Here is a 500,044-nt window from a genome sequence, read left to right as displayed (position 1 = left end):
AAATCATTCTAAATAAAAATTGTCAGCTTAAACCAGCAAAAAAATAAAGTGTTTAATGAAATACTTCTTTTACACACACATGGGTGCAGGCAGGGGTGCACATGCCCTTCCAGGGCCCTGATGCTTTTGTAACAAGCATCTGTCAACCTCAGCTCAGCACAGACTCCTCTCAGAGTTTGGCTCTGAGCCTCGGTTTCCTTCTGTATCAAAAGGAGATACTTCCTGTCCAAAGGCTGTTGTGAGGATTAACCAACATAAGGTTCAACGAGATTCCTGACACAACATCTGACACAGTACTCCATTATTCTCTCAGCTTTCAGAAATCCAGTGCTGTTTGGTGGTCGACTTACCCATGAAGGGAGCCCCAGATACACAAAGGAAAACCAGCATCCCTGGAAAAAGCTGTGATTCCTAACTCTGTCAACCGATTTACTTTCTGTTTATACACAGCCTTGAGAACTGCCTGAAATGGGCCCATGGAAAGCAAAGCAGAAATTAGTGGAAAAGTGAAAAGACCAGAGAAGAGCTTCAAGGAGGAGAATGCAGAACAAAAACAACAGTGAGGAGCATGGAGAGAAAGTGGAAATAAATGTCAGGAATTAGAGCAGACATGATGATGGAAGAGAATGAGGTTCTTCAAACTCCTCAATGGGCTTAAGTTGAATCCAAGAAACAGTTTAAAAAATTGGCCAGAATGTACCTTAAAAAGCAAAAGAAAGTCCAGATGGATTCATTGGTGAATTGTACCAAATATTGAAGGAATTATAATTTAATTACAATTACATATAAAAATAATTACATATATTTATAATTATAATCATAAATAATTATAATTAAGATATATGATATAATTTAATATATAATATCAATATAATCATTTATAAATATGTAATTATAATTTATAATTATATGAATCATACTATGGATTAATACTATGAATTAATTAATATTTAATATAAATAATTATACTATGAATTATATGAATTAATACTAACTCTACAATCTCTTCCAGAAGATAGAAGCAGAAAGAATAAGTCCTAAATCATTCATGAGCTCATCATTATCTGGATACTAAATTCAGACAGACGTTACAAGAAAAGAAAATTATGGACGCAAATTAAAATATCTCTCATGAACACAGATGCAAACATCTCTAACAAAATATTATCAAGTTAAACCCTAAAATGGGGGCTTCCCTGGCAGTCCAGTGGCTGAGACCCCATGTTCCCAATGCAGGGACTCGTGTTAGATCTTTGGTAAGGGAGCCAGAGCCCAGATGCTGCCTGTTGCAACCAAGAGTTCATGGGCCACGGCGCAAGAGCTCACGTGATCCAGCGGATGCTGGCAATTTCATCTCTGGTCCCTCTGCCTTTTCTAAATCCAGCTTGAACATCTGGAAGTTCATGGTTCACTGAAGCCTGGCTTGGAGAATTTTGACCATTACTTTGGAGCCTGTGAGATGAGTGCAATTGTGCGGTTGTTTGAGCATTCTTTGGCATTGCCTTTCTTTGGGATTGGAATGAAAACTGACCTTTTCCAGTCCTGTGGCCACTGCTGAGTTTTCCAAATTTGCTGACATATTGAGTGCAGCATTTTCACAGCATCATCTTTTAGGATTTGAAATAGCTCAACTGGAATTCCATCACCTCCACTAGTTTTGTTTGTAGTGTTGCTTCCTAAGGCCCACTTGACTTCGCATTCTAGGATGTCTGGCTCTAGGTGAGTGGTCACACCATCGTGATTAACTGGGTTGTGAAGATCTTTTCTGTATAGTTCTTCTGTGTATTCTTGCCACCTCTTCTTAATATCTTCTGCTTCTGTCCATACCATTTCTGTCCTTTATTGAGTCCATCTTTACCTATTAGTCATGATAAATACATTCACAGGATGGATTGAAGGCTTTCCCACCCAGACTGAGAGGCTGAGGAGGTAATAAAAAAAATTGCTCCATGAAATCATTCCGAGATTTGGCTTGCCCAGGTCATTACAAAATGACAATGGGACATCATTTACTTCTAAGTTCATCCAAGGGGTCTCTAAAGCTTTGGGCATTACTTATTACCTCCATTGTGCCTGAAGGCCTCAGTATTCAGGAAAAATAAAAAGAGCCAACCAATTCTTAAAATCAGCAATAAAAAAGATAACCCAGGAGACCTTCCTGGGATGGAAGGAGGCTTTACCAGTAGCTCTCCACACCCATATTGCCCCTAAGGAACAGGTTGGTCTTAGTCCTTATGAGATGCTATATGGGGGACCTTTTGTTTATGTCAATGACCTCTTCCTATATCCAGAGGCTCAGATCTTCTGGTCTCATACTATGGCCATTGGGCAATTCCAACAGAATATACGCTTGTGGGGTGTCAACCAGGACCCAAAAGATTTTAAAGAGCCACCACTATATGCTCCAGGGACTCAAGTCCTAATTAAAGTCTGGAATGATGAGTCCCCAAAGGCTCAACTGCAGCCCACATGGAAGGGCCCTACCCTGTAATACTTGCTACCCCCACAGCAGTCAAGGTACCAGGACACGACTCCTGGATTCACTACTCACAAGTCAAGCCATGGACGAAAACAGAAGAGGACATTCAATACACCTGTGAGCCCCTGGGAGATCTCATACCTATTCAGGACTACAGATGAGTGCCATTCTAGTGAACATGCCCAAAATTAAGTTTCTGGGGATAAGATTTCTCAGGACAGCTCTAAAGAGCCAACACAGTTTGGCAGGGGTTGTACTCCAAAATAGAAGATAGACCTCCCGATCCCTGAACAAGGAGAGATTTGAGCCATCTTGAATGAGATGTGTTGTTTCTGGGTAAATACCTCCACCTAAGTTAAAGAAAGTCTCACAGTCCTCAAGACAAACATTCATTCAGGTCCTACAGGATCTCAAAGAACAAGCAGGAGAATTTTCAGAGTGGCTACAATCTCTCTTTGGGGGATCCTTCTCCTGGTGATGGGGAATTTGCAGTTGGCTAATGCCCCTACTAATCCCTGTTATCACCATATTGATGCTACTTATGATTGCTCCATGTACTATCAATTATCTCATCCATTTCGTCTCTGCCCAGGTCAACAAGCTATACCAAGTAGTGGCAGTTCAATAAGGATATATAAAACTACAGCTGACCACGGAAAATGTCACTCACCCTCAGATGGATACTGGTATAAGGACTCTGAGGCTTGAGACTAGCAAGAGGGGGAGGCCTAATGCCCCTCGCCATCCCAGCTCAGCAGGAAGTAGTAGCCATAGAGACCTTGATGCCCAAATTCCCAAAGAATTGGGCCTCCCATTTTTTAAGGAGAGAATGTTAGGTAGTTAGATTAGGAAAAATGAGTCCAAAATAGTGGTGGCTAAAAGAGAAAGAAGAGAAAAGCCCGTGAAAATAGAACAAAGAAAGATCCAAGGACCAGAGTGAGAACCTCAGGTGAAACAAACAGCCCTCCTGGCTAGCCCAATTTACATAGGGCAGGCTCAGGGGGAGGAGAAAAAACATAAAAAGAGGAGCCAAACTTGAGCCTTGGGGGCTTCTCCTCTCTACTCTGCGCTCCTTTTGGGTCAGCCTGCCCTCATGCCTTGAGGATGTATTTTCCTTTGCTTGCCAAATAAAACTGAGCTGTAACACAGATCTGTTCATTGCTTCAAATTTTTGCTGCGGCGAGACAGAACTGAGGAAATTGCAAACTCCCGCAACAATAATAACTAATACAACTAGAGAGCATATTAAGAAGCAGAGACATTACACTTTGCCAACAAAGGTCCATCTAGTCAAGGCTATGGTTTTTCCAGAAGTCATATATGGATGTAAGAGTTGGACTATAAAGAAAGCTGAGCACCAAAGAATTGATGCTTTTGAACTATGGTGTTGGAGAAGACTCTTGAGAGTCCCTTGGACTGCAAGGAAATCCAATCAGTCCATCCTAAAGGAGATCAGTCCTGAGTGTTCATTGGAAGGACTGATGCTGAAGCTGAAACTCCAATACTTTGGTCACCTGATGCGAAGAACTGACTCATTTGAAAAGACCCTGATGCTGGGAAAGATTGAAGGTGGAAGGAGAGGGGACGATAGAGGATGAAATGGTTGGATGGCATCACCGACTCAATGGACATGAGTTTGAGTAATCTCTGGGAGTTGGTGACGGATAGAGAGGCCTGGAGTGCTGCAGTCCATGGGGTTGCAAAGAATCGGACATGACTGAGTAACTGAACTGAGATATAACACCAAAGGCATAAGCTGTGAGAGAAATAATTGATAAGTTGGGCTTCATTAAAATGAAAAACTTCTGCTCTGGGAAAGACACTGTTAAGGAAATGAGAAGACACAACAAAGACTAGGAGAAAATATTTGCAAAAGGTGAGTCCGATACAGGACTGTCATCTAAAACATACAAAGAAATATTAGAACTCAATAACAAGAAAACAAACAACCTAATTAAAAAATGGACCATGATAGACACCTCACCAAAGAATATATGCAGATGGAAAATAAGCATATGAAAAGATGTTTCATGTCAGATGTCATCAGGGAAATGCAAATTAAGACAACGAGATACCACCTATATGGACGGACAAAATCCAAAACATTGACAACACCAAGTCATGGGGAGAACATGCAGCTATAGGAACAATTATTTCATTGCTGTGGGAATGCAAATGGTACAGCCACTTTGAAAGGCAGTTTGGCAATTTCTCACAAAACTAAACACACTCTGGTCATAGGATCAAGCATTCAGACTCCTTGGTATTTACCCAAATGAGTTCAAAACTTACGTCTAAACATGTACCTGCACTGGTTATTTATGGAATTATAAATAAATAAATGATGATTATTCCTAATCATCAAAACTTAGAAGTAACCAAATTCTTCATCAGTATGTGAGTGGACAAATAAACTGTGGTCCATCTAGACAATGAACGATCACTTGGTGCTAAAAAGAGATAAGTTATCAAGACTTGAAAGGACACAGAGGAGCCTTAGACATGTGTGTCTAAGTAAAAGAAGCCAGTCTAACAGGCTCCAAACTATATGATTCTAACTATGACATTCTGGAAAAATACAAAATCACAGGGACACTAGAAAATCAGAGATATCCAGAGGTTGCGGAGGGTGGGGTGAGTAGGTGGAGCACAGAGGATTTTCAGGGCAGTGAAACTACTCTGAATGATAATGCTGGACATACTCAGTCACTCAGTTGTGTCTGACTCTTTGTGATCCCGTGGACTGTAGCAAATCAAGCTCCTCTGTCCATGGAATTCTCCAGGCAAGAATACTTGAGTGGGTAGCCATTCCCATCTCCAGGGGATCTTCCTGACCCAGGGATTGAACCTGTGTCTCCTGCACTGCAGGCAAATTCTTTTACCCCTGAGCCACTGAGGAAGCCATAATAGTGGATACATGTTATTAAATATTTGTCAAAACTCATAGAAATGTACAGCACCGAAAGTGAACCCTAATTTAAAACTCTGGACTTTAGGTGATTATGATGTGTTAATACATGTTTGTTAATTGTATCAAATGTACCATCTGGTGTGGGATGTTGCTTGTGGGGAAGGCTGTGCATGTTAGGAGGCATGGGATATATGAAACTCTCTACACTTGCCACTTGATTTTGCTGTGAAACTAAAACTGCCCTAAAAGATAAAGTCAGTTGCCAGGAGCCAGCTCACGAGATCCCACCCATGACAGAGTCATGAGAAAGAGGAATGATTGAGCACGGCTTCTCAGGCCTCAGGGATTCTCGGAAGGCTGCCTTAGCGCTCACCTTAAAGATATCTGTCTTTCTGATGTTTACTATAATAAACCTCTTCCTATTTTCTGTGACTTAGGCAAAAGGCCTTTCCTGATTCCCTTCTAAAATAGATCATTCTGAAACCTCAAATCAACAAGGCCCCTGAACGGTAGCACCCTAAATAAAATTATCTGAGATATAGAGTATGCTGATCTAAATTCCTTTTGCTAACATATTGGTTTGTTTAATAAATGTACCTGTGCCTTTGGAGCTAATGTGCATGACTGTTCCTTAATAATAAACAACATTGAGAGCCTCCGCACAGAAAACCCCTATGGGCACAAAACCCTTCGCAGGAAAAAAAGCTTGTTAGGAAATATAAGAAATATTGCTTTATGAAACTGTTACTTAGTCTATGTTTACTCACTATGTTTTTACTCTTAATGTATTTAGCCTATATAGTGAAAGCATAATAGTTAAAAATTTATAAAAGTTTGGCTTTAATACAAATAAGAAGACAATTGTTGATTTAACTGATGATTCTTACTTGGAGCTGACCTTCAGCTTGCTGTTCTACGACTTTATGGGACCACATTCTTTTCTGTTAAGCTCAAGGCATAGAGTAGATTACTGAAAACAGGTTTTACCTTGAAACTTTCTATTGATGAATTCTTTCCTGCTGTGCCTGATACAAAAGTGTTCTGACTGATCAACCCTTATCAATGGAGAGTCACAAGATGTTAGCAGGCCCCCAGGCCGGAAGATGATGTAAACAAAATGAGGCTTTTGGTAACTAAAAACATGCAAACAGTTTTGATGAAGGTCAAAACTGCTGGCCTATTAAGCTGAATTGATAGGCCCATTAAGCTGAATTCATATGCCCATTAAGCTAAATTGGTATGCCCACTAAGCTGAATTGGTATGACTCTATACCTTACATTTGTTTCTATGTACCACAAAAAATATAAAAGCTGTCTTAAAAATAATAAAGTTGGAAGACACTTGGAAACACTGAGACTCGCTGTGTCTTCTCATTCACATCGCCGACGCCGTCCATCCTGAGGGAACTCTGGACCCGCTGGAGCTGGACTCCGGCAGTCAATTAAAAATTGGGGGGAAATCAATGTAATGTGGTGGAAGTACTCACTTCTCTCCTGCTCCCTTACAACCCATACAGAATACTTCACTTCCCATACTTCTGGTCATAAAATGTGTGTTTATCCCCCAACAAGCAATTCTCTGCAACACTAGGTGGTATCTTACAAATTAACTTAATTCTGACCCTATCTTATCTGGAAATAGTATCAGATCCCACAAGTCAAGGGCTCAGTCCCACAAGACTGCCTGCCTCCACCAACCACCCCCATTCCCCAATCACAAGTCTAAGTTGTCACCTCTACTCCTGGTCAATCTGCTATAAACTGGGGCTCCCATGATCCCCTCCTTAGATTTGATAATTTCCTAGAATGGCTCACAGAACTCAAGGAAACACATTTGTTATAAAAGAATGTGATAAAAGATACAGATAAGCATCCAGGTGGAAGAGATATATGAGGCAAGGTATGTGTTGGGGAACACCAGAGTAGTCCTCTCTCTCTGGGCATGTCAGTCTCCTAGCACCTCCATGTGTCCACCAACTTGGACGATCTCTGGAGCTGGTTCTTCAGGGACTTTTATGCAGGCTTCATCGCTTAAGTATTAACTCCATTTTCAACTCCCCTCCCCTATCTGGAGGATAGGAGGTGGGAGGGAAATGTTCAGCCATCTTCATAGCTTAATCATTCTGGTGACAAGTCCCATCCAGGAGTCATGTGGGAGTCAACCAGAATTGACTCATATAAGACACACAGATGGGAAAGGGAGAAATAAATCTGTCCATTTGCAAATAACGTGATTTTCTATGTAGGAAATTCCAAAGAGGAGAGTGAAAAAGCTGGCTTAAAATTCAACATTCAAAAAACTAAGATCATGGCATCTGGTCCCATAACTTCATGGCAAATAGAAGGGGAAAAGTGGAAACAGTGATAGAGTTTATTTTCTTGGGCTCCAAAATCACTGCAGATGGTAACTGCAGTCATGAAATTAAAAGATGCTTGCTCCTTGGAAGAAAAGCCATGACAAACCTAGACAGCATACTAAAAAGCAAAGACATCACTTTGCAAAAGTCCACATAGTCAAAGCTATGGTTTTGACAGTAGTCATGTATGGATGTAAGAGTTGGACCATAAAGAAGGCTGAGTGCCGAAGAATTGATGCTCTTGAAGTGTGGTGCTAGAGAAGACTCTTGAGAATCCCTTGGACTGCATGGAGATCAAACCAGTCCATCCTAAAGGAAATCAACCCTGCATATTCATTGGAAGGACTGATGCTGAAGCTCCAACACTTTGGACACCTGATGTGAACTGCTGACTCATTTGAAAAGACCCTGATGCTGGGAAAGATTGAGGGCAGGAGGAGAGGAGGGCAGCAGAGGATAAGATGTGTTAGATAGCATCACCAACTCAATGGACATGAGTTTGAGGAAGCTCCAGGAGATAGTGGAGGACAGAGGAGCCTGGTGTGCTGCAGTCGATGGGGTTGCAAAGAATTGGACATGATTTATCGAGTGAACCATCACAACAACCTCCCAAAGGCCCTATCTCCTAACACATCACATTAGGAGTTAGGGCTTCAACACAGGAACTTGGGTGGCAAAAAGTCCATAACACCAAGGGTGGGGAATTCTCACTAAATTGACTCATCAGGATTCCTGCTAAACCTCGAATGGGCAGGCCAAGCCCAAGGTGTTGCCTGGTCAGGAGGAAAACTCAGGACCCTGACTCACTCTACCCAGTAGAGTAATCATTACAGAGTAGAGTATCATTACAGTAATCAGAACAGGCCAGAGCTGACACATAGATGACTACAACTTCTACAGAATTGGGAGCCCCAAATCCCTACACAAACATGACCAACCAGCTTCTGACAAAGAGGCTGGGGTTATTCAGTGCAGGACATACAGCCTTCTCAACAAGTGGTATTGGAGCCCCACCAAAAATGACTCCAAAATCAAAACCCAAAAAACTTCACCCAACCATCACATCTAAAAAGGGATCATAAACATGAGTTTCACATTAAAATTATAACATTTTTAGGGAAAAAAAAAAACAAACGAGGAAAATCCTCAGGATTTATGATGTGGCCAAGAGTTTTTAAGACTTGACAGCAAAAGCATGACCTGTAAAAGGGAAAACTGATAAAAGTCTCATCAAAATTAAAAAAAAAAGCTGCCCTGTGAAATCTATACCAAGAGGATAAACAGACAAGGCACAGATTTTGAGAAACTGTAAATGTTATCTCCAAGAGCACTTGTGTCTAGTATATACAAAGAACTCTCACAACTCAACATGAACAGGGAAAAGAAAAATAAAAACAAGCAATTAGAAAGTAAGGAAAAGACATGAACAACTATTTCAAAGAGGATACACATCAAAGACACTCAATAGCATTAGCCATCGATAAATGCAAATTAAAATCACAATGTGATATCATGGCTGAAACACAATGAAATGACATCAACTACTGGTGAGGACTCAGAGAAACTTGACTTCACATCCACTGCTTGTGGAAATGTAAAATATTATAGCCACTCTGGAGAAGAGTCTGGCAATTAAGAGTCTGGCAATTTCTTGGAAGATTAAATGTGCAAGTATCATACAATTCAGAAGTCAGTCACTTGGCTTTTATCCCAGAGGAATGAAACTTTATGTTCACACAAAACCCTGTACATTAAATTTCACAGCAGCTTTGTTCTTTATGGCTTAGAGCTGGAAATAACTTAGGTGTCTTTCGGCAGGTTAAGCAACTGTGGCAGATCCATGTCATGGAATGCTGCTTGGCAAAAGAAGGGAACCAACTACTGATACACACAGTGTGGACATATCTCTGGAGATTCTGCTAAGTGAAAAACCTAGGTCCAAAGCGTTAGATACTGTATGGTGGTGGTGGTGATTTAGTTGCTAAGTTGTGTCCAACTCTCTGCGGCCCCATGGACCGTAGCCCACCAGGCTCCTCTGTCCATGGGATTTTTCCAGGCAAAAATACTGGAGTGGGTTGCCATTTCCTTCTCCAGGGGATCCTCCACACCCAGAGATTGAACCTGTGTCTCCTGCATTGCAGGTGGATTCTTGACCAACTGAGCCACCAATAAGCCCCTGTTCTTGTTGTTGTTCAATCCCTCAGTTCAGTTCAGTTCAGTTGCTCAGTTGTGTCCGACTCTTTGCGACCCCAAGGACTGCAGCATGCCAGGCCTCCCTGTCCATCACCAACTCCCAAAGTTTACTCAAACTCATGTTAATTGAGTCGGTGATGCCATCCAACCATCTCATCCTCTGTCATCCCCTTCTCTTCCCACCCTCAATATTTCCCAGCTTCAGTGTCTTTTCAAATGAGTGAGTTCTTCACATCAGGTGGCCAAAGTATTGGAGCTTCAGCTTCAACATCAGTCCTTCCAATGAACACCCAGGACTGATCTCCTTTAGGATGGACTGGTTGGATCTTATTGCAGTCCAAGGGACTCTCAAGAGTCTTCTCCAACATCACAGCTCAAAAGCATCAATTTTTTGGCACTCAGTTTTCTTTATAGGTCCAGCTCTCACATACATATATGACTACTGAAAAAACCATAGCTTTGACTAGATGGACCTTTGTTGGCAAAGTAATGTCTCTGCTTTTTAATATGCTGTCTAGGTTGGTCATAACTTTTCTTCCAAGGAGTAAGCGTCTTTTAATTTCATGGCTGCAATCACCATCTGCAGTGATTTTGGAGCTCCAAACAATACACTCAGCCACTGTTTCCACTGTTTCCCCATGTATTTGCCATGAAGTGATGGGACCGGATGCCATGATCTTAGTTTTCTGAATGTTGAGTTTTAAGCAAACTTTTCCACTCTCCTCTTTCACTTTCATCAAGAGGCTCTTTAGTTCTTCTTCACTTTCTGTCATAAGGGTAGTGTCATCTGTATATCTGAGGTTATTGATATTTCTCCCAGCAATCTTGATTCCAGCTTGTGCTTCATCCAGCCCAGCATTCCTCATGATGTCCTCTGCATATAAGTTAAATAAGCAGGGTGAAAATATACAGCCTTGATGGACTCCTTTTCCTGTTTGGAACCAGTCTGTTGTTCCATGTCCAGTTCTAACTGTTGCTTCCTGACCTGCATACAGATTTCTCAGGAGGCAGGTAAGGTGGTCTGGTATTCCCATCTCTTTCAGAATTTTCCACAGTTTATTGTGATCCACATAGTCAAAGACTTTGGCATAGTCAATAAAGCAGAAATAGATGTTTTTCTGGAACTTTCTTGCTTTTTCAATGATCCACCAGATGTCGGCAATTTGATCTCTTGTTCCTCTGCCTTTTCTAAATCCAGCTTGAACATCTGGAAGTTCATAGTTCACATACTGTTGAAGCCTGGCTTGGAGAATTTTACTAGCATGTGAAATGAATGCGATGTAACACTGTGACAAACTAAACCAAATTTCAAAAAGTATCAAGTAAAAAGGTGACTGGGGGTACTGGGTGGTTCTGTGTGGTGGGTGAGCAATGCAGAGACATGTAATTTGATGGAACCTGTTACTGAGTCCAAGCTGGATCTGCTGGCCACACAACAGGCCAATGAGTAGGAGAGATGAGGTGTTGAGGCAAGGAATACGACTTTATGCATAGAGCTGGCTGACCGAGAAAATGGCGGTCTAATGTCTCAAAATAACCATCTTGTCAGGGTCTGGATGTCTGGTTCTTTGATAGAGAGAGAGAAGCAAAGAGGCGCTAAAGTCAAAAGGCAGCATAGACAGGGAGAGGCAGAGAGGAAATAAAGTAAAAAGGGTCTTTTGTCTTGCAAAACATCTCTGGGAAGGGCCAGCCTTTGGAGAGGGTTGTGTTTATCTCTTCCCTTTTTGTAACCAGTTCACAGGTGGACAGGTTCAGATTATCATTTTATGAGCTGAACAGACATTTTAGTCAGGCAGAGGGGCAGAGTCCTTTGAGGCAGACAATTATGTATGATTATAATAACAACAGCAATGTAAAGCAAGTTAAAGAAATAGTTTTCAATATGGAGTCAGAATTGGCTTCTCCCTGCAGCAAACCTACCAATCATAACAGGCTTTTGTATCTCCCCTGTCCCTTGTTGACCCCTGCAGAATGGGCATTTTCCCATCTGAGGGACGACTTCAGAAAGTCACCAGTCAGCACACAGCACAGACAAGGTCACCAGGGGAAAAGTCACTATGGATTGAGCACCAGTTAAAAAATTAACTTACTATTCCTGAGTGGCATGGTGAAGGATTTCTGTGTGAGATTGTGGTTTAGAATGAGGTAGAAAGCGACGAGGATGAAAGCTCTGCAGGCAGAGCTGTGAGGGTAATGCTGGGCCCTCTGTGCCTTTGGTGTGGTGTCCCAGAGGGGACATTCAGGCTGCTGGCTGGGGGTGGGGGCTGCTGCCCTTGGCTGTGCACCCAGCACAGCACTTCCGCTCGTGCCCTTTTTCAGCAGGGGGCATGAGCCTGTCAGCAGGTGGCATCTACTTGGGGACTTGGGGTGCTCGTGATGTTTGGGTGGGGGTGGGCTTGTTACCTAGTCCAAGCTCGTTCTGTTAGGCACTAAGTGAAAATCACTCAGTCGTGTCTGACTCTTTGCAACCCCATGGATGACACAGTCCATGGAATTCTCCAGGTCAGAATACTGGAGTGGGTAGCCTTTCCCTTCTCCAGGGGATCCTCCCAAACCAGGGCTCGAACCCAGGTCTCCTGCATTGCAGGTGGATTCTTTACCAGCTGAGACACTAGGAAAGTCCAAGAATACTGGAGTGGGTAGCCTATCCCTTCTCCAGGGGATTGTCCTGACCCAGGAATCAAACCAGGGTCTCCTGAATTGCAGGTGGATTCTTTACCAGCTGAGCTACCAGGGAATCCCCACAGGGCAGCTGATTAACTGAGAGACAAGGTGCTGAGGCAAGGAATAAGGCTTTATTTGGAAAGTTGGCTGAACAAGAAGATGGCAGACAAATGTCTGAAAATAACCATCTTATCGGGGGTGGGTCTGGAGGCCAGATTCTCTTTATAGCACAGACAGGGAGAGGAGGTGAGCAAATAAAGGAAAAAGGCCATTAAGCTTGCAAATATCTCCCGGAATGGCAAGCCCAGGAAAGGGATGTGTTAATTTCTTCCTTCCTCCCATGCATAGGTGAACAGCGTCTGAATAAAGGCATTTTAACAGTCAGGCAGAGGAGCAGGATTCTTGGTATGAACAGCCGTTATGTATGATTATAATAAGTAAAAGCAACAAAAAACAAATCAGAAACAGTTTCAACCCAGATCAGGATTGGCTCATCCCTGCCACAGAGAACTCTGTGGGTGACACAGAGATGCCTGCCCCCTCCACCATGTGCGGGGAGGGGGGCTCTTCTCCTCTGTTCTGTCTCATGAGCAACCAAACGCTGGCTGCGTCCCACTGTATTGTTTCGTGACCTCCTGATGGGGCCTGCCAGCTGCTTGGAAAACACTGTTCTTTGGGGTTTCCACCTTCGTTCAGTGAGGTATCCAGGGCAGACCTGGGATGCACAGGGACTTGGGGAGGGGGTCCAAGCAGCAGGAAGCCTCACTGAGTATCTCTGAAATACTATCAGGTTTAAGAGAATCCGGCTTTGGAATTAGTTTGGGGTTGGGCTTCCCTGGTGGCTCAGATGGTAAAGAATCTGTCTGCAGTGTAGGAGACCTGGGTTTGATCCCTGGGTCAGGAAGGTCCCCTGGAGAAAGAAATGGCAACCCACTCCAGTATGCTTGCCTGGAGAATCCCCATGGATGGAGAAGCCTGGTGGGCTACAGTCCATGGGATCGCAGAGTCAGACACGTACATGACTGAACAACTAACAGTACTGTAACCTTTGGTGAGCCAACTGAGGGCGCGTCACCACTTGGTGCAGCCTGGCCTTCTAAGGCTGACAGATTCTGCAGAAGCAGGGGAGTTCTCTGAAGGCATCCAAGTGGGTGGGGTGGACTGGGGTGGTGACCGCTGGGTGTCCTTAGCTTTGCTGGCTGTAGGGGCAGCGCTGGAGCTGGTCGGGGTGTTGCAGAGAAGCCAATTCTGACTCCTTGTTGGAAACTTTTTTAGACTTGCTTTAAGTTGCTTTTGTTATTATAATTGTACACAATAGCCTGCCTCTGAGGACCCTGCCCCTCTGCCGAACTGTAAATTAAAGTGTCCTTGTTCAGACCATAGAGATAATCTGTCCCTGCCCACCTGTGAATAACTTCAACAAAAAGAAGAGATTAACATACCCCTTTCAAGGCTGGCCATTCCCGGAGATGTTTTGCAAGACTGAAGACCCTTTCACTTTACTTCCCCACTGCCTCTTCCTCTCTGCTCTGCCTTTTGACTTGAATTTCTCATTGCTCCTCTCACAGGCTTTGTAAAAGAACCTGGCATCTAGGCCCCAACAAAATGGTTATTTGGAGACGCGAGTTGGCCATCTTCTCGGTTAGTCGGCTTTGGCTTTCCAAATAAAGTCCTGTTCCTTGCCTCAACACCTCCTCTCTCATTGGCCTGTCCTGCAGCAAGCAGAGTGAGCTTTGACTCAGTAAACGGGCTTGGCTGGGTTCACCTGTGTGGTTTAGAAATGGCTGGAGACAATTTGTTTCCAGGTGTCACATTTACCAGGTTCTAACTTAACAAATAGTTAAGTCTTTGGTGTTTGGTTTTCTGGCTCAAGTGCAGCCTGTTGGAAAGAAAAGGACTTCATCTCCCAGGGATAGCGGGCCACTGCCGTCCACCGCCCCAGAGGCCTGGCACTCCCCAGGGGGCCTCCCAGGTCCCCTAGTGTCAGGACAGCCAGGAGAGCCGGCGCTGGCTGGAGACCTGGAGGCAGTTCCGCTGCCTCAGCCGGTGGCTCTGAATGATGAGTCATTTCCTCCCGCCCTCCCGGGCGCTACTAGGACCAGGAGGGTGTCAGAATGAACCTGAGGCCAGAGAGACCAAGGGGACCACCTTTGGCCTGTGGGGCCCACTCTTATCCCCAGCCCAGCGCTAGCTCCACATCGGTAACTGTGGCACTTTCTCCAGACAATCCCCCTGCCCCACGCTTGCACTCGGGGTGGGTGCCCGCAGATACCCTGGCACCGGCTGGAGCGGTGACCTCGGATTGTCACCTCTGTACCCCAAGTCTCAGCTGTCAGGAGGGGAAGAAGCTGCAGGGAGGTGTGGTGGGCGGGACGAGTGGCTTAATGAGTAAACGGTTGGTCTCCGGTCACTCGCCGTCGCCCGCCGCGCAGCAGGAAACCCGGCGGGGGGTGGGGGGGGCGGGGGCACCGGGATGGGAGGAGCTGCGGGCCGGCGGGCGGGGACCCCCAGGAGGCCTGACTCCACCAGCTCCCCAGTACCTCCTGGCACACAGGTCGGGTAGTCTCTGCGCCGGGAGTCTCCGTGGCCGGAGTCCAGTTTTCGGGAATCACCCTGCCGGTAAGGCGACTCGGCGCGGGGACGCGGGACCATCAGCGGGGAGGGTGAGCGGGTACGCTGTGCCGGGAGAGCGCACGGGGAGCGAGTGCGCGGAGCGAGCGCGGGAAGGACGTGCTCCAAGGGTGTGCGGGGAGGATGCCCCGGGAGGAGGTGCTGGGCGAGCGCGAGCGGAGGACGTGACAGGAGGGTGTGCGGGGCGCGCGCGGAGGAAGTGCGGGGAGGATGTTCCGGGAGGGTGCGCTGGGAGAGCGCGCGCGGAGGACGTGACAGGAGGGTGTGCGGGGAGGATGTGCGGGAGGGAGGGCGCTCATCCTCGCCTCTGCTGCTTGGGTGTCGGGGCTCCGCCAGGATGCTGGGTCCACCCGGTGCATGAGATGCGCGGCCCAAACCGAGCGAGATGGGTCCCGGGACACCTGGAGCGTCCCCTTCTCGTGAGGGGAGAGGGGAAATGACGTTTTGGAGAAGGACTGTTACCAGACCTTCAGAGTTAAAATGAACTCAGGTGTGTGCGTTGAGCCAACAGATTAAGTGTCACAGCGTAAAATACTGGCGTTAAGGTGTCCGGCAGATCAAAAGAGAAACTTCACAGTTAAAGTATCTGACACAAATATGATTTGCACCGGAGAGCGGGTCTGTTTGCAACTCTTGTAAGCGGCAGGTTGCTTTCAAGATGGGCATGTGGGGCTGCCTCTCCAGCTCTGGGGTCTGGGCGTGTCCAGGTAAGTCGAAGTCCCCGGCCCGCAGCCTTCTCCTACCCGCTCTTTCCCAGCCCTGGCCGTCTTTCGCTCTCCTCGCCGGAGGTCAGCTCTGCCCTGTGCAGTTCCCCGCTGATGGTGACTTGCAGAGAAACTCCTCTGAAATCCAGGCTGGAATGGGGCCATATCCTGTAAGGCTGGCTCCAGGCGTAGTGGCCCTGCGCTCTGAACTCCCTTTGGCTGTTTTCCATCCTCCCGGCTGCCCCTCCGTCCCCTTGCCCTGCCTAGCCTGGGCTCCCTTCGCACATCTTTCCCCGCTTCCTGTGTTTCCGGGTCAGAGACCTTTGATTCCATTCATTGGCTGTGACCCTGGCTTTTAAAAGATTTGCAATTTCCCTGAATAGAAAGAACCGTCGCCCAGTGGGTTTCCCACCCTACCAACCCCTCCCAGGACTGCCTCTTCACTTGGCCTGCCTGACTCTCAGCAGAGGGCCCCCTCTCCCACTTCTGGGTCAATTCCCCACCCCACCCCCCTTTTCAGAGGCCAAGCTGACCTTTTAGTTGTCTTTCTACATTCGCTTCAAGACTGCAGACTAATTCAAACAGGTTTATCAGACATCAATTATATTTTTTATTCCAGTACTCTCAGCCCTGGTGGGCATTGAAGTAACACTTTAGTTGAAGCAAAGTAGTTTTTCTTTACGTTGGCTTTTGTCCAAGTGAACTTTCTCTTTGTCATAAAATTAATACAAATTCATTGTTTTTTTTTTTAAACAGAACAAATATATAACAAGAAAGTGAAACTTTCAGTTTTTCCCCCGCTTCCTAAAGATAAACCCTGAACATCTTTCTGTTCTTCCCTCCCTCCTTCCTCTCATATACACACACACATTTGCTCTTGAAATATCTTCATTCAAAAAACAAATTATAAACATTTACACACTAATCTATATGCCCAAAGTAACCCGCCTGTCTGAATTTGATTAAATAGGTTAAAACTAAAACAGAACAACAACAAACACAAAACAAGGAAACCAAAACCAGCTGCCAGCTGGAGGGCTTTTTAATTTTGCAAGTTGGATCTAGCCAAGCTAGAGTAAGGACCCTGTTAAGGAAGTGGTGGTGGTGGTCTAGTCGCCAAGTCGTGTCTGACTCTTGCGACCCCATGGACTGTAGCCTGCCAGGCTCCATTTGTCCATGGGATTCTCCAGGCAAGAACACTGGAGTGGGCTGCTATTTCCTTCTCCAGTGGATCTTCCCGACCCAGGGATCAAACCCAGATCTACATTGCAAGCAGATTCTTTACCAACTGAGCTCTGAGGGAAGCCCCTGTAAGGAAGGGGTGAGGTCAAACTAGGTCACATCCTGTCTCACAGAACAACAGGCAATGGGGAAACTGAAACACTCTCTGGAACGGCCTCAGTTAGGGACCAGAGTGTGAGTTTCAGAACCTTCTCTTCACTGATGGTTGGCAAGAAGGCGAGGGATGGCTTCCTGCATCTCATGTGGAAATGTTGCCAAGCTCTTGGCTCCTAGTCCACCAATGCTGAATAGAAAGATGGAGACAGTTTGGAGGAAATAGAAGTGACTATTCCATTTGCTGGGCAAGGGGGAGAACATAGCAGGCTAACACCTCAAGTACTATGCTTCCCCTCTAGGGGAACCGAGAGACTTTATATAGCCTGGTTCTCGTCATCTAGGGTAGATGATAAGGCTCAAAGTGATGAAGGTCTCGCCTTCTTCTTGCATTATTTCAAAACAGTCACAGCTGGCGTCAGGCTGCCTGGTAATTGAGTCCGATTGTCTCTGGGTTATGAGCTTCCCTTGTGGTTCAGCTGGTAAAGAATCTGTCTGCAATGTGGGAGACCTGGGTTCAATCCCTGGGTTGGGAAGATCCCCTGTAGAAAGGGAAAGGCTACCCACTCCAGTATTCTGGCCTGGAGAATTCCATGGACTATACAGTCCAGTCAGTCAGTTCAGTTGCTCAGTTGTGTCCAACTCTGCAACCCTACGTACTGCAGCACACCAGGCCTCCCTGTCCATCGCCAACTCCCAGGGTTTACTCAAACTCATGGCCATTGAGTCCATGATGCCATCCAGGCATCTCATCCTCTGTCATCCCCTTCTCCTCCTGCCTTCAATCTTTCCCATCATCAGGGTCTTTTCCAACCAGTCAGTTCTTTGCATCAGCTGGCCAAAATATTGGCATTTCAGCTTCAGCATCAGTCTTTCCAATGAATATCCAGGACTGATTTCCTTTAGGATGGACTGGTTGGATCTCCTTGTGGTCCAAGGGACTCTCAAGAGTCTTCTCCAACACCACAGTTCAAAAGCATCAATTCTTCCACGCTCAGCTTTCTTTATTGTCCAGCTTTCACATTCATACATGACTACTGGGAAAACCATAGCTTTGACTAGATGGACCTTTGTTGGCAAAGTAATGTGTCTGCTTTTTAATATGCTGCCTAGATTGATCATAACTTTTCTTCCAAGGAGCAAGCATCTTTTAATTTCATGACTGCAGTTATTTTGGAGCCCAAGAAAATAAAGTCTCTCATTGTTTCCCCATCTATTTGCCATGAAGTGATGGGACCTGATGCCATGATTTAGTTTTTTGAATGGTGAGTTTTATGCCAAGTTTTTCACTTGCTTTTTTCACTTTCATCAAGAGGCTCTTTAGTTCTTCGATTTCTTCCATAAGGGTGGTATCATCTGCATATCTGAGGTTATTGATATTTCTCCTGGCAATCTTGATTCCAGCTTATGCTTCATCCAGCCCAGCATTTCTCATGATGTCCTCTGCATATAAGTTAAACAAGCAGAGTGACAATATACAGCCTTGATTGACTCCTTTCCCAATTTGGAACCAGTCTGTTGTTCCATGTCCAGTTCTAACTGTTGCTTCCTGATGTGCATACAGATTTCTCAGGAGGCTGCTCAGGTGGTCTAGTATTCCCATCTCTTTCAGAATTTTCCACAATTTGTGGTGGTCCACACGGTCAAAGGCTTTGGCATAGTCAATAAAGCAGTAGATGTTTTTATGGAACTCTCTTGCTTTTTTGATAATCCAACGGATGTTGACAATTTGATCTCTGGTTCCTCTGTCTTTTCTAAATCCAGCTTGAACATCTGGAAGTTCACAGTTCATGTACTGTTGAAGCCTGGCTTGGAGAATTTTGAGCATTACTTTACTAGCGTGTGAGATGAGTGCAATTGTGTGGTTGTCTGAGCATTCTTTGGCATTGCCTTTCTCTGGGATTAGAGTGAAAACTGACCTTTTCCAGTCCTGTGGCCACTGCTGAGTTTTCCAAATTTGCTGGCATATTGAGTGCAGCACTTCCACAGCATCATCTTTGAGGATTTGAAATAGCTCAACTGGAATTTCATCACCTCCTCTAGCTTTGTTTGTAGTGATGCTTTCTAAGGCCCACTTGACTTTGCATTACAGGATGTGTAGCTCTAGATGAGTGATCATACCATTGTGATTACCTAGGTTGTGAAGATCTTTTTTGTATAGTTCTTCTGTGTATTCTCGCCACCTCTTAATATCTTCTGTTTCTGTTAGGTCCATACCATTTCTGTCTTTTATTGTGTCCATCTTTGCATGAAATGTACCCTTGGTATCTGATTTTCTTGAAGAGATCTCTAGTCTTTCCCACTCCATTGTTTTCCTCTATTTTTTTGCACTGATCACTGAGGAAGGCTTTCTTATCTCTCCTTGCTATTCTTTGGAACTCTACATTCAAATGGGTATATCTTTCCTTTTCTCCTTTGCCTTTCATTTCTCTTCTTTTCACAGCTATTTGTAAGGCCTCCTCAGACAGCCATTTTGCTTTATTTCATTTCTTTTTCTTGGGGATGGTCTTGATCCCTGCCTCCTGTACAATGTCACGAACCTCTGTCCATAGTTCATCAGGCACTCTATTAGATCTAGTGCCTTAAATCTATTTCTCACTTCCACTGTACAATCATAAGGGATTTGATTTAGGTCATACCTGAATGATCTAGTGGTTTTCCCTACTTTCTTCAATTTCAGTCTGAATTTGGCAATAAGGAGTTCATGATCTGAGCCACAGTCAGCTCCCTGTCTTGTTTTTGCTGACTGTATAGAGCTTCTCCATCTTTGGCTGCAAAGAGTATAATCAATCTGATTTCGGTATTGACCATCTGGTGATGTACATGTGTAGATTTGTGTCTTGTGTTGTTGGAAGAGGGTGTTTGCTATGATCAGTGCGTTCTCTTGGCAAAACTCTGTTAGCCTTTGCCCTGCTTCATTCTATACTCCAAGGCCAAATTTGCCTGTTACTCCAGGTGTTTCTTGACTTCCTACTGTATAGTCCATGGGGTCAGAAAGAGTTGGACACAGTTGAATGACTTTCACTTTCAATTTGTTGGCCTGCAACCCTCTTTCTGCAATGCAAAAAGCTACAAGGGTTGATCTATTACAAGGGAGCACAGGGAATGTAAACACCTGGTGCAGGATGTAGTTTATGGAGTTAAGGGGTGTGATAGGTTGGCTTTGTGAAGCACAAATCTAGTTGCAGCAGTACAAGATTCTTAGCAGTTAAAGTAAAGCTAGGAGTGATTAACTCTTTCGGCACTCTCTTTCTTCTCTAGCCTGTTCACTGCTCCCTTTACTTTCCTTGTTCTCAGGGGAGAAAAACTTCCTATCTATTTTTGCTCTGATAGAAACAAAGAGTGCTGCTGCTAAGTCGCTTCAGTCGTGTCCGACTCTGTGCGACCCCATAGACGGCAGCCCACCAGGCTCCACAATCCCTGGGATTCTCCAGGCAGTAGTTCTCAGCAATTAATGATTTTAAAAAGAACAAAGAGTGAGGGAACCAACAACCCTTCTTGGGCAAGAGAAGTCACTGTAGCAAAGACCAGAAAGCAGTCATAAAGACCCCAGTTCTGTTCCAAAGATTGAGCTGTTTTGCCCAAACCCACTCAAGGGCTCAACCACCAGATGAGCCTCAGTAATGGTAATGCTGACCTTTGCTGACCCTCGAGATTTACTCAACAGGTGCCTAGATCTTGTCAACCTAGAGTTATTTTAGGAAGGGGGCCCCTTCCAGGGCCCGAGAGTGGGCTCTTGTCCAGAACTCAGAAATGAATTATCCGAGGAGATGTGTGTGCTGACAAAGCAAGAGACTTTACTGGGAAGGGGCGCCTGGGCAGAGAGCGGCAGGGTAAGGGAGGGAACCCAGGAGAACTGCTCTGTAGTAAGGCTCCTACTCTCGGGTTTTATGGTGATGGGTTTAGTTTCCGGGTTGTCTTTGGCCAATCATTCTGACTCAGTCCTTCCTGGTGGTGCACGCATTGCTCAGCCAAGACGGATTCCAATGAGAAGGATACTGGGAGGTCGGTAGGAGATGTGGGGTCTCCTTTGACCTTTCCCGAATTATTCTGGTGGGCGGTGGCTTGTTCTTTGTACCTTACCAGGACCTCCTGTCACAAAATAACTCTTGGCAAATGGTTACTATGGTACCTGGCCAGCATGGGCAGTTTCAGTCTGTTTCTCCTAACAGAATGACTTTGCCTTTTAATGCTAAACTGCTCTTTGGGCAAGATCGCTGCTGGCTTTGCACATACACAGGATGTTGGGGTGTGTTATCCACTAGGCAAGGGCATCTAGGACTCCACTCTACAGGGAAGGTCACATGTGCCATTTGGTGAACACACATGCACCCTTGGCTTAGGACGTCCCATTCTGCTATTGGGGGAGACAGTGCTTTGAGGGCTAACTCCCTGTCTTTTTGCTTGTTACCAGTAGTAAACACTCCTGCTTTAACCAAAAGTGCCTGGTGTGTTCAGAGGTTCAGCACCACTGGCATTAGGTCCATTGAGTCCCCTAGCAGTTGGCAGAGTCGACAGGGCTGAGACAACAACAATCGGGGAACCCTCATGCTCACAGCGAAGCCTCAGGACCTATGAACCCAGAGCCAGGTTCTGAGATCTCTGGGAGACAGAGCCTCTGGGCTTGGAATCTAGTGAAACCCTCCTGTTTAGAGAACAGAGGGTCCTAGAAAGTGAGAGGGGCCATCTTCAGAACACTTGCAGCTCTTGGGACAATGTTAGAAGAAATGTTTTCTAAAACTGACTCCAGGCCACAGCATCCTCAGGTGCAGGGTCTAACCCATGGAGCCAGCCATGCTGTGGGAAAGCCATCAGCTCTTCTGGAAGCCCTGGACCAGGGCATACAGTGTTACCACTGCCACCCTGAACCCTGCTGACCCCAGTTAGATTGGACCTGTGAATGACAGAGTTGAAAGTCAATGCTTCTCCAGTAACTGACCTGTAATTCCTACCTGCCCTGTTTCCGCAAGCGCTTCCACCTTGGGTGATGCCTGTGGGCATCTTGTGTAGGAAGCTGGTGCCTCTGATGAAGCATTCAGGTTGGTATATCATGTGGCCTTCCTTCCCTGTAAATCCACTGGACACAGGCATCCCTTAGAGCCTCATCTGTATACACCTTCCAGCTCTTAGGATTTACCTTCTGGATCCAGGATGCGCCCAACTTTCCTGTTGTGATTGCATCTCTGCTCACCCTCTGTGATCTTCGATGATCACAGGAAATCTTCTATGTTGGGGAAGAAAAACTTCTATCCACTTAGATTCTCTTCTTGTTGTTCAGTTGCTAATTCTTCTGCATAGAGAAGTTAAACAAGCAGGGTGACAATATACAGCCTTGATGTACTCCTTTCCCCAGTCTGAAGTAGTCCGTTGTTACATGTCTGGTTCTAACCATTGCTTCTTGAGCTGTATACAGGTTTCTGAGGAGACAGGTAAGGTGGTCTGGGATTCCCATCTCTTGAAGAACTTTCCACAGTTTGTTGTGAGCCACACAGTCAAAGGCTTTAGCATAGTGAGTGAAGCAGAAGTAGATGTTTTCTGGAATTCTCTTGCTTTTTCTGAGATCCAACAGATGTTGGCAATTTGATCTCTGGTTCCTCTGCTTTTTCTCATCCCACCTAGTGCATCTGAAAGGTCTCAGTTCATGTACTGCTGAAGCCTAGCTTGAAGGATTTTGAGCATTACCTCGCTAGCATGTGAAATGAGCACAATTGTAAGGTAGTTTGAACATTCTTTGACATTGCCCTTCTTTGGGCAATGATTCTATTCTTGGAGACTGCAAATTAAAAAGACAGATTACCAAGAGAACAGAACAGACAGATTTGAATTAATATGTGTATGGGAGAATTCAGCAAAAAATGCAATTTTAGGAGGTGGTTAGAATCTAGGGCTTATATACCATCTTAATGGAAGTGGGGAGAGGCAGAGAGGCACTTGGGAGAGAAAATGCCTTCTTAGAAGAGGGTGGGGCAAAAAGGGACTTGTGCAAACACCGAGGACTGTGGAGAGAGGAGTGGTCACTTGAGAGAGATGAGCAATAAGATAGGACAATATCTGTTTGGGTTTTTTCAGAGAAGAGGAGGTTAGTTTTTTCTAGGAGGGGTGGTGACATGTTTGGAAGTCCCAAGGTTGAGGCCTGTAAGGGCTTTCAGGACCTCAAAGTCTTGAGCTCAGAATAGTTGTTAGGTAACAATGGCTTATTTTGGAGCCTTTTGTGTGGATCTAATATGAAAGCCTCTGACTGTCACTCACTGCTTCCAAGATTTCAGAGCCCCCATTAACCTCCAGGATCGGGTCACGTTGTTGGTGGTGACACCTGGCTGCCCTTGCGCCTGGTCCCTGACCAGCGTGCAAGTCACCCCTCTCCACCCTGAGCCGGCTGAGCTGCTTGTCTCTGCATTCTCTACGTATCTCATGGGGTGTCATATCTCCTCACAGTAAATACTGTTTGTCCTATACTCTCTCTGCTGCATCTTTTCCTGGCTATTCCTAGGAATCAGGGATCATTAAGAAATAACCCATTCCTCACGCTGAACTAGAAAAGTCTGTACCTTTACCCAGTTCTCCCTAGGCCAACAGGCATTGGAGTTCACGTTCACACACGTTTACTGCATTGGACTCAGAGTCCTGCATCTTGTCCTCTCTCTACAGATCACACACACTACAACACGTGCTGATACTAACCTTAACAGGTACACTTGTTGGTGATTTTACTTGAATGACTAATGAGTGCAATTCTTAGCACCTTCTGCTATCTTACAGATAAATAGAAAGGCATTGTAGTTGTTCAGTTGCTAAGTCGTGTCCAATTCTCTGTGACGCCACGGACTGCAGCATACCAGACTTCCCTGTGCTTCACCATCTCCCGGAGTTTGCTCAAGCTCATGTTCATCTAGTTGGTGCTGGTATCCAACTATCTCATCCTCTGTCACCCCCTTCTCCTCCTGCCTTCAATCTTTCCCAGCATCAGGGTCATCTCTATGAGTCAGCTCTTCGAAGCAGGTAGCCAAAGTATTGGAGTTATATCTTTATCATCAGTCCTTCCAATGAATATTCAGGATTCATTTCCTTTAGGATTGACTCGCTTGATCTCTTGACTGTCCAAGGAACTCTGAAGAGTCTTCTCCAGCACCAAGGTTGGGAAGCATCAATTCTTTGGCACTCAGCCTATTTTATGGTTCAGCTCACATTTGTACACGGCTACTGGAAAAACCATAGCTTTGATTATATGGACCTTTGTCAGCAAAGTGATGTCTCTGCTATTTAATATGCTGTTTAGGTTTGTCATAGCTTTCCTTACAAGAAAGAAGCATCTTTTAATTCCATGGCTGCAGTCACTGTCCACTGTGGTTTTGGAGCCCAAGAAAATAATCAGGCTTTAGCATAGTGAGTGAAGTAGAAGTAGATGTTTTTTCTGGAATTCTCTTGCTTTTTCTATGACCCAGCGAATGTTGGCAATTTGATCTCTGTTCCTCTGCCACTTCTAAATACATCTTGTACATCTGGAAGTTCTCCATTCACGTACTGCTGAAGCCTAGCTTGAAGGATTTTGAGCATTACCTTGCTAGCATGTGAAATGAACATAATTGTATGGTAGTTTAAACCTTCTTTGGCCTTGCCCTTCTTTGGGATGAAACGTGACCTTTTCCAGTCCCATGGTCACTGCTGGGTTTTCCAGATTTGCTGGCATATTGAGTGCGAACTTTAACAGCATCATCTTTTAGAATTTTAAATAGCTCATCTAGAATTCTATCACCTCCACTAGCTTTTTTCGTAGTAATGTTTCCTAAGGCCCCTTGACTTCATACACCAGGATGTCTGGCTCTAGGTGAGTAACCACACCATCATAGTTATCCGGGTCATTAAAACCATTTTTGTATTGTTCTCTGTATTCTTGCCACCTCTTCTGCTTCTGTTAGGTCCTTGCCATTTCTGTCCTTTATTGTGCCCATCTTTGCATGAAATGTTCCCTTGGTATTTCCAATTTTCTTGATCTATCGTCTTTCCCATTTTATTGTTTTTTTCTACTTTGCATTGTTCACTTAAGGGCTTCTTATCTCTCCTCTCCGGAACTCTGTATTCAAATGGGTATATCTTTCCCTTCCTCCCTTGCCTTTTGCTTCTAAGGTACTAAAAAGGTGAAGTAGAAGTATGAGGCAAGCGCCTGAATTGCCCCTAATGTTGCAGCTCCAGCCACAGCTGTATTGGGTGAACAGGGGTGGGCAGGACCGGATGGCAACTTTTGTGGGTGGAGAGCATTGTGGTGCTGATTCAGTGCTGGTGTTTGAACAAGTTAGCTTTTCTCAGCCACGGAGGAAATGAAGTGGTTGCTGCCCAAGTATTGACCTGGGGTGATGCCCAGGCTGAAAGTCAGCCGTACGACATCAAGGGTGTGTCCTTAGGAAATATGTAAGCATATTGTCTGTTGGAGGAAACAGGTGCATGATAACATTAATTCAGTAAAGCAAATGAAAAAGCAGTTGTCAAAAATGTTCCCTAAATTGTCTGAATGAGCTTGCCTATGATGACTTCTAGTTACACTGCACAAGGGCTTCCCTGGTGATTCAGATGCTAAAGAATCTCCCTACAATGCAGGAGATGTGGGTTCTATCTCTGGGTTGGGAAGATCCTCTGGAGAAGGAAATGGCAACCCACTCCAGTATTCTTGCCTGGAGAATCCCATGGACAGGGGAGTCTGGTGGGCTATAGCCCATAGAGTCGCAAAGAATTGGACACGACTGTGTGACTTCCAACACTCTTAAGTTGTGACCTGAGTTGAACCGACTGCAGTGGACCCTGGAGGGCTCCCTCTCTCTTTGTCTGCATTAAACCCCAGGGGGACAGACTTTGGCCTTGATGGTGAAGGACCTATTTTCTGATTCCTTTGATGGTTGGAAAAAATAATGCATCTTCTTGACAAAAAAAAACAACACCACACAACTTAAACGTTGGGTATTAAGTTTTGTTTGATGGCCTTACTGAGGACTTAAGTTCAGGGAACAGCCTTTCAGGTAGCTGTGAGAAATGCTCCAAAGAGGTAAGAGTGGAGCCAGGATATATAGGAGTTCTGCTGAGAGCAAAACAAAAACCAGGCACTTAGTTGAACATCAAAAGATTGCAGCCAATCACAAAAACCAGACATCTCAAGTTAATGATTTCAGCGCTTTTCTATGTGTGGGGAGATGTAAGAGTCTGGGCTCCTTGAAATCATTCATCTGATATTATCTTAACCACCTAGGGCCAATGTCTTGTTTTTCTCCATCTTGAGTATCCTAGGGTGCACCATGGGGATGGCTGCCTTGGCTGAGGACTTGACGGAGGCAACATTGTTTACAGCAGTGGCTGGTGACGTCTTTTTACCCACGAACTTCACATACACATTAAAAGATTTATTTATCAGCTGCACCAGGTCTTAGCTGCAGCCTGTTCTTAGTTGCAGTTCTCCAACCAGGGCTGCTGCATGCGGAGCTCAGACTCTTTGCCACTAGACCACTGGGGAAGTCCACTACACATTTTTATTAACTTGAAAATTTCTTCTGAAATTCCACCTTCGCATGGTTCCCTGAGTGGTTATTCTTAATCATCACCAGGGTTCCTTTTATAGAAGTGGGGTGCTCAGCCTTGCTGGTGGCCTGCAGAATAAGGGTGAATCTGAGTGAGCAACCAGTCTGCCCATAACAGCAGTGTGGCTCTTGGACCCCCCTCTGTTCCAGCTGGTCTGAGGGCAAGTAAATTGAGAGGGGAGGGACTTCCTTCAGCCCCTCCCCATCTTTGACCTTTCAGTGGGTGGGTGGGATAGCCATATCATTTATCCTCCACACCCAGCTCCTTCTGAGAGTGAAATATGGCTCTGGTGGTTATACCAGGATTCCTTAGGCAAATGTGCATGCATGCTCACTCCACCTTAACATTTTAAGATATTTAGTGAGGAAGTTACCAGTTAGAACATTGCAAAGGCTGTAATCTTCTCTGCACAAAGTTCGTTAAATAAAGCTTTCTTGTCTGCAAGGCCAAGCCCTGGCCCCAGGAGGAGTTGTCTTGGGGGTGGGGAGCTCACAGCCTGGAGGGGAACACCTGCCAGGCAGGCCCTAAACTGAGTCTAAGGGGAAGCCTACCACAAGCAGACTCAGGAAGGAGCTGAGGTCCAGGGTAGCAGAGAGCGAGGTCCGGGGCAGCAGAGGGCAAGGATAAGACAGAGAAAATCGATTCTCTGGTTTAGAGGCAGGAAAAGAACTGGGCTAGAGAGTAACACTAGCAAGTCCAGACAGGATGCCTTCTCTGTGGCTAAGTTTCAATTCCTGGAAAAAAGGGATGGATTCTCCCTGAGGACCCCCTGGAGTACCCTCTGAACTCTGTGATTCAGCTGCTGCCCTGTGGGAAGGCACCTCTAACCCTTCCTCTTTCCGATACCCACCTCCCCCACACCACCCCCAGAGGAAGAGCCGGCAGACTGGAGGGGACAGATTGCAGGAAGAGGTGACTGACTCTCCATGACCCTAGGCCCGACTTTATCTCTCGGGGACAGTGAGGGCCAATAAGGAAGGCTGTGGGCTGGTGCTCCGGAAGACGTGTTTGCACTTATTACAGACAGTGAGGTGGATCCCAGAGGGGCAGTAGCTGCTGCCTGCAGGGTGCACGTGACAAGAGTGGCATTTCCTGGAACCAGACTTCTTCAGAAACTGGGCTGTCTGCGTCTCATTTCATCCGTCTGTCTGCTGGATGCTATAAAGGCAAATTATGCCCTTAGAGTTTGATCACTGAGTACAATTCTGATTTGTTTTCCCCACACCATCAAGCAGTTCTCCACACCAGCTCCTACACCATCAGGAAGTCCTATAGTTGGACTCAGTTCTGATGCTGTCTACCTGGGGACAGTGTCAGACCCCACAGGCTAGGGGCTCAGTCCAACAAGACTGTCTGCCTTCCCCCACCCTGAGCCCTGCACTCCCATCACAAGTCTGTGTTGTCACCTGGCTATGGATGGGAGGTTCCCAGCAACCACCCCTGCCCCGCCCACCTTGAGTGCAATCAATTTGCAAGTGACTCAGGCTGCTGGGCTTCCCAGGTGGCACCAGTGGTAAAGAACCTGCCTGTCAATGCAGAAGACATAAAAGACATAGATTTGATCCCTGGGTCAGGAAGATCCTCTGCAGGAGGGCACAGCAACAAGCTCCAGTATTGCCTGGAAAATTCCATGGACAGAAGAGCCTAATGGGCAACAGTCCATCGGGTTGCAAAGAGTCAGACATGACGGAAGTGACTTGGCACGCATACGTGCACAGGCTGGCATTTCCTGAGAAGTGTCCTATAAATGCTAAGGGAGGATGAACGCCAGGTGAGGAGAGAGAAGGCAACTCTCGAGAAAAATCTGTGCCCCAGACCCAATTATAATAATATTCTATGGTCTTCAGCATTTTCTAAAAGTGGTCAGTATTTAACTGTGTAACAGCAGCCATCGATCCTTTTCTCCAAAAGGAGACCTTCTGGGTTTTAGCTTGGTGGGTTTGATTTTCTGATAAAGTAGCTGGTGGGGTTCCAGGTTGAGAACCTGACCTGGAGATGGTGGGAGAGGCTCCATGCAGAATCCACCCACTGTGTTCACCTCTGGCAGGTGCTCAGGCTCAACTCTGCAGTGTCAGTCTGATTGCCCAGCCCCAGTAAGATAACTGTGGTTGCGTCTCATGGACTTCCCTTCTTCTGGCTCTGAGTTGGGGCAGGGCAGTGGGTTGATCCATACCTGCCACAGGTCCTTCCCTTCCCTCCATGGCAGGTGCTGGAGAGCTGCTGCCTTTGCTTGCTCCCTTCCTGCCCTGAGCTGGAGGAGAGTTAAGATTCTAGAAGGGTGAGACAGCCCGGTGTAGTCTGTTGGGTCAGGGCTGTCTTGCCCTGGGGACTGCATGAGACACCAGCCCACGCTGACTTTGGGTATATTTCCGCCAGCTCCTCTCTGAAATTAGCAGCCTTCCTGGTTGTATATATGTGCCTGCATGTGATGCAGATATGTAGGGTTCCTCTTGAAGGCACTGGCCTTCCACAGGTTAACGTGGCCTTGCTGACAGAGCGACAGTGGTTCCTATTGGGAGGATTAACTAGTGTTCAAATAATTAAACAAGGAGCCCACTGGACCGTGGTGGCTCTAATGCTGAGGCAGCCCGTGTCAGCAAACTGAAATCTAAGCGGTAAATGCCTCAAGGCTGCAAATTAAAAACAGTATGAACAACCATCACACACTGGGCCTCTTGCTGCAGCCATCAGTCACATACTGGCTTTGCTCCCACCTTCTCTCCGTAGGTTGCTCCCCAGCTCCCTGGGTGACCACTGACTGCAATCGCTGTGCCCTCAAATGAACTCCTAAAATGTTCCCTATTACCTTCTCACAGACTCTGCTGTCTTCTCCTAGGGTCCTGCCTCAGCTGAGGGAATGGCCTCCACCGCAGCTGAAACAGAGAAGCCGGAAGATCACAAGTAAGGTGACCTGCATGCTGCCCGGGCTAGCTAGGCTGGTGGTGATGACCTTGAGCCCACAGTGTTCTAAGAGCTGAGGCGCGTGGACGCTTTGGTTCTCGGGTCAGAGCCAAGCGAGGTCTGGGGGGCTGAACGCTGGGTTGGCTGACAGCTGAGCTGACTGAGAATGCCTGGCACCTGGTCCCGGGCAGTGGCTTGTAGCCTTGGGGTGTTTGTCTCTCAAGGATACCAGTGCTCAGACCTGTATCCAGGGGGGTTTCCTTACTCCTGGACACTCTTTGTGTGTGTGTGTGTGTGTGTGAGCTAAGTTTTATTTGGGGCAAAAAGAGGACTGCAGCCTGGGAGGCAGCACCTCTGATAGCTCTGAGAGGCTGCTCCAAAGAGGCCATTGGGGAAGGTCAGTACATAAGATTTCTGGGAAAGGGGAGCTCAGTGCAATCCGACACTTATTTTACAAGAGGCTTTCTCCTCTTGGACGCTTTCTGAATCACAGTCCCTGCTGCCCTCCCAGCTCTCTTGGTTCTGACTTTCAAATACTTTCCTTATTTCTTTGCAGACGTTCATTATCCACTGTGATTCACATGGCCAGTCTTTTATGTATATTAGTGCATTGCTGGTATTGATGAAAAAAAATTAATAGTTGATCTGAGAAAAAAATGGAAAATTATATTCCAGTTAGCCTGAGAATTATAACCCAGGAGATGGTTTTTCAAAAAGCTCTGAGGACTGTTTTGCCCAGTAGGGGTCAAAGAGTTTGAGACAAAGTGTAATAACATCAAATGATATATTACTGGGTAATGATGTATTACTTCTCAGGTGGCGCTTGTAAAGAACCCACCTCCAGTGCAGGAGGTGCCTGAGACAAGGGTTCGATCTCTGGGTTGGGAAGATCCCCTGGAGGAGGGCATGGCACCTCCTCCGGTATTCTTGCCTGGAGAATCCCATGGTCAGAGGAGGCTGGCAGGCTACAGTCCATAGGGTCACAAAGAGTCACGACTGAAGAGACTTCGCATGCACTCACACACAACATATTACTGACAGTTTACACAATCCAGATATTCATCCACAAAGCAGTGGGTCATGGGTTGTCATGACCCCTCACAAGATTGAGAAGGAAGATGATACCTAAAAAATTTATGGCGTTTTGATTCCACTTGTTTGACTTAGTATGAATAGAATGCTAGATTTGTAATTTATGTATTCACTCAAAACTTTGATATAGTTCCATGTATTTTGGCATCAGTATTACTGCTAAATGTCTAGAAATTTGTTACCTTGGTGGTTTAAAAAATTAAATGAGGCTTGAAACTTCTAATTCAATTTTGAGAATATAAAGAAATACTATGTTATAAAAAAAAAATATCCAGGAAACATGTTATACAGTATTATTAACTAAAGTAGAAATTTTGTTTAAATCTAACAAAATTTTATGCTAGTGTCCATTGTTTTCATACCTTATTCAAGATTCACATGTTCAGTTGCATTGAGCAGCTTCAGCTGTACGCAACAAATTTTGGTAAATTCTCTCTTCATTTTTATTCTGTTACAAATATTTTCTAATTTTCCTTTTTATGGTTTCTTAGATACACACATCATTTAAAAGTGGATATTTAGTTTCCAAATACATGGGATTTTAAAATTATCTTTGATATTAATTTCTCATTAAATGCTTTCTTCTCTGCAATCAACCTCTGTGTTTCTTTAGTCTCCTAACTTTGTTGAGTCTTCCAATGGCTAAGTCAAAGATTTCTGTTGGTAAATGTCACATTGGGTTATTTTCAAATATATTTTGATAATAATTTCTAACATAATTACATGTAATAAGAGAACAGACTCTGTATGATTTCAATACTTTTAGACCTAAAGGCCATCCAGTAAGAAAGGAGAAATCCACCAAGTTAACCTAGGAGTACTGGACAGAGGTAACTGGCCACAAACTCAGCAATTAGTTTGATTTTTGAAACTTAAAAATGACTGATCCCAAGGAAGAAAGCAAAAGTGTGAGCAATTATTAGAGTAATTAACTTACAGGCCTGGTCTGGCATCTCGGGTCAGCTATCTACTTCAGATATCATAATTTTCTTGTCCCGGTCTGGCAGTGTTGATCTTAATGAAAGTCTAAGGAGGCCTAATATAGTCCCTTCTGAAAGTCCTTTATCTGATGTCTCTCCCAAGTGCATAATCCCCTCGTTGCAGGCCATGGTGCATGTGATCTTCATTCAAAGACAGATGACTTTAATAAGCTTCAGAAACAAACTGTACAATAATGTAGCAGAGCAACAAGGAGTCATCTGAGAAATGCATCTTAGGCAGTAAATACAGACCTCAATTAACAATTATTAGATAATTAATTTTATTACCTGATAAAGCTGATGAGAAGGTAAGAGTTTCCAATTTCTGGAGAGATCGGGTAGAAAGAAAAGATAACTATCTCAGTTCTACTTACTAATGTGTAATTTACCAAATCTCTGTAAGTCATAATTAGCTTGAGGGGAAGAGTTTCCTTATGTCTGGAAAACAGGCCCAGTGGTTAGGACTCTGAGCCTCCAGTGAAGGGGTTCATGTGTTCAATCCCTGGTTGGGAAACTAAGGTCCCATAAGCTGCTTAGCAAGGCAAAAAACAGAATAAGCAACTCCCCCCATCAAAAAAAGCACATAAAAACCACTGACCAGTAATTGCACCCGAGTCCTGGTAGTGAACATGCCAAGTCCTAACCCCTGGACTGCCGGGAATTACCAAAAAGTCCTTTCTATGGAATCTTTTTGAAGATGAAGCAGTCTATGAATGACAAAAGACTTAAAAAGGCAAGGTTAAAGATCTGATTACCTTGTATTTGGCAAAGAAACTTGGCTATTTCTGTGACATACAAAATTTTAACATAATAACTAGAATTATGATTGTAAATGTTATCAGGATGTACCAGATTCTAAGGAGTGGCATACAATTTCTAGAACATGTATATTAGTAATACTTAACCCACACAATGTAACCTAAGAATATTTACCACGACAATGCTTCCCATGTAATTTAACATACCAAATAAGCCTAATGAGTTTAATTTTACTCTCTGAGGTGCTTCAGGGGTCCTCTCTGAAGAATCCCAAAGTCAACTTCAGGGAGAATTTGGGAAGTTTGTCAAAATATTAAAAAAGTTTTAAAACACTTGGTCAAATAGGACCTTAGGTCACTGTGGCACAATACTTAATTCACTTAACCAAAGGGAGAATACAATCTTTCAAAAGCAAATACAGCTCACTTAAAAGGCAAAGACACACAATCCAGTATGAAAACCAGTTCAATATTTTAAGAAAACTTGATTTTTTTAAACATTAAAAAATACGTATTCATTTTTCATTTATTTGACTGCATTGCATCTTAGTTGGGGTGTGTTGGGAGCTAGTTGCCTGACCAGTGATTGAACCTGGACCCCCTACATTGGGAGCGCAGAGTCTTTAGCCACTGGACCACTAGGAACGTCCCTCCAAGAAAACTTAATTCTCTTAACACAGAGAGAAAACCAAGCTTCAGTTTTGTATCAGTTACTCTCAGTAACAAAATATATTTAATTCAATTCAATCCTACCTCACCATACATAAAACTCTTCTCAGGATTCCCTTTTCCTATGAAGGGCTCCTTGGTTCTCTTCTGGGAGGTTCCTCAGGAGGTTCTCTGGAGCCTCATGCATGTTGGTCGCCTGCTCGTGTCCTAATCCCACATGGACACCTGCCCTTTCCTTCTTTCTCTGCAGAGTCTTCGGCCCATTTTCAATTTTGGGGGCTGCCCCGGGAATGGCACTTGCAGAGATAACTTTAATTGAAATAGTAGGATCCCTAGTGCTTCCAATCATTGACAGCCAAACACACCCTGTCCCCACTTTCCTCTCCCTGATCTTTGCCCCCAAGTTGAGGATCCTGGGACTGATGGAGTGGGGATAGTGTGAAATAAAGGCTGGAGAGGGGACCTGGGCACCAGCTGAGGTGGACACACAGCAGTGATCCCCCACCCCCACTTTGGTTTCAGGCTCCCTTCCTCATTCTCTGCCAGTCCCTTTTTTAGAAAATGTTTATTTTTATTTATTTGGCTGTGCTGAGTCTTAGTTGCAGCACGTGAGATCTGTCTTAATTGAGGCATGGAGGATCTCATTGCCTGACCAGGGATGGAAACCTGGGCCCTCTGCATTGGGAGCATGGAGTCTTAGCCATTTGATCACCAGGCAAGTCTCTGCCAGTCCCTTGAGCATGAGACCCAAGACATCTGGGCCAGTTTGTCCAATAGCCATGTTTTTCCTTCCCTGCTGATAAACTCCTGGAATCAGAAGTCAGATTTCATTCCTTTTGCATCTCACCCATTTCTTTTACAGAGTAGGTGCTCAATGAATATTTGTTAAACCAATAAAGTGACAGAATAAAGGAAGATAAAGTCAAGTTTGAAACTGTATGTAGACTAGAGGTATAGTTTTCCAAGTAATATGTCTTTTACTTGTTATTTTAAAATCCTTTAAAAAAATGGAGTATAACCTTAAAAAATTGAAGCACTGTGGTAGACCTGACACTATTACAACACTGCAAGTCAGTTAGACCTCAGTAACAAAAGTAAGTCTGAGCTTGTTCTGTTTGCTATTGTGTGTCTAATTTACATATTTTTAAATCCTTGCTGGTCTCCAGAGTTACACCCTATTTCCTTCTCTTCCTGGAATGAAAGAGGAAAGAAAGCTTTTGTATTTTGAAATAAATGACAAAGTTGTTTTGTCACATCCTGTTTTGTCAGTTCCCATGCTTGCCTGGTAACACTTCTGTTTGTAGTCTGTTGTGAACATCCTGAAGGAGACCCAAGAACCGTAATTATAGTAAAACAATTACCTTTAAAGGAGCTTCAGATGCTGTGGTTGTGTTGTGACTTCAGAATTTCAGCTCGGCCTGGAGATTCAGCAGACATTCAGGGAAAGCTTAGGGTTTGTCCCCGCTGGATTTGGTCCCCTGGAAAGAGACCTCCTGCCCCAGGAGAGTGGGCTTGGCTAGGGACTGGTTGGGGTCCGGTACAGACTGTGGCTCGGGCAGGTGGCCTCTCCTGAGTAAGACTCTCCCATCTCTGCCCCAGTGCCATCCTGTGAGCCAGCCCTCAGCACCTCCCCTTTAGAAAAAGATCTGTCTCTCTTTCATATTTTGTTTGCATCTTTAAAAAAATTAAAAAAATTTTTTCACTTGATAATAATTTTTATTGACATGTCTTAACACAAAAACAATGCATTTACATTACAGAAAAGTGTTTCCCTCTTTTTGTATTGCTTCTTGACACTGTTGGGCTGTGAATTAACTTGGATGCCATTCAGGGAAATAGGAAGGAAATGTGAGAAGGGAAAGGAAGAAGCGATGAGATGCAGAAGACAGAAAAGCAAGCGCCTTTGATCTGGAGCCTCGGTATCTGCGAGGACCAATGGATGCCAGGAGAACAGGGACTAGAGACAGCAGAGGAGAATGTGCAGGTGGCCTGGGTCAGTCACATTGTGGTGTTTACAAATCCCAGGATGCTTAGACCTTCTCCTATATGGTTTTGTCTCACTGTTAGATTGAGAAGGAAATGTGATCAGTGGGTTCTGAGCAAAAAGTCTGACTCAGAAGGAAGAAATAGAAGGTCCTAATTGCTGTGAACTGGGGCCCCATGCTGCCTCCCTCTTTGCCCCTGGCACTGGGCAGCACACTTGTGTTTGGGATCTGGAAGGCACAGGTGTAGAAGGAGGTGTATCTAAGGCTGCAGATGCAATCTAGACCTGGGCATCATATTTAAAAATAAAGTTTTATTGGAACACATCCATACCCATTTGCATGTTGTCTGTGGCCACTTTGATGTGACAACAGCAGGGTTGAGAAGAGGTGATGGAGCCCGTATGACCGTCAAGGGAAAAAGTATTTACCATTTGGTCTTTTATGGGAAATGTTTGCTGACCCCTACTGCCAGCTAGCAGTGTACCGTCCAAGAGAAATATAATGTGAACCACACAAAGTTTCAAGCAGCTGCAGAGAAAAAAACAAAATGAAAAGATGTCTTTTCTCATCACTCTCTTTGGATATTGTACCAGCTAAGTGCTGGCTAATGACAAGGAAATGAAAAGGAAAGGCATCATATTGGAAAAGCCATCTCTGAGTGAGAGGATTATAGGCCATTTTTTTCTTTTATTTCCAGGCATATTTCCTGTGATAAGTGTATTATTTTTAACACAAAGCCACATTTATATGTTGAGTGAGCCTGAGTTGGGTAGCAACTGGCTACACTCTATATGGAGTGAATTGGCATTTTGATCTTTGTACCATTTGGTGCTCTTGTGAGTTCTGTCTGATCATCCTCCAAAACCAGCCCTGGAAGTGAAGAGGGGGTGAAGGGAAGGAGCGGGGGGAACTGAGATGGAACAGAAGCCTCTGTACATTGGGGTTGTCTCACTGCTGTGTTCCACGTGCCTCGCTGGCACAGAGCACCTGCGTGGTCTAGTTGGCCACTGGATGCTGGTTCTATAAACTGTCTCCTTTCCTGTTTTGGGACAGTGACTTGGTACAGCTCTGCAATCCCCACGTAGCAGCATTGAAGGAAGATGTCCTCTACCACTTCAGCCTCAGCACCAGCACGCACGATTTCCCAGCTATGTTTGGAGACGTGAAGGTAAAATGCTCAGGGCTTTTAATTCTTGGAATTTGTCCTAAGATCACTAATATTCTTAATGCTTCATTGAAAGACTAGGAAAGAGCAGACACTAAATCTTTTCTAGGGAACTGAGGGATAACAAGGAGGAGCAGTCACCGTGTCTGCTGTCTGTCATTTAAGATGCACATTGATTTGTTGAGCTGGTTCCTTCAATGGCTTACTTGCTGAATGCAGCTTCCAGGCTCCCCTCGTACTGAGCCTGAAGTGCCTGCATCCAGAATTATCCTCACAGAGGACTTTTAAAGTGGACTAAAGTTTAGAATTCTAAACTGAAAGAAGCCACTGACCCTAGATCCAGGGCTGCCTCATGGGATCATGGGATCATAAGGTCATGACCAGGTTATGTCCCACTGGCCTCCTGGTTCTTTCATGCTGTTTGTTTCAAACTGAGGGACAATTTTCCATTTTCATTCTTCCCTTAAATCTAACCTATAATTTTTTTCTAGGCTGTAGAAATTTTATTTTTATGTTCAGAGACTAATAATTCTTCGATCATTGAGTCCCTAAGAGTGACTTATTTACTTGTTTTTCTTCTGTAAGCGTTCACGTTTTGCGCTTTACAGACTGCAGGTTCTGTGTCTCTGAGATTTACCCGCTCCGTCCACAGCTACGACTGCCCAAGCCCCCACTGGCCCCTGACTCTCAAATTGGCCATTGGGTTCTCTGCCGGCAGGTGAAAGAGCAGTTAGAAGTCCATTTTACAGATAGGCTGCAGGACCCTGCTTGCACATTGAGGGCCCCGCACCACCTTATTCTGAACCCAGGCTCCCTCCAGTGGAGCGAGCTGCCGCCCGCGCAGGTGGATGGACCCCGGGCTGGCATGGAGCCTGGATTTAATCCACCCGGGGAGGAAGAGGCTGTCCTGCGTTTTGTGCAGCTGATTGCTTCACACTGTTGGGTCCAATAGCACTGAGCTGAGTGCATGAACCAGTGCTGCTTAAATCTGAAGGAGTGAGGGAATCACCAGGGGGCCTCCACAGCACACAGATTACTGGCTCCCCATACACAGCAGGTCCGGGGGGAGGCCAGGGAAGGGACTTACATTTCTAGCAAGTTCCAGGAAATGCTGCTGCCCTGGGGGTCCCACTTTGAGCACCCATGCTCTACAGATGAGGTGTGTGCCCTCTGCTGACGGGGTTCTGTTTTCTGTCTGCAGTTTGTGTGTGTTGGAGGAAGCCCTTCGCGGATGAAGGGCTTCATCAAGTACGTAGCCATGGAGCTGGGCTTTGACCACCCCGGTGCTGACTATCCCAACATCTGTGAGGGCACGGACCGCTACACCATGTTTAAAGTGGGCCCGGTGCTGTCCGTCAGCGTGAGTACCCGGGCTGACGGGGGCGGGCCCTCGGCTCTGCAGGCTCCCCGCCTGCCCTGCACACAGCCCGGCAGAGGAGACAGGGGTGAGGGGAGCCTGGAGCTGGGGCCCGTCTTCAGCACAGGCCAGGACACACATGGAAACACACGTGCACGCCCACCCAGCTGTGTGCAGACGGTGAGGACCCAGGTTGGAAACCAGAGGACAGTGCCCTGCCTAGTCCGGGGCCCCAAGGAGAGCCAGGACTGGGACCAGGTGGCCCCCGCCCTGGCCACCGCACAGGGACTTCCATCACACATGTGTGAGTCAGCAGTGAGTGAACACAAACCTCTGGTGTTTCTCGTTTCCCAGTTCTGGTTTCCTTTGTAGGCAGGAACGTTAAGCAAGTGCTGCCATAGAGTAAGGCTGCCCAGAGAGAGGGTGCCCCCCGCTCTGAGGAGCTGAGATGTTTGGCAGCTTCAACCACATAGCACACATCCGGGAATCAAGACGTGTTCAGATCTGGATACTCATAGTCCACGGAAGCAATTCCCATATGCCAGACTCCATGACAAACACATCCTGCAAGGAGTGCTCCGCCTAGGATCAGCTCCTGGTGGACGTGACTCCAGCAGACCTCCGGAGAAGGGCGAGGGTTGGGGATGGAGAGGCAGCAGCCTTCAGAGGGCGGAGCCGCATGCCGGTCACCGAGGATGGCTGCGGCAGAGCACGTGGAGAAAGGGGAAAATTGTGTGCAGGCCTTCCCAGGCCAGAGGGATGCTCATTCCCTGGCAACCACAGCCCTCTGGTCCTCAGTTGAGATCTGTTTCACTGGCTGTGTGCGTCAAACGGGGTCATCCGTTCAACAGCACCATGCAAACCTCCCCCATGTAGTCCTCGTTTTTCACTACGTTTTGAAGTTCGTCTTCTTTACCACCACTTAGCAGTGCACCACAGAGCCCACACGGACTCCACTGGAGCTTGACGCTAGTGTTTCTCCCCGGTTCTAGCACGGGATGGGCATCCCCTCCATCGCTATCATGCTGCACGAACTCATCAAGCTGCTGTACCACGCTCGCTGCTCCGGCGTCACCCTCATCCGCATTGGCACTTCCGGTGGGATAGGTCAGTGTGCAGAGCGTGACTGGGACCTTTCTGGGGGGTAAGGGGGGGCCATCGAGGGAACCCAGAGCTCCTACCTGGGCTATGCCCAAGGACAGCTCAGCAGCAGCAGCAGATGTGAAAACAAGTTTTTTTTTTTATTTATCTGCTTTTTTTTTGGTCCAGCTACTTCTCCCAACCCACACCCCAGAAATAGCTGCAGAAGGATTCCAGGCCACTCGCATGTGAAAACCTGTCCTTTTCCGGTTACACTCTCATGCCTCCTTGTTTGCTTGATTCTCTCTTTTTATTCTTTCTACTCCCTCATTTTTCTGCCTTTCTCCTTCACTTCACTCCTCCCTATTCTTGCAAAGATGTAAAACACCTTATGAGAAAGCCTACAGGAAACTCAAAGGGGGAAGAAAGAGATGGAATACAAAATTAAGATAAGTGTTCTTAAATTGCCTAAAAGCTTTCAGTGCTCATCATAATTTTGTTTTAACATCACAAAACGCTAAAAATTATGTTGAGTTTTAAGCCAAAGTCACTGAAACAAACTTGTTTTATGTAAGTTGTCCTGCTTTCAGATGTCCCAACTCAGGGCAGGTTTTTCTGCTGAAAAATGGGTTCTGACAATTCTCACTCCCGTCAAGGAGCTGGGAACTGCTGGAAGGAGGCCTGGCCTCTGCATTTGTTTCTGACAGTCTAGGCCTGACTTCTCCTGGATTTATGGTAATTTGAAAATTTAGGTTTTCCTGCTATGAAAGGGGACTTCTGTAGGCCATGAATCTTCTTGACAGATAGTCTCATTTTCTTTTCACTGTATAGACAGATTGACAGGTAGCATCCATGTTTGCAGATTGTCATTCAGAGTTTAACGGGGTTCTCAGGAAACACCCCAGTGACGGGGGAGGGCCCTGCCCACTTGGCTGTGATACCTTCCAATGCACAGGCTCTCTGTTATACACATGGCACCAGTGTCACCAGAAGCTCCAGCAAACCTTCCCTGAGTTCTTGCTCTGCGGGGATTGTAAAATCAATAACCAGAGAATGAATTCTGGAGGGCGTAGGGTGGGTTTTGAACCTCCCAAAATTGCTCCATAGAAATGGACAGATCAACTAAAGGGCTGGACCCCAAATCCTCAACAGCAAAGTGTGACATGGCATCCCCTCAAATCCCGAAATAGGAAGAGTGGGTGGGTGGCACGGGCCCCCACTCAGGAGGAAGCATGAGAAATGCTGTGGTTCCTGATGGATGTGAGAAGAGAATTCTGAAATAGCCAATGGGTATCCTGAGAGAGTGCAGGGTCTATATGAGGAAGATCTGCTGACCCTGGAGGAGGACTGCACCCTCCACTTTGAGGCCTGAAGTGGCTGGAAAATCCTGGGCACCATGAATTCATGAAAGCCACCATCTGAGGGTTCTTCCAGGTCCACACTTGGGGTGGGGAGACACTTGAGGAGCGTCTGTGTTGAAGCAGCAAGGAAAGTCCAGATGGACACACAGTGGGGTGAGCAGAGCTGGAGCTTGAGGATTGGTCATATTTTTTAATGTTTCATGAAAGCAGCTGATATAGGGGGCGGGGGCGTGGAGCCCTGGAACAGCTCTCGTGGCTTCTTCCTCCTAAATGTCTAGGAAAACCAATATCCCATTAAAGCAAGTAGTGGTGAGAAACGCTAATGGTCAAATCTCAAGCAAAGTTATTAAAAGTCCAAAGACCAAGGAGCAGAATAATGTTGGTACAACTGTGGAAATGCCCAGGGAGGCACAGTAAGCAGATCCTCACCAGGTGTCACTCCTGGAGGGAAGCCAGGGCATCAGGGGCTGGTGACCATGGGAACCAGTTTTGGGGAGCCCGGAAATTCCTTACACTATTCTTGCCTACTTTTGTCTTACTCAAAACCTTAAATACTTAAAAAAAAAAAAGATACAGAACAAGGACCAGCTGAACACTTACTGGTAAAGGGAGCCCCAGAGAGTTCCGGCAGCAACTGTTAAGATGCTATGCTGTTCAGTGGGGTGCAAATGCATGGTCACTTTCACTTTGTTTTTTGCACTTTTTCGTATTTTCTATAGGGTCTACCCATTCGTTTCTTTTACATCAGGAAAAATAAGTCTGGTGTAGAAAAGGGATCCTTACCTATTTCTTTTTAGGGCCTGACTGACCTTTCAGTGTTCCTGTGCAGGGATCAGGCCCTTCCCTTCCCGACCGCCGCCGCCCCCTCAGGCGCCCGAGACAACTGCTTCTTCCTTCCTTCAGGTCTGGAGCCTGGCTCCGTGGTCATCACCCGGCAGGCAGTGGACCCGTGCTTTAAGCCGGAGTTCGAGCAGATTGTCCTCGGGAAGCGAGAGGTCCGGAACACGGACCTGGACGAGCAGCTGGTGCAGGAGCTGGCGCGCTGCTCCGCGGACCTTGGCGAGTTCCCCACAGTCGTGGGCAACACCATGTGCACCCTGGACTTCTACGAGGGTAAGGGGCGCTCCGGGCTCCTGCTGGGGGTCTGCCGCCGTCGTGAGGGTAAGGGGCGCTCTGGTCTCCTGCCGAGGTCTGCCGCCATCGTGAGAGTAAGGGGCGCTCCGGGCTCCTGCTGGGGGTCTGCCGCCGTCGTGAGCTTGCTTCTCATGATTCCCACTGCAGACCGGATGCTGGAGGGCAAGCAGGCCCGTCGGGCTCGAAGCCATCTCCGTGTCTGGGGAGTGGGGTGGGCGTGCAGTAGGTGTTTACTGCGTGCCTATGCCGAGTGCTCCATGGTTTTCCAGGACAAGGCCGCCTGGACGGGGCACTCTGCTCCTACACTGAAAAGGACAAGCAGGAGTACCTGCAGGCAGCCTATGCGGCCGGCATCCGCAACATCGAGATGGAGGCATCGGTTTTCGCCGCCATATGTAACGCCTGCGGCCTCCGAGGTGGGATCCCTAGGCCGCCCCCCCCGCCCCCCCACCCCCGCCTGCTGAACCTCCCGCTTCTCCCCGCTCCTCACCCAAGTCCTCCTGGGACTACCCACCCACCCTGCCCCACAAGGCATGCCTCTGGGCCCAGTATACAACGCACCTCTGTGCTCTTCAGATTGACACGTGCTTCAAAGCAAGGATCCGCAGTGTCTCTGCCGGGACTCAGGTGCCACTAAGGGACCAGAAAGATGAGAAAGCTCCCCCGTCAGCTCAGGGCGGGCTTTGCTGCCAGCTATACAGTGATTCTGGCCTTCAGAGCTCCTCGGATTTCTGAGTTGCAGTTAACCCATCACAGTTCCTGACCTCACCCCTCCAGGTCCAGCTCTGCCTTCCAGAAATTCTGCCTTCCCTGTTGTCACATCACCTTGCCTTTGAAGGCAATACAGGGACCCGAGCTGGTTCTGGGGTTTGCTGAGGGAATCTCTTTGGGATGCAAAGGCAGCCGGAGAATGAGACAATAGGACAGGATGCTCTGCATCCCACACCTTCTCTTGAGGAGTGGAGGCTGGTCTCCCAGAATTAAGCTAGAAATCCTGCTGTTTGTGCTGACCTGGTGTTTGCTCCCTGCAGCGGCTGTGGTGTGCGTCACCCTCCTCAACCGCCTGGAAGGAGACCAGATCAGCAGCCCCCACGAGGTGCTGGCCGAGTACCAGCAGCGGCCCCAGCGGCTAGTAGGCCATTTTATCAAGAAGCGCCTGATGTAGGTCTGACACCCCCACGTCTATCTAGAGGGCGTTTGTGGTTCCTGCAAATAAAATCATTGCCACAGTCTCCTCTGTGTGACTTCCTGGATCCTTTATACAAGAATCTAGGGAACTGATTTCAGGTCAGAGGCAAAGAATCCTGCCTTAACTATGTAGATTAAAAAAAAATTTTTTTTTTAAATTTATTTTTTGGCTGTTCTGGGTCTTGATTGTTGCATGGGCTTTTCTCTAGTTGTGGTGAGTGGGGGCCTCACACTGTGGTGGCTTGTCTTGTGGAGTATGGGCTTTATGGCATGCAGGCTTCAGGACTTGTGGCGCACAGGCTCAATGGTTGTAACTAGGGGCTTGGCTGCTGCCAGGCAAGTGGGATCTTCCCGGATCCAGGATCTAACTTGTGTTTCCTGCATTGGCAGGTGGATTCTTTATTATTAAGCCACCAGGGAAGTCCAAGGATTTTTTTTTTTTTTTTTTTTAAGCTTCACTGGAGCATGTCTATCACGTTAGCCTGATTTGGGTTTTCTTTAAGAAAGTTCCTCAGTATTTGAAATATTTCTGGGGAGGTTTTTCAGATTTGTAAATACTGATTGTAGTCAGATTTCGCTCACTAAGTGAGACTCGGGTCCACTTTAGCCTGGCAGCACTCCTGCATCAGTGCCTCTGTGTCCCTCAGCTTCCTCCTGGAGTCAAACCCCCCCCCTTCTCCAGACTGGAGGCAGAAGGGGATTTGGAGGGCATTCCAGGGTGTCCCCTCCTGTCTCAGATGGGTCTGGCGGTAGCTGTTTTTGGGGTGCCCCCAGGTGCCCCAGCCCAGAGGCTGTTGCCCCAGTTGCCTTGTTGGCACATCTATACCTGGTAATGTTTGGTATTCAACTCTGTTTTAGGTTCTCAGTGGGTTGTTTTAAGCCTCTTTTTTGGATATTTTGAGGTTCATTCCACATTGAGGGTCGGCAATCAAGTCATTCAAGAGGCACCAAGCTGGGCACCGGTCCAGATGCCAAGACCCCTCTATTATAGGGAGGAGCCAATAATGACTCCATGTTAGATCTTTTACTTTAACCTTTGCTTCCCTGTTGCTTTCCTTCACTAAAAGGATACTGTTTATACATAATGGTCTGCCTGGCTGCCTGAATATTAAACCAAAGTGCCTTTGTTCAGGACCCTGGCCACCTGTGGATGGCTACAGGAAGGAAGAAATGAACGCAACCCCTCCCCAAGTCTTCTAGGAGATATTTGCAAGATCAATGGCCTTGTAACTTTGTTTCCTCACCTTCCTGCAACTCTGTTCTATAAAAGAACCAGGCATCCAGACCTCAAGATGTTTACTTTGAGGCTTTAATCTACCTCCTTCTCTGTCAGTCCGCTTTTGGAGTAAAGTTGTGTTCCTGGCCTCAGCGCCTGTGGTGCACTGAGCTGCGTGAACTTGGACCCTATAACGCCTCCTGGCTCCCCCTGCTGGAGGCCGCAGTGTGGAGAAGGAATGCCTGCGGCTTCTCCCTCAACCCCCTCGAGGGGTATCTGCTGCACCCCAAATTTGAGGCTGCTCCAGAAGGAGCCGCCTGCCGCCCCCCCCCTCCCCCAGCAGCGGGCAGGTCCTGGAATATGTGTGTCCTCTTGCCTTTGGCGGCCTCTGACGCTGGTTCAAGCTGCAGGAGCTGTTCCCAGGCTCCTGTCATCATGCTCACATCTGCCCCCCAATTCCCAGCGCCCCAGACTTCAGCGGAGACATTTCCAAGTCTATCTGCTCGCGGGTCTGCTCTGCCCGCAAACCTGGGTGCAGGGGCAGACAGGGTCGGTCTCCGGATGCTGGTGGGCTGGCTGGCGGCCCCTGCAGCCCAGGTGTCCGGCCAGGACCCCGTGCGTGTGGTCACCAGGCTCAAGTACCGTGAGGAGCCGCGGGGGGCACCTGCAGGCGGGTCCTGTGTGTGCCGCTCACGCAGGTGTGGCCGCGGGGTGCCCCGTGGGAAGCGGGGAGAAGGCAGGAGCTAGGTAGGCAGCAGCACGAGAAGCTGTTTACAGCCAGAGAAACGGTATCCTGCGACCGCGGTCCCTGCGGCGTCTCCCCGGCCGGCGGTCCCTGCCCCGCGTCCACGGATGGAGCCTCCCTGGAACCTGCTCACTGACCCTCTCCTTCTCGGTGGCGAGGACGAGGGAGGGGACTCGAGACGAGGTTCTTCCTCACCGATGCTGAGGCCACGCGGAGGCGCCCGGCTAGGCCTGCGCCGCTCTCTGCTGGCCGCAGTGGGAAGGGCTTGGCTCACCCGCGGGGCTGCACTGTACCCATCCGATGGGGTAAAAGTAGTTGATCACACGCATTTCCAGCGAGACATCCGACCCGGTGGACTAATAGAGATCCGGAAAGACTCCAGAGCTGACGCTCCCCCGCCCTCACCGCCCACCCGCGCCCGGGTTCCCTTCCCTCCATCCTGCGCTGGCAGAGAGAATGAATGGGCTCCAGAACTGAGGCGCCGGGCACCTGGAGAGCCGCTTCAGGTGTGTGGGAGGGTGCGACTGTGCTGGTGCGGCGTGCTCGGTGCGCGCACACAAAACACAGAGGTCCACGTACACACGTGCTCCGTACACACGTGGGCCCTCAGACATTCACCAGGTGGAAAACGAATGGCACTCGATTGCCTTAACCTCCTCCCGGAAAAGGAGAATTGCCCAGATCCCACCCTCTGGGCCGGCCTGGGAGCCCTGACGAGGGTGCGGCACGCCTGCTCCTATTAGGGTCTCCTCCAGGTGGCGCTAGTGGCAAGAACCCGCCTTCCAATGCGGGAGACAGAAGAGACCCGGTTTCAATCCGTCGGTCGGGAAGATCCCCTCGAGGAGGGCACAGCAACCCACTCCAGTGATCTTGCCCGGAGAATTTCACGGACAGAGGCGCCTGGTGGGCTACAGTCCGTAGGGTCTCAAAGAGTCAGGCACGACTGAAGAGACTGAGCACACACGAACCAGAGAGTGGTTTAAAAAGAAGTTTTAAAAAGGTTAGGTATGACTGTCACACAGGCATCAGTGAAGTGTGTGCGGTGGAGATGAAGCGTCCCTCCATCCGTACAGCTGTGTGAGGAGGGAGCGGACTTTGTGTCCAGAGGGGCCCAGGTGCCACTGGATCAGGTACAGCGGGAGCTGTACCCTGAGGCTGGGTCTCCCATCCTGTGTGGGCCTTTGAAAGAGGCCTGTGTCGTTCCTTTTAGCCCCAGACAGGAAGGACAGTGCTTAGCCCACGGTGCTGGTGGAGTCTTACCCACCCCCTTGAGGCATGGTGTACCTACACACAAGTGTGGGTGAGCCTGGCTGCCTTGTGACCTGGGACAGCTGTTTCACTGGAATTCGCTCATCTGTGACATTAGATTTCTCTCGGTCATGAGGATGTGATGGACACAGACGTGAGGATCACTTGGCTGCATGGAGGACGCCCCTGGACCGCTGTGGAGCTCCTCCTATCACGCTCACACAGGGCAACTAGGGGGTCCTGAGATGCTTGCTGCCCTGGGAAGAACTCTGTCACAATCGGTCTTGAAATGCCTCCAGCCTGCGTTCCCAGGTTCTCCCTCCGTTGCTGTGGGCGCCGCTGGTCTTGCTTTACTCTGCTCTGCTGACCCCTGAGGCCACGGAGTGGAGCAGCCCCCTCCACAGCACTGGAGGAGGCTCAGGTCTAGCAGTCAGGGATGCACAGATTTCTGAGTCTGTTGATTCTCATCCTCAAGGGCTTCCCAGCCCCACTCCCCGCCCCCCCCTCCCCCCAGGCTCAGAGGTTCTGTGACTCCTCTAAGCCACGTGGCTAAAATGTTACAGTGGAAAAGGTGCAACGGAAAATGGAAATGGCCAATGGTCAATGCAATAGTCAATGGAAAATGGCTGTGGGAAACAATACGGCAGTACCTCATAGAATTCTACACAGAATCACCGTGGGATCCAGCAATTCCATGTCTGGGTACCTGGAGGAAAGAACTGAAAGCAGGGATCTGAACGAATGTTGGTACACCTGTATTCACAGCAGTGTTCTTCACAACAGGTACAGGGTGGAAATGGCCCAAATGCCCATCAATGGATGACTGGATAAACAAAATATGTCCATGCAGACAAATGGGGATTATTCAGCCTTAGAAAGGGAGAAAACTCTGTTACGTGCTGTAACACAGAAGAACCTTGAGAACACTATGCTGAGTGAAATCTAGTCACAAAGGACAAATACTGTAGGATTCTACTTACATGAGGTTCCTAGAGTTGTCAAGTCCATAGAGACAGAGGTAGGATGGTGGTTTTTGGGTCTGGGGGAAGGGAGATGAGGAGTCAGTGTTTACTGGGGACAGAGCTTCAGTTTGGGAAGATTTGAAGGTTCTGGAGCCTGCCCCCCGCCCCAGTGTGCTTCCCTGACCATCTCTGACACCGAGTGGGTGGGTGGCCTATAATTAGATTCGATTCTGACACTTACCTACCTGGAGTTATGTCTGATTCCACAAATTGAAGGGAAAGGTCTTGACCACAGTGCCCTCGTTTTAGATGCCAGCTGCAAGCGGGGTCCCCAAGCTACCCACACTTCAAATCTGGGGCTTTCTGTGATGCTCTCAGGTTTGATAATTTGTTAGAATGACTGAGAACATTTGGCGAAGTGCTATACTTGCAACTGTCATTTTAGCATATAGGCTGTAAGTGAACAGTGGGCCAGGAGGCCAGGTCTAGGAGTGCCCAAGGAGCACCGTCCCTAGGGCTCAGTGTGAACCTCTCTCCTGTACATCCTCATGGTCACCGACTGGAAGCGCCCTCAAGAGTGGTGGTCAGCATTTTTAAGTTGAGTTTTCATTATCTAGACACAATGGAATAAACCATTGGCCACAGGAGTGAACCCAGTCCCCAGCTCTGCTGCCCTCCCCTTCCCAGACGTCAGATACGGTAGAAAGGGGATGTTACTGTTCAGTTGGCTGAGGCTGCTGCAGCATACCACCACAGACTGGGACGTTTAAATGATAGGAATTCATTTCTCACAGTTAGGGAGGCTGGAAGTCCAAGATCAAGGTGCCTGCTGATGCTGTTCCCTGGCAAACGCCCTCAACACAGCCTGCAGACTGTTTTCTGTAAGAACATTAATCTCTTAATGAAGGCCTCACCTTCAAGACCTTATTGCACCCTCATCACCTCCCAAAGGCCTCACCTCCAAACACCATCACGTTGGCAGTTGGAGTTTCAACACATGAATTCTGGGGGGACACAGTCAGTCCATGGTGGTAAAACAAAAGACATTCCAAGGATTTTTGAACCAGGATAAAGGCCAGATATATATGTTTATTAGCTCACAATACCATCTAGGTTTATCGTATTGATAATTATGGGTTCCCTAAACATGGGTTTCCTGATGGCTCAGAGGTGAAAAATCTACCTGCAATGCAAGAGACGCAGGTTTGATCCATGGGTTAGAAAGATCCCCTGGAGAAGTATTCCAACTCACTCCAGTATTCCTGCCTGGAAAATCCCATGGATAGAGGAGCCTGGTGGGCTACAGCCCATGGGGTCGCAAAAGAGTTAGACACAACTTAGCAACTAAACAACAACAAAATTCCTGAATATAATTTTGAAAATCTGTGTACCTCCTAGGAAAATTTTAGGTTTACATCTAACTTTTATAAGTTTAGTAGAGGCAAAGGATGTAATATCTGGGATATCTGTGTACCTTTGCTTTAAATGTATCCATTCAAACCTCAGAGCTGAAAATTTAGCTCATTTTATTTTCAGATGTATCATACATTCTAACTGACAGAACTCATCCTTATTTCCAGTCAGTCATAATAGACTTTCTGTCAGAAGAAAAATTGATTCTTTTCAAATCTATTCACATTTCTATTTGAATAGAAATCAATTTCAAATTCTACTCACATGCATTATTAATGTTCATTGGCAGTTCTGATACTCTGAGGTGGATGGCTGTCTAGACAGGCGGGAATAGATGAGCAGGTACTAGGCCTCCCAGCCCTTATCACCTGGAAGAAATAAAGCGCGTACCCAGTGCCTCACTGCTTGTTACCAAAACTCTTCTGGCTCAGCTTCTGGATTCTCTCTTGAGCTGTTACACATTCTCACTTGGTCTGTAGACCATAATGTGTCCTTTTTCCCCCTTCAAATGGAAGTAAGATTTATTGATCTCATGTACAAGGAATCAGGAGTTTGATCCAATAAGAAGGCAGTTACAATAAATCGAAAGCCGCTGAGTATGTAACAGTTTGATTTTTCGAACTTGACCTGATTTTTCTAAAAGTGTAAATCCCCCACATACAGCTTTTATGAATTATGCCAAATCAACTAGTTTTCAGAAGTGTGTAACATAAATCTTTAAGAAAGTAACAGAAGATGAAGAGTGGCCTTTGTTTTTAACAATAGAAAGTCTGAAAAGGAAGAAAAAACACACACATACCCAAATTAATTTCCACATTGAGATGATCGTGGATGCCAAGAGATGTTTTAATACTAAATATCACCTTTTTCAGCTCTTAAAGAATTGCCACAGTAATTCACAACTATGAAAAGGGGAGAGAAGCGGCTGAAAATTGCTTTTTAAAGAAATATGTTCTTTTAGGTCATATTAACAGAAGTATTGGGACTAGACCAGAAATGACATACTAGGTAGATTCTTACAGATTCTTGGGAAGGGAACTACAGTTTAGCTTACATGGAATTTTAAGCATCTAGGTATTTAACATGAAAATCCAGGTTTTCATCTTGTCTTGAACAGCTGGAGCGCCACGTGTGACTGGAGCCAGGGGCTGTTCTGCTCAGTAGCAATCACCTGGGAGGCTACCTGGATGTGCAGCATCCCATCGGGTTGGAGCCACGGGGCCCACAGGAGTGCAAGGGCGGGGCTTGGGCAGAGGGGGTTGGAGGGGCACAATGGGGGTGCACACTAGGGGGTCGCTCTCGAGCAGGCCCTGCCTCTGCACACCCATACAAGCATAGGAGCACGAGGAACTCCAGTAATGAGGGTCTCCCGCGTGTCTGAGTGGGTGACATTTAAACCCATCCCCTTAAAAATGTAAGAATGAGTAAGTTTAGGTGGGTAAAAGGAAATGAATGGTACTGTTTAAAAACTGCATTCAGTCCAGCAACATTTTGCAAAACTGGAAGGATCTTTCTCATTTTCTGGAATAATGAAAAGCCCAAAGAATTCATTTTGCATCTAGTTAATGGACCTGAGTTAAAATCTACTCTAGAGCCAGAATATAGACTAGAACGCTAACATACTCAACCATCAGGTTGCTGAGCATTGGAGGAGCAGAGGACATTTGGCATTAAACAACTGGGGTAGAGTCTGCAGTGATGCTGGTGGGGAGGGCTTGATTTCTCTTCAAACATGTGCTGTTATTTCAGAAGATGGTTATCAGCTTTCCAGGTCCTGGTATTAAGAAGCTACCTGGAGACTCCCGTGAGGTGTTGAACATGCTTTGAACTCAAGGATTCCCCATGGTTTACGCTTGTCACAGTTTCCCTGAAGCAGGTTACTGCCTATGATCTGGCTGTTTGCAAAGACCATCAGTCCTGTGATGCTAAGCAGTGCTCAGCAAGCTGGGGAGTCTGAGCCCCTCACAGGTGGGGAAGCCCTGCCAGAGACTGCAGTGCGGGTGGGTCATGGCTGCTTCTATAGCAAGTGTGCTCAGGTCCTGGGGCATCAGTGTGGCTGAGGTTTTATGAAATGAGAAAAATGTCCCCGCCCTGAGTCCAAGGAGAGAATAGATTAACAGGGTTTGCAGACTGTTCACCAGCTTCTCTGGAGGGTGCTTGTCCCTTAGAGATAACTTCATGTACCATAATCAATCCAGGCTCCCTTTATAACCAGTGTTTGAGGTCCCTTAGGAACAGTTTGCCAAATGAGCTGGAACAAGTAATTCCCCAGCAGGACACTCCTATTTCATAGCACATGAAATGAATTCTATTAATGCTGATCCCGAAATGACCATAATCTGGATGGCTTGCATAGTGATCACGTTGTTCCTCTGAGAAATATTTATCATATGATAGCAGAACATTGTTCTGGGGGAGGTGTTCCCTGATGCCTTTGGATTGAGTCACCTTGAGTCACATGGAGCTCAGGTATGTTCCCTTAAAGAAGTATGGCTGCCCTGCAGGTGAGCTCAAATTCACTCAGCAAACAGGGCCATAGCCCCAACCATGGTTCAGGATGCATGGTGGTAAACTTGCAACATGAATATCATTTGAGAACTTGTTGAAAATGCAAATCCCCAGGCCCCCGGTGGACTGAGTTAGAAGATCTGTGAGTGGGACACAATCTATGACTTAACAGCCCTTCTGGGCAGTTCTGATACAAGCTTGTGTCTGAGAACAGTGTACAAAACCAAGGGGAACTCGGTTTAATTCTGCTGAGGAGATTCTGACCATCTCACTTGGGACGCTGTCGCCTCCAGGTAACCACTCTGCTCTCTGTCGTTTATAACTCACATTACAAGTTGTCCAGGTGGAGCTGGGTTGGGATCAGGGTCACTTACTGGAGAGGGTCTCAGTTCCACTTTTCTGTGGGTCTCCCTCTTTGCTCTCCTTTGTGGATTAGTTTCACCTCCATGTAGTAGTGAGATGACTATGGGGTTTGCAAGTGTCACATCCAAAGTCAAGGCCATTGCACCTGGTGTCTTCCCAAGAGCCAAGACAACTGTCAATGAAGCTGCTGCAGTACAGCACCCAGCCCAAAAGAAACCTCTGGGTTGTGTCTTGGGGGCTCTGAGGAACTCAGGTTCTTTTTGTCTCTGCACAGGAAGAGTTCAGCGAGAGACAAAGTTGTAGAGAAGAAATGATTTATTAGAATAAGACGCTTGTGAGGTTGACAAGCAGACAAGCAAGAAGGTGCAATGCCCTGAGAACTGAGTGGGCCACAGTTTTATATTCAAAGGAAAAGTGGGGAGGAGGAAAACACCCTCTTCTTCCTAATTCTTCAGTAGAAATGCTTCCATCATCAGCTCCTCCTCCATGTCGGGGAGGGGACTTTTCTCCTCCCTATGTGGTCAAGCCAAGACTGTCATGGCACTTTGGAAAAATTATTTCAGGCCTCAGTACAATGAGGGTCTTTCACTTTGAAATGCCATTTTTCCATAAATGCTTGTTTTTATGTGTGCAGAGAGCACATCCTAGGTGTCACATGGGGCTCATGCCACCATTGTTTTATTGTTTGGGGGCAAGTCTCATGCTTTTGTTGCATGGTTTCATTGCTAAGCAAGCCTGCTTGATTTTGTGGTTATGCAAACCTGCTTTCTTGAGTAATCATTAATTTACAGGGGTCTCCCATACATTTTTCTTTACTTGCAATCCCCTGGTGGGATTAACTATTTAATCGCCTACTTTGTTCCTGGGCTCCCCTGGTGGTTCAGTCAGTGAAGAATCTGCCTGCAATGCAGCAGACCTGGGTTCAATCGCTGGGTCAGGAAGATCCTCTGGAGAAGGAAATGGCAACCCACTGCAGTATTCTTGCCTGGAGAATCCCATGGACAGAGGAACCAGACGGGCTACAGTCCATGGGGTCGCAACGAGTTGAGCATGACTGAGCGACTAAACCACCACCACCACTCTTCCCTGTCTAAGATGTCTCATGTGAGACCCCTGCCTCAGTTCTGTGGGAGGGGGATGAGACTGCCTAGATGGGGCGATTGAGTTTTGCTTCTGAAACTGGGGATTATGTTCTTTGCTTTACGTCTCATGCAGCAGCTTGCCCTCCAGAACAGGAAAAGACTGGAGCTCTGCCAGCTGGTCCTTTTTGATTTACATACAATGTAATGAACCTTTTAAATATGCAGTACTATGGCTTTTCACAAACATTTTATTTTGGAATAAGTGTAGATACAGAAGAAGTTGCAAAACAGTTCAGAGAAACCCCACACACCTTCACGTGGTCTCCTTCAGTGGTTACGTCTCACATAACTGGTGTAATACCAGAATCAGGAAATTGAGTTGTAAAGATGGAGAACGTCTCAGTGGTGGGGACGGGGACTGGGTCCGACTACAGAAGGGAGCTAGAGGGAAGTCTCTGTGGGCAGGGAACAGTTCTATGTTATCAACTGTGGCTCCGTGACTCTGCACGTGTGATACAATAGCACAGAACCATATACACACGCCCACAGTTGATAACATAGAACTGTTCCCTGCCCACAGAGACTTCCCTCTAGCTCCCTTCTGTAGTCGGACCCAGTCCCCGTCCCTACCACTGAGACGTTCTCCATCTTTATCAAGTTTCAACAGCTTTTAATATATTCTAAATATAAGCCCTTTGTCAGATTTGGTTTGTGAATATTTTCTCCCAGCCTGTGGCTTCTTTTTAGATTCTCTTATCAATGCTTTTCACATGGAAAAAGTTTTAATTTTGATAAAGCCTAATTATGCATTTTTTCCTTTCATGAATTATCTTTTTTGTGTTATGTCTCTTTATTCATTTTTTTTTTCTGTACCAATTATCTTTTTTCCACTCTTTCCTTCACACCAATGCTATGAATGTTGCAAACTTTGATATTGTTCACAGGTCTGGAGGCTCTGATTATTATTATTTTTCCAATCTTTTTCCTTCTATTGTTTAGACTGGATAACTTTTATTGATCTATTTTCAAGTTTGCTGCTTTTTCATCTTTCATATCCATTCTGTTACTGAGCCTCTTCAGTGAATTTTTTCCTTCTGTTATTTTATATTCAAGTTTTAAAATTTCTCATTTGGTTCTTTTTTATACATAATAATTCTTTGCTGAGAATGTCCATCTTTCTAATTGTTACAAGAGCCTTTGTCTTTATTTAATGGAGCATTGTTATAATAATTACATTAAAGTGAAACTGAAAGTCACTTAGTCGTATCCAACTCTTTGTTACCTCATAGACTATACAGTCCATGGAATTCTCTAGGCCAGAATACTGGTGTGGGTAGCCTTTCCCTTCTCCAGGGGGTCTTCCCAACCCAGGAATTGAACCCAGGTCTCCTGCATAGCAGGCGGATTCTTTACCAGCTGAGTCACAAGGGAAGCCCTATGTTAAAGTAATTAATAATTCCAACATTTGGGTCATCTCAAGGTTGCTATCGGTTGGTTGCCTTTTCCCTTGAGAGTTCTCTCTTTAAGGTTTTTCTGGCTTTTAATGTATATTGAGTGATTGTGAATTCTATTGGGGCACTCCTTAATATAATAAGACTGGGTCTATTAAAATTTTCCAGAGAATGTCGATTCACTTTGTTTTTGCAAGCAGTCAACACAGCTAGGTTCACTGTGCAAGTCCTGAGCCATCTTTTGTGGGTTTTGCTGCCAATGTTAATTTTCAAAGGCTTTGCCAGGCTAGTCTGGTCTGCGTCACATGTGTGTCCCCCAGGGGCCAGTTTGAGTCCTGAGCAGTGTCTACTTTGAGTTCTGTTTGCAAGGCCTTTGCTATGTTGACATTTTTTCTGTTCCAGGAGTGCACAGCTCAGGGGGATCCCAGGGCTTCATGAACAGAGCTACAGGCTCTCCTTCTCTGCCCCATGTGATCTGTGATGTTCCCCACACAGAAGTCCCTGTGGTCACCTTCTCCTGGTGCCCCTGCTGGGGAGCAGCGACTTTAGGCTCCTTGTGCTGCTGCTGCCCTTCCCTGCTTTGGGGTCTACGTCTGTTATGGGGTACACCAGAGGCTCAGGAGACTCAACAGAACTCCGTACATACTGTGAAGCCTCTCTCTTTCTAAAGTTGCTGCACACAGGCTTTCTCTAGTTGTGGCAAGTGGGGGCTACTCTCTAGCTGTGGCAGCTTCTCTAGTGGCAGCTTCTCTAGTGGCAGCTTCTCTTGTGGCTCACAGCTCCAGCGTGCAGACTCAGTAGTTGTGGCACTCAGGCTTAGTTACCCCACGGCAAGTGAAATCTTCTCAGACCAGGGGTCGAACCCGTGTCCCCTGCATTGGCAGGCAGATTCTTATCCACTGGACCATCATAGAAGTCCGTGAAGTCGCTTTGTACCTCCTCTGGCTCAAGGAAGAGGTTTTATTCTGGGAGCTTCTCCATCTGAGTTTCTTCACATTTCTAGGACTTGGGGGACCCTCAACTGTCAAGCAGGTAGTATGGAAAGAATGCCTCCCAAACCCCTTAAAACAAAAAGGAAACTCACCACCGTATGGATCAATGTTCTAGTCTGATTTGCTATTCAGAATTTTCCAATAATTACTTTCGATATTCTGTCCAGGAATTTTAGCTGCTCTCAGTGGGACAGGAAGGGTAGAAAATGCCTAATCCATTGTAACCAGAACCAGACTCAACATCTGAGCTTTTAGGTCAAGAGGCCACTGGTCCAGATATAAGGCAGAGTTATTTGGAGGGCCATTCATTGATTTTTGTCTGTGCGTCTCCTCTTCTGGGAGTCTACATAAAGTTGTCTGATGTAAGTAGATGGGATTCTTGGGGAAACCTGAATGGAAAGATATAATTTTTTTAGAGGAGACCCTTACCCATTCTATCTTCCTTCCCATGTTACCGCCAAGGTGGGGCTGGGACACCATAACACCAAACAGCCACCAGGGTCTGAGCATGCAGGGGCTGGTTCTCCACTGTTACCTGAAGCTGTGTGAGGTGCCCTCCCATCACGAGGGTGGTGGGGTACAGATGGCAGTGGGCAGAGAGGGACAGAGGAAGCGCACCTTGCATGTGGTCCTGTGCTTCCTAATTAGAACTCAACTCTCAGGACTTCCCCTGGCAAAGTGGCTGTTATGCCTCATTCCCAATGCAGAGGGCACAGGTTCAATCCCTGGTCAGGGAGCTAGATCCTACATGTTGCAACAAAGAGTCTGCATGTCACAACTAAAAGATCTTGTGAGCCAAATAAAGAAATAATTAAAAAGAGCTCAACTCTCTGGCCATGGAGTAAACAGAGATCACATTTCATGTTTTCACCTGGAGAAATACAACTCGAATGGAAGGTACAAGAAGCATGACTCAGGCCTCAGCTTGTCTAGAGGGGATTACAAGAATCCTACTCCATGCTTTTATATTTGGGTCATAGGTTTGGGCAACTCTCCTCTCAGTATTCTTACTGGATTGTTGAGGATATCTTTTCATTTTCTTAGCTCAGTGGGCACCAGGTGGCATTAGAGGATGAAAACCACATATCCCAGTCACTTTATTGCCTTTTGAATGCATATTCTTTAGATACAAATTGGTGTTATGGTGTTCTATTAGAGAAAAAAGAGAAACTAATTCAGATTTATGGGAAATTATTGAAATTAGACAGAATTTCAGTATCAGAGAAAATTACATTATTTAAATTGCCCACGAGGTTATTATTTTTCAAGATTTATAATAAAAATTGCAATTAAATAAGGTACAACTGGGTCATGAGAATTCTTTCTGCTATGAAACTTCTAATTGCTTATTGTCCCTAATTTTAATAAAACTTTTAAACAGAGACAAAGAGGCAATTTTACCTGAAGATCCTGAAGAATTTGTATTATAACTTTCAAATGACATTACCATATCCTTTCAGAGGGACCAGCCATGTGTATAAAGTAATCTCCTGCATTCAGGTTCACAGCATGCTCTCTGAAGATGTGGTTGTCTCTTTGGGAGCCTGGAGAAAGCCCCTGTGGAAGGCTTCCCAGGTGGTGCGGTGGTAAAGAATCTGCCTGCCAATGCAGGAGACACAAGAGACGAGGGTTTGATCCATGGGTCAGAAAGATCCCTTGGGGTAGGAAATGGCAACCCACTCCAGTATTCTTGCCTGGAAAATTCCATGGACAGAGGAGCCTGGCAGGCTACAGTCCATGGGGTCGCAAAGAGTCAGACACGACTGAGCACTCACTCACTCAGTCACTGACAGGGCCAGTAGAAACTGGCCTGTTTAAGGAGAGTGGGACTGAAGTGCAGCTTGGATAGAAGAGGGTTGGAGTCAGCCCTCTGACCCTCCCCTCTGTGTGCCTGGCCTCTCATCCACTTTTATAACCTAACTCCTCTTGCTGGGAGTCAAACCTTAATGCAAAGGATCCAGCTGAGTGGCAGTGGGATGAAGGAATGGTGGGTGGGTGAGGGTGGGCAAAGAACAGATGCTGAGGGCAAGCCCTGTGATCACTTCTTAAGCCAAATGTTATCTTTATAAACTGGTATGAGATGCCTTCTGACAAAGGGTCAGTGAAGAGAATCCTGATTTGTAATGACTGGTGCCTGAGGCACACTGTGTGCCCAGCACAAATGGCTCAGGAGTCTGTGCTAATGCAAGTGACCAGTTCTCCCTCCAGGGAACCGTCAGCTCTACAGAAAATTTCCAGGAGTTCCATTCTCAGGATCCTTTCATACAAAGACTTTTCTGCTAACTCCATGATCTCCTGAGTGTATTCCATGGCCAGAAGAATGCCCAGATCTGGGTAAGTTGCCAGCACCAGCAAGCCTCACCTGCAGAGACACAAATGCAAATCTAGCTTCCCAGACCCCTTCTGTAAGACCACTGCATTGGCTTCCTAGTGCTGTCAAAGCAGGCTGGGGGGCTGCACATCTAAGGTCTAGTGTCAGCAGGGCTGGTTTCTGGTGAGGCCTCTCTTCCTGCTTTGCAGACGCTCACCTTCTGGCTGGGTCCTCCCGTGGCCTTTCCTCTGTGTGTGTGTGGAAAGAGTGATCTCTGGTCTCCTTCTCTTCTGGTAAGGACACCAGTCCTATTGAGTCAGGGCCCACCCTTACAACTTCATTCAGCCTTAGGGTCTGATCACCCTAAGGGTCTGATCTCCAAGTACACATCGGGGGTTAGAGCTTTAACATAAATTTTGGGGGACACAGTTCCATCCATAACACTCTGCTTTTCTTCCTCCACTTACCTTGTTACTTATTACTGTTCCTGTTTCCTAATCACCCCAAAACGAGCAAACCTTCATTCTTGTGTTATAACGAAGAAGGATGGGTGAGCCTCCTCGCATGGTTTCTTCCTCTAATTGTCATGGCGACTTTTGAACTTTTCATGCTTCTCTCTGGATGCGATGTCCCTTGAATAGAGAATGTGAAACAGGAGGTTGTCTGAGTAAGATGGCTGGGGTGTGTGTGTGTGTGTGGGGGGCAACAGGTGCGTGCTCTTGGCGCTGGACAGTCTGGGAGCCTGCTGCACGGGGGTATGGGTGGGGAACCCCTCTGGGAGAGGGCGGGCAGAAGGCGGGATCTCTGTAACCCAGGATCCGCGTGTGGGATGGGAGTGGGAGAGGGAGGGGAGGGGGAAGGGGAGGGGAGGGGAGGGGAGGGGGAGGGGAGGGGAGGGGAGGGGAGGGGGAGGGGAGGGGGAGGGGAGGGGGAGGGGAGGGTGACGGAGGGTCGGTGTCGTGAAAAGCGCCCCGTGGGCCATGGCCAAGGTAGCAGCACTCTTGGTGCCTCAGCGAGCATGACACAGGCTCCTTGTGCAGGGCTGTGCCCCAGGTGGGAGTTCCCGGAGCCCAGGTTCCTTCCTTCTTTTTGTTAGGTTGTGTGCGTGAGGATGTGGAGTCTTGCAGGCCCCCGTCTCCGCACAGCAGCCACTCCCGCTGTGGGGACGCCATCCGGACCGCTGGGGTCTCACTCTCGGGCCTCGGCACCCCTCCTTCCGACCCCCAGCCGTCCTGCTATACAATTATTATTACGCGATCATTGCTTACAAAGTGCGGCTGCCTACGGGCTCAGCCGGCAAAAGGGGAAGAGCTGGCGGAGGTTGGCTGGGGCCGTCACTGGGCTGGTTCGCAGACTGGGAGCTTTCTGGGGGGCAGGGAGACGGGCGAGGGGCAGTCCTGCAGAGGGGCGCGGGCAGGTCACCTCCGGGGGAACCTGCAGGCGCCGCTGGCCCCCAACGACCGCCACCGTCCTCAAGCCCGCGGAGGCTTGGCTCTTGGGTCCCTAGCCAGCACGTTACCCTCGGAGGCTGCGCTCTCGGAGCGGCGGGGACCGGAGGCGGATGCGCCCCGTGTGGAGGGCGAGGAGCTCGGGTCGCCGGGACCGGTCGGGTAGGCCGGCGGTGTCCCCTCCACTCACGAGCTGGAGCAGCAGGCTGGCCGCGGGGCCGCCACAGCTCCGCGTGCACGTGCGTGCCCGAGTGCTGACACCTGGGTGTGCGTTCATGTGTGTTTGTGTGCCTGCGTGTGTACGTGTGGGCGCGGGGAGCCGCCGTCGTCGCCGGGGGCAGAGGTGCGGAGCGCCGGGGAGGCTGGGCACCGAGCTGTCTGGGAGGAGCGTCCGCCTCGCCTCGCTCAGGCGAACCGACCGCAGCCGCTCCCGCCTGACTCGTGGGGACGTGGACGCGGCAAATCCACAGATTTGGCCCCGCGAGGAGCCAGCGTGGTCCAAGCTGCCAGGATCAGACGCTGGTTCTCCGGCCGCGCCCCACCTCATCCTGGGGTCGGCGCGGCCCGGTGGCTGAGGACAGTCACTGAAAAGTAACTCCCTGAGGGGCACGTGAACATGACATAAAACTGGGCATTTGACAGTGAGCAGTCAGTGCGTCCAGAGGGTGCGACCGCCTCTGTTACCTGGCCGCATAGCGCGTCCTCCCCTGGGGAGGCTGACCTGCGACCCGCACCGGTACCTCGCCTCCCCATCTCTCCGCTCCAGCACTCTCGAGGGCTTCACGCTCAGTGGTTTTGTGTCCTCTGCCCACTCCCGTGTGCAGGACTCACATGTGCGGCCTGTCCTGTCCGCCTTCCTCCACTGGGTACCTTCAGTGTTATTGCGGTGTCTGCACTTCACTCTGTTACACGCATGTATCTACCACCATGTGTTGATCCACTCGTGGCTTCGTGGACAGGAGTGGTTCCAGCTTTTGGCAGTTGTGAATGTGCTGCAGTGGACGTGGGTGTGCTTGGACCCCAGACGAGTTCCCATTTTGGATTCGTAGCGGTTTATACTTAGCACTGGAATTGCATAGTCACCTGGCAATTCTCTGTTTAGCTAAAAGTCACTTTTTGAATCTTGGACAGCGGCCCTGGCAGCAACCCCTCCTCACTAGTGCAACTGTGACCTGAATGCCATGCTCACAGCATGGTTCCAGAGAAGGATGAATGAAGCCACGTGCAAGTGAGCAGAGCACTGGCTGCTATGAGATGAAGTGGGGGAAACTCCATGCTTGGGGGCTTTTCCTTACATTGGATTTTTTAAGAAGAATGAGGGTCCCCTGGGATGTGAAGTGTCGTCTGCAAAAGGGTTGGGTTTTAGGGAGGAGTGGAGGCCACCTATGTCCGGAGCATCAGGCAGGACTGTGCGCTTCCCCTCCACCCCCATGACCTTCAATTTGGTGCTTCAACCTGGGTTACAAATAAAACAAGTGCTCAGACCTTCACTCGTGTCTGACTCTTTGCAACCCCATGCACTGTGCCCCGCCAGGCTCCTCTGTCCATGGAATTCTCCAGACAAGGATACTGGAGTGGGGTGCCATTTCCTCCTCCAGGCTATCTTCCCAACCCAGGGATCAAACCTGAGTCTCTTCTTTACCACTAATCGCCACCTGGGAAGCCCAACAAATAAAAGAATATTTAAATTTTTATTTATGTATTGGTCTCATGTGGAGCAATGTGAAACTTAGTTCTCCACCCAGGGGTGGAACTTGCACCTGCATTGGAAACGCAGAGCCTTAACTACTGTACCACCAGGGAAGTCCCCTAGAATGCCATTTAAAAATGATGTTCTTTTAAAAAATAGGTTTGTAGGGTAATTGACTCTGCTGAAGCCTGTGCCCTTTCCTGTTGCAAAGCCCACTGATAGAGCATTGGTAGCTTGTGAAAATGGCTTTCTGAAATGGAAGACCACAGGAATCTGGTTGCCTGACACCCTCCTGACCACAACACCGAGTCCACAGGAGCCCAGGAGCCTTGGCCACTAGGAGGATGGAGCAACTGCTGCCCAGCTGAAATCTCCAGCTGGTTAGGAAGCTAAAGGTGTGGGAAAATCAGCGGGGCTCAGAGGAGCCGGCAGCTTGCTGGGCTGCTCTCCAACGGGGTGCCCAGAGCTCTGTCAGTTGCTTTTCTCCAGGGGCAGCGATGAATTACAGATGGGAGAGCATAGGGGGTTTACTCACTGAACCAGGAGAGGTCAGCCAGGCCCCCTGGGCTTTTGGGGGAAAACAGATGAAACACGTGGATTCAGGAGGGGGGAGGGGGCGTGACAGCACAGTGGAACTTGAAGCATCTTCTTTCCATCCCCGGGAGACCAACACTGCTTCCCTCTGTCCTCCTATCTCCTTCCCACTGATGATCTGCCACCGGGTGTCCGAAATGGAGCCTGTTGTCGTGGATTGGTGTGATAGCGGAGGTTTCAGGGGTGGGCAGGGGTAACTCCATCCAGTTAACATCAAGGGGAAAGGGGGCAGCGCTAAGTGAGCAGTGCTCCTGGCTGCGCGCTCCGCAGCTGCGTGGGTAGTTGGAAGTGTGCGCGCCTAAAGGGCCCGGAGGCTGCCTCTGTAACTCAACTGTCCCTGACGCTGGACTGAGTGAGAAGGTAAGATTTCTCAACACATTCAGAACAGGATGCCCGCCTTATGCAGTCGCCTGCAGGTTGTCTTGCATCACTCATTTCTGTTGGAACTGTCTAATCCGCAGCCGGCCCCGCCCAGGAGGCCAATATAAACCAGGTGCCTGGGCCCAGAGTCCTGAGCACCCTGGAGGGCAGGCATGGGGCGGGCGGGGCGCCAGTTCCGGGCCCTGCTCTGGAAGAATTGGTTGTGCAGGGTCAGGCACCCGGTGAGTGCTGCATGTCCCCAGGGTTCCGGGGTCGTAGAGGTTGGTGAGGTGGGGGCGAGGGGCTGGTCTGGCTCACTCCACACACTCAGGGAGCTGGGGACATTGGATTATTGAAAACCAGAACCTACCCCCCAGGCTAAAGTATTATTAACAAAAGCTGAGCCTTCCTGACCATCTGCAGCATTCAGTCAGAAAACTGCTAATTTAGAAAAACTTCTTATTTTTTTAAAGGGAATTTGAACTGTACTTGGTACTTTGAGCATCTGTGGTAAAATCTTGTTGAAAGGACAGGGCATTACATCCTTTTAATGCATAAACAGACTATCACAGGTACAGACTGCAAACCAGGAGGCTACACAGCCTAGGTAACCAGAACTGGCAAGAGGCATCCATTCTATTATTCTTTGATGTTGTATGTTTAGTGTTAATTCACATCTCTTGGGAGCTGCATCCAAATTGCATAGCAAGGCTCTCCTAAGTAGACTGAACTTGTTCAAACCAAATTTGTGCTGATGCTACATAAATATCCTGCACAGGTATGTTTTAATGAAGTAGAATCAATGGCTTATTATTACACTTGGCTATGCTTTATTCCTAATGCTACAAGATTAAAATAAACACTTGGAAATATCATTTTCAGTAGAAGTAGACCTACAGTAATATCTGCATCATTTCTGATTTTAAGGTCCACATTTAGCGTATGGAGTTTGTGTATGTGTGTGTGTGTGTATGTATGCTGACCAATTCCTCTTTTGGAAGAAATTCAACGATTGACATTGAATTTCATTTTGCTAAATCCGGATCTGCAAAATATTGTTTCTTCCTCAAAATAATGAAAAAAATGTTTAAAAAAGATGCTTTCTTTCTCATACGAAGATCTTCAGGATGAAAATGATTTCAGTTGGAAATCTGCTCAGAATTTTGAAGGTCAGAAACTAACAAGTCAGACTTTGCTCTTGATGGATTGTCAGTGCACTGGTGTCTGTGAAAGTGGCTTTCAATTTATGAAAAGTGGATTTGATTGACATTTAGTTGGTTTGGGGGAATGAAGGCCTATTTTCCTCTGAAACAATGTTGTGGGTAGAAGATAGGTTCTCAGGCTCCACACTTTCTGCTTTTTGTCAACTGATTTAAACCTCAGGACAGCTCAGTAGGCCAGGACTGTCTCTCCTTCATTATCAGACCCTTGAATTGTTTAAATATTTTCACAACTGAATGCTGCTGAAGTAAATATCCCCATCAGAAATATTTTATGCATTTATTGGTCTGATGACCACTCATTTCAATAGTAGCTCCTGTATCCCATCATTCTTTGCTTTATTTTTCTTAGTATTTATCACCTCATAACACATCATGAATTTACTGATTGGTTCATTTGCTCTGGAACTCGCATTAGATTGTCAGGTCCTTTAGAGCTGAGAGTTTTTTCTGATTTGTTCACCAACATATTCCCCAGCACCCAGAACAGTGCTTGGAACAAAATGAGTGTTCAATGAATATTTATTGAATAAGTGAAAGAAGAAAGGAATATAATATTTATTGCATCTCTGCTGTGTGCTGATAATAGATGCCTGCTGAACCCGACAAAGGTGTGCCCTGCTCTCATGGAGCTACAGGTTAGGACAGAGAAAGTGATGGGGTTTACAAGCACTTGTGTAATGAACCTGCCTTTGGGGAAATATTCCACACATGTCCCTGCACAAATGGGAAGAGATGTTTGCACACAGGCATGCACTGCAGCACTGTGTGTAACAGTAAAGGAGTATTGATGACCCCGGGATTTAGTGCTGAGAACACGTCCCACCTTGCCCTCACTCTTCTCTTGTGCAGGCAGATTTCCTCCCTGTAAAGGGGGATTGAAGGATTAGAGTCAATGCGTGTCACGTGTTTGCAGCAATGTCTAGCATAGGAGTAAGACATGTTTTCTTATTTGGCCAGTTTCAGAGATGGTAGAGATGGGGGTCTCAGACATCCATGGGGGATAGGGGGTGGGAGGTGACCCAGAGGAGTGAGAGAGGAGAGGGATCCAAGAGTAACTTGTGGCTGCTGCCGCATGAGTGGATTGGAATGGAGCCCTGGGGACCACATGCAAGGAGGAGTTCACATCTCCTCACGCGATGGCCTTGCACAGATTGAGGCCAGGGCCCCTCTGGGCGAATGTCTTTGACCTACTTTTCACAGTTTCCTCCTGGTCTCCAATGGTCATCTGTAAATTCTTTGTTCACAGCAGCTTCCCGACTATGAAAATGGGGTGATGGGAAACAGGGTGGGGGGTAGCCAATCTGACTGAGTGACTACATGGCCTCAAATAAATGTTTCCTTAGTGAATAAAACTTGAGCACTGCATGTAAGATGAGTATACCACTGAGAGAAGCATGTTTCTTTTTATATTTACTTTAAAAATCCCTTCATTTTTATTAGATCTTATTATTATAGTTCCTTTAAGAAACCTTTTATTACTGACATTTCAAACAGAGAAAAATAGTAGGAATAGTATAGAATGAATGAATGGGACCCACCACACTTATATTAATTCTTAGTTTTATAGATTTTTGAAATTCTACTGTTCTTGGAAAAAGTCGGTTTTAATGCAAGCACATTTTTATAACTACTTTAAATTACTTATTTTTTCTTTTGAATGTTATTTATTGCACAAACAGCACTATATAACAATAAGGAAAAGTTTAAAAATCACTTAAAATTCCATTATCCAAATGTGTCTGCTACTTTTGTGGTCTTGTCATTTGGTAGGTGTAATACAATATTTTTATGTGATTAAAATGATAGCTTTTTTTTTTGCTTAACATTGAATCACAATATTTTAAAAGTTGCTGCTTAGTCTTCATATTTAATGGTTTTATTGGACAGTAGTTTATCAGTAGGATATGCATAATTTATCCAACTGTATCTTCGTGTTGGGTGTGAACATTCCTCTCAGTGTGCTGTTGAGAGTAACTTCTTGGTGCCTGAAGGATGTGTCTCATGCTGACTCATTGCTCTTGAAGGAATTTCCTGGAGCAGGTTTCTGGTTCAGATGTAGGACACCTGCGTTTGGGCAGGTCAATGGCAGTTGGTGGTGGCCCCAGGGGAGACCAGGTGGGACACTTCTAAGAAACCTTTCCAACACTGACAAATATCCCCTGGCCGTGAGCCATGCTTTTCCACCTGAATTTATGTATTCATTTTTATATCTTTGTCTGTAAGTTGATCTGTCCATTGAGTCTCATTTTAATAATTTAATAACAAGAACCAGATAAAATAATGTAAGCCAAGTGTCTACTGCTTGGATGTCTCCCAGCTCTGCAGTCTTTTGAAGTTTTTCCATGTTTTGTTAAAGAGAGGCTGAATGGTGCTTGCTCACCAGAGATGGCTCAGTTCCTCCAGTCAGCCTGTGGCTCGTGGAGTAGTGACCACCTCTGGGTTGAGGTTGCCTCCTGTGTTCTGCACCTGTGGGAACCTTCCTTTCTGCCCTGCATCTCACCTCCTGTGACTCCCTTCACCCTTGCCAACTCTATCCCCAGCTGGACAAGCCTCTAACTCTTGACCCCTGAAGGAAGGCTCACGCAAGCTTTGGGCTTTGGTGAGCTTTTGCTGAAGACTCGGCTAACAGAGGGTGCTTGGAGTGTGGTTCATTGCAAGGACACCTTCATCCTATAAATCCATGGTCCACTCCCAGCTGTGGGTTGAAGGGAGCTGGTGGAAAGAATAACACTATCCTGGTTACCATTTCACCAACAACACACTTCTGCCTGTCAACACATGTCCAGACCCATGCCCACATGTAAAGGGCTGTCTTCTTTCCATAAAGGACCACCTGTGTGGTAAAACGCACACCTTCTCTTGGACAGAATTATGGTGTCTTGACCAGGGCTCCTCCTTCTGGCTTGGCTATACGAAGCCCCTGATACACGAGGGGGGCCAAGTTCAAGCTTCAACCCTCCCTCTAGCAAACCCCTAGGAAGACCACGCACTCCAGGCTGCATCTGGACTCTGACAACCTCCCATCTAGGCTTTTGTCTACCTATACCTTAGGGCCTGGTCCGTAAAATGCCACCCGGATCTCACTTCCCTTTAACATGTAAAGAGCAAACTCAGTCTCAGGTCTAATTCCTTGAACCCTGAAGACTTCTGTGTGCACATGTCTGAGTTTTCTTTACAGAACAAACCCCTCATATTTCTTGGAGATTTCAGGTGCTAGAAGCCTAACACGGTGTGAAAGAATAATTTCCTTTGGGAAACAACATGTGAAGTGAACTGAAAGTCACTCAATTTTGTCTGACTCTGCGACCTTATGGACTATACAGTCCATGGATTCTCCAGGCCAGAACACTGGAGCGGGTAGCCGTTCCCTTCTTCAGGGGATCTTCCCAACCCGGGGATTGAACCCAGGTCTCCTGCACTGCAGGCAGATTCTTTCCTAGGTAAACAACATGCTGGCCACAATTTCTGTATTTTTCTAGAATTGTGAAAAATTTTAGACATCAAGTCCCAGAAAGTAAAGAAGGTCTTATTTCTTTTGGAAAAGTACTTAAGTCTTAGAGGTTGATGTTTGCTGGTTTTATACTGTTGTTGTTCAGTCTCTAAGTTGTGTCTGACTCTTTGCGACCCTATGAACTGAAGCATACCAAGCTTCCCTGTCCCTTCACTGTCTCCTGGAGTTTGCTCAAACTCATGTCCATTGAGTTGGCGATGCTATCCAATCATCTCATCTTCTGTTGCCCCCTTCTCCACCTGCCCTCAATCTTTCCTAGCATCAAGTTCTTTTCCAATGAATAGATTCTTCGCATCAAGTGGCCAAAGTATTGGAGCCTCAGCTTCAGCACCAGTCCTTCCAATGAATATTCAGGGTTGATTTCCTTTAGGATTGACTGGTTCAATCTACTTGTTATTAAAACTGGAAAACCATTCAGAAGAATTCTGTCCAGCTAAAGAGACAAACCTGACCATCTTTCTACTGGGTATTGCCTCTGTGTACCTCTGCAGGGTCCTCATGGCTGGACTGGTTGCCCTGGGTCCTGGGAGGAAACAAACCCAGTCAGGGAAGGTCAGCAAAGGTTATTTGCATGTGTTCAGTTTACTCAATGCATTGATCTAGGAAACAATGGAGTATGGAAAAGCAGATATCCTTTCAGAGTGTGGGGCAGCCGCAAACTAGGCTGTTTGGGTTTGTTTGCTTTGCCCTCCGGTCTTAATCATGATCTCAGCAGAGCCCTTTCTTTCGTTATGATTTATCTTAATTTGCTTCTAATTCTCTGGCTGTAGCTCGGTTTTCCTCCCTCGCAGTCTTTCAAAGCACTGGTGATTAAATAAACAATGGAACAAAAGGTGATTTTGAAGGGCGCTCCAGGAGTGCCTGCAAAGGAAGCCTCTTATTCAGGGTTTTCTTTGGCTGGAAGTGTTCCTATTGTCCTGTGTCACTGCCTGAGTTTAAGACTGTAAGAATATCCAGTCTTTTTAAGGTATGGAAAACTGATGGGATTTCAAAAGCAAGACATCCAGTTTCTCCTTTTTCCATTTGGTTGTCTTGTCAGGTGAAAAAACAAATCTCTTTGCTTCACTCTTTTGCTGAAATGGTTACCAGCATATTGGAGGAGGGGCTTCCCAGGTGGTGCTAGAGATAAAGAACCTGCCTGCCAATGCAGGAGACATAAGAGACGTGGGTTCGATCCACGGGTTGGGAAGATCCCCTGGAGAAGGAAATGGCAACGCACTCTGGTATTATTGTCTGGAGAATTCCATGGACAGAGGAGCCTATTGGGCTACAGTCCATACGGTTGCAAAGAGTAGGACGTGACTGAGTGACTAACACTTTTACTTTCTTTCATTTGGGAGGGAAAATGACAAGATCTTCATGGGGAAGATTGTTTCTAGGATGGGGGTTTAGCTTCTGTGGGGAAAAAAAATCAACTGAAAACCACAAAACAAGCCCCCTCCTTCTTATTTGATGGAAATCCTGGAGTTCCCCTGGTTTATTTAGTTGTTTTCTTTAGCCTGGATAGGCCTGTATTTTTCAATGATTAGAAAGACTGAAAAAAACCCGAACAAACCAACCTGACCTTCTAGTAACAATAATTGCAGAGACAGAGGCGGAGGACCTTGGGACTTGATTGATGCAATTGTCTTGGAGCTGAGGCTGTCTCCTGGGGAACCTTCTAGACTGAAGAGCGCCTTTTCCAGCCGAGGCTCCAGGGGCCACTTTGTAGGGCCTCGGTCTGAGGTCAGCTCTGTGCTTTCCTCTCCATATGCATCTCCTCTCCCCTTGGTTCTCACCTGCTGGGGACCTTGCTCTCCTGCCCGCCCTCTGCTGCCGCATGTCAGTGCGCTCTGGTCCTGGGTGCGCTCACCAGCAAGGATTGGTTTGAAGATGAAGCTCCTGGCAAGAGTCTGACCTGGATACCCTAGTCTCTCCCACTGCCAATTTGGAAAAGAATCGTTCCTTAGGGCTGGTTGGAGGGGAGCGGAGGCATGGTACCTGCATCTCATCTTGAGCTTTGTCTCAGACTTACAGAATCCCAGCTGAGTGTGGGGCAAGGGGCTGCTGTAACAGCAAAACTGAGGGTGAAAGCAGAGTTGTGCTGTGACCAGGGTGGACCTGTGTGCAGGGAGTCCCTCCTCTGCTCGTCCCCTCTAGCCTGGGTCTGGGTTGTGCTGCCCAGCCCAGTGGCCTCAGACCATTACCTTTAGATCAGGATCCAGACTTGCCTGGTCTCGCCACAGCCTGCCTGGCAGGTTTTCTCGGTCCCATTTTACTGCTGGGGTCTGGAGCCTCACTGCTGGGGACCCCAGGGCTCCCTCGCGACTTCCTCCAGTGAACAGCCTTCAAAACACATGTGCAAAGTTTATTTGTTGAAGGCTAGAGCAGCTGAGTTCCAGAAAGGTTGCACCTGTATGACTGAATAGGAAAAGATGCTACAAACAACAAGGATTTGGAAATTCTTTCTTGCTGGGGGTGGTTTGGCCATCTCCATGGGGAGCTGCTAGAGGGACCTGTCTCTAGTGCAGCCTTATAATCTGTCAGTCTCACAGCTGGTGTGGTGTCAGACCCAGACACACAGGGACTGAACTCCCCTCCTGAGGTGGCTCCCTCATTCCCAGCCTGCTTAAAAAGTAATAGTCTTAGAATAAATCCAAAATAGTAAGATAAGCCAAAGGGAACTCAAATTACCATCCATCTCGAGGGTTTGTGCTACCTGTCGGTGGCTTCTCTCCAGAAGGGATATCAAGTCCCGTGATGTCAGCTGGTGTGTCCAGGTTCTGTCTCACGGCCCTGTCGTTCTCCAGCTATTAGAGTGTGTGTGTCGTCTGTGCTTGCATAGTAAGGCTTATTCAATAATCTACCTTGAGGGTTAGTGTAAGAAGGAGCATTTTATATATATATATATATATATATATAGTTGCTTACAAACTGCCCATTCTCTTCCAGTTTCTTTAACAAATTTTTATTTATTTTAATTTGTTTTAGTCGCAGCATGTGAACGCTTACTCGTGATATGGGATTTAGTTCCCTGACCAGGGATTGTACCTGGGCCCCCAGCACTGAGAACATGGAGTCTCAGCCACTGGACCACCAGGGAAGTCCCTCTTCCAATTTCATAATTAGAGGCCTCACAATTTCTCTTGCTCATTGGTTATTAAGACCTTGCTACCTGTATTACCAGTTTCTACAGCTTGTTGTTCTTTTTTTGTGTTTCCTTATTTTTACTGTTCAGATTAAATTTGTGTATCTTATCTCTCTTTCGCTTTGAAGTCTTTTGTAATTCCCAAACTGCAGGAATTTCATACTTCATTCATCCATAGGTTTGACCAACATTCTCCTACTGTCTTCTAGTTTTTCTACTATTAAATGTACTGTTCTAGACTTCTGTCTACTCAGAGTGCACTTTTGAGCACTGTATAAGGCTTTAATTTATCTTTGTGACAAAATCCAAATTCAGGTGGCCTAACAGTATGGTTGAATGCTTCCTTGCCTCCCTGAACCAAAAAGGTTATTTTGTCATGTTTTGAAACATAGTTGAGTCTATTTTGGACTTCCCATGCTATTGCATGTGCTTTCCATGCATATCTGTTCTTGCACCAATTTCATTTTTTAGAAAGCATCTATACTTTAATATGGGCTCCCCTGATGGCTCAGCAGGTAAAGAATCCGCCTGAAGTACAGGACACACAGGAGGCTTGGATTTGATTCCTGACACAGGAAGGTCCCCTGGAGGGTGAAAATGGTGACCCACTCCAGTATTCTTCCCTGGGAAATCCCATGGACAGAGGAGCCTGGCAGGCTATAGTCTGTGGGGTCCCAAACAGTCGATGCAACTGAGCAACTGACTCATGCACGCACACTTCAGTATGTTCTATTATACTGTTTTTGTAGGATTATAATCTTTCATAGCTCTTCTTTGCTTTTGGAGCGTATATGCTCACCAATTATATTTTAGCATCATTTTTGAGTTAAAAATGATACCAGTTAGAATTTGGATCAGAATTGTGTTTGATGTGAACAGGTGCTTGAGGGGAGAGGGTGGTCTCAGCCCTCCTCTCCTGTGCCTTATGGTCATCTTGGCCATCTCTGTCCCTGTGGATGGAGCATTCGATCCCTGGATGTGCTTCCCTTTGCCTTTTTCCTTGCCTGTAACCTTCGCCTCCTTTCGGCTGTAGCCTTCTGTATGACTTAGCTATGGCAAGAAACAATATCAAAATCACTTTGGTGGGGGGTAGGTATTTTCCAATTGTCTCCTTAGAAGCATCCATTGAATTGGAATTTTTGTTTCAAAAAGTCTGCACATCTACTGCTTTGAAACAAATAATTCACCTGACTTCTGGAAAGGTTGCACCGGTGTGTGCCTCCTAACAGTGTTCCCTTTAACTTGGGTGACCTGTTTGCTTGTTTCCTTCGAGTCCTTGAGGGAAGAATTTATTTCTCATTCATTTTTATGACTCACTCCGAACTCTCCCCACCAGCGCTGAAAAGAATGAAGTGTTCAATGAATGTTATTTTTTAAATTAAAAAAAATTTTAAATTAATTTTTATTGGTGTATAGTTGCTTTACAATGTTGCATTAGTTTCTGCTGTACAGCAAAGTGAATCAGCTATATGCATTTAAATGAATGTTTAATGTATGGGTTTGAAAGAAAAGCAATTGTTTTTCAATGTAAAGCTTAAAAAATCAAGGAAAGAGAGTGTTTATTCATTTCTCCCTTTCAGTACCAAACTAACTCCATAACCAACTTAAAGGTTTACAGAAGGTCCTCTTGGGCGGGAAGTTTACACTCTGAAGGAGGGACTGTCGGAAACCCTGGCTCTGAGCAGCACGGGGCTTGGACCAGCTCAGCTGATGGTTGCCATAGGACTGGCTCATTCTTTGTGTGAACCCACTTCTCTTGCAGTGTTTTATAGCAGGGAGCTTATAATACTTCTGGGAAAGTCTCCTTTCTCGAGTGCCTGGCATCCAGAAACCTGAGCACTCCAAAGAGACACAATAGAATTTCAATCGTATTGCAAAGCCCTTTGTTTCCAAGGAGAAGGGTGGCAGCATAATTATAGGTTGGACTTCAGCTTCCTCGATATTTGAAACTTACTAGGCTGTTTTCCTCTTCTCAGCGAGATCTCAGAGATCTTGTGACCTGCTCCTCCCTCCAAGGAGCCTGCTTTCCTTCTTCATTTGTTTACAATTTTGCTGTTTGTCCCCAGGCGTTTTATTCTTTGTGGTTTTCAGCTGTGATCAAACCCACATGCTACCAGAGCAACTTGGAGATTTTAAAAAAAGGTTTAAACTCAGTCTGTAAGATATTTTGTTCAAGTGAGATGGAAAATTAGCGTATTTAATTTGCAGGCATGAGGCTCAGTCTCCAGAATCAGGTTCCATCACAAACAGGTTCAGGGGCTCCAGGGAAAAGAATTTTCTCCGTGGTCCCCAGTGTGTGAAACCAGTACAGTGTTTCCTGCCTCACTGATGCTGGGAGGATAAAGTGATGGATGAATGAGCACTCTTGAGCACTCAGGGCGATGACAACAAATGGTTGGAGGAAGGCCTGGTCCTCTTTACAGCTGTGTCTGTAGCATTGCCTCCTTGTTGTGGGGCTGGAGGCTGGGCTCCACATGCTTCACTCCTGGAGGCGCTTCACTCCTTCCTTCTGGGCGAGGATTCTGGTCCTGTGTGTTCCCTGCTGTTTCCCCAGCCCTTATGAGCTGTACACGCCGCCTCATGAAGGAATTGGTTCACTTGATTTACTGCTCTAGTGCACCAGTATTTTATTGATCCATCCTCCTATTCTTTCTTTATTTTTTCTGCATGACTTCCTCCAATTTTTTCATTCACAAATAATACTATTGTAAGCAGTCTTGAACACACCTTTGGAAAACAAGTGTAATACCTTCTCAAAAAGTGCATCTTATGTTGGCCTTTCTTTATAGGTTAAAACTAGTCTAATATAGGGAGTTCCTTGGTGGTCTAGTGGTTAGGATTCTGCGCTTTCACTGCTGTGGCCTGGATTTAGTCCCTGTATTTCTATCAATTGTTACTTTATATATATTGACTACATTTGTTAAGCATATAAATGTGTAAAATTTTATAGCTTCCTATCGTAACACCTCTTTTATTATTTAGTGATCCTCTCTGTATATAATAATGCTCTGTGTCTTCAAGTCTCTTGTTTGATATCACTGTAGTTCATTTATTATTTACCTACTGTATCTTTTTCATCTCTACTTTCATCTGTTCTGTATCCTTATGTTGAATAAACTGGTTTCTGGTTATCTGAAAAGTTTCTTTTACGCTCATTTTTGAGAGATGAGTTTTCTGGGTCCACAATTCTAGATCAACCAAGTTTCTCCAAGGACTCTAAAGATATTTGATTGTCTTCTGGTTTCCTGCTATTAGTGAGTTTTTGGTAAGCCTCATATTCCTTTGAAGTCATGTGTTGTTATTATTTGTATGGCTATTGAGATTTTCTCTTTGACTTCTGTATTTGAAGTTATTAATGTGAATTTCTGTTTCCTGGTACATATTCTCTTTCCTTTATTAGTGAAATTTGTGTATTTTATATGTCCTGGAAAATTCTCAGCCATTAGATATTTAAATATTGCCTCACCTGCTTTCTCACCAGTCCCCTTGAGGGAAATTGTTCCTTTGTAATTCAGTCTTAAAGATTCAACTCATGACTTCTTATTTCTCTTTAATTAATTTTTTTTGGTCAGTTCCTCTTTCCAAGTCTTTGGAGATTTCTTTTTACTCTCTCATTTCTGTAAGATCAGTAATACAATAAAACTATATTTTTTTCCAGCAGGCGTTGCCCGATTGTTGTGGTCAGCATAACATCTGAAGCAAAGTGATACTGGATTTTTAATTTGGTCCCATTTTCATTTCAGCTGGATTTCATTGCTAAGCCTTTTTTTATCTCCTCAAGGTTCATAGTTAATAATTATCTGTGTTCTTTTACCGTGTTTGAGTCATTTCTAGTGAGGTAGATGAACCTAGAGCCTGTTGTAGAGAGTGAAGTAAGTCAGAAAAAGAAAAACAAATACCTTATATTAACACATATGTATGGAATTGAGAAAAATGGTACTAATGAGCCTATTTGCAGGGCAGGAACAGAGATGCAGACATAGAGAACAGACTAGATACAGTGGGGAAAGGAGAGGGTGGGACAAATTGAGAGAGTAGCATTGAAACATATACATTACCATTTGTAAAACAGATAGCTAATGGAAAGTTGCTCTATAACACAGAGAGCTCAATGTGGAACTCTGTGACAACCTAGAGGGGTGGACTAGGGTAGGGGTGGGGAGGAGGTTCGGGGGGGGGGGATGCATGTATATCTATGGCTGATTCATGTTGTTGTATGGCAGACGCCAACACAATATTGTAAAGCAATTATATTCTAATTAAAAATAAAAAAATTATCTGTGTTCTTTTATGGTTGTGAATGTATGTATGTTGGTTTTTATTTAAGGATCATTTTGGCTATGTATCACATGATTATCATGCTTTCTTTCTCTTAGAACTTTGTAAATATTGATGCATCATTATCTAGCACTGAATATTTTGAGGACATGTTTGAGGCCAGGTAGGTATCTTTCCTCCTTTGTGGATATTTCCGTAGGTGTGACCTAGAGCCAGACATTCTGGAATGAGAAATCAAGTGGGCCTTAGGAAGCATCGCTACAAACAAAGCTAGTGGAGGTGATAGAATTCCAGTTGAACTATTTCACATCCTAAAAGATGATACTGTGAAAGTGCTGCATCCAATATTCCAGCAAATTTGGAAAACTCAGCAGTGGCCACAGGACTGGAAAAGGTTTCAGTTTTCATTCCAATCCCAAAGAAAGGCAATGCCAAAGAATGTTCAAACTACTGCACAGTTGTACTCAACTCACATGCTAGCAAAGTAATGCTCAATTCTCCAAGCCAGACTTCAACAGTACATGAACCCTGAACGTCCAGATATTCAAGTTGGATTTAGAAAAGGCAGCGGCACCAGAGATCAAATTGCCAACATCTGTTGGATCATTGAAAAAGCAAGAGAGTTCCAGAAAAACATCTACTCCTGCTTTATTGACTACACCAAAGCCCTTGACTGTGTGGATCACCAGAAACTGTGGATTATTCTTAAAGAGATGGGAATAGCAGACCAACTTACCTGCCGCCTGAGAAACCTGTATGCAGGTCAGGAAGCAACAGTTAGAACTGGACACAGAACAGACTGGTTCCAAATTGGGAAAGGAGTCTGTCAAGGCTCTGTATTGTCACCCTGCCTATTTAACTTATATGCAGAGGAATATATCATGCGAAATGCCAGGCTGGATAAAGCACAAGCAGGAATTAAGATTGCTGGGAGAAATATCAATAACCTCAGATATGCAAATGACACCACCCTTATGGCAGAAAGTGAAGAAGAACTAAAGAGCCTCTTGAGGAAAGTGAAAGAGGCAAGTGAAAAAGTTGGCTTAAAACTCAACGTTCAAAAAACTAATCTGATCATGGCATCAGATCCCATCACTTCATGGCAAATAGATGGGGAAACAATGAGAGATTTGATTTTCTTGGGCTCCAAAATCACTGCAGTCATGAAATTAAAAGACACTTGCTCCTTGGAAGAAAAGTTATGACCAACCTAGACAGCATATTAAAATGCAGACACATTACTTTGCCGACAAAGGTCCGTCTAGTCAAAACTATGGTTTTTTCAGTAGTCATGTATGGATGTGAGAGCTGCACTATAAAGAAAGCTGAGCACCGAAGAATTGGTGCTTTTGAACTGTGGTGTTGGAGAAGACTCTTGAGAGTCGCTTGGACTGCAAGAAGATCCAACCAGTCCATCCTAAAGGAAATCAGTCCTGAATATTCATTGGAAGGACTGATGCTGAAGGTGAAACTCCAATCCTTTGGCCACCTGATGCGAAGAACTGACTCATTGGAAAAGACACTGATGCTGGGAAAGATTGAAGGCAGGAGGAGAAGGGGACGACAGAGGATGAATTGATCAGATGACAACTCCTTCTCAACGGACATGAGTTTGAGCCAGCTCCAGAGTTTGGTGATGAACAGGGAAGCCTGGCGTGCTGCAGTCCGTGGGGTTGCAAAGAGTCAGAAACGACTGAGAGACTGAACTGAACTGAGTATTTTTTCTTCATCTTGGGAGTTCAATAGCTATAGGTCAACTGTAGCTTGTTTTTTTTTGTTTGTTTTTGAATTACAGCACATTCTTTCAGTCTTGAGACAAAATTTTCATCAGAGTTTTTTCTGTTTTAGGGGAATCCTACTGTTATATCTTTGAGCATATTTTTCATTACATTTGTTGGATTCTCTGTTTTAAGTATAGCAGTTATCATTATATTGTGGAGTTTTTGCTTTTCCAAAGCTGATTCTAGTAGCTTATTGTGTTAACATTTTGCCTTTAAAACATTTTTTAAGAATTCACTGTTGTTATCTCAAACTGTTTCTCTAATGAAGAAATTAAATTTAACCAGTGTCTGTGCTCTTTTTTCTGGTTTCTAAATCATTTAGAATTCCACAGTAATGTTTTTTGTTGTTTTTTTTCCCTTAGATCTGTAACCACTGTTTTCATTTAGCATCTTGTTCCTAAGCTCTTATTTCCTGAATGTTTGTTCTTATTACATTGTTCTTTATGAAACAGGTATAAAGAAAGTCTTCATGTTATTTGTGTTAACTTCTTTTCCAGTCATGCTCCTTGACTCTCTTTTGCTTTGTTTCCCTTCACAATGTTTAGACAGCTGTTTTTCTTTTCATCGGAATCATCTTTGGGCAACTTAGCCCAGGTGTTGTATTTGTCCTTGACTCTCTTTTCAATAAACCCGAGACAAGTTTGATCTCTCCCTCAAACTTGAGTGCAGTGTCTGAGCAAATCCTTCATGTGCCAGTTTTCTCCAGCAGGAAGGAGAGAGGCTGGGGAGCTGGTGGGGATGATGTGCAGTCGTGTTAGCCTTGCTGGGCTCCGAGCTTTCTTTCAACATGTTGTCACGGCTGTGTCCAACTCTTTGTAACCTCATGAACTGTGGCCAGCCAGGCTCCTTGTCCATGGAATTCTCCAGGCAAGAATACCGGAGTGGGTTGCCATCCCCCTCTCCAGGGGATCTTCTAGACCCAAGGATCAAATGCGGGTCTCCTGCATTGCAGGCAGATTCTTTACCATCTGAGCCACCAGAGAAGCCCTCCTTCAACATGTTGTTAGACGTTTTATACTGTATTCACCTATCCAGTTAGGGAAGTTATTCTCTGACTGTGGATTCTTTTCTCATTTTTGTGTATAGCCTAGGGAGCGTCTCCAGCAGTTAGCTCCTTGTTCACTTTCTGTGTGTCATTCGAGTATCCCCAGCAGCAATTTCCTCACTCCTGGGGTCAGAAGAAGGAGAAAAGGGGATTCCTTCAGAGCACCTGACTCCACAGACGAGTGTGGTAGGGAGAGTCAGTGGCTCTGGAGACTCTGGGCCGAGTTGGGACTGAGCCCTGGTGGGTGATCCCCCGTTAGGCAGGTGACCCCTCTCCTCATCTCCTCTACCTTTGTTCCTTTTCATTTTTCTCTCTCTTATGGTGTCTGGAGAAAGGACAAGTCTGTGAGGAGATTTCAATATACTATTTCACCCAGGGCTCCTTTATGTGTACACTTGTGTGTGTGTATTGTTAAGGGCTCCCCCCAAATGCTGTAGTGTTCTGAGGGAACTGAGGGCAGAGCACCCATAACCATCACTGTGGGATGTGGAATTTGGGCTACAGAACAGGTATTTGTGCACTTCCGGGGGGAGCTTCTCTCCTGGCACTCATGGTAGGAAGAGGGGACTTTGTGGTTGTTTGAAAGAAGGGTCCCTATTTCGTGAGCACTAGTGGGACTTCCAGAAGGTTGTCTTTCTCGAGAACAGAGCCTCCAGCAGTATCTCCTTCTGGCTGCCTCTAACACAGCTCTGGGACCCCTTCCTGCCACTAAGAAGCCGTGACTAGGGGGCCTGCAGCGTGGGAAACCTGGGGAAGCACAAAACGTATCAGAAAGCACAAAAATTAACCAGAAAGCAAGATTCAAGGACAATAATAACACATGAGAAGGAAAACATGACACAAAAATATGATGAGAGGGAGGACACTGCTTTTATGCCCCCGCGGAAAAGTAGTCCCGAAAAAGGAGGTGATTCACTCACTCACAAGGGACAACCACACAACACACCTGGGTCCGTGCATAGTTTTCTTTTGAACCAAGGGATTTCTAATTCAGACCAGTAGAAGATTTCTCCTACCGTTGCTTCTCAGAGGGTCACTGACTGGCTTGTAAATAAGAAAAACTGAGTTACTATAATTTTATGTTTAATTGGAGTTCTACTTTTATTTCAAGATCTTCAGAGAAACTTTTCAATTGTAAGTGTTTTATTTATTTATTGGTAGATAAGAAGTGGATTTATTTGGAGAGAAACACACCCCACAGAGTGTGGGCCATCTCACAAGGAGAGAACAGCTGAGTTTTATTTATTTTTAAAATATTATTCTCATTTGAAACTAGAGATTTGCCTTTGATTTTATGACTGGGATGACAAATATTCATAATTTCACAGTTGCCATTGCCTATTTTAATTTGGCCTTGACAAGATCCTTTAAATTATGGCGGTTTTTATGTGTAGAGAAAAACTATAGATACTAAAAATAAAAACATTGATAAACTGATTGATTAAACATTGATAAACATTGATAAACTAAAAGATTTAGACAAGGGACTTCCCTGGTGGTCCAGTGGTTAAGAATCTGCCTTGCAATGCAGGGGACGCAGTTCAGTTTCTGGTTGGGGAACTAAGATCCCACATGCTGTGGAGATACTAAGCCCTAGTTCTGGAACTACTGAGCCCTCAAGCCACAACTAGAGAGTCCATGTGCTGCAAGGAGAGATCCTGCTTGCCACAACTAAGATCCAAATAAATAAATATTTCAAAAAAGATTTAGACAATAAAAAGTCTAATAAACAGTTGGGGAAAATATTTTTATTGATGACATTTGGTTATATCTACGCATTAAAATCTAAATTAAAAAATCATATATACTTTGACTCAAAAATCTTGTTTAACAGTGCTACCTCACAAATATACTAACAAAAGTCAGCCAAATGTACAGAAAGCTCACAATAGCACTGGTGCCAAACAGAAAACTTTGCAAATTCCATAACTGGGTGATTGGTTAAATAAATTAAAATTTACCGTATCTACTTATGTTGTCTTTAAAAACAATGGGGCTGATCTACAAGTACTGATCCAAAAAAATTGTTTCTAAAAGTATTTGTTACATTTATTTATGTTTGTAAAAAATGAGTTAAGAAAACTGTGTAAATCTTTTGGGAGAATGATTGTATTCTTCCTGTACTTTTTGAAGACCCTAACCATGCATCTATTTGTGAATTTATAATATCAAAAGGGGTGGGACTTCCCTGGTGGTCCAGTGGCTAAGAGTCTGTGCTCCCAACGCAGGGGGCCCAGGTTCAATCCCTGGTCAGGGAACTAGACCCTATAAGTCACAGCTAACAGTTCACATGCCATAATGAAGACCGAGGATGCCACGTGTGCAAGTAAGACCTGGTGCAACCAGATAAATAAATGTTGAAATAAAAGGGTCTATATGAATCTTGACTCTATGAGCCATTTTCAGTTTTCTTTATACTTGTTTGTCTTAAAAAAAGGTTATCTTATATTATTAGTGGCTTCCCTGGTGGCTCAACTGGTAAAAATTTTATTATTCTATTTTTAACATTTTATTATTTATTTTTAATTATTATTTAAATTATATAAAAATTAATAACAAAATAATTATATTATTATAATAAATATTGTTAAATGTTATTTAAAATGTTATTATTAACATTTTATTATTTATTAATAATAAAAATTTTATTACTAACTTTTTTCAACCTCCCCAATTAATTATGTATTTATTCTTCCTAATGAGGTCAAGTTATTGTTTAATCTGAGGTATATTTTCAATCTTGCACATTTATATTTAGCTAGAATTAATTACAGACACCCCATTATCCCTGTACTTCAAGAAATGACTCATTTGTTACAGAGAATGAACAGGGGACTTAAGTTCTTCTGCAGAGTGTTTGACCTTTGTAATTAAACCAATTAATTTGGTTTAATTACTATCCTTTGAGCCAGAGGAATGAAAGTTATGGCCAACCTAGACAGCATATTAAAAAGCAGCAACGTTACTTTGCCAACAAAGGTCTGTTCTAGTCAAGGCTATGGTTTTTCCAGTAGTCTAGTCATGTATGGATGTGAGAGTTGGACTATAAAGAAAGCTGAGCACCAAAGAATTGATGCTTTTGAGCTGTGGTGTTGGAGAAGACTCTTGAGAGTCCCTAGGGCTGCAAGGAGATCCAACCAGTCCATCCTAAAGGAGATCAGTCCTGGGTGTTCACTGGAAGGACTGATGTTGAAGCTGAAACTCCAATCCTTTGGCCACCTGATGTGAAGAGCTGACTCATTTGAAAAGACTCTGATGCTGGGAAAGATTGAAGGTGGGAGAAGGGGATGACAGAAGATGAGATGATTGGATGGCATCACTGACTCAATAGACATGGGGTTGAGTAAACTCTGGGAGTTGGTGATGGACAGGGAGGCCTGGTTTGCTGCAGTCCATGGGGTTGCAAAGAGTTGGACATGACCGAGTGACTGAACTGAACTGAACTGAGCCAGAGGGTGCCCTCCCTCGAACAATTCTCTATTATCGGGGTGGGTGATGTTGGTTTTCAGCACTTTCTCAGAGAACTTTCCATAAAGATACAGTTTCTGGCACAAGAAATAGTTCCTCATGACTCATTTCCAACAGTGTGCTTTCTTTTCTTCTTCAATTACATCAGGGATGGAAACATTCTTTCCCACCTGAGTTTTGTCTTTATGGTTTCAGACCACATGTGCTCACCTGATCACACAGGTCTGTTTGCTGGACCTTCTGGGGAAAGGCTGGGACAAAGGCATAAGATGTAGGGCCATGGTAGCTCAAAGACTAATGCAGTAAAGTGACAGGAAGTTCACTTTAGGTCAAAGCATCATGATTTTGGAGTCTGAAAGAACAAGACATGCTTTTTCATGTTGACAGCATCCTTAACTTCCTAACCTGCAGATTCTTAGGTTTTTGTCCGTGCCATTATTGAATGCCTTGCTTGGTCTGTGTCTGGCTATAAACTTTTGTATTTATAAACTGAGTGGAAGCCAACAGAAGAACATTATGCACCAGAAACCAAATGAGGAATGTTGGCAATAAAAATAATCTTGTGATAATTGAGGATTTTCTATTAATTTTTCATTAGGCTATTCCTTAGGAGTTTCCTTCTTAAATAATTAAATTTTGTTTATCAATGTCAGTTCCTTTTCTTTTGACTTTGAAAATTCAGGATTATACAAATTACTGCAATCCGTATGAGTGGCTCTTTTGCAATCTGTGTCAAGAGATTTGATTCCAATAATCTGACTTTTCACAGTTTGTTCCAATCTCAAGAAAGTAATTTAAAAGAAAATTACTTTTACAAAAAAACTTATTGACAAAAAATGTAAATTATGATATGTTCATTTGTAAGAATGTTACATAACCAGTAAGATGATAGTTAAAAACAGTGTGTGGCAACACTTGCAATATTCATAAGATGAAACCAAGTGTCTGCCACCACCAACTCTGGAAAAATATCTACTTGGATGGAAAAGTCAGACATGTTAAAGAAATGAGAAAAATAAAAATAGTGAATTTGTTGGAATGTGAGAAATACGGATGAAATTATTTGTTTAATTTCTTTAATGTCATAAGTTCTTCAATAAATAAAAATGTGGAGAAAAGGGGGAGGAACAGAAGCCAGGTCTGGTAGGAGAAGCACAAGGAGCTGAGAGTTGTGGATCTGGAAACAGTGAACATGGGCCATCTCTGTGCGGCCCATCTCAAATGATTGTTCTTAGGGACACACGGGAGGGATGACAGCGATTTCCTTTAAAGAAAGCCTGGTCTGGCCCATGAAACTTCCTTCAACAGATGGAGATCTCATAATGCTTTGTGATTCATTTAGACACTAATTTTTTGGACATCTTTCCAGGTGCTCTCCCTGGCTGAATTCTTCTGGCCTTGTATCCTGTTCATGATTCTGACAGTACTTCGTTTTCAAGAACCTCCCAGACATAGAGACAATTGTGAGTTTCATTTTTATTATACTTTTTGATCACCAACATCTAGAGAAGAAAATACAGCATTCTTTTTTTCTGTTGTTCTTTATAAATTCTGAATCCTGAGTGAAATGAATGGATAGGGTTCTCTTGTTTATACCTCTGTTTCTGGGATATATGCCAGTAGGCATCTATTTAGATTTTTTTTTCTCTTAAGAATGATATTCACGTTTGCCCAATCTAACAGATGGATTTATTCCTCAAATTAAGCTGTCTCAGTTCAGGATATATGTATATAAGTCATTATAAATATAGAAAGAGTAGAGGAAGAGGTAAATGTGGGGGAGATGCATTTCATTTTACCAACGTGATGGTGGTGATGATGATGGCGGTGGTGGTGGTGATGAAGAAGATGATGGTGATGAAGATGATGATGATGGTGGTGGTGATGATGATATTGGTGGTGATGATGGTGATGACAATGATGGTGGTGAAGCATTTAGAAACCATTATTAATAACTTTCTCTGCCCCAGGTGTTTTATCAGAACGACCATTTAGTTTATCTGGTTTAAACCTCAACAGCATCACTCCTTGAGAAATAACTGCCTGTTTTGTTTCTATCATGCTTATGCTCACTTGAAATATGGATAATGTGGTCAATTCTAAAAATGTTATATGATTAGAAATTATTAAGGGGTGACTTTTATCTAAAATAGTATGTCTCTATTCACAATAGTAAATTAATGTATTTATTCATTTGGCAAATAATGTTTTGAGTGCCTTTGTGTCCAAGCTTTGCTGAGGATGCAGTGGTGGACACAGTATTTTCCCTGTCCTTCCAGAACTTACTGTAGGGCCAGACTATGATAATGCAGTGGGATAGTGTCATGTTGGGGCTCCATACAGGGTACCAGGACCACAGAGGAGAAGTCGGCCACTCCATTCTGAAGAAGGGGTTCTGAGGAGTTAGCAAATGTGAATCTTTGTCAGATGAAAGAGTTCAGGGGAGGACAGATCTGGGCAGAGCAGATAGCATGGGGGAAGATTAAAATAAAAGGAGTTTATATGAATGAGAAACAGACATGTGGCTGGAGGAACAAACAGGTTCAGATCAGTAAAAGCTTTGAAGGATGTGGAAGATGGTGACTTCCCAAAGGGTGCTGAGGGGTGGGCTTCCCAGGTGACACTAGTGGTAAAGAACCTGCCTGCGATGCAGGGGACATAAGAGATGCAGGTTCAATCCCTGGGTTGGGAAGATCCCCTGTGGAAGAGCATGGCAATCTACTCCAGTATTCTTGCCTGGAGAATCCCATGGATAGAGGAGCCTGGTGGGCTATAGTCCGTAGGGTTGTGAAGAGTCAGACATCCCTGAAGTGACTTAGAACACACACACATGTCTAGGGGTGGAACTGCTGAATCATATGGTAATTCTATTTTTAGTTTTCTGAGGAGCCTCCACTCTGTTCTCCACAGTGGCTGCACCAACTTATATTCCCACCAGCCTCGTTGGAGGGTTCTCTTTTCTCCAGGAAGTGGTTTATTGTACCATTTGTCCTGAAAGACCTTGGATACTATTCAGTTTTTCTAAACATCTTTGCATTAAATGACCTTTAGTAACCACACTTCAGTTCTTAAGAATCCAAGAACTCCTCTGCTTTTATATGAGACGAAAGGAGGTGTTTGCTCTGATTCTTCCAACACACAGCCTATTCACAGTGTCTGGAGGTGAGGTTGGATGACAGAAGTATTGACACCCTCTGAGCAGGAAGAGGAGCCTCATGCAGTTGTGTGTATGGCAAGGCAGAGCCATCCTGCTTTGCAGCCTGTGGGCAGGCCCTGGAGGAAAGGTGTTAATGTAAAAGTTGTCTGTCCTTTCTTTTTTTCTGTTGGGCTGCTGAGGTATTTTTTAAACTAACAACAGGACTAATAATGTAATAATGTGATATTACGTATTACTGAACTCCCTAGGTATTACATTTCTGGGACCAGTCGTATAGACTCATGTCTGCCTTGTATCCACATCCAGGCTATTTGCAACCCCGAGATCTACCCAGCCGGGGTGTTTTCCCCTTTGTCCAAGGCCTTCTTTGCAACACTGGGTCGAGGTGCAAGAACACAAGCTATGAAGGGGCTATGGAGCAGCATTTTCGGTAAGATAAACACAAACATTCTTTTCATGGGAAGCTCCTGTATAGAACTGACATGAAGCTTTTAGTACAGCCTCAATAATTTGGGATGGGCCAGCCATCACAAGAAACACAGAATTTAGAGTCACCAGAAAATCAGCTTTATGACATTCATACTAACATGCAAACAACCTCCAGTAATGGTTCATTTCCAGTAACAGGTCTTTAGCTGTTCCAAGAGTCACAAAGTGATTGCTGATTAGCAAATGCCTTTTACTTGTCATAGTTTGTTTTCTGTAGATTAAAGCTCTGACCTCAAAATTACCCTATGCATTTTTGGTGCCAAATGCTCGAAAACAAGTATTTGTTTGAGTTACCCACTGGGCTTTTCCTACTGTGCTATTTTGGACCAGCATCTATTCGCAGCTCGGATACACTTGACCATTCACCTGGGCCAGGTGACAGCAGCTCTCATGACTCTGGATGCTGAGCCAGGCCTGTGTTTGCCTGTGGCAGCAGTCTGGCACCAAAGACTAAAACGAGAAGCGATGGGAGGTATTTTATGTGAGAAGAGTCAAAATACAGAACTTAGAGCTGTCTGAAGGCTCTGGAAACTTCTCTCAGTGGAGTTAGAAATGAAGGGAAGCAGCTGAGTCATCTGATGGTTTGAGTTTTTCACATGTGAATAATCTGTCTTTGCTTTCTCCATCCTTCCTGCTGTTGACCCGTCTAAGACATTGAAGTGTAAAGCCTGCTAACATAAGTGATCTTTAACTTTCAACTGTAAGTTACAAGAAGAGAATGTAAAGCTTCTAGGTAATTTTGGACACATCTGGTACAATATTTTTAAAGGGTGGGTGCTTACATTTTGTTTGAGAGAGGTAATATAAACATATGATATTAAGAAAATCATTTGAGAGTAAAGTATAAAGTCATAACACTGAAATACATGGTGGCCTTTTTGTATGTGTGGGAAAGAAAGTGCCTTTCTGGGAAAATTAGAAGCGTTCGAGGCTGATCAGCATTTCCATTTCAGGTCTTTCTTGTATCTCTTCATCACTCAGAGTGGAAAATTTGTGTATCCTTGAAGGGGGAAAAGTGGGGCTTTGCACCCAAACCGTATCTACCCCATCTCTTCTTCGTTGTGTGCTTCTGAGCAATTTGCTTCCCGTATCTGCACTTGCTTCTCACTTCCCTCCTTCCACATTGTGAATGTTGAAGTGCTGGCAGGGTAGCCCTCCTGCGGTGGGAGTTAGCACTCACCCATCCTTATGGCTTGGCTCCAGCAGTCACACCGACACTGGAGTCTCCACAGCAGCGAATAGCTCTGCCTTTGTCCCCCAGTCCACTCTGCACCCTCGCCTCCACTTGCTGACACCAGATGGTCACACAGCCTGCGGAGACCTCTCCCCACATCCTGAGAACCACAGTCCATTTTCAGAGCCTTGGATGCTGATGAGCAGGAAAGAAGTCCCTCCCAGTGCTGGGCTCTGTCCTTGGACTTGCCCCCTCCACTCAAAGACTCTCACTGTTTTCATGTTGGTCCAGGACGAATTCAGTGGACTCCCAAAACTATAATTAAAAATTCACTTCTGATCACTTTTTGATAATTGTCTCAGATTATGAATATCTGAAAGCAAAAGTTTAAGTCTATTTAAACATCACGGTTCACCAGTTTGTGGATTTCTGTGCCCTTTGTGATCCCTGGGAAAAGTTCACTTTGAGCAGGAATCCCAATTTCATCTGATCTAGGATCAGTTCAGTTTAGCTGCTAAGTCATGTCTGACTCTTTGTGACCCCATGGACTGCAGCATGCCAGGCTTCCTTGTCCTTCACCATCTCCAGGAGTTTGCTCAAATTCATGTTCATTGAGTCGATGATGCCATCTAAACTTCTCATCTTCTGTCGCTCCCTTCTCCTCCTGCCCTCAGCCTTTCCCAGCATCAAGGTCTTTTCCAATGAGTCAGCTCTTTGCATCAGGTGGCCGAAGTATTGGAGCTTCAGCTTCAGCGCCAGTCCTTCCAATGAATATTCAGGGTTGATTTCCTTTAGGATTGACTGATTTGATCTCTTTTCTGTCCGAGGGACTCTCAAGAGTCTTCTCCAGTACCACAGCTTGAAGGCCTCAATTCTTTGGCGCTCAGTCTTTTTTATGGTCTACCTCTCACATCCGTACATGACTACTGGAAAAAGCATAGCTTTGACTATATGGGCCTTTGTAGGCAAAGTAATATCTCTGCTTTTTAATACACTATCTAGGTTTGTCATTGCTTTTCTGCCAAGGAGCAAGCGTCTTTTAATTTCATGGTTGCAGTCACTGTCCACAGTGATTTTGGAGCCCAAGAAATTAGGATATGTCACTGTTTCCATTTAAACATCACAGTTAGTCAGTTTGTGAATTTCTGTGCCCTTTGTAATTTCCTGGGAAAAGTTCACTTTTGGCAGAAATCCCAAATTTCATCTGATCTAGGTTATGATTATGAAAATCCACTTTCAGATTCCTGGTTTTATTACAGAGCCAACACTCAACCCCTAAAAGAGGATCTCAGAGTTGGAATCGTGAACCGTGGATCATGACTCCACAGATTAAGTGGGTATTTCCATGCAGTATAAGGAATTGCTACTCATTCTTTAAAGTCAAGCTGATAGCATAAAAGCACTTGAAAATGCTTCATGACACGAACACACTGAATCTGCCCCCTGCGTCCTTTCACTGTCAGGATCTGCAGGAGCTGCTCTCCAGGCCAGCACATCCTTCATTCTCATCCTTGGCTGAGACATCTTTCACTCCCAGCCCCTTCAAGGGTGTTCATCTAACTGTTCCTGATTATTCCTTACTCTTCTCACTTACTTATCTTCAATATTTTAATTTTTCTTCTTCCTCAAAAACACCCGGCTTCCCTGAGAGCCATCTCGCTGTCTCCACCTCCCTTCCAGGAAGGCCTCCTGCTGTACATCTCACTTGTTCCCTGACTGCTGCCACCTCCCTCTTGGCTTCTCCTCCATTGGCTTTTCCCTCTTTGGATGCTCTTTAGAGTGCCTTCCAAACTGTAGTGTCTCTAGTGTGTGTTTTCCTGATCACAGGGTCCAGCCCCTTTGCCGTGAGTTGAATCATCTTTGTCCAACCAAAGCAGCTAAGAATTTGATCTTTGTCTCATCAGCGACTCCTCTGACAGTGGGTAAGACTCAAGTTCAAGGCAGGATTAAGGTGGCCCTTTCCCATAGCCTGTCCTACTCCTGGGAGCCTCCTTTCTCTCACTCTGTCCCCACCCTCCAGCCTTTGGAGGCAGGCTGCTCCCCGTGGCCCAGGTTCCCCCTGGGGATGAAACTTTGTGGCCTCCAAGCAGCGTGGATTCTCTGGCTACACCTGTTGCACCAGAGCAGGGAACCTGCGGGTTCCTGATCCAGGCTCTTGCCCATCTCCCTCCCCTCCTGGCCTTGGAAAAGAGGGGTCACAGTTAGGGTGATCACAGATGGGGAACTGTCAGCACCACTCCACAGTGACACAGATGCTTCCATAGAGTGAAGGCAGTTCCTTTCCTGCCCAGTTGGAGGGTCTGCCCGCTGTGCGATGAACCTTCTCTCTCTCTCTTTCTCAGACTTTCCCAGCCCTAATTCCAGCTTAGTCCCTGTCCTTACGCCCTTCCTCTTTCTCTGTAGTGTTCTCTCTAACAAGCCACAAAGGAAAGACAATTTTGCAGGGTCCTGGGTTTGTTTTCAGGCCCTGAATTTCCAGTGTTTCAGTGAAGCACTGGCTCAGCACGTGTGAGGGATGTTCCCCTGGGCACGGAGCCCCCCTCTCTGACCTGTGGTCACCCAAAGGCCCTGGCCTATCCTCTGGCTGCATGTGCGTGGGGTCTCCCCCCAGGAGCCCCGTCCAGGCCCGGCTGAGCTTCCTCTCTGTGGCATTCAAGAACTGGGGGAATCATGTGTGTTCTGCTATTTTTTATTTGTAAGTTTCTCTCTCCATAAAACTTGGTTTATATTTAGAACATGTTTATTGCTTTAGTTAATAAAGATAACTTCCTTGGAGAAGAAAATGGCAACCCACTCCAGTATTCTTGCCTGGGAAATCCCATGGACAAAGGAGCCTGGTGGGCTACAGTCCACAGGGTTGCAAGAGTTGGACGCGACTTAGCAACTAAACCACCGTAAAGATAACTTCCTACATTATCTTCATTATCTTCCAAAAGTATGGTTTTCCTTTCACGTGTCAGTCTCTCATCCATCTGGGCTTATGTCTTTGAATGGTGTCACAGTGATCCACTTTAGATTTTTTCCATTTGGATGAGTGATTTCTATAGTTTCACTCTCTAAGGAAATTGCCCATCTTGTCCTGATGTGCAGTCCCGAGGGTCTATGAGTCAAGCCTCTCGTGTGCCCTTTTCCCAATGTCTGTTTTGTCCAGCAGGCCATCCCTGAACTATTTCTCAGTGTCTTTTTTGTAACAGTGTTTGACATCTGATGTCTGACATATTTTGCTCTGCTCCTTGAGGGAAGTCTCTGCTCTTCCATTTAAATTTATAAATTCATTTTCAAGGTCAATGTAAAAAACCTATTGGCATTTTGATTGGAGTTGCATCAAGTCCCATGGTTAAATGACACATCATTTAGTCTACTTTATAACTTCATAATATTTTTGCTTTAAAGCCATGCATATTTTTTATTGTGATCTGATTATACTTTTAGTTTGCATTTCCTTAATCATGAATGATGTTGAGGATCTTTTCATATCTTTATTGGCTGTTTGGCTTTCTGTGTATAAACGGTTTGTTCACATTTTTTTTTTGGTGGTTGTAGGGAACTGCATTGCATGGCATGTGAGATCCTAGTTCCTCAACCACTGATCGAACCTGTGCCCCCTGAAATGGAGGTGTGGGTTCTTCAACCACTGGATTGCCGAAGTTCCCTGTTCAAATCTTTTAACAATTTATTTTGTAATTTTTGGTTTTACTGCATTTTTAGAACTCTTTACTTACTTTGTTTGTAAATCTTTTATCAGAAAAAATGTGTTGTGAATATTTTTTCCAGTCTGTAACCTTTTTTTGAAGAGCAGAGGATTTTTTCATTTTGGTGAAATTCAGTTTATCATTTTTCTGTTTTGGTTTACGCTTTAATTTTTTTTTTTTTAATTTAGGTATAGTTGATTTACAATGGTGTGTTAGTTTCAACCATACAGTAAAGTGATTCAGTTGTATATATATATATGTATTTATACATAAATGTCTGTATTCCTTTTTGTTTTAACGTTCTGTTCCATTGTAGATTATTACAAGATATTGAGTATAGTTCTAGTGTAGGAACTATAGTAGGTTCTTGTTGATTATCTACTTTATATGAAGTAATGTGTATATTTTAATCCCAAACTCCTGATTTATCCCTCTCCTCCCCTTCCCTTTGGTAACTATAAGTTCATTTTCTATGTCTATGGGTCTACTTATGTTCTGTAAATAAGTTCATTTGTATCCTTTTTTAAACTCCACATATAAGTGATACTATATGATATTTGTCTTTCTCTGACTTACTTCATTCAGTATCACAATTTCTAGGTCCACCCACATTGCTGTAAATGGCATTATTCCATTCACATTTATGGCTGAGTATTATTCCATTGTATATGTGTACCACATCTCTTTATCCATTCACCTGTATCCATTCATTGGTCCATGGACATTCAGGTGCTTCCATGTCCTGGCTGTTGTGAGTGGTGCTGCTGTGAACATTGGGCTGCATGTATCTTTTTGAATTACCGTTTTCTCTGGGGTTTATATGCCCAGGAGTGTCACATGGTAGCTCTATTTTTAGTTTTTCAAGGAACCGCCATCCTATTTTCCACAGTGGCTGCACCTATTTATATTCCCACCAACAGTGTGGGAGGGTTCCCTTTCCTCCACGCCCTTTCCAGGATTTATTGTTTGCAGATTTTTTGATGGTGGCCATTCTGATCATTGTGAGATGATATCTCATCGTAGTTTTCAGTTGCATTTCTCAAATAGTTAGCAATGCTGAGCGTCTTTTCTTGTGCCTTTTGACCCTCTGTATGTCTTGTTTGTGCTTTTTGTATTTTTCTCTAACAATGAAATATTTGTGTAACTGAAGATCATTCAATTACCTACTGCAGTTTCTTTTAGAAGTTTTATAGTTTTAACTTTTGTTTGGGTGTACGACCCATTTTGAGTTAGTTTTTGTATATGATGTAAATGTTGAGGTTTATCTTACATTTGGTTGTCTAGTTGTTCTAATACCATTTGTTGAAAATACTAACCTATGCCCATTAAACACAGCTGAAACCTTTGTTGAAAACCAGTTGATCTAATAATATCATGTAGATCTGCTTTTGTTCTCTTTCATTTCAATGGTTTTTAGGACTATCCTTAGGCCAATACTCTATAGCTTTAGAGCAAATGTCTTGAAATCAGGTACTATATGTCCTTCAACTTTTTTTCAGAATTACTTTAGCACATCTGTGAATTTCCATATATATTTAAAAATCAGCTTAGTTATTTCTACAAAAATGTCTGCTGGGATTTTGATGAGGATTACATTAAAAAATAGCCTTATAGAGATTTAATTCATATACCATAAAATGACCCATTTAAAGCATAAAATTCAATAGTTTTTAATGTATTTACAGAATTGTGCAACCATTACCACAGTCAACTGTAGAAAATGTTGAATCAAAAAAAAAAAAAACCTGTAACCATCAAAACTCACCCCTCATTTTCTCTCCATTTTCCCTACTCATTGGCTTAGGCATCTGGTAATCAACTTTCTGTCTCTATAGAATTGACTGTTCTGGACATTTATAGAAATGAAATTATGTAACTTGTGGGGTTTTGGCAATGTTTCTTTCATGTAGCATAATGTCCTGAAGATTCATTCGTGTTGTAGCAGATGTCAGTATTTCACTTCTTTTTATTGCAGATAGTTACTATTCATTGTATATTATATTGCTTATTTGCTCAACAGTTGATGGTCATATGGATTGTTTCTACTTTTTGGCTATTATGATTAATGCTGCTATGCATGTGCTACACATGTACAGTTTTTTGTATGAGTATGTATTTTTATTTTTCTTGAATATCTGGAAAGTCATACCGTAATTCTGTATTTAATATTTTAAGGAGCTGTCAGGCTGTTTTCTGCCATGTTTCCCTCCCACCAGCAGTGTAGTAGGGTTCCATGTCTCCATGTCCTCATCAGTACTTACTCTTCTTTCCCTCAGATTATAGCTGTTCATATGTGTGGTGAGGTATAAAGTGGTAACTCTTGTGGTTTTCAATTACAGTTTCCTAATAGTTAATGATGTTGACAATCTTTTAATGCGCTTATTGATCATTTGTACATTTTCTTTGAAAAAATGTCTGTTCTAATGCTTTGCCCATTTTTAATTGGGTTATCTGTCTTTTTATTACTGAGTTGTATATTCTGGACACAAGTCCATTACCATATATATGATTTGCACATATTTTTTTTTCCTATTTTGTTGCTTGTCTTTCCACTTTCTTACTTTTATTCTTTGAAGTATCAGTTCAGTTCAGTTCAGTTCAGTCACTCAGTCATGTCCAACTCTTTGCGACCCCATGGACTGCAGCACACCAGCCTTCCCTGTCCATCACCAACTCCTGGAGCTTGCTCAAACACATGTCCATTGAGTTGGTGATGCCATCCAACCATCTCATCCTCTGTTGTCCCCTTCACCTCCTGCCTTCAATCTTTATTGAGGTCCCACTAATCTATTTTTTCTTTTGTTGGTTTTGCTTTTGGTGTCATATCTGAAAGTCTTTGGCTAACTCTTAATCATGAAGATTTACTCCTGTGTTTTCTTCTAAGGGCTTTGTAGTTTTAGCTCCTATAAGTTAACCTATCCATTTTGAGTTGAATTTTGTGTATGGTGTGAGGAAGGGGTCAAAATTCTTACTTTTCTATATGGATGTCTAGTTGTTTCAGGGGATTGCATTTAATCTATAAATTAGTTGGGAGAGAATTTACATCTTGATCTTAAGACTCAACATTAACACTGAGTCTTCTAATACATGAGCATGATATATTCTCTATTTATTTAGATTTTCTTGAATATCTCTGAGGAATGTTTTTGTGGTTTTCAGCTTACACATTTTGTAGTTAACTACATTTTGTAGTTTATACATTTTGTTGATGTATTCTTAAATAGTTTCATATTTTTTTATTGTTTTAAAAATTTAAAATATGGACAACCAGTTCTAGTGACTTTTTTCTAATCTCTCATAAGATATTTTATATACATGATCACGTCACCTGGAAATACAGTTTTACTTTAGCCTTTGTTACCTGGTTGCTTTTTCTTTTATTTAGAATTTAATGTGTTCTTCTTTATTTACCTTCTTTATGTTCAAACTTAGATAATCAGTTTTATACCTTTTCTAATATAAAGATTAAAAGCCTTATTATTCTTTTTGAACACTACCTTACTTCATCTCACAAATTTTGATTTGTTGTATTTTTGTTTGCATGAAGTTAAAAATATTAGCTTATTTCCACTGTAGTTTATTCTGTGACCTATGGGTTACTTGTAGGTCAGATGCTTAGTTTCTAAATATTTGAAGATTTTCCTGAAATCTTTTTATTACTAATTTATGCTTAATTCCACTATGGCCAGAGAATTCTATGTGATTTAGGTCTTTTTCAATTTGAATTACTTTGTGGTGGTAGCATCTTATCTCCTTTAATGAGTATTTAATGTTACCTAAAGCAACTACTGGCCTTCTGCTATTGTTCGGTGGTATTAAGTCTTCAGTATCTTTACTGATTTTTTCTTTGTTCTATAAATAATCAAGAAAGGATTTGTAATCTGTGTAATTGTGGGTTTTTTCTGTTTTTTCATTTCTACTGATTTTTACTTTGAAGCTCTGGTGAAGTTCATACATGTTAGAATAAATCTTTTCTGTATTGACTCATTTATCATTATATAACTTAATCCTGTTATCTCAATTATTAGACATTATGTATACAAGACACTGTACATGCAATATATCACACAATATGTTATACACATTATGCTACATCCATTATCTAAAATATTATAATACATAATATATGATATATTAATATAATCTCTTTATCCCTGGTTGTATTTCTTGTTTGAAGTCTATTTTGTTGATATTTACATAAACCCTGTAGCTTTCTTTTGATTAGTGTTACATGATATATCTTTTGACATCTTTTTTACTTTCTGGCCATCTTTAAATTTTATATTTAAAATTTAAACAGCATATAGGTGGTTCTTTCTTATTATTCAGTCTGACAGTCTTTGCCTTTTAGTATTTACACCATTTGTTTTATTTGGATTTACTTATTGCCATTTGTTTCCTACTTTTGCCATCCTTCTGTATTCCTATTTTTCTCTTTGTTGCTTTTGTTTATGTAAATTGAATATTTTGTATCCTTTAATGTTTCTCTATTATTGACTTATGAACTGTACGTTTTTATTATATTTTCTAGTGGCTTATGCATTTTCATACTAATGTACATGTATCTATAGGAGTGATTACTAGAAGCAGTATTGCAAGTCAAGAGAAAAATGCATTTTTTATTTTAATGTCCTTTTGCAAATGATCCTATATGGGGATTATAATATACTTCACTCTACCTTTTGAAATATGAGGCTATCTCTTTCTCTAGTAAGGCCAATAGAAGATCTGGTTGAAATTTTAGATTTCTGCCAAACTGATTTTTTATTAATTTCTTGATGAGAAATTATATTTTGGTGCATGTTTAATTGGATTTTTCTTATTATGGAGGATGTTGAACCTGTTTTTGTATCTGTGTACAATTTATACTTATTTTCATGGCCTTTGTCAATTTTTCTTGTTTATTATTTTTCTTCCTGATTCCTAGTGACTCTTTATATATTAAGGAGTTAAACCCTTTATCTGTTGTATGAGTTGTAAATATTCTTTCCTGAGTTTAGCATGTATTATTTGACTTTATTTTTTTAACTTTCATTTTGAAATAATTATAGATGTAAAGGGAGTTGTTCCTCAAATAGTGAGATCTTATATAACTATAGAGCAATATCAACATAGGAATGGGGGGACTTCCTTGGCAGTCCAGTGGTTAAGATTCTACACATCCAACATAGGAGAATGAGTATAGATTCTGTTAGAGGTAAATTTTCAAAAAATTAAAAATGTCTTTTGTATAACAGATATATCACTGAGTGTTACCTCATTAATTACATGGTCAGTTGGATGACAAAGTTGGTTCAAGGAACAGTTGAGAAACTAGTTATGTCAACCTTTAAAACCATGAATATTAATTCTGTAAGTAAGACACAAAACTTGTTTGGGTCCAATAGGGACAATAAGGCAATAACTTTGGAGGTGATCTTTTTAACAGGAAAAAAGTCTTTAAGTCACATGTGGCTTCAGAGCTGTATTCTCCAGGCAAAGCGAATAATTCCAGGGTGGACATAGATTAAAAAAAAAAAAAAGATCTAAAGAAAGTCCCAAAGACTTTTTACTTTATTTCTTCTTTCTTTAGTTGGGAATTTCTTTAACTTTCCCTCTCTTTTAAACTCCAGATCTATTACAGGTTTCAAAATCCTTTACATCCTTGAGACTGCTTGTCAGCACTTGCCCTGGGTTACCGGTGGGCAGTGAAGGCAGGGGTCTGGCTGACCTTAGTGGCCACAAGGCAGCTGAGGCATTCAAGACAAGACAATTCCTAGGATAATTACTTTTTTGCGTTTGAATCTGGCTGTCTTAAGAAACAATTCTAATTCTGTTAGACTGTGTCTTGTCAATAAACTGATAAGAAACATTTGCACGTGTGCTCAGTTGTGTCCGACTCTGTGCAACCCTATGGGCTGGATATACCCCACCATGTTCCTCCATCCGTGGAATTTTCCAGACAAGAACTGGAGTGGGTTGCCATTTCCTGTTCCAGGGAATCCTCCTGATGCAGAGATTGAACCCACATCTCCTGTGTCTCCTGCATTGCAGGCAGATTCTTCCACTGAGTCACTGGGGAAGATCCCAATAAGAGAAATTAGCAGAATATATAATAGAAACAGTGCTTCCCAGGCAGTGCTAGTGGTTAAGAATCTGCCTGCCAGTGCAGGAAGGAGATGTAAGAGAGGCTAGTTTGATCCCTGGGTTGGGGAGATCCCCTGGAAGAGGGCACAGCAACCCACTCCAGTATTCTTGCCTGGAGAATCCCATGGACAGAGGAGCCTTGTGGGCTACAGTCCACGGGGTCACAAAGAGTGAAGCAACTTAGCACATACACACACAGGTAATAGAAGCAACAATCCTATTTATCTTGCTTTCTTATTCCTGCAGCTCTTGGGCTGAAAATATATCTGTCCCAGGATCAGCTGTATTATTACTGCCCTTTATTTTTAATTTTTAAATTGTTTTATGGTCCTACTTTATACTTAAAAATTACTTATTTATTTTGTCTGCCCTGGGTCTCCATTGCTGCACATGGGCTTTCTCTGATTATGGAGGCTACTCTTCATTGCAGTGTGTGAGCTTCTCATTGCAGTGGCTTCTCTTGTTGTGGGTTCTAGAGTGTGGGCTTCAGTAGTTGCACTGTGCAGGTTTAGTTGCTCTGTGGTATGTGGGATCCTCCTGGACCAGGGATTGAACCCCTGTCCCCTGCATTGGCAGTTGGATTCTTAACCACTGGACCACCTGGGAAGTCCCTATTATTGCCCTTTAAAGAGAGCTGGGAGCTGGACTCTGTGCTAAGATTTTACACAGATTCCCTCTGCTGACCCTCCAACAACCCTATTAGGGTTCAGTTCAGTTGCTCAGTCATGTCCAACTCTTTGTGACCTCATGGACAGCAGCATGCCAGGCTTCCCTGTCCATCACCAACTCTTGGAGCTTGCTCAAACTCATGTTCATCAAGTTGGTGATGCCTTCCAACCATCTCATCCTCTGTCGTCCCCTTCTCCTCCTGCCTTCAATCTTTCCCAGCATCACGGTCTTTTCAAATGAGTCAGTTCTTTGCATCAGATGGCAAAAGGATTGGAGTTTCAGCCTCAGCATCAGTGCTTCCAAAGAATATTCAGGACTGATTTCCTTTAGGATGGACTGGATCTCTTTGCAGTCCAAGGGACTCTTGAGTCTTCTCCAACACCAGAGTTCAAAGGCATCAATTCTTTGGCACTCAGCTTTCTTTATAGTCCAACTCTCACATCCATACATGACTACTGGAAAAACCGTAGGATTGGTTTGTTGCCTTTGTTGGCAAAGTAATGTGTCTGCTTTTTAATATGCTGTCTAGGTTGGTCATAGCTTTTCTTCCAAGGAGCAAGTGTCTTTTAATTTCATGGCTGTAGTCATCATCTGCACTGATTTTGGAGCTCCCCCAAAATAAAAGGTTTTATTATTTAAATCATAACCTATTAGGGCTATGATCCCATTACTTGAATGATGACTTTCTAAGGGAGACATTGCTTTAGAAACATTTTGGCTTTGGGACCCCTCACCGGGCTTCAGTTTCCTTGTCTGCAAACTGAGGGAGGGGCCTGAGTGATTCCTTCCACCTCTGACATCCTCAGGTCCTTCACTGAAATCCCACAGGGGTTGCTGGACATAGCGTTTGTCTCGGGGCCCTTTGAGAAGGTGGTTTCCTACTGGTCTGAGGGCCACCTGCAAGGTGGCCTTTTCTTGTCTTCCTGAATCAGATCTCCTTTGTCCCCTCTTTGTCCCTTCTTGTCCCCTCCTTTTCCCCATACCTGGCAGGGTCCAATGTCACCTGATCAAAAGACCAAAGAAAGAGTTGGACTTGGGAAGGAGGAAATTGGTCTGCACACAATGCCTATTTCAGCCCTGGGATTTCCCCGTGCATGCTAAGTCGCTTCAGTCATGTCCGATTCTTTGTGACCCCATGGGCTCTAGCCTGTCAGGCTCTTCTGTCCATGGTATTTCCCAGGCAAGGATAATGGTGTGGGTAGTCCTTCCCTTCTCCAGGGGATCTTCCCGATCGAGGGATCAAACCCATGTCTCTTGCGTCTCCTGCATTGGCACATGTGTTCTTTACCATTAAGCCACTTGGGAAGCCTCTGCTTCCTTATAGGTGGTGACAATTAAAGGCTGATGTCCAAGGGGGGCTGATGAAGCAGGTGGATTTACCTGTTGACAACCGTTCCTTCAGTCACAGTGTTTGAGAATTTATATAATAAATGGTTTAGGAGTTAAAAAATCTAATGGGATCTATAACCTTTTAATCAGGAAAAATTTCTCCCAATTTTACTTTTTTTCCTCTTGGATGTGCTAAAAGTAGTTGGACACCTACTTACTTTAACAAGCTTCCAGCAATTTGTGAAATGATTCCTTGTTTTACTTTATTTATTTATTTTCCTTGTTTTATTTTAAATCAGTAGTTTCTTACTGACTAAGGTAAGTTCCCACTGAATTTGAGATTGGATGTAGATAGGATTCAGTTCAGTCGCTCAGTGGTGTCTGACTCTTTGCGACCCTGTGGACTACAGTAGAGGGTAGAATGTGCTGATTTTAAAAGTCGTGAGAATGTTTTCTCTTGTTCACTTACGAAAAATCATTTTTCCTCTACATATGATAAGTATTAATATAAAGTTAAGAAAAAACAGCAATTTTATCATCGTTTTTTATTAGAATTACATAGTGTTGCTAAAACAAAAATTCACCCGAGTAGATTTTAAAGGTTGAATTGGCTGTATTGAATGATTCATGAATCGAGCAGCACCCCATCTGGTCAGTAGAGGGGGCTCCTTGTCTTGCCTTTAAAAATCTCACAAGCAAAAAAGAGCATTTCAAGCTTAGGCAACCTTCCTGTGTGGAAAGAGAGGGCCCATGTGAACAATCATCTTTCTTTGGGGACGGAAAGGACCACCTCCTTGGTGTTGATCAGAGAATTTCACACTGAAATTATATCCCCCAGGGTTATATTCCTGGGGATACTGACCTGAGGTTAGGTTGGGGGTTAAGTCTTGGTTTAGCATGGGGGACTCCATCCGGGGCCTGGCGTTTTCCCACGCCGTGAGGTTGGCCAGGATCTTCCCTGTGAGAACCACTAGGAGGGGTGGGTTAAAATGCAGAGTCCTGGGCAACCTCCTGGCCGAGGATGGGAGGTGGGCTCAGAGTCTGTACTTCACAGACTCCCACTCGGTTCTGACTCTATCTGAGGGAGTCTGCTTCCTGGAACCCCATTTTTAAAGATGAAAGGAAGTCTTTTCATAAGCATGTGATGTTATGTTAATGTTTCTCCTAGAAGTTGACATTCACATCGTGCCTAGATCTTACTCTTTTAGATCATTGCTCTGATAGACATTATTGTTGACACATTTTACATTCCTTAGTGTCTTCTAGTGGTAAAATTATTCAAAGCTAAAATAAATTGGAGAAGGAAATGGCAACCCACTCTGATATTCTTGCCTGGGAAATCCCATGGACAGAGGAGCCTGGTGGGCTGCAGTCCTTGGGGTCGCAGAAGATTCTGACATGACTTAGTAACTAAACAAACAAAATAAAATTAAATGAAAAAAAAAACCTGGGAGAGGGTATTTCAAGCTATGTTTGAAACATGAGAAGACAGAGGACATCCCAGTAGAAAATGGGGCTGTGGCCTTGACTGCCCATTGCGGATGGCCCCCTTCCCTCCTGATCACTAGTCCTTGTGACCTGGCCTGACACCTGTCCTTTTTGTCTGGGGCTCCCCTGCTTCTACCCACACCCGACCTCTTCTGGGGAGGCACCCCCCAACGCTCCCTGGACATCCCCCAGGGCCCCTCTGCCTGATGCCCCATCTTCACGATGCCCAAGTGGATCTAAATCAGGGGCAAGACACACAGACTTGTCTCTGGGCTGCCCTGCTGGGCTCCCCCTGCCCGCCTAGAGCTTCCTGCTCACCCCCATCTCAACTGAGCCTCAGGACGGTTGACCCACCTCTTGGCTGGACTTGGCATTTACAGTGGGGCTCATCCTGCCTCTTCCATCTGCAGGGCCTTACTCACTGCTGTGTCGACCCCCAGCGTGTTGCTTGAGATATGTGGTGTAATCAATGAAAGTAATGAGATAACTAATAAACATATAAAACAATTGAGCCTCACAGATAATAAAGAGACTGAGGACAGCTTTCTAACTGTATTGTTTTTCATTTAAAACACTTTATTATTGTTATTGTTATTGGCCATGCTGCAAGACATGCGGGATCTTAGTTCCCCGACCAGGGATCCAACCTGCGCCCTCTGCAGTGGAAGCGCATAGTCTTAACCACTGGACCATCAGGGAAGTCCCTTCTATTATTATTTTTTTAACTGAAGTATAGTTGATTTACAGTGTTGTGCCAATAACTTTCTAATTTTAAATTGGCCAAGGTTTAAAAAAAATATTTATTTGGCTGTGTCTGGTCTTAGTTGCAGCACGCAGGATCTTTCATTGTGGGGCAGGGACTCTCTAGTTGAGGCTCACGGGCTTAGTTGTCCTGCAGCATGTGGGATCTTAGTTCCTGGACCAAGGATCCAACCTGCATCTCCTATATTTCCAGGAGGATTCTTAATCACTGGACCATGTCCCTGGCCAAGATTTTTTTTTAAATGATAGAGTCCATTCTGGATGAAGGTCCAGGAGAGTGCGCTGTTGGGGCATTGGAGGAGGTGTAAATGGGCACAGGCTTAATTGAGGACAATTGGGCTTTTCCGTATCAAGAACCTTAAACTGCTGAGGAGACTTGTGCCTATAGATGAGCTCTACCTGGGTATTTACTGCATTTATTTAAAGTTCTCCTAGGCTCCCAGCTGCAGCTGCCCCTCACCAGAAGGTTGACGACCTGGCCTTCTTAAAAGAGATACAGGACCTCGTCCAGGAAGTTTATGGAGTGATGCACAAGGCTAGAAACTTACAAAAACTCTGGGTAGAAAGATCCAAGACTCCAGGCAAGTAAATCTCTCAGACTCTCCACTCCATCCCTGTTTGCTTATGAAACCCTAAGTAATCAGCAACCCTAAGTACCTGGTACTTAGGGTTGCTGATTTAGCAAATGAAAACAAAAGACATCCATTTAACTTTTTACCATAAGCATCTTTGGTATATAATTTTTACCACGGGCTTTCTGAAGCCATTGTTTAGGTTTTTTTCTGTGGCGGTTCCGTTCAGCAGGCTCCATGGATTAGATCATTGGTGATTCACTCCATCTCCAGCCCCTCACTCTCTGATGGTCAGGGGTGGTCACTGGTGCAGGGGTAATGAAAGGTCCATCTCTGTTACCAACTTGGGTTCTTGGGCTCCTCAAAGTCAATAGAAATCGATCTGAGGCCAGATGAGAAGTTCAGGCGAGGCTTTATTGAGGCCCCTGCTGCAGCAGAAGGGAGTGAGAACAAGTGACAGGTTGCCTTAAGTGGGATGAGGGTGGGGGTGGGTCAGTGGTCATGCTGGGTGATCTGCCCACCCCCTTGGAGGTGCTGTCTGCAGGGATCATGTTCAGGACACTGCTTTGTAGTTGGGTTTTGGCCTTTTTGTATCCTGTTGTTCATACTTTGGCCCAACTGCAGGAGATGTTTGTCCAGGTACAAATAGGCCCCAAGTCCAGCCTGACTCAGAGATGTGTCTCGGCTTTTCCAGTGAAGCCATCTGGGCACCCAAGCCCCCAGGCATGTCGTTAGTGTTCAGAGGCACTGTCTTCACTTGGAGGTTACAGGGCTTTTTGAAGCTCTCCTGTCAGGAATAAGGACTGATACACAGAGATGCTCCCATCACACCCACCACTCAGGAAATGAGAGTTTTAGGAGCCGGTGTTAGTAGCTGAAAGCAGAGACCAGCATAAATTTCTCATTTGATCACAACCAGATTCCAAATATAATCTGAAAAAATCATACTTTCATGTTTCTCTCCCTCTTCAATTTTTTTTCTTTCTCTTGTTTTTCTTTACTTTCCCTTTATTCTCTCTGTCCTGTTCTGTATGCTCACAACACCTGTGGAATTGGAGACTGAAAAAATAATAAATGGTTATTTGGTAATTCCATTTAATTTATTGGCTATTCCAATAAATAATAAATGGCAAATGGTTGAAATTTGGTTTACCAGTTAAATCACTTCCCTGGAATTTATTTAATATCGATGTGTTTTGAAAGGAGTGACTGTTGCCTTCAGATTTACTTCTCAGTTTGTTGTAATCATCTCTCAGACCAGGACTCTGTGATTGTGGCATTTGATTTTGGAACTAGAAAAGGTGCTTGGCACATGCTATCTGGTTGTTGCCCGAACTAATATCTCTGACGTCTTCTTTTTGTAGATTCTCCTTATGGTTCCAGTTTTTTAACAGTAAGTATTTTAACAAAAGTTTGAAACTTAGTCTTCAGAGACATAATGGTGTTGACTAAAAAAAAAAGTTGAGAAGTATGTTTTTTTAAAAACGTTTTTAATTTTTAAATTTTTGGCTGCATTGTGTGGCCCAAAGGATCATAGTTCCCTGATCAGGGGTGGAACTCATGCCTCCTGCAGTAGAAGCACAGGGTCCTAACCACTGTACTGCTAGGAATTCCAAGAACTATTTTTTTTTCCTTAAGAACTATGTTTTATTCAGTGGACTTGCTGAGGACTTAAGCCAGGGACAGCTTCCCTGGTGGCTCAGATGGGAAAGAATCTGCCTGCAATGCAGGAGACCCAGGTTCAATCCCTGGATTGAGAAAATTCCCCTGGAGAAGGGAATGGCAAACCACTCCGTATTCTTGCTTAGAGAATTCTATGGACAGAGGAGCCTGGTGGGCTACAGTCCATAGGGTCTCAAAAGAGTCAGACATGACTTAGGAACTGCTCTGAAGAGGCAAGGGAGGAACCTGGACATATAGGAATTTTTGCAACACAGACGGGGAAGTCGGAACATCAAAAGATTACTGTTGATTAAGGAAAAAGCACATCTTGTGTGAATGAACTTAGTGCCTCTCTATGTATGGGAAGATGCAAGAGTCTGGGCTCATTGAAGTCATCCTTTGGATGTGCATCTTAGTCATCTGGGGCCACTGTCTTGCTCTTCTCCATCCTGAACCTCCTCAGGGTGCACAGGGGAGGGGAGGGGGTGGAGGGGTGGGAGAGTGGTCTCAGCTGCAGCACCTGCTGGCTTGACGGCTGCAGCATTCCCTGTTTACTGATATGACAGCTGACATTCTTCTTCTACAATGGTTAAATTCAAAGCACTGATTTTAAGTTTACTCTTCAAACATGTTTTTTGAGTGATTTGATTGTTAGTTAACACTGTATAGAAGCTGTATTTGAGATAGCCAGAATCTTGCAAGAGATGGATTAAAAGACGGATTTACTTTTCTTAAGTAAGGTTGTGAGTTTAGAAAAGTCACATCGGACATTGAGGCTGGATGGTGGTGGGTGACTCAGGGCAAGTGGCTCTGCTCTTCCACTGGAGAGTGCCCAGGTTCTGTCCCTGGTCAGAGAACTAAGCCACAGCATAGCCAAAAAAAGATTCATATCTTTGGCACAAACCTTTGACTTGCATTAGATACACAGCCTTCAGTTAAGGCCTCAGTTATTGTCGGGGGACGTTTTGCTTTCCAAGGGACATTTGACAGTGTGGAACATAGTTTTGGTCACATGGTTGTGGGTGAGGGGGAGGAGGAATTTTTGTGAGGATGGAAGTATTCAGCTATTGACACTATAACTGATATAGTCATGATTGTGCTCAGCTGCAAGAACAGAAAAAACCCAAATAATGGTAGCTATTCCAGTTTTGTTCAGATTTGAACAATACATCATTTATTTCCAAAATCTATCTCAACATCTTAGAAATTGGTTCAGCTTGTTGCAAAAACTGATGTCTACCTCTCTTCCCCGGTTCAAACTTCCACAACAGTTAGAAAACCAACCTCACAGAGTAATTTTAAAATCAGGTCTGTTCAAAGTAGTGACTCACTAGGCACGGCTTTGGCCCCCGGGGTTTCTGCGTTCTTATAGCTGTTGTGGCCCTGCCCCTTCCCCTACTCCCACTTGGCGTTTTGTTCCATCAGATGGATCTCAATAAGACCGAGGAAGTGATTGGGAAGCTAGAGAGTCTCCACCAGCAGCCTCACCTCTGGGACTTTCTGCTTTTACTGCCAAGACTCTACGCAAACAACTTCCATGTTGCAGATAGCGTCCTCGGGGGAGGACACCTACTCCACGCGGTTCTGACGTAAGTTAAAATGAGAAACGTAACCAGTTACAGAGGATCGGGTTCATCCTTCTCACTTTCTTTTTTAGTTTTTGTTGTTGTTGTTGTTTGTTTGTTTTGCTTTGTTCCGTTTTGGCTGGGCTGGGTCTTCATTTTGTATCTTCATCTTTTTTCTGATTTTATTTTTAACTGGAGGATAATTGCTTTGCAATGTTGTGTTGGTTTCTTCCTCCTGACTTTTTAATGGGAAAATAAATCTCTGAGTGATTGATACAAGAAAAACAGGCATTATATCTCTGGAATTGTATCACCCAGAGATGGCTGAGCTCCTGCTTCTCTACACCTGCCTCTCGTTCCCTGTATAAATATTTTACGTAAGTGCACTGATGTTATTCAGAGTATGTGCACCCTGATTTAAACTATATAATGTTGCATCATTAATGTTTCCTGTGTCCTGATGGTCTTCAGATGAGCATCATCACTGGCTGAATAACATTCCATTTTAATAAGGTATCGTACACCGCAGTTTACTTGATAATTTGTAACTGATCTTTGGTTGTTTCTGAGCTTTTCGTTATTGGAGATATGACATGAACATAACGTTACTGAGTCCAAGCTTGCTAAGCTTGCTCTGCTCGCTGCATGACAGGCCAATGAATCCAAGAGACTAAGTGTTGAGGCAAGGAATCTGACTTTATTCGGAAAGCTGGCTGGCTTACTGAGAAGATGGCAAACTACCATCTTGTCGGGGTCTGGATGCTGGGTTCTTTTACAGATCACAGATGGGGGATGGTGCGGAAACAAAGTAATCTTGCAAGTATCTCCTAGAATGGCAAGCCTCAGGCAGGGGGATGTGTTAATTTCTTTCTTTCTGCCATCTCCTGGTGGACAGGGTTCTGAACAAAGGCAGTTTAGTTTAACAGTCAGGCAGAGGGGCAGGATTCTCTGAGGCAGGACATTGTATGATAATAATAATAATAGTTACTGATAATAATAACAAAAACAACAGAAAGCAAGTCAAAGAAACAGTTCTTACATGGAGTCAAAATTGACTTCTCCCTGCAACAATAACACTGTAAACTAGTTTCTTAGTAAATGATGCTGCAGTGGCCCCAAATATTACCCAAAACAGCTAACTCAGTCTTACCAGTTGTGGTTCATGAAGCAGCACATTGGTCTCCTGTGATGGACCTGACCCCACGTTACCCTGGGTTGAGATAGGAGCAAGATCTAAGCCCCCCGTTAAAGTAACAACCTTTTGCTTTCCCTTGCGTTCAGTTCAGTCGCTCAGTCGTGTCCGACTCTTTGAGACCCCGTGGATCGCAGCACGCCAGGCCTCCCTGTCCATCACCAACTCCTGGAGTTTACCCAAACTCATGTCCATCGAGTCGGTGATGCCATCCAACCATCTCATCCTCTGTCGTCCCCTTCTCCTCCTGCCCCCAATCCTTCCCAGCATCAGGGTCTTTTCCAATGAGTCAGCTCTTCGCATGAGGTGGCCAAAGTATTGGAGTTTCAGCCTCAACATCAGTCCTTCCAATGAACACCCAGGGCTGATCTCCTTTAGGATGGACTGGTTGGATCTCCTTGCAGTCCAAGGGACTCTCAAACGTCTTCTCCAACACCACAGTTCTTGTTTTCAATAGCTGCTGCTCATCAATCACCGCTTTCACTTCTGTGTTCTTGCTTACTAGATACACCCATGGAAACTAGGGCTACCTGGGGAGGGGAGAGATCTGGGCTGTTTGAGCAGGAAGTTTACTGTGTATAAAAGATGTCCAGAACAAAGCCGGGGCGCTCAGCCTTTGGAGGTGACTCTGCAGGGCCCACACCGGTGCTGAGTAAACCCAGCTGTTCTGCATCTTTCAGTGCCGCTTATCTCTTTCTGACACCACGGTTTCCACAACAGGGTGACCTTTGAGAGGACCCCTTCCCAGGTGGCTTCCCACATTTTAATAATGTGGTCTTCCCCTACCCTCAAATCGGACTCTGTGTAAATCTGTTGTATGAATAGGGTATTTTATTAGTAAAAGTTGGTATTCTTTCCAGATTTTAAACCATGACTTGTTTTCTCTGCCATCAGTGAGAGCAGTCAGCATTGCCCTCAGGCCAGAGGGAGGAGTCCCTGCTGCAAAGGGGGCCCCTGGCCTCTGCAGCAGAGCCCCCCGCCCCCACTGGAGCTCCCTGTGCAAGGGGCCAGAGCCCACTCTGAGAGCTCCGTAGGCCTCTTCCCTGCCCCCATGGAGGGCAGCTCTCCCCACTGGAGTGTGAAACCCCAAGTCCCTGGGTGGTCCGGGGGCTGCTGTGGGCAGGAGTGTAAGGTGAAGGGTGTGGATGGTGCTTGGATGTGCAGGCGGGAGTATCCAGGGGTGCAGACGGGGCCTTTGAGATGCAGACAAAGCTGAGGTTCAGGCAGAACTGGGGATGGGTGAGTGGGGGGATCAGGGACTCCTACCCCCTCATTCTGGTGTATAACTCAGAATCAGAACATTATGAAGTTGAACAAGGCTTCCCACAGGGTTCTCCAGTAGGCAGGGGGCCCCCGGATATTAGACTGAGTGTCCAAACTTGACACAGGCGGGCTGATGTGCACTTTTCTGAGGTCACAGCACTTGGCACCTGTCGGCTTCCTGAGTGGACCGAAGAAAGCGCTTAACTTTTGTGTTTCATTCCTGGTCCAGGGAGTCGGGGTCACACTCCAGCCCTGTGAGTTCCAGCCACATCCTGCTGGCGTGGGGCAGAGGGGGCCAGGGGCAGGCCACCTGTTTTGCTAATGGTGCTCTTGTTCTGCTTCGTTTCCAGTTCCTTATCAGCTCTAGAAGATTTAGGTTGGCTGCCACTCAACCACACCTTTTCCAGGGTCTCTGACATGGTGCTAAAGGCGGCCGTTTCATTGCTGGCATTCCTGCAGGAGAGTGGAGCAGTGGCCACAGGTATGGGCATCTTACTGTTGTTGTGACATTTCACTGCTGTACTGGTTAAATTTATCAGCAACCACCACAAAGCTCACATGCTGTTCAAAGAAATGATTTAAATAAAATATCAAATGCAAGAAAGAATCAGTTGTTTCTGATAGAGGTAGACTGAAAATTTGGAACTCAAAGCAATTTGACTTTCTACCAAAATTCTGCAGTCATTTCTAATGTTATTTTTAATTAAAAAAATAACTGATTTTAAAACTCTTGGACTTGATGGCCTCCAAGAATAGACCTGTCATTGGTCCTTTTTTTTTTTTGGGTTGTACCACTCGACTTGTGGGATCTTGGTTCCCTGAGTAGGGATGGAAACCTGGACTCCTAAAGGAAGTACAGAACCCTACCCATTGGACCGCTAGGGAAGTCTCATTAATTCTTTGATTTTAGTCTTTCCTCCCTCCTAAACTCCTATTAGGAAAACATATTTGAAAAATATTTGAAGTATTTGAAAAACAGTAAGAGAAGAAAGGTGATATGGATTTAGAACCACTCCCCCAACCGAATAGATAGTCTTTCCACAGGAAAAGGTGAAATGACTTAGCTTGACCCAGGTGTCCTTTCTTTTTCCTTAAATTTTCATTTTCTTTTATTTTACTGACAAAATTGTATATATTCAAAGTGTACAAGGTGATGATTTGATATATGTATACGTGGTAACATGATCACAAAAAACCAGTTACTTAAAACATTCGCCACTTCACACAGTTGCCTTTTTTGGGTGATAATGATGTCTGAGTAAATTTCAAGTATATAATACAGCATTGTTGACTGTAATCCCAGTGCCATGAAGGAAATCTCCAGAGCTTACCTTTAACTGGAAAGTCTGTACTGTGACCAATATTTCCCGCCCGGCACCTCTCCACACACAGAAGTGCTCGTTTTAATCTCAGAACCTGTCTTTTTCCCAAGCCAGATTTCTGGGTAGCCCCCCCACCCCCCACCCACTTCAGGACCTACCCAGAGCTCCCTGTGACCCTGACTTCCTGTCATCTTCACAATATTAATTTCAGGGCACGTGAAGTCTCGTAGGAGGGCTTGTGGTGGAGGCTTGCGTAGCTGTAGCGCTCAGCCGATGCTTGTTGGATCATGATCTGAAATGACCTAGAGCTGGGTTTCCAGATGCAGGTTCACCCTGGAATTTATGTGCTTGTAGGTTTGAAGTTGCCAGGCCATACTCACCAGAGATACCCGACCTTGGAGGTCTCGGGTGTAGATTTTGGGACGGGGGTTGCCACTTCTGTATGGCGTTGCTGGGTTACTTGGGTACCTTATGAGTTTTATATCTTGATTGGCTCTGTTGCGGAGAAACTTTTTCTTTGGTTTTAAGTAATTTTTATAAATATAATTTTAAAGACTCTACAGTATTTTGTGCTATAAATAAATCATATTTCCTTCCCTCCCTCAGCACTAGACACTGAGTTGGTTTTCAATATTTAAACAGTGTAGAATCAGAGCAGTAATATCGTGGTTCATGACTTTTCCTTCAGGCATCTTATTAGGTTTCTTGAGATAGATTTTTTAAAATAAAATTGTTGGGTTCAATATGTGAATTTCATAAACTTCTTGCCATTCCCTTTTCCAGGGAATCTTCCCCACCTAGGGATTGAACTCAGGTCTCCTGCATTGTAGGCAGATTCTTTACTGTCTGAGCCACCAGGGAAGACCATTATCAAATTACCCTCTAGAAATTTGTGGTCATTTATGTGCCAGGAGGTGGCTCAGTAGTAAAGAATCCACCTGCTAATGCAGGAGATGCAGGAGATGAGGGTTTGATCCCTGGGTTGGGACCATCTCCTGGAGGAGGAAATGGCAACCCACTCCAGTGTGCTTGCCTGGAAAATTCCATGGACAGAGGAGCCTGGCAGGCTATAGTATACCATAGGGTCTCAAAGAATCGGATACGACTGAGCATGCAAGGAAGCAAGTGACGTATCAGCGTAACCTCCGTAGCTCCGGATTAGCTTCTGTTTGCTCTTCCTGTGAATGGTCCAGTTGGCATTTGCCTTCTGTTCAAAGTGGAAAAGACATCATTTTCTAAATGACTTTCGACCTGTCCCAGTGTTGCTGCAGCTGATGGTATAAATCACTGGTTGTCTTGCAGAGTCAGGTTACAGCCTGTCTGTGAAGGAGCTAATGTGGGACCCGCAGAAGGTTCAGGCTGACCTGAAATCCCGATTTGGCTTTGATGACCTTCACGCAGAACGAGTCCTGAATTACTCTGCTGACCTACAGGAGGTACACACACTCGGCCGGCTGCTCTCAAGCTTTGGGTTTCTCCCCAAGGGCAACTCTAGAACCTTCTCCTGGGACCTTGGGGCAGGAGTTCCCTTATTGAAATCTGGCTCCTTGGACCGGGTGGGACGCTGCTGTGTCTGACTTTTCTAGAACTGCTCCTTCTCTCTTTCCTTGTCATGTGATCCCACCTCAAACACAGTTTGGATGTAATAGATCACCTCGCAGCAGGGGGACAAGCCAGGCCCCTGAAGCTGGGAGGTTGTGAAGGCTGGTGGGGTCCAGATGGGGCAGAGGGCATGAAAGGACTGGTTTCCAGGCAGAGTGGTGCCTGGGGAGCAGAGGTATAGGTCTGGAGAACCAGCTGGGTTCACCAGATTGGAGCCTCACCTTCCAAACTGTAAAATCAGGGGGTCTGACCCACTGACCCCTCCAGGCCCCACTAGCAGCTGCTCCTGAGGGTCTGGGAGGCCCTTACGTGCTGACCCTTTAGTCTCTTGGCACATCTGTGGGTACTTGTGCTTCTCGTAGGGCAGGAGCCAAATACTGCAGCCCTGTCTGCTTCCTGTGCCCACTTCCCTAGACCCCCTTCCCACCTCCAGATGGGATGACACCACGATTGCTATAAAACTATGTAACAGAGGAACACAGTTCTTTCCAACAATAACATACATGTTTTAATGGAGTTGTATTAGAGAAATTTCATATGAAGTTCATTCACAGCAATAAAGGAGGTTTGGTTTCAAAATATCAAGTAATTTCTAACCCAGAACTCTGATCCAAATTCATCTGGCTCTGATACTTAGAAAACGATTTTGGCAAAGCAAATTTGTGCGTCCAAGGTATCAGTTAAACTGGGCCAGCCTGTGGGTGCCTTTGGCCCAAGAGAGTGGAGACAAACAGTATCTGAAATCATCCCATGTCCTGGAGAAACTGCGGTTCTCCTGAAAAGGGTCATCAGCTTACTCCTGTACTCTGAAGGCCTGCCCTCCAGGTAAATGCACACGGACAATAATGCTCCATCAACTTGTAATGTCTTCAGTCAAACAAATGTCGGAGCTTTTTCTTTGGCAAGATTGTGGTATTATTAGGAGAAAAACGTCCCAGGGAAAAAACCCTGATTTCTAAATAGTTCCCGTATCATTGGCAGATTCCCACAGAGAGTTCACTGGAGCAGATGCTGTGCTCAGCCTTGTCTGGCTCCTCTGAGGATGAAGATGACGGAGAGGCTCGCCCTGCAGACTGTGACCCTCGGTGGTCAGCGGCCAAAGACTACCTGGCCCATGCGGTCAGCCGGCTGCACCTCTACAGACAGGTGGCCTCCATAGCAGACACCTTGTCCTGGCATGCCCAGACCTGAGCGCTTTCCTCCTGAATGTTTCACTGCTTGACTTAATTTATTTATCTAATCTTTTGGATTTTTTTCTGGGTTTGATTTCTTCTTTTTTTCCCCTATTTATTTACTTTCGGCTGTGCTGGGATTTTGCTGCTGCTCTAAGAACTTTCTCTGATTGTGGCAAGTGGAGGCTACTCTAGTTGCAGTGTGCGGGCTTCTCATTGCAGTGGTTTCCCTTGTTGCAGTGCATGGGCTCTAGGGTACACGGTTCAGTAGCTGTGGTGTGTGGGCTTAGTTGCCCTGCAACATGTGGGATCTTGTCCACATGATCCCTGACCAGGGATTGAACTGGTGTCCTGTGTTGGCAGGTGAATTCCCAACCACTGGACCACCAGGGAAGTCCTGATTTCTTTTTAATATTTTTTAAATGGAAGCACAGTTGATTTACAATGTTGTATTAGTTTCAGGTGTGCAATGCAGTGATTCAGTTATATATATATATTTCTTTTCAGATACTTTTCTCTTAGAGGTTCTTATAAAATATTGCATACAGCTCCCTCTGCTATACCGTAGTCCTTGTTGGTGATATTATTTATGCTTATTATTTTATTTTATTGTGGGGAGAACACTGAACATGAGATTTACCCTCTCACCTGATTTTTAAGCGTCTAACACAGCAGTGCTGCATACAGCTCAGGCCATACAGCAAAGCCCAGAGAGGGTGCACCTTGCTTATTGAAGCTTTACAAGAGTCAGTCCATTCATCACTGCCTGCCCCCTTCCACGTGTTCACTCTTTAACTTCACATCTTTCTGTGGGGGGAGTTGTGAGGAGCCCCATAGCCTGGTCACCGTGTACACTTTCTTCATATGCATCCCCTGCCCTCAGCTCGCTGGGTCCTCAGCACAGACAGCACCAGGGATCCCTCTTTATTTTATCGAACTATCGTTGATTTATAATATTATGTTAATTTCTGGTGTTTAGCAAAGTGATTCAGTTATATATATACACACATTCTTTTTCATACTCTCTTCCATTATGGTTTATCAGAAGATATTGGATTGGGGGCAGGAAGAGAAGGGGACGACAGAGGATGAGATGGCTGGATGGCATCACCGACTCGATAGACATGGGTTTGGGTGGACTCCGGGAGTTGGTGGTGGACAGGGAGGCCTGGCGTGCTGCAGTTCATGGGGTCACAGAGAGTCGGATACGACTGAGTAACTGAGCTGAACTGAACTGAACTGATTGGATATAGTTCCCTGTGCTATACAGTAGGACCTTGTTGTTTATCCATCCTGTATGCAATCATCAGAAAGTCCAAAGAGACAGCACTGACCAGATCAGCATTGACACGGTCAGTGGAAACCTTGTCTGGGTGGCGAGCTCGTGGAGAAATGGAAGATAGCCAGGGCACATTCCTGTTCACCATACATCCCCATGCTTTCAGTCTAGGAGGGAATGATCTGTTTTAGTGTAGTGTTGATAATCCATAATATGAACTGCCTTTAGTATCCCCAAGTTCATGACATAAAATGATATTCAGTAACTATGTATTAGCTATATAATTTTCAGACATATGAATATATTTATACCATTCCACATCAGCTTAGTTTTTAAGATTTATTTCACTTATTTAGAAATGTACATTGTTACCTTTGAACTTCCCTGATGGCTCAGCAGGTAAAGAATCTGCCTGCAATGCAGAAGAGACAGGAAACTCTCTAGGCTGGGAAGAGTCCCCTGGAGAAGGAAATAGCAACCCACTCCAGTATTCTTTCCTGGAGAATCCCATGGACAGAAGAGCCTTGTGGGCTACAGTCCATAGGGTCATGAAGAGTCAGACACAACTGAGTAACTAAGCACTATTGTTACCTTCTCTTTTGAAAATGGGGAGAAAGGAAGGAAAAAGAGAAACTGGGCCAACGAAAAAATTGCATGCATCCATTGTTGCAATTTGCAAATTTTAATTTCTGAGGAGAAATGAAATCCTAATACAATTGTTAACAGGTGTTTCAATCTGCCAACCACATAAAAACAGGCCATCTGTCACCTAGAATAGTCTGTTACTATTCCTTTCTTTTTTTCTCTTATTTTTGGCTGCATGAGCCTTTGTTGCTTTGTGTGGGCTTTCTTTAGCTGCAGCGGTGGAAGCTCCTCTTCAATGTGGTGCACGGGCTTCTCACTGCAGTGGCTTCTCTTGTGTGGAGCACAGGCTCTAGGGTGTGTGGGCTTCAGTAGTTGCAGTGTGTAGGCTTGGAGGTTGTGGCTCTCAGACTCTAGAGCTCGGGCTCAGTAGTTGTGGTGCATGGGCTTAGTTGCTCCTTGGCATGTGGAATCTTCTCAGACCAGGGATCAAACCAGTGTCCCCTGCATTGGGAGGTGAATTCTTATCCGCTGTGCCACTAGGGGAGTTCTGTTACTATTTCTTAATTGAACTCTATCATTTCCAGTTTATTATTGTTGAAAACAATGTTCTTGTTTCTTGATATGCAGGTATTTGGTCAGTGGTGGAAAGGCAGTCTCTTCCAGCAGGTCCTGGCGGGGATTGGCCATGGCCTGGAGGCACTGAGGACTCAGTCTGGGGAGGGGAGCCAGCCCTGGAAGGTGGCCAGGGCTTTGCAGGCCGCTCTTCTCCTCCTGAATGACAGCATGGCAGCAGATGGTCCCGAAGGCAGCCACGCACCTACCAGGATGTAAGGCACTTTTTCCTGTTTGATTGTCGACTAGGTTTGACAACTCCAATTTTAAAGAGTAGTGCATGACTCTTAGGATGCTTTCTGTGCAACCCCGGTTAGACAACAAAGGGCTAGTTAGCAACTGCAAAGTGCGAGGCTTGTATTGTGGACCGTGGTAGGACTGTTTACAGCAATCTACATGCCTGTTCAGGTGTTAAAAACAACCAGTGAGGGTATAATGTTTGAGGAGGTTTTCAGATTCTTGACCTTTAGGTCTTATGTCTTTGATATTTGTTTAAAAATGAGCAAAAGTATCTTAAAGGTCCTTTCCTGTAAGGAAGTACCGATTTTCTTATTTATTTATAACTTTTTGTGCATTTGAAATGTTTGCATGAGGTCCAGAAATATTTCAGAAGTAGGAAAGGTGGGTGATGTGTTTTTATATTTGAGATACTGAAACCAACACTCACTCACATGGAGGAGGGAGGAGTCTAGTGCAACATGGGGTCTGTTCCTTCAGCGGAGGTGGCTGTTTGTAGTGATTTGATGAATCTTGTTGTTCAGTCGCTAAGTCATGTCTGACTCTTTGCGACCTCATGGACTGCAGCACGTCAGGCTTCCTTGTCCTTCACCATCCCCTGGAGCTTGCTCAAACTTGTCCATTGAGTTGGTGATGCCATCCAACTATTAAACTCCTAAAGTTGGGGCTTTCCTTTGACTAGAACAAAACTTGAGTGGTTGCCCAGGGCATGTGGGTGCTGTGGTGAGGCTTCCCACAGGAGGAAGGGGTGAGCACCATAGGAGGGATGAGGGGGTCAGCCAGCTGCAGACACTTGCCCGATTAGCTGGGAGAAAGCATGAGACACACGGTCCTGTCTCACCAGAGCTTCACATACAGGACATGAATGAGGGCATTAAAAACTTCCCTGCTTGGTTGTCTACTTTGAAGCTGTTTAAAAATTGCACCTCTGTTACTTAATGCACATTAGTAGAGACACTGCACTGGATCACCTTAACAATCCTGCCAACTTCCAGAATATCCTGGCCCTTCCGCCCAGGGTCCTGCCTGGATTGTGATGGACCACAGTGTTGGGGCCCCAGGAACTCCGCCCCCTGCTCTTGACTTCTCAGGGATTCAGGGCATCAGTGACCACACTGTGCTGTTTGTACTGAGCCCACTGGGCAGGCATCATCCCGAGTGACCCAGAGTTGGAGGAATGTGACTTGCCCATGGTCATTCTGTTAGGCCCTGTTTTGGAAGCCACCAGCCAGGGGTCTGGTCAGAGCTAGGCAGCCTGGACTCCACCACACACCATCTGGATACTGAAACACTCTTAAAATACACTTCTGTGCAAAACTTTTTCTAATAACTCAGGTTTCATGGAAATGTCTTTGAATCTCACCTGGAATTTTATCTTAACCCTTGTCTCTTCTGCCCACTACTCAGAATAAACTTTTCTGTTTTGGGGTAAAGAGAGTGTTTAATCTATGTTCAGTACCTGAAAAGGATCCCCAGATTGGAGGATTCAGGTGATACGATCTGTCAGGAGCTTGGTTATCTGTGTCTCTGGGGATGTGAAATCCTGAAGCCGTGGGGGGTTCTCCTGTGAGCAGGATTTTATTTCCCAAGGAGGCATGTGAACTGCTTTCCATCGTGTTTCATTTGTGTATTTCTGCCCTCAGATTACTGTATATGCAGAGACTGCAGCCCATCATCCGGAAGCTGCCCCCAGGGCCGGCCCTGACGAGACTGCTCCAGCTAGACAGGGCTCTCAGGAGCGCAGTGGCCCAGGATCTACACCTTGTCCGAGGTGACTAGTGCCAGCTGTATTTTTTCCCCAGTGCACATCAGGGCAAATGAGAGAGCAGGGAGGGCAGACTGCAAGCTGCCTGACACCTGTCGGGTTGAAAGGTGAGGTACAGGCATGGAGTACATACTTGGCAAACATGCCCGAGGTGCTTCAGACCTAGCATATCCAGGCTGAATAAACAGCCTGTCACCTTGGAGATCACATCCTGCTGTTCCCTGTCAGCCTCCTTGGGGCCTGGACGGGCTCCTTCCTGGGACCAGGCCTGCTGTGCCATCCACTCCCATCGCCGGTGCTCGGGTGGGACTGATGCTTGCACCCCTCCTCTCTTCCCTCCCCACACCCCTGGCATCCCCCTGGGCCAAAGGGCTTGTCCCCCTTGTCTGTCCAGCACCTCTCCTCGACTGTGACCGTGACTGTGGTCCCAGGAGGTGGCCGTGTGCACTGGGCAGTGAGGGCTCTGTCCCTTCTCATGGTGGAGGGGGAGTGAGGTGGCTGACGGAACCCCACCCTCTTGTGTCTTCAGAAAGAGGAACCAGAATCGTGGTGACTTTCTCAGATCCCTCCTCAGGGAGACAGGAATGTCTGACCGCAAGTCTGGTTGCTGACACGCCTGACGGCCACGTGTTGAGTCAGGCATGGAGCAGCCCAGGGGCTAAACAGTAACCTCTCTGTCTGTCCTTCAGAAAGCCTCATTTGTCTCGAGGCATCTGCCAACAACTCTAGATCCCATGGGCCTGGCCAATCGAAACTGGAAAAGGACGTGCTTTTTAAGGAGTTAAAGCAGGTAAAACACAGCAAAGAATCATAAATAAACAACTTGGCTAGAACATTCAAGAAGCTCAGGCGTTATTTCCTTTTGCTCCTGCTTTGCTAGCAAAGTAAAGAGAATAGTAGGTAGTTTTTATTCTTTTTTTTTGGCCATATTGTGTGGTATGTGGAACTTCGAACCAGGGATCGGACCCGTGTCCCCTGCATTGGCAGGGTGATTCTTATCACTAGACCGCCAGGGAAGTCCCAGTAGGCAATTTTTGAGGAACTTTGTTTTCTCTTGTAAGTCTGGCTTCTGTTTGTGGCCTCTGGCTCAGAAACTGTCTCACGTTGCTCTTCCTGGCTCTGTTTGTCTTAGTTGCTGATGAATAAGAATGCCACTTCTCTCTGCCTCAGTGGATGCTTGTCTGAGATGGGAGTTCCCCTGCGTCCCAGGGTGGCTGGCGTCCAGGAGGCTCTCGGGGGACTGACCTGTGGTCCTCTCCTCTCCAGCGAGGCCAGTGCTTTACACAAGCTGCTTGGTTCCATGCAGGGCGCTGTGAGTATCCACCATCTGGTCTCTTCTGGGCCCTGGGGGCTCATTCCTGAGGTAGATTCACTGAAGATGTCCATCGTGGAGCTGTGGTTTTATGAGGCCGGTGTTGATGTCGTCGAGCCCCAGCTGCCCTGGGACCCTGACCCTTGTCTGGCTGCCTTAGGAGGTTGTGTGCCCCACCTGGCTAAAATCTACTTGACATTTAACGGGTCTCCCCAAGAGCACTCAGAACTGTCCCCAGGTCATGTCTGCTTCCCTGTGTCCAGGTTCCCTGTCCTGCTTCATTTCCAGCTGCGGATGCCACAGCGGGTGTGGCTGTATCTGAGGTCAGTCAGCGGGGGGGCGGAGTTGTAGCTCTAGTGGTCGGAGGCCTTGGTAGGCATGTGCTCTCCCTATGTCGTGCCCAGGACCCAGGGCTGCCTTCCCCCAGTGTCTAAGTGTGAGAAGTGTGCAGCATTAGTGAAAAGGACCAGCCCACATTTTTCCTACTGAACACTGTCATGTCTGGCCAGTCACGTCCAATTCTTTGTGACCCAATGGATTGCAGCCCGCCAGGCTCCTCTGTCCATAGGATTCTCCAGGCAAAAATACTGGAGTGAGCTGCCATTCCCTTTTCTCCAGGTTATCTTCCTGACCCAGGGATCAAACCTGGGTCTCCCGCATCGCAGGCAAATTCTTTACCTTCTGAGCCACCAGGGGAGCCCTATACTGGAAGTTATATTATCATCCATCCTTTTGTATTGATAGTTCATCTCACTTTCAGTATTTCCTGTTTCATGTTTATTTTCTTTCATATAAACCATGAAATAAAATCAGTGAAAAGATGGAACTAGTGAACTATAGTAGTAGCAGTAGTGTAGTTGCTCAGTCATGTCCAACTTTTTGCAACCCCATGGACTGTAGCCTGGCAGGCTCCTCTGTCTATGGGATTTTCCAGGCAAGAATACTGGAGTAGGTAGCCATGCCCTTCTCCAGGGGATCTTCCCACTCAGGGATTGAAGCTGGGTCTCCTGCATTGCAGGCAGGTTCTTTACCATCTCAGCCACCAGGGTAGTGGTCAATCCAGTCAATGTTTTCTCTGCACCTGCTCTGTGAGTGATCGTGGGTGGAAGGGTCCACACTGGCCTGACTGAGGAGGGCAGGGGGCAGCATGGGTCCCTGGTGGGGAGCGTCCTCCCAGATGAATGTATGAGCTCTTAAGGAGGCTGGTGATTGGAAGCGAGGAGAACTCAGGGAGAATGCTGGCCAGAGGGAGTGTGTGCAGGCACGAACACCATCACCTGTTGGCACAGCTGTTTCTCTGCTCTCGGTTTGTAACCTCTTTCCTGACAGAAAGCCCACCCAGGTTTTTCTGTGTCTGTAAGGCCCATGTCATGGCACCCATGGGTTTCCCAGGTGGCTCAGTGGTAAGGAACCTGCCTGCCAACACAGGGGACTCAGGGTCCATCCCTGGGTCAGCAAGGTCCCCTGGAGAAGGGAATGGCTACCCACTCCAGTATTCTTACCTGGAGAATTCTGTGGATGGAGGAGCCTGGCAGGCTCCAGTCCATGGAGTCGCCAAGACTTGGACTGAGCACACAGCATATGGAGCTGACAGAGCCAGGATCCGCTGGTGCTGTGAGCTCGTTGTTTATATACTTATGTACACGTGGTAGCCTTTCTGATGGGGCTTGGGTTACATGGCACGTGTAACCCCCACGTGTGCAACAGGTGGTTCTGATGGTCCCAACAGATGCCTCTCTTGTAGCTGCAGGGGTCTGACAGGTAGCTGGGACATGAGTTGGGGCGGCTGTCTCCTCCAAGTCCCGGGGTCGCTCTGCTCCTTGTGGCCTCTTCAGGTGCCCCCCAGCAGGGTGGCTGCACTTCTCCTGTGGCAGCCTGGGGATCCCAGGCAAGAGAGTGGGGCTGGGAGCTGATGTCCTCAGAAAGGGTGGGGCCGGAAGGGCTGTGTCCTTCTGCACTGCGCTGGTTAGACATGGGTCCCAGCCCAGCCTCGATGAGCTGCAGGGAGCGGTTACAGGGCTGTGATGCTTGGAAGTCCGCTCCACTGGGATCGTGTGGGCAATAAGCCAGTATAGATGGGCTTGAAGAGTAGGTGCTCTCTGGTTTAGGTCTGCCTGAGGCTGTATTTGGGGTTTGTTCAAGTGAACAGAGACACAATTCCAGGACTTGGTGGTCCCAACCCTACGTGGCGCAGTTCAAAGGGACCCGCTGCTGAGTGAGAACAGAGCAGGCTGCATCACAGTTGCCAGCAGTTTAATCACTTTATGAAAATCAAATAAATAAACTAACTCTACACCTAAAGCAACTAGAGAAGGAAGAAATGAAGAACCCCAGGGTCAGTAGAAGGAAAGAAATCTTAAAAATTAGGGCAGAAATAAATGCAAAAGAAACAAAAGAGACCATAGCAAAAATCAACAAAACTAAAAGCTGGTTTTTCGAGAAGATAAACAAAATTGACAAGCCATTAGCCAGACTCATCAAGAAACAAAGGGAGAAGAATCAGATCAACAAAATTAGAAATGAAAATGGAGAGATCACAAGAGACTACACAGAAATACAAAGGATCATAAGAGACTACTACCAACAGCTATATGCCAATAAAATGGACAAGTTGGAAGCAATGGACAAATTCTTAGAAAAGTATAACTTTCCAAAACTGAACCAGGAAGAAATAGAAGATCTTAACAGACCCATCACAAGCACGGAAATCGAAACTGTAATCAGAAATCTTCCAGCAAACAAAAGCCCAGGACCAGACGGCTTCACAGCGGAATTCTACCAAAAATTTAGAGAAGAGCTAACACCTATCCTACTCAAACTCTTCCAGAAAATTGCAGAAGATGGTAAACTTCCAAACTCATTCTATGAGGCCACCATCACCCTAATTCCAAAACCAGACAAAGATGTCACAAAAAAGGAAAACTACAGGCCAATATCACTGATGAACATAGATGCAAAAATCCTTAATAAAATTCTAGCAAACAGAATCCAACATCATATTAAAAAGATCATACATCATGACCAAGTGGGCTTTATCCCAGGAATGCAAGTTTTTTTTAACATCCGCAAATCAATCAATGTAATACACCACATTAACAAATTGAAAGAAAAAAACCATATGGTTATCTCAATAGATGCAGAAAAAGCCTTTGACAAAATTCAGCATCCATTTATGATAAAAACCCTCCAGAAAGCAGGAATAGAAGGAACATACCTCAACATAATAAAAGCTATATATGACAAACCCACAGCAAACATTATCCTCAATGGTGAAAAATTGAAAGCATTTCCCCTAAAGTCAGGAACAAGGCAAGGATGCCCACTTTCACCACTACTATTCAACATAGTTTTGGAAGTTTTGGCCACAGCAATCAGAGCGGAAAAAGAAATAAAAGGAATACAGATAGGAAAAGAAGAAGTAAAACTCTCACTGTTTGCAGATGACATGATCCTCTACATAGAAAACCCTAAAGACTCTACTAGAAAATTACTAGAGTTAATCAATGAATATAGTAAAGTTGCAGGATATAAAATTAACACACAGAAATCCCTTGCATTCCTATACTCCAATAATGAGAAAACAGAAAGAGAAATTAAGGAAACAATACCATTCACCATTGCAACAAAAAGAATAAAATACTTAGGAATATATCTACCTAAAGAAACAAAAGACTTATATATAGAAAACTATAAAACACTGATGAAAGAAATCAAAGAGGACACAAACAGATGGAGAAATATACCGTGTTCATGGATTGGAAGAATTAATATAGTGAAAATGAGTATACTACCCAAAACAATCTATAGATTCAATGCAATCCCTATCAAGCTACCAATGGTATTTTTCACAGAACTAGAACAAATCATCTCACAATTTGTATGGAAATATAAGAAACCTCGAATAGCCAAAGCAATCTTGAGAAAGAAGAATGGAACTGGAGGAATCAACCTGCCTGACTTCAGGCTCTACTACAAAGCCACAGTCATCAAGACAGTATGGTACTGGCACAAAGATAGAAATATAGATCAGTGGAACAAAATACAAAGCCCAGAGATAAACCCACGTACCTATGGACACCTTATCTTCGACAAAGGAGGCAAGAATATACAATGGAGAAAAGACAATCTCTTTAATAAGTGGTGCTGGGAAAACTGGTCAACCACTTGTAAAAGAATGAAACTAGAACACTTCCTAACACCATACACAAAAATAAACTCAAAATGGATTAAAGATCTAAACGTAAGACCAGAAACTATAAAACGCCTAGAGGAAAACATAGGCAAAACACTCTCCGACATAAATCACAGCAGGATCCTCCATGACCCACCTCCCAGAATATTGGAAATAAAAGCAAAAATAAACAAATGGGACCTAATTAAAGTTAAAAGCTTTTGTACAACAAAGGAAACTATAAGCAAGGTGAAAAGACAGCCTTCAGAATGGGAGAAAATAATAGCAAATGAAGCAACAGACAAACAATTAATCTCAAAAATATACAAGCAACTTCTGCAGCTGAATTCCAGAAAAATAAACGACCCAATCAAAAAATGGGCCAAAGAACTAAACAGACATTTCTCCAAAGAAGACATACAGATGGCTAACAAACACATGAAAAGATGCTCAACATCGCTCATTATTAAAGAAATGCAAATCAAAACCACAATGAGGTACCATTTCACACCAGTCAGAATGGCTGCTATCCAAAAGTCTACAAGCAATAAATGCTGGAGAGGGTGTGGAGAAAAGGGAACCCTCTTACACTGCTGGTGGGAATGCAAACTAGTACAGCCACTATGGAGAACAGTGTGGAGATTCCTTAAAAAACTGGGAATAGAACTGCCATATGATCCAGCAATCCCACTGCTGGGCATACACACCGAAGAAACCAGAATTGAAAGAGACGCGTGTACCCCAATGTTCATCGCAGCACTGTTTACAATAGCCAGGACATGGAAGCAACCTAGATGTCCATCAGCAGACGAATGGATAAGGAAGCTGTGGTACATATACACAATGGAATATTACTCAGCCATTAAAAAAAATACATTTGAATCGGTTCTACTGAGATGGATGAAACTGGAGCCCATTATACAGAGTGAAGTAAGCCAGAAAGAAAAACAGCAATACAGTATACTAATGCATACATATGGAATTTGAAAGATGGTAACGATAACTCTATATGCGAGACAGAATAAGAGACACAGATGCATAGAACAGTCTTATGGACTCTGAGGGAGAAGGTGAGGGTTGGACATTCTGGGAGAATAGCATTGAAACATGTATATTATCATATGTGAAACAGAACACCATTCCATGTTCGATGCATGAGACAAATGCTCAGGACTGGGGCAATGGGATGACCCAGAGGGATGGGATGGGGAGGGAGGTGGGAGGGGGGTCCAGGAAGGGGAACACATATAAACCCATGGCTGATTCATGTCAATGTATGGCAAAAACTACTACAATATTGTAAAGTAATTAGCCCCCAACTAAAATAAATAAATTTATTAAAAAAAAAAATCACTTTATGGACCACAAGCCATATTGTCTCTGCCTTTGCAGAATCATCTTTTGCAAGCAGTCATTACTGGGCACACAAGTATGCCAGTTTCAATACCAGAAGACGCCCCAGACTGGCAGGACCTGGGGACACAGCTGTGGGAAGCAAGCCTGCCCTGCACGCGGCTCCTGCGGCTCCTGAGAGCTGACGTCTCTGCTGCTGACTGTGTGGACCAGCTTTTCTCCATGGTGTAAGTAGTAGCTGTTAGGTGGAAAACTTCTGCACTATTGGAAACCAAAGGAATTCCCGTGGCTTCCTTCTATATGAACGATAGGTCAACATGGCATGTTCTAGTTATAAATAAGATAGTCACTTAATTTTTTTTTCTATTTTAAAAATATTAGCCTGTTTGGCACTATTGGAAAGCATCTACAAAATATAAAATAGTAAACAGTCCCTTTTAAGCGTTGGCTTAATCAGTCATAGGAAATCTAGAACCCTCATTTAGTCCAAGGAGCCTTAGTTGTTTAAGAAAAAAAGTGTATATTTTTGGCAGCGTTGGGTCTTAGTTGAGGCGAGAGGGCTTAAAGTTGCCTTGGGGCATGTAGGATCTTAGCTCCCTGACCAGGGTTCAAACCTACATCCCCTGCACTGGAAGGCAGATTCTTAACCACTAGACCCCAGGGAGGTTCCCCAAGGTGCGTGTTAATTACGTCACCCAGGATGCTAGCATGAACTGCCAGCAAGTGGCTTTCAAAGGAGCTGTGCTTCTCCAGAAAAATCTGCCTTGTTTTTATTTTCTCAAACCATGGATTGTATGTGTAATGAATTTCCATTCTCCTCAGCTGCCAGGATGTTCACAGTCAAACATGTCAAATAGGAAATGTGTTTTTTGTAACTCAGAACTCACTTCATATCATATCCTTTAATTTCCCACTTTCTCCTCTCTTGGTTTGTTGTCTCATATTTTATGTATGTCCATAAATAATTTTTCCTCATTTTGCAAATCAGGATGGGAATGTTCATAAATAAGAAAACAATTTCAAAGATTCTAATTTCCTATATAACTGGAGTGCCAGACATTTGTATATATTTGTATTTAGATGAGTTTGTAATAAGACCTTCTGGAAAACCATTATTAAAGTTTGTTTTTTTTCTGGATTGGTTTTAATTGCAGGATGTTTCATACACTTGAGAAAGCACAATCATTCCTGGAACATACACACTTCTGGAAAGCCTTCATGGGGTTTATCAGGAAGACTTGCGAAGTGGCTCGATATGTGAATAAGCAGGCGGGTATCCAGAACCGTTCACTGGGTAAGTCAGCGGTCTCGACTCCAACCATGTGGGTGTTTTCCCCATTCACTGTGGCAGCACAGCTTCCTAAGAGACAAGCAATCCTACTGAATGGAGGGGGCTGACAGCGGGGGCTTGCCAGCACATGTACACTGAGATTTCCATGTTTACTCTCATCAGTGATAACAAGACTGACCACAGGTCCCAGCACAGTGACTGCTTCCACTCTAAACTGGCCCAGTTTCACCCATAAATACTTTTCTGTACAGACTCATCATAACCCAACCTCGGAAAGTCCAGATGCTCTGTGTGCATTACCACCTCCATTGGCAGTGTGCCTGCCACAGGGAGACCCGTGGAAGTAGACTCCCCTCTCTCCTTACCAGTCTCAAAGCCACAAGCCCCCTAAAGTATGAACTTTACAACTTGCAACTACAGAACTCACAGAGAATCATACTGGTCTCCGAGAGGCTTTGTTTTTAGAGAAGATGCTGGCAGGGAGACACCTCCATCTCTGCATCAGCCTCTTCTGGATCTAGAGCCGGTGGTGTGCTTCCATCTGCCTTGGGAACCCCATCCCCTGGTTCCCACGTGTTACACAGGCTCTGGTCCCATGAGGTCATCAGCATCTCCTAGGAGCACCTGTGTCTTGAACTTGGGGATTTGGGCCTGGGGATGACAGTTTCCTCTTTCTTTTCTGTGGCCACATCCATCTTACACTCCTTCCTTCCTCCTCAAACTGATCTGAGGGGCTGTTAGAGATCCCATGTCTCTGGTTCTTGGTATCAGACTCATCAGCCATGAGAGGGGTCCCTGAGTTCACTATTGTTACTCTGCCAGGCTCTGTACCCCACACAGCAGTACTGGGTCCATGTGGCTTCTCCAGTGTGTTGGCCATGTTTTCCTGTGTTGGGTGCTCATCCTACATGTTGGGCTTCCCTGGTGGCTCAGTGTAAAGAATCCACCTGCCAGTGCAAGAGACATGGGTTCAATCCCTCGGTCGGGAAGATCCCTTGGAGAAGGAAATGGCAACCCTCTTCAGTATTCTTGCCTGGGAAATCCCATGGACAGAGAAGCCTGGTGGGCTACAGTCCATGGGGTCACACAGAGTCAGACATGACTTAGCGACTAAAAAACCACCTACATGTTAACTTCCTGCTTTGACACCTTGTCCTCCTTTTCATCACATATTTCTGTGCAGTTCTACCATTTCTAGAAACACAGGCTACAAACATATTCACCATCAGCCAGAGGCTCAGGTTCAGAAGTCTCTAGTACTGATAATCACACACATTTGTTGTGTTTTATGTGAACTGCTTTATTCAATCCTCATGGCAACCTGTGAGTTGGGTATAACTTCATTCCAGAGCTCATGCAGATTACATTCCTGGAGGAGGTCACAAAACTCAGTTCAGTTCAGTTCAGTTCAGTCACTCAGTCGTGTCCGACTCTTTGCGACCCTGTGAATCACAGCACACTGGGCCTCCCTGTCCATCACCAACTCCCGGAGTTTACCCAAACCCATGTCCATCGAGTCAGTGATGCCATCCAACCATCTCATCCTCTGTTGTCCCCTTCTCCTCCTGTCCCCAATCCTTCCCAGCATTAGGGCCTTTTCCAATGAGTCAACTCTTCGCATGAGGTGGCCAAAGTATTGGAGTTTCACCTTCAACATCAGTCCCTCCAATGAACACCCAGGACTGATCTCCTTTAGGATGGACTGGCTGGGTCTCCTTGCAGTCCAAGGGACTCTCAAGAGTCTTCTCCAACACCACAGTTCAAAAGCATCAATTCTTAGGTGGTCAGCTTTCTTTATAGTCCAACTCTCACATCTATACATGACCACTGAAAAAACCATAGCCTTGACTAGACAGACCTTTGTTGGCGAAGTAATGTCTCTGCTTTTAAATATGCTATCTAGGTTGGTCATAACCTTCCTTCCAAGGAGTGTCTTTTAATTTCATGGCTGCAATCACCATCAGCAGTGATTTTGGAGCCCCCCAAAATAAAGTCTAACACTGTTTCCACTGTTTCCCCATCTATTTCCCATGAAGTGATGGGACCAGATGCCATGATCTTAGTTTTCTGAACGTTGAGCTTTAAGCCAACTTTTTCACTCTCCTCTTTTACTTTCATCAAGAGGCTCTTTAGTTCATCTTCACTTTCTGCCATAAGGGTGGTGTCATCTGCATATCTGAGGTTATTGATATTTCTCCCGGCAATCTTGATTCCAGCTTGTGTTTCTTCCAGTCCAGTGTTTCTCATGATGTATTCTGCATAGAAGTTAAATGAGCAGGGTGACAATATACAGCCTTGACATACTCCTTTTCCTATTTGGAACCAGTCTGTTGTTCCATGTCCAGTTCTAACTGTTGCTTCCTGACCTGCATACAGGCTTCTCAAGAGACAGGTCAGATGGTCTGGTATTCCCATCTCTTTCAGAATTTTCCACAGTTTATTGTGATCTACACAGTCAAAGGATTTGGCATAGTCAATAAAGCAGAAATAGATGTTTTTCTGGAACTCTCTTGCTTTTTCGATGATCCAGCGGATGTTGGCAATTTGTCTCTGGTTCCTCTGCCTTTTCTAAAACCAGCTTGAACATCTGGAAGTTCACGGTTCTCGTATTGCTGAAGCCTGGCTTGGAGAATTTTGAGCATTACTTTACTAGCATGTGAGATGAGTGCAATTGTGTGGTAGTTTGAGTATTCTTTGGCATTGCCTTTCTTTGGGATTGGATTGAAAACTGACCTTTTCCAGTCCTGTGGCCACTGCTGAGTTTTCCAGATTTGCTGGCATATCGAGTGTAGCACTTTCACAGCATCATCTTTGAGGATTTGAAATAGCTCAAATGGAATTCTATCACCTCCACTAGCTTTGTTCGGAGTGATGCTTTCTAAGGTCCACTTGACTTCACATTCCAGGATGTCTGGCTCTAGGTGAGTGATCACACTATCGTGAATATGTGGGTTGTGAAGATCTTTTTTGTACAGTTCTTCTGTGTATTCTTGCCACCTCTTCTTAATATCCTCTGCTTCTGTTAGGTCCATACAATTTCTGTCCTTTATCAAGCCCATCTTTGCATGAAATGTACCCTTGGTATCTCTAATTTTCTTGAAGAGATCTCTACTCTTTCCCATTCTATTGTTTTCCTCTATTTCTTTGCACTGATCGCTGAGGAAGGCTTTCTTATCTCTTCTTGCTATTCTCTGGAACTCTGCATTCATATGGGAATATCTTTCCTTTTCTCCTTTGCTTTCCACCTGTCTTCTTTTCCCAGCTATTTGTAAGCCCTCTTCAGACAGCCATTTTGCTTTTTTGCATTTCTTTTCCACGGGGATGATCTTGATCCCTGTCTCCTGTACAATGTCACGAACCTCTGTCCGTAGTTCATCAGGCACTCTGTCTATCAAATCTAGTCCCTTAAATCTATTTGTCACTTCCACTGTATAATCACAAGGGATTTGATTTAGGTCATACCTGAATGGTCTAGTCGTTTTCCCTACTTTCTTCAATTTAAGTCTGAATTTGGCTATAAGGAGTTCATGAATAAGGAGTTCACAAAACTACCAAGTGTCAAATCCAGGAATCCTCACTGTGGTGCCTGCAAGCTTGACCACTCACTTCCCTTTGGAGGGATGCTTGCAGGGGCTTAACTCTGCCTAAACATGCTCCATTGCAGAAATACAGCCTCCTCTGACAAAGAGCTAAGTTTTGTTGGTTTCTGCTATATGTTTTTTTCCTATTTCAGTAATTTATTTTTTTGTCTTTATTTCCTTCCTTCTAGTAAATTTAGTTTGATGTTCTTTTTCTAGATTCTTGATTGTCAGATTTTCTTCTGTAATATATGCTTTTAGGACTGTACATTTTTCCCTATGCAAAGTTCTGCATATATTCCACACATTTTGATACATCATGTTTTACATCAGACCTGCAAATCTTTCTGTATTGAACACGCTCAGATTTTAAGGCTTTGGGTAGTGAACTTATTGTCAGGCAGTTTTTATGGTCACATGGAAACATTATTTGATTAATAATGGTCAAGGGAAGTTATGGCTCTGGGCCCTTTCCTGACTGTGTTGGATGAGTTACACACTCCTGATTCACATATATCTTTGCTACTCAAAGTGTGGTCCCTGGACCAGTGGCATCAGCACCATCTGAGAGCCCATCTCAGACGTACTGAATCCGAGTGTGAGCTTCAAGACAACACAGTGCTAAAACAAAGCCTATTGATCAGCGTTCACCTTTGGGTTACACATTCCGTATTTCCCCTTCCTCCAGTAGAAAACAAAACCAACTGCACATGATAAGAATTTGTTATTTATCTATAATAGAGATACTAACTAAGTGCTCTAATAACTGGATTCTGCTGTAACTATTTAAATTGTGGAGTGCAGGCAGTTTTGCAGGCAGATGGAGTTGGGTGCAAACCCTGTTTGTGATACAGACTTCACTGAGTGAGTGAGTTATTGGCCTCCCGTTGCAATTAGTTTTCTCCTTGGTAACATAGAAATTATATGGTCTACTTTACTGGGTCCTTATGAGGATTAAGCAAGCTAATGTACATAAAATGCCTAGTGTAGTACTTTTAGGCAGTTGCCATAGCTGCTAGTTCCTTTTTCTCCCCACAAAAATGATGCCATAATAATAATGTACCACAAACACTGGATTCACTTTAGTGGATTCTGTTTTATCTTGTGTTTAAAAAAGTTATTCCATACAGACTGGTTTTTCTGGTAGCATTTGCTTTAAAAAAATATGATATTAATTATACACACCTGTGCTCATTTTCAAGATGGTTGCCATCATTTTCCCCTTCTTAAACACTTATGAAATTATATATATATATATATAAGCCAATCTATTGCAGTGGGAACTCAGTAAAGTATAAAAACTGCAAGTTTTAGGTAATTTTGCCTCTGAAATAGGTGCTAGAGAGGTTAAATTACTTGTCTTAAATAAGGTGGATTTCTTTTTAAAAATTAGCTGTATTGAAATATAATTGCTATGTACAACAGATCACATGTGTTTAGATATACTATTTATTGGGTTCTGAGATGTGTGTGTGTGTATCCATGAAGCTATCATCATAGTTAAGACAGGGTTGTGTCCACCTCTTCCCAGTGTTAATTCCAGCCCCGACTCCTGTCCTCAGGCAACCACTGATCTGCCCTTGGTTGTCATCAGCTAGTTTTTTCCTTTTCTAGAAATGTATATAAATGGAATTATATAGTGTGTTCTCTGACATTTTTTACTTACTGTAATTAATTAGAATTAATTAGTTTCAGCTTTATTCATGAGATGGTACGCTCACTCTTGACTGCTGAGTATGGATACATCACAGATTGTTTATTCATTCACATGACTTACAATTTGGGATGTTTCCTGTTTTTGGCTACTGAAAATAAAGTGTTTTTATGGAAATATGCTTTTTTTCCCCTCTAGAAGTAAAATGGCTGGATTATATTGTACGTGCATTCCTAACTTTTTAAGAAACTGACAGACTGTTTTTCAAGGTTGTACATTTGGCAGCTTCACCCAGCACCCTTTCTACCAGAGAGTTCTGATCCTGCCACATCCTCACCAACACTTTGTGTGGTCTGTTTAGAAACTTTTAGCCATTCTAGTAGGCGTGGTATCTCATGGATTTCATTTGCATTTACGACTAGTGATTTGAACAGCTATCTTGTCATATGCTTACATATCCTCTGTGCATCTTTAGTCATGAATTGTCTATTCAGATCATTTTCCCAGTTTTAAAATTAGGCTGTATGTTTCTTTATTGTTGAGCCTAAAATTTCCTTGTAAAGGTAAGATATAGAAGCCTTTTATCACATATGTCCTTTGCTAATACTTTCTCCTACTCTCAAGCCTGTCTTTCCACTTTTCTCAACAGTGTCATGCAGGAGCAAAAGGTTTAATTTTGATCAAGTTCTACTTATCTTTTTCTTTTTTCCCCAGTGGATCATGGTTTTCGTATTGTAGCTGAGAAGTTTTGCTAACTTGAGGTCACAAAGATTTTTGAGCTATGTTTTCCTCTAGAAGGTTAATAGCTTTAGGTTTTGATATACATGGTGTAGGTGTAGATCAGATTTTATTATTTTTTGAACATAGAGATCCAGTTGCTCCAGAAAAATTTATTGTGACAATTCTCTCTCCACCGATCACATTTGCACGGTTGTTAAATACATTGTGCAAATTCATGGGTCTTTCTCTGCACTGTTCAATCTGTTCCAGTCATCTTTACACCAGTATCACTTGATCTTGATTATTATAGTTTAATGATAAATCCTAAAGTCAAGTGGTATAAGCTTTCCAACTTCATTTTTTTTAAAAAATGTTTTTAGCTATTCCAAGTCATTTGCAATTTCCAGTCTGAATGCTTGTCAGATTCTCAAAATCCTGCTAGAATTTTTTAATTGGATTGAATTGAATCTATGGGTAAATTTAAGGGAGAACGACATTTTTCTGGTAATAATGAGTCTCCTGACTCATGAACATAGAGTGTCTCTGTTTATTTGTGTCTACTTTATCTTCTCTTAACAACTTGTAGTTTTTCACTGTAGTTGTCTTAATATTTAATGTTTTTATGCTATTGAAATGCTAATATGTATACTAGCATTTCAATAGCATAAAATATATATAATGTTAACATATATATAACATATATACAACATATATATAATATATATATATAATATATAACATATATATATATAATGTTAAACCAACTTTGTATAAGTGGGATAAATCCCAACTGGTATGGTGTAAATCTTTTTTGTATATTATTGAATTCAATGTGCTAAAATTTTATTTAACACTTTATATTTGTGCTATGAGAGATATTAGATTGTAGCTTTGCTTTCTTTTAGTATCTTTATCTTATTGTGTTATCAGAGTGATCCTGGCCTCATGAGTTGAAGAATATTTTCCCTTTTTTAGTTTTTTGGAAGAGTTTGTATATTTTTTCTCCCTTAAACATTTGGTAAATTTCACTAGTGAAGCCATCTTGGCCTTTTGTTTTCTTTGTAGGAAGATTTTAAACTACAAATTCAATTTATTTAATAGCTAAAGGCCATTCAGATGGTTTCTTTCTTCTTGAATGGGCTTTGGTAGATTGTGTCTTTAAGGAATTTTTCTCTTTCATCTGAAGTGTCTAATTTAGTGTTATAGGTTTTTCATAACACAGCTGACCCTTGAACATCATGGGTTTGTACTGTGGATGTTTTTCAGTAGAAAATGCTACAGTGTCATGTGATCGGCAGTTGGTTGAATCTGCAGATACAGGGGATGTGATATGGGGGGCTAACTACAAATTATACGTGGATTTTCCACCTTGTGGAGGGCTAGTACCCTGATTCCATGTTGTTCTCTGAATGTTAGAGAATCTGTATAACATTTGCCTGTCTCACACTCCATATCAGTAATGTATGCCTTTCTTTTTTCTTGATCCCTCTGTCAGAGGTTTGTCAGTAGGTTTGTCAGTGTTACTGATCTCAAACAAGAAGCCTTTCATTTTGTTCATTTTCTGCTCATTGTTTTTCTTTTCCCTATTTCCTCTTTATTATTTTCTTTTTTCTACTTACGGATGTTTAACTGACTCTTCATTTCTCTTTTCTTAACTTGGAAACTGAGATCTTTGAGACCTTTATTTTTTTCCAATACAGGAACTTAGTTGTATAAATTTCTTCCTAAGTACATTTTCTGAGATGGCATCTCACAAATATTAGTATACTGTATTTTCATTTTCATAAAATTTTAAAGTGCTTTTTAATTTACCTTTTGATTTCTTTTTGACCTGTAAGCTGTTTCCCAGGTATATTTATGTCATTGATTTCTTTTTTTTTTAATTATAAAAGTATGATAACACATTTATAGGAAACTTGGAAAATACAGAACAAAGTTCCACTATATTACAATTATCTTTTAAGTAGATAAATTAAGATTTTAGTTGAAGTTTCAATATCAAACTCTCAAAAATTAATAGGCTGAATAGACAGAAAAGTAGAAGGATATTGTAGACCTGAAAAGCTCTATGAACCAATTCAACATAATTAAGATTTATACAATTTTTACACAACAGTAGTATATAAATTCTATTCAGTTTCTCATAGACTATAAACTAGGAGATACTGGAACACATCCAGGGACATAAAACAAGGTTCAAAAATACATAGTCTAAAGGTATTGAGATCATATAGAGTCTATTCTCTTATCACTGTGGAATTATGTTAGAAATCTATATCAAACCTCAATAAAGTTAAAAAGCTGAAAAAACACAGAAGGTGATTGCAGAAAAAATGCATTTAAATAAGAAATTATTATCAAAATGAGAAATTAATATCAAAGATTATGTCATTGATTTCTAATTTAATCAATGAACATTCTTTGTATGACTCTAATCTTATTAAATTTATAGAGATTACTTTTTATAGTCTAGAATATACATGATCTTATAAAACATCCCATCACTTTTGGAAAGAGTATGTACAATGTTGTTGTTGCGTGGGGCATTCTTTAAGCATTAGTTAGATCATCTTATCTGACAGTATTGTAGAAATCTGTATCCTGATATTAGTCTTCCTCTTCTATCAATTATTTGGAGAGAACTATTGAAATTTCCAGCTATAATTGTGGCTTTGTCTATTTATCCTGTATTTCATCAGTTTTTGCATCATATGGTTTGAAGCTCTGTTATAATGTGCATAAAGATTTAGAATTGTTATGTCTTCCTGATTAATTGTTGCTTTTATGATTATGGAATAGCAATGATGTTATCATCTGACATCTACTTCATCTGAAAGCTTCCTTTTGAAAATGTAGGGTGGTATATCTTTTTCATCTTTTCACTTTTAAGTTTTTATGTCTTTTATTTCAAGTACATTTTGTACATGCAACATATAATTAGTTCTAGTTTTGTCTGAGCTGACAAATTTTGCCTTTTAATTGGGGTTTTTAAACTAAATAGTATAAACTGTTTTATGTGATGAGTCCTCTTCTCTACTAATTCCACTTGAATTCTGTCAATCTGGGTGAGTTTTATTAATTAATTTTTCTCCTAGTTATAGGTCACATTTTCCTGCTTTTCTGCATGCCTTGTAATTTTTGACTGAATGCTAAATATTATTAATTTAACCTTGTTTTGTGGTTGTTATTTTGTTTTCCTTTTATTGAAAACATTGCTTGAAATAGTTTGATCCTTTAGGGTCTTGCTTTTAAGATTTGCTGGGCAGGGCTGGAGCAGTGCTTAGAGTGGTTGTAAATATCCCATTACTGAGTCACGACCCTTTTTTTTGCATCTTATCCTCAATGTCTAACAAATCATGGATCACTCCAGTCTGATTAATGGGTTCAAAGTTTTTTCCTGGTCCTGTGTGATCACTGGCCAGTTAATTGTTCATTTATTTACTGGCTGTGCTGGATCTCTGCTGCTTTGTGCGGGGGCTTCTCACTGGTTTTGGTGTGTGGGCTTTTCACTGTGGTGGCCTCTCTCGTTGCAGAGCACGGGCTCAGTACTCATGGCATAGTGGCTCCTTAGCGTGTGGAATCTTCCGGGACTAAGGATCAAACCTGTGTCCCCTGCATTGGCAGGTGGATTCTCTTTTAAATTAATTTTTTATTGAAGGATAATTGCTTTACAATATTGTGTTGGTTTCTGCCATACATCAACATGAATCAGCCATAGATATACATACGTCTCCTCTCTCTGGAATCTCCCTCCCATCTCCTGCCCCATCCCACCCCTCTAGGGTGTCACAGAGCCCCTATTTGAGTTCCCTGAGTCATACAGCAAATTCCCACTGGCTGTCTATTTTACATATGGTATGTATATGTTTCCCTGCTACTCTCTCCGTTCTCCCACTGTGTCCTTCCCCTGCACCCCTGTGTCCACAAGTCTGTTTGCTATGTCTGGAGGCAGATTCTTAACCACTGGACCACCAGGGAAGTTCCTGGCTACTTAATCTTTAATTTTGGTGTGGGTCTTTCCCTGGGCTCAGGGAGCCCCTTCTTGTGCATGGATCAATGTGTCCTCAGCTGTATACTTGGAGAGGGCAGATGGCAGAAAACTCGCTGTTCAGCTTTCTTAGTTCTGCTCCTCTGTCCTGTAAATTCTCCTGTCTCTTGGACCCTAAACTTTCTCCCCTCAACTCAGGACGCCCACCAGGCCCCAGCTCTGTTCCTGCTGTCTGAGTCACAGCCTGGAAGGTCTCACCTTGTTTATTTTCTGTTGTTCATGGGTCTCTGCCCTACATTGCTTTATGGCCAATGGCACTTCATCTTGGCTGGAAGTGGAAAGCAAATCAGAAGGACTTCTAATCCTCTTTTGTTATACTTTCAACCATGTTAACTGAGACACTATAACATTTTTCACTTTACTAGACTTGACCTTTTACCCAATTTGAAATCAATATATGAAATGCCTTTCTATCTAGGTTTCTCTGAGGAATCTCCTTGTTATAAAGAAAACATGGATTGGAAAAGCATCAGTGATAATTATTTTGCATTTTTGAATAACTTGATCAAGACTCCAATAGTTTCCATGTCCAGGTGAGTTTTCAGAACTCAACTTCTCGGTCTTGACTTAACTATTATATGAAATAAACAAAACGCTTGCTTTAAAATATGAGATCCTGATTTAGCTGTTGATAAAGTCCTTCATATGTATTCAATTCTCAATAAATATTTGTGTCATAGAATATGTGACTCATGTTTCCATGGATTTTGAAACAAATTACAGTAATAAGATTTCCTTTTGAGAATGTAATTTATTATAAAATCCCCCCACCACAAAAAAATCATTCTTTGAAAAATAGTCTTATCTATTTACTTAGAGTTTACACTGGGGGTCAATGATTTAAGAGCCTGAAGTTCTGGAGACTTTTGGGAGAGAAGTGATCTTTGGACCAAATCTGCAAGATTATACACTGCTATGCTATTTCAGCGCATGTACTGAAATGGACATTTTTAATGTATAATTATGGATACTGTGTATAGTATAAAAGCACACTTTATTGTCTGTGGGGTGTGTTGGGACATGATGTGACAGAAGCTTTGCCTTATAGTAATAATTCTCAAACTTGGAAATGGATAAAATTTATCTGTAAAGTTTGCTGAAAGCACGAACACTTGAACTTTGCCCCAGACATGATAAATCTTGCTTATGTGTGGGACCCAGATTTCTGTAGATATGAAGAATTCTACAGGTGTCTCTGGTGCAGGTCAAAGCTTAAGAAGCATCCTTATAACATCTATCCATAGCTGGGATCCATCACTCCTGGGAAGCTTTTTTTTTTTAAATTAATTAATTTTTTTATTTTAAGATAATTGCTTCACAGAATTTTGTTGTTTTTCTGTCAAACCTCAGTATGAATCAGCCATAGGTATACATATATCCCCTCCCTTTTGAACCTCCCTCCCATCTCCCGCCCCATCCCACCCCTCTAGGTTGATACAGAGCCCCTGTTTGCGTTTCCTGAGCCATAGAGCAAATTCCCATTGGCTCTATTTTACGTACAGTAATGTAAGTTTCCATGTTCTATCAAGCATTTAGAGAAGAGCTCATGCCTATCCTTCTAAAACTCTTTCAAAAAATTGTAGAGGAAGGAACACTTCCAAACTCATTCTACGAGGCCATCATCACTCTGATACCAAAACCAGACAAAGACAACACAAAAAAAGAAAATTACAGGCTAATATCACTGATGAACATAGATGGAAAAATCCTGGGAAGCTTTTTAAGCTCAGCTATTAGTGGGCACAGGAGGAATAGCAGGGGATGGACCCTCTGGAGAATCAGCCCTTTGCTCACATGAGTTAGGTTTATAATACCTCATTTTCCTGAAGGTCTTAACTACTTAATAACACAGAAAGCCAGCAATGAAACTGGTCTATAGATGCTCCAAGAGCATGTTTTAATTTTATATTTGTAGATCCATAGCAGCTGGCACAGTGTCTTTAATGATAGTAGTAGTGGTGTTAGTTGCTCAGTTGTGTCTGACTGTGACCGCATGGACTGTAGCCCACCAGGCTTCTCTGTCCATGAAATTCTGTATGCAAGAATACTGGAGTGGGTAACCATTCCCTTCTCCAGGGGGTCTTCTTGACCCAGGGATTGAACCCAAGTCTCCTGCATTGCAGGCAGATTCTTTACCATCTGAGTCACCATGGAAGCTCATTTTTCGTGACAGGTGCTAGGTATCTAGGTGTTGACTTAATGAATGAATGAAGAAGAATGGACACTAAGTACAATTAATATTAAGACAGCTGAGCTTGAAATGAGAAAACGCAGCCCATATGTGGTTCCTGCTGTACAACAGCATTTTGAATTTGCTAACTTAAAAAATTCTGAAATGTTTCTTTCCTCATGAAATGGAAATAACGATGTTTACTTCAAAGGGCTGTTGTAGGAATGAACTAAGATGATAGTCGAGAAAGTGCTTAATAAACTGTAAGGTGATATAAATGTGGGAGACAGCATCATTACTAGCAGTAGCAGTTCTGACTCGGTTCTCAGTCATCAGACAATTACTGCTCCATGACCTCCAGTTGCTAATGAAAAACAAGATCGTTGTGCATTCTTCTGTACCAATAACACAATCGCCTGCAGTTGTGCATATATTTCCCTTCACGGCTGGATTTGAGTAAGGTTTATCTCAAATTCTCCATAGTCAAGCTTTATTTTTCCTAATGGAATTTTTCCCAGGAAATGTTTTCAATGTTCCATGGCTCAAACTAGCAGCTCTCTATTCTACAAATAATAGTAAACTTGAACTAAGCCTGTAGTTTTTCTGCTTTCAGATCTCAGCTCTGAGAGAGGAAAACTATTCCTGCATCTCATCCATCCTCTCTCTATTCTATGTCAGTCTGGGCTATACACAGGATTATAGAGTTAAGGAAGTTCAGAAAGTAATTCACCCTTTAAGGCAATAAAGTCAATACAGGTCAAAATCCTGTACCCACAGTTCTGAAATCTTAAGAAGTCTGAAAATGGAAACTTTTCTTATGGGTGACAGCACAACTCATTCTTCAGACTTAAAGAGTGTGTTTTTTTAACTTAAAAAAAATATTGGCTGTGGGGACTCTTCGCTGTGGCATTAAGGCTTTTCCCTAGTTGTGGTGTGTGGGCTTATTTGCCCTGCAACATGTAGGATCTTAGCTCCCTGACTAGGGATTGAACCTGTGTCCCCTGCAGTGGAAGTACGAAGTCGTAACCACTGGACTGCTGGGGAAGTCCCAGACTTAAGTGTTAAGGGTCTGTTGCCCACACACACTGAGCCTCTTCTGAGGTTTCCCTGCAGAAGTGTTAGTGGGTTGATAGAGGGCTGCCTGGTGCCCATGGGTGGGGGGGCTGTGAATGCACGTGTGGCAGACATGCACAAGTTTCCTTTCTAAAGTCCAAAACGCATAGGGCCCCAAGGGTTTCAAAAGTGGGTTTGTTGTTCCTGAGGCTGAGAAGTTAGTAACTTCTTAAGTGAGGACTCACTTTGTAAGTGTAGATTTGTCATAATTGCTGAGCTGCTCCTTTGAGACCTCTTTGTGTTTTAAAAATAAACTCCTGGAGGAGAAGTTTATTTTATACCATCTAAAACAATAATTTTCTAATAGTCAGGAGTACAGCATTGTTTACAGAGCACTGTGATTGCTTTTTAGAATGAGAAAACTCAACACTTGTCCTTAGATCATACAGGGGCAAATTGTCTTGCCATTTGGACAACCTCTATCACTAGGACACTCTGAGACATAATAAGGAATTGAATGCTAAGATTCTTCTGGAATAAACAGTAGACGTTAGTGACCATGCATATCAACTCATTGAGTAAAATAACTTTAAAATGCATTGTTTTTGATGCAAGAAGCAGAATTTAAGCTAAAAGTATGCAACTGCATTGTAGATTTCTAAAACATTTTCATATGTTCACAGTAATTTAATCTCTGTGGGAAAATATATTGCCTAGTAAATATTTCACTTATGTTTTCCTGTAAACAAGACTGCATATTATCTAAAAATTTGAAAAGTTGAATTTTTCTTAAAGGTATTTTTTTCTGATACTGAATCAATTCTGTTAATATTTTAGGGTCTTAAATTATACAAAGGAACTTCTTGTGATGGAAAAGAAGTTGCAGACCCTTAAAGATGAGCAAATAAACTTCCTTTTATCTTTTATGGAATTTTTGGAGAAATTATTATTGCCTAATCCATTCAACTTATCCAGTATTCTCAAATTCTATAACCTCCCATCTGTCCCTGATATGACTCTAAATACAAGTCATTTGTGGCCAAATCATTCAGCAAGTTTAGAGAGAGATATACCTGGTGTGGATACTCAGAAACTTCTGGAAGTCAGCAAAGAGATGATTGAAAAAGTACAAACTCATGAAAGTTTCTGGATAAGGAAGGAATCAATAAATATCTTGAGATTTGTGGAATTAATACTTCTGGGGATGAATCCCAAGTTTCTGGCATTGTGGATGCTTGGCACTTCAAAAGGAAAGAGAGCTGAACTGGGAATCTTGCCTACACTTGTAAATTTTTCTGATTCAGAAAACGAGATGATTCATAGGAAAAGCTTTGACTTTTCCCAATTGTTTCATTCAGATTGGCCTCAATCACCAGCTATGAAAATGGATGTTGTTCATGTAATTGAAGTGATAATAAATAGTCTCTATGAGTTTGGATTTCTGAGGAAAGAACAAGTCTCAGAAACTGTGGACACACTCTATGCTATGAGGAACGCATCCAATCTTTTCTTAGCCCTTTCTGAACCTCAAAAACAAGACATTGAGAAAATTTTGACTCGTGTATATCTACATGTCTTCCAGGACAAAGATTCAGCTTTACTTCTGCAGATTTATTCTTCATTTCACCAGTATATGTATAAATTCTTGAGCGTTCAGAGCAGAGAGTCTTCACTTTCTCTCCTTATGCAAATCTCAAAACACATTTTGGATATACTAAAGCAATTTAATTTCCAAAATGTCAGCAAAGCATTTTCATTTTTATATGAGACAACAGGGGTCCTTGGGAGGATTTCTGAAGTATCTTACTGTCAGCAATTGCTTTCAATTTTTAAATTTTTGGAGCTTCAAGCCCAATCCCTGATGTCCACAGAGGGCCCTGCAATGGAAGTCATCCATGCTACTTTGAGAGGCCTCAAGCAGCTCTTCATGGTGGATGACAGTTTTCGTAATTCTGTATTTCAGTATGTGAGTCAACTCTTTAATGGCTCAGCAGAGGCCCTGCTGGGTGATGAATGCTTTGTTCTGGATAATAAAAGCATTTCTTCTGCAAATTATTCAACAGATGAGAGGTCTCCATTTATCCTCTCATGGGCACAAATCCTTTCAAACTTCTCAGCAGATGGCAGCGAGTTCCACGAGTTTACAGCTCTTCATTGCACCACTTTGTGGCTTCACATGTGGACCGAGGTCTGTGGACGCATAGCTCAGATATTCCAGCTGGACATGGATGTTTTCACTCCTCTTCGTGTTGGTCTCAATCAGCTTTTGGATGAACTGGAAAGTGATGAGAAAATTCCTAAAAGCTGTCAGGAAATACTTCCCAACCATCACCCTGCTAGACTCATCTTACATTTGTTTAAGAATGTAACTCAAACTGATGGCTTTCATGATTGGAATGATTTCCTGAATTTCAGGGATCTCTGGGTAGCACTAGGTGATGGATTAGTTCAAGTAAAGTTGCTTAGCCTGGACCAAATAGAGAAATCCCTTTTCACCATGGAAACTATCCTGAGTCAGCTGAAGTCACTTCCATTAGACACCAACGCAAGCAGAGAGTTTTTATATTCTCTGCTCAACATTTTTATTGCGGTGAGCAATAGCTCAGCATCTATAGATAGAAGTGTACATTTGATGAATCACTTTCTCTTAAGGAATCTCACAAATTATGAAGTAAAGTTTGCAAGTGTCATCACGGACCTAAGAGACACAGTATTATTTCTTAAAAAGGCGTCCCACGACCAAGATTTATTGTCCTGTGCTGACATTTTCCAAAATGTCACTGAGTTTATTTTGGAAGATGGTTTATTGTATGAAAATTCTTCCCAGAGGGCATTACACATTCTGGCCATGTTGAATTCCACATTTTCCTCTGTGGACACAGTTAGCAGACTGGAAGGATGTATCACGTGGGTCAAGACTGTAAACCACCTGTGTGCTGTGTATAACTCCAGTTTTTCACAAGGCCATCTTCACGGTATTCTGAGGAGTCTCAGAGATGTGAAAGACAAACTGAACTCTACTTTGAAGCTTGTTACTTGGATGTTGAATATAATGATGGAGCCTTGCTCATTGAATACGTCAAACATAAACTGTGTGAATGTTTACTTAAAAAACGTGACTGACTTTCTAAATGTTCTACTCACTGCAGTCTTTGGAAAAGAAAAGGTACCAAATTTTGAGATTTTATTAACTCTTTTAAATGATTCCACAAACCAAGTAAGGATGATTATCAACAACTTCTCGAGAGACTTTGATTTTGCACCTCAATCTAACTGGACACGTTCTACTGAATTAATTCTAAAACCCATAGAAATGTCAGATGAAATGCCTCTTCAATTTCAAAATATTTGGCTGCATTTAGTAGCTCTGGGGAAGGAAATTCAAAATCTTGTGAAAGATATTTCCCCTGACATCCTGGAAAATAACACCTCTTATAAAGCTGAAAAAGTTTTAAACATAATTGCTACCAGTCCAAAGGAAAAGGATATACACAGCTTAGGCAATTCATTTTACCAGTTAGCTAGTTACCTTGCCTTCAATTTATCTCACGATCTCCAAAACTCACCCAAAATAATTTCTCATGAAGTCATGAAAGCTGTGGGTCTCAGTATTCAACTCATGAGGGATGTGTTCAACTCCCTAACATCTTCCACTTATCACAATATTCCACAAGAACCAGGCGACTTTCAAGTTTTAAAGAAGATGACTTCTCTCCTGCGCACTGTCAAGAAAACGGATATATACCTGCTAGTAGACCAGCTTGAACACATTAGTGAAAGCATGATAGATTTCTTTAAGAACATCAGCAGGTTAGGTGCTAGCAATTTGGGGATCAGCTTCTTTGTTGACTTAATGGAAACATTTGTCAACAGCTCACATTCTTGGAGTATTAACCACCTGCTGAGGCTCTCACGTCTGTTTCCTAAAAAGGATGCTGATGCTGTGGTCGATGCTTACTACATGCTCCCTCATGCCATGAGGCTCCTGCGGGGCATGGGTGACAAAAACATCACAGAGGCCCTCAAGGATGTCTATAACTTCACACTCCTCCATGGCATACACCTTTCAGATGTCACCAAGGAGGACTTCACTGTTGTGATAAAAACTCTTATGGACACAATTGAATTAGTATCAGCTCAACCAGGCATCCTTTCGGAGACATTAACTTGTCTTCCTGTGTTTTGGTGCTGGAATCATACAACTTCTGGATTTCAGCAGAACCCAAGATCAGAAGCCTGTAATGCCCATGAGCTCACATCTTCATTATACAGTAAAGTAGCCAGTATCCTTGACCACCTCCACCTGTCTCACCATGGTGATGATTCACAATGTTTGAATGAAAGCTCACAGATGGAAATAACTAGGAAAGTAGCCTGTGTAACTCATGAACTAATGGACTGGAGTTCCATTCTTCTAGAGCTGTCTGAAGTTTTCCATGTTAAAACCTCACTTGTGAAATCTGTGCAAGAATTTTGGCATAAGGTGTTACCATTTGTCCCGCTTTCTGGAAATCAGAGCAGTGGCAGCATCTCTGAGCTCTGTCCTGGTCATCTCATAAAGCAAGTCGCTTTGCCAATCATAGAAAAATTTAAAAACTTCAACTTTACGAAAGTCACATCAGATGAAAACCTTCTTGAAAAACTAGTTAGTTTGAACAAGATTCTTAATGTAGATGAAAGAGCAGGAACATCTGTTCGGTATAATATTTCCTTTCATTTGAAAAGGATAATAGACTTTCTTTCTAGGAAAGAGAACCTGGTAAACAGCACCAATTTGCTAGTCTCTCCATTCATGACATTGCTGAATGCAAACCTCACAGGGAGTAGTTTAGAAGCATTATCATGTTTTATTAAGAAAAGCGAAGCAGCTTACAACTTGGAAAAACAATGGTTTGAATTTGAACAAATCATGAAAGATCTAATACATAATTTTAGTATCAGACCCCTACATTCTGAAATTGACAAAGTGACGCAAAGGACTAATTCAGTAGCTCTTCAAAACATACCCTTGCCACTTGCCCATTTTTTGGAAAGCCTGGATTTATCATCATTGAAGACATTAGAAATTATTGAAGATTTTCTACTGGTCATAAAAAACTGGTTTCATAAATTTGCAAATGAAGATTACTCCAAAATGATACAAACATTATTTCTTCTTTCGGCTAATGAAAGTTCAACTGATGATATGGCTTTGGTGACTAAAGACATTGCTACATTTTTGGGTTATCTCAAAAATGTTTCCAGAGAAGGTAATTTTGATGTTGCCCTTCTTACTCATCTGCTAAGTCAAGAACAGCTAACTAATTTCTCAGTTGTTCAGCTGCTTTTTGAAAGCTTCCTAATTAATTCAATCAATAACTTAGCTGAGCATTCTCAAGGAGCAGCCTTGAACTTAAGTGATACTGACCTTCAAATAATGAATCTCATTAACCTCATCCTGAACCACACACAATCAGAAAAGGGTAAGAGAATCGTTCTCCCTCCAAGAAGCAGAGTGGGTTTCATGGAACAGCTTTTGAAAACATTCTTCTTTTTACTAAAGGAAAATCCTGGGAACAAAATATTGCTTCTGCTAGAAGACATCCACAAAGATCTCTTTGCAGAGATGAGGTGAGTTTATTTTTGCTTGTAGAGTACCTGTAGTTGTACATTACAATCCAGTTTATTTCCTGGAACTTCTACAAAACCTTGGAATGATCTTTGAAGTGAATTTTGTCTTAACATTTTGTAAAAACCAAGGTAAAGTAACTTTGATGATTGTCATCTAACTAATAAACCTATATACAAATGTATATATTATAGTATTATGTTTTATTATATTTTGGATTATGAAAATAGTTGTTAAAATTATATTTTATATGGAACTGAAAAATTATTATTTACATATATGGATATACGTGTGTGTGTATGTGTGTGTGTGTGCGCATGCTAAGTCGTGTCCGACTCTTTGTGACCCTATGGACCATAGCCCATCAGACTCCTCTGTCCATGGGATTCTCTAGGCATGCCCTCCTCCAGAGGATCTTCCCCACCCAGGGATTGAACCCACATCCCTTATGTCTCCTGCATTGGTAGGCAGATTCTTTACCATTAGCACCAAGTGGGAAGCCCAGATGGATATATACCATGGTCATATTTTGAATTAAGGCATGAACTGTCTAATCACAAATGAAGGGCTTAAATATTTTCATTCTAATAAGTTTACTGTGATGTTTATATTTGGAATTGATAACACTCCAACATTTTAAAACTGATAGTCACATTATATTTTTTCATATATTATTTTTTCATCCACTTTGAAGCTTGCCAGTGAAAAGACTGGAGGGAAATTCTCATTTATTCTAGGATGTCTGTATCAGTAAGGTGTCAACCTCAGAAGCAGAACTGGAACAAAGATTTCATACCAGGACTGGCTTCTGCAGTTTTGGGATTGGCTCAGCGAGCCTAGAATCAGCAGGGCAGGCCATTAGGAAACAAACTGGAGTTCCACAGACAGGAGCTGTAGGTTCCCATCCACAGGGGCTGATCAGGGAGTGATGGGATGTGTCCGGTCCAGGACATGTCCAACCACCCACCCATGAGAGCCCAGGAGGTCTTAACCCTCTAGAAGACTCTCTGTCTATGAAGTCAGCCTTTCCAGGGCAACATGCCTTTGCACTGACTTAGAGCTGACTCTCTGGGTCTTTAGTCACATCTGACAAATCTCCCTAAGCAGCACCTGCGTTAGTGTTTACAATGATACAATGTGGGCATCCTGACTCCCATAAGTGGGCCACCTGTGAAGCCCAGCAAACCAGAAGCACGCCAGAGAGGGCTCTGGGGCTGTCACGTGGTCCAGCTAGCTGCCACCATGCCAAGCAGCTTGCCAGGACTCGGGGTATTCAGAAGGATGCTCCCTCCTTCCCCGAGAGTCCCATTTGATCATTTCACGTTCCTTTCCTTTCTAAAGGCAAAAGTGCATGGCTGTTTAAGTTGTTAGGTTTGAGGCTTTGCAATGGATTGATACATAAAATCCACCCACTCTTTTCATTATTTGGCAAGAAAATATTAATTTTCATCTGGAATGTATTGTAGCATTTCAATTTTTCAGTATTATCCTCCTATAATGCTATTATAAAGGCTCCAAGAAATCACTACAGTTCACACTTGAACAACCACATGAGCCCAGTTATACTTGGATTTTTTCAATAAATACGTGCTACAGCACTACCTGATCCACAGTTGGGTGAATCCATGGGTGGGGAACGGCAGACACAGTTTTTAATCTATGGGGAGGTTAAGTGTCCATAAGCTTTGAATTGTTCAAGGGTCCACTGTGTAAGTTTTCATTCTTTTCATTACTAACCATGAAATTAAAAAATATGTATTTACAGTTTTGTCCCAAAGGATAAAATTCTCGAAAATTTGAAACTCAATCATTTTCTCACCTCCATGAAAGAAGATAGATTGATGATGAATGCTTTTTCAACTTTAAAGGAGACTGTGTATCATCTAATAAAGAACTCATTTACGTTAGACGATGGAGAATTATATTTTGATAATCATCAAGGACTGCAGCTCCTGGGAGATTTGTTCCACACTCTTCTAAGGGAAACCTCAATGAAAAATGAGACTGAAAATAATCTGGAGTTTCTTATGGTGCTGAATCAGTTGCTTTCCTATATGAACAGTTCTGAGGACCTTTTCAAACTCAATCAAGATCTCCAGTCAGCTCTTCACCTCGTGAGAGAAACATCCATAGTGATAGCACATTTCATGGACACTCTTTTAAGCTCTCCTGTTAAGGACTTCTGTGTGCTGTACCCTTCCCTCCAGGAAGTTATACTTGCAAATCTAACCGATTTGCTTTCCTTTGTCAACAATTCATTCCCCCTAAGAAACAGAGCAACATTAGAAATTACCAGGCATTTACTGGGTGTTTTCTCAGGAGCAGGTGGAAAGAATTGTGCCCTTGACCCACTCTTGGAGATGTCTGACACTCTGACCATGCTGGCTGATGGTGGTGTAGAGATGAGAGGTCTTGCCACGTCAGTCACCTCCACTGTGGAATTTCTTAAGTTAGCCAAGAAAATTGCAAGAAAGGTGGCCACCATGTTTCAAACTCATCTCATTTCCACTGCCAACGACACCATGAAATTCTTTGACACTCTTTATTTTCTTTTGCTACACAGTGTTCAAAATGTTGTCAATGAAATGATTACTTTGAGAAAAGCAGATCATTTAATATTTGAAAATATAGATGACTTGTTGATGCCATTTCTTGACTTGGCCTTTGGGATGATCGGAGTTAAGCCTAATATTTCCCAAGACTTAGATATCCTCAATATGTCATCTGGCATATTCACATACCTGAACCAGTCCAAAGATCTTTATGATATTAGGGAAGAAATAGCTGACTTTTTAACTTCTGTGAAAATCAACTTGGGAGGCATGAAACGTTTCCTGGCAGCATTTAAAAATGGGGCCCAAATATTTTCTGTGGATTCTGTCAATTTATGGGAAGAAATCCTTGATTGCTTAGTTCCTATAAATAACATCACCAGTCACATAGACTTCTTATATTCTAACCCAATTTCCACTCATAATTTCTCTCAAGATACAAAATGGGAAAGAACTCGTGAAGTGATCCTATTTTTGTGTGAAATCCTGTCACAAAACAGGACAGAACTAGGGAGTTATTTGAGAATGGTGATCAACCTTATCTCAGTCACACTTTGGAATGACACAGGGAAGGACCACAGGGATGTTTTTAATCTGCTGCTGACATTGGCTCCGCATCCAAATGACCTTTTGAAACTCATCACAGCAGTGGTAGAGGCCTCTCATAAAGCTTCACTTTTTAACACCTCTTTGATTCAGAATGTGACTGAGCAACAACTCCAAGAAGCCATCCAGACCCTGCTGAGTAAAATCGCTCTCATGAAGAAAGAGCTTCTCTTCAACAGCTCTCAGTGGACGTACTCCATGAGCACTTTGTTTCAGCCCTTTTTTGAAATTTTTATTCATGCAACCACTGGAACACGTGAGAAGACCCAGAAAGAGCTGGTTGACATCCCTGACATCCTCAAACCATTATCACGTTTTGAGAAATACCGGAAGGCATTAATTGCATTGGTTGAATACTGGCAGAGGGTCTCGCTGATTGATCAAAGGTAATGAAACAACCAATTTGTTTCTTTCTGCCTGCCTGCCCCACCACCCACAGTAACTAGAAAACAGAAGCAGGCAGGAATCGCACTGACCTAGGGTAAGTATAAGTATGTTTCTATAAATAAGGAAATTTTTAAACTGACTTTTTATATTCTAACCCAAATTCCACTCATAATTTCCCTCAAGATACAAAGGGAAAGAACTCATGATCCTGTTTTTGCATGAAATCCTGTCATGAAACAGCACAGAACTAGGGAGTTACTTGAGAAAGGTGATCAACCTCATCTCAGTCACGCTTTGGAATAACATAGGGAAGAACCACAGGGATGTGGTCTTTGATTTCAGCCTTCCTCTCCCTCTGAGACTGGCTTCCACAGGAATGATTCAAGCTAAGTTCCTGCTCGCTATTTGACTAGTCAGTGCTTAAATATGATTTGAATTTATTCTAAGTGTTTCCATTCATTTTTTTCCAAAAGTAAAAACCTCTCATTCTATTCACACATCCCAAGACTAGATACGGAACTGGTGTTTCTGATCCCCTGCTCTTGCAGCCAAAGGTCCTGCTACTTGATATGGAAATAGAGATTTGGGGCCACTCAAGTCACACAGAAATCTGCACTTTCGGTGGTAACTGCCCACTGGACAAGGCCAGATTTCATTCCTCCTCAGATTCAATCCAAGACCATGTGGTTGACCCACATCCATGCACCAGCCACCTGCCCCTGAATGGCGGGTCAGGGGAATGGCAGGTTCCTGGAAGGTCCAATGCTATTGGCCATCGTACTCCGGAGGCTGTCCGCTGCCCAAGGATGTGGGTGAGAGCAGCTCTGCCCTGGTTCATCCTCTCTGTGTGTGACACACAGCTCCAGTGGTCTGTGGGCTCCGTGGTACCTGTGCTTCTGTGAGTCCCAGAGGGAGATGGAAAGTGAACCCTCACTCACCTGCCAGACAGCCTGACCTGCTCTCCTCTAGCCCGGTTGCCACAGGGCTGCACCTTGAATCCACTCCTTTTTAAAAAGTTGGAAGGGTCTCCTTGGATAGTGAAGCAGGTGTTTATTGGCATGAAGAATTATTAATATCAGTACCTTGGAATTTGAATGCTGGCTTTCAGAGCCTCACTGTTTCTGATCCTAAACTCTGTCTGATTTGACACTTGTCTCCGAATTTTTATTTGAGCTGGGGGTGATTCCAGCAACCCTTGCTCCCCACCAGTCTTGGCTTTCACCCCGAAGTGTCCAGTCCTTCATGGAGGTACTTTACACCATGGCCCCAAGACTGGAAACTTGCGGGCTGTGATCTGGCTGGGTGTGGTCGGCACCCTCGTTTTACATTCCCAAGGCACAGCACCCAGTTTCATTCCATTTTAGCGATTCCTTCCTTCCAGTATTTTTTTCCTGTCATTTTGTTGTTGTTCAGTCACTCAGTCATGTCCAACTCTTTCATGGACTGCAGCACGCTAGGCTTCCCCGTCCTGCACCATCTCCTGAAGCTTGCTCAAACTCATGTTCATTGAGTTGGTGATGCCATCTCCTGTCTTTACTTTTCTTTGATCACTGCCTTCTTGAAGAGGAAGATACAAAAAGTCTGAGACAGAAAACCCCACTGGAAGGGAGGGAATGCCGGAATTGTTGCCAACAAAATGATGCACTGAATGAAAACAGGAGACCTAGTGTCTCCTCCGGAGAAGGCACTGGCGACCCACTCCAGTACTCTTGCCTGGAAAATCCCATGGACAGAGGAGCCTGGTGGGCTGCAGTCCATGGGGTCGCATAGAGTCGGACACGAATGATGTGACTTATCAGCAGCAGCAACAGTGTCTCCTGGGCCATGTCCTCCGATGTCTATGGAGTGAGTGGCCCAGCAGTGGGATGGTTCTTTCACGAGTGTTATGACGTGTACTCACTCAGAGAAGCTGGTCTTCACCTCTAATATTCCTGTCTGTTTCCCCCAAGTGTCTTGGATGCCTGTCGGGCTTTCCTGCAGTCCCCAAAGCTTGTGGATGCCGTGGCGACCCTGTGGAGAATGGAGATGCTGGCCCAGCATGTGCTCATCCTCCTTGCAGGTGAGCTGCTCTCAGGAGGAGGGCTGATTGGTCCCCCCCAGTTTCCAGAGCTCAGCTGGCCACGGGATGGTTGGATGCCCTCGAGCTACTCTTGGGCTCATGCGCAGCCTTCTTGCCTGGTTCCCTAGACCCCGAGGACCCCCTATCCCCCGAGGACCCCCTATCCCCCTGCCCCCAGCACTGTGACCTCCAGCCAAGGTGAACATCCCCCTCCCTGCTCCAAGCTCTGCCTCCAGGCTATGTCTCTGCTCATGGAAAGTGCTTCCCTGTCTCTGTGGCCTGAACTTCAGCCATGCCCTGTGGCCGGAGCCAGGGCATCTTTTCCAGGAGGAATGCCTGCGTCCCCTTTGCTGGTGGTGACCTTGAGTTGACCTCTATCTAATGTGGTATTAAGGCTCCTATTTCTTAAGTCTCCCTCCTCTGCCCGAGTCAATGTTCCTTGAAGGCAGCAACCGTGTCTCCATCTTGTGTGCGTGCCAAGTGCCTGGCGTGGAAGATCACTCTACTGACAGGTGCTGGGTGGTCCACGCAGTGACTCGACTTCAAGAACACTTTCTCTAAAGTCCTGGCACTTAGTGCTTGTCTTTAAGTTTGCTGGAACCTCTCCTGCGTTTGTTTTGCTACTTCATTGAGAGCAGGATCTGTTACTCATTTAATTCTGTCTCCATGATACTCAGTGTAGAGTCTGTGACAGTGAGTCGTTGCTACTTACATTGTAAATGAATTCATTCATCTAAGATCCTTCTTACCAAATCCATTACTACAGATTTCAGTGAAATTTCCCTGGCATGCAGTTGTGGAAGGAAAGTACCACAAGCTGCCTCATAGGGCTCCTGGGTGATTTTTAGATCTTTTTCCCAGATGTGAACACTGGCCTCAGAGCACTTTTGGACCATAGACTGCACAATGCTGCTGGAGTGTATTTCACCCATGCATGCGTGTTGCTGCTTTTTCACGTGTAGGCTCCTAAATGAGGCTGCACCCAGACCTCTTTTTTTTTTAAATTAAAAAATGTTTTTTTGGCCATATTCCCTTGTGGCTCAAATGGTAAAGAATCTGCTTGCAATTCAGGAAACCTGGGTTTGATCCCTTGGTTGGGAAGATCCCCTGGAGAAGGGAATGGCAACCCACTCCAGTGTTCTTGCCTGGAGAATTCCATGGACAGAAGAGTCTGGCAGGATACGGTCCATGGGGTCACAAATATTTGGACGTGATTGAGCGACTAACACTTTCACACTTTCTACTGTATGTGGAATCTTAGTTCTCTAACCAGGGATGGACCTGTGCCCCTGCATTGGGAGCACAGAGTCTCAACCACTGGGTCACCAGGGAAGTCTTTGCACACAGCTCTCTTGGTGTAGTCGGGCCTAAAGTCCTTGACAGCAAAGGTGGCAGGGATACTGGGGAGATGGGTGTGAGCCCAGAGGAGGACATGGGGAAGCCAAGGTGGGCTGATCAGGAGAAGAGAGGAGCCGAGGTCAGTGGAGCAGGCCATGAGCCCTGGTTCCCGCGTGGAGCCCACCAGGCCAGCTCTGCCCCCTCCCTGTTGTCCCAGGTGGACCGGACACCTTGTCTCACACTGCTGCCTCCTCCTGACTTATTCTCTGATGATTGTTATTACTTAGATGATTATTCTTAGGTGAGGTGTTATTTCTTCTGGGAAGCTCTTCTTGGCGCCCCTGCCTGGGTTCGGTGGTACTGTGTCAGGCCCCTTAGCTGTGCCCTCTGGGCAGTGAGCCCATGGGCTCCTTGTGATTGCATTTGCCTGCTGATTAGCATCTACCCAGCATATGGGGAATGGAGCCCGGGAACTGCTGGCAGATGCTTGGTGAATGAATGTGTGAGCACATGTCAGCAGCCCTCTTGGGCGCAAGTCTCTGTCCCATGGGACTCCTGCATGAGCGTGGTTTGTGAATTTTACGCTGACATCCTGGAGGGAACGTGTGGCCATGGCAGGCAGTGCCTGGGCCCAGGTGTCTCTGAGTGGCTATATGGGACTGGAGGACACTGTGGAGAGTTGCTCCAGGCTCAGTGCAGGCGTGGCCACATCTGCCACAGACAGAGTGATCTAGGGACTGGGGCGGTTAACTAAGGGTGTGGGCAGCAGAGGCTGGGGCTTTGGGAGGAGAGGCTCATTTGGGGCAGGACCCAGCATGTCAAGTGTTAGTGTTAGTTGCTCAGTCATGTCCGACTCTGCAACCCGTGGATGCAGTCCGCTAGGCTCCTCTGTCCATGTGATTCTCCAGGCAAGAATACTCTGGTGGGTTGCTGTTTCCTCCTCCAGGGGATCTTCCTGACCCAGGCATCAAATCCAGGTCTCCTGCATTGTACGCAGATTCTTTGCCATCTGAGCCACCAGGGAAAATGTCAACTTTGATCTCACATTAAGTAGAATCATGATGGCTGGGGCAGGAGAAGGACCAGGGCTTCCAGACCAAACGGGCTGGGGTCCAGTGCCTGCAGACATGGGCTGGCTGAGGGACGCCCTGAGCTGTACACAGAGGCTGGAGCTCATAGCTATTTCCAAGTGAGAGGATGAAATCATTGAGGCATGGACACATGGGTGCCTGGCATATACTAGTCCTGCTCCTGCATTCTGTTAAGAGGGCAGGTTGAGTATGGGTGACCCTGCACACCAAGGGGACATCATTCCACAGCTTATAAAGAGCTGTTTGTAGCGAAAAAAGGGTAACTTAGGTCTAACACAGTCTTAGCTTTGATCCACTCACTCATCTCTCTTTGGTAATACCTTCTTAAACCCAAGAATTGATGAATCTTTTAGTGACAGAGCAGGGGAGAGGAGTGAGGCTGGCCGGGGAGGCAAGGTGAATTCGTTTTATAAATGAAATCTCAGTTGACATGTGGGTTTATTTTTTTCTTTAAAGAAAATCTGTTTCCAGTTAGAGATGTTATGAGTGTTGTTGATGCTGTCAGATATGGAGGATTATGCACCTTGACTCCCCTTTGGGTGGCTGACAGATAGTCTCACATGTGGAGCTCGCTCTCTAAAATGTGGTTGCTTATCTGACATAGTGAACCCAGCCACACTTTAAAGCATAATTATTTTACTGTTTTATAGTCAGCTAATGTAATGGCTTTAAAATAAGTTAAACATTCATTAATACCTGAATTTATATGTATTTTGCCATTCTGTACTGCATTTGCTAAATTAATATAGCACACTTGAGTCACTTCATTACCGAAGATTAATTTCTAATTTTTATATTTCATTTCAAGAAAACCCAAGCATGTCATATTTAAGCATGACTAACATTCCAACTTCATCTCCACTTTCCTTATTAAGTTGTCACTCCATTCTGTAGTGACAGGCCCAGAAAAGTTACAAACACCAGCCAATAGGGTATTGGGATAAAATGGGCCAAAACGGGCAAGTCCTCCTCTTCTGTCACACAGAGGGAATACAGTCAGATCTGTTACAATGACTGTTAACAATGAAGTAGTGATTTGTGTGTCACAGAGTTAAGTTCAGCAACACTATGAGGAAAGTAACATTTTTGTCCTTTGGATCTAGTACTTGAAATACGTTAGAAAAGTCTGCCTGGGAACAGGGTGTGTAGCTTGATGGCTCTTAAACCAAAAGGGACCTCATAGTCACCTTTGACCTTCTGGTTTCCCAAACTGGCAAACAAAGGTCCAGAGAGTGTGAGTGACTTGCCCAGGGCCTGGGGTGTGGGGGAGAAGTCAGAGTCCCTCTTCAGTGGACAAGCACATGGGGGTTCTGGGCTGACCAAACAGAGAAGAGGGTCCAGACAGGGAGATGGGCCAGGTATGGGGGTGGTCTGATGTGACCAAATGCTGGAAGAATGCCAACAGCAGGTGGGAAGAGCCAGGACTGGTGGAGGGGGCAGGTCTGCAGAGGCCAAGTGAGGTGCAGCAGGAATGGGCCTGGAAGGTAGGGGACAGAGGTTAACATTTCCGGGCCTCCTGGGCAGCTACAGGACAGTGTAAGCGGTGGGGCAGCTGCATCTCCAAAATAGAGGGTCCATTTGTTCTCAAGGCTTCCCTGGTGGCTCCAACGGTAAAGAATCCGCTTGCAATGCAGGAAACTTGGATTCGATCCTAGAGTTGGGAAGGTCCCTTTGGAGAAGGAAATGGCAACCTATTGCAGTATTCTTTCCTGGGAAACCCCATGCACAGGGGAGCCTGGTGGGGTCACAAAGCGTAGGACAGGACTGAGTGACTAAGCACACACACATTTGTCCTCAAAGATACATGCTGGATGCTTCATATACCTTACCTTATTCATTTTCCATTTTAATAAGAGATTACTGATATTTTTAACAATAATATGTTGGGCTTTCAAAATCAGAAAAATAGCAAGATTAATGAGAAAATATAAACTAAGGTGGCTCTGGGTGGTCTGCTTCTGGAAAGTGTGACTTTGGGTCTATTGTATGCACTCTACCTTGTCTACAGTTCAAAACCATTTTAAAAAAAGAATTTTTGAGAAACAATGTAAAAATGTAAGAAGCAGGACTGTTTTTTCTCTTTCCTATGTGAAAGTGACAGAAGTTTTGTTACTCATGAGAGTACATTTCGTCTTCTGGAACGTGAAGATAGACGCACGTGTGAAGCCAGGGCTCGGCGCCTGCGGATGCGCTAGGTTTGCGCATGCGCAGTGGAGCCCTCCGTGATTCCACAGGGTGGGTTTCCAGGCTGCGCTGGGCGGGATTGCGAGCAGAGCAGCCGGAAGACAAGATACTTGTAAGTCCTGAGAAGACAAGAGGTCAGGAGCCCCGGGAAGGAGCCGAGAGCGAGTGAGATGGAGCCGCAGGTTCCTTCACCAGCCGCCTGCTTTAGGAAGAGCGCGTGGCTCAGGGTGGAGGCGAGTTCGGGGGAGGGAGTGGTGAGGGACAGGCCTGTCAGGGTGTTGCCCTGTCCTGGGCATGACCTGGGGGCTCAGGACAAGGCACAACGTCTAGAGGTGTTGAGTGTGACTGACAGTGGGGTTTGTGAGGAGCCAGGCGGTACTCCCAGGATGCCACATCTAAGGGGTGGAGGGTGGGGGCCTGCCGTCCATCCTGTGTGTGTGTGTGTGTGAGTGCGAGTGTGTGAGAGAGAGAGCTCGAACAAGTGAGAGATGCACCTTCAGGCTGAGGCCCTTCTCCTTGTTGCTTCTCTAGGCCCGTTGGTGAAAACCAAGACTGTTCTGGGCAAACTGGGGGCCGGGGCATGTTGCCCAAGGGGTGTGAAGAGGGGGGCGTTTGGAGCCGGGGAGAAAGATCTTAACTTCTATACTTTCAGTTAGACCAGAATAAAACAGTGTTTATTTAGTTGCATTTGAGACTCAAAAGGAGCAGCGTTCCCCTCATTTCTGGTAGTTTTAGAATTCTGTATTAATCTGAATCATTTTGAATCTTTAAACAGTGCCTTTGTGAGAGTGGCCAGTCGGGGAGAACTGCGTACTGATGGCTTCTCTGTGTGTTTCCTCTGCAGAAAACCAGTCTCTGACGAAGGATGTATTGTGTGCCACTCTGCACTGTGAGCAGGACCTGGTGAGGCCTCTGCTGTTATCTGCCCTGCGAGGGGTCGCTCTGGTGCATGACCACTACCAGGTTTGGCATCCTTGATGTCTCAGAGACCTTCCTGTTCCTCATGACTGGCCCATGCAGGACAGTTTCCAGCCAGGCTTGCTGGCTTGGTCCTAAAGACAAGGGACCATGGTGCAGAGCCGTGTGGGGAGTCAGGGCTGCAGACTGGGTGTCCACACCTCCTCCCCCCAAGCTCCTCCAGCTGCTGCTTGAGTGGCTGGCACAGGCTTGGGAGAGCTGGTTGTTAAATGTTTAAGAGTTTTGCAAGCTGGTTCTTGAACATAGACATCATTAAGAATCAAATTATATATGGTAAATAAAGTTGAAAACAAAGACACTAAACATTCAAGATTCCTCACTTCCTAATTAGTTTAGTATGTTTTACTCTTGTCTGAGATTTGCGCTCTTTTATCTGTATAGTGGGGATGCTACTGCTTGTCTCTTCCCCATCCTGTGTTCAGTGATGTCATGTTGCCTGTTTGAGTAGGTCATGTTGAGAGTCTGGCAGGCAGAAGGGACACGGGGGCAGAGGAAAAAAGCCATGTGTGCCTGAGTCCTGCCACCAAGTAGGAAGTGAATAGTCTGGTCTGATGGACCACCCAACCCCACCCTCCCCAGGCCTCAGATGGACAAGACTCCGGCCATGGCCTCATGCTCTGAACACTGCTGGTCCCAGGCTTCCCCTCTTCCTTGCTCTGCAATTCAGAGGTTCCGTGTGGTGGCTTCTGTAGGGGACTGCTTTTTGGTGCTCAGATCACATGCAGAGAAGTTTATTTGTGCCCAGGAAACCCCAAGGCAGGGACTCAGAGCCCACGACTCTCTACTGTGATAGCTCAAAATTCTTCACATTTAACTTGCTTGGAACACACATTTGTTAGTTCTCTGATCATCTGAACAATTCATGACTTTCCTTTGTGAGAGTGGTCAGTGGCAGTTTTGAGAAGGATATTTAGAAGTGTTATTAAAATATTATGTGTTCTCTCAGCCTTAGCACCATCTTTTGAGAAACCTCTGTGCCATGAGAGTGAAGTGGAGGAAGAAGCCAATGTGCAGGCTGAAGCGCAAAAGAAAAAGGATGAGGCAGAGGTCCAGGCAAACTTGGACACCCATGGAAGCCACAGAGGGAAACAAGGGAAGCCAGAGAACAGGGACGCTGGGGCAGATTGAGGACTGCATGCTACCATCTGGAACTTGTCTCAGTGGGTTTGGGACTTTGCATGGTCTCAATGGCCCTTCTGATCTCCTCAACCACCTTTGAGAGACTCATCTGGCTTGTATCCAAGCAGTCTCTTTTGGTCTTTTGCCCTGGACCTGTGATATCATGGACTAGTTCTCTTCTCAGTTGTGGCTGAATGTAACGTGTACAATAAATCATCTCTTTTGCTGTCTTAGCTGAAGGAAAAAAAGAATAGTATGTGTTGATTTACATGAGATAGGGGCTTCCCTGGTGGCTCAGTGGTAAAGAATCTGCTGGCCAACGCAGGAAACTAGGGTTCAATCCCTGGGTCAGGAAGTACCTAGAGAGTACCTAGGAGTACCTAGAGAAGGAAATGGCAACCCACTCCGGTATTGTTGCCTGGTAACCCCATGGACAAAGGAGACTGGCGGACTACAGTCCGTGGGGTCCCAGAGAGTCAGACGTGACTGAGCATGCATGAGTTACATGAGATGCCTTCCCCAAATGACCACAACCTGGGACTGTGCTTGCAACATCAGGAAGAACTGGTGGATGAAATAAATCATTTCTGATGATATACAGCAGAACTATATTTAACTATATTTAAAATGGATAACCAACAAGGACCTACTGTATAGTACAGGGAATTCTGCCCAGTATTATGTGGCAGCCTGGATGGGAGGGGAGTTTGGGGGAGAATGGATTACATATATATGGCTGAGTCCCTTTGCTGGTCACCTGAAACTACCACAACATTGTTAATTGGCTATACCCCAATACAAAATTAGAAGTTTTAAGTGTGGAAGAAAAATGATATACAGCAGAACTGCCAAGTCCAGGGAAGTGTGTATAGATTTATATGTGTGTCTGTACAAATAAACACATGTGCTTTTCTGCTTTTGGGGTCATTTTACATTTTAAATTAAGTTATATTTGTCAGTTTTATGAACTATAGGTATTTTACATTCTTATTAATTTATAGGTATTATATATTTTGTAGAATGATCAGTCTTTTATACAGCTGTTTATGCTTGTAAAAGATGCTGATAATGTGTGTCCATGGAGTCTTAAGAGTCAGGGCCTAGACCAGGGATTCTTCCATGGGGCTTCTCCAAGCACCCTGCCAAAGAGTGGCCTGGCACCTTCCTTGAAAAGTGTCTGTTTTCAGGCCAGGAGGTCATGTGTCAGACTTTCAGCTGGGCAGTGCTGGTCCTTGCCATGCCCTTGTGTCCACTGGGTAAATAGCAGAGCCAAGCAGAGCAAGGCTCTCCTGGTTCCTGGCCAAGGGCTCCTTCCAAGGCCTTGCAATATGCACCCAGGCAGTTGGGCAGGGTCGGACATTCTCCGTTTCCTCTGCCCTGTTTCCTTAGAGTGAGGACAGTAGACTGACAGCCCATGTGATGCTCGGCAAGGATGCCTGCGTGTCTGGTTGAGCTCATGCCAGCAGTTTCCAACTGCATCACGACTGTGTTTTCTAGGAATTGGAAAAGACATGGACCTCTCCCCATCAGCTAAGCTGTGAAGGCCTTCGCAGGAATCTCTCCAGAGCCTTGGAAAGCTTCAGGAGCAGTTTGGAAGATGCCAGCGAGCAGGACTGTGAATGCCAGCCTGGGCCGGCCTCCAAGCCACACACGTATGCCCTGGCGGGGCCCCTGCCGCCTCAGTCTCTCTCTTCATAAGGGCGATGTCGTGCATTAGTAAATTATGAATCTCAGGCAATAATGTGTAACACACACCGTTAACATATACGTTAATGCATATATTTTCTCACCCACACCAAAGTTACCCATGACTTTAACTTTTGAAATTGTAAGTTGTAGAAGCAGTGTTAGTGCTGAGGCTGGCTTTATTGGGGATCAAGAAATTGAATCAAAATGTCGAGATTCAAGGTTACAATATGGTAGTAAAGATGTTCTGTAGGGTCAGTCAGTGATTTTCCAAAGCACCTTCATACTGGATTAATTTTGCTCTGTGTTCTCAAAGTGTTGACCCTCAGAAGAGGAAGTTGAGGACTTGTATTCTGCCAATGACTTGTTCCCGGAAGAAATGGTGTTCCTCTGACTTTTTGGTATCCTCATTTCTCGTACATTCCATGGTCTACCCTAACTGTTCTTTCTGCATTTATGAGAAGCCATTTGTTATGCATCCTTACTCCCCTGCCTCCTCCTGCCTGGCAGGGGTGTCATGATATTAATGGGTGTTCACACACAGACCCATCGTGTGTCCAATTATCTGAGAAATTTTAGGGAAATGCCATCTTGTTATCTAGCTCATTTCCTGGGAACTGAGGCAGTGTATTCAACCAACATCGTTCCTGGGGTTTTATCTTGCCTAAATTAGCTTTAATTTTCTGCTGTTTTAGGTTGGCCCAAAGCCTGGAGAAGATTTTATTGTTGTCTGGGAATCCCATAATGACTTTTCTTAGCAATTTCACAGTAGCTGAGGGTGAGTATGTAGTTCCTCCAAGTGTGCTTGATTAAAAATTAAATTTAGTTTCTCACACAAACATATCATTAAAATAAAACATGTAAAGGGTGAGTTATGCCATCTATATGTGGTAAATAGCAATTTAGAGCCTGGCTGCTCTGATGTATTTGGGGCTGAGAAGAAAGTCCTAGAATCCTGGGTACCAAAACGAAGAATGGGTGAGAGACGCTTCTGTGGTCTAGGGGTCTCCCTGGCCCTGTCTCCCTGTCTTATAGATCCTGAAGCCCCCTTGCATCAACATGTCAGGTCCGAAGAATTCTGGCAAATCTCTTGTTAGAAAAAATGAGATGAGTAGATATGTGGGGAGAAGTGAGTTTCCTTGGTCACTGTTCCCTTGGGGGGGGGGGAACACCTCTTTCTAGAGTAAAATTTAAAATGCACAGGTCTTGGAGGAAGCAACTGAGCAGAATTGCCACATAATCTGGGGTTTTGTTTTACTTCTGATGCAAATGATCGCAGCTCCCCCATGGAAGAGTAAGGTATGACTTTATTTGGTGCTTGTTACGGGCTGGATGTAGTGGAAGAACAGTCCTTGCCAGGTTTTCATGTCAGATCTTGTCTACACTACTTCAGGCAGGAGTAGCCTGAATATTTACTATTGTAAGATTTTCTTCCTTCTGATTGTCTTTCAGATATAAAAGTAAAAGATTTGATGCAGAATATCAGCAAGTTAACTGAAGAGCTTGGATCTTCTCTGCACGTCTCAGATGGAACCATCAACAGCATTTTAGAAGCAAACATCTCCCACTCAAAGGTGGGGTTGCTGCTTCTGTCTTCATGGCTGGAGCTGTCGGCCTCCTGTGGTCCTTCCCCCTACCCCACGGCTGGGGGTCCTCTGTGAACTGTGTGTGTGTATTTGTTAATTGCTCATTCGTGTCTGACTCGTTGCGATCCCCTGGACTATAGCCCGTTGGACTGTAGCCTCCTGGACTGTAGCCTCCTCTGTTCATGATATTCAGCCAAGAATACTGGAGTAGGTAGCTGTTCCCTTCTCCAGGGGATCTTCCTGACCCAGGGATCCAACCTGAGTCTCCCACATTGCAGGCAAATTCTTTATCATCTAAGCCACCAGAGAAACCCCTGAACCATGTAAATGGAGCCAGAAAGGAGATCACAGAACATGCAGGCAACCCAAGGGCATCGTGGTCTGCTGCCAAGGCCTTAGAGTCTTCAGTTTCATAATAGTGTCTACCAGAGTTCGGTTCAGTTCAGTCCCTCAGTTGTGTCCAACTCTTTACAACCCCATGGACTGCAGCGAGCCAGGCTTCCCTGTCCATCACCAACTCCTGGAGCTTGCTCAAACTCATGTCCATCGAATTGGTGATACCATCCAACCATCTCATTCTCTGTCGTCCCCTTCTCCTTTTGCCTTCAATCTTTCCCAGCATCAGGGTCTTTTCAAATGAGTCAGCTCTTCACATCAGGTATTGGCCAAAGGATTGGAGTTTCACCTTCAGCATCAGTCCTTCCAATGAGTATTCAGGACTGATTTCCTTTAGGATGGACTGGATCTCCTTGCAGTCCAAGGGACTCTCAAGAGTCTTCTCTAACACCACAATTCAAAAGCATCAATTCTTTGGCACTCAGCTTTCTTTAGGGTCCAACTCTCACATCCATACATGACTACTGAAAAAAACCATAGCTTTGACTAGATGGACCATTGTTGGCAAAGTAACATCTTTGCTTTTTTTTTTTTTTTTTTGGTATCAGGTACATTTTCTTTTTTTTTTTCTTTCTTTCTTTTTTTCTTTTTTTTAAAATAAATTTATTTATTTTAGTTGGGGGCTAATTACTTTACAATATTGTAGCAGTTTTTGCCATACATTGACATGAATCAGCCATGGGTTTACATGTGTTCCCCATCCTGAACCCCCCTCCCACCTCCCTCCCCATCCCATCCCTCTGGGTCATCCCATTGCCCCAGCCCTGAACATTTGTCTCATGCATCGAACCTGGAATGGTGTTCTGTTTCACATATGATAATATACAAGTTTCAACGCTATTCTCAGAACGTCTCCCTCTGCTTTTTAATATACTGTCTAGGGTGGTCATATACTGTCTAGGGTGGTCATAGCTTTCCTTCTAAGGAGCAAGCGCCTTTTAATTTCATGGCTGCAGTCTCCATCTGCATTGACTTTGGAGCCCCCCAAAATAAAGTCTGTCACTGTTTCCATTGTTTCCCCATCTGTTTGCCATGAAATGATGGGACCAGATGCCATGATCTTGAATGTTAAGTTTTCTGAATGTTAAGTTTTAAGTCAACTTTTTCACTCTCCACTTTCATTTTCATCAAGAGGCTCTTGAGTTCTTCTTTCGCTTTTTGCCTTAAGGGTGGTATAATCTGCATATCTGAGGTTATTTATATTTCTCCCAGCAGTCTTTATTCCACCTTGTGCTTCATCCATCCTGGCATTTCGTGTGATGTACTCTGCATGTAAGTTAAATAAGCAAGGTGACAACATACAGCCTTGACATACTCCTTTCCCAATTTGGAACCAGTTTGTTGTTCTATGTCCAGTTCTAACTGATGCTTATCCATCTGCGTACAGATTCCTCAGGACCCAGGTCACGTGGTCTGGTATTCCCATCTCTTTAAAAATTTTCCATAGTTTTTTGTGATCCACATAGTCAAAGGCTTTGGCATAGTCAATAGAGCAGAAGTAGATGTTTTTCTGAAACTCTCTTGCTTTTTTGATGATCCATCGGATGTTGGCAATTTGATCCCTGGTTCCTCTGACTTTTCTAAATCCAGCTTGAACATCTGGAAGTTCATGGTTCACTTACTGTTGAAGCCTGGCTTGGAGAATTTTGAGCATTACTTTGCTAGTGTATGAGATGAGTACAACTGTGCAGTTGTTTGAACATTCTTTGGCATTGCCTTTCTTTGGGATTGGAATGAAAACTGACCTTTACTGGTCTTGCAGCCACCGCTGAGTTTTCCAAATTTGCTGGCATGTTGAGTGCAGCACTTTCACAGCATCATCTTTTAGGATTTGAAATAGCTCAACTGGAATTCCATCACCTCCACTAGCTTTGTTTGTAGTGCTACTTCCTAAGGCCCACTTGACTTCACATTCCAGGATGTCTAGCTTTAGGTGAGTGATCACACCATCGTGGTTATCTGGGACGTGAAGATCTTTTTTGTACAGTTCTTCTGTGTATTCTTGCCACCTCTTCTTAATATCTTATGCTTCTATTAGGTCCATACCATTTCTGTCCTTTATTGTGCCCATCTTTGCATGAAATGTACCCTTGGTATCTCTAATTTTCTTGAAGAGATCTCTAGTCTTTCCCATTCTATTGTTTTCCTCTATTTCTTTGCATTGATCACTGAGGAAGGCTTTCTTATCTCTCCTTGCTATTCTTTGGAACTCTGCATTCAAATGGGTATATCTTTCCTTTTCTCCTTTGCCTTTAGATTCTCTTCTTTTCTCAGCTATTTGTAAGGCCTCCTCAGACAACCATTTTGCCTTTTTGCATTTCTTTTTCTTGGGGGTGGTCTTGATCACTGTCTCCTGTACAATGTCACGAACCTCCATCCATAGTTCTTCAGGCACTCTATCCGTCAGATCTAATCCCTTGAATCTATTTGTCACTTCCACTGTATAATCGTAAAGGATTTGATTTAGGTCATACCTGAATGATCTAGTGGTTTTCCCTACTTTCTTCAATTTCAGTCTGAATTTGGCAATAAGGAGTTCATGATCTGAGCCACAGTCAGCTCCCTGTCTTGTTTTTGCTGACTGTATAGAGTTTCTTCATCTTTGGCTGCAGAGAATATAATCAGTCTGATTTTGGTATTGACCATCTGGTGATGTCCATGTGTTGAGTCTTCTCTTGTGTTGTTAGAAAAGGGTGTTTGCTATGACCAGTGGATTCTCTTGGCAAAACTCTGTTAGCCTTTTCCCTGCTTCATTCTGTACTCCAAAGCCAAATTTGCCTGTTACTCCAGGTATCTCTTGACTTCCTACTTTTGCATCCGCTATGATGAAAAGGTCATCTTTTTTGGGCATTAGTTCTAGAAGGTCCTGTAGGTCTTCATAGAACCGTTCAACTTCAGCTTCTTCAGCATTACTGGTCGGGGCATAGACTTGGATTACTGTGATATTGAATGGTTTGCCTTGGAAACGAACAGAGATCATGCTGTTGTTTTTGAGATTGCACCCAACTACTGCATTTTGGACACTTGTTGACTATGATGGCTACTCCATTTCTTCTAAGGGATTCTTGCCCACAGTAATAGATATAATGGTCATCTGAGTTAAATTCACCCATTCCAGCCCATTTTAGTTCACTGATTCCTAAAATGTCAATGTTCACTCTTGCCATCTCCTGTTTGACCACTTCCAATTTGCCTTGATTCGTGGACCTAACATTCCAGGTTCCTATGCACTATTGTTCTTTACAATTGTTCTCTGGACTTTACCAGAGTTAGAAAGGGTAAGATTGATGGTGACATTCGTTCCTGATTCCCAAACTGATTTCCTATCAGTAGGGAATACTGTACAGCCTGACAGCATGTTGGAGCAGTGTGATAGCATGGGCAGTCCTCCGCTGGGTGGGTGAGGAACACCGAGGAGACCCCAGGAGTAAGGAGATGGGGACATAGGGTGGGTTTGCCCGTGGAGGGTGGAGCAGGTGAATTTCATCTGGATCCTTGGCAAGTACTTTGCTGAGATCACCTTTTGGCTCGTTGCATGGGGGTTTACTTCCCTGTTGGTAAAGAATCTGCCTGCAGTGTGGGAGACCCACGTTTGATCACCGGGTCAGGAAAAAACCCTGGAGAAGGAAATGGGAACCCACTGCAGTATTCTTGCCTGGAGAATTTCATGGACAGAGGAGCCTGGCAGGCTATAGTTCATAGGGTCACAGAGACCATCATGACTGAATGTCACACACACACAAACTGCCAGAAGCCATAGCCATGAAGATGGTTCTCAAGTGATCATTTTTATTGACAATCTACTGGACCTCAGTGAACATTTATTTTCACACTGAGTCTTGTTACCTAAACGTGAACCTTGACAAGTAGATCAGTTAATCAAGAATTAATGTTCATTAAGAAAGAAATGAATTGGAATGTAGGAATCCTAAATTTTCAGTTACAATCTGAACTTGTCTGTGATGAGTTACACTCATCTTTCTTCAAGGAGGATGTTGAAGGTAACTTATTGGACTCCACGTGTGCAGGGGGCGTGGGGGTCAGGATAGGGTGAGGACAGTACCTCCTACACTGCCTCAGTTGTAAACAGTGATTCAGATCTGGCTTGAAACCTTTACTCACTACAACTTGCGACAGGACCAGAGCAGTGAATTAATTTAAGTAGCCGACCAGCGGGGCTGTACAAGGAGGGTCAGGGCCCTTTTAGATTCAGAGTTACAAAGGGGCACTAGTGGAAAAGAAGCTGCCTACCAATGCAGGACACATAAGAGACCCAGGTTCAATCCCTGGGTCGGGACGATCACCTGGAGGAGGGCATGGCAACCCACTCCAGTATTCTTGCTTGGGAAATCCCATGGACAGAGGAGCCTGGCGGGCTACAGTCTGTAGCAACTGAAGCGACTTGCCACCAGGTGTCGCTGACGCTCTGTCGCAGGAGGGCTGGGCCCTGTGAGGGCTCACGTTCTGAGGCGCCTTTGCCGTTGAGGTGGCTGTACAGTGCTTTCTTTGTGCGTGTCCTTCTGACCATGTGAGTCACTGCGGATGGTCACCTGAGTGGCTGGGTGATGAGGCTATTGGCAGGGACATTTAAAAAGCTTGCATTCTTGGAATTCAAATTAGTAACATAAGTTAGTAATATTTGCTGTGCTACCTAAGTGGATACACGAACTCATGTGTGCCTACAAATCTGAGGTAATAAATTCATGTTTGGTTAGGTGACACTTGGGGCCCTAGATTCTTCTAGGTTGTTAGGTTGATGGCAGCATCTCTTAATACATGTTATCTGTAGTAACTTTTCAGCATTTCTCTCTTTGAACTTCTCTGCCTTACCCTCAGTCAGTGTTGAGTTCATCACCTACCTCAGAGGTCTCAGAGCTTCCAGAATGTGGAGTCCACAGTTCTCCGAAGGCAGCAGGTGTCTGGGGGCTGGCTTGCGAGATAAATAGACATGTTTGTGCAGCAAAGTTCCAGAAGCATGTGTGAGGTGGGATTTCAGTGTAAAGCGTGGAGTGGCGGGGCCCCTGGGTGTGAGGAGCCGCCCTGTGGATGGGGCTGAGAGCTCGGAAATGAGGAGGAACCCCCGGCTGTGAAAAGTCACGGGAGAGCCTCAGGTTGGGAGCCTCGGGTCAGCGTTCCCGAGGAGGCAGAAAGGGACGGAGCCAGCCGACCAATGGGGACATGGGCACCCGGGAGGCTCCTCTCTCCTCGCGCTCTGTCCGTGAACGCCTGTATCTCCAGGTTAACACCCAAATCATAGACTCCTGGGTCCTGGAGTTCACCTCCCGGGACTGAATCTCCTCCACCCACCCCGAGACCAACCAAGCTGCTTCTGCTGGGGTGCGCTGTTCTTGGCTCAGGTCAGCAGTGACTTCCTCCCTGTTTGCTCCAGGCCATGTTTTTATTCTTTTAAATGCCACGGTGCGGTCAAAGAGTTCAGGACCAAATAGACTGGGCGAGCAACCCGAGGCTCTTCTCCTCCCTGGATGCTCTCAGCTGGGGAAGACTGGTTCTAGCATCCTCTGCAGGTTTGTCCCTTCCCTCCCCCCAGCACCCACGGACTTACGGAAGGAGGAAGCAAAGGGGTGACCCGGCTCCGATCTCTCCTGGGAGGCTTCTAAAGGGAGGAGGTATTCTGAAACCTTGTCTTATTTACCTCCCTTGGGCAGAAATGCGTGCACTTGGCGGGCCTGGCACAGTTTCTGTCCCTCACTCGCGGCCGTCAGTGAGCATCAGGGACGACTGGTGCTCCATTAGCTGAGAGATGCCTGCTCGGGGTTCAGCTGGCTCCACACATTCCATTTGTTACAGTGCAGGAGGCTTGTCTTCTGGAAAGCTGCAATGGATAATTCTTGTTGTCACTCGCTTCAGAGCAGACCCCGGTAAACAACTGGCTCATTCTGGCTTTTCTCTTCCCTGAGAGAGAAAGAAAGAATTACTTTGTGAGTGGAGTTAAGAGTTTCTGGCCCACACAGAGGAATGTGGCCGGGTGTGCCCTTGAAGGGACTTCCCTGTTAGTCCAGTGGCTGAGACTCCGAGCTCCCAATGCAGGAGGCCTGAGTTTCATCCCTGGTCAGGGAACTAGATCCCACATGCCGCAACGGAAGATCCCGCATGCCACAGTGAAGATCAAAGATCTCGAGTGCCACAGCTAAGACCCGGTGCATTCAAATGCATCAATAATAAGTATATTAAAAAAAAAAAAAGACACTGCTAACCATGGAGCATCTTATCCTGAGGGAGCTGGTGCTTACTCTGCTTGCAGATAACCCCACTCCCGTGGCTTCAGACTGGAGCTTACATAAGGTCCTTTTAACTTGGGGAACTTCAGACCCTCACTGCCAGTAAAGAAGCAAAGATTAAATGGCCCCTTCTTATGGGGCCTCTCTTTCATTACTCACACTTTTGTAAATATTTTTAAGCCAAAGTTTTAAGATTGATTGCATTAATTTCTACAAAAAGTATTTCTTACTGGTTCTGGCCAATTATTCTAACCATCAGGGTGTTTTCAATCCTGATCTACTTTGCAAAGTGTCATTTGTCTCTCAACTTGGCCAGTCACAAAGGAGAAAAGCACACCTATATTTTCATTCGTGTTATTAATGTAGAAAGATGCTTGTGACCTAAGGAGTCGCCAACCCACACCTGTTTAACAGTTTGGGCTCTTAAACCTGCTGTAGCACAACTGGTAACTTGCGTGTGTGCGTGTGTGCTAAGTCACTTCAGTCACGACTGACTCTTTGCAACCCCATGGACTGTAGCCCACTAGGCTCCTTTGTCCACGGAATTCTCCAGGCAAGAATACTGGAGTGGGTTGCCATGCGCTCCTCCAGGGGATCTCCCTGACCCAGTGATAAAACCTGCATCTCTTATGTCTCCTGCATTGGGCAGGAGGGTTCTTTACCATTAGTGGCCTGATAATATACTATTCTAATAACTCTGCCTTCGAAAGAAAATGACTTTATTGATCTGGCATGGTTTTAGCAATTGCCATATTCTTAAAGGGCTCATGGCTAACCCAGGATCAGAATTCACACTAGGACTGACATTATCTGCCAGTCATTTCTAAAGTTTAGGAGATAAAGCTAAGGTGGTTTTAACTTTCTTCTTGGCTTCTTAAACAGTCTTGGTAACAGAACGTTATACTGTCTGAATTCCTGGGAGGAGGGGGTCCTGGGAGGGAGTGGAGTTTCCCACCAGGCCTGCAGCTGGCAGGTGACTGTCTTGGGGGCAGGCCCTCCCCCTTAGTGCCACCTTGGGACAGGACGGGGGGCTTGATGCTGGCCCACAGACTTTTCATGGGAGTATGGAAGCAAAGAAGGAATTCACTAATTTAACTCTCGTTCTTAAATTCAATACTTTTCAATCAATAAACCCATCTAATTCTTACACGTCTTTCTTCACATTCCATTAAGTCAAGCTCTGTTTCTGCTCTTAGCCTCTTGTCGGCTATAATGGATGTCACTGGGCTGCGTGTCATTTGCAATGATCTCATTTGGTTCTCCCTTTGGAGCACTTCTGGGTCTTGTTATCGTCTCTTGTTCTCAGATGGACAAACTCAGGCTAACAGTGTTGACCTTTGGGAGGTCACACAGGAGGAGTTGGAGTTGCCTTATTCTGGATCCTTCCTGAGTTCTCCCCACGGTCTTCCCACTGTGTGTGGCTGCAGCCCTTCCAGACAGTCTTGGAGCCATCTCCTGCCCTCTCATCGCACCCCATCCAGGCCTCTTCATTGTGCGGGCAGATCCGAGCCCGATGGGACCCTGGGAGCCAGGCCGCAGCTCCTCTCTGTTCTGTAGAAACTGGTGCTTAGTATCCAGTCCCACTTCTTTGCTTTGACAAAAGCGGAGGTAGCCCAGTCACCTCCCGTGATTTTCCCATCCTTCCCCTCACTGTCGGTGCTTCTCTTCTAGTCACAGTTAGGCTGAGAACAGTGATTCCTCCCAAGGTTTCTGTGCACCTTTGAGTCTGAAATTACCAGCTGTGCAAACCGGGCCCACCTCTGAACTGCTGCTCTGAGCACAGTTAGGGTTTGTCAGATCCCAGTAAACAAGCTCCTGCTTAAAATGCAAATATCTCTCCTGGCGATCACTTTCGCTTTTATAGGGAGTCTGTGAACATGGATGAATGTCTCATTGAGTGTGTGCGTGTGTGCTTGGATCACAGTGGTGGAGAGCTGTCTGCCTCGGACTCCTGGCTCCTTGAAGTTTTCCAAGCCAGATGTGGACACATAGGAAAGATGCTGGCAACTTGGCATCCACATGTTTAATTAAACTGCCTGGACCAGTCCAAGCTGAAAGATGACTGACTCTAAAATGGATTCACCCATGATATTTCGAGTCCAACAAAACTGAGTATTTTCTCTGTTTTTCTTACTCCCTGCCTGTTTCAGGTGCCTTTCGAGCAGGGAAAGTGCTCACAGTAAAATTAAAAACAAAGATAAAGAATGAATTAGGGAAGCACAGAGCAGGCATGGAAGCAAACACGGTGCAAGGCGCTGTTCCTGTGTGTGTTGTGGCTGTGAGGTTTCTGCATGAAGGCACCCCCTGGGACCTCCCCATTGGCTGAAAGACATGTATACAAGTTTTAAGACAACGTTGGCTTTGGGGCTAAATTCTAAGAGATGAGTGGAATATGATCCTGCTTAGGGACCACACTTGATGCTGAGATGGTGCAAAGGGACCCTTACTAGCTGGTTCTGGTTGGTGCCCACATGAGACCAGGGGCAGCGATCCCGACTTGAGGAGAACTTCCATGGAAGTCTGTTTTACAGAACTGGTCAAAGAGGGGCTTCCCTAATCAAAGCGAAGGGTGAATGTGCATTACCCCCCAACCCTCTTTGAAACCCTCTTTCAACTAGAGGCATGCACCTTCTCTTGGAGACTTCGATGGAAACAGTGGAACAAGGAAATCTTTCCCAAGGTACATCTATGCCTCATAAGTCCCCTATGGAGAAAGAGCTTTTGGTTAATTAGGCAAGAAAACAACATCTCTCTCAAAGATTCAAAATGTCCATCAGCATATTAAGAACTCTCTTCATCTGTGATGGTTAGTTTTATATGTCTATAGGGCTAGGCCACAATACCCAGATATTTGGCCAAATAGCAATCTAAGTGTCCCTGTGAAGTTATTTTTTAGATGAAATTAACATTGAAATCTGTAGACTTTGTATAGATGGTTGTTGTTGTTCAGTTGCTCAGTCATGTCCGACTCTTTGGAGCCTCATGCACTGCAGCATGCCAGGCTTCCCTGTCCCTCACCATCTCCCTGAGCTTGCTCAAACTCATGTCCATTGAATCAATGACACCATCCAACCATCTCATCCTCTGTTGCCCCCTTCTCATCCTGCCCTCAATCTTTCCCAGCATCAGGGTCTTTTCCAATGAGTCAGCTCTTTGCATCAGGTGGCCAATGTGTTGGAGCTTCAGCTTCAGCATCAGTCTTTCCAATGAATATTCAGGGTTGATTTCCTTTAGGACTGACTGGTTTGATTTCCTTGCAGTCCAGTCTTGAGCAGATTACTCTTCGTACTGTGGGCGGTCCTCATCCAGTCAGTTGAAGAACTAAGTGAAAAGACAGAGGCTTCCCGGGGAAGGGGGGATTCTGCCTCCAGATGGCTCCTGGGGATAATCTGCCCCATTGGCTTGTCCCTTAGCTTTCCTGATGCCAGCTGACCCTGCAGAGCATGGTCTTGCCAAGCCCCTACAATTGAGTGAGCCAATTCCTTAAAAAAATATCCTGGAAGATGCACATCCTATAGTTGCTGTTTCTCTGGAGAACCCCCATTAATCCATCATTCTACTTCTTAATGATTCTGGGGGCTCTTTATGGCATTACATGAAAATATCTGGTGAGTTCTCCGTGTTCACAAGGCTCCTAATAAGGGAACAGTAGCTCTTGTTCACAGAGGGTCCCTCTTGGCCAGAACATTTTGCAGAAATCGCAGCCATCAGAGTATGAACACAACAGGAAGTCTGCTTCTAGTTTTAAATTCTGCTTTATAGTTTGTCACATTAACTGGAAGATCATTGACCGGAATTCATTCCCAGGCAGAGACGCAGCCCCGGCCCTTTCAGAGGGAACAATGGTGCACCCAAGACCAGTACAGCTGTCCTCAGGCCCTGCTTTTCACTCTGTTTGGTTTTTCTTTTTGAAAATGATAACTGGCTTGGAAATCTGGTTTCCAATTGGAGATGGAGGAGAAAAAATAGTTCACACTGATAACAATGAAAAATAAAAAACTGATAACCTGAGAGCAAAGGCTAAGACTCACTGTCAGAGGAAGAGATACAGACATGACTTCTGAGAGCATCTTGGGTGGAGGGTGGGAGGCAGCTGGGGGCCTGAAGGTCCCAAGTCATCACTCTGTTGCTTACAAATTCAGGGGATTATGTGTACATTTTAGAAACCTCTCCACTCAAAATGTTTGAAATAGAACAGAGTTTGAGGAATCCATGAAACTGCAGGTAAATTCTCAGCATCTTGGGAGAATGGGCTTTCCAAGTCTCATCACTGGGGGAGTTTTGAGTCTGGGGGCTGCACGTCTCAGGTATAGTCACGTCCAACCCTCATGCTTTGACACAGGTGCTGTCCAGCGCCCTGACGGTAGCTTTGTCTGGAAGTTGCAATAGGGACATTCTTCGTCTCCTGCTCCAGTTCCCTGAAGATGGAAAGTCTGAGTCTGCAGCGAGGGAGCTGTGCGGCCTGCCCAGGGCCCAGGTGTTTTCCATGATTGTGTTGTTGGCTCGAAACCTGGACCTGCGGAATTTCGTTTACAAAGTAAGGGGAAGACAGGTGCTGGCCTGGCTCGGGCAGCATGAGGGGCCAGTGTGGATGCGTCAGGGCCAGCAAGGCAGGTGCAGGCTTCACAGCCTTGGCCTGTCCCCGAGCCTCCTGGGCACCACCTCTGGGTGGGGGGGCTCGGAATCAAGGGAAGCTCAGGAGATTTTCTAGGGTCCGTGCAGTCAGGCCCGTCAGGACATTTGGCGCAGCATTGGTGGCAGTCAGTGTGCCCAGTGGGGAAGGACCAGTGAACAGAGTCACCACCCGAACTTAGCACCTACTCCCTCCTTTTTGATGAGCACTTGTCTGACTTTCTCTGGGAGTCTGGGTTCTGCTGCCTATCACCCCTGGTGTCCTCTCTGAGTCAGAGCCACTCCCCTACCTTGGCCGTGACCTCCTCTGCCCCCTGTTACATCCTGGGGCACACAGACTGTGTCCCATGAGGTGACTTGCCCACCTCTGCCAGGGCCTGTCCAGGAGAAGGTGTGCAGATGGGGCGGGCATGAGGCAGCCCCTTCCTGTGTGAACCAGCTTGTTACCTGCCCCACCACCACCACATGCCCATGCCCGGCAGGTGAGGGGAGAGAGATGGGAGGAACTGAAGGTTATAGTGTGAGCGAGAAGAAGCTGAAGGTGACCGTAGGGACAGCTGCCTGGGGGAGCCCAGTCTCCCTCTGCACACAGGAGTTATGCCCGAGGGATTGCACGCACATGGCTCACGGCCTCCATCTCCCGCTCTTGGTCCTGCCTCTGCTAGAACTTCCTCATCTTCCGGCCTCCACTCTGTTTATGTTTCCAGACCCTTCACCCTTGACCTCTAGGGGCTGGTCTTGCTCCAAGTTTCTCCCCAGGGAGATCAGCCGACATCTGGGCCGATCGGAGTTAGCATGGTGGCTTTAAAGTGCTCCACATCCCAAAGGACTGTTTTGGGCTTCGGAAAAGGCAGATTTGCCAGTCTAGTCCTGTTTCCTTCATGGCTTCCCTCTTTTCAGTAACTCCAAGAATCCAGTGGGTGGATGTTGGATCACGCACACACACACACACACACACACACACACACACGCACACACACAGAACAAAAGATAACTCTCAGAATGAGAATTAATTCTGAACATTTCAGAAGTTTCATTTCAAGCCCAGAAGCAGGAAAATGGACATGTCCTGAATGTCTCCGTGACTGGGGAGGCCGCCCCCATCGGGGTGTATCCAGGCCTCCAGCCCCAGCAGGCAGGTGGTTCCTGCGCCCACTCAGCACGTCTCTTCACTGTGCCACGTGCACTTCGGGAAACACGCAGCCTGGCGGAGGCCAGCTCTCTCACGCACACAGAAGCGACCGATTTGAAACTGGTGCTTCTTGGGCCCAGATAATTACTTTGACAAGGGCCATGAGGATGAAATACTGAGCTGGAGTCGCTCTCCCAGACACCATGAAATTGACACCACTGTTAGTAACACCAGCTCCTTCTAGACGCCCTCCAGGGAAGCCTGTTGGTCCATGGTGATGCTCTGGTGTTAGAGCCCCGCGGACGCACACGGGAGCCACATCAAGCCCAGGCATCAGCAGGCTCAGCCTACGCCCTGGCCCACTAGACTGACAGTGAAGCTAAGGTGCATTTCACAAAACACTGTCTGCGGTTAATGTCCAGCATGTTCCTCTGGCCATAGGTGGTGGGTCTCAAATCTGGCCACGCCCAACAGCCAGTGTCCCTGACGGCAACTTCTCAAGTGCAGCTGCAGTTAGAAAGGCGGTGGAAATGTGACAAGAGCCTGCACTCCCTTTGCTCCTGTCCAAGGTGTCTCTGTTGCCTCAACTGAGGACAGTTGCTTTGTTTGGAGCAGAGAGAGTGTGTGAGGGACAGAGCGGGGCTTCTGTCCTGTGGGTCAGGGGCAGAGCCAGCAGCCATGTGGCACGTGCAGAATTGTTAGGGGCCGAGGCCAGAGTCTGCAAACCTGGAAATTCAGACGAGAGCAGAGGGAGGAGACCTACTGTGCAGCCTCCACCTCTGTGGGAAGAGGCAGTGTTTGCTGATTTACCCGTTCATCCAGAGACTGGTATTTTTTGGAAATTTTTATTTATTTATTTGTTTGTTTATTGACATTTTCTCCTAACACAGTCTTCAAAAAAACTTTTTTTTGATCTGGACCATTTAAAAATCTTTATTGAATTTGTTGCAATATTGTTTCTGTTTTATGTTTTGGTGTTTTGGCCGTAAGGCATGTGGGATCTTAGCTCTCTGACCAGGGATTGAACCCACACCCCCTGACTTGGAAGGTGAAGTCTTAACCACTGGACTGCCAGGGAGATTCCTATGACAATCTTTTTAAAAATTTTTAAATGTTTTAAATTGTAGTTGGTTTATAGTATTGTGTTAGTTTCAGGTATATAGCACAGTGATTCACTTATACATACGTAACTATTTTTTCAGATTCTTTCCCCTTATATGTGTGTGCTCAGTCATTTTAGTTGTGCCTGACTCTTTGTGGCTCTATGGACTATAGCCCACCAGGCTCCTCTGTCCATGGGATTCTCCAGGCAAAAATACTGAAGTGGGTTGCCATGCCCTCATCCAGGGGATCTTCCTGACCCAGGGATCAACCCAAGTCTTCTGCATCTCCAGCACTGCAGGCAGATTCTTTACCACTGAGCCACCCGAGAAGCTCCTTTCCCTTTATAGGAAAGGGGAAATAACCTTACAGAGTATTACAAAACATTGAGTAGAGTTCCCTGTGCTAAGCAACGAGTATTGCCAAAAGCTGTTCTAGTCCCTGTGGCCACATCAGTGACCACGACAGGCAAAAATCCCTGCCTCCATGGAATTTACATCCCCGAACCGAGAGGATGCCATTCATAAGTCAAGTGCAGAGCATGTCAGTGGTGATAGCACAGGTGGGTCCAAGGATAAGGAGACACTGATGTCTCTAAAGCACCCAGGTTGCATTCCTGGCCCTGATCGTCCAGCTGTGATGCTGTGGGAGCCCTTGCATCTCTTGAGTTCACTCAGGTGTTTCACCCACAAAACCAGCCCCAGCACACAGCCTGCAGGGGCAAGGAGGAGTGGAAAGGATGTGTGTGTTGCGACCCAGGGAGGCAGTGGGTAAATTGAAACTGTCTCACATGTAACAACTGTCATGTTTTGACCCTCTTCTTAAATTTCCACTCAGGGCACCCCAAAGACAGAAATATTTTTTTAGACTAAAAAAAATATTTTTTAGTTCTATCATTTTTGCTGTTGTTTCCCAATTCATTAATTTCTGCTTTTATCATTATTATTAAATATCTCCCTTTTTGATCTCTTTAGGGGTAACTTTGTTGCTCCTTTTCTAACCTCTTAAATTGCATGCTTAAGTTTTAAATTCTTTTGTAAATGTGAGTATTCAAGGTTAAGACTCAGCCTTTAGATACAGATGTGAACTATTTTGGGCTTCCCGGGTGGTGCTAGTGGTAAAGAACCTGCCTGCCAACGTAGGAGATGTAAGAGATGCAGGTTCAATCCCTGGGTTGGAAAGAGTCCCTAGAGGAGGACATGGCAACCCACTCTAATATTCTGCCTGGAGAATCCCATGGACAGAGGAGCCTGGTGGGCTACAGTCCATAGGGTCGCAAAGAGTCAGTCACGCCTGAAGTGACTTACACACACACTGATTGTTTTATTTATTCATTTGTTTATTTTTGGCCATGTGGCAGGTGGGATCCTAGGTCCCCCACCAGGGATCAGATCCTTCCCATGTGCAGTAGAAGTATGGAGTCTTAACCCCTGCACCACTGGAAAAGTACTAGAAGAATTTTGAAAGTGATTTGAATTTTAACAACAGGTCACATCTGCCCCTGCTTTACGAGCTGACAATCCCAGTGCGGTAGAGTGTGCTCCAGAAATGGAGCTGATAGAGAGGACCTCAGAGGGCACAACAGAGGTATCTCCCAGGCTCAAGAGAATAAAATCAAATAACACTCTTCACTCCCTTCACTGTACCAGTGAGGCTTGTGAGGTCCCAAGTCCAGCGTTGGTTATGTTGTGTTGTGTTTCCTTTGAGACTCTGCTTCCTGCTGAAGCCAGCACCCTGCTGAGTGCCCTGCTGGATGTTGTGTCCAGCCTCAGCCACCTGCTTCCCAGAGCTGGCCTAGTCCTCGAACGCCTTCCTGAATTCCTCCATGAATTTAAGATCACTGCTTTGCTGGATGCACCCGACTTCCAGCAGGTGGGTGTTTGGTCTTGGCACCAGGAAAGGTGTGGATCCACTGTGTCTTTGTGTTTGTTTCTTTGTCTTTCTCTTTCAATGTCTGAAATGTGCATTGATGACCAAGCACGGGGCCGAGGGGACTTCTTAATGGTTCTGGAGGCAGCAGTGTCATGACATCATGATGAAGAGCAAAGCCTGGGGTGTCCTTCAAAATCCAAGGAAGCAGACTCGAGGGATGCACATCCATCCACGCACATGTGTTTTCTGTGACCTAAGAAATCACAGAATTGATCATCCACACAAATGAGATTCCAGGGGATTGTTTAGTTTCTCAGAAGAATACACTGCTTTCAAAAACCTTAATACATTTATTTGCACACAAATAATTGGGGTACAGGTTACATATTGCAAATACAAACACAAAATCCAGTGAGGTTTGTATCCTGATGTTCGCTTTACTTGGACTCTGTCTGCCTGGAATGAAATGGTGGGGAGGGGGTTGTGTAGGGGCTTGCAGAGGGGGAGGGGCAGGGGGAGGGGCGGGTGATGTGTCCTTGGACCTGCCTTGGAGGCAGTACTCAGGTTGATCATCAGCTGAGGGCTGATTTGATGACCCTCAGGCATCTGGGAAATTTGGTTGTAGAGACACATATTCATACTATTGATTAGTCTGAGTTAGTGATATTTATTGATTAATAATTTACGTGTGTGTATGACATTTGTCTCTTCAACCATATAGACCAGCAAAATCAAGGACAGAAAAGACTAAAGGTCAGATATCATACCTTTGATGTAGTGACAATCTTCTGTGTTCCTTTGGAGGAGAGACAGCAGGCTCAGGAGACTGTGAGGGAATCACTCTAAGCCACCGTTTGCCTAGGATTTATTTTTCTTTTGTTCTCAGGCTTCACAGAGTAACCAGGTCAGAAGTTCAGCCATTGGTTCTTTGCAGTCTTTGATGAAGATGGTTTGCAAGGACCAAGCGTCTTTCTTCAGCAGCTCTGACACCTTTCTTAACTTGCCTAGAGTTAATGAACTCTTAGGAGATGACAAAGAGAAATTCAACATTCCTGAAGATTCAAGTAAGAAAACAGTAATCCATATGTGCTTAGATTAATTTGCATTTTGATAATTCACCCTGCTTTGTACAAGATACTCAGTCTGTGTGGAAAATGGGTACATACTTGCCAAGAATTTCCTGTTCCACCATCCAACCTGTATCCTTCATTTAGTGTAAAGTCAGTGAATGCTGGCATGGCACTTGGCTTTGCAAGACCCCTGCACCCTTGAGCACAGGCTAATTCTGTCAGCTGTGATGCCAGGGAACCGGGTCTTAAATTCCAGTGCACCCGAAGCCCCAACCCTTTGGGGTCCCAAGAGAGCCAGTGACAGTGAGAGGTCTGGGCCCAGAGAGCAGGAGCAGCATTTTGCTTCCTGCAGGATGGCTGTCTCACAAAGCCAGGAGAGCTGTATGTGTCCTTCCACAACCTTGCCTTTTAGATAAAGCTCAGTAGCAAATAACAGCAGAGTTAAAAGTGATTTCCTGGCTCCACTTTAAGTGGATGCATTTTAATTAGAAAGACAGACTAAGGGTAAGTGTGCTGCTAAAGGTTTAGACTGTTCAGTCCCACCAACAAGTTGTGTGTCTTCGGTCCTGTGACTTCATGTCTCTGAATCATGTTCATCTTGTGTTTAACATGGACACTTAATACCTGCCTCATAAGGTTATTATGAGAGGTAATAGGAGTGATGCCTACTAACTGTTGAGGACAGTGCTCTAGTGTGTCCTAGTGTAGTAATTACTCTTCCTTGCTGCACAGCAAGTCAGTGGTTTAGGACACACACACTCATCTCATAGCCTGTATGGGTCACAGTCTGAGCACTGACTAGCTGGGTCCTCTGTCGGGATTGTCAAGGCTGCAGTGACAGTGTTGATCAGGGCTGGGGTCTCGTTGGAGGTGGTTGTTGGTAGAACTCACTTTCTTGCAGGTGTAGGAGCCCTTGTGGCTGCATCTTTAAGAACAGCAGTGCATCTCTTTGACGGGGAGCCTTTTGGGCTCTTTTAAAGGGTTTGGCTGATGGTTCAGCTGAGATAACCTCCCCTTTGATCAACTCCAAGTCAGAATCCCTGCACCATGCCCAGATAACCTGACCATGGGTGTGTTCACACAAGGCGTGAGTGCCTTGAAGCCATCTTAGACTTCTGTCTGTTGTACCCAAGACACTTCTTTAAATACTTGTGCCTGGGATGGATGGAGGTGTTGATGGAGTGAGGGGAAAAGAGAGAGTTGGACTATATAGAGGAGGAGCTGCAAGGTGTCCTCAGAGCTGCCACAGAGACAGTGTGTTGGTGTGTTCATCAGCTGATGGATAATTGGATGGCTGTCGAACAACATATGGTGTGGCAGTGTAGATACACATGAAGGCTATTAATGTGAATAATTTTGTTGTCTCCTATACTAATCCTCATTTCCTCTTTTTTCTTGCATATGGGTTTTTTGAGGATTATTGATTTGTTCATCAAATCCAATCATTCAGCCATTTATCTATCCATTTATCCTTCCATCTTTCCAACTATAGACCCATTCATCCTTCCATTGATCCATTGATACAACCGTCCATCCACCCATCTGTCCATCCATTCAGCCATCCGTCCACCCATCCACTCATCTCTCCATCCAGCCATCCATTCATCCATCCATTCATCCAGTCATTCATCTAACACTGAGGACCAGTCTTTCTGGGTTCTTTCATACATTTATTTCAGATGATTATCACACTAACCACAGGAAATACTAATACCTTCACTTTTCAGTTGACATGATAGAAGCTCAGAGAAGGTTAAGTGACTTGCCCAAATTCACACAGCTCCCAAGTGGCAGATGTCAGGATTCTTGGTTTCAGATTTCTTTTTATGTTCATATTCTTATGTTTTCCAAGCTAAAAATTGCCACCATCTATATTAAACTTATAATTTAAAGTGTAAGTTGTTAAAATATCTGTAAGAAGAACAACCTCTATACTTAATGCTATAAAAAGTCATTATGGAATCATGCACATAATTTATATTTTATGAGATTATTTCTTTCCATTTTATTTTGTTTATTGAATAAAAGGAATTTGCTTTTATTTTCAAGTGGGGAATTTAGAAAGATGAAATGATAGTGAAAATTATCATAACAGTAATTTTCATATACTGGGTATTACAGATAATGGTATGAAAGCTAAGATAATATTTTCATTTTAAATGTTCTCTTTGGGAGTAAAAGAATGGGTTATACTGAAGCATTCATCACTAGCTTAAAACTTTTAATATTTGATTACTAATCATTATCTTGGTAAAGGCGCCACCTTCATTAGGTACCTATTGGTTTAGTCAAGTAAACCTTCCATTGAAACCAACCAGCACCACAGCGGGTATGAGTGCCATCACGAGGAATTGATATTTGGGTGAAAGCTAGGCTCTTTAATGGCACAAAAGCAGTCAGTGCAATCGTTCTTCATAAATGCAAGGAAAGCCTGTAGCATCCCATAAAGCTAATTCTTCAGCATTATGAAAAAGCCCGTAGCATTTCATAAGAAAACCTAATTCTAGTCTCGATACTGTGACTGTTGAAATGAAAATTTTCTAGATTAAACACCAGATGCATTCCTTTTACATCACTGTTTTCATTTTCAAGTGTCTTTGTCATTATTTGGTACCTTTATTGATGATTTAGTTTAAAAATGTGAAAATCATGTTTCCTTCTCATTCAAAATATTGATGGGAACAAAGTTTTGAGAAAAGAACTGCTAATAACAGGGACCAAAAAATTATTTCTGACCTTACTTCCCCAATTCAGAATTGAATCATGAAAAATATATATAAAACACTCATTTGAAAGTGAGGTGTCATGGCTATACAAGTAAATTCTCCTGTTCTCCTGGGCATCCTGTATCATGAGTAACACTTTTTTTTTTTTTAATGATGATAGCACCATTTTGCTTGAAGCTTTATCAGGAAATTCTGCAGTTTCCAAATGGCGCTTTGGTGTGGTCCTTCCTAAAACCTGTATTACATGGAAAAATACTGTATACACCAAACACTCCGGAGATTAATAAAGTCATTCAGAAGGTGAGTGTGACTGAATGAGGGTGTTATGGACCATACAAGCAGTGCAGTGGGGAGCAGGCTGTTAAAATATTTACCATGATTGTTGTATAGCTTGGATTACACACAGCTTTCTTATGTTGATGCCAATTCATTTGGCCTTGTTTTTTTTTTTTTTTTTTTTGGCTGTGCCCTTTGTTGTTGAGCTTAGACGTGCTGCATTATTCTCTCAGAGGACATGTTGCGGGAAAGAGGTGTTATTTAGAGTAACTAATGCAGGGGGAACAATTAGACAGAAGGAGGCCGGTCAGGTGGCCCCAGGAGGATATGGAGAATAGGTGGGCATCTGGTGATGAAGTGAGAGTCAGACCCCGTGTTCATGGTCTGGGTCTGGTCGTGTCATTTGCTGGTGCCCCCACTTTCATTCCTTGGTCCCTGCCCAACTCCGCCTGATGGCAGGCAAGCTCAGGTGACGAGGCCAGAGAGCTTCCCTGGAGGAGTTTGGACATTGCACAGCTCTGCATGTTTTCCCTTCCTTAGACTTTTTACCTTCTCGTGCACGCTAAGTTGCTTCAGTTGTGTCTGACTCTTTGTGACCCCATGGACTGTAGCCCGCCAGGCTCCTCTGTCCATGGGATTCTCCAGGCAAGAATACTGGAGTGGGTTGCCATGCCCTCCTCCAGGGGATCTCCCTGACCCAGGGATTGAACCCGGGTCTGTTATGTTTCCAACATTGGCAGGTGGGTTCTTTACCACTAGCGCCACCTGGGAAGCCCCGTTCAATTCAGGATTTATCATTGGTCATATTTACACTTTCTTCTGAGATGATGGTGCTGTATTTTCCAGCAGTGTCATCTTTTTTTTCTGATGGTGGCTTATGAGTCCGCAGACACTTTTGAGGGGTTTCAGGAAGACATGGGGCCTGTCAGACCCGAGGAGGAATCACAAGTCCTATTAGTGCTGCACTTCCAGGCTTCAGATGCTACTCACAACCTAAAAGCTGAAAAGTCAGTGTGGTGTGCACTCATCCAAGCAGTAGCGTTATTTTGGGTCCAAGCAGGTTTTACAAGTTCGTGTTTCCTTTCCCTTACGACTGCTGTGTGGGGTCTCTTTCCCACCTGTGATTCAGCTCAGGGGATGTATTCGCCACTGTTGATTCTGATGGGGAGACAGTGGCTGACTTTATTTTTTTGGGCTCCAAAATCACTGCAGATGGTGACTGCAGCCATGAAATTAAAAGATGCTTCCTCCTTGGAAGGAAAGTTATGACCAACCTAGACAGCGTATTAAAAAACAGAGACATTACTTTGCCAACAAAGGTCCATCTAGTCAAGGCTATGGTTTTTCCAGTGGTCATGAATGGATGTGAGAGTTGGACTATAAAGAAAGCTGAGTGCAGAAGAATGGATGCTTTTGAACTGTGGTGTTGGAGAAGACTCTTGAGAGTCCCTTGGGCTGCAAGGAGACCCAACCAGTCCATCCTAAAGGAGATCAGTCCTCGGTGTTCATTGGAAGGACTGATGTTGAAGCTGACACTCCAATACTTTAGCCACCTCATGGGAAGAGCTGACTCATTGGAAAAGACCCTGATGCTGGGAAGGATTGGGGGCAGGAGGAGAAGGGGACAACAGAGGATGAGATGGCTGGATGGCACCACCGATTCAATGGACATGAGTTTGGGTAAACTCCAGGAGTTGGTGATGGACAGGGAGGCCTGGCGTGCTGCGGTTCATGGGGTCGCAAAGAGTTGGACATGACTGAGCGACTGAACTGAACTGATTCTGAATGTGCTTGATAACTTCTTCTTTTATTCTGAGAATGTCCGTTTGGAGGGGTGTTTACCGAAAGCCTGGGCTCTCACAGTGAAGTGACGTTAATCTAGATGGACGACAGGTGTTCATCCTTTCAGGGCTGTGCTTCAGAGGGGCCTGGAGCCAAAGCCAGTGTTATTCAGATAATCTCAGTGCATTAAGCTTTTAAGGACTGTGAGTATTTTAGAAATCTCACAGAAAATGGCTCTATATCACAGCTTTATTTTAAGTTCAACTTAATAAATTCAACAAAAAAATGTATTTATTATTGTTATAGTGTATATTATTACACATAATATCATTGATAACAATATTATATGTATTATAGTGTTATATACTGGACTGTATTCTGCACTGTAACAGCTAGTGTGACCATCTTCTTGTTGAAGAGCTCACCTTGCAAGGGGGAAAGAGAAGACAAACATCTGAAGAAATAACTCAGAAATAATGTGATGAGAGATTCATTCTGAGAGCCGTGTCCACAGGCTTCCTTCCTGGTCTGTGGGTCAGGGTTCGACCAAAAGAAACAGCAGGGAGAGTTAAGAGGAAGTGTTAACCCCTGTAGCAAGGTGCTAGGGTGATGGGCCAGTCAGTGATATGAAGAGAATTTTAAAGCACGAAGCCTCTCTGCTGGACTAGGAGGGTGTCCAAGGAAGGGACAAGACTGAACGTGGCCTCCAACCAGGGCTGGGGTCCCGACCTCCCTGGAGAGAGCGTGGTTCTGGCCAGCTGGGTGGCCAGGTGGCCCAGCAGCCTTCCTGGTATGGTTTCAGGGGTGTCTGGATGCTGGGGGCTGGAGAAGGTCTACACTCGGTGACTCTCAGTGAAGGTGGACCAAGCCAGGCCTGGGGGCATCATCTACAGCAGGGGGTCATCCACAAGGAGGTGCCAGGCCAGCAGCAGCCCCTGGAAGAGCCTGGAAAGGTGCTGTGTGCGGTGGGCCAGATGCGTGGGGACTGGGTGACCAGGAGCCTCTGAGGGGCCGCCTGCCGGGTGGGGACTCCACAGTGAGATTAAGAGGGAGAAGCCTCCCCGGCAGCCCCCCGGATCTCTGTGGCAGAGCTTCACGTCGAACCAGCCAGCACGGGCCAGCCCTGTCCTTCAGACCAGGCCTGAGTGTGGACTTGGAGCGGGGGGATGACCTGATACCCACTCAGCGGGTCCTGTGTGGGCTTCTTCATCTTAAGAACCTGGGACTCCTGAGGTATAAGGAGTTCCCACAGAGCTCCTGGAGAAGAAAATGGCAACCCACTTCAGTATTCTTGCCTGAGAAATCCCATGGACAGAGGAACCTGGTGGGCTACAGTCCATAGGGTCTCAAAGAGTAGGACTGAGCATGCTTGCACATGGAATTAAAGTACAAAGCTCATCAGCTCTTAAATGTTAAGTCTCAGTTTATCAAATATGTATTGAGAGGAGGTGGAGGGAGAGGTAATAGGGAGGAATTCCTCACTGTAGTCCTGACCCTGCTGGAACCTCATCCAGCGCTCACATCCACAAGGGGTGTTAGCAGTTACCTCGCTCGCTCCTTGGGTGAGTCTCGGGTTAGTCAGCATGGCAGAATCTCTCAGCAGGGGGCAGAGATGACTTCTGAACCCAGGTCTGTGTGTCGCCAAGGCTCATGTTGTATTTCTCTGTCACACCTCACTGTATCCCTAACCTGGCATGCACATGCTAGCGGTGCAGCTCTGTCCTCAGAGGAGCTTGTTGTGGGCAAATGGGACACAGATTTCCAGCGACAGCACCGGGCAGAGGGGCAGTGAGAAGACTGCCTCCCACAGGATGGGTGGTTATGGGAGGTTATGGTAGGGGAGGCTGGTCACTGCTGGCCTTAGGACTTCTGATGGAGTGAGGTGCAGGGGTGGGGGCAGTGTGGGTGGACACCCGCTCCTGGTTCTGCACTCATATAAACACGTTCAGATGCAGATTGAACCATGTGCTTCTCCAAGGTTCCAGGAACCATCACTTTCCCAGATCCTCTCTCGTTCACTTCTCAGAAGAACCCAGTAGGGCAGGTACTTGTTGTTTAAAATCATTGAGTTGTGTCCAGCTCTTTTGTGACCCCATTGACTATAGCCCCCCAGGCTCCTCTGTCCACGGGATTCTCCAGGCAAGAATACTGGAGTGGGTTGCCATTTCCTTCTTCAGGGGATCTTCCCAACCCAGGGACTGAACCCACATTTCCTGCATTGGCAGGTGGATTCTTTGCCACTGAGCCATCAGAGAAGCCTGTGGGTAGGTGCTTCTAGGCCCATTTAACAGATGGAACATAGTGAAAGCTGGTGAGATTTACTCTCCCATAGTTATTAGCTGGTGCATGCGTGCTCAGTCACTCAGTCCTGTGTGACTCTTTGCAATCCCATGGACTGTAGCCCACCAGGCTCCTCTGTCCATGGGATTCTCCAGGCAAGAATACTGGAGTAGGTTGTCATTTCCTCTCCAGGGGATCTTCCTCACACAGGGATCAAACCCATGTCTCCTGCGTCTCCTGCCTTGCAGGTGGATTCTTTCACTGAGCCATCAGGGAAGCCCTCATTAGCTGGTACTTGGAAGCATATTGTGGACTCCATAGCTATATGCTTTTCACCAGCTGTATCTACAGTGTTAGGTTATGATGTGGGAAAGAGCTTGTACCCTGCAGTACCCTTTACTATTATCAGCCTGGGACACTATCAGCCTTGACTAGAGTCCTGATCAGATGCTCTGCATGATTTTATGCCTTTGTGTATTGGTGCGTGGTGTTTATCCACCTTCAGTACGCGACTGCCTTCGGGGGAACTTTGGGAGGATGAGAATCAGCCTCACAGGCTACAGATGGACAGAGGCTACTGGTGTTTTTACCATTAAGTAGACATAAAGCCTGATGATTAAGTAACTGAATAGAAATGAAAATACTCTGCTTTCTGCTGCTTGTCAAAGATGAAAGATGTCCATGAGGTGGGAGCCTCCCAGGACTGGAGTCTGTAAGTGAACCAGGCACAGGCTGGAGGCGCATGTGCCCTGCACACAGGACTGTGTGTGTGCACAGAGCACTGTGGCCCCAGGAGGCAGCGATTGTCCCCGGGGAGCCCCTCCGAGGGAACAGAACTTGCACTCATTCAATATCTGACTGCAGGCATCAGATCATTCATCTGAAAGGAGTCCTCAGTGCTCACCCCGGAGCGAGATTCTCAGGTGGGTGGGAACATTCGACATGGGACATTTTATCAAAACGCAGCAAAGCTGCCCAGAGAAAAAGTAATTACATTTACGAATAGACTAGTTTGATGTAATCGCCTGTAAAGCAGCGGTTTCTTGAGAAAGCAGTGTCAGTAGGTCTGGGAATACGCTGTTCTGTGAAACTAGATAATCCCCAGCCCCTGAGATACATGCTGCTCCTGCATAGACCTCGGGTGTCTGTGCACTGTCATCATTTTGTCCTCGAGTCCAAGGCCACAGGTCAATTAAGGTGACAGCTGTGAGATGGCCAAGCCAGGACAGAGAGTCAGTCAGCCACATCCAAGTACCATGAGAGACGAGCACCTTCACCAGGCTGCTTTGTAAACCCAGCTTCAGAGCTGAGATGGTTTGCTCAGGGTCTCTCCACAGTCCTTGGCCAATCTGGCCTCTAGCTCACATCCTTTGACTCAGAAACATTGTTGGCCTCCTCTAGGTCGCTCAGGCCTCATTCCCCTTAGAAGCAAAGGCAAATAGTCTGAATGCTGAAGAGGGAGCAGGGTGATGTAAATAAGAAAATAATGAGCAGAAAAAATAAGCCCACAGCTAAGATCTCATGCTGCGACCCAGTCACCTCTTCCTTTCTTTTTTTTAAAGTCAGAATTAAGTGCAAGTAAGAGATGCTATTTTCTAAAACCAGCAGTTATTAGGTGATTGGCAGATGAAAAGAGAACCCAAGCAGTTTCTCCCAAGGAGGTAGAAGTGAAGACAAGACTTGAGGCTGTGGCATTTCTGAGAATTGTGCCCACTTCCAGGTGGAGCTCTGAGCTACGAGCCTCCTGGTCTCCCTACAACCTTCTGAAGGTTTTGTTCGAGTTCTTGATTCTGTAAGTTTTCTATTTCACCAGTTCGGGGAAGTTTTCAGCCATTATTTCTTCTGATAGCTTTTCATCCCTACTCCTATCTTTCTTGGACTCAGATCCAAACATGGAACCTTTTCTTATAGGTCCCCGAAGCTCTGGCCATCTTGTCTGTTTTTTCCTCTTGCTCATATTGGTTGATGTGTATTGTCCTGTCCTCAAGTTCACTGGTCCTGTCCTCTGTCATTTCTACTCTTCTACTTGAGATCATCTGGCAAATTTAAAATACTTTTTGTTATGGTGTTCTGTACTGCCCCGTGCTTATCTGGCTTTCTAATAATTTGTATTTTCTTGTTGAGATTTTCTGCTGTTTAATTTGTTTCAAGATAATTTTTAATTGCTTGTTGAAGCATTTCTATGATGACAGCTTTAAAATACTTGCCAGATCATTCCAACATCAGATTTGTCTCCATATTGGCATCAGTTGACTGCTTGTGAGTTCTCTGGTTCTGTGTGCGGCGGCTGATGTTCAGTTGTATTGTGTGCATTTTGACTGTTATGTTCAGAGACTCTGTAAAAAATACCTTTCATTTTTTCAGACAGTCTGTTATTTAGGTTTAACACACAGGTCTCAGCATCGTTTGTAGGCTGTGACTCCAAGGACGTTTAATCATCACAGGCTTTGTGCTGTTGTTTTGATCTGCTTGGTTCATCTGGTGCCCATGAGGTTTCCAGCAGTTTCCAGTTCTGCTGCCTGAAATGGGGAGGGCTTCTCCGGGAAGTCTGTGCCTCTTAATCCCCTTTGCCTATTTCACTGGAGACCACCAGTTTGTTCTGTGAATCTCTGAGTGTGTTTTTGTTTTGTTTGCTGATTTGTTTAGTTTTTTATGCTAAGTGAAATAAGTCAGATAGAGAAAGACAAGAACTGTAAGATATCATTTAAATGTGGAGTCTTAAAAAAAAATGAAACTAGTGAATATAACAAAAAAGAAGCAGGACTTTCCTGGTGTTGCAGTGGATAAGAGTCTGCCTGCTGATGTAGGAGACATGGGTTTGATCCCTGGTCCGGGAAGAGTCCGCTTCCTGTGGAATCGTAGTTGTTGTCTGTGGAGCAACTAAGGTGCAACTAATCCCATGTGCCTCAACTACTGAGCCTGTGCTCTAGAGCCTGAGAGCCAAAACTACTGAAGCCAGTGCCAGAGGCTGTTCTCTGCAACAAGAGAAGCCACCGCAATGAGAAGTCTGCGAACAGCAATGAAGAGTAGCCCCTGCCACTGCATCTAGAGACAGCCCGTTGTGCAGCAACAAAGATCCAGTGCAAATAATAATAATAATAAAAAAACCCTTAAAGCAAGAAACAGACTGACAGATATAGAGAACAAACTAGTGGTTATCAGTGGGGAGAAGGGGGCAGAATAGGGGTTGGGGAGTAAGAGGTACAAACTCTTATGTATAAAATAAGCTACACGGATATATTGTACAGCATACGAAATATAGCCAATATTTTATAATAACTAAAATCAAGTATAATCTTTAAAAATTGTGAATCACTATATTGTATACCTGTAACATATATATTGTATAGCAACTATGAAAGTGAAAGTGAACTCGCTCAGTCGTGTCTGACTCTTTGTGACCCCATTGGACTTTAGCCCACCAGGTTCCTCTGTCCATGGGATTCTCCAGGCAAGAATACTGGAGCAGGTTGCCATTTCCTTCTCCAGGGGATATTCCTGACCCAGGGATCGAACCCAGGTCTCTTGCGTGGCAGGCAGACGCTTTAACCTCTGAGCCACCAGGGAAGCCCTAAATACTTCAATTAAAAACAAAATCAAAACCAGAAATGGTCTTCAGATGTGCAGACTCAGCAGTGGTGGGTTTTCCCCCTCCTGTGATAACTGGGCCTGTTCTCTAGCCCTTTCTCTGCTCTGAGCTCTGAGTCCTCCCTGGCTTAGATCTCTTGCATCTGTCTTGATTGTCTCTGACTTGTCCTTTTCCTTCTTTGTCTCCAGCCTCCTCTGAGGGCTGGGGTGGGGTCTCTGTTATGGCTTCAGACCAGTCCCCAGTCTGTCCCTTTTGCTTTGACTCCGAGCCTGTGCTCAGCCTCTGGGTCACATCTCTTCCTGTGGGGTCATTCCCGTGTCATCACTGCCTCCTCACTACCTCCTCTGTGCTCCTGGATGTTTCTTGAAATACAAAGTAGTTGCTTTATACATTTTCTCCTGCCTTACCCTAAATCAGTTCCAGATAAAGACCTTTATTCTGACGCATACACTGGCCTCGTCTTTTGAGTAGAAGGATCTCTTCATGTGCCCCTTGGTGTGTCCCATGCTTGCTCATCCTTAGGAACAGAGGCTCACACTTACCCAGGTGGGTAAATAAAACAGACGTCATGTGGGTCCACATCTCTCAGGGTCATGTGAAGGCAGGAGGGAGGCATATGGACAGGCTGCACCTCCCTTTACAGCTCAGACCCCTAGCAGCTGAGCAGGGGGCGGGGCACAGGCGCAGGGCGGGGAGGGCAGGAGGCAGCAGAGGCAGCCACGTGCTGGTGAGCGCTTCATCCTGTCCTGGACTCCCGGTGGGAATTAGCAGCAGGAGCCCCTCGCTTCCTTCCAGCCCCTGAGCTGGTGTGACCTGTGCCCTTGTGACCTCAGAGGTGTATGGTTGGACTCCCAAACCCTCTTTAATCTTATCTCTTTGTATTTAGACTGTTTTTGATATAGAAATATGGTAATGTGGCCATAGGCATCTTCCTGGGACTTTCCAGGTGGCTCAGTGGCAAAGAATCCACCTTCCAATGCAAGAGACGCAAGGGACATAGGTTCGATCCCTGGGTCAGAAAGATCCCCTGGGGAAGGAAATGGCAACCCACTCCAGTATTCTTGCCTGGGGAATTCCATGGACAGAGGAGCTTGGCAGGCTACAGTCCATAGGGTTGCAAAGAGTTGGACACGACTGAGTGTGCACACACTCACACACACACACATAGAGGCATCTTCATGGGTATAGCTTTGTATTTCATTTCAATTATTTCCTTAGGACAGCATCCTTTTATTTTGAGAGAAAAAGGCAAGGAAGCTTTTTGTAGGTCAGTGACTATGAATATTTTTTATGATACCAAATTATTTTACAAAAACCTTATGCTCATTTGCTCTGCCAGCAGCAATAAATAAATAAATACAGTTTTGCACTATTGGGGATAGTGTAAATTAATGCAGGCACTCTGGAGAACAATATGAAAATTCCTTAACAAACTAGGAATAAAACTACCATATGACCCAGCAATCCCACGATTGGACATTGTTGTTGTTCAGTTGGTAAGTCGTGTTTGACTCTTTGTGACCCCATGGACTGCATCATGCCAGGCTTCCCTGTCCTTCACCATCTCCTGGAGTTTCCTCAAATTCATGTCCACTGAGTCAGTGATGCTATCTAACCATCTCATTCCCTGACATCCTCTTCTCCTTTTGTCTTCAGTGTTTCCCAGCATCAGGGCCTTTTCCAGTGAGTTGGCTCTTCGCAGCAGGTGGTCAAAGTATTGGAGCTTCAGTTTCAGCATCAGTCCCTCCAATGAATATTCAGAGTTGATTTTCTTTAGGATTGACTGATTTGATCTCTTTGCTGTCCAAAGGACTCTCAAGAGTCTTCTCTAACACCACAGTTCAAAAGCATCAATTCTTTGGGGCTCAGCCTTCTTTAAGGTCCAACTCTCATATCCGTACATGACTACCAGAAAAACCATAGTTTTGACTGGATGGACCTTTGTTGGCAAAGTGATGTCTTTGCTTTTTCATGCTGTCTAGATTTGTCAGCTTTCTTTTCAAGGAGCAAGCGCTTTTTAATTTTATGGCTGCAGTCACTGTCTGCAGTGATTTGGGAGCCCAAGAAGATAAAATCTGTCACTGCTTCTACTTTTTCCCCTTCTATTTCCCTGGAGTGGCTACCCACTCCAGCATTCTTGCCTGGAGAATTCCATGGACAGAGCAGTCTGGCAAACTACAGTCCACAGGGTTGAGAAGAGTTAGGCATGACTGAGCGACTAACACTTTCATGCTACTGGGCGTATACCCTGAGAAAACCACTATTCAGAAAGATACATGCAGCCCAGATTTCACTGCAGCACTGTTTACAGTCGCCAGGACATGGAAGCAGCCTGGATGTCTGATGACAGAGAATGGGCAAAGGTGTGATACATATATGTAATTGACTACTACTTAGCCATAAAAAGAAATGAGGTGGGAGTCAGTTGTAGTGAAGTGGATGAACCTAGATCCTATCATACAGAGTGAATAAGTCAGAAAGAGAAAAACAAATATTGTAATTAATGCATATATATGGAATCTAGAAAAATAGCACTGATGAACCTATTTGCAGGGAAGAAATGGAGACACAGACTTAGTGAACAGACTTGTGGACACAGTGGTGGAAGGAGAAGGTAGGATGAATTGAGAGAGTAGCATTGAAATGTAAAAACATTACACTACTATGTGTAAAATAGATAGCCAGTGGGAATTTGTTGTATGACACTGGGAGCTCAAACTGGTGCTCTGTGAAAACCTAGAGAAGTGGGATGGGATGGGAAGGGGGAGGGAAGTTTGAAGGGAGGGGGTATATATATAGTTATGACTTATTTGAGTTGTTGTATGGCAGAAATCAACACAAAAAAGCAATTATCCTCTAATTAAAAAATACAGTTTTGCTTTCTCCTAAATAGAGTTGGGTATCATAAACCAGATCGTAGATGCTAGTTGAGAATGTATGGTTGAGGAGGACGTGTGGGCAGATGTTGTCTTATTTAGCCATTCGTTCTTAGAGTGACCTGTACCCTGGGGACTCCATGTTGAACAGATGGGCAACACCCAGTGGAAGGAGCCTGGAGGAAAGGGCACTGGCATGGTCACCTTATACGGTGATGTGTGGCCTTGGAAGATCTTTGCTCTGATGGCCAAGTTGCACACAGTGTGTGCCTCCTTGTTGTAGCAGCCACAAGGCTGAAGAGTCTTCCTAGTGCAACACAGCTGAACTACAGACACACCCGGTTGTGCTTTATTTTGCAGGTAAATCATACTTTTGATTTTGTGGGCAAGTTGACGACTTTATCAGAAACACTGCTGAACGTGTCCAGCATTTTTCAGAGCAGCGGAAACGGCCAGATGCTCCACCAGCTGCAGGTGAGAGGTGGCCCCTTTGCCACCAAGGGCTGGGAGACCCCAGGTGTGTCTGCAAAACCAGAGGTGTCCTTTAGAGGGTGCTAGAGAGACACCTGGGGCTTGGCTTTCCCGGGTGACTAATAATGTTGATGTAAAATTGCATAAGTGTGAAAACTTCTTGTAAATGATCAGTTGTTTTGCCCATGTAAGATGTTACTGCTGTGAGAATGATCAATAATTCATTAATATTTATTTGTGCTTTAAATTCCATATTAACTTAAAGCTATTTTTTTTTTTTTTTGAGCAGAGAATGATTTATTTCGGGGCCATGCAAGGAGACAAACAACTCGTGCCTTGAAAAACCCTGAGTTCCCCAAAGGGTTTCAGTTTTTTATTGGAATATATTTGCTTTACACTGCTGTGTCAGTTTCTGCTGTACAGCAAGATGAGTCAGCCATACATATACATATATCCCCCCTTTTGGATTTCCTTCCCATTTAGGTCACCACAGAGTATTGGTTCTAGTTCCCTGTGCTATACAGTAGGTTCTCATCAGTTATCTATTTTATACATAGTTTCAATAGTGTATACATGTCAATCTCAATCTCCCGATTCCAATTCATCAGCCCCTGCCAACTGAAAGCTTTGTGGAAGGTTTGCATGCTTTTGAACTGTGGGCCTGTTAAAACCCTTTATTCCCTAATATTCTGTATTGAGAACATAATGTATTCCAAAAAATCATGGACTGTAGCTTCAAATGTCTCAACCTCTTCAGAAAAGGACAGTCATTAATTACAAACTTTAATCAAGGTAGGTCACATGATAACTTTTCAGGGCATCTGTGTCACTCTGACTTGAGCTTGAAAAAATATACCTACATTTTGTTCTTGTGTGGTTTACTTCTTATCCACCAGACATGTAGCTCTAGGTGGTCCTGAGCAGGGACTCAGAGCTGGAGAGTCTGGATTCCCAGCCCTGTCCCCAGTGCTTTGTGATCTTGAACTTCTCTGTGCCTGGGGCTTCTTACCTGTGAAGGGAGCAAAGAACCATAGTTATGAGCTGTGAAGCAATTTAAATTATGTAAAGCACTGGTATGTAGGAAGATGTCTCTGCGTCTGGGTCCTTCCCAAAGCAGATACTGAGATGAGATTGCATGTGTGAGGATTTTGTCAGGGAAAGAGGAGTTGGGGCAGAGGCAGGGAGGCAGGAAAGTAGGAGAGGTTGGTGAGGCAGGGGAGGCAGGTAGGCAGAGGGAGGCAGAAGGAGGCAGGGGAAGCAGGGAGGCAGGTGAGAGTGGGGAGGCAGAGGGAGGCGGCGGAGGCTGGTGGGGCAGGGGAGGCTGGGGAGGCAGAAGGAGGCTGGGGAGGCAGGGAGGCTGGGGAAGCAGAGGGAGGCTGGGGAGGCAGAGGGAGTCAGAGAGGCAGGGAGGCTGGGGAAGCAGAGGGAGGCAAGGGAGGCTGGGGAGGCAGGGAGGCAGGGGGTGCAGGGGAGGCTGGGGAGGTAGGGGAGGCTGATGAAGCAAGGGAGGCAGGCTGTGGAGGCAGAGGGAGGCGGAGGAGGCTGGGGAGGCAGAGGGAGCAGGGAGGCAGAGGAGGGTGGAGAAGCAAAAGGAGGCAGGGGAGGCAGGGAGGCTGGGTAGGCAGAGGGCGGCTGGGTAGGCAGAGGGAGGCAGGGAGGCAGGAGAGGCAGGGGAATCAGGGAGGCTGGGGAATCAGAAAGGCTGTGGAGGCAGAGGGAGGCTGGGAAGGTTGGGGAGGCAGGGGAGTCTAGGAAGGCAGAGGGAGGCTGGGGAGGCAGAGGGAGGCTGGGAAGGCTGGGGAGCCAGGGGAGTTTGGGTGCTGGGTCCCCAGTCAGCAGATCTGGCCCTGCAGAATGGGGGCTGGGGGGCTGGGGGGCTGGTTGGAAACACCCCACAAGCCCCTGTGTTTAGTGAGTGCCTCTCATTGAGCTGAAGTCAGTTACCATGGGGAGGGGTTCCTGTGTCAGGGCGCTGTGACTCTTAGGAGTGACCTTGGTGGTGGTCACGGCTAAGAGCAGCCTGGGGAGGTGTGGCCTCTGGGCAAGCTGAGGATTTCCAAGCATAGCAGTGGGCCTTGGCCGGTTCCATTCCTGGAGCTGGAAGCCCGTGATGCTCTTGTGGTGGGCATGGCTGTTACTGTTTTCTTCTTTGTTTACTTGTGGGTTCATCTGCTGACATAAAGATCAGGAGACATTTTCTGTTATGAATCGTATGTGGTAAATAGTTCAGGCTATGATAAGGGCTCTGCTATAACTACAAATGATTCCATGCAATGCGTGTGGGTGTGCTTAGCCCTTTCAGTTGTGTCAGACTCTTTGTGACCATGTGGACTGTTGCCTGCCAGGCTCCTCTGTCCGTGGGATTCTCCAGGCAAGAATACAGGCATGAGTTGCCATGCCCTCCTCCAGGGGATCTTTCCGACCCAGAAATTGAACCCATATCTCCTGTGGCTCCTGCATTACAGGCGGATTCTTTCCCACTGAACCACTGAGGAAGCCCTACATGCAGGATAATAAACAGCAAATCGAGTCTCTAGAGAGTAGCATGAGAATGTAACAGTGCCCAAATTCATCTCAAGAATCAGCTGGTTTGTGGAGGGGTAGGGAAAAATTAGGAGTTTGGGATTAACAGATAGTCACTACTATATATAAAATAGATAAACAACAACTTACTGTATAGCACAGGGAACCATATTCAATATCTTGTAATAACCTAAAATGGAAAAGAATACTAAAAACAATATAAGACTACACATATGTATAACTGAATCACTATGCTGTACAACTGAAACTAACACAACTTTGTAAATCAAACATACTTCAGTAAAAGAGAAAAAGTCAGGTAGTTTCATGGCGAAATCTTCAGTTTAGTTGAATGCTGTTTACACAGTAGTCCAGTTAGAAATGAAAGCCACTTACTCAGTCACTTGAAGAACTTTTTGCTAGGAGAATGAAGTATGGTGAGTGGCTCTATTTCTTAGCATCAGGATCACATTCAAGGAGCGTCCGTAATATCCTTGGACTTTCAATAACTGATGCCAGGGTCCTTCCTTGGTCTGGCTCTGCCCCCAGAGGGTCAGGTTAGTATTCTGCTGATGCCGGCAACCCTGACTTACTTTTTCCTTCAATTAAAAGCATCTTTTTGTGGAGATGTTGCTGAGATTAAATGACTAATACGTATAAAGTGCCTCCCACAGTGGTGGGCGAGTAGCTAGTGCTCAGTGAAAGAAGATCCCTGGAGACGTAAATGGAAACCCACTCCAGTGTTCTTGCCTGGAGAAAACTATGGATAGAGGAGCCTGGTGGGCTACAGCCCATGGGGTCACAAGAGTCGGACATGACTTGGTGACTGAACAGCAGCAGCGGCAGTGTAAGAATATAGATAAGATTTTAAAAAAGCAGACCCTGAGGTTTCACCACGAAGTCCTGTCATCTGTAGACAAGAGTCGATAAAATCATCACATATAAGGTGACTGTGAAATTAAAGAGCTAAATGCAGAAGGTGGTTCTTATTTGAAAACTGTCAGAAGTCCTCAAGTTATAAAGTTGTTTGGTAAAGCTAAGTCAGGATAACATCAATATTCTCCAGGGAGCTGACAAATCCCCAAATTAATCCCCACTCAGAACTCCCCTCCCTTTGCCTAATCCTGCCTTGGTGCCCCGCATCTGTATTCTCACTCTCAGTGGCTTGTCGAGTATAGTAAGTGGGTGGTACCACAGTGCAGGTGTGCATGTGCCAGCTGCAGGATAAGCGGGCAAGATGCCATCAAGCTGATTAAAGGAATTGTGGAGAACCTTCCACAGGGAAACCTTGGACCAATGAGGTGGAGCTGGAACTGTCAATAGTGAAAGAAGATGTGCATAATGATACGAAATGTGCTTCCAAAGGGAAGGCTTTGAATATTGCAGGTTCAAGACAGGGTTTGGGAAAAGGCTGAAACCTTTCATCAATGTTTTTGTAACAATGATCCCCTCTTTACAACTGGCCCGTGGAAAAGGCAACACAAAGGATTTATATAAAGGACCACCAAATCGCTTTGTTAGAAAGATCTGAAAAAAAATCAACACTGAATTAATTCTTTGTTTTTAATGAGTGTGTCCTAAATGATTCAGGCGTGTTCACCTCTTTGTGACCCCATGGACTGTAGCCTGCTAGGCTCCTCTGTCCATGGGATTCTCCAGGCAAGAATACTGGAGTGGGTTGCTATGCTCTCCTCCAGGGGATCTTCCTGACTTAGGGATCGTACCTGCGTCTCTTACGTCTCTTGCATTGGCGGGAGGGTTCTTTACTACTAGCACCACCCAGGAAGCCCCTTATTTTCAGTATTAGTGCATAATTACAACTATAACCCAAATTGTTTTCAGTATTAATGCATATTTACAATTATAACCTAAGTGGTTTACTTTTGTTTTTCAAGTAAAGTCCTAAGCAAATGCTGTCCTGTTATTCACTGGGGTGTTTTAAAACCCTTTTCATGTGAGACAGAATATGCGAGACAGAATATGCGAGACAGAATAAGAGACACAGATGCATAGAACAATTTTATGGACTCTGAGGGAGAAGGTGAGGGTGGGACGTTCTGGGAGAATAGCATTGAAACATGTATATTATCATATGTGAAACAGAACACCATTCCACGTTCGATGCATGAGACAAGGGCTCAGGGCCGGGGCAATGGGAAGACCCAGAGGGATGGGATGGGGAGGGGGGTGGGTGGGGGGTCCAGGAAGGGAAACACATGTAAACCCATGGCTGATTCATGTCAATGTATGGCAAAAACTATTACAATATTGTAAAGTAAAAAAAAAAAAAAACCCTTTTCAGATGACTCACTTTTTGTGCCGTTTTCCTATATCACGAAACTTGAAATAAACCAAGCAAGTATTATTTGACAAGAGGAATGGTGAGATTATTTTTGTTAAACTATATTGTTTTCCTCTAGGAAGCCCTGAAAAACAAATTTATAAGAAGCTTTATAAAAAGCCAGCTGCACATTGATGTAGGCAAACTGACTGAAAAGCTTCAGATCTTCGGTAAGTATGGTGGATGGTGTGGTGGGTCCACCCTCTGGCCAGAAAATTTCTGGGTGACACAGACAAGCCACGGCTTCAACCCCCAGTTTCTGGTTTCTCATCTGTTAGATGAAGAGATTAAATTAAATATACTCCATAGTTTGCTTATAACTGAAGCTTTCTGACTTGCTGATTCAGGGCTTGAATAGTAAGGGACTTAGTTCAAAAGGAAGGGTTCTGATTTAAATACATGAATTGAGAGGTATAACACAAGTTTATAAAAGAAATGGCTATCACTGAGTTACTAAGTCAATTGAAAGCATTTATACTGATTTGAAGATCTGAAGCTTAGATAAAAAATTCATCAATCAGCAAATGTTTATCGCATGTCTACAGTTTATCAATCCGTGACTTCGTTTAGATACTCAACAACTGTTTTGTGAACATGCAGGAAAGTCAGGCTCTGAGCGAGAATCTGACTTGCCAGGTGCATCCCAGGGATGCTCCCCGGAGCCTGGACCAGCAGATGGCAAAATGGAAATACTTCCGGGAGGGAAGGAAGGATGTCAGGCCATCTGAGGCCCCCGGCATTGTGCTCATGCCCAAGACAGGGGCTGGGTCTGCCTGGAGCATGGGGGATAGTGGGGGCAAGGCATTAGTGGTTTACGGCCTTAGAAAGCTCAACAGTATTTTTAAATAGATATTACTGCCTTGAATCATGTTTTCATGTAGTTAAAGCAGACTTGAAAATGCAGTCATTCTAGAAAACTAGCAAGTGGCTCCATTGCGAGCTGTGGGGTGAGGACCAGATGTTTCCTGTCCCGACACTGAGGTTCATTACTCTGTGTGCCTGCAGCCCCACTAGGGTTGCCTTGGGGCACAGGGACCAAATGCTTCTCCAGCACCCTGCTGAGAACCCATACCACTTCTCAACAGGTTTCTATTTTCCGTATTATTCAGTGAAGTGTTGGGGTTTTTTTTTTTTTTTTTTGGTTCTTCAATTGTTTGAAAGTTTATAACTTAATTTAAAAATATTTGGAATTTTCTGCTTATCTTTGTGTTACTGACTTCCAGCTTCAGGTTGCAGTGGTCAAAGCATGTACAGTCAATATGACTTCATTTGTTCCAAATTTGTTGACTTAATGCCTCTGCGTGGTTAGCCTGGCTTCTCCACATAACAGTTCTATGTGGGGAGGGCATGCAACCCTGTATGTCCTTGGTTTTTGTAAGCCTGTTCTGTTGGTTATTAAGAAGTATGTGTTTATATTTCCCGTTATGGTTGTGAATTTGTCTGTTTCTCCTTAATTCTGTCAGTTTAGGCTTGATTTGAGACTGTATTTAATTTTCTACTGAGAACACGTAAGATCTTTGTTTTCTTATGTTTGTATTTAAAATTTTTCTTGTTTCCTTCCAGTAGTTTTACTTTGACCTGCTTAGGTACATTTTACATCACGAATTTCCTGCTTTGTTTTTGAGGCACTTCTTGAATTAGTTTTTTGATATTGTACATTTTGGGAGAGTGTTAGTCATTTTCTCTTGATATGTTCAGTTCAGTTCAGTCACTCAGTCGTGTGCAACTCTTTGCAACCCCATGAATCGCAGCACGCCAGGCCTCCCTGTCCATCACCAACTCCCGGAGTTTACCCAAACTCATATCCATCGAGTTGGTGATGCCATCCAGCCATCTCATCCTCTGTCGTCCCCTCTCCTCCTGCTTTCAATCTTTCCCAGCATCAGGGTCTTTTCAAATGAGTCAGTTCTTTGCATCAGGTGGCCAAAGTATTGGAGTTTCAGCTTCAGCATCAGTCCTTCCAATGAACACCCAGGACTGATCTCCTTTAGGATGGACTGGTTGGCTCTCCTTGCAGTCCAAGGGACTATCAAGAACTCTCTCCAACACCACGGTTCAAAAGCATCAATTCTTCGGCACTCAGCTTTCTTCATAGTCCAACTCGCACATCCATACATATGTTACTTCTGACCAATTTTCTCCCTAATTCTCCTCTGAAACTCCAATTAAACACCATCAAAGATTTTCTTTGTCCATATGCTTGTTGTATCCTTTTCTCTTGTTTTCTAATCTTTTTTCCTCTGTGCTTCAGTTTGAGCTTTTTTTTTTTCTTGCTTTTTTAAATCCACTAATTCTCACCTCAGCTGAGAGTTCTTTGTTTCATTTGTCCTATTTCCCAATCTAAACTTGCAATTTGATCCTGGGTTTTATTATTATTATTATTTTTTGGCCATACCTCTTGGCATCTGGGATCTTAGCTTCCCAACCAGGAATTTAAATCTGTGCCCCCTGAAGTGGAAGCGCAGAGTCTTAACCACTGGACTGCTAGAGAAGGCCCCGGATTTTTTTTTTTTTTAATAATAATAGTTTTCAGTTCTTTGCTGAAATTCTCCCTGATTTCATCTAATTTTTGGACAATTGTATCCAAAGATTTTTGAAGCATGTGTTGAGTCTCTTGTTAGTTTTTCATCTTTTTTTCCTCTGGGTTTTTGGTTATTCTGTTTTATGTCCATGAATACTAATCAGTTGGCAGTATCTCTGGAAGCTCTTTGAAGCCTTCACACAGATTTTTAAAAATCATCTATATTTTCTAGTTGTTTGTCTTCAGCAAGTTGTCCATCACTATTATTAATACTTTAATATTGGATCTTTTTAATCTGCAGACAATTGTCCTTCACATATCAGATATTTTCCTGCATTTCATTGAATCTTTCACCTGTATGTAAAAAATAATGTCATTTTAATCTTTAGGTTCATTTTTGATCATTGTTTCTGTTTTTTGTTATTCATTTTGTTTGAATTCTCTCTTTCATGTTGGATGGTTTCTTTAAAATGTTTGGTGAGGTTAAGAACGAGGTGCTAAAACCCAGTTGGATGTTTCTCATGTGCATGGAGCTTATTGGGACTCAGTTTCCTTCTGTGGGTCTCAGCTGAGGGAGGGCTTGTCTCCAGGGGCACCTGGCAGGGTCACAGCTGGTGAGATGCTATGGCCAGGACAGCTCCCCTAAGAGGTAGCTGTGGCCCAAATGTTGGGAAGCCTTCATCTGGAAGAGACAAAAGCATCAGGATGGAGGCAGCTGTTGAACATCATCCTTAGGGCCAGAAATGGGGGATCTTAAATCTTCTTGCTGGTCACGGCTCATACCAGTGTGTCTCAGGTCCTCAGTCGTAAGCATCGAACGGGAAAAATGCTCAGCTTCTATGGGCAAAGCTTGGCTGAAATCACTGTAGAATCTTGTCCCCCATGCCTGTGTGAGCCTCTGAGTCTTGCTGCCTTTGCAGGCTGACTGGGGCCCCGCGGCCTTCCTGAACCTCCTGCTCCTTGGTCCTGTGTATCTTCCCTCCTTCTCATTGTGTGTGATACAGACCCAGAAGAGAGAAGCGGGCCTGGTCCAGTCCTCTCATGGTGGGCTTTTGTGCCCTGTCCTGTTTCCATCCTCTCCTGTGGAGGTGGCCTCCCAGCACTCCCCAGCGCCCCCGTCAGGCAGGGGAGGGCATTGCAGAGTTCAGACTCAACAAATGGTGAAGACTTGAGGGGCTCTTTGTGTTACTTTCACTCCACCGAGTGAGAGCTCTTTCCACCTACATGCTGCTTGCTACTTTCGGGGGTTGAGGGAGGCTCTGCATGGGACCCCGAAGCCCATGGCATTTGTGTGGCACTACTTTTCTAACAATACACATGTACACACACATGCACATGTGTGCACACATACAGCTATAATGATTCAGTTATATAATGATTCAGCTATGCAAAGCCCATTTATAGCAGCTTTGGTTCTGTCCCTGGGAGACAAGTAAAGCCACACTCTGCAGAGGCCAAGTCACTCCTTATTCCATGAAGCCTCTGGAAGGACACACAGTGAAATTTTTGGTGAACTTCCTGGGTAAGCTTGTAGCACACACATTCCAAATGACAAACGATGGGCAACACAGAAATGCACCCCATGCTGTCAAATCTAACACTTTCCAGTTCTCTGTCAAAAACAAGAAGACAAAAATCCCAAACAGCCAGAGCCCCTCAGAGTGTGCAGCACTCCTATTTTCTAGCTGTTGAGCTTAGTTTCATTAGGAAGAATTGAATTAAGATTGGCGGCTAGTTCTCCTCTTCAGCAGCTGGAACCATGACAACAGGACATACTCAGTAAGCACTTATACACAGGAGGTACCCACGAAAGCTTAATCCTCAGGACGATCTCATAGGGGATTCTGGTTTCTTCACACTGCAGATGAGAACACAGACTTTGACAGATCAGATAACTTTCCAGCGTAAACATGGAGTTATAGTAGAGCTGCTTCAGGGGCAAAACTGGGTCTTGTCCCCATTGCGGACACCAATACCCGGCTGCCCTGGGCAGGTACAGAGGGGGAAAGGCTACCTCTCTGCCCAGAGCTGGGTTCCTCCAGCGCGTGTCTCTCACCTTCTTTCCCTTGGTTCTTCATTCCCTCCGGCCCCTGCTACTAACTTGCCCATTGGTTGCAGCCTCACCCTCTGTGATTTAACTGTTTTCTTTCCAAGTATCAACATTACAGGGAGCGTTTGTGAAAGTTTGCCCTCAGCATGTAAGTAGTAGTTTTTGCATGGAACAGAAGTGGGCTGTTTCGAGTAATTTTCTCACGAGGGAGTTTATTTGCATAATCCCTGCTGTAGGAACCATACATGATGTGCCGAGAAAACTTGCTATGTCCTCGTTTCACTCTCCTCAGGAGGGAAGTTGGACGCCATGTTGAACCACACGGGCGCCGGCCGCCTGCGCTCCCTGGGCCGCGTCCTGGTCGACCTGGGCTCCTGCGTCCTGCTGAACCGCTTCCAGGGCCTGGCCTCTGTTGCTGCCCTGGAAACCACAGCACAAGCCCTCCTGCGGAAGAACACTTTATTGGCCAGTAAGTATTCCGTTAACACGCGTGCGTATAAAGGCAGTGCTTGCATGTTTCCCCCCAAACGTGTCTTATCATGGCTCCAAAAGAAAAGGAGCGCTTTCCAGGTAAAATGAGTAAAGCAGAATTGGTTGCCTTGAGTTGGTGGAAAGATGGGCCTTGTATGCTATTTCCAGTGTCTGTTTTTCCCAGTTTATGAAACTAATTTACTAGTTTATTAAATTTTGCATGACACGTTACACTTTTCTTGATTAAACCTATGATTTCTTACATTTCTTTTATTATTACCATGGTGTCTCAACATCGTTGGTGTCAGCAAAGAAGAGACAGTGGCTAGTCCAAGTCTTATTGATTCAACATGAATATGATGTATTCTTGTGTTCCTTTTGAATAAACAGTGAATTGTTTTTATTCAGCTTTGTATTAGTTTTCTAAGGCTGCTGTGACAAAGTATCACAGATTAGTGGCTTAAATAGCAGAAATTTGTTTTCTCACAATTCTGGCGTCCAGGTGTGGGCAGGCCTGGCTCCCTCAGAGACCTTGCTCCTCGGCCTGTGGAGGGCTGTCTGCTCCCTGTGTCTCTCCTCGCCTCGCCTCTGTGTGTGTCTTTCTAAACTTCCCCTTCTTATAAGTATCCCAGTTCTTCTGGGTTAGAGCACATCTTGTGACCTCATTTACACTTGGTGACCTCTGTAAAGACTCAGTCTCCAAATAAGGTCATATTGTGAAGTACTAGGGGTTAGGGCTTCAACTTATGAATTTCGGGAGGGCAGACTTCAACCCACAAGGGATTTTATATCTGAAGTTGGAAGAATTCCTATAGCAGAACACAGAATCCAAAGACATCAATTCTTAGGAACATCTATTATCCCATAGAAGGAAATCCTGATTATTTAAGTAGCCTCGTGTGATTTTTCAAGTCCTGAAAAAATGCAAAGGAAATTAAATTTTATGTATTTATGACACCACAGTGTTGGTTTTATTAAAATAAAAAAGATAGTTTTTTAAAATTACAGATATCATTTATGAATATTGACATAAAAATCTTGAACAAAATGCAAGCAAACCAAAGCAGTACTTTAAAAGGATTATATTACCATGACCAAGGGAGATTCATTCCTGGAATTTGAGAATATGTTAACAGACACAAATTAATTAATGTGATATGTCACTTTAATAAGATGAAGGGAAAAAAATCATCTCAATTGATGCAATAAAATAATTCCACAAAATTCCACATCGTTTCATGATAAAAACACTCAATGAGCTAGAAATAGAAGGAAACTTACCATGATAAAGGCCATATAAGAAAAACCCACAGCCAGCAAAAGATTCAGTAGTGAAAGACTGAAAGCTTTTCCCCTAAAGTCAGGAACAATGCCACTTTTGCCACTTCTAGTCAAGTTTATGGACTTCCCCAGTGTCTCAGTGGTAAAGAATTCACCTGCTGTGCAGGAGACACAAGAGATATGGATTCGATCCTTGGGTCAGGAAGATTCCCCTGGAGTAGGAAATGGATACCCGCTCCAGTATTCTTGCCTTTAAAATTCTATGGACAGAGGAGCCTGACTGGCTACGGTCCATGGGGTCATAGAGAGTTGGACATGACTGAGTACACACATTCATATACACAGTCAATATTATATTAGAAGTTGTAGCTAGAGCAAGTACTCAAGAAAAAGTAGGGAGTTAGGAGGTTTTGGTTCCACCTAGTGGCTGAGGGCTGTGTCACACAGATTAGCCTCACCTCCCCAGCGTGAGGCCCCTGCATGATGGGGGAAGGACTGAGCTGAATGTCTTAGATGGTCTGGTCAGACCGGTGCTGATGTGCTGTGAGCCTCTCCTAGGTTGTGATGACCCTTTGTTTGCCCTTTTCTGACCTTAGGCATCATATTCAACAGTTCCTTAGTTGGTAAGAACCTCAGCTCAGAATCTCTCCAGCTACCGCCCCAGGTCACCTATAGCATCCGGACCAGTGTCTTATATAGCATGAGAACGGATCTGGTGAAAAACCCTTTCTGGAAGTTCCACCCTCAGAGCCTCCCAGCCGATGGGTTCAAGTATAACTACATCTTTGTGCCGTTGCAAGACATGATCGAAAGAGCCATCATCTCGGTGCAGACGGGGCAAGAGGCCCTGGACCCAGCTGCACAGGCCCAGGCCATCCCGTACCCCTGCCACACCAGCGACCTGTGAGTACCCTGGCAGTGGGAGGGGCCCTGTGTTCGGAAACCGGATAGAGAAAAATCCTGGAGGTTCTGCATAGTCGTTCCACTAAAGAGCATTGGAAGAAAATCCATTCTCCATTTTGATTTCCTAAGGCTCATTTCTGTCTGAACCATTCAGATAGAAGAATAATGTGTTTGGTTAAAGCTGACACCAGGCATCTGTAGCCTCAAACACCCTTTGGAATAAATTTGATGAGTAGTATTCAAGGGGGATTCCTCCCACCTGAACTAGGGAATCAGAGAAAGCTTGTTTCTTCTTCAGCAGAAATCCTTATGGTTGAGGTCTGCGCCGCCCACATGTGGGGGGAGGGGGATTCCCAGAGGCCTGGGGTGGTGGCTTAGTGGGGTCTTTGTTGAACTGGGTGATTCAGTAGGTGATCTCGTGGGGTGACAGTGAGGGGAAGGTCCGTTGAGGGGACCCAGGGCAGTGCTCACCCTTGGGATGTTCTGTATTCGACACTCCAGAGTGAGACACGGGTGGTGATGTGAGTGGTGCTATGTTTAGAGAGATGTGCGTGCATTCTCATCCTTCTTCCTCTTTGATTATCCCAGTGGGTTAGTAAACAGGACTGGGAATGGAGAGGATGAAATCAGACTCCCTTCTCCAGGGCTGGGGAAGCCACACACTTCTGCATGTGCATCTGGCATAGGCTGGGAGGGAGGGCACAGCCCTGATATGAGCCTTGAGAGCCCCGAATTCACCCCCTCTCTGGGTGCCTTCCTCGCCCATATCATGAGTCACAAGGGACTCCAGCCTCCGTGCTGGAGAGGGCAGTGGAGGCAGAGAACCTGCATCAGCCTGGCATTGGGGTCGTGGATGGGTGGGGGGTAGATGAAGGGGAAAAGGCAGTCAGGAGGCCAGGAGGCAGAGCTGGGGTGAAAGGGGGTGGGGGCTGGAGGTTGACCACCACCCTGCACTCGCACTGATGTCATGCATCTTGAGAGACAAAAAAACAAAAGCTAGTTTCTCCAGTGCTTCTTCCTACATGTGGGATTTTGATTCAACATGCTCATCATTTTCTGTCTTTGAACTCCCGGGATGCTGCTAATAGAGGCAGGGCACAGAGAAAACACTATTAACAAAGGCGTTATTAACATGCAGATCAGGGATTCGCCACCTTGAGAAAAAGCGATGGTGACAATGAAATGTTTATGAAGATCAGAGTATCCTTTTAAAAAGACTTAAATGAGAATGTTTGATTTCCTAATTTCAAAGTTTGTTGAGAGGCTTTTGTTTGGGTTCCAGAGTAAGGATAAATACTCAGAAGAGTCTGGAACACGTTTGTTTGATTCATGCTGTCCAGATAACAGGGAGGTGACAGACAGTCCTGTTTCTGAGGTCACTTAGACATCCCGAATTTAATATGTTTCCTTTTTTATTAGTTTTTATAAACAAATGGCTGTCAAGAGTTGAGAAAATAGAGAAAAAAACCCCCATACTTCATACCCTCTCCTAAATCATAAGTTGGTTTATTTTGTTTGCAGAGTATCCTTGCTGACCTTGTGATGCATATTTTATATACTTGAAATCATGAAATCTTGCTAAGAGTGCAAGTTTTTGTGCTGTTTCTTCATTTGAAGCCATTTATGGAGCATTTGCTATGTGTCATGTATGTACTTGACTGTCGTACTTGGTGGTGAAAATAGGTGTTGCCCCCCGCCTTCTGGAGCCTTGCAGACCAGGGTTAACCAGGACCTTGTGAACCCTGAGAACTGTGGTCACCCTCCCCTGTGGGATTCCCCAGGGGTGAGAGTCAGAGGACCTCTTCTCGCCCAGTTGGGAAGCTGGTGGAGGTGCACATGTGTCAACATTGGATACCAACCTCTTCCCTGAGGTCCGAGTGAGGATTTGAGGTCAAGCAAAATGACCATGATCCTCCTCCCCTGCCTCCTGCTCCTTTGTCTCCTCTCTGTCTGTAGTTACTCCCTTTTCAACACTTTCTCCTTCTGCGTGTTAAAAATTCACTTGGTGCGCATGTCATTTCCTTATTTTCTTGTTCTGTTGTTATTTTTTCAAAGAACTACACTTGGACTTGATCAATTCTCTTCTTTTGTCTTTTCTAACTTACTTGTTTCTGCTTTTATTTTTATTACTTCTTCACTTTTATGTACGGTCAATTGTTATGCTGTTTCTTTGGTACTTTTTAAAAAGATATTTATTTAATTTATTTATTTGGCTGCATTGGGTAGTTGCGGCATGCGAGGGATTCTCTCTAGTTGTGGTGCATGGGCTTAGTTGCCCCTCAGCGTATGGAATCTTCCCAAATCAGGGATCGAACCTGCATCTGCAACATTGCCAAGCAGGTTCTTAACCACTGGACCACCAGGGAAGTCTCTATGTCTTTGATAATTGAGACTCGTGTTTGATTCATTATTTTTAATGTTTTTTTCTCTTTACGTAGTTGCCTAAGGTGACAACTTTTCTTTCAATCTTTATTTTAACCACCTCCCATAGATCTGATATATGACTTAAAGTTCATTGTTTTCTAGACACTTGCAGTATGGGTTTCTATTATCTTCTTGACCCAAGAGCTGTTTAAGTAAAATTTCTTTCAATTTCCAGATGGAAATTCTCAGGAATTTTAAGCATATGAAATTACTCAGCTTACTCCTAATAAGAAAAATTCAAATTAAAACTAGTCTGAGATAGCATTTAAAAAATCAGATTGACAAAAATCCAAAAATTGCATCATACTCCAAATTGTCCAATATTGCTGATAAATCCTAATTCTTGCATTTGCCGCCGGAAGATACTGTCTTAATCATTTTCACTTTTTGAATTTATGGCATTTTCCTCTGTCAACTAGTATATAATCTGATGAATGATTTATGTGCACTTGAAAAGAATTTTTAATTTCCTGTTTTTGTAGTGGAAAATTTACCTACATTAACTTTGTTATTTAGGAGTTCTCTGTCCTTTTTGTGTCCACTTCATCTGTCCTGAGCTAAGAGAGAAATCACAGTCCCTGCTTCTGGAATGTGCCCTTGATTTTTCCTGTGGTTTGGCCTTCTAGTCTTGAGGTTGAGTTGCTCCACGTAGAACTGTGAATAACTGTGTTCTGGGTCTTTCTTATGTAGTATGTCTTTAGTATGTCTTATTAGTATGTCCTTAGTAGTATGTCATTCTACTTTGTATGTGATTAAATTAATGGTTTCTTCTTTTCCTCCTTTCTTCTCTCTCTCTGGATTCCCATTTGCTGCCATGCCCTTTGCCCATCCTTTCATCTTAGACTTTTCTGAAGTGTTTTCTTTCAGGCATGTCTGTTGTGAGCAGCACATAACTTCTTACACAGGTGAGGTTAGCTGTTTAACAGTATGAAATGGAATTTCATGTGTATATGGTCTTAGTTGTGTCTTATATTTTTCTTACTTATATTTAATCATGTTTTGCTGTTGTTCTAGTGGTTGCCTTGTAGTTGTAACTTTGTATAAATGTTGTCAACCCATTTTTTTTTACCTTGACCAGTTAAAAGACATGATTTTTCTTCTTCCACTAATGTCCTCCTTTGTACCATTAGAAGATGACTGAACTTGTAGTCTACATTTGTTAGTGTTAAAAAAGTAGCCTTCAAAAAAAAGATTGATTTATTTTTACGTTTTGACTGTGGTGGGTCTTCATCGCTGCGTGTAGGCTTTCTCGCGTTGCTTCGAGCGGTGGCTACTCTCTATTTGTGGTGTGCATGCTCTTCATTGTGGTGGCTCCTCGTTGTGGAGCACGGGCTCTAGATGGATGGGCCTCGGTAGTTGCAGCTCACAGGCTCTAGAACACCGGCTCGATAATTGTGGCGTCTGGGCTTAGTTGTGCTGCAGAATGTGGGATCTTCCCAGACCAGGGATGGAACCCATGTCCCCTGCACTGCAAAGCAGATTCTTAACCCCTGGACCGCCAGGGAAGGGAAACAAATAGCCTAATAATAGCCTTTGGTTTTGGATTTCACCAACTTTATTCTTCCCCTCTGGCTCATTTCCCCAATCTTGCAATTTTTGTTTTCTGTCTCATTTTTACATTTCCAGGAACAAAACGTTTCCAGTCTGTCTTGTCACCTTATTTTTAATATTTGTTTCAGTTTTATTTTTACTGGACATATAGTCACTTCTTGCTATTATCCTTTCACTGTACCAGTCATTCTTTTGTGGGATGGTTTGTCTTCTGGTAACTTCCTGATGAAGATCTCTTGAGATGATTTAACCTGAGTTCTTACATACATTTTTTTGTGTAACTCCCATGTGAACTTGATTATGTTTAGCAGCTTTTTCAAATAGTTGGCTGTCTCTTCCAAATATGTATCAGAATCGCAGTGTCAGTTTTTCCTTCTCATGTTGGTTTGGACTCATTTCCAGGAGCAGATTGGAAAAGGGTTGAGCTATACATCCATGTATTGTAATTTCTCTTCTGTTTTTTATTCTCTTTAATTTGCATGAAATGGCCTCACTCTGACAAGTCTGTGCAAAACATCTGGACTTCACTGGATCTTGGATAGTGACTCCAAGAACCCCAGAGTCTGGTTCATCCAGCTCCAGGCCCCTCATGACTCTCTCCTTTACATAGGTGATGCTCTGTGAGGTTTAGCACCTAGTGTCCTAGAAAATCAGGGCACCCAGCAGTGGTTCTGCCCCAGTCATAGAGTTAAACGAGGCTGTGTTAGTGGCTGAACCCAAGGGATGTAAGGACTGCAGGATGAAGTGTGGGAGCTGGACTCACTGAGAGCATCTTGGGCAGCATGTATGCTGACCAGCCCGTCCCCACAGGTTCTTGAACAACGTTGGCTTCTTCTTCCCCCTGATAATGATGCTCACGTGGATGGTGTCTGTGGCCAGTATGGTCCGAAAGTTGGTTTATGAGCGAGAGATCCAGCTGGAAGAGGTAAGCGGCCTGGGGGAGGGGAAGGGGCAGCAACTGGTGGGGTGGCCGCTGCCCTATCACTGACCGCATACCCTGTGTGTTTGGCTGGGTCCTACTGTCCCAGGAGACTCGTGCACTTGGAAGCCCCGTGACCTGGCAGAGTTGTACGGGTGACATGTCTGGTTCACCCACAGAGAGGAAGCGAGGCTGAAGATGGGCCCATGAGAGTTGCTGACTCAGCATTGTTGGTGCTTATGTGACCTAGACGGACATACAGACAGAATTACCGTCTTCATTTACATTTGGAATTCTTTATGTGTAGCCTTGCTATTTTTGTTAAAACTTGAAACTATCAAAACTACTTTTAAGAATGAAAGTTCATAAAAGCATCCAGAAAAGACTGAGTCTCCCATTCAACTGGGCCGATGCCTGGGCACACATTATCCACTTGTTCATTAAAGAAAAGGAAAAGTGCAGAGAGTACAAAGTGCTTTTCATTCAGTTTTGACTAGAATCGCACTTTCGTTTTGTAGGTAGTTTACCTGTTTGGAATGCATGCATTCCTGGATTTCTGTGTTTCTTCCCCGTCTAGCTGCGCCCTGGTGTGAGGCCTGGGCCTCGGGATTAGTGATGCTGTGGGGGTGCGGGTGCATCCGAATTATTCTCATTTTCAAGCAATCAGCCCCACACCCAGAGATGTTACCCTGTTATAGATGGGCAAGTGGTAGGTGTAGTGGGTAGATTAATTTTAGCGTTATGATTTTAAACTGAGTTATTTTGCAAAACTCGCTCTAGAACCTGAGCAGTAACCCTCACAGAGAGCAGCTTAAGGCCCCGTGTTTCCTCCTTCATTTTTCTATTTGTTTTTATTAAACAAACCCAAGACAAACCAAATGACAAGTAAAAGAACAAAATCGAGAAAAGCTCAATAAACAAGGGAAGGCAGCAAGAGTGTGGCTGGTCAAGCTGGGGTCTGGGGTCCCTCCTTTCCTCCTGCCTTTTTAAAGCTGTGAGGTTGTTCTAAGTCACCTGGTCCCAGATCTCACCTGCTCACAGCCAGCGACCTGCTCTGTCAGGGTTTCATTCGCATTAAACGCTGACTCTGGACAAAGTGTCTGGTGCGCTGCCTCTGGGGCCAAGTGTCCATGACAGCGGCCACGGGAAGGATGAGCCCTGGCTAGCCTTCTCTCCTGCTCCCCCCTCCGCCCCACACAGCTGTGGTCTTCCCGGGAACCTGCCCTGCTCTCTCTCAGTCCTCGTGCTGACCTGCTTTCCTCCCTGGGTTAACAGTACATGAGGATGATGGGCGTGCACCCGGCCGTCCACTTCCTGGCCTGGCTCCTGGAGAATGTGGCCGTGCTGACTGTGAGCAGTGCTGCCCTGGCCCTCATCCTCAAGGTCAGCGGCGTTTTCATCTATAGCAGTGCCTGGATCGTCTTCCTCTTCCTCCTGGACTTCGGAGTGTCAGTGGTCACGCTGAGCTACCTCCTGAGCGCGTTGTTCAGCCGCGCGAGCGTGGCCACCCTGTGCAGCAGCCTGCTCTACACCGCCAGCTTTCTGCCCTACATCGTGCTGCTAGTGCTGCACGACCAGCTGGGTGTCATCGTGCAGACGGTCCTGGTAAGTATGCTGTCGTTCAGTCGCCCATTCATGTCTGACTCTTTGAGACCCCATGGACTGCAGCACACCAGGCCTCCCTGTCCTTCACCATCTCCCAGAGTTTGCCCAAGTTCATGTTCATTGAGTCGGTGATGCCATCCAACCATCTCATCCTCTGTCATCCCCTTCTCCTCCTGCCCTCAATCTTTCCAGCTTCAGGGTCTTTTCCAGTGAGTTGACTCTTTGCATTAGATGGCCAAAGTATTGGAGCTTCAGCTTCAGCATCAGTCCTTCCAATGAATATTCAGAACTGATTTCCTTTAGGATTGACGGGTTTGATATCCTTGCTGTCCAAGGAACTCTCAAGAGTCTTCTCCAACAACACAGTTCGAAAGCATCAGTTCTTCAGCGCTCGGCCTTCTTTAAGGTCCAAATCTCACATCCGTACATGACTACTGGAAAAGCCATAGCTTTGACTTTATGGACATTTGTCGGCAAAGTGCTGTCTTTGCTTTTTAATATGCAGTCTAGGTTTACCCTAACTTTCCTTTCAAGAAGCAGTCGTCTTCTAATTCCATGGCTGTAGTCCCCATCTGCAGTGATTTTAGAGCCCACGAAGAGGAAGTCTGCTGGTAAGTGTGCCATGCTGTAAAACTGCAAAACAAGACTGCATGTACCCGACAGCACGGCCAGCGCTCTCAGCGTGTCAGCGCACCGTTTCCAGCTCTTTGGGGCTTCCCGCCCCTGCTGGTCTGTCCTCCCCCTCAGAGGCAGCCTTGCGGTGGGGGGGGGGGGGTCACTGAAACCACAGAGGCAGCCAGTGAGAAACTGTCACTTGTTACCTAACAGGGACTGTCCTCTGAAGACTCTTTTTCACTCAGGAGCATCTTAAAGGAAGCACTTGACTCTCTTCTCTTTATGTTACCCATGGAATGAAACAGATTTCCAAAGCTATTTTAGAAGTAAAAAATACACATTTTCCTTGAAGTCTCATGGATTACTTTACATTAGGTGGAAAGACCTGTCCTTTGGCAACATCAGTCACTCATTTAAAATGTACCTCTCAAAGCATTAGAATACTTGCTGGTCTGTGATATAAATACTCAGAAGACAGACACTCATCTGCTTTTTGATGACTGTTACCTGGAAAGCATGGTGCTGACACACAGCAAAGACACAGGGCAGGCTCTCACCACTGGAAGGGACGAGGAGCTGAGGTTAAGGGTGTTGTTGTCGCGTAAACATCCCACGTGCTCAAGGGCAGGGCAGGTTCTCCACGCAGGCTGGGGAGTGTGGTTGGAGTCCCTGAGGGAGGATCTGAGGAGGGACCAGGGGAAGAGTCAGACAAAGACAAAAACACCCAGGTGCTGTATGTTGTCTGTTGAATGTGGAATCTAAAATATACAACAAACGACCATATAACAAGGCAGAAGATGACTCATGGATACAGAGAGCAAACTAGTGGTTACCGGTGGGGGTGGTGTTAAGGGAGTGGCTGCTGCTGCTGCTAAGTCGCTTCAGTCGTGTCCGACTCTGTGCGACCCCATAGACGGCAGCCCATCAGGCTCCACCATCCCTGGGATTCTCCAGGCAAGAATACTGGAGTGGGTTGCCATTTCCTTCTCCAGTGCATGAAAGGGAAAAGTGAAAGTGAAGTCGCTCAGTCGTGTCCGACTGTTAGCGACCCCATGGACTGTAGCCTACCAGGATCCTCCATCCATGGGATTTTCCAGGCAAGAGTACTGGAGTGGGGTGCCATTGCCTTCTCTGTAAGGGAGTGGAGGGAGGTGTAAGAGAGGGTAGAGGATTAAAAGGTGCAAACTGCTAGGCAGGAAATGAATGTTCCAAGGATGTGACATACAACACAGGGAATAGAGCCACTATTTTATGGTGACTTTATGTGGAATATAATCTGTAAAAATATTGAATCACTATGTTGTACACTTAAAACCAACAGAATATTGTTAAGTCAGTTGTACTTAAGTTATTAAGAAAAAGACTCCCAGTGCTGTCAGGGGACAACCAAGGCCTTCAGAGGTCTCCCGGCCCCCTCACTGGTTGGGGTGGGGGGTGGGGTCAAGGTCTCTGCTCATTTCATGCCTCAGAGTAAAATATCAATGCTTCCAAGAAAACTGAATTATTTTTTCTCTAACATCAGTAAGCCCTTCAATCTGACCTGGTTTCTACAAGTCATATGCATGGATTTGCATGGTGTTCATCAGTATTTTATCCACTGGTATGTGCTTATCAGTTTGGATTAGATTGTGTCCTACCTGTAGTCATTCATAACCAGTAATCTTGTGTGTTAATTAGGTGTTTGCAGAATAATGAAAACAGCTGGGACCACCTGGTGCCCCCATCATATACCCCTTACATATGGAAAATGAGCCATTGACCATCTGGCCTGAGTTTCAAATGATGTTTTTTGTTTTTTATTTCAGTCCTCAGATTTAAGGTTTTATGTATATGAAGCCTGATTTCCTTTTTATATGCTGAAATGGCTTCTAGCAAATAAAAAGTCTAACTCTGGTACATTATATTTTTAAATGTGAGATACTTTTCCAGTAAGATTTTCTTTTCTTAAACACAAGACCTCTCCACTGGAGATGAAATAACATTTTCCTCCAATGCACCCTCTTCTCACGTAGAATCGTGCGTGTTCGGCATCCAGTCTGCCTGCAGTGTGCTCCAGGGCATTGGCTTAATAATAAAACATAGTAAATTGCTCTATTCCATTTTCCACTGTTTGGTGTTATACGTTTCTAGGTACAGTGCATTGAATTTATGACACTTCAAACACTGCAGTAAAGAGAAATAATTCCTTTTAACATTAAAAACTGGCTTGTTATCACACTTTTCAGAACGGAGTGATGCGTGGACCAGTCTTGGGTTCAGATGTTGGAACCACCACCTGGAGCGATGGTTTACATCATTAGAGCCTGAACGTGCAGTGGTTTCTTTCTTTGAATTTGGTTTCAAATTCTTTGAATTTCTGTGGATTTTCTCTGTTCCCCAGTCAAGCACTAACTTTCTGTTTTTCTCTTCTCTCCCTCAATCTGCGGGCAGTGCCTCCTCTCCACAACTGCCTTTGGACAAGGAGTGTTTTTTATTACATTCCTAGAAGGGCAAGAGGCAGGTAAGAGGATGCAGTTTTTTAAGAAGTGACTCTAAGTGACTCAGGTTCTTGGAAATGTATAGTTATCATGTTTCAAGTGATCGAGTAAAGAGTGTTAGTTACTAACAAGAAGGTTTGGAAGGAGATCCTGGTGTTGGTTCAGCTGATGTAAATCCCTTCCTCTTTCCAGCTGCCCTGGTTTTAGGCCCAACAAGAATAATCTTGGCCTCGTGCTCCACGTGGCCCATTCAGGTAGTGCCCAGGGCTTCCCTGTGACTCATTCAACTTAGTGACCCTTAGAATTCTCCCCAGAAGGGGGTGTTCAGGGTCCCATGTCAGAGACTGTTCCTGAACTGCAGCTGTCTTTCTGGATTCCTGTCCAGCTTTCTGCTTTCTTTTTCTAACTTCCTCTCTCACGTGACGGCTCTTTATGTGTTGTTAGCTCTCATCTGCACCTGCAGAGTTTCTGGATCCTTCCTGAAGCCACGATCCAGAAGAGATCTAACCAGCATAGAATACAGACCAAGTATCTTCCCTCTATTATCTATATTTCACTCCTGTTAATCACCCTGTGTGCGTGTGTGCGTGCTAACTCACTACAGTCGTGTCTAACTCTTTGAGACCCTAAGGACTGTAGCCCACCAGGCTTCTCTGTCCATGGGAGTTTCCAAGAATACTGGAGTGGCTTGCCATGCCCTGCTCCGGGGGATCTCTCTGACCTAGGGATTGAACCTGCATCTCTATGTCTCTTGTGTTGGCAGATGGGTTCTTTACCACTGGCACCACCTGGGAACCCCATTGATCACCCTACAAACATTCAAAAAATCCGTTGGCAGTAATCTCTTCACTTATATTGGGGTTTTGGCAACTAAAATTCTAGACCAGAACAAATGTGTATTTCTTAGATGTTTATATGATTTTTGTGGTGCATTGAAGACACAGGGAAAATGTATGCCATATATGAAACCAAACCCCAGATCTCATTACATTAGGTCATGAATTTGTGCCCATCTTTAAATTCTCAGACTTTTCGGTAAAACATGTTGAACTGTCCTGAACTATACAACACTAAAACTGTATTAAAACAGATGAGGCATCCTGAAATGACCTCTCCGGAGTTCTTTGAACTGATTTTTAAACTAAAAGGGATCATGAGAATATGGAAGAAAAATGGTTACTCCTAGGGTGTTTGAGTATTTTGATCCAGATTCCAACAAGTCCACAATGTTACAACATTTATTTGCTTATTTATTGGCTGTGTCGGGTTGTTGTCTGTGGAGAGCAGGGGCTACTCTCCAGTGGCTGTGTGCGGGCTTCTGGTTTGCAGTGGCTTCTCTTGTGGTGGAACACGGGCTTCCAGCACACAGGCTTCAGTCATTGTGGCCTGGCAGGCTCAGCAGTTGCAGTTCTCGGGCCCTGGAGCTTGGGCTCTGTAGTTGTGGCACACGGGCTTAGGCATTCCATGACATGCGGGATCTTCCTGGACCAGGAATCCAACCAGTGCCCTTTGTACTGCAAGGCAGATTCTTAACCACTGGAGCACCAGGGAAGCCCCAAAACACTTATTTTATTGAGTTCTAGGTTAGTACCGGAGAAGGCAATGGCACCCCACTCCGGTACTCTTGCCTGGAAAATCCCATGGATGGAGGATCCTGGTAGGCTACAGTCCATGGGGTCGCTAAGAGTTGGACACGACTGAGTGACTTCACTTTCACTTTTCCCTTTCATGCACTGGAGAAGGAAATGGCAACCCACTCCAGTATTCTTGCCTGGAGAATCCTAGGGACGGCGGAGCCTGGTGAGCTGCCGTCCATGGGGTCGCACAGAGTCGGACACGACTGAAGCGACTTAGCAGCAGTAGCAGGTTAGTACCATAGGAAAATTGAGAAAGATGAATATTTCTCTTAAAATAAAGAATCTGTCTGCAATGTAGGAGACCTGGGTTTAGTCCCTGGGTTGGGAAGATCCCCTCGAGTAGCAAATGGAAGCCCACTCCAGTACTCTTGCCTGGAAAATTCCATGGACAGAGGAGCCTGGTGGGCTGCAGTCTTGGGGTCGCAAGAGTCGGACACGACTGAGTGACTAAACCACCACTGAATTAATTTTAATCCAGCAATACCTTGCAACTATATCATTGGAAGATAAAGATTCTTTCTTACCGCAGATCCTATATCCTGTTTATATATATTCCAAGAACAAGAAGAATAGTATAATTGAGAATGTGTGCTCAAGGAGTTTTCATCTTGTTTTTAAACAGGTTTATTTCCCCTAAATATAGAGTTTTTTAATTAAGCAAGTACAACTAGATGTAAGTAAAGCAACCTTTAAAAAATTTTAAATGTTAGATATTCAAGTGTCGTTAATGGTCACCCACCTGCTGTCCTTGTCAGTGTGAGATGAAGCCAACATTTCACTGGAAGGCCAGGACCTGTGGCCTTGACCTTCCTTTTGTTTTAGCTGTGCTTAGCTTTGCCCCCGGGCCCGATGGACTCAGGTCATCAAAGTCTGCCCTGAAAGAGGATGAGCAGTGCTGACGCTAACCTTTCTCTTCCTTCCAGGGATTCAGTGGGATAATATGTACCAGTCTCCGGAACTAGCGGGCATGACATTTGGCTGGGTTTGCTGGATGATTCTGTTTGATTCAGGACTTTATTTTGTATGTGGATGGTACTTGAACAACTTGATTCCTGGTAAGAATTCTGCACTTTATGACAAAATCAACTTAAAAAACAGTTTGAGCCAATGTATGTGAATATTGGATAATTATTTGTTCTTTAAATAGGACATGAGAAAGGGAGTTGATAAGATGTGTTTTAAAGGGAGGTGAGCATGTTTGAGGAAAAAATGGTGCTTCTGAATCCTGAGACAACTGAGACCCTGTGAGGACAGGTGTTGGAGGGGTCCCATGGGCCCACCACGCAGCTCCCCAGCCTGGGGGCTCCAGAAGATGTAACGGCAGAGAACGTAGTTCTCAAGATCATGTGTTTGAGGAAGATAGAGGTGAGGGAGTGAGAGCAGGAGAGCCTGGAACTCATGTGTCTTGGGCCCCTGGAGACCAAGGTCAGGGGTTGAGAGAGCACCATGGTGTAGGAATAAAAGGACCTGGTTCTCAGCCAGGTCAGTGGGTGGCAGGACCTGGAGGTAAGCTGGGCTGGCAACAGGGGGGCTGAGCGGGTGTCTGGTGGTCGGGAGTCCCTCCAAACCAGAGCTGTAAGTAGTGTTGTGTGTGGAGGTGATGCAGGACCGGCTGCCCAAGGCGATGGGCCTCCCCTTCGGTCAGTGGGGGAGGAGGTACTCACGCCACAAGCCTGGCTCAGCCCCAAACAGCAGAGATAGCACTTCAACCTTTTATATTTTATATATTTTAGAAATTGCTTTTAAATGGTATTATACATTTTTGCTGAAATTGCTTGTGGTTCTGGCTATTTACTTTCCAAACAACTGGGCATTTCGAGTGGCATCTAACCTTTAAAGTTAAGAACTAAAAGAGATTCTAATCATATACAAGTGGAAAATGAAGGGATAGGAGAAAATAAAAAAACCTTCATTCTGTTTACAAAAATATATTCTATGCTTGGAGAGTTCATGCACCATTTAAGGATGAGTAAAAATCAAAATAAAATAGGTCATTGAAAAGATTATTTTACATATGAGCAGGAAAAGTGGCACCCAAGAGGTAGAGAGAGCACAATTTAGAAATGTGATTTATTCTAGAAAAACTTAGATCGCACTGTCATGATATTTGAATAAAATTTAAGAAAAGGTGGATCTAGGAAATGAGAGAAAAATTAAACTGAGGAGGCCAAGGTGAAGGGAAGCTGGAAAAGGTTGGATATTACCAAGAAGCTGGTTAACCATGAGGGATATTGCAGAAGATGGTGGGATGTCAGTTTGAAATGCACAAGAAGTGGTGTGGAGGAGAGGCCATGCAGTCAGGACAGTGACATGCCCAGCTGGTGCCAGGAAAGTGATGGATCAGGCAGCCTGTGAACCCCAGGCTCCCACCCCCAGACAGATCCAGGGGAAAAAGAGGAACCGTCACGTTTCAATGAGAAAAACCTGGATCTGCAAAGTGAAGGCTCGCACACAAAATAATAATTTAAAAAAGCTGTATTTAGATGTAAAATGGCCAATGTCTTGGAGTCCACAGAAAAAGAAAAGAATTCGAGGAGTGTAAAGACCAGGGAATCACGTTGTCCTTGTTCACGTGAAGATTATCATCAGATTCGTCCCTGGATCCAGAAGAAGCTGAGTTTTTCCTTAGCCCTAGGGCCCTGAGGCATGAGGGTCCCGGGTTCTAATTTTCATACATTCCAGTGAGGCAAAGGGGCTTGTGATGCTCAGCTAGGGCTTGGCCCCCAATTCCTGCTGGGACACTCCAGTGGAGGAAGCCCAAGTCTTACGTGGGAAGGTGCTTCTGTCCAGACCCGAGGCCAAGGGACAGAGACTGGTCAGATGGGGACTTCAGAGACTTCCTGGCAGCACCTGTGAGTGAGCCTGGGGTCTTGCTCAGGAAGAGGGGGAGAGACAGAGACACATTCAGAAGACAGAGTGACCAGAGGGAGGCGGCCTGGTCGGGACTATCCTGCAAGTTTGGGGAGGCTTTGAGGAAGAACTGGGTAAAATCTGAAAGCGGGGAGTCAGTGGCTGTGGGGAAAGTGCAGAAGGACTGGCTTTCGATCTGATGATGATTCTTGTGGATGTTGGTAGTGAGAGGGGCATCTGGGGCTCAGAAAGCCCTGCTGTGCTGGAGGGTCATGGCAGGGTTGGAGTAGGGTGGCAGAAGGGGGCCAGCACACGTAGAGGGGTGTTCCTCTATCTGTCTGCCTGTCCTGGGCGCCGAGGACCTCCGCCGCAGGCGTGGGCTCGGGCGTGGGGCCTGGAGATGCTCTGGGGGCACCTGTCTCCTCCTGAGGAGGTGGGGGCACCTGAGACAGGGCAGAGCGGGAGAGGGAGGGGCAGGTGTGTATCTCTGCTCTGCCCCCCAGCTGTCTGCCTGCCCCTACTTGCTCGCTGCGACACAGATTCCAGCTGTGGGAAATGGACAATCAGAGACAATGGAAAAGAGAGAAAACAATGGTGTCCCTAGCTCAGTGTGAGAATCAGGTGAAAACAGGCCCATCAGATGACTGATCACAAATACACACCTGTGAACATCAATGCCTGACTCTCTGTTGTCAGTAAATAGAGACTGCAGTGGGGAAAGGAGCATTAAAATAAATATCAGGGTGAATCCAATGGAGAGGAGAATGTATATAAAATTAAATATTTAAAATAGGTTTGACCTATGGGACACTGTAAAAGCAATACTAAGGGGAAGGTTCATAGCAATACAGGCGTACCTCAAGAAACAAGAAAAAAATCAAATAAATCAACTAACTCTACACCTAAAGCAACTAGAGAAGGAAGAAATGAAAAACCCCAGGGTCAGTAGAAGGAAAGAAATCTTAAAAATTAGGGCAGAAATAAATGCAAAAGAAACAAAAGAGACCATAGCAAAAATCAACAAAACTAAAAGTTGGTTTTTTGAGAAGATAAACAAAATTGACAAGCCATTAGCCAGACTCATCAAGAAACAAAGGGAGAAGAATCAGATCAACAAAATTAGAAATGAAAATGGAGAGATCACAACAGACTCCACAGAAATACAAAGGATCATAAGAGACTACTACCAACAGCTATATGCCAATAAAATGGACAACTTGGAAGAAATGGACAAATTCTTAGAAAAGTATAACTTTCCAAAACTGAACCAGGAAGAAATAGAAGATCTTAACAGACCCATCACAAGCACGGAAATCGAAACTGTAATCAGAAATCTTCCAGCAAACAAAAGCCCAGGACCAGACGGCTTCACAGCGGAATTCTACCAAAAATTTAGAGAAGAGCTAACACCTATCCTACTCAAACTCTTCCAGAAAATTGCAGAAGATGGTAAACTTCCAAACTCATTCTATGAGGCCACCATCACCCTAATTCCAAAACCAGACAAAGATGGCACAAAAAAGGAAAACTACAGGCCAATATCACTGATGAACATAGATGCAAAAATCCTTAATAAAATTCTAGCAAACAGAATCCAACATCATATTAAAAAGATCATACATCATGACCAAGTGGGCTTTATCCCAGGAATGCAAGGTTTTTTTAACATCCGCAAATCAATCAATGTAATACACCACATTAACAAATTGAAAGAAAAAAACCATATGGTTATCTCAATAGATGCAGAAAAAGCCTTTGACAAAATTCAGCATCCATTTATGATTAAAACCCTCCAGAAAGCAGGAATAGAAGGAACATATCTCAACATAATAAAAGCTATATATGACAAACCCACAGCAAACATTATCCTCAATGGTGAAAAATTGAAAGCATTTCCCCTAAAGTCAGGAACAAGGCAAGGATGCCCACTTTCACCACTACTATTCAACATAGTTTTGGAAGTTTTGGCCACAGCAATCAGAGCTGAAAAAGAAATAAAAGGAATACAGATAGGAAAAGAAGAAGTAAAACTCTCACTGTTTGCAGATGACATGATCCTCTACATAGAAAACCCTAAAGACTCTACTAGAAAATTACTAGAGTTGATCAATGAATATAGTAAAGTTGCAGGATATAAAATTAACACACAGAAATCCCTTGCATTCCTATACTCCAATAATGAGAAAACAGAAAAAGAAATTAAGGAAACAATACCATTCACCATTGCAACAAAAAGAATAAAATACTTAGGAATATATCTACCTAAAGAAACAAAAGACTTATATATAGAAAACTATAAAACACTGATGAAAGAAATCAAAGAGGACACAAACAGATGGAGAAATATACCGTGTTCATGGATTGGAAGAATTAATATAGTGAAAATGAGTATACTACCCAAAGCAATCTATAGATTCAATGCAATCCCTATCAAGCTACCAATGGTATTTTTCACAGAACTAGAACAAATCATCTCACAATTTGTATGGAAATATAAGAAACCTCGAATAGCCAAAGCAATCTTGAGGAAGAAGAATGGAACTGGAGGAATCAACCTGCCTGACTTCAGGCTCTACTACAAAGCCACAGTCATCAAGACAGTATGGTACTGGCACAAAGATAGAAATATAGATCAATGGAACAAAATAGAAAGCCCAGAGATAAACCCACGCACATATGGACATCTTATCTTCGACAAAGGAGGCAAGAATATACGATGGAGAAAAGACAATCTCTTTAACAAGTGTTGCTGGGAAAACTGGTCAACCACTTGTAAAAGAATGAAACTAGAATACTTCCTAACACCGTACACAAAAATAAACTCAAAATGGATTAAAGATCTAAACGTAAGACCAGAAACTATACAACTCCTAGAGGAAAACATAGGCAAAACACTCTCCGACATAAATCACAGCAGGATCCTCCATGACCCACCTCCCAGAATATTGGAAATAAAAGCAAAAATAAACAAATGGGACCTAATTAAAATTAAAAGCTTTTGCACAACAAAGGAAACTATAAGCAAGGTGAAAAGACAGCCTTCGGAATGGGAGAAAATAATAGCAAATGAAGCAACAGACAAACAACTAATCTCAAAAATATACAAGCAACTTCTGCAGCTGAATTCCAGAAAAATAAATGACCCAATCAAAAAATGGGCCAAAGAACTAAACAGACATTTCTCCAAAGAAGACATACAGATGGCTAACAAACACATGAAAAGATGCTCAACATCACTCATTATTAGAGAAATGCAAATCAAAACCACAATGAGGTATCATTTCACACCAGTCAGAATGGCTGCTATCCAAAAGTCTACAAGCAATAAATGCTGGAGAGGGTGTGAAGAAAAGGGAACCCTCTTACACTGTTGGTGGGAATGCAAACTAGTACAGCCACTATGGAGAACAGTGTGGAGATTCCTCAAAAAACTGGGAATAGAACTGCCATATGACCCAGCAATCCCACTGCTGGGCATATACACCGAGGAAACCAGAATTGAAAGAGACGCGTGTACCCCAATGTTCATCGCAGCACTGTTTACAATAGCCAGGACATGGAAGCAACCTAGATGTCCATCAGCAGACGAATGGATAAGGAAGCTGTGGTACATATACACAATGGAATATTACTCAGCCATTAAAAAAAATACATTTGAATCGGTTCTACTGAGATGGATGAAACTGGAGCCCATTATACAGAGTGAAGTAAGCCAGAAAGAAAAACAGCAATACAGTATACTAATGCATATATATGGAATTTGAAAGATGGTAACGATAACCCTATATGTGAGACAGAATAAGAGACACAGATGCATAGAACAATTTTATGGACTCTGAGGGAGAAGATGAGGGTGGGACGTTCTGGGAGAATAGCATTGAAACATGTATATTATCATATGTGAAACAGAACACCATTCCATGTTCGATGCATGAGATAAGGGCTCAGGGCTGGGGCAATGGGATGACCCAGAGGGATGGGATGGGGAGGGAGGGGGGTGGGGGGTCCAGGAAGGGGAACACATGTAAACCCATGGCTGATTCATGTCAATGTATGGCAAAAACTATTACAATATTGTAAAGTAATTAGCCCCCAACTAAAATAAATAAATTTATTAAAAAAATATGTAAAATAGGTTTGAATAAATGGAAAGAGATGCCACATTCCTCAACGTGGCTACTTGTCATGAATATGTTGATTTTTTCCCAAGTTGATGTATAAATTTATATAATTTTAAATTATATAACATTTACTATGAAACATGTCAATGTAAAATAATGAAACTTACATAAGTCATTTAAATTAAAAATACTGTTACAAGGGATTTGTTTTTAATTGATGAAATGTTTCTAAAGAGAGCTAAAATATGACTTGACAACAAGTATCAAAATTTACTGAAAATGATAAGAGGGACTGGCGTCTGATGATTATGTAAAACCTCTGTATTTGACAGTGATTAAAACAATGGAGTACTCATGCAATAATAAAGCAGTGGAATATATAGAAAAGTTCAGTAACCAACCCATTTGTATATAATAATTTACTCTGGGCACTTACTTCATTTCCTTATCTCAGCCGTTGTAAACAGTGCTGTGGTGGAAATACATGTCATTACACTGTTTCAAATTCGTGTTTTCATATTCTTTGGATAAATATCCAGAAGTGGAATTGCTGGGTCATATGATAGTTCTAGCCTTGATTTTCTGAGGAATTCCCATGCTGTTCTCCATAGTGGCTGTACCAGTTTACATTTGACTAACAGTTTAGAAAGTTCTTTTCTCCACATCCTGGTTATTTCCTGTCTTTTTGATCACAAACTTTCTAAATGGGCATGAGGTAATATTGTGCTTTTCATTTTCCTCTCCTAATAACTAGTGATACTGAGCATCTTTCATGTGCCTGTTGGCCTTCTCCACGCCTTTTTTTGAAAAATGTCTGTTTAGAGCCTCCGCCTTCTTTGATGTTCAGTTATATGTTAATAATATATTTTAGACGTTAACCTCTTGTCAGATGTATGAGTGGGTATCCTTATTCCTGCTCTTTTTTTTTTTTTTAATTTATTTTAGTTGGGGGATAATTACTTTACAATATTGTAGTGGTTTTTGCCATACATTGACATGAATCAGCCATGGGTTTACATGTGTTCCCCTTCCTGGACCCCCCTCTCCCCTCCCTCCCCATCCCATCCCTCTGGGTCATCCCATTGCCCCAGTCCTGAGCATTTGTCTCATGCATAGAACATGGAATGGTGTTCTGTTTCACATATGATAATATACATGTTTCAGTGCTATTGTCCCAGAACGTCCCACCCTCACCTTCTCCCTCAGAGTCCATAAGACTGTTCTATGCATCTGTGTCTCTTATTCTGTCTCGCATATAGGGTTATCGTTACCATCTTTCAAATTCCATATATATGCTCATTCCTGCTCTTAAAGGGATAGCTTTCAGTTTTCCACCAGTACAATGTTACCTGTGGGTTTGTCATATATGACCTTTATTATGTTGAGGTATCCTCCTTCTGTACCCATTTTATGAGAGTTTTTTTTTTTTTTTTATCATAAATGCATGTCACGTCCTGTCAGATGCTTAGGTTATCGTATGATTTTTATCCTTCATTTTGTTGATAGGGCATATCAGGCTTGGTATCAGAGTAATGTTGGCCTGGTAAAATTAATTTGGAAGCATTCCTTCCTTTTCAGTTTTTTGAAAGAGTTTGAGAAGGGTAAGTATTGAATCTTCTTTGAATGTTTGATAGAATTTACCTGTGAAGCTACTGCTCCCGGACTTTTGTCTTGAGGAATATTTTTATTACTATTTCAGTCTCCTTCTAATGATCAGTCTATTCAGATTTTTCTTTAAAATTAAATTAAATAAATTAATTTAATTTTGGCTGCACTGGGTCTTCGTGCACATGGGCTTTCTCCAGTGGTGGTGAGGGGGTGCTCCTCTTGAGTTGCGGCGCTCAGGCTTCTCCTTGTGCTGGGTTCTCTTCTTGTGGAGCATGGGCTCTAGGTGCAGAGGCTTCAGTAGTGGCAGCATGTGGGCTCAGTAGTTTTGGCATGTGGGATTAATTGCTCTGTGGCATTGCCAAGTGGGTTCTTAACCACTGGGCCACCAGGGAAGTCCTGTTCAAATTTTCTGTTTCTTTACATTTCAGTCTCTGAAAGCAGTATGATCCTAAGAATGTGTCTCTTTCTTCTGGGTTGTCCAGTTTTTTGGTGTATAGTTCTTCATAGTATTCTCTTGTAATTCTTTGTATTTCGGTGGCATCCACCATAATTTTCTGTCTTTTTTATTTCTGAGTTTTTATCTGAGCCCTCTTTTTTCTTAGTGAGTCTAGCTGAAGGTATGTCAATTTTGTTTTTTTTTTTTCAGAGAACCAGCTCTTAGTTTCAACAATCTTTTCTATAGTCTTTTTAGTCTCTATTTATTTCTGCTGATTTTTAATTATTTCCTCCTTTATACTGACTTCCAGCTTTGCTTGGTCTTCTTTTTCTGGTTCCTTGAGGTTTAAGGTTAAAGGGTAGGACTTCCCAAGTGGCTCAGACAGTAAAGAATCACCTGTAGTATAGGAGACCCAGATTCAATCTCTTGGTTGGGAAGATCCCCTGGAGAAGGGAATGGCAACCCACTCCAATATTCTTGCCTGGGGAATTCCATGGACAGAAGAGCCTTGTGGGCTACAGTCCATGGTGTCACAAAATCAGAATAACTAACACTTTCCCTTTTTTCACTTAGGTTTAAGGTTAGATTGTTTGAGGTTTTGCTGGTTTCTTGAATTATGCTTGTATTGCTGTAAACTTTCCTTTTAATACCACTTTTGCTGAACACCATAGATTTTGGTATGCATACTTTCATTTCTCTTCAGGTATTTCTTGATTTCTCCTTTAATTTCTTTATTGACTTGCTACTGAACTGAGCTTGATTGTGCTCAGTAAGGTCAATCTACTGACCCTGAGTTGTGGTGAAGGAAAGTGCGGCCTTTATTGCAGCCACCAAGCAAGGAATCCAGGCAGCTAATGCCTCCAAGCCTTGAACTCCCCAAAGGCTTTCAGGGAAAGGTTTTTAAAGAAGAGTGAGGGAGAGGTTGCTATGTGTGTGATCAACTCATGGACATTCTTCTGATTGGTTGATAGTGAGGTAATTAGGAGTTGACATCATCCACCTTCAGGTTCCAACTAGTCTGGGGTCCATGTGCTTTTGGGCAGCATACAGTTAACTTCTCCCACCTGGTGGGAGTTTTGGTATCTGCAAAACAGCTCAAAGGACATGGCTCAGAATATTATCTATAGCCCTTGAGGAGGAACTAAATGCCCTTTGACTTTGTTTCGTGGCTAAACAATTATTATTTTGTCTTGCTTGACCATTTCCCTTTGTTTCTGCATTTTTTCACTTCTCTGATTAAATTTATTCTTTGGAACGCAGGGAAGGTATAGGAGGTCAAAGTTTTTCTACAACAAGAGCCAAGTGGAGAGCATGGTAGTGGTGGCAGAGGGGATCTGTCCTGGAAGACTCCATAGAGTCCTGAGTGGTTACAGACCCAATAGCTGTCCACTAGCATCCTGTTTAGTCTCCATAAATTTGTGGTTTTTCCAACTTCCTTCTTATAGATAATCTCTAGTTTCATATCATTGTGTTTGGAAAAGATGCTTGAAGATATGATTTCAGTCTTCTTAAATTTATTGAGATTTGTTCTGTGTCCCAACATACAATTTACTCTTGAGAAAGTTCCAAGAGCATCTGGGAAGAATATGTATTCTGCTGCATTTGGATGGAATGTTCTGTGTAACTCTATTAAATCCATCTAATCTAATATTTCATTTAAGCCTGGTGTTCTTTGTTGGTTTTATGTCTGGCTAATCTATTAATTGATGTAAGTCAAATGCTAAGTTTGCTTAACACAGTAGTGTTGCTGTCTTTAGGTCTGTTAATAGTTACTTTATATATTTTGATGCTCCTATGTTAGGTGCATATATGTTAATAAGTGTTATATCTTCTTTTTAAAAAATGAGTGTTATAACTTCTTGATGACTTGGCCCTTTTAACATGATATAATATCCATCTTTGTCTTTTGTTATCTTGTTTGGCTTGAAGTCTATTTTATCTGCGTAAGCATAGCCACCCTACTTTCTTTTTGTTTCCATTTACTCAAGAGTATCATCTTCCACCTGTTCACTTTGAGCCTGTTTTTGTTTATGGAGCTGAGATGAGTCTCCTGGAGGCAGCATATGGTTGGGTCTCATCTTATATTCCATCCAGACACCCTGTGTCTTTTGAATTGTCAATTTAGTCTGTTTACATTTAGAGTGATTATTAATACATGAGGACATAGTGCTGCCATTTTATCTTTTGTGGTTTGGTTGTTCTGTATCTCCATTATGTCTTTTTCCATGTGTTGCTGTCTGCCATTTTAGCTAGGTGATTTCCTATGATGTTTTCCCAGTTTCCTCCTTTTTATGTTTTATGTACCTCTTTTAGATGTATGTTTTCTGTTACTATAAGTTTTGTGTAAAATATATCATAGATAATATAGTCCTTTTACTGCTGATATTTGGCATCTTAACTTCATTTGCTTGTATGGGTTCTATCCTTTCCCTCTTTCCCATTTATGTTTTTTGTCTTCTCACATTATCCCTTATTATGTTGTGAGTTTGTGACCAAATTAGTTCTTTTTACTGCATTTTAAAAACTTTTATTCTATAATTGTTTAACAATCTATTCTTATACAGTTTCACTTTTCTTTCTTACTTTTTTCTTTTTTCTGACTGTGCACTGCATGACATGTGGGATCTTAGTTCCCTAACCAGCCAGGCATCAAATCTGAGCCCTCTACACTGGGAGCTCCGAGTCCTAACCACTGGACCACCAGGGAAGTCCCAGAGTTGCACTCCTCTGATTCTATCTGCTTACTGTATGCCTTACTCAAAGTTTTGTGTACTTTTGCCTTTTTGATTTAGATAGAAAATCTTCTTTCAACTTTTCTTGTAAGGCAGGTCTAGTGGTGATGAGCTCTCACAGTTTGTCTGGGAAGATTTTATTTCTCTTTTGTATCTGAAGGATAACTTTGCTGGACAGAGTATCCTTGGCTGAGAGTTTGTTTTCATCTTTTAATCTTTGACTCTGATACTCCACTCTCTTCTTGCCTGTAGTTTCTGATGAGAAATCTGCTATAGCCTAATGGGGATTCCTTTGCACGTTACTGCTTTTTTAGAACCCTGGCTGCTTTTAAAATTCTTTCTTTGTCATTTTTGACTTCTTTAATATACTGTGATAAGGTGCTTTTGTGCTGAGGTAATTATTGTAGCTTTATAGACTCCTGTACCCAGTTCCTTCCCTGGGTTTGGGACATTCCCAGCTATTGTTTCTTTAACTAAACACTCTGTTCCCTCCTCTCTCTCTCATCTTTCTGGGATACACATTACCCTTAAGTGCCTTTCCTGGTGGAGTTAGATAGTTCTTTTTTTAAATTTTTTAAAAATCATAGTTTTCTCTCCTCTCTACCTGAATCATTTCCAGATTTTTATCTTTGGGCTCAGTATTCTCTCTTCCATGTGGCCTGCTCTATTTCCAGTGCTTTCTGTTTCATCGTATTTATTGAATTTCTTACTCCACAATTTCTGTTTGGTTCTTGTTTAGCGTTTCAGTCTCTTTGGCAAAGGATTACTTCTATTCATTCATTTTATTCTAAGTTCATTGAACCGCCTGTCTGAGTTTTCTCATAGCTCATTAATTTTCTTCTTGAAGCTATTTTGAATTCTCTATCAGTTAGATCAGATACATCCACATCTGTCCTTTCCTCTTTGGCCACTTCATTCTTTCTGGAGCGATTAGTAATTGTTCTTTTCTCTTCCCCAGTAGCATATTGGACACCTTCTGACCTAGGGATGGAGGGGCTCATCTTTCTGGTGTCATATCTTTTTTCTTTTCATACTGGTCATGGGGTTCTCCAGGCAGGAATACTGGAGTTGGTTGTCATTTCCTCCTCCAGTGGACCATGTTTTGTCAGAGCTCTTCACTGTGACCTGTTTGTCTTGGGTGGCCCTGCATGGCATGGCTCATAGATTCATTGAGTTATGTAAGCCTCTTCACGACAACAAGGCTGTGCTTCCTGAAAGGTGATTCAAGCTGGCTTGGAACTCAACATTTAAAAACTAAGATCATCACATCCAGTCCCATCACTTCATGGCAAATAGAAGGGGAAAAAGTGGAACCAGTGACAGATTTTGTTTTCTTGGGCTCTAAAGTCACTGCGGATGGTGACTGCAGCCATAAAATTAAAAGATGCTTGCTCCCTGGAAGGAAAGCAGTGACAAACCTAGACAGCTATTAAAAAGCAGAGATATCACTTTGCCAACAAAGGCCCACATAGTCAAAGCTATGGTTTTTCCAGTAGTCATGTATGGATGTGAGAGTTGGACCATAAAGAAAGTTGATCACCAAAGAATTGATGTTTTGAATTATGGTGTTGGAGAAGACTCTTGAGAGTCCAGTCAATCCTAAAGGAAATCAATCCTGAATATTCACTGGAAGGACCCATGCTAAAGCTGAAGATCCAACACTTTGGCCACTTGATGTGAAGAGCTGACTCACTGGAAAAGACCCTGATTCTGGGAAAGATTGAAGGCAAAAGGAGAAGGGGGCAACCGAGAATGAGATGATTAGATAGCATTGCTGACTCAATGGACAAACTCTGGGAGATAGTGAAGGACAGAGGAGCCTGGTGTACTGCAGTCCATGGGGTCGCAAAGAGTTAGACACGACTGAGGGATTGAACAGCAACAACAACAAATCAGATTACTAAATTCTTTAAGTTTGATTTCTGAAGAATTGTCATTTTTGTCTCTGTGATACCATGCGATCATGGTTCTTTTTTTTATGCGTGTGTGAGAAACTGGATGAATTTCTCTTCTGCTGGTACATTTGAAGTAGTAAACATCTTTCTCATTTCAGTAAAGCTTCTTTTACTTTGATTCTGAGTTCAGCAGATTGATGACTAGCGGCCTTTTTCCTGGTTTTTCAGTAGGTGGCGCTGTAACTCAAGTTTTTGGGTTCTCTTACCTGAGTGGCCTTTGGCTGCATTTGAGACTCAGCGTTTCCACCCACCACAGCTCTGCTAGATGCTTTCCCCACTGCTTGTTGTCGCTCCGTGTGTCTCTGGGGTCATGGTTCCCTGCTGTCACTGGCATTGCTGCTGAGGGGGCACTAGGATGGTGTATGCGCCCACCCCCATGTTGGGGGTTGCCTGGGTCAGGTAACCCTAGTATGGAGAGTTGGAGTGGGAATGAGCTGGGGTGGCTGGCATCTCCCTGGGTCTGGGGTTGTCCAGTTGGTTTGTGGGTGCCATTGCCTCAGGCAGGGGATGAGGCAGCTGGAGGGGCTGGGGTTGTCAGCCTCATCCCTGTGGCTGTGGACACCTCCGTGCTGGAAGTTGGGGTCCTGGGCACCACACCCCTGCTGCTATGGTTCTCTGCCTGGGGCTTCAGCATCAGCTGCTGTGGTACCCAGTGGGGAGGAGGTGTGCTGCAGTGCATGGGGTCGCAGAGCCGGACGTGACTGAGTGACTGAACAGCAACAGCAGCAAATCAATTATGTCACTGACTTATGTGACTTTAAGTTTGGTTTCTGGAGAACTGTCATCTTGTCTCTGTGATGCCAGGTTACCATGGTTTTTGGTAACCTGACCTCATGGACGGTCCCCAGTTGGGGATTGCAGGCCCCACCTCCACTGCTCTGCTAATCTTGCCTCCTCTGTATGTTTCAGTGCACCCACCTGCAGACACACAGGTGTGAGGGTCTCTCCAGGGTCCTGGTGTATTGGGCAGAGGAAGCTTTGCTGAATCATGGAAGTTTTACTAGTTGTAGATTGAAGCAGGGAGATGAAGAGGGCATCTTATGCCCCCTGATGCTGACCTTGAATCAAAGTTGGCATTTTTAATGGAAGAGAAAGGATATATAATTCAGTCAGTCCACTAGTGACAAAAAATATTACTCATTCATTAATTCATCAAAAGTGGTATCATTAAAATAATGAACAAATAGGAAAAGTATGATTTTAAAGAGAGGGAAGGCATTTTGCACCATAATGCCGAGGACATAAATGATAAAAATCACTAGTTTCTGACTCACAGAATGAACCATAAGAGCAAACTTATGGTTGCTGGGGCAGGAAGAATGGTTGGAAGGGATAGTTAGGGAGTTTGGGATGGACATGTACACACTGCTATATTCAAAATGGATAAGCAACAAGGACCTACTTTGTAGCACAGGGAACTCTGCTCAATGTTATGTGGCAGCCAGGATGGTAGGGGAATTTGTGGGAGAATGGATACATGTATATCTATGGTTGAGTTTCTTTGCTGTCCACCTGAAACTATCACAACGTTGTTTATCAGTTATACTCCAACATAAAGTAAAAAGTTTAAAAAGACACAAAAAACAAAAAATCACAAGTCTCTATTATAAGAATTTAAATTAGTATTTCAAAAATCCAAATGAAAATTATGCTTTTCAAAGTTATAAAAGCTATTTAATGAGTATATGAAAATTGAAATTCTTGAGTCAAATTTTAAAAACATATTTCTTAGTGGATATCCTAGCAAATAACTTGAACCATTTGTTAGAAAGTAAAGTTTATATTTAGCAAACTTATAAAAAACTTTAATGAGCATATAAAAGTATAAATTTGCAAATACATAGAAGACAGTTTTTCTTCTCTATGATAAAAATTACAGTAACTAATGCAGAAGATAAATTGTAAAAACTGACTATATTTTCTTTTTTGTTTTCTCAACATGCTAAATAATTTAATAAGAGGAAAAGAAAGCAAAAATTTTTGGAGAGGTGGTGGTGCAAAAGACAACATAGAAAGGAGAGAGACATGTTTTGGGGATGTGGCTGAAAGAATTTACTTCAGTGGTTTTGGTGATGAAAAACTATTTCTTCCTATTCGTCTTTTAAAAAGTGTGAGAGACTTGGTTCTGTTTCTCCTGATAGGAACTAAAAGAACAGGAAAAAAAAGTGAAAGTGTTAGTCCTATCCAGCTCTTTGTGACCCCATGGAATGTAGCCTCCCAGGCTTCTTTGTCCATGGACTCCTGCAGGCAAGAATACTGGAGTGGGTTGCCATTCCCTTCTCCAGGGGATTTTCCCAACCCAGGGATGGAACCCAGGTCTCCTGCATTGCAGGCAGATTCCTTACTGTGTGAGCCACCAGGAACCTCAAACGAACAGAACTGTAAGTGAATTGTGGATGTCCTGTGAGCAGGTAGAAGGCAGTGTCTTTCAAAAGATGATGATGTGCCATGTTATGGGTGATGAGATCCACTGGGTTTGCATTGGTACTGTCCACTTGGTTCTGGATAGAACAGAAAGACACAGGATCTTCCCCTGTGATTGGACATGGGTGTGCCTGGTTCGTGGGCCTTCAGACTCAGACTGAGACTTGTGCTAGCAGCATTCCCTACCCCTAGTTCTCAGGTCTTTGGGTTTGAACTAGAACTGCACAATTCACTGTCCTGGGCCTCCAGCTTACAGAGAGCAGGTTGTGGGACTTCTCAGCCTTCATGATTGCATGAACCAAGCTCTCATGGTAAACTTCTTTCTATCTGTCTGTCTCTACACAGATAGACACTTACTCACACACACACACACACCCCTACTAGATTCTGTTGCTCTGGAGATTGCTGAGTGACATACCAGCCAAATCATAGCGATATTAATAGAAGGTAGAATGGGGCTCACAAGGGGCTGGAGGAGCAGGAGGTGGGGATCTGGATGGTACAAGATGAAGGTAGCTTTGGAGATGGCTGCACAACAGTGTGAAGGAACTTCACATTCCTGAATTGTTTGCTTAAACTTGGTTAAGATGGTAAATTTGGTGATACATACTTTGTAATAGTTAAAAGAAGAAACCGAACCCTTGAGGGAGGTATCTGGTGCTCAGAAATACCACTTTCTAAATCACGTTTAAGGGGAAGAAAAGGAAGCTTGGGGGGGCTCCTGGAGGAGGGGAAGTCAGCTCAGAAAGGCTGAGAGATGGCAGGAATTTCTCAGGAGGGAGGAAATGCTGAGTCATTCCTTGTTGTGTGAGTCAGCAGAATATCAGCCAAGCTGGTGATTTTTAGAGAGTATTTGATTTTTTTCGAAAAGGTAAATAAGGTCAACTTGGGGCTCAGAGGGGAAGGAAAAGTCATTTTCCTTAAGTGACCAGGAGACCTAAAAGCCCAAGTTGCTTGTCTTTTGGAAAGAGCATGGTCACGAGGGCCACCCTGGGTTGGGGAGCCCATGCCTCTGGCTCCTCTCTTGCTGCTCCGCTAAGGCCCACGTGTCTCCTGGCTCCTCACTGTCCCTGCAGTAACAGCCCACTGTATCCAGGCACCAAACCTGCTGCCCGCTCCTCTCCTGGTGCATTTCTGTCCCTTAACTTCTACCAGTAACATGAACACCAAATCAACTCTCTTCTCCCACCTCTGACCAGGGCAGAACCTCACCCCTGAATCAGACCCCCATGCTACCCCATGCAGGGTACACCTCCACTCTGCCTGCAGGTCTTACAGGGTCGGTAACCTGGATATGCTTGGGATTCCTTCCAGGTCAGACTCTACTCCTCACAAAGAGGAGTGAAGGCAGAGAACCTGGAAGCAACCTTTGCATGAGGAATGCCCCTCTCTGCATTTTGTATAGAGAATTTGAATGGGTTTTTGTACTTCTCTTTGTGGCTGAACTAGCGGCTAGTTAGGAAGAAGACCAAAGTCTATTCCAAAATAAAAGATCAAAACTCCAAGATCTTTGTAACACGATATAAAAATAAAAAGACACAGAGTTTACCAGAGATGACAATAAATATTTTTCCTTTTTTTAAATCATGAAATTCCTTGATTCTTCATTTCAGAAGTTAAAAAAACAACTGTAGTTGGTAATTTATGTACTCTCAAATAACACAGAGTATTTATTTTCAACTTTGATGAAGTCTGCCAGTAATAACAAAAAATGAAACTGCTAGAATATATCAGTGGACTCTCAGATCCATAAGTACTAATTACAGTTTCTAGGCACTTTCTGACTCAGCATACTTTTTTTGGGGGTGGTGGTGAATAAATTTTATTGTTCTATAATTTTCAAAACCTCTTTACTTAAGCAGGATACAATAATGATAGAACTAGAAGGATTTCTAAAGGGCATCAAGTCCAAGGTGACAAATGAGTTTCAAATGAGTGACAAATGACACTTCAGTGTCATTCAGTACTCTCTTTTTAAGAAAAATGTTTTGTAACACACCCGTGACTCATAAGATGAAAGTCACAGATAATAAAACCTACCTGCATACATATGTGATTCTTGCAAGTGATTTAAAAAATTAGTGTAATGTCTTAATTGTAATATAAAAGAGAAAGCAATTCATAATATATGAATTCTCAATGGTCAACCAAGACTTTATTAAAACACAAAATGAGGTAGATACTCAGATGCTTGGCATAAATCTGTATTTAAGGGAAGGAAAATGATCAGAAAGCGTTGGTACTAAAAGTAGAAGAAATATATGAGAAGAGATAAAGATAGAGACTAAAATAAAGATAATATTAAGGTAAGGAATACCAGATAAGACTTGTTTGTATATGATAAAAAAATATGGAAATAACATTAATTAAAATAGGAAAAATGTGAAAGGAAAAATTAGACACAAATGGAGTGTATAAAAGAATGCTATTTTGGTAAATGATCTGGGTCTTATTTAACGGTGTACGATCAGATAATTCCCTAGGTCATTTCACAGGTGTGGTAATGATGAAGCAGTAGATACATCTGTCTTATAAATTTCACCCTGTGTCAGAGCCTCCATTCAGACTCCAGGTTTTCAGGTTTTAGGTGTCACATTCTCTTGCCAGTGACAGGAAATGGAGGGTGGGTGGGACAAAAGAACAGTAATAAAGAGGGTTTGAGGAGAAGATGGGGGTGAATACCTGAGAACAGCGTCAGAGTGAGATTGAAATCTAACAGGAAGCCTCCGTATGAATCATTTTAATGTGTGGTTTTACACAATGGATTTCTTATTATTGTACTATAATGCTAATATATACACATATAATGATAATAAACAGTTTCCAGAAAACCGTTATGGATGAGATTTAGTGCATTCATGAAACTGTGCTACCATAAGCACCTTTGATTCTGAGTTTGTTAGAAGTATCTCAGCTCTCTTGTCCTATGTCTGTGGGTCCTGTGCTAAGCCACGGCCACAGTCATGCTGCACTGCAGACCGACAGCAAGTTGGTGTCACACTCATGGAGTTTCCTGAAGTGACGAACAACTTCCCCATCAGATCATCTTTCACTGGGTGTTAAGGCGGTTGCATTCCTGGAGAATTCAGTATGTAATGAAATTGCACAGAAACTCTGGGTTTATGTGTCCTGCACTCACATGAACAAGGGCTTGTCCCCTGTATGAGTGTATGTGGTGGTCTCACAAGTCACAGGTCAGGGACAGGTCTTCCCTTTGTAGGATACCTGCCATCTAGGTGCCTGCCCCTGGAGGGGATTTGTGTAGCCCCTGCTCATTCATCCGTTCATCAGGCCTTTTTATTTCTAAAATAAATATAAATTCCTGCTAATGTGATGTGCTGGGGCTTTCCTGACCCTGGAGAGCCTGCAGGGGCAGGGACCCCTTCTCCCCCACAAATGAATCCCTGGAGACGGTGAAGGCTCTGCCCATGAGCATGCCTTTCACACTCAACACAGGAACTCTGGGCCATACCCCAGCCTCTGCTACCTGCTTCCACCCTCTGGCCACTGTCCCCTGCCCTTGTCACCCAAGGCCAGAAACAGACAATCAGGGGGAGCCCTGTGCCCAGAGCCCAAGGGCATTACCTGGACTGACTGGTCCTAAGCCTGCTCACCCATTCCTTCCAGGGAAACCACAGTACAAACTATTGTCCACGATGCCCCTGGCTTCCTCTGCTCCCTGCCCAGCTCTGGTGCTTCCGCAGGAGGCCCTGCCAGGTGTGGCACATCCCTCCTCTTGAGAATGGGGTTGACCAGATTCTGCTGGCCTCACTGTGCCTGAATAATAATGAAGCCCATGTTTAAAAACACCCGTTCACTCTGCGAACCCAAAGATCCCCTTCCCACACATCCAGGACTCCCTGGAGGGCTCCCAGGCACTTAGTGCTCATTCACTTCAGTTGTGTCTGACTCTTTGTGATCCCATGGACTGTAGCCCGCCAAGCTCCTCTGTCTATGGGATTCTCCAGACAAGAATACTGGAGTGGGTTGCCATTTCCTCTGCCAGGGGATCTTCCTGGCCCAGGGATTGAACCTGCATCTCCTGCATCGCAGGCGGATTCTTTATCGATGAGCCTCCAGGGACGTGCCACTGAGGCACTTGGGGATCAGGACAATCACTGTGTGACAGTCTCCCTGGGTAGGAGGGTCTCCCCGGGTTGGGGGGTGGGTGATAACTTTCTGTCTGTCTCACACACACATGTGTGCACCCCCACACAAGTGCTTTCTCTGCATTTTCTTTCTTTTTTTTTTTTGATGAAGCCATGGTATGGAAGCTGAGCCTGGCGTTTCGCAGGCTCGGTGTCTGAGGGGGATGCCCTGCAGACCCAGAGTCACAGGTCACTGTGCCAGCAGGGTTCTGTGTCCACTGCAGGGACCCCAAGCTCCACTCAGTGCACGGGCAAGCATCTGGTCCTCCTTGGGAGTTCGTTTCATGAACTCTTCTTCATGTATCTTCAGCCGGATTGGGTTTGGCCCCACCTATCTCATATCCCTGGCTTCTTCCTGCACCACTGTCAGTTTAGAGGAAGCGCTGATTAGCTTCCTGGTCGGTGCAGGGTCCCGGTTTACACCCTCAAGGAGCAGACTCTGGATGGACTGAGGGCCTTCGCTTGTATTAATGCTCCCATTATACTTGGTGACATGAACAGGGCGCCCAAGAATCAGGTGTGACTTTAAGAGTAAGAGCCAAGGGCAGGGGAGAGCTGATCGGCCTCTGTGATGCCTGGGCCTTGGCCCCTCCTCGTCTGCTTAGATTAATAGGTTAATTAGGAGGATTTAAAAGTCCAGACAGAGCAGAGCGGCGAGGGTGGTTTAGTTAGCAAATCAACCATTAATATTCAATTTATTTCTAATTTGTTTTTCTAACTCGGAATGGCCTCTCCCATCCTGCCCCCTCCTTGCCATCCCTGCAGCCGTGACCCTGGCTCAGGCCTCAGGCATCCCACCTGGATCTCTCAGCTTCCTCCCAATGCCTGTCCAGGCCTCCCGGGGCCTCCCCGCCTCACCTCTGCTAATTCACAGCCTGTGCCTAACCCCTCACATCCGATCCCACATGCTCTTAACAGGCGGTGCCCCTTCTGCTGGCTGTGGCTGCTCCTGAACTTGGTCATGGTCACCCAGGCAAGGTCCCAGCAGGAAACTACTGCTGCTCGAACGGGCCAGAGGGAGAGAAGGCAGCCGCTGGCATCGCAGACTAGCTTTCCTGACATGTTTGTTGCTCACTCTCTTTTATTTCCACGGACTTGTCATTCACGCGAGTGCCCAAGGCTCCCATCAGGGGGTTGAAGACAGTAGAGTCCAGGAGCCAAGGCAGGCACTCTGCTGGTTTGAAGGGGCTGATGGGCAGGTGCTCCCAGAGGCTGCCCGGCAGCTCACTGTGTGGCTTATGCAGCCTCTTGTCCCAGACCGCCTTGCCGCCTCCCTTCCTCTTGGGGAGGAGGGGTGACAGCCCTGCGCCCATGGACAGTGTTTCCAGGACCCTGGACAGTGCCTGGAACAGAGCGCAAGTGCAGTGCAGGCTGTGATGTGACCTAAGCACCCTCTGCTGCTCCTCTTCTTCCCAGTGAGGCACGGTCATTAGTATGTAAGGTCTCGGGGAATATTCCATGTGCTCTCTTCATCCATCTCCTCTTTCCGTCTCCTTCCTGTGTCCTCACATGGCCGTCCTTTTGTGGGGGTCTGTGTCCTGGTCCCCTATAAGAACACCAGTTCCGTTGGGTCAGAGCCCACCCTCATGACCTCATTATATCTTAATCACCTCTTTAAAGATTCTTCCTCCAGTCACATTCCAAAGTACCAAGGCTAAGACTCCAACAACCCATGACAGGTGGTAAATACCGGACCAAACACCAGCTCAGCATCTCCCTTCACATCAAAAGACAAGGGATCGATGCTCTTCTTCGAGGTTACCTCTTTGAATCTTTTGTGTGGAGTGTGTGAGGGACTGTGTGTCTCTTCTGTGCTTTGTGGTCAGAGAGCTAAAACATGCAGCAGTCTGCGTGGAGGTCTTTATCTCCTCAATCACTTGCAGAGTTTAGACCACCATCAAACTTAAGCTAGTCTGACTGTGTTGAAAGAAAACTTAGAAGCATTAATAATTAAATCCCCTTTCATTTCAACATATAATGGGGCCGTGGCTATTAAGTGGACAAAATGAATTTGTAGAATCCATTTGAAGAATGGCAGTATGTCTCACATAGAAATGTTAGCACTCTGAAACATCCTTCTCTGTAGGGTTTTAATTGATTAATTCCTTCAACTTTTAATCATGTCTAGTAATCCATGCAGATGGCAAAGACATACTGGAAGAGTGACAGCTAACAGGAAGGGGAAGGGTGGGGGAACATTCCACAATTATTTAATGTTAGTCTTACTTCTAATAAATACCTGCCTGTTTATTGAACACCTGCTCAGATGACTTTTTGTGGGAAGGGGATGTGAGGGCGTCACAGGGAGCCCTGGCCAGGCTGGGAGGCTGGGGGCTGATGTTCTGTCCCTTGTGGTCACTGGTCCGTGTATGGGATGTGGATCAAACATGATAAGATGGGATACATTTTTATAGTAATTTAGCTAAGATATTCCACTACAGAATCTTCTTCTAAGTAGAAAAACAAACAAATTGATTTCAACTCATCTTATTTTTTTAGGAACTTTTGGTTTAAGGAAACCGTGGTATTTCCCCTTCACCACATCCTACTGGAAGGACGTGTGTGGGCTAGTGGTGAAAAGGCAGAGCCCGGCCAGTTCTAACCTATTCTCCTCTAATGAGAACTTGGATGGTCAAGGTTGGTAAAGGGAGCATTGGAGGTGTGTCTCCTTCCAGTCAGCTTTGGTTTTGGTTTTCCTTTCCAGTTGAGCCTTTGTAACTCTGAGTGCATGGCTGCCCAGAGGCCTACTTTCCATCCCAGGTGGGCAGGAACCTGTGTGTTAGTGTCACTGTTCACAGCATCCTCTGTGCCTCTGTTGTAACTCAGCTAAATGAGCCTTCATTTCTAACATGAATTTGTGTAAATAATAAAAGCAAAGGTGGACAGCTACTGAGGTGTAATATACTTTAGAATGTTCGGTGTTTCACAAGTGCTAGTTTATTGCAGGCTCCATGGGAGAGAGACTGTCACTGCCCCTACAAATGGGGACATGCTTCCCAGGGGACTTGATGGGCATCTGCCCTGGCCTGGGGCTCGTTCACAGAGCACAACTTTTGGGAAAAAAATCTATGGATAAACAGGTTCTCACGATGATAATTTTATACTATAAGTCAATACTGTAATTTTCTGACTATACAAGTCAGAAATACAAATCTTACAGAAAATTTGGATCAGCACCACCTATTAACCTCTGGAGACTTTTGAAGTGTTCTCAGGGTGGACTGCATTTTCCTCACAAATACAAATACAAATCTTACAGAAAATTTGGATCAGCATCACCTCTGGAGACTGTCAGTCATGTGTAACTAATCTGATTTTGTTCTTCTATGTATATGTATATACAAACACATGAGTGTGTTTATTTTTATTTTCTTACAAAATGTATAACTTAAGGGCACAAAACCCTGCAGTCACTGCTTTCATTTATGTTTAGCCATTGTATAATATGCCTCTTGACTTAGGTAGAGAAAGATTTTGGAATTGCTTCATAAGTTTCACAAAGCTAGAATTCAAGCCCGAGGTAGCCGCTGGGTTATTACATGTGAACATTGTTTTAGAGACTTTTGAAATCTTCTCAGGGTGGATTACATTTTCCTCACAGGCTCATCCCTGCAAAATGGGGAAGGAGAGCTGGAAGGAGGCTCTCCCGGCGTTGTCCTGCTTTCTGTGACCAAGGAGCACTATCGCCACAAGGCGGGGGTCTGGGACCTGACCCTGACCTTCCACAGGGACCAGATCACTGCCCTGCTGGGGACCAACGGTGCTGGGAAGACCACTGTCATGTGCGTCCCACTCCTCTTTCTTCCTCCTTCCCTCCAGGGCTTTGGTTCTTAGAGATGTGTTTACCTGTGAGATAGGGGCTAGAGCCTTTTTTTGTTTGTTTATTTCTGTTTAGTTTCACTTGTTGTTGTTCAGTTGCTAAGTCCTGTCTGACTCATTGTGACCCCATGGACTGCAGCACACCAGGCTTCTCTGTTTTCACTCTCTTCCTGGAGTTTACTCATGTTCATGTCCACTGAGTGGGGGATGCTATCCAGCCATCTCAGTACAGAGTTTACAGACACATCAGAAAGACAGCTCTCTCGCTAGAGCTGCTGCAGGTCTGAGCAGACTCAGGGGTGGGCAGGGGGGATCTTTTAAAATAAAACTAATTCTTCTTTTATTGCCTGCAAAATATTCATGGGTTTACTTTGGGCTTTGAAAGTCTTATGACATTCTGTTCCCCCCTCCAACTAAGTTTAATTCTGCTTGCATACCTAGAGGAAGATGAAATTTTAATAACGTTTGCAAATTTTTTAACACTTCAGTATTTTTCTTTTTCATGTTCTGCTTTTTATGTGGCTGTGTTTTTGTGAAGCCTTTATTTGTGATATGGGATCCAGTGGTTCCAGATTTGTTTAAAAAATCAAATCATGTGATCCCAGAGAAAGAATCAGCTGAACACTCACAGTCCACAAAACAGCCCCAAGTTGGCTGTGGAAATGGGGCATTTTTAAGTCCAAACCAGCCAAATTATGGAATTTCTGTTTTGAACAAGTGACTTTCTTTTTGTTCTTTATTAGTAGGGCTAAATAAAGTATGCTTTGTTAACGCAAGGAAAGGGACTGTTTGCTTCAAGATTCTTAAAGTAGAAAAATAACATTCAAAAAGCTTCAGCAATCTCTTATTGACAATAAATTGAAAAGAAATATCTCTTTTCTTTTCTTGGATGCTGAAAAAGAAGTGAAGATTTCATGAAGGCTGTTTTTAGTGTTTTCAGATTAGCAAACGTTGCACTAATAATGATTCCGAAAGCCAGCCTCCACACTGTGCTTTTACTAATGCACGTTTCCTGCAAGAAAACCTGGAGTCTGTGTTTTGCACAATGGAGAGAATTAAATTAGGAGTTTTGGGATGTTTCGAGGGTCACTGGCTGCACTGCTTTTAATGACCATTGGAAATTGGTTGTGAGTCCTCCCAGGGATGTCTCTTACTGGCACTTCTCAGAGGAGAGGCTGAGAGGCTGCTTCTGGGCTGGTTGTCACCATGTGAAATGAGGTGCTCTGAGGTGCACTGAGATGTGTATACTCTGTTTCATTATATTCCCCGGAGAGGTCTGAAAACCATATAGCAAACAGCTGTCGGTCAAGGTTACTGAAGTGCAATTTATTCCCAGGAAACAGTATGTGTCCAGGGGTGCATCTGATGAGCTGATGGGCTTGGCTAAAGCTGCACAAAGGCCAGGGGACAAACAGGACACTGACATTTGTACCCTCATCCCCGCTGGCCCCTGGGCCTCCTGGATCCTGGCCCCTGAGCGACCACAGTCCTAATGTTTGAGGCTGTGGTACAGTTAGCATTTTCTAGCATTTCCTATAATGGAGTCGTACTGAGTCTCCTGTTGGCATGATGCTTGGAGACCCACTTGTGGTGCTGTTGCATCAGCTGTCAGGCCCTAAGGAGTCCATGCCATGGAAACAGCACAGTTTGTTTATCTTTTCATCTGTTGGTGCAGTTGAGGCTGTGTCAGGTTTTGGTGATGATAGGCATTCACATAGATCCTTTGTGTGGACAGAACATTTTAAGTTCTTTCTGTAAGTAGTTAGGTGTGGTTTGCTAGGTGATGTGGTGGGTATATGTCTAACTTTTTAGAAAAAGAACATAGTGTAAAGCGTGAATAATAAATGACCTGAACTAGGAGATGGCAGTCCTTAGGTGTCCTGTGGGCTGGCAGACAGGAGTTTTGGAGATGAGCTCTTGGCTTGTCATGAATTTGACATTGGCAGGTGGGTGGCTCAGGCATAGAGGCAGGAAGCCTGGCCACAAGGCTGCAGGGGGCAGTGGGAGGTATGTGCTGCTGCTCGGCTCACATCTAATGATGAGGACTTGGGTGGTTAGGCCATCCATTTAGGCTGTTTCCTCATCTGTGAAGACCCTTGGTGTCATCATTGAAAACTCTCAGCTGGGATGGTCATTGGGCATGGAGCATCCCAGGTGAGTATAACCTGACCACAGGCCCACGTCCCACCAAGCTCTGTCCAGCCTTTGTCTCACTGTGTAGCAGGTGCTGGCAGGGGAGGCTGGGTGTGAGTGCCCCATGGGATGAAGACGTCCCTGGGGCCGCCAGGTGGTCAGGGCAGCAGCACATCCAACTCCCGTTCCCCCACTGATGTGTCTTCTCTGCAGATCCCTGCTCACAGGACTCTACCCCCCCACGTCAGGGACCATCACTGTCAACGGCAGGAGCCTGCAGAAGGACCCATCTGTGGTCAGGGCAGAGCTGGGGGTGTGTCTACAGCGGGACATCCTGTTTGACCACCTCACAGTGCTCGAGCACCTGCTGCTCTTTGCCTCCCTGAAGGTGCTGCGAGGGACCCACCAGGAGCTGCGTGAGCAAGTCCACAGGTGGGTGATGCCACCTCTGCCCCCAGTCCTCCGTCCTATGTGGGTGGGTGGGGGGTGCAGGGAGATGCCTTATGAGCATCGCTGCTGCCTGTATTTGTGAGAAGAAAGCATTAGCAAGTGGTTCTAACTATGGAATTACACCCCCAACCCTGGGATCAGAAAGTGTCCCAAGGATGATACCGAACCTGGTCTGTCCTCAAGGAGGGAGCAGACAGCATGGGGGCTGAGGTCTGTGTCCAGACTGTGGGTGCCTGTGGGTGGCCTGAAGTGAAAAGGATGGGGTGGGGGCGTGAGGAGTGGGTGAAGGAGCCTGAGCAGTCCTGCCGAGGCGTCCAGACGTCACCCTGCAGATTCGGGGTTGTGGACAGGAGGGGCCAAGCAGCTGGGGGCCTGGAAGGCATACCTGTGACCCAGGGTGGGGAGGGGAGAATCTGGGGTCCGGATGCTTTCCAAGGGGAGCAGAAGACATGTGTGTGGCGAGAGGAGGCAGGGGCTGGGATGGCAGGATGGGCTGGGGTCACAGAGCTCTTCCAGTCTCACAGAGACTCACAGAAGCTGAGCCCATGGGGAGGAGAGGACCCGAGGTCCCTAGTCAGCAAACAAATCGGTGTCTCCAGGAGGTGAGTGTGGCTGGGGGGCGAAGGGGGAAGCACAGGGCTGGAGTGGGGCCTGAACCCAGTGGGGGAGCTGCTGACCTTGAAGACATGGGGCGGGGTTGTGTGTGAAGGCTGTGGCCCAAGCTGGGCTCTGCCCCTTAGGGGGACGCACAGTGAGACCAGTGTGGAGGCTCCTCACTCTCAAGCCAACTTCATGAAGCAGGACATCAGGCAGGCCTGACCCACGGGGGACCAGGCCAGGGCGTAAGGACAGATGGTGAGTCACTCATGTGCCTCAGAAGAAAAGGGGCCCCTGAGGAACTATGACCGTTACTGCTTATTGCTACCTTAAAATATGTTTGCAAGATTTATTTTGTAAAATAAGGATTTACAGTCACATGGTTGGCACTAACTGGTGTCTGAGGCTGTTCACCACCACAGCAGGACTGATTCACATCCCGTATTCAGAAGTGGCTGCTGATGACAACCATGCCAGTGATGGTGGGGACTCAGATACACAGGAAAACATTTACTTTGTACCAGTCAAGCCTGTCCTAAATGATAGCAGGAACTTAGGGAGAAATAGTGCACATCACTAAAGGACAAACTGGTTACGTGCTACCTACATTTTTAAAAAAATTCCCAGGCCACCAATTTTCCTTCAAAGTCTGCACCTACCCTGGACCACAGCAGACTCTGCTGTGCGGGGGGCTGGGCCCAAACCCAGCTCCTAAGGATGCTCTGGGGGCTTCATCTTCTGATTTGGGCACAGCAACCTCACTGGTTATCAGTTTGCTGTGAGTTACCTGGCAACGACTCTAGTGTGCACAGAGGTAGGTGGGGAGAGATCATGTTTTAGGACAGCCGTACTCAATTAGAGGAGCAAGGACTGAAAGCCCTGATTCGGAGGCAGGGTGATCAGTGTCAGCTCCTGTGGCAGCACTTGGTTTCCTTAATGGCCATCTTGGTTACAATCAAGCTGATGCAATCCTGGGTAGACTCCTTAGAGAAAACATTTGTCCAGAGTCAGGTCTTTACCATTTTGCCTTTTATTTGAAGGAGAAGGTAGAAGTCAAGAGGGGAACTTAATCAATGGTATGTCATGATGCGGTTAGCGTTAGTCCTGAGGATTCTGGCAAGCATCACAAGGGTTGAGCTACAGGCTGGCTTGTTTGATGGTGATGAGGCCCACGAGGGCATGTGTGCAGGTGGACACAAGGAGAGGACACAGCTTTGAATCCTGAATGCTGCTGTGTGAAGAGGATGGAGGGATGAAGAAGGACCTGCCAGGAACAATGGGGAAAGAGGAGAAACTAGTCCATTAAAGAGCAGGGATCAGTGAGGAAGGAGGAGGGACCAGACCATTAAAGAGGAGGGAGAGGTCTGGTGCATCAGATGCTGTTGAGGGTCAAGTAACATGAAGACTGAAGCATAACCTCTGGACTTAGTGTGAGGAGGTCGCTAGTTGACTGGATCAGAGCCATCTTGGTAGCACAATGGGGAGGGAGGTCTCTCTGGAGTCAGGGGAGAAAGGACGGAAGGAGGGGATTAGAAACTGAACTCTTCCTAGGAGTTTTATGCAAAAGGGGAGCAAAGATTTGGGACAATATCAAGATGAAAGCAATGGCAACCCACTCCAGTACTCTTGCCTGGAAAATCCCATGGACAGAGGAGCCTGGTAGGCTGCAGTCCATGGGGTCACGAAGAGTCGGACGCGACTGAACGACTTCACTTTCACTTTTCACTTTCATGCATTGGAGAAGGAAATGGCAACCCACTCCAGTGTTCTTGCCTGGAGAATCCCAGGGACGGCGGAGCCTGGTGAGCTGCTGTCTATGGAGTCGCACAGAGTTGGACACAACTGAAGCGACTTGGCAGCAGCAGCAAGATGAAAGAGAAACAGACATTTCAAATACTGAACAAACCACTGAGGCAAACATAAGGTGGGTGGCTTTCTGGGTGCCATCCTATGAGCAGTGGTTGGGATCTGTGTGGGGATGGCAGTGACACTGTGGAGAGCAGAGCCTGTGGACATAGGAAACAAGGAGGGGGAAAAGAGGAGAGTTCAGTTTTGTGGGAGTGATGGCTAGAGGCAGGGACCGGCTGGAGAAAGGATGTGTAGAAGAGGATGTGTGGAACTGAGCCTCTGGCGGGCCCGTGGATGCTGGAAACAACAAGGTCCAGGGTGTGGTTTGGTTATGAGTGGCTAGGAGTGTGCCGATTTCAAGATCAACAGAGAATAGAGAGGGTTTTGGTTTAAGGTAGAAATGTGATTAGGATGTGGATATTTGAGAACATCTGACATCTCACTGCCTTGTTTTTGTTTTCTCTGCCGGTCCATCTCTGGTTAATGGAACTAATGGGATTAGCCCCCAGAGGGTCACCTCCTCTGGAGCAGGAGCCACCAGGTGGGAAGGGATTGCTGGCTTCTAATGGGAATAAAGGTCAAGACAACCCCCTGCTGAGACGGGCCCCTTGTACTCTTCCTCCCAACTGGGCTGCTGTCCACAATGGGAGCACCTGACCAACAAGGGCAAAAACTGCTATAAATGCAGGTTGAGGTTCACTCCACAGGAAATGTAGGGCAACACGGACTAACCATCCAGTGGGCCGAGTGACAACGTGACCTGACAAGGGAGCCTGGGCTTCTGGGTCTGGATGAGGAATCTGTCAACAGTGAAACATTTACTCGGTGATCAGGTGCAAGTACCTGGGATTTTACCGGTGTCTGCATGAGAGTTTTGGAGTTTTTCTGGGCCCCAACAGTCTTGAAGCTCAACTGTATGGAACCTTGTAATCCCTCCTCTCCCCGACTCCTCCTCCTCTGGCTGCTCCTTGGCCTCTGGGAAGTTGTGACTGGCCTGTGGCTAGGAGGGAGGGAATCTACTGGGTGTGGGTGGGCAGAGGAAGGTTTCCTGTTGGGGCGGGGGTTGCTGCTGCTCCAAGAGGGGGCTTAACAGAGTGAGATAAAATAGGTGGTGAGAGTCTTAAGTGTCCACGTGTTACTAGGCACATAGTGCACAGTGAGAGGTTACTTGTGAAGGGGTGCCTCCCATGCATCAGATGTTGGGTGTCTGCAGTCAGTGGGGAGACTGGAAGCTCCTGGAGAGAAGAGGGCTGGTCCTCATGTTAGCGCCATCTATCGCTCCTGCTCTGCACGTGGTGACTCATGGCTGCGTCCCAGGTGCTCAGGCAGGAAGGGACTGATGCGGAGCTAGTGCTCCGGGGCGAGGTCAGTCTTCTGTAGACACGAGGATGGACAGTGGGTGGCCTCTGCCTGTTGTTCTGACCATACCTGCCCATCGCCCGTCTTCCCCAGGGTCCTAAGGGGATGGAGGTCCTTTGGCAGGTGAATGAATCCAGAGGGGACACAGCACGTACTTCCTACAGACAGGATCCACTGGGCAGGCCCTGGTGCCAGGGCCTCACGCTGGGTTCCTGGATGTGGTCGTATCCGGGCCCGAGGAGGCCGGCGCTGCAGCGTCAGGATCATGGGCACGTGGTTCTGGGCCCCCTCCATGTGTCCGCGGATGAGAAAGAGCCGAGTCCTCGCAGGTGACTCTTTCCAGAGTGGGACGTCAAGCCCAGCTGAGGAGTCCGGGAGAGTGAGGGCTCTGTTCTCGTTACAGAACTCTTCAGGATGTGGGGCTGACGCCGCACCAGCACCAACAGGCTCGAGTGCTCTCCGGGGGCACGCGGAGGAAGCTGTCCATCGGCATCGCCTTCCTGGGCGCGTCGGGGACCGTGGTCTTAGATGAGCCCACCAGCGGGGTGGACCCGTGCTCCCGCCGTGGCATCTGGGACATCCTTCTCAAGTATCGACAAGGTGGGGCTCGGCGGAGCGCTACTTCTCTTCCCGCGATATCACGGAGGAGGGCGGTGCTTTATCGTCTCCTTCCTTCCTATTGCTGTGAGGGATGATACGGCGCTGTTCTCTTTCCTGGGTGTTGAGGTGGAGAGGAATGAGGCCCGTGTCCAGTAATGATACGTTATCCGGGGAAAAGAAAAATTCCCAGGACCTCCCTGTCGGTCCAGTGGTTAAGTCTCATTGCTTCCAGTGCAGGGGGTGCGGGTTCCATCCCTGGTAGGGGAACTAAGATTCCACAGGCCCGTGGAGCATGCCTCCCCCCCACCTCCCCCAAAACAATAAAAAAATTACCCAGGGGCGCATGGCGAAGAGACACACCCATCGTGACATCTGGGGGTTGCTCAGCACCAGCAGTGGTGTCTTTCGAGCATGTTTCCCATGATACGAGCGGACACAGCACTCATCCACAGTGGGTTCCATTCTGGAGTAATTGTGAGATTATCAGAAGGGGTGTCCTAGCTACAATATGGAAAAAAAAAGTTTCCTCGCTTTTTTTCGGTGAGGAAACTGAGAGACAGAGAGAAGGGTGTGGGGTTTGCTTAGAGCCAGCCACAGAGGCGGTTCACCCAGCCAAGGGAGGAGCGGAGATGTGGTCTGGAGGCTTTGGGTTTCTCATCTTTGTTAAGGTGAATTTCTAACTTAGGACAGTAGATGGGCAGTTACTGATTTCCAGCTTCTGATTTCTCCTGTGTGACAGCCAGGAAGCATTGCTATGGGCATTTTGTATACAAACACTGGAATTTGGAAAGAAACCTCAGGAATAGGGAAACATACCTGGTGCTTCTAGGCAGGTGTGGAAGCGTCAGTGGCAGGGTTATTGCTGATTCTTGTAAAACATAGTTTTGCTTTTCTTTTTGCCCTTTTGTGTACAAAGCCTTTCTGACTTGACCTGAAATCTTCACCTCCCTGATGGAAGTTAGGATTTGCTCCTTAAGAAATGCAAGGAGAAAGGACCCAAGAAAAGTCATCAAATTCTCTCCTTAGGGCAGGAAAGATGGTCCTGTCACTTAAAGCTTAATCTGGGCTCAGGGAGAAGACCTGAAAGGACCATCTCGTCCTTTCTATTCTCCAGAAACGTAGAGGAGATGCAGAAGGACACAGGAAAATCAGATACAGGCGTGGCTTTCTATTCCTTTCTGGGCACTGGCCTGGGCTGGACAACCATTCCAGAATCATGAGGTTGTGCCAAGGACATGGATTCATCAGACCTGGTGCAGCTAGTCAGAGCTCATCAGGCCGAGCAGGACCCTCCCTGGCCCAGGGCTACACCCAGGGCGGGTGTCCTGAACTTTCACAGTTCCCAGCTTCTGGACTGAGAGAGAGCAGAGCCTGCCAGGGAGGCTGCCTGGAGGGACGAGGCGGGCCCTGGAAGCTGGGGGAGCCTGGGGGACGGGCAGCCAGCTGGACTGAGGGACCCCAGGGAGCAGGAGGTGCTCAAGGCCATGGGCTGACCTTGTCCAAGGCTCTGCTGTACAGGTAGAGCAGGGATAGGTCTGAGTCATCACCTGGGACCAGGAGACACTGACCACACTGACCTGAGCACCTCACCTGCCCGTTGCCCCAAGATCCCATCCATCCACTTACCTAAGGCCCTTTGGGGAGAAAAGTAGAGACCAGAAATGAAAACTCATGACTTTTGAACACCGTTTAAAGGGACTGATGGAGTTTTGAGATAAAACAAATGTAAATCATTTCCCTGCTCCTGGAGTGGGGGCAGATGAGAGGATGGGTGAGAGGCAGACAGATCAGTAGGTTTTGTTTCCTGCTTGCATGAATTGCAGCTCGAATTTCATACCACAAGTTCATGGCTCTTGTTTACTTGAAAAATCAGAGCTAGGATTTTCAGGGCACAGCTGACAGAACATTTGAGTCACGAGTGTAATTGTAACTTTGGATACAAAACCAGATCTGATAAAAATCTCAGAACTAGGCAACTTTCTTCAGATTCTCTTCTTATGAGTTAAATGTTTTCTCACTGTTCTTGGTCATTTGGCAATGGTTGTCTTTCGGGGGCTCCTTGGAAGAATCCCTGAGCTGATTGATGGGCAGAATCAGTAGGATCGGGTGGGGGGGTCCTAGGAGGGAAATATGTTTTCAAGAATCAAAATGTGTCCGTTTCTGGAAACAATCCCAAATCTCCAGGCAGCTGTGCCTCACCTTTGTAAACCAGATCTAAGCACAGCATGAAAACAAGCGACCCCTGCTGAGTAGAGAGGGTTCTGCTGACAGAACACGGGTGTTTGGGGTTCTGTCTTCCTGGGACCTGATCCGTGATTCCTTCTGAGTGATACGCAGTGCTGATCGCCTGGTGACCAGTGCTTCCGTGCCTGCCTTGGTGGGAGCAATAAGGATGGAAAAAGTACCAGAGCAAATTGGTCTGCTTGTTCCCCTCCTGCTCCACACTTCCTATATGACCTGGAGAAATGATCTCACCCCTCTGGGCAAACAGTTTTCCTGTTGCAAGTGGAGAGGATCATGCCGCTGGTAGGGTGGTGTGAGAAGTGTGTGAAAGTGTACAGCTGAGCACCTGGTACATGAGTGCTTGGCCAGTGGCCGTTCATCATTGTTGTTAAACAAGAGAAGTGGGTGTGGGAAAGATCGCTTTCTGAGGAGAGGGGTTCAGACAGCACCCAAACCAGGGAAGCAGTAAAGATGTGTCTTGCATTGTGACAATTGTCCATTGAGGGTTGAGGTGTGTCTCAAGTGGCCTAAATGTCCACTGAGAAACATCAAACATCTGTGAACTTCATCTACATTTTGGGGGAATTCACATTCCAGCTGACTTTCATTTTTAGATAATTTGATTGTCTGCAAACACATCATCTGGTCTCTAAATTGTCTCTAACTCCAGATCAGGGACTGAGCATATTTACTTAGCCTTGAAGGAACTTGTGTTGTGAAGGGATTTGGCTTTGGTCTTTGGGACACATCTATGGTGAACAATAGAATAGGCACATACCTTTTTTTTTTTTTTTCGGTTTTATTTACTTATTATTTTTTTTAACTTTACAATATTGTATTGGTTTTGTCATACATTGACATGAAGCACATGCCTTTTAATTAAACTGGAGAAGGAAATGGCAACCCACTCCAGTGTTCTTGTCTGGAGAATTCCATGGACAGAAGAGCCTGGCGGGCTACCGTCCATGGGGTGGTAAAGAGTCAGACACGACTGAGCACGCATACACTACATGGTGAAAGTGGCCACCATACCCCCTGCCCCTCTGTTACTCTAGGGTCTACATATCATGGTTTCCTTTTGATGTTTTTAAAAGATGAATTGAGAATCCTGGTCTTTCTATCTTTCTCTGCTATTTAAAAATATAAACTCAGGTAAAGTTAAAATCGGGCTTCCCAGGTGGCGCTAGTGGTAAAGAACCCACTTGCCAATGCAGGAGACCTAAGAGATGCAGGTTCAACCCTCGGGTTGGAAAGATCCCTTGGAGGAAGACATAGCAACCCACTCCAGTATTCTTGCCTGGAGAATCCCATGGACAGTGGAGCCTGACCATCTACAATCTATAGTGTTGCAAAGAATCAGACATGACGAGCGGCCTAGCACACAGGCATGCAGAGTTAAAATCATGTTCAGCCTTTGCTCTTGGAAAATTTGCTTTTGAGATAAGAATCAATCAGTGTGTTTATTCAGTAAACCAGAATAGGTAGAATTGGACTTGATGTAGTCCTGTGGGGGAATGTATTGAGTTGGCTAAAAAGTGTTCAGAGTTTTCCATCACATCCCAAAAAAACTTCTTGGCCAAGCCAATAGAAGCTAAAAGTCCTGTTGAGTGTCCCTTCATGTAACTGACATGAACTTTATGAAAATGCCTTCCAGGCTCTCTGGCCTCAGGCCCCCTGAGGTCAGTTTGGGCCCTTTCCTCCCCCAGAAAAGGCTGAAAAACGTGACCAGATGTGAGAATTCATAGAGGATACATATAAGCTGTTTCTGCAAAAAGTGGCCACATGCCCTCTTTCTTCCTGGGGAGGCCCTGGCTCATGCCCACCCCTCCCTTGCCCCCTGCCCAGTGCCCAGAATGCTCTCTCTGTGGTCTTGGCTGCTGTGAGCTCTCCCCAGGAGGAGGTAAGTGTGGTGCCCCCCATGACTCGTGGTTACATCACCTGACCAGGGCATTGACCGGCCCCTTGGCTGCTGCCCCCGCCCTTCATGGTGCTTACTGATGTTCTTACGCAGCAGCAGTAGTGCTTCCATAGGACAGAGCTTCTCCCAGCGTCCAGCAGAGGTGATAGTGAGGTTGAGGGTGGAGAGTCAAGGATCAGAGGACAGAGAAGGATGTCCCGTTCAGCTGTCTCTTTGTGAATTTCTCTTCGACATCCACTCAGTGATCTGTCTCGGGGCTCACAGATGGGGTGACTGGACCCGGGGACCCCCTGGCTTGCCCCTAGTGTCACACCTTGTGATGGTGGGTTTGCAGAAGCCATGTCCCAACCCCGAGGTGTTTCCGGGACTCTGATTTGGGGGGTGATCTCAACTGACTTAAAACCCTGTGATGCTCTTGACACCACCACCCCCCTCATCCCCCTGCCTCAGTTCCTCCACTGGAGGGAGGGGATGAACCCCTGGTGTGCCATGCAGATCTGATGCCCCCTTTCCTGGGTTGCAGGTCGGACGATCATCTTCACCACCCACCACCTGGACGAGGCTGAGGCGCTGAGTGACCACGTGGCTGTGCTGCAGCGGGGGCGGCTCCGCTGTTCCGGGCCGCCTGTCAGCCTGACCCAGGCCCACGCCCAGGGGCTCTGCCTGACGCTCAGCAGGCAGGTGAGACCCTGGTTGTGGACACAGGGAGATGTGTCCCTCCTTGGTTGGGGGAATGGAGGAGACTAATCGAGACTGTTCCTCAGTTACAGCATTTCTATGTTGCAGTCAAGTCATTTAGCAGATCTTTATCCCAAATCCAGGCAGGGCCTTGCTGGTTCTGGGTCTTGGGGGAGGTGACAAAATAGGGTGTGTGGTTTCTGCACAGGGTCCTTGGGGTCTCAGTCTTTGGGGAGGAAACAGTGTGCTGGAGAAAGAGATAAACAGAACGTGGTTACTGGTGGGTGTGAAATTGGGAGGCAGGGGCAGGGAGGTGGGAGGGCCCGGGATGAGGCTCAAAAGGGAGGTGGTAATTAAGTGGAGGCCTTTGTGTACAGAGGCCCTGATGCTAAAATAAATTTTACAGCAGTGAGTGAGGCCTCCCAGATGCTCTCTGTCTGCCAGGAGAAGTCAGGTGGAATTTAGGGCCCCTGATGGGAAACAGGGTTGGCCTGAGTGGCTGGCTGGGCACCACCATGGCCCCACGTGTTCCCAGGTAACTTTCTGACCCTGATGCTTGGTTCAGAGGCTAAAGCTGTACCACAGAGCTGAGCCAAGTGGAGAGGGACTGAAAGGGTGAAGTCAGAGTTCACAATGAGAGACATCCTCATTGCCCTGTGTCAGCTGGGGGCGGGCCGTAGCTGCTTTGGGGCTGGGATTCAGGGCTGAGGTCTCTAAGTTGCCCCCTACCCCCCTAGTCCTGATGGTCTGACCCTTGGTGCCCCCGGGTCCAGGTTCCTATTTGCTTCCTCTCTATTCAGGGTGAGTATCTTGCTGTCCTGTGGGGTGGGTGCCCTTCCTCCATGGGTGGGGGTCCTTGTCTCTCTTTTAGGAAGACTCAGCCCCATGTCCTGTGGTCCAGTTGCTGGGCTGGAGTGGCTTTCAGGATTCTCCATAGGCAGCGAGGGCCTCCATAAGCATAGACCTCCTGGGGGCCTGTCCCATGTACCTGGGGACCAATTAGTGTTACATCTTGCCTGGCCAGCTTTCCCACTAGATTTAAATTTAAAAAGGAAAAGGTGCAATGCATCCTGGAAATGCTATTTCTTGATTTTGCTGCTTGGAGTTGAAATTTCAAAATAACTTGCCTAGGGGTAGAGGTGAAACCAGTTAATGTAGATTTAGTATGTTTGGGTTTGGATTCCTTACTCTTCCTTTGCTTTCTTGGGGGTAGCCTTCTGTTTCGGAGGCCGATGACCTGAAGGATACAGCTTGTGCCACGTCTCTGATCCAGACCTACATCCCACAAGCATTTCTTGGAGGTAGCAGCCGGGGCGAGCTGAGATACACGATCCCTGAGGGTTCAGACAGAGCCCGCTTCAAAGGGCTCTTCCAGGCCCTCGACCAGAACCTCCACCAGCTGCACCTGACAGGCTACGGGCTCTCAGACACCACCTTAGAAGAGGTACCTTCTGATGAGAGATACTCGAGCAGGCTTTTCTGGTTTATGCTTTGTTGCTTTGCATGGGAGAGACAGCAGGAAAGGAAGTGCTGGGGACCCTGTGCATTTTCATTCATGTCCCAGCTCTGATTGGCAGCAGGCATGGCATTTATATGAATTTAATGCACTGGATAGGTGACTGTGGTTCTTTAAGGGGAATAGCATTTTTATATTTGAGAATTTTGATATTTTTAATCTAGAAGCACTAGCTCTCCAGACAGTTTCAGCAGCTGGAGGCTGGCTGGTCCTATTTCCTCACCTGGCGGCGTCCTTCTCTTTTCACTCTGGATCTAGTTCTGCTCAGAAGTCCCAGCCCCACCCTGGGAAAAGATGGACAGAAGCTCACACGTGGGAATGATGCTCCTCCCCTGTCCTCCCCTCCCACTCCCCCGAGGGAAATGGTGCTGGCACTAGCTCCTCAGAGTATGGGTGTGGTTTCTTCATGGATGCTCTAAGGAGCCAGAGCCAGGGTTTTCCTCCAGGAGGAAGTTGCTATTTTGTGTACACAATCCAATGGCAAGCTGTGTGGGGGGGCCTTGAGGTTGATTGTGAGCCAGATCTGAGTTTTACAAAGCACAGCAGATTTCAAATAAAAGTCAAGTGCTGAAGATGAAAAATGTCTGGAAAGAACCTTGGGCCACTATTACCCGAGAATAGTAATAGAGTAACACCTGGGACTTTCAATGGCCATGAGAATTAAAATACTGAGGCTCCTAGAATGTCAAAGGCTGAACTTTTGGTTGAGTTTTAGAAGGGACTTGGGGGCTTGAAGGCACGTCCCTGGGTGGGTTAGTGATGCAGGAGGTGAAGCAGCCATTTGTGTGTAAATCAGTGTGACTCCAGGTGACAGCAGCCCCACAACTTTTTTCTCGAATAAGTGGTCATAAAAGATTGGAAAGCAGTACAAGATTTGCAGTGCTGCAAACTGCTTTTATGCATAGAATGTATTTGATTTTTCCTTTCTAACTCTGTAACTTATTATTCCTGTTTTAAGGTTGAGGCTCAGATAGGCTAATTTTACCCCAAATTGCAAGGCTTATGAATAATAGTGCTGCTCTTGGACCTAGGTTTTCTGAGAGTGAGTCAGGTTGAATGGGTCATGACCTTGGGGGTGATGCTCTGGCTTCCATGGACCATCAGCTATCATCTTGTTCTTATGAAAAGAGCAGTTGAGGCCTATAGGACAACAGGGGACAGCCTGATTCACAACCAGGAAGGATGGATACGAGCTGCTTCCTCAGCCAGAGCTTGGAGTCCTGAACCCTCTTTGTCAGGGCCAGCTTTCCCTCTGTTGTCCTTCCAGCTGAGACACGGATACCTTCCCCACTGAAAGGCAGCTCTGATCCTGCGGTCCTGGCAGCTCTGCCCGCCTCCTCTGCCCGCCCCACAACCCCCTCTGACTTGCCATCTTGCACCTGGGATGCTGAGGGTCTTCTGTGCCCAGCTGCACTCCAGCTACACTGGTGCACGCTCAGCCCCAATGGCTGCTGATCAACGTTTCCTTGAGAGCTTGTTTGGAGGTTCTAGCAGGGGAGAACAGCTACTTGTATACCCTTGACTGAAGCCCGATCCTTCTCTATCAGGGATGGTCGTCCTCTTCAGCTGAGCTCGCAGCTTCGGGAGGGATACCCATGGAGCAGTGAGGGGGGAAGGGACAGCCCCCTAGGCAGCCAGGTCAGCCAAGTCACCCTGGCGATCAGCGGGGTGACAGATGTTGTAACCAGATCACCCTCACATCTTGATGAATATTTCCTGGATGATGGTGTGTCCGGCTTGTGGGGACAGCCTGTCACAGTGGAGGTGGTGGGTCTCAGCCCACACCTTTCTCCCTCCAGTATCTGCAGCCTTGGATGAGTCATTCAACTCCTGAGCCTCCGTTTTGTGCTCTTTAAAATGGAATAATTATTCCAGGAATTACCCATAATAGTTAAATGCCTGGAATGAACCAGGGAAAGCAGTAAAGGTCCTTCTTGCCTTGGAATGTGAGACTATTGCTGGGGCTTTGGGGTAACAATGGAATTACATTGCGTGTATGCTCCAGGAAAAGGCACCTCTTGTCCAGGGCTTTTGGCTTTCGCCCCTCCTGCCCGTCTGGATGCAGAAGACGGGGCATTTTCTAGACCTCCTCCCATGATGCCTGAGTTAGGGTGGGTCGGGGTTCTCCGTGGACCTCGATGGATGGCTCAGGCAGCTGCTTGGAGCCCTGGCCAGTCTGGACTGTGGTTCTGCCATTCACCACTGGCCACTGTCCTCTGAAGTCTGGATGACCAATCTGAGTCATCCAGGAATCTAGTCACTAGTTACTAAGAAGCTAGTGATCTGTGCAGTTAGGAGCCTCTGTGTAGTGTGAATCACAGCTTCTCTGCAGATGGAGAGGAGGTACCTTGGGGAGTTGTTTCGCCAGCCTAGGTCACTTGAAAAAGAAGACTAGTTTCTTTTGAATTGTAAGAAGAGAGGATTGCCAGTCACGTGCAGACATGTTATGTGGTATCTCTCTGGAATCATCTATGTCACTGGGTATTTCCTAGTGTATAGTGCCTGGTGTGGACAGATGGACACATGTCCTGCACTCGCTGGACTCAGCTTGGGCAGCCAGGCCTGAGGGGGCATGGCTCAGCCTTTTGGACCAAACACACTCACCAGTAATGACGAGTGTTCACCCTTCTCATGTGTGTGCTCGCTTATTTATGATTAAACCCATAGCTAGAACGAGTGTTCCTTCGTGTAAGTGGCATCTTACTCTGCTACCAGTGAAGCAGGGAACCTCAGGAATCCTGTGATGCTTGTTGTTAGGTGGAGGGAGGTGTTGGGGAGGGATCAGCCTGACTATTTTATGACTTTAAGCATTGCAGGGGACATGATGAGGGTCTTTAAGTTCTGGGCAGATGCTTAGCTTTTAAATGTTTCATTAATCAGTGTGCTTCATGGAACCAATCAGTACTGTCTTGAGGCAACATGAACATCCAAGGAGAGGCTTATTGAGAACTATGCTTCATGTAAATCAGATCCTTCAATATTCTTAGTAACTCCCTCCCTTCCCCCCCTCCTTCCTTCCCTCCCTTCTTCCCTTCCTTCCTCCTTCCCTTTGTTCCCTCTCTCCTTCCTTCCTCCCTAATTGTTTCCTTCTTTTCTTTCAAATGATGGTTGTGGTTGCATGTTCCAGCCGTGCCCTGATACTACAGCAAGGAAGCTTCTGGAGGAGCGATGGCAGCCCTGCTGTTTACCTGTTTGTTTGTATCACTTATATCATCTACCAGGTCTTTTTAAGCCACTCGTCTCCTTCATAAGCATTATTCTTATTGCATGCTGAGTTGCTTCAGTCGTGTCCGACTCTTTGCAACAGGGACTGTAGCCCGCCAGGCTCCTCTGTGCATGGAATTTTCTAGGCAAGAATACTTGGAGTGGGTTGCCATGTCCTCCTCCAGGGGATCTTCCCCACCCAGGGATCGAACCCGGTTCTCTTAACGTCTACCTGCATTGGCAGGCAGTTCTTTACCACTAGTGCCATGTGGGAAGCCCCTTATTTTGGTAAAAGCTAGACAAATTGATGGAAAATTGACTTGAAGTGTAACAGAAAGCTGAGGCCTGCTGAAGCAGAGGAAACAGTGAGGTGACCTCTGTCAAACTGTTGACGGTGGCTGCACTGGCTGAACTAGGACACATGTGGCGATGCCTTGAATGGCAGGGATTCTTATCCACTGACAGGGTTCATCTAGGGGTAGAAATAGGGGTTTCTGTGTGCTCCACTCAGGCCTGGGCAATGATGACCTGCTTCAGGGAGCCCTGGTCTAGATATCTCATGGGATGGCCCTCGAGATTTTGGCAGACTTCAGGGAGCCCCAGCCCAGGTGCTGGACATAGAGTCCACGGGTTGTGGTCCTGCCCTCAGGCTGTTGGCATGTCTGCCCCCTGCGCTCCGTGCCTCCACTGAAAATTGGGTGCCCCGACGATCAGGGAGCTGGGCTGATGGAGGAGACCCCAGTGTAGGCCTGGTGTGGTTCAGTATGACTGGGGCCTGCGTGGGATGTCTGGGAGTCCCTCGGCTGGCCATGCGGCAGGTGGCAACAGACTGTAGCCTGGGGCCCCTCTCCCTGGATGGGGCATCCCTGGGGCCTCCATCCCATCGAGTGGGAGTGTCCCTTCTCCTGCTGGGCTCTTTCACCCGGCAGCCTCCTTGCTCAGCCTCCCCTGGGTCCCCTTCTTGTGGCTTCTCCCTGATTTCTGACCATACTCAACTCACCCCCATCTCTTTCCTCTCTCCTCCGTGGAGACCTTCAGCTTGTTAGGAACTTGCTCAGAATTTAATTTATTTCTATTTTCCTTTATATAAATTGCATTTATTTATTTATTTTTGGCCAAAGGGCATGTGGGGCCTTAATTTCCCAGCGGGGATTCCCCAGCGTGCTCCCTTCAGTGGAAGTTCAGATTCCTAACCACTGGATGGTGAGGGAATTCCCTTGCCCAGAATTTTAAATTAGGTTTGAAATCTCATTGCGTATATATATATATATATATGTGTGTGTGTGTGTGTGTGTGTATGTATATATATATGTTAAAGAATCAGGAGTTACCCAATTAATGTTATTTATCTCAAGCAGTATCCATTTCCCCCATAACCATTATCTTTATGGCTACATAATTTCTAACATAAAGAAGTTCCATCATGCAGTTTCTCACTTCCGCCTTGTAGGGCCCTTAAATCGTTTGCAGTGTTTCCATACTGTCAATAAGATGATGCAGATGTCGGTGAACAGGGAGTGGGGGTATTCTGCTGTTCTCGCCTTAGATTCAGAAGTGTGATTTCTGGGACAAACATATGAACCTTCAGACCTGTAATCTTGACAGATAACTGCTTTCCAAAGTGATTGCACCTGTTTGTAACCCCAGCGTTTTTTTCCCCCTGGTAACCCCTTCCCCTAGTCCCTGAGGGCCCATTGTCCCCTGTCCCACTGGGGGAGGAGGGAGTGTGAGCTCCGGGGAGTGAGCGGGCTCTTGCGTGGTACCTGCTGTCAGAGGGAAGCCAGTCCTGCATCCTAGACTGGAACTCCATGTTTCTCATTCCTAAAAGAGACAAATCTTCCCTAACTTTCACATGCAGTTTTCGTTTGGATCGAGTAATATAATAGTAGTGTGGAGAAGGCAATGGCACCCCACTCCAGTACTCTTGCCTGGAAAATCCCATGGACAGAGGAGCCTGGTAGACTACAGTCCATGGGGTCGCTAAGAGTCGGACACGACTGAGCGACTTCACTTCCACTTTTCCCTTTCATGCACTGAAGAAGGAAATGGCAACCCACTCCAGTGTTCTTTCCTGGAGAATCCCAGGGATGGGGAACCTGGTGGGCTGCCATCTATGGGGTCGCACAGAGTCGGACACGACTGAAGCGACTTAGCAGCAGCAGCAGCAGCAGCGAGTACAGGTTACAAATAGCAAGAAAATACACAAAGGTGAAGACTTACCAATATTACTTTTCCTGCTGCTTGTTTCCAGAATACCTGTGCAGTGATTTATTCTGAAATTAAACATATCTTTTTGGTTTTAATGTCATGATCGGTGTTCCATCATAGCATGACTTCTAAAAATGGTTTCTATGCTGTATTCCTTAAATATTACTTTCTGTTTAGTATCTTCCTTTCTTCTCCAAAATATTTTTACTTTACCCATCCATGTTCTTTTTGAACACTTCTTTGTTTTTGTTGAGCTATAGTTGATGTAAAATGTTGTGTTAGTTTCTGGTGTACAGCAAAAGTCATTCAGTTACATATATATATGTATACATATATATACATATATATATATCAGATTATTTTCCATTATAGTTTATCACAATATATTGAATATAGTTCCTTTTGGGCATTTTAAAATCTTTCTTCTCTTTACTTTCTTTTTTTAAAAAAATATTATTTAAATTCCATGCAGTCAAATCCACTCTTAAGCATTGTGACAGTTGCAGAGGGTCATGGGACCTCCACCACACTGGACATACAGAGGGGCTCCATCCTCACTGCTTCTTAAAAGAGTCATTCTGCCACACACCTCGCCTCCCTGTAAATTGCCTTTTCTCTTCTAAGGTCCCCTTCCCCCCACCTCACATCCTCTGTTAATCATCCCCAAACAAGCCCAATGAGGAGTCACAGAACCAGCTACTCAATTACTTTGAAAGTCTCATCTGCTCCTCCAGTTTCTTGCAGTAATTTCCACCCGCTATGTTTAGTACATGCTTTGTGTGTAATAGGTACTAAATAAATATCGATTGATACAGTCTCATCTCTCTTCTCTCTCTCACACACAGATACTAAAAAAGAAGGTATCTGTTGTTAGGGGCAGCCAACATTTTATGTATCTCAGATAGGAGATTTAATGAAATATAATTTTATAGTATATTTGTATCTATTTGAGAAAGCTTTCTTAAATTGAAAAAAGATTAAGCACCTTAAAAAAGTTCTTTTGTTTGGTATTGTCTATAAAATACCCATCTCCACCAATTTTGTGTCTCTACGCTTGGCGAGTATTGACTTTGCTGTCTTGAGTCTGTGATCGATTACCGTTAGCAGGGCTGTAACCGCACCCCAGGATGTTTGCTTTTGTTTGTCTGCATTCTGCCTGACTACTTCCTAGTGGGCAAGGAGGGGCTGCCAGCAGCATGCCTGGCTCTGCAGCTGGAGCGCAGGCTTCACTTGAGCTGCGATCATGTCCTTGTAAGTCACGGTCCCTAAAGAGGCTCCAGGCAAGTGAGACTGGGATGTGGAATTTTATTGCGGTCGTCACTGTCTTTATTTTGTCATTTACATACCCACCCCTCTATTGATGCTTTCAAATTGTGGTGCTGGAGAAGACTCTTGAGAGTCCCTTGGACTGTAAAAAGATCAAACCATTCAATTCTAAAGGAAATCAACCCTGAATACTCATTGGAAGGACTGATGCTGAAGCTGAAGCTCCAGTACCTTGGCCACCTGATGCGAAGAGCCAACTCATTAGAAAAGACCCTGATGTTGGGAAAGATTGAAGGCAGGAGGAGAAGGGAACAACAGAGGATGAGATGATAGGATGGCATCACTAACTCAATGGGCATGAGTTTGAGCAAGCTCCGGGAGTTGGTTGGTGATGGACAGGGAAGCCTGATGTGCTGCAGTGCATGGGGTCACAAAGAGTCAGATATGACTGAGCGACTGAACAGCGACTCCAGTGCAAGGGATAGTGTTCACTGTGTGCAAGGCTGGGGGCCAGGAGAGTGGGAGCCCCCAACCTGCAGATGAAGTCTGTTTACAGCCATCTGAGGCTAAGACAGAATCTGCTGATGTAACGCACATAGGGTGAATGTGAGTAGCATGGTGTTGAACAGACTACTTTTTGGAGCGGTTTTAGGTTCACAGGAATGGAGCAGAAGGTACCAAGGTTTCCCATACCTCATCTATACCGACTGCCCCCCCTCCCCCCAACAGTGTGTCCCTCCATGATTAGGGTCCTAGGGCAGTTTTAATAAACCTGAAGCTTCTAGTAATATTTTAGGAAGGTCAGATTGCCCATGTGAAATGGGCAGTTTCTTTCCACCAAGCCTGCCAAGTTCCTCTAGGAGGGTTTCCTTTGTCTCTCTGTCAAGAGGGTCCTGAGTGCCATTCCCTTGAGTGCCTGAGCTCAGATGCCTTCATCTTACACAGCATTAAGAGGATGAAAAAATCAAGTCCAGGGAATAAGGACCTGTCATTCATGTTCTATTTATTTATTTTTACTCTTTGAGAACAACTTCTAAGAACAAAGAGCCCCCAGGCAGTCTCTGCCCATCGTGTCTCAGTCATCCCACCCTCGCCCTTAAGAGCAGAAGGGTCTGATTCATCAACATGTGTTCCGCTCAGTTCACAGCCCGTCTCCGAGCAGCCATCAAGCAGCAAGGATTCCTGTTTCCTTGACTTAGTGATCTGTATGTTTCTGCAGATGATAGAGCCCTCTCTTTGTGCACCCCCTCACTGTGGCTTCCTCCTGTTCACATTCTGGCTGGAGAGTCACAGGAGGGGTGCCTTGTCTCTTTGCTCCCCACTGCCTGGTGCTGGAGGTCCATCCATCACACTGTGACCAGAACTTTGACCGACCAGGTCAAGCGGTGTCTGCCAGGCATTTCCACTGGAAGCTATTTCCTTTTTCCATCATTATTGCTTATTTTTTGAGGATATGCTTTGAGATTCTTTAAATTAACATTCTTTCTTCACTCCACTTTCCCCACTGGTTTTAGCCCTTTTCCATGTTCCTTGTGGCTGAGACATCTGCCAAGGGGACAGTTTCCTAACCCCACCATAGATTCTACATTTTTAAATTGACATTAATATAAGGAAGCACTTTATGTTTACCCTGTCTGTTGATATCCATAGTGATGCATGGCTTCCTATTTTGTTCAGTGAGCTACAATTGACTGTGATGATTATTTACTTGGAATTTACATCAGATTTAGCTAGTGGACCCCACTGGGCTGACCCGTGTCTTCTAATACGTTCCCCCATCTTTGAGCTCCAGGATCCTATTGTAATTCCCAGGAGCTAGAGTCATCGTCTCTCCCAGGAGCCTGGCTGCTAGATGCAGTCATGGTCATGAGGGGACTGCTCCCTCCGATCCCTTCTTGGTGGTTTCAGGCTCCGCACTCACTCTGTCTCTCAATATATACTGAGAACCACTCGGAACCTCCAGAGCCGTCGAATCCCTGGAACTCTGGAGCAGGTGATACCTTTGTGGAAGCAGAGATCGCAGTGATGAGCTTTGAAGACAGAGGAAGGGGCTGCGAGCCAAAGAAACAGGCCACTAGGAGCTGAAAAAGGCAGCAGAGAGCCTCCTTTCTCAGCACCTGCAGAGGGAACCTAGCCCTGCAACGTCCTGATCTTAGTCCTTGAGTCTATTTTAGATTTGTGACCTTCAGGATTATAAGGTGGTAGATATGCGTTGTCATAAGCCCCATGTTTGTGACAACTTGTTATATCAGCAATTGTGAACTCATTCAAGCTCTTTAAAATAATAGAAGTCCTTCTGTGTGCACGTTGTGACCTGGCAGGGGACAGCCCTGCCCAGAATCCCATGCCTGGGAGAGGATTGACCAGTGAGTGACTGTCTTATTCTTTATCATTTAAACCATCTCCATGATTTTATCCTCCATTATCTTAAAAAAAATCTCTTTGGGGAAGCTGAAAGACGCAGCATATGTTACATTGGCCAAAGTTTGGGAATTCTTCCTCTGCTCACTTTCTTCCTGCAGTGACGCTGCCATTGTCTTACAGAAGTTGGTCAGTTTCATGAATTTCTCCAGCGTCCAGGCAGAAGGCATCTTGCACTGACCGTCTTCAGGATGCAGTCCATCAAACTGGCACTTTCAGTGCAGGTCAAGTTAGGGGTCTAACAGTGCTTGACGAGGGCGCAGGCTCAGCCCTGCGGTCTGAGGACTGATGGCCCAGTTGACATTAAGGTGATCTGCGGCCACTATGGAAGTTAGATCCTGCAGCTCTTCTCAATTACAAAAACACAAATCCCCGAATGAAGACTCCCCAACACCTGACCTTCTGTTCCTTTACAGGTGCCATAGGCTTTGTACTTAAATCCATAGTTTTGTCAAATTGTCAATTGTTTTCACACTGTTTAGTGTCCTTGATGTTTAATTTGGTAATTTCTTCTCAGTTTTATTGACATATAACATTGTATTAGTTTAAAGAGCATAACATTATGATTTGATTTATGTATATATTGGGAAATGATCACCAGTATAAATTTAGTTATAGCCATCACCTTACATAATTCTATTTTTTTTGTTATGAGAAATTAAAAAAATTATTCTCTTAGCTACTTTCAAATATATAATATAGTGTTGTTAACTATAGTCACCTTTCTGTACATTATCACCCCAGGATGCTGAGACTAGTCCATATAATGCTGAGATCTGTGTTGTACTGATCTGTCCTGTGATCTGTGAGCCTCTGAGAGCAGGGCCTCTGCCTTTATTTTGCTTTCTCCTCCCAAGTACACAGGTACACATATATACACACACTGCCTTGCTAGGAAAGGAGAAAGAGAGGGAAACTGTTAAGAGTAGATGAAGATGATTATCAAGACTCCTTCCTTTGTTATCAAGATATGTTTTATTTAATTCACAATTACATTTTAAAATCCAGTGAAAATTACTGTTAAAATGAGGTACAAAGGAAGTCTTTGCTCAGTGAATGAATCTTGATTTGCACTATTTCTACTGTTTCTAATTTCATTCTTGGTAAACGAATCAGATGAATGCTGGTTTCAGTGGGCCTTGGTGCTCTCTTCTTAGGGGGATGACCGTGCTGATCTCATTGGGTCAACTTAATAATTAAATGATGTGACAAGTTGCAGGCATCCAGCTGTCCTTATTCCTCCTCCCATCACTCTTGGGATCAGATATCACGAGCTTCCCATGTGGCTGGCATTATCTTCCCAGCTTTACGTGCAAACACATTCACTCTTTGCAACAATTCTATTTTTTGTATCTTATTATTAATACAGTTTATTAGATGAGGCAGCAAAGCTGGGGTGGTGAATCCTTCTCCAAGGTGACACATGGCACAGCGTTGCTGTTCTCTTATTATTAAGTTATTGTTTCCACTTGTAGTAATCCTGAGGTCTGCAGCTTTTCCTGGGGTCTTAATGGGACCACAGCCTTGTCTATCTCAATGAAACCAAGCCATGCTGTGTGGGGCCACCCAAGACGGATAGGTCATGGTGGAGCGGTCTGACAGATTGTGGTCCACTGGAGAAGAGCATGGCAAACCACTTCAGTATTCTTGCCTTGAGAACCCCATGAACAATATGAAAAGGCAAAAGGATAGGACACTGAAAGATGAACTCCCCAGGTCAGTAGGTGCCCAATATGCTAATGGAGATCAGTGGAGAAAGAATGATGGGATGGAGCCAAAGCAAAAACGATACCCAACTGTGGGTGTGACTGGTGATGGACGCAAAGTCCGATGCTGTAAAGAGCAATATTGCATAGGAACCTGGAATGTTAGGTCCATGAATCAAGGCAAACTGGAAGTGGTCAAACAGGAGATGGCAAGAGTGAATGTCGACATTCTAGGAATCAGCGAACTAAGATGGACTGGAATGGGTGAATTTAACTCAGATGACCATTATATCTACTACTGTAGGCAAGAATCCCTTAGAAGAAATGGAGTAGCCATCACGGTCAACAAAAGAGTCCGAAATGCAGTACTTGGATGCAATCTCAAAAACGACAGAATGATCTCTGTTCGTTTCCAAGGCAAACCATTCAATATCACGGTAATCCAAGTCTATGCCCCGGCCAGTAACGCTGAAGAAGCTGAAGTTGAACGGTTCTATGAAGACCTACAAGACCTTCTAGAACTAACACCCAAAGAAGATGTCCTTTTCATTATAGGGGACTGGAATGCAAAAGTAGGAAGTCAAGAAACACCTGGCGTAACAGGCAAGTTTGGCCTTGGAGTACAGAATGAAGCAGGGCAAAAGCTAATAGAGTTTTGCCACGAGAACGCACTGGTAATAGCAAACACCCTATTCCAACAACACAAGAGAAGACTCTACACGTGGACATCACCAGATGGTCAACACCGAAATCAGATGGATTATATTCTTTGCAGCCAAAGATGGAGAAGCTCTATACAGTCAGCAAAAACAAGACCAGGAGCAGACTGTGGTTCAGATCATGAACTGCTTATTGCCAAATTCAGACTTAAATTGAAGAAAGTAGGGAAAACCACTAGACCATTCAGGTATGACCTAGATCAAATCCCTTATGAGTATACAGTGGAAGTGACAAACAGATTTAAGGGACTAGACCTGATAGACAGAGTGCCTGATGAACTATGGACAGAGGTTCGTGACATTGTACAGGAGACAGGGATCAAGAAAATCCCCATGGAAAAGAAATGCAAAAAAGCAAAATGGCTGTCTGAGGAGGCCTTACAGATAGCTGGGAAGAGAAGAGAAGCGAAAAGCAAAGGAGAAAAGGAAAGATATTCCCATCTGAATGCAGAGTTCCAAAGAATAGCAAGGAGAGATAAGAAAGCCTTCCTCAGCGATCAGTGCAAAGAAATAGAGGAAAACAACAGATTGGGAAAGACTGTAGATCTCTTCAAGAAAATTAGAGATACCAAGGGAACATTTCATGCAAAGATAGGCTCAATAAAGGACAGAAATGGTATGGACCTAACAGAAGCAGAAGATATTAAGAAGAGGTGGCAAGAATACACAGAAGAACTGTACAAAAAAGATCTCCATGACCCAGATAATCACAATGGTGTGATCACTCACCTAGAGCCAGACATCCTGGAATGTGAAGTCAAGTGGGCCTTAGAAAGCATCACTACGAACAAAGCTAGTGGAGGTGATGGAATTCCAGTTGAGCTATTTCAAATCCTCAAAGGTGATGCTGTGAAAGTGCTGCACTCGATATGCCAGCAAATTTGGAAAACTCAGCAGTGGCCACAGGACTGGAAGAGGTCAGTTTTCGTTCCAATCCCAAAGAAAGGCAATGCCGAAGAATGCTCAAACTACCGCACAATTGCACTCATCTCACATGCTAGTAAAGTAATGCTCAACATTCTCCAAGCCAGGCTTCAGCAATACGTGAACTGTGAACTTCCAGATGTTCAAGCTGGTTTTAGAAAAGGCAGAGGAACCAGAGATCAAATTGCCAATATCTGCTGGATCATCGAAAAAGCAAGAGAGTTCCAGAAAAATGTCTATTTCTGCTTTATTGACTATGCCAAATCCTTTGACTGTGTGGCTCACAATAAACTGTGGAAAATTCTGAAAGAGATGGGAATACCAGACCATCTGACCTGTCTCTTGAGAAACCTGTATGCAGGTCAGGAAGCAACAGTTAGAACTGGACATGGAACAACAGACTGGTTCCAAATAGGAAAAGGAGTACGTCAAGGCTGTATATTGTCACCCTGCTTATTTAACTTATATGCAGAGTACATCATGAGAAACGCTGAGCTGGAAGAAACACAGGCTGGAATCAAGATTGCCGGGAGAAATATCAATAACCTCAGATATGAGGATGACACCACCCTTACGGCAGAAAGTGAAGAAGAACTAAAGTGCCTCTTGATGAAGGTGAAGGAGGAGAGTGAAAAAGTTGGCTTAAAGCTCAATGTTCAGAAAATTAAGATCAGGGCATCTGGTCCCATCACTCCATGGGAAATAGATGGGGAAACAGTGGAAACAGTGTCAGACTTTACTTTTTTGGGCTCCAGAATCACTGCTGATGGTGACTGCAGCCATGAAATTAAAAGACGCTTACTCCTTGGAAGGAAGGTTGTGGCCAACCTAGATAGCATATTTAAAAGCAGAGACATTACTTTGCCAACAGAAGTCCATCTAGTCAAGGCTATGGTTTTTCCAGTGGTCATGTATGGATGTGAGAATTGGACGGTGAAGAAAGCTGAGTGCCGAAGAATTGATGCTTTTGAACTGTGGTGTTGGAGAAGACTCTTGAGAGTCCCTTGGACTGCAAGGAGATCCAATCAATCCATCCCAAAAGAGATCAATCCTGGGTGTTCATTGGAAAGACTGATGTTGAAGCTGAAACTCCAATACTTTGGCCACCTCATGTGAAGGGTTGACTCATTGGAAAAGACCCTAATGCTGGGTAGGATTGGTGGCAGGAGGAGAAGGGGACGACAGAGGATGAGATGGTTGGATGGCATCACTGACTCGATGGACATGGGTTTGGGTAGACTCCGGGAGTTGGTGATGGACAGAGAGGCCTGTCGTGCTGCAATTCATGGGTTGGCAAAGAGTCAGACACGACTGAGCGACTGAACTGAACTGAACTAATGGGAATCAGCTAGGGGATATCTTACCAATAAAAGCAACTTCATCAGATCAAAAGGAATGACACCTCATGGCTCATCACCAATTCAGAGGACTCAGACTCCTCTCAGCAGGAGTCTGCCCAAACTAATTCATCACATGTACTGAGAAGACGGGTCTCTCCCCACTTGTCAGCTGCTTCTCCCCTGGCACCCTCTCCCCATCTTCCCCTAGGGGCCATGGGCTCCTAGGAACGCCTAGAGTCGGTCAGTATCTCTGTGCTCGTTCCCCTAAATAAGCTCAGTCAGGATGGGAATGCTGTTTGCAGAGTCCAGAGTCCAGGGAGGGTGACTTGGAGTCACAGTGGGAACCCACCTGGCGGGGAGGCTGGAGCGGGGCCGAGGTCAGGACCTCAGGGCTTTGCAGCCACGGGCAGGGGCGAGGGGGCGTGTATGTGGTGATGCCGCCGAGGGAAGGGCAGTGCTGGGCAGTGCCTGGCTCAGTGATGGTCACCGGGAGATGCTGAGTGGACCGTGGCTGAGCGATGAGTGAGGAAACCCGCTGCCTGCTCCCCGGTCTGTGGCCGTTATGCACTGAGTTACTGTCACTCTGGTCTCTGGATGTGTGAGTCCTCTGTCTGCAGCGCAGGGCTGACCAGACCTTTGCTGGGAGTGGAGCCCCCTGCCTCAGAGCCCAGCGCCTCTGCCCTTCTCCAGATTGCCTCTCCTCTCACCCTACGAGGATTCACATCAGGGACACCCTCCCTCCTCTGCATGAGGCCTGTCCCCTCCCCCCCAGCAATCACCTACAGACTCCTGTCCTCATATCTCCCTGTCTCCAGGCATGTGATTTTGCACCTTGCTCGTACTGATTTTGGCCCTAGTCCTTGGATTTAAAAAAGTTTTTTTATTGAAATATAGTCGATTTTCAATGTTGTGTTAGTTTTAGGTGTACAGCAAAATGATTCAGTTATGTGTATGTATAGCAGTGTTAGTCACTCAGTTGTGTCCTACTCTTTGTGATCCTATGGACTGTAACCCACCAGGCTCCTTTGGCCAAGGGACTCTCTGGTCAAGAATACTGGAGTGGGTAGCCATTCCCTTCTCCAGGGGATCTTCCCAATCCAGGGATTGAACCCAGGTCTCCTGCATTGCAGGAGTCTTTACTGTTTGAGCCACCAGGGAAACTCTGTGTGTGTGTGTGTGTGTGTGTGTGTGTGTGTGTGTGTGTGTATGCTGTGCTGTGCTTAGTTGCTCAGTCATGTCTGACTCTTTGCAATCCCATGGACTGCAGCCCACCAGATTCCTCTGTACATAGGGATTCTCCAGGCAAAAATACTGTAGTGGGTTGCCATGCCCTCCTCCAGGGGATTTTCCCAACACAGGGATCCAACCCAAGTCTCCCGCGTTGCAGGGGGATTCTTTACTGTCTGAGCCACCAGGGAAACGCATGAATATTGGAGTGGATAGTCTATTCCTTCTCCAGGGGATCTTCCTGACACATGAATCAAACCAGGATCTCCTACATTGCAGGCAGATTCTTTACCAGCTGAACTACCAGGGAAGCCCATATATATACATATATCTGTATGTATATATGAATACGTATATATTCTTTTTCAGATCCTTTTCCCTTATAGGTTATTACAAGATATTCAGTGTAGTTCTCTGTGCTATACAGTAGGTCTTTGTTGGTTATCTAGTTCTTTTATAGTAGTGTGTATATAAGTTCATTCCAAACTCCTAGTTTATCCCTCCCTCCTTCCCCATTTGGTAACCATAGCTCTGTTTCCTATGTCTGTGAGTCTTGTAAATAAGATCATCTGTATCATATTTTAGATAGCACATATGAGCAATGTTTATGATGTTTTTCTTTTTTCTGCCTTTCTTCACTTAATATGATCATTTCTGTGTCCATCCATGTTGCTGCAAATGGCATTATTTCATTATTTATTATGGCTGAGTAATATTCCATTGTATATATGCACCACATTCTCCTTATCCATTCCTCTGTTGATGGACATTTAGGTTGCTTCCATGACCCGGCTATTGTAAAGTATTGCAATGAACATGTGTCTTTTCGAATTAGGTTTTTCTCCAGATAAGTGCCTAGGAGTGGGATTGCTGGGTCATGTGGTAGCTCTATTTTTAGTTTTTTAAGGAACCTCCATACTGTTCTTTATAGGGAATGCTCTATATTCCCACCAACAGTGTAGGAGGATTCCCTTTTCTCCATACCCTCTGCACCATTTATTGTTTGAGGACTTTGATGACATCCACAGGCCTTCAGGTTGAACAGTGAGGCAGGGCCTCAGCGTCCAGCACTAACCAATTACTGACTTCAAGCCAGTTTATAGGACAAACCTGTTTAGGTGGTATGAGGTCCCAGAGCCTGTGGAGAAGACTATGTGGTGGGGATTGTCACACGAGGTCCCACCCACTCTGAATCCGCAGTGCGGCTCACGAGTTTGTGGCCTGATTCTTCCTGAGTTTCTCAGATGCTGGACAGTGCTTCACAAACCACAGATGAATTGGATGCTCTGTGTGATCGGCCTCACCATGCCCTGCCCATTCCTGCCTGGCGGCTTTGTCAGAACCGAGGTGCCCTGAGGTTCAGACTGGTTTTACTCACCTTTGTGTCCTGCGGGCAGGACCAGGTGGCCTTAGAGTTCTGTCCCTTAACTGAACAGCCAAATGAAATATGGTGGCTGTTGGGTGAATATTGTCATAATGACCCAGTTGAGTAATTGAGGCAGAAGAAGTACAATATGGAAAGAAACATAAAATAATGTGAAGCTCTTTTCCATTTTCAAAAAGGTGTTTCTGCATCTTTTGCAAGATTCTAAGAAGCAACGTGATGCTGCCTTGAGCTTGGAGTCAGCACCCTCAGAGCCTGGTCCTGGTCACTGTAAGTCAGAGGATTTCTTTGCATTTCCACTGGGGAGTGGGGGGGGGCATGAGGTGAGGCCACCACCCTTAACGCCACCTTGTTTTAACAAAGTAAGTGAGGAAGAGAAAGACAAATACCATATATTAATGCATATATATGGTATCTGGTACCGACAGTCCTATGTTCAGGGCAGCAGTGGAGACACAGACGTAAAGAACAGACTTTTGGACTCAGTGGGAGAAGGAGAGGGTGGGATGATTTGAGAGACTAGCATTGAAACATATGTATCACCATATGTAAAACAGATAATCAGTGCAAGCTTGATGTATGACGCAGGGCTCCCAGAGCCGGTACTCTGTGATAGCCTGGAGGGGTGAGCTGGGGAGGGTGGTAGGAGGGGCGTTCAGGAGAGAGGGTTCATGTGTATGCCTATGGCTGATTCGTATTGATATATGGCAAAACCATCACAATATTGTAAAGTAATTGTCCTCCCATTAAAATAAATAAATTTAAAAAAAGTTGAAAAGGAAGAGATTAAACACAGTGAGGGGTGTAATTGGATGGAGGCAGAAAGCTTAGTGTTTTTTTCCTTGACTTGAATCAAACATCTGTGTGTTTGTGGGACAGTTTTACATTTCTTCAGAACTTAATTTATCATAGAAGCAATGTCTCAGTATAGAAAATGAGGGTAACAGAATCAGTCCATTTTGTTTTCCTGCCTCACGAACAAGCCAGCCTAGCATCATTCTCGATGTGCGCCTTACGTGCAGGGACTTTGCCAGGACGGGTTTACATGCAGAAAAATCCAAATGTGAGTCTTGCTCCCTGGAGCCTCTGTCCACTTGGGACTGAAGTGTGTTCTTAGGTTTCATGTGCAGATCTCCATGCACAGGCATCGGCCATGGAGCAGAACCCAGGTGTGTGACTGGGCCTCAGTGAAGCCAGTTCCTACCTGATTTGTGGGCAATGACCCAGAAAGGAGGACAGAGCTGGGCTGGAGAGGCCTGGAGGATGACAGACCTCAGAGTCTTCCTCAGAGACTCCAGGCACATAGACCCTCAAATAAGTGACCAGAACTAAACACTTCCGGATGTTGACAACAGATGTTGGGTAGACTGCATTCTCACAAGCAGCGTATGATTTTCCATCGGCCCTGCTTCCTTTTCAGCTCTTGATACTGTCAGGTTTAAAAATTATCTATTTTATGCATCATAATTGGTTTGTAGGGGTCTCTCATTGTGGTTTTAATTTGCTTTTCCCTAATGATTAATGATGGCGGGTGTATCTTGTTCTAACAGCTCTATTGAGACAATAATTTACATGCCACACAATTTGTCCGTTTAACACAGTTCAGCAGCTTGTAGTTTATTCATAGAGCTGTGTATCCCTTGCCCCCGTCAAGTTCAGAGCAAGTTGCATTACCACAGGAGGAAACCTCTCGTCGGTTTACCTGTCCCTCCCCCGACCCCCATGTGCTCCTGTCACAGGTACCCTGTACTCTGCCGTCTGTCTCTGCGTGCTTGTCTGCTCTGGACGTTCGTACAGGTGGAGCCCATGGCACATGGATGTCTGTGTCTGGTGTCTTTTACTCAGCCTGATGTTTTCCAGGGACCACGTGCTGGTCTGTCAGTGCTTTACTCCTTTGGTGGCCAGATTGTGTTCATTGTCCAGATGCACCAAGATTGGTTTGTTCTTTCACCAGCTAATGATCTTTTGGGTTGTTTCTAATTTTTGGCTATTATGAAGATGCTTCTATGAGCATCTGTGTATGAGTTACCTGTGGACATACGTTCTCTCTTGGGCATGCATCTAGGAGATCACTGGTTAACCATGTGAGGAACTGCCAGACTATGATCTTCCTCCAGTTTCCAACAACAGGTACCTCACTTCCTCTTGAGGCTCCTCGGTGGCATCTGTAAAGTTCAGGTTTCAGACTGTCTAAAGAAGTTTAAGCTTACTTCACTCAGTGTGATAATCTCTAGGTCCATCCATGTTGATGCAAATGGCATTATTTCATTCTTTTTAGTGGTTGAGTAGTATTCCATTGTATGTAAGTACTGCATCTTCTTTACCCACTCATCTGTCAGTGGACACTTAGGTTGTTTCCATGTCTTGGCTTTTGTGAACAGGGCTGCAGTGAACACAGGGGTGTGTGCATCTTTTTGAACAAACTATAGTTTTGAACAAAACTATAGTTTTGTTCAGAATATGCTCGGGAGTGGGATTGATGGGTCATATGGTAGCTCTGTTTTTAGTTTTGAAGGGAACCACTGTGCTGTTCTCCACAGCGGCTGCGCCAATGTACATTCCCATCAGCAGTGTGAGAGGGTTCCCTTTTCAACACAGTCTCTACAGTATTTATTACCTGTAGATTTTTTTGATGATGGCCATTCTGATTACTGTGAGGTGATACCTCATTGTAGTTTTGATTTACATTTCTCCAATAATTAATGATATTTAGCATCTTTTCATGTACTCTTGGCCATTTGTATGTCTTTTTGGAGAAATGTCTTCTTAGATCTGCCCATTTTTTTGATTGGATTTTTTTTGATATTGAGTTGCATGAGCTGTTTATAAATTTGGGGGACTAATCCCTTGTCACTCACATCTTTTGCAAATATTCTCTCCCATTCTGTGGTTGGTTTTTTTTGCTTTTCTTATGGTTTTCTTTGCTGTGCAAAAGCTTTTAAGATTAATTAGGTCCCATTGATTATTTTTTGTTTTTATTTCCATTACTCTGGGAGATGCCTTGAAAAAGATATTGCTGCAATTTGTGTCAAAGTGTGTTCTGCCTGTGTTTCCACTTAGAGTTTTATAGTATCCACTCTTATATTTAGGTCTTTAATCCATTTTGAGTTAATTTTTGTGTATGGTATTAAAGAATCTTCTACTTTCATTTTTTACATGTTTTCCCAGTACCGTTTACAGTTTTCCCAGTACAATTTATTGAAGATATTGTCTTTCCTCCATTATGTAGTCTTGCCTTCTTGGTCATAGATATGTGACCATAGGTATGTGGATTTATTTCTCAGTTTGCTGACCTATTCCATTGATCTGTATTTCTGTTTTTGTGCCTGTACCATACTGTCTTGATGACTCCACTTTATAGTATAGTTTGAAGTCAGGGAGACTGGTTCCTCCAACTCTGTTTATCTTTTTCAAGATTGCTTTGGCTGTTCAGTGTCTTTTATGTCTCCATACAGATTTTAAGATTTTTTTGTTCTAGCTCTATGAAAAATGCCATTGGTAGTTTGATAGGGATTGTACTGAATCTGTAAATTTTGTTGGTTAGTATGGTCATTTTGATAGTATTGATTATTCCAATCCAAGAACATCATATATCTTTCCATTTGTTTGTGTTATCTTTGATTTCTTTCATCAGTACCTTACAGTTTTCTGAGGGTAGGTCTTTTGCCTCCTTAGGTAAGTTTATTCATAGGTATTTAATTCTCTTTGAGATAATGGTAACTGGGATTGTTTCCTTGACTTCTGTTTCTGAATTTTTGTTTTTAGCATCGAAATGCAGCAGACTTCTGTGTATTAATTTTGTATCTTGCAACATTATCAGATTCATTGATTAGCTCTAGTAGTTTTCTGGTAGTAGCTTTAGGATTTTCTATCTATAGTATTATGTCATTTGGAGACAGTGACAGTTTTACTTCTTTTCCAGTTTGGATTGGAATTTGGATTCTTTTTTTTCCTTTTGTTCTCTGATTGCTATGACAGGACTTCCAAAACTGTATTGAATTAAAGGGGTGAGAGTGGACGTCCTTGTCTTGTTCCTAATCTTAGAGGAAATTCAGTTTTTCACCATTGAGAATAACGTTTCTGTGAGTTTGTCATTATATGGCCTTTCTTATGTTGAGGTAGGTTCCCTCTATAGAGGAAAACAATAGAATGCGAAAGACTAGAGATCTCTTCAAGAAAATTAGAGATATCAAGGGAACATTTCATGCAAAGATGAGCTCAATAAAGGACAGAAATGGTATGGACCTAACAGAAGCAGAAGATATTAAGAAGAGGTGGCAAGAACACACAGAAGAACTGTACAAAAAAGATCTCCACGACCCAGATAATCATGATGGTGTGATCACTCACCTAGAGCCAGACATCCTGGAATGTGAAGTCAAGTGGGCCTGAAGAAGCATCACTATGAACAATGCTAGTGGAGGTGATAGAATTCCAGTTGAGCTATTTCAAATCCTGAAAGATGATGCTGTGAAAGTGCTACACTCAATACGTCAGCAAATTTGGAAAACTCAGCAGTGGCCATGGGACTGGAAATGGTCAGTTGTCATTCCAGTCCCTAAGAGAGGCACTGCCAAAGAATGCTCAAAGTACCACACAATCGTACTCATCTCACACGCTAGCAAAGTAATGCTCAAAATTCTCCAAGCCAGGCTTCGGCAATATGTGAACCATAAACTTCCAGATGTTCAAGCTGGTTTTAGAAAAGGCAGAGGAACCAGAGATCAAATTGCCAACATCTGCTGGATCATTGAAAAAGCAAGAGAGTTCCCGAAAAACATCTATTTCTGCTTTATTGACTATGCCAAAGCCTTTGACTGTGTGGATCACAATAAACTGTGGAAAATTCTGAGAGAGATGGGAATACCAGACCACCTGGCCTGCCTCTTTTGAAACCTGTATTGAGGTCAGGAAGCAACAGTTAGAACTGGACATGGAACAACAGACTGGTTCCAAATAGGAAAAGGAGTACGTCAAGGCTGTATATTGTCACCCTGCTTATTTAACTTATATGCAGAGTACATCATGAGAAATGCTAGGATGGATGAAGCATGAGCTGGAATCAAGAATGCTGGGAGAAATATCAATAACCTCAGATATGCAGATGACACCACCCTTATGGCAGGAAGTGAAGAAGAACTAAAGAGCCTCTTGATGAAAGTGAAAGAGGAGAGTGAAAAAGTTGGCTTAAAGGTCAACATTCAGAAGACTAAGATCATGTCATCCGATCCCATCACTTCATGGCAAATAGATGGGGGAACAGCAGAAACAGTGGCTGACTTTATTTTTCTGGGCTCCAAAATCACTGCAGATGGTCATTGCAGCCATGAAATTAAAAGCCGCTTACTCCTTGGAAGGAAAGTTATGCCCAACCTAGACAGCATATTAAAAAGCAGAGACATTACTTTGTCAACAAAGGTCTGTCTAGTCAAGGCTATGGTTTTTCCAGTAGTCATGTATAGATGTGAGAGTTGGACTATAAAGAAAGCTGAGTGCCGAACTGATGCTTTTGAACTGTGGTGTTGGAGAAGACTCTTGAGAGTCCCTTGGACTGCAAGGAGATACAACCAGTCCATCCTAAAGGAGATCAGTCCTGGGTGTTCATTGGAAGGAGTGATATTGAAGCAGAAACTCCAATACTTTGGCCACCTGATGCGAAGAGCTGACTCATTTGAAAAGACCCTGATGCTGGGAAAAATTGAGGGCAGGAGGAGAAGGGGACGACAGAGGATGAGATGGTTGGATGGCATCACCGACTCAATGGACATGAGTTTGGGTAAACTCTGGGAGTTGGTGATGGATGAGGAGGCCTGGCGTGCTTCAATTCATGCGGTTATAAAGAGCTGAACACGACTGAGCGACTGAACTGAACTGAACTGAGGTTCCCTCTTTGCCTTACTTTCTGGAGAGTTTTTTTTTGAAATCATAAATGGGTATTTAATTTTGTCAAAAGCTTTTTATGCAACTATTGAGATGATCATATTGTTTTATTCTTCAGTTTGTTATTGTGGTGTATTATACTGATTTGTAGGTGTTGAAAAATCCTTGCATCCCTGGGATAAATCTCACTTAATCATGGTGTATGATCCTTTTAATGTGTTGTTGGATTTGGTTTGCTTGTATTTTGTTAGGGATTTTGCTTCTATGTCCATCAGTGGTATTGGCCTGTAATTTTCTTCTTTTGTGTTGTCTTTGTTTGATTTTGCTATCAGGGTGATGGTGGGCTCATAGAATGTGGGGGTGTTCCTTCCTCTGCAACTTTTTGGAATTGTTTCAAAAGGATAGGTGTTAACACTTCTCTAAATGTTTGATAGAATTTACCTGTGAAGTCATTTGGTCCTGGGCTTTTGTTTGTTGGGAGTTTTTATTTTATTTTATTTTATTTTTTTAATTAGTTTATTTATTTTTTAACTTTACAATATTGTATTTGTTTGTTTTTAAATCACAGTTTCAGTTTTACTACTTGTGATTAGTCTGTTGATATTTTCTATTTCTTCTCGGTTCAGTCTTGGGAGATTGTACCTTTCTAAGAATTTGTCCGTTTCTTTCATGTCCATTTTATTGGCATATACTTGCTTATAATAGTTTCTTATGGTCCTTTGTATTTCTGTGCTGTCCATATAACTTTTTTTTTGGCCGTGCTGTGTGGCATATGGGATCTTAGTTCCCCAACCAGGACTAAACCCATGTCCCCTGCATTGGAAGTGCAGAGTCTTAACCACTGGACTGCCAGGGAAGTCCCATAACTTCTTTTCTGTTTCTAATTTTGTTGATTTGAGCCCTCTTCCTTTTTTTCTTGATGAGTCTGGCTAAAGGTTTACCAGTTTTGTTCATCTTTTCAGAGAACTAGCTTTTGGTTTCATTGATCTTTCCTATTGTTTTCTTCATTTCTGTTTCACTTATTTCTGTTTTGATCTTTTTGATTTCTTTCCTTCTACTAACCTTAGGTTTTGTTTGTCCTTTTCTCTCTAGTTTCTTTAGGTGTAAGGTTAGGTTGTTTATTTTTGATTTTTCTTGCTTCCTGAGGTAAGATTGTATTGCTATGAACTTCCTTCTTAGAACTGCTTTTGCTGCATCATTGTGCTTTCATTTTCATTTGTCTCTAGATATTTTTTGATTTCCTTTTTGATTTTTTTTAGTGCTTCATTGGTTGTTTAGTAGCATATTGTTTCACCTCTACATATTTGCGTTTTTTAATAGATTTTTTTCCCTTGTGGTTGATTTTTAATTTCACAGCATTGTGGTTGGAAAGGATGCTTAATGATTTCAGTTTTCTTAAATTTACCAAGGCTCAATTTGTCGCCCAGTGTGTGGTCAATCCTGGAGAATGTTCCATGTGCACTTGAGAAGAATGTGTATTATGCTGCTTTTGGAGGGATGTTCTATAAGTATTAATTAAGTCATCTGGTCTAATGTGTCATTTAAGGCCTGTGTTTTTTTTACTGATTTTCCGTCTGGGTGATCTGTCCATTGATTCAAGTGGGGTGTTAAAGTCCTCCACTATTATTGTGTTATTGTCTGTTTCTCCCTTTATACCTGTTAGTATTTGTCTTATATATTGAGATGTCCTGTGTTGAGTACATATGTATTTACAATTGTTATAACTTCCCAGATTGATTCATTGATCATTATTTAATGTCTTTCTTTGGCTCTTGTAGCAGTATTTTAGTCTGCTTTGTCTGATATGAGAATTGCCACTGCACCTTTCTTTTGATTTCCATTTCCTCCCTTTCAGTCTGTATGTGTCCCTAAATCTGAAGTGGGTTTCTTATAGACAGCACATATATGGATCTTATTTTTGTATCCATTCAATCAGCCTGTGTCTTTTGGTCATAGCATTTAATCCATTTACATTTAAGGTAATTATCAATATGTATGTTCTTATTGACATTTTGTTAATTGTTTTGGGTTTCTTTTTGTAGGTCTTTTTTCTTCCACTTCTCTTTTGTTCTCTTGTGATCTGATGCCTAATTTTAGTGTTGTGTTTGGATTGCTTTGTGTGTGTGTGTGTGTGTGTGTGCACTTGTGTGTGTGTGTGTGCCCGTGTATATTGGAGATTTTCAGTTTGCAATTGCCATAAGGTTTTGATATAACAGGCTAAATATACATACATACATACATATATATATATGTATATACACAAGATTGCTTTAAGTTGCTGATCTTTTAGTTTCAAATGCATTTCCAATAGCCTACATTTTTAGTCTCCTCTTCTTACAATTGCTGATTTTTCCATCATATTTGTGTGCAGAATATCTACTTCTTATCTCCCAGTCTCTGTAGGTCAGAAGTCTGGAGTCTCCAAAGGCTGAAACAGAGGTGCCATCTGCTCTGCATTCTTATCTGGAACCCTCCTTATCTGGATTCTCCCCCAGACTTTTTCAGCTTGTGGATAGAATTCAGGTCCTTGTGCTCATAGAATGGGTTCCACCATGGTTGGCCAGCAGTCAATGGATTTGCTCTCAGATCCTACAAGTCACCCTCAGGTCTTAGCCATGTGGCTCTCCCACAGCAGGGTGCGTTTCTTCTTCAGACTGAACAGGAAAATCTCTGTTTTGATTTTTTTAAAGGCAATCTTAATTAGATATGTAAAATTTTTACTTATGCTGTTGTGTAGCTTGAGTGTAGGAGTGACAGCTGTTACATTCAAGGTCTTCCCCTATAGTCAAAGGAAAAGGCCTGTAACCCTTTATGAAGGGTCAGCCGTTGGGTTCCTTTAGACTTATATTATTGTAACTGCTGAGCTTATTTCCATGTTACTAATTAATTTGGGCCCCTCTTCATATTTACAGTTATTTGAATTTGTTTTGTAATCCTGTAATTGTTTGCTTTTCCCATAAATCATTAATTTTTAAAAACAGTATTTTAAATGTATTTTTACTAACAGAAACTGCATATATATGATCATAAATGGCATAGTTCTTGGGTGAATTGGGTGACTTTTCCATGGTGCACACCTGTGCAGCCATCACCCAGGTTGGCCTTGGCTGGCCCTCATGCCTTGCCCAGTCAGACCTTTCCTCTGACAGTAATGCTGTAACTTTAAAGTAGTTTTGCCTGTTTTCTTAACTTCATATGAATGGAATAATGCAATATGCACAAAATTATGTGTTTTTTTCCTATGTTTTATCCCTGAGATTCATCTATGCTATTGCTTGTGTAACTGCTCTGTGTTAATATTCCACTGTACATATCATAACTTGTCTCTGTTTTATATAAAATTTTTATTTTAACTGAACATAGGCATTATTTTCTCTTTTCAGTACTAGAATGTTCCCTAAAGGTTTAATTTCTGAGTCTTCACTTTTTTATGTTACATTAGTTAAATGACTTATATATATATGCACAAATTTAAAGAAAATGTGATTATGCTCTCATAAACATTTTGTCATTGTTGAGAATTTAAGATAATTTACATTGACAATGTATTGCCTACATGTATCCTCTTCGTTCTGGCTATATGTCTCTTTTGAAAAATGATAATTCCATGTTCTGAATTTGGGGAACATTATCAAAATCCATGAAAATATGTTAAAAATAGACATGCAAAAAAGCTAATGTTACTTGAAAAAGAGTTATATTTTAAATTTAAAGAGAATCCCGAGGAAAGAAAAATTATAGTGTTTTCCATTACATTGTAAAATATGATATAAAAATGTAATTTTATTTATCATTGAAATTACAAATTATGGAACTGGAAAATACATCATTTGAAAATCTATTTAAGTATTTCATTACTAAAAAACAAGTGAGTCCAAGATGCATTAAAACAAATTTGGTACCAGACTGCCTACATTTACCAATTTTATCATATTCTGCAAAATCCTCCTGTTACAGCTCAGCATGAGGCCTGTATCTAAGTAAAATTTATGCTACTTCCTGGAAGTAATTTTATCAGAAAGCTAGATCAGGATTTTGGAGACTGTGTGTTTTCATGTCTTCTGGGTTAAATGCTTTAGTTACTATGTTTGTCTATTTTTGTTTGTTTGCATGATCCACATTAGGGAAACATGATTTCTGAAGTAACCACTTACAGAAAGGTTCCTCTTCCTATGAATGCCCTGAAAACTTACTGTTTGTCATGGATTCCTGTACCAGGGGGCACCCCCCCGCAGGTAACCCTTCTCTCTACGTACCCCGTGTCTTCAGAAACAGCCTGCCAGTAACTCAGTTCTTATTTCTGTGAGAGATTGATGAAGACAGGGTAAAATATAGAATATAGACTTAATCCTTGGAGCCCCAGTGGCTCCATAGAAATGAGTTGTGAAGCCTGAGTCCTGTGCGGTGAGGCAGGGAATCGCCCCCACATAGAGGCACCTGGAGGGCATCAGACGCTGTGACACACACACTGCATGCATGTTCTCACTGCACGCTCTCAGCCAGCCTAGAGGCAGGCCCTCCCACCTGTCTGGGTGAGGAGGCTGAGGTTACAGTTATCCTGTCTCTCTGCCCACCCTCAACGGGTTCAGCAGGAAACACCCATCCAGGTGCATTACCTGCAGTTTCAGTCTCTTTGGATCCTTTATTTTTTGCAAAGGCTTTTCCAAGATCTAATATACTTGCATTTATTATAATATTTGGGAAAAGGCAATGGCACCCCACTCCAGTACTCTTGCCTGGAAAATCCCATGGACGGAGGAGCCTGGTAGGCTACAGTCCATGGGGTTGTTAAGAGTCGGACACGACTGAGCGACTTCAATTTCACTTTTCCTTTCATGCACTGGAGAAGGAAATGGCAACCCACTCCAGTATTCTTGCCTGGAGAATCCTAGGGACGGCGGAGCCTGGTGGGCTGCTGTCTATGTGATCGCACAGAGTCGGACACGACTGAAGCGACTTAGCAGCATTATAATACTTGATGTATAACTAGAGAACTGGATTCACTAGTTTGACTTCCTTAAAAATTTACTGAGCACACATCAAAATGTTGACCCAGAGGATTTGTTAAGATATTGAGCCCTGAGCTTCACCCCCAGATTCCCAGTTCAGTTGTTTAAGACGGGGGCCGAGGACCTGCATGTCTGATGCAGGCGATGCTGCTGCTCCAGGCCCCGCACCTTGAATCCACTGGTTGGGCTGAATAGTTGGACAACTCTACTGAGAATAACAAGTTTCAAGTCTGTTGGCTCTTTCTGCTGCTTTCTAGCAGGGCATTGGTGTTGGGGACTGAATGATGAATGATGGAAGAAAGTGAAAGTGTTAGTCGCTCAGTTGTGTCCGACTGTTTGTGACTCTATGGACTGTAGCCCACCAAGCTCCTCTGTCCATGGGTTTCTCTAGGCAAGAATCCTGGAGTGGGTTGCCATGCTCTCCTCCAGGGGATCTTCCTGATCCAAGGCTTGAACCCAGGTCTCCCACATTGAAGGCATACTCTTTATTGTCTGAGGCACAGGGACTGAATGCTGTCTGTTAAAGTACTGGTCCCAGCACCTCAGCAAGTGAGTGTGTTTGGAGGCAGGGTCTTTAAAAAGTCATCTGAAGTTAAGCGAGTGGGTACTAAACCCATATGACTGGTCTCCTTAGGAAAGGAGATTTGGACATAAACAGAGACACTAGGGAGCATGCCCGACTGGGAAGAGCCATGTGAGGACCCCATCCACTGGCCTGGAAGGGAGGCCTCAGGGACAGCAGCTCTGCTGGCCCCTGATCTTGGACCTCCAGCCTTGCGGCCAGAGATAAAACATATTTCTGTAGTTGAATCCACCAGGACTGCCTGCTTTGAAAGGCCTTGAGAGCAACTGATGCAGCCAAACCGTGCAAGGTGTTTTCTTGCTGTGCTCCTCACACAGGACATGAAAGTGGGGTTGCAGGGTCCAGCCCCGTGGCTCAGCCACAGTCTTGGTGATGGTGACCTTCTGCCTGCCTTGAACCCGCTGACCCCTGCACCCCAGGCCTCTCCTCCCTCCTGAGTGGTCACATCCCTGCAACATCCAGTGTGTTAGTCCTTCACAGGTTTGACCAGGCTGAGTTCTCTTCACTCACTTGCATGGTTCTCACTTTCTTCTGAGAGGTTCCAGAATGCCTCTGGACTGTGTGGTGGCGGCAGAGGGTGTGGATGCTCGGTGACTGGCTCTCAGGCATCCAGCTCGCCTCCCTGGGCTCCCATGGTCCTGGTGAAAATTCATTCGCTGGAAATTCAACCCTCCTTATGGCTCTGGCCTCCCTCTTGCCTCCTCTGCCACAGAGAGCACTGATCTCTGCCCCCACCCAAACCCCACTGCCCCTGCCTGCTACACTCCTTCTTCCCTTGTCTCCTCCCAGGAGGGAGACAGGCCCCCTTCCTGGGTGAGCACAGGTCCTCTGCCCAGGACAAGAGCCTCCTACCTTCTGAGCAGAAGTCCTTTCCTCTGTCTTTTCATCCTCCCATCTCCTGAGTCTCTCCCATCAGGACTTACATAGAATTGTGGGTCTTCCTTTGAGAAACCAAGTGGCACATGACAACAGAACCTTTCTCGGAAGCCCCTGTCCCCGTAGACCTGCCCGCCTCCCGGGTCCCTGCAGGGCTCCCATCTCACACGGACGATGAGATGCCCTCCGTCCACTCGCTGTGTCCTGTGCCCACACCACTCACCCGGGATTTGCTCTGATTCCCCAGTGGGTCCTGTGCTGCTCGCTCTGAAGGCTTCACTCCTGACCTATGAGTGGCGTTCAGCCCTGACTTTGTGCACAAAACGCTCTTTGCTGGAACTTGGTGATGTCGCACGTCCGCAGCTCCATGCCCGTGCTCTAGAAGCCCAGCCTCTCTTCTTTTCACTCCTCTCTGAGCTCCACTCTCTGCCCATGGCTGTTTCTTTCTGGCCGGAGGCGGCAGTGTCTGTGCTGCTCGTCCCTGTAGCTCTTGAGGAGTCTCTGGTTACCTGACCCCCCCCAAGCTGGGGGCTCTGACCACCTGCTTGCAGCTCCATCCAGGAGACTCGCAGCCCCTTCCTCTCCGTGTGGTCCAGCCCAGCTCGTGATTCCCACCTGTCAGTCTTCCACCCCTTCAGAGGACATCATCTCTCTCCATTTGGTTTACATGACACTCCCTCCAAATCCCACCCATCCACCCTCCACTGTAGCCAGAGGCATTGAAGTATTCGATTGCAAATTTCCTACTCAGAGTTTTCCGTGTTTTGGCACCCAGATTCTGCCCACAGACCCGATTGATCCATAGCTAAGACTGCCTCCCAGTGTCTGTGCTGCAGCCAGCCCAGGTCCCTTCCATTTCTTGAGCTGATGGGGCTCTGTCTGGCCCCTGGGACCTTCACCCTAGCCCTTCTCCTTCCCCCAAGACCCCTCCCCTCCCTGCGTCTCTGAGCAAATCCCAGCTTTGGCTGGTCCTGTTGTTCCTCATTTTTATTGCTAAAGAATATTCCATTATATATATATAAAGTGTGTACAGGGTTCTGACTTTTCCACATTCTTGCCAAAAGCTTCTACACAGCCAAGGAAACAACAGAATAAAAAGACAGCCTACAGAATGAAAGAAACTATTTGCAAACTATGTACCTAATAGAGGTTAATATCCAAAATATGTAAGGGACTCCTGCAATCAGTAACAAAGAAACAAATAACTTGATTTAAAAATGGGCAGAGGACCTGCAATATTTCCAAAGGAGACATACAGATGGACAACAGTTAAATGAAGAAATTCTCAAAATCACTAACCATCAAGAAAATTCAAATCAAAACCACAAAGGGAATCACTTTATATGTGTTAGGTTGGCTACTTTATATATATAAAGCAGGGTAACCTGATGTTTATTAAAGTGGCAGATTTTTACGCCTGACTTCCACATATTTTGGGCTTCCCTGATAGCTCAATTGGTAAAAAATCTGCCTGCAATGCAGGAGATCCCAGTTCAATTCCTGGGTTGGGAAGATCCCCTGGAGAAGGGATAGGCTACCCACTCCAGTATTCTTGGGCTTCCCTTGTGACTCAGCTGGTAAAGAATCTGCCTGCAATGTGGGAGACCTGGGTTTGATCCCTGTGTTAGAAAGATCCTCTGGAGAAGGGAAAGGCTACCCACTCCAGTATTCTGGCCTGGTGAATTCCATGGACTCTACAGTCCATGGAGTTGCAAAGAGTTGGATTCGACTTTCACTTTCCGCAAATTTTAATTTCAAAAACTTAGACGTTTGCTTTTTTAAGCATTCACCCTAGTTTCCTTTGATTTAGGTGGTCTGTGGTCACTGCTATAAAAGCACCCTTTAAGAATCGCTTTAAACCAAATTTGATGTGAAACTTCACAAATCCATCTAATAGTGAATGTAGGAAACAAGTGTTTTCTCCCTATAAGGCTTTGCTATGCCTTTTCTTAAAGAAGCCATATTTCCACCCCCTGCCGGCTTCGCGAGATCTGAGATCGCATTCATATTCTGATAACTCTGGTTGTCAGCATCACTTTACCTAAACTTCTTTCTTCTCCCTCGATTTAATCCTCTGTGCTTCGTCTATAATTACTGCTTTTGTGATGATGGGAAGCAATTTCGGCAGTGAGTAATCTGAAGGCTCTGCAGCCTCTCCTTTGGCTTTTGAGACCATCCTGTTGATTCCCATCCTACCTGGAGGCCAGTATTCTCTGCCTCTTCATTGAGCTGTTGCAGATTCTGTGTATCTCCTAGGGCTTGGCCTTGGCGTTAGATGCGGAGCTGCCTTTTCTTCTTTGTCCACATTTCCTCAAACTTCAAATGCTGCCTTCACTGTAAGAGGTGGGGGGATTCGTGTCTGCTGCTCCTTACACCTGCTAGAGAAGGTCTCTGTGCCAAGTTCGCTAAAATCAGCAGAGAGCTACTGGCGGGGTGCTTTGCAGAAAACGGTCTGCCAAAATAAGAATGGGATTGAAATAGACTTGGGTGGGATGAATGCTGGTGGCAGGTGCCAGAAAGCAGCAGCTTTGGTCACAGGGGACTTGGGAAGCAGGGCAAGTGTGTGGAGCCGGCATGCAGATCAGAACCGCCAGAGCAAGCTCCCGAGGCTGGTGATACGTGTGCTCAGTCGTATCTGACTCTTTGCGACCCCATGGACTGTAGGCCGTCAGGCTCCTCTGTCCGTGGGATTTCCCAGCCAAGAATATTGGAGTGGGTTGCGATTTTCTACGCCAGGAAATTCTCCTGACTCAGCGATTGAACCCACGTTTCTTGAGTCTCCTGCATTGGCAGGTGGATTCTTTACCACTGGTGCCACCTGGGAAGGTTGGTGATGAATAGTTACCATCCTCATTTCCTGGAATCTCATCTTCTTGTGAAATGTTTGACAGAGAATGTGTTTTACTTCTCTGAAGTGTAGTCATTGCCTCAAAAGTCATGATGGACCAGCTCGGGTAAATCAGAGAGGAGAGCTCTAGCTCTGGGCACATTTAGGGGCCTGCCAGTCTTCAGGAAGCTGAGGGTAGGTGTGCCCTGGATGCTTCCCGCCCCCTCCACACACTCCCCCTTGCCAGAGTGGATGGAGATTGAGTCGGGTGTCCTGAACTGGTACCTCTGTTTCCTCCTCCCTGATGGTTGCAGCTGCCTTGGGGTATCTGAGCAGCTGTATTTATGTCTCTAAACACCGCAGAGTCGTGTCGTTGCTTTGTCACCTGCTTCAGCGTTGTTGTTTATGCTGATGAAAATCAGATTGAGATGGAGCCACCGCTGGTAGCTTGAGGACAGCTTTACATGAGGCCCACTAGGCATGACTTTCACAACCAAGAGGGTACAGGGCCTGGGGAAATGCACAGCGGTTGTTTCTCAAGTAGGGAGAAGGGCCTGGGGTGGGGGTGGGGGTAACGTCAGCCCAGTGAGTTAGAAATAGATGGGGATGCTGGACCCAGCATCTGGTCAATGTCCACCCATTCCCTTCATCTATCCAACCCACGCAGAGCAGAGGCTGAGATGAGGGCCAGGGCTGAGGTCGAGATGGGGGTGCAGTGGAAAGTGTCCCAAGTCCTCTTTCCTAATCATGTGTTAGAACTTTGGAGGGAGCTCAGGTTTGAAAACCCAAGAGTGAGGCCCTTTAGATGCTTCCAGAGGACCTGATTTGGGTGCACTTAAGACAAAACGCAAACTCTGAGCTTGTGACTTGCCCAGGTGATGTTTGCAGCTCGTGGCAGAGCTGGGATGTACCCTGGTTCTCTGAAGGTCAAGCCACTGTTTTTTCAAGGTAGGTTTAAACAAAGGGATTTCAGCAAACTTTACATTATTAAAAAAAAATGGCTAGGTATAAGGGGTGACCCTATGCCAGAGTAAAATACTCATTTGATTCTTTTAACCTTTTGGTTTTCACAGTCATGGTGGTTTTTTAAATTTTATTAAAGTACAGTTGATTTACAGTGTTGTGAAAGTTTCTGCTATACAGCACAGTGACTCAGTTATACAGATACATACATTCTTTTTCATGTTCTTTTCCATTATGGTTTATCCCAGGAGAGTGAATATGGTCCCCTGTGCTACACAGTAGAGCCTTGCTGTTGGTCCATCCTACGTAGAATAGTTTGCACCTGCTGTTCTCAGACTCCCACTCCTTCCCTCTCTCACTCCCGCCCCTTGGCAACCAGAAGTCTGATCTCTGTGTCTGTGGGTCTGCTTCGTAAATGACTTCGATTGTTTCAGATGTTAGATTCCACATGTAAGTGACTTCATGCAGTATTTGTCTTTGTCCGACTTGCTTCACTTAGTATGACAATCTCTAGGTCCATCCATGTTGCCGCAATTGGCATTGTTTCATTCTTTTCCAAGGTTGAGTAATATCCCATAGTATATACGTATCACATCTTTATCTATTCCTCTGCTGATGGACATTTAGGTTGCTTTCACGTCCTGGCTATTGTAAATAGTGCAGTGAATATTGGTGTGCATGAAGCCTTTCAAACCATGTTTTTCTCCGCATATATGTCCAGGGTGGGATTGCTGGTCATATGGTAGCTCTATTTTTAGTTTTAAAGGGAACTTCCATACTGTTTTCCATAGTGTGGGAAACAAGTTACATTCCCACAAGCAGTGTAGGAGGGTTCCCTTTTCTCCACACCCTCTACAGCATTTATTATTTGTAGACTTCTTGATGATGGCCATTCTGATGGTGTGAGGTGATACCTCATTGTAGTTTTGATTTGCGTTTCTCTAACATTTAACGATGTTGAACATCTTTTCACCAGTCATAGTGCTTTTTAAAGAACCAAATCAAGGATATATACTTGTACAGAAAATGGAACGTTCAGTGGCTTGTCATGTAGAAAATTATTCTATCACCTATTTTTTTTCCTTTTTTAAAGAAAAATCATGTCTAAGAAAATAGTATGGTTATTATAAGAAATGAACAGGTGAAGTGCTATAAAAGTTGGGTAAAATAGAGTTGTGAAATTATTTTCAAAACAGTTTAGATAAAATAGACTTTATCTGTTAGCTTTTAAAGAATTCAACATAATATTGCACTTGCTTTATAAAAGAATAGTTAACAAAAGTTACAGTAACTTGTGTGGTTTTACATTTGTATATTTTTATATTATCATGTTTAACATTTAAGAAGTAAATGTATTTTGGGTTTTTTTTTTCTTTTTTTTTAAAATTAATTTATTTATTTTATTTTATTTTATTTATTTATTTTTTTACTTTTTTTTTTTATTTTATAAATTTATTTATTTTAGTTGGGGGCTAATTACTTTACAATATTGTAATAGTTTTTGCCATACATTGACATGAATCAGCCATGGGTTTACATGTGTTTCCCTTCCTGGACCCCCCACCCACCTCCCTCCCCATCCCATCCCTCTGGGTCATCCCATCGCCCCGGCCCTGAGCCATTGTCTCATGCATCGAACATGGAATGGTGTTCTGTTTCACAGATGATAATATACATGTTTCAGTGCTATTCTCTCAGAACGTCCCACCCTCACCTTCTCCCTCAGAGTCCATAAAATTGTTCTATGCATCTGTGTCTCTTATTCTGTCTCGCATATAGGGTTATCGTTACCATCTTTCAAATTCCATATATATGCATTAGTATACTGTATTGTTGTTTTTCTTTCTGGCTTACTTCACTCTGTATAATGGGCTCCAGTTTCATCCATCTCAGTAGAACCGATTCAACTGTATTTTTTTTAATGGCTGAGTAATATTCCATTGTGTATATGTACCACAGCTTCCTTATCCATTCGTCTGCTGATGGACATCTAGGTTGCTTCCATGTCCTGGCTATTGTAAACAGTGCTGCGATGAACATTGGGGTACACGTGTCTCTTTCAATTCTGGTTTTCTCGGTGTATATGCCCAGCAGTGGGATTGCTGGGTCATATGGCAGTTCTATTCCCAATTTTTTAAGGAATCTCCACACTGTTCTCCATAGTGGCTGTATTAGTTTGCATTCCCACCAACAGTGTAGGAGGGTTCCCTTTTCTCCACACCCTCTCCAGCATTTATTGCTTGTAGACTTTTGGATAGCAGCCGTTCTGACTGGTGTGAAATGATACCTCATTGTGGTTTTGATTTGCATTTCTCTTATAATGAGTGATGTTGAGCATCTTTTCATGTGTTTGTTAGCCATCTGTATGTCTTCTTTGGAGAAATGTCTGTTTAGTTCTTTGGCCCATTTTTTGATTGGGTCGTTTATTTTTCGGGAATTCAGCTGCAGAAGTTGCTTGTATATTTTTGAGATTAATTGTTTGTCTGTTGCTTCATTTGCTATTATTTTCTCCCATTCTGAAGACTGTCTTTTCACCTTGCTTATAGTTTCCTTTGTTGTGCAAAAGCTTTTAATTTTAATTAGGTCCCATTTGTTTATTTTTGCTTTTATTTCCAATATTCTGGGAGGTGGGTCATGGAGGATCCTGCTGTGATTTATGTTGGAGAGTGTTTTGCCTATGTTTTCCTCTAGGCGTTTTATAGTTTCTGGTCTTACGTTTAGATCTTTAATCCATTTTGAGTTTATTTTTGTGTATGGTGTTAGGAAGTGTTCTAGTTTCATTCTTTTACAAGTGGTTGACCAGTTTTCCCAGCACCACTTGTTAAAGAGATTGTCTTTTCTCCATTGTATATTCTTGCCTCCTTTGTCGAAGATAAGGTGTCCATATGTGCGTGGGTTTATCTCTGGGCTTTCTATTTTGTTCCATTGATCTATATTTCTATCTTTGTGCCAGTACCATACTGTCTTGATGACTGTGGCTTTGTAGTAGAGCCTGAAGTCAGGCAGGTTGATTCCTCCAGTTCCATTCTTCTTCCTCAAGATTGCTTTGGCTATTCGAGGTTTCTTATATTTCCATACAAATTGTGAGATGATTTGTTCTAGTTCTGTGAAAAATACCATTGGAAGCTTGATAGGGATTGCATTGAATCTGTAGATTGCTTTGGGTAGTATACTCATTTTCACTATATTAATTCTTCCAATCCATGAACACGGTATATTTCTCCATCTGTTTGTGTCCTCTTTGATTTCTTTCATCAGTGTTTTATAGTTTTCTATATATAAGTCTTTTGTTTCTTTAGGTAGATATATTCCTAAGTATTTTATTCTTTTTGTTGCAATGGTGAATGGTATTGTTTCCTTCATTTCTCTTTCTGTTTTCTCATTCTTGGAGTATAGGAATGCAAGGGATTTCTGTGTGTTAATTTTATATCCTGCAACTTTACTATATTCATTGATTAACTCTAGTAATTTTCTAGTAGAGTCTTTAGGGTTTTCTATGTAGAGGATCATGTCATCTGCAAACAGTGAGAGTTTTACTTCTTCTTTTCCTATCTGTATTCCTTTTATTTCTTTTTCAGCTCTGATTGCTGTGGCCAAAACTTCCAAAACTATGTTGAATAGTAGTGGTGAAAGTGGGCATCCTTGCCTTGTTCCTGACTTTAGGGGAAATGCTTTCAATTTTTCACCATTGAGGATAATGTTTGCTGTGGGTTTGTCATATATGGCTTTTATTATGTTGAGATATGTTCCTTCTATTCCTGCTTTCTGGAGGGTTTTTATCATAAATGGATGCTGAATTTTGTCAAAGGCTTTTTCTGCATCTATTGAGATAACCATATGGTTTTTTTCTTTCAATTTGTTAATGTGTTGTATTACATTGATTGATTTGCAGATGTTAAAAAAACCTTGCATTCCTGGGATAAAGCCCACTTGGTCATGATGTATGATCTTTTTAATATGATGTTGGATTCTGTTTGCTAGAATTTTATTAAGGATTTTTGCATCTATGTTCATCAGTGATATTGGCCTATAGTTTTCCTTTTTTGTGACATCTTTGTCTGGTTTTGGAATTAGGGTGATGGTGGCCTCATAGAATGAGTTTGGAAGTTTACTATCTTCTGCAATTTTCTGGAAGAGTTTGAGTAGGATAGGTGTTAGCTCTTCTCTAAATTTTTGGTAGAATTCCGCTGTGAAGCCGTCTGGTCCTGGGCTTTTGTTTGCTGGAAGATTTCTGATTACAGTTTCGATTTCCGTGCTTGTGATGGGTCTGTTAAGATCTTCTATTTCTTCCTGGTTCAGTTTTGGAAAGTTATACTTTTCTAAGAATTTGTCCATTTCTTCCAAGTTGTCCATTTTATTGGCATATAGCTGTTGGTAGTAGTCTCTTATGATCCTTTGTATTTCTGTGGAGTCTGTTGTGATCTCTCCATTTTCATTTCTAATTTTGTTGATCTGATTCTTCTCCCTTTGTTTCTTGATGAGTCTGGCTAATGGCTTGTCAATTTTGTTTATCTTCTCGAAAAACCAGCTTTTAGTTTTGTTGATTTTTGCTATGGTCTCTTTTGTTTCTTTTGCATTTATTTCTGCCCTAATTTTTAAGATTTCTTTCCTTCTACTGACCCTGGGGTTCTTCATTTCTTCCTTCTCTAGTTGCTTTAGGTATAGAGTTAGTTGATTTATTTGATTTTTTTCTTGTTTCTTGAGGTACGCCTGTATTGCTATGAACTTTCCCCTTAGTATTGCTTTTACAGTGTCCCATAGGTTTTGGGTTGTTGTGTTTTCATTTTCATTCGTTTCTATGCATAATTCGATTTCTTTTTTGATTTCTTCTGTGATTTGTTGGTTATTCAGAAGCGTGTTGTTTAGCCTCCATATGTTGGAATTTTTAATAGTTTTTTTCCTATAATTGAGGTCTAATCTTACTGCATTGTGGTCAGAGAAGATGGCTGGGATGATTTCAATTTTTTTGAATTTACCAAGGCTAGATTTATGGCCCAGGATGTGATCTATCCTGGAGAAAGCTCCATGTGCACTTGAGAAAAAGGTAAAATTGATTGTTTTGGGGTGGAAAGTCCTGTAAATATCAATTAAATCTAATTTGTCTATTATTTTGGGTTTTATGTCATATTAATAAGCCTATAATGTGTCACAAAACTTTCCTTTTATATTTTTCCTCATTCTTTTTTCAATTTCCTCTTTTTTCTCCTTTTCTCTGTTTCCCACCCCTGTCGCCCACTTTCCTTCCTTTCTTAATTGGAGGATATTTGGTTTTGTTAGTTTTCTTCTTTAAATGGTATGAATTCTTATTCATAATTCAGTCATAATTTGCATAATTTTCATACAGTTATAGTCTTTATCAGAACAGAGGTTGGGAACCACCCCACCTCCATCTTTTGTGTTCTGAACAGGGTCACTGGTGGGACAAGCACTGCCCAAATGTCAGTGTGTCCACGTGAGGCTGGAGTTTCTGGGACCCCATGCTGGACAGCTGTGTCCCTGTGACATGTTTCCAATGTTAATGCCCATCTACAGGTGTCCACTGGGTTAACTGAAAGCATATCCCCCCAAGAACCATCCAGCACTGCACTGTTAGTTTTCCATACAGCTCACTGATTCTAGTTTTTGGATTGGTGAGAACAGATGAAATGGTGTAAGCTTTTTACTGTCTGCTAATAATTTTGAAATCCTAGGTCATAACTGAGGTGCAGTAGAAAATATAGTTTTCCCTCCTTATCCAAGGGGTGGGCATGGTTCCCAGACTCCGTGGATGCCAGAATCCCCAGATGCTCAAGCCTCTTCTGTAAAATGGTGTAGTATTTGCATATAATCTACACACACCCTCATATTTTTAAATCACTGCTAGAGTACTTCCAGGGCTTTCCAAGTGGTATAGCAATAAAGAATCCACCTGCCAATGCAGGAGATGCAGGTTTGATCCCTGAGTCAGGAAGGTCCTCTGGAGAAGGGAATGGCAACCCACTCCAGTATTCTCACCTGGGAAATCTCATGGACAGAGAAGCCTGGTGGGCTACAGTCAATGAGGTTGCAGAGAGTTGGACACGACTGAGTGACTGAGCACTCATACTTACAGATTACTTCTAATACCTGATACAAATGTAAATCCTGTATAGTTATCAGTGTGTGACAAATCTGAGTTTTGCTTTTTGGAACGTTCTGGAACATTTTTTCTTGAATATTTTTCATCTGAGGCAGATAGGGAGGGCTGGCCATATCAGTAATACCCAACTTACCATGTTTCTGTCTCAGAATTCGTTTCTCCTCCCTGGAGGTCCTCTCCTACACCAGGCACCTTCCATACCCATCAGAGAACATTTTTTACTCCTTGAATTTCTGGCAGTGACAGCTCTTTGGAGAAGTCTGACCCACTGTTGAATAGAGTACGTACGCTGTGTTGGTCATGGTTAATGGTCATGTTTTGTTATGTTTGACTCTTATTACAGGACTAAAAGCTTTGAGGACTTTATTCAGAGAGACAACCTAAGGGTCTAGCAAAGCACTTATACATAATAAATACTATGCTTTGTTCTTCCAAATTTAACTTTACTTCACAATTTCTCTTGAACTGGGTGTATTTATAAATAAGTGAAAGATTTGAATTACTATTTTTAAGATCCATTTCAACTGTAAAATTCTCTAACTCAGTGAACAAAGAAAGATACTATTTCTGTTTCATAAAATCATACCTCATTTCCTAGATAAATATACACTCTTTACAAAATAATTATTGATTAGTAGTGGTTTCATCTCTAAGTCATGTCCAACTCTTGAGACCCCATGGATTGTAAGCTTACAAGATGCATAAATATTCATTGTTTAAAACCCAAAAATTGTGAAGAAGAAAATTAAAGTAGCATGATCTTGCTGCACAAAGAGGTACAAATCTTTAGTAAGTAGATTGAAAATGTATATAACACTTTAGTTTTTTGAATCTAAAAAAAATCACTTGGTCAAGTTCAAATAATGTATAGAGCGTAGCAATTCATAAAAGACAACTTTTCACTAAGGTATATATACAAAACAGTAATAATTTATTCTCCATGTGTTATGTTGTAATGCATTTTTCTCCACTGCGTGCTTGTATTATAAATTGTTCAGTTCATCTCTGTGTGTCAGACATTTAAGCTGTTTCCAACTTCTTGCTACTATTTTCCATAGGATGTAACAGACCACCTTGTTTTCTCTATTTGATGAATTTCTCTTGCTTTTTTGACTAATACGACTCTTGGAGGGGGCTCACATTTGCTTTCCCCAGAAAGGCTGACCAGGTCTGCTCTTCCAGCACTGCTGTTGATAAGGCCAGTTTCCTGAAACACTCAGTGATAGTAGGGATTAACATTGTTTTTAATCCTTGCCATGTTGATCATCTGAAAATTTATTTTCCAGATAAATTTTCTTTTTATTTTCCAGATAAATTTTCTTCTGTGAAAATATCTGATTTAGCAGTTAGCATATATTTGCTATTGTAGTATTTTTCAGTTCAGTTCAGTCGCTCAGTCGTGTCCGATTCTTTGCAACCCCATGAATTGCAGCACGCCAGGCCTCCCTGTCCATCACCAACTCCCGGAGTCTACCCAAACCCATGTCCGTCGAGTCGGTGATGCCATTCAACCATCTCATCCTCTGTCGTCCCCTTCTCCTCCTGCTCACAATCCTACCCAGCATTAGGGTCTTTTCCAATGAGTCAGCTCTTCACATGAGGTGGCCAAAGTATTGGAGTTTCAGCTTCAACATCAGTCCTTCCAATGAACACCCAGGATTGATCTCCTTTAGGATGGATTGATTGGATCTCCTTGCAATCCAAGGGACTCTCAAGAGTCTTCTCCAACACCACAGTTCAAAAGCATCAGTTCTTCGGTGCTCAGCTTTCTTCACCGTCCAACTCTCACATCCCTACATGACCACTGGAAAAACCATAGCCTTGACTAGATGGACTTTTGTTGGCAAAGTAATGTCTCTGCTTTTCAATATGCTGTCTAGGTTGGCCATAACCTTCCTTCCAAAGAGTAAGCGTCTTTTAATTTCATGGCTGCAATCACCATCAGCAGTGATTTTGGAGCCCCAAAAAATAAAGTCTGACAATTTCCACTGTTTCCCCATCTATTTCCCAGGAAGTGATGGGACCAGATGCCATGATCTTATTAGTATTTTTAATGACCTGCATATTCAGGTATGCTGTTTGCCCAGTTTTCTTTTGGAGTACTCATTTTTAGAAAATTGATTTAAAGACATTACATTTGTAATGCTTTATTTTAAATTCTTTGAGAATATTTGGATGAACTTGGTGATGTGGAGATCACACTCTTGGGTGTATGCAGAGTCCTTGACCTTTTAAGTTATTCCTTAGTAGACATTAATGTTTCAACAATTGAAGCCATCTGACCAAAAGAAAAGAAAAAAAAAACCTTTGTACATCTTACCTAAGCAATATGATGGTCAGGGTAAATGAGGGTGGATAATTATGGGTGTAATGGGAGCGCTTGAATATAATTGGACTCATAAGTCAAATGAGACAATTCATAACAGTTTGGCCCAGTATTTCAGTTTTGTCTGTTAAATTATTCATAGGAATACTTTTATGAGTTTAGCCATGAATATTTGATTGATGTTGATTCATGACATCAGCTATCTTAGCCTCAGTATCTTAGCCCTTTATTTTTTCCATTTATGTCCAATTAATGATTATGGGAAGCTGGGGAAAATTCATTTTTCTTAATATAAGAAACACCTTTCCCCACAGACTTATTGGGGCTGTCTGATGAGCATTTACTATTATTGGTAGTTTAATAAGTGTGGTAATAATAATCCTCACTATCTTAAGGGAAAATACTACAAGTCTCTATTTTACAACTGAGGGAAATGACAGTCAGAGAGGTTAGGTAAGTTTCCAGAAGTCACATAGTTTATTGGCTGAGATTGGATTCAAATCCTGATTTACGTGGATTAAAAGATGAGGCTGTACCCACCCCACAGTGATGGCCAGAGGGCACAGGCCATTCTCTGACTCGGGTCCTGCTCCTCCATCACCAGGCAAATCCGACACCCAGGTAGTCACATCCTCTTTCCATTTTGTAGCATCTGCTGCACAGACAGACCATTTGTGATGTGAACAGGTGTCTGCGGTCACGGCCTGTGGTGCATGTATGTGAGAAGGTATATGTATGTGGGAAGATGCACAGTCTGGAGGCAGCTGCAGTGGCCAGACATGCACTCAAAGGATGCTCCTTAGAGGCTGACCCAAGGGTGTGGCTTCCAGTGGACAGTGTCCAGAGGCGTGGCAGGGCCCAAGCCCCAGGATCCACCAGTGACTTCCAGTTTGAATTGAAAGAATGAGGCATTCTGTTCTGGCAGAGAAAGAGCTCCTGAGCCCAAGGCTGTGAACATCAAGCAGTTATCTCAGCAATCGTTTTGGAAATCTAGGGGCTTGGCAACCGGCAACATCTCAGTTATTTCAGCTTGAGTTAGATAATTCACATAATTATCCTAATAGATCTGCACACATAATGCCCAGCATCAGTATTATTCCACATCAGAATCTCCTAAAATGATTGGGAAGGGGGTATTTTATATTCACATCTGTATTTATGTGAGAAAGGATCATATTTAGCTTAATAATACACCTTTTTCTAGCACTAGAATCTTTCCATCTGCTGATTTAATAACTGCTTCATGAGTTACATATGAGTCCCCATTGGTTGTGCCTTACATCAGCCATTCATAAACCCAGCTGAACATCAGGAGCCTCTGGGAAGTTATTCTTTATTTAAATTTGTGAATCTTTTTTATCTCTGAGTCTGAAGATCTGATTCTCTTTGAGGTGGACCTGGGAATCGGCATTCTTCAAAAAGTTCCCCTGGTGAATCTGATATGTAGTCGAAAGTATTAACCGCTGTTTTCACCACACAGTGCCCACCCTTGTTAGAGAATGCTCCTTGTTTTACAGTAAAATATTACTTTATATTATAATGTGCATCTTGTCATGGGACCTTCAGTCCAGTAAAAATCTGTAATCCTTAAAGTAGCTGGTAAAGAGCTTCATGAGTCAGTGTCTATCTTTATTTTATATCTAAGATTTACTTATCTCATTGGAGTATATTTGTTTTACAATGTTGTGTCAGTCTCTGCTGTACAGCAAAGTGAATCAACCATATGTACACATATCCTCTCTTTTTGGATTCCCTTCCCATTTAGATCCCACAGAGCACTGAGCCAAGTTCCCTGTGCTGTAAAGCAGGTCCTCGTTAGTTACCTATTTTATATATAGTGGTGTATCTATGTCAATCGCAGTCTCCCAAGTCACCCCACTCCCTCAGCCCCACTTGGTGTCCATATATTTGTTCTTTATGTCTGTCTCTATTTCTTTTCTTTTTAGAACAATACACAGTTTTTGAATTAATTAATTTTTGGCCACACTGGATCTTCACTGCCGTGCATGGGCTTTCTCCAGTTGCAGCGTGTGGACTTCTCACTGCAGTGGCTTCTCTTGTTGCAGAGCACAGGCTCTAGGCACACGGGCTTCAGTAGCTGTAGTGTGTGGGCTCTTCAGCTCAGGTTCACTAGTTGTGGTGCACAGACCTAGTTGCCCCGTTGCATGTGGAGTCTTCCCTGAGTAGGAGTCGAACTGGTGTCCCCTGCATTGGGAGGTGGATTCTTAACCACTGGACCACTAGGGACGTCCATGTGTCTCTATTTCTGCTTTGCATATTAATCTTTAAGCTCCACCTCTGCCACTTGCCACATATACTCTGCATCTCACACAGAATATACCATGATGGTTAGTATCTCATGTTCATCTTTAAGCATCTACATTTTCTTTCAGACATCTCCGGAGGTTAAAGATTCTGCTGAAATGTCCGCACTTTCCCTTTAAACCTCCCAAGACTGTGTCTTTGGTACCAACCCTTTCAGCCCCACCTGGGCTCCGCATGCATTGTTTTGTTGTGTTTAAGTTGTGTTGGATTTGTTCATATTTTTATCTCAATCCCTTCTTTATGCCTTTTTTTGAGGACAGAAATCAAATCACCCAGAGCCTGCCACACCCTGGTGCTCACTGAGGACCTACAGATCAGGGATGTTTTTCGGACGTGTATTCCCCACCTCCACCCCTGTGCCTTTGCACCTTTATTCTCAGTGCCATTATCAATCATTTATCTTTCAAAATGGTAGTTTCTGTAGAAATATTTTCTTGTGAGACTTTAAGCTTATTCATTGCTCTTTTATTAACGGTAGAACAATTTGATGTTTGTATAAATAAGCAGTATGATCAATTTAGCGTATCTATTCTTTTTTTTGTTTTGTTTTTTTGGCCATTCTGCATGGCTTGTGGACCTCAGCTCCCCGACCAGGGATTGAACTAAGGCTGCCAGCAGTGCAAGCCCAGAATCCTAACTGCTAGGCCACCAGGGAGCTCCCACATCTGTTCTTTCAGAAATCCACACTTCTAGTACTATGCCTTAGGAGGACTCATTGGGGGACCATGGGCCTGGCTGCTGGTTTGAGCCATGTCGTCCTCTAGACATAGCTGGAGACAGTGGTCCTCAGGTGTCTCAGTTTGCTCCTGACTGGTGTCCTCATTGTTGGACGCAGCTGCTGGCTTCACTTGTGGGAATGCGGGCAGATTCACTGTGGGGTGTGGACCCAGATGCGCACCCTAAGAGGGAGCCTGGTGGAAGGACTGAGCCAGGACTCCAGCTCACACTGTACTTTCTGGGTCTGCATTTTGCCCCTCTGTTCACAGAGGGCCATTTTCAGATTTGCCACGTCAGGAAGGGAGGCCAGGACTGCTGAGACTGACAGGCTATGGGGGGCCGAATTAGAGGCTGGGACCCCCTGCCGCCCCAGAGGTTGCCCCAGGCTCCTCCTCACCTGGGATGTCCTGGATGGGCAGGGGATGCAGGTGCGGGCCTCATGGGGACCTGGAGGGAGGCAGGCATGTGCTGCCTGGATCCAAAATGAGATAGAACATTGGCAGGGGTGGTGACTCAGAGTGAGGACAGAGGCACAGAGCCAGGAGACGAGGTCTCAGTGGGGGCGACACCATGTCTTCTGCCCCCAGCCCTCTGTTGGTGGCTTAGAATTCAAGCTCATGTCACAGGCTTTGTTTTAATCTGTAAGAAAAAAACGTGAAGCCTTTCTCTCTGTCCTTTTCCATCCACCAGTCCCCCTTCAGCAGCAGGAGCCAAGTGGGGCTACCACGATTTCTGTCCTTGTGTTTGATGTTGTGAGATGCCCTGTGTGTGTAACTTCCCAGAGTGTCCTGACTTAGGGTACAGTTGAGACTGTTGGTGCAGGGACTTGCAGGATGAGAGTAGGGTGGGGGCTGTCAGGGATGCCGCAGGAATCCCAGGGACTCAGACCTGCCACATCTTCCTCTCCTTGCAGACCACACACCTGCTGGCACCCCCCTGGTGTGGGGTGGCCCCCTACTTCTGGCACAGACAGCTGCCCTCCTGCGGAAGCGGCTTCTCCATGCTGGCCGGGCCTGGAAGGGCACCATCTCCGACCTGCTACTGCCCGTTCTCTTCGTGGCCTTGGCCATGGCCTTGTTCATGGTCCAGCCTTTGGCCATCAACTACCCTCCCCTCAAACTGACACTGGGTCATTACGACAAGGCAGAAACCTACTTCTTCAGGTAAGACCTTTTTTTGTTTTTCCCCCTTGTGCTTCCAAATTACATCTGGATAGGTTATGAATAGCAGTAGCTCTGAGTCTTGAAGAATTTCAAATATTCCCAAGTTGTTATCGTTTTGGAGGTCTGTGTACTTGAGGATGAGTGCTGAATAGTTTTTGCTTTTTTGGAGTCCGTCATGTGATAGATGCTAGGGGCACATGAGGCAGACCTGGTCCAACCTCTGTGTCCCTGGGGGTCCTGCCCACCCTCCCGGGTGGGCAAGTCCCCTTGGTGAAAAGGGCCATGACTTCTGATGTGCAGAGAGTTGGGAACACAGCTACCCACAGGCCCTGAGCCAGGAGTGGGAGGGCTGTTTCTGGTCCAGGATGGTTATGGCTTTAGAAGAGTATGTGTGTGCGTGCATGCTAAGTCAGTCAGTCGTGTCTGACTCTTTGCGATCCCATGGACTGTAGCCCACCAGGTTCCTCTGTCCATGGGCTTCTCTAGGCAAGAATACTGGAGTGGGTTGCTATTTGCTCTTCCAGAGGATCTTCCCGACCCAGGGATCAAACCCTCATCTGTTACATCTCCTGCATTGGCAGGAGGGTTCTTTACTACAGGTGCCTCCTGGGAAGCCCTTAGCAGAGTATATGGATTGCTTTTTCACAAACACTTCAAGGCTGCTTCCAGACACCGGCCCTAAACTGCGCACACCCTTCTACAGAGAAATGTCTGGATTTTTCTCTCTAAACAGGATGGGTCCAGGCACAGCTCCAGGTCAGATTAGGTCCTATTTCTGCCAGCATGTTCAGGCCAGTTCGAGTGTTGCCACCAGATACGTTTATGTAGGCATTTCTCAGAGCCTCAAGGGGTGCTGTTTCACTCACGTGGAGTTGGGGACCCGAGAGGTGTCCCTGGCCCCCTTAGAACCTTGTCCTGGGTGGGCTGGCAGTGCCAGATTGTGTTCAGGGCATTGTTGCTGAGCACCTGCCATGGTGTCTTTACACTGAGCGCCAAGACTGGCCTGTCCTCCTTCCAGGAGGCAAAGCCCAGTCCCATGGAGTGGAGACCAGGGCTCGGGGCACCTGGCCCCAGCTGAGCCTGAATCTTCATTGGGTTGTGCATGGTGCAGGCAGCCAGAAGGTTGGGTTAGCTTGCTTTTGCCAGATGCATATCTTGATGAAAATACTGAGCTTCATTAGCTCAGCTCTGCATGCCTGCTGACCTTTGTGCCACTTTTGGAATGAGATTTAAACAAATATAGACCCAAAAGGGAAAGCTGAGAATAAACTATTCAGTTCGTTTCTATCTCCTATGGTTATTGGTATTTGCCTCCCCCGTGGAGTCTGGGTTTGACTAGCAGAAAGCCCTCTCTGCTTCCTGCCTCTGAAGAATTCTGTGTCTGCTCTGACTGGTCCTTTCCGAGTGGGGTCCTTCTCTCTGGCCGTGTGCTTTATTTGCCTTCTCTCGTCTCTCGTTTACGCTATGTTTTAAATGTGCAAGACGAATGTCCACTAATGCCTTCTTCTGGCCAAGTGTTCAGATTTCTGTCACGCTCCTCAGGGGTATGCTGCTGCTGCTGCTGCTAAGTCGCTTCAGTCGTGTCCGACTCTGTGCGACCCCATAGACGGTAGCCCACCAGGCTCCCCCGTCCCTGGGATTCTCCAGGCAAGAACACTGGAGTGGGTTGCCATTTCCTTCTCCAATGCATGAAAGTGAAAAGTGAAAGTGAAGTCGCTCAGTCATGTCTGACCCTTAGCGACCCCATGGACTGCAGCCTACCAGGCTGCTCCATCCATGGGAGTTTCCAGGCAAGAGTACTGGAGTGGGTTGCCATCTCCTTCTCCGCCTCAGGGGTATAGGAGGAGCTTATATCCTACTGAGCCTTCCTCAGCGATCAGTGCAAAGAAATAGAGGAGAACAATAGAATGGGAAAGACTAGAGAGCTCTTCAAGAAAATTAGAGATACTGAGGGAACATTTCATGCAAAGATAGGCACAATAAAGGACAGAAATGCTATGGGCCTAACAGAAGCAGAAGATATTAGGACAAGGTGGCAAGAATACATAGAAGAGCTATACAGAAAAGATCTTCATGACCCAGATAACCATGATGGTGTGATCACTCACCCAGAGCTAGACATCCTGGAATGTGAAGTCAAGTGGGCCTTAGGAAGCATCACTATGAACAATGTTAGTGGAGGTGATGGAATTCAGTTGAGCTATTTCAAATCGCAAAAGATGATGCTGTGAAAGTGCTGCACTCAACATGTCAGCAAATTGGGAAAACTCAGCAGTGGCCACAAGACTGGAAGAGGTCAGTTTTCATTCCAATCCCAAGGAAAGGCAATGCCAAAGAATGCTCAAACTACTGCACAATTGCACTCATCTCACACGCTAGTAAAATAATGCTCAAAATTCTCCAAGCCAGGCTTCAACAGTACGTGAACTGTGAACTTCCAGATGTTCAAGCTGGTTTTAGAAAAGGCAGAGGAACCAGAGATCAAATTGCTGACATCCATTGGATCATTGACAAAGCAAGTGAGTTCAAGAAAAACATCTACTTCTGCTTTATTGACCATGCCAAAGCCTTTGACTGTGTGGGTCACAAAAAACTGTGGAAAATTCTGAAAGAGATGGGGATACCAGACCACCTGACTTGCCTCTTGAGAAATCTGTATGCAGGTCAAGAAGCATCAGTTAGAACCTGACATGGAACAAAAAACTGGTTCCAAATTGGGAAAGGAGTCTGTCAAGGCTATATATTGTCACTCTGCTTATTTAACTTATATGCAGAGTACATCATGTGAAATGCCAGGCTGGATGAAGCAGAAGCTGGAAACAAGATTGCTGGGAGAAATATCAATAACCTCAGATACACAGATGACACCATCCTTATGGCAGAAAGCGAAGAAGAACTAAAGAGCCTCTTGATGAAAGTGAAAGAGGAGAGTGACTAGAGCGCAGAAATCCAGCTCCACCCACCAGAACACCGACACAAGCTCCCCCAACCAGGAAACCTTGACAAGCCACCTGTCCAACCCCAACCGCAGTGAGGAACCTCCACAACGAAGAGGAACTTCATACTACCAGAATACAGAAGGGCCACGCCTAACACAGCAATCTAAACAAGATGAAAAGGCAGAGAAATACTCAGCAAGTAAAGGAAAATGAGAAATGCCCACAAAGCCAAACAAAAGAGGAGGAGATAGGGAATCTATCTGAAAAAGAATTTAGAATAAGGATAATAAAAATGATCCAAAATCTTGAAAGCAAAATGGAGTTACAGATAAATAGCCTGGAGACAAAGATTGAGAAGATGCAAGAAATGTTTATCAAGGACTTAGAAGAAATAAAAAGGAATCAATATAGAATGAATAATGAAATAAAGGAGATAAAAGACACTCTGGAGGGAACCAACAGTAGAATAACGGAGGCAGAAGATAGGATAAGTGAGGTAGAAGATAGAATGATGGAAATAAACGAAGCAGAGAGGAAAAAAGAAAAAAGAATCAAAAGAAATGAGGAAAACCTCCGGGACCTCTGGGACAATATGAAACGCCCCAACATTCGAATCATAGGAGTCCCAGAAGAAGAAGATAAAAGGAAAGGCCATGAAAAAATACTCGAGGAGATAATAGTTGAGAATTTCCCTAAATTGAGGAAAGAAATAGTCACAGAAGTCCAAGAAACCCAGAGAGTTCCAAACAGGATAAACCCAAGGCGAAACACCCCAAGACACATATTAATCAAATTAACAAAGATCAAACACAAAGAACAAATATTAAAAGCAGCAAGGGAAAAACAACAAATAACACACAAGGGGATCCCCATAAGGATAACAGCTGATCTTTCAATAGAAACCCTTCAGGCTAGAAGGGAATGGCAGAACATACTTAAAGTAATGAAAGAGAATAATCTACAACCCAGATTACTGTACCCAGCAAGGATCTCATTCAGATATGAAGGAGAATTCAAAAGCTTTACAGACAAGCAAGAGCTGAGGGAATTCAGCACCACCAAACCAGCTCTCCAGCAAATGCTAAAGGATCTTCTCTAAACAGGAAACACAGAAAGGATGTTTCAACTCGAACTCAAAACAACAAAGTAAATGGCAACGGGATCATACTTATCAATAATTACCTTAAATGTAAATGGGTTGAATGCCCCAACCAAAAGACAAAGGGTTGCTGAATGGATACAAAAACAAGACCCCTATATATGCTGTCTACAAGAGACCCACCTCAAAACTAGGGACACACACAGGCTGAAAGTGAAAGGATGGAAAAACATATTCCATGCAAACGGAGACCAAAAGAAAGCAGGAGTCGCAATACTCATTTCAGATAAAATAGACTTTAAAATAAAGGATGTGAAAAGGGACAAAGAAGGACACTACATAAAGATCAAAGGATCAATTCAAGAAGAAGACGTAACAATCATAAATATATATGCACCCAACATAGGAGCACCACAATATGTAAGGCAAATACTAACAAGTATGAAAGGGGAAATTAACACTAACACAATAATAGTGGGAGACTTTAATACTCCACTCACGCATATGGATAGATCAACTAAACAGAAAATTAACAAGGAAACACAAACTTTAAATGATACAATAGACAAATTAGATTTAATTGATATTTACAGGACTTTCCACCCCAAAACAATCAATTTTACCTTTTTCTCAAGTGCACATGGAACTTTCTCCAGGATAGATCACATCCTGGGCAATAAATCTAGCCTTGGTAAATTCAAAAAAATTGAAATCATCCCAGCCATCTTCTCTGACCACAATGCAGTAAGATTAGACCTCAATTACAGGAAAAAAACTATTAAAAGTTCCAACATATGGAGGCTAAACAACACGCTTCTGAATAACCAACAAATCACAGAAGAAATCAAAAAAGAAATAAAATTATGCATAGAAACAAATGAAAATGAAAACACAACAACCCAAAACCTATGGGACACTGTAACAGCAATACTAAGGGGAAGGTTCATAGCAATACAGGCGCACCTCAAGAAACAAGAAAAAAATCAAATAAATCAACTAACTCTACACCTAAAGCAACTAGAGAAGGAAGAAATGAAAAACCCCAGGGTCAGTAGAAGGAAAGAAATCTTAAAAATTAGGGCAGAAATAAATGCAAAAGAAACAAAAGAGACCATAGCAAAAATCAACAAAACTAAAAGCTGGTTTTTCAAGAAGATAAACAAAATTGATAAGCCATTAGCCAGACTCATCAAGAAACAAAGGGAGAAGAATCAGATCAACAAAATTAGAAATGAAAATGGAGAGATCACAACAGACTCCACAGAAATACAAAGGATCATAAGAGACTACTACCAACAGCTATATGCCAATAAAACGGACAACTTGGAAGAAATGGACAAATTCTTAGAAAAGTATAACTTTCCAAAACTGAACCAGGAAGAAATAGAAGATCTTAACAGACCCATCACAAGCACGGAAATCGAAACTGTAATCAGAAATCTTCCAGCAAACAAAAGCCCAGGACCAGACGGCTTCACAGCGGAATTCTACCAAAAATTTAGAGAAGAGCTAACACCTATCCTACTCAAACTCTTCCAGAAAATTGCAGAAGATGGTAAACTTCCAAACTCATTCTATGAGGCCACCATCACCCTAATTCCAAAACCAGACAAAGATGGCACAAAAAAGGAAAACTACAGGCCAATATCACTGATGAACATAGATGCAAAAATCCTTAATAAAATTCTAGCAAACAGAATCCAACATCATATTAAAAAGATCATACATCATGACCAAGTGGGCTTTATCCCAGGAATGCAAGGTTTTTTTAACATCCGCAAATCAATCAATGTAATACACCACATTAACAAATTGAAAGAAAAAAACCATATGGTTATCTCAATAGATGCAGAAAAAGCCTTTGACAAAATTCAGCATCCATTTATGATAAAAACCCTCCAGAAAGCAGGAATAGAAGGAACATATCTCAACATAATAAAAGCTATATATGACAAACCCACAGCAAACATTATCCTCAATGGTGAAAAATTGAAAGCATTTCCCCTAAAGTCAGGAACAAGGCAAGGATGCCCACTTTCACCACTACTATTCAACATAGTTTTGGAAGTTTTGGCCACAGCAATCAGAGCTGAAAAAGAAATAAAAGGAATACAGATAGGAAAAGAAGAAGTAAAACTCTCACTGTTTGCAGATGACATGATCCTCTACATAGAAAACCCTAAAGACTCTACTAGAAAATTACTAGAGTTGATCAATGAATATAGTAAAGTTGCAGGATATAAAATTAACACACAGAAATCCCTTGCATTCCTATACTCCAATAATGAGAAAACAGAAAGAGAAATTAAGGAAACAATACCATTCACCATTGCATCAAAAAGAATTAAATACTTAGGAATATATCTACCTAAAGAAACAAAAGACTTATATATAGAAAACTATAAAACACTGATGAAAGAAATCAAAGAGGACACAAGCAGATGGAGAAATATACCGTGTTCATGGATTGGAAGAATTAATATAGTGAAAATGAGTATTCTACCCAAAGCAATCTACAGATTCAATGCAATCCCTATCAAGCTACCAATGGTATTTTTCACAGAACTAGAACAAATCATCTCACAATTTGTATGGAAATATAAGAAACCTCGAATAGCCAAAGCAATCTTGAGGAAGAAGAATGGAACTGGAGGAATCAACCTGCCTGACTTCAGGCTCTACTACAAAGCCACAGTCATCAAGACAGTATGGTATTGGCACAAAGATAGAAATATAGATCAATGGAACAAAATAGAAAGCCCAGAGATAAACCCACGCACATATGGACACCTTATCTTCGACAAAGGAGGCAAGAATATACAATGGAGAAAAGACAATCTCTTTAACAAGTGGTGCTGGGAAAACTGGTCAACCACTTGTAAAAGAATGAAACTAGAACACTTCCTAACACCGTACACAAAAATAAACTCAAAATGGATTAAAGATCTAAACGTAAGACCAGAAACAATAAAACTCCTAGAGGAAAACATAGGCAAAACACTCTCCGACATAAATCACAGCAGGATCCTCCATGACCCACCTCCCAGAATATTGGAAATAAAAGCAAAAATAAACAAATGGGACCTAATTAAAATTAAAAGCTTTTGCACAACAAAGGAAACTATAAACAAGGTGAAAAGACAGCCTTCAGAATGGGAGAAAATAATAGCAAATGAAGCAACAGACAAACAATTAATCTCAAAAATATACAAACAACTTCTGCAGCTGAATTCCAGAAAAATAAACGACCCGATCAAAAAATGGGCCAAAGAACTAAACAGACATTTCTCCAAAGAAGACATACAGATGGCTAACAAACACATGAAAAGATGCTCAACATCACTCATTATTAGAGAAATGCAAATCAAAACCACAATGAGGTATCATTTCACACCAGTCAGAATGGCTGCTATCCAAAAGTCTACAAGCAATAAATGCTGGAGAGGGTGTGGAGAAAAGGGAACCCTCTTACACTGTTGGTGGGAATGCAAACTAGTACAGCCACTATGGAGAACAGTGTGGAGATTCCTTAAAAAAGTGGGAATAGAACTGCCATATGACCCAGCAATCCCACTGCTGGGCATATACACCGAGGAAACCAGAATTGAAAGAGACGCGTGTACCCCAATGTTCATCGCAGCACTGTTTACAATAGCCAGGACATGGAAGCAACCTAGATGTCCATCAGCAGACGAATGGATAAGGAAGCTGTGGTACATATACACAATGGAATATTACTCAGCCATTAAAAAAAATACATTTGAATCGGTTCTACTGAGATGGATGAAACTGGAGCCCATTATACAGAGTGAAGTAAGCCAGAAAGAAAAACAACAATACAGTATACTAATGCATATATATGGAATTTGAAAGATGGTAACGATAACCCTATATGTGAGACAGAATAAGAGACACAGATGCATGGAACAATTTTATGGACTCTGAGGGAGAAGGTGAGGGTGGGACATTCTGGGAGAATGGCATTGAGACATGTGTATTGTCATATGTGAAACAGAGCACCATTCCATGTTCGATGCATGTGACAAGGGCTCAGGGCCGGGGCAATGGGATGATCCAGAAGGATGGGATGGGGAGGGAGGTGGGTGGGGGTTCCGGGAAGGGGAACACGTGTAAACCCATGGCTGATTCATGTCAATGTATGGCAAAAACTATTACAATATTGTAAAGTAATTAGCCCCCAACTAAAATAAATAAATTTATTAAAAAAAAAAAAAAGAAAGAGGAGAGTGAAAAAGCTGGCTTAAAACTCAACATTCAGAAAACTAAGATCATGGCATCCAGTCCCATCACTCCATGGCAAATAGATGGGGAAACAATGGGAACAGTGACAGACTTTATTTTTGTGGGCTCCAAAATCACTTGCAGATGGTGACTGCAGCCATGAAATTAAAAGAAGCTTGCTCCTTGGAAGTAAAGCTGTGACCAACCTAGAGAGCATATTAAAAAGCAGAGACAACTTTGCTAGCAAAGGTCCATCTAATCAAAGCTATGGTTTTTCTAGTAGTCAAGTATGGATGTGAGAATTGGACCATAAAGAAAGCTGAGCACTGAAGACTTGATGCTTTTGTACTGTGGTGTTGGAGAAGACTCTTGAGAGTCCCTTGGACTGCAAGGAGATCAAACCAGTCAATCCTAAAGGAAGTCAGCCCTAAATATTCACTGGAAGGACTGATGCTGAAGCTGAAGCTCTAATACTTTGGCCACCTGATGCAAAGACCTGACTCCTTGGAAAAGACTCTGATGCTGGGAGAGATTGAGGGCAGGAGCAGAAGGGGACAACAGAGGATGAGATGGTTGGATGGCATCACCGACTTGATGAACATGAGTTTGAGCAAGCTCTGTGAGTTGGTGATGGACAGGGAAACCTGGCATGCTTCAGTCCATGGGGTCGCAAAGGGTCGGACACAACTGAGCAACTGAACTGTTATATGCATTATAAGCTATAACTATTTAACCCTCTAAGTTATAAGCTATATAGCCCTGTAACTATGTTGAGCTTTTCAATTACAAAGTATGTTTTCTGAAGCAAGTAATATAAGATACAGGCTAGCCTAAATTTAAAGGTAAATCATACATGTTCCTACCAGCCCTACCTACTGCAAACCTGTTAGTGTGTCATATACCCCTTGTTACATGAAATATTTTTCTATCCAGGCATTTTTACTTTTGGGCTTCCCAGGTGGTGCTAGTGGTAAAGAACTTTCCTCCATTGCAAGAGACACAGGAGACACTGGTTTGATCCCTGGGTCTGGAAGATCCCCTGGAGGAGAAAATGACAACCCACTCTCCCATTCTTGCCTAGAGAATCCCATGGACAGAGGAGCCTGGCAGTCTACAGTCCTTAATGTTGCAGAGAGTCAGACAAGATTGAAGTTACTTAGCACACATGCATGCATTTTTATTTTTATAATGATGAGCTCACACTGTAACACTGTTCATCATTTGCCTTTCCACTTGATAATGCATTTGTGGATCTATTTTTGTACAGTGGTTCCAGTTCCTTGGACTTGCTGTAGAATGTTGCCTGGAGGGGCCATAATTTATGTCAATAGTCTCTATTTGGGGGCATGTATAGGTGTGTTTATTTATTTAGGTAAAATTTCCTACTATAGACAATGGTGTAGGAATACTTTGGATTTATGCAACTGTTCATTTTTTCCATTACCATACACTTCTGTCACCAGGTTTTCCAGGATAGCATCAATAATTTCAGGGAAGATATTACCAAATTATCCCTGGTGGCTCAATTGTAAAGAATCCACCTGCCGATGCAGGAAACATGGGTTCAATCCCTGGACTGGGAAGATCCTCTGAAGGAGGATATGGCAACCCACTCCAGTATTCTTGCCTGGAGAATTCCATGGAGAGAGGAGCCTGGTGGGCTACAATCCATGGGGTTGCAAGTAGGGACACAGCTTAGCTACTCAGCCACCATCACCACCACCACCACCCACCACCATCCTTACAAATGTGCACTAACTTACAATCCCATAAAACTTTTGTTTCTTTTATTCAACAAGTATTTATTATGCATCTGTGTGTGCATGCTCAGTCACTTCACTTGTGTCTAACTCTTTGTGACCCCATGGACTACAACCCAACAGACTCCTCTGTCCACGGAATTCTGCAGGCAAGAACACTGGAGTGGGTTGTCATGCCTCCCTGCAGGGGATCTTCCAAACCTAGGGATCGAACTTATGTCTCCTGCACTGCAGGCAGAAGCCCTATTATGCACCTGCTGTATGGCAGATACCATTCTTGGTGGTCACACACACGTAAATAGAACAGGCCAAAGTCCCCATGTTCGCGGGAGAGAGGAAGCTCATTTCTCCCAAGGGCTCTCTATTACTTTTGACTCTGTGACTTGCTACTGTGTTTCTGTTAGGCAGCTCTTAGGTTTCTCTTAAGACTGAACCTTCTCTGTCGCTTTGTGGTTGTTCTACATTTTACTTTGCATATTGAATAGATCAAGCATCACATACAATTAATCTCCACTCTCAGTGTTTTTCCCTCTCCTCTGCCCCATCTTAACCTTTTCTTCTCAAGCAGGTGAGCTTTTCTTTTCATGGGGCTCATGGCACTGAAATACTTCCAGTTGGTTGCCAATACCAATTCAGTTTCTCTGCTGTGTTATTAATTTGGTAATTATTTTTTTTTGTTTGTGAGCGTTTCTTCCAGCTCTCGGAGTATTAATCTTTCATAAAAGTAATTCACTCAAATTACTTTGAGTCTGAGAGTTAGAGATCTTTTAATATTTTCTTCCATTTCTAAGAGTAAGTGTTCTAAGTAAGAATATCTTTGTTCTCATTTCTCACGTTGCGTAAATGATGAAACAGAGGCGCCTACATGTTTGATGCTCATTTTCTCATCTTTACAGACGGGGGGGGACCCATCAGAGATTGCACATTTCCCTTCTTTTTGTCTTTAATTTCAGACTAAACATAAAAGAACAACTTTACAGGTTGTAACTTTTCGTTTTAGTAAAGCAGGAGTGTACCTAAATATGGGGGGAAAACTAAGATGCTGCCAGACAGCATTAATTTTGCTGGAAACTTTCCTTCCTCTCTGAATTCTTGTCTTTTACGTTTGCTGTGGGCGAGGGGAGAGCCTCTGCCCGCTCCAGTGGGCATAGCTGTGCTGCTTATGGCTCACCATCACCCTCATTGCCTGCTCTGGGTCCTGGATGCCCTAGTGCGGTGACCTTGTGTCCTGGTTTACTAGAGGTGAGGTCTGGCATCATGGTGCATAAGTTAATCATATCCTTTTACTCTCAGAAGTTTCCTCGAAACCATATGTCTTGGTTTCAGAAAGAAAGCCCTATGTAGGCATGTGACTCAGTCACTGTTACTTTATTTATTTAGTTTGGTTCAAGGTGTCTATTCATTCAGTGACTTTGTTTTTGTTGTAGTGAAATATCTATGACAGAAAATATAATCATGTTAACTGGTTCTAGCTCTATCAGTGTTTTTGTTGTAGTGAAATATCTATGACAGAAAATATAATCATGTTAACTGGTTCTAGCTGTATCAACCTTATATTCATTGAGTGTCTTTGCTGTTTGGGTTTCTCTGGCTGCTGGGGCCCTGGGGCCATGTTTGTTCTGAGATTCTTGGGCGGTGCAGAGGGGACCAAGCTGTGGCGGTTTCCTCCTCTGCTCCCTCCACGCTCCCTGGCTCAGGAGGAGGAAGGCATCTGCCCTCTCATTCAGCTTTTCCTCTTCTCTTTGGGGCCAAGAGACCAGGGAGGTTGAAGTCAGCAGGTCTCTGAGGGCCATCCTCTCGAGGACTGGCCCTTTCTCTTCCTTGCCCTGGGTGCTTTGCAGCTGTTCTTCAAATGCCACCCCTGTGGCACCTGGCCCTGAGACAGCTCTGCCTGGGGAAGCTCCCTCAGAGCCCAGGATCCCTGGAGCCGATGCCTGTCAGCTCCAGGGCTGGCGTGAGGCAGCGGGGCGCTGGTCAGCAAGCAGGGCGGGGAGAGGCACATGCAGCTCGCTTCCTCCCAGAAGCCCCACGTTTCTTGATTTGGTTTGATCTCCAAGAGATACACCTGGGGACTCTTGCTAACAACACGAAGACCTTTGGGATGATTTTTAGTAATATGCATTAGCTCAAACAAGCCCCTGGGCCAAGCTGCTGCATGTGAAGTTTTGAGATGTGCTGGCATGGAGAGGAAGCAGTGCCCATGTAGATGCCTCAGGAATCCCAATCTAGCACTATTTCAAATTCCTGGTGTCTGGTAAGGACAGGCTTCTCATGCTTCTAGAAGTGCTCCAAATACAGCCAAGAGTTTGACGATAACCAAAAAAAAGGAGTTAAAGAACAGGCCGCTGGCTTGATCCCTGGGTAGGAAAGATCCCCCGAAGAAGGGCATGGCAACCCACTCCAATATTCTTGCTTGGAGAATCCCATGGACAGAGGAGTCTGGTGGGTTACAGCCCATAGGGTCACAAAGAGTTGAACACAACTGAAGCAGCTTAGCATGCATGCATGCACAAAGAACAAGCATTTGAATTTTATGGCAACATGGATAATGTAAAGCTAGTTTTTTTTTTAAGTGACCTTTAGACCTAAGCAAAAAAAATGGTAAAAGTAAACCATAACTTTGAAACTTGCTTTTAATAATTATCCCAAGTAAACAACTTCGTGGATCAATATTTTTTTCAGAAAAAAAATTTCAAACTTTCATATTTGTTCGTGGATTAATGGGTCAAAAGAGAGCAATTCAGAGTACTTCCACAGATGCCACAAATAATGTTTTCATTTTACGAGCCACATTTCCTTGGAAAATATGTCCCTTTCCCTCTAAAAGTGTTTTCTCATTTGTCAGAAACTTGAAGACTATTTATACAGAGGTCACACTGCTTACTTATGAGATGTAGCTTTGCCGTAAATTTCAGTATCTTTCATCACTGCAGATTTCTGGCCACAGCTGTAGGGAATCAGATTAGGCCAGTTGTAAACCACCTGGATATTTTAAACTCATGGTTATATTTCATGCAGTGGGGAAGGTGGCGTTTTCCTGTAAATAATTCATTTTGGTTTTGGATTCTGTAGCAGTATTTGCATTCCAGCTTAGGACTGAAAGTAAAGTTATCCTCAGCAGAAATACACAACTTATTTGGTGTAATGAGTTGCTATTTCTTTTCCATTAAAACTGGTCCTTTCTGAAAGGTAAGAGGTCCAGGAAGATCCAGTTGAGAGAAGTAAGATAACTGGGTGGAGATGAAGGATTATGTCTATGATTTCAGCATATCAGCAAGATCACAATTTGTTCACAGATGACTCAGATATAAAGAATCTGCCTGTAAGGCCGGAGACCTGGGTTCAATCCCTGGGCTGGGAAGATCCCCTGGAGGAGGAAATGGCAACCCACTCCAGTATTCTTGCCTGGAGAATCCCATGGACAGAGGATCCTGGTGGGCTCCATGGGGTCGCGAGGAGTTGGACACAACTGAATGACTTAGCATACATGTGCATAGTTGTGATTAATCGTAATAAGACCCACTCCTAATCAGCCTAATTTAGACGGGTTTAAAATAGTGTTTCCTCTGCATTTTCTCAAGTCAAGATGTTTTGTGAAACTGATATATAAAATTTCCTGTAAAGTTTGTTTCCACATCTCCCCCAAACTAGAAGAATAGTGTGTCTTATCTTTGATGGTGTCTTTAATAAGGAGATTCCATCTTGGAGGGCTTGGTTTCCATGGATGCTGCTTGAACTATTAATTAACTTCTGAGATTCATGCCAGTAAAATAGAGATAATTCACTGTGTACTTAAAGCATACCTAGGGCTTCTTATCATGATCAAGAAAATATTCAGTGTAGTTTACGTATTCGTGTCCAACTTTTTGTGACCCTATGAACTGTGGCCTGCCAAGCTCCTGTCCATGGGATTCTCCAGGCAAGAATACTGGAATGGGCTGCCATTTCCTCCTCCAGTGGATCTTCCCGACCCAGGGATCGAACCGACGTCTCCTGTGACTCCTGCATTGACAAACAGATTCTTTACCACTAGCGCCACCCGGAAAGCCTGTATAGAAACACTCAATCATGTCCGACTCTCTGCAACCCCATGGCTATATAGTACAGTCCATGGAATTCTCTAGGCCAGAATACTGGAATGGGGAGCCTTTCCCTTCTCCAGGGGATCTTCCCAACCCAGGGATCGAACCCAGGCCTCCCGCATTGCAGGCAGATTCTTTACAGCTGAGCCACAAGGGAAGCCCAAGAATACTCGAGTGGGTAGACTCTCCCTTCTCCAGGGGATCTTCCCAACCCAGGAATTGAACCGGGGTCTCCTGCATTGCAGGTGGATTCTTTACCAGCTGAGCTATGAGGGAAGCCTGTAGAGAAACACACAGAAGACCAAATATAGAAGTTTTGTTGCTGGGCTATGTAGTAGAGCAAATATTCATAGCAAACCAGAGCTCTGGCATTAAGAGAATAGTTTTACAGACTTTAATATGTTAATATAATGTAATATTATGCAAGCTTTAGAGTTAATTTTTTAAAAACATACAAAAATGCTAGAGTTAGTAATAGTTTAAGTGAAAAGATGAGAAAAATGATGCACTCGAATGCAAATATATAAAATGGGTTTATCTGTGGTGGCGAAACCGTGCTTTTACGATGCCTCTTCATCCTGGTTGACTTCATCATAAACAAGGTGAGCGACGAGCTCTGTCTGCACCGCTGGAACATGTGCCTGCCCTAGTGGGCCTGAGGCTCGCTCCAAGGCAGAATGTCCTGAGAACTCCTGGCCGAGCACTGACCTTCCCCCTTGTCCTTTGTCTCACTATGAGCAGCAGTGAGAACGATGGCCTGGAGCTCGCCCGTGTGCTTTTGCGGAAGTTTGGGGATCAGGATCCGCCCTGTGCTGACTTATACCCAGACCTGTAAGTACCTGGCATCCTTTGCAGAAGTGCAGGCTCAAGCTGGCGACCCATAGGCTGGCAGGATCTCCTGTCACCTGTTCTCACTACAGGAAGAACAGTAGCCAGGTGAGAGGGCTAGGACTGAGCATGCCTGATGCTGTCTTTGATAAAATGACCTAATAGAAGCTCCATCATTCTCCCTTCCCTTCCTTGGTAAATACAGGCTTTATATCATTGCAAAAATCAATTAGTAAAATCAATAATGAATAGCATTCAGTTAACTTAGTAAAATTTCCAAAGAATAAAACTGTAAAGAATAAAGTAACAATTAAGTATGAAATAGTTATTATTAATATTTCTTATTTACTTTTTAGGGTAAATTTGTACCTATGAAAAGATTAATTGTGTTTATTTTTTTAACTAAAGAGAGTTAAAAAGTCAATAACATCAATGTGGGGGTGAATTACTTTGAAAACTTTTTTTCTAAGATTTGAAAATGATATTAATAATGTAGGGATGAGACCTTGATAAAGCATGCCTTTCTTCATAAACAGTCTTTTCTCTCACTTTGTGCGACTGTTATTTATTGAGGATCTACTCTAAATATCGTGCTGTTGTAGGAACCAGGATTGATGGAGGACTTAGGAATTTACAAATAGGGAAAGTGATAAAAACCATAATGATGTATTAAGTACTAAAGTGTATGTTTTTCAGTAATAAATACTAAAATCCAGACAGTAATGCCATATTGGTATGTTTTCCTAATTTGTGATGACACGTTTTGTGCATTATTGATGTTGGTAATGAACATGAGACTGAATAACTGTTAGTGGTCTCAGTGAGGAAGAATTAATAGAAAATTAATTACATTGTTTCACTTTAGTCTTCTCTTGAAAAGGAAGTAATTAATTTAACTAAATAAAAGCTTCCATGGTGATGCTTGTATTTCCCTTCCCTCTAGAGAAACATGCAGGATGTAAAAACTGTCTACCTTTGAGAAACTGAAATATAATCTGGGGCCCTGCAAGGTTTAGTCCGGGCCCAACCTGGCAACAAAGAAAAAAGAACAGTTGGCAGAAAAGAAAAAGATATTTATCTGGCCTTTCAAGAGGGGGGAAAAGGTAGAATCAATGCTAAGACAGGAGAACATATTCCAAATTCTATTCAGACATCAGTTTTATCCTCACGTACTGTTGCCGGGGAGTCAGTGGCCCCCAGACCCTCCTACCTCACCCCTACCCCCGAGCTCTGCCCCTGCCCCACAGCCTGCAGATCCTCACTGTTCCCTCCTCAGCCTTTCCTCTGACTTCCTGGGTGTGTTTCTGTGAAAGCCACGTGGTCCCTTAACTCCTTCCTAATTGGTAACCATTTCTATGCTTTTCCTTGGTCAGCATGACCAAAAGCTGGAAGAGGGCGCCTTGTACAAGGAGGCGCTTTGCATACTTACATCTGTAATAATTTTTGTCCATGTCTCACAATTAAGTCTTATTTACTGAAGTCCCAGGTTGAAACAAAAGGTTTTATTTAAAACAAATAATTTTCCTTCTATAAGTATAAAACACTGTTGAATTCAGTGTCTACATTTTCCATCGTGGGCTGACTTTAGCCATCATTTGATTATGAATTAGCAGACACATTTTAAGACAGTAGTTGAGATTCTGTGTATTGACTGTTTTTCTGCTCAGACTCGGAGCTTCTGCTGAGGGAGCGTATTGAATCCCCAACTTTACCTCTTCTCAGGCAGAAAAGTGAAGAAAGTGATAGTCATTCAATCATGTCCGACTCTTTGTGACCCCATGGACTGTAGCTCACCAGGCTTCTCTGTCCATGGAATTCTCCACGCAGGAATATTGGAGAGTGTTACCATTCCCTTCTCCAGGGGATCTTCCCGACTCAAGGATTGAACCCAGGTCTCCCGAATTACAAGCAGATTCTTTACTATCTGAACCACCAAGGCAGAAGGCAGTAAAAGTCCCCAGAAAGAACTATTGTGGTATAAATGTTGAATGAACTGTCCATTTTCCTGTTGTTAAGTAGATTGATGCCTAATTTAAATTTTAGAAGCAGATGGGTAGATTTCAACACTGAGGTTACTGTCACAAGGCTCGTGTCTGGTGACACTCCAGCCATGGTGTCCCTACTATAGCTCAAGTAAAACACTTTCCCCACTGGTTCTAGATAGAGTTCTGTATAGAACAGAAGGACAGTGAGCAAATCTTCTGTTTCTGTTGCACGTTCAGACCCAGGTGGGAAGATGGATCAGGTTGGTTTCCGTGGTTAGATGGCAGCAGGAACAGCCATCTTCAAGATCCCACACTCCCAGGCCCACAGGGCCAGGTCCTCACTCTTGGCATTGCTGTGACAGCTTCCAGGCTGCAAAGGATATGGGGCAATGGAGGTTGAGGTCAGGAATCTAAAGCACACCCAGAATGCACATATCGAACACCCAGGAAAAGTGGCGGAGACCCAGATTCTGGGTGGGGCCACAAGAACCCACATCCCAGCTCTGCTGAAGACGCTCTTGAGTGATGTGGGCATGACTCACCTCCCTCTGCTCTTTAGCATCACTGTGCTTCCACGTCTCGCAGGAGAGCAAGTGTCACCTCAGACCACAGGGTGCCCCTGTGCTGAGACTTTTGTTCCTTCAGGCAGGTTTGTGTCAGAACCTTCCCTCTTGAGAGTAGGCCCTGAGACCCTCTCCCTGGCACTGAGATGCCAAGTGCACATCTGAGTGTTGAAAACTGCAGGCAGGCAGGCCTGTGTCAAGGGGACCCATTCAGTCCAGCCTCGCCAGACCCGACAGACGGAGGGACCATGTCAGACACCCCCTTGGGATGACATCACTGCTCATGTATCCTGTGAAGCCTGGCTGGTGCTCCACACACAGCCCTGGGGTCCTGACGTTGGAGGGATGCGAGCAAGTCTGATCCCACATCTCCCATCTCCTGCGCCCTCTGCGAGCACAGCTTCCCAGGACTTCCTGGAGGCTGGGAGGCTCCCACATCTAGAACCTGTTAAATGCTGTTGCTGGTCCTGGTGCAGCTCCAAGGTGCATCTCTTTACTCTCTAAACGGAAAGCTAAGAGAAAAACCAGTGGAGGATTTGGAAGAGACAAAGAGGACATTTTGAAGAAATGCATTGTGTTGTAAATACTTGCTAACAGTCATTGAAGACCAGCAGTGGAAGCAAGGAAGGCTTCAAGCTTTAGAAGTGTAAACGGAGTCATTTTTTCCCAATAATTAGCGGATACAGCAAGCAGCCTGATTAAGCACATCACTCCCTTGGATGCTGTCTCCCTGATCAGTTTCAAGCTCAGAACAGGAGCCTCCATAGGCTGGTTGACCGAGAAAGTCACACCGGGGAAGCCTTGAAATGATTTTGGATATTTCAGAAATTTACATGGAAATTGTATTTTGCTGACCTGGTTAATAGAAATGGCAGGTTTCCTTTTATTGGACTGGACGTGTTTCACCTTGATGTTCTTACACTAGAGCCACACCACCTGGAGCAAAGAGCGAGGGCTTGGAGCACACGAGACTATCTTCCAAAGGGTGATGTCGGGTCAGCCCCTGACCTCTGAGAACCCCAGTCCTTCCCAGAAGTGATGTTGCAGATGTTTGTGGTGAAAACATCTAGCCAGGTGCCTGTAGTTCAGTAAAGGTTAATTTCCTCCTTTCTCTCCCAATTTGTGAGTAAATAACAATTATTAGTACTAAAGCAGATTTCGATTTGTAAACATTACTGAAAAAAAAATCAAAACAAGAAGACTAACAAGGAGAACAGTTATAGGGAGCTTTGGAATACAGAGGTTCTGAAGCTCTGCAGTAAGTTGGTTTCATAGCAGTTTCTGTGGTACCACCGTTCTTCATAACAGAAATTTAATACTAGTTGCTTTTCTTTAAACGATGATTGATTATGATGTCACATGATGAAAAGCAGTTAGCAACTTCCTGTGTTTAGGAATTGCTACACTGGTGCTGAGGGTACCTGCTTGGCCACCAGGAGCCCTGGGGTTCATGACAGCCCCCCGGGAGCCTCAATGGTACATTCAGTGCACAGAGTGAGAGCATCATTTAATATAATGGAAATAATGTGATTATGATAAAACATTGTCATCAGATTAACAGCTCAAGCTGTGAAAACAAATGTGAGCACTCTGCCTTCTGCATCATGGGGAGGGGATGCTCTCGTGAGCTGTGCTCGGGTCTGGGGGACGCTGTCATGGAGACGCAGCAGCTCTGTGATCTGAGTATTATCCCACCTTCTCCTTTGTTTTGTCAGGGAGAATTCTTCCTGCTGGCACACCGACCCCTCCTCTCACTGGGGTGTCCAAGAGTCCTGTGGCTGCCTGGTAGGTTTCCTCAGTGTTTTTGATTTTTTTAAAGCCTAAACCTCAAGGAACAGAAGTGATTTCACCTATTCTCTCAACTCATCCAACCCTCCCCTTCCTCTGCCTCCTCTTCCATATGTCCATTCTCTTCATCTGCATCTCTATTCTTGCCCCAGAAGGTAAGTGCATCTGGACCATTTCTCTAGATTCCATATATATGCATTAATATATGATATTTGCTTTTCTCTCTCTGACCAACTTCACTCTGTATGACAGACTCTAGGTCCATCCACATCTCTGCAAAAGTCCAATTCTGTTCCTTTTTATGGCTAACACTATTGTGTATATATATACATATGTGTATATATATATATATATATACACACACACCACAATATCTTCTTTCTCCATTGATCTGTTGATGGACACTTAGATTGCTTCCGTTGGTGCTCTGTGATGACCTAGATGGGTGGGATGAGGGGAATGGTGGGAGGGAGGTCCAAGAGAATGGGAATACACATATAGCTGATTCCCTTCCTTGTTCAGCAGAAACTAACACAATATTGTAAAGGATTGTAAGTGACTCTTAGGTTTCCTTGACTGGGTGCTTCTTGGAAAGGTGTCATGACGTGGTTTCCAGGGTGACCCTCCCATTCATTTTCCATTGGTCACAATCAGCGACAGTCCAACAATGGAGCTAGAATTGCGCTTCAGGGGGAAAATTTCCCAGAATTTCAAGGCAGGGTGACCTCAGGTTTCTTGTATTTTTATTTGAGTTTTGAAAGCTGGATGTTAAAAACTAAGATATCATGTGGCTCTTCTAACTATGGTTGAGCAATACAATGGCACACGGAAGTAGGTTACCCCTGTTACAGTGAGAGGCACACTGTCCAGCCTGTTGAGGAGAATGGAGTGAAACTTATGTGGAAAACTGATTGGAACTCATCTCAACAGAAATCTCAAGAGGCAGTTAGTAAAAGGCACAGGTCTGTTGGCTGAAATCAACAAACAGATACGGCTATCCTAATTTACAGGAAAAAAATAAGACAAACAAAAATCTTAATTTAAATTGAGTTTTAAGAAAATGACCATGTGAACATGTTTATAAATCTTTTCTGTTTAGTGGTCCACAGGGTGTGTGTTAGTTGCCGAGTCAGTTCTGATTCTTTTTGACCTCATAGACCATAGCCTCTGTCCATGGAATTCTTCAGGCAAGAATACTGGAGTGGGTTGCCAGTCCCTTCTTCAGGGGATCTTCCCAACCCATGGATTGAACCCATGTCTCCTGCATTGCAGGCAGATTCTTTACCATTTGAGCCACCAGGGAAGCCCTCCTAATAGTATAGTGACTTTAGAAAGGCTTCCTTTCGATGGACCTGGTCTCCTTCTCTTAGACCAAATGTCTGGACTCAGGTTAGACAGTTACACTCAGGTGTGGACGTCCAGGTCTGGCCCACCAGAGACCACTGATGGATGCCGTATGTTACCCTTTTGACCTTGGCCATTGATGATTCTATTTGCTGCTCCTTTGTGGTGACCAGCTGTTCTGCTCAAGTTCTTTATGGACCCAATGATTTGTTTCTTCCCCATCTTGTTTATTCCATTAACTCAAGAACCCTGTAAGTTTTCACTCCATGCTCTGATTCTTTGGCCTTGATTCACTCATTCTGTTAGACTGGTACTTTTTATTACAAGCTCCCTGAAATTTATTAGAATTAGATTGGGTGTCAGTATCAGAGGAATGAATGAATGAGTACCAGGATGGCTGATGTTGAATTCGCTCCAACTCACATGAACTGTGAGATCTCAGAAATATGTGTGCAAGAAGAAAAGCATTTCCTGTGAAAAAGCTCCATAGCCAAGGGAGCTTCAGAAATGTCAGAGAAAGCCCCATGTAACAGGTTTCTTTGCCATAGCTCCTGCAAGATGCTCAAATCACAAGGAGTGGGAAAGAGGCAGCTTTTAATTTATCTGACTGAAGAATCCTTGTTTTTTTTGGTGTGTGTGTGTGGCACCTAGGTGCCTTGGCAGAATCTTCTGGAAATGCTAGTCCACCGGTTAGGAGTCAGAGGCCCTCAGGAGAGAGGGAGTCAGGCGGTCCCTTCCGGGCAAATATTTCCAGGTTCCAAGCCTCTGAGTGGCTGCAGAAGAGGAGTTTGGTTTCTGTTTCAGTCATTTAGGGAAGAAACACATTCTTTTGAATTTTCTTGCTTATTGTCTTCTGACTCTCTTGTTGGTTCATCAAATGCAAGACGACCCCAGTGAAAACGTATTTTCCCTTTTGAGTTCTTACACATCTGCCCAACTTATATACAGGAAAGCATTGGAAGTCCCCCATTCTAACTAATGGCAAAGGTTGCAGCAGAATTCTGGTATAATTCTCAAATGTAGGTGACTCTTAAGAGAGGCATGAGGGATCAGAACATATAAAAGGCCATCGATGAATCACTGAAGAAGTGAGAGCTGGGAAGAGTCACATTTGCTGTACCTAAGTACTATCAGGAAACCTGCATGTGGGTTGTGAATAAGCTTCTACTTCCCGTCTTTGGAAATGATTGCAGAAGTGCCCCAATTCGAGCACCAGGGCTCCCTACCTGACCAACCGCTTGGGCCACCAGCTTCTCAACCTCTCTGGCCTCCCCCTGGAGGAGTATTTGCTGTTGCCGACGGAAAAACCGAGGTAGGTTTGAAACCTCTGCTGTATCTTTCCTGTTCTGAGAGTTACTTAGGAAATCTGATCGTTTCAAATGCTGATGTTCTTCAAAGCTCAGAAGTCTCCTGCTAACCTTGATACTCATAAAAATTCCGAAGCAGTGCTGCAGAACTTAATCAGATTCCTCCTGCTGACTTTCACTCTGGCCCTGGGGGAGTGGGGGAGTCTTGTTCATGGAGTGTCACCAGGGGGAGCCAGAAGCAGCTTGACTGCTTTAGAGGATAAGCCCCGAGACGTTCACTGCATAATGAGGGAAGCTCTCCATGGTATCCTAAAGTCCCTCTTAAGAGATTTTGAGGAAAGCTTTTGTTCTGTGCTGCATTTCCTTGAACCTAAGAGGGGAAGTCTAGATGAGAGGATAGGGGTGAGCTTCTCATTGCTTTAAATTACAATCATACTCACTATTCCATCAAATTTCCTGAGACCCCCCCAACACAAAAACATCATTACATGGTGTGTTTGCGATGCCTAGAACATCCTCTCACCTCACCCCACCCCCAGGTCCTTTTTCCTTCTGATGCTTCCTGGACCATCTCTGGCCCTTTGCTGCCCTCCCTTTGTGGCTTTAAACACATCCAGGAAGCTCTGATTTTTGAAGGTGGGAGCTTGTGTGCCCAGGACTTAGAATAGTATCTGGTATACAAATGGCGCTCAATCAGTGAATGATTGAGTCTCTGAAATGAATGATTGAGTTAAGTTGAGCCGAGTGGGAATGTATCCTTATTCTTTTGCCCCAAATTTCTGCTCAAAATCTGGGCACAACAGTGGAAATTTGCTGTTTTAATCTCCTTTTATCCAGAGACTAGGAAACAAAGTTTAGTATGTGTTTTTATTTCTAATGTCCAATAGTTTTAGAAGCTTCATAAGTGCTAGATATACTATATAACCCAAGGGATATGGAGAAAAAATTCACCCCACATCCCAGGAGAAACTCACACAGCTGTATAAGAGATGAACTGGCAAAAAAGACAGGTGAGGCCCAGCATTGCAATCAACACAAGAAATGGAAATGTAAGGTATTGTGTGAACCCCAAAGAGAAGGAGATTCACCCCAATCGAAGTAGCCAGGGATGCCTTCTCCTGAAGGACACAGTGTGTGAACAGGATGAAAGAAGCAAGAAGAAGAAAACAATTCAGAACAATTGAGGACAAGAGCAGGACAGACTAAAGGATATTGAAAGTTGGTTTTTAGGAGAAACGACCGTTAATTAAAATACCAGCAGGGCAGGTGAGCACAGCAAAGTCCTGCACGGGGCGTGTGTTTCCTAACACAGTAGTGAGTTCTGAGAGGCTCGTATTCTAACGTGGATGAGGAGTGGGTGGCTTCATCCATCCCTGCTAAATAAGCAGCACCCTCCTCAGATACCTACCTGGGGCCAGGCTGCATTCTGCAGCAGGCTGACCCCGGGGGGCTGCGACCCAGAGCTTGGAAGTTCAGCAGCCACTGTTTTATGGCCTCTATGACCAGTGTGGTGGATGGGGGATGCCCTCTGTTAGGAGGGCCTGGTACTGCCTGGTTGAAGCTCTAACCTCTTGTTTACTTCACCAGACTCGGAGGATGGTCTTTTGGAGTGCAAATACCCAATCAAGTTCAAGACACAAATTCAAATATATCAAAACCCCCAAATCTGGCCAAGGTACAGTCTTTCCTTTTTTTTCTCTTTCTTCTTGTTTTAGAAAGCATTCAGGGAAACTTGCTTTGTAAATATCTTTGTGGGTACAGGCAAAATCGAACCAAATACCAGTGTTTGTTACCCTGAAATACAGCCAGTTGTACGTGAACATTCTCTTGAAAGAGAAAATGAATCGTTTCCTTTAGGCTATCTAGAAATATATGAAATAGGTCACTGTTTTTTGTTAAGATGGGAATTCACTTGATAGATCTAAAGCAAATAAGGAAAGTAATCTGCTTTTAAAGACACTTTTCATCAGGGTGGGGCTTTCCAGGTGGCACAAGTGGTAAAGAATCTCCCTGTCAGTGCAGGAGACATAGAGATGCAGTTTCTCTCCCTGGGTTGGTAAGATCCCCTGGAAGAGGGCACGGCAACCCACTCCAGTATTCTTGCCTGGAGAATCCCACTGACAGAGGAGCCTGGTGGGCTACAATCCATAGGGTTGCAAAAAGTCGGACTTAGCCACAGCAGCAGCAGCATCAGGATGACAGTGATCTTGATACGTGCATTTATTGACCAAAAAGTTCATTCGGGTTTTTCCTGTAACATTTTGAACCAACTTTTGGGTCAACCCAATAAATTCCTTTTCTTCCTGATGACTAGATGGACCCAGAGTGGTGAGCAGGCAGGACCCTTCCCAGGGGTTGGATTTTTAAGCCCTCCAGGTCTGGCCCTATGAATGAGGAAAATCCCTTTGGCATTACTGAGAGTGGCCAGGAAAGACTCCCTTACCCACCAAGGAACTCAGAGGCAGGGAATCAGGATAGGTTTCCCTAGGGAAAGAGGTTGGTACAACCTTAAGATGGGAAAGATTTGAAGCTCAGAGTCTTGGCAATTGGGGAAATAGTCTGGTTTTGGTTCCGATTTTGAGAGAAATTGGGAAAGAGTAGGTCATGGGAGTGGTGTGTATGTGTGTTAGTTGCTCAGTGGTGTCCGACTCTTTGCGACCCCATGGACTCTAGTTCTCCAGGCTCCTCTGTCCATGGGATTGTCCAGGCAAGAGTACTGGAGCAGGTTACCTACTCCAGGGGATTTTCCTGTCCCAGGGATCAAACCCATGTCTCTTGAGTCTCCTGCATTGGCAGGCAGGTTCTTACCACTGAGCCACCTGGGAGTGGTATCTGCTTGTAAACCTGTCATATCACTGATGAAATGTCTCTGCCTTGTCGTGGGGCCTTTCGTGATTCATGGTGACATGGAAAAGCTTTTCAGGATCCAGGCTGGTGCCTGTTGAAGGATTATTCAGTGAAATAAAGGTGCTTTACAGGTTTTCAACAATGTAATCCCTGGTGAAAATGTTAACATTCATACTTCGCAATGTAATCACAGAGAAAAGTTTTAACAGTCGTATTTCACAATGTAATCCCTGATGAAAAGTTCCAGTCCCTGTGTAGACTGTTCAGACATCCCTCATTTCAACTGAGGTTTGTTCAAATCTCTCTCATGCTGCAGGCCACACACAGGGAAAAATTTATAGATTAAGATGAAAAGATCAAGATTCATAGCTTGATAGAAAAATAATCTAAAATACCTTTGCTGGCTTTTTGAACACATGATGTGACTGTTATTAAAATAAACCCAGTTTGTAGGAGGAATCTGCTCATTTCCTCTGAGAAGATTTTAAGTTTCTAATCTGTGTGAATACCAAGCCTCCTGTTGACAGTGGAGCATCCTGTCTGTGCTTCTAGGGTCTGGGGCAGGGCAGCCAAGGCTCTCCTGTATCTCTGCTCCAGTGATGAGGGCTCAGCATCCTGTCTCCCTGACACTTGCTCTTTTTCCTCTTTGTTTGTCTTCTGTATTGACGTGTTTGAGCAGTGACTTCTGCAGCTTTTGATGTTGTTTGACATGGACTTTGCCATACTCAGGTGTGCAAGTAAATTGTATCCAACCCTTTGGGGTGAGAGCCTTTTTTCAGGAAGCTCAATGATTGTGAGTCTGCATTGGACTCTAAAGGGCATCTGTTGTCTCAAATTCCTATAGCACTGTTGGTGGTTGATGTTGTGTCAAATTAACCTTTCGGCAATTAACCACCAGCCTTTTACTTTGGTCTTTGGGGTACATTCATAAGACATAGAGTTTACGGTTTTTGCAGTCTTTTTGAGGAGAAAATGGGAAATTTGCATATTAATAGGTTTAATACTTAAAATTCATCATATTTTAGAATATCTCTCATGGAACCTTTATGAATGATTTCATTCACATCTTGAGTGTTCAGCTGGCTTAGTTAAACACCCTCTAGAATGTATTTTGTTGTTGTTTAGTTGCTAAGTTTTGTCCAACTCTTTGCCACCCCATGGACTGTAGCCCTTCAGGCTCCCCCTGTCCATGGGATTTCCTGGGCAAGAATACTGGAGTGTGTTGACATTTCCTTCTCCACGGGATCTTCCAATCCAGCAATAAAACCCGCGTCTCCTGCACTGGCAGGCGGATTCTTTACCTCTTAGCCACCAGGGAAACCCTCTAGAATGTATACACTTCAGTTAAAAATGCTAAACACACTCCCCTCTTGGTGTTTGGTGTTCATTCTGTTCTGTTCTCATGTAGACTTTTATGCATTTGAATATCCACCCAGAGATTTTTTTTTTTCTTACAGTAACTTAGTTGCCTTTCTGAGGAACTGTTACTGGGGATCCTGACATGAAAGGTCTGTTTTGAGGTGTCATGATATGTTCCTAAAAGGAGGTTAACTTCCTCCTTCAGCTATTGGATTTATTGATCCTGACTTAGAGACCAGCAGGGAAGGAAGTCCCACAACTTATTTAAGATCATCATGAAGCATCTATTGCTTTAAAGAATTTATAAAATTTCTCCCAAGCAAAAGCCAATTTGTAGTACAACTGAAATGACATTCACATTGCTCCTTGGACCTCTGTGTGTTGTCATCTGACCCCACAATGAGGCCAGGGTCGTCAGGACCATCAGCAGCTGGCCTTCGGGGAGCTGGGCGGGCCTCTGGGGGGCTGTGCCCTGCACAGAATGCCCAGTCTCCCTCCGGTGGGGAGGCTCCCTGACCAGATCCCACCTGGCTCCCTGGCATTGTCCCCATGGCCATGTTCCCAGTGCTCAGACTCTTCTTTGCCGGGTGCTTCTCCCATCGTTTCTGATGGCCACAAGTGGGGATTTGGAAACAGGCTAACGGAGCAGCTCCTCACTGGCCTCCTGCCTGCAGAGAGCAGGGCTGGAGCCCTCAGGATCCAGCATGGCAGCATCCTCTGCCCTCTGACTTGGCCCCGTTGACGAACCCTGGCGTCTCATCATCTCACTGAGGTCCTCAGGCTGCATTGTGGCTCCTATTAGGACAGGTTGCACCCTCTATGATTAACGAACATTTTGGGACGTCAGGGTCCTCCGGGTTATACCCCTTAGGTCCCTGGAAGCCCCTGTGTCCCCTGAGAGGGTCCCTGGGCACCACCTCTCCCTCAGCAAGCATCATGAAGTTTCATGGCCACACCTGTAACTTGATCTTGACCATGAGGCATCCCTCTTGACCTTTGGCCTGCAGACTGTGTCCCTGAGTGGAGAGGTTTGTCAGCTGCTGCCCTCAACTGGGATGAAGGTGGAGACCCAGTCCTGGTGGGTGCCTGGGGCACCGCGGTGACAGCAGAGGCACAGGGGCTGAGCCCAGGTCAGAGCCCCACAGCCAAGGGTAGAGGAGAAATGGAGCATAAAGTCGGCCCAACACAGAAGCTGAAGCCGAGGGGGAGGAGTGGGCGAGACTCCCAGGCTCTGGGGTACCCCGCCCCCACCGTAGCTACTCTACTTTGGTTTCTGTGTTTTTGTACAGTGTTTTGTTTTTTTTTTAAATACAGTTCCCTGTGCTATACAGTAAATCCTTGTTGCTATTTTATTTTAATCAATCAATTAATTTTTAAAGATGAAAAATTTTTTGCCAAACCATGAGGCATGTGGGATCCTAGTTTCACAACCAAGGATGGAACCCAAGGCCCCACACTGGAAGTGTGGTGTCTTGGCCACTGGACCACTATGGAATTTCCGTGTATAGTGTCATTTTTAAGCTGAAGAAAATGTCACCCTGCTTTTAAAGCAAAATTTCAAACAAACTAATTTGAAGGCCCCATATCTAGGGCAGAGAGCACACTTGGCTTTCATATTTTTTCTTCCAGTTAAGCAGTTAATGGAGCCAAGACTGGTGGTGAGGGGAGCAGGCCATGGACTGTGGTTCCCATCCACAGCAGAGGTTTTCTACTGTATGTCCTTTAACTTTAGCAGTCTTGCATTTTATTGTATCCAGAAGTATAGCTAGTCCCTGTATGTTAGCACATCTGCAGGTGTGTGTTTGAGGGTAGGGGTGGTGAGAGGTGGACTGGGGGGGTCCTGCAGGGACAGGGGTCACTGTGTTGGGTACAGAAGGGGGCGGATACCCTCTGATAAGTGATCTCATTGCAGGGCTGGGCGGGCTGCCCTGTGAAGGGAACCCATGCTTTCCCCTACTTTTCAGAATCCTGTGTCTGAATTCCACCCATTTGTGAGTCTGTGGATTTTTCTGTTATCAGTCTCAGATCCACTTGAGCACAGCTGAGGGCATCAACAGGCTGTCCTGGGTTTGTGGATAGTCAGTCTTGAGCAGAATTTCTTCCTCCTTGGACTTAGAAAGAGTGACTGCTAAGGGTTTCCCTGAACCTAAGAAACTATTTGAAGATGGGGGTGTATAATGGCTGCTGCTGTGAAAGAGGGCAGGGTTCTGCCTCCTTAATCACCCAGTGAGGTGGGCTTCCTAAGAAAGAGTTGGCCCACCGTCCTGCAGAGATAGGCATTTTCATGAGCTGTCACTGGATATTTAGTTCCCCCATGAACTCAGGACACTGTTGGAGACAACTAGTCACCCTGTGATGGGGTTGGGGAGGGGAATGGGTTGGAAGCCCAGGGACCTGAGATTTGGCCCTAACTTTGCACAAACTGTGAGAACCTGCACAGCTTCCTCTGAGTAGGAACCAGTGAGGGAGCAGCTATAATTCCACAAAGAAGATTGTCACAAAAGACAGTGTCATCTAGAGAAATGAACTTGAATTAAGGTCAAAATTTGCTGGTTGATTCATTATCTCTTAAAGACACTCACCAGCATTCCACTGAGTGCATTAAAAATTTTTTTCATTAAAATATCAATATTGTGAGATATAGATACTGATGGTTCAATTAGTATTTTTTATGCTACTTCTTATTTCAATTTTAATAACATTGTCTGTCTCCTGTTTTCTCCTTCACCTTCCTCCTGTCTGATGAGCCTGCTGCTTTATTCTCCATGCTAAGCAAATGTTCACTTCAATTTATTTTGAGGAATAATGTTCCACATTCAGTTATTAATTTGAGAGTCATCATTTTTTTCTTATCATTTCCTTGCTCTTAATTTGCAGGTCAGATTTCATTAGCTTACCAATGGAGAAAGAAAAAAAAATGATGGGCTTAGATTCCTTTTTTGCCATGAGAATATAATTATAGAGCAACACTCACATTTGTTCTGGGGAGAATTAATCTATTTTTAGCTATAAATTATATGCTGGAGATAAATATAAAATTAGCAGGCTGGAATTCACTGCTCACTGTCAGCCAGGCAGGACCATTACACTGAGGCCTGTGTTCAGGTGCTGGAGAAGCAAATTTACACATGTTCCTTATATCTGAGAACAGCTTACACGTGTTTCTTATATCTGAGAACAGCTTATGAATAGACTTAAGAACTAATTTCAGGAGGGCCATTAAGTTATCTTTCTCTTTTAGGTGTGGTACAACCAGAAAGACTTCCACTCCCTGCCTTCTTACCTAAATCATCTCAACAATCTTATTTTGTGGAGGCGCTTACCCCCTACCGCAGACTGGAGACAGTATGGTAATGTTATTCTGTGTGCATTTTCTAATTCACTACTTTCCAAAGACAGTGTTGTTAAATGGGAAAGAATCAGAAAAAGTTGTGAGGAGAAATGTGAAGAGTGATGCGAAGTTTCTATTTGGCAGCCAATCTGTGTAGAAATGCATACACATCAAGAGGCTGTGGTGGCTTTTGTGTGTGTGTCCTTCAGTGTCTTTACCTGCAAAGTTGTGACCTCAGCTATGAGATGACAGGCATCAAAGGTGACTAGAGAGCTCACTCCTAGTGACTTAGCATCTTCCAGAAGCAACAGTAATTGCTCTTTCTAAAGACACTATTGTATGGTCCAGGTCACCATTACTGATGGGAAGGTGCTCATCGCTTACCATAATGTACTTTATGCTGAGCCCTCCACTCATCAGTTACCTGTGTTGACTGTGAATTCACTCCCTGTGCTTTCTTATTTTGGTAAATGACGTGGGTCCATTTCTGGAACCCAGAGTGGATTTATTGGTTTAAGGGGATGTTATACGCTTCACTTGAGTAATTTATTAAATTCATTCAGTTCTTTGAAAAAAAAGAAAGAATACAAGCAGATGTATAAATACCCGCAGGTCATAGCTGTCATAATTTATTTACAGGATTTTTTTTGAAGCATTAATTCACATAGAAATAAATGTTAAACCATTTCCCCAGTATGCCATGACTTTACTCCAAATTCATTTTGCCGTATTTGTTTTCCCCTCTCCACGAATTTTCAAAGTAAAACAGATTTAATTATTCTGTGGCACTGCAATTGTTTTGGGACAGCAGTACATATAATATAAAATGTGTATGCCCAAGTGAAGTTCTAAAGAGTGTAGAGTGCTGTGGGTGAGGGACAGCAGAGTGATTTTCATTGTGTCTGAAGTGTACTAGGGGCTTTAGATATTTTCATATCCGTGGTCCCATTGAGTGTTTGTGTTAATTTGGTAAGGGGGTGGCATTTGCCTCTTTCACTGTTTAAAAAACTGAGATTCAGAGGAATCACCCATTACCTGCTTGTTGAGTGATGGGGCCACAGTTTGGTTCTAGGTACAGCTGATAACACAGCCTTTGCCTTTCTGCTGCAAAAAACTGAGAGGGTGCTTCTAATAGGAACAAACGGAACATGCTTCATGGAGGGGGACATGCTTCATGGAGGGGAACATGCTTCATGGAGGGGAACATGCTTCATGGAACATGCTTCATGGAGGAGGTCACTAACACTGGACCTGGAACATCAGCAAAAGTGTGACTGATGTCAGGATGCTACTGTGGGTACTAGTGGTGCTGATATGAGAGAAGTCAGAGCATCTGCTCAAGTTCCTTGAGGAAGTTCCGGTTGACCTCATCCCGAGGGCGAGTGTAGGAGTGCTATTGATCTCTCTGAGAGGGCGTCTGAGGCCAGCTGCTGCTTGACCTTGACTGACAGGGGAGGATGATGGCCTTTATGCAATGGGTATCCGAAAGGCTTGGTCTGTATCTGAGAATGAGGATGATGGGATCCCACGAGTATGTTAGGAAGAATAATCTGAAACCATGTGGTAAAGGGAGGAGTCCTGGCTGCTACCATGTGCCCTGCTGGAAGGATGCTGCTCCAAATTTAGAAGTAACCCAGGTAAGGCCAGGATCCCTCAAGGCAAACAAGTGAAAATTATCAGCTTCAAAGAGATGGGAGGCAAGGTTGAACCTTTGGAGAAGGGAACAGGAAGAAAAATTAAGAATTTGACCCCAGGACATTTAGAGGAAGAGCTTAAAGGATTAAAATATAAATCTGAGCTTTTAATAATGAATGATGTAGTGGTCAGTACTGATGACCTGGGAATGATTCAGGAGAAAGAGACAGAGTTAAGGGATTTATACAAGTTCAGAGGTGGTGGGTTCATGTCACATATCAGATGAAAATACATGTGCAGCAGGATTCAGACAACTAGAGAGATAAAGTCAGGAGAGGGGTCGTGAATGAAAACCATTTGCCCAAACTGACGTGAAGACAGGAAAGCTGGGGTCGGAGAGGGTGGGATTGGGAAGGAGGCAGAGGGGCGGTGGCCCCTGAGGTGGGAGATCTCGGCACAGAGTCCAGAGAAAGGTAGAGTGTCAGGAAGAACAGGAAAAATCACCCAGTATTCCAGCATCTCCAGGAAAATGGATATGCGGTGCATTGGCTGGTGGCTTCTGTGGAGCTAGACGTGGGGACTTGTGGAGATGGAATCAGAGGAAAGGAGGGTGGTGAGGGAGGCTTTTTCAGGAATTTAGGAGGCCAGATGGATTAACTGTGCTCTGTGGGAGGTTGGCTGTGAGGAAGGATGAGCAGGGAGTGTGTGTGTGTGTGTGTGTGTGTGTGTGTGTGTGTGTGTGCACGTGCTCCTGTGTATAACATAAGCAGCGACTGGGCCTGAGAACAGTGTAAGTAGCCCACAGGCGTCCACCAATTGTGTCTCCTCTGCCCTGTTTTCTGGGTTCCCAGACCTTCCTGGTGAAAAGGTCAGCTGAGAAGCATCCACTGGTAGTAGACTTTTTGTTTGTTTGTTGTAAGGTTGTGTTGACTTGAAGAAGACATTTATTATCAGCTACTGGCAACTTCTTGAACAGCATGTTATCTGTGTCACATCCCAGTTCCTCTTGGCATGTGTACATGGTCCTCGTGGGAAGGAAGGTCTATGTGGTAAATTGGGAGCACAGTCCCTTGGGAGAATGTGTGGTGACCTGTCATATCTGAGCATCGATTAAGGACTCTGATGAGCAGGGCTCTGCACAGAAGTCCCTCCTCACACCCCTGGATGCCTGTCCATCTACGATGGACAGACAGCGAACTGTTAGCTTAGCCATTATGATGACTCGGGAGCTCATGGGCCATGGGACTCAGGCAGGGCCATGCAAGTGGAGCCTGAGCTCTGAGCCCAGCAGAACCGGGAACCTGATCAGCAGGCATCTTGGCAACAACTGCTGATGAACCACTCTGCATATGACATACCTGCTTCTCGTCTCCATGAACCTGGTCATGGGCCTGGCCACCCTGCCATGCCCCCAGCAAATTTGCAGCTTGTCAGGGCCCCCCTGATTTTAAGCATGAAACTCAATGTAAAGCAGCTTACTAGCCTAGCCCAGCTACCTGGAGTCATCGTTAGACCCACTGGCAGGCTGGTGGCGGTCTAGACCAAGTACACGTGTTCGTGCACGGACTCTGCAGGGAGGGTCTTCCTCCTGTGTGAGTCCACGTGTCCTGCTCGTGACTGCCCACAGTGGCCTGGACATCTGTGGGTTCTGGACAGAGTCCTGCAGCCGGGGAGGGGGCAGGCGTGGAGGTGGCCTCAGTTCATCTGAGGAGTGGGGGATGCAGAATGCGGCAACTCCGAGGCTTTGTTCTCATGCAGCAGGGTAGTCACACGGTAAGGTCAGACCACGGGAGACAGTGAGGGACAGGGAGGCCTGGTGTGCTGCAGTCCACAGGGTCTCAAAGAGTCGGACATGACTTGGCAACTGAACAGCCACAACAGCAAGTTCATGTGATGATGTTTTTCTGGGTTCCGAGGGAAATTAAAAGTCAATTGAGGCCAAGTCCCCCCAGCCTGGACAGCTTCTTCCTGCACCTCCCACCATCAGTCCGTCTCTCTGCCCTTGGGGTCCTGAATATCCTCAGTGTCTGCACCACCTGCTCCTGCGTCAGCCTCTGAGGCGAGTCCCTGGACTCCCACTTGCCCCCAACCCCACAGATGCATGTCCTCTGAGTGCCCACATCTCCCACGGAATCCGTCCCTCAGATCACACACCCACCTGCCTTCCTGTATCTCCTGTAATCAAATAAAATAGACTCCTCCCTATAACCTGAGGCCCCCCACTTCTGGAAAGACAGCCCTTCTTGATTCTCTTTCTTCCCAATTCCTCTCTGCCACACCCCCTCCCTTCTTTCTTCTTGGTTCTTGACGAGCCTGACTGTTTGTCATACCCTCCGTGGATGAAATAATAGTAAAACCTTCAAACTCAAACCCAAGTTCAGTCCTGCTTGCCCATCACAGGTACCTCACCTCACCCTTCACATTGTGCACATGTCTGCATCCCCCCTGCCCCAGTCTGGGTGATCCCCTTGGAAAGTATTTTTGTTGAGATGCCATTGATAGTGATTCAAGAATACAGACATGGTTAAGATGCTGACACTTTGCTGGGGGAAGCGCTTCTAAAGTGCTGAGGTTGTCCTGGGCCCGTGTTCAGGCATCAGTGCCTGTGTTTCCTCCCGTGTCAAAGGCCACCTTCTAATCTGCTGCTGACCTGTCAGTGCTCCCCGTGCCTGCCATGTTCCCCTCCTGCCCTCTCTGTGGCCAGCATATCACCCCACTCACCTGCTGCCCCTTTAGGCCTGGTTTCTGCTCGGCCTCTGTCCAGAGCACCTCTTTCACTCTTCTTCACCTTAAACATTTCTGCTCAACTTTCTACATTAAAAAAAAAACCCAAAAAACTGTATTGAGATTCGTTTGACATACGAAAAATTGTAAACACAATATAGACACCTTGATGAGTTTGAGATAAGTATACACCCTGAAACCATCATCATGGTCAGGCCCCTAACATTACCTTTGCCTCCCTTCTGTCCCATACATCTGTCTGTCCATCTATCTGTTTCTCTCTATCTCTCTACTGTCACTTCATAGTGGCTCAGATAGTAAAGAATCTACCTACAGTGTTGGAGACCTGGGTTCAATTCCTAGGTTAGGAAGGTCCCCTGGAGAAGGAAATGGCTACCCACTCCAGTATTCTTGCTTGGAGAATTCTGTGAATATTCATTGGAAAGACTTATGCTGAAGCTGAAGCTCCAATATTTTGGCCACCTGATGTGAAGAGCTGACTCATTAGAAAAGACCCTGATGCTGGGAAAGATTGAGGGCAGGAGAAGTGGGCAACAGAGAATAGATGGTTGGATGGCATCATTGACTCAATGGACATGAGTTTGAGCAAACTCCAGGTGATAGTGAAGGACAGGGAAGCCTGGCATGCTGTGGTCCTGGGGGTCGCAAAGAGTCGGACACAACTTAGCAACTGAACAACAACAGCAATCTGTCTATTATCTATCTATCTTTCCCTCTATTATCTGTCAATCTATTTTGTGATTAAAAAACATAAAATTGATCCTTTTAGCAGATTTTTAAATACACAATACAGTGCCTTAAACTCTAGGCTCTACACAGAAGTCTAAGACTTAACTGCTTGTATAATTAAAACTTTATACCTTTGACAACACTCCCCATCCCCCCTTCCTCCAACACTTGATAACTACTATTCTCTCTCTGCTTCTAGGAGTTAAACTAGTTTAGAATTCTCATGTAAGTAAGTGGGATCATGTAGTATTTGTTCTTCTGAGTCTGACCTGATTAATTCAAGGAAACAATCAATAAAATGAAAAGGCACTTTATGGAATGGGAGAAAATATTTGCAGACCATATAGCCCATGGAGTTAATATCCAATATATATAACACCTCTGACTCAATAGCGAAATAAATAAATAACTTGAATAAGAAATGGAAAGAGGACTGAACAGATATTTTTTAAAGAAGACACGCAAATGGCCACGTGGGCTGAACTGAGAGCACCTGGCTGAGTCATACGTTGGTTACCGCGGCAGGGAGACAGACAGAGGGTGAGTGGGAGTCACAGTGAAGGGCTCCTCCCTTGCCTCCTCTCTGAGCTCAGAATTGCTCAGACACCACTGCCCGGCACGACAGACACCTGAGCTGGGGGCAGGAAGTATGGTCCTGCATCAAGAGCCAGAAAGAGCTTGTCCCTTCCTCCCACTCCCCCTTCCTCCCCTCCATACCCCACTTTATGAATCCCCTTGGAGGTGACAATTTGCAAAGGTGCGCTCAACCCCAGGGAGGGGAACATGAATGGGGCAGGTAGCAGCTGGGGGTGAGATGAACCTGTGAGCAGGAGGGAAGCAGGTTATAGTTTCTCTGGGTTACTTTTTTTTTTTTAACACAATACAATTTTAGTTACGGTAAGAGTGAGCCTACCTACTCACAGGATTGTTTTAAGAATCAAAGTAATTCCTACATAAGAGGGTTTTAGGGAAACCACGCAGCCAAACAATTTCAGTTGCTGGTATTTTTCAGGAGGAAATAATAAGCATATAATTTCAGAATTATCTTTAAAGTTATGCTTGCATAATGGTCTAAAATAGTTTTTAAAAATTATAGCAACATACATACCTCCAAACAGGAATTTGATATAGTGCGATAGTGTAGAGAGACAATAGGTATCTATGTATATAACACACACACACACACACACACACACACACACACACACACACACACACACACACTGATTCAGAAATATTAATGGTGTCTTTTTCTCTGAGTAGATGAATCACAGAAAATGTTTAAAATTTTCTGTCTCATGTAGTAAGTTATGAATTTTCTCCCATGTATGTATAACTCTTAAAAAGACTGCTTGGAAAAACATCAGTGTTTCACAGTAAAAACAGCAGTTAGATAGCTCTCCCCAAAATTTTCATCCTAAAAAATTTCGCTGTTCAAAGCCTAGAATAGAACAGTAAGTACAAGGCCATTTCCTCAGAGTGATCAGAACGAAAATATGTTTAGCAGAATTTCCTCCCTCCATTCCTTTTGATGGAATAAGATGCACATCCCCTAGGAATAAACCCCTGAGTCCTGGTGAGAGAGCCCAGGCCTGAGAGCAGGAGGTTCTCTCAGATCGGTCCAGCAGAGTTTCTGCACAAAGAGATGTCAGGTGTCAGGAACTGGCTGTCAGCACTGGCCTTCAATTTGCTTGGAGATATTTGAGAGAGAAAATCCTGTCTCACCCAAGTGGAGATGATGAGCTCCCTGTGCTGAGAGGGCTGTAGGCACTGAGGTGTCAGGACCAGCCTCTGGCCCCATCAAGGAGGAGTCAGAACAAAAGACAAAGCCAGCTGTCAAACCCAGCATAGGATCAGGGACCTGCCCCACGTCTCCTGGAAGGAAGACACCGCCCACACTGAGAAGGGGTTATCAAGGGAGCATCTTAGGATGAGCTCACATCCGCACAGATCCAGGGAGATGTGTGAACTCATGAAACAGAAGAGAAAAGGTGAAGGAAAGCCAGCCTAAGTGGCAGGGTTGGGGCAGAAGGTGACTGCTGAGATGCAGATGGTGACATAAATTTTCGTTGGATGCAGAGTCACCGTGTTGATTGCAAGTCTTTCTGTCCCATGTGCAGTCTGCCCAGAGCACAGAGGGAAAGGATGATGTCATGAAACTGATGATGATGATGAGGAGAGCTATTGGAATTAGGCAGAGAAAGAAAACAGACAAATAATAATTAAAGTAACAAATGATGAGAGAAGAAAACGTGCATCAAAAACAAAACAGTATAACTCTGGGCCAACAAAGGAGCTTGCCATGAATCAAGCAATATTCCCAAACTGGAAATTATGAGATAGAAATTATTGATTAAAAAATCTGATGATTTTTCTAAAGTTCAAAGCTAAAGAACAGTTTCTTTTACAAAGCTGTAACAGATTACTTTTGAAGCAATACAAATAAGATCGGCTTCTGACTTTCAAAAATTTCCTTTGAGACCAGTTCTTGTACTCGGGGATTATTTAGAAATGTGTTGTTTAAATTCTAGTCTTCTGGAATTTTCCTGTTACCTTTGTGTCATTGACTTTTTGTTTGGTTCATCATAGTTAGAGAACATACTCTGCATCTTTTGATGATTTTATGTTGGCTGAGGTTTGTTTTATGGTTCAGGTGTGGTTTATCTTGGTGAAGTTTCCATGAGGGATGGAAAAAATGAGTATTCTGCTGTTGTTGGGTGGAGTGTTCTGTATATATCGATTAGGTTTTATTGGCTGGTTTTGTGGCTCAGTTCATGGATACACTTGCTGATTTTCTGTCTGGTAGTTCTGTCATATGCTGAGTGGGGTGTACTGAAGTTCCCAGATATAATTGTGGATTTGTCTGTTGCTCCTTTCTGCAGTGCCTATTTCCGCTTCATGTATTTTGAGGCTCTGATGGTTGGTACATAGTTATGTGTTCTAGATGGACTAATTCATGTGTCATTGTGTAGCATTCCTCATTGTTGCTATAATTTTAGCTGCTATGAAGTCTACTTAATTGATATTAATATAAATTTTCCTGCTTTTTAAAATTAATATTTGCACAGTATATCTTTTTTGTCCTTTTATTTCTAGCCTATGTCATTATATTTGAAGTGAGTTTTGTGTAGACAGAGTATAGTTGGATCTTATTTTTTAATCCACTCTTAACCAACCTCTGCCATTTAATTGGCATATTGAGACCATTTACATTGAATGGATTTACATTTTGATTCTGACACTTTATTATTTGTTTTGTTTCTCCTGTTTTCTTTTTCATTCCTTCCTGTGAATTATGGAACAGTTTTTGGGATTCTATCTGGTTTAACTGTCATATTTTGAGTATCTCCCCTGATCTAGTTTTCTTAGTGATTGTAGATGTTACAGTGTAACAGTGACTTACTGGTATTGGCATTTGCCACTTTGCTGTGTAGAAACATTACTTGAACTTAGGCCCCTTAGGTCTCTCCATTTGTAAATTATAACAGTCTTAAGTATTTACTTATAACTGAGCGCCACCTTATATCCTGTTCTAACTATTCCTTATGTCACGAAGTATGACTTGAGAAACTCATGTGATAAAAGCTGGTCTGCTATGTTTATCTCCATTTTTAACACATCCTGATGTTCTTCTTTCCTTTTGGAAGTTCTAAATCTTCTTCTGCTATGATTTCCTTTTTTTTTTTAGAAGACTGACTTTTGGTATTTTAGAGTAGGTTTCAGTTCAGTTCAGTTGCTAAGTCATGTCCAACTCATTGCTACATGGACTACAGCACGCTAGGTTTCCCTGTCCTTCACCAACTCCCAGAGCCTGCTCAAACTCATGTCCATCGAGTCAGTGATGCCATCCAACCATCTCATCCTCTGTCGTCCCCTTCTCTTCTCACCTTCTTTCCCAGCATCAGAGTCTTTTCTAATGAGTTAGTTCTTCACATCAGGTGGCCAAAGTATTGGAATTTCAGCTTCAGTATCAGTCCTTCCAATGAACATTCAGGATTGATTTCCTTTAGGATTGACTGGTTTGATCTCCTTGCAGTCCAAGGGACTCTCAAGAGTCTTCTCCAATACTACAGTTCAAAAGCATCAATTCTTCAGCACTCAGCTTTCTTTATAGTCCAACTCTCACATCCATACATGACTACTGGAAAAATCATAGCTTTGACTAGACTGACCTTTGTCAGTAAAGTAATGTCTCTGCTTTTTAATATGCTGTCTAGGTTGGTCATAGCTTTTCTTCTAAGGAGCAAGCATCTTTTAATTTCATGGCTGTAGTCACCGTCTGCAGTGATTTTGAAGCCAAAAAAAAAGAGTCTGTCACTGTTTCCATTGTTTCCCCATCTGTTTGGCATGAAGTGATGGGACTGGATGCCATGATCTTAGTTTTTTGAATATTGACTTTTAAGCCAACTTTTTCACTCTCCTTTTTCACTTTCACCAAGAGGCTCTTTAGTTCTTGTCCGCTTTCTGCCATAGGGGTGGTGTCATCTGTGTATCAGAGATTATTGATACATGGAATAACAGACTGGTTCCAAGCTGGGAAAGGAGTACGTCAAAGCTGTATATTGTCACTCTGCCTATTTAGCTTACATGCAGAGTACATCATGTGAAATGCCAGGCTGGATGAAGCACAAGCTGGAATCAAGATTTCCGGGAGAAATATCAGTCACCTCAGATAAGCAGAGTAGGTTTACTAATGGCAAATTCTCTTAATTTTCTTTCCACTTAGAATGTTTTAATTTCTCCTTCGTTCTTGAAATATAGTTTCTCTGAATATATAACTCATGGCTGTCAATTAGAAAAGCAAATTTTGCACTTGAAAAATATGCCAATTTCTTTTGGATACCATGGTTCCAAATGAGGAATCCATTGTATTTTGAGTTTGTGTTACCATCTCTTTCTCTGGCTGGTTTTAAGACTTTGTAAAATTATCTTCAATTTTCTGAAATTTAATTATAATATATTGTGGCATGGATTTATTTGTGTTTTCCTGTTTGGGATTCACTTAAGTTTCATTTGAGATTAGCTCTGGACTTTGTAGGTTTACATCTTCTGCCCGTGTAGGAAAGTTTTCAGTCATTATGTCTTCAAGTGCTTTTTCAATCCCTCTCTCTCTCTTCTTGGACTATGGTAATAAGAATGTCAGGTCTTCTGTTATTTTCCCATAGGTCCCTTAGTTTCTGGGATTTATTTTCTTTGTTTTTTAGCATGGGTAAGTTCTGTTGTTCATCCTCAAACTCACTGATTCTATCATTCTATTTCCACCCAACTGTTGAGTATATCTAGTAAATTTCTTTTTATTCCTGTTACTTTCAGTTTTAGAATTCCCACATGATTATTTTTATCACTGCTATATTTTTTTACTGATACACTAAATTATTTTTATATTTAAAGAGAATTCACAATTACATGTTGAAACATCTTTATGATCTCTGTTGTCAGATAATTCTCACATCCTGACTTATCTCAGTGTAGATGTCTGTTCATTGTCTTTTCTGTTTCAGGTTGTGATAATCCTGGTTCTTGTTATGAAGGATATTCTCAATTGAATCCTGGATATTTTGGATGCCAAGTTATTAGATTCTGAATCCAATGAAGTGGTTTTGTTTTGTTTTTAAGCAGGCAGTCCTTCTGATGAAATCTAGCCTGAGAACAAGGTAGATAATGTATGTTGAACGTACCCCTGGGCCCAGCAACAGATCTGCCTTGTTTTGGAGGATGGGCTCAGATATGCTGAGCCTGGCAAATAAGGCACCAACATACACTGTCTCATTGCTCCCAAGTGAGGGTTCATCTCCCAGAGGCCCCTTGACACACCAAGTGCCCCACCTCACAGCCCCCTTAGTCTCAGTGATGCTGGTGGGATGGAGGCATGGCCCCTGAAGGGCTGTAGGGCAGGACAGAGCGTGGTGGTGAAGCAGGGTGCTAGAAGCCCTGCCCCACATGGTCACGTTGTCTGGTGCCCCCCGGTGGATCAGAGGCTGGGCTTCGTGCTGCCTCACCTTGCTCCACCTCCCTCAGTTGATCTCACTGGCCAGGTGTGGGAAAAGGCTCAGCTCACCTTTGAACGCTGGCAGAGGGTCCATGGTGCCAGCTCTCTCCACAGGTAGGAGGGGATCCACTTCCAGATGGGACTTGCTGTAGGGCAGTTTGCCTAGAGACTTTTGGCTGGAACGGTGGGTGGAGTGGATATTGCCAGGAGGGTTTTCTTTCATTGGGCCACACTTTTCTGACTTCCTGGCTTCTTGGAGCCAGGACAGACAAAAAGTCTTTCCATGTTGGCTGTTCCCACTTGGAGGTGGCATCTTGTCTGGATGTGTGGGGGCAGTAAGGAAATCAGGGGACACACACAGTGTCCTTCCCTGTATCCTGAGATCCTTGTTCCTGCCTGCCAAAACCTTTCTCTGAGTTCTGTTGTGTGATGGCCAAGGGTTTGTGGTCTCACAAGGGAGAGAGCCTGGGGGTATTTGGGCTACTTGATTTGGAGGAACCAAAATTTGATTTCTGACTCTAACCACAATCTCCAAGGCAGCAGGTCCTGTAACATTGCCTATAGAACATGGCAGGAAAAAGCCAGACACCCAAACTCCTGCTCAGTGGTAAAGAATCCACTTGCAATGCGGGAGACCTGGTTTTGATCCCTGGGTTGGGAAGATCCCCTGGAGAAGGGAATGGCCATCCCCTCCAGTATTCTTGCCTGGAGAATCCCATGGGCAGAGGAGCCTGGCAGGCTACAGTTCATGGGGTCACAAAGAGCTGGACACGAGTGAACTACTAACAATTTCACCAAACTCCATACATTGTGAAAGTGTTGCTTATAAAGTAAAGAGACCACAGAAATACTCTTCTGTGGGATATAGCTCAGAAACATAAATATTCCTAGAGAAAAGTAATGCCCAAAGACAGTCATGTAAGGGATTCATCAGGAGTAATATCACAAAAATATCGAATCCATAGAGTGAATAAAATAATTTGGTGAACATCGATTCTAGTGAAGCGCATAGATTATGCACATGTTTGCATGCATGTAGCAAAAAGTTAATTGAAGGTCATGAATGATCCATGAAATAGAAGATACCTAAAGTGAAATATAATTTAATAATAGTGTGTGTATAGACAAAACCCTGGACATTTTGAAATAATTAATATCAAAATGCAAATAGTGATTAATTCTGGTTGGTTTTGGGTTGGATTATGGTTTAATTTTACTCTCTACCCTATTCTTTATCTAAAATCTTTTTATGATTGGCATCTACTACTCAATAAGCATAATAATTAATCTTAATATTGATAACAAAATCTTTTTTTCCAAGAGAGATTAAGAGGAAGAAGAGACAGAGAGAAAGCCATAAAAATGCCTCCTAGTCAGAAAAGTTCATACATTTCTCTTAATACTCTGTCAGATTGAATAAACTCTTCCATCTGTCATAGTGAATTAATTAAAAGAACAAAAACTTTTGCCCACACATTGATGCCAAAGCCAGTCTTTTCTTTGGGTGTAGATGTTTACAGACATCTGGACATTAGTACTTGCAAAGATAAGTTTTACAGAAGAAATGAACCCAAAAGTGACTACTTGAATTGAAGACAAGTTAAGTACTTTGCTATTATAATGAATATTGGACAAAAGCACAGATGTGCATTTTTACAAATGACAGATGTACAGACTCTGGAAACCCTAGAAGATGTGCTCTAATGAAAAGACTAATAACTAATTTTATACATTTATACATTGCTGTGGGCCAATTCTTAGAAAGAAAAGCTGAAATATAAATGACAAGAATAATCAAAGAAAAATCAGGCAAGTGTATTCAAAATGTACTTTTCGAAACGTTGTCTCTGAAAGCTTTTGGAAGCGACACTGAAGAGAGATGTGAGTGATTTCCTTTCATCCCGTGCAGTGCTGGAACCGTGGTCCTTCTCAAGGAGCCTGGACCTTTCCCTCATAATCAGCTCCAAGTTGTTACCTAAGTGCATCTCTGAGTACACATGATATGATGGAAACAAAACCCAGTTACAGGGATTGCTGTTGCAGTTACGTGGTTCCTACAGCAAGGGCGTCACAGGCTATAAATGCAGACAGTGGATGAGCTGGGGTCCAGATAGTCAGGACTGTGGCTGTCATTCACCTACTGATTGTGTTTGGCCTCAGGTGGCTCAGGTGGTAAAGAATCTGCCTACAGTGCAGGAGACCCAGGTTCAATCCCTGGATCAGGAAGATATTCTGGAGAAGGGAATGGCAACCCACTCCAGTGTTCTTGCCTGGGAAATTCTATGGACAGAGGAGCCTGGCGGACTACAATCCATGGGGTTACAAAAGAGTTAGACATGACTTTCTCTTAAGAGAGGCCACTGGAGCCTCCCCTACCTCAGTTTCCTCCCTCCCCTCAAGCCCCCCGTCTCAACTCTGCAGCTTCTGATGAGCTGGCTACAGCCTTGATGGAAGCTACAGCCTCTCTATCACGTTAGACAATTCACTAGAAGCTCACAGAACTCAGGGAAGCCCTGGCCCTAAAATCACAGAGTTATTCTGTTGCAAAGACTGCAAGTCAGAAACACCAGCCAAACACAAGATGCTGAAGATGCAACCTCCTGCCTCAGAGGTCAGGCTGGCCCAAAGTTTCAACCCTCTAATCATGTGCTTTTATATATCTTCTGAATCTGCCTCTTTGGACTAACTTCTAGAACATTAGAGACCGAGTCCACCTTCGGTGCTCATGACAATCCTAGCCACCTGAAGGCATCTTCAGGTTAGTCAAGTCCAATGTTCTCCCATGTCCCTAAAGTAAAATATTTTCCAAGCTGCCCATCAGCTAGCTGCATTTCTCTAGATGTTTTCTCATCTAGAACATGCTTATTCATCCATGTAGCCCTGAGTGTGGCACGACATTGCCAGTGCCTGGTGGGACCCTTGCCAGATTTTGGCTGGATGTGCATGTTTTGAGCATAGTCTTCAGTCCCTTAGCTACTAGGCCACCTCTCAACAGGGCTGGTGGGTGCTGGGCCACTTGTCAGGTGACTTAGCACCTGAAGGAGCCGGAGCTGGAGGATACCTAAGGAGGGGGTAGAGCCTTGTTCAGGGAAAGAAAGACAGAAGAGGGGGTGTCAGTGGTCCCAATAGGCAAGTGGTCAAGAGCACAAAAGCTGGCTCATGGCAGATGTGTACATCAAGTCTAGGGGGTGGGGAACCCACTGCGGGTGTTTGGTACACAGGCTGAGTCTGTGGGAGAGCACCCAGACAATATTAATTTAGAATCCAGAAATGGTTCTGGAAACTGTGCAGGGTGCTTGCTGGGCCAGTGGCTCCCACTGTTCTTTCTGCTGTGAAAGCTGTTGCTTTGGTGTGTGGCTGAGCCCAGGGTGGGAGGAGCAAAGGCTGGAGTGGGAAGGAGGCACAGGGGTGGACAGGGGTCAGAATGCCTGGTGGCAGGACTGGTGGGACCCTGGCTTCTGTCGTCTTTTCTGGCACCAAGCTCTTTAATTTATTTACGTTTACTTATGCCTCACGTGTTTCTGTAAATATCTGACATGCCGTCATACAGATTGCAAAATACAGGTGACTGGCTAGAGCCACCAGAGGAGGAGGCATGTAGGGGAGGTGGGTGGGGTGGAGCGAGGATGCTGTGATGAGCTCCACGCCCAGCTGCGCCTCAGCTCTGCACCTCTGAGATGACCAGTCAGAACAGGAAAAGGGGTTGGTCTTTATCGTTGACAGTTAGATGAGATGCCTGACGCTCTGGAGTTCTTCTGGATACAACACTGATAGAGTTTGCTGGGGTGGGGAGCACACATGGATGTCTCAAAAGCCTTCACGATGAAATCCTTTTTTAAAAAAAAAAATTTATTTTATTTTTAATTGGAAGATAATTACTTTACAATATTATGATGGTTTCTGCCATACATCTTCATGAGTCAGCCCTAGGTATACATGAACCTATTGATGCTTTTGAACTGTGGTGTTGGAGAAGACTCTTGAGAGTCCCTTGGACTGCGAGGAGATCTAACCAGTCCATCCTAAAGGAAATCAGTTCTGAATATTCATTGGAAGGACTGATGCTTAAGCTGAAGCTCCAATACTTTGGCCACCTGATGCAAAGAACTGACTCATTTGAAAAGACCCTGCTGCTGGGAATGATTGAAGGCAGGAGAAGAAGGGGACGACAGAGGATGAGATGGTTGGATGGCATCACCAACTCGATGGACATGAGTTTTAGCAAGCTCTTGGAGTTGGTGAAGGACAGGGAAGCCTGGCGTGCTGCAGTCCATGGGGTCACAAAGAGTCAGACACGTCTGAGACCGAGCGACTGAACTGAATTGAACTAATACACGGACCTAGAGCCTATCACGGAGAATGAAATCAGAAAGAGAAAGGCAAATATTGCATATTAACAAATATATGGAGTCTAGAAAGATGGTACAGATGATGAAGTCCTTTTAATCAGTAAGTTGATGGCAAGTTCTCCATATTAGCTGCTGTGGTTATAGTAGTTAAAAGCCTCAAAAAGCTAACAAAGCAAAAAACAAAACAATCCCCAAAGCAAAGCTGGACCAGTGGAGTGTTTCAGTTTTCTGTCTAGACTTGGCTTGACTTAGAGGAGAATTTTTGAGTATTTCACTGGTTTCCATGAAGGAATCCCCCTGGTGTATTGTGTTTGGTCTTGCTGAGCCTGGCTCCCCACAGTGCGCCATGGGTAGCACGTTGCCTAGGCTGCAGTGACGGACAGTCGGTCGCTGTGACATGTTAGCACTGAGGCTGTTGCATGGTGTGTTCAGTACCTGTGGCTCATTTCTGGGAGCTGTGGCTGCAGCAGTTCCAGTGCACACTGGTTGAGCTGTTGCGTGGGACTCGCCATTCTCGAGGCGGAGGGTCTGGCCCTGGCCAGGTGGGCAGGCAGCACTGGGCTGTCCCCGGACGGCAGGCAGGGCTCTCTCACTCATTTTCAACTTGTCTTTTGTAGGAATCACACTCTACAGCCACCCGTATGGAGGGGCCTTGCTGAATCAGGACAAGATGTGAGTTGAAGGAACAGAGGGTGGGCTGGCTAAGGAAGAACATCTCGGGGTTGGTAGGGGTGCTTCTCACCCCTCTTCTCATCCGTGAGTGATGCTGGCAGATGCACTGAGTGGAACGAGACTTGGGCATTGCTGTGCAAAGCGTGCGGACAGGGATGACTGAAGGAGGAAGTGCATCAGCTGAGTCTAAAATGGATGCCTGTGTTGTACAGCTTAGTTCCAGGTAGAAGTTGTTCTAAGGGGATGATTCACCAAAGCCCATGGGACCCAACATCTTTTCCAAGTGAAGATTTTAAGCACAGTGTTTACTGAGGTCACCATAGCGACGCCTCTTGACAGCACCTGCAAGTCTGTCCTCGCTGTCCACATGGAGATGGTGCTAGTGAGGCCCTTTATGTATAGACCTAAGGATCTCCTCCTCCCCATTTCCCTTCTCTGCCATACAGTGAGCAAACTTTTAGTTAAAAATTGATGATAAGAAAAAGTATTATTTATGTACTTCCTGTGACCTACCAGACGGGGTGGAAGGACATCGATCTGCCTGATGGGCGACCGCCCCTCACATCCTGAACATGGTAGGTGGTCCTCACGTTTACACGTGGACTCTTGGGGTCCTTTCTTTACCTGACGCCTGCCCAGGATTCTAGGTGTGGGCCTGTCAACTTCGGTTATACAGTAAGACGGGATGGACGGTTTGAGCTGAGCCATTTCATTCGTGTATCACTGGAGGCAGCTGGGCTCTGGCCATCCCTGAGGAGGAGGCAGTGATGGACCAGAGGTGTGAGTGATGCTCCAGTTAAAAATGGCCCAGAAATCACAGTGTGTGTCATCACTGAGCACCGCCATCTATGCAGAGCTTCGGTGCTTTAAGAGCTTAGATTCCCAGGTGGGGCTGATTGCCTCCCTGCCCCCATGGGAGCTCCTGTCCAGCGAGGTGGCCCCAAGTGGGCAGAGAGCACGGCTCAACACGCAGGCCAGGTGACAGGGGCCATCCATTTTACCTGAGCGCAGACTCAGTGTCATGTCAAGGCTCTGGGTGGGCAGATGGGCACCTGCGGGTAACCTTCACTCTCGTCTATGTCCTCTGGATGCTGGGAGCTGTAACCCAGGCCTTGAAAGGTCATCAAGGGGATTTAGTAAGAGAATCCACACCCTTAGCCAATATGCCGGCTGGTCCTAAGTTCTTTTTTTTTTTTCCCTTTGAGGAGATATATATATATATTCACAGTGTTGGCAGAGCTCACTGGCTGTTTGAAAAGTAAATGAATAAATCTTCATTTTTACCTCACTTTCTTACAGTAAAATAAAATCCATATGAAACAAACACTGAAAAGTAAACCTTTAAGATAATGAAAGAAAATGTCTGAATATGTTTGTAATTTTCATGAACTAAAATTTTCTAAGCCCAATGCAAAGCCTATAAAGTTAAAGAATATATTATATAAGTTATATAAATATATATTCAAAAATGGAAAGTAAGTCTGTTGAAAAATAAACTTTAAAAAGTGAAGAGAGAAACAAAAATATTTACAACATATCTGACAACAGCTAGTTCTCTTGAGATTGTGAGACCATCTTGTAAGTCAGTAGAGAAAGGATGCAAGATCTTTTTTATTCACTTTTTAAAGAAAGTAAGTGAAAGATTCTTTAAATTCTGTCATGCTTTACAGTTTTCAGAAGTTTCACACATATGATTTCATATCATCCCATAATAATTTTTCCCCACCCCTGTCCTCCCTTCGGGCTGCCATGGTGGCTCAGGTGGTAAAGAATCTGCCTGCACTGCAGGAGATGCGGGTTCTATCCCTGGGTTGGGAGGATCCGCTGGAGAAGGGAGTGGCAACCCACTCCAGTATTCTTGCCTGGAGAATCCCACGGACAGAGGAGCCTGGCGGGCTTCAGTCCACAGGGTTGCAAAAAGTCAATCCTCCCCCATCCCTGTAACCATTTAACTGATAAATAACAGTTCAGTGACTGTAGGAGCAGGAGAAGCCCCAGGTCCCTGTCAGCCTCTGATGCCCGTTCTGCTTCTGCCCGCAGCCTGGAAAGCATCCGCCAGTGTGGTGTCGCCCTGTGCATCGTGCTTGGCTTCTCCATCCTCTCTGCGTCCATCGGCAGCTCTGTGGTGCGGGACAGGGTGACTGGGGCCAAGAGGCTGCAGCACATGAGCGGTCTGGGCTACAGGACCTACTGGCTCACAAACTTCCTGTTTGACATGGTAGGACTCTGGCGCTGTACCTCTGTGTCCCTGCACCCCTGGGAGGTGTGTGTGCATGTGGTGTGTGCATTTGTGTGCATGTGTGTGGCTGCCCCTTGCTGGCCATTTCCTGGGAGCACATTTCACGTTAAGCTTCCTCTCTGCACTTTCCAGTGGTGTTGCTCCCGAGGAGGGGAAGATGGACTTCAGCTGGGATCTGTGCAGCTGTGGGGACAAAAGATGTAATTACCATCCAGGGGAAATGCAACAGAACTGTATAAGAGATGAACTAGCAGAAAGACAGTTAAAACCTAGCATAGCAATCAGCACAAGAAAGGGAAATGTAAGATGTTGTGAGAACCTCAAAGAGAAGGAAATTCACCCCAATCGAAGTAGCCAGGGATGCCTTGCTGAAGGATGCGGTGTGTGCATAGAGAATGAAAGAAGCAAGAGTAAGAAGAGAAAACAATTCAAAACAGGCTGACTCAGAAGAGCAAGACAGACTAAAGGATATTGAAAGCTGATTTTTAGGAGAAATGACCATTAATTAAAATATCAGCAGGGTAGGTGAGCACAGCAAAGTCCTGCACGGGGCGTGCGTTTCCTAACACAGTGGTGAGTTCTGAGAGGCTCATATTCTAACGTGGATGAGGAGTGGGTGAGCTCATCCATCCCTGTTGTTTAAATAGCACCCTCCTTGGATGCCCGCTTGGGGCCAGGCCATGTCCTGAAGGCTGACCCTGTGGGACCACGACACAGAAGCACAGAACTGGGAGTGACTGCTCCGAGGTCATGTGTGTGTCCAGAGAGCGCAAAGCGGGTGGGGCAGTGCCAGTTGCCCAGTCCTGTTTCAGGGACCTCCCTGGCTGCCCATCGCCGTGCCTGCTGTTCAATGATGCAGAGTGACCACTGCATCCAAGGAGGAGAAGGGGCAGGACATGCCCGGAGAGCATAGGAGCAGGCAGGAAAGACCCAGAGCCTCCCCCTTTCTGAAGTCATGAGTCGATTGTCCTCCTCAACCTCCCACTAACCGTGGCTCCTCTTTACTCCGTGGGCATAAGTCAGGGAGCACTGCTTTCTTCTCCGTTTCCCACCTCCATCCAGTCATGCCCTACCTAGTCAGTCAGTCATTTAATGGAGGTTTTTGAGGATTTGCTCTGGGCCAAGGTGTGGCTGAGGTGTTGTGGACAAACCATGAACAGAGCAGAGAGGGTCTCTGCCTGTAAGGAACTTGTGTTCTTATGGGTGCAAGCAGAAAGCAAGTAGATAAATACAAATAAAAACACAAGATGCAATCGTCTTGTGACTAGGTTTATCAGAAGCATAAGAGAGGGCCACTGGATGGAGGGTGACTTGAGATCAGTGCTGGGGTCTGACACTTCGGGAGGGGCACTGCTGCCAGGGGGTTGGCCCATGGTTTGTCAGTCCTCAGGGGCCGCTCCCTGCAGGAGGGGTTTCTATCCTTGATTCTTAGTGTGGGAAGAAGCCATGTGTCCTGGGAGGGGCTGGGTTCCTGCCCTTTCCCATGGAAGGTGGGTGTGGGCGGTGTAGACATTAGATGTTTATCTCATGGCCCCTCTAGAGGCTGGAATCCCAGATCCCCGTGTGGGCAGGGCTGGTGACACTCCCGAGGCCTCCCTCCAGGGCTGGTGGACAGCCGTCTCCTCCCCATGTCCTCACTCTGTGAGTCTGTGTCCTCATCTCCTCTCTCTGTAAGGACACCAGGCCGGTGGAGTCAGAGTCCATCCTCACGACCTCATTTTACACGAATCTTGAAGGGGACATGTTTCAGTCCCAAACTGTGACTCTCCAGGCCTGAGTCCACTGCTGCAACCATGTGCTGGGCCAGACAGGACACAGGCTAAGTGGGAGCCGAACCGAGAGCTTGTGGTCAGGCGTGTGTGCTTGGTTGCTCAGTCATGCCTGACTCTTTGAGACCGACTGCGTGGACTGTAGCCCTCTAGGCTCCGCTGTCCATGAGGATGCTCCAGGCAAGAATACTGGAGTGAGTTGCCATGTCCTCCTCCAGGAGATCTTCCCAACCCAGAAGTCTAACCCAGGTCTCCTGCATTGCAGGCAGATTCTTTCGTCTAAGCCACCAGGGAAGCCCAAGAATACTGAAGTGCGTTGCAATGCCCTCCTCCAGGGGGTCTTCCCGACCCAGGGATCAAACCCACATCTCTTATGTCTCCTGTATTGGCAGGCAGGGGTCAGGAGATGGTGATGAACAAACCCTTGTGCTAACAGGTCCTCTTCTCTTTATTTCTCAGCTCTTTTACTTGGTCTCCGTCTGCCTGTGTGTCTCTGTGATCGTCGCCTTCCAGCTAACTGCCTTCACTTTCCGGGAGAACCTGGCAGCCACGGCCCTGCTGCTGGTGCTTTTCGGGTATGTGATGAGACGCGTGGCTGCGGAATTACAGCTTGTTTTCTGAAGGAGAAGCCCCCCCGGGGCAGCTTTGAACCTGCTGTCGACTTCATGGTTTTCTCTCTTTCCAGCAAATTGTGCTGCTGCTTCCAGGGGCACGGAGCTGACCAGCCTGAGCAGGACACCTGATGCCTGCTCACGGTGGGGGGGCAGTGATGGAGCCGGCTTGGCCCCATCTGTCTCAGAGCCTGTTATTCTGTCTCTGATGTTCCTCTGGGGCTCAAACACACTCAGCTCTGAAACTGTCCTCCTAGAACTCGTGAAGCTCTACGACTGCCGTATTTCTCCCTCTCCTGGTCTTAGTAGTTTGGAAATGTTTTGTCTAACTTCTGTCACGTTTTTTTTTCTCACAGGATCAAAATAGCAAAAGCAGAAAAGTCATTTTACGAATTTCTCCTTTGTACACACTGATCAGGATCCTTGCTAGCAGTCCCCAGAGTGTACCTGCCTGGTTGCAAGAATGCATAAGATCATCACTTGACTCTAGATCTAGGCTAGGTATGTGAGAGATGCTTGATAATAGTAGGGAAAAAATTAGCTTATGACTCACTGGTAAAGAACCCACCTGCCAATGCAGGAGACATGAGTTCAATTCCTGGATCAGGAAGATCCCCTGGAATAGGAAATGGCAACCTACTTCAGTATTCTTCCCTGGAAAATTCCATGGACAGAGGAGCCTGGAGGGCTACACTCCATGGAGTCGTAAAGAGTCAAACATGACTGAGCGCACACACATGCACACACATACACTATTATACATGTGTGTATATATATATATATATATATTTATTTATTTATTTGGAAAATTTGATTTTAATAATCTTGGGAAGTTTTTATTTTTTAATTTTTTTTTAATTTTTTTAAAAAATAAATTTATTTATTTTAGTTGGGGGCTAATTACTTTACAATATTGTAGTAGTTTTTGCCATACATTGACATGAATCAGCCATGGGTATATATATATATATGTATTTTAAACAGAGCATTCTGCTTTCATCTAAGCCAAAGTTTATAAAATGGTTTCTACATAGATGACAGTTGTATCAGCAATTCAGATTTTTCAAAGCATCTAATTAGGGAACAATTATATCCTTACTGGAAAAAATAGATACATGTATGGATAGATGGATAGATGAATAGATGAGGGACAAAGAGAGAGACAGAGAAACCTTAAGCTAAGAATTCTCTCCACGTTCATGACAGCAGCACTTTTCAAAGGATTTCAGGAGACTCACAGGTCTCTCAGGTTGAAGCCCATCCATGGGCCCAGAGGGTGACACGTCAAGTGGAGGGTCTCAGGTGAGGGGGACCCAGAGGACCTGGAAAGGTGACTCAGGCAGGTTCTGAGGGAGAAGCACAAAGTGGGGACCACCAGGCTCTCAGGGTGACATCCCAGGGCTGGTTTAGTTTTTAGACAGGGGTTCTTCCTCCACTGGAGCCCAGGAATGTGCATGATCCTGACACAGTGACTCCCCTGCAAGAGGAGGGATCCCTGGGGCCCCAAATGCTGCCACGTCCCCTGAGTGCCCTAGTGGACAAGCATGTTGGCTCACCCCTCCTGTCCACACAAGGAGCCCCAGAACCATCTCAAAAAGGCTGACCCCAGAATAAGCTGAGACCCAAGAACACAGTCAGGCATTAAAAGAGGCTGTTTGTTTGGAATCTGGAAAAACTAGGGATTGTGTAAGTGATCAGAGTCTCATAAGATATAATAGAAAAACTTGCCCAGTTACAGTTTTCCTTTTTCTTTTCTTTCTCTCTGTGGAGGAAAAATCGATATTTAAGCTGGAAAGGGAGAATAAACATCAAAAAGGAAAAAAAAAAAGTAAACCTAAAAATCTCAGAGAGAAAAGAGAATCTAACTTATATGAAAACATGAAACCTTAACCACTATGTAGTGCACATTTACCACTAAAAGGGCTTCCCTCATAGCTCAGTCGGTAAATAATCTGCCTGCAATGCAGGAGACCCAAGATTCCTGGGTTGGGAAGATCCCCTGGAGAAGGAAATGGCAACCCATTCCAGTATTCTTGCCTGGAGAATCTACACATGGACATCACCAGATGGTCAACACCAAAATCAGATTGATTATATTCTTTGCAGCCAAAGATGGAGAAGCTCTCTACAGTCAGCAAAAACAAGACCAGGAATGGACTGTGGCTCAGATCATGAACTCCTTATTGCCAAATTCAGACTTAAATTGAAGAAAGTAGGGAAAACCACTAGACCATTCAGGTATGACCTAAATCAAATCTCTTATGATTATACAGTGGAAGTGACAAATAGATTTAAGGGACTAGATCTGATAGAGTGCCTGATGGACAGAGGTTCGTGACATTGTACAGGAGACAGGGATCAAGACCATCCCCATGGAAAAGAAATGCAAAAAAGCAAAATGGCTGTCTGAGGAGGCCTTGCAAATAGCTGGGAAAAGAAGAGAAGTGAAAAGAAAAGAAGAAAAGGAAAGATATTCCCATCTGAATGCAGAGTTCCAAAGAATAGCAAGGAGAGATAAGAAAGCCTTCCTCAGCGATAAATGCAAAGAAATAGAGGAAAACAACAGATTGGGAAAGACTAGAGATCGCTTCAAGAAAATTAGAGATACCAAGGGAACATTTTATGCAGAGATGGGCTCGATAAAGGACAGTAATGGTATGGACCTAACAGAAGCAGAAGATATTAAGAAGAGGTGGCAAGAATACACAGAAGAGCTGTACAAAAAAGATCTTCACGACCCAGACAATCACGATGGTGTGATCACTCACCTAGAGCCAGACATCCTGGAATGTGAAGTCAAGTGGGCCTTAGAAAGCATCACTACGAACAAAGCTAGTAGAGGTGATGGAATTCCAGTTGAGCTATTGCAAATCCTGAAAGATGATGCTGTGAAAGTGCTGCACTCAATATGCCAGAAAATCTGGAAAACTCAACAGTGGCCACAGGACTGGAAAAGGTCAGTTTTCGTTCCAATCCCAAAGAAAGGCAATGCCAAAGAATGCTCAAACTACCGCACAATTGCACTCATCTCACATGCTAAAACTCCAATACTTTGGCTACCTCATGCGAAGAGTTGAGTCATTGGAAAAGACCCTGATGCTGGGAAGGGTTGGGGGCAGGAGGAGAAGGGGACAACAGAGGATGAGATGGCTGGATGGCATCACCGACTCGATGGACATGGGTTTGCGTAGACTCCGGGAGTTGGTGATGGACAGGGAGGCCTGGCGTGCTGCGATTCATGGGGTCACAAAGAGTCGGACACGACTGAGCGACTGAACTGAACTGAACTAACACTAAGAAAGATGAGAGCATAGAATCCTGTTCGATGTCTTGGAAAATTCCTTCAGTGTGGGGGAAGGGGCCAGTTTCAAAGGGAGGAAAACTTCGTAAATGGCAGAATAATGATTAGCAGGCCTCCGACCTCCAATGTTAAAATATTAAAATGACGTTATAGTTTAATCAAAAATGGAGGTTGTTAGAAGCTACCATAGGTTTCATTAAAAATAGATTATGCCCTTTGTGTGTGTGCTCAGTCGTATCTGACTCTTTGCAACCCTACAGGCTGTAGCCCAGCAGGCTCCTCCGTCCATGAGATTCTCCAGGGAAGAGTACTGGAGTGGGTTGCTATGCCCTCCTACAGGGGATCTTCTGACCCAGGGATTGAACCCACATCTCCTGCATCTCCTGCATTGGCAGGCAGATTCTTTACTACTGAGCCACTCAGAGGAAGCCTGCTGAGAGGCACGCAGGCTCTTAATTCCCTGATGAGGGATGGGACCCGTGCACCCTGAGTGGAATCGCAGAGTTCTAACCACTGGTCGGCCAGGAAGTCCCTGAATCAGTAGTTTTAAGTTGTTGGGGAAGGAATGTTGGCTCATTCTTGGAAGGAATTTCATAGCAACTACAGCTGCCTCCCACAGCTGGCTCACAGACTGCTGCTGCTCCTTGTGTTTCAGTTACAAATCTGCTCTGACTGCTGCTGTCTCGTGTGCTCATCCAGACAGCCGCATAGCCACCGGGTAGGACTTGCTTTATGTTCCGGGGGACAGAGAAAGATAGAGAGTGGCCGTGGGGGGCTGAACATGAGGCAGGGAGCTGGCTGCTCTCTGTATTTCAGATAGAGACCATGGAGTCATGACCTCTTTGGTAATTAATTTAGTTTATTTTAAAATTAATTTTTATTGGAGTATAGTTGATTTATAACGTTGTGTTAGCTTTAGATGTACAGCACAGTGAATAAGTTATGCATGTGAAGCTCCAACATTTTGGCCACCTGATGTGAAGAGACAACTCATTGGAAAAGACCCTGATGCTGGGAAAGATTGAAGGCAGGAGTAGAAGGGGGTGACAGAGGACGAGATGGTTGGATGGCATCACTGACTCAATGGACATGAGTTTGAGCAACTTCTGGGAGATAGTGCAGGACAGGGAAGCCTGGCATGCTGCAGTCCATGGGGCTGAAAAGAGTCAGACACGACTTAGCAACTGAACAACAACAAATGTGTGTGTGTGTGTGTGTGTATACATATATATATATATATATATATATTTCCACCCTTTTTAATATTCTTTTCCCATATAGATGATTACAGAGCATCAAGTTGAGTTCCTTGTGCTATACAGTAGGTCCTTATTAGTTATCTATTTTATACATAGTAGTAGTAGTAGTGTCTATGGGGTCGCACAGAATCGGACACGACTGACGCGACTTAGCAGCAGCAGCAGCAGTGTGAATTTAGTTCAGTGATCATTAATCATTGAACTATTTGATGCAACAGCTAATTAAGAGCAGTTGCATTAAAGCGCTCACCTCCCCCTTGTGTGCCCCAAAATCATTTTCTTCATGCCTGAATTGTGAGGCAGACTGTTGACAGAAGTTTCTAACATACTGTATGATTTTATGTTTAATATTAAACACATATAATATTACTATTTTCTGAAATACAAGGATGTATTTTTGATCCAGGGGCAAATACCATAGGTTTCATGTGGATAAGGAATTACACTCAAATCAAAAACTATTTCAAGGGCCTACTGAGCCAGGGAATGGGATTTCAGAGTTAAATGGTAGCTCTATTTTTAGTTTTTAAAGGAACCTCCATACTATTCTCCATAGTGGCTGTACCACTTTAGAATGGAATATTACTCAGCCATTAAAAAGAATGAAATAATGCTAAAATTGCAGCAACATGGATGGACATAGAGATTGTTCTGAATGGAGTAAGTCAGACAGAGGAGAAATATCGTATGACATTCCTTATATGCAGAATCTAAAAAGAAATGATACAAATGAACTCACAAAACAGAAACAAACTCACAGACTTAGAGAACAAGCTCATGGTTGCCAAGGGGAAGGATAGAGGGAAGGGATAGTTAGGGAATTTGGGATTGGCATGTACACACTGCTTGGCTTACTAGGTGGCGCTAGTCATAAATAACCTGCCTGCCAAAGCAGAAGACTCAAGAGATTTGGGTTCGATCCCTGGGTCAGGAAGATCCCCTGGAGGAGGATCCAGTATTCTTGCAGCCACTCCAGTATTCTTGCCTGAAGAATCCCATGGACAGAGGTTCCTGGTGGGCTACAGTCCATGGGGTCATAGTTGGACACGACTGAAATGACTGAGCACGCACATACACACTGATATATTTAAAGTAGATAACCAACAAGGACCTACTATATAGCATAGGGAACTCTGCTCAGTGCTATGTAGCAGCCTGGATGGGAGGGGAGCCTGGGGGAGAATGGATTCATGTATATGTGTGACTGAGTCCCTTTGCTCCACCTGAAACTATCTTGACATTATTAATCAGATCTGCTGCAATATAAAATAAAAAGTTAAAAAATATTAATAAACATTTTTAAAAAAAGTCAGTGACTTCTCTGCTGGCGTCCATGTTGAGGTACGAGCTTCCTTTGCTTGGTGGGGTAGGTGGGGCAGGGAGGTCACAGGAGGAAGCTGAGGGGAGTCACCTGTGAATAAACCCTGGCTCTGTGCTCTGGAGAAGGAAACATGAAGAGGTGTTTTCCTTTGAGGAACATTGTGGGTGTTTTCTTACAGTGTGAGGCCATCTGAAACCTGTGGGGACCACTTCTAGAATTCACTGTTCACTGCCCAGCTTCAGGGTCACACAGAAATGAGTACCACTTCCAGCTCCTCCTCCTTTCCAGCTGTGGGTCCTCAGTCAGGTGTCTGAGCCGTGTCAGTGCCATGGTGAGATGGGGCCATGGCTCCCACCTATAGGGCTGTAGAAACGGGGAGGTCAGAGCACACACTGGAGGCATAAGGTATGGAGCCCATGAGGGTGCCCCAGAGAGGGAGCTTTCCATTTTCATCTGAGGTCCTCCTTTTGTATAGAGTTTTCCACTTGTGATAGCTTTAATTCTCACTCTGACAAACAGGTGCCATGCCTCTTTGCTGAGAAGCTGAGAGCAAGGGCCGAGGCCAAGCTTGCCTCATGAGGGTGGGGGGAGTGGGCCTTTCTTTGGCTCATGGAACTGCACGCCCAGGCCTGGGTTTGACCTGACCCAGGCTCTGGCCACTGTATTACGGAAAACGTGCTTCGTCTTTAGAAAATACTGCCAGCTTTATTAAGTCGAGTGTGCTTCTGTTCACTGAGGGAGGAAGACTAACCAGCCAACAGCATCTCGTCTGTGATTTGGTCTCTAGAGAAAGAAGAGTTCCAGGACAGGAGCACGACTTTTCACTTTGCTTTTCAGATATGCCACTCTTCCCTGGATGTATCTCATCTCGAGAATCTTCTCCAGCCCGGACGTCGCTTTCATCTCCTACATCTCCTTGAACTTCATCTTCGGCCTCTGTACCATGCTAATGACGGTCATGCCCCGGCTGCTGGCTATCGTCTCCAAGGCTCAGGTCCGTGACTCTCTGCACAGCCTCCCAGGGGCGAGGGGAGGGAGAGAGGGTCAACTCACACCGAGACCGTTCCTTTACAACTGGGCTTCACTGCCGATGTGCTGGTGTCCACTGTCTTTACCACCAGAGAGAAACAGGGACTCTACTTAGCAGAAACATCTGTGCCTTGATACGCAGCAGACCCAGGCTGGCAGCCACAGGGAGAAGATGAGTTGTTTGTGCTCCTGCTTCATGGGTGAAGACTGAGCAGTGTGTTCGCGGCCGCATCGCTGTTTGCAGATAATGACCGACCGATGGTTGGAAGAGTGGCTGTTTGTGTGAAATATGCCCTGTGTGGGCATTGTGGGAACAGGGCTCAGACATTCCTGTCTTTGGGCTCGGATGCTCTGGCATGGGACTGGCCACAGCGCAGACAGTACTGTCAGGCCACAGCGGGTTTGAATTTTCCGGGTGATTCCACCCTCTCCCCTCGGAGCCCTGGGACAGATTTAGATTTGCTGTTCTCAGAGTTTTGGAGCAGAAGGCTTCCCCAAGACTGGACTCCTGGCCCAGGAACATTTATCCTGGAAAGGAGGTGTCTCTCTCCGGGAACCCCTTCCATCAGGCTGTCTGCATCGGGAGGGCCACTTCTGGGCTGTGATTCCAGCAGGCATCAGGGTCCAACAGAACCCAGCAGTGCTGACCACCCCCCAACACCTGCCGACTCTTGTCGGGCCAGGCTCCTCCCTGTGAGGCCTGCTGGGGTCTTGTCCACGGTAACTCATCTTCCATCTTTCTCAGCCTCCCCTGGGCTGCCTGTGGGGATGGACTTCAGAGTCTGCAGCCTCCTCTGCCCCATCTTTCTACACTTTCCCTTCTTGGCTCTGGCCACACCATTCTCTCCCGATACCCCACTATCTGTGTGGGCCCTGTTCCTCACTAGTCCTGGTATTGGATCGACTCAGAGGCTGAGAAAACAGCCCTAGAAAGACCCAGTCCCGAGGACAGGCTGCTGGTCAGTGTCCAGCAAGCTGGAGACTAAGCTCCCTTCCTGTGCCTGGACACACCGGGACATGACTGATTCTCATGGCTTGTGTTCTTTTCCTCAAGTTTGTACAGAAGCAGCGAGCTCTGTAAACATGCATTTTGGATCCAATGGAAGAAACAATTTATTCTAGTGATTGTTTAAGATCTGTTATTGACACTAATCTGTATTAGTGTGTCTAGACTTTAAATAGCAAACTAGCAGAATGATTCATTGACTTTCACTTGAGAGAGTGGTGAAGTTAATGGAGGCAGAACAGAGCTTCCTTGTCCCCATCAGAGCTCAGATATACCATGGATCTCAGTCATGAACTAAATGGGAAGAAAGGCAGATTCAAGGTAGACAGTCCTTGTCCTGGGGACGGGTCACAGACAGAAGAGGAGGAGGGGGCTTCTAGACCCGCAGAGCAAACCAACCCAGAGTCTTGAGATCCTGAGACTGAGGTCAGTGGGATGCTTTGTTCCCTCCTGTTATAAACAGCTTTGTTCACTTGGAGAGAAATCTGCAGGCAGTAAGTTGTTTGTGGAGAAGGCAATGGCACCCCACTCCAGTACTCTTGCCTGGGAAATCCCATGGATGGGGGAGCCTGGTGGGCTGCAGTCCATGGGGTCGCTAAGAGTCGGACACGACTGAGCGACTTCACTTTCACTTTTCCCTTTCATGCACTGGAGAAGGAAATGGCAACCCACTCCAGTATTCTTGCCTGGAGAATCCCAGGGACGGCGGAGCCTGGTGGGCTGCCGTCTATGGGGTCGCACAGAGTTGGACACGACTGACGCGACTTAGCAGCAGCAGTAAGTTGTTTGCAAAAAAGTGAGTCAAGCTCAATTGTTAGCAGATAATAAAAGGCATTTCCTTGCTGTTGCTGAGGTCTTTTTTTTCCTTTGCTCTTTATTTTGATATGCTGTGCTTGAAAAGATCAACGTCATAAATGGGTGATATTCAGATATTCCTCTGTAAGTTCAAGAGGTAACATATTCCTGTGAAATCATGACATAAGATGAGAAGAGGACTAGATTTTCAGACCAGTGCCAAAGACCAGTATAGCTGGTGTTAACCACTATGTAGACAAACAATACTGTTAATATGAGCATTTTACTTTTGACCAAGTCACAGTTTATAAGCAGATATGCACAGAAAAGGCATTTGGGGCTCTAATTCAGGCTGTGGAGCATCTGTCTCTCCCACTGCAGAGGTTCTCTTTTGAGGGATGGGGGATTCAGGTAGGTGAAAAAAATCATAGTTTTTTTTTTTTAATGTTTATTTATTTGGCTGCATTGGGTCTTAGTTGCAGGATGTGGGATCTTGGTTGTGTTGTGTGAATCTTTCATTGTGTGCATGGGCTCTCTAGTTGTGGTGTGCCCACTCAGTAGTTTTGGCTTTTGGAAAAAACTCATAGTTTCAGCAATTTATTTCTCTACTTGATCAGTCTCCACATATTGTGTATCAGACACTTATAAATTGCTGTTCTGTGAATTTGTGTGGCTACACTCAACGTGCGTGGGTTATTTACCAACTTGGTGTTATGAGTTGCAAATAGCTTTGTTCACGTGGGAATAGATACCAGTGTGTGAATTTCTTACAGTCAGATCTGAGTCCTCACCATTAATTAATTATTCCCTGAACTGTCAGATCCTGAGTTAAAAGCTATAATAGTCTCCTGTTTCCATCTTGTTAAAACGGAACTCTTTGAAGTCATATATTATTTGATCCAGGGACATAGTTTTATGAAAAGTGGGATAATAAGCCCCTTTAGGACTGGTAGAAATCTGTAAATAGTGGTAGTTGGTCAAGACTGGAACCAAAGGATCATTAAATGAGCCTTTCCTGTTTTTCTAGTGTCTGCATGCAAAAGACAGTAAACTGTGATATAACAATACATGCCCCTCAAAGTCTTTTTTTGCTTAATTACTTTTATTTTTTAACTTATTCTTTTATTGAAGTATAGTTGAATTGCAATGTTGTGTTAATTACTACTGTACAGCAGTACAGTGACTCAGTCATATGCGTATGTACATTCTTTTCCATTATGGTTGATCACAGGATACTGAATGTAGTTCCCTGCACCACACAGTAGGAGCTGGTTGTTCATTCATTCTTTATATAGTAATAGCTTGCATCTGCTAATCCCAAACTCCCTCTCCATCCCTCCCCCTCCCCCTCCCCTTGGCAACTACAGATCTGTCCTCTGTGTCTGTGAGTCTGTTTCTGTTTCATAGATAAGCTGATTTGTGTCATAGTGTAGATTCCACGTGTCAGTAATACCATATGACATTTGTCTTTCGCTTTCTGACTTACTTCACTTAGTGTGATAACCTCTAGTTGCATCCGTGTTGCTACAAATGGCATTGTTTCATTCCTTTTTATGACTGAGTAATGGTCCACTGTATATATGCACCACATCTTCTTTATCTGATCGTCTGTTGGTGGACATTTAGGTGCTTCCATGTCTTGTCTACTGTAAATAGTGCTGCTGTGAACACAGGGGTGCAGATATCTCTTCAAATTAGATATTCACTGGGTATGTGTCCAGGAGTGGGATTGCTGGATCACATGGTAGCTCTGTTTTTAGCTTTCTCAGGAATCTTCGTACTGTTTTCCATAGTGGCTGCACCAATTTACACTCCCACCCTAACAGTGTAGGAGGGCTCCTTTTTCTCCACACCCTCTCCAGAATTTGTAGGCTTCTTGATGATGGTCATTCTGACTGATGTGAGGTGATATCTCATTGTGGTCTTGTTTGGCATTTTTCTAATACTGAGCAACAATGAGCATCTTTTTATGCCTATTGACCATCTGTATGTCTTTTTCAGAGAAATGTCTCTTTAGGTCTTCTGCTCATTTTTTGATTGGCTTGGCTGATTTTTGGTGTTGACCTAAAAGCCTTTTTTTTGGATTTTCTGTTGTTGTTGAACCACACTAGTAGAGGCAACTCATTGTGAACAGCTATGAGTTTACATTGTAAGGGAAAACTGGACGGTATTGGCTGTGAGATAGATAATTGGTGGTTTTGTATGTCTTCTTTATGAAGAGCTCTTACATTGATTTCTCTTTCTTTCACTGCACAGAATTTACAGAACATCTATGACGTCCTCAAGTGGGTCTTCACTATTTTCCCTCAGTTCTGCCTGGGTCAGGGGCTGATAGAACTCTGTTACAATCAGATCAGGTACGACCTGACCCATAACTTCGGCATCGACTCCTATGTGAGCCCATTTGAGATGAACTTCCTGGGCTGGATCTTCGTGCAGTTGGCTGTGCAAGGCTCAGTCCTTCTTCTCCTGAGGGTGCTGCTACACAGAGACCTCTGGCTGCAACCCAGGTACGTCCCGCAAGGCTCGTCCTTGATGGAACTAGTGTCTGAATAAAGAGGGAGCAGCAAGTCCATCCTGGAGGTTGTGGGACAAGAAACGTTCCGAATAGTGTCATACCCACATCTCATAGTTAGGAGTTTGTAGTTTTTGTTTGCTTTGTTTTTGTTTGTTTTTTCCTTTTATTGGTGAGTTACTGACATTAGGAAGGGGAATGCCAAAAGAAAAGGTGTCAACCTGTGAGATAATCGACCCAATTATTTAGTCACCTTAATGAATTTTCCTATTTAAAATTGCTCAGTTTTCCTCTTACTCTGATTGTAGCACCTAGGGTGAATTCAGTTGATCCCATAACATACTGTGGACTTCCCTGGTGGCTCAGATGGTAAAGAATCTGCCCACAATGCAGGAAACCCTGATTCAATCCCAGGGTTAGGAAGATCCTCTGGAGAAGGAAATGGCAACCTGCTCCAGTATTCTTGCCTGGGAAATCCCATGGACAGAGGAGCCTGGTGGGCTACAGTCCATGGGGTCTCAAAGAGTTGGACATGATTTAGTGACTAACACTTTCACTTTCATAACATAATATCATTTTGTGGCAAAATAGCATCAACTCCTAAAAGCAGGTGTGTATAGAAAATCAGTGCTGATAACCACTTGCCCTTTGCCAGATCGTCTTGTTATTAGTGCTAAAAATATTTTATTTAATTAGTATTATTCAATAATGATGCTGATAATGTCCTGCTCTTTGTTAGGTGAGAATGAAAGTCAGTAGCCCAAGGGGTATATGTGTGTATGATGTATGCTGTCCACATGAGTTTGTGTGTGCCCATGTCTACACAAACACATTCCTATACCCACATCTCTATATTCTTAATAGGATCGCAAGTGGTTTTGCAAGGACGTGTGAAATATTGACAGTTAACACATTTTAAATATTAAGCAAGGAGTGTACTTTTTTATGTAGGGTCCACAATGGTATGTCTCTCCCTCTGTAACCCTTGTGGCCTGAACCTGTGGACTTGCTCTAAGAAAGGGATCTTTTATGGAGAAAGTACTAATTAGGACCATATCACAAGAGAAACTGTTAAATATTATAGACACAGTATTGGCACTCCATGATGATTTCCTTATAGAATTTCCCTCCCTCAGTCATTTCATTGACATACTTCCTTTAGAATCTGCTAAAATAGAGAACCATTTGAATACCCATCACAAAGCTCTCTTAAATTGGCCACAATCCCTCTGGAATCTGTAGATTTCCAATACTGGCAGAGTTTGAAACAGAATTCTGAGTGCCTTTCAAATGTAATTGGTCCTGTATTCAGCCCTCCATAGTTTAATCTATTTTAAAACCTATTTTGTAGAACCCCCTTCAGCAGATTTCAGGGTATTCAATCGTCCTGCAGCATCAAAAGATTTTTCTGTAAAGACTTTGGGTGTTACCTTTACGTGGAACCCCGTGGACTGCAGCATGCCAGGCTTCTCTGTCCATCACCAACTCCTGGAGCTTGTTCAAACTCATGTCCATCAAGTCATTTGATGCCATCAAACCATCTTATCCTCTGTCGTCCCCTTCTCCTCCTGCCTTCAATCTTTCCCAGCATCAGGGAATTTTCAGATGAGTCAGCTCTTCACATCAGGTGGCCAAAGGATTGGAGTTTCACCTTCAGCATCAGTCCTTCCAATGAACACCCAGGACTGATTTCCTTTAGGATGGGCTGGTTGGATCTCCTTGCAGTCCAAGGGACTCTCAAGAGTCTTCTCCAACACTACAGTTCAAAAGTATCAATTCTTCTGCGCTCAGGTTTCTTTATGGTCCAGCTCTCACATCTATACATGACAACTGGAAAAACCATAGATTTGACTAGACGAACTTTTGTTGGCAAAGTAATGTCTCTGCTTTTTAATATGCTGTCTAAGTTGGTCATAGCTTTTCTTCCAAGGAGTAAGCGTCTTTTAATTTCATGGCTGTGGTCACCATCTGCAGTGATTTTGGAATGGAAAAGTTTAAGTGAAACCAAATATTAGAATAATGCCCTTGTTATCTGCAGTAAATAGTCAATATTTATTGTTCTTTGTCATTGTGAAGGTTACAGAATCCAGAAATTAGATGTAATTTAGACATTAGTTACCTGTCACTCCATTATGAATGACAATGATCTGATAAAATTAATATGTTTTTAAAATCCAGATCTAACCAGGTCACTAATCATTGCCTGAAAGCTAAGTCCAAGGTTCTCAGCCAGGCCCTTCAAGTCTGGCAGCTCATGCTCAGGGACGCTCCATGTGATGTCCCTTATGTCTCCACCTGTGACATTGGCCCGATCTCCAGTCTGGGCTGGTCCTTTGCCAGGACTGCCTTCCTCATCTCCAGGACCCTCCTTGTAGGTCCTCCTGCCTCTCCGGCCTGGCATGATGTCCTCCCAGTGTTTCTAGTACAGCTTGCATTTACCATCTGGGCCGTCAGTGTTGTTTTAACATGTTTGTATGTTACTCTCCTCTACCTGACTCTATAAATTCCTTGTGCAGGAAATATTTTACACTGTTGTAGTGAATTCCTGAAAGAATAGGAACACCCTACCCTCTGCATCTGGACAGACAGTTCCTGCATCCCCTCCTAAGTGGACTGTCTCCCGCCTGACCTTGGTGCCGGTTCCCCACTGCCCTTCCCCACCTGGCACCTGCTTATAGCCTGCAGTCCCTCTTTCAGCCTGTGTTGTCTGCTCAGACCCAGGACCACATCAGAACCTGAGCTCCAGCCACACACGAATCAGGTTGGGTGGGCTTCGGTCGGGGGTGGGGGTCCCTGTTTGTTGTCTCTCTGGTCTGGAGCCAGTTTCTGCTCTCTATATCCCAGATGCCGGCTGGGTCTGAGCAGCCACATGGCCCAAAGCAGCGTCTCCCTTCCGATACTGGCTGCACTAAATCCCTGCAAGGTCCCACTGCACCAACGCCCGTCAGGCTCCTTCCTCTTGACACATGCCGTTTTCCATGATTGTCAGTTGGAAGATGGCAAGGCAGCTCATTTCTGCGTACAGGAGCATGAACTGCATGTTGTGTTGTGGGGTGGAGGCCAACGAGCAGTGACCTCACTCAGAGCCCCCCACCCACCAGATCCACTTGAGATGAAACCAGTAGACGTGCTAGAGCCCCGAGCCCTGAGAGCAGATGCTCCGGCATGAGACCAGGCAGCAGGCGCAAAGCTGCCTGGGTGATGCTAATGAGGAGATGGTCGGAACTGCTGATGGGTCTTGGAAACAGGAAGGGATAAGGTGACGTGTTGGTGGAGTGAGAGACAAGCTCTAGACGACCAGACAAGCCTGAAGGGCCAAGGAACGCACCCTCACTGGGGGAAGGGTGCCTGACAGTCAAGAAGAAAGTGTCAAATTCAGTGAATCTTGATAAATTGAACACAGCCGTGTTACCTTCTCCCAGTCAGTAGCACCCGAAACTTGGAAGTCCCCTCAGAACCCCCTGTCAGTCAGTCCCTCTGTTTGTTGTTCAGTCCCTAAGTCATGCTTTTGCAACCCCATGGACTGCAGCACACCAGGCTTTCCTGTCCCACTCTATAGACGGATTCATTTTTTATGCTTTTGAACATTATGCATGATACAGGGTGCTCGGGGCTGGCGCACCGGGATGACCCAGAGGGATGACCCAGAGGGATGGGATGGGGAGGGAGGTGGGAGGGTGGTTCTGGAAGGAGAAAACATGTACACCCATGGTGGATTCATGTCAATGTATGGCAAAACAAATACAATATTGTAAAGTTAAAAAATAGATAAACTAATTAAAAAAAATCTGTCATATAACACATACTCTTGCATGTGTAGCTGGATTTTCTCATCATCCGTGTTGTGTGTTGAGAAAATTATATGTTTGTCCAGTGGTGATTTCAGGTATGGAAAAAATAATACAGGGAAAGGGGCTGGGGGCACTGGGGTCTAGCTGTAGATATTTTATTGTATTTTTAATACATTTAAAATTTTAAAATAGCTTAAGACTCATAAGAAATAGCAAAATTAGTCCAGAGAAATTCTATGTCCCCTTTACCAGCTTCTCCCAACAATACTGTGATAATATAATAACACAGTACACTACAATATTACATTGATAAGACCAGGAAATTGACGTGGGTACAGCACTATCTCAGTGATCTGTACTCATTTAGTTACTAAAATATTGGCTTATTACAGTTTGCAGAAATTGAGATTTACTCGAAAGGTAAAATGCACCAGAAAAAAAAGTCATAAAGATTAGAAAGTGAGCTAGCTCAGACTTAGGGAAGATAAATCCGAGGTGAGAGTTAGCTTTGTGCTCATCTGACAGGTGTCGGTCGAGTGCGCCCTGTACATTCCTCTACACAATCCAGTGTGTGCTGTGGAACTGTAGCACTTGGGAACTTTCATGTATAATCTAGTTTCTTAAAGGGCTTGTTTGCTCAAGGGCTTCCCTGATGACTCAGATAGTAAATAATCCACCTGTTAATGCAGGAGACCTGGGATCAATCCCTGGGTTGAAAAGACCCCCTGGAGAAAGAACTGGCAACCCACTCCAGTACTGTTGCCTGGAGAAGTCCATGGACAGAGGAGTCTGGTGGGCCATAGTCCATGGGGTCTCAGAGTCATACACAACTGAGCGACTGACTCCTGACTTCACTTGCTCAAAGTGGTCAGACAAGTTGACTTCTTACAACGTTGTGATAAATTATTTGTCCTCTAGCACAAAAGTCTGTTGTGACTTTATTGTTCATAAAATCAGCAAGTGGTTTGAGTTTGGTGTCCATCCATGTCACCATTTGGATGATCTCTGACCTTTCTTTCCCCCTCGATTCTTCTGGCCCATTTCCCAGGTGTGAATTAACTCTGAATTATCCTCCCAGGGGCCACTCTGCCATTCAAGGCACAGTCACATCTTCCAAGGACATAGATGTTGAAAAAGAGCAAGTGAGGGTGCTGAAAGGCAGAACCAATGGAGACGCTCTGGTGCTGTACAACCTCAGTAAGAGTTACAGGGGCTTCTTCAAGAGCACAACTGCGGTGCAAGATATCAGCTTGGGTGTACGCAGGGGAGAGGTAAGAGACTTCTATCTGTACCTTTTCTGCTGCAAACAGGCATCAGTCTAATTGTTGATCTGCTCATGTTATTCTCAGAATATCTGACATCAAAACTAAAAGCATCTGCGCATTTTAGGAATCTCTCCTGGATCTGTATAGAGAGTCGGTTGACTTTCCCTAGTGAAAACTCTGCTGATTGATTGATGGGGTTTATTCTCTTTCATAATTTAAAAAATTTAAGTGATCAAGGTTGTTGTTGTTGTTCAGTTGCTAACCCATGGACTGTAGCCCACCAGACTCCTGTGTCCATGGGATTCTCCAGGAAAGAATACTGGAGTGGGTAGACATTCCCTTCTCTACGGGATCTTCCCAACTTAGGGATTGAACTCGCATCTCCTGCTTGGCCGGCAGGTTCTTTACCAGGGAACCACCAGGGAGCCACCAGGGAAGCCCAAGTTTTCATTATTGTTTGGGTTATAGGGTGACTCTCCATTGAGTGCAAATATTTTATAAATCCGATTAATGAAGGAAAACACTTCTAACTCCTGTTTGAACTTCAATAGTCTTTAAGTGGCCAATTAAGCCATCTAGTAGAATGTTATTCTGAAAAAGTAAAAACACTCACACACCACAGCTAGCTTAGAGTTGTTTTTCATGAACATGGCATTAATTCTAGTATAAATGTTTTTTATAAACTGACAGAAGTCACGCAAATCGTTCCTGATGCATGCTTAATGCATAAAGGGAAGTCAGTTCTGGAAGTGATTACTTTTAATTAACTGTTAAAAATAAGTGAGAGTATCTTGCATTCATATTGTTCCAAGCTTCTGAGGAATTCAAAATAGGTTATATGGTTATCTGATTGGCATCCAAGCTCTGCTGTGAGTGGATCTGAGGTAGAGAGGAGCTGAGAGATGATGGATCCATGTCTATCCAGGGACATTTCACCCTGCACCGAGGTGTGTGGTCAGACAGGACAGATGTTCAACAAGTGTTTTTTGCAGGGTTTGTGTTTGCTGCTCAACTCCAAGACTAGCATTGTAATTTTTGCCATCTTATGGAACTATTTTTTTACACTCCCTTAAAAAAAAAACTTCCATTTTGCTATTACTTCTCCATGGTTTCCATGGTTGCTCAGTGTAAAGAACCTGCCTGCCAACACAAGAGATACAGGTTCAATACCTGCTGCTGCTGCTAAGTCGCTTCAGTCGTGTCCGACTCTGTGCGACCCCATAGACGGCTGCCTACCAGGCTCCCCCATCCCTGGGATTCTCCAGGCAAGAACACTGGAGTGGGTTGCCATTTCCTTCTCCAATGCATAAAAGTGAAAAGTGAAAGTGAAGTCGCTCAGTCGAGTCCGACTCTAAGCAACTCCATGGACTGTAGCCTACCAGGCTCCCCCGTCCATGGGATTTTCCAGGCAAGAGTACTGGAGTGGGTTGCCATTGCCTTCTCCCGGGTTGAGATGATTCCCTGGAGGAGGAAGATCCTCTGGAGGAGGAAATGGCCCACTCCAGTATTCTTGCCTGGGAGATCCCAGGGACAGAGGAGCCTGGTGGGCTAAAGTCCATGAGGTTGCAAAAGAGACGTGACTGAACGACTAACCAACAGTTCCTTTTCTGTGATAGATTTAAGGAGTAAGGAAAAAAACTTGAAAAATGTCCTAAGAGAAATGCTCCAGGTATCTGAAATGATCCAGAATGCATTCATCTTGGGATTCTATTCACTAGGCTTTTTTTGAGCATCTGAGTTTAATGACTTAGATGTAAAGAGTTGTGCAAAGGCCTACTGAAAACACCGAGATGGCTATGATATGTCCCTTTCCCTCCAGGAATTTATTATTGGGTAGGCGATGGGAGGTCATAAACAGTACCCAGTGTGATGTAACAGCAGATCAAGGTTGAAAGGCACAGAGTGGAGTGAATGGCCTCAGAGCTGTAAGTCGAGAGAGGGCGGCCCCATGGTGGGAGTGGAGCCTGAGAGCAGGGAGGCAGGAGTGTGAGAAAGGAGGGCTCAAATAAACTTCAGCCTCAGCCCAGAGGATAGAATGTGCTCGAATTAGCTGATGGAGTTGTATCTGGGACAACAGCTCAGGTGTGGTCTGGCTGACATGAGTGACAGGGGACAGCACAGATCTGCAGTAGAATGGCTCTATGTTTCAGAGGGTAGAAGAGACCCAGGTAAGGTGGGGAAAGCATAGGTGTTGAAGCAGGCGGCATCCAGAGCTACAAAATAGGGCTCTGTGCTAATTTAGTGGGCTCAGCCACAGGAAACCCAGGATTCAGGGAGCCAGGAAGGCAGCAGTGCCCAGACATCAGAAAACAGGCGTCCTGGAAGGAGGTCAGTAAGGATCAGAGTCTCGGCTTCCACCATAGCATCTCCAGCTAAGAATAGCCTAGGTTCAAGGTAGAGACTGGGCTGCAAAAGACAGCAGGGCCATGTTCCGCACAGAATATAAGACAGAGTGAAGCAGGAAAAGGAGACCTGATGCTGAGTGTGATAATATGGAAATAGAGGGTCTTCTTCACTAGTTGTCAGGATTAGGCTATCATCAGAGTTAAAGGACAGAGAGAGATTCAGAGACAGAGAAGAAGGCACTGGGATATTCATGATTATGTTGACGTGACTCCTAAAAAATACTGTGCTAACCAGAGGGACACAGGAACCTGTGATGTGGGCCCCTGTCTTATCAGACAGGATTCAACGTAATTTGTGGAAATTGCACTTGTCATCCTCTTTGATTTTCCAGACGTAAATATATTGTCTGTGAATTAATGCTGAAATTATACCGCTCAAATGTCACAGTGATTTCAGAAGTACTGTGTGAGCTATAAACTGCTTTATACACTAATTTTATGATTGTAAAAGGCTGCAAATAATACAAACCAAAAGTAGTACAAAGTTGGCTGAAAGCAAGTGCCGTTTCTGATATAATTTTGATTTTATGGTCTGTTTCTTTTCTGCCTTCAGTGCTTTGGGCTTCTCGGGGTGAACGGGGCTGGGAAAACCACCACTTTCAAAATGCTGACCGGGGACCTGCGTCCGAGCTCGGGACATGCCGTCGTCAGGACTCCCATGGGGTAAAGTCCAGATTCCATCACTTTGCTGCCTGTAGATATAATCGTCAAGTCCAGAGAAGCCCAGCCTCCCCCCAGCTGTGCTCTAAAGTCAGAGGAGGTCATTGCCCTCCAAATTTATTTCCAGTGACCACTGCTCACATGAGGGGAAAAAGGCCTCTAAAGGGAGTGAAATGGACTTGATGTTTCCGGCCAGAGGGTGGTGAAAGCAGCCCAGGGCCACCCCCTTCCAGTGGTGTGATGCTGGCTGCTCTGCCGCATGGAACCCAGGTGGGCAGGAGCGGCCAGGGTCAGAGGCCAGTTCTGCTTTGCCATCGATTGAGTAGCGCTTCAGACGCACTCACTGCAATGCAGGGGCTGGAAGGGGCAGGGCAGTTTCATTTGTTTCGCCCCCAGACTTTGTCTTTCCAGCAGTTGAGCAGTTCTCCATGTGCCCCATCTGTGTGCATGCGTATGTGTCCTAAGAATCCTGTAGCTGTTCCCCACTCCCTCCCTGCACCCTGCTCTTCTGATTATCAATGCTGTATGATAGGTCCCGGCATATATCTTTCTGCTTTTCCTGCTAGAGCGAATTAATTGTGACTTGATAATAGATTTCAGGAATCTGTCATGGAACTGACATAAAGAGAGCGACAGGCATTGTGATATGTTCTCTGAGAGTCATTATATAAATAGCCACCAAGGTCTCAGTTTCATAGTCTGTCTACCAGGAATCCTAGAGTTACCTCTTAATAGACTTGAAAGTAATTTACTTGAGATTTTTATATATAAGTTCAAATAAAGTCATGGAAAAAATTTCAAAAATATCATAAGTACTCATTAATTAGCTAATTTTTTTGCATTGACAAATAGTTATCATCCATCTATGATGTGCCAGGCACAGGAGGACAGAAATTCTTCCTCTAATCCTAAAATCCAGTGTTAATATTTGTATGTCTCCTGCTTGTTTAGTTTAAACATACATAGGTGTCTATGTGTATGTATCTAATTTTGTCAGTTATCTGCATATGTGTATATATGTCAAGTGTAGATGATTAAATATGTGGAGAGAAGCATATTTTAAAATCAGACATGATTATAAAGATTATTGTGTAGACTTCATTTACACTTATTCCATGAGCATTTCATAATCCTCTTCAGCAATAGTTATTAAAATGTTTAATTTTTCACAAGATTGGTGGGCAGGCAATTTCATTGTTAACTTAATTTTTATTTCTTTAATTACTGATGAACTTGACAGAGTGCTTTCCCCACATTTATCTGTTGCCTGGGGTTTCTTTCTGCCAATCGCCTGTCATGACTATGGTTCTTTTTTATAAGGTTGTCTTTTTTACTCATTAGGTAAGAGTTTTTAATATATTCAACTGGCAATATATTCACATATTCAATATCTTCAACATGCTTTATATTATAAGGTTGTCTTTTTTACTCATTAGGTAAGAGTTTTTAATATATTCAACTGGCAATATATTCACATATTCAATATCTTCAACATGCTTTATATGTTTCAAGTATTACCTGTTAAAGGTTCCTTGTATTTTAACTTTGTTTTAAAAATTTGTGTGTCTAGACATTCTCAGTTTTGATAAGACAGTTTGTTCTCTTTTTCCTTTGTTATTTCTTCCTTTTTGAGTCTCAGGAAATTCTCTTTCTACGATGATAAAGCTATTTTCTTTTCAGAGGCTTCTTTTCTCCATTCATGCTTCTAATTTGCATGGAGTCTATATTTGAATATATGGTGTAGTGGAAAAATAATCTGATTTTTTTTTCCAGTCCATGATTCCAGTTCCAGTTTGTCTAAGGCCATTTTTACAGCCATATGTCTTTTGTCTGTCTTCTTCTTTGCACCGAGTTCTCAGCGAGGCTGGGACATGCTTTACCTTCTTCTGCTTCAGATGTATACTGGTGAGTTGGTCCCACCTGACTGTCTTCCTAGTTTTTCATTTCCAGAATAATCTGGACTACTTTGGTACCTTTATGAGTTATTATTTTTAGAATTGTTTTGGTAACTAGTATAAAAGTGTCACAATATGTAAATCTTGATTGGAATGGAGTCAAATTTATTTTATACTTTGAAGAGATTTACATCTATATGATAGTTTGTCTTCTTTATCCTTAACTCTGGTACAGAGCCATTCATTCAGGTCATTTAAAAAGCATCGTTTACTTGTTTTGAACTTTTCTCTATAGAATCCTTGCATATCTGTTTTAGATCTGCAATGAATTTGTCTTCATCAGGAGGTAATTCATCGCTTGAAAGTGAAAAGTGTTAATTGTGTCAGATTCTGTGTGATCTTGTGATCTGGAGCCTGCCAGGCTCCTCTGTCCATGAAATTCTCCAGGCAAGAATACTGGAGTAGGTTGTGATTTCCTTCTCTAGGGGATCTTCCCAACCCAGGGATTGAACCCGTGTCTCCTGTGTCTCCTGCATTGCAAGTGAATTCTTTACCCACTGAGCCACCTATATAGTTATATATATGTCAATCCCAAACGCCTAATTTATCCCCCCCCGCCACACCTACCCTTTGGTAACCATTAGTTTCTTATGTCTGTGGATCTATTTTGGTTTTGCATATAAGTTATTTTTTTCAATGTAGAGAAAAAATGTAAAGCTGTTTTCACAATTCTCACTGGAGTTTTAATTGACTTTATATTGCATTTATATTAATAGATCAACTTGAAAAGAACTGATATGTGAATGATGGTCTTTTCTGCAAACCTTCTATATTTTCCATTCATTGAAATAAATCTAATTCCTTTTAAAAAGTATTTTATTCCATCCAGAATACAATGTTTATCCTAAGTAATTCATGAAAATCTTCCATTTCTCCTATAGTAATGCTTCTGATTGCTATTTCCTTTTTGGTTTCCCTAAAACCATCCAAGCAATGTTCAATGGTAGTGTATCTTACTCACCTAATAATAGTATTTCTTTTTATTTTTTTCCCTCCTCTATTTTTTCTTCCAACTTTATTGAGATATAATGGAAATACAGTATCATTTTATAAACCTGTGTAAATTTAAGGAGTACAGCATAATGGTGTACATATATCATCGGATGGCTTACATATATCGTGAAATTATTATCACCATTATAGTGACCATTGATCATCTCATATAGATATAAAATAAAAGAAAGAGAGAAAATTATATTTTCTGTGTGATGAGAATTCTGAAGCTGTGTTCTCTTAACCACTGTCATGTATAACACACAGCACTGCTAATGGTATTTATCATGTTGTACATTTACATCCCTAATACTTATTTATCTTATAACTGCAAGTTTGTACCTTTTGGCTGCTTGCATCAGATTCTTCTTCCCCTCATTCCCGCCTCTGGCGACCCAAATCTCATCTCTCTTTCCATGAGTTTGTCAGTCTGAAATACAATTGACCTACAACACTATGCTAGTTCCTGGTGTGCAACGTAGTGATTAGCTATTTCCATACATTATAGCAATATCACCAGGGTAATCTAGTTACCATCTGTCACCACACAAAGCTATTATGTCATTATTGACTATATTCTCCACACTGAACATTTCATCCCTGGGACATATTTATGTCACAAATAAAAGATTGTCAATTATCAATCTGTCCTTTTATTTCTGGAGAAGACTCTATTTTGTCAGGAATTTAAATATTTTCTTATTTGTTAAATTTCATATATCATTTAAATTTATGATTCATAACAAAACTAGTCGTTTTGTTAAAAAAAATCTGATGTTAAATTCATACTATTAATTTGTTATTGTTTAGTCATTCAGTCATGTCTGACTCTTTGAGATCCCAGGGACTGGATTCCTCTGTCCATAGGGTTTCTCAGGCAAGAATACTGGAGTGGGTTGCCATTTCCTTTTCCAGGGGATCTTCCCAACCCCCAGGGATGGAACCTGCATCTCCTGCATTGGCAGACAGCTTATTTACTGCTGAGCCACCATGGAAGCCCTACTGTTAAGTTACTTCTAATTTTTTGTTATTTTGACAACAAAATGTTTCTCTCTTCTAATGAACCTATTTACTTTATTTATTTCTTATTTTTTAAAATAAATTTTTTGAAGTATAGTTGCTTTACAATGTTGTGCTAGTTTCAGGTATACAGCAAATTGATTCAGTTATACATATGTTCACTATTTTTCGTACTCTGTTTCTATGTAGGTCACATTACAGAATATTGAGTAGAGTACCCTGTGCTGTATAGTATGTCCTTATTAGTTATCTGTTTTGTATATAGTAGTATGTATTTGTCAATCCTAATTTCCCAATTTATCCCTCTCCCCCCTTCCCGTTTGGTAACCATAATTTTTTTTCTACATCTATGACTCTAGTTCTGTTTTGTAACCTATTTACTTAATTTAAAATTTTAAGTACCTACATGGAGTTATAACTATTATCATCTTAATATTTGTATTTTCCCTCTCTCTGTACCTGTATAGTTGTGATTTTTTTCTATTAAATTGTCTTTGTACTTTCCAGACTATGACTAAAGAATGAAAGATTGAATTTACTTAGTAATTGAAATGTTTTTCAGTTTCCAAATTTATTAAATTTTGTCATTTTTTTAACAAAGTCACAGATCAGTTTATTTTACCAAAGTTTAAAATCAATATTTAAAAAAGAGATGTTCTATTTTATTTTGCTTCAGCCGTGAAAACCATACCAGTTTTTCTAATTAATACCTTCTAAAAACTTCTTGTTTTTAATATTTTAATGTATTTTTAAACTTTTTATTTTATATTGGAGTATAGCTGGTTAATAACGTTGTGATAGTTTCAGGTGCACAGCAAAGTTACTCAGCCACACATATACATGTACCCATTCTCCCCCAAACTCCCCTCCCATCCAGGCTGGCATATCACATTGATCTGAGTTCCTTGTGCTGTACAGTAGGTCCTTGCTGGTTATCCATTTTAAACATAGCACTGTGTACGTGTCGCTCCCAAACTCCCTAGCCATCCTTTCCCTCCATTCTCCCCACCACCCCCAGCAATCCTAAATTCATTCTCTAAGTCTCTGAGTGTGTTTTGTAGATAAGTTCATTTATATCTTTTCTTTTTAGAGTCCACATTAAGGGATGTCATATGATACTTCTGCTTCTCTGTCTGACTTCACTCACTATGACAATCTCTAGGTTAAATTTTGTCGTTTTTATTAGCCTTTCTATGATACTTTTCTCAGTTTAGTTTTGTTGTTTTATTTCTAACTTGATTTGAATGAATTTTAAAATCTTTTTCTTTAAATAAATTATCAAACCAAGTCTATAAATGTGTTTCTTTGTACAGCTTTATTTTAACCCTAAAAATTTCATAAGTGATATTATTGCTGTCATTGCTCTGTACATAATATATATAATTTTGATTTCATCTTTCCAAAATTTACTTAGAAGCATATTTCTACTATCTCAAAATCTTGTGTTTCTTGGTTTACTATATTTTTTAAATGTCTTTAAAAATTTTTAATTGAAGTTATAGAAAAGAACATTTCAATGAATTTTTACAAAGTGAAATACTTTTGTAATCTGTGTCTCTCTCAAGAAACAATTCAGGACTTTTGTTCAGTTGCTCAGTTGTGTCCGACTCTTTGCGACCCCATGGACTGCAGCACACCAGGCTTCTCTGTCCATCACCAACTCTCGGAGCTTGCTCAAACTCATGTCCATTGAGTTGCTGATGCCATCCAACCATTTCTTCCTCTGTCATCCCCTTCTCCTCCTGCCTTCAATCTTTGCCAGCATCAGGGTCTTTTCTAATGAGTTGGCTCTTTGCATCAGGTGGCCAAAGTATTGGAGCTTCAGCTTCAGCATCAGTCCTTCCAGTGAATATTCAGAACTGATTTCCTTTAGGATTAACTGGTTTGTAGCCAAGGGACTCTCAAGAGTCTTCTCCAACACCACAGTTCAAAAGCATCAATTCTTCAGCGCTCAGCCTTCTTTATGGTTCAACTCTTACATCCATACATGACTACTAGGAAAACCATAGCTTTGACTATATGGATCTTTGTTGGCAAAGTAATGTCTCTGCTTTTTAATTAACGCTGTCTAGGTTTATCTTAGCTTTTCTTCCATGGAGCACGTGGCTTTTAATTTCATGGCTGCAGTCACCATCTGCAGTGATTTTGGAGCCCAAGAAAATAAAGTCTCTCAGTGTTTCCACTGTTTCTCCATCTATTTACCATGAAGTGATAGGACCAGATCCATGATCTTCGTTTTTTGAATGTTGAGTTTTTCACTCTTCTCTTTCACTTTCATCAAGAGGCTCTTTATTTCCTCTTTGCTTTCTGCCATAAGGGTGGTGTCATCTGCATATCTGAGGTTATTGGTATTTCTCCCAGAAATCTTGATTCTCGCTTGTGCTTCATCCAGTCTGACATTTCCCATGATGTACTTTGCAAACAAGCAACGTGACTATATACAGCCTTGATGTACTCCTTTCCCAATTTTGAACCAGTCCATCGTTCCATGTTTGGTTCTAGCTGTTGCTTCTTGACCTGTATACAGGCTTCTCAGGACCCCGGTGAGATGGTGTGATAGTCCCATCTTCACAGGACTGTACCCCTTAAATCCCTATCCAGTCATTTTTCCCCTTCAAAGGTAATTCCAATTATATTTTTAAAAATGTAAATTAGTATATTATTATAAGGCAAACTTTTATCACCAATACTCTGACCATGACCCAGAACTTTGGCAGGTAACCCAGAAGCTAGTCTGCCTGCCCTGTACCAGCCACATCCCCTCTATGCAGAGGATCCTATGTGGCTTTATCACCTGAGATTGCCCTGGACACAAGCGTTTAGACTTGCTCCTTTGTAAAGATCTCATAGGACTTTTCAGACCCTCAGTCTACAGGTCCCCTCTTCCTTTCTTTCTTTTCTTTCTGATCTGCCTTTGATCCTGGGCCGTTGGACTTGGAGAGAGCCGCCTGTGGATCACCCGATTGTGTACAAATGATGTGGCCTGATGTGATGTTCTGTCCTGTTTCTTACAAGTCGTTGCTGGATCCAGAGTTATGATCAGTCTTTGGGTCTGTCCTTTGGCACAAGTAAGCAGGAGGTAGTATTTTTGTTTTTTGATTTTTCACCAGGAAGCGTATAATATTTGGTCTTTTCCCCTTTTTTGATGACTAATGCCAATGTTAATGCATTAATTCTTTGGAAATTGTAAAATGGTTATGCATTAACTCATGATTTTGTTTTCATTTACTAACTGGAATAATTTTATAAGGAGTTGCTGTTGCTACATTTTATTTCACTACCCAGAGGTATATTTCACATAAAAAAGGACAGATAAATGCTTGCTTTTGTTTTTCCTTTCTATCTATTCAGTTTTCAAGATAATCAGTTCTTTCCAATCACCCTGAGAGGTAAAAAATTAGGAGTTGTTTGCTTGTTTGTATTTGGTTGTATTATTCTAATTTTATTCTGATAGATTTAGGACATATCAGACGTTTACTTGTGCTTCATTATCCTTTTCACTTCTGAAGATGGCATTTTTCCTGCCTCCCCATTCCTCCAGTCTGGTTTCCTTATCCTTGTACTAGGAATAATGTGCTGAGGTGTCAAAGATTCGGAGAGGTCTGACGTCCAGCAGCTGGTGTGCACTCCCCATGCAAGGAATGTTCCCATTCTTGGCTTCTGTGAGGACAGTTGGAGACCTGAAATCGTATCTGTCTTACTCCAAAGACTGTATGTTTAATTGTTCTGCTACCTGTTGGCTCTTGTTTGTTTTTTTTTTTAATTTAATTTTTGCTTTATGTTATAGTTGATTTGTATGGGCTCTTAACTGTTATAATCATTGCTGTCTGTGGACAGAGACTGCATTAAACTTCGGTGAGTCTGTGACAATTGATTAAAAAGTCAATATTTGGAACTAATTATGTTCAAGAACAGAAAATAGAAAGAATTAATCAGTTAGTGAGCGAGTGAGGCCTGTGGAGGTAGGGTTGTAGGTCCTAGTTACCATCCTGAAGGGGAATCAAGCCCTGTGCACCTGAGGCTCTCGGCTGGTATGTTGCTCATTTTTCTGTGCAGTCATACAAGTAAAACGGTGCTGTCGCTGATTCTGTGGTGCCCTTTCCCCTCCAATTTCTCTATTTACAAGTGCATCCGTGCTCAGGTGCTTAGCTGTGTCTGACACTCTGTGACCCCATGGACTGTAGCCCACTAGGCTTCTCTGTCCATGGTGATTCTCCAGGCAAGAACACTGGAGTGGATTGCCAGTTCCTTCTCCAGGGGATCTTCCTGACATAGGGATCGAACCCGAGTCCCCTGCATTGGCAGGTGGATACTTCACCATGGAGCCACCAGGGAAGACCCAAATAGAACAATATTACTGCTTATCTGAACAATAGGGGCATGTGTGCTCAGTTGGTAAGTATATATGGGCAAAAGGATCAGAATTTCAAAAGAAAACACAAGTATGTGGTTTATTTTATCAGCCCTGCAAGGCTGAGTCTCTTCTTAATAATCCCATTCCATCATTTGTCAAGTAATTGGAAAATGAAATTCAAATAGCTGATCTTGAAAGGAAGAATAAATTTACATCCTTATAATGGTCTGTAAGACCCTTATTATGCTACATATCTGTGTAATTAGTTTAATTATAACTAGGTCACATTTGCATTAATTTTATTTTTAACCTTGATTATTTGTAATGTTAATTGTACATTGGTATTCAAGGGATTAAATGGATAATTAGAACACAATGGAATTTTTAACAATTTAGGGAGTTGGTATATACCTTTCCTGTCTAGGAAGCTCATAATTTAACTGTTACCTAATTGAAACACAGCAGTTCATTCATTTGTTAGATTAGGGCTACTTTGGCCTCTGCTTTGAAATTATGTTATCAGAAACAGTTGTGTTTTCCAATTTATTAATTTTTGTGATTGCTTGTCCTCAAACTTGAAAATATTGCTGCTGTTTAGTTGCTAAGTTGTGTTTGACTCTTTTCAACCCCATGACTGAGCCCGCCAGGCTCCTCTGTCCATGGGATTCTCCAGGCAAGAATACTGGCTGGGTTGCCATGTCCGCCTCCAGGGCATCTTCCTAATCCAGGGATCAAACCTGGAGGTTTCTTTTCCGCTGAGCCACTAGAGAAGCCCAAACTTGAGAATATGATGTGATTATTATGATTTGGTTTGAAGTGTTAGGAGCTCCTGGTATAATGACAGCAGTCACTAAGTGGAAGACTGCAGGCCAAACTCCACCCACCCTGCTGTTAGTTGAGCACGGTGTTAAAGTGCTGACCAGCTCTGTGTTGTGGGCTTGGCTTCCTCCACCTTGTCTCATAATTGTAACAACCTTGAGAGGAGGCTGTTACCCTAATTTAAGGGATAAAGAATCTGAGATTCAGAGGACATAAGTGGAGGACAGAAGGCAGACTTCCCAGGAGGAGCAGAGGACTTGAATCCATGCTCATAACATATCATCAGCAAATAACTGATGATTGGAATCTAGGCCCATTATTGGGACACCAGGCTAATGGGAGACTGAGGTACTGACTCAGAGCCCAGCTGGCCTGACCTGGTCCCTCCTGAAATGAGCTCAGATTTGGAGGCTTCTCAGGGTGTATAAAACAGCTTTGGGAAAGGGACCTGTGCAGGCTGAATGTGTTTATAAGTCATATCCTGTCAGCGCTGAGGAGGCTGTGCCATTTTTTTTTTGCTGGTCCTACTGACAGATGATTAAAGTAAAAGATAAAAGATAAAAGTTAGTCATTCAGTTGTGTCTGACTCTGTGACCCCACCAGGCTCCACTCTCCATGGAATTCTCCAGGCAAGAATACTGGAGTGAGTTGCCATTCCCTTTTCCACGGGATCTTCCCAACCCAGGGATTGAACCCAGGTCTCCTACATTGCAGGCAGACTCTTTTTACATAGTGGAGAAAAGGAAAATCCTGTTTGCATTTTTCCTTTCAGTTCACCTCTCTTATCTGTTCTTGATCCTGAGATCAACTTCCTTTTCCACACCCTAATCATTCTGATCCCAATGGTAACTTCTGATCCCAATAATAATAACTGTATATATTTCTATATGCTATATATGCTAACCAGGTGGCCCTTCTGGTTGTTGCTCAGCTGCTCAGTCCTGTCGGACTCATTGCGACCCCATGGACTGCAGCATGCCAGGCCTCCCTGTCCATCACCAACACCCGGAGCCTACTCAAACTCATGTCTATCGAGTCAGTGATGCCATCCAACCATCTCATCCTCTGTCGTCCCCTTCTTCTCCTGCCTTCAATCTTTCCCATCATCAGGGTCTTTTCCAATGAGTCAGTTCTTCACATCAGGTGGCCAAAGTAATGGAGCTTCAGCTTCAGCATGTGTCCTTCCAATAAATATTCAGGACTGATTTCCTTTAGGATTGACTGATTTGATTTCCTTGCAGTCCAAGGGACTCTCAAGAGTCCTCAACACCACGGTTCAAAAGCATCAATTCTTCGGCACCCAGCTTTCTTTATGGTCCAACTCTCACATCCATACATGACTACTAGAAAAACCATAGCTTTGACTATATGTACCTTTGTCATCGAAGCAATGTCTCTGCTTTTTAATATGCTGTCTAGGTTGGTCATAGCTTTTCTTCCAAGAAGCAAGTGTCTTTTAATTTCATGGCTGTGACCACTATCTTCAGTGATTTTGTAGCCCCCAAAAATAAAGTCTGTCACTGTTTTCATTGCTTCCCCATCTATTTGCCATGAAGTGATGGGACCAGATGCCATAATCCTGGTTTTTTGAATGTAGAGTTTTAAGCCAGCTGTTTCACTCCCTTCTTTCACTTTCATCAAGAGGCTCTTTAGTTCTTCTTTGCTTTTTGCCATAATGGTGGTGTCATCTGCATATCTAAGCTTATTGATATTTCTCCTGGAAACTTGATTCCAGCTTGTGCATCATCCAGCCCTGCATTTCATATAATGTACTCTGCAAGTGATTTAAATGAGCAGAGTGACAATATACAGCCTTGATATAATTCTTTCCCAGTTTGAACCAGTCCATTGTTCTGTGTCCAATTCTAACTGTTGCTTCTTGACCGACATACATGTTTCTCAGGAGGCAGGTAAGGTAGTCTGGTATTCTCATCTCTTGAAGAATTTTCCACAGCTTGCTGTGATCCACACAGGCAAAGGCTTTAGCATAGTTTATGAAGCAGCAGTAGATGTTTCTCTGGAATTCCCTTGCTTTTTCTTTGATCCAACAGATGTTGGCAGTTTGATCTTTGGTTCCTCTGCCTCTTCTAAATCCTCCTTGAACATCTGGAAGTTCACGATTCACGTACTGTTGAAGCCTGGCTTGGAGAATTTTGAGCATTACTTTGCTAGCGTGTGAGATGAGTGCAATGGTGAAGTAGTCTGAACATTCTCTGGCATTGCCTTTCTTTGGAATTGGGATGAAAACTGATCTTTTCCAGTCCTGTGGCCACTGCTGAGTTTTCCAAATTTGCTGGCATATTGAGTGCATACTTTAACAGCATCATCTTTTGGGATTTGAAATAGCTCAACTGGAATTCCATCACCTCCATTAGCTTTGTTCGTAGTGATGCTTTCTACAGCCGTCTTGACTTCACATTCCAGGATATCTGGCTCTAGGTGAGTGATCACACCATTGTGGTTATCCGGGTCATTAAGATCTCTTTTGTATAGTTCTTCTGTGTATTCTTGCCACCTTTTCTCAATATGTTATGCTTCTGTTAGATCCATATCTTTTCTGTCCTTTATTGTGCCCATCTTTGCATGATCATGGACAAAAATGTTCCCTTGATATCTCTAATTTTCTTGAAAAGATCTCTAGTCTTTCCCAATCTGTTGTTTTCCTTTTTTTTTTTTTTTAGCATTGATCGCTGAGGAAGGCTTTCTTATCTCTCCTTGCTATTCCTTGGAACTCTGCATTCATATGGGTATAGCTTTCCTTTTCTCCTTTTCTTTTTGCTTCTCTTCTTTTCTCAGCTATTTGTAAGGCCTCCTCAGACAACCATTTTGTTTTTTTTCATTTCTTTTTCTTGGAGATATTTTTGATCACTGCTTTCTATAAAATGGCATGAACCTCTGTCCGTTGTACTTCAGGCATTCTGTCTATCAGATCTGATACCTTGGAATCTATTTGTTACTTCCACTGTATAATCATAAGGGATTTGATTCAGGTCATACCTGAGTGGTCTAGTGGTTTTCCCTACTTTCTTCAATTTAGGTCTGAATTTGGAATAAGCACTTCATGATCTGAGCCACAGTCTGCTCCCAGTCTTGTTTTTGCTGACTGTATAGAGCTTCTGCATCTTTGGCTGCAAAGAATATAATCAATCTGATTTCGGTGTTGACCATCTGGTGATGTCCATGTGTAGTGTCTTCTCTTGTGTTGTTAGAAAAGGGTGTTTTCTATGACCAGTGCGTTCTCTTGGAAAAACTCTGTTAGCCTTTGCCCTGCTTCCTTTTTTACTCCAAGGCAAAACTTGCATGTTACTCCAGGTATCTCTTTACTTCCTAGTTTTGCATTCCAGTCTCCTATGATGAAAAGAAATTCTTCTTGGGGTGTTAGTTCTAGAAGGTCTTGTAGGTCTTCATAGAATGGTTCAACTTCAGCTTCTTCAGCATTGCTGATCAGGACATAGACTTGGATTACCATGATATTGAATGGTTTGCCTTGGAAACGAACAGAGATCATTCTGTCATTTTTGAGAATGCACCCAAGTACTGCATTTCAAATGCTTTTGTTGACTATGATGGCTACTCCATTTCTTCTAAGGGATTCTTGCCCACAATAGTGGATATAATGGTCATCTGAATTAAATGCACCCATTCTGCTCCATTTTAGTTTACTGATTGCTAAAATGTTGATGTTCACTCTTTTCATCTCCTATTTGACCACTTCTTTTTTTTTTTTTTTTTATAAATTTATTTATTTTAGTTGGGGGCTAATTACTTTACAATATTGTAATCGTTTTTGCCATACATTGACATGAATCAGCCATGGGTTTACATGTGTTCCCCTTCCTGGACCCCCCACCCACCTCCCTCCCCATCCCATCCTTCTGGATCATCCCATTGCCCCGGCCCTGAGCCCTTGTCACATGCATTTACCTTGATTCATGGATCTAATATGCCAGGTTCCTATGCAATATTGTTCTTTATAGCATTGGACTTTACTTTCACCACCAGTCACATCCACACCTGGGCATTGTTTCCACATTGGCTCAGCCTCTTCATTCCTTCTGGAGCTATTTCTCTGCTTTTCTCCAGTAGCATATTGGGCACCTACTATCCTGGGGAATTATTCTTTCAGTTTCATATCTTTTGTCTTTTCACACTCTTCATGATGTTCTCAAGGCACTAATGCTGAAGTGGTTTGCCATTCCCTTCTCCAGTGGACCACGTTTTGTTAGAATACTCCACCATGATCCATCTGTCTTTGGTGGCCCTACATGGCATGGTTCATAGTTTCACTGAGTTAGACAAGGCTGTGATCCATGTGATCATTTTGGTTAGTTTTCTGTGATTATGGTTTTCATTCTATCTGCCTTCTGATGGATGAGGATAAGAGGCATGTGGAAGCTTCTTGATGGTAGGAACTGGCTCTGGGGTATACCCAGTCTTGCTCTGATTGACAGGGCCATGCTAGGTGAATCTTTAATCCAATTTTCTGCTGATGGGTGGGGCTTTGTTCCCTCTCTGTAGTTTGGCCTGAGGTCAAACTGTGGTAGGGGCAATGGTGAAAGTTCTGTAATCAAATTCCACTGGCCTTCAAAGTCAAATTCCCTGGGGGTTCTCAGTCCCTTTGCTGGATCTCCAGGTGGGAAGTCTGTTGTGGGCCCTAGAACTTTTGCAAAAGTACGAGAACTTCCTTGGTATAATTGTTCTCCAGTTTGTGGGTCGTCTTCTCAGTGGCTTTGCTGCTGCTGCTAAGTCGCATCAGCTGTGTCCGACTCTGTGCGACCCCACAGATGGCAGCCCACCAGGTTCCTCTGTCCCTGGGATTCTCCAGGCAAGAATATTGGAGTAGGTTGCCATTTCTTTCTCCAATACATGCATGCATGCATGCTAAGTTGCTTCAGTCGTGTCCGACTCTGTGCAACCCCATAGACGGCAGCCCACCAGGCTCCTCTGTCCCTGGGATTCTCCAGGCAAGAATATTGGAGTGGGTTGCTGTTTCCTTCTCCTGTTCAGTGGCTTTATGATGGGACTAATGGCGACCTCTTCTAAGAGGACTTATGCCAAACGCCATGCCTCCCAGGTCTGCTGCAGCCCAAGCCCCCGTCCCCATGGCAGGCCACTGATGACCCATGCTTTTGCAGGAGACACTCAAACACTCAAAGGTAGGTCTTACTCAGTCTCTTGTGGGTGTCACTGCTCCTTTCCCTGGGTCCTGGTGCATACAAGGATTTTGTCTGCCCCTCTGAGCATCTCTGGTGGATATGAAGTTTGATTCTAAACACGGTTGTGCCTCTCCTACCGTCTTGCTGGGGCTTCTCCTTTACCCTTGGATATGGGGTATCTTTTTTCAGTGGGATCAAACATTCTCTTGTTGATGGTTGTTCAGTAGCTAGTTGTGATTTTGGTGGTCTCACAGAAGATGAGTGCACTAGTGGTAAAGAATCGCCTGTATATTTATATATCACATGTTAAGTATGTTTTTTATAGTAAATATATATTAGACATGTTAATATATGGCATGAAATACGTGGCAGAAAGTGAAGAAGAACTAAAGAGCCTCTTGATGAAAGTGAAAGAGGAGAGTGAAAAAGTTGGCTTAAAGCTCAACATTCAGAAAACTAAGATCATGGCATCTGGTCCCATCACTTCATGGCAAACAGATAGGGAAACAGTGGAAACAGTGTCAGACTTTATTTTTTTGGGCTCCAAAGTCACTGCTGATGGTGATTGCAGCCATGAAATTAAAAGACGCTTACTCCTTGGAAGGAAAGTTATAACCAACCTAGGCAGCATATTAAAAAGCAGAGACATTACTTTGCCAACAAAGGTCCATCTAGTCAAGACTATGGTTTTTCCAGTAGTCATGTATGGATGTGAGAGTTGGACTATAAAGAAAGCTGAGTGCTGAAGAATTGATGCTTTTGAACTGTAGTGTTGGAGAAGACTCTTGAGAGTCCCTTGGACTGCAAGGAGATCCAACCAGTCCATCCTAAAGGAGATCAGTCCTGGGTGTTCATTGGAAGGACTGATGTTGAAGCTGAAACTCCAGTACTTTGGCCACCTGATGCGAAGAGCTGACTCATTTGAAAAGACCCTGATCCTGGGAAAGATTGAGGGCAGGAGGAGAAGGGGATGACAGAGGATGAGATGGTTAGATTTCATCACCGACTCAATGGACATGGGTTTGGGTAGACTCCGGGAGTTGGTGATGGACAGGGAGGTCTGGCATGCTGCGGTTCATGCGGTTTCAGAGAGTCGGACACAACTGAGCGAATGAACTGAACTGAACTGAGACATGTTAAATATATGTATTTAAATATTCCTTTCAGAAAGATATATACCAAATTCTATCTTTCTCAGATATAGATACACTTAATTGTAATACTTATATGAATATCTATATACTGGTCATGAATTTTTTTATTTTTTTGATGAAAGTCCAGATACTCTCATTTACACTTTAGAAAGTGAACAGACTCTCCACAAAAATAGTTTGGAGAATTGAAGAGTTTTATTTTTCACTTAAAACAATGTTGGTCATTGATTACCCTGTATAAATTTCTCTGGCAAGAGTAGTTAACTTTTAACCTCCCAGTCAAAACTTTTACCACTTCAAGTATTCCCTGTTACTAGTACCATGGTGATCATATCACCAAATATTCCTGAGATCGGTGTTTAATGTTTCTCTTAGAAACCTAGAAATAATGCAAATATATATAAACATTCATTAATCAATGGGGAATTCTTTCTTTTTAAAAAAAATTATTTATTTTAATTGGAGGCTAATTACTTTACAGTATTGTGGTGGTTTTTGCCATACATTCACATGAATCAGCCATGGGTGTACAGGTGTTCCCCATCCTGAACCTCCCTCCCACCTCCCTTCCCATCCTATCCCTCTGGGTCATCCCAGTGCACCAGCCCTGAGCACCCTGTCTCATGCATTGAATATGAACTAACGATCTATTTCACATATGGTAATATACATGTTTCAATGCTATTCTCTTAAATTATTCCACCCTCGCCATCTCCCACAGAGTCCAAAAGTCTCTTCTTTACATCTGTGTCTCTTTCACTGTCTCACATATAGGGTTATCGTTACCATCTTTCTAAATTCCATATATATGCATTAATATACTGTATTGGTGTTTTTCTTTCTGACTTACTTTGCTCTGTATTATAAGCTCCAGTTTCATCCACTTCATTAGAACTGATTCAACAGCATTCTTTTTAATGGCTGAGTGATATTCCACTGTGTACATGTACCACAGCTTTCTTATCCATTCGTCTGCCAATGGGCATCTAGGTTGCTTCCGTGTCCTGGCTATTGTAACAGTGCTGCGATGAACATTGGGGTACACGTGTCTCTTTAAATTCTGATTTCCTTGGTGTGTATGCCCAGCAGTGGGATTGCTGGGTTGTATGGTAGTTCTGTTTCCAATTTTTTAAGGAATCTCCACACTGTTCTAAATAGTGGCTGTACTAGTTTGCATTCCCACCAACAGTGTAAGAGGTTCCCTTTTCTCTGCACCCTATCCAGCATGTATTATTTATAGACTTTTTGATAGCAGCCATTCTGGTTGGCATGAGATGGTACCTCATTGTGGTTTTGATTTGCATTTCTCTGGTAATGAGTGATGTTGAGCATCTTTTCATGTGTTTGTTAGCCATCTGCATGTCTTCTTTGGAGAAATGTCTGTTTAGTTGTTTCGCCCATTTTTTGATTGGGTCACTTATTTTTCTGGAATTGAGCTGCAGGAGTTGACTGTATATTTTTGAGATTAATTCTTTGTCAGCTGCTTCATTTGCTATTATTTTCTCCCATTCTGAAGGCTGTCTTTTCACCTTGCTTATAGTTTCCTTTGTTGTGCAGAAGGTTTTAAGCTTAATTAGGTCCCATTTGTTTATTTTTGCTTTCATTTCCATTACTCTGGGAAGTGGGTCATGGAGGATCCTGCTATGATTTACATCAGAGAGTATTTTGCCATGTTTTCCTCTAGGAGTTTTAGAGTTTCTGGTCTTACATTTAGATTTTTAATCCATTTTGAGTTTATTTTTGTGTATGGTGTTAGAAAGTGTTATAATTTCATTCTGCATATTACAGATGTTTGACCAGTTTTCCCAGCACCACTTGTTAAAGAGATTGTCTTTTTTCCATCGTAGATTCTTGCCTCCTTTGTCAAAGATAAGATGTCCATAGGTGCATGGATTTATTTCTGGGCTTTCTATTTTGTTCCATTGATTTATATTTCTGTCTTTGTGCCAATACCATACTGTCTTAATGACTGTAGCTTTGTGGTATAGCCTGAAGTCAGGCATGTTGATTCCTCTGGTTCCATTCTTCTTTCTCAACATTGCTTTGGCTATTTGAGGTTTTTTTGTATTTCCATAGAAATTGTGAAATTATTTGTTCTAGTTCTATGAAAAATACCATTGGTAGCTTGATAGGGATTGCACTGAATCTATAGATTGCTTTGGGTGGCATACTGATTTTCACTATTTTGATTCTTCCGATCCATGAACATGGTATATTTCTCCATCTATTTGTGTTATCTTTGATTTCTTTCATCAGTGTTTTATAGTTTGCTGTATATATGTCTTTGGTTTTTTTAGGTATATTTATTCCTAAGTATTTTATTCTTTTTGTTGCAATGGTGAATGGAATTGTTTCCTTAATTTCTCTTTTTGTTTTCTCATTGTTAATGTATAGGAATGCAAGGGATTTCTGTGTGTTAATTTTATATCCTGCAACTTTACTATATTCAATGGTTAGCTCTAGTAATTCTCTGGTGGAGTCTTTAGGGTTTTCTGTGTAGAGGATCTTGTCATATGCAAACAGTGAGAGTTTTACTTCTTCTTTTCCAATCTGGATTCCTTTTATTTCTTTTTCTTCTCTGATTACTGTGGCTAAAACTTCCAAAACTATGTTGAATAGTAGTGGTGAGAGTGGGGACCCTTGTGTTGTTCCTGACTTTAGGGGAAATGCTTTCAATTTTTCATCATTGAAGGTAATGTTTGCTGTGGGTTTATCATATATGGCTTTATTATGTTGAGGTATGTTCCTTCTATTCCTGCTTTCTGGAGGGTTTTTTATCATAAATGGATGTTGAATTTTGTCAAAGGCTTTCTCTGCATCTATTGAGATAATCATATGGTTTTTATCTTTCAATTTGTTAATGTGGTGTGTCACATTGATTGATTTACGAATATTAAAGAATGCTTGCATCCCTGGGATAAAGCCCACTTGATCATGATGTGTGATCTTTTAAATATGTTGTTGGGTTCTGTTTGCTAGGATTTTGTTAAGGATTTTTGCATCTATGTTCATCAGTGATATTGGCCTGTAGTTTTCTTTTTTGTAGCATCTTTGTCTGGTTTTGGTATTAGGGTGATGGTGCCTCATAGAATGAGTTTGGAAGTTTACTTTCCTCTGCAATTTTCTGGAAGAGTTTGAGTAGGATAGGTGTTAGCTCTTCTCTAAGATTTTGGTAGAATTCAGCTGTGAAGCTGTGTGGTCCTGGGCTTTGGTTTGCTGGAAGATTACAATTTTGATTTCTATGCTTGTGATGGGTCTGTTAAGAGTTTTTATTTCTTCCTGGTTCAGTTATGGAAAGTTATACTCTTCTAAGAATTTGTCCATTTCTTCCAAGTTGTCCGTTTTATTGGCATATAGTTGCTGATAGTAGTCTCTTATGATCTTTTGTATTTCTGTGTTGTCTGTTGTGATTTCTCCACTTTAGTTTCTAATTTTGTTGATTTGATTCTTCTCCCTTTTTTTCTTGATGAGTCTGGCTCTTGATGAATTTGTCAATTTTATTTATCTTCTCAAAGAACCGGCTTTTATCTTTGTTGATTTTGGCTATGGTCTCCTTTGTTTCTTTTCATTTATTTCTGCCCTAATGTTTATGATTTCCTTCCTTCTGCTAACACTGAGTTGCTTCATTTCTTCTTTTTCTAGTTGCTTTAGGTGTAGAGTTAGGTTATTTATTTGATTTTTCTCCTGTTTCTTGAGGTAGGCTCGTATTGCTATGAACCTACCACTTGGCACTGTTTTTACTGTATCCAATAGGTTTTGGGTTTTTGTGTTTTCATTTTCATTCATTTCTGAGCATATTTTTTATTTATTTTTTGATTTATTCTGTGATTTGTTAGTTATTCAGAAGAGTGTTGTTTAGCCTCAGTATGTTTTTGTATTTTTAATAGTTTTTTTCCTGTAGGTGACATCTAGTCTTACCGCACTGTGATCAGAAAAGATGCTTGAGGTGATTTCAATTTTTTTGAATCTGCCAAGGCTGGATTTATGGCCCAGGATGTGATCTATCCTGCAGAAGGTTTCATGTGCACTGGAGAAAAAGGTGAAATTCATTGTTTTGGGGTGAAATGTCCCGTATATATCAATTAGGTCTAACTGGTCTATTGTATCATTTAAAGTTTGTGTTTCTTTGCTAATTTTCTGTTTAGTTGATCTATCCATAGGTGTAAGTAGGGTATTAAAGTCTCCACTATTATTGTGTTTCTGTTAATTTCCCCTTTCATACTCATTAGCTTTTGCCTTACATATTGCAGTGCTCCTATGTTGGGTGCATATATATTTATAATTGTTTTATCTTCTTCTTGGATTGATCCTTTGATCATTATGTAGTGTCCTTCTTTGTCTCTTTTCAGGCCTTTATTTCAAAATTTATTTTATCTGATATGAGTATTGCTACTCCTGCTTTCTTTTGGTCTTCGTTTTCATGAACTATCTTTTTCCAGCCCTTCACTTTCAGTCTGTGTGTGTCGCTAGGTTTCAGGTGGGTCTCTTGTAGACTGCATATATAGGGATCTTGTTTTTGTATCCATTCAGCCAGTCTTTGTCTTTTGGTTGGGGCATTCAACCCATTTACATTTAAGGTAATTATTGATAAGTATGATCCCGTTGCCATTTATTTTGTTGTTTTGGGTTCAACTTTATACAACTTTTCAGTGTTTCCTGTCTAAAGAAGATCCTTTAGCCTTTGTTGAAGAGCTTGTTTGGTGGTGCTGAATTCTGTCAGCTTTTGCTTGTCTGTAAAGTTTTTGATTTCTCCTTCATATTTGAATGAGATCCTTACTGGGTACAGTACTCTGGGTTGTAGGTTTTTCTCTTTCATTACTTTAAGTATGTCCCGCCATTCCCTTCTGGCTTGAAGAGTTTCTATTGAAAGTTCAGCTTTTATCCTTATGAGAATCCCCTTGTATGTTATTTGTTGTTTTTCCCTTGCTGCCTTCATTATTTGTTCTTTCTGTTTGATCTTCGTTAATTTGATTAATATATGTCTTGGGGTGTTTTGCCTTGGGTTTACCCTGTTTGGGACTCTGTGGGATTCTTGGACTTGGGTGGCTATTTCCTTCCCTATTTTAGGGTAGTTTTCAACTGTTATCTCCTCAAGTATTTTCTCATGGCCTTTCTTTTTGTCTTCTTCTTTTGGGACTCCTATGATTCGAATGTTGGGGTGTTTGACATTGTCCCAAAGGTCTCTGAGATTGTCCTCATTTCCTTTAATTTTTTTTCTTTTTTCCTCTCTGCTTCATTTATTTTCACCATTCTATCTTCCACCTCACTTATTCTATCTTCTGCCTCAGTTATTCTACTGTTGGTTCCCTCCAGAGTCCTTTTTATTTCAGTTATTGCATTATTCATTGTTAATTGACTCTTTTTTTATTTCTTCTAGGTCCTTGTTAAACATTGCATCTTCTCAATCCTTGTCTCCAGACTATTTATCTGTAACTCCATTTTGTTTTCAAGATTTTGAATCATTTTTACTATCATTATTCTGAATTCTTTTTCAGTTAGACTCCATATCTCCTCCTCTTTTGTTTGGTTTGGTAGGCTTTTATCATGTTACTTTACCTGCTGACTATTTCTCTGCCTTTTCATCTTGTTTCAGTTGCTGTGTTTGGGGTGGCCTTTCTGTATGCTGGAAGTTTGTGGTTCCTGTTTATTGTGGAGGTTCCTCCCTGTCGGTGGGGTTGGACGAGTGGCTTTTCAAGGTTTCCTGGTTAGGGAAGCTTGCATCAGTGTTCTGGTGGGTGGAGCTGGATCTCTTCTCTCTGGAGTGCAATGAAGTGTCCAGTATTGAGTTTTGAGGTTTCTGTGGGTTTGGTGTGACTTTTGGCTGCCTGTATTTTTGTGCTCAGGGTTATGTTCCTGAATTGTTGAAGAAGTAGCTTGGTATGTCTTTCTCTGAAACTTGTTGGCTCTTGGGTGGAACTTGGTTTCAGTGTAGGTATGGATGCTTTTGGATGAGCTCCTGTTGATTAATGTTCCCTGGAGCTAGGAGTTTTCTGGTGTTCTCAAGTTTTGGATTTAAGCCTCCTGCCTCTGGCTTTCAGCCTTATTCTTACAGTAGCCTCAAGACTTTTCCATCCATACAGCAGTGATGATAGAACATCTAGGTTAATGGTGAAAAGATTATTCACAGTGAGGGACACCCAGAGAGGTTCACAGCATAACATGGTGAGGAAGAGGGAGAAGGGAGATAGAGGTGATAGGAGGAGAAGAGGGGGAATCAAAAGAGGAGAGTGACCAGTCTAGCCAGTGATCAGTTCCCTAAGTGTTCTCCACAGTCTGGAACACCCAAAGAGATTCACAGAGTTAAATATAGAGGAGAAGGTGGAGGGAGGAGATAGAGGTGACCTGAGGGAGAAAAAGGAGAGTCAAAAGGGGAGAGAGCAATCAAGCCAGTAACCACATTCCTAAGTGAAAATGGGTATGAAGATTGGATTCTTAAAGGTACAAAATTGATACCAAATACCAAAAATCAAAGATTAAAAATCTAAAGTAGAGGTTAGACTCTCAAAAATACAATATTAAAAAAACAAAATTGCAAAAGTTATTAAAAAAATATGAAATTTGCTTTAAAACTAGGTCTTTTTTTTTGCAAGCTAATAGTAGGTTTTAAAAATGAAAATTAAAGGAGTAATACAGACTTAAAAACAAAAAAATTAAAAAATAATAATAGTAAAATATATCTAGGGATTTCTCTGGAGCTGTTGTGGACAGTGTGGGGTCAGTTCAGTTTCAGATAGTTCCTTGTTCCAATTTATACTTCTTCTCAAGGTCTATAGTTCCCTTCCAATGTAGTCAGTGCTAACTATAGGGTTTTAATCTGTTGCCCCTGTCACTTCCAAAGTGGTTCCCTCTTCTTTGTTCATTTTGGCTTCCTCTGTTTGCAAGTCTCTTTAGTATCTAACTTCCAGCCTGATACAAGGGGATGAAGGTGGTCATTTACTTAGGCTCACTTGTTCAGTTGTGCTGTGGGGAGGGAGGAACACTGCAAACAAATATCACTGGCATGTGGGGAGTGCTCGCAGTGTCTGGGCCACACTGGTTTTGCCCCTGCACAAGGCGTGTGTGCTTTCCCAGTCTACGCTGCTCAGGCTCCAGGTTGCTCTCCAGGAAATGTCTAAAGCGGGCCCTGGGTTGCATGCACTTCCCAGGTCTAAGCTGCTAAGTTTCAGGTTCTTGGGTACTCCACAAAGGGACAGACTTGGGGGCTGTGTTTTGTGCCCTTCCCAGGTCCTAGCAGCTCAGGCGACCAGATGCTTGGCGAGTGTACTCTCCCCAGGTGGATGATGCATCTTATCACCTCCCTGGTCCCAGCAACTCGATTACCTGGGTGTGCCATGTGTCTCCTCTGGGGAGCTGATCTCTGGCTGCGACCCTCCTGGTGGATGTCAACCATCCAGGATCCCAGGAAGACTTGATTAGCAACTGGGAGCCTGCTTGCAGTTTGGTAGAGGATGCTGTCTCTGGGGATGAGTTTGCCCCTCACCTTCCAACTGTGGCTGTCGCCTGCCTGCCTCCATGCCTCCGGTTGGGGATGAGCCAGTCTGCAGCCTGGTAGCTCTCTTCTGGTATTCGCTCAGTCCTTTGTTCTGTGAGTGGCCCGGCAGTCCCTTAGGTTAGAGCTTTTTGCAGGAAAGTTCTCTCTGTCTCTCTCTCTCTCTTTCCTTTTTTTCTCCTCTCTCTGGCTATCCCACAGTTTGGGTTGCTATCTGATGTTAGCTCCCTCAGATTTCCCTCAGGGCATTCAGGCCTGGTCCTTACCCTAAGCAGTGCAACCCATGTGTCCCTGTTCAGCCCCCACTTGCTGGTGGTGGACGCGAGCGTCTGGGCTACTTCTCCACTGGGAGTTGTGGCTAGGCGCATAATCTCTGGGTTTTATTTATTTATTTTTTCATCTGGGTTATGTTGTCCTCTGAGATTCTAAAACTGCCCACAGACCCGCCAATGAGAGGGTTTCCTGGTGTTTGGAAACTTCTCCTTCTCGACTCCCTCCTCGGGACGGGTCTCGATCCCTAACTCTTTTGTCTCTCTTTGTATCTTTTATATTTTGTCTTACCTCATTTCGAAAACAATGGGCTGCCTTTCTGGGTACCTCGAAAATCCTGTGGACGGAGGAGCCTGGTAGGCTGCAGTCCATGGGATTGCTAAGAGTCAGACACGACAGAGTGACTTAACTTTCACTTCTCACTTTCATGCATTGCAGAAGAAAATGGCAACCCACTCCAGTGTTCTTGCCTGGAGAATTCCAGGGATGGGGGAGCCTGCTGGGCTGACGTCTATGGGGTCGCACAGAGTCAGACACGACTGACGCGACTTAGCAGCAGCAGCAGCATCGTGTCCTCTGCCAGCATTCACAAGTTGCTTTGTGGAATTTTCTCAGTGTTCACATGTTCTTTTGATGAATTTGTGGGGGAGAAAGTGGTCTCCCTGTCCTATTCCTCTGTCATCTTAGGACTGCTCCCCTATTTCTGAACATTAATATAAAATTCTTCATACAAAATACAGATATATTTAAATGTGGAAATTCTACATTTTTCTGTAAGTGAAAACACTAAAATTTAAAGGCAAAAACAAGGATCAAGTAAGACAGGATAGACATATAAAGTAATAAGTTTGACTGAATACTATTTATTGACAGTTAAGGTGAAAGACTGGAATAACTTTACAATGCTCTTATTACTAGTTAAACCATGATTATTTTATAAGTGCATATCTGAGACCACAAGAAAGAAAGGGGATCCCAGTTCTATGACTGAAGAGAAAATTTACAAAGCAGAGTGTTTGCTTGGGCTGGTGCTTGGCTGCCCAACAAAGCCAGAGCACCTCTGGGTTTGGGAACTGGAGGTTGTGGTTTTAAGGTCCCTGAAGGTGAAGAGATGTGGCTGCAGCTTTTCACAAGGGAAGACTTTGAACCTATAACCAGTATAAATCTAGCATCACTGAAGGGCTGAGTCCTCACTGATGCAATGGGCTTTTGAAAAACTGGCAGAGCGTTGACAAGAAAACTTGTTGGTTTCCACTGAGGGTAAGTAAGAGTTTAAAGGCAAGGTTTCCCCTGGAATTTTGAAACTCTGGGATTCTACCGGCTGTGGGGAAGGGGGTTTAATTTAACTACCTGTGGAAGGATTTACATCTCTCACTATCCAAGAATATAACATAAAGATAACTCAAGGCTGAGGGTCCCCATGGGCACCTGCAAGAAAACACAAAATTTATTTGAAAGGGTGCTTCCACCACCCAGACTTGATGGGAATTTCATTTAAAAAAGCAGAGTCCTACTAAAATAGAGTTTCCAATCAAACATTGTATAACTCACAGAAAATTATCTATTGAGGATATACACTGATGGATATGACAGAGGGAATGTGTGTGCGTGCTAAGTCGCTTCAGTTGTGTCTGATTCTTTGTGACCCTATGGACTATAGACCACTAGGCTCTTCTGTCCATGGGATTCTCCGGGCAAGAATACTGGAGTGGATTGCCTTGCCCTCTTCCAGGGGATCTTCTCAACCCAGGGATTGTCAGGCAGGTTCTTGACCACTAGCACCATCTGGGATGCCTATGACAAAGGGGACAGTTAGCCTCAAATAATCTAATATAAAAGAACTTCAACCTCATAGAGAGCTTGCAACATGAAGGAAGCAACAGGACATCATAAAAAAGAAGCAATTTGAAAAAAAGACCACTTTCTAAGATTGAAAAAGATGGTCATTGAAATAAAAAATAAAATACAGTTTTTGTGTTGAAAACAAATAATACACAGCTTATAAAAAATATGTGAATCAAAGAGGACACAAATAGATGGTGAAATATACCATGTTCATGGATTGGAAGAATTAATATAGTGAAAATGAGTATACTACCCAAAGCAATCTATAGATTCAATGCAATCCCTATCAAGCTAAAAATGGTATTTTTCACAGAACTAGAACAAATAATTTCACAATTTGTATGGAAATATAAAAAACCTCGAATAGCCAAAGCAATGTTGAGAAAGAAGAATGGAACTGGAGGAATCAACCTGCCTAACTTCAGGCTCTACTACAAAGCCACAGTCATCAGGACAGTATGGTACTGGCACAAAGATAGAAATATAGATCAATGGAACAAAATAGAAAGCCCAGAGATAAATCCATGCACCTATGGGCAACTTATCTTCAACAAAGGAGGCAGGAATATAAAATGGAGAAAAGACAATCTCTTTAATAAGTGGTGCTGGGAAAACTGGTGAACCACGTGTAAAAGAGTGAAACTAGAACACTTTCTAACACCATACACAAAAATAAACTAAAAATGGATTAAAGATCTAAACGTAAGACCAGAAACTATAAAACTCCTAGAGGAAAACATAGGCAAAACACTCTCTGACATAAACCACAGCAGGATCCTCTATGACCCACCTCCCAGAGTATTGGAAATAAAAGCAAAAATAAACAAATGGGACCTAATTAAAATGAAAAGCTTTTGCACAACAAAGGAAACTATAAGCAAGGTGAAAAGACAGCCTTCGGAATGGGAGAAAATAATAGCAAATGAAGCAACAGACAAACAATTAATCTCAAAAATATACAAGCAACTTCTGCAGCTGAATTCCAGAAAAATAAATGACCCAATCAAAATATGGGCCAAAGAACTAAACAGACATTTCTCCAAAGAAGACATACAGATGGCTAACAAACACATGAAAAGATGCTCAACATCACTCATTATTAGAGAAATGCAAATCAAAACCACAGTGAGGTACCATTTCACGCCAGTCAGAATGGCTGCTATACAAAAGTCTACAAGTAATAAATGCTGGAGAGGGTGTGGAGAAAAGGGAACCCTCTTACACTGTTGGTGGGTATGCAAACTAGTACAGCCACTATGGAGAACAGTGTGGAGATTCCTCAAAAAACTGGAAATAGAACTGCCATATGACCCAGCAATCCCACTGCTGGGCATACATACTGAGGAAACCAGAATTGAAAGAGACACGTGTACCCCAATGTTCATCACAGCACTGTTTATAATAGCCAGGACATGGAAGCAACCTAGATGTCCATCAGCAGATGAATGGATAAGGAAGCTGTGGTACATATACACAATGGAATATTACTCAGCCATTAAAAAGAATACATTTGAATCGGTTCTATTGAGATGGATGAAACTGGAGCCCATTATACAGAGTGAAGTCAGCCAGAAAGAAAAACACCAATACAGTATACTAATGCATATATATGGAATTTGAAAGATGGTAACGATAACCCTATATGCGAGACAGACTAAGAGACACAGATGCATAGAACAGTCTTATGGACTCGGAGGGAGAAGGTGAGGGTGGGATGTTCAGAGAGAATAGCATTGAAAATGTAAATTATCATATGTGAAACAGAACATCATTCCATGTTCGATGCATGAGACAAATGCTCAGGGCTGGGGCAATGGGATGACCCAGAGGGATGGGATGGTGAGGGAGGTGGGAGGGGGGTTCAGGATGGGGAACACATGTAAACCCATGGCAGATTCATGTCAATGTATGGCAAAAACCACTACAATATTGTAAAGTAATTAGCCCCCAACTACAATAAATAAATTTATTTAAAAAAAATGGGTTGATTACTTCTAAAGGTGGGGGGGGTATGTTTTATTTTCTGTTGCAAAATAATTCAAGGAATCTTCTAGGCCCCTGAATCTGTACCCAGTGGGTAGCTACTCAAAAAAAAAAGAAATATGTGAAAGAGAAATTAAGAGATATGAGGGGTAGAAAGAGAAGATCTAACACATGTTTAATCAGATTTGTGAACAACAGAAAAGAGAGAATGGAATAAAGCCACCACTGGAAGAAATTATAGGTAAGACCTTTCTGGTACAAATAAAAAGTTGATTCTTCAGGCTGAAAAGCACTATGCTTCTCAAGCATAACAAATAAGAAGATATTCATACACATTTTACTGTGAATCGGCAAAATTCCAAAAGTAAAGAAAAAAAGGGGAAAACATAGATCATCATAAAGGTGTGAAATTAGACTTTTACCTGTTCAAAATAGTCATTACTAAACATTCATGGCTTCTAGGCTTTAATTTAAATAAATTAATTTTAAATTTAATTTCTTGGTAGCACTAGCAACAGTTCAAGAGCTTACCAGTTTCTTTTGTTTTAGACGGCATAGAAGCAGAACATTTCCATGGTCACAGGAATTTCCTTTGGGCAGTGAGGAAGTGTACCAAAGCTACCTTCTTAGCAACAGGATTATACACAGAAATAATGAAATAATAGCATGAATGAAAAATCTGAAATTTCTGGATAGGTCAACAGTTGTTACATCTCAGTGGGGAATTACAGATAATTTTTATTTCTTCCTCATTCTCTCTTCTGTTTTTCAGCTCATATTATGATCATATGTTAAATTGTCAGATATTTAAGTAATAAGCAATAGAAAAACTTAAGATACAAGGTTTTCTCTTCACATTTCAAGCCAGCATTTTTTGAACCTGCTCTTTTTAATATGTACAAGTGATAGACTTTTTTCCCCCTTAGTTTCTCCCTGTCTTAAATGATCACTATCATAGGATTCATGGGAACAGTAACTATAAAGTGCTGTAACTCCATCAAATTGCTAAGCATTATGGAATTACAGTACTTAGAAACTTATATACAGGTTCCTCTGCTTCATTTAAACCACTGCAATACCTATATAAAAGTACATGGAGCTCATTTATTGCTACTAAAAGCCTTATCTTCCTTTAGATTGACAGAAATCTGAAATTAGAGTAATTTAAACCGTAACCTCACCAACTAGGAATTGCTTGAACATGTATTTCTATTTTAAATTACATCACAATTTAACAACTAATACAGTTAGAGAAACAATGAGGGAAATCCCTGTATAATCTTACCTTAAAGTTATTTTCATTCTTGTAGTCCCAGTTTTGCAAAAGAAATGTAGCTATATATCTATATACGCATGTATATATGCATATATACATAAATACGTAGTTGCAATAACAATATTATTTTGGAGCTCAGAATACAGTTTTTTAAATGGTAAATACCTTCAGGATGTAAAGGATTGCTGACCTTTCATATGGAGTGTGCAGCATGACTTATTATTTCTTGCTGGGGCTTTATCCTTTGCCTGCAAAATTGCTCTATTCTCCTGCCGTGATGTGCCAGTGTAATTGCCTCATCTTAGGCAATCTGTGTGTTTCATTACAAACCGATATTAGAGGAACTCGGAACATCCCCTGGCAGAGCTGTGTCCTTAAACATTTTTTTAATTAGGGATAATGCTCACCGAAGAGGGACATTGCAGACAATTGCTTCCTTTCTTAGACACTGAAATACAAAAGCCTTCTGGAGGTCTCTGTAAATTGAGAAAATGTTTTTTCTCATGGTACTCTAACATAGAACCATATTTTCTTTAATAAAAAAACTAGGCTGCAAAGAGTAGGGGGCGGTAGGAACAGCAGCTTCAGACATTTGATTTTTCACCCAAAGATTTTTAAATGTCAAAAACCATCACACAGAAACTCCACTCAATACTCTATAATAACCTAAATGGGAAAAGCTACATGTTTACATTGAACTGAATCAATGTATACATTGATACATGTATACATTGAACTGAATCACTCTGCTGTACATCTGAAACTAACACAATATTGTTGGTCAACAGTACTCCAATATAAATAAAATTTTTTTTAAATCACAAATTTAGAGCTTGTATCTTGAGCTGTACAAGGGTTCTATTATGAGCTTGGAATATTAAAATAGAGTTGGTTGTCTCAGCTCATTCACTGTCTGTGAACCCTCATCAGCATTGCTGTGCCCCTACCGTGTGGTGACAGCTGTTCCCAGCATCATGTGGGTCCTTGGCACCTCTCTGTTCTCCCTGTATGCTCAGTCGCTCAGTCACGTCTGACTCTTTGTGATCCTTTGACTCCCTGGGGGGAGGAGGAAATGGCAAACTACTCCAGGATTCTTGCCTGGAAAATCCCATGGGCAGAGGAGCCTACTGGGCTACAGTCCATGGAGTCTTACAAAAGAGTCAGAAACAACTTAGTGACTAAATGGCAGCAACATGTTAAGATTGGTTAAGAAGGTGGTCACTTCCATGGCATACCTGTGGCCAAAAACCTAACCTTAGGGGTCATTATTTATCTCTTAGTCTGATGGTAAAGATTTCTGGTTCCTCTCATGAACTATACCTATAAATATGTTAGCTACCTAGATTGCATTTCACATGTCATTTATAAGATTAATTTTCCCAATGCTCTAACTGAAGCAACATGATTAATATGACTCAGGAAAAATGATTTGAAAGATTTTTCTATTGACTTAAAAGTGAGAGTTATCGTTATATTTTCTGTCATTGAATTGATCATACAATCTATAAGGACACAACCATGTGAATGGAGACAACGCAAATCACTGTGGGACTAATCAAATATTTAACTATTCACATAGGTGAAATAAAACTGTAACCTTTGAGATTACAGCAGAGACACTGCTTTGCCAACAGAGGTCCATTTGATCAAACCTATGGTTTTTCCAGTAGTCATGTATGGATGTGAGAGTTGGACCATAAAGAAAGCTGAGCTCTGAAGAATTGATGCTTTTGAACTGTGGTGTTGGAGAAGACTCTTGAGAGTCCCTTGGACTGCAAGGAGATCAAACCAGTCCATCTTAAAGGAAATCAGTCCTGAATATTCATTGGAAGGACAGATGCTGAAGCTGAAGCTCTGATACTTTGGCCACCTGATGCAAAGAACTGACTCATTAGAAAAGATCCTGATGCTAGGGAAGTTTGAAGGCAGGAGGAGAAGGGGACGACAGAGGATGAGATGGTTGGATGGCATCACTGACTCAATGGACATGAGTTTGAGCAAGCTCTAGGAGTTGGTGATGGACAGGGAAGCCTGGCATGCTGCTGTCCATGGGGTCACAAAGAGTCAGACATGACTGAACGACTGGACTGAACCTTTGAGATGTATTAAAATAGTAACTAAAACTATAACACAGTGCTTTAGATCTCCAGCCATTGCCATTATATCTTTACTGCACAAAACAGACATTGTTCTATTTGTTACGTATTTTCATGTATAAACCAATCTTGACCTTCGAAAATCTTCCTGGGTTAAGGGCAGTGTTTCACATTTGGAGCTTAGGAGCAAATCTCTCTTGGTCTAAATCTTAGTTTTGCAACTGACTAGCTATGTGAGCTTGGGTGAGTTATTTTATCTTCATTAAATATAAGCTTTTGATATTTAAAATGAGAAAACAATAGATTGAGATAACTTACCCCAGGGGTCTGTGTGAGGGTTAAATGAGACAGTCCATGGCTAGAACATAAGGAGTGATCGATAAATTTTTGCTGTTTTTATTACTGCCTGTGTTGAAGTTTTGACCTTAAGATGTCTAGAAAACAGGAAGAATGTCATGAACTGTAACAGTTTGGTTCAGCAGAACACTTTTACACTCCCTCCCTCCTTCAAGTTCATGATTAGGTGGAACATAGCTGACATTTTTGTGCCATGGCTATCACGAAATGTCCGAATATTGTATATTTTCATAGAAAATTAAGCTTTTCATGTACTTCCTTGTGTATCAAGCACTTTGTAGATTTCTTGTTTTTATTGTTGAACAACAAATCCATCAAAACAGTTGTTTTCTAATGTTTTTTTTTTCTTTTTGCAGTGGATGACACCACGGGTTGAATGACAGTATGTGTGTGTTTGTATATAAGTGTGTATGTGTGTAATATTATACTCAGTTGTGTCCCACTCTTTGTGACCCCATGGATTGTAGCACACCAGGCTCCTCTGTCCATGGGATTCTCCAGGCAAGAATACAGGAGTAGGTAGCCATTTCCTTCTCCAGGGAATTTTTCCTACCCAGAAATTGAACCCAGGTCTCTGGCATTGCAGGGAGATTCTTTACCATCTGAGCCACCAAGGAAGCCCTAGTATTACACTATTATATATATAATAATTTTCTAGGGCTGCCACAGCAAAACTACATAGATGGGTGGCTTAGGCAATAGAAATTTACTTTCTTGTGGTTACTTTTTTTAATTTAAAAAATTGTTGAAGTATAGTTGATTTGCAATGTTGTGTTAATTTCTGCTGTATGGCGAAGTGACTCAATTATACATATATATGTATTCTTTTTATATTCTTTTTCCATTCTGGTTTATCACAAGATATTGGATATAGTTCCCTGAGCTATACAGTAGGACCTTTTAGTTTATCCATCCTATATGTAATAGCTTGCATCTACTAACCCCAATCCTTTTCTCCCTACTTTTGCATGGTTCTGAAGAGGGAAAGTCCAAGATCAAGATGTCTATGGGTTCGGTACTGCAGAGGCCTCCCTCCTGGCATTGCAGAGAGCTGCTTCTTGCTGGGTTCTCACGCTTCCTGGGGTCTGTCTGACTTTCCAACCTTATGATCACATTTGGCGTCAGTTACCTCTAAGGGCCTGTCCCCAGTGTGATTGAAAGTCCTATTCTGAGGCCCTGGGGGTTAAGATTTCATGTTTTCTACACAGGGACAAGTCGTCACTGCTCTGTTTCTCCCCTGCACCCCTGCTGTGTCAGCTGTTACCACCTGGCACCCCAAGGGCTTCACTCCATCACATGGCAAATGGGATAAGAGAGCTGTCAGCTGAGATTTCTTCTCCCTGTCCTCCTCCTCCCCAGTTCAGTTCAGTTCAGTTGCACAGTCGTGTCCGACTCTTTGACACCAAATGGTCTGCAGCACTCCAGGCTTCCCTGGAGTCCCTCACCAACTCCTAGAGCTTGCTCAAACTCATGTCCATTGAGTCGGTGATGCCATCCAGCCATCTCATCCTCTGTTGTCCCCTTCTCCTCTTGCCATCAATCTTTCCCAACATCAGGATCTTTTCTAATGAGTCAGTTCTTCACATCAGGTGGCCAAAGTATTGGAGCTTCAGCTTCAGCATCTGTCCTTCCAATGAATATTCAGGACTGATTTCCTTTAGGATGGACTCGTTTGATCTCCTTGCAGTCCAAGGGACTCTCAAGAGACTTCTCCAACACCACAGTTCAAAAGCATCAATTTATGGTGCTCAGCTTTCTTTATGGTCTAACTCTCACATCCATACATGACTACTGGAAAAACCATAGCTTTGACTAGACTGACCTTTGTTGGCAAAGTAATATCTCTGCTTTTTAATAATGCTATCTAGATCGGTCATAGCTTTTCTTCTGAGGAGTAAGCATCTTTTAATTTCATGGCTGCAGTCACCATCTACAGTAATTTTGGAGCCCAAGAAAATAAAGTCTCTCACTGTTTCCATTGTTTTCCCATCTATTTGCCATGAAGTGATGAGACCAGATGCCATGATCTTAGTTTTCTGAATGTGGAATTTTAAGCCAGCTTTTTCACTCTCCTCTTTCACTTTCATCAAGGGGCTCTTTAGTTCCTCTTCACATTCTACCATTAGGGTGGTGTCATCTGCATATCTGAGCTTATTGATATTTCTCCTGGCAATCTTGATTCCAGCTTGTGCTTCATCCAGCCTGGCATTTCACATAATGTACTCATCATATAAGTTAATAAAGCAGGATGACAATATACAGCCTTGACATACTCCGTTTTCTATTTGGAACCAGTCTGTTGTTCCAAGTCCAGTTCTAACTGTTGCTTCTTGGCCTGCATACACATTTCTCAGGATGCAGGTAAGGTGGTCTGGTATTCCCGTCTCTTGAATAATTTTCCACAGTTTGTTGTGATCCACATGGTCAAAGTCTTTGGTGTAGTCAATAAAATAGAAGTAGATGTTTTTCTTGAATTCTCTTGCTTTTTCTGTGATCCAATGGGTGTTGGCAATTTCATCTCTGGTTCCTCTGCCTTTTCTAAATCCAGCTCGAACACCTGGAAGTTCTCAATTCATGTACTGTTGAAGCCTAGCTTGGAGAATTTTGAGCATTATTTGCTAGCATGTGAGATGAGTGCAATTGTGTGATAGTTTGAGCATTCTTTGGCATTGCCTTTCTTTGGGATTGGAATGAAAACTGACCTTTCCCAGTCCCGTGGCCACTGCTGAGTTTTCCAAATTTGCTGGCATATTGAGTGCAGCACTTTCACTGCATCATCTTTTAGGGTTTGAAATAGCTCAGCTGGAATTCCATCACCTCCACCAGCTTTTTTGCAATGATCCTTCCGAAGGCCCACTTGACTTCACTTTCCAGGATGTCTGGCTCTAGAAGAGTGATCACACCATCGATCTTGGTCATTAAGATTTTTTCTGTATAATTCTGTGTATTCTTGCCACCTCTTCTTAATATCATCTGCTTCTGTTAGGTCCATACCGTTTCTGTCTTTTATTGTGCCCATCTTTGCATGAAATGTTTCCTTGGTATCTCTAATTTTCTTGAAGAGATCTCTGGTCTTTCCCATTCTATTGTTTTCTTCTATTTCTTTGCATTGATCACTGAGGAAGGCTTTCTGATCTCTCCTTGCTATTCTTTGGAACTCTGCATTCAAATGGGAATATCTTTCCTTTTCTCCTTTGCCTTTTGCTTCTCTTCTTTTCTCAGCTATTTGTAAGGCCTCCTCAGACAACCATTTGCCTTTTTTGCATTCCTTTTCTTGGGAATGATTTTAATCACTGCCTCCTATGCAGCCTTGCAAACTTCTATCCATAATTCTTCAGGCACTCTATCAGAGCTAATCCCTTGAATCTATTTGTAACTTCCATGATGTGGTCGTAAGGGATCCTCCTCCCCAGATTCCACCATTCCCGCCTTCCTCCTTCTCCCCCTCTTCCTCTTTTCTGGAAGAGCTAAGATGGTGAGTGTACAACACACAGAAGCCACATTCACTGGAAACTGAACAGACACTGCCCTTTCTCTCTCATTACACTCTGATCTCCTCATTCTGTACTTCACACTGTCGCTTTAGTGCAAGTAACTCTCCTACACATTTCAGCTTTCCTCTGCATCAAACTTGGTGGAATAAATTAGAAACCTCTTGCAGTGCAGAAATGCAAGGCTGAGCCTCGTCTGTGCCTGACCACAGGGTATGGGCTCTCCAGGAGAGCTGGGTAGGCTTCTAGAATATGGTCTGTGTATGTCATTCTTCATGCCCACCTTCTGTAGCAGGAATGCTGGAAGTGCATTCTGAGAGGAAACAAATACTATAATCTGAAATACTTCTAAGAATCAAGAAAACAAGCAAACTAAACATACACCACTTTTTTAACATCCTCATGGAAGTAATTGAAATTAACATTCTGAATTCCCAGACATATTTTTATGATTGGAGATGAGATGGTTTTAGTTTTTCCTTTGTAGTTTTTCCAATAACTTGATCTCTGCCTGCTGTTGATGTTCGACCCTAGAGTAAGGCACAGGAATGCACTGTACTGTCTTCCCCACCTAAGTAGTAGAGATAGTTACCCAAGATAAAATTCTGATTCCTTGTTTATGTCAAAATCCTTTTGGATCTGTATCTTTTTCAGGGATACAAGAGTGAGATGAAATTAAGATTTAAATTTTAAAAAAGTTTATCCATTTATTCCCATACCCTTTATTGCATGCTGCTGCTGCTGCTAAGTTGGGTCAGTCGTGTCCGACTCTGTGCAACCCCCTAGACGGCAGCCTACCAGGCTCCTCTGTCCATGGGATTCTCCAGGCAAAAGTACTGGAGTGTGTTGCCATTGCCTTCTCCACTTTATCGCATAGTTGATCTTTATTGATTTGAAGTGATCCACTTAACATTTAATACACTGTTAGGTTTATTTATATAAACTTGATGTGTTTATGTGCTTTAAGTTTCAAACTCGTTTGCATTTTCTGGCACAAATTCTACCCTACATCTTTCAAACTATGGTTTTATAATATGTTTTATGATCAAAGAAAGTTCCTTCATCATTAGCTATCAGAATTTCCCTGTTGTGAAATCTACATAGATGTAAACACTTGTTAAAATACTGAAAATATTGGTGATTCTGAGCCTTCTTATTTAGGACTATGGTTGCTACACTTTTTGCAGTTTTCTACCGATTCTTCATTAAATTTTAACATAACCTACATATTTCACATTCTTGATATGTCTTCATATTTTATGTAATTTGATAGTGCTGTGAAAGAAATTTTCCTTCGCCTATATTTTTAATTGACTAATGTTGATATCCAAGGAAACTAATTTTTTAAACCTGTATCCATTTTGTAAAATTATTTTATTTGATCTGTTATTTTCTTAGTTGAGTATCAGCATTTTTCTTGATAGAGAAATATATTACTTATTTTCTAGTATTTATATATCTAATATTTATATCTCTATATTTTATATGATTAAATTTATTTGAACTAGAATTATGCTAGACCTGCATATATAATAAGTATCTTTTACTAAGAACTCACTTTTCTGAATTTTTCCATTAGGAATGATTGCTGATTTTAACTAAATCATGAATATCAGTGATCTTTCATCATTTGAACTATATTGTTTTTCATATTTTTAAAGGAATACATATGCACAGTGGTTAACTTATTGTTCAGTGTCTATAATATTATGATTATATAAATACTACTTGTAGATGAGCCCTTTTCTTTTTTGCACTAAAAGTCTTAATGAAAACTCTATGGGTTCTTTTAATCAGTAAAAGCTTACTTCCTTTGATGCTTAGACATCTTCTTGATTTTGTTTTCCTTTATAGTTTTCCCACTTGTATTTCTTTGTTATCTCTTTCTTGGTCTTCTTTATTCAGCTGTCATGTCTCCTAGAATGAAACATTTTCTCTTCTCTTTTCAACATCTTTATTTTCTAGTTCTACTTTCTGGGGGATTTTGTCAACTTTTAATGTAATCATTGCTTTTACATTTTTACTAGTTTATTCTCTCTGGTTATTTATTTACAAAGCATGATATTCTATTTGGTTTTTTGTTCACCTCTCATTAATCCAGAGGTGACTGGATCTTTTTCCTCTTCTAACTTGATCATATAAAGAGATTTTAGATTCAGATTGTTGTTAAATTTTTGTATTGTTCTTTTTTAAAGAAGAAGATGCATGTGTGTTGCATGCATCATTTATTTAGATATATACCTGTTTTAATTCATGTCAGTACTGATCATCAGCTTTTTCATTTATATTTATAATGTCTAATCCTACCTAGGTTTTGTTTGTTTGTTTTAATGAAGGATAACTGGGATATAGAGATATGTGTGTTCTGATTGCTGGAATATCAGAGACTGCCTTCATGACAAAAGACAACCTGGGTGTACGAATGTCCGCAGGTCCCATGGTCTTTCTCAGAAGCCCTGGATGTTGCTCCATTGCCTTCTGCCTATTGGCCTCACTATGCTTCCCTTTCAGATGTTTGTATTGTCTTATTTTCTTTCCCCTGAAATTTTCCAGAACAAGCAAGAAAACAAAACCCATTAACTATTCTTTAAGAATTAGAGAATTCATAGTTTTTTCATTTGGGGTTATGTTTAGCACTCTCTCATACATTTTTAAATTAAATTCAAGAAGATAATTTTGGTTTCCTTACTGTCCTTCTTTATTTGAAGTTATGACCTGTTATTCTCATCCTGGGAGACTTTTTATTTTATTTTGATGCCCTTTTACCTGCCATTTCTCTCTGTGGACTAATGTTTCTCTTTCACTGAGGCTGCTCCACCTCATGTTCTACCAGGATTGTCTATATATTTCCTAAATGTTTCAGACACCCTCTTGATGAATTTCCTGGATGTTGCTCCCTTTCCACTCTTCAACACTGTTTTTAGGGGAAATCATTTTACTTCTCTTAGCAAAGGCGTGCTCTTTCTTAAGTTGATGTTTCTTGGAAGCAGTGGTGAGCAGGCTTCTCTACGCAGGTGGGACTAGTTGTGTATAAAATTTAAAGATGCCTGTAGAAGAGGACTTGTCGCAGGTCTGTGTGGGTGGCCGGCAGGCTTTTCCCTTTTGTTGGCCCCTTGTACTGAGGTGGCATTGATTCTCTCCTGTTCTGCCTTGTCCTGCAGCTCTGAACCAGGGTAGAACATAGACACAAGCTGTGACTCAGAGCGGCACCTGAGGTTTCTGGACTCCTGTCTTCTGGTGGCTGTTCTTCTTTCTTCTCTGACCCAGGATCCAGGTGCTGCATCTGTGGGTGGGAGAATGTGGATGTAGGTTTACCTACCTTTCTTCACATATTCTCTTCTATGATTCAAATCCTTATTATGAACTGGTTTTTTAATAGTTTCTTAAAATCCAAGTCCTTTGGTTAGAACTGTTAAGATGCCCTCTAAGATTATTACAGATTATTACATTGCTTCTCTGTATGAAGAGATTTTGTTGAATTTTATGGGCTTCCCAGGTGGCGCTGGAACCCGCCTGCCAGTGCAGGAGACATAAGAGACGTGAGTTTGATCCCTGGTTGGGAAGATCCCCTGGAGGAAGGCATGGCATCCTACTCCAGTATTCTTGCCTGGGGAATCCCATGGACAGAGGAGCCTGGCAGGCTACAGTCCATAGGGTCACAAAGAGTCGCACATGACTGAAGTGACTTGCACACATGCATACAGAGGCATTTAAGGTGAACATTATGGGTGTAATTTTTAAATGGAAGTTTGACCTCTGGTTGTAACTCTGACAACAAGGTAAAGTGAGAATTGATGTGGATTAATGTGAATTAACATTTTTTTCTCCAAGATGTAGGCAAGGTTTAGTGGTAACCAAACCAGGAGAAAAGAGTTGAGGAGAAAAGAAATAGGCCAAAATAGTTCTGGGAACATAGTGCCATGAATTTTGAACAAGGGCATTGAAAGAAGGTTGAGAAGTGTGAGTCAAGATTTTCTGAAGACTGAAGTGTTAACCAGCAGTAGAGTCTCAAACTAAAAACCAAAAAACAAAACTACCATTGAGGGCAGAAGATCAGGCCTTTATTGTTGTTTCTTCTTTTTTTAGTTTTATATCCAGTCTTATGTTCCCTGCAGTATATGCTCTTTTCTAAAAGGGACTAATGCATCATATTTATGTTATTTTTCCTTTTTCTTCCTAGGCAAAACTGTAAAAGGTAAATATGCATCCCGAGACAGACAGGGATGAAGTTGTGCTTTTGAAGTAAATTGTTGCCTTTGAAAATGGTAGATGATTACCCGAATTATTTAGCATAAATAGTAAACATTTTGTATTATCTGTGATGTATTATGATTTGCATGGGGAAGGATGATGCATTTTAGCCTCAAGCTGTTACCTAGATCACAAAAGAGAATATTTTAAAGGCTATGGGCTTTGTATGGATACTATTTAATACTTTGGTCTAAAATATCAGTTTCCTTTTTGCATTCTTATCAGGTAAATAATTTTTGTGATGTTGCTTCAGCATTTGTCATCCTCATTTTAACTGTTTTGCAATATGCAGTGCATACATGTGGTAGAAATATTCAAAGACTGTAGATTATAGGGTAACTGTGTTCCCCAATGGGCAGGTACCCCTCTGGAGGGTTCGTGCTTCCGTTTGTGCTCCTGCGTGCCTAGACATTGTGGAGGGAGAGGGAATGAATGGGAGTTAGTCATCAGCATCTGTTTCTCAGTTTCTGAAATGGTAATTGGTCTTCGTTTCGGCTGCCAGCCTTGGGTCAGGGGGGCCATTTCTATCTCCTGGAAAATAATTTCATCCAAATGTACGTTTATTTGCTTTGATATGTGCAAAATAATGTCTTCTTATTGTTTTACTTCCCTCTATATTTGTAATGTCATTGTTTTTATTTCACATTTTAAGCTTTGTGATTTTTATCTTTTTTTCCTAGAAGAATGGATCTTTTGTTTACTTTTTTCATAAAATCAGCTATTTATTTGTTCTATTTTTTGTTTCCAATTATTTAATTTCTGCTTTATATTTATTCTTTCCTCCAATGTACTTTTAAATTTTCTCTAGCTTTTTTAGTATGCTGCTTAATTCATTAAATCCAATTATTTCTTCTCTGTTATTGAAAATTTTAAATCCATGAACTGTCCTCTGATCGTTGTTTTCGACAGTATTCCATGTATGATTTCATTTTGTTATTTTCCATGTATTTTGCACAGTCATTTGATTTTTCGTTTTGGAAAGAGCTTTTATTTTGATGTTTCAAAGTTGCACAATGTTTTGTTTTTCTGCTGGTTTTATTCATTCACTAGGAAATTTTCATATGCCCTATTTCTTCTTGTTCTGTTTTTGTTTCTGTTGAGTGCTCCTTTTTTATTTTCTGCATGCCTCACATTTCTTCTGCCAATTTTGAGGGTTTTCAGACTGTGTTCAACTTCTCTGGTTTCTTTTACAAATATAATTGTATATAATACTTAATTTTATACTTTATAGAGACTATTATCTCCCCAGTATAAACAATAGCAAAGTCCATACACTCCCAATTTCAGACATCACCCCCTCTTTTCTTTTTTTTAATGAATTTTCTCCTTTCACTTTTTACCCCTAGCATTTTTTGGGGGGAAGGTGATATGGCATCACTGATGTAGGAGTTAGAACTGGACAAAAGTAGAGACTTTGGCGTAACTTGGTTGTCAGACCTTTACTGGCGTCTCCACGTGAAGCAGTGTAACTCATATATTAGCTTTTTTCTCTGACCTCTAAACTTGTAAAATAACAACCTCGAGTTTTCCAGAGTGTTTTTTTTTAATTGAAGAAAATATGATAGAATTTCTGAGACTCCAAGAACTTTAAAGAAACCCATAAAATTGAGGCATTATCATCTTATGTCTACTGTTTATCAATAGCTTATTAGCACTAAAAATGAAGTTATTTTGCTAATAGTATTATTTGTAGCTTGTTATTTTCTATGAGACTCAGTAGATTTTGACACATGACATAGTAAAATAACTTACACTTCTAATGTAGGAATTATTTTAAAGTCTCACATTGAGAAAATAAAAACCATAGCAACTTTGCCTGTCCATGCTTAAATATTCCAACTATTAAGTAGGTAATGAATACAAACATTCCCAGTTTGTCAATTCTTTATTAATGTCCTGGTTTTTTAGTATTTCTTTATATGAAGATTCATTATAAAATTTTATTTTTTCTTAGTATATATACATTATTGAAGTATGGTTGACATGCAATGCCTCAGGTTCACAGCAAGGTGATTCAGTTGTAGATATACACAAATATTATTTTTCAGATTATTTTCCACTATAGGTTATTTATTACAAGATACTGGCCATAGTTCCCTGTGCTATACAGTAAATCTTTGTTGCTTGTTTCATTTCTGTTCTTTTTAATTAGAAATCTAACATTCCATTCATACTAAGTCAAACAAGTGGAATCAAAATGTCAAATTTTTTGAGCCTTGTATAATTTTAAACAGAGATACCCACTATTAGAATAATTTAAACTATTTAAAGAAAAAAAACACTCTTCCTGACAATATCTATTATAGTCAGAAATAGACACTATATTTCTACTCATAGTGCATTTAATATCATTTGAATCCACATAGGTACAAATATATGCAAGATATATTACAATTATCCTGTGAACCAGTGACACTCAGGCTTACTGTCCTGATTCTGTGACCTCACCAATGACTTTTTCAACCTTTGACCCTGCCCTGAGGAGGAGGTGTGTATGGTAAAGCAATGCTGAGGACAGGGCAGTGCTGCTGGTCTGAGTGCTTTCCAAGGTGGACCAGCATGTCTCATCTGATGTCTTACATCAAGTGAGAAAGCATCGAACAGACAGTCTAGTGACAGTGGAGCAGGAGACAGGCAGAATCCCTGCTCATGTTCTTCAGGAACAAGTCTTGAATGCATTCCCTCCATCTTTCCTGGAGTAAATGAGTAGATTGGAGACTTGTGTACCAGCAGTGTATCTAAGGCAATGAGCTGCTTTGTTGCCAGAAGTTTGTAGTGTTGTCTTGGGCAGGAAGGCAAAATCTCAGCCATAGGAAAATATGATTGGGTATCATTTTACTGTTTTGAAAGGACATTACTTAATCAGGTTGCTGGCTTCTCCCTTTGTCAGTTGCAAAGAGATAATAAAAATAAATACAAGTCATAGATTAAGTACCCCCTAAAAGAGTGACCATGTTCTCTGAATGTTGCCCATGTGCGTGTGTTTAAATACTGATCTGAAGGACCTGAGAGAACTCGACTTGCAGTAGACGATAGACTATGTGTGGCGTGTGTGGTATATCTGTGCATTTGTGTGTGTGTGTGTGTGTGTGTGTGTGTGTTTATGTGTGTCTGTGTTTGTGTGTTTATATATGTGTGTGTCTGCGTGTTAGTGTGTGTGTTTACGTGTGTCTGTGTGTTTCTGTGTGAACCAGGGGAATGAACTTATTCTGTCTTCAGAGAAGGAGCTAAAACATGTTATTGATTCCCATTTAAGAAACAAAGCAACATGTCAGCATCATGGTCACTCTAAAACCACATCAAGTCATCATGGGAGTTCAGCTCCCGGAAATCCAGTCGTTGACTTTGTTCTCCAGCTCAGGGTTTCTCCTGACACAGGGCTTATGTCCAGGAGTCAGTGAGACTGACTCACAGTCCAGTTACTCAGGAAACGCGTGTGGTGACAGCCCTGCACTCACCTGACAACAGAATGGGGGTGAATTAGTGGGTAACCTTGCAGTGAAATGTGGACGGTGTCAGCAAAACATCAAGCATTTTGAGGGCAAACAGGTTTAAAATACTGAAAGTGAAAGTGAAGTAAAATACTGACAGGAAAGCAAATCAAACCAGGGCCACAAAACAGTTCTTTCTTGGCTCTTTTTGACCTATTTTGGCAGCTTACAAACTGCTGATAATACAAAGAAATTAACTGCCTGAAGTTAAAAGCGAAACCTTGGTAAAACCTTTTCCAACATTAAACCATTGGTTTGGTAAAGACCTCTCAGAATGCTCCAGACATTTTCTTTAATTTTCAGAATTTCGTGCGCTGTTATTAAATAAAGAGAAAAATAGCCTAGTCAACATGCATCGTGGTAAAGGCCACTTGAAGTTCATTCTTATGTTAGACCTTCAACTGAAAAATATCTTGCCTTTCTGATTGGCGCTAGAGCATGAAGCATGCAATGTTATGACCTTCCTTATTAGTTTGAGATAACTGAAATGCAAGTATGTGGAAACTGAAAAATAGATGTGAGCATTTTCCAATAGCACATAGATGTGATTGCCAGTGATCTTGATTTAGAAAATATTTGGTTAGCATCACTCTGAGATGAGTTGGGAGATTAATATCCGCAGGTTCATCTCACTCCATTGTGAAATCTTGTCCTTAGTTATCAGTCCTGTGTGACTAGAAATTAGGCAGCAGTCACTGGGCTAAGTAATGAGTTAAGTCTGAAAAGAAAAAGGACCAGACTCATTCCATGGCTGGGCCCCTGCCCTCCCCCCCACCCCCCGCCAGCCCACCATAACTCACCTACTCTGAATTGTTCACCTCTTCCCAAGTTCAGAGATACCAACACTGGCACTAGTGGTAAAGAACCCACCTGCCAATGCAGTAGACATAAGAGACATGAATTCGATCCCTGGGTCAGGAAGGTCCCCTGGAGGAGGGCATGGCAACCCAGTCCAGTATTCTTGCCTGGAGAATATCATGGACTAGGAACCTGGTAGGTTACAGTCCATAGGGTCTCAAAGAGTCAGACACGACTGAGTGCCTAACACTTCCACTTTCCCAAATTCAAAGATACCAACTGGAGGGTTATAGGCAGGGTGTGGGCAGAAAGTCCTGAGCCCACTGAATATTGAAAAGGATAATTTAAAAAGCTATTCCATCTCTTTAAATGGTTAGAATGTTTAAAATCATACATGCTTCATATTGTTAAATTGTCAAAGACTTGAAATGGGGAAAATTGTTACAGGAAACCACGAAAACTTACTCCTGCAGAACTTAAGGTAAGATTCCTGGGTTGGGAAGATCTGCTGGAGAAGGGATAGGCTAAAGATATGCAGATGACACCACCCTTATGGCAGAAAGTGAAGAACTAGAGTCTCTTGATGAAAGTGAAAGAGGACAGTGAAAAAGTTGGCTTAAATGTCAACATTCAGAAAACTAAGATCATGGCATCTGGTCCCATCACTTCCTGGCAAATAGATGGGGAAAAAGTGGAAACAGTGAGAGACTTTATTTTTGGGGGCTCCAAAATCACTGCAGATGGTGACTGCAGCCATGATCCTTGGAAGAAAAGCTATGACCAACCTAGACAGCATATTAAAAAGCAGAGACATTACTTTACTGACAAAGGTCTGTCTAGTCAAACTATGGTTTTTCCAGTAGTCATGTATAGATGTGAGAGTTGGACTATAAAGAAAGCTGACTGCTTAAGAATTGATGCTTTTGAATTGTGGTGTTGGGGAAGACTCTGGAGAGTCCCTTGGACAGCAAGGAGATCCAACCAGTCGTGAATATTCATTGGAAGGACTGATGCTGAAGCTGAAACTCCAATACTTTGGCCACCTGATGCAAAGAACTGACTCATTAGAAAAGACCCTGATGATGGGAAAGACTGAAGGCAGGAGGATAAGGGGAAGACAGAGGATGAGATGGTTGGATGGCATCACTGACTCAGTGGACATGAGTTTGAGTAAACTCTGGGAGTTGATAAATGACAGGGAGCCTGGCGTGCTGCAGTCCATGGGGTCGCAAAGAGTCGGACATGACTGAGCAACTGAACTGAACTGAACCCACTCCAGTATTCTTGGTCTTCCCATGTGGCTCAGCTGGTAAAGAATCTGCCTGCAATGTGGGAGACCTGGGTTCAATCCCTGGGTTGGGAAGATCCCCTGGAGAAGGGAAAGGCTACCCACTCCATTATTCTGTCCTGGAGAATTTTATGGTCTGTATAGACCATGGGGTTGCAAAGAGCCGGACACAAGTGAGTGACTTTCACTTCACTTCACTTCTTAAACACTAAAAATTGTGTTGTGTGCTGTACTTAGTCACTCAGTCATGTCCAACTCTTTGCAACACCATCGGCTGTAGCCTGCCAGGTTCCTCTGTCCATGGGGATTCTCCAGGCAAGAATACTGGAATGGCTTGCCATGCCCTACTCCAGGGGATCTTCCCAACCCAGGCATTGAACCCAGTTATCCCGCATTGCAGGTAGATTCTTTACTGTCTGAGCCACCAGAGAGTCTTATAAATTAACATGTACAACAATTTTTTAAATGGAAACTTTGCATTGAGATATGTACTACCTAGAACTTCTCAGTGTATAAGGGTTGGTGGGTTTACATCATGTTAGCCCACCCAGATAAGCACATAAGCAAGAAATTAACCTTTGCCAGGACCCAGAAACCACCATAATGAACTCAGTCAAGAGCCCTCCTCTAAACTAAAGCAATATTCTGACTTTTATCACCATAGATTATAGTTTTCCTGTTTGTAAACTTTATAGAAATGAAATCATACAGCATATGCTTTGGTGAGTGGCTTCTTTCTGGCAGTGTCATGTTTGTGAGATGCATCCATGTTGTTACGTATTGCAATAGTTCACTTGGTTAATATTGACAGAGATGTGTTGTGAGCATTTATTGTTGTTGAGTTGCTCAGTCATGTCTGACTCTTTTCAACCCATGGACTGCAGCATGCCAGGCTTCCCTGTCCTGCACTATCTCCCAGAATTTGCTCAAACTGATGTCCATTGAGTCAATGATGCCATCCAGCCATCTCATCCTGTCACCACCTTCTCCTCCTGCCCTCAATCTTTCCCAGCATCAAGGTCTTTTCCAATAAGTCAGCTCTTCGCACCATTGCATTTGTTGGGGAACATATAAGGCATTCCGGTTGTACACATATTAAGGAACTTAGCTGTTCACATGGAGCAGGTGCATTTTCAGCCTTTGTGGATACTGACAAACTGTTTTGATATATGATTCATATACCATAAAATTCACACTTTTAAGTGTAGAAATTCGGTAGTTGTTAGTAATTCATGAAGTTATGCAACTATTTCTACTAATTTCCATATCATTTTCATCACTGTTTTTTTTGGCCATGCTGCTTGGCATACAGGATCTTATTTCCCCCACTAGGAATTGAACCTGTGCCTCCTGCAGTAGAAGGATGGTCTTAACCACTGGACTGCCAGGGAAATCCCCATTTTCAAGTAGCCATTCCCTGTTGTCCCTCTGCTCTTTGGCAGCTATCAGTCTACTTTCTGTGTCTGTGACTTTGCCTATTACAGACATCTATATAAATGGAATCACACAGTATATGGCCTTTTGTGTTTAGCTTCTGTCACCTAGCATGTTTTCAGGGTTCATTTGCGTTGTAGCCTGTGTCAGTCCTTCACTCCTTTTTATGACAACAGTACTTAATGGTATGAATCTATCAAATTTTGTTTATTCATTCATCAGTTGAAGGACATTTAGTTCTCTACTTGTTTTGCTATTATGAGTAAGCTTCTATGAACATTAATGTACATATTTTATCAGACCTATGTATTCAGATCTGTTGAGTGTATAACCAGAAGTGGAATACTGGGTTGTATAGCTAGGTACCTAAGCGTAGCATTTGAGGAACTGCCAAACTGTTTTCCAAAGTAGCTGCATCATTCCTGGTAGTCATATATGAGGGTTCCAATTTCTCCACATCCTCACCAACATTTACATGTTTCTTGTTTTTTATTATGGTCATCCCATGGGGTGTGAACTATATGTTATTATGGCTTTGATTTGTGTTTCTCTAATGACTAATGATGCTGACAATTTTTTCTATGCTTATTGGTTATTTGTACATATTCTTTGAAGAAATATAGACTCAGATCCTTGGAACATTTTTTCAAATTGGGTTGTTTACATTCTAGAGTCAGCCCATTATTAGATATGTGATTTACAAAAACTTTCTCCAGTTGCATGGGTTATCTTGTATATTCTTGATAGTGTTTTGAAACACAAAAAAACTAAATTTCAGTTTTATGCAGTTTATCTTTTTTGTATTTTTTCATCTTCATTGTGGTATAATTGATAAAATTTTAAGATGTTTAAAGTGCATATGTTGATGACTTGATATACAATATATACTGTGGAAAGATTTCTCTCATCTACTTAAAGAATTCAGATATTACACACTGATTTTGAATCCTGAAGTTTTACTGAATTTGGTGATTCATTCTAACACTTTTTTTTTTTAGTAGAGTCTGGATAGATGCTGTCTTTTCTATTGTTGCTTATCCTTTTTGTGTCATATCTAGGAATTATTGCTTTCTCCAAGATCAGGAAGATTCAGGCATATGTTTCTTCTAGAAGTTTCATAATTTTGGTTCCTGTATTTAAGTTTTTTATCAATTGTGATTTGATTTTTACATATGGGGTGAGGTATGCATCTAAGTTTTTGTAGGATTTTTTAGATCTAAGTTTTATAGTATTCCCTTGTAAATTTTTCTATTTCTGTAAGTTTAATACTAATGCCTCTTCTTTAGTTTAATACTAATGTCTCCTCTTTAATTTTGATTTCAGTAATTTGAATCTTCTTCCCTTTCTCTGTGGTCAGTCTAGCCTGTGGATCTTCTTGTGTTTTTCCAAAGAACCAACATTTTGATTTGTTGATTTTCCCTATTATTTTTCATATTTTCTTTCATATTCATTTTTGTTGTGATTTTATTTTTTCTCTTCAGATTGCTTTAGATCTAGCTTGCTGTAATTTTTCTAATTTCTTATTGGGAATGTTAGGTTATTGTTTTGAAACTGATTTTCTTTCATATATATATTATGATTGTTTCTTTCCTTACATGTACTCTTTTTGATGAATCTCACAAGTTTTTATATGCTTTATATTTATTTTAGTCATCTCAAAATATTTTATAGTTTTCCTTCTTTGGCACAAAGTTCTTTCTTTGGCATATTGTTTTCTTGGGAGCATGTCATTTAAATTTTACATATTTGTGGTCCTCGCAAATTTCCTTCTTTTTCTATTTCTAATTTCATTCTATTATCGTCAGAAAGCATATATTCCATGATTTCAAATCTTTAAAATTTACTGATATTTTTTTCATAAGCTCACAAATATTCTATCTGGAAAATGTTTTAAGAGCATCAGAAAGGAATGTCCGTCTGCTATTGTGGGTGAGGAATTCTATAAAAGTCTCTTGGTCTAGTTGGTTATAGTGTTGTTCAGGTTCTCTGTTTCCTTCCTAATTTTTCTGTCTGATTTTTCCATCCATTATCAGATGTGATATACTGAAGATTCCAACTTTTATTGTTAAATTGTTTCTTCTTTACTTCTGTCAGTTTTTCCTCATGTATTCTGGGGCTCTGTTCTAAGGTAAAAACATGTAAATATTTGTTACATTTTCCCAAGGAATTGATGCTTTTATTATTATGTGTTTTTCTGTGTGTCTATCAAGTTTTATACTACAGTTTATTTTGTCTGATACTAGTATGCTGCTGCTGCTAAGTCGCTTCAGTCATATCTGACTTTGTGCAACCCCATAGACAGCAGCCCACCAGGTTCCCCTGTCCCCGGGATTCTCCAGGCAAGAACACTGGAGTGGGTTGCCATTTCCTTCTCCAATGCATGAAAGTGAAAAGTGAAAGTGAAGTCGCTCAGTCATGTCCGACACTTAGCGACCCCACAGACTACAGCCTACCAGGCTCCTCTGTCCATGGGATTTTCCAGGCAAGAGTACTGGAGTGGGTTGCCATTGCCTTCTCCGCTGATACTAGTATAGCCACTCCAAAATGCTTTTGGATACCATTTGCGTAGTATATCTTTTAAAAATTTGTTGTAAAACACACACAGCATAAACTTCACCATCATGACAATTTTTAGGAGTACAGTTAAGCTATGAAAAGTTATGGAAGAAACTTAAATGCATATTACTAAGTAAAACAAGCCCATCTGGGAAGGACTATATATTGGTGTAATTTCAACCATATGGTGATCAGTAAGAGTCAAAGCTGTGGACACAATAAAAGATCAGTGGTTTCCAGGGAAGAGGGAGGGAGGGTTGAACAGGCAGAGCACAGAGACTTTAGGGCAGTGAGACTGACCTGTGTGCTTCTGTGGGTACCTGACATCATGACTCTGACAAAACCCACAGAATGTTCAACTCAAAATGCAAACCCCAGTATGGATTGTGGACATTGTTAATAGAAGTATCAATCAGTTTTAACAAATGTGCCATAGCGATGAAGATAATAATTGGAGGGGAGGTGATTCTAGGTGACCCCCTTCATCTTCCTGTACTTTCTATTCAACTTTCCCATAAACCTAAACCACTCTAAAAATTAAACCTATCAGTTAAAAAGTAATAACCTCCTCTCTTCCTTTTTTATATTGTCATTTTATCTTTGTATGAAAGTGTTAAAGAATGAAAACAGTGGTAGACTTGTATGGGCCACATAAAGGTGTTAGAACTGGTTCTGTAGTCAGTTCAAGGCAGCGGTGCCTTGCAGGGTTTAGTTTTAACATCTACAAAATGGAAAGTGGTGATTAAAAAAGAAGGTGGGGGGCTGGAAGGACAGGGAAATGAGGCATGACTCATACATGCATGTTGATCTAAAACAGATAGAATAAATAGACTGCTGGTTATTTTTCCAGCAACAGTGGGTTTGGGGGATCATCAAAGAAATTATAGTTTGGGGTCTGAAACCATGGCAATCTATTGACAAGTCCCCCTGTAAAAATGCAGAAAAGAAAGCTTTTGTAGAGTGGAAGGGAGTAACATGGGGCAGTAACAAGGAGCCTACTGCTGACTGTCCATTGGCTGAGTCCAGGCCAGAAGAGAGGAAGAGTCTTTCTTCTCCCTGTGGGTTCCGCTGCTGTCCCAGGGCTTGAGAGCTCCCCCTGCTGGTCTCCTACGTATGTTAGTCGCTCAGTCATATCTGACTCTGTGACCCTATGGACTGTAGCCCACAAAGCTCCTCTGTCTATGGAATTCTCCAGGCAAGAATACTGGAGTGAGTAGCCATTCCCTTCTCCAGGGGATCTTCCCAACCCAGGGATCGAACCCAGGTCTCCCACACTGCAGACAGATTTTTTTTTTTACTGTCTGAGCCACCTCCACTAACTGTTTGATTAAGGGCTCTGTTTTCTTTTTTTAAAATATACCAATAATTATGAGGTTACCTTTGAGGATATTGGAAATGTTCTAGAACTAGATGTTAATAGTAATGATGATTATTGAGTGAAATTTTTCCAGAGGCAGTGGTTCAAAACAAAACCTGATGTTACAAATTGAAATAAAAAATTCTAATATGCCAGTAAATTTGCTGAAAAAGATGCACACCACTATATGTCTTGTGAAATCTCTTAAATACACTGATAAAGAAAATTCCTAAGAGTGATTGAACAGATGAACATATTTTCTAAAGAGTAGCAAAATTCAGGCTGAAATAAACTTTTGCTATTAGAAATTTAGGGAAAATTGTTTGATGGATTAATGTTTACAAGATTAGGAAAAAAAGCAAAATGAAAAGAGAAACATAAAATTTAACTCAAAACCAAATTTTCTTGCATTGTTTACTTGTTACCAGGTACCTGTACCACTTAAATACAGATTAAAACATTCAGTCAGGTCAATTCAGTCGCTCAGTCATGCCGAACTCTTTGCGACCCCATGGACTGCAGCACATGAGGCCTCCCTGTCCATTACCAACTCCTGGAGTTTACTCACACTCATGTCCACTGAGTCGGTGATGCCATTCAACCATCTCATCCTCCAATGTCCCCTTCTTCTCTCGCCTTCAATCTTTCCAAGCATCAGAGTCTTTTCTAATGAATCAGTTCTTCACGTCAGGTGGCCAAAGTATTGGAGTTTCAGCTTCAACACCAGTCCTTCCAATGAACATTCAGGACTGATTTACTTTAGGATGAACTGGTTGGATCTCCTTGCTGTCCAAGGGACTCTCAAGAGTCTTCTCCAACACCACAGTTCAAAAACATCAATTCTTTGGCCCTCAGCTTTCTCTATGGTCCAACACTCCCATCCATACATGACTACTGGAAAAACCATAGCCTTGACTAGACAGATCTTTGTTTTGCAGAGTAATGTCTCTGCTTTTTAATATGCTGCCTAGGTTGGTCATAACTTTTCTTCCAAGGAGTAAGCGTCTTTTATTTCATGGCTGCAGTCGCCATCCACAGTGATTTTGGAGCCCCCCAAAATAAAGTCAGCCACTGTTTCCACTGTTTCCCCATCTGTTTGCCATGAAGTGATGGGACTGGATGCCATGATCGTTGTTTTCTGAATGTTGAGAGTTAGCCAACCTTTTCACTCTCCTCTTTCACTTTCATCAAGAGGCTCTTTAGTTCTTCTTCAATTTCTGCCATAAGGGTGGTGTCATCTGCATATCTGAGGTTATTGATATTTCTCCCAGCAATCTTGATTCCAGCTTGTGCTTCCTCCAGCCCAGCGTTTCTCATGATGTAATCTTTATATAAGTTAAATAAGCAGGATGACAATATACAGCCTTGACAGACTCCTTTTTCTATTTGGAACCAGTCTGTTGTTTCATGTCTAGTTCTAACTGTTGCTTCCTGACCTGCATACAGATTTCTAAAGAGGCAGGTCAGGTGGTCTGGTATTCCCATCCCTTTCAGAATTTTGCACAGTTTTTTGTGATCCACACAGTCAAAGGCTTTGGTTTGGCCAGTAAAGCAGAAATAGATGTTTTTCTGGAACCTCTCTTGCTTTTTCGATGATCCAGTGGATGTTGGCAATTTGATCTCTGGTTCTTCTGCCTTTTCTAAAACTAGCTTGAATATCTGGAAGTTCATGGTTCACGTATTGCTGAAGCCTGGCTTGGAGAATTTTGAGCATTACTTTACTAGAGTGTGAGATGAGTGCAATTGTGCGGTAGTTTGAGCATTCTTTGGCATTGCCTTTCTTTGGGATTGGGATGAAAAGTGACTTTTCCACTCCTGTGGCCACTGCTGAGTTTTCCATATTTGCTGGCATATTGAGTGCAGCACTTTCACAGCATCATCTCTTAGGATTTGAAATAGCTCATGTGGAATTCCATCGCTTCCACTAGCTTTGTTCATAGTGATGCTTTCTAAGGCCCACTTAACTTCACATTCCAGGATGTCTGGCTCTGGGTGAGTGGTCAAACCATCGTGATTATCTGGGTCATGAAGATCTTTTTTGTACAGTTCTTCTGTGTATTCTTGCCACCTCTTCTTAATATCTTCTGCTTCTGTTAGGTCCATACCATTTCTGTCCTTTTTGAGCCCATCTTTGAATGAAATGTTCCCTTGATATCTTTAGCTTTCTTGAAGAGATCTCTAGTCTTTCCTATTGTATTATTTTCCTCTATTTCTTTGCACTTATCACTGAGGAAGGCTTTCTTATCTCTCCTTTCTATTTTGGAACTCTGCATTCAAATGGGTATATCTTTCCTTTTCTCCTTTGCTTTTCGCTTCTCTTCTTTTCACAGCTATTTGTAACGCCTCCTCAGACAGCGATTTTGCTTTTTTATTCATTGAATGACTAGATTCACTTTTTTTTAATGAAAGATACTCATAATAGCTTCTATAGTAGTCATGATTTCTCAGCAAGTTTTTCTTTACATTATGTTCCATTTTGAAACTGTAAATTTTCCTTTCTGAAGTGTTCTCAGGAAAATTTATAGACTTTATGATTCTATCTTTGTAAAAATGCATAGAAAGATGTCAGTGTTTCATGTTAAATGTGATCACATTTGAGTAGTTTAAAAATGTCCATGATGGATATCTCTTAATAATAAAATTAGAATAAAACAGGAGCTCTTTTCCTTTAAGTAAGTACAATTTTGTATAATCTTCAGCATGTACTTGTGGAGCATTGCTACACTTAAAGGATTAACATTTGAATATTAATGGTAAGACAGTATGGTACTGGCACAAGGACAGAAATATAGATCAATGGAACAAAATAGAAAGCCCAGAGATAAATCCACGCCCCTATGGACAACTTATCTTTGACAAAGGAGGCAAGAATATACAATGGAGAAAAGACAATCTCTTTAACAAGTGGTGCTGGGAAAACTGGCCAACCACTTGTAAAAGAATGAAACTAGAACACTTTCTAACACCATACACAAAAATAAACTCAAAATGGATTAAAGATCTAAACATAAGACCAGAAACTCTAAAACTCCTAGAGGAAAACATAAGCAAAACACTCTCTGACATAAACCACAGCAGGATCCTCCATGACCCACCTCCTAGAATATTGGAAATAAAAGCAAAAATAAGCAAATGGGACCTAAGTAAAATTAAAAGTTTTTGCACAACAAAGGGAACTATAAGCAAGGTGAAAAGAGAGCCTTCGGAATGGGAGAAAATAATAGCAAATGAAGCAATGGACAAACAATTAATCTCAAAAATATACAAGCAACTCCTGCAGCTGAATTCCAGAAAAATAAACGACCCAATCAAAAAGTGGGGCAAAGAACTAAACAGACATTTCTCCAAAGAAGACATACAGATGGCTAACAAACACATGAAAAGATGCTAAACATCACTCACTATCAGAGAAAGGCAAATCAAAACCACAATGAGGTACCATTTCACACCCATCAGAATGGCTGCTATACAAAAGACTACAAGCAATAAATGCTGGAGAGGGTGTGGAGAAAAGGGAACCCTCTTACACTGTTGGTGGGAATGCAAACTAGTACAGCCACTATGGAGAACAGTGTGGAGATTCCTCAAAAAACTGGGAATAGAACTGCCATATGACCCAGCAATCCCACTGCTGGGCATACACATCGAGGAAACCAGAATTTAAAGAGACACGTGTACCCCAATGTTCATCGCAGCACTATTTATAATAGCCAGGACATGGAAGCAGCCTAGATGCCCATCAGCAGACAAATGGATAAGGAAGCTGTGGTACATATACACAATGGAATATTACTCAGCCATTAAAGAGAATACATTCGAATCAGTTCTAATGAGGTGGATGAAACTGCAGCTTATTATACAGAGTGAAGTCAGCCAGAAAGAAAAACACCAATACAGTATACTAACACATATATATGGTATTTAGTCAATCGGTAAAGATAACCCTGTATGCAAGACATCAGAAGAGACACAGATAAATAGAACAGTATTATGGACTCTATGGGAGAGGGCGAGGGTGGGAGGATATGGGAGAATGGCACTGAAGCATGTAAATTATCATATGTGAAACGAATCGCCAGTCCAGGTTCGACACATGATACAGGGTGCTCGGGGCTGGTTCACCGGTATGACCTGGAGGGATGGGACGGGGAGGGAGGTGGAAGAGGGGTTCTGGAAGGGGAAATCATGTACACCCTTGGTGGATTCATCTCAATGTATGGCAAAACAAATACAATATTGTAAAGTTAAAAAAAAAAAAAGAAGAATATTAATGGTAGACATTGCCATTAATGGTAGACATTAACTATGGGCTGAGACTGTGAAATTTTCCTTTTAGCTCTCTATTTTTCTGTGTGTTCAATCAGATATATATATATATATATACATATTTATATATATTATTGCTATCATAAAAGTGATTTTTAAAACATCTGATACTGAGTGATAGCCTCACCGTGGATTTATTAGATGTTCATATAAATTGTTTTGGTTTGGGGAGTAATAGCTGTGATGGCCATTTATGGAGCAATAGCCATTGTTGCCAACCCCCCTGGGAACTTAACTTTGGAATCCAGTGGGATTTGATTACAGAATTTCCACAGGACTGGGGAAACAGACTCTTGGAGGGCGCAAACAAAACATTGTGCACAGCCAGCTGATGCTGGGAAGCTCTGTGCCTTATGCCTGTTCTTTGACATTTAGAGCATTCATGGTGTTAGAGCTAGGTCTGTCCTACCCGCACATGGACTGCTACTAGTTCATTGAACCCATTTGTACTAAGTTAATTAATTGCATTAGACAAACTGCAACAGGGCTTCTCAGGTGGTGCTAGTTGTAAAGAGCCTGCCTGTCAGTGCAGAAGACATAAGGACATGGGTTTGATCCCTGGGTCAGGAAGATCCCCTGGAGCAGGGCTTGGCAACCCACTCCAGTATTCTTGCCTGGAGAATCCCATGGACAGAGGAGCCTGGACGGCTGCAATCCATAGGGTCACAAAGAGTTGGACACGACTGAGGTGACTTAGCACGAACTTAGTACACAGCACAAACTGCCACAAGCTTGGGATTGATGAGCCATATTTAAGAAATGGGTGATGTTTGTCTGGAAAGTTGAATCTTCTCTATGCTGCTGCTTCTCTTGGCAGAGAGGGCGTGGCTCTGTCTCTTGCTGGTGCAGCCGGCATCCGCATTGGCTACTGTCCGCAGCAGGACGCCTTGGACGAGCTCCTGACGGGCTGGGAGCACCTGCAGTACTACTGCTGCCTCCATGGGATTCCAAAGCAGTCCATCCCCAAGGTAAGAGCCTCCTAGGGTTTCCGGGAAGAAGGACCAGCAGAGGAGTGCGTGGCAACACCTCTGGGCCCAGCTGAGCTCTTTCACCCCATGATGGGGATCGCAGTGTCAGATTAAGTGTCCCTGAAATATATTTCCAATGTTGTCACACTGAAGTTAACACAAATATGTCTGTGTTACGTTTATGTTGTTCATTTAGAATAGGTCCCTGCCCAGAGAAGAAGCCATGGGTAGGAGTGAAAGCCCACAGTCATCTGCAATCTTGTTTCCTATAGGACCCCCTCCCCCACCAAGCATCTTTTACATTTAGTGTAAATTAAGAGCAAATAGCATAGATTTGAATCTGCAGGGCCTGTGGAGAAGGACTTAGATCATGTGTGGATTTGGTGGGTGGATGGAAAGGATGACTTCCTGTTGGGTGGGCTGCCAGCCACATGCCTAGGCTCCTTTCTGGAGGGTTCTGCATCTCCTTTCTGGGGGGTCCAGGGGGGCAGATGTGTGTGGGGAGCCACAGAGCCCCCCTTCCCTTTAGGGGTTGAGGGAGTGGGTGCGACTGAGAGAACCAGAAGCAGATGCCCTTCTGTCTGCTTCCAGCTATGGCCAGCAAGGCAGAGCTGACAGTCTTGACTGACAGCTCAGGCCAGGGGGGCAGCCTCAGACTGGCAGGTGCTCAAGGAGTGGTTTTACCTCCTCTGCACCTCTCTGTGGAGGGTGTGGGGTGCTGCTTGCCTGTCTAGATTCTGAAGTTGGAGCAGAAATAAGGGGCGTGTGGGATGCATTTTCAATGAGCTTCTGCAGGAGATGGAGCAATCATGGGGTTCCCAGGAGACAAACCCACAGCCATCTCCTTCACTGGCCCATGAAAATTCATTCTCTGTGCTGCCGTGCCATGCTGTAGCCTTCCTATCTTATTTATGCTCTGTGACTCTAAGTGAAACCAGAATGAGATCTCTCCATGTCCCTAGAGGGGTGCTAGTCCACTCACCCACCTCCCATCTCAATAAAGCAAAGACACATGTCCGCCCAAAGGATCCCACTCACCACAGTTTAAGCAGCTCTTGACATCCAGATCTAGTCGCTGGCTCAGCCTTTAATGGGTGTTTATCTCCGCCAGCTCCCCTGGCTTGTTTCTGATTAAAGAGGTGGATGCTTGGGGAGCACTCTAAGCTAGCGCCTCTGTTGTCCCGGGGGGGAAGCACGCCCTTTGAAAGCATTCTTGTTAAGACAGTGAAGCTTGTCTTGCTTGGTGTCTTCCAGAGCAATAGTTTCTGATCCTCAGCTGTCTTAGGAGCTCACTGTGCTGAGCGCCTCCACAGAGAAATGTTATCTTAATGGTCGCCAATTAGGAACTGGCTTCATTGCTTTCATGAAATGGCAAGTGATTTTGCAGATAGGATTGCTGTTTGCTCAGAGGTTTCTAAGATGTCAGCACATGTGTTCTGAGAGGAATTAGCTCCCCTGGTGACAAATTCCCCTCTCCTGTAAATTTTAGAAATATGTGAAATATAGAAGAGGCTTGTCTGTTCCTATGCGCTTATCACTATGTGACCAGAAGGGATTTTGATAAAAGAGCAGAAAATGATAGTTCGGTTATTGTGGGCAAAGCACTGTTCTGTTTTACAGCAACCATAGGAGCTGCGCAGGGTGTATTCCTCATTTCAGAAATGGTGGGATGAGATGGTTAGATAGCATCACTGACTCATTGGACATAAATTTGAGCAAACTCTGGGAAATAGAGGACAGAGGAGCATGGTGTGCTGCAGTCCATGGGGTCTCAAAGAGTCGGACACGGCTTAGTGACTGAATAACAACAGCATAGGAAGCCACCCAAACCAGTGGCTGGAATGTGGGTGGTTTGTTTTGAGGGCAGACGAACTGGCTCCAGAGTGTGTGTTCTCAGCACATTTGGGTGGCTGGCTGGTCAGACGGAGTTTCCAGTGCCCCTAATGGCTGAAGAAGTGGAAACCTCATGAGATTATGGCAAGGCTCCTCTGACAGGGATCTGCCCTGGGTTTCAGGACTCCCAGGTCTCGTAGGATGCTCTCCTGGTGTCTGGGCTGTACTGGGCACTCTTCTCCACCTGTCCTCACTGTCACACGACACGCACACTTGTGTCTTCTGTGATTCTGGAGGCAGAGCCCTTCTGGCTCTGGGGAAGGTCCTCCCCCCAGCATCTCCCCTCAGAGCCCACCTGGTGCTGCCCCTGTGCTCCAGGGTCCTGGCTCATGTCCAGCTTGGGGTCTCCAACATATGGTTGTATCACCCATTTCTATGACCTTCCAAAAGTTCAATTTGGTAAGAAAAGGATGCTGCCTTCATTCAGCTTGAATTTAGGCTCAGCAGGTTGATGTAATCATTTAAATTTTTTTCCCCATTGTCTACACTGCATAGTTTTGGACTGTATCCATGTCTGAGCCTGAATTCAGTTAATCCAATTTTTAAAAACTTACATAAAGTTATAACAAAATGATTATAACATGGTCTGGATTGCTAGACACATGTAAGAAAATTTCAGAGTTAGAGTCATATTCAAAACACCAAATCACACTGCCAATGGGACGGGGCTGGGATTTCTGTATTTTTGTTTTCCCTGGAATAGATGAGGTAGGCCCTTAGCCATCTCTTCTTTGTTAATACCAGCAAACACATATCAAGGAAATACCCTATTGCATCTTTCTACTTATCTTCTCCACAGATACCACTTGTCTCCCCAAATTTTCTTCTATTCCCAGTTTTGTTAGAAGGAGCTAGACATTATAAAACAAGAGGGACAGGGGCCAGAAGGAAATAGAGAGAGGATCAGAAGGAAGGCATTCTGCCTTAAGCCCTTCGCTCCCTTTTTCTACTTAACACTTCATTTTGATCTTTAATCTCATGGTCTATTTCAGTGTGGTTATTAACATGTAAGCTAGTGGAAAATTTTGGCTTTGAAATCAAATGGATGGATGTATGAATCTCTGGGCAATTTATTTTGATTCAAATAATATTTATAGAAGTGCCATTATGTGTTAAAGATGATTAGAGATTGAGGTGATAAAAGTGAATAATCCCAAATTCTTGCCTTAAGTGCAGTACAATTTCTAGAATTTATGGCAAGAAAATACCTAGTAGCGGACAGAGATTCCATTAACTATTGACATTTTGGTGTTTAGATGGTATTTTGCAACCACGGTGACTAAGGCATTACGTTTGCCATTATTTTGTCAGGAGTACTGAGTGCAGGAAAGACTGCAACAGAACGCTTCTTATTAGACCATTTTCAGTTATTTTTCTGAAAACATGACATTCCAAAAGTGGATCAAACTAATACGTCCATTCCTGTATATTCTGGATTCTTTGCTATGGTTAACCAGTCCAGAATTTGAAGTCTGCAACACTTAACCTTTTGTGAAATTGGAAAAGCATGACACATGTTTCCTGATTTCATAAAAATTATCAGTAATAGTTTGGTAGGTTTACTCAGAAGTTCTCTTATCCTGCAATGCATTTTCTACAGCAACAGGCTATACTTTTATGATTGTCTTATTTCATTTTTCTGTTTATCAGCTTTCATTTATGTCTTGCTAGCCTTTGAATGAACGTCCCGCTTGGCTCAGATGCTAAAGAATCTGCCTGTAATGCAGGAGATCCATATTCTATCCCTGGGTTGGAAAGAATCCCTGGAGAAGGGAATGTCCACCCACTCCAGTCCTCTTGCCTGGAAAATTCCATGGACAGAGGAGCCTTTGAATAAGGAGAACGGGCATGAAATAAAATTTATTTCTGATACATATGTACATTTCCAGTCTCTTTGGTACAATTTTTATGGATCTAAAAATAACCTAAAAAATATCATTTTCCCAGTGTGTCACTTTTCTGCCCCATAGCTGGTGGCACTGCCTCCCGGGACGAGTACTCTTCCCAGCAGACTCTGCCTTCCCAGTTTCCTCCCTTTCACGTGAACAGAGCCTCTTCTTCCAGGAAGCCTCTCTGGCTGCCTCCTTTCATTTTCTATGTGAATATCTACTTGTGGATTGGTTTTATTCTCTGGAAGACCCTCTCTGAGGGAAAAGTAACCACAGTCTTCACGTCTCCGATTCCAGCCATCATATCTCTGCCTCCCTCTCACAGGAATGCCTTTCACACTTCAGTCTGTCTTGAATCACTTGCTTTGCTTGAACAACTTTTTACTTACTTCATTCATTTACTTTATGTTAGTGGCTTCCTAGGTGGTGCTAGTGGTAAAGAACCCACTTGCCAATGCAAGAGACATAAGAGATGTGAGATCGATCCGTGGGTCAGGAAGATCCCCTGATGAGTGCATGGCAATCCACTCCAGTATTCTTGCCCAGAGAATCATCCCATGAACAGAAGCACCTGGTGGGCTACAGTCCATGGGGTCGCAAAGAGTTGGGTACAGCCAAAGCGACTTAGCACACAGGCACTTTATGTTAATTTAAATTACTATACTTAATGGAGCTATGGAAAGGGATAGTACCTATATACCCATCTGGGAAAATGATGTTATTATTTCCAAGATGAGCAAACTACCAACTTCAAGATGTTATTCTTTGGCAGATCTCAGGGGATTTAAGACCATCTTCAGGAATCTCTGGGGCCTTGAAATCTTCACCTTCTTGATTTATACTGTTTCAAAACTAGACCACTCATGGAGACTCTTAATTCTTTCTGGGTCATTTTGAGGCTGTGCAAATAAAGTGAAAGAGCAGTTTATCTTGAAAAGTGAAAATGTTACTTGTTCTGTCCTATCTGACTCTATGCTACCCCATGGATTGTAGACCACCAGGCTCCTCTATCCCTGGGATTTTCCAGGAAAGAATACTGGAGTAGGTAGCCATTCCCTTCTCCAGGGGATCTTCCTGACCCAGATCTCCTGCGTTGCAGGTGGATTTTTTACTGTCTGAGTTATCAGGGAAGCCCCAGTTTATGTTAAGGAGTTTTTATTGGGTGGCCTAAATATTATCCTAATCTTTTTAGAAGTTCTTAATATTTCATCATTGCAATTACTGCTGTTATTGTTACTATCCCAACGTTTATAGATTTATCAAAAAAAAGTGTATGTATGAGTTTAAAACTGTGCTCTATTGGGTTATTTAGAACACACACTTATTAGCTCACCCCCAGAGTCCTACAGAGGTTTTCGCACTTCTGTGGTGTTTGAATTGAGGTATGATCTTGACCAGTTCGGTTACATGATGATATTGAAAGAAACAAATCTATGGTAATAGTACTAGGATCACAAGAGTTAAATAAAATTGTTTACAACAGTTAAAAATCATGCACAGTTGAAAACAAAGGTTTCTTCATCTTGGCTCCCGGGGAAGCCAGTGCAGCCAGGAATCAGACAGAAAGAGTGTGAAGCAGCTAAGGTTGTGGTGGGAGGGGGGAGCTGTTTTCTCCTGGGAGGGAAGGGAAGGATCTGGGGCTTCCAGGAGGTATAAAAGTGTGACGGGCTGCAAGGTGGAGGAGGAAGAGGAGCGGTAAGCATGCGTGATGTACCGGGGGCTGGGATGCCCCTGGGGCTGGAGGTGCTCTGTTTGGTGATAGGCAGTCAGCATCCTCTGGACCTGATTAGAGGGTGCTCAGTGGTTGCAGATAAACAGGAGCCCACTCTTCTTTCTAAACTGAACCGAGTGTGCAGTCTCTGGGAAACAGTCTTCCTTTCTTGGCATATTGAAGGCTCTCCCTTGCTCCTCTGTCCCCTGAAGATTCCTCTCCTCAGATTTTGCCCCTCTCAGCTCCATCTTTGTCCTTGTTTGGCTCACCTGTGTTTGCTTACCTCAGCATGGAGATGTGTCTGACCCACGCTGGACCCCACATTGCTGGCCCTTGCTGCTTCCTGAGCCCTAGACCTGAGCTCAGGTTCTGGCCATCAATTCCGTAACTTATAGGCTCAGAAAACCCAGCTTTGTCCAGGGGGGCCCCTGCCTGTACATTTCCAGCATCCCTGTGTCATGGAGGTGTTCAGGAGCAGGGCTGAGTGTGGATGTGGGTAGGGCAGGAAGGAGCAGGGCTCCAGGCCCAGAAACCGGTGGTGGGGGAGCCTTGGTGAATGGGATGCCCTCACAGAAAGCCCCTCTCCTCCAGGTGGCTGGGGACCTCATGAGGCGCCTCCACCTAGAAGCCCACGTGGACAAACCCGTGGCCACCTACAGTGGGGGAACCAAGAGGAAGCTGTCCACAGCCCTGGCCCTGCTGGGAAAACCCGACCTTCTCTTACTGGTGAGTAGTGGATGGAGCAGTGACATGCCAGTGTCTCCAAATAAGATGCTTTGATCTATCAGAGGTCCTCCAGGGAGGATGTTCAAAATTTGCAATGTCACCTTTCTGAACTAATAAATGTTTTGCCCTGAATCAACATTTTCCAAACAGAATCTATAATACCATTGCAATTTTACAGAGACAAAGCAGACTCTTTGGAGTCCCTTTTATTTATCCAGTTGAAGATTCCATAAAATCTTAACACTAAAGACAATATTTTGAAAGAATACCAGAGCCCACTTATAATCTGAAAACCAAAGCACGCCTGTCCTCTGGCCTGTTGCTTTAAGTATTCTCCTGCAGATATGATGGTCAGAGCTATAGGGACTGTGTGCTAAATCTGAGGGTGGGGGTTGTGGGGAAGGAAGAACTTGTGGGTGAGGGGAGGGTGTCCAGCAGAAGAGCAGAGCACAGACAGTGGACCTGAGACAGGGCCATCTATGATCCACATGGGCAATGAAATTAATCCAGTTCGGCTGGATAGAAGCATGAGTCAGAGGTGGCCCAGTTGTCAATAAACAGAGTCAATGGGTTTGCATTTCAAAAATAGCTAAGAGTAGTATCATTTAAATAATAAAAATAAGTCATTATTTGTGGGCCATAGACTGGATTCTAACCATTAGAGGACCTCTCGGGGCTTTGCACTAGAAGGAAATCTGAGGAACATGGAACAATATGGGAGACGAAAGACAGCCTTTCTTTGCCTGTTCTTGTTTGTTCAGTGGAGGCAGCGTTTCAGTGGGGGAACTTAAGGGAGATTCAGAAGACCTGCATTGAAGAAAGGGCCCCATCATCTGTGGAGCGTCTTCTGAAATCTGAGCTGGATTCTCCTCTTACTTGCACTAAGCTTACTTTTTCCCAAAGTCCAGAATCAAAGATGACTGTGTAATTGCATCTTCTGAAACCGGGTAACCAAAGCTTACATTTGCGTGATTTTGCGGTTTGCAGAAGGCTTTTTCCTTACAAGAGAAGAGGCCGGCTTCCTTAAAGAGTTCCCGGCGGGGCTATTCCCTAACTTTAGCAGGATCTTCCGCTCAGCCTTGCCTCCACATATCTTGCATTGGATGGGATTTTGGTCCTTGATCCCACTCTCAGCTCGCTAGGTCTCCTGTGCTTGGGTGCAGTGACCTGGGTGGGGACTCACAAGTCCTGTACGTGTTTCCTCCTCATCTGAAATGGTCCTTGATGACAGTGTGTATCTTTTGGAGTCCTTGAAGGAACCCTTGAAATCTTCCACATGAAGCTTTAGTGACAGGGGTGACTGTGAGTGTGTGCATCTGGTGGAGGACGTGCACTGAAGGACGCTCAACATCCTCCCCAGAGACAGGACAAGTGTCCCCCTGCCGACACTTGTGTGGAAACATGGAATGATGCCTCCGACTCTCTCAGGGGAACAATGGCCAATCACACCTTCCACTTAGTTGGTTTATAACTATTCACTGTGTCATATGATTTGCACAAAAGACCCAGTATTTGCTTTCCTGTTCTGTGCCATGTTTTGTCCACTTTCCTTCTGTTTCTTTCTTTGCAGCAGTTGATGACCTCAGCTCTTAAGAAAAATATGTTCGGTACTCCCTGACTGCAAGAGCACAGAAATGCATCAGGCAGCCTACACACATCTCTCTCTAAAGGGGTTCAGATAAGAAGTGCTTGAGTGTTTATTGAAGGAGAAAGCTTCGGGTTTAAAAGAAACTTGACTGTCCTTGACGCTGTGAAATCAATGAAGCCTTTTTCTGCTCTTGTATATCTTCTAGGGTAGATGCTTCTGGTGTTTTAAAGAGGTTAGGGTGCATCAGGGTATGCCTACCTCCCCGGGATCCCAAGAGGACCCCAGCAGACTTGAGGGGTCCTGGCCTCTGCTGAGCATAGAGCATGGCCTGGAGCTGGGGCTGGATTTCCCTCCAGCCTTCATCCTTGCCCCTGGGGATCTTATTCCCATGTGCCTTCTCCATCACCCCTCACCTTGTGTTTTCTCTCCTTCAGGATGAGCCCAGCTCAGGGATGGACCCCTGCTCCAAGCGGTACCTGTGGGAAGCAGTGAGGAAGGAGGCTGAGGAGGGCTGTGCTGTGGTCCTGAGCTCCCACAGGTGAGCCCGGTGGCACCCAAACTGAGTGCAGTGCCCCCACCCAACCTACTTGCCCCACACAGCACTGCCACACAGATGTCATGTGTCACCCCTTGACATAGGTCAGAACACTGACCAGAGAGAGACCATGTGACGCAGCAAGGCCGCTCCCCCGTGCGTGGCCCAGCTGGGACCCTGGAGCCAGTGGCCCCTCACTGACCACACTCTGTCCGTCCGTCAGTCACGTCTGAAGAGCTGGGCAGCCTCCTCAGGCCCTTCTGTGACCAGTTTCAGCCCCTTTATTGCAGCATGAGAATTAGCTGAAGTGAAAACTCAGCATGTTTCTAAATACAGTCTCATATTTTCTTCCTCACAGAATTAGTCTTGTAGTGAGATTTTCACATCATTGGCTTGTTTTTAGCCTTATGCTGCACTGTTCTAGGCCACAGAGTGATGCAATATTAGGTTTCCTAAACTCACTGATGGAGAGTGAGCACAGTGATTTGGCTCATTAAGCCTTCTTTTTAAATTTTTTTTTTTTTAATTTTTATTGGAGTATTCAGTTCAGTTCAGCTCAGTTCAGTCGCTCAGTTGTGTCTGACTCTTTGAGACCCCATGAACTGCAGCACGCCAGGCCTCTCTGTCTGTCACCAACTCCCAGAGTCTACCCAAACCCATGTCCATCAAGTCAGTGATGCCATCCAACCATCTCATCCTCTGTCATCCCCTTCTCCTCCTGCCCCCAATCCTACCCAGCATTAGGGTCTTTTCCAATGAGTCAAATATTCGCATGAGGTGGCCAAAGTATTGGAGTTTTAGCTTCAACATCAGTCCTTCCAATGAACACCCAGGACTGATCTCCTTTAGGATGGATTGATTGGATCTCCTTGCAGTCCAAGGGACTCTCAAGAGTCTTCTCCAACACCACAGTTCAAAAGCATCAATTCTTCGGTGCTCAGCTTTCTTCACTGTCCAACTCTCACATCCATACATGACCACTGGAAAAACCATAGCCTTGACTAGACAGACTTTTGTTGGCAAAGGAATGTCTCTGCTTTTAAATATGCTATCTAGGTTGGCCATAACATTCCTTCCAAGGAGTAAGTGTCTTTTAATTTCATGGCTGCAATCACCATCAGCAGTGATTTTGGAGCCCAAAAAAAGAAAGTCTGACACTGTTTCCACTGTTTCCCCATCTATTTCCCATGAAGTGATGGGACCAGATGCCATGATCTTACTTTTCTGAATGTTGAGCTTTAAGCCAACTTTTTCACTCTCCTTTTTCACTTTCATCAAGAGGCTCTTTAGTTCTTCTTCACTTTCTGCCATAAGGGTGGTATCATCTGCATACCTGAGGTTATTGATATTTCTGCCGGCAATCTTGATTCCAGCTTGTGTTTCTTCCAGCCCAGCGTTTCTCATGATATACTCTGTATATTTGGCTTACAATGCTGTGTTAGTTTCTCTTGTATAGCAAAGTGAATCAGTTATATGTACATATACTCCCTCTTTTTCAGATTCTTTTCCCATATAGGTCTTTGCAGAGTACTGAGTAGAGTTCCCGGTGCTCTACAGTAGGTCCTTGTTGGTGGTCTATTTTATTCATAGTAGTGTATGTCCTACAGTGGAGATCAGGCTTTAGAGTTTAGATGTGTTCTTCTGACTTGCAAGTCTAATATGCCAGGAACAAAATGTTAGCAACTGTGAAGGATCCGGGATTCTTCCTTACTTGCAAGCTTACAGATTTGGCATATGGGCTTCCTGGATGCCTCCAGAAGACAGGAGCCTAGTGGGTCAAAGAGAAGCAACCAGCATCAGAAAAGTCATCTGGTTCCCTGAGCCTGGGTCACCCCAGGGATGCTGAAGACTCAGACAGAGACCTGTGGGCACAGGAGAGAAACACGGACCTGGGGACCCTCTGCTTAATAGCAGCTGACAAGCCAGCCAGCTCTGCCTCTGGGGGAGGAAGGCCCTCATTATGTGAGGTTGGTCATGCAAACACAGCTGTGGGCAAAGGCCCAGGTAAAGACCAGCTGGGATTTGCAGGCTGGGGATTCCTAACCAGACCTATGAGGGAGGAGGGGCCCTGAGGAGTGTCCTCCAAATTTCCTGAATGGATAAGTCTGAGCTGGAGTGAGTGGCCTCTCCTTGTTGCTTGATGTGAAACACAAAGCCAGCCCATCATTCAAGATGGGAGGTCTCTGAGGGGGTTCCGGAGACGTTGCCGATGACTGCAGCAGTGTCAGTTCCTGGAAAAATAACACCAGGTGCTGTCAATCCAGGTGCACAGACCCATGGCAGGGATGCTATTAATAGAACTAATTCCCCTGGGAGTGCTGGGGGCTGCCCTCAGGTCTAGGTGGAGTCGACCCTCACTGAGGAAGAATGCTGTTCACACCACTGCTTCCTCTTTTTGTTGTTTTTTTTTTTAACTTACACTCACTCAGTGATGGGCTTCCCAGGTGGCTCAGTGGTAAAGAATCTAGCTGCCAAGCAGGAGACCTGAGTTCAATCCTTGGGTCAGGAAGATCCCCCTCGAGAGGGAAATTGTAGCCCACTCCGATATTCTTTCCTATAGAATCCCATGGACAGAGGCATGTTATAGCTCATAGTGTTGCAAAGAGTCGGACACAACTGAGCAACTAAACGGCACAGCAGCACTCAGTGATCGTTTGCCTGCTGCCCAACTTTCCTGATTTTTTACTGTCAGACCTCATGCTCTGTAGCCCAATCATGTCTGACTCTTTATGACCCTATGGACTGTAGCCCACCAGGCTCCTCTGTCCATGGGATTCTCCAGGCAAGAATACTGGAGTGGATTGCCACCTCCTCCTCCAGTGCATCTTCCTATCCTAGGGATTGAACCCGTGTCTCCTGCATCTCTTGCATTGGAAGGTGGATTCTTTACTGCTGAGCCAGCAGGGAAGCCCTTACTGTCAGACTAACCACTGCCGTTTAAAAAGTTTCTTTGAGGTGTAATTTTTGTACCATGTGATTTCTCCACTTCAAGTGCACCTTCCTGTGTGTTTTTCATCACTGCAGCCCTGTGCCTCGTCATCAAGACCCAGTTCAGGGCATCTCCATCGCTTTGGAGGGTTCTAACTTAACACCCGTCCACTCTGGTCTCTCTGTCTCCATCAGTGTGCCTTTCCTGGATAGTCTGTTCACATGGTGTCATGTAACCTGTGATCATTTGTATGTGATTCTGTCACTTGTCCTCTGTCTGAGAGGCACCACTTGGCACTCAGCAGTGAGCTGTGTCCACTGGGCAGCAGGACAGCGCTTGCTGCCCACTCCCCCATCCTGGCCCTTTGGATGGTTCCCACATTCAGCTGTTCAGTTCAGAGTGCTGTCAACAGCCGCACACACGTCTTTGTCTAGACACACGTTTCTAGTTCTCTTAGCGATCTTTTTCTGGGTTGTATGGTAACTTGTGTTCAGCAGTTTAGAAAGCTGCAGAGCTGTTCTCCGAAGTGTCAATCATTTTTTAATCCAAAGAACAATAATGGAAATTTCCAAGATCTCCACGCTGCCATCAACACTGCTGGTCTTCCTGTTTGTAACCGTCCTGGTGATGTGTGGTTTTAACTCACATTTTTGTAACAAGCATCTCTCCTTGCTATCTGTTCACCTGTGTTGCTTCTTATAAGAAGCCAGCCGCTAACAGATCCAATGATCCCTGGATGTCCCGAGTCACTCTGTCTGACTCTCAAGATTTCTCAGTGCCTTTCAACACCTTGACTTTGATGTGTTTGGATGTAGATCTCTATGTGTTCTACCTGGGTTTTGTTCATGTTTCTTGAGGATGAGTCTATGAAAACTCTTTCTCCTGCAGTGAGCAGCTCCTGATGCTTATGTCTAGCTGTTTTTTTCAACTTTGTTTTCATTTTTTGAAGCCTGGATGTTTTTGGAGCCACGCTGTTTTTGTCCAGGCAAGTTGCCAGTTAGAGCCTTTGCTGGACCACTGCGGGTCTACAAGGATTCAGGTTCTGCTGTCATCTGAGTGTGGGCAGGGTGGGGCTTTCCAAGGTCAGGGCATTTTCCAGTCGGCTTGTTTTTTTCCTTCCTGGTCTCTCTAGTCTGTGTAGGGTACACGCAGATGGCGGGCGGAGGGCCTCTGGGCTCATGTGGCGTGGGTGGCTGGCTTGGACTTCTCGAAGCTCTAGTGCTGTACACAGAGCCTCATGGGCTCTGTGCGTGACACAGCCACAGGCCAGATGCTGAGCTACTGGCCCTTCCTGCTTGTGGAGTCTACAATGCGGACAGTGTTGACAGGCGTGGGCTCTGCCCCGCCATGCACAGGGCATGCATCCTTCCACAGGACAGAGAAGCTGCTAATGCTTGTGGCCTAGCCCCCTGCTAGGAGCTGCCTGTTGTAAGCCAGGATGCCACAGCCCATCTCCCTTCTTACCCTGGTTCAGCAGTTTGTCAGCTGTAACTTCCTCATGTTGTCCTATGTCAATTTCCAGAATTCTGAAACATATCATTTTTGTTCACTTTGTCTGGTTTCTTAATTGTCTTGTGAACATGACTGCCCTTGGCAGTATGGCTGTAGCAGAAAGTCCTGACTATGCTTTTTTTTGTGTGTGTCTTTTTTCTGTTTCTATACAGAAAATAAAATGTTACATCAAAGTGGGTTAAATTCAGCAAATCCCTTACTTTATCATAATACATTCTTGCTTCCAGTGACCATCTTTCTGTGCCAGTCCTGGGAACTTTGATTTCTGTTGTCATTCTGCCAGTACTTGGGTCTCCTAAGGTCTAAGATTGGGAACATGGTGTCAAGACAAAAAGTCTTTATAATTCTCATGTAACATATAATTATTGCAGACAGTTCTCAGAAAGACCACATATGACTGTAATTTCTTTCTTATATCCTCCTGTTCATTTGGTCTCACATTAATGATGTATCTTTATTTCCAAACATCTGTCTGTAGTCATACAACACGAAGGTCTAAATGACAATGAAGAGCAAGGCAGCCTTGGATTGATTCCTTGATTCTAGGAAGTCTCTGAACTAGAGTTTGCTTTCAGTTAGGAGTCCATCTCCCCCATCTCCAAGTTCTTATCCTAGGGGACTGTGGTAGAGAGCAGGGGTAGGGCATGAAAGTAGGAGTGCTGGGTCCTGATTTACTCTCTTTGAGGAATTAAAATCAGCCCGACCAAGAGGGCCAGGACTGCTTCCTCCTCACTCATCAGACGCTGATCTGAGAAGTTCACCATAGGATGTCCCCTATATACAGAGTTCCATTCTGAAAACACATTTGTAAGTTCAATTTGTTTATAAGTCCGAAAAGTTAGCCTAGGTACCCAACTAACACAATCAGGTCTGTAATACTATACTATATAAGTTTATATAACTTTTCTCACGAAAAATAAATAAAAATCACAAAAATAAAACATTTTAAATCTTACAGTATAGTACCTTGAAAAGTACAGTGATACCAGCTACATCACCACTGCTTTTACACTTGCTCCTGGACATCCAGGGCTTGAAATAAACACACTATACTGCCGTACTCTATCCAGTACTGTATGGTACACAAAAGCACAATCGTGTGTAGAGGATGCATGGACGTGACAATGTATGCCAGACCTGTGAAATGACTTACATGATTGGACATGTGAACACATATTCGTGTCTTTGAAAGTTTTTGACTTGAAGGTTTGTTTGTAGGGGATGTGCTGTATAAACACTTAAAGCTCTGAGTCACTTGACCCAGTTCTGTCCCCATCAGCTTAATTGCCAAAAATAAACAGCATAGTGTTTAGTTTTGAATAAATGGTCAGAGATTCCTTTCATTGTGTAGAACCTTGACTTTGTGTATCCTTCCTGATGCTGAAGACCATCAGCATCTCAAATCTCTGCCTCTGGGTCAAGACTCTATAGAATCCCGTTTCTGGAACATAGTTGTTTGATAGCAGATACTCAGGCAATTGGAAATTGTGAGTCATTGTTCTGCGGCCTGAATTAATATCAATTGTTGTTCGGGTCCTGTGTTTAGGAAGGTCATATAGAAGTGACTAGATATTCTAGCACTTTAATTAGAGACATACTGCGCACTCATAATAAAAAATGATATGGTTATTTTAAACTGAAATTAATTAGGAAACATAGAGAAAGATAACATCTGCTCAGAAAAATATATAAAGCATACTTGGGATGTGAATAGCCCTGAGACGTCATGTTAAGCTACTGTAACAAAGACCCCAAATTACAGTGACCCAGACCAGACAAACATTTTTCTCCTGCATTCACAGTTCACACTGGGAGGCTGTGTCAGAGCCAAGGATCATCCAAGAACTCAGATTCTTTCCACCAAGTCATTCACTCATCATCTTCAGTGTTGAGTTGACTCAGTGCTGTGTCCATATCCCAGCTTATGGGATATGGAAAGATCCAAAACCCAGAGCAAGTGGCTTGCCTACTTCAGAGTGACTCAGAAATTGTCCTTCACACTGATCTGTTTGGTCACATGTCCACCTCTGCCTGCGTTGAAGGCTGACCAGTATAATCTTGATAAGAACATGCAGTGACCCAATGAGCACACTGTTTTATGTCCATTCCCCAACAGGAAGACTACCATATTTTCTTTAGAATTAGTATAATACAACATGGTAAAAGAAGGAAAGAAATCCCACCATTAACTTCACTTTTCAGATATTTGATAGTCATACATTTTTTTGTGCCTTTTCTTACTTTTTTTTTTAACATATATGTGCAATTTTCCTAACATGCATTGTCATTTTACCATTGCTAAATCATTACCTTTTCCATATCCAATTAATTGACTTTGGAAACCCTCATTTCAATGGCTGACACACATAGGGATGTACCCTCATTTATGTTTCTGTATTATTCTATTGTGGAACCTGTTTCTAGATTTTTTACAGTTATAGATAGTTGTTATATGCATTCATATTTTTTGTATTTCCTAAGGTGAGTCCCTAGGAAAGGAATTTTTGGCAAATTGTTTTTCACCAAGGTATGCCAGTGTTTTATTCCCAACAGTCATATACACACTGACCTGTTTAAAATTATTGGGAGAATGTCTAACTTTGGGAGTATTTTTTTGGATCTGAGAAGTTATTGTTTTTATTCACACAGGAGATGGAGGGAAAAAGCATTTTTGTTGGTAACACACACAGGTATATGTGACAAATGCCTGTCAGGCTATAAAATAGTTTTAAGATCACTTATCTGATGGCTTAGTTTGTAATTTATTGGTATGTTTAATACCCGTGAATGATTTTTTTGAGAAGTCTATATATTATTTACCCTTTTTCCTCTCTTCAGTTTTTGTTTATTTTTACAGTAATATATATGAGTTCTTTGGGCTTCTGATGTGGCACTAATGGTAAAGAACCTGCCTGCAAATGCAGGAGACATGAGTTGCAGGTTCGATCCCTGTGACTCCTTTCTTGCCATATGGAAGATGCCCTGGAGGAGAGCCTGGCATTCCACTCCAATATTCTTGCCTGGAGAATCCCATGGACAGAGGAGCCTGGCAGGCTACAGTTCATGGGGTCACAAAGAGTCAACATGACTGAAGCAACTTAGCACACACACACATGAGTTCATTATAATAAGTACACCAAATAGTACCCTTTGTGTTTGTTGCAGTTTTTTAAATGTTAGTTTGCTGTGTTTGACATACTTACTAGAAGTTTTCAGCTTTTAATTGTCAAGTACATAAAACTTTTCCTTCACAGTTCATTCCATTGCTCTTATGCTTGGAATCATGTTCCCTTCTCTGGTCTGTATTTAAAATGCTAATGTCTCATCTGCACTGTCATATTTTGTTCCAAAGATCTTCCTTGTAATTCCTTAGCATACTGTCTCTCTTTTTTTTTTTTTAATAAATTTATTTATTTTAGTTGGGGGCTAATTACTTTACAATATTGTAGTAGTTTTTGCCATACATTGACATGAATCAGCCATGGGTTTACATGTGTTCCCCTTCCTGGACCCCCCTCCCACCTCCCTCCCCATCGCATCCCTCTGGGTCATCCCATTGCCCCAGCCCTGAGCATTTGTCTCATGCATCGAACATGGAATGATGTTCTGTTTCACATAAGATAATATACATGTTTCAATGCTATTCTCCCAGAACGTTCCACCCTCACCTTCTCCCTCAGAGTCCATAAGACTGTTCTATGCATCTGTGTCTCTTATTCTGTCTCACATATAGGGTTATCGTTACAATTTTTCAAATTCCATATATATGCATTAGTATACTGTATTGGTGTTTTTCTTTCTGGCTTACTTCACTCTGTATTATGGGCTCCAGTTTCATCCATCTCAATAGAACCGATTCAAATGTATTTTTTTTAATGGCTGAGTAATATTCCATTGTGTATATGTACCACTGCTTCCTTATCCATTCGTCTGCTGATGGACATCTAGGTTGCTTCCATGTCCTGGCTATTGTAAACAGTGCTGCGATGAACATTGGGGTACACGCGTCTCTTTCAATTCTGGTTTCCTCGGTGTGTATGCCCAGCAGTGGGATTGCTGGGTCATATGGCAGTTCTATTCCCAGTTTTTTGAGGAATCTCCACACTCTTCTCCATAGTGGCTGTACTAGTTTGCATTCCCACCAACAGTGTAAGAGGGTTACCTTTTCTCCACACCCTCTCCAGCATTCATTGCTTGTAGACTTTTGGATAGCAGCCATTCTGATGGGCGTGAAATGGTACCTCATTGTGGTTTTGATTTGCATTTCTCTAATAATGAGTGATGTTGAGCATCTTTTCATGTGTTTGTTAGCCATCTGTCTGTCTTCTTTGGAGAAATGTCTGTTTAGTTCTTTGGCCCATTTTTTGATTGGGTCATTTATTTTTCTGGAATTGAGCTGCAGGAGTTGCTTGTATATTTTTGAGATTAATTGTTTGTCTGTTGCTTCGTTTGCTATTATTTTCTCCCATTCTGAAGGCTGTCTTTTCACCTTGCTTATAGTTTCCCATACTGTCTCTTTTTAATTATTTAAGAAAATGTTAATATTTTCTGGAATGAGTCTTATTTTGCTTCTCTTCTTGTTTGACCTTTTTCTACCTCTCTCTAAATAATTTTAAAGTATATTTTACAAATTGTTTTCAATTTCTCTTGTGACGAGTGATAAACTTTTGATCAGTATTATACTAAATTTTTCTTAAAATTTATATAATACTTAAATATTTAGAATGATATAATTGTACATTTTGAATCTTGATAACATACTTCACATCAACATATTAAATTATATTGCAAGCTAAGTTATAGTTACAAATTACAGTGTTATTTGTTATATATAATATACTGTATTAAAGGATGACTTTTGTTTATAGTTTATACAAAATTTATTTTATACTTGTTACATTTTGTACTTACATTATATTATTTATATTATAATGATTTTTTTAAAATTTATCATTTAAACTGTATTTGTTCTTTTCCCTCTTTCTGATACATCTTCCCACTGATTCAAAATTTCATTTTCCATAATAAATCTTTCTTTCATAAGATTTCCACATTTTTATGAAGGTATTTCTGATCTATTTTGCATTTTTGTGCTATTGCTAAAAGGTTTTCTCCTATATATTTAGTAACTGTTTTCCTAGTATAGGAATACCAGACCACCTGACCTGCCTCTTGAGAAATCTGTATGCAGGTCAGGAAGCAGCAATTAGAACTGGGCATGGAACAACAGACTGGTTCCAAATAGGAAAAGAAGTACGTCAAGGCTGTATATTGTCACCCTGCTTATTTAACTTATATGCAGAGTACATCATGAGAAACACTGAGCTGGATGAAGCACAAGCTGGAATCAGGATTGCCAGGAGAAATATCAATAACCTCAGATATGCAGATGACACCACCCTTATGGCAGAAAGTGAAGAAGAACTAAAAAGCCTCTTGATGAAAGTGAAAGAGGAGAGTGAAAAAGTTGGCTTAAAGCGCAACATTCAGAAAACTAAGACCATGGCATCTGGTCCCATCACTTCATAGCAAATAGATGGGGAAACAGTGGCTGACTTTATTTTTGTGGGCTCCAAAATCACCACAGATGGTGACTGCAGCCATGAAATGAAAAGACGCTTACTCCTTGGAAGGAAAGTTATGACCAACCTAGATAGCATATTAAAAAGCAGAGACATTACTTTGCCAACACAGGTCCGTCTAGTCAAGGCTATGGTTTTTCCAGTAGTCAAGTATGGATGTGAGAGTTGGACTATAAAGAAATCTGAGCGCCGAAGAATTGATGCTTTTGAACTGTGGTGCTGGAGAAGACTCTTGAGAGTCCCTTGGACTGCAAGGAGATCCAACCAGTTCATCCTAAAGGGGATCAGTCCTGGGTGTTCATTGGAAGGACTGATGTTGAAGCTGAAACTCCAATACTTTGGCCACCTGATGTGAAGAGCTGACTCATTGGAAAAGACCTTGATGCTGGGAAAGATTGAGGGCAGGAAGAGAAAGGGATGACAGACGATGAGATGGCTGGATGGCATCACTGACTCGATGGACATGGGTTTGGGTGGACTCCAGGAGTTGGTGATGGACAAGGAGGCCTGGTGTGCTGTGGTTCATGGGGTCGCAAAGAGTCGGACACGACTGAGCGACTGAACTGAACTGAACTAATATTTTGGTTAATTGTGTAGTTGGCCATGTAAATGAATTCTTATCCATTTCCAAAGTGCTTTTTTGAGTTTTGTGAGGTTCCCATACGGAAAATTAGCTGATTTTCAGTAATGGTGTGTGTCTGTCCTCACTCATCCCACTGTTGATTCAAGCCCTGTGTCTGGGGCTGCGGCTCACCCCTGGTCTTGTCTCCCACAGCATGGAGGAGTGCGAGGCTGTGTGCACCAGGCTTGCCATCATGGTCCACGGCAGCTTCCGATGCCTGGGTTCCCCACAGCACATCAAAAACAGGTACGTGCCATTTTTTCGTTTAAATGCCTGCTGTGAATTTGTAGCCGGACCGGTTATAACCAGAGGGGCATTAGGGTTGGCATGGTCAAGGCACCTCATGGCCTAGGAGGGGAGAAGAAGGCTGAGATGTGAAGAGTGTGTGTGAAACACCATCACCAGTGGGTGCCCACTCTCAGCTCCACAGAGCTCAGTGTTTTCCCACAAGGCCTTCTGCCCCCAAGGACACCCACTCTCATTGTGGTGACATTGGGAGCATTCGAAATACCACTGCAGAGTCGAGATGAAAAGGGACCAAAAATATCCTCATTGATACACAAAACCACATGGAAAGATTGTACTGACATATCCTTCACCCAGAGTGGGTCAGTAACCTGTGCTGCACTTGGAAAAAGACCCCATGGATTTAAGGTGGTGAAAGATGGTCCTTGTGGTTGCTTCCTAGTTCAGCTAATAAACTAGAGACTTTGTGCTTTAATACCTTAGATTTCTTCCTTGGTTAATTGTCTTTTTTTCCATTTACTCTTTGGAATATTAATGATTCTGTAATCAAGTTGTATGAGTGTTTTTAGGTATTCGTATAACTTAAAGAAATTCAGTGTTGCCTAAGCTGTTTTCAAAGTTTATAAGGCATGCCACATTTTATTTTGTTTTACTTGACTGCACTTCACAGATGCTGCGTTTTTTTTTTAAGTTGAAGGTGTGTGGCCACCCTGCACTGGATAAGTCAGTTGGTACCATTTTTCCAACAGCATTTGCTCACTCTCTGTCTTTGTGTCACATTTTGGTAATTCTTGCAATATTTCAGGCCCTCCGCTAGCAAAAAGATTATGAGTCACTGAAGACTCAGATGATAGCATTTTTTTTTAGTAACAATCTTTTTTAAATTAAGATATGTACATTTTTGGGCTTCCCTGGTGGCTCAGACAGTAAAGAGTCTGCCTGCAGTGCGGAAGACTCAGGTTTGATCCCTGGGTCGGGAAGATCCCCTGGAGAAGGAAATGGCAACCCATTCCAGTATTCTTGCCTGGAAAACCCCATGAATGGAGGAGCCTAGCAGGCTACAGTCCATGGGGTCGCAAAGAGTCGGACACAACTGAACGACTTCACATCACATGTACATTTTTAGACATAATGCCGTTGTACAGTTAATAGACTACAGTATAACATAATTTTATATGCACTGAGAAACCCCCAAACCATGTAACCCCCTTAATTGTGGTATTTGCTGGACTGTGGTGGTCTAAACTAAACCTGCAATGTCTCCAAGGTCTGCCTGTCATTTCTTTTAAATGTGTTGTTTAATCTGTTCCTTTTGAGCTAGAGTAATTTATCCATGTATGTTGATAAATCTCTTTTCATTTATTCAACCTGTTTAAAGTTGAAATTCCCAAGCAGAGATTTGTTAAATTTGTAATATATTAGGTTGAAATATTTTTATTCTATGGAGAAAATAACAATGAATGCTTGGATCGAGACACTGAGTTGGGAAGTAGACCGCTGTTTTCCTGTGGCTCAGAGTTGGGGGACTGCTTGTCTGCCACGCTCACTCTCACTTCAGGTCAATCCCTCATCAGATAACCTGCTGGAAACTGCTCTCAGAATGTGCTCTGCTCACCTTTAATAAGGATCATCAAAAGAAAAATAGTATTTCACACTCCCTCACCTTTATGAATGCCCACATAAAGTTTTACAGCCCTTGCCTGATTGTTGGGTGATGTATGTCTGAGTTTGGCTACTTGCATTTCAAGAGGTTTCCTGACGTTGCTGTAGGTAGCAGTGAGCAAGGTCCCTGGGAGGAGCATCCTCTTCCCGCTTTAGTCTGTGTGCTCTCATCTGCTGCTTAGTTTTAGGTCTGATAACGTGTAATGTGTTGTTCAGATGGTAAAGAATCTGTCTGCAAATGCAGGAGACCTGGATTCAATCCCTGGATTGGGAAGATCCCCTGGAGAAGGAAATGGCAATCCACTCCAGTATCCTTGCCTGGAGAATTCCATGCACAGAGGAGCCTGGTGGGCTACAGTCCACGGGGTCACAAAGAGTGAGACACAACTGAGCAACTAGCACTTTCACTTTCACTTTCAATGTGTAACAGGATTGAGAACAGATCCTCAGTAAGTATGAACTATACAATTTTGTTAAGAGAGTTAGTCTGTGGGTTATTGACTGTAACCTTGAACTTAATACATTCAAAAAATTATTTGTAAAGTTGGTATTTTCTTGTGACAAACTGAGTACATTTGTTTCCATAATATTGAGATAAAGAATACAGGGTTCATCATAAAGTGGAATGCTGGGCTTCTAAACCTGGGGGTCATCAATGTGGTGCCTGCTTGTCTCCTCAGGATGTGTGTGGGGGCTTCAGGAGACAGCTCGGGGAAGACGGTGCCCCCCGGGATCTCAGAGCCATCACATTGTGTCTGAGCCTGGGGGGCGAGACCAGGTCCAGGTCTTCCCTCTGCCTCCCTCCCTGGATGACACTGCCTCTTCTTGGGTGGTTTCCATGGACACATCATTCTTGCTGCTCTGATTCTTTATTTTTAATTAATTTTTTAATTGAAGGATAATTGCTTTACAGAATTTTGTTGTTTTTTGTCAAACCTCAACATGAATCAGGCATAGGTATACATATATCCTCTCCCTTTTGAACCTCCCTCCCATCTCCTGCCCCATCCCACCCCTCTAGGTTGATACAGAGCCCCTGTTTGAGTTTCCTGAGCCATACAGCAAATTCCCGTTGGCTATCTAATTTACAAGTAAATTTATACTCTCTCCATACATCTCACCCTCTCCTTCCCTCTCCCCATGTCCATAAGTCTGTTCTCTATGTCTGTTTCTCCATTGCTGCCCTGCAAATAAGTTCTTTGGTACCATCTTTCTAGATTCTGTGTATATGCATTAGTATATGGTATTTATCTTTCTCTTCCTGACTTACTTTACTCTGTATAATAGGCTCTGGGTTAATCCACCTCATTATAACTGACTCAAATGCATTCCTTTTTGTGGCTGAATAATATTCCATTGTGTATATGTAACTTCTTTATCCATTCATCTGTCGATAGACATCTAGGTTGCTTCCATGTTCTAGCTGTTGTAAATAGTGCTGCAGTGAACAATGGGATATGTGTGTCTTTTTCAATTTTGTTTTCCTCAGGTACATAACTAGGAGTGGGATTGTTTGGTCATATGGTAGTTTTATTCCTAGTTTTTTAAGGAATCTCCAAACCGTCTTGCATATTGGCTGTATCAACTTACAGTCTCACCAACAGTGCAAGAGTGTTCCCTTTTCTCCACACCCTCTCCAGCATTTATTGTTTGTAGACTTTCTGATGATGGCCATTCTGACTGGTAAGAGGTGATATCTCATTGTAGTTTTGATTTGCCTTTCTCTAATAATGAGCGATGTTGAGCATCTTTTCATGTGTTTGTTAGTCATCTGTATGTCTTCTTTGGAGAAATGTATATTTAGGTACGGAGAAGTACCCCACTCCAGTACTCTTGCCTGGAAAATCCCATGGACGGAGGAGCCTGGAAGGCTACAGTCCATGGGGTCGCTAAGAGTCGGACACGACTGAGCGACTTCACTTTCACTTTTCCCTTTCATGTACTGGAGAAGGAAATGGCAACCCACTCCAGTATTCTTGCCTGGAGAATCCCAGGGACGGCGGAGCCTGGTGGGCTGCCGTCTATGGGGTCGCACAGAGTCGGACACGACTGAAGCGACTTAGCAGCATATTTAGGTATTTTTCCCACTTTTTGATTGGGTTGTTTGCTTTTTCTGGTATTGTAAGAGTTGCTTGTATATTTTGGAAATTAATCGTTTGTCAGTTGTTTCCTATGCTATTATTCTTTCCCATCCTGAGTGTTGGCTTTTCAGCTTGCTTATAGTTTCCTTTGCTGTGCAAAAGCTTTTGAGTATAGTCAGGTCACACTTGTTTACTTTTGCTTTTATTTCCATTACTCTAGGAGGTGGGTCATAGAGGATATTGCTTTGATTTACGTAATCAAGTGTTCTGCCTATGTTTTCCTCTAAGAGTTTTATAGTTTCTGGTCTTACATTTAGGTCTTTAATCCATTTTGAGTTTATCTTTGTGTATGGTGTTAGGTCTGATTCGTTTCTTTTTAAAATAACCATTCCAGGTTTGATGTATGAGACAAATGCCCAGGACTGGGGCAATGGGATGATGCAGAGGGATGGGATGGGGAGGGAGGTGGGGGGGGTTCAGGATGGGGAACACATGCAAACCCATGGCTGATTCATGTCAATGTATGGCAAAAACCACTACAATATTGTAAAGTAATTAGCCCCCAACTAAAATAAATAAATTTATTTTAAAAAAAAGCATGAATTCTTTGGGAAAAAAAATAAAATAAAATAACTTATTTACTTTTAATTGGAGGATAATTCTTTTACAATATTTTGTTGGTTTCTCCACCTTTGTTCATTTGAATTCCTTTCCTGGACCCAACGGGGCAGACCCAAAAAGAACATTCAGAGAACGTTCCTCCAAAAGACAAGCCCTTGCCCAAGTCCTTTTTGAGCATCAAAGCCCAGCATCCCACTGCACGCACATCCTGCCACCTCCTCTATCCCTCCTGTTTTAAATGCATTTGTCAAAATATGAGTTGTCATGAGGCCACCAGACTAGGAGATGATTAGACTGAGGGCTTTGTCACATCTCCTGAGAGGAGGTGTGCAGCTTGAAATCAATGGGGAGGTGCCAGGTTGGCCTAGTGGAGTCTCTCCCACTGGGTGCCCGTCAGTCTGGGGAGTGGAGCTCATGGCTCCTGTGGCATGCATAGGCCTGTTAGGTGGGCATCTCAGGAGAGGGGACCACTCTGGTTGGGGGTCATAGAGAAATCTCTGAGTACAGGTAAAAGTACCAGGGGGAGACTGTTTAAAGGGCATTGGATTCTTGATTGCATAATAAACACATCTCTACAAATTCTGGCAATAAGCAGTTCATGATCTGAGCCACAGTCTGCTCCTGGTCTTGTTTTTGCTGACTGTATAGAGCTTCTCCATCTTTGGCTGCAAAGAATATAATCAATCTGATTTTGGTGTTGACCATCTGGTGATGTCCACGTGTAGAGTCTTCTCTTGTGTTGTTGGAATAGGGTGTTTGCTATTACCAGTGCGTTCTCGTGGCAAAACTCTATTAGCCTTTGCCCTGCTTCATTCTGTACTCCAAGGCCAAACCTGCCTGTTACGCCAGGTGTTTCTTGACTTCCTACTTTTGCATTCCAGTCCCCTCTAATGAAAAGGACATCTTTTTTGGGTGTTAGTTCTAGAAGGTCTTGTAGGTCTTCATAGAATCGTTCAACTTCAGCTTCTTTGGCATTACTGGTCGGGGCATAGACTTGGATTACTGTGATATTGAATGGTTTGCCTTGGAAGCCAACAGAGATCATTCTGTCGTTTTTGAGATTGCATCCAAGTACTGCATTTCGGACTCTTTTGTTGACCATGATGGCTACTCCATTTCTTCTGAGGGATTCTTGCCCACAGTAGTAGATATAATGGTCATCTGAGTTAAATTCACCCATTCCAGTCCATCTTAGTTCGCTGATTCCTAGAATGTCAACGTTCACTCTTGCCATCTCCTGTTTGACCACTTCCAGTTTGCCTTGATTCATGGACCTAACATTCCAGGTTCCTATGCAATATTGCTCTTTACAGCATCGGACTTTGCGTCTATCACCAGTCATATCCACAGTTGGGTATCGTTTTTGCTTTGGCTCCATCCCATCATTCTTTCTAGAGTTATTTCTCCACTGATCTCCATTAGCATATTGGGCACCTACTGACCTGGGGAGTTCATCTTTCAGTGTCCTATCCTTTTGCCTTTTTATACTGTTCATGGGGTTCTCAAGGCAAGAATACTGAAGTGGTTTGCCATGCCCTTCTGCAGTGGACCACAATCTGTCAGACCTCTCCACCATGACCCATCCGTCTTGGGTGGCCCCACACGGCATGGCTTAGTTTCATTGAGATAGACAAGGCTGTGGTCCGTGTGATCAGATTAGCTAGTTTTCTGTAGTTTTAGTTTTAGTGTGTCTGCCCTCTGATGCCCTCTCACAACACTTACCGTCTTACTTGGGTTTCTCTTACCTTGGGCCTTGGGTAATTCCTCTTGCCGCCGCCGCTGCCACCGTTGCCCCCGGCCTGGCCTAGCCCCTCTCGACTGCCGCCCCCAGCCCTCGGCCCCCAGCCCCCGGCCCGGCCTAGGCCCTGTCGGCCGCTGCCCCCGGCCCCTGGCCCGGCCTAGCCCCTCTCGGCCGCCGCCCCCGGCCCCCGGGCCCCGGCCCGGCCTAGGCCCTCTCGGCCGCCGCCCCCGGCCCCCGGCCCGGCCTAGCCCCTCTCGGCCGCCGCCCCCAGCCCCCGGCCCCCGGCCCGGCCTAGGCCCTGTCGGCCGCCGCCACCGGCCCCCGGCCCAGCCTAGCCCCTCTCGGTTGCCGCCCCCGGCTCCCGGCCCCCGGCCCCCGGCCCAGCCTCTGTCGGCCGCCGCCCCCGGCCCCCAGCCCCCGGCCTGGCCTAGCCCCTCTCGGCCGCCGCCACGGCCCCCGGCCCGGCCTAGCCCCTCTCAGTTGCCGCCCCCGGCCCCCGGCCCGGCCTAGCTCCTCTCGGCCACGCTTCTGCGCGGAGCCGTCGCAGCCGCCTCGCTTCTGCGCCAAGCCGTCGCAGCCGCCTCACTTCAGACTTAAATTGAAGAAAGTAGGGAAAACCACTAGACAATTCAGGTATGACCTAGATCAAATCCCTTATGAGTATACAGTGGAAGTGACAAATAGATTTAAGGGACTAGACCTGATAGACAGAATGCCTGATGAACTATGGACAGAGGTTCGTGACATTGTACAGGAGACAGGGATCAAGAAAATCCCCATGGAAAAGAAATGCAAAAAAGCTAAATGGCTGTCTGAGGAGGCCTTACAGATAGCTGGGAAGAGAAGAGAAGCGAAAAGCAAAGGAGAAAAGGAAAGATATTCTCATCTGAATGCAGAGTTCCAAAGAATAGCAAGGAGAGATAAGAAAGCCTTCCTCAGTGATCAGTGCAAACAAATAGAGGAAAACAACAGATTGGGAAAGACTAGAGACCTCTTCAAGAAAATTAGAGATACCAAGGGAACATTTCATGCAAAGATGGGCTCGATAAAGGACAGAAATGGTATGGACCTAACAGAAGCAGAAGATATTAAGAAGAGGTGGCAAGAATACACAGAAGAACTGTACAAAAAAGATCTTCACGACCCAGATAATCACGATGGTGTGATCACTCACCTAGAGCCAGACATCTTGGAATGTGAAGTCAAGTGGGCCTTAGAAAGCATCACTATGAACAAAGCTAGTGGAGGTGATGGAATTCCAGTTGAGCTATTTCAAATCCTCAAAGGTGATGCTGTGAAAGTGCTGCACTCGATATGCCAGCAAATTTGGAAAACTCAGCAGTGGCCACAGGACTGGAAGAGGTCAGTCTTCGTTCCAATCCCAAAGAAAGGCAATGCCAAATAATGCTCAAACTACCACACAATTGCACTCATCTCACATGCTAGTAAAGTAATGCTCAAAATTCTCCAAGCCAGGCTTCAGCAATACGTGACCCGTGAACTTCCAGATGTTCAAGCTGGTTTTAGAAAAGGCAGAGGAACCAGAGATCAAATTGCCAATATCTGCTGGATCATCAAAAAAGCAAGAGAGTTCCAGAAAAGCATCTATTTCTGCTTTATTGACTATGCCAAAGCCTTTGACTGTATGGATCACAATAAACTGTGGAAAATTCTGAAAGAGATGGGCATACCAGACCATCTGACCTGTCTCTTGAGAAACCTGTATGCAGGTCAGGAAGCAACAGTTAGAACTGGACATGGAACAACAGACTGGTTCCAAATAGGAAAAGGAGTACGTCAAGGCTGTATATTGTCACCCTGCTTATTTAACTTCTATGCAGAGTACATCATGAGAAACGCTGGGCTGGAAGAAACACAAGCTGGAATCAAGATTGCCGGGAGAAATATCAATAACCTCAGATATGCGGATGACACCACCCTTATGGCAGAAAGTGAAGAAGAATTAAAGAGCCTCTTGATGAAGGTGAAGGAGGAAAGTGAAAAAGTTGGCTTAAAGCTCAACGTTCAGAAAACTAAGATCATGGCATCTGGTCCCATCACTCCATGGGAAATAGGTGGGGAAACAGTGGAAACAGTGTTAGACTTTACTTTTTTGGGCTCCAGAATCACTGCTGATGGTGATTGCAGCCATGAAATTAAAAGACGCTTACTCCTTGGAAGGAAGGTTATGGCCAACCTAGATAGCATGTTTAAAAGCAGAGACATTAATTTGCCAACAAAAGTCCGTCTAGTCAAGACTGTGGTTTTTCCAGTGGTCATGTATGGATGTGAAAGTTGGACGGTGAAGAAAGCCGAGCGCCGCAGAATTGATGCTTTTGAACTGTGGTGTTGGAGAAGACTCTTGAGAGTCCCTTGGACTGCAAGGAGATCCAATCAATCCATCCTAAAAGAGATCAATCCTGGGTGTTCATTGGAAGGTCTGATGTTGAAGCTGAAGCTCCAATACTTTGGCCACCTCATGCGAAGGGTTGACTCATTGGAAAAGACCCTAATGCTGGGTAGGATTGGGGGCGGGAGGAGAAGGGGACGACAGAGGATGAGATGGTTGGATGGCATCACCGACTCGATGAACATGGGTTTGTGTAGACTCCGGGAGTTGGTGATGGACAGAGAGGCCTGGCGTGCTGCAATTCATGGGGTCGCAGAGAGTCGGACACGACTGAGCGACTGAACTGAACTGAACAAATTCTGGATGTGAGAACACATAAGAGGGATGAATGTACACCAGCCAAAGAATGCTTTGATTTAATGTTGAAATTAAAGGGAATCATTGGGCTGAGTGAAATCAGCCCTGGGAATAGCTGATTTTAAAATATTGCTGGGAAAAGAACCTGATGCTGGGAAAGAGTTAGGGCAGGAGGAGAAAGGGATGACAGAGGATGAGATGGTTGGATGGTATCACTGACTCAGTGGACATGAGTTTGATCAAACTCAGGGAGATAGTGAAGGACAGGGAAGCCTGGCGTGCTGCAGTCCAAAGGGTCACAAAGAGTCACATACAGCTGAGCAACTGAACAATAAATATGGCTGAACAACCACGGGTTTTCTGGCCTTACCCTGGGTTTCACAAACATGCCTTCTTTTCATTTTGGGGTGGATCACTCTTTCAGCGGAGCCTGTCCTGTGTCTTGATCGACAGCACCCCCAGTCTGGGGATGACAGCCCATCGTGTCCCCAGACATGGCCCTGGTCGCGAAGCACCATCTCACCCACACTTTCTCCCGTGTCTTCAGGCAGTCAGAGATGGCTCGATACGTGGGCAGAACTGAGGTTGGAACTCAGATACCCCAAGGCAGGTCAGGCCGTAGCCCTGCCCTTTCCCTGACCTCCAATGTGTGGTTCTGAGTCAGCTAGAGGAAGGTCTATGAGCCGGATGGGCTGGGAACAGGCCTGGTGAGGGGCCAGCTCTGCACACACTGGGGGATGGTTCTTCCCACAGGCTGATCCTCTGGGCCCTGGGTGATCTCAATTTGCAGAAGTTCCAGGATCTGAGTGTGAAGAGCATCTTCCTCTCCTTCCAGCCTCAGTCTTGTCCAGCTCGGATGTGAGAAATGGTACCCGGGTGCCAGCGGGCCTGGAGGGCACTCTGAAGATGGCATGTTGGGGTCCCCCCACATCCTCTGAATACCCCTCCCCTTCCTGCCTTGTTGTCTCCTGCTTGCTTGGACACCTTGCAGCCATGACTGCACCCCCACCAAGCTGCCCGCACCATCCTTCTTCCTGGTTGGGGAGCCGGGCCTCTGGCCTCTCCAAGGCTCAGCACTTCCCTGCCTCGTGTCTTCGCAGCTACTGCCTGTCTCTTCTTTGGCAGGAGCTGCCTCCTCCCTGCCAGGAGATCTGTCTGTGCCATACCCACCTGGTTCCAATGAAACCTGACGCTCCTGGAGAACACCGCCTGGGTCCTTCGCCAGCATCGCCCTGGGCTCAGCATCCGTGCTGTCTCAGGGATGGAACTTGGGGGCAGTGACGGCCAGTCCTGGATGCCTTGGCACAGGGAACCCAACAGAACTACTTCAGAGACGCGTACATGGTTGTGAAATGTTTAGGCTTTGATTACCAGGAGACCTCATGTTGCCAGACTCTAAATTCACTACTTCATTAATAATCAGACATCCTATTTTGTCTCAAGTTCCAGGCCTTCTTTTTATAACTTTTTAAGGTATCTTAAGTCATATTTATAAACAACTAAACATTGTGTTTAACCTTAGAGCTAGCATTCTAATTTGTTTTTAAATGTTCTTTGTGTTTGCAAAGAATGAACCAAGTTTAAGTCTGATCATCGCTAGGTTTCTCTTCCTGGGACTTACCCAGGCTCTGGCTCTGCTGGTTCCGGCTTCAGCCAGCATCGCATCCTTAACCTGCCTGTTGTGGAGACAGGAGGATTTGGCTAAAAGTGGGAACTGGTGGGCCCACTGGAGGACAGACAGGGTCTACGAATTGAATTTCTGAGGTGTGGTCTCTCTGGGAGGGTGGCACTCTGGTCTCACCCCCATCTCTACCTCAACCCTGTGCCTCCGCATACCCCGTGCCCTCCAGCCTCTGCTTCAGATTGCAGATGTGTGTCCCTGCCCCCATCCAGCCCCTGTCTTGCCGTCTCTGAGCTCCTCTCAGATCCCTCTTCAGTCTCGTCCACACTCCCTGCTTCTCTGCTCTCAGCCAGACCACTTCGCGGACATCATCCCTCCTCCTGGAGGGCCTCCCCCCAACAAGCACTGCTCCGCCAGCCTCCGGGTGGTCCTGCCTGTGCTCAGTGGCCCTGGGGCTTGGACACCACTTTACTTTGTCCCCTGTTTCCGGTCAGAGCGGGAGAGTCCCTGGCGCCCCTGGAGGACCCCTTCAGGCTCCAGAAACTTGGGAACATGTCCTTCATCCTTTGGCCTTTTCCTTTTGAAAGTGAAAGTTGTTCAGTCCTGTCCAACTTTTGCCACCCCATGGACTATACAGTCCATGGAATTCTCCAGGCCAGAATACTGGAGTGGGTAGCCGTTCCCTTCTCCAGGGGATCTTCCCAACCCAGGAATCGAACTAAGGTCTCATGCAACATTGCAGGAGGACTCTTGACCAGCTGAGCTACACGGGAAGCCCGTGGCTAAAGAAGTCACCTTCTCTGAAATGTATAGAGCATGACAATAGCCCACGGTCCCAGACCACCGCTCCTCGGTGACTGGAACCTTCCAGGGAGTCACGCACATTGCCCTTTCTTGCTTCCCCAGCCTCTGGGTCAGCCCTTCTAAGTCCCAAATTGCCTTTGTTCCCTGGTGGCCATTGATCACCTGTTTTCATCCCTGCTGGACTAAATACTGTGTGTAGATCATCTAGCTTGCTAGGTAGTAATACCAAGAGATGACACCTGTAGAGTGCATCCCAGACGCTGGTCCTAAGGGTGTGCACACGTGTGGGGTGTGTGTGTGTGTGTGTGTGTGTGTGTGTGTGTGTGTGTGTGTGTGTGAGTCACTCAGTCGTGTTTGACTCTGCGATCCCATGAACTGTAGCTCACCAGGCTCCTCTGTCCATGGAATTCTCCAGGCAAGAATACTGAAGTGAGTTGCTATTCCTTTCTTCAGGGGTTTTATGTGTATCAGGTAACTTATTCCTCGTGACCATGATGACCAACCCAGGAGCTGACATTATGGCCTCTCTGCTTTTACAGGCACAGAAAATAAGACTGGAAAGTTTGAGAGTCTCTCTAGGTCACTGGTTAGTGAATGGAAGAGCTGGATTTGAGCCCAAGCACTTGGGCTGTACCTTGTTCTGTGTCACATGTCCTCAGGACCGTCCCCATCTAACAAGTACAGGGAGTGAGCCAGGGTGAGGTCGGGGCTCACCTGTGGTCCGTCTGACTGCTGAGCCCCCAGATGGTCAGCTTGCACCAGGCTGGCTTCCTGCTGGGTGCAACCTAGGGCTGTACAGATGTGAATGGATGCAGACTCTTGCCAAGTCTTCAGCCACATCTGTCCTAACAACTTGCCCCTCTTGACCTTCCTCTTGGTGTGTTTCTGCATGTTCTAATTGTCACTGAGAATCTGACACCCCACTTAATGTGTAAGTTCTGATTTCCAGGTCTGAAAGATGCTTCAATAGAGTCTCACTAAATATTTATTCAACATTCTTCTCTTCCTATGTTCCTATTTTTGAGGAAGAAAATTGCTTCTTTATCAAGTGTATTTCTTTTATCCATTTGATACTGACATGCTCTCCTCCCATTGAGACCTTCTTCTAGTGGTTTTCTCCTTCCTCTTCTGGATCTTTCATGTTTTCTTTTGTATCAGTTGTGAGATACACTTCTCTATTAGTAACAGAACATCAGACACATTGATTGAAGAATATTTATTAGGCCTATTCATTTTCATATGTAGTGAAAACCCAGAAGCAACTGGTTATTGGCACTTGTTTACTTGGCTTGAGTCTTCACAATTTGCTTGGTCCCCAAAGTAGCTGCTGTGGCTCCACCCACCCATCACATCCATGATCTAGACAAGAATCAAGAAGAAGGAGGGAAAGGCAAAAGGAGCACATGCCACTGTTTCCTCTTAAAGCAGGCTTTTCCAAGTCCCACCCAGCAACTTGCACTTAAGTGTTGTTGGTCACCCTGGCTACTAGAAAGGCTAAGAAATATAGACCTGAGCTAGGTGCTTCCCCAATGAAATAAAGTTGATTTCTGTTATGAGGAAGACAAGGGAGGTAGATGCTGTGTGGTTCTCTGCAGCTTCACATTCTGATAGGATTGTTTCCTCCGTTGAGAGTGGTTGTTAGTTTCAATGGGCTGTGATCTGTGGCTTCTGGTTCAAGACTGATGTGTGATATGGAATATATGTCCATACATTGTGTGCACACGTGTATGTCTGTATAGAGGAAAGCTGGAGGCAGTGGTGGCTACCTGGTAACCAGGGATGACTAACACTGACCTCTGTGGGCAGTGGTGCCTCGTCCCAGATAGTGAGGGATGCAGGTCATAATGGAGCACATCCTGAGAGTCTGGGCAGCTGCCTTATCACCTGCAGGCTGTGGGCACATTCATGACCCACCAGGAAGGGACCCGTAACAGCTGTGCATCTCACCCCTTTGCTTTCTCTCCCTTGGGACTGGCTTAAACAGGAGAGTTAAGTCCAAAAGTGAAAAGCAGTTAAAATAAGTTACATTTCTGAAGCACAGAGTTTACGATTTGAAGTCTGCTGGGCCAGTTTCAGTGGAGAGGGAAGATGGGGCTGTTTATGTACACACAAAATAAAACTTTATGTGATTTAAAGAAACTCCTTAAGATGATGAGAATTTTCGTTTCTTTGAGTTGTCTGACATGCAAATTTTAGGAACCAAGAAAGAAAATGAAACAAACTTCAAAGGATGTGCTCATCAGTCATTTATATTGCTATTTTACTTAAAATATAAAGAATGTGAAAGTTGCTCAGTCATGTCTGACACTTTGCGACCCCATGGACTATAGAGTCCATGGAATTCTCCAGGCCAGAATACTGGAGTGGGTAGCCTTTCCCTTCTCCAGGGCATCTTCCCAACCCAGGGATCAAATCCAGGTCTCCTGCATTGCAGGCGAATTCTTTACCAACTGAGCTACAGTTCAGTTCAGTTCAGTCGCTCAGTCGTGTCCAACTCTTTGAGACCCCATGAATTGCAGCATGCCAGGCCTCCCTGTCCATCACCAACTCCCGGAGTCTACCCAAACCTGTGTCCATCGAATCGGTGATGCCATCCAGCCATCTCATCGTCTGTCATCCCCTTCTCCTCCTGCCCCCAATCCTTCCCAGCATCAGGGTCTTTTCCAATGAGTCAACTCTTCGCATGAGGTGGCCAAAGTATTGGAGTTTCAGCTTCAACATCAGTCCTTCCAATGAACATCCAGGACTGATCTCCTTTAGGAAGGACTGGTTGGATCTTCTTGCAGTCCAAGGGACTCTCAAGAGTCTTCTCCAACATCACAGTTCAAAAGCATCAATTCTTCGGCGCTCAGCTTTCTTCACTGTCCAACTCTCACATCCATACGTGACTACTAGAAAAACCATAGCCTTGACTAGATGGACCTTTGTTGGCAAAGTAATGTCTCTGCTTTTAAATATGCTATCTAGGTTGGTCATAACCTTCCTTCCAAGGAGTAAGTGTCTTTTAATTTCATGGCTGCAATGGAAGCCCAAAATATAAAGAATAATCTGGAGGATTTCTCCATCGATTTTCCGCTAAGAGACAAGAGAAGGTACAATGATGTCTCTGTTCTCAAACTGTAACTTTCTTGGCATCTGCAAATTAATATATCACCTTATGTGACACCATATGCTTAAGCATGACAACTTCAATTCATTACTTCTACAAAACATTACCGTATACATAAAAGCCTAGACTAAGATTATATCACCTGATAATAAACTGGCTCATTTAAAAATGAAATATCTGATAATTCTGTGTGTTTAAATCATCTTCACAAATGAGAAGGCAGTTTGTACATGGGCGCATAGAATGACTTCTGCCATAGCATGGAGTTTTTGAATCATGGGGGACCAAATTCTATTGGTCTGCATTTTGCTTTTGTTTGAAATGGTTAGAAGCATTTCACCACTTCTGAAAACAATGAATTCATTCTCTTTATTAGAAATGGTTCTTTTGAGAGAAAGGACTGAGCTCTCCTCAGCATGTGTGCCCTTTACAGAGGCAAGTAATTTGTTATCCTGTTTGCTTTGAAGACGCTGAGTTGCGTGAACACACTCAGTGTTGCTCCAGGGGCTTCTGATCTACATGCTCCTCTCCTGCTGGACTTCTTGGGCATTATCCCTAGTCTTGGACATTCAGCTCATGAGTCATGTCATCCAAAGTGTCACTTTACCAGAGGGAGCACCATGCTTTCATTTTCTCATATTTTCCCTTAGAACAATTGGACTGCTTCTTGCCTACAGTGAAGATGTGTAATGGAAATGATGGGAGATTTTTTCCTGGATTCAGACTCATACCGTGATTCCTTTTCATTCATGCACATTTGTTGAGGGCCTGTGTCAGGACCCCAACTTGAGCCTGTTTCCTTATGTCAGTAAGTGTGGTGTCAGATGGACACACATACAAAGAAATGTAAATGCAACACAGTACGATAATTTGGTGAACAAAATGCTGTATGATGCAACTGTTATTGAATGTCTCTTTAGTCACAGGGTCTTTAGCTGGGTAGATGAATAAGGTGCAGCCCAAATAAAAAATTACATAAGATACCATAAGTGCTACTCATGGTAAGGGTTAGGAGGAGACAGTCCAGTGTTTTAGGTGATGGATTGCCTGGGTGGATTCCTGGAGAATGAGGCATTTAAACCAGGTGTATTCATGGGAGGTGAATCAACTGTGTGAGCTCTTCTGGTGCTGGGAGAGCCGGAGATAAGTAACACAAATCACATTTGAGAAGAGCTGGATTGTCACACAGGTGCAGGGTGAATAATGGGGGCATCCACTTGGAGACAGTGTTTGGGGTTAAACCAAGGAAAGTTTAAATTCTGGGGTGGAAAATTAGGGAACAAAGGGAAGCAATAAAAAACAGAAGCAGAAATGGTCAATTAAAAGGTGACTTTTGTTCTTTAGCTGGAAGTTAATTAAGATGAACTGGAGTCAGCTGGGAACAGAGCAGGTGGGAAAGAAAGCATTGATGGGGAGGCTTGGCAGAAGAATATTAGAGCTTTACAGCCAGCTGGCCTGAGGCAATAGGAGAGAAAGAGCTGTCATGTCACTAGCCTTGGGGTCTGGGAGGTGGAAGATGGTGATGTCAGGGGAGAAACATGAAGTCAGGATGGACTGAGAGGGAGGAGCTAGGAGCGTGTTCTCTGTGAGCCTGGGGACTGCCCGGGGGTTCATAAGGAAGAAAGGATGCTGTATTCTGCCCCTATGCTCTTAGTTGTGGCAGGAGACAGGGAGAGAAGCCTAAAGCCGATGGTGATTGTTGACTCTCTCGGGAGACAGAGACAGGGAGTAGCTGATTTCATGCCACATTTGTGTCACTTTTGTGAATTTGGATATCATGGGTCGGGGCTTTCCTCCATGTGCTTACCTTTGCTGAAACATTATTGAGCTTGGGCCATTTGTCAAGTGCTTTTTGTGCATCATCTCATTTAATAGTCTAAGTATCTGTGATTTACCCACTTCACCATAAAGCAGCTCAGACCTAAACAAGTTCAGCAGTTGGCTCAGAACACAGAGTTACAACTGAAAGAACCAGTTTTAGAACTCAATTCTCAACTCCTAAGATCCTCATAGTACGGCTGTCTCCCCAACTCACCTTACCCCAAACTGACGACATGACAGAGCTCTGCTGCTGGGAGCTGTTGGGGGCGTCTGTCTGTGATGACAGCTGTGAGCTTCCTCTGTAGAACTTTCTTCTCTTGCCTCTGCGGAGAGAACAGACTCCCCTCATTCTGAAACATGGGCTGACTCTTTGAAAGCTAGTATGGCTGGATGAGACAGCAGACGTTACAGTCAGACTTCGAATATCACCTCTAGGGCTTTGAAAAAGTTATTTAACATTTCTGAAAGCTTGTTTTTTTTCTCTTAATGGGGACAATCATACATATTTTATGGTACTGTGGAAAGAAGTAGCTGGATACAGTGATCATATTTCTATCTGAGGGCTAGGACGAGACGTCCTCTTTCCCTGAGATGAAATTGTGGTCTATTTCCTCAGTTCTTTTCTCAAAAGTTACTCTCTAGTGGGATCTCCTGTATCTAGTACACCTATTCATAGAAGCATAAGAGGCCCTGGATGTCAGCTAGCAACACAGCCACTTGGAAATAAGAATGCATTTTCCAGATCTCACTATCTGTACATGTGGGGAAAGAGATGATAGAAGAGGTACTAGCAACTTCAAGGATATGAATTTGTAGGGAAGGGTGTGCACTTTTTCTGCCTCTTCCTTCCTTCCTTCCTTCTGATGTGAATGCAGATGTGATGGTTAGAGATGAAGCAGCCATCTTGGACCATGAGGCAGCTTCCACAAAGGAGACCTGTGAGCAGAGCAATACGACAGAATGAGTAAAGAAAGGCATTACCCTTTTGTGGTTGCCTGACCTCAGATTTTAGACTTGCTAATATCCTGCTTCTTTGGGTTTTCTGCCACTCGTTTATGAATCTAACAGACTAGTACTCTCTGACCTATAAAACACAACGTTAGTGTTTTTGACTATTTTCAACTTCTTCCTGAAAGAATGTAAATCCTTTGACAGTAGACCTTTGTTTTTGTTTATTACTGTATCTCTGACATTCGGAAAAGTAAATGACATATGCTCAGGGTACTTGTTGAACAAATAAATAGGTGAGTGAATGAATGCAAATTCTGTAGTACATGGGAGACCTTTGCTAAATGATATCTTCTTCCAGGTTGCTTTGATTGGACTTTAAAAGAGCAGTCAGATGAGACTTTGGGAGAATTTAGGCTCTGCTCAGCTTAATGAAGAATGACTAATAACAACAATCAACCCCTTTGATAAAGATTTCTATTCAGATCCCACTGATCTCGGGATGAGATGAAGCCTGCTTTCTCCTAGAACCTTCTGCATTGTTCATCCTTCATTGGCTGCTTTTAGAAACAGGCTCTGTCTTACTCAGTGTCTCCATTAACAGGAACCATCAGGTGCGTGATTTGGGCCTAATTGCTGCTCAGTCTTGGCAGTGTTTTTCTGTCACTTCCCTGCAGGGTAGCCAGACTCAGTACTAACATAGCCTGACCTGCCAAGAACTAATGTGCACATAGACAGCAAAAATGTGCCACTCCAAAGCTCACCGGGCATTGCAGGATGGTGAATTCTGATTGTAAATGCAGCTTAATAAGCACAGGGAAACCCATACTAGCCAAAGAAATGGATTTCTCTTAGCCCAGGACGTTGCTTCCCTGCTGGCTCAGATGGTAAAGAATTTGCCTGCAATGCGGGAGACCTGGGTTTGATCCCTGGGTTTGGAAGATCCTTTGGAGGAGGGCATGGCAACCCTCTCCAGTATTCTTGCCTGGAGAATCCCATGAACAGAGGAGCCTGGCGGGCTATCGTTGTGGGGTCACAGAGAGTCGGACACGACTGAGCGACGAAGCACAGCACAGTGAGGAGGTCAGCTCAGTGTGGTAAACTGCAAACTAGGTCGGAACAATATTTCAGGTTTCAAATAATTCAGGATTAAAATTTGGGAAGTTTATTTACTCTGGGTTCAATTAGCCTAAAATTTAGGTGTGTGTGTATATGTATCTCTGTGTGTATGTGTGTGTATGTGTTTCTGTGTGTGTGAGTGTACATGTGTGTCTGTGTATGTATGTTTGTATGTGTATACCTAAGTGTATGTCTGAGTGTACATGTGTGCATTCAAAGAAAATGCATGAAGCCACAACGCTTCAAAGCTTTCATAGTTGAGAAGCATTTTACAAATTTGATTTTGGGCTCTCTTTTATCAAAAGCATTAAAAAAACTTTTGCATGAGTTAGCTATTGTTATAAACAGCAGCAAAGTGAAGTTTATGAGATGCAGTGGCTGATAGAATTTTCATTCATCCTCCAGCAGCTGCAGATGGGCTGGTCCGGATGGTTCAAGGGGGCTGGCTCTGTCCCATCTGTAATTCATCCTCCTTCCAGAATCAGTGTCTGAGCATTTTCCAGACAGGAAAATGTCTAGAGAGCACAAGTACGATTCAAGCCTGAGGTCACATCGCACCTGCCAAACCATGTCACATGGCAGTTAAGAAAAAGAGTAGGAGAACAGTCTCACCTCTTAAGGCAAGAACACAACAGGGTGATATGGCAAAGGGTGTCATATTGGAGCCATGTTTCCCTGCTGGCTCAGATGGTAAAGAAACTACCTGCAATGCAGGAGACTCAGATTTGATCCCTGAGTTGGAAAGATCCCCTGGAGAAGGGAATGGCAGCCTGCTCCAGCATTCTTGCCTGGAGAATTCCATGGACAGAGGGACTTGGTGGGCTACAGTCCATGGGGTCACAAAGAGTCAGACACAACCGAGTGACTAACACTTTTACAATCTATTACAGTCCCAACCACTTGTCATTGATTTTTTTAAACAGTGGCCATCCTTTCTTTGTCTTTTAACAGATTAATTGAAATGTACTTTACATGTCATACAACTCTCTCACTTAAAGTGTGTCATTCAGTGCTTTTTAGCATATTCACAATTATATGCAACCTTCTCTGCAGCCAATTTTAGAGCATTTTCATCATCTCAAAAAGAAACCTTGTCCCTTTAGCTATCAATTTTCTTTTCATTCTAATTCTAACCTCCACTGATCTGTTTTCTGTCTCTATAAAGTTGTCTCTTATTGACCTATAAATGGAATTACATAATATGTGATCTTCTCTGACCAGCAGCTTTCACTCATTACAGCATAATATTTTAAGGTTCATTCAAGTTATCAGTACTTCATTTCTTTTTATAGCCAAATAACATACAACACTTCTGTTTGGTCATTGTCAGTGGGCATTTGGGTTATGTCCACCTTTTGGCTGTTATACATTCTGTTGCTACAAACAATTAGCTAGGAGTTTTCATAGGGACATATATTTTATTTCTTTGGGTATATACCTTTGAGGAAAACTGCTAGGTCATATAGTAAAGTGAAAGTGAAAGTCACTCAATCGTGTCTGACTCTTTGTGACCCCTTGAACTATACAGTCCATGGAATTCTCCAGGCCAGAATGCTGGAGTGGGTTTCTGTTCCCTTCTCCAGGGGATGGATCTTCCTAACCTAGGGGTCGAACCCAGGTCTCCTGCATTGCAGGTGGATTCATTTCTTTTTTCTTTTTTTTAAATAAATTTATTTATTTTAGTTGGGGGCTAATTATTTTACAATATTGTAGTGGTTTTTGCCATACATTGACATGAATCAGCCATGGGTTTACATGTGTTCCCCATCCTGAAACCCCCTCCCACTTCCCTCCCCATACCATCCCATTGCACTAGCCCTGAGCGTTTGTCTCATGCATCGAACATGGAATGGTGTTCTGTTTCACATATGATAATATACATGTTTTAATGCTATTCTCTCAGAACGTCCCACCCTCACCTTCTCCCTCAGAGTCCACAAGACTGTTCTATGCATCTGTGTCTCTTATTCTGTCTCGCATATAGGGTTATCGTTACCATCTTTCAAATTCCATATATATGCATTAGTATACTGTATTGGTGTTTTTCTTTCTGGCTTACTTCACTCTATATAATAGGCTCCAGTTTCATCCATCTCAATTGCTGCTGCTACTGCTAAGTCGCTTCAGTTGTGTCCGACTCTGTGCGACCCCATAGATGGCAGCCCACCAGGCTCCGCCGTCCCTGGGATTCTCCAGGCAAGAACACTGGAGTGGGTTGCCATTTCCTTCTCCAGTGCATGAAAGGGAAAAGTGAAAGTGAAGTCGCTCAGTCATGTCTGACTCCTAGCGACCACATGGGTCTGCAGCCTACCAGGCTCCTCCACCCATGGGATTTTCCAGGCAAGAGTACTGGAGTGGGGTGCCATTGCCTTCTCCGATCCATCTCAATAGAACTGATTCAAATGTATTCTTTTTAATGGCTGAGTAATATTTCATTGTGTATATGTAACACAGCTGCCTTATCCATTCGTCTGCTGATGGACATCTAGGTTGCTTCCATGTCCTGGCTATTGTAAACAGTGCTGTGATGAACATTGAGGTACACGCGTCTCTTTCAATTCTGGTTTCCTCAGTGTGTATGCCCAGCAGTGGGATTGCTGGGTCATTTGGCAGTTCTATTCCCAGTTTTTTAAGGAATCTCCACACTGTTCTCCATAGTGGCTGTACTAGTTTGCATTCCCACCAACAGTGTAAGAGGGTTCCCTTTTCTCCAAACCCTCTCCAGCATTTATTGCTTGTAGACTTTTGGATAGCAGCCATTCTGACTGGTGTGAAATGGTACCTCATTGTGGTTTTGATTTGCATTTCTCTAATAATGAGTGATGTTGAGCATCTTTTCATGTGTTTGTTAGCCATCTGTATGTCTTCTTTGGAGACATGTCTGTTTAGTTCTTTGGCCCATTTTTTGATTGGGTCGTCTATTTTTCTGGAATTCAGCTGCAGGAGTTGCTTGTATATTTTTGCGATTAATTGTCTGTTGCTTCGTTTGCTATTATTTTCTCCCATTCTGAAGGCTGTCTTTTCACCTTGCTTATAGTTTCCTTTGTTGTGCAAAAGCTTTTAATTTTAATTAGGTCCCATTTGTTTATTTTTACTTTTATTTCCAATATTCTGGGAGGTGGGTCATGGAGGATCCTGCTGTGGTTTATGTCAGAGAGTGTTTTGCCTATGTTTTCCTCTAGGAGTTTTATAGTTTCTGGTCTTACGTTTAGATCTTTAGTCCATTTTGAGTTTCTTTTTGTGTATGGTGTTAGAAAGTGTTCTAGTTTCATTCTTTTACAAGTGGTTGACCAGTTTTCCCAGCACCACTTGTTAAAGAGATTGTCTTTTCTCCATTGTATATTCTTGCCTCCTTTGTCGAAGATAAGGTGTCCATAGGTATGTGGATTTATCTCTGGGCTTTCTATTTTGTTCCACTGATCTATATTTCTATCTTTGTGCCAGTACCATACTGTCTTGATGACTGTGGCTTTGTAGTAGAGCCTGAAGTCAGGCAGATTGATTCCTCCAGTTCCATTCTTCTTTCTCAAGATTGCTTTGGCTATTTGAGGTTTCTTATATTTCCATACAAATTGTGAAATGATTTGTTCTAGTTCTGTGAAAAATACCATTGGTAGCTTGATAGGGATTGCATTGAATCTATAGATTGCTTTGGGTAGTATACTCATTTTCACTATATTAATTCTTCCAATCCATGAACACGGTATATTTCTCCATCTGTTTGTGTCCTCTTTGATTTCTTTCATCAGTGTTTTATAGTTTTCTATATATAAGTCTTTGTTTATTTAGGTAGATATATTCCTAAGTACTTTATTCTTTTCGTTGCAATGGTGAAGTGTATTGTTTCCTTAATTTCTCTTTCTGTTTTCTCATTATTGGTGTATAGGAATGCAAGGGATTTCTGTGTGTTAATTTTATATCCTGCAACTTTACTATATTCATTGATTAGCTCTAGTAATTTTCTGGTACAATCTTTAGGGTTTTCTATGTAGAGGATCATGTCATCTGCAAACAGTGAGAATTTTACTTCTTCTTTTCCTATCTGTATTCCTTTTATTTCTTTTTCCGCTCTGATTGCTGTGGCCAAAACTTCCAAAACTATGTTGAATAGTAGTAGTGAAAGTGGGCACCCTTGCCTTGTTCCTGACTTTAGGGGAAATGCTTTCAATTTTTCACCATTGACGAGAATGTTTGCTGTGGGTTTGTCATATATAGCTTTTATTATGTTGAGGTCTGTTCCTTCTATTCCTGCTTTCTGGAGGGTTTTTATCATAAATGCATGTTGAATTTTGTCAAAGGCTTTTTCTGCATCTATTGAGATAATCATGTGGTTTTTATCTTTCAATTTGTTAATGTGGTGTATGACATTGATTGATTTGCGGATGTTAAAGAAACCTTGCATTCCTGGGATAAAGTGCAGGCGGATTCTTTACCAGCTGAGCCAGCAGGGAAGCAGGTCATATCGTAACTCTGTGCTTAAACATTAAAGGAGCTTTCAGTTTGTTTTCCAAACTGGCTGTACCATTTTACATTCCTATCAGCCCTGAATGACGTTTCTAATTGCTCTACATCCTGGCCATTACTTTTTATTATCTGAATTTTTATTCTAGCCATCCCAGTGTAGAGTAGTATCTTGATGTGGTTTTGATTTGTCCATGTGCTTGTTGCCCACTTGCCTGTCTGCTGTGGATAAATGTCTATTCATATCTTTTGCCCATTTAAACAGTATCAGGTTGTCTTTTTATTATTGAAAGAGTTGTGCATTCTAGGTACAAGTCCCTTTTCAGATAGGTGATTTGCAAATATTGTCTCATTTTTGAATTTAGTTTTTAATTGGAGTATAATTGCTTTACAATGTTATATTAGTTTCTGTTGTACAACAGTGTGAATCAGCTATAGGTATATACATCCCCTCCCACTTGGGGCTCCCTTCCACATCCTCCCACCCTTCTAGGTCATCAGAGAGCACTGAACTGAGCTTCCTGTGCCATGTAGCAGCTTTCTACTAACTAGCTATTTTACACATAGTAGTGTATATATATATCAGTGCTACTCTCTCAGTTTGTTGGTTTGCTATTTCATTTTCTTGATAACACCTTTAGAAGCACAGATGTCTTTAATTTTGATAAAGCCCAACTTACCAATTTTTTCTTTTGGTTTTCATGGTTTGTTTTTTTTTTTTTTTTTTTTTATAAATTTATTTATTTTACTTGGGGGCTAATTACTTTACAATATTGTAATAGTTTTTGCCATACATTGACAAGAATCAGCCATGGGTTTACATGTGTTCCCCTTCCCGAACCCCCCACCCACCTCCCTCCCCCTCCCATCCCTCTGGATCATCCCACTGCCCCGGCCCCGAGCCCTTGTCACATGCATCGAACATGGAATGGTGCTCTGTTTCACATATGACAATACACATGTCTCAATGCCATTCTCCCAGAACGTCCCACCCTCACCTTCTCCCTCAGAGTCCATAAAATTGTTCCATGCATCTGTGTCTCTCATTCTGTCCCGCATATAGGGTTATCGTTACCATCTTTCAGATTCCATATATATGCATTAGTATACTGTATTGTTGTTTTTCTTTCTGGCTTACTTCACTCTGTATAATGGGCTCCAGTTTCATCCATCTCAGTAGAACCGGTTCAAATGTATTTTTTTTAATGGCTGAGTAATATTCCATTGTGTATATGTACCACAGCTTCCTTATCCATTCATCTGCTGATGGACATCTAGGTTGCTTCCATGTCCTGGCTATTGTAAACAGTGCTGCGATGAACATTGGGGTACACGCGTCTCTTTCAATTCTGGTTTCCTCGGTGTATATGCCCAGCAGTGGGATTGCTGGGTCATATGGCAGTTCTATTCCCAGTTTTTTAAGGAATCTCCACACTGTTCTCCATAGTGGCTGTACTAGTTTGCATTCCCACCAACAGTGTAAGAGGGTTCCCTTTTCTCCACACCCTCTCCAGCATTTATTGCTTGTAGACTTTTGGATAGCAGCCATTCTGACTGGTGTGAAATGATACCTCATTGTGGTTTTGATTTGCATTTCTCTAATAATGAGTGATATACCGTGTTCATGGATTGGAAGAATTAATATAGTGAAAATGAGTATTCTACCCAAAGCAATCTACAGATTCAATGCAATCCCTATCAAGCTACCAATGGTATTTTTCACAGAACTAGAACAAATCATCTCACAATTTGTATGGAAATATAAGAAACCTCGAATAGCCAAAGCAATCTTGAGGAAGAAGAATGGAACTGGAGGAATCAACCTGCCTGACTTCAGACTCTACTACAAAGCCACAGTCATCAAGACAGTATGGTACTGGCACAAAGATAGAAATATAGATCAATGGAACAAAATAGAAAGCCCAGAGATAAACCCACGCACATATGGACACCTTATCTTCGACAAAGGAGGCAAGAATATACAATGGAGAAAAGACAACCTCTTTAACAAGTGGTGCTGGGAAAACTGGTCAACCACTTGTAAAAGAATGAAACTAGAACACTTCCTAACACCGTACACAAAAATAAACTCAAAATGGATTAAAGATCTAAACGTAAGACCAGAAACAATAAAACTCCTAGAGGAAAACATAGGCAAAACACTCTCCGACATAAATCACAGCAGGATCCTCCATGACCCACCTCCCAGAATATTGGAAATAAAAGCAAAAATAAACAAATGGGACCTAATTAAAATTAAAAGCTTTTGCACAACAAAGGAAACTATAAACAAGGTGAAAAGACAGCCTTCAGAATGGGAGAAAATAATAGCAAATGAAGCAACAGACAAACAATTAATCTCAAAAATATACAAGCAACTTCTGCAGCTGAATTCCCGAAAAATAAATGACCCAATCAAAAAATGGGCCAAAGAACTAAACAGACATTTCTCCAAAGAAGACATACAGATGGTTTTCATGGTTTTTTTGGTCATATCTGAGAATCTATTGTGAAATCAGAGAGAGTGAAGATTTACCACTATGTATGATTCTAAGAGTTTTGTATTTTTACACACCTACTTTTAGATATTTGATCCATTTTGCATAAACTATATGTGTTAACTGTTGGTATTGCTATGTATCCAGACCAGTTTGATGAAAAGATTATTCTTCTCATTGAATGGTTCTGACCACCTTGTCATAAATTGGGTGACCATAGGCCCACAGGCTTATTTCTGGACCCAATACTGTTCATTGGTCCATATATCTATCCTGTTGCTAATACCAAACTGTCTTGATTACTGTTGCTTTTGAGTACGTTTTGAAATTAGTATTAGTCCTTCAGCTTTCTTCCTCTTTTTAAGATTGTTTTAGCTAGCCTAGGTCCACTGCAATTCAATATGAGTTTTAGAATCAGTTTCTGATTTCTGGAGAGAATTGAACAAGAAATCTAATAGAGATCGTGTTGACTCTTTAGATCAGTTTAAAGAGTGTTGCCATCTTAATAGTGTTAAGTCTTCTGAGTCATGAACAAGATGTACTTTTGTGCTAATTTAAATGTTCTTTAATTTCTTTTAACAATATTTTCTAGTTGTAATATAAAATATGAATTTTGCACTTCTTTTGTTACATTTAATCTTAAGTGTTTCATTTTGATGATATTGTAAGTGGAATTTTTTTTAAAAATGTTCATTTTCTGGTTGTTCATTACAAGTGTGTAGAAATACAATTCATTTCTGGGCAAGACTATTTCTTGATCTTGTATCTTGTAACCTTGCTGGACTCATTTATGGATTCTTTAGGCATTTCTATATACATGTTCATGCCTTTTATAAATATAATTTTACTTTTTCCTTTTCAATAGGGATGCCTTTTGTTTCTTTTTCTTACAAATTTCTACCCTAGGTAGAAATTTCCCTTTTTTTCTTATGTTGTTGAGTGCTTTTTATCATAAAAATGTGCTGGATTTTGCCAGGTGTTTTCTCTGCATCTACTGAAATGATCATATTGTGTATTATATTAGCTGCTTTTCAAATGTTCAACAAACCTTACATCCCTAGGGTAAATCCCACTTGGTCACGGAATATACTTGTTTTTTTATGTTGTCATATTCAACTTGGTAGTATTTTGTTGAGCATTTTTGTGCCCATGTTGGTAACATATATTCATATGTAGTTTCTTTTTATTTTTCTCTTCTGATGCTTTTATCTAGTTTGGTATCATGGTAATATTGGCCTCATAAAACCAGTTGTTCTTCCTCTTCTGTTTTTTAGAAGAATTTGTTACTCCAGTTAGTATTTTCTTTGTTAAAAATCACCTGGGTTTATTTACTTATTTATTTATGACTGCATGGGGTCTTCATTGTTTTGTGTGGGCTTTCTCCAGTTGCAGTGAGTGGGTGCTACTCTTTGTAGCAGAGCATGGGCTTCTCATTACGGCGGCCTCTCTTGTTGCAGAACATGGGCTTTAGGCACATGGGCTACAGTAGTTGCAGCACATGGGCTCAGTAGTTGCAGTGTGTGGGCTCTGGAGTGCAGGCTCACTAGTTGTGTGCACAGGCTTATTTCATCTGAGGCATGTGGAATTTTCCCAGACCAGGGATCAGACCCATGTGCCCAGCACTGGCAGGAAGACTCTTATCCACTGTGTCACCAGGAAAGTCTCCAAAATCACCTAGTTTTTAATTCATGTTTGGAGGAATCCAGAGTAGAACTTGGAAAATATTTACAGTCTTGATCACTTATTTTCACAACCCATACATCACTACAGCCTTCCCTAACCATGAGAACCTTGGGACTATCTGCCTGGTTTCATGGCAGTGAGGATCCTGAGTGCCTGTCTGTCCCTGGGCCCTTGTGAGTCCTTGGTACATCATCATATTGTCACACACCCAGCTGTGTCTGTGCATCTTCAGGGTCCCCTGAGAGCTTGCTGCCACCCTTGGGACCAGGTCAGCTCAGCCGTGTACCCTCTCATCATTCGCCCCCAAACACATCAGGCTCCAGTGTACTGCGAACTTAGTCACTTCCTTGATGTTGCTGAACATGGAGCTGAGGACAAGGTGGGCACAGGGCAACAGAAAGCTTCCCGTCTGCCCGGCCCCGTCCTGCACCCTCTGTTTCTCACTCTCCACACTCCTCTGTCAGGCAGCACGTGTCTACCCTGGTGTCCAGCAGGAATATTTCAGCCACATTCAGGCCCTGGAGACTTTCACCCTGAATCTGGCTTCTTGAAGCATTTTCTCAACAAGAGGAGGGAGTCTGCCTCTTAATTCCTCTCTGCTAAGGAAATCATTCATTTTTCTCATTATTCCATTATTGTTTTAAAGGCTGTATTACATAGGATCTGACTGGAATCCACAGAGATAATTTGGGAACTCTCTAAAATGAAATTCAGAAGAGCTTTAATCACATCTTCTAAGAGGACCATCCCCCTTACACCCCAGGAGTTTCAAACTCCAGCCAAATAACATCAACTGCATTTGCTTGTGGGCCTGGAACAGAGCACTTCTGCTGCCAGGAAGGGCTTTATGAAGCTGTGATCTTTGTCCAGAGGGCAGCTGAGCAGGGTGCAGGCTCTGAGGGTCCCCATTTTCATGATGCTGTTTCCCTCCTGGGGTCTCATGCATAAGTTCTATGGCCATCACTCCAGGCAGCACTCATCATGTCAGATAGTAAATTGCCCTGGCTGCTTTCCAGTTTGCTTAATTACGTAGAGAGGCTCAGAGGGAGAAGTCAGGACGAGAATGATTACTGTAGTCCCATCTGCCTCTGCAGGGGACCCTGGGGTGAGCACAGCTTGGCAGCTGAGACTCCCTGCAGGCAGATCTCCAGAATTTGTCTTGTTATGAAGTCTGATGTGACAGGACATCCATCCAGCTGCTAGAAACTTCTACATTTCCTAAAGACCCTTCCCTTCTTGTGCTGACATTACCCAGGATGGACAGACATTATAACCACAAAAATGCCATTCTCTTTGATGACCAGGCTTATTTTTTAAGTTAATTTTTATTGCAGTATAGTTGCTTTTTAGGGCTTCCTAGGTTGGTCAGCAGTAGAGAATCTATCCGCCAGTGCAGGAGACATGTCTTCGATCTCTGGGTAGGGAAGCTTCCCTGGAGGAGGGCATGGCAACCCACTCCAGTATTCTTGCCCTGGAAATCCCACAGACAGAGGAGATTGGTGGGCTACAGTCCATGGGGTCACAAAGAGTCAGCATGCACGCATGCACACAGCTGTTTTCAATGTTGTGTTAGTTTCTACTGTACAGCAAAGTGAATCAGCTCTACGTATGTATACATCCCCTCTGCTTTGGATTTCCTTCCCATTTAGGTCACCACAAAGCACTGAGTAGAGTTCCCTATTACGTGTTACATTCTCATTCAGTTCAGTTCAGTCACTCAGTCGTGTCCGACTCTTTGTGGCCCCATGGACTGCAGCACTCCAGGCTTCTCTGTTCATCACCAACTCCCAGAGCTTGCTCAAACTCATGTCCATCGAGTCGGTGATGCCATCCAACCATCTCATCCTCTGTCGTCCCTTTCTCCTCCCGCCTTCAATCTTTCCCAGCATCAGGGTCTTTTCAAATGAGTCAGTTCTTTGCATCAGGTTGCCAAAGTATTGGAGTTTCAGCTTCAGCATGAGTCCTTCCAATGAATATTCAGGACTGATCTCCTTTAGGATGGACTGGTTGGATCTCCTTGCAGTCCAAGGGACTCTCAAGAGTCTTTTCCAACACCACAGTTCAAAAGCATCAATTCTTTGGCACTCAGCTTTCTTTATGGTCCAACTCTGACATCCAAATGTGACTACTAGAAAAACCATAGCTTTGACTAGATGGAGCTCTGTTGGCAAAGTAATGTCTCTGCTTCTTAATATACTGTCTAGGTTGGTCATAGCTTTTTTCCCAAGGAACAAGTGTCTTTTAATTTCATGGCTACAGTCACCATTTGCAGTGATTTTGGAGCCCACAAAAATAATGTCTCTCTCTTTCCATTGTTTCCCCATCTGTTTGCCATGAAATGATGGGACCAGATGCCATGATCTTAGTTTTCTGAATGTTGAGTTTTAAGTCAGCTTTTTCACTCTCCTCTTTCACTTTCATCAAGAAGATCTTTAGTTCCTCTTCGCTTTCTGCCATAAGAGTGGTGTCATCTGCATATCTGAGGTTATTGATATTTTTCCTGGCAATCTTGATTCCAGCTTGTGCTTCATCTAGCCCGATATTTCACATGATATACTCTGCATATAAGTTAAGTAAGCAGGGTGACAATATACAGCCTTGATGTACTCCTTTCCCAATTTGGAAACAGTCCATTGTTCCATGTCCAGTTCTAACTCTTGCTTCTTGACCTGCATACAGATTTCTCAGAAGGCTTGATGTGAAAGCATTACTATTAGGAATGCTATGGGAGACTTCCCTGGTGGTTCGGTGCTTAAGAATCGCCTTCCAGTGCATGGAACTTAGGTTCGAACCCTGATTGGGGAACCAAGATCCCATATGCCATGGGCAAAATGTCAACTTAAAAAATAGTTACAACCTGAAAGCAGACTGAAAGTAGAGATGTTTTATTTGGTGGGAAAATCTTAGGACTTCAAGCCTCAGAGACAGCATCCCAAGTAGCCCTGAATGGTAGGTCAGTTTATATAGAAGTTTGCAACAAAGGGGGCAGGCAGTCTGAACATCAAATATTATTATTAACTAAGGAAAACTAAAACTAGATATCAAGTTAAGGAATTTAGTATTTTTCTATGTATGGAAAGATGCAAGAGTCTGGGGTTATTGAAGTCATTCGTTTCGTATGTATCTCAGCTATCTAAGGCCAAGCATCCCAAGCATCCTGTATTTTTACAGAGGTATTCTTTTCTTTCTTGAATTCCCTTAGGGTTCACTGGCTCACCCTGGAGGTAGATTTATAATCACTGATGACTGTGACATCCTTAAATTGTGGAGTGGCACGCTTGTCATCTGCATGGCTCAGAAATTCACATTTGGAGGGCAAGAATCACGGATAACTTTGACATTCTTGTTTGTTTATGTGGCAAGTGATATATTTCACAAAAGCCCGCATGCTGCAACTAAATAAAAAATTTTTTTAAATGAATGCCATGAGTGTGAGTGATTTGCAGAGGATCCTCCAGAAGCTGAATATAACTGACGAGTATCCATCACTCCGGAGAAGGCAATGGCACCCCACTCCAGTATTCTTGCCTGGAGAATCCCAGGGACGGGGGAGCCTGGTGGGCTGCTGTCTATGGGGTTGCATAGAGTTGGACACGACTGAAGCGACTTAGCAGCAGCAGCATCCATCACTCAGTCACTCCCTCCTTATTTCCTCACTGGCTTTTACAGTATACATGCGTACATTTCTTATTCCACTAGTCCATTGCTACTCTCCTGTTTTACTGTTTATTGCATATGTTACACTGAACATTTGTGGTACCTAAATGCTGAGTCTCAATAGTGATTGAGCGCTTCTTACAGGCATCTTCACTGGCAGATAATGCTGTTTATTTGACTTTACATAATCACCGGCTTTGCAAATGATGTGGATGTGATCGGTTATCTGCAAATGTGAGAGGGATGAGTGAGTTTACACACAAATGACTCCTTTGCTATTTTGAAAGCTTTTAGAATGGAAAGTGCACAAATCGAATAAATCCTTCATGGAATTTAGATCATTGGCATAAGTGTAGGTTATAGGCAAAAGTGAGAAAGTAAGAAATGCAGTACTTGGATGCAATCTCAAAAATGACAGAATGATCTCTGTTCGTTTCCAAGGCAAACCATTCAATATCACGGTAATTCAAGTAGATGTCTCGGCCAGTAACACTGAAGAAGTTGAAGTTGAATGGTTCTATGAAGACCTACAAGACCTTCTAGAACTAACACCCAAAAAATATGTCCTTTTCATTATAGGGGACTGGAATGCAAAAGTAGGAAGTCAAGAAACACCTGGAATAACAGGCAAATATGGCCTTGGAGTACAGAGTGAAGCAGGGCAAAGGCTAATAGAGTTCTGCCAAGAGAACACACTGGTCATAGCGAACACCCTCTTCCAACAACACAAGAGAAGACTCTACACATGGACATCACCAGAAGGTCAACACCAAAATCAGATTGATTATATTCTTTGTAGCCAAAGATGGAGAAGCTCTATACAGTCAGCAAAAACAAGACCGGGAGTTGACTGTGGATCAGGTCATGAACTCCTTATTGCCAAATTCAGACTGAAATTGAAGAAAGTGGAAAAAACCACTAGACCATTCAGGTGTGACCTAAATCAAATCCCTTATGACTACACAGTAGAAGTGAGAAATACATTTAAAGGACTAGCTCTGATAAACAGAATACCTGATGAACTATGGATGGAGGTTTGTGACATTGTACAGGAGACAGGAATCAAGACCATCCCCAAGAAAAAGAAATGCAAAAAAGCAAAATGGCTGTCTAAGGAGGCCTTACAAATAGCTGTGAAAAGACAGGAAGTGAAAAGCAAAGGAGAAAAGGAACAATATACCCATTTGAATGCAGAGTTCCAAAGAATAGCAAGGAGAGATAAGAAAGCCTTCCTCAGAGATCAATGCAAAGAAACAGAGGAAAACAATAGAATGGGAAAGAGTAGAGATTGTTTCAAGCGAATTAGAGATACCAAGGGAACATTTCATGCAAAGATGGGCTCAATAAAGGACAGAAATGGTATGGACCTAACAGAAGCAGAAGATATTAAGAAGAGGTGGCAAGAATACACAGAAGAATTGTACAAAAAAGATGTTCACGATTCAGACAATCACGATGGTGTGATCACTCATCTAGAGCCAGACATCCTGGAATGTGAAGTCAAGGGGCCTTAGAAAGCATCACTACAAACAAAGCTAGTGGAGGTGATGGAATTCCAGTTGAGCTATTTCAAATCCTGAAAGATGATGCTGTGAAAGTGCTGCACTCGATATGCCAGCAAATCTGGAAAACTGAGCAGTGGCCACAGGACCAGAAAAGGCCAGTTTTCATTCCAATCCCAAAGAAAGGTAATGCCAAAGAATGCTCAAACTACCACACAATTGCACTCATCTCACACGCTAGTAAAGTAATGCTTAAAATTCTCCAAGCCAGGCTTCAGCAATATGTGAACTGTGAACTTCCAAATGTTCAAGCTGGTTTTAGAAAAGGCAGAGGCACCAGAGATCAAATTGCCAACATCCGGCGGATCATTGAAAAAGCAAGAGAGTACCAGAAAAACATCTATTTCTGCTTTATTGACTATGCCAAAGCCTTTGACTGTATGGATCACAATAAACTGTGGAAAATCCTGAAAGAGATGGGCATACCAGACCACCTGACCTGCCTCTTGAGAAACCTGTATGCAGGTCAGGAAGCAACAGTTAGAACTGGACATGGAACAAGACTGGTTCCAAATAGGAAAAGGAGTACGTCAAGGCTGTATATTGTCACCCTGCTTATTTAACTTATATGCAGAGTACATCATGAGAAACGCTGGGCTGGAAGAAACACAGGCTGGAATCAAGATTGCCGGTAGAAATATCAATAACCTCAGATATGCAGATGACACCACCCTTATGGCAGAAAGTGAAGAAGACTAAAGAGCCTCTTGATGAAAGTGAAAGTGGAGATTGAAAAAGTTGGCTTAAAGCTCAACATTGAGAAAACTAAAATCATGGCATCCAGTCCCATCACTTCATGGCAGATGGATGGGGAAACAGTGGAAACAGTGGCTGACTTTATTTTTGTGGGCTCCAAAATCACCGCAGATGGTGATTGCAGCCATGAAATTAAAAGACGCTTACTCCTTGTAAGGAAAGTTATGACCAACCTAGATAGCGTATTAAAAAGCAGAGACGTTACTTTGGCAACAAGGTCCATGTAGTCAAGGCTATGGTTTTTCCAGTGGTCATGTATGAATGTGAGAGTTCGACTATGACCCAGAGGGATGGGATGGGGAGGGAGGTGGAAGGGGGGTTCTGGAAGGGGAAAACATGTACACCCATGGTGGATTCATGTCAATGTATGGCAAAACAAATACAACATTGTAAAGTTAAAAAATAGAAAATAAATTAATTTAAAAAAAGAAAGCTGAGTGCTGAAGAATTGATGCTTTTGATCTGTGGTGTTGGAGAAGACTCTTGAGAGTCCCTTGGACTGCAAGGAGATCCAACCAGTCCATCCTGAAGGAGACCAGTCCTGAATATTCATTGGAAGGACTGATGCTGAAGCTTAAACTCCAATACTTTGGCCACCTGATGTGAAGAACTGACTCATTTGAAAAGACCCTGATGCTGGGAAAGATTGAGGGCGGGAGGAGAAGTGGATGACAGAGGATGAGATGGCTGGATGGCATCATTGACTCAATGGACGTGGGTTTGGATGGATTCAGAGAGTTGGTGATGGACAGGGAGGCCTGGCGTGCTGTGGTTCATGGGGTCACAAAGAGTTGGACACAACTGAGCGACTGAAGTGAACTGAACTGAGAAAGTAAGAATAATGTAAATTAGATACTCACATCATAATTTGATAACCTGCAAAGATTCTCTCAATTATTGAAGATGCTGTGATTGTATAATTTTCTGTCTGCATGTCTTATCAAGTATTCTAGAGATATCCTGAGGAGTTTGTAACCTATTTCAGAAGCATTTTCTCTACGGTGTTTTTTTTTTTTTTTTTAAGGAACTGTGTAATTCTCTAGAGTAAAGCTGAAATGGCTTAGTGCAAATATAACTTCATTTTGAAAGAATTTTAAGCATTAATATGTATACACGATTATGGTGAGAATACTAGACCATTATTGGAATTTAGCGTGCATTAAAAAACATTCTAGGAGAATACCCTTGGAGGGCTGCCATTTCTGCTGATGTGAAGGGGATCCTAATGTGTGTGAAGCAATGAAGTCATTTCTGCTTAGTCGGTGTCACCTCTCACCCTTGTATTTCTGTGTAATAAGTGCTGCAGATTCGTGTTCTGATTCTTTAATTTACTTTTTGAGGTAATAGTTGATTTATAATATTGTGTTAATTTCTGCTGTGTAGAAAAGTGACTCAGTTATGCACATTATATACATTCTTTTTCATATTCTTTTCCATTGTTGGATAAGATAGTGAATATAGTTCCCTATGCTATACAGTAAGACCTTGTTGGTTATCTGTTTTATATAGAGTAGTGTGTACATGTTAATCCCAAGCTTCTAATTCATCCCTCTGCCTCTCCCCCTTGGCAACGACAAGTCTGTTCTCTATGTCTATGAATCTGTTTCATAGATAAGTACATTTGTGTCATATTTTAGATTCCACATAGAAGTGATACCATACGATATTTGTCTGCCTCTGTCTGACTTAACTTCGTATGGTCATCTCTAGGTACACCCGTGTTCTGATTTTTCATTTGCTTTGTCTAAGTTCCCCAGATAAATTGTGAGCATCTTCACACCAAGGACACCCTTCATTCTGGGCCTGTCCCATGTGGAACCTCACTTTCACTGGATGTTTATTCACTTGCTTCCTCAGGGGTTCATGTGCTCAGGCCTCTGACCCCCTTGTCAGGGACCTCGTTTTATGAGCCTATTTTCTAGATGAGAGAATGGAAGTGAGACTGATTGACTCCATGGGGTCAAAGGTCTGGTGCATGGATGGAGGGACTGGATTCACACGCAGGCTTCCAGACGCTTTGACCTTCACCCTCAGGCTGGCCATAACCACGTGACTAGGAGCACCTCTCCTTCCACCAGGATAGCAGAGAGCTCGCTGAAGGGCGGCAGCTTCTGAGAAAGCACCTCACCCTGGGAGCCGTTCAAGGATCTGGGCCTCAGCTCTTCCTCCATGGAAGCCTGAAATACACACCTATGTGGGAGGCTCTCAGGGACACAGAGTTCCACGTCGGACATGTACCCCTAAGCGAGAGGAGGCTGGAACACACATATTTCCTGTACTAACTGGGTAGGGTCAGCCTCAGAGAGTCCTGGGAACAAGCTCAGGAGAGCCAGAGGGGTGGGCCACCTCCCTGGCTGCTCTCCCTCATGTTTTGTCCATGTCCTCAGTGACCTCTCATCCCTGAGTGGACTGGAAACCATGAACTCAGAATAGCTGAGGGCAGTTGGAGTCACACACAGATCTCAGAGGAAATCTGCGATCAGGGCAGGAGGTGGGAAAGCAGAACTGGGACGAGGATCTCTGGGGGTTTGCGAGGCTGTTCCATGTCCCTGAAGCAAAGTCACATTATCTGTGTCCTCTTCTTCACCAGGTAGACTTAGCTGAAAAATGATTTGCCCATAAATGTGTTGGTCAGTCTCAGTCATGGAAAATTGACTTAAAAGTAGCACGTTTTTCCCCACCAATGATCGTGCTTGTAAGGCTCTGGGCGTACTATGTTTTCATTCATTCATTTGACTACTGTTTATTAGTTCTAGGTACTTGGGGTAAATATATCAGTAAACAAAACCAACAAAAAATCACTATATCATGATATATTTGTGTATTTGCTTTCACTCAGCAGATCTTCATTGAGATATGACTATGTGTCCGACACCATAGTGGGCACCTGGGCTATGTAATAGAATAATGTAAATCGTCTTGGGGAACCCCCTACATTCTTGGGGTCACTATTTGAGGTTGTGTGTGGGATGAACGTCACCTCGGGTGTGGTTGTTCAGACCCCAGCAGACCTCCATTCACAGCTCTGTGACGTCAGGGCCTTGGCCCCCTGTAGTTGCTGGGCCCTCGGGGTTGACGAACAGTTGAGGGAATTGTTTTTCATGATAAGCAAATGTCTGTCTTGACCCCATGATCAGTCCCTGTTACCTCCCATTCTTCCAGCCACTTGGGCATCAGTGCAGTCTTTGAGACTGGGATGGTCTCAGGGTTCATCTCCAACTCAGCTCTGGCTTCTTAACTTAGCACTTTGTCTTCACAGCTTGTGTTTTCACCGTCCCTTTTGTACTGAACCAGGTATTGATTCTAAGATTTGCTAATTTTTCAAACAGATAGATCAGTGTCTGTGTCAATGAATCACAGCAAACTACATAACTGAATTATTATTATTTCTTGAATATTCTGTTTTTGAGAACACACAATCTTCCAACAATTTGGAATAGTTACTTTTGCTGCTTTCCTGTGAAAATGGACTTAGAGTTTATCTATCTTAGATCTATATAATAGTAACCTTATTTTTTAAATTCAACTCTCAGGTTTGGTGATGGTTATACAGTCAAGGTTTGGCTCTGCAAGGAAGTAGATCAACACAGTGCTGTTTCCGACTGCTTGAAGCTCTATTTTCCAGGAATCCAGTTTAAGGTAGTGCTAATATTGTACATTACTTCATTTTGAGCTAAATACCTCTCACAAATGCCCTTGTCTTTCCCCTATTTTAATTCTATGCTTCAAAGACACTGCCTACTGTTGTGACCTCATTGCAAAGTACAGGCCATGCCTCTTCCCCCAAAACAGCAGGGGCTGTCTGTGGGTGTCACTTGACCTCTCTGAAGGATGGCAAGCCTCTGGCCCCATTATGAGGTCTCCCAGTGCAGATAGTTCTTACTCATCTTCCCTTTCCCGTGGGCACAACTTCATCACATAGTTCATTTTCTTTAGGAGGGAAGATACACAAGTTAGCTTATTCTGTACATTTACTAGGGGGTTTGTAGGTTCTGTGGTTTCAGCATTAATTCACAAGAATGGCCTTGGGCTTGAGGTCACAACTCCCTACATACTTGATGCAAAGTGTGGTTCCTGAACCAGTGGGTCTTCATCACCTGGGAGTGGGTGAGACCCGTAGCATCTCAGTCCCCAGCATCCTAACCCCAGATCTGTGTGTTACCAAGGGGACTAAGCAACCCCTGTACACAGGAACCTCTGAGAAGCATCATTTGCAGTCCTCTTGGATGACCCCAAGAGTCCAGTTGTCATAACTTCTAATAGATTGTTGTCCTTAAAGGAGCTCTTGCTTGTCTATTTCATCTACAACCATTGGGTAAAATCCTACCCAGCAAGAGGCATACTGTCTAGGTTACAGGGGTTCATGTTCAAGGCACTCTACCCCATGAAACTACTACTGGGATCTCCACATGCCCCTGTGAAAATGAGGCTCAGAGAGTTAAACATCTTACCAGGAGTCACTCAGCCAATGGTGAGGATGGCAGATGCTCTGTGTGAGGTTCAGGGGTCTCCGTGCATCTATCTCTGTGTTACCACGTCCACCTCCCTCTCCCTAGCTGTCAACGGGTGTCTTCTTTCCCTGAGAAAGGGTTTCCCAGGCTTGTGGCACAGTGGGGGCAGAAAGGGGCAGAGCAGCACCCCCCTGGGGGGGATAACTCTTATCAAATATGCCTCGTGGTAAAGCATAGCCCATGAGCATTCTTGGAAGGCTCACAAAGCTGACCTCTGACTTTAGTTGGTGTCTAAGGGTTTGAAAAGAGTTTGAAAAGAGATAATTTATTTGGCAATTAACTATAGTATGGTCAGTTTTAATAATTCCTAATCCTGTGATCCAATCTTTGTTGTTGTTGTTTTTTTTTTGCTTTCAGGGGCAGCGCCTTAATTTGTTGGAATATCACATGCCAAAAAGATGGGCATGCTTAGCCAACCTGTTCAGAGTTCTAGAAGACAATAAAAGCTTCCTGAATATCAGACATTACTCCATCAACCAAACCAGTCTGGAGCAGGTATAGTACCTTGAAGGAGACACCAGGTTGTTTTTCTTGAAGCCTGCTCCAGCTGATTTAAAAAAAGGGGCAGATTACTTCTTGAGGTCACCATTTCTTTTATTAATCACTTTTTGAGTTTATAAAGGAGGTCTGTTTATTGTGTGCTCTCCACTCAAGGTAAGTATTCAACATTCAGGGCTTCCATCTGCTCCTAGTTTCATTGGTTGTTCAACAAGCAGGTCAGGCTGTCCTCCACTGCGTGTCCAGTTATCCCCCACCTCCACTAATAACTGGGCTTCCCAGGTGGTGCTAGCAGTAAAGAACCCTCCTGCCAATGCAGGAGACATAAGAGACGTGGGTCAGGAGAATCCCCTGGAGGAGGGCATGGCAACCCACTCCAATATTCTTGCCTGGAGAAACCCCTGGATGGAGGAGCCTGGTGGGCTATAAGTCCATAGGGTTGCAAAGAGTCCGACATGACTCGTAGTCACATGAAGTGATTTAGCACCCAGGCACACCACTAATAATTAAAGGGGCTCCACTGTGAGCTGACTTTAGGAAGAAACGTGCTTGGTTCCCTAAGAGTCCTGGCAGGTGAAATTAGATCATAGGTCAATCTAAAATCGTGCTTAAAGCATCAAAAATTTCCTGGCTATTTATTGTGTCTGGTAATGTTTATCATTCCTAAAGTTTGGACCTCTGTGTTGAAGGTGATTGGGAAGGATTGGTATGAATGAATGGTTATGATTCTTAGGAAATTTTGAGCAGGGCTTAGAGAAGATGTTCCTTGTATGAGAACAAAGGGTTGAGGGTTCCTTGAAGTTAGCAATTGTGTTCATCATTTCTTTCAGATATTTGTTAATTTTGCGACCGAGCAGTGGCAAACTCCATCACCTTCTGATCTGTCCGCCGAATGTGATCACCCACGGCACCTGCCTGTCTAAGCACTAAGAAGACGTTTTTCAGGGAAATATAACCTCATCTTTTGTTTTAATTAAATTCAAAGATCAAAGAAGAAAGTGGGCAGCAGAGAAGGTGGAAGACACGGGTGGCAGTCCAGTCTCATCTCTCCTTCATATTCTGTTTTGAAACTCTTTGTTAGTTAAATGAACACGCTGAAAGGTCATGCTTTTCTGCAGACTTTTGGGCTGTTTCTCTGATTTAGTTACTCTTTTTGCCAAGCCGAGGTGGTTTCCTGGGACACAGGAAGGAATTGACATTCCTTCAGGAGCTTCCCTGGTGGCTCAGAGGTTAAAGCGTCTGCCTGCAACGTGGGAGACCCGGGTTCGATCCCTGGGTCGGGAAGATCCCCTAGAAAAGGAAATGGCAACCCACTCCAGTACTGTTGCCTGGGAAATCCCATGGACGGAGGAGCCTGATAGGCTACAGTCCACGGGGTCGCAAAGAGTTGGACACGACTGAGCAACTTCACTTTCACAGGAGCTAGAAAGGCTGTCAGAGGTTGTCCGGGTCAAATATTCCACTTTAGTTTTAAAGAAACTGAGGCCCTCAAGGTTAAAGACTTTGCTAACTTATTTGCATAGAGAATAATGCCCAGGATTGTTTCCTATTTTTTGCAATCTTTTTACTAGGTTATCTTTTCTGTTGTTGTTGTTCAGCCGATCAGTCACGTCTGACTCTCTGCAACCCCTTTGACTGTAGTCCACCAGGCTCCTCTGTCCATGGAATTTCCCAGGCAAGAATACTAGAGAAAGTTGCCATTTCCTTCTCCAGGGGAATTATCTTTACATGTGTCTCAGTAACAATTCAATGATTTAAATGTACTCTTTCCATAACCCTGGATGACATTATATGGTATGAGATGAAAGCATACCATTTCTTCCTTATAAAAGAGTCTTTTTACAAATAGGAATTAAAGAAATTTTTAGTCAGTTTAGCTTTATCAAAATTAAGTAAATTGAACTGGGGGCTGTGTATAATTTACAAAAAATTTGACCAGAATTTCACAGATTATAAATTTAGGGAAATATAGAAAGAATTGTGATGTAGATGTATTTTCCTTTTATTAATTTGAATTAGTTATTATTGTTCTTAAAGTTATTCTAAGTCAGTGGTTTTCAGAGTGTGTTGGTGCCCATAACAGCTGCATCAGCATCTCCCGGGAGCTTGGTAGAAATGCAGGTTTTCAGCCCCCACCCTAGAATCTAAAATTCTGGGGCGGAGGCCCTGCAGTCTCGGATTAAACAAGTCCCTTGGGTTTCTGAGGCACTTTTCAGTTTGAAAATCAACAATCTAAGAAATACCTAGGTACCTTCTAATTATAGAAGCAAAATTAGCACCATATGTAGGAAACACTGATTTTTAGACAAGTTTTATATTTCTAAAATTATGTCATTCTCAGAATTATTGTCCTCAGAGTATTCTCAGATATAAAGTGCTCAGGTGTGGCTCTAAAAGGCTGTGTAAACTTGAGTAAAATCACCATGTCTGCTCCTCAAAAGAATTTCTAGTCAGACACTTCTGAGTTGAAAGTTTTCTCAACCTTCATTGAATAACGTTTTTCTAAAATAGAGGACTGCACTGACTTTAAAATTTAACTTTATGCAATTAAGTTATTGAATAATAGTAGCTTGTGATCAAAGCAAAACACTTTCTTGTGGTATTTCTTTGCTGAAGCAAGATTTCATTAAAATATAATCTTTCCTGAATATAACTCTACCCTAGAGATTTTTTAAATGGTAAGGATTAAGCCAATCATGAATTGTTTTGGTGGGATGATTTTGATCCACATGTATCACTTGAATTATGCTTTCTTGAAGAAGTTACAATTCAGGGTTTTATGATTTTCCCCAAATTCTCACATTGTCTCCTTGTCAAAATGGAAAATGTAATCTTTTGTTGTTGTTGAATCAATAGATAAAATTTGTGAATAATGAACATGTTTGGACTGCCGTGAATAAATGAGATGTGCTTTAATTTAACTTGATTCTTGGAATGTAATTGTGTTTCCACCAGTATATTTCCTTGCATCTTTAGGAATTGAATTTGATTTTGGTAAGCAGAAAATGAAACTACTAGATCTTTTAAAGCTTGAAAAGGTTAAAATTTCATTGAGTTTTACTCTGCTACAATCTGCTCTTAGGGATTGTTTTCTAGGCTTTGAGATGCTCTATTCTTCAAGTTTATGCTTCAAGGTGTAACTCTGAACAATACACAGGAAGGAAAAGAGAAACCCTATGTGCTAACACGCCGTATCCCAGAAGACTGGACACAAAAGGTCAAAGCTTATGTTAATGTTGAAAATGTCATTGCATTCATAAGTCATGCAGATATGTTATGCCTTTGGAGTTGAACATTTGTCTTAAGACCTTTGGGCTTAAGGTCACACAACTGAGACTTTTAAACAAACTCCCATCTTTTGAAAACATTATGAGTGGAGTACTTTGTAAGGCAGACACAACCATGATGATTCCACTTCCACTGATCTGGCTTTTATTATATGGTGTATCTTTACCCAGATGTTTAAACAGAGGATGTGTTAAAACCCTCATGAAAAATCAAGAGTGTAAAAAGCAAACAATAAGTATATTTTTGGAATAGTAAAGAGTAAGAGCCTTAAACTTACACTTAGTTTGGTTTAGTGGATATTGAATTAAAAAGTGAAGCTAGAGCAAACTCCAGGAGATGGTGAAGGACAGGGAAGCATGGCGCACTGAGTCTGTGGGGTCACAAAGAGTTGGACATGACTTAGCAACTGAACAGCAATAACATTATCCCTCCAAATCATCTTATGAAATGCATGCTCCCCACATACCCTCCCCCCGATATTTCATGTCATAAGTAGGATATGAATGCTTCAGCTTAATCACAGATATTCCTACCCAAATGGAGGATATAGAAATTTTAAATTTCCAAATGGGTAAACCGTGTTTTCTCCTTGCTATCGCTTGGCTGTTGCATTAGTCCTGCTTAGTGATGGTTTGGGGTCAGTCTGTCTATGATATGTTTCAGCTCAGTTTCATACCCTAGAATAGTCCAGAGCCCTTTCAGTCACAGAAGTGTGCGTGCACATGATCGTTTTTTCAATTAATATTATCAAGCCCTTTCTGTGTACTAAATGAAAGGTGAGTGCAGTAAGCAGGAAGTAGTGTGTGCAGTGCAAAGCTTGAGGAGCAAGCAGTCACTGGAAGCGGCAGATTGAGACCTGTGAGCACTGACCATCCTCTGCTCTCCAACCAGCAGTGTTGACCTCATGGAATCCTCACCATCTGGATGGGCCTGCAGAGATGGAGAACAGGAAGAAGGGTATTGAGGGCAAGAGAACTGTAGAGCAAATAAACACTGTTCATTGAGCAATGGCTATTTGCCTACAGTTCTGGAGGAAACATATAATGGGTCCACAGACACTGAGAACCCAGATCTGCCATCTTTAGAATTTCCCTTATATTCCAAAGTGGCTACTAGAGCTCAGGCTATCACAATATAATCCAAAAAAGCAAAAAAAAAAAAAAAAAGATTGGGGTGGGGTGGGGGGAAGCACAAAATTTAAAGAAGTCTCCTGGCTTATATGACATTGGCCAGAAATAATCACATAACCATAGCTTATCTGCAAATGTTTGGGCAATACGCAGTCAGCCATGGCCCTAAAATGAAATGTGGGTTCTGATTCTATGCAAGAATAAAATAGATAACTGGATAAGCAGCCAGCTGTTACTACCACAGAAACACACTACAAGTTTTGTGGCCATTTTTCACCATGAGAACAGAATGAAATCAGTTTTGGCCATGATGAGTGAACTAGGTGACTATCTTGATGCAGCCCAGGCTCTAAGAGCATTACTGTTTTTAGGATGAGCGTAGTGTTATTAACATCTGTGGGCTACCGTAGTGGCTCAGACGTAAAGAATCCACCTGCAATGCAGGAGACCTGGGTTTGATCCCTGGGTCAGGGAGATCCCCTGAAGAAGGGCATGGTTACCCACTCCAGTGTATTTTCCAGGAGAATCCCATGGACAGAGGAGCCTGGAGGGTTGCAGTCCATGGAGTTGCAAAGAGTCAGACACAACTGAATGACTAACACACACACACACATTAACATCTGTAGGTCAAATGCTGTTTGTATTTACAAGCATTATCAAATTGGATCCAATAGATAAAGAAAAGAACAAATTTTATGTATATTTTCCATTTGAGCTTAAAAAAATATCATTGCCATTTTCTCCCACTGAGAATTCCTATGGAGAGCTTTAATGGATAAATTTTTCTTGCTGGAAAGGGTTTCAAATTGCTGAAAGAAGTCAGAAGCATTTTTCTTAATTATTTGCTACTGCTTGTCATTACATGGGGGATATTTCACTATCTTATCAGTAAATTTATCACATTTTTCTTTACATTCAAGTCTTTCAAGGAAAAAATGGAGTCTACTGAGGTAAATGCATTTCTCAAACGCAGTAAAATGTACTGGTTAAAAAACACATCTAGAAGCTTCATGAGACTGTCTTTCAGATGGGAGGCATTGTTGTGAAAACCGTATTTGCCATGGCATATATGTCCCAGGACTGTATACATGGGATTGCAAAGAGTCAGACAGGACTGAGCAACTTTCACTTTCATGTGTCATTTGTACAATGAATTCCATGGGTTACCAAATTGTGGGGATATTTTTGTGGTTTTGTTCATTAAACATCAGGATGTAACTTCAGACAAACCCTTCCTATGGTGTCATGATGGCTGATTGGTCACTGTTCCTACCCTCCCCCCCATTCATAATTACCCTGTGCTGGGCTATGCTTAGTCACTCAGTCGTATCCGACTCTTTGTGACCCCATGGACTATAGCCTGCTGGGCTCCTCTGTCCATGGAGATTCTCCAGGCAAGAATACTGGAGTGGGTTACTATTTCCTCCTCCAGGGGATTTTCCCAACCCAAGGACAGAACCCAGGTCTCCTGCATTATAGGCAGATTCTTCACCACCTGAGCCACCAGGGAAGTCCAAGAATACTGGAGTGGGTAGCCTATCCCTTCTCTAGGGGATCTTCCCCACCCAGGAATTGAACCAGGGTCTTCTGCATTGCAGGTGGATTCTTTACCAGCTACCAGGGAAGCCCCATAGTTACCCCATACAAGTGTAGTCTGATGAAGGCTTCATTCACCTTTGTATAAACTGAACTGAACCAGGGTTATGAGCCAGGGTCAGACACCAGGTGCCAGCAGATCTGGCTCTGCTTCCAGCTCATATGTGATCTTCTCCAGCCCACTTTGTGATGTACACTTTCCTCCAATATATCAAACCTTCTGAGTATTTTCTCTGTAGTTCCTCTGAAAAGCATGTTTCTCCTCTCTTTGCTGAAATTCTATAAAATTTAGGTCAGTGGAAGGATGGTTCCTGAAATCAGAAAGACTTACTTTCAAGTCTTTCCTCTTTAACCTGAGAATAGTGGGTCTTCTGGGGGTGCTGGGGCTTCCCTGGTGGTTCAGACAGTAAAGCATCTGCCTGCAATGCAAGAGACCTGGGTTCAATCCCTGGGTTGACAAGATCTGTTGGAGGAGGAAATGGCAACCCATTCCAGTATTCTTGCTTGAGAAATCCCATGGACAGAGGAGCCTGGAGGGCTATAGTCCATGGGGTTACAAAGAGTTGGACACAATTGAGTGACTAACACTTTCACTTTGGGGGTTGTACTTGACCTCCCTGGATGTGGAGGGCATTTGTAACTCAGGATCAAGCTAGATCATTAATGCAAATCACTCTTCATCACAGTCCAGCATGGAATAGATGTTCAGTGATATTAGCAGCTCTTGGAATCAGTCCTGAGGCAGGATTGTGCTGACATGAATAGTCTGGGTTTTGGCTGTAGGTCCTAGTGGTACAAACTCGAGAGCTTACTTAACTGTCTGTGATTCAGCTTTTACATAAAATATGCGGATGATCACTGCTGTTGTAGGAACTCTGTGAGATGACCTATGTAGAGCTTTCATGTGGTGAACACTTAATAAATGGTCTTATGATTACTATCAGCATCACTGCCCCAGGGCTGCCATAACAACATGCCATGGACTGGGGGGCTGAAACAAAATAAATTTACTTCTCTCAGATCTTGGAGGCTGGAGGCCTCAGGTGCCCGGGGGTAGGTCTGATTCTAGGCTCTCTTCCTGGCCTTCAGGGCTGAGTGCTCAGTTGGTCTGAGCTCTCAGAGAGAATGAGCTGCTGCCTTCTCTTCCTCTAAGGACACTGACCAGGGCCCTACCCGTGACCTCGTTGAGCTATAATTCTGTAAGGGCCAGTCTCCAAATTTAGCCATATTGGAAGTGAAGGCTTCAACATATGAATTTGTGGGAGACACAAACATTCCATCCAAAGCACTGTTATCATTCCTGTCATTATTATTTACAGTTCAACACATATATCGTCCTATTATTTCAAATATATATTTTTTAAAATTAGTTTCTGTTGGTGTATAGTTGCTTTATAATGTGTTTCTGCTGTACAGTAAAGTGAATCAGCTGCACATATACATATATTCCCTCATTTTTGGATTTCCTTCCCATTTAGGTCACCACAGAGTATTGAGTAGAGTTCCCTGTGTTATAGAGTAGGTTTTCATTAGTTAGCTGTTTTATACATAGTATAAATAGTGTATATGTGTCAATCTCAATCTCCCAAATCATGCTATTTTGTTTTTTACTTTTAAAAAATTTATTTTATTGAAATATTGTTGCATTACAACATTGTGTTAAACTGTGCAACACAGCAAAGTGATTCAGATATATAAATATATATATATATTGCTTTTTATATTCCTTTCCATTATGATTTATCCCAGGAGATTGAATATAGTTCCTTGTGCTATACAGTAGGACCTTGTTGTTTCAGTTCAGTCGCTCAGTCATGTCTGACTCTTTGCGACCCCATGGACTGCAGCACGCCAGGCTTCCCTGTCCATCACCAACTCCCAGAGCTTGCTCAAACTCATGTCCATTGAGTCAGTGATGCCATCCAACCATTTCATCCTCTGTTGCCCTCTTCTTCTCCTTCCCTCAGTCTTTCCTAATATCAGAGTCTTTTCCAATGAGTCAGTTCTTCCCATCAGGTGGCTTAGAAGTATTGGAGCTTCAGTTTCAGCATCAGTCCTCCCAATGAATATTCAGGACTGATTTCCTTTAGGATGGACTGGTTGGATCTCCTTGCAGTCCAAGGGACTCTCAAGAGTCTTCTCCAGCACCACAGTTCAAAAGCATCAATTCTTTGGTGTTCAGCTTTCTTTATATGGAGAGTTTCTTTCCAACTCTGACATCCATACATGACTACTGGAAAAACCAAGCTTTGACTAGACGGACCTTTGTTGGCAAAGCAGTGTCTTTGATTTTTAATAATGCTGTCTAGGTTTGTCACTGCTTTTCTTCCAAAATGCAAACGTCTTTTAACTTCATGGCTGCAGTCAACATCTATAGTGATTTTGAAGCCCACAAAAATAAAGTCTGTCACTGTTTCCATTGTTTCCCCATCTATTTTCCATGACGTGAAGGGACCAGATGACATGATCTTAGTTTTCTGAATGCTGAGTTGTAAGCCAACTTTTTCACTCTCCTCTTCAAATTTCTTCAAGAGGCTATTTAGTTCTTCTTCACTTTCTGCCATAAGAGTGGTGTCATCTGCATATCTGAGGGTATTGATATTTCTCCCAGAAATTTTGATTCCAGCTTGTGCTTCATCCATCTGAGCATTTCTCATGATGTACTCTGCATATAAGTTAAATAAGCAGGGTGAAAATATGCAGCCTTGAGGTACTCCTTTCCTGATTTGAAGCCAGTCTGTTATTCCATGTCCAGATCTAACTGTTGCTTCTTGACCTGCATAGAGATTTCTCAGGAGGCAGGTCAAGTGGTCTGGTATTCCCATCTCTTTAAGAATTTTCTATTGATTGATTTGTGGATATTGAAGAATCCTTGCATCCCTGGGATAAAGCCCACTTGGTCATGATGTATGATCTTTTTAATATGTTGTTGGATTCTGTTTGCTCGGATTTTGTTAAGGATTTTTGCATCTATGTTCATCAGTGATATTAGCCTGTAGTTTTCTTTTTTTGTAGCATCTTTGTCAGGTTTTGGTATTAGGGTGATGGTGGCCTCATTGAATGAGTTTGGAAGTTTACCTTCCTCTGAAATTTTCTGGAAGAGTTTGAGTAGGATAGGTGTTATCTCTTCTGTAAATTTTTGGTAGAATTCAGCTGTGAAGCCATCTGGTCCTGGGCTTTTGTTTGCTGGAAGATTTCTGATTCAATGCAATCCCTATCAAGCTACCAACGGTATTTTTCAGAGAACTAGAACAAATAATTTCACAATTTGTATGGAAATACAAAAAACCTTGAATAGCCAAAGCAATCTTGAGAAAGAAGAATGGAACTGGAGGAATCAACCTGCCTGACTTCAGACTCTACTACAAAGCCACAGTCATCAAGACAGTATGGTACTGGCACAAGGACAGAAACATAGATCGATAGAACAAAATAGAAAGCCCAGAGATAAATCCATGCACCTATGGACACCTTATCTTTGACAAAGGAGGCAAGAATATACAATGGAGAAAAGACAATCTCTTCAACAAGTGGTGCTGGGAAAACTGGTCAACTACTTGTAAAAGAATGAAACTAGAACACTTTCTAACACTATACACAAAAAGAAACTCAAAATAGATTAAAGATCTAAACATAAGACCAGAAACTCTAAAACTCCTAGAGGAAAACGTAGGCAAAACACTCTCCGACATAAACCACAGCAGGATCCTCCATGACCCACCTCCCAGAATATTGGCAATAAAAGCAAAAATAAAAAAATGAGACCTAATTAAAATTAGAAGCTTTTGCACAACAAAGGAAACTATAAGCAAGGTGAAAAGACAGCCTTCAGAATGGGAGAAAATAATAGAAAATGAAGCAACGGACAAACAATCTCAAAAATATACAAGCAACTCATGCAGCTCAATTCCAGAAATATAAATGACCCAATCAAAAAGTGAGCCAAAGAACTAAACAGACATTTCTCCAAAGAAGACATACAGATGGCTAACAAACACATGAAAAGATGCTCAACATCACTCATTATTAGAGAAATGCAAATCAAAACCACAATGAGGTACCATTTCACGGCCATCAGAATGGCTGCTCTCCAAAAGACTACAAACAATCAATGCTGGAGAGGGTGTGGAGAAAAGGGAACCCTCTTACACTGTTGGTGGGAATGCAAACTAGTACAGCCACTATGGAGAACAGTGTGGCGATTCCTCAAAAAACTGGGAATAGAACTGCCATATGACCCAGCAATCCCACTGCTGGGTGTACACATCGAGAAAACCAGAATTGAAAGGGACGCGTGTACCCCAGTGTTCATCGCAGCACTGTTTACAATAGCCAGGACATGGAAGCAACCTAGATGTCCATCAGCAGATGAATGGATGAGGAAGCCTTTAAAAAGAATACATTCGAATCAGTTCTAATGAGGTGGATGAAACTGGAGCCTAGTATACAGAGTGAAGTAAGCCAGAAAGAAAAACACCAATACAGTATACTGACACATATATGTGATATTTAGTCAATCGGTAAAGAGAACCCTGTATGCGAGACATCAAAAGAGACACAGATAAATAGAACAGTATTATGGACTCTATGGGAGAGGGTGAGGGCAGGATGATATGGGAGAATAGCATGGAAGTATGTAAATTATCATATGTGAAACCAATCTCCCGTTCAGGTTTCAATGCATGATACAGGGTGCTAGGGGCTGGTGCACTGGGATGACCCAGAGGGATGGGATGGGGAGGGAGGTGGGAGAGGGGTTCTGGAAGGGGAAAACATGTACACCCATGATGGATTGATGTCAATGTATGACAAAACAAATACAATATTGTAAAGTTAACACTCTCCGACACAAATCACAGCAGGATCCTCCATGACCCACCTCCCAGAATATTGGAAATAAAAGCAAAAATAAACAAATGGGACCTAATTAAAATTAAAAGCTTTTGCACAACAAAGGAAACGATAAGCAAGGTGAAAAGACAGCCTTTAGAATGGGAGAAAATAATAGCAAATGAAGCAACGGACAAACAATTAATCTCAAAAATATACAAGCAACTTCTGCAGCTGAATTCCAGAAAAATAAACGACCCAAGCAAAAAATGGGCCAAAGAACTAAACAGACATTTCTCCAAAGAAGACATACAAATGGCTAACAAACACATGAAAAGATGCTCAACATCACTCATTATTAGAGAAATGCAAATCAAAACCACAATGAGGTATCATTTCACTCCAGTCAGAATGGCTGCTATCCAAAAGTCTACAAGCAATAAATGCTGGAGAGGGTGTGGAGAAAAGGGAACCCTCTTACACTGTTGGTGGGAATGCAAACTAGTACAGCCACTATGGAGAAGAGTGTGGAGATTCCTCAAAAAACTGGGAATAGAACTGCCATATGACCCAGCAATCCCACTGCTGGGCATACACACCGAGGAAACCAGAATTGAAAGAGACGCGTGTACCCCAATGTTCATCGCAGCACTGTTTACAATAGCCAGGACATGGAAGCAACCTAGATGTCCATCAGCAGACGAATGGATAAGGCAGCTTTGGTACATATACACAATGGAATATTACTCAGCCATTAAAAAGAATACATTTGAATCGGTTCTATTGAGATGGATGAAACTGGAGCCCATTATACAGAGTGAAGTAAGCCAGAAAGAAAAACACCAACACAGTATACTAATGCATATATATAGAATTTGAAAGATGGTAATGATAACCCTATATGCGAGACAGAATAAGAGGCACAGATGCATAGAACAGTCTTATGGACTCTGAGGGAGAAGGTGAGGGTGGGACGTTCTGGGAGAATAGCATTGAAACATGTATATTATCATATGTGAAACAGAACACCATTCTATGTTCAATGCATGAGACAAATGCTCAGGGCCAGGGCAATGGGATGACCCAGAGGGATGGGATGGGGAGGGAGGTGGGTGGGGGGTCCAGGAAGGGGAACACATGTAAACCCATGGCTGATTCATGTCAATGTATGGCAAAAACTATTACAATATTGTAAAGTAATTATCCCCCAAATAAAATAAATAAATTTATTTAAAAAAATAGAAAATAAACTAATTAAAAATAAAATAAAAAAAAAGAATAAACTTAATCAGAGAAGTGAGAAAATGCAGGAAGGAAAAAGCCATATAGGATAAAATAATAATACTGTAGCCATTGAACAAGCCAAGGGACTTTAGTTCCTTCCAAGAACCATGGATAATACTCTGAGCCATGTCCTTTGAGGTGTTTTACAGATACTAAAACCCCATCAAGTGGAAGAGGTTAACTATAAGCTTCCCACAAGCATGTAGACTGGTTGAGACCAGAAGGTTGATGACAATGACTCTCGATTACCTCATCACCAACCAATCAGAAGAATGTTCACAAAGTAACCCTGCTGTCTTTGAACCATTACTGTAAAACTCACTACACCTTTCCGATCAGAACACACAGTTAGGAAGGCATTAACCTAAAGTTTCCCTCTTTGCCTGGCAAAGTAATAAAACTCTTTCTATTTCACCAAAAACTGTTTCTGAGATTTAATCCAGCACCAGTGGACAGAGTCTGAATTTGGACAACACACTGAGTTAACTCAATCACACAGTCTCTTTCAACAGAAAACTAGCTACGAGCTCATTTTTTCCCCAGATTTGGTTGGAATTTAATGTCACTTGTCATCTGTCCTCCTCTTTCATTGCATTCTTTTCAACATAAACAAAGGCTGTATTTTAGCAGCATTTAAACCCTACAGCAGACTTCCTGTTTTGGCTCATCTTGAGACCCTTTCCCCAACCTCTTCAGATAATTTAGTCGTAAACCACGGGCGCATCTGCTTCGTCCAGAAAACACGCGATTTCAGCATCTGAAAGAGGCGAGTTGATTGGGGCTAGAGAACAGCACTCGCGTGGCAGGTCCCTTTCAGCGAGGCTGGGGACTGAGAAGGAGCTGCTCCACACAGATGTTCTCTGAATGGCACTTGAACATCACGTGCTGCCTGAGGCTAATGAACGTCTTGAGGAAAACAAATAACTCAACGCTTAAAATTAGAAGGGGAAAGAACTATTCACTGGATTTTTTTTCAAAAATCTGTTACTCATGCATTTCCTTTAAAATCATACTATTTGCTAGTCCCCCTTTGCTTCGAAACCTCCTGGCAAATTATATCTTCACAGGCACAAAGCACCATGTTTGTTTTCAAAGTGGGGGGCAGTCTGTGAACAGCACATGTGGTTGCAGATACCTCTTCCATTGCTGGCTGCTCATCTGCCGCCCACCTGTGCGCATCTCCCCACAGGAGCATAACTGCCCACTACTGATGAGGAAGCCGCTTCCACATGTCTGCCAGCTCCGGACCTATTACACGTGCAAAATATTTGGATGAGAGTGAAGCTCCAAAGGGTCCACTAAGGCAGCGGTCCCCAATCTTTTTGGTACCAGGGACCAGTTTTGTGGAAGACAATTTTTTTCCACAGACAGAGTGGGAGATGGTTTCAGGATGATTCAAATGCATTATATTTGTTGTGTACTTTGTTGTTCAGTCTCTAAGTCCTGTCCAACCCTTTGTGACCCCAAGGACTGCAGTACTCAAGGCTTCCCTGTCCTTCACCACCTCCCAGAGTTTCCTCAAACTCATGTCCATTAAGTCGGTGATGCAATCCAGCTATCTCATCCTCTGTCATCCCCTTCTCCTCCTGCTTTAAATCTTTCCCAGCATCAGAGTCTTTTCCAATAAGTCGGCTCTTCCCATCAGGAGGAGCTCCACCTCAGATCATCAGGCATTAGATCTGGGGAGTTGGGGACCCCTGCCCTAAAAAGTTGTCTTCCAAAGAAGAACCCCTGGCAGAGGATGCCTGGAGGCTGACCTTCCCAGGCAGATATTCCCTGAGTATCTTTAGTCAAACTTTAGTTAAAGTGGCTTCTGTTGCAAAAAGGGTTGACTTCAGGGAAAGAAGTGGGGCCCAAAAATTAAGAGTGGGATAAGTCAGCTGTGCTTAGGAGCCCTGACCCAGTCCCAGTAAGGACTCCAAGGTCTCTTGAGGCTTTCTTTTGGGCTCTGCTTGTCTAGTCCCAGCATCAGAACAGGGATCCTAGTGGCAGGATCCTGTCAGTGGTGGGGTTTCTGACACTGAGATGTGCCTGGTCTCAGGCATGCTCCTGTTTTGATCCCCAGTGGGTAAGGGTCCATTAGTCATAAAGACAGATTCTTGCAGGTTGGGGTGGGTAAAGAACACACCTTCAGTTTCCATGAAGATGAGAGGGAGTCCTGAGCCCCAGAGAAGTGGACTTCAGTGCAGGGGTCACACCTCCCAGGGGTGAAGAGATCTGGAGAAGGGGAAAAAATTAGAAACAGACATTTGCTCAGCACTGTGGTTGTTGTAATTAGGGTACTCTGAGCAATCCCTAAACCCCCTTAATAGGTTACATGCATGAGATCTTCATACCAGGCGATCTGGACAGCAGGGGTACAGTGCAAACCAAAGACCAGACTGTGAGTAGTAGTGATGGTGACGACAGGTGGGGGGAGGCTTGTTTTTCAGGCAGTTGGCCCAGAAACAAAGACCATCTTCAGCCCCTCATGTACCGAGTGGTGCTCTGGGTCAGCCCACTCTACAACGGAAGTAGAACCAGCGATGAACCTTTTCTCCACCAAGATTCGGGACATGACCTTGCTGAGAAATTGGCGTTTGGAAGACAGATTCATCAGTGGCTTTCCAAGTCCAGAAGTCAATTTCGAAGTCAGGGAGGGAGTGCTGACACATTGGGCTTGAAGTTTGGGGCAAAAATACAAGCCAGGTGGAAAGATTTCTACACCGAGTGTGTCGTATGGATGCACTCCACATGGCCAGCCTGCTCCATGGGCAGTGATGAGTAAGAGTCAAAGTCAGTCTTCTCTCCTTCAGGCAGATCAGGAAATAGTTCTAGGTGACCACGAGGTTCTGGGAATGTAAGAAAATCTCCTATTTCATTCATCTGCCTGCAAACACTGCCTCCTTAGTCACCCACCTGAGGAGATTGGTTAATGAGTCTGGTGCCTCCTTGAGAGAAATATGGAGACTGATAAACTAGGGAGTAGAAATCTGGGTTCAGGTATTTTCAGGGCAAATGAGGTGCAGTGACCTCTGGGGGCGAGTCACTTGCAGAACTTCCACCAGGATGCAAACTCTGACTAGTGAACTAGTCAAGACCTAGAAGGAGGCTCCTTAGAAGCACTGATGCAGAAATAATTTAAATTTCTCCTCTACATATTTTAAAGAATTACTGACTAGTCTCAATGTTATACCCTGAGTACTTTTTAAGATTAATTTTTTTCTGGAGTGTAGTTGCTTTACAATTAGTTTCTGCTGTAGAGCAAAGTGAATCAGCTATACGTATACGTATTGTTGTTGTTTAGTCGTTAAGTCATGTCCGACTCTTGGTGACCCTATGGATTGTAGCTTGCCAGGCTCCGCTGTCCATGGGAGTTCCCAGGCAAGAATACTGGAGTGGGTTGTCGTTTCCTTCTCCAGGAGATCTTCCAGACCCAGGGATCAAACCTGTGTCTCCTGCATTGGCAGGCTGATTCTTTACTGCTGAGCCACCAGAGAAGCCCATGTATACATATAGCCCCTTTTTTGGATTTCTTTCCCATGTAGGTCACCACAGAGCACTGAGTAGAGTTCACTGTGCTGTACAGTAGGTTCTCATTGGTTATCTGATACAGAAGATTTGGTGCATGTACACAATGAAATATTACTCAGCCATAAAAAGGAACAAAATTGGGTTATTCATAGAGACGAGGATGGACCTAGAGACTGTCATACCAAGTGAAATAAGTCAGAAAGAGAAAAACAAATATCTTAAATTAACATATATACAATCTAGAAAAATGGTGCAGATGGTCTTATTTACCCTGAATCTTGTTATCAGCTTGGCTTTTGCTGCACCTGTTTTTGGTAGAGTTTTTAACCAGCAAAATCAGGTGAGTGGATGCGCTCCTGGCTTTTTCACATCCAGGGGTTCTGAATCATCAGGACATTTGCCTCCTCCCACCAAGTGGCTGTGTGAAAACATCTGCAGAAACATTTTTGGTTGTCAGAGCTGCAACCAAAGGAGGATACCTGTGGCATCTAGTTGAGTGTGAACAGGGATGCTACTGAACATCTGACAATGTGCAGGACAGCTACCCACACTGAAGAACCAAGTTCATAATGACAGTAGGACCAGCATGCAGAAACCACACCCTAACTGGGGTCTCCACATGTAGTAAATAAAAATAGTGGGTTCCCAGTTAAGTTTGATTGTCATAGTTTAGTATATAGAAATATCAATAACCTCAGATGTGCAGATGACACTACCCTTATGACAGAAAGTGAAGAAGAACTAAAAGGCCTCTTGATGAAAGTGAAAAAGGAGAGTGAAACAGTTGGCTTAAATCTCAACATTCAGCAAACTAAGATCATGGTATCTGGTCCCATCACTTCATGGGAAATAGATGGGGAAACTGGAGACAGTGTCAGACTTTATTTTTTGGAGTTCCAAAATCACTGCAGATGGTGATTGCAGCCATGAAATTAAAAGACGCTTACTCCTTGGAAGGAAAGTTATGATCAACCTAGATAGCATACTAAAAAGCAGAGACATTACTTTGCCAATAAAGGTCCGTCTAGTCAAGGCTATGGTTTTTCCAGTGGTCAAGTATGGATGTGAGAGTTGGACTATGAAGAAAGCTGAGTGCCAAAGAATTGATGCTTTTGAACTGTGGTGTTGGAGAAGACTCTTGAGAGTCCCTTGGACTGCAAGGAGATCCAGCCAGTCCATCCTCAAGGAGATCAGTCCTGGGTGTTCATTGGAAGACTGATGTTGAGGCTGAAACTCCAATATTTGGCCACCTAATGCGAAGAGTTGACTCATTGGAAAAGACCCTGATGCTGGAAAGGATTGGGGGCAGGAGGAGAAGGGGACAACAGAGGATGAGATGGCTGGATGGCATCACCGACTCGATGGACAGAGTTTGGGTAGACTCCAGGAGTTGGTGATGGACAGGGAGGCCTGGCGTGCTGTGATTCATGGGGTCGCAAAGAGTCGGACACGACTGAGCGACTGAACTGAACTGAAGTGTGTGTGTGTGTGTGTGTGTGTGTTAGTTGCTCAGTCGTGTCCAACTCTTCATGACCCCGTGGACTGTAACCCATCAGACTTCTCCATCCATGGAATTCTCCAGGCAAGAATACTAGAGTGGGTTGCCATGCCCTTGTCCAGGGGATCTTCCTGATCCAGGAATTGAACCCGGGTCTCCGAAGTTCAATCTCCGACGGCAGATTTGTCACCATTTGAGCCACCAAGGAAGCCATTAGTGTGTGTGTATATATATGTATACACCCCCCCATATATATATATATATATATATACATATATAGGGCAATTATAGGTTTAATGTATCTGAAATATTGAAAAGGGGGTATACTTACACTAAAAAATTATCTGTAGTTTATCTGAAATTCAGGTTTAACCAAACATCCTGCACTTGATCTGGCAACCCTGGCTCTATCTTTTTACAAGAGTGTGTCCACCCTTTTCTACAAATTCCACAAGATGGAACATTCTTCAGTTTGAGGCGATCATTGCAAACAAGGCATTGCTGTGTAATAGCACAAGCTTTGAATAAAACAAATCTCCAAGTCCACTTCTGGTCAGCTGTATAGTCTTTAATTTCTCTAAGCCTCAGTTCCCTCATACACGTTATGGGAATATGTTATGACTATTTCATGAGATTACTGAAAGAAGCAAATAAAATCATGTATGCAAAGTGATATTCATAAAGGATAATTATCATTGTTAGCATTAATTTTTTCTTTCCCTCAGTGATATGTTGAAGTTCCACTTAAGTTCAGGCTTTATCAAGACAATTCTCCCTTCTGATACATTCAGTGGAATTATGGCAGCTTGCAGTATTGGACGAGCCGAAAATAAGTTGACTGTTTTTCTTTTTAATGGTTGTCATAGTAAAACAAATATACAGTTGAATTAGCAAATCTTCATTATACATCTCATTGTTAGGTTTTTTTTTTTACAAACTGAACACACCCAGGTAACTATCACCCTGATCAGGACATGGTCAGCACCCCAGAAACTTTCTCATGATTTCTCCCCTTCATCACACTGTCAGAGACAATGCCATTTTCATGTCATTCACCACAAATTCATTTTCTGTTTTAGAACATACTATAAATTGAATTATGTGGTAAGTACTTCTTTGTGTCTGGATTTTCTTTTTGTGTTTATATCTTTTCTCAACATCTATCTGTGAAATTTCTCATGCTGTGCATATAGCAGTTCTTTAATATTTTTCTTTGCTGTATGATATTCCATGTAAAAACATCCTAGGATTTATTTATCTCTTCAGTTGCTAATGGGTATTTGGGTAGTTTTCTGAGCTTTACTACTGTCAGTGGTATTTCTGAAAATATTTTGTAGTGACTTTTGATAACTATATGAATACATTTTCATTGATGGAAGAGATGTGTTACCATTTGTGTGTACATTTAGTGCTAAGTATATCATCATATAGGTTTGCATGGAGACTCCCAATTTACCCCCAACTAGCAACGTCTGGCGGAGAAGGCAATGGCAACCCACTCCAGTACTCTTGCCTGGAAAATCCCATGGACAGAGGAGCCTGGTGGGCTGCAGTCCATGGGGTCGTGAAGAGTCGGACACGACTGAGCGGCTTTACTTTCACTTTTCACTTTCATGCATTGGAGAAGGAAATGGGAAACCACTCCAGTGTTCTTGCCTGGAGAATCCCAGGGATGGCAGAGCCTGGTGGGCTGCGGTCTATGGGGTCTCACAGAGTTGGACACGACTGAAGCGACTTAGCAGCAGCAGCAGTGTCTGGAAGCTCATGGTCCCACATTCTCCCTGCACACGATACTGTCCATTTTTATAAATGTCAGCCCTTAGGACAATTGTAATGTTATCACACTGTGGTTTGAATAACATTTTCCTGAAAAGCAATGGTGTTGTGTACCTTTACAAATGTGTACTGGCCACAGTAATATAAGTTTATAAAAGATTCTATCTTGACCCAGTTTTGGAGAGGCAGAAGCTAGTCACATTTAGAAGGTATCAAACAGATCTGTCAGTCGTCAGTCTGGCAGGTTGCCTCCTGGAACAGAGCCTGGGGGGCTGTGGGTGCTCAGGGGTCCCACTTTCAGAAGCGCCATGTTTTCATCATAGGAGTAGCAGTGATGGCTCAGGTGGGTGTCTAGGTAGGCAGGCCTGGTGAAGGTTTACAGGGCTCAGCGTGCTTCATCATAGAGCCAAACAAGACGCTAAGCGCTCCCATCAGGACATTCCAGGGCTTACAGTTTACCTCCATGAGCCAAGCAAGGGCCCAAGTTTTCTCCGGGCAAGGTCAGTCCTTTTTTGCAGTTCCCTGCGGTCCTTTCCTGGCATCCTGCCTTGCTGGGTGTGGTTCTGCCTCCAGCCTCACTCCTGTCTCTCCTTTACTGGAGAAACTGCAAAGTTATTGGCGAAAGGTGTGAATGCAGAGGAGTAAAAAATTGGGGAAATAACACGATCTCTCACAATAAGCACCCTGGGACTCAGATTTGAAGATCAGGGAAAAAGGTAAGAAGAAAATACACTGAAAGCCTCTGTGCCCAAGGAACCAGTTTGAAACAGAGTGTGACTGTGATAATAATGTTTGAATTTAACAGAGAATTTGAGGAACTGAATTGACTGTGCAGAGATGTGTTACAGCTATTTGAAGATAGCGAAAATTGACATTTGGGTGAGTGGTTCTGAATTACCTAGTATCAAAGAAATGGAGGGGAGGAGACAGAAGAAAAACAGATGATATCAGGCGGTGGATGTGGGGCTTGAACAAGGAGCAACTGAAGATGATGCTCTGTTTTCCAGATGGGTGCTGGGATCACAGGAATGAGCTTAAGAAAAGCAGAAGAAAGAAACATTTTGGAGAGAAAGCTGAGCTTAGTGAGGGTCTCCATCACAGTTGGATTGCTAAAAATTTCTCATCTGTAACCAAGCTCTTTTCCATGGCAAGGTCTTTGCACAAACGATTCACTTTCTAGGTAAAATATTCAACCTAACCCATGCTTTTGGCTCTGTTCTGCCCACCCATCAAGTCTCAGTTAAGCATCACTTCCTTCAGGAGCTATGTTTGCATCCATATAGTGTATGAAACCTCCCAGTTTAATTCAGTCCTCTTCTTCAATAACATTCTCCTTTCTTTTGTCATGATTTTTTTCTCCTGATTATTTTTTCTGTTTAGTTGTAACATCCATGAAGATGGTCAGTACCTCTATCTGGCTCCTGTCCGTATATTTCCTGTGCTGAGCTCACTGTCCCATAGTTGGCACTTACTGAATACATTCTGAATGAATCAATCAATGAAAGAATGAATAAATAATGCTTTTATTATTTGCTAGAAAAAAGAACTCTCAGAGGATGAGCTAAAATCTAATACAAATACTTGTTTGACAGGCAGGGAGAATTTGGATAAACGATATATGGATGAAACCAAGGCTTTCCTGAGTGTTCTTTTAATATAGTTTGGATTTTTGAAACATAGAAATATTTTATATGTTAAAAAATAAAAAAATAAAATTTATTTAAAAAGCACATCCTGAAACTGAAAATAAACAAACAAATGAACCCATATATTAATATAATCACAAAAATGAAGCAATTATTTTAAGTATTAAGTAGCAATTTTGAGTGCAGTGATATTATCATAGATCTTTCAGTTGGTTATGCCTGAAGAGTTAAAAAAACTGAAAAGACTTTTATAATTCTATTAACTGTATTATGAAAGTAGCAATATTAATACTGTAATTTTAAAACTCATAATAAACCACTCAATCAAAAAATAGGCAGAAGACTTGAGTAGACATTTCTCCAAAGAAGACATACAGATGGCCAAGAGGCATATGAAAAGATGCTCATCATTGCTAATTAGTAGAGAAATGCAAATCAAAACTACAATGAGGTATCACTTCATACTCTTCAGAAACTCTACTATTATAAATGCTGGAGAGGGTGTGGAGAAAGGGGAACACTCCTACACTGCTAGTGGGCATGACAACAGCCACCAGGGAGAGCAGTATGGAGGTACCTTAAAAAACTAAAAATAGAACTACTGTATGACACAGCAATCCCACTCCTGGGCATATACCTGGAGAAAAGTTTAATTCAAAAAGATACACTCATCCTAGTGTTCACTGTAAAAAACAAACATCATTACTAGGGGTCAAGAGTGGGAAGGGATAAATTAGGAGTTGGATATTAACATATACACAGTACTATATATAAAATAGATAGTCAACAAAGACCCACTGTATAGCACAGACAACCACACTCAATATTTTGTAATAACCTATAAGGGAAAAGAATTTGCAAAAGAATACAAATATATAAAACTGAATATATATAAAAACCTGACAAAATATGTATGTATAACTGAATATGTATATATATATATATAACTGAATATATATATACATACAAATATATATAACACTGAATCACTTTGCTGCACACCTGAAACTAACACATTGTAAATACACCATCGTTCAAATTCTTTTTTAAAGAAGCCTCTTTTGATGAAGGTAAGCTCATATTTTGTTTTAAAGAATAATTCTAACTCATAAATGAAGAAAGAATGAGAGAATTAGAAAAATCACCATTTTTCAACATTCTGGAAAGAATTCAATTAAGACAGAAATTTCAACAGTTGCTAAACTATGATGGTTGCTGATGAAGAGAATTTTTCAGTTCAAAAACAAACAGAAGCTCCACAAATAACTTGCTCATTGCAAAGGAGAATATGTGACTTTCACTGAAGATCTGAGCATGACTAGTAGTGTGGTGTCCTGACTAACTCGTGCCCACTGATGTGGTTTAGTAGAAAAGGTACAGCATCACTTGGGAATCTCTTAAGGCAAATGTTTAAACAGAATCTAATCAAATCTTTAGACCTAGCTTTCATTTAGCAAAGTCAGGGATAGGGCAAGATTCCTCAATCTTGGCCATGCACTGTGATCACCCTACAAAGTGAGACCATACTAATGCCTGAATTTTATCCCTAGAGGTTCTGTAGAACTGAAGAAAAGGGAATATGAATGGATATTAGAAAATTATTCTTTAATTAGTTGTGATTATGATATCCTGATTCTACACAAATGATAAATATGTCTTAGAAATGGAAAGTATTGAGAGTAATAGCAGCTATTAAAGTTATATTTGACATCGATTTGATATAATCATTTAAAACAAGGTTCGAAAACATACATTTAATTAAGAAATACTTAAAGGCTTTCCTTAACTCCCCAGGGTGAGGGCAATGGCAACGCACTCCAGTACTCTTGCCTGGAAAATCCCATGGACAGAGGAGCCTGGTAGGCTGCAGTCCATGGGGTCTCGAAGAGTCAGACACGACTGAGCGACTCCACTTTCACTTTTCACTTTCATGCATTGGAGAAGGAAATGGCAATCCAACCAGTGTTCTTGCCTGGAGAATTCCAGGGATGGGGGAGCCTGGTGGCTGCTGCCTATGGGGTCTCACCGAGTCGGACACGACTGAAGCGACTTAGCAGCAGCAGCAGCAGCAGTAACTCCCCAGAGTGATCAGTTTCTGTAGGTGCTCAAGTTTCTGTAATACTTATCACTCTCTGTGATAATGTGATTAATCTTCTTGTTTCCATGTCCTGTGTCTGTGTGTCTGGTGGCTTCACTTGCCTCTGTCTATATAAACAGTAAACCGTAACCAACAGCAGGGCCCTAGACGACTTGCAGAGATCAGCGCCCACCATCCAGATCTTAAATCTGCAAGGGTGCTGATTTCCACACCATCCATTTGCACCTGAGTGTGCACATGCAGAAGCCACACAGATCTTGGGAATTACTCAAGCAGGTGGTGAGTACCACAGCAGTTTGTTGCAGATGTGGCTTGTTGAGTCAGCAAATGAACAAGTGTCTGGTGCCTGGTGTCCTGCTCCTGATTCTGTGAAGGTTTTCTCTCTATACCTGTAAAAAAGACCAGTAGTGTTTCCCCTTATCTCAATATTAATATATTTGCTTATATATAATATATATTTATATTATGTGGTGGTGTTTTAGTCACTAAGTTGTGTCAGACACTTGTGACCTCATATGGTGAATATTATTATATTGTTTTATTTTTATAAATCACACTTGATTGTAATAATCAGTTTGGGCTACCATAATAGATTGAGAGTCTTACACAACATGGTTTGTTTCTCAGTTTGAAGGCTGGGAAGCCTAGGTAAAGGAACAGCAGGTCCAGGGAGTGGTGAGGCCTTTCCTGATTTGCAGATGGTATCTTTTCACTGTGTCCTCACATGGTAGAGGCCAAACTCCCAAGTCTCTTCTCATAAGGGCACTAATCCTTACACCTGAGGGCTCCACCCTCAGGACCTAAGTACCACCCAGAGGTCCCACCTCCTCATATACCCAATTGCAGCTTAGGATTTCAACATGTAAGTTTTGGGAGGATACAAACACTCAACTTGTAGACTATAAGATATAATTTATACATATTATTTTTGTTTTCTTCCTTCTTTCACTCTCTTATCACCTGATGATTCACTTCAGTTCAGTTCAGTTCAATTGCTCAGTCATGTCTGACTGTTTGTGACCCCATGGACTACAGCACACCAGGTCTCTCTGTCCATCACCAACTCCCAGAGTTTACTCAAACTCACGTTCATTGAGTCGATGATGCCATCCAACCATCTCATCCTCTGTCATCCCCTTCTCCTCCTGACCTCAATCTTTCCCAGCATCAGGGTCTTTTCAAATGAGTCAGTTCTTCACATCAAGTGGCCAAAGTGTTGGAATTTCAGCTTCAGCCTCAGTCCTTCTAATGAATATTCAGGGCTGATTTCCTTTAGGATGGACTGGTTGAATCTCCTTGCTGTCCAAGAGACTCTCAAGAGTCTTCTCCAACACCACAATTCAAAGCATCAATTCTTTGGCCCTCAGCTTTCTCTATAGTCCAATTCTCACATCCTTACATGACTACTGGAAAAACCATAGCCATGACTAGTTGGACCTTTGTTGGCAAAGTAATGTCTATGTTTTTTAATATTCTGTCTAGGTTGGTCATAACTTTTCTTTCAAGGAGCAAGCATCTTTTAATTTCATGGCTGCAGTCACCATCTGCAGTGATTTTGGAGCCCAAAAAACTAAAGTCTCTCACTGTTTTCCCATCTATTTGCCATGAAGTGACAGGACCGGATGCCATGATTTTAGTTTTCAGAATGTTGAGCTTTAAGCCAACTTTTTCGCTCTCCTCTTTCACTTTCATCAAGAGGATCTTTAGTTCTTCACTTTCTGCCATAAGGGTGGTGTCATCTGTATACCCGAGGTTATTGATAGTTCTCCTGGAAGTCTTGATTCCAGCTTGTGCTTCATCCTTTCCAGCATTTCTCATGAAGTACTCTGCATATAAGTTAAATAAGCAGGGTGACAATATACAGGCTTGATGTACTCCTTTTCCTATTTAGAACCAGTCTGTTGCTCCATGTCCATCTCTAACTGTTGCTTCTTGACCTGCATACAGATTTCTCAGGAGGCAGGTAAGGTGGTCTGGTATTCCCAACTCTTTAAGAATTTTCTGGAAGTTCACTGTTCACGCACGTACTGTTGAAACCTGGCTTGGAGAATTATGAGCATTACTTTGCTAGTGTGTGAGATGAGTGCAATTGTGCAGTAGTTCAAACATTCTTTGGCATTGCCTTTCTTTGGGATTGGAATGAAAATTGACCTTTTCCAGTCCTGTGGCCACTGCTGTGTTTTCCAAATTTGCTGACATATTGAGTGCAGCACTTTCACAGCATCATCTTTTAGGATTTGAAATAGCTCAACTGGAATTCCGTCACCCCCGCTAGCTTTGTTCGTAGCGATCCTTTCTAAGGCCCACTTGACTTCACATTCCAGGATGTATGGCTCTAAGTGAGTGATCACACCATCGTGATTATCTGGGTAGTGAAAATCTTTTTTGTATAGTTCTTCTGTGTATTCTTTCCACTTCTTCTTAATATGTTTTGCTTCTGCACCTAATAGTAAGATCTGTTAATTATAGTTAACTTTACATCTTGGTGTGTAAGTTGTGGACTGTCACAAGAGAATACCGTGTGTCACTCAAGGACTTTGTATCCTTTCTAGGGGAGGGTTAGCTTTAGGCTGTACATGGGTAATTGTGTTGTGTCAGGCAGCAGCGTGATTCTGTCACTGAGTGTGTGTAGAGAATGGAGTTGGGGTGGTGGATGAGTGCTCACTTGGCAAAGCAATGCCTGGTGTGATGTCAGCTTGCTAGACTCAAGCATATCCGCTAGAATCCTCTTTTCCAGTTTGTCTATCAGGAGGATGCAGGAGAGATTCCTTGTGAAAGATGTAGGATGGGAGGGAGCAGCAGCTATTTTGGGTTTACACACACCTTCAGCCAAGTCATTCAGTCAAACATGAACCTAAGCACTGGTGTGAGGGAGTTGAGTGGATGTAATCAAAGTCCCTAATGCCATCTGATTCTGAATTAGGACGATTGTATTGGTTGGACTTGAATCAGTTAATCAAAAGGCTTTACAAGTGGACTTAGACCCTCTCTGGGGAGAGAGAAGGACTCTTGGCCCCTTCCATGGATGCCTGAGTCTTGTGGCCTTGGGTTTCCACCCCCTTGGGTTCTTCTGTTTGTAACTGTCCAACTTACAGGCACTGAAATCCATAGCCAGCCCCACAATTTCACAATTGCATAGATCAGTTTCTAGTAATAAACCCACATACAAGTATGTGTATGATTACCCATGTGTATGTATGTGCATGTGTATATGTGTGTGTGTATGCATGTGTGCTAAGTCCCTTCAGGCATGTCAGACTCTTTGGGACCCTATGGGCTATAACCCACCAGGCTCCTCTGTCCATAGGATTTTCCAGGCAAGAACACTGGAGAGGGTTGCCATGCCCTCCTCCAGGGAGTCTTCCCGATCCAGAGATTAAATCAGTGTCTCTTACATTTCCTGCATTGGCAGGCAAGTTCTTTACCACCAGTGCCACTTGGGAAGCCCATATGTGTGTGTACACGTTTGTATCTATGTATGCATGTGGGTATGTGAAAGTATATACATGTATGTATATGAGTCCATTGGCATTGGGACCGTTTAACAGAGGTTTGGGTCAGAAACTCATTCATCGTCTGACCCCCTTGTGCCCTCATTCAAACCAGTGGTCGATGGATAATTTTGGACTCCAGGTATTACTATTAACTGACCCACTCTCTCAAAATCCTCAAAAAGTGCTGGTATTTTCACCCTCAAAACACTGCTGCCCTAGGACACAGTTGCAGGTCACCTTGGGAAAAATGTAGAGAAAGGTTTACATGTTATATTTATGACAGTGTTGCAGGGACATTCCTCAAGGACCTCTGGCCTCCTCTTCAATCAAGGAGTCTCGGTTTGTAAACTGACTTAGATTTTGGGATGATGGCTGGGTGAATCTGAGCCATTTCCTTTATTTTCTTGGGTAAGTTCTTTATCATTAAGTGATTAAGTCTAAGATCAGAAGCTCTAACATCCTGTCTTTAAAAAAGTGTCATAGAAAAATATCATATGATACCACTTATATGTGGAATCTAAAAAAATGATACAAATGAATTTATTTACAAAATAGAAATAGAGTCACAGATG

At 43.6% G+C, this 500,044-nt stretch overlaps 2 protein-coding genes, 1 long non-coding RNA gene and 1 other non-coding gene across 6 annotated transcripts; all 4 read left to right on the top strand.

Moving 5' to 3' along the window:
- Positions 1-15,139: 15,139 nt before the first annotated feature.
- Positions 15,140-42,549, top strand: UPP1 (uridine phosphorylase 1). 3 transcript variants are annotated; one of them, XM_081536363.1, is made up of 8 exons: positions 15,140-15,223; positions 29,672-29,736; positions 36,274-36,388; positions 37,587-37,745; positions 38,735-38,849; positions 41,087-41,296; positions 41,587-41,733; positions 42,349-42,549. In XM_081536363.1, exons 2-8 carry the CDS (start codon positions 29,693-29,695, stop codon positions 42,480-42,482), a joined length of 924 nt encoding a protein of 307 aa, XP_081392489.1. In that variant the 5' UTR covers positions 15,140-15,223; positions 29,672-29,692; the 3' UTR covers positions 42,483-42,549. The 3 variants fall into 3 exon arrangements, with proteins under 3 accessions (XP_081392489.1, XP_081392491.1, XP_081392490.1); XM_081536365.1 differs by lacking the exon at positions 15,140-15,223 and adding an exon at positions 15,448-15,725; XM_081536364.1 differs by lacking the exon at positions 15,140-15,223 and adding an exon at positions 15,515-15,942.
- Positions 42,550-61,061: 18,512 nt separating this feature from the next.
- ABCA13 (ATP binding cassette subfamily A member 13) lies at positions 61,062-474,438 on the top strand. The gene is made up of 65 exons (XM_081536362.1): positions 61,062-61,130; positions 80,691-80,784; positions 82,785-82,908; positions 98,634-98,788; positions 100,144-100,172; positions 101,867-102,030; positions 104,812-104,942; positions 107,086-107,219; positions 108,367-108,531; positions 111,049-111,248; positions 112,914-113,041; positions 113,725-113,825; positions 114,168-114,347; positions 119,911-120,098; positions 121,026-121,165; positions 131,581-131,695; positions 135,223-139,995; positions 141,759-143,537; positions 145,488-145,597; positions 151,055-151,173; positions 153,805-153,963; positions 154,236-154,237; positions 154,689-154,771; positions 155,446-155,567; positions 166,557-166,751; positions 170,787-170,951; positions 171,838-172,015; positions 174,908-175,047; positions 185,911-186,024; positions 190,965-191,055; positions 195,749-195,925; positions 197,805-198,111; positions 202,897-203,011; positions 204,281-204,610; positions 207,656-207,725; positions 210,263-210,394; positions 232,113-232,250; positions 233,215-233,395; positions 235,779-235,997; positions 240,223-240,419; positions 245,084-245,241; positions 246,452-246,682; positions 263,333-263,395; positions 264,443-264,471; positions 273,795-273,808; positions 291,691-291,940; positions 306,804-306,893; positions 311,154-311,223; positions 313,764-313,882; positions 315,465-315,552; positions 321,325-321,433; positions 337,479-337,533; positions 339,574-339,751; positions 342,001-342,116; positions 348,871-349,027; positions 353,120-353,373; positions 358,248-358,440; positions 361,393-361,502; positions 416,076-416,226; positions 422,311-422,445; positions 424,468-424,571; positions 435,367-435,459; positions 471,844-471,949; positions 473,179-473,316; positions 474,150-474,438. The coding sequence occupies exons 1-65, from the start codon at positions 61,062-61,064 to the stop codon at positions 474,240-474,242; spliced, it is 15,117 nt and encodes a 5,038-aa protein (XP_081392488.1). The 3' UTR covers positions 474,243-474,438.
- TRNAG-CCC (transfer RNA glycine (anticodon CCC)) lies at positions 78,039-78,111 on the top strand. The gene has a single exon. It is a non-coding gene; the product is annotated as a tRNA-Gly (tRNA).
- Positions 373,305-388,655, top strand: LOC145524337 (uncharacterized). Its single transcript, XR_014067409.1, has 2 exons — positions 373,305-377,415; positions 388,499-388,655. It is a non-coding gene; the product is annotated as an uncharacterized LOC145524337 (long non-coding RNA).
- Positions 474,439-500,044: the final 25,606 nt, after the last annotated feature.

This window comes from Giraffa tippelskirchi, chromosome 10, assembly GCF_054371585.1.
Source record: "Giraffa tippelskirchi isolate mGirTip1 chromosome 10, T2T-mGirTip1v1.2.pri, whole genome shotgun sequence".
In the NCBI taxonomy this organism is placed as follows: Eukaryota; Metazoa; Chordata; class Mammalia; order Artiodactyla; family Giraffidae; genus Giraffa; species Giraffa tippelskirchi.
Note: the sequence above shows the minus strand (reverse complement) of the source record. Positions and strands in the feature narration are given on the sequence as shown.

What these genes read in the sequence shown, in the direction of transcription:
- UPP1 (XM_081536363.1), top strand. Translation starts at nt 29,693, where the DNA reads ATGGCCTCCACCGCAGCTGAAACAGAGAAGCCGGAAGATCACAA. An exon ending in GAGAAGCCGGAAGATCACAA is followed by an intron (nt 29,737 to 36,273) that starts GTAAGGTGACCT and finishes GTTTTGGGACAG; the next exon opens with TGACTTGGTACAGCTCTGCA. An exon ending in TGGCACTTCCGGTGGGATAG is followed by an intron (nt 38,850 to 41,086) that starts GTCAGTGTGCAG and finishes TCCTTCCTTCAG; the next exon opens with GTCTGGAGCCTGGCTCCGTG.
- ABCA13 (XM_081536362.1), top strand. Translation starts at nt 61,062, where the DNA reads ATGGGGCGGGCGGGGCGCCAGTTCCGGGCCCTGCTCTGGAAGAATTGG. An exon ending in GAAGAACACTTTATTGGCCA is followed by an intron (nt 195,926 to 197,804) that starts GTAAGTATTCCG and finishes TTCTGACCTTAG; the next exon opens with GCATCATATTCAACAGTTCC. An exon ending in TTGCCGACGGAAAAACCGAG is followed by an intron (nt 313,883 to 315,464) that starts GTAGGTTTGAAA and finishes TTACTTCACCAG; the next exon opens with ACTCGGAGGATGGTCTTTTG.